Source organism: Sus scrofa, chromosome 5, assembly GCF_054392235.1.
Source record: "Sus scrofa isolate SSC_HxYL_T2T_F1_AM1 chromosome 5, Sscrofa_HxYL_maternal_Yorkshire_Landrace_v2.0, whole genome shotgun sequence".
NCBI lineage: Eukaryota > Metazoa > Chordata > Mammalia > Artiodactyla > Suidae > Sus > Sus scrofa.
In genome coordinates this window covers 50673294-51146690 of record NC_139387.1, presented here as the reverse complement: position 1 = coordinate 51146690, position 473397 = coordinate 50673294, and the positions used below count along the sequence as shown (strand labels likewise).

Genomic DNA, 473397 nt, shown 5'->3' with positions numbered 1-473397 from the left:
ATGTGAACTGGGCACATTATTTCATCTCTTTTCCTCTATAAAGTGGCACGATAATATCTCAAAGATTGTTATGAGAACTCAGTTAATGTATAGCTAGAGTGTTTCTTTACCTTAGCAAAAGGCACCATCAGCCCTTCCTTCCTTGTGGGTCTGAGATTGTATGGGCTCTTGCATGGCTGTTTGTTGTGCACCTGATCCCTGGTCTCCAGAGTAGTCTACATTCAGGGTAACAACTACCTCCATAAGAGTTGAATTTCCCACTATAACTGACTAATTTGATCCTGCTTATATAAAAAACTTCTCACCATCTTCCAAGATACTAAATGAAGACTAATTTCCTCCTGAAGATTGAAACACTGCTTAACTTTAAAGAGGGACAAGTATTTAATTCTATGTTATTGGTGGTATAATATCTGGAAAACAATTTGCTTCCAAAATATATCCATGAATTATGTATTACTGAGACTGTGTCAAATCCATTTTGCTTGCCTTCACTAATCAAGGTGAAGACTTGCATGTCCTTCAAGAAGTACATGGCCTAGAAAATAAGATGTTTGCCTGAGTTATTTTCCAGAAACTCAGAGTGAGCTCTGTCTAATTCCGGCTAAACTGGTTCAGGCAGGATGGGAACCACTAACCCTTCAGCTGGGCATGTGGACTGTCTGCTTGGTGACCTTTTGAAGGTACAGAGGCCTATAGTTTAGTAACCCTGCATAGAATGACCATTAGCTCACCTTTTTCCAATCATCTTTTTCTACTATCCCCAATCCCCACTGCACCCCTCCGACCTCTCTGCTTCCCCCACCCCCTCTTTTTTGGCTGCCCCGAGGCATATGGGAACTGGAGTTCCCAGGTCGGGGATCAGATCTGAGCCACAGTTGCAAACTAAGCCACTGTTCTGGCTGGGATTGAACCTGCATGCCAGCACTTCCAAGCCGCCACCAATCCCATTGCACCACAGCAGGAACTCCCCTCTCTGCTTCTTCATCCCATAAATAGCCAGGGCCCTTTGCCTTCAAGGAGGCGGATTTGAGATTTGTCCTTTGGTCTCCTTGTTTAACTGCCTTGTGAATAAACTGTCTTTGCTGCAAATCTCTGCATCTCAGCGTTTTGGCTTGCTGTGAGTTAGGTAAAATAAACTTAGTCTGGTAGCATTGCGTGCAGCAGAGAATTTAGATTGGAGATTAACGACTAGTGATGAAGAACCTAGATTTTGTACAAATGGTCAAAAGACATTTTCATGCCTTTTTTTTTTCTATAGTTTGAGAAAAATTTTAGCAAGTGAACAACAAAATTAAGACAAATAAATTAATACTTCTTGCTATGTGAATGCCCCAGTATATCCCAAGTAGATTTAATGATTTACCCCAAATCTATTCTCACTGTGCCTAGGAAAGTAAATAGCACCATTAACCTCAAATTAGGTTATTAGGTATCTATTAGTCACTAGATACTAATCCCAATGACTAATCAATTTCTTTCGTTAAGACTACTTCCAGGAGTTTCCATTGTTGCTCAGAGGTTAAGACCCAATGTAGTCTCCTTGAGGATGTGGGTTCAATCTCTGGACTCCACGGGATTCCACGTAGGTCACAGATGCAGCTCCGATCCAGTGTTAATGTGGCTGTGGTGTGAACTCAACAGCAGCTCCAACTGGACCCCTGGTCCAGGAACTTCCATATGCCACAGGTACAGCTATAAAAAAGAAAAAAAAAAAAAAAGAGAGAGCTTCCAGTTTCATGCTATACATCAGGCTGTGTGACTTTTATGTGTGTGACAGACCATCATAATTACACAAGGGAAAAAAACAAAGATGATATGAGAGAAAAATAAAATCAACTTTCAACCGAGCTCAGCACAAGATATTTTTCTATTTTTGAAATGGTTTAACATTGGTGTTGAGCTAAAAATGTCAAATAATTTCCATCCCATATATAAAATATTTCCCTACAGATGATAGTCATATCATGTAGAAAATACCTAAGTGGCTAAATACATAAATAACATATTGCCAAAGTTCAGATGCTTTGACTAAAAATTATGAATCTATATCTATTACTGTTCATCAAGACCTAATTTGACAGATACTGTTATGTTTTTTGTTGTGTTTTTTTTTGTTTGTTTGATTTCTTTTTTGGCCACCTCAAGGGAGTTCCAGGGATGAGATCCAAGCCTCAGTTGCTACCTACGGCAAATCCTTAACCCACTATTCCAGGCCAGGGGTAGAACCTATATCCTAGCACTCCAGAGATACCGCCAATCCCATTGCCTCACAGCAGGAACTTGGACAAGTATTCTTATGTATTAAATTTGTTTTCTAAGTAAAGGATAATTGAGCCAATAATCATGAGGTCCCTCTCCTCTCTGTCTGGTCTTAGAAAGAAAGGAGCCAGTCATACCTAAGCTTTCCCCCTACTTTCCATATTGTTTCTGATGAACCAGGCTTTGAGGGAATAAACTTGGCCAGAAGTTCATTTTCCTCTAATTGAGGGTAGGTAGGTTGGGGGTACCTTATTAAATATCTGATCCCAAGACAGATTGAGGAAAATGCTTTGAATAACAGCCATCTTGTGAGGATGATGCTCTAAAACACATTGGAAACTGAGAGCACTAATGCCGTGAACCCAGCCAGAACACAGATTGGGACTCGAACCCAGCCTAAAGCCAGATTGGAACTTAACCCAAGGTTTTATTTATTTATTTGTTTGTTTTTAGGGCCCACCCATGGCATTTGGAAGTTCCCAGGCTAGGGGTCTAATTGGAGCCACAGCTGCCAGCCTACGCCACAGTCACAGCAATGCCAGACCCAAGCTGTTCGACCTACACCACAACTCATAGCAACGCTGGATCCTTAACCTACTGAGTGAGGCCAGGGATCAAACCCACAACCTCATGGTTCCTAGTCGGATTAGTTTCCTCTGTGCCACAATGGGAACTCCATAAAACCATGGTTTTAAATTAGAATCATTCACCCTGTGTCTGGACTTTCTGGAGGTTCGGGTTCTTCATGTCTCCGCATATGAGGAATTCAGTGAGAGACAAAGTGATAAGCAAGAAATAGATTTATTAAGATATAATGCTTTCAAGAGATGCTAGTGGGCAGGCACAGAAGCTCTCCTCCAAGGATCCAGCAGGTCACAGTTTTATCATCCAAGGGGAGTGGGGGTTGGAAAGGCCCACCTCTTCCTTTCTGGGATTAGTAGCTCCTCCTTAGTATCCAGTAAGGTATGTATTCAAATCAACTGAAGGGCGGTCCTCAAACTCTTGCCCTAGGTGAGAATCTGAATGCAGGCCTCATCCCATCCCCTACCCAATGATCTGAGGCAATTCTCATAATTCCACTAATCAAGCAAGCCTGCCTTGTTCTGATGGCTTTCTTGAACTTACAGTGGTCTCCCAACATCCACCAGGTTTCCCTCTTTATCTGTGATCCCCTGTTGGGACGTCTGCAACCACCTGTGCATACTCCCTCTCTATCATGTTGATCCCTCTTGGCACTCCTGAAATAATAGAAGCAGGGATTGCTGAGCTTGAGGTAGGAGAAGTTGCTAATATCATGTCTATTCTAAGCCAAGTCCACACTGAAGGAACACATAGAAACCCATTAGAATCTTCCATTTGGGAGTTCCCATTGTGAACAGTGAAAACAAATCTGACAAGTGTCCATGAGGATGTGGGTTTGATCCCTGGCTTTGCTCAGTGGGTTAAGGATCCGGTGTTGTGGTGAGCTGTGGGGTATGTCGCAGATGTGGCTTGGATCCCGAATGGCTGTGGCTGTGGTGTAGGCCGGCAATTCAACCCCTAGCCTGGGAACTTCTATATGCCTCAGTTGTGGCTCTAAAAAGCAAAAAAAAAAAAAAAAAAAAAGGAATCTTCCATCTGGAGGCAAAATGTGGAAAAAATTAGATTGGGAGATCTGTGGAGTTTTTTGTGGGGGTTTTTTTGTTGTTGTTTTTGTGTTTTTTGTCTATGCATCAGGCAAATTGGCTTGATTTGTCAAGGAATAAATGAAAAGACTTTATTATAAAGTTTAAAAGCTGCTAGCAAAAAAAAAAAAAAAAAGGAGTTCCCTGGTGGCCTATCAGTTAAGGATCTGGGACAGGTTCAAACCCTGACCCCAAAACTTCTGCAGGCTCTAGGTATAGCCAAAATAAAATAAAATAAAAATAATAAAATAGCAAAGACCATAAAAGACAGTGCAGTTCCCCCACCCTTGCTTTCTCTTGAATCATTCTTTGGGGAAATGCAGCTGTTCTGCCATCAGCATGTTCAAAAAGAGCACAATGGAGAGACCCAATAGCAAAACATCTTTGTGCTTTAAATATTCCCGATGAGAAGTCTAAAGCTACACAGATTCTTGACCCATTGTGTAAGACTTGTTTTTCTCTGGAATTTTATATTTTTTTGTCCCCAGTGCTTTTAAGCTTCACAGTGACATCTGTGATCTGGGTTCATCTTCATTCTTGGGCTGCCAAGAAAGCCATTTGTCCCCTTTTGTCCTTGCTCTTCCTCTTTTCCCATGTTGGAATGTGAGTGTGATTATCTGAGCCCTGCAGCAATTTTATGACTTGATGATTGAACTGATACACTGAGGATGGTGAAGGAAGAAGACTGGAAAATCCTCAAACCCTCTAACTTTGAAACACTACCTACCAGCTGCCTGACTTCATTTAGGTAAGAGAATAAAATCCTAATTCCTTCAAGCTACTATAGGAAAGTCTTTTTAACTAGCAGCCGGCAAGTAACTCCTAATTAATTCAAGGAAATTTGTACTATTTTTTAAGCCCTCTGAAAACAAAAACATCCTTATTACATGTAAGTCTTAATTTTAACTTGGTCCATTTTATTTTTTTTTCTCATGCAAGTGTGTGAATGAAGCCAGCCTGATTCCAATCTCTCTATGTTCCCAGACCCCAGTTCAAATTCCACACTTTTGCCTGATTTATCTTCTGAAACACCCTATAGCCATGTGGTATGTGCTAATTTTACTCTGAAACCAGGTGTTTGATATAAAACAAATCAATCTCTCTAGCTTCATTAGTAAAATAGAAAGATAAAGCCTTTCTTATGCGATTGCTCTTAGAACTTAATATATGTAAAGTATTAGCACATGAAAAGTTATTAAGATAGCCTAAATGGATTGTCATTCCCTAATTAAATCCTTATGGAAATTATAAAGAAAATTATTGGGGGAAAAGGAAGACATAAAAAAGAGCTGAATAATCAGAAAATATACTACATTCTTGAACAGCAAAGCTTAATAAAATCAATTTTCCCAAGTAATATATGACATAATCTCTACCTCCCATATATATCAGTTTTTTGCTGGATTTTAACTTCATTCAAATGTGAGACTTAGTCAGACCTTACCCATCCTGATAAAAGTACCGAATAAAAATTCTGAAAGTTTTTCAAAAAAAAAAGTTTTGTAAGTGTACAATTCAATGAGTTTAGTGAATTTATGGTTGTACAGTTATTATCATAATCCAATTTTAGAATATTTCCATCACCCCCATTCTGCTATTTCTTGCACTTACTCATAGGCTTAGGGAACCACTGTTCTGCTTTGTCAAAAAATTGTGTACATTTCCAATAAGTGGAAATATAAGTGTTGCGACTGGCTTTTATCACTTAGCATGATGATTTTGAGGTTCATTTCTTTTTTCTTCGTCTTTTCTGGGGCCGCACCATACAGAGATTCCCCAGGCTAAGAGTCAAATCAGAGCTGTAGCCGCTGGTCTATGCCAGAGCCACAGCAATGCCAGATCTGAGGCACATCTGCAACCTACACCACAGCTCACAACAATGCCAGATCCTTAACCCACTGAGCAAGGCCAGGAACAAAACCCACAACCTCATGGTTCCTAGTCGGATTCCTTAACCACTGAGACATAATGGGAACTCCAGTTTCATCTATTTTTGAAACAAATTTTTAACTATTCTCTTTTGTTCAAAAAAATATTAAAGGATCCAAAGCCAGCATTGAAGGAATCCTCTTGAAAAGTTTATTTTAGAGAAATGCACAAAATAATAACATGGATTAAAAGTTTAGTAGGTGTCAGCCACTCTTTTAAGTGGTTTAAATTTATAAACTCCTTAAACTATAGGCTATCTCCATAAATAGATTTGTTTATTACTTCCATTTTATAGATGAGAAAATGGAAGTATAATGAGGCTAATTTGTCCAGTCATAGTGCTAAATAATGATAATGACAGGATTTGAACCCAAGAAATCTATTTTAATCTCTATGCCCAGGGGTTATTAATATTACACTTAAAACATTTTCAACTCAACAACAAAAAGTAAACAACCCAATTGAAAAATGGGCAGAAGGCCTAAATAGACATTTCTCCAAAGAAGACATATAGATGGCCAAGAGGCACATGAAAAGATACTCATTGTTCTTAGAGAAATGAAAATCAAAACTGCAAATGGCCATCATTAATAAGTCTACAAGTAACAAATGCTTGAGAGGGTGTGGAGAAAAGGGAACCCTCCTTGACTGCTGGGGAATGTAAATTGGTTCAATCACTATGGAAAACAGTATGGAGCTACCTCAGAAAACTAAATGTAGAACTACCATATGATCCAGCAATCCCACTCCTGGGCATATATCTGGACAAAACTATAATTCAAAAAGATATATGTACCCCTATGTTCATTACAGCACTATTCACAATAGCAAATTCATAAAAACAACCTAAATGTCCATCAGCAGATGAATGGATCAAGAAGATGTGGTACATATACACATTCAACCATTAAAAAGAACGAAATACCAGCATTCTTAGCAACATGGATGGACCTAGAAACTATCATGCTAAGTGAAGTCAGCCATACAATGAGACATCAAATGCTTTCACTGACATGTGGAATCTGAAAAAAGGACAGACTTAACTTCTTTGCAGAACAGATGCTGACTTACAGACATTGAAAAACTTATGGTCTCCGGAGGAGACAGTTTGGGGGGGGGTGGGGGGATGTGCTTGGGCTGTGGGATGGAAATCCTGTGAAATCAGATTGTTATGATCATTATACAACTATAGATGTGATAAATTCATTTGAGAAAAATTAAAATAAAACAAAAATAAAATGGCTTGGGGGTATCAGTGACAGTACAGGGAGTTCAGAACCCTGACATTCCTGGCTCTGGTCAAAGATGATTGAAAGTCCATTTCTACAACTCAAAAAAAAAAAAATATGGTAATATATGCAGTGAAATACTACTCAGCCATAAAAAGAATGAAATGCCATTTGTAGCATTATTTGGATGGATGGATGCAACTAAATACTCTCATACTAAGTAAAGTAAGTCAGAAAAAGAAAGACAAATACCTTAACACCACTTATATGTGGAATCTAAAATATGGCACAAATGAACCTATCCACAAAACAAAAACAGACATAGAGAACAGATTGGTGGTTGCCAAGGGGGAGTGGGGAGGGAATGGGATGGACTGGGAGTTTGGGGTTGGTAGATGCAAACTATTCCACTTCAAATGGATAGGCAATAAGGTCCTTCTGTGCAGAACAGGGAACTCTATCCAATCTCTTGGGGTAGAACATCATGGAAGATAATATGAGAAAAATAATGTATATATGTATGACTGGGTCACTATGCTATACAGCAACTATTGGCACAAAACAGTAAATCAACTAAAATTCAAAAAATTTTTTAAATTAATACACTTTCATAAGATTAGCTTTAATGCTTAAATGAATTAAATGGAAATGTCAGGTAATATCTGGCACCTACAAACCAGTTGACACAAACAAATTTTAAACCCTTTTCCCCTGGAAGAGAGTGGAAGGTGGGAAGTGTAACTGCCAATCTTAACTAAGGAAAGTTAACAGTGACGTCAAGTGACATCAGGGAACTCAAGTCACAGTGACAATTTGTGCTTTCCAGGCAGAAGAACAGCCAAAAAAGTAATGCCCTGGATGTGTGTGGATCTCACCTGGACAGAAGGATAGGTTCTACTCTGAAGAGCCAGTGCTATTTCAAAGGCCTTTAAGTATATTTATGTTGTGTAGTCTTCAATATACACAGAAGCTGTGTAGGTCGTGGAGCAAGATAATAAACGCCTGTAAAACCACCACCCAACTTAACTAGATAAGTATTAACACCACTGACACGACTTGTGTGTGTTTCCACCATTCTACCCCATGGCCTCCTCCCTACTCAATGGTGGGTTTTCATCCCCTGGCATTTTCTTTTATGAAGCTTAAACAAAATAGTTTAATTTTGCTTGTTTCTGAGTTTCCTATGGTAACTTATCTTCTGAAATCTGCTTTCTACCCTCAGCCTTGCTTCTAAGAGTCACCTAAAGAGCTTGTGGACTATCTTACATATCTTACTGCTATGTGAGCATACTACAGAGCATACATGCTTCTGTAGTGGGCATTTGGAATTCTAGCTTTTGCTAATATTCATGGTTCTATAAACATGCTTGTACATGTTCAGTGGTCATAGTTGTATCACTTTCAAAGGACACTGTTCTCAAACCTGATTACACATCAGAATCATATAAGGTATTAAAAAAAAAAAAAACAAACAAAAAAAACCTTGTGTCCCATGCTGCAGATACTTACATTTAATTGCAGCCCTGATGGAAGGCAATGCTTTAGGGCACTGACTTTGAGGTAGAATTTGTTAACTCAGAGGACTTTGATTGGCGTCTTGGATTTTACCCATACTGTCTGAGTTGCACTCTACCCCCCAGGAGTGAGGAGAGTTCCCCTCACTCCACAGTCTCATTATCCATTTAGAGTGCCACACTATGCATTTTGCCAATTTAGAGAATGTAAAATGGCCTGTTTCTGGCTTTTTTACTCTGTTCTGTTGGTCAATTTATCTCTGCAGCACCAACACCCTTTCTTAATTAGCTTTAATCACTTTTGTTATAACTCTCCCACTTCGTCTGCCTCTTTAAGAGTTTCCTAAATATTTTGGCCTCAGTAGTTGTCACCATCAAACAATTTGGTTTAAATTTCCTTTTTTTGGGGGGGGTGGTCTTTTTGCCATTTCTTGGGCTACTCCCTCAGCCTATGGAGGTTCCCAGGCTAGGAGTTGAATTGGAGCTGTTAGCCACTGGCCTACGCCAGAGCCACAGCAACGTGGGATCCAGGCCACATCTGCAACCTATACCACAGCTCACGGCAAGGCCAGTGATCGAACCTGCAACCTCATGGTTCCTAGTCAGATTCATTAACCACTGAGCCACGACGGGAACTCCTAAATTTCCTCTTATTTTATAAATATCTGTGGGGGAAAGAAAAATGAAAGTGAGCATGCTACTGATAATAAAGTGGAGACCAAGATGAGATCAGGGAAGAGCCGAAAGCTCTTAATCTCTGGTGAGAATTAGATACTTGTTAGACTTAAGTTGTTGATTGTTTATTAAACTGACAAAACTTTACTTGAGCTTTAAAATTCATCTCAAATATTCTGCAAAACCTCCATCCATCTCGCCAGAAAGAATTGGTTTTTTTCTCCTAGGCTGCCAGCTTCCAAGCATGCTGAATAGTAATTATCTTTGCATACCATTCTTCTCCACTAGAATGAGATACTAAAGATGAGGGAAACTTCTTCTTTCAAGGTGCCTCGACTTGCCACACAGTACTCGAGAAGGACATTTTTTTTTCTTCTGTTTATGGCTGTACCCAGGCTAGGGGCAGAATCGGAGCTGCAGCTGCTGACCTACGCCACAGCCACAAAAACACCAGATCTGAGCTGCATCTGTAAACTACACTGCAGCTTGCAGCAATCCTGGATCCTTAACCCACTGAGAGAGGCCAGGGATTGAATCCTCATTCTCACAAAGACAATGTCAGGTTCTTAGCCCCCTGAGCCACAGCAGGAACTCCAAGAAGGACATTTTTTAAGTATACACAAGTGAAAACTTAGGTTACTAGGTCTCTAATTTCTTTAATATTGATTATGTAACTCTTCCATATGATATCAATTTATATAATTGATGATAATCTGCTACACATAGAGCTTGACCTTGAAAAGAAAAAAAAAAGTTCTTGGAAGAAGAAACAATGTTAAGAAATAAAGCTTATGTCCCTCCTGAGTTAAACTGGCTTTCAACTAGAGGAAGGACAAGTAAAACAGTCTAACACCAGTCCTATTCAATAGGGAAAAAATTAAATACAGACAAATTTAAAAATTACTGCCAATTGGTAGTTCCCACTGTGACGCAACTGGATTGTCAGCATCTCTGTAGCGCCAGGACTCAGGTTTGATTCCCGGCTGGGCACAGTAGGTTTAAGGATCTAGTATTGCCGCAGCTATAGCTCTGATCTGATCCCTGGACTGGGAACTCCATATGCCGAGGGGTAGCCAAAAAGGAAAAAAAAAAAAAATTTACCACCAACTGAAGCTGAAAATAGAGCACCAAAAGACTCTGATGCTCATAGGAAAGTGAAGCAGCTTATTTAAATAGTACAGGGAATGCTAATCCCACATCCTTTGCTGGTAGAGCTGAGAAGTGTCACCTCCAGATCAGAAGGGTCAGAGATTGTGCCAGCACCAAATAAACCACCTACAGACCATACCATGAAGCAAAAAGCTTGAGACAGGCCTAAGACTTTAACCCACTGGAATGTCATCTGATTAAAAAGATGAGACCCATTCAATGAGATGGTAAAAATGGCACAAAACAAATCAGCATAAGAATTAGAAAATCCTAAAACTGAAATGTAGATCAGTGAAACAGGATAGAAAGCCTGGAAATAAACCTAAGCATCTATGGTCAACTAATCTATGACAAAGGAGGCAAAACATACAATGCGGAAGACACAGTTTCATCAGTATGTGGTTCTGGGAAAACTGGACAACGGCATGTAAAAGAATGAAATTAGAACATTCTCTAACACCATACACAAAAGTAAACTCAAAATGGATTTAAGACCTAAATGTAAGACCAGATACTCTAAAACTCCTAGAGGAAAATATAGGCAGAACATTCTTTTTTTTGTTGTTGTTGTTGTTGTTGTTGTTGTTGCTATTTCTTGGGCCGCTCCCGCGGCATATGGAGATTCCCAGGCTAGGGGTTGAATCGGAGCTGTAGCCACCGGCCTACGCCAGAGCCACAGCAACTCGGGATCCGAGCCGCGTCTGCAACCTACACCACAGCTCACGGCAACGCCGGATTGTTAACCCACTGAGCAAGGGCAGGGACCGAACCCGCAACCTCATGGTTCCTAGTCGGATTCGTTAACCGCTGCGCCATGATGGGAACTCCTAGGCAGAACATTCTTTGTCATAAATCGCAGCAACATCTTGTTTGATCCACCTCCTACAATAATGACAAATAAAAACAAAAGTAAACCTATGGGACCTAATTAAACTTAAAAGCTTTTGCACAGAAAAGGAAACCACAAATAAAATGAAAAGACAACACACAGAATGGGAGAAAATCTTTGCAAATGAGGAAAATCTTTGTAAATGAGGCAACGAGTGATTAATCTCCCAAATATACAAACATCTCATGGAGCTTTATATTAAAAAAAATTTAAAAATGGGCAGAAGATCTAAACAGACATTTCTCCAAAGAAGATATAAGGATGGGCAGCAGGCACATGAAAATATGCTCAATATCACTATTAGAGAAATGCAAGTCAAAACTACAGTGAGGTATTACCTCATAACAGTCAGAATGTCCAACATCAAAAAGTCTACAAACAATAAGTTCTGGAGAGGGTGTGGAAAAAAGGGAACCCTTCTATATTGCTAGTGGGAATGTAAATTGGGGCAACCACTATGGAGGACAGTTTGAAGGTTCCTTAAGAAACTAAATATAGAACGACTATGCAATCCAGAAATTCCACTCCTAGGCATGTATACCCAGGAAAACCACAATTCAAAAAGATACATGCACACCAATGTTCACTGCAGCACTATTTACAATAGCCAAAACATGGAAGCAACCATGACAATTCACCTATCTTCCAATGTCCAATAAAATACATAAAATTTAAAAAAATAATTAGAGAATCCTTACTCCTCATCTTTGAGTTTACTCAGATTCCCTATCAAAGGGTATAATTTAAATCAATGAAAGTAGTTTAGACCAATATTCATCTAAGAGATTTCTAGTAAATACTAGGATATTTATAGAATATTTATAACACTTTCCCCTACACGTAGTACTTGCAAAAGAAGGAGAGACTGAAAGAGAAAAAGAATGGGGCGGGGACAAGTGGATGAGATAAAGGGAGTCAGAGAAAGAAAAAAAAAAAACCTATTTGTTTTTTGTTACTTCTTTATGAGTTGCTCTTTGAGTAGGTTACACAGTACTTAACCCAAAAGTTCAACTATCCTACCTTTCCAATGCTCTAATCTTGGAAACCAAATGATAAATGTTGGTGGAAAATAAGAAAAATGAAAGCTGCCTCAGGCTCTTTCTCATTCAATATTATATAACTCTATGATGGGCTTTGGCATTAAGTTTCCTGGCTCAGGGGCCTTCCTCAGTTTCTTACTCCTTAATGTCTGGCTACAGCTCAGAGATGAGGGTGTTGGTCAGCTGAGGTTCAGATAAATGTTTTGTAAACAATTAAAATATTCTAAAATGTTATCTAAAAATTTAAAAATCAAGTGATAAGCCTAATAAATAGTTTCTTAAATGTCTATTGCTCATTGAACTTGTGACATTTATAGGAATCATCCCTACCTATCTGCCCAGTAGTTCTATGTGAGTAAAGTTAAGAATTGTCTAAATTGGGAGTTCCCTTGTGGTGCAGTGAGCTAAGGATTTGACAATGTCACTACTGCCACTCTGGTCGCTGCTATGGTGAGAGTTCATCCCTGGCTCAGGAAATTCTGCATGCTGCAGGGCAAGGCCAAAAAAAAAAAGAAAAAAATAGTTCCCTTCAATGGCACAGCAGAAACAAATCCGATTAGTATCCATGAGAATTCGGGTCTGCTCCCTGGCCTCCCTCAGTGGCTTGGGGAACCCGAGTTGCCATGAGCTGTGGTGTAGGTTGAAGACACAGCTCAGATCCTGCATTGCTGTGACTGAGTGTAGGCCGGCAGCTATAGCTCCAATTCGACCCCTAGCCTGAGAATTTTCATATGCCATGGGAGTGGCTCTAAGAAAAAGAGGAAAAAAAAAAGAATTATTGAGACTGAATAACCTTTCCCTTCATTATCTTCTAATGTATACCAAATTATAAATACTAAACGTGTCCATGACGGTATTCAAATATGACATACACATGGTACACTCGATATGAATTTCATGATATTTCAGACCATAAGTCCCTAGTAGGCATGAACCAACATTAACTGTCTGTGACCGATGTTTAATATTGAATGTATATACACACCAAAACCAAGCTCCTCAGTGACAAGGGTTATGGAAAGTGACATAGAGTTTGGTAGCAATGACAAGAGACACACATCTTCAGGTAGGCTATTCTGTGTTTCCTTTCCCACTTAGCAACACAGTTCTGCCATGCTGTTCTTTCAGTGATCACACTTCTCCTCCAGTGACAGATGTGATCCAGTCTCTGTAGGCAGAAATCCTGGTGAAGACCGTTGGTGCGGAGGGATGGCAGTTACTGCTGCCCCAGCTCACGATACCGATGAGCTTGTACTGCCCATCCTGAGAGCACTGCAGTGGTCCTCCGGAATCTCCCTGCAACCAGCAAAAAGACAAGTTCATTCTCCTGGCCACATGATTCATAGCTGAGGCTAACTCCAACTACAGAGGGTGACAGACAATAAGTGATTCTCTCATCTCTGATGTTTGCTCACAACACCACAGGGACCTAGGGCCACTGAAATCGTTGGCTGGCATTACAGATCTCTGAATCAGATCAAAATATATACTTTCAAGGTGACACTGAAAGATCCAGTTAGCATACATTCCTTGTATACTGACACTGGACTGTGCCATGCAGAAAGTTTCAAGCATCTAACAAATATAGATGACTAAATGATGGTTTGAGTGACACAAAAACATTTTTATACTTTCAGTGCTACTGGAAGTGGGTAGTTTGAGCTACCTAATTCAGCCATGAGGTCGAACCAGAAGAAATCATCATTGTTTACCGGTCAAAGACAGCTGAAAATCACCAATTTCACACAGCAAAGGAATCTAGCAAAGGAATGAGTAACTCCTTTTGAGAATTGAAGCCATTCAAATTTCAAATTGGCAATCACAGAACATCAACTTAATGAACTTACTATTCCTCCCACTTCTTATTTTAAAACTGCAATACATCCGTACTCTTTATGGTCAGCCAACACCCATTCATGAGACATGCTGAGAAGAAAACTCCTGCACACATCAGTGTGGTCCTTAATTACCATACATGATGATGATCCTGCAGCTCCTCCGCACAAATTGGTGTTTTTAACATCCAGTCCCCAGTAGCTTCGACAAGATGCACTACTGATCAGTGGTACCTCTGCCTGCTGCACAGTTTTAGAAAATTCATCTTCTAGTAGGAAACACATAGGCAAATGCTATTAGGATAAAACAAAAACAGCCCTAGAGACAGACTCCAAAGGTTAAATCCACTCCAGTTCTTTCCTTTTACTGCTGTCATGATGCTGGTAAGTGATTTGTTAAAAACAAAACAAAAACCTAATATCATCACTCCACAGTGGCTTATACAATAGCAACAAGAAAAAACATTTTATGTGGGTTCTTCTGTCTTTAGCATAGTCCTCAGAAGATATAAATATCACTTTATGAAAAAAAGACAAAGTTTATACCCAAATTAGCTGTTGATAAAGCAAACAATATAATTCATTTTTTATATAGGAAGCCTATACTTCATTCCATTGGTTTCATGGTGTCCTCATTCTTTTGACTTCTACTGAACAGACATTCTGCTTAAGGGCTGGCACTGACTGGAGGCTGACAACTAATGTTGTATTCTAACTCTTTAGTTTGTTGGATATTTGTAACATTAACTCAGTTGCAGAATAGGGTGGAGATGAGACCAGAGTCATGGGTTTGATTTTCATATGGCCTAGTTATTTTCAAATAATCTTTCTACCCACTTACCTTTTTTTATCATTGAGGTATAGTTGATTTACAATGTTATGTTTCCAGTGTACAGTAATATATGGATATATTCATATATGAAATACACACACACATATATATTCTTTTTATATTCTTTTCCATTATGGTTTATTACAGAACATTGAATATAGTTCCCTGTGCTGTACAGTAGAACATTGTTTATCCATCCTACATATAATAGTTTGCATCTGCTAATCCCAAACTCTCAGTCCAACCCACTCCAACCCCCACGCCGACCCCCTGGAAAACCATGAGTCTATTCTCTATGTCTGTGAGTCTGTTTCATAGCTAAGTTCGTTTGTGTCAGATTTTAGCTTCCACATATAAGTGATATCATAGCTACCCATTTACCTTTATACCAGACAATCATTTCAAAAAAATGCCTCACAGCTCTGAGGCTCACATATCTTCAAATATGAGCTTTCACAATAGCAACATCTACACTGCTGTGAAAACAATTGTGTGTGTTGAGTGTATGCACTCAAGTGCAATTGGGGAGTAAATACATAGAAGTGATACACGCAAATATTTATTAGGTAACACTGTCGATATTCTCTAACATAAATGTTGATAAGTCTCAATAAACTAGACTCAATGAACTTGTATTAATAAATATGATGGCCTGAAACTCAAGCAGTCAACTTTATATCCATTATGAAAAAAAATTTCCCACTATCATTCCTATTAAAAATACAGAAAAAATTGAAAAGGAGTAAACAAATCAGAATACACCTATACTTGTTAGACGTGGTAATCTTAGAAATGGTATTAAAGATACTTACCATGTGGTTCAGTTTTTCCCCACCCAGCAGTCATACATTTGGAAAGTAAATTTATTTTTTCATCTTTCCCTGGCAAGCAGATTGAAGATACAAACTCTCCTAATTGAAAGAATGAGAAAAAGTCAAATATCAATTAATCCTTGGGATTCATAGTAGCATTGTCTATACTGTTTGTTTCTCAATGATGGCTCTAGAAATATCTACTTTGACCTGACCCTTTCTAGCCCTGCAATTTAATGTCTTCCAGAAGGTTCCCTGTATGAATTACTCAGAGTGGATCATCCCAGTGAACATGTTACCACTTTGCTCCAGACATGTCCATATCCTCCCGAGACAAGGGAAACATATGCCCTACATTGTGATGTTGGGCTTTTGGCTTCTCATCCATAACCACTTTTTAAAATACATCTGCCTTTCTGTGCAGGTGCCTTTAGGACATCACCTTATTGAATTTGTGATGAGGGTGGAGAAGAACATGATGATCTTCTTCAGCTACATTACAAGGGGAATGGGGAAAATAAAAAATTTGTAGCAATTTACACTTTTAAAATATTTCTACAGCTAATAAGTACTTTTATATCTAATTCTATATTCACAAGTATATTATAAAATATATTGATACATTATACATTTAAACATTCACATTTTTTATCACCAAAATTTGTATATACATAAATATTGTGGGTTTGTGAGTCTATGTGTATATAGGCTACACACACACACACTGAATGCAGTGCTCCCGTGTTTGTTTTCCCATTTTCCCAGATTGTTTTGCTTCATTTTCATCAAGACCTATACATACATAAATCCTTCCACATATTTGCTATCATAGATGATACATAACAATATGTTCTTTATTTTTACTGCTATCTCAATAAAATTACAGAAAAAATCTTATTGATTTTTTTCCATTATAGTTGATTTAGTGTTCTGTCAATTTCTACTGTACAGCAAAGTGACCCAGTCATATATATCATACATATATTTTTTTTTCTCATATTATCCTCCATCATGTTCCATCGAAAGTGACTAGATATAGTTCCCTGTGCTATACAGCAGGATCTCATTTGCTTATCCACTCCAAATGCAATAGTTTGCATCTATTAACCCCAGACTCCCAGTCCATCCCACTCCCTCCCCCTCCCCCTTGGCAACCACAGGTCTGTTCTCCAAGTCCATGAGTTTCTCATCTGTGGAAAGGTTCATTTGTGGTGTTTATTAGATTCCAGATATAGGTGAGATCATATTGTATTTGGCTTTCTCTTTCTGACTGACTTCATTTAGTATGAGAGTTTCTAGTTCCATCCATGTTTATGCAAATGGCTTTCTTTTGTTCTTTTTATGGCTGAGTAGTATTCCATTGTGTGTACATACCACCTCTTCTTAATCCATTCATCTGTCGATGGACATTTAGGTTGTTTCCATGTCCTGGCTATTGCGAATAGTGCCGCAATGAACATACATGTGCATGTATCTTTTTCAATGAAAGTTTGGTCTGTATATATGCCCAAGAGTGGGATTGCTGGATCATATGGTAGTTCTATATTTAGTTTTCTGAGGTACCTCCATACTGCTTTCCATAGTGGTTGTACCAGCTTACATTCCCACCAACAGTGTAGGAGAGTTCCCTTTTCTCCACACCCTCTCCAACATTTATTCTTTGTTGACTTGTTAATGATGGCCGTTTGGACTGTTGTGAGGTGGTACCTCATAGTAGTTTTGATTTGGATTTCTCTAACAATCAGTGATGTTGAGCTTTTTTTCATGTGCTTGTTGGCCATCTGTGTTTCTTCTTTGAAGAAATGTCTATTCAGGTCTTTTGCCCATTTTTCCATTGGGTTGTTGGCATCTTGCTGTATTGTATAAGTTGTTTATATATTTTAGAGATTAAGCCCTTGTCAGTTGCATCATTTGAAACTATTTTCTTCCATTCTGTAAGTTGTCTTTTTGGGTTTTTTTATGGTTTCCTTTGTTAAGTAAGTTTATACCATGAAGAAATGAAATCATTTGCTCCCAACAGGTGTGAGGCTAGGTGGATTTTCCTCTCACAGTTTTTCCGTGCCTTGCTTATGCATTATGAAGCATTCTTTTATTAAATAATTCAAAACATGGGAATTTCCACTATGGCTCATTGGGTTAGGAACCTTACTAGTGTTTGTGAGGATGCAGGTTCCATCCCTGACCTTGCTCAGTGGGTTAAGGATCCAGCATTGCTACATGCTGTGGCATAGATCTGCAGCTGCAGCTCTGATTCAGCCCCTAACCTGAGAACTTCCATATGTAGCCAGTCCAACAAGCCATTACCATAAGACCTAGCAATTGCACACTTGAGTGTTTATTCTATAGAAATGAAAACTCATTACTGTTCAATTTTGTTTACACAAGAACCTTTGCATGAGTGTCCATGGGAACTTTTGTCATATCTAAAATCTAGAAACCATGGTATTGACTTTTTACAATATTAATTCTTCCAATCCAGAAGCATGGAATATTTTTCCATTCCTTTGAATCCTCTTTAATTTCCTTGATCATGTTTTATAGTTCTCAGCATAAAAGTCTTTCACCTCCTTAATCAGATTTACCTCTAGGTATTTAATTTTGGGGGGTGCAATTTTAAATGGTATTATATTCCTTTTCTAATATTTCATTGTTAGTATACATAAATGCAACTGATTTCTGAACTCCTTGTAATTTTAATTTGGATCTCCCTAATGGCTAATGACATGGAGAATCTCTTTATGTATCTAGTTGTCATTTTTAATAACCTCCTCAGTGAAATGCCTTATATCTTTTGCTTATTTTCTAATTGGATTGTTTTTCTTTTTGTGGAGTTTGAGAATTCTCTATATATTCTAGATTTTCCTTTGTCAGATGTGTGGTTTGCAGATATTTTCTCCCTGCCAGTAGCTTGTCTAACCCTAGGTGAAGGTTCTTAGATTTGACGCCCAGAGCATAATCCATAAAAGGAAAATGGGGAAATTGGACTTTATTAAAATTAAAGCCTTTACTTTGTGAAAGACCCCATAAAAAAAAGATGAGAGAGAAGCTACTGGCCATATCATTGGCCATTAGGGAGATGCAAATTAAAATTACAAGGAGTTCCCATTGTGGCACAGTGGAAACGAATCTGACCGGTACCCATGAGGATGTGGGTTTGATGTAAGCTGTGGTGTAGGTTACACATGTGGCTTGGATCCCGTGTTGCTGTGGCTGTGGCGTAGGCCAGCAGCTGTAGCTCTGATTCAACCCCTAGACTGGGAACCTCCATATGCTGTGGGTGAGGCCCTAAAAAGCAAAAATTAAATAAATAAATAAATAAATAAGACATCACTACACATCTATCAGAATGGCTAAAATTATATATACATATATATATATATATATGACAGTAGCAAATGCTGATGAGGATGCAGAGAAAACAGACCACACACTTTGCTGGTGGGATGTAAAATGGTACAATAACTTGGAAAAAATAGTTCAGCAGTTTCGAATAAAACTAAACATGCATTTACCATAAGACCCAGCAATTGTACACTTGGGTGTTTATTCTATAAAAATGAAAACTCATTACTGTTCAATTTTGTTTACACAAAAACTTTTGCATGAGTGTCCATGGGAGCTTTTATTTGTCATATCTAAAATCTAGAAACCAGTTAGATGTTCTTCAACAAATGAATGCTTAAACAGTTTACGAGTGGTTGAATTGTTCACACCATGAATACTACTCAGCTATTAAAAGAAGTTCTTAATGAATTAAGTTAAACAGAGAAAGACAAATACTACATATCACTTACATGTTGAATCTAAAAAGTAATACAAAGGAATGTTTATACAAAACAAAGAGATTCACAAATAGAGAAAACAAATCCATGGTTACTAAAGGGGAGAGGGAAGAAGGGAGGGGCAAATTAGGGGTATGAGATGAAGAGATACAAACTATTATGAATAGAAAATAGAAAAGCAAAAAGGATGTATTGTACAACACAGGGAATTACAGCCATTTTCTTGCAATAGCTTTTAACTAATTAATTAATTAGTTTGCTTCCTAGGCCCGCACCTACAGCATATAGAAGTTCCCTGGCTAGGGGTCCAATTGGAGCTACAGCTGCCAGCCTAAGCCGCAGCCACAGCAACGCGGGATCGGGATTGGAGCCACATGTGCAACCTACACCACAGCTCACAGCAGTGTCAGATCCCAGACTGGCTGAGGCCAGAGATCAAACCCATATCCTCAAGGATCCTAGCTGGGTTCATTGCTGCTGAGCCATGATGGGAACTCACACAATAGCTTTTAATGGAGTATAATCTGTAAAAATATTTAATCCCTATGCTGTACTCCCAAAACTAGTATTAACTTCAATTTTTAAAAGGGAGAAAAACGTGGGTTTTTTTTGCATTTACATTTTTAAATAAATTAAAGGAATGCACTGTTGTTAACATGCATCACATGAATCAACTCTGGGGTGTTATACTGAGAAAAAAGAGTCAATCTCCAAAGTTTACATACTATATATTCCATTTATATAACACTCCTTGAACTAACAAAATTTTAGAAACAGAAAACAGATCTCTGGTTGACTGAAATCTGGGTGGGGTTAGAAGGAAAGAAATGGGTGTGCCTATTAAAGGGCCACAATACAGATCCCTGTGTGACAGAAATGTTTTATATCTTGTTCTATATCTATAGTCCTGCAAGATGTTACCATTGGTGAAAACTAGCTAAGAAATACTTTAATGTCTCTGTATCAGTTCGTACAGCTGCATGAAAATCTACAAGTATCTTATTATAAAAAGTTTAACTAAAAATAAATTTTAAAAGCAGGGTGAGGAGAAAAAAAAAAAAACCACTAGGGTCAGGTCTTCACTCCTGAGATTGTAATTAACTGTTCCCAAATGCATCCTGGTCTCCAGTTTTTGTTTTGTTTTTAAAGCAACTCAAAGGATGATAAGGCACAGTCAGGTTAGAAAACATTGTTCTAAATGCTCTCCCCAACTCAGTTATAAAAGTTTAAAAAGCAAAGGATAGATTGAACCATGACTGGGGGTTTGTAGGTCAGATGTATTGAAAAGACATAGAAAGGGAGGTGAGGCTATAAGCAGAAACACAGGAGAAAGTCTGAGCAAAGCAGGAAAACCATCCCATAACCCTATGGTTCCATGGAAAGGCAAGGATGTAAAGTGGGGACTAACCACAGGTCTTAGTTAAATTTCCTCCAATACACCGTCCCCCTGAATGCTCACCTGTGCTAAGTGGGTAGGTGGGTTACTGTCATTCTCTTTCTATAAATGATAAAGCTGAGGTACAGAGAAGTTACACAACCTGTCCAAGATCATGTGGCTGTTTTGTGACAGAGCCAGGGCTGACAACTCTTAACTTTGGCTTATCTTTGGCTTAAGTCAATATTAAAAAAAAAAAAGATTTTACTAAGTTATGCAGGTACAAAAAATTGAACATCTGACAGTTTGAACTAATGTTCTAAGTATTTGGGTTAGACCATAAAAGGGTCAGAAGGATATACAGAACAAAGTTAAAAATACATTTCTTTGAAATCTTCTCTATATCTGCATCAATGAAATACACACAAAAAGTAAAATGTTTATGCATATACTTCAGCTTTTAGACAAAGCACCTACGAAGAAAAAAAAATCATTTAACTTCAAAAGTACAAACAGCACTTCTAAGCAAGATGGAAGGTAAAAACTACATGGCAAAAGTTCAAAATATGGAAGAGTTATTCATACAGACCTAGTTGAACAGGCTTTTCCAGATGTAACAAAGACAGATCATTGTTGGGAGGAAACTATGTGAAGCCAGGATGAGTGTACACAGCTTTCACTGGTATCAAATCACTATTTCCTATGTTCCACAAGTAATGTCTTCCTATTACCAGGTTATCTGTGATAGTACTTGTCATAAGAAAAGAAAGTGGGAGAAAAAGATACTACTTTTAATAAGGCCATCATTTTTCAAAATTACTAAAAATATATTCTTTAATGTTTCTAATCCGCACTAAAACCTTTATTATCTTGAATTCTTAGAAACTTTGGGTGTCTCATTAATCTGATCCTTGAGAAAAAATTTAAAGTATCTACTCTCTTGCCTTCATAACAGCAAGTAAAATAATTTCGTATTTTTTAACAATTAAGATTCATGATGTCTCAAGGTAATGTTTTTATATATTTTAATCATAGTATTATATGTTATACAAGGTACTGATATAATGGTCACTGAAACTATTCTGAAAGTTATAGTTACTCTACTTCCAAATACAGTGTTTTTCAAAGAAGTATCTATCTAAGGACTACACGCATTAAATCTGGCATGTCCATTAAAAATGAAGAATTCAGAATTCCAGTTGCAGCTCAGCATGTTAAGAACCCGAACTAATTTCCATGAGGATGCAGGTTTGATCCCCAGCCTCGCTTAGTGGGTTAAGGATCTGACATTGCTGCAAACCGAAGCATAGGTCACAGAGGTGACTCAGATCTGGTGTTGCCATGACTGTGGCCTAAACCAACTGCTGCAGCTTCAATTTAGCTCCTAGCCTGGGAATTTCCATATGCTGCAGGTGCCACTGTTAAAAAAAAAAAAAAAAAAAAGAGAGAGAGAGAGAGAGAGAGAGAGAGAACGAGAACCCCAGACATAACTTGTAAAATCAAAATTCAGAATTAAGATTCTAATATTTCATTTACAGCAAACTCAGGTAATGTTAAGCACATGAACATCTGAAATCTGCCTAATAAGGATTCCTTCTTGTGACTTATCAAAACTAAGAGTCAGGGGATGGTAAAGAAATTGAGTTTTTGGTTCATTGACGTTTCCTGCTCACCATATTATTTGAGCAGATGCTTTTATTACCACACCAATTTTGGAGACACTGAAAATGTCAACATCTACTCATTTAACTATGGGACATTATGCAACAATGTCAACTATCTCACTACTTCTGGGAGATAATATTAAAAATGGCAAAGTTAAGATTCCTTTGAGGGAGGAGTTTTCAGATATCTCCATATCACACTGAGACCAAGAGTCAGATAAAAATAAAGGAAAAATGGTTCTTTTAAAGGACATTCCTTAGGGAGTTCCCACTGTGGCTCAGTCGGTTAAGAACCTGACATAGTATTAATGAGGATGTGGGTTTGATCCTCGGCCTAGGTCAGTGGGTTAAGGATCCAGCATTGCCAAAAGCTTTGGTGTAGGTCACAGACTGTGGTGTTGGCCAGCAGCTGCAGTTCCAATTCAACCCCTAGCCTGGGAACTTCCATATGATGCAGGCAGAGCTCTAAAAAGAAAAAAAAAAAAGACATCTTTAAAATTCTTTGAAACTTTACACATTTATTCTGAGAGTGAGCATGAGCCCATAGAAGATAGGAAGAAGGAAAGGAATCCATGTTTGAGCAACTCCTGGGCTCCTGGGCTCTAAGTACCATGTTAAGATACTGATGCAAAATATTGAGACATCATTCCCTTCATTTTGTGGATGGGGGGAGGTGTTGTAGTTACTTATTAACTAAATCACACCTAGAAGCAGAAAGTTGATTTTATAATTAAAACCTATTCATAATAAGTGTATTAGTGAAACACAGAAAGTTGCATCAGCCTTATCTGGGCATTCATTTACAAGTTAGGGACTATAACTCTGGGAGCTGATGCTTAATGTTTCTTGTATTGTGGGGAGATCAGAAGGAGTATAGCCACTGTGGGTCCTCAAACAGCTTCTCACCACTCCCACCTCCACAGCCTTGGGACACACACCTAAAGTTACAGTGTGCGGCTGTCAGGACCCACTGTTTGCCAATCAGTGCACCGCCACAGTAGTGCTGTCCTTGGTGCTGCAAACTGACCAGCCAGGGCCATGACATTGAAGGGGCGGCATGGCCACCGACCACCCTGGGCTCCCCAAGCTCGGCTAGCAGCATATCTGTATTTCTCTCAGAGCCTTCCATAAGAAATGGGTCAACAACCGGAATTCCACATTTGTCTTGGGTAGGCTGTCTTCTGGTATTTTCTACTGTCATCCCTTAGAAAAGTAACAAGAAAACATTAGACATCAATACTTATGAAAGTCTATTAAAATCTCAGACTAAAGATATTTATTTCTTTTTCAGTTCAAAACTAGGCTTCTTAGCAAGAGATGAGAGTGATCTTCTATTGCTTTTTATTTTATTTTTTATTCCCAGGACTGTGGCATGTGGAAGTTCCTGGGCCAGGGATAAACTCTTGCCACAGTAGTGACAATGCTGGATCCTTAACTGCTAGGCCACTAGGGAACTCTTTCTATTACTGTTAAATGAGCAAACATCAATAATTAACTAAACATAAGTATATACATCTTTAGATAAATCAAAACACAAATCAATTTTAAAAAAATAACATTGTACTTAGGCATGAAATTACTAGAGATTGTTCTTTCTGTGATATTATTTGTGTTACACCAATATAAGATATCTAGACACATCAAAATATTTTATGCTACATGTATTCAAAATGCAATGCATATATATAAAGGTAAAAGTATAAGGAAAATCTCTAGCAATATGTTTACTTCATTCTCAGATTTTAAATTTACCAGAAAATAAAAACAAGATATTCATTTAAGCATCTTCTCAAATGTGAAGAAAATCAAGCTTCTCCATAGCCATGTAATTTGAGAATGATAAGATATGCTCATTTGTTAAATCCTTTTCTTCAGATTCCTTTTCTTTTCTACATTTCTTTTTTACATCAGAAATCTACTTAAACAAAAAGTTCCTAGCATAGTGGATTTGTTTGTTTATTCAATACTTACATCAAAAGTCATTTCTACTTTCTCTTCAGATATGTCTAAAACATGGACTCTCTACCATTTACATACATAAGTCTAAAAATATGCAAACTCTTCAAAACTAAGATTATCCTAGATTTTAGGGGAAAACATACAAAAGGTAATTGTTCTAATATGTTTCTAGTGCATCAAGGTTTATTGCACTACTGCATGCTTTTTATTGCATTTGTAATCCACATTTTCTGTGGTAGCTAAGGCTTTGGGGGTGTTTGTACACATATATCACAGCAATATTTTATTAGCAGTCAACTTACTTTGAAAATACTTTAAAAAAAGAAGTGAGGAATACTAAATATTTTTACTTTGAGAATAAAGTGTCAGTTTAGAGATTTAGTAATGGAAAGACAAAAGCAATAGACACAGGAGAAGAGTCGGTTAGGTGAGTATCCCTTTAACAATTAAAAATCACATCTAGAGGTGTTTCCTTGTGGTGCAGTGGCTTAAGGATCCGGTGTTATCATTGCTGCAGCTCAGGTACAGTAGCCTGGTCTTGACCCCTGGCCTGGGAATTTTCACATGCAGTCAGAGCAGCCAAAAAATAAAATAAAATAAAAATTTAAAAATCACACCTATAGGGCGATATGTTTCAGAAGTCTATAGCTCAACTCAAGGACTCTTAAGGAAAGCCCATTCATTGTACTATTCCAAGAAAGATAGAGTGACATCAAAAAGACCTTTGTGTTCACATGGATTGTTTGAATTTTTCTACAATTACACTTCCATCAAGAGACTCGCCTAATAACAGATTCATTAGGTTTTTTTAGTCTTAAGCACAACTGATGAAATTCTAGCTTAAGAGTAGATCAGATAAGCATAAAAAAAAATCAGAACATTTGTTTCTATTTTATACAGAAATTTGACTAAAATATTCCTTTTGAGGGCTCTTCACGGGGGTGGGGAGGTGGTTACTTAATAAAAGAGAGATGTTAACAGAGACAAGGAAATGCACTGAACTCTACCTTTGTTTCAACTTGAATGGCCCCACTGAATCTTTTAAATAGCACTGAATTTTATGTTTATCATTATTTCTTAAATGAAAGTAACATACACACACAAAGCCATATACACACCCCAATTAACTTTATTACCTCACATGATCTATCGGAATGATCAAAATTTCACGCCTTAAGGAATGGTTTGAAATGAAGTTATCCTGTTTTTAATATTAGAGCAAGGTCTCCAGGGGTCTCCAGGCTCTATTTTTTTTTTTTTTTTTTTTTTTGTCTTTTTGTCTTTTCTAGGGCTGCACTGGTGGCATATGGAGGTTCCCAGGCTAGGAGTCCAATCAGAGCTGTAGCCACCGGCCTATGCCAGAACCATAGGAACTCGGAACTGAGCCGCCTCTCGACCTACACCACAGCTCATGGCAATGCTGGATCCTTAACCAATTGATTGAGGCCAGGGATCGAACCCACAACCTCATGGTTCCTAGTTGGATTAGTTAACCACTATGCACTGGCGACAGGAACGCCTCCAGGTTCTATTTTAAGGCACATGCAGTCCCTGCATTAATAGTTTTTGGTTTTGTTTTTTTGTCTTTTTGCCATTTCTTGGGCCGCTCCCGCAGCATATGGCGGTTCCCAGGCTAGGGGTCTAATCGGAGCTGTAGCTGCCAGCCTACGCCAGAGCCACAGCAACGTGGGATCCAAGCCGCATCTGCAACCTACACCACAGCTCACTGCAAGGCATGCATTAATAGATATTTTTTAACAATTACTTACCATTGATAGGCAACTGGGTCCCAAAATCACTTTTCTGTGATTGCTTCTGAATCACATCTTCCAAAATAAGTCTAAAACCTCTTTCTCCCACAGACTCATCAGTCTTAAAATTCACAGTTAGGTAAGCATCACTGGATATCAAGACAAATTCTTTCTTGGAGCCACATAAGTGAGCTGCAAAGAAAGAGAAACTCAATAATTAAAATATGAATTTTCCTGTGTAATTACATACGTAAAAGAGGGAGAAGAGAGGAGGCAATAAATTCCAAACTGTTGGGAGTTCCCGTCGTGGCTCAGTGGTTAACAAATCTGACTAGGAACCATGAGGTTGCAGGTTCCATCCCTGGCCTTGCTCAGTGGGTTAAGGATCTGGCATTGCCATGAGCTGTGGTGTAGGTTGCAGACGCACCTCAGATCTCGCGTTGCTGTGGCTGTGGCGTAGGCTGGCAGCTCCGATTAGACGCCTAGCCTGGGAACCTCCATATGCTGCGAGTGTGGCCCTAAAAGGACAAAAAAACAAAAAATGAAAAAAACCTGTAAATATGACAAAGGAATGATTATCAGTAATGTAAGATCAAGACCTATGGGATGAAATTCATGATTTGATGGCAACAATGAAAGAGTATAGCTTTTTAAAAGATCAGAGTGAAAAGACTGGGCTAGCAATTGATATGGAAATGATATAAAATTGTATGGCAGTCTTTCATCATAAGGATGGGAAAAGAGGCATTTCCATGAAGATAAATGGACAGAGAAATAAAACTAACAGGACAGTGTTATGGACCAAATGTTTGTGTGCCCCCAAACTTCCTATGTGGAAATCCTAATCCTTGATGTGATGGCATTAGGAGGTGAGGCTTTTGGGAGGTGATATCGTCATGAGAATGGAGACTTATAAATCCTTTTCAAAGAGATCCCAGAGGCGCTCTAATCCCCTTTTTGCATCATGTGAGGATATAGCAAGAAGATAACTATGAACAGGAAACAAGCCCTTACTAGACACCAAATCTTGGACTTCTAGACTTTAGAACTGTGAGAAATAAAGGTTTGTTATTTAAGCCACCTAGTCTATGGTATTTTTGCTATAGCAGCCAAAACTGACTGTGACACACAGGCTACCCAAATACAGACTAATGGTCCTTTTCTAATTCAGAAATGCAGGGATTTCCCATTGTGGTTCACCGGGTTAAGAACTTGATGTTGTCTTTGTGAGGATTCGGGTTCAATTCCTGGCTTTGTTCAGTGGGTTAAGAACCTGACATTGCCACAAACTGTGGCATAGTTTGCAGATTTGGTTCGGATCCAGCATTGCCTTGACTGTGGTATAGACCACAGCTGCAGTTCCAATTTGACCCCTAGTTTGAAGTTCCATATGCTGCAGGTGTAATCATAAAAGGAAAAGAAAAAAAAAAAAAAAAACAAACAAGAAACACAAAAGTTGTCATAAAGGTGACCTTGACAGTGATGGGACATTTGCTGTACATTCTCTAATTTAAATTCTCTCAAGGAGTTCCCGTCGTGGTGCAGTGGTTAACGAATCCGACTAGGAACCATGAGGTTGCGGGTTTGGTCCCTGCCCTTGCTCAGTGGGTTAACAATCCGGCGTTGCCGTGAGCTGTGGTGTAGGTTGCAGACACGGCTCGGATCCCACGTTGCTGTGGCTCTGGCGTAGGCCGGTGGCTACAGCTCCGATTCTACCCCTAGCCTGGGAACCTCCATATGCCGCGGGAGCGGTCCAAGAAATAGCAATAACAACAACAACAACAACAAAAAAAAAAAGACAAAAAAATAAATAAATAAATAAATAAATTCTCTCAAAAGAGTGACACACTATGGACTGGTCTTAAAGATCATATTATCTCAGAAATATGAGAAAGATGAGGAGCAGGGGACTAGATCATCTCTATATCATTCTCATCTTCAAAGAATCTGTTTGGCAAATTGGATGTGGTGGGGAGCTTTGGGGATGCATCATGTCAAGTAAAGGCATTCTGGGTAAAGTGACAAACACTCTGGAAGTTTTAAAATACTAGAAATGGGAAAATATTACTCTGTTTTTCAAAAAGGAGATTTGAGGGTTGGTGGGAGTCAGAACTGGTAATGGGTAGGAGACAGAAAAATACAAAAAAGCTAGAGGATTTCCAATGTCCTGTATCAGTGAAATAGTGTAGCTTGGTCCTGACAAGCTCAGGTTCTATAGCTAAACTACTGGTTTGGACTAGTTCTACCTTTTATGAACTATGTGGCCTTGGGCAAGTTATTTAACCTATCTGTGCATCAATTTTCTCATTTCCTTAAAGGAGATAAAAATAACACTCACATGGCATTCTATGAAGGTATATTTTGAAGCATTATAAGTGGTTTATTTATTTATTTTTTTTTTTGGTTGCACCTGTGGCATGTGAAAGCTCCCCAGCCAGGGACTGAACCCATGCCACAGCAGCAATCCAAGCTTCTGTTGTGACAATGTCAGATCCTTAACCTACTGCGCCTGTGCCACAGTGGGAACTCCCAAGTGTTTGTTAAATAAATCTCAGCAAATTATTACAGCAAATTATTAGACAGATGGTTTTTGAACACTTGGAGAAGGAAATCAGTGGTCATGACCAGCCAGCATGGGATCCTTAACATGTCATATTAAATTAACCTAATTTAATTTCTGGAAAGTTAATTAGATGGTGACTAGGAGGAATGAGATAAACTTAATGAATCTTGATTTCAGTGAAGCACTTAATAAAGTGCCTTATGATGTCCCTGTGAACAGATATAAAATGTAAGTGGATAATTACATGGCTAGGAAGTTTCACAGCTGATTAAATAACTATACAATGTGAACCTGAAGGGAAGATATTAATGGTATGGAAGTGGTTCTATACTTGGTCCTACCAAGAACAGTATTTCTATGAAAGACAGAGAACACATTAATGAAATGTATAGGTCTAAGATGAGTGGCTGAATAAGAAGCAAGGAACTAGGTTAAATTTAGAATTTTAGTCGAGTTCCCATGGTGGCTCAGTGGTAATGAACCCAACTAGTATCCATGAGGATGTGGGTTCGATCCCTGGCCTTGGTCAGTGGGTTGAGGATCTGGCATTGCCGTGAGCTGTGGTATAGGTCACAGACATGGCCTAGATCCTGCGTTGCTGTGGCTGTGGCATAGAACAGCAGCTGCAGCTCCAATTTGACCCCTAAACTAGGAACTTCCATATGCTGTGGGTGTGGTGCTAAAAAGACAAAAAAAAAAAAAAGAATCTCAGAGATAATTTAGTTCAATCTTTTATCTCACACCATGTTCCTTCTAAAATATCCCTGGACAGGAGTTCCTGTTGTGACTCAGCCAGTTAAGAACCTGACCAGTATCCATGAGGATTCATTTGGGTTCGATCAATGACCTCATTCAGAGGGTTAAGGGTCTGGCATTACCTCAAGCTGCAGTGTTGGTTACAGATGCCAGGATCTGGCATTGCTGTGGCTGTGGCATAGGCTGGCAGATGCAGCTTAGATTTGACCCTTTGCTTGGGAACTTCCATATGCCACAGGTGCAGCCCTAAAAATAAAAATAAAATAAAATATTCCTGGGCCTATGATAGCTGGCTGTGAAAGCATTACATGGAGCTTATGAGCATTTTCTCTTTTGGAACAGGTCTAATTCCTCATGTTGAATCAAAAGGTGTCAATGTAAAGACAGCCACATAGCATAGTGGCTAAGGATACAAGTGTTTGAATCACGGTACTTGGGCTTGAATCTCACTTTCTCTACCTATTAGTTAAGTCACTGGGGATAAGTTACCAAATAGTTTTGTGACTTGACTTTCTTATATTTAAAATGAGGATATTGTAAACTACCTCCACATGACTGTAAAGTAGATCAAGAGCTATATGTTTTCAGGACTATGCCTGAACAATGGTAAATGCTCAGTAACTATTAGATATGAATAAGCAAAACAAGTTTCATACATGGCCTGAGAACTTCAGTGAGAAGTCCATAAATATTTGAAAGGAAGAATTATGATCCTTCTTTCTTCTTTCCTCTCTAAGGTAAACATGCCCAGGTGTCCACACCCTTCAGCATCCTGGTCATTATGTTCCATGGATATGTTCCAGTTTGTTAATGTTCCTTAAAATTGATGTATGACCAAAGATGATATTTAATAATGAATATGGAAAGGACAAAAGTCAGACAGACTGGACATTGATTATGAAGATCTGTGAGACTGAGCTAGAGAATGGCAGCTCAGTGCCAATCCTAAATTTAACCATACAAGGGAAATTATTTATCTTATAATTTTTTACCAGCACTGCTCTGAAATTTTGTAATCATTTGGTATTGCTGAAATTTTGATTTCAAACCTCCTACTTTCTAAATCACCACTTCTTATTTATCCTAATCTATTAGTATTTCCCTGCTATCATTGTTTGATCACTCCATGACCTTTTGGCTATTAAATCCCATTTTATCCATCATCCTCTCAGAAAGTGGGAGTTTTTGTTGTAAATGGAAGCAGAGAAATGAAGCAACAGATATCTTGTTCTACTTTGTTTTGAATGATGGCTAACACTAGAATATTTCAAAACTGATGAGAACGATGGAGGACATTGATGATGTCAGAGAAAGGGTAACTCAAGGAAATTTATGAGAAGCTGGTAACTCTCCAATTGATATCTCAAGCCCAAACTTAAGACACCATGTGGTCAATAAATCTCTAAGGATTATTTAAAATAATTGTCCTTTGCCTTTTTATAATTTACCCTTGGGTCTAAAGAAAGCTACGTTTACAGTGAGGATGAAATCTAAGTAAACCAATTCTTTAAAAGTTACCTTCAAATACAGTTAGAACCTCTTAAAACATATGACCTACTGAGAAAAACAAAATCAGTGTGCTCCCTAATGGTAAAATGAGATAGGAATCATGGGACTAAAATCAAGAACAGCTGGAATTAAAGGTCAAGATCCAGTGAGTGTGGTCTCATGTTCAGCCCATTGTTCAATAATGACTACTATAGATTCTGAAGAAGGATCTGATAGAAAAATCACTGGCAATAAATGTTATCATTCCTGAGGCAAATGTAGGTCATGGATTCCCTATAAATGATTATATAAAGGCTGAGAGAATGACACTCAATGCAGGACATTTAAGAAAGTTCAATTTACCAAGTAATCTTGATTGCTGATCTGGTCCATCATAAATGTTGAAGTAATCCCATTTACAGCTCCAAGATTCTTCTGTTATAAAGTCGTTAATCACTGCCTTCATTCTATTTCCTGACAAGGAATAAAAAGTCCAAGTGCAGTTCAGCATGTTAGGATAAATGTTAGGATAATTGGGAGAGGTGATCTCAACAGAACTAACTGGAATCAGATCCAATACTGGACATCCTTGAGGCAAAAAGAAAAAAAATATTTAATACAATAATCAAAGAGCTGAGTTACTACTTCTGGACTCTGGTTTTAATGCCTACAACTAGGTCATTAAAACCTCAACTGTAATGTAATTTTATTAAGTTCTATCACTGTTTCTTTGCTTTCAAAGCTGCTTACACAGGGTTTAAATGACTTTTGTTTTGAAAAACTGACGCCTTCCCAAAGAAGACACACTCAAGTTCTTTGACCTTAACTCATAAACTGTGAACATTTAAATCACCCTTATCTACATTCCAATGTAGTTCTGTCACATCTTTTTAGCAATAATCTTCTAAATCCCTGAGTAAATTACACACCCATAAAATTCAGCCTATAATTCAAATTACAATCATTTATTTAGTAGGGGAAATGTGGATCACTCTCATATAGTTGAAACCAGGATATTAAGGTTCACAAGGGCAAAGGGTCTACTATACCAAAAAAATAGGAATTCTTGACATTTGGGGCTTTTACTCCAAAAGCTCTAGGCATTACCCAACCTAAAATTAATGCCATCCAAAAACTGATTTACTTCATCAATAATCTTATAATTTTAGTTTCACTATGCAATGGCCCAGAAGAGAGAGAGACAGAGGGAAACATATACATAATCCAAAATACATAAAACAAATGGAAAGAATGCCAATGAATAATGGAATTAAAAAACTTGGGGGATAAACAGATGTGTTTCTAACCTAATAATCAGATAAGGTCCTACCTTCTCACTCTCTACTCCCTAATCTGCCTCAAGTGTCCACTACTCCTAAAGTTAGATACTACGCAAATCAATATAAATTCATATTTCACTGTAAAGCAAACAGAATAAGGACACAACACTTGAACATTTTTGACAAAAGCTAGAGTATGCTTGTCTAGCTGCAAGGATATTCCCTACTCTCTTTTGATAATATTAGGTAAACAAAGCCAAGCTCATGGATTCCTTACCTCCTTTATTCTCTTACCTTTATCAGTAACTTTAATTTTTCCTCTCATGGAATCTAGAATAAGAGAATATTCAAGGTCAATATTTCCATTTCAATACTTTATATTGCTTTATTCTTTTGATTGTGATACATGTACGTTGTAGAAAATTTCAAAGAAGAAAATAAAAAGTCTCTTGTAGTCAAAGAATGTATGTATGTGTGTGTGACTGACTGGGTTACCTTGCTGTACAGTAGACAATTGACGGAACACTGTAAACCAGCCATGATGGAAAAAATAAAAATCATTTTAAAAAAATCTAAGAAACTAGAGAATACCGATAATCATTACACATAAACATCAACAAAAGATTTTAAAAGCAAAATGTAAAATAAAGCACCACTATCTTGAACCTCAAAAAAAAGTCTGAGTTTCTGCTGTGATGCAGCAAAAATGAATCTGACTAGAAACCACGAGGTTGCCTAGAAACCATGAGGGATCGAACCGATCCCTGGCCTCACTCAGTGGGTGAAGGATCTAGCATTGTCATGAGCTGTGGTGTAGGTCGAAGACACAGCTCAGATCTGGCGTTGCTGTGGCTGTGGTGTATGCTGACAGCTATAGCTCTGATTAGACCCCTAATCTGGGAACCTCCATATGCTGAGGGTGTGGCCCTGGAAAAAAAGACAAAAGACCAAAAACAAAAAAAATCTCTTGTAGTCCTATCCTATAAGTAATCAATACTCATATTTTAATGTGAATCCTTCCTTTTCCTATGCGATGATATATACATTTAAAAAGTTGTATTTCAATGTACATCATTATAACCTTTCCCCACTTAATTTATTGTGACTCTTTTCCCATACTACTAAATATTGCATATATATTTTAGTGGTTTTATTATTTTTATTCATATAGACATGACAATTTCTATTAATATACTTTAATTTCTAATCTCAAGAATATGAATGATGAGTCAGATCTTAAACTTCACACATGGGTAAATCTATTACATTTCTGCTGTCATTGGGAAAATGGCTGCACTAAAGGTTCTCTGAGTTTATCTGAAAACAGAAATTGAATTCATATATAGTCTGCTGAGTTGACTCCTACTCATTTTTTAACTCTAAGCCAAAGGGATTCCCATAAGCAAAACAGATGTATTTCTTACCCATTTATTACATTAGGAGCTACCTCCTTACACTCTACTCACTAATCTATCTCAGCTAGACAGTCAAACAGCTATTGCGCATGGACTATTTGCTAGGCATGGTTGTATGTTTTGGAGATAAGAGCAATGGTGCATGCTTGGTGTGGCCAAAGACAGAAAGGAAGGCTGGCATGGCTGGTATGGATGGAGGACTGGAAAAAATCATACAAGTAGTCAAGGAGGTAACCAAGAGCCAGATCATATCCTGTAGATCACTATAAGGACTTTCACTAAGAGTGAGTTGGGAAAACACTGAAAGATTATAAGCAGAGGAGTAACATAATCTGAATTATTCATTTTAAAATGATTACTCTGGCTGTTATGAGTAAAATAGACTAAAGGAAGGCTTGAATCAGAACAGTATGTTGGAATTATTGAGAGGTAGTTCAATTCTAGATCAATTTTGCTGAAAGCTCACAGATGAACTACATCCATGAGAGATGTGAGAAGAAAAGTCAAGGATGACGAAGGTAATGGTTGACAAATTAATTAGTGAAATGTAGTTGCCATCTACTGAGATGGAGAAGATTGATGGAGAAGTATCTGGAGACAGGGATAGGAAATCAAGAGTTGAATTTTGGTCATGTTAAGTTTGAGATGCTCATTAAATAGCCAAGTGGAGAGAGAGGCAGATAGACACAGTGCTGGAGTTCTAAAAAGAAGTTGGGACTGGAGATATACTTTGGGAATTATCTGTGTATACATGGTATTTAATCACTTCGCTGTACAGCAGAAATTAACACAACATTGTAAATCAACTATAATTTAAAAAATAAAAAAGTAAAACTAGGAATTGGGTGATACCACTTAAGAGTAAGTATAGGTAAAGAATTTGAAAAGAAAGTCAAGGACTGGGTCTTGGGACACTTCAAATTTTAATGGTAGAGAAAATGAGAAGCAACCAGCCAAGAGACTCTGAAGGAGACTAGTGAAGTAAGAGGAGAGCCAAGAAACAGTAGTTTCCTGGAGGTCATGACAAATGAGATTCCAGAAGGAAAAAGAGCTCAGCTGTGCCAAACGCAGTTCTTAGGAGGACAGAGAGGTGACTGTTGGGTCTGGACTCATTGGTAGCTTTGGCAAGAACTTCCAGGGAATGGTAAGAAAGAAAGCCTTATGGGAATGGATTCAAGGAAAAATGAGAGGGCAAAAGGGGAGACAGTGAGTAAAAATACATTCCAAGAGGTTTTGCTATAAGACAACAAAGAAATTAAAGTTTTCCTAGAATTCCATGCCCATCCCTTATCAAACTAAGATCCCTCCTTCAAAACTTAATACAGTTGTTTTTTTCTCACTGTATATTTTCCTATATGATTACTTGATTTGTCAACCGAAAGAAAAGTGCAGGGAGTTCCCGTCGTGGCTCAGTGGTTAACGAATCCGACTAGGAACCGTGAGGTTGCGGGTTCGATCCCTGCCCTTGCTCAGTGGGTTAACGATCCGACGTAGCCATGAGCTGTGGTGCAGGTTGCAGACGGGGCTCAGATCCCACATCGCTGTGGCTTTGGTGTAGGCTGGCGGCTACAGCTCCGATTAGACCCCTAGCCTGGGAACCTCCATATGCCGCAGGCACGGCCCTAGAAAAGATGAAAAAAAAAAAAAGTGCACAACATAAGAGCTGTGAGTTCAAGTTTCATTTGGGGTCTTACTGAGGACTGTAGCCCAGGAGATAGCCAGTCAGTAGTTCCGAAAAAGCTGTTCCAAAGAATTAGGGAAGAAGCCATTTTAAATGTGATTTGGCTAAACACATCTTGAGAAAAGGTTACTGCTAGTCACAAAGAACAGAGATCTTAATGATTTTAGTGCTTTTCTATGTATAGGAAGATGCAAAAATCTGCACTTATTAAAATTCTTCCTGAGATATACATCTAACAATGTAAGGGGTCTGCCCTTCCTAAGCACAGAGCATCCTGTTATCAATTTAATTTCCTCTATCCAAAGCATAGAGTACACTGTCTGTCAGTGACTGCAGTGGGTTAATCCTTGCAGAACTGGGTGACAACATTTGCTGTCCTTCTTTGTTTATAGATTATTAACTATCCTCCCTACTAGACTGTAGACTCTTCTAGGGTAGTGACTGTCTTATTCATTGCTGATTCTTGGTGCTTTAAACATGGCCAGGCATCAGTTTAAAACCATTCATTGATAGTCTGAATAAAGATGTGAGATTTTACTCATTTTATTTATGTTAGCCCCTTAAGGTATACTTTGACTCATATGACTTGAACTTGATACGTCTTCTTAGTTATCTCCATCTAACATTTTTCACATTACCAGACTAAAAAAGTAAAGTACATTTTATAGAAACACCTCTCCAATTGTATTCCAATTACATTTTAAATGGGTATGAACTAGCGGTTAGAGCAATTTTAATAACTACTCAGAATTCAGCATAATTGCAAACGTTTTCTCCATAATACCCAGTTTCCATAATTTGCAATAGTTCTCAATTTTCGTAATGCTATCAATATTGTCACCTAAACTATAGGAGCATTAGATAAAGCATATGTTCAATAATCTGGTTACAACTGATATATACCAAACAAGTTTAAAAAAGAATTAATTACTCTTAATACTTGTAGAGTAAGGAAACTAATTTTGAAATGGAAAAATTACTTGAAACTTTTAGGCTAGGGATAAAAGTATTCTACCATATTGCTATAATATTCCAAATATACAGAAAATTTGATGAAATTATTAAATGCTATAAGAAAAAATGAAAAATCTCATCAATCTTATGCTTTACAGAGGTTTAACTTGAGCCCCTCCACAAATAACAGAAATCACAACCTTAAATATTTTTTTCCCCTAAAGTGGACAAATGAAAGAATTCAAAACTGACAATTTATTAGATAACACATATTTTTCTTTTAATTGAAATATAATTGATTTACAATGTTTTGTTAATTTCTGCTGTTCAGCAAAGTGATTTGGTTATACATATACATACATTTTTTAGTATATTATTTTCCTTTATGGTTTATCACAGGATATTGAATATAGTTTCAATGTGCTATAGAGTAGGACATTGTTGTTTATCCATTCTATACATAATAGTTTGCATCTGCTAACCCAGACTCCCAATCCAACCCTCTCCCACATCCCCCTTCCCCTTGGCAACCAAAAGTCTGTTCTCTACATCTGTGATTTTGTTTCTTTTTCATAGATAAATCCATTTGTATCATATTTTATTTTTTATTAAAGATTTTATTATATATCCAAATATCTTTTTATATGATTTTTATTTTTTCCATTATAGTTGATTTACAGTGTTCTTTCAGTTTCTACTGTATAGCAAAGTGACCCAGCCATACATATATATATTTTTATACATACTCTCTTAAAAGAATATGTATATGTATGACTATATATATGATAGTCATACATATGTTTATATAGTCATATATATGTCATACACACACACACACATATAGTCATATATACATATATTACTTTAAAAGAATATATATAGTCTTTTTCTATTATCCTCCATCATGCTCCATCACAACTGCTTATCTACTCCAAATGCAATAGTTTGCATCTATTAACCCCAGACTCCAAGTCCATCCCACTCCCTTCCCCGTGGCAACCACAAGTCTGTTCTCTATGATTTTGTTTTCTGTGGAAAGTTTCATTAATGCCATATATTAGATTCTAGATATAAGTGATATCATATGGTATTTGTCTTTCTCTTTCTGACTTACTTCACTCAGGATGAGCGTTTCTAGTTCCATCCATGTTGCTACAAATGGCATTCTTTTGTTCTTTTTATGGCTGAGTAGTATTCCATTGTATATGTATACCACATCTTCTTAATCTATTCATCTGTCAATGGACATTTAGGTTGTTTCCATGTCCTGGCTATTGTGAATAGTGCTGCAATGAACATACGGGTGCATGCATCTTTTTCAATGAAAGTTTTGTCTGGATATATGATCAAGAGTGGGATTGTTGGGTCATATGGTAGTTCTATATTTAGTTTTCTGAGGTACTTCCATACTGTTTTCCATACTGGTTGTGCCAATTTACATCCCCACCATCAGTGAAGGAGCGTGCCCTTTTCTCCACACCCTCTCCAACATTTATTCTTTGTTGATCTGTTAATGATGGCCATTCTGACTGGTGTGAGATGGTACCTCAGAGTAGATTTGATTTGGATTTCTCTAATAATCAGTGATGTTGAGCATTTTTTCATGTGACTGTTAGTCATCTATATATCTTCTTTGGAGAAATGTCTGTCCAGGTCTTTTGCCCATTTTTCCACTGGGTTGTTGGTTTTTCTTCTGTTGAGTTGTGTAAGTTGTTTGTGTATTTTAGAGATTAAACCCTTGTCAGTTACATCATTTGAAACTATTTCCCCCCCCCCAAAAAAAAGGTTGTCTTTTTTAGTTTTTTTTATGGTTTCCTTTGCTATGCAAAAGCTTATCAGTTTCATTAGGTCCCATTTGTTTATTTTTGCTTCTATTTCTGTTGCCTTGGGAGACTGACTGGAGAAAACATTTGTAAGGATGATGTCAGAGAATGTTTTGGCTATGTTCTCTTCTAGGAGTTGGATGGTGTCTTGCCTTATATTTAAGTCTTTAAGCCATTCTGAGTTTATTTTTGTGCATGGTGTGAGGGTGTGTTCCAGTTTCATTGATATACAAGTGGCTGTCCAGGTTTCCCAGTACCACTTGCTGAAAAGACTATTTTGTTCCCACTTTAATTTCTTGCCTCCTTTGCAGAAGATTAATTGACTGTAGGTGTTTGCATTTGTGTCATATTTTAGATTCCACATATAAATGATATCATATGGTATTTGTCTCTTTCTGACTCACTTCACTTAGTATGGTAAACATATTTTGTAATAAACCACAATAAAACAAAAACATATGCATAAACAAATATGAAAAAAGTAATAAACTTACCAGAAATATGAAAAGAATATCTCAAAGAAAATTCTTCCGTAGCCAAACTGACATTGTATGTGAGAATCAACATCATACGAGGACCATGCGATTTTAATGAAGGTGAATCTCCTTCGCATAGGTTTCCTAGCCAAAAAACCCCCACAAATTCTTACTATTTATCAAGGCAAAGGATATTGAGCAAAGTAAAAGGAAAAAAAACCCTTTTCTAAAAACAAATTTATACCATATCCACTTCCAACAATATAAGAATAGGAAAAATTAAGCAAAATAAAACATAATTAGAACAGAGAGAAATGTTCGTTTCCGAGCGTAAGTTCTGAGAACCAACTAGGACACTGTACCCAGTTCTTATAACGCCTAAAATACTTATTATTTTAAAGCTATATAATATAAAGAAGGTAACATGGTCTAGCTAGCTCATGAGGGAACTAAAAGTTATTTTTGTCACCAGACTAAAAATAACTGTATAGAAGGGAGATATTTGGGCCTCAGCTACACAAAACCTTCATTTATCCACAGCATAGTAAATGAATAGGAGGCAGGGTACAGTGACTGACATGAAAGTTAAAATGACTAGCTGGTCTCAATGAAATTTTCAGGCAATAGTTTTAGAGGTCTCCTATGACTCAGATTCTTAGGGCTAATTAGTAATAGTTTTGCTCAACCATCCATTACCCCTGGATTTCTAAAGCATCCTTCAGGAGTTCCCATTGTGGCCCAGCAGGTTAAGAACCCGACTAGTATCCATGAGGATGCACGTTCAATCCCTGGTCTTACTCAGTGGGTTAAGGATCCGGCTTTGCCTTGAGCTGTGGTATAGGTCACAGATGCAGCTCGGATTTGGCACTGCTGTGTCTGTGGTTAGGCCAGCAGCTGCAGCTCTGATTTGCCCCAGCCCCAGAACTTCCATATGCCCTAAAAAGACACACAAAAAAGCATCCTTCAGAAGATGATAGAAACTGGTATTTACAGATGCTTCTCCCTCTTGTGAGCCAGAACTGTCATGAAGTTCTCTGTAACTTCTACCCTATGAATCTAATTCAACTTCTAGAGCAAAACACTCTTCTTTCATCTTTTGTTTTTTATAGCTTTCTTTAAGATTAGACTGTTTGTTTACTGAAGAACATTTAGAGAATTTAATATATAATTGCTATAATCCTGCAATCTTAAAATATCTACTTAAACACATTGGTGTGTCTCCCTTTATTTTAATCATATACAGCACCATTTTAAAAAATTTAAATTATACTATGGACTTTTTCATTAAAATCTTTTCACTTAATAGCACATGCAGGATTCACTTAATAGCACATGTTAGGTGAAAACATTTAATGGCTGCGTAATATTTTATCCTATGGATTCACTATTGTTTTTCTTAATTTCCTATTTAGATCCTGGATTTTTTGACCATTATCATACATAATGCTAGCCTAATGAATATCTTTCAGATAAATGTAAAACATATTTTTATAAGTATGGCTAAAAGTAGAAACCCTGAATAAAATGTTTTATGCAGTAAAATGACAATTAATAAAAAATTAAAAGGTTTTATAGCTTTCAAAATACATTTGTGTATCTCCCTTTAGAAAGCATATTATACATTTACCTCAACAAAACGAAAATATCTGTTACACTGCATTTTATTTACTAAGTACAATCACTCTTCAAAATATTTTTGTCAATGAAGCAGGTAAGATTTTTTTCTCATTTCTGTTTTAAAGAGGTTATTTTTGGGGAGTTCCTATTGTGGCACAGAGGAAATGAATCCAACTAGTATCCATGAGGATAAGGGTTCAATCCCTGGCCTCACTCAGTGGGTTGGGGATCTGGCAATGCTGTGAGCTGTGCTGTAGGTTGCAGATGAGGCTCAGATCCCACGTTGCTATGGCTGTGGCATAGGCCAGCAGCTGCAGCTCTGATTCTGCCTCTAGCCTGAGAACTTCCACATTCCACTTGTGCAGCCCTACAAAGCAAAAGCAAAAGCAAAAGCAAGAAAGGAAGGAAGGAAGAAAAAGAGAGAGCTATTTTTTCTCATACATTATGAGAATTACTTGCCTATTTTTCTATTAAAGTATATTTAGGAAAACAGAGTAATTCTGGATTGTGTTTTAAAATTAACTGGTTAAACTCTTGTTTATGGTTCTATTTAAAACTTTTTTTTTATATTAGGGATCCTCTTAATTCTGAAAGAATATACCTGTGCTTTATGATTGTTTCATCAGAGTTAATCATGATAAGGTTGATAATCCAAATCTGCTTCCTAAGACAAACCATTTCTAAGTTTAACTGATCACACTGCGTCTGCGACCTATACCACAGCTCACAGCAACATCAGATCCTTATCCCGCTGAGCAAGGCCAGGGATCAAACCCACAACCTCATGGTTCCTAGTTACATTTGTTTCCGCTGCACCACGGCAGGAACTTCTGAAACAGATACTCTAACAAAGGCAGTTTGCTGTAACATGAGTTCCAGTGTGTTCATAGCTTCAAGTGAACAATCTAGAAACTAGTAAGCTTTTCACTATCTCAGGAAAATTGCCCTTTTAGTAAACATATGGCCAGAGGGTCAATGGTCACTGTGACAAGAGACAAAATAGAGAGAGATTTAATTTAGATTGTATGGCAACTGATAATGTAAATATTCATTAACTTTTCTTATCTGTCAAAAGAGGCTAAGATTAATCCAGTGTCTTTTGTTTTTTAAAATGCTTCGGGTCAACAGTTTGTAAAAATTCCCTACATTAATTACCTTAAACATTTCTCAGTTTTTGAAAATCCTAAATGTGTTACTTGCTTTTTAATTTTATTTCTGTTAAAGAAGAAAACTTTTTAGTTATACAGGAATTTATTGATAATTTCCCACTGTCTTCAATTGCTTTTACATGAGAGGGTCCTTTTCCATCCATAACCAAGATAATTGCCTATTTTTTAAAAAACTTTTAATGGCTTAAGAAAAATGCTTAACGCTTTAATCAACTGTTCTGTGTTGGAGAATATAATTTGTATTTTTTCCTCATCTGTAATGCCAGATTTATCACATATCAATGACATAAGTTCTGGGGTCCTTTCTGGTCTATTTATTTCCACTCATGTGTGTTTCTTCTTATACTAGTACTACCCCTGGTTTTGTTTGTTTGTTTTTGGTTTCTTATTCTTTTGGCTTCACCCATAGGCCAGAAGGGAACTCCCTATTCTATTATAATTATCATTGTTTTAAAGATGGGCTTTTTTTTTTTTTTTTTTTTTTTTTAGAACCACACTTGTGGCATATGTAAGTTCCCAGGCTAGGAGTCCAATTGGAGGCTGCAGCTGCAGGCCTAGGCCATAGCCACAGCAATGCCAGATCTGAGCCACATCTGTGACCTAAATCACAGCTCAAGGTAATGCCAGATCCTTAACCTACGGAGTGAGGCCAGGGATTAAACCCGCATCCTCATGGATACTAGTCAGATTCTTAACCTGCTGATCCACAAAGGAAATTCTCTTAAACTCTGTTTATTATTATTATTATTATTATTATTATAGTTGATTTACAATGTTCTGCCAATTTCTGCTGTACAGCAAAGTGACCCAGCTATACATATATATTTATCTTCCATCCTGTTCCATCACAAGTAATTGGATATAGTTAAAGTATGTTTTGTTTTGTTTTGTTTTTTGGTCCTTTTTGTCTTTTCTAGGGCCGCACCCTTGACATATGGAGGTTCCCTGGCTAGGGGTCTAATCGGGGTCTACTGGCCTACGCCAGAGCCACAGCAACGTGGGATCCGAGCCAAGTCTGCAACCTATACCACAGCTCACGGCAATGCTGTATCCTTAACCAACTGAGCAAGGCCAGGGATTGAACCTGCAACCTCATGGTTCCTAGTCGGATTTGTTAACCACTGAGCTACGACAGGAACTCCAAACTATGTTTTAATACCAATAATTCACTTCATCATCTGGTCATTTTTTTCCCAAAAAAACATTTTCAGCTAGTTTTATTTAAGGATAAAATTCAGACTTATTATCAATTTCTTCCTCACTCTCTGAAATAATTCCCACTGGGATTTTGCTGGGGTTTGCTATATTTATAAATTAATTGGGAGTACATTAATGTTAATTTTATCTTCCAGTTTTGGAACATGGTACTTTTTTCTCTTCAGATCTGTGTCGGTGAAATCTCACATTTCATTTTAAGGTTACACCTAGTTACAAGGATTTTGTTGTTGATTGTAATTGAAGTGATTTTTCCATTATATCTTTTAACTAATTTCTACTGGGATGGTTTAAAGGACATAATTTATCTCTATTTTTCCTAATTTGACTTAGTTATAAGATACATAATACATTTTAAATATTAAACTGTTCTTGAATTCTTGGGATATAGCATAGTTGATTATATTTAAAATATTCATTCAGTAATCTACTGACCCCCAAAACTGAGTTAACCCCTATAGGCTACAAAAATTGAAATAGAATAACAAAGCTTTTTGTGGAAAAAGAGGAAATAGTACTTGTGTTTTATGAACAAATTCTAAGTAAGGAACAAATTCAAAGTAAAGAATCATAGATATATAGTTCATTAATATCATAAATTATAACTGACAGAACTAATGTATTCTTTCTCCCTTTTTATTTATTTCTTTGTTCTTCTAAACCATGCTTTCTCTGACAACTCATTGAAGGAGAGGTAACAGGGAAACAACAGTCTAATCTTTTCTTCTAAGCAGCACAATTTTAAGAATAGGAATTAAAATGCATATTTCCAATTCAAATACAGAAGCTTGGTTGCTTTTGCAAGAGTGCTTAACATGCATTCTTTCATTTAATTCTCAAAGTAACCTCATATGGCAAAGTAATAGGTGTTTTGTAAGGCAAGAAAGCAAGAAGAAGAGATAATTTCCAAGGATACACTAGATGCCTAGATGCCACACTCTCCCCACTAGAAGCTATATATGGCCTTGTTGATGCTAAGTTGACTCAGGAACCAGGAAAGTTCCATGTTTACTTACATTCCCTTAAGCAGAAACACAAAGATTGTTAGTGTATCCACTTCAGGGATGGTAATGCAAGTTCAAAGAATGAAGGGACAGTGGTTTAGCAACTGACTATTTTATCAACTCTGGCAGGACTCTGCCTAAGTAGGAGAATGGCACTGGCATCCGGGTCCTTTGCAGAGAGTTAAAGGCCAGCAAAGTGCCACACATCCTCTCCATCTGGGTTGTCACCTTGTTTCATCAGGCATCTGTATCTCTGGCTTAAGGAAATTGGGACCTTATAATGCCCACGTATGTGTGTGTGGTAGTGATGGTGGGATGTCTCTTATCAATCACATGAAAAGTTACAGGTAGATTATCTTCATGTCACAAATAAGTACGGTGACCCTTAGAAAGCTTAGGGAACATTCCCATAGTTACTGAATTACTATGTGGTAGAGCTGCATACGATCTATAGCCAGGATGATCAGATTCCAGAATTCTAGACTGATAGATCCTGTCTAATTGGGTAACGTTGGTCAGCCAGCCCAAATCCCATTACCATTCCCCTTTTCTCTAGTCATCTCCCAGTCAGGTATGGGCAAGTGACACATTTGGCCAAAGTGACTTAAATATGGGATAGGATTCTTGAAAACATATTTGCTTTCTCTGCAGTGATAATCTTTCCCTGTGCTGCTTCTTCCTTTTTCTCCAGTGTAATAATGACAATGGTAGAGCCATTATGGAACCATTAGGAAAAGGCCAGGAGAACTGCAGTAATGCCAGTCTTCACAGATTTGAACTGTTGAGCATCTCTGTGGATTTCTGCATCCCTCTGGATCTCTTTCAGAATAATAAAATTAAGTCACAGTAATCATGTTTTCACCTGTTATCTAATACACCCATTTAATGCCTTTTCTGTGAACATTATTTTGCCTGATTAATATTATACTCTCGATTCTTTTCGTTACAGTCGTCTAAGAGGTAAGAGGTTTATTCATCCTTGATTTTTAGTGTTTCTGGGTAAGTTTAATCTAGGTATGACCCAAATAAACAGCATACAATTGGGTGTTATTTTAATGTAACCAGAGAGTGTTAGGTGACTCTCAATTATAAATATAAAAAATAGTAACAGTAAGATTATTTCATTGCCACATAAGCAGAGATTCATTTCTATCATCTGTAATTCACATACTGAATATAAAATGTTCTAAGAATATTTTATGAAAGAAAAGCAACAGTATAGTTCTTCATGGGAAATTAGTTACCTATTAATTTTCTGTCTGATCCAAATCCTTCATAAACCCACAGGTGACCCTGACAGGCCAAGGGCACTGGTTTCAGCTGGAAGTTGATAACATCCAGGCGAATGATGTGATTTAATGGGGCTAATAATCTCCAGTGGCAGCTATGGTACAGATGAAAGAAAGTCAGAAATGACTTTTAAATAGCATATATTGTTATTTACTTGGTTCAGAATCTAATGCATCACTCAGTGAATCCCTGTCAGGAACTCCCTGCTTTTTTGTGCTTAGGTAAAAGAAAGGTTTCTACTTAAATTAGAGCAATGAAAAATAGTCTGTAAGACTGAATTTGTCAAAAGTTTTAACTAAGCTCACCCTTGTGGTGAATGGTTGGTCACTCAATTGTAATATTCTATGTTCAGATAGGCCATCTATAAGAGAGTCAAGCAAGTATTCTTGCCCCAAACTTCCCCAAATCATATAAATTCACTTACGATTGATACTGCATGAACCTCACTTTTTGTTTTTCTCACTTCAAATTTATTCTAATATTTAATTCAGAGAGCGTTCTCTTTTCACTGTGGCATTTTAAGAACTATTTATTGGAGTTCCCATCATGGCTCAGAGGAAATGAATCTGACTGGTATTCATGAGGATGCAGGTTTGATATCTGGCCTCACTCAGTGAGTTAATCATCCAGCGTTGCATGAGCTGTGGTGTAGGTCAAAGATGTGGCTTGGATCTAGCATTGCTGTGGCTGTGGTGTAGGCCAGCGGCTACAGCTCCAATTGGACCCCTAGCCCGGGAACCTCCATATGTCATGGGCGCAGCACTAAAAAGACAAAAAGAAGAAAAAATTTTTAAAAAATCTATTTATTCACTATGTACTCTGTACCAGAGTTTTACATACACTATTTCAATCTCTAAAACGTTTTGATAGAGATTTAGCTTTCCACTTTACCTAATAAATGGTCTCTTTTGTTGGGGAAGTACAATTTATCAACAGGGTCATCTTACAAATGGTTTTCATATACTGAAGGCCTCAGATCAGAGTTTATCTCAAAGTCTGTTGTCCAAGGGAAAGAGGTGAAAAATAATGCCTTAACTAAAAACCACATGTCGCTGCTTGTCAAGTGATCATTAACAAACTTCTTTTGTCATAGTAAACATTCCTCCTCACCTCCTAGTGGTTCTCTGAAAATATCTTGGGATTTGTATGATTCCTGCTGGTTTGGTCAGAAGAGCATCCTCACAAGTGACCACCAGCTCTTGGTTTGAACTCTGAAGAAATCTGGTCCTTTTACCGCCTTTTGGACCTAGAAATAAAGAAAAGGGAACGAGGTAAAACTGATTTTTAAGAAGCTTGTTATCTGCCTTTTCAGATTAGAGCTGTCAGCTTTCCTCCCTGTTTTAGAAAAAAGTTAACAGGAGGTAGCTGGTTTAACTAAAAATGTTCTATCTGAAACATTCAAAAGATACAGAAAGCCAGCACTTTTCTCAAAGGTATTGTTTTTGGCATAGCCCAGGGTCTAAGGAAAATAACGTGCAATAACTATAGATAATACAGGTTCCCTGTACAATTCCATCTAAAAGCAATTTTATTTTTTAAAAATTTTTAATTGAAGTATAATTGATTTACAATGCTGTGTTCATTTCTTGTGTATACCTGAATCACTCTGCTATATACCAGACACTAACACAACACTGTAAATCAATTATACTTCAATTAAATATATAGATATATATTCTTATATATGAAGAATATATATATATACATACTTTTTCATATTCTTTTCTATGATGATTTATTAGGATACTGATTATAGTTCCCTGTGCTGTACAGTGGGACCTTGTTGTCTATCTATTTTATATGCAGTAGTTTGTATTTGCTAATCCCAAACTCTTAATTTATCCTTTCCTGACGCCCCTCCCCTTTAGTGACCATACGTTTGTTTCCTATGTCTGTGAGTCTGTTTCTATTTTGTGAATAAATTCATTTGGATCTTATCTTCAATTCCACATATAAGTGATATCATATGATATTTGTTAAAAGCAATATTCTAAATACAGTTCTTTAGGAAAAAAATTTCATATGGTGTGCATGCTTTTCTTTTATTACTCACTTAACTTTTTTTCCAAATGTATCTCTGCAATGCTTTTCAGTGCCAAGGAGAGGAACTGGTTTTTGGTTACCTATGCTCATCAAGAGTCAAAATGCTTCACTAATTACATGTTTGAAAATGCCATCTGATAACCCTGAGTTGCATAGATTTACATTTATAATGCAAGCATCTACTATTTGTTAAGTTTCTTTTCAAAACTCATTCTAAACTTTTATTATTATAATATGAAGAAAAGTCTGATACAGAGATAATGAAATGTCCAGAGCTATTCAGCCAGCTAAGATTTAGAACCCAGGGAGTTCCCATTGTGGCACAACAGAAACGAATTCAACTAGCAACCATGAGGTTTTGGGTTCCACCCCTGACCTTGCTCAGTGGGTTAAGGATCTGGTGTTGCAGTGAACTGTGGTGTAGCTTGAAGATATGGCTTAGATCCCACATTGCTGTGGCTGTCGCGTAGGCCGGCAGCTACAGCTCCTATACGACCCCTAGTCTGGGAACCTTCATATGCCTCAGATGTGGCCCTAAAAAGCAAAAAGCAAAAAAAAAAAAAAAAAGATTTAGAACCCAAATCTTTCAAGCCGCAAGAATTATGGCTGCAGAAAAAAAGCATACTGTGCTATAAAATCACAATAAAAATATTATTTTGCAGTTAATATATCTTACCCATGTCCATAAACCACAATTCTAAATGACTTATAAGTCAATCAAGTCATTTACTGAATAGTTTTTCTCTTGGACCTGACCAATCTCAGATCACTTAGATTTTCCATTTAATCATAAACTTATTACTCACAGAAACATAATTTTTTCATATGTTTTGAAATATTCCTAAAAAGAAAAACAGTGATTTTTAATTTTGTAAATCTTTTAAATCAAACATACCTTGGACTCTAAAAACAATATAACGTATGCCAAAAGCACCTTGCACATGGGAATGAAATGTTACCCTCACCAGTGGTCCAGAGCTCATGAAAATCATTGGGTAAAGTCTTCTTCCACATAATTCACCTAGGTTGAAAAAATTAAATTTGATTAAAAAAAAAAAAAAGGAGTTCGTGTTGTGGCTCAGCAGTAATGAACCTGACTAGTATCCATGAGGATGGAGTTTGATCTCTGGCCTCTCCCAATGGGTTTAGGATCCAGTATTGCTGTGAGCTGTGGTGTAGGTCACAGACGTGGCTTGGATCCTGTGTTGTTGTGGCTGTGGCATAGGCTCTCAACTGCAGCTCTAATTTGACCCTAGCCTGGGAACTTCCATATGCCACACATGCAGCCCTAAAAAAAGCAGAAGCAGAAGTAGAAGAAGAAGATTTAACAGTTTCTCTAGTTTATACACAGCAATTACTTAAACTCTATTCTGCAAAATGACCAACAGAATTCCAGAACCCCCCAAAGTCACAGATTGGTGAGATGGGGAGTCAGAATCTGAAGCTAGGACCGTAAACCCAATTACCTATTACAGTCTACTAGGTCACATTGCTCCCTTGAAGGACAGTAGGTAGCAAATTAATTACCTTACTTTTCTTCCCCCTTTTTATAGCAGCACCTACAGCATATGAAAATTCCCAGGGTAGGGGCTGAATTGGAACTGCAGCTGCAGGCCTATGGCACAGCCATGGCAAAACCAGATCCAAGCCACATCTGCAACCTGCACTGCAGCTTGCAGCAATGTCAAATCCTTAACCCACAGAGTGAGGCCAGGGATCAAATCCACATCCTCAGAGACATGATGTCAGGTTCTTAACCTGATGAGCCACAATGGGAACTTCTACCTTGTCTTTAAAATGATGCTGATGTGCCATTTTTCTCCTAGAAAAGTAACATGTTTATTAAAAAGTATGTAACTGTGAAAAACCAATGAAGAAAACCTTTTTCTACTCGAAAATTTATTCTTTCCCTACAGCCAATCTTCTTTTGATTGTTTTACCTTGAGAACATAAGTCAAAGATAGAAAGGAACATTATAACCATAATTCTAAAATGATTCAGAGGCCTGATTAAGAAGATATAAAAAGGAGGCGTTCCCATTGGGGCACAGCAGAAACAAATCCAACTAGTATCCATGAGAATTCAGGTTCAATCCCTGGCTCTGCTCAGTGGGTCAGGGATCCAGCATTGCGGTGAGCTGTGGTGTAGGTTGCAGATTTGGCTGAGATCCTGAGTTGCTGTGGCTATGGTGTAGGCCAGCAGCTGTAGCTCTTGTTCAACCCCTAGCCTGGGTATTTCCATGTGCCGCAAGTGCGGTCCTGAAAAAAGAAAAAAAAGTTATAGAAAGAAACTATGAGTTTCGTAGACTCAAACCCATCTACTATTAAGAATAATTCAGTATCCCTCAGTAATATTTATTTATTTGTTTTTATTTTTTGGCTACACATGTGGCATGTGGAAGTTCCTGGACCAGGAATCAAAGCTGAGCTACAGCCATGACAATGCTGAATCTTTAACCGCAAGGCCACCAGGGAACTCCTGTAACATTAATTTAAATATCACTGGCTCAGAAAGACTTCTGCTGATTATACTGCCCACAACTGTATGGCACCTGCATCCCAGAGACTTCTTCTCTCCCTTCCCACCTCATTCCCCTCATCCTTTGTCTCTAATATATTACATATTTTACTATATTATGTGTCCTCTCCCCACTAGAAAATAAGATTGGCAGGGGGGGAATTTTTTTGTTGTTGTTGTTCATTTTGTTCACTACTGGATGCCCACAAACAAGAAGATTCAATCCCTAGCCCACAGTAGATCCTCCCCATTTATCTGTAGGGAGGAAGGAAGAGAGAAGATACACAAGAAGAAAAAGCAGTAGTTGGCATAACCTATTAGGGTAAATTATGTTGAAATCCTGTTTGAAGAATGATCAAATGTTTATTTGTAGCAAGTAAAGATGAATGCAGTTCTTGAATGATTGCTGGCTCCCACAGGGAAGAACATAGAACTTTACAGCGTACAAATACTATCCGACTTGAGTAAGAGGTAAAATTTCTATCATAGTCTTACAATTCTGCTAGCTATCATCTGAAGGGCAGAACAATTCCATAAGTTTCAAACTGACAATTTCAAACCAAAAAATGCTAGGTTGAAAAATTATAGGGGATCCCCAGTTAATCCACAACAAAGTCAAGCAGTAGGTAATAATGATAAAGGCAAGTTTTCCCAAAAGTCACTTCTTTCATTATAACAATCTGGTATACGATAAAGATAGCTATAAACAAGAGCGGAAAAAAAAATTTTTTTTTAAAGAAGCAGTAGTGGGAGTTCCCTTTGTGGACAGCAGTTAACAAACCTGACTAGGATCCAAAAGGATGCAGGTTCAATCCCTGACCTCTCTCAGTGAGTTCAAAGATCTGGTGTCGCTGTGAGCTGTGGTATAGGTCACAGATGTGGCTCGGATGTGGTGTTGCTGTGGCTGTGGCGTAGGCTGGCGGCCACAGCTTCAATTCCACCCCTAGCCTGGAAACTTCCATATGCTGCAGGCGTGGCTCTAAAAAACAAAACAAAAAAAAGAAGCAGTCGTAAGGCTACTTTACCATACAAGAAAATACATTTCACCAGGATTAAGGTTTTTTGAATTAAAAAATTTCTGATCTCATATTGGGACATTAATTTTTAAAAATAAAAGCAACGAGATAAATCAAAGATCAAGGATACATATGGATATATTTAAACTAGTAAATTTTAAAATATTTACACCACATATAAATCTCCAACATTTAAAGGCAAATGACAGAAGTTCTCATCGTGGCTCAGTGGAAACAAATCTGTCTAATATCCATGAGGACACAGGTTCAATCCTTGGCCTTTCTCAGTGGGTTAAGGATCTAGCATTGCTGTGAGCTGTGGTGTAGCTTGCAGACATGGCTCAGATCTGGCATGCTGTGGCTGTAGTGTGGGCTGGCAGCCACAGCTCCAATTTGATCCCTAGCCTGGGAACCTCCATGTGTTGTGGGTGTAGCCCTAAAAAGACAAAAAATAAATTAAATAAATAAAGGCAAATGACAATCCTACGAATAAGTACTTGTAACTTATGACAAAGGAAAAATTGTTATATCTATAGCTCTTATAAACCAATAACAAGAGCAATGATAAAATTTTAAAAATAGACAAGAATGATAAAAATGCAAATAACTAACCAATATATAAAAATATATTTATCCCCGTTAAGGATAAACATTTTAAAGTGTGTGCTAAATTGATTAGGTTACGGGCATGGCAAAAGAGGATCTTATTTATGCTAAAGTCAGTGAAAACTGATTTGGTCTTTCTGAAGAATTATGTACCTGTATGCATTCATGTAAAAAAAAAAATGTTCTAAGTCTCTATTATCCCAATTTGGGGAGATACAGGCAGGAACATAATAGCCAGATCCCTGTTCTCATGATGCTTTCATTTTAGTCAGAAATGAAGAAGATAATTTCAAACACAGACCACTGCAACAAATGAGATAACCAGTGTAATAAGATAGAAAAAGACTGTGGGAGGGAAATGATGATGCTTTATTTTTTTTCTATGGCTTCATCCACAGCATATGGAAGTTCCCAGGCTAGGGGTCGGATCTGAGTTCTAGCTGCAGGCCTATGCCATTGCCACAGCAATGCCAGATCCAAGCCGCATTTGTGACCTATGTCACAGCTTGTGACAATACCAGACGTTTACCTCATTGAGCGAGGCCAGAGGTGGAACCCACATCCTCATGGAGACTGTGTTGGGTTCTTAACCCAATGAGTCACAATAGGAACTCCAGGATGATGCTTCTTTACACTGAGAAGACCTCGTTGAGAAGGTGACCTTTCAGTCAGTTGCTCATTTTTTAAATGCTTCCCATGTGTTAGGCACTGTTCTAGGCACTAGGGATTCTTAAAGTGAAGAGACAAGTTTCAGTCCTCACAAAGCTCATATCAATAGGGAAGACACAGGCATGAAAACATAATACCATAGGTTAGAAGACGATAATGCCAAGAGAAAGACACTAAAAAGTACAGAGGTGGGAGGTGATGCAAGTCACATCCATCAGGTTGGCCTCATTGGGAAGGTATATTCAAAAACATTCTATGTGGAGAAATAGAAACCCTTGCACACTGAGGCAGCCACTGTGGAAAACAGTTTGGAAGTTTCTCAAAAAACTAAAAATAGAACTACCACATGACCCAACAGTTCTACTCCTGGGTATAATAAAATAAAAAAAAAATCAAAAATACGAATTCAAAGAGATGCATGCACTCCAATGTTCATAGTAACACTATCTACAATAGCCAAGCTATAGAAGCAACAGATGAATGGATAAAGATGTGTCTGTCTGTGTGTTTGTAATATATATAATGGGAATATTACTCAGCCATAAAAAAGAACAAAATTTTGCCATTTGTAGAAACATAGATGGACTTAGAGGGCATTATGCCAAGAGAAATGAGTTAGAAAAACACAAAAACTATATAATATCACTTACATGTGGAATCTGAAAAATACCACAAACTAGTGAAAATCACAAAAAAGGGGCAGCCTCACAGATATAGAGAACAAATTAGTGGTCACCAGTGGAGGTGGGGTGCAATGTAAGGGTGGGGCCGTGGGAGGCACAAACCATGGGATGTAAGATAGGCTCAAGGATGTATTGTACCACATGGGGAATATAGCCAATATTTTATAATAACTGTAAGTGGAAAGTACCCTTTAAAAATTGTATAGGAATTCCCACTGTGGTGCAGTGGGCTAAGGATCCAGTGTTGTCTCTGTGGCAGTGAAGGTTCAACCCCTGGCCCAGGAACTTACATATGCCATAAAAACATTGTATAAAAAAAGTCAAAATGAAAAAAAGAAGGCACATTCTAGTCAAGACTTGACTAGATGGATGAAGAGCTAGGAGAGAAGGTAGATAAGGTCTAGAGGTAAGAGCATGATGAGCTAAGGGAGAGGAAAGCAAACGATCCTGCTAGGGATTCTGGATTTTATTTCAGCTACAACACCTTGAGCCGTTTTAACTGAAGTGGATGGAGGAGGTGATCTGATCATAGGGGGGAACTCCGCGAAGTGGATAGGACAGTGAGCAATCTTCTCTGTAGTCTAAATGAGATAGCATTTTAAACAAAGTTTCTTTAAATAAATGTTTGTATGCCTCCTAAGTCAATAATTCAATCTTTCAGAACTTTCCCTAAGGAAACAATCTCACCCTTAAAGCAATTCCCTGTCCTCCATATACTCCTGAATCAAGCATGTGCATTTGTGTGCATTCCGTAAACACATAAACTTCCAGCCGCACCCACAACATACAGAAGTTCCCAGCGAGGGACTGAATCTGAGCCACAGCTGTGGCAACACTGGATCATTTTTTTAACCCATTGCTCAGGGCCAGGGATTGAACCCATACCATGGCAGTGACCAAACCCACTGTGCCACAGTGAGAACTCCTAAATTGTTTTTCTTTCCATCAACCAAATTATTTCCAACACCTTCTCACCTTTCTCTTTACTGAGAGACAAAAAGCCTATATTACACCTATACAAATAAGAGGTGCCAAGTTTGTTTTGTTGAACAAAAACGAATTTACCCATACATAAAATGACAGTAGGCATGTTATTAACAAATCTTTTTTTTTTTTTTCTTTTTTTTCTTTTTAGAGACTCGCCTGTGGCATATGGAGGTTCCCAGGCTATGGGTTAACTCGGAGCTACAGCTGCTGGCCTGCACCACAGCCATAACAATGCCAGATCCGAGCCATGTCTGCAACCTATACCACAGCTCACAGCAACGCCAGATCCTTAATCCACTGAGCGAGGCCAGGGGTCAAACACCCAACCTCACGGTTCCTAGTCGGATTCATTTCCACTGTGCCACGATGGAAACTCCCAGCAAATCTTTTTAATTTTGCCATTTTAAAAGCCTTTAGCATATTTTGCTTTATTTTAAAATTCAACATATCCCCACTCCTGCCCAATTTTTAACCATCTTAACCCCTCCTTTGTCAAGCATAAATTTCTGGCATTCTGGCATGGTTCTGGTATGTTTGACAAAGCTGGGCTCTATCATATTTTTTCTGATTAAACACACATACAAGCGCACTCGGTCAAGCTTGAATATACCTGTTTTGTAAATTCAAATTTTGAAAATATTAAATATGCCTAAAAAGGGCATTCCTAATACATGAATCAACATTTTGGTGGTATTATTACCAAGTCAAACTCTCCCTTTGATCATAAACTGCCTATAAAGAAAAGGCTCCCAGCACAATGTGTAGATGCCCATAAATATTACCTGACATTTTTCTCTCACTGTGGTTTTCTTCATAAATAGTCAGAGCTGAATCTTGACACATGTGAGACTTAGGGAGTGACAGATACTCAACTGTAAATTTTGCCATACTATTTGGCAAGACTCTGAGCACCCAAGAACATTCCAGCTTTCCTTGATAATCCAGTGGGTATAGTGGAGAAGAAAAAAAGCCTCTGGGTTCCTGAAGCTCCGCTTCAGAGTAACAGCCTACAATTCAGAACACAGAGACACCAGGGACCAAATTAATAAGGCAATGAAAAATGAGATTCTATCATAAACTTGAATAATGTAGGCTTGCAAAAAGAAAATGAAAATTTGATTACTATCAGTTACAAGTCCTTGAGTAAAATGAGCATGCTATTTAATGTGCCCTATTTTTATTTTATTAATTAAAAAAAATTTTTATGGCCACACCTGAGGCATATGGAAGTTCCTGGGCCAGGGGTCTAACCAGAGTTGCAGCTACAACCTATGCAGGAGCTTGTGGCAACACTGGATCCTTAACCCACTGAGGGAGGCCAGGGATCAAACCCACATCCTCATGGAGACAAAATTGTGTCCTCAACCTGCTGAGCCACAATGGGAATTCCCAACTTGTTCTTAAATCTAAGGGTGGCTTTGGCACCTGCAGAGATATTGGCCAGGCAGCAGATGCCAGGAGATCTATGGCTCACTGACCCTGTCATTGGCTTTTCCTCCTTCAGGTGACATCATTGGCTCTTCCTTCTTCACCCCTGTCTATTGCCTTGACAACAATCTTTTGAGAAATTACAACTGAAATATTCCATACTCAAATGTGTTCACAGAACACATTTCAGTGGATGAGTATTAGTTAACTAATATGTATTTTGTTATACATGGTCTGCAATAGAGAAATTACCATTCTAACTGAGGAGACACAGAGGTCAATATACTTTTATAAACAGTAGAGATGAAGAGTAGCAGAAGTGAAGTGCTACAAGAATTCAGGATCCCATTCAGTTGCTTAGCCTTCATTTACTTTGGTGCATTTTTTCCTTTTCGTTTATATGGCTCTTATGATCTAACTCAGATATTTATTAGGTCTACTTTGATGTTAGAGTAGCCTGATTTCCTAGTCTCAAATCTTCCTCCACCATGCCCCCCAATCTGGAAACAGTGATTGAAACAGAAGAATTAAGTTCTTTCCTTTCTCAAAGCAACTAGCCTAGACTGCAAGGTCTTTCAGAGTCTGACCCACAATATGTCTTTCTAATCTTTGTTTCCTCTCCATGTGAATCCTCAATGACAAGCCTGCCTAAAAAGGGAATCAAATCATATAAAGTTATGAATTCTCAACCAGCCACTGCTTTTTATAAATGTCTTAAAAAAACATTGCTAGGATTCATTCATTCCCTTGTGTTAAAAGCAAGTGGTGGGAGTGGGTGGGTGTTAAATATGGCAGAATCCTTACATTTTTTTCTCATAGAATATTCATAGAACTAAAACAAAACATACCCTTTCATGTGTAAAACGTTAAAAGTTCTTTGGCATGCATAAATATTTATGAACACATACAAATGAAAAATACCTTCTCTTCATTTTAACCACATTCATTTTCTAACAGTCTGAAAGGGACGGTTCAAAGACTGATGATCACTACCTTCACCACCACTTATTGACCCTCATCACAGGTAATGCCATCCCTATTCTAAGTCCTTTACATGCATTAATTTACTTTGGCACTGGATTCCTTTTGTGGCTCAGTAGGTTAAGAAACAGACACAGTGTCTGTGAGGATGTGGAATCAATCCCTGGCTGCAGATGTGGCTCAGATCCTGCATTGCTGTGGGCTGTGGTGTAGGCCAACAACAGCAGTTCCTATTCAACCCCTAACCCAGAAACTTCCATATGCCAAAGGTGCAGCCCTAAAAAGGAAAAAAAGAAAAACAAAAACAACCACCTTACTTTGGTGCTCATTAATATTGTTCATTTAACTGTCAAAATCCTTTGGTCTTAGGATCTTGGACCCAAGTCCGCTCTCCATCTCAACCCCAATTCCAGATTTTATTTTAATCTAAATATGACTCTTTGGGAGTTCCCATTGTGGCTCAGTGGGTTAATGACATGACCTTGTCTCCATGAGGATGTGGGTCTGATCCCTGGCCTCGCTCAGTGGGTTAAGGATCCAGTGTTGCCACAAGCTCCTGCATAGGTTGTAGCTGCAGTTCTGATCTGACCCCTGGCCCAGGAATTTCCATATGTCACAAGTATGTCCATAAAAAGAAAAAAAAATCATGACTCTTTGACTTCTGTTTTGACTCTGACTCTAGTGTTGTCAGACCATACCACCCATGACTGGTCTCTGGCTTACTCCACCTCATTCCTAGATTTTAGCAGTCATTTTCTCCAACAGTGTTCCTACCATACATTTTGCTGATTTTGACAGCCACATAGATGATGACTCCAGCACTGAAGCTTCTCAATTTCTCAGCATTCCTCCATCGATCTTGCCCTTGAGTTGACCTCATTCACTTATCCCAATAGTCAGCCCCTAGAGGCTGGGTCCTTAGCAATAACTCCAAACCTTGTATAAACTGTTTTAAGCACTGCCCTTTCTAACCTTCTATTTTTCAGCTTTCTTCAATACTCCTTCATCTTTTGAGACTTGTAATTCATCTATCCCACCACTTGTTCTCTGTTCCTAACTCACTGTTTTTGCTTTACTCTTTTCATAGCTTAATTCCAACCATTCATCATTCTAATCCCTTCCTCATACTAACTCTCAGTTCCCTTATACTCTTGTATACTTGGAAAGGCCCACTCCAACTGACTCTATTCTCCATCTACTTTGCATCTATGTGGTACCTCTCAGGGTCTCCAGAGGAAATCATGCAACTAAACTAACTGATCAGCCTCCCTCTAAATTTATGATCATTCTCAGAGGCTTTTATGCTGTCCAACAGTTCTACTGCATTTTCCTAGTCACTATTTTAGGGAACTTATTTAATACTTTCTCCTACAACCCTTGAATTCTCTTCCACAACCATTTTTTTCATTTGCTTATCAATTACAGGAGAGCTGCCAGAAGTTCTCATCCTCACATGTACCCATACAGTTGCACCAGTGCCTAAATATTGTTTTCCATTTGGCAACTATAGATGAACTGTACTTTGTTCCTATCTAAGACCAACTCTTCCACCTGGACACTAGATCTCATCTTCTTTCTTCTACTGAAGGTCATCACCCTAGCAAATCTCCCTCTTTCTCTCTTGTATCCCCTTCAAGTCTTCTCCAACTCTTCCTAGTTGTCTACTGGCCTTGAGTATATGTGGGTGGGTGGGGCAGAGATGGGTAAAGAGGGGAAGACCCTGACCATTTGGAAACCAACGATGGCATCATGGAACATTCATATTTTTGTAAATCTATCACACACTTATACTTCCAGTTTCTGTTTGCTTTTAACTAAAAATAAAAATCCTATTAGCAAATAGATACTGACAATAGTGGGAGACTTGAGAGAGACATTAACACTTACGCTGATTTTGGTCATCTCATATCCAGAGAAAGATCACTGAAAGTCTAAAGACTTTCAGATTCATGCAGGAGTAAACAGATCAGAGGTCAGAACAAATCTATGCTCTTCAAATTTCAAGAACTGTTCACAACCACAAGATTTTAATTTTTTACCTGCAACAGCTGTAATATGGGGTAGAAAGTATCCTCAGACAGTAACAATAACAATTCTCCTGTCTTTCAGCTTAAACTACCAACCAGAATGTAAACACAGCTTACGGTATTTCAGAGAAAATTCGTGAACCCAGATATGCAATGTTTCTTGCTAAGTTCTTATTATCTATATGAATGGGATAACATGAACATCTACTACCTGGCCCAGATGCGTCTGTTGAAGCTGTGGGTGGTGGCAGTTGTTGTCTTTGTAAGGTTTCATTTTCATTATTAATCTGAAGTAAAGCATGACCTGTATTTGGGGAGAATGTGTTAAAAATAGAGATAAAAGCCTATGGACAAAATGTGGTCTGTACCAGCACAGATTTTTTTCAAAAGAGAATGCAAATCTAAGCTTAAAGCAGCCTTAGGAAAAGTTAGTTTTACCATAGTTATGTCCAACGGAAATGTGTTTAGCAACTAAAATAAATGATACACTACTTTATGATCTTTTCTTTCATAATGCTTATTTCTGCCACTCTCACCTCTCCCAGGCCCACCCCAGAGAAAGAGGCACTGTTTTCATAATATCTGAAAAATATTTACCTTTGATTTTGGATTGAATCCACTCCAAGAAGACACTCACCCTGGAAAATACATCTGGCTTCCTTGGCTGGGCATAGCCAGCTCCCCAGCTGACAATGCCGTAGAGGACAAAGGGACCTTTTTCATGTTTACATACTAATGGTCCGCCAGAATCTCCCTGAAACACCAAGAAAACATGTTCTAAAATTTGCTTTAGTCAGAGCCCTTGATTTTAATTTTGGAATAGGAAGCATCAATAATTTGTTCATAATATATTTTTTTTTAATTTTTAAAGATGTATTCTTTGTCAATCTGTATAGTTTAGACTACTTAGACTTATATAAATGAAATCACAAATAAAAGAAATGAAAGAGGAGATATTACAACTGGCACCACTGAAATACAAAGGACCATAAGAGACTACTCTGCACAACTATAAACCAAAAAACTAGACAACATAGAAGAAATAAATTCCTAGAAATATACAGCCTTCTAACACCAAATCAAGAGGAAAAAGAAAATCAGAACAGATCAATTGAAAAAGAAGATTGAATCCGTAATCAAGAACATCCCAACGAAGAAAAGCCCAGGACCAGATGGCTTTAACAGTAAATTTTACTAAACATTTAAATCTGAATCCTTTTCAAACTCTTCCAAAAACTGAAGAACAGGGAACACTCCAAAATTCATTTTATGAGGTCAGTGTTTTCTTGATACCAAAGCCAAATAAAAACACTACAAGAAAATATAAGTATAGGTTGATATTCCTAATGAACATAGATGTAAAAATCTCCAAGAGAGTTCTAGCAAATTGAATTCAACAGTAATTAAGTAGATCAATCATCATAATCAAGTGGAATTTATTCTAGTAATGCAAAGGTGGCAACATATGCAAATCATTAAATGTGAAAGTTAAAAATTGAATTATCATCTTAAAAGAAAAAAACATTTGACAAAATGCGACATTCTTTCATGATAAAAACTCAACAACTTGGGCATAAACAAAACATACCTCAATATAATAAAGGCCACCATATACAACAAACTCACAGCTAACATCATACGCAACAGTGAAAAGTTGAAAGCTGTTCCTCTAAGAGCAAGAACAAGACAAAGGTGTCCACTCTCACCAAACCTATTTAAAGTCCTAGCCAGAGTAATCAGGCAAGAAAAAGAAATAAAAGCACTCAAATCAGAAAGAAAGAAGTAAAACTTTTTATTTGCAGATGATATGATTTTTATGCAGAAAGTCTTAAAGGCTCCACCAAAAACTCTTAGAACTTATCAATGAATACAGTAAAATTTAAGTATACAAAACAAACATATAGAAATCAGTTGTGTGGAGTTCCTGCTGTGGCTCGGTGGGTTATGAACCCTGACTGGTATCCATGAGGATGCAAGTTTGACCCCTGGCCTCACTCAGTGGGTTAAAGATTCAGTGTTGCTGTGAGCTGTGGTGTAGGTCACACGAGGCTTGGATCTGATTTTGCTGTGGTTGTGGCTTAGGCCAGCAGCTGCAGATCCAATTCAACACTTAGCCTGGGAACTTGCCTCACCTGTGGCCCTAAAAAAGAGAAAAGAAAGAGGGAGGGAAGGAGGGAGGGAGAGAGAGAGAGAAGGAAGGAAGGAAAGGAGGAAGGAAGGAAGGAAAGGAAGGAAGGAAAGAAATTGGTTGTGTTTCTATACACAAGAAAATTATGAAAAAATTAAGAAAAACAACCCCATCTACAATAGCGTCAAAAGAATAAAATATTTCGGAATAAATCTAAGGAGGTAAAAGATCTCTGTACTGAAAACTAAGATTTTGATGAAAAAATTGAAGGTACAAATAAATGGAAAGATAGTACATGTTCATGAACTGGAAGAATTAATATTTTTAAAATGTCAATTCCATGCAAAGCCACCTATAGATTTAATGAACTCCCTATCAAACATTTTTTTTTCGTAGAAATAGAGAAAAGGGAGTTCCCGTCGTGGCGCAGTGGTTAACGAATCCGACTAGGAACCATGAGGTTGTGGGTTTGGTCCCTGCCCTTGCTCAGTGGGTTAAGGATCCGGCGTTGCTGTGAGCTGTGGTGTAGGTCGCAGATGCAGCTCGGATCCTGCGTTGCTGTGGCTCTAAGCGTAGGCTGGCAGCTACAGCTCCGATTAGACCCCTAGCCTGGGAACCTCCATATGCCGTGGGAGCGGCCCAAGAAATGGCAAAAAGACAAAAAAAAAAAAAAAAAAAAAAAAAGAGAAAAAATAATCCTAAAATTCATGTGGAACCACAAAAGACCCTGAATAGCCAAAGTAGTCCTTAGAAAGAGTAAAGCTGGAGGCATCACACTTCCTGATTTCAAAATATATTACAAATTTATAATAATCAACCCATATGGTACTAGCATAAAACAGACACTCAGATAAATGGAACAGGATTGTGAGCTAAAAAAAAAAAAAAAAAAAAAGCCCTATTATGTATATGTGTGTGTAGTTAGCTAATATTTGACAAGGGAATAAAGAATACTCAATGGGGAAAGAAAAGTTTCTTCAGTAAATGATTTTGGAAAAACTGGATAACCACGTAAGTGTTCTCAGCACAAGAAAGAAATGATTAATTATGTAAGCTGATGAAGGGGTTAATTAACCCTTCTATGGTAAGCATTGCACAATATAAAAGTGTATCAAATCACTACATTGTATGTTTTTCATTTATATTTCAAATGTTATCTGTCAACACTATTTCAATAATGTGGGTGAAAAAAAACAAGCCTTAGACCTAAGATTTGCATGTTTTAAGGCAGTCTTTCTGTTTTTTAATCAGGGAATTTTTTTTGACACAAATGTGTCAGTGTTTAGTTTAGGACCAAACTAAATCTATAATTTGTCTTCTTTAAAAATAAACTAAGCTGATGACATACTTGATATAGCTGTTTATTTTATATGAAGAATTTCACACTAGAAACCCTGAATTGGGAATAGGAGATAGATTCCCTAATCTGTAATATAAAACAATTAATACTTTCTCTAGGCCTAATTTTTTCCACTACATAAAATGAGATTATACTTAAGACTCCCTTCCAGTTTGAAAATTGTCTGATGTGTCAAGTCAGGTGTTTTTTTTTTTCAATCTTTCATTCATTTAGTTACAACACATACCCAATATAGAATTTTTCATGCAATTAAATTTCATGATACAGAAAGAGTCTTAATTTTTCTTCTTTTGTTGATGCTTATCACAGGGCTTAGAATACAGTAAATTTCCAATAAACAATGTCATCTACTAATTTTTTTAAAAAAATTATTTAGTGCCTACTGTGAGCTAGGCAATTCTGGAAAAGAGTATAAGCAAATAAGATGGAGCCATGGAGGAAATGTTCAGAGTGAAACACTGACGACAAAGGCAACCCTGTATATGCTTACACATGCATGTATGTATACGTAGTTTCAAAAACATTTGCGCTTACACATGAAAAATAAGAATGAGCTGGATTTTCAAAAACATGGAAGAATAGTGTTTTACACATACTTGACATCTGGGCTAAGGCCCCAAGTTAGACAAGGATGTGGCAAGTTAGGAGGTCAGCGGTAATCAATGTGGCTGAAATATATTAAGCAAGAGGAAAGAAAAAGTCAGCAAGAAAAGATGGGAAAAGTCAGCAAGAACAGGACAGGTATCACTCAGTGATGATAGAGGTCACCTGGGAGGTAAAAAACTTGAAATTTAAAAAAAAATTAAATTTGGGGGAGTTCCCATTGTAGCTCAGTGGGTTAAGAACCCAATATAGTGTCTTTGAAGATACCGGTTTGATCCCTGGCCTTGCTAGGGTTAAGGAACCAGTGTTGCCACAAGCTGTGGAGGCATAGTTTGTAGAGGCAGCTCAGATCCAGCGTTGCTGTGGCTGTGATGTAAGCCAGAAGCTGCAGCTCTGATTTGAACCCTAGCCTGGTAACTTTCTTATGTTGCAGGTGTGGCCTAAAAAACAAAAAGAAAAAGAAAAAATTTCTTTTGGTAAGCAAAAAACTAAACTGTGTATCTGAAACTCCCATGTCTTTCCATTCCAACATTCTGATTTTCACCTTCCTGTTTGAGAAATTACATTAGCAGGTCCATTACCTCCAAGTATACACCAGAGGATAAAAACCAATTACCTGATAGAAATAATAGAGTTCATTTGATCAAAGCAAGTTTCTGAAGATACCCTTTTAGTATCCAGCATTCTCTGTAATAGAAAGCTAACCACACTTAGAATCTTAACGTCTACGTTCCTTTCCTTATACTGGCTGCAAATTTGGTCATCCTGCAGCCAAAGTGAAAGCTGGATGAGGCCAAAATAAGGTGCCAACTGAAATCACGGTATCTGGGTCACCCTGACATGGACCTAATTCTCTCCCTAATTCTTACACAAGTACAAAGGCCCCTCATTTCCTTTGCCTCTTGTGTTGTAGAAAAGCTCAAAATCCCCAGGCCTTCCTGAGTCATAAAAGAGGAGGCTCAAGTAATTCACGATTAGGGCAAGAGAGATTAATTTTTTCAGTGTCTGATGAAAATTCCTGAGTTGTTTTACAGTTACTATATCTGCCACCAGAGGGGGAAAAAAGCTAATTGCATGATGACCAGAACGCAGCCATGACATAAACTGCTCCATCTTGAGCAGTGCTCAATCTATGGTTACCACAATTCCAAGAACTGACCTTAAGAAAATGAGATTAACGGTATTGCTCATAGCAATCTGTATCTTTGTGGGCATCAAAATTACATATATAGTAGCTGTCCATATATGTAAACAGAAGACGAAAATTGTCAGCAAAGAGATGCTAGAGACCCATATTGACAGCTTCCCTCCTAAGAATGCAACGCCCTATGTCAGCATGAAGAAAATGCAGAAGACAGATCTTTGCCCCTAATTCCACTGAAATGGAATGGATGGGAGTTCCCATGGTGGCTCAGCAGTTAATGAACCTGACTAGTATCCATGAGGATATGGGTTCAATCCCTTGCCTTGCTCAGTGGGTTAAGGATCCAGCATGGCCATGAGCTGTGGTATAAGTCACAGACATGGCTTGGATCCCTCATTGCTGTGACTGTGGTGTAGACTGGCAGCTGCAGTTCCAATTTGACCCCTAGCCTGGGAATTTCCATATGCCACAGGTGCAGCCCTAAAAAAGAAAGACAGAAATAAATAAATAATAAAGAAATAAAAATGGAATGGATGTCTAAAAAGTGGGAATTTGTAAGCAGCTATTTTTTAAAATTTTTATTAAAGTATAATTGATTTACAATATTCCTTCAATTTCTGTTGTACAACAAAATAACCCAGTCATACACATATACACATTCTTTTTTTTTTTCATGCTATCTTCCATCATGTTCTAACCCAAGAGATTGGACATAGTTCCCTGTGCTATACAGTAAGGCCCCCTTACTTGGCCATTCCAAATGCAGTAGTTTGCATCTATCAACCTAAAACTCTGGGGAGTTTGTATGCAGCTCTTTTGCCCCATCCTGATTGCCTAATTCTGTTCCCCTTAAACCTTAATTATAAAAAGGAGGTCATTCAGTAGCATTTAACTGACTTTTGCTCTAGTGAACATACACAATGCCTTGCCTAACATGTTGATTCCTTTCCTGTATTAAAAGGAGTAAAAATGAAGACATAAGCATTTAAACAATGACTGACTCTCTACCACCAGTGCCTCCCTTAGCAAATTTGCAGGTGGACCATGAAGGCAAGACAGCATTCAAAGGAAGATGGGGAGGTGTCAGTGGTCCGCCCGCCATGGAAAAATGATGAAGAATTTGAGCCTCCACCTTAGTGACTAATTGAAACTGTTTCTCCCTTTTCCTTTAGAAGTCATCATGGTCAGCAGACTCTTTGGAACTGGTCTCAGGGCATGAGTCCTTCTCCTCCCCAGATTGCCAGCTTTTCTTTCTTTCTTTCCTTTTTTTTTTTTTTTTTTTCCAGCTTTTTAGGGCTACAGATGTGGCATATGGAAGTTCCCAGGCTGGGGGACAAATTGGTGCTATAGCTGCCGGCCAAAGCCACAGCCACAGCCATGCCAGATCCAATCCACATCTGCAATCTACACCAGAGCTCATGGCAATGCTGGATCCTTAACCCAATGAGCGAGGCCAGGGATGGAACCCATATCCTCTTGGCTACTAGTTGGGCTCATTACCGCTGAGCCCCAACCGGAACTCCACCAGCTATTCTAACTAAAGCAACTTTCCTTTCTACCAAGCCTTGCCTCTCAGTTACTGGCTTTTGAGCAGCCAACCCTGAGTTTGGTAACAAGTTGATCCTGACCTTGTCAATAGCATGCCTGTCCAACTGACATGTGAATATATCTGTATAGCTTTGTACCTCTGTGATATCACTGAAATGAAACTACTGCTTTGTGATTTGTTTTTCCTTGCATTTGTAAACAATTTTTTTTCAAAGGTTCTTATTTTCTTCAGGATTATTTTATTTTAATCTGTGGAGAAAAACTAAGTATGGGGACATAGGAGTTCAGTAATAATTTTTAAAAACTCTTAAATCATAAGTAGGATACCTGGAGTTCCCATTGTGGTACAGCAGAAAGGAATCTGACTAGGAACCATGAGGTTGCGGGTTCAATTCCTGGCCTCACTCAGTGGGTTAAGGATCTGGCACTGCTGTGAGCTGTGGTGTAGGTTGCAGATGTGGCTTGGATCTGGCATTGCTGTGACTGTGGTGTAGGCCAGCAACTGTAGCTCCGATTAGACCCCTAGCCTGGGAACCTCCACGTGCCACAGGTAAGGTCCTAAAAAGCAAAAGAAAAAAAAAAAAAAGAAGAAAGTAGGATACCCTAATTGAGAATCCTTATTTGCTTGTTCCCCTTTTACCAAAGTCTACCTGAATACATCTTCCCACCTGCAGGCCAGTTGAATGGTGCTGCCCTCTCCTACCTTCTCATGGGCTCCTCTAAGTACCACTTGCCCTCTGGCTAATGGCTGCTTCTGTCCACTCTCTGCCATCTCAATAAGTTTGGATTGAGTAACTTACTCTTTCTATTGTCCCATTGGCCTTTGAATAGAGGTCTGGGGTGACTTTGCAGGCACAGGCCAAGATGCTTGTCTGTGGCTTTGAGAGTAGTTTCCTCCTGCTAAGGAGAATCTCCAGCAGATGACAATCTCCTATCCTCCTCTGCAAAATCAGAATCCTCTCACCTGACCGATATCTTTGCCTCCAGATGCTGCAAAGCCAGCACAGATCATCTTCTCCGAGATCCCTCCTGGGTGGGCAGAATAGTAAGTACGTTCGCAGAACTCTCTTTCTAACACAGGCACTTGAATCTGCTGTAAGCGACTTGCGAGGTCACCATCTAAGAAATAGATTCAGAAAGAGAGCTTGGTAATGAAGTAAGCAACAAGCAATGTTAAAGAAATATTTTTAAGGAGTTCCCGTCATGGCGCAGTGGTTAACGAGTCCAACTAGGAACCATGAGGTTGCGGGTTCGGTCCCTGCCCTTGTTCAGTGGGTTAACGATCTGGTGTTGCCGTGAGCTGTGGTGTAGGATGCAGACACGGCTTGGATCCCGCGTTGCTGTGGCTCTGGCGTAGGCCGGTGGCTACAGCTCTGATTCGACCCCTAGCCTGAGAATCTCCACATGCCGCGGGAGTGGCCCAAGAAATAGCAAAAAAAAAAAAAAAAAGGCAAAAAAAAAAAAAGAAATATTTTTAAGTTCAGACTTGCTCTACATCAACACAAACGCCACTGTTCAGTTTTGCCCTAAGCTGAGGTAGAATTCTGAAGCCAAATGCAGGGTGTTGTGCAGATGTGGCTTCATTTCCAGATGTGGCTTCTTGGCGAAGAAAATCCACTGGGGGAAATACAAGACAAGAAACACTTTTATTTTCTAGTTTAATTCTGATGGAAAAGTTAGTGTTTCAAATATTGCTAAGTAAGAATTCATAAAGAGAAAGATAGGCTAGGAATTGGTGTTACAGATAATTTCTATTATAAATATATATGATATATATTTATACATGCACAGTTGACCCTGAAACAACATGGTTTTTAACTGCATGGGTCCAGTGATCCTCAGGTATTTTGCAGTAGTAAATACTACAGTATTACCTGATTCCTAGTTGGATGAACCTGCAGATGTGGGAGCACAGATATGGCACGCTGACTATAAATGGTAATTGAATTAACTCTCCAGTTGTTCAGAGGTCAACTGCAAATATTTTATATAAATATATATTATAAATACATGACAATACTATGTTCATATAATTTCCTAATATAAACTAAAATCATATTTCTCTTTTTCCTTTATTATCACTGAGACCTAATCTCAACTCCAATTTAAGATGACATTGATGAAGGAATGTAAATTGGTGCAGCCACTATGAAAAACAGTATGGAATTTCCTCAAAAAACTAAAAATAGAACTACCGTATGATCCAGCAATCCCACTCCTCGAATATATACAACAAAACTATAATTTGAAAAGATACATTTCCTCTATGTTCATAGCAGCACTATTCACAATAACTATGACATGGAAACAACCTAAACAATCTCTCAAGAGATGAATGGATAAAAAAGATGTGGTATGTATATATACAATGGAATACTACTCAGCCACATTAAAAAAAAAAAAAAACGTAAATGCCATTTGCAGCAAAATGGATGAACCTAGACATTATCATCCTAAGTGAAATAAGTCAAAAAAAAGGACAAATACCATCACCTATATGCGGAACCTAAAATATGACATGAATGAATTTATTTATGAGAATAGAAACAGATGCACAGACATAGAGGACAGACTTGTGGTTGCCAAGGAGGGGGCTGGGAGAGGGAAGGCTTGGGAATTTGAGATTAGCAGATACAAAATATGATATACACAATGGATAAACAATAAGGTCCTATTATATTCAGCACAGGGAGCAGTATTCAGTATCATGTGATAAACCATAATGGGAAAGAATATGAAAAAGAAAAAGAATAGAGTTCCCGTCGTGGCGCAGTGGTTAACAAATCCGACTAGGAACCATGAGGTTGCGGGTTCGGTCCCTGCCCTTGCTCAGTGGGTTAATGATTCGGTGTTGTCATGAGCTGTGATGTAGGTCCCAGATGCAGCTCGGATCCCTCGTTGCTGTGGCTCTGGCGTAGGCCGGTGGCTACAGCTCCAATTAGACCCCTAGCCTGGGAACTTCCATATGCCGCTGGAGCGGCGCAAGAAATGGCAAAAAGACAAAAAAAAAAAAAAAAAAAAAAGAAAAAGAATAGATATGTATAACTGAATCACTTTGCTGTACAGCAGAGATTAACACAATGGAAAACAGCTATATTTCAATAATATAAATTTTTAAAAAATAGGAAAATGACACTGATGTTGAACATTGAAGAATTTCTTATTTGCCCTTAGGCAGGCCTGTGTTAACATGTATTATTCTGCATGACTTGTTCTATCACTTTAGATTTATAAATTTTATTTTATTTTATTTTATTTATGGCTACACCCACAGCATATGGAAGTTCTCAGGCCAAGGACTGAATCTGAGCCACAGCTGTAACCTACACCACAGCTGTGGCAATGCCGGATCCTTTTAACCTGCTGGACTAAACTAGGGATTAAACCCGCAACTATGCAGAGACTTGAGCCACAGCAATCAGATTCTTAATCCTTTGCACCACAGCCAGAACTTCTTATAACTAATTTTAAAAAGATAAGTTTAGCATTTTATAGCCTTATACCTCTTGAAAAAATAATAATAAAAATTATTTTGTATTTATGTAATAAGTACAATATTTAAATTTAAATGTTATAAATTTTAGTTTATAAATATTAAATTTAAATATACTATAAATTAATATATAATTTAAAGTTAAAATATAATTATAATTTTAATTTAAATATAAATCAATACACTTAAATTTAAATATAAAATTTATATATAAATATAATTAAACATAAATTTAAATTTAATATTTATAAAGTTTTTTACTCCAAACTAATAATACTCATAACATAGTGAGGTGGGCTATCACACTGATCCACACATAAAAAAGCTAGAGCCCTAAGATTTGATCTCACAGCACCTATGGGGCAGAACTAGGACCTAGCATAGATCCTACTCCAAATCTTATTTTTTATTTTTATTTATTAATTTTTTTAAATGGAAGTTCCCAAGCCAGGGGTCGAGCCACAGTCACTGTAGAAGCAACTCCAAGTAATTATGCTGTGAGCCACATGGGAAGTCCTCTAAATCTTATTTTTCAAAATGTAGAAATCTGGAGTTCCTGTCATGGCTCAGTGGATAATGAACCAGACCAGCATCCATGAGGACGCACGTTCCATTCCTGGCCTCACTCAGTGGATTAAAGATCTGGGGTGTTGCCGTAAGCTGTGGTGTAGGCTGGCAGCTACAGCTCTGATTCAACCCCTAGCCTAGGAATCTCCAGATGTCATGCGTGTGGCCCCAAAAAGACAAAAATGCAAAAAAAAAAAAAAAAGTAGTAATCTGATACATAAGTAATCTTAAAATCCTCTTTTCAGGGACCAGCCGCATCAGTGTGGTTTATTGCCATGTTTCAAAATTGAGGACTTGCTTTCTGAGATTGAAAGATTGAATTCAGCTTTTCTAAGATCGTAGCCACCTTGGTGTCTGGTGGTCATGGCGTTAGTGAAGGTTGAAGGTTGAAGGTGTTACAGAACAGGCATGTTTACTCAAGGGCTTTGAAGGCAGTCAGTAAAAATGTACAGGATGTTAGCTCTATGCTCAGTAGACGTCGACCCCTGGGGAGAGAGCTGTACATTGGACAGAGATCTGTCTCACAAAGGGATGAGATGTAGAAGATGATTCTAGAAAGTGATGTCAAGTCCATTTATGTGCAAGGAGATGATACAACTGGACAGTGCAAAGAGTGAAGGAAGGCTGGTCCTGCTCCAAGAAAGGGGACTGAGAAGCTCTGAGTTGAGGATGGCATGACAGGGAGGGCCTGTGAGAAGACTGGAGTCAGAGTGCTGCCTGGGTACAAGGGACCAAAGTACAGAGCTTGACAAAGAAAGAAGACATTGTGCCTGAAGTTCAGCCAACAAGGGAACAAAGGAGGAAACGAGGCCGGAGAGATAAGGGGAGGTCCAAGGCAGAGCTTCCAACGCCAGGCTAGGAGTTCAGATTTTATTCTAAAGGTAAGAGAAAACCATTCCAGGTTTATCAGCTGAGCCATGCTGATTTTAAATCCCAGTTTTGATATTTATTAACCATTGAATCTTAGCAAATTAACTTAAATTTCAGGGTCATAACCTCCTCATTTGCAAAATGAGGGATAAAATCTCCTCATATGGTAGTTGTAAAGATTCTTAAAAAAGCAATTTGGCTGCAGGTAGCACAGTAAGCTGAGAACATGAACACTGTATTCGATCAAAGATAAATTCCCCTCCCCTACAAGCTCACAGAACTTACCATTATTTTTTTAACTGAAGTGTAGTTAATTTTTAATGTTGTGTTCATTTTTGGTATACAGCAAATTGATTCAGTTCATATATATGTATATGCATATATATGCACATATATACATACATAAACACATATACATATGTTATTATTTTTCATATTGTTCCATTATTATTCATTATAAGATATTGAATATGGCTCTTTGTGCTATACAGTAGGGCCTTATTGTTTATCTGTTTTATACAGAGTAGTGTGTATCCACTAGTCCCAAACTCCTAACTTACCTGTCTTTGCCTTCTTTCCCCTTTGGTAACCATAAGGTTTTCTATGTTCGCAAAGCTCACAGACTTTAAATGACATATGAACAGAAGGAAAGGGTAAAAGAAAATAATTTTACACAGTGAAAAGCAGCAGAAAATATAAAAGAAAATAATTTTATGTAGTTAAAAGCAGAAAGACACAAACATCAACCAGTTAGATCTATCAGTGCTTTACTATGGCTTTAAGAACCCTAGAATCTAGCCCAGGGGTCAGCAAACCCCAGCCAGCAGGCCAATTCCATGCCAGCCCCTACTGCAAGCCCCCAACACATCCCTGAGTCTATGTATTACAATCCATGAATTATTATTTGTGCATTTTTAAATGGTTGAAAAGAAAATCCAAAAAAGAATAATATTTCTTGAAGCAAGATTATCATATAAAATTTAAATTTCATGGAGAATTCTATTAGAACATAGCTACATCCATTCTAAAACACATTGTCTTTGACTGCTTTGTGCTACAACAGCAAAGCTGAGTACTTGTGACAGAGACCATAGGGCCTGAAAGGCTTAAAAAACTTATATCTGGCCCTTTACAGATCTAGCCTACTTATGATTAAGTCATCCTGAGGGAAAAATAGAAAATAGCTCATACTCTAATTTGATGAGCTATTACAGCTCCATAAAATGTGGTTTCTCCTAACCCCAAACTCCCAGTCCATCCCACTCCCTTCTTCTTTCCCTTGGCAAGCACAAGTCTGTTCTCCATGTCTGTGAATCTATTTCTGTTCTGCAGATAGGTTCATTTGTGCCATGTTTTAGATTTCACATATTACATTTAGAATGGATAAGCAATGAGTTCCTACTGTAAAGCACAGGGAACTACATCCAATTTCATGCGATAGACCACAATGGAAGATAATATGATAAAAAGAATGTGTACATATATATATATATACACACACACACACACACACATATATGACCAGGTTACTTTGCTGTACAGAAGAAATTGACAGAACATTGTAAATCAGTTACACTTTAATAAAAAAAATTTAAAACATGGTTTCTATCTTTCTGAAGGAGGAAGGGCTAAAGCAGATACTGCTTGGTATCATTTCTATGCCATAGTCTCAAAACTGTCAATCAGCAGTGATGTTTATGCAAAAATAAAAATGTTTACCTTCACTAATGCTTCCCCATCCAGTCACAACACAGATCTCAGAGGAAAACGGAGGCTCCATGCTGTGTGGGAGACATACCGGCCTCACCACTGAGTTGAACTCCAGAGCAGAGCTCAGTTGGATTAGGGCAATGTCAGAGTCATAGGTCACTGCGTCAAAGTCCTCGTGCACCACGATGCGTTTGGCCCTTCTCACCTGTACCATTGGCAAGCTAGTGATTACAAGGCAAACTCAACGAGTCAAATGACTCCCTGGCAGACTGGTCCAAAATAAGCTTAAATCTCTGCATTTCTCCATGTCAACAATGAAGATGACTTTGTACTAAATTTAAAAGGGCAGGAGTTCCCATTGTGGCTCAGCAGGTTAAGAATCTTATACAGTGTCCATGAGGATGTGGGTTCAATCCCTGCCCTTACTCAGTGGGTTAAGGATCTTGTGGTGCTGCAGCTGTGGCATATGCCAGCATGTCCATAATTTACAAGAGTCCACGAACCATTTTCTGAGGACTGGTGGTCCTGGAGAAACTAGAAAGCGTAGACCTGTGTACATGGACCTGACACACTTCAGCCAATTCTCAGATTCAATGTCACCTCAAGTAGTATCTTTAAATGTTGGTATATAATTGATACATGTAAAGGGACTCTGGGATATTACATATTTTTACATATTTTAGCTAACTGTATTTCCTGACATGTGACAACTTAGAGCACAGGCAGAGAATGACCTTTAAAAACATTTCTCACCTGCTCAGTGGATTCTTCCAAGGTTCTGTCATGGTCTCCAGCAACAACTGTCCAGAAGAGTGGATTATTTTTCCTGGAGAAAGAAGAACATCGGAGGTTTGACGTGAAAACACATTGTTCACCATTTGGTCTAACCCCATCTGACCCTACCAATGCACACTGCTCAGTTCAGCCAAGGGCCACTCACTACTCTGTCTGGTGAGTCTGTATAACCAGAAAAGCCTTACCATGCCTCCAAGGACAAGTTCTTAATTGTATATCTTGCCTCCTTCTTTTGATCACAAAATATCTTTGGATCAAATATCACCAAAGGCTTTTTTTTTTTAATAGCCACACCTATGGGGATATGAAAGTTCCCAGGCTAGGGACTGAATCTAAGCCATAGCTGTGACCTATGCCGCAGCTGTGACAACGCCAGATCTTTTAACCCACAGGGCCAGGCTGGGGATGGAACCCAAGCCTCAGCAGGAGACCCAAGCCGCTGGAGTCAGATTCTTAATCCACTGTACCACAGCAGGAACTCTACCAAAGGCTATATTTAAGTTGAGAAGGGAAGAAGAAAACTTAGAGCTTAATTTTGTAGTAATATTAGGAATACATGAAAAAATGACATTCATAATGATGTAGCTTCTGATTGATGTTTTAGTGTTAAAAGTATCCAAATGTTATATTAGAGGACTATACCTCAAATTGTCATCTTTTATCAAATAACCAGAATTGATAAAACTGTTTAAAAGAATGTATCAGTTCAAACATAGGTAAAATTCACAGGTGTTAGTGATCGGGGCATAGATTACTTTTATAGGGGTGAAGATTGGGAGAGTTGGCAATATTTTGTTTGGCAACATATCTGGATGTTGGCAATATTTTGTTTTTTGATCTGGGTACTGGTTATATGGGTGTTCACTTTGAGTAAATTCCTCTAATTGTACTAAAGATTTGCACACATTTGCTAGACCTCAACAAGATGTTTAAAATTTTGACTCCATATCCATTCATTTGTCACATCAAGATCTCTAGCTAAAAAAAAAAAAAAAAAAAAAAAATCTGAGGAAAGAGTCTCTCAATTGCCACAGACAGTCACTTCAACTTGGAGAGTAATTCATTCATTTTACAAAACTGTTTCTTTGGTAGAAGTAAAGTTATTGAAGGTTTTTTTTTTTTGTACACTTTATTCAAAGGAGAAGGTTCTTAATACACGTAGGCATCTTCTGTCTAGTCATAACCATGCTCATTTCAATTCCTTGCATGATGAGTTTGAGTCATTCATGTGTTTCAATATGCCTTTATTAAGGGAGCTAACTCAGGCAAAGTGCCTGGCAAGTACCTTGCAGATGGTAATGACTCCATAATGGTAGCCATTATCATTGGTTATGATCTGCCATCAGGCTAATGGAAGGATTCAACTTTATTTTCAAAGTCACCCTCTAAATCATTACTTGGAAGTAAAGAAACTTATTTCTTAAAGCAATTACCAAATTGTTACCCTAGAATCATAACCTTGCCCCTCCCTTGAATGGAAACCTGTTGTTCTTATCTAAGTTTCAGAAGGAAGCTACAAAGAGAAAGACAAAAACTGGTCAGAACCAACTAGGCCCAAGATGACAGAAGATCTGACTTCCAGCAGATCTGAGCTCACTGTAATGCATTAGCATACTAAATGACACACCTACTAGCGCCACCACAGTTGACAATTGCCATGAAAACACCTGGAAAAGCCCACACAAGGACTAAAATGGAGTGTTGCCTAAGTTCTGGGTCCAAACCACATCCCTGTTCTCGGATAGGGCATGAAAATCTCTCCTATTCTTTCCAATTCCTTCCATTTTTATCTTTACCCTCCTATATATGTTGTGTTTCAGCCCAAATTGAGTCAAGAAGTTGATTTGTGAATGAAGTTCTGGTTTCTCCATTCTTTGGCCATTGAATAAAGTTTGTGCTACTTGTAGTCTCAGCGTCAATTTCATTATTTGCTGTGTAAATCCTCTTTGACCAGGACAGAGGTCTTGGCTCAGGCTGGGGCCACAGTGTGGATCCAGGTGAACGACTCAGTAACAAACTCACTCCACTTTTTTATATAGAGAATAGTGTCCACAATACAAAGAAATGATGGTAGATTTGATAATATAGCTCACAATTTTTTTTTTTTTTTGTCTTTTTGCCTTTTCTAGGGCTGCTCCCGTGGCATATGGAGGTTCCCAAGCTAGGGGTATAATCAGAGCTGTAGCCACCGGCCTACACCAGAGCCACAGCAATGCGGGATCTGAGCTGTGTCTGCAACGTACACCACAGCTCACGGCAATGCTGGATCCTTAACCCACTGAGTGAGGCCAGGGATCAAACCTGCAACCTCATGGTTCCTAGTCAGATTCGTTAACCACTGAGACGTGATGGGAACTCCAACAATTTCAAAGAAGCTGTACACAGTCATCAAATACCCTTTTATTTTGTAGAGAACACTGTGAAAAGCATATGACAACACAACTCACACTTTATAAGGCAACAAAGCCTGAGATTTCTCCAATAGTGGGATAATAGCTGAAAGCATCAACTGATACATTTCTCCTAGCCTTTCTTCCCACTTGCCCATAATCAACTTTCATCTCTTATATCCTTATGGTCTTATCTCCAACCTAACAATAGGACACATGTCACTTATTGCTATGGAAGAAGAAAAAGTCATCGCTAAATTACAGAAAGTGGCTGAAATGGAAAAACTACTGATTTGGGTTTGAGACAGAGAGATTCCTATGTACAATTGCAAAATGAATTTAGTCCTCTAAAGTAAGTTAAAATCTCACACAAGCACATAGACCAGTGTGGAGTCAGCAAAAGGAGAACACACTGTATAGAAAAACATTAGTCAGAATCTGGAAAGGAATACAAATTATTGAGGCCCACACCAGACTTAAAGAATCAGAGACTCTCCAGGCAACTGTGGTGTGTGCTAAAATTTGAGAACTAGTACTAAGGTTAAACAGTACCAGGGAAGGTAGTATGTGGGAGGTGGTATATGTGTATATTGGAGGTATATGTTGCTGTCAGTTGATTCCAGGGTAAGAAGTCTTTGAAGTACTACCCAACAATGTCAGCTAGCCTGGAACCTGGTGTGACCTTAAGTAAAAATGATGTCTCTCTCAGCTTCCAGACTTTGCACATTTTCCCACCTGGCTTATCCCACATAGCTAACTTCCCTTCTCAATGGATTTGGATACTCAGAGGCCACCTTCAGTGGAGGATAGAGCCTTGGGTGTCTATAAGTTTGATAAAGATGAGGCAGGGAGAAGCAAGTCCTTGAATGAATCAGCTGGAGAAATACCCCAAAGGCAAGGCATGAGTGGAACATACCACTTCTGTTACACCAACATATCATAATACTTCTGGTGAAAACATGTATACAGCTCAAGCTTCAAAAAGATATTTCTCTGATCAAGTAAGCTAGGCAACTATGAAAAGTTAAAGAAAAGATGAGTTGTACAGACATTTTTCATATAAATATAAGACAATGTTTTGTGCAAAAAATTATAAAACACTACTATAAAATATATATAATGTGCATCAACATTAATGGAAAATCCAGATAATTAAAACAATTTTAATATGGATTACTTCTAGAGAGGAGGAACAGATTATAAAAATGGAGAGGGTAGTTTAGAGTTTTACTTGATAACTTTCTTAAACTGCCTTTTTTTTTTATAAGCATTACTACTACTTTCATAAAATTTTACAAAGAAATCAAGAAGGATCACTAATGATACTGCATGCAAGTAATTTTTGTGGTTAATTTAAATGGTCCATAAACATTTATAGTTGACTGTGCCTGTGAATCTCAACTGACTCATCCAGTTGAATATTCCACCTTGAGAAGAATGGTTTACTGTGGTCTATATCTTACGGCAAAGGAGTCATGGTCCGTGACATAAATTCAAGAATAGACTAAATATTTATTTGACAAGGGACTCTGCCAAAGCTTGTTCTCTGCCTTTGGCCTCAATACTAATAGTTGTTTTCTCCAATACATTAACTTTCATTAGTCAGCTATGATTGAGGCTTTTCCATGATACAGAAAAATGTACTTTTAAACAGAAACAAACAGATTTCAAAATCAAACTTATGGTTACCATAAGGGAAACCATGAAGGGTGGGGGATGAATTAGAAGGAGGAAATAACATACAATCTACTGTATAAAATAGATAATTAATAAAAACCTACTATAGACCACAGGGAAATCTATTCAATACTTTATAATAACCTATATGGGAAAGATAATGGATATCAGCATATGTATAACTGACGCACTTTGCTGTACACCTAAGATATAGTTGTACAGCCAACTATACCCAAATAATTTTTTTAAATGTACATCTATAAAATTCTTATAAGATGGTCTTCTCTAGTTCACTAGTGGTCCAGTGTTCAAGGTGGTGGATTATCCCATTGCTCTCTCCAAGGCCGTGAGCCATGTTTTAAGAGAAACAATACTGGAGTTCCCGTTGTGGTTCAGTGAAAATGAATCTGACTAGGAACAATGGGGTGGTGGGTTCAATCCCTGGCCTCACTCAAGTGGGTCAAGTATTCAGCATTGCTGTGAGCTGTGGTGTAGGTTGCAGATGTGGCTTGGATCCTGCGTTGCTGTGGCTGTGGCGTAGGCTGGCAGCTGTAGCTCTAACTAGACCCCTAGCCTGGGAACCTCCACAAGCCGAGGGTATGGCTCTAAAAAAAAAAAAGAGGAAACAATACTAAACCAATCCAGGGCAAGGCATACCACCTGGCAAGGCCTCTGAAATTATGAACAATAGACCAATGAGCTTTTACCTTAAAGATTAAATTAAGGGCAAATTGAGAGGAGTCATTAAGTATATGAAAGACTTTTGTAAAAGAAGAAATAGAGTGAGTTCTTATTTTTTTAGAACTGCTGTAAATACAGACCAGTAAGTTTCTGCTACAGAGAAGCAGACTTGGAGCTCAACATAATAACCAGAGATCCCCCTAAATGGAATGAGCAACTTCAAGATCTGTTTTGCTTTATCCTTGTTGATATGTTTTAGAGTCTAAATGGATATGCAGCAGGAACACTGAGGGTAAGATTTCTGCTTTGGAATTAGTCTGGATGATTTTAGAAGTTAGACCATCGGGAGTTCCCGTCGTGGCGCAGTGGTTAATGAATCCAACTAGGAACCATGCGGTTGCGGGTTCGGTCCCTGCCCTTGCTCAGTGGGTTAAAGATCTGGCGTTGCCGTGAGCTGTGGTGTAGGTTGCAGACGCGGCTCGGATCCTGCGTTGCTGTAGCTCTGGCGTAGGCTGGCGGCTACAGCTCCGATTCGACCCCTAGCCTGGGAACCTCCATATGCCGCAGGAGCGGCCCAAAGAAATAGCAAAAAAAAAAAAAAAAAAAAAAAAAAGAAGTTAGACCATCGTATTTCAGTCCCAGGTATGGTACATAATACATTAGTACAGTATCATCAGTCTCACTCACCACTGTACACAATGGGCTGCAGTCAGAATCCAAACTGGGTTGATGATGGCACCTCCACACTGGTGATTGCCTAGAAACCTCAAACCCACCTGCCATGGCCAGCAGTGGGGGCAGGCTTCTTGCCCCCCTCTAATTCTTCTGGAAAGCCACTGGGGTCCAAATGGGGGGAGGCCACAGACACCTACAGCAAGAAGATCAAACCAACGACCCATCCAACTGAAGTAGTTAAGAATACACTCCTTCCCCAATGACCTGCCATAACCAATGGTAATAATTCCCAAACATGAGTTTCATGAGGATGCAGACTCCTAAGAGCCACCTCTGGTTTTAAAAGCTTGCCTAGGTGACTCCACTAAGCCATCAGATTTTAGGTACTGGCCTGTAGAATTACATTTATTCATTCATTTAATGATTTATTTAATACTTGCTATTGCCAGGCACTATTCTAGACATTGGTGATATATCATTGACTAGGACAGACAAAAATCCTGGCCCTCATGGAACTCACATTCTGGCAGCAAAACTTTGTTGGCTAGCAGAGGACAGAAAGTTCTTTATTACAGGTCTTGTTTTATCTCTTTTTGTCATTGTATGAAAGCATTTACAGACCCTCAAAACCACCAAACTCCCTCAGCCCTCCAAGTGCTGTTCTCTCATCTGTCATTCAGATCAAGTGCTGTCTTCTCCAGGAAGCCTTCTCTGATGCCCCCATAAGACACGACATTTCCCCCTCTTTACAGCTCCCTGTGTAATCTTCTATTCTAGCAGCTAGAATACATGCAGCTCATGCACACAGAGAAATGAAAGATCATAATATTCAACCAGACACTTAAGATGATAAGGAAGTTACAAGTTGCAAGGCTGTTGAAAAACAAAAACAAAAAACTTTGTTGTCCCCCTTTGCCTTCAAATGCAAAATCATATTAAGCACAGACTCTGGGAAGATATTTTAAATATTAAGTTTGCATAAAAATACGTGAAGACAGAAGATTGCTCTCTGTACTCTCTTTCTTCCTGTCATAAAACTTATTTCTTCTTCCCTCTATTTATGAGTTTATATGCAAACCCAAACAGAATTTTGGCAGTTTCATGTGCCTAAATATAAAACATCCTTCCTCACTGAAAAGTTATATCAATGTTAAGATAAGCCTTCTGAAAATATATGTCTAGTTGAAGAAGAAAGGAGATTTAACAGATAATAATCACATGGCCATCAACTCACTATATGGAATAGCTTTTACAGAAGATACAGGATTGGTTTGGGGAGATGATGTTGATCCAATTTTGTTTAAAGAGTCTGTAGAGAAAAAAAAAATAATTACACTTTACACTGGCTGACTCTACTTGCTTACACTGCTGGTCAATCATAAAATCACTCTTTTAAAAATACTCATTTATTTCTTTTTAATGACTACACCCAAGACATATGAAAGTTCCCAGGCTAGGGGCTCCAGCTGACAGCTTTTGCTACAGCCATGGCAACACCAATCTCAGCCACATCTGTGATCTGTGCTGCTGCTTGCAGCAACGCCAGATCCTTAACCCACTGAGTGAGGCCAGGGATCGAACACAAATCCTCACAGACACTATGTTAGGTTATTAACCCACTGAGCCACAATGGGAACTCCATAAAACCATTCTTGAGTTGATCTTTCTACTACTACCTTTCAAAGGCTAAATGCCAGATCCCATAGATGTGATTTGGTTGTATTTCTCTTAATATCCTTGTTGTCTCTGACCCTTTTAAGCGTTTCTTCATCCCTAGGCTCTACGAAATTACTCTCTCTATATTTATGGTTGTCTCTTCCCAATCTGTCTTTATTTCAGGATCCTTTTCTTTACCCTGAAAGATATTCTAAAAATAGCCCTATTTTTATTCATTTACATATAAATGACTTCCAAATGTCTCTCTCCAATCTAAATCTCCTTTCTGAATTCTAGACCAAGGACAAATTCTAGGACTGCTAATTCTGGGACTACAAGATACCTTCATCTGGATCTCCCACAAGCTTATAATAACCCACAGATCTCAAATGGAATCAATTGATTTTAACAAACAAGATAATCTTGTTAAATTTCTCTTTATCATTTAATGACTCTACCATGCATGCAGCCACTCCAGCTAGAATCCTGAAAATCATGCTGGAATTTTCCTCTCTCACATACCCCCTTCCCTACAACATAACTAATCAAGTATTGTCAGAATAAATTCTAACTGTGACTTCCTCACCACTCTCCTTGCAAGTAAGCTCACCCCTAACCTCTATTGCCATCTTCTATATTACCCCCCAGGTTGGAATTCTGGCTCCACCTCTTACCAGATATGCATCTTTGGGAAGGTTACTAATTCCTCTAAGTCTCTGTTCCCTCATCTGTGATACAGAAGACAAAACCTCTTAGGTTTGTAGTTAGGAATCAGTGTAATAATACATGTGAAATGATTAGTTCATACCTGGTACAGAGCAAGTAATCAGTAAATGTGAATTAACTAACCTATCACTTGGGTACTTAAAATGTAATGTCCTGTGTCCATCAGGATTCCCTCCAAAACTCCAACAGTGTTGAATTACTTGTAGATTTTTGTACATCATCCATTCTCTTGCACATTAGGATCATTGCATCTGATATTCCCTTTGTCTGAGTAAAGGCTATTTTACCTTCTAGAATGCCTACTAATCCTTCAAAGTCCTCAAATATCCCCAAACTAAGCCAGTCAATCTCATTCCTGAGTTAAATTCTCTAATCTGAATTATCTACTTTTCATATAAGATGCTTGGAATCTTTTTTTTATCATCTGGTATATGTAGTTTCTTGGCATCATCTGAGGTACTTCTTAAATCGCAGGTCCCTGAGCCCCATTCTAGATTCACAGAATTGAAATCTTTGGCCAGGGGGTGGGAATGGGAGGGAGGGGCTGAAATCTTCATTTCAATATTGCCACCTAGGTGATTTCAAGAACCCTAAAGTTAGGTAAATACAGCTAAATTACCTTCCCCAGAAAATTTTCATAAGCAAAATATGATTATAGAAGTGTTGATACTCACCTGAGAGCAAAAAGGTGACTCTAGCCTTAAAGCCTCGGAAGTTATTTTCACCATCACTTTTAAAATGAATTGCCATCATGTTACCAGGACTGAATACTGGAGCAGGATTCAAGATTCCACAAAGTTTAGCTGTAAACATTTTAGGGAGGTCTGATGTATAGTTACAAAACAGAGGTAAAACATCATCTAATTAATTTTATTCCAAAAACTTCTGTTTTCTCCAACTTTGGTCTGCAGGTATACCCTTCCATTTCATGTGGGAATCAAATGACAGTTTCAAGATCACAGTGTACTATCTTGCAGAAAAAAACTCGAAGACAGAGTAAATTAGATATCTGATTTTTAGTATGCATAAAAACCACAACTGATTGTTACTTTACAATGAGAAGAGGTGAGTTAAAGAGAATCCCAAATTTGGTATTCTTCCTTCCAAACAGAACATGGCAGACAGTGAAAGACAAGCATCATATGACATCACTTTCATGGGGAAATTTTTAAAAAGGATACAAATGAATTTATTTGCAGAACAGAGAATCACAGACTTTGAAAACAAACTTATTGTTATAAAAGAGGACAGGATGAAGGGGGATGGACTGGGAGTTTGGGGATTGGCATATGCACACTATGGTGTATGGAATGATTGGCCAACAGGCACTTGCTGTATAGCACAGAGAACTCTACCCAATATTCTGTGATCATCTATTTGGAAAAAAAATCTGCAAGAGAATGGATATGTGCACATGTACAACTGAATCACTATGTTGTATAGTAGAGATTATCCCAACCTTGTAAATTGGCTATACTTCAATAACACTTAAAAAAAAAGGAACGAACATGACTTTACTGTTCTAATGTTTTAAAAGGACATTCACTTTATGTGACTAGATGACACTTGAAATCTGCTTCACGTAAACTCCTCTCTATATAGGTCTCATTCTGCTGCATTAAGGAATTGGGCTTCCACTCACCTACCCAAATAAACATTCCAAACTTATCTAGGCTCCTGGTCTCCAACCCCCACTAAATCTAGCTGAGGAACAAATAGTAGGTGGCAAGGATGTGACTACACGGCCAAAAGAGATTTAATTTTATACTCAATAACCTGGTAGGTCAAAAATCAACATATATTTGAATATTTAGTTCAAAAAATCTCCTTTTTGGCCTCAAGTAGAATTTATAGCTTATGAATACTCTTTTTTTGGTTACTGTTCTTGGACATAAAAATGAATATATCAACAATTGAAGGGATTAATACAGAAAAAAAGTTTTGAAATTTTAGCTTAAATAACTGCCAAAAATTTGCTAAGTATTACCATTTTGCTTTTTTCCCTGGGACTTCCTTTTCCCCATCCAAATATTCTCTCTCTCTCTCTTTTTTTTTTTTTAATCTTTTTAGGGCCACACCCACAGCATATGGAGGTTCCTAGTCTAGGGGTCCAATTGGAGCTGTAGCCACTGGCCCACACCACAGCAACGTGGGTTCCGAGCTGAGTCTGCAACCTACACCATAGCTCACAGCAACACCGGATCCTCAACCCACTGAGCAAGGGCAGGTATCAAACCTGCATTCTCATGGATGCTATCAGATAGGTTTCCGCTGAGCAAAGAAGGGAATATTCCAAATATTCTTAAGTATTCTTAAGAATACTTCCAAATATTCTTAAGTGTTCTTCAAATGTTGCATATTTCTATTAAAAACTTTACTGGTGAATCTGTTAAAGTTCATGGATTTTTAAAGCTAGAGTTTTACAGATAGTAAGTTTCTGTATGAGAATATGGAATATGAGAATATGAGAGATTCGTATCCCCACCCTACCTCATGGTATCCAAGGAAGTCAGCCAATGCTTCAACTATCCTGGTTAGTATTATACTTATCAGATTAAATTTAAAAACAGAATGTCACTCACCTAGCTCATGTTTCTCTTCAGGATCACCATAAATCACAACAGCATCATAACAGTTCTGGTTAAATTCAATACTAAAGTCTTCAAATGCCAACTGTATAAATTATAAACACAACCAGAAAAGTGTCAGAGGTATAAACTTTTTTTTTTTTTTTTTTTTTTTTTGTCTTTTTGCCATTTCTTGGGCCGCTCCTGTGGCATATAGAGGTTCCCAGGCTAGGGGTCGAATCAGAGCTGTAGCCACCCGCCTACACCAGAGCCACAGCAATGTGAGATCCGAGCCGCGTCTGCAACCTACACCACAGCTCACGGCAACGCCAGATCCTTAACCCACTGAGCAAGGGCAGGGACCGAACCCGCAACCTCATGGTTCCTAGTCGTATTCGTTAACCACTGAGCCACGATGGGAACTCCATCTTTTAAAGTTTCCCTCTATACATTAAAGGGTCTTCATATCCCACTGGTAGAAATATAAACAACTTCAACCCCTTTGGGAGGGCAATTGGAATGGACTACCCGATTTAAATGTGCAAACCCTTTGACCCAGAAAATCCATTTCTGGGGATTATATACAGCCACATGTGTCCAAAAACAGTGACGCAGGAATGCACCACCATTGTTGGCATAAGCAGAGATTGGAAACTCACCAGAAGTCTATTAATAGGGAACTGGTATAAAAATGAGGCATCACACAATATAATTTAGTGGAGTTGTTATAAAGAAGCTGTGGGCTCATATAGAAAGATGCTTGGGATATTTTAAGTAGAGAAAGCATTGCCAAACAATACATACATATTTGTAAATACTTAGAATCTCTCTGCGGCTACTCTAGAAACATATCAGTGTTTGACTACGGGAAGTAGGATGGGTTGGATGGAAAGGAGACTTATTTTTCATTGTACTCTTTTTTTTATTTTTATTTTTTTCTTTTTAGGGCTGCACCTGCAGCATATGGAAGTTCCCAGGCTAGCGATTGAATCAGAGCTGCAGCTGCTGGACTACACCACAGCCACAGCAACACCTGATCTGCTGCACCTGCAAACTGTGCCATAGCTTGTGACAATGCCAGATCCTTAATCCACTGAGCAAGGGCAGGGATCAAACCCACATCCTCAAGGACACTATGTCAGGTTCTTGACCTACTGAGCCACAACGGGAACTCCATGTACTCTCTTTTGAATTGCTAAGACTTTTTAAACTATATGCAAGTATCCCCTTTTAGAGGTTTTTAAAAAAGAGCAAAGAGAAGATACTAGTCATGTGGAAATTTAACAGTCCTGACGAAGCAAGTTCTGCTCAATGTGTAGAGCTAAGTTCTTGATGAAGTAAAGCACTTCCTTACCTTTATAACATGTCTCTCTGGAGCATGGATGAACCAGTGACACTCTACATTACTGGGATATAAGTCAGGATACCCAGCAGAGTGAATCATCCCTTCTTCTACCAACACAGCCACACTCCCACAACTGGAACCTGTGGGAGTGTGGGGGAAATTCAAGGTGAATGGCCAAAGGCACTCCCTCATTCCAACCCTCATATCACAGAAAAACAGCAGGGAATGACACGCCTGAAATACCTGCTTCTGAGTTCTTCTGTACAGCAGTAAAAGTAAATTCAAAGCCACTGCCACTGTTCTCTGCATCAGTAACAAATGTTACTGTGGCCTCATTGGCCTCTGTCAGCAATGGTGAGGGAAGAGTATTTCCACAGACCTTACCTTAAAAGCAAAAGAAACTGAAGTAAGATAACTGAAAAAATGATGGAAACAACTTCAACACGTTTTCCTAATATTATCCTTCCTTGAACTCTGCTTCTTTTTTTTTTTTTTTAAGGATGTACCTGTGGCATATGGAAGTTCCAGTGATAGGGTCCAATTGGAGCTGCAGGTGCCAGCCCGTGCCACAGCCAGAGCAACACTGGATCCACACTGCATCTGCAACCTACTCCACAGCTTGAGGCAATGCCAGATCCTTAACCCACTGAGTGAGCCTAGGGATGGAACCCACATCCTTACAGACACTATGTTGGGTTCTTAACCCACTGAGCCACAACAAAAACTCCCTCTCTGCTGTAAATACTGTGGTCCCTTTAACTCACTGCATTCTTTGTTTCAATCATTGATATTCCATTTACTTCCTGATACCCAAAGTCACATGTCCAAATTCTCATCCTTTAAGGCCCAGCTCAAAGTCCAGCTCTCCATGGATCTTCCCACATATCCAATGGAAACAAGAGCTACTTTTGCTGAAACACCAGAGCAAAAATCCTAATCCATGCCATTTTCTATTTTGTGGTGCCCCTTTATTTACCTTCCGAACTGAAAGCTCATTAGAGCAGAGACTGCTTCTACTCTATATATGTCCAGTACTTGGTATGGTATCTGGTTTAATGATTGGTTTAAACACTGATTATCGGGTTAAAAGGCCTGAAGCATGAAATCATTTAGTCAATAGATAGAACCCCTAGCACAATACCTTGACTATAACATTCTTCAAATACTTGTGAAGAGATATTTGTCCTAGTCATTGCCTATATAGAGACCAAGAGACTGAGGTATATGCCAGCTCTAGAGACCTTCTATCATACTTAACACATAGTATTTCAATTAATGCAAATATATCAGTTATGCTTACATAGCTATGAGGTATTCAATAACTGAAATTAAATGACACAAAATTCTCTAGTGTCATAAGAAAAAAGATTATAAAACAACGTAAAGTTCAATGTATACAGTTATTACATATAAATAAATATATACAATAAATATATACATCAACATGTTAGCAGCATTTATCTTTAGGTGGTAAGGTTATGAATAGTTTATATTTCCTCCCATTTGCTCACTGTCTTTACCAAATTTGGCAAACGTGCACCCACCTTTGTGATAAAAAGGGAAAAAAAAAAACCTGACATGGGCTTGAAAGGAAGTTTCTGACAAATGTGAGATCAATTTCATTCATTCCTATTATTAAACTTGAAAAAGGAATGGATAAACCTCGGGAAATATACTGGTCTTGGCTTCCACTCTTCCCACACACAACCTTGGCCCTTTCAAGAAGGGCACAGTTTGTAAGACGAGATAAGTTCCCATGTGAAAAAATCTAATTTCAGATCCTTTAGCACCTCTTTGATTGTTTCAATGCTCTAAAATGACAAATGAACAAATGAAGCATACTCACTAATAAGCACTCCATTGCTTGATTGTAAAGACACATAGTCATGGTCACATTCAACTTGATTTTCTATGTATAAGCTTGTAAACTTTATTAAGATAATTTTATTTTCTGGTACTATTATTTTCCAGATACATAAGCTGCAGAAGAGAAAGTGAAGTGTAATAAGTGGCAGAGTCACATGTGACAAATAAAATCTCATTTCTGAGCTTTAGCTCATAACTCAATAATAAAATTTTATAGGATATTAGAAGATAAAAGCCAAAGGCAATTCTTTATGTGAGAATAATATTTTACACTCAAATTGCCGGCATTTATCCAATAAATACAGGCATATTTATTAGAAAATGGCCAGAAACCACCCCTTAAATTGTATTTAGTTATAAAATGGTAGAACTTTGAACTATGAGTTTGAAAAAACTAAGATTTGTTTAAGTTATTAGTCTAATTGAAAATTCATAATATTCGCCCAGAAGTTGAATTACGGATTGAGTGCGAAGCGTATGTTAACTCAAACCAGCCGCATCCTCTGAGGTCAGCCTAAGACATAATCCCTGCTTTCACAATGTTATCCACCTCTAACATCTTTAGAAACACATGTAAACATTTGGAAAGCAGTTTACATAATTTAACATGTATACTTTATCTGTTTTCCTACATGAGTTCACGCTATTTACTCAGAAAAGAAGCCCTGGTGGGGCAGACATCCTTAGCATCTTCTACATCTCACATTCATCTGTGTGCAAAGCGATCTTTTTCTTATTTCTTTCTTTATTTATTATTTTGGTCATGACCATGACACATGGGAGTTCCCAGGCCAGGGATCAAAGCCACACCACAGCATTGGCAAATACCAGATCCTTAACTGCTAGGGGACCAGGGAATTCCAACCTTTTCCTTTTTTTAATTGACAAGTGGTCCTCTGCCATGTATTTAGTTTTTATTTAGTTTTTTAATTTTTTGAAGTATAATTGATTTACAATGTTTCAAGGATACAACAAACTGATTGAGTTTATATATATATATATATATATATATATATATATATATATATAATATATAATAAATTAAATATAAAATAAATGGAGATCTCCTGATCTTGGGCATTTTGTATTCTTTATTGACTGAACATAAAATAATGATGAATTTTACAACCAGTTTGTTTTAGATTGTTAATATAAATTCATGCTCATCCTGAGCTGCTTGGAGTTCCTGTCGTGGTACAGTGGAAACAAACCTGACTAGGAACCATGAGGTTGTGGGTTTGATCCCTGACCTCACTCAGTGGGTTAAGGATCCAGCGTTGCTATGAGCTGTGGTATAGATTGCACATGTGGCTCGGATCTGGCATTGCTATGGCTGTGGCGTAGGCCGGCAGCAACAGCTCCAATTAGACCCCTAGCCTGGGAACCTCCATATGCTACAGGTTCAGCCATAAAAAGACAAAAGAAAAAAAAAGGCAAAACCCTGAGTTGCTGAAAGTCTTAATCTCTTAGTTGACTTCTTAATTTAGTCCCTACAAGCTGTTTAATATCTTCTTAACTATTTAATCTCAAATTCATTCTCTAAACATGAAGCAACTGAAACCTTATAATTACTTAGATGGCATCTAGTATAAATTCCTACAAATTTCCTATAGATTACCTCAACATTTTCTATTGCTTTACCAGAAAAGGAATCATTCTTCCTTCTTTCCAAAGCTAAATCTTTTTTATTTGTTGTATATTCATGAAACTTATTTCACCTATATATATATATTTCTCTTACCTAATCATTTTTACTCTTTTCTGCTATAAGAACAGTTAAGCCTATCCATCTAAAGAACAAACAAAATCCCCATTTCTCTCTTTTTTGTTGTTGTTGTTTGTTTGTTTGTTTTGTTTTTTAGGGCCACACTTGTGGCATGTGGAAGTTCCCAGGCTAGGGGTCCAATTGGAGCTATCGCTGCCAGCCACAGCCATGGCCACAGCAATGCCAGATCCCAGCTGCATCTGCGACCTACACCATAGCTCACAGCACTGCTGTGTCCCTGACCCAGTGAGTGAGTCCAGGGATCGAACCCACATCCTCATGGATACTAGTCGGATTCATTTCTGCTGCACAATGGGAAGTGCTCTGTTTCTCTTGATCCTAGTGCCCTATTACTCAAAGCCACTGTCCCATCTTCCTCCTTCTCTTCACTGCCCAACTGCCTTTCTCATCTCAAACAATAGCAGCTCCTTCCTTTCCATAGGTCAAAAACCTTCAACACCATCATGTCTCTCTATCTCCCAAAACTCAAATTATCACTTGTTAACTAATCCTGTGTCACCGCCACTTCTCACCACCTCGACTGTTACAAACCTAGTTGAAGCCATCATTATCCTTCTCTGGATTATTGCAGTCACCAGACCCTTAGCTCTTGGTCTGTTTTCAATACAACAGCCAAAGTCATCCTTTGAAACTGTATCAGATCATGTTCCTCCTCTGTTCAAAGTTCTCTAGAGGCTCCATACCTAACTCAAGGTAAATCCAAAGTCCTTCTAATATCCTATATGTTTGGCCACTAATAATTACAACCACTCTCCCCCTTTCCAACTTAGCTTTAGCTCTCTTAGCTTGATGTTCCCCAAATATACCAAAAGTTTTCCTTCCTCACACGTGTCTTTTTTTTTTTTTTTCTTCCAGGAATGTCCCTTCCCAAGATGATCATAAGATATCCCCACTCAGTTTATTCAAGTCTGTGGTCAAACATAGTGCAGTCCTCCTGAACAACTTCCCCAATCATTGCACAACCCTGCACTCTCAACCCCTCTTTCTTGCATTATTTGTCTGCATAGTACTTACCAACTTTCATTATGGTATGTAACATTATTTGCATTATCCCCACTCTTCAACATACAACTTGCCCCCCCCCCCCAAGTAAAACATTTCTGTTTCATTTACTCTTGTATAATTAGCACCTAAAATAATGCCTAATTCAACACAAGGCCTCAATAAATTTTGACTACTTGGTGAAGGAGAGATAACAAGTTTTTAGCAATTGCTTCACCCATTGTGAATATAGCTTCTAATCTTACAATTCTACTGAGTCAGTTCCTAAATGCTGACCTGCTATATTCAATGGCATTTTATCTGAACTCATTTTGACTTTTGCACTATCTGACACTACTAAGAACACCCTCTGTCTTGAAAGTCTTTCTTGCAGAGGTCTCTTCAGTACTTCACTGTCTAAGTTGAGTCACAGGTTTTCTGTCTCAGAGTAAATTGATTGTCATCTATCTATGAACACAATATATAAATGTTTTCTAAAAATCTCACCCATAGTCATCCATCCTCTGCTCAAACAACCACTTAAAAAGGAAATTTACTATCACTGTGGCAGACCATTAAGCCTCAGTAACCTCTCAAATTAGAATTACTTTATACTTCATTGAAAGCTGCCTTCTCCTAACATCTGCCCTCTGCTCCTTGTTTTCAGCTCTGGACTTAATCAGATGTCCAACTCTGCTTCCCTGGAAGTCTTTCAGATAAATCAAGACAGTCCCTTCCTCCTCTCAAGTCTTCTTTGGAATGAATATATTCGTAGTCCCTTCCACCATATTTCCCAAGATACTGCTCTGAAATTCCTTATCTTGGTTATTGTCCTTCACGTAATTTCCAGCTTATCAATGTCCCTCTCTAAAGGTTACACCTAGAGACCTCCTGCCTACACCCCAGCCCAGGACTCTAATAAAACAGAACTCTCACTTTTGTTCTGGATGTTATTCTTCTAAAACTTTCAGCAAAGATGGCAAAGGCTTTATTGGTATTATTACTAAGCTGAATCACAGAAAGTCAACTTAGATTCTTAATAAGCCACATCATCTGCATCCTATACTTGTAATGAATATTTACTTTTATTTTACATTAATTTTATAAATTATAACCTCATCACCATTTTTGGCTTCTGCTTGCCCATGGCATAAAATCTAGTCTTCTTCACATGGAATTTAAGGTTGTCTACAATTAAAGCCCTTTTCTCTTCATTGGCCACTACCTTAGTTCCTGTTTACATTAACACCGTTTTCCAGTTGCACTGGGATATATATTGTCCCAACACCCCTGATATTCATCACCTTCCTGACATTTCTTAAACACAATTCCCTTGGAGTTCCCGTCGTGGCTCAGTGGTTAATGAATCTGACTAGGAACCATGGACCTTGCTCAGTGGGTTAAGGATCCGGCGTTGCCGTGAGCTGTGGTGTAGGTTGCAGCCGTGGCTTGGATTCCAAGTTGCTGTGGCTCTGGCGTAGGCTGGCGGCTACAGCTCCGATTAGACCCCTAACTTGGGAACCTCCATGTGCTACAGGAGCGGCCCAAGAAATGGCAAAAAGACAAAAAAAAAAAAAAAAAAAAAAAAAAAAAAAAACCACAATTCCCTCTGCCTGGCATGATCTGTAGAAATCTCTTACATAAGTAAAGCTACAAAAGACCTAATGAGCTATAAAATCACTACTATTCTTCCTTGTCTAGTTCAGTACCATCCCCTTGACTAAAGCATTCTTTACCTTCCCAACCACAGTATGCATACCTCATAAACCACTGTGGCAGGAACCAGTCCTTCCATTGTCAATAGTACCAACACACCTAGGCAGTATGGATAATAAAGCTCATTTCATCTTATTTTATAGTATAGTTATTTTTGTCTAGTTTTCTCTTCCTACCAGACTATAAACTCAGAGGTATATTTTCTATCTTCTAGGCAACACTGATCAAAATATTACCATTATTACAGAAATAAGTGGGGCAGGAATAACCACTAGATCCCCATAATAATCTCACTTCCAGATGCTGTTAATGTTGGATATTTGAATACATCAACTCAGGTAAGATAAAGTCTTAATTCCACTTGTACTGGTGATTTGTGCTAATGTGTATCAGAAATACCAATCAACAAATATTTGACAACTAGAAGTTAGCATATAAAATACTTATGTTTTTATATGAATCAAATGAAGAAATTGAGATGTCAGGTAAAATAGCCAAACCACAGTCCCTTTAAATGGCATAATTTGGGAGGAAATACAAGAATCATTCCTACCAAGGATACATACCAATTATGAGAATAGTTGTTCTCTTTGAAATGAGGGTAACGAATCTTCCCATTTTCTCCAAATAACACTGTTCCCTGAAGTCTACAATCTTCCAAAACAGGGAAAAAAGCTAATTATTTTGCTTAGCTATCAACATTTCAAGATACATGTTAGATATAGTCAGCTTGAAACTGTATAATTTATTTATTTATATATGTTATTATATAATTTATACTTATGGGAATGCACTTGTTTGACATGAACTAGACTTTGTATTTGCAGACTTTGTTAGGAAAATTCCTAAATCATAATTTTAAAAAATAAGTATTAGCTTTTATTAATGTATCATGATTGTCTTTTTCTTATTTCTTTTGATGGCCACACCTGAGGCATATGAAGTTCCTGAGCTAGGAGTCAAATAAGAACTACAGCTGTAGGCTCATGCGACAGCCACAGAAACACCAGATCTGAGCTGCAACTGTGAACTATACTGCAGCTTGCGGCAATGCCAGATTCTTTACCCACTGAGTGAGGCCAGGGATTGAACCTGCATTCTCACAGAGACAACATCAGGTTCTTAACCCACTGAGCCATAATGGCAACTCCACCATCTGACATTCTTTACAGTACTCCTCCCACTTTTATGAGGTGTCACTGATGTAGAAGATTACATTAGTTTCAGGTGTACAATGTGATTTGCTATTTATATGTATTGTGAAATGACCATCACAGTAAGTTAACAGCCATCGCCACACAGTTACAAAATTTTTTTCCTTGTGCTGAAGACTTTTAAGATCTACCATCTTAGCAACATTCAAATATGTAATACAGTATTGTTAACCACAGTTATCATGCTGTACATTGTATCTCCAGGACTTATTTTATAACTAGAAGTATACCTTGTACCTTTTGACTTCCTTTAGCCATTTCATCCATTCCCCCACCCCCACCTCTGGCAACCACCAATCTGTTCTATGAACTTTTTCTTATTTATTTATCTATATTTTCTTTTTTGGCTGTCCTGTGGCATATAGAGCTCCCAGGCCAAGGATCAGATCTAAGCCACAACTGCAACCTATGCTACAGCTGTGTCAGTGCTGGGTCCTTTAACCCACTGTGCCAGGCTGGGGATTGAACCTGCTTCCTGGTGCTGCAGAGACACTGATGATCCCACTGAGCCACAGAGGAAACTCCTGAACTTTAAAAAAAAAAATTCCATATATAAGTGAGATCATACAGTATTTGTCTTCTTTGTCTGATTTATTTCATTCAGCATAATGCCCTCAAGGTCCATCCTGTCCATGTTGGCACACATGGTAACATTTCATTCTTTTTCTATGGCTGAAGAGTATGCATAATGTCCTTTATCTGAGTTCTTCAGATTTAACAACTATCCAGTTTTCTCCAATCAGCGGTCATATTGAAGTTGTCAAATTTACAGTATATGAAACTATTATGATGTCTTCCATCTATAATTAGGACTTCCTGAGTTATAATAAAATGCCTTTGCATAATGATACTAAAGTAAGAGTATACAAATTAGCAATGATGGGCAGGAAGTTTCCACCACACACTCAGAAATTTCAGGCTCCAGCGTCACATTTTAATTATTAGAAACTAGAAGAATAGGCACATAGAGAATGAGAAGCTTCAAAAGATGATGCTAAGGAGATGTTATTTAAATAAATTACTTGCCACATTCGGATCTTTGTTTGACTGTAGAATTAATGGTTAGTGCCTGATGTCATAGCCTTTAAAAATATTATTCTCATTAACCTTTGTTCAGAGCCTGTTAACTTCTTGAAACTTCTCTTCTAGATGATAAAAATTATCATCAGGAGAATATTTCCCCCTGAGGTCACAGCGAAGAAGAGAATAGAATTACCATCAGGAGAAAATTTTCCCCTGAGGTAACAGCAAGGAACAGAACACTTACCCCAAAGACCATATGGACTTGAATGAGAGTACGCCCTTGTCTGAGGAGGGGCTGGGCACTGGGAAGGGTTCTTTGCAAATCATCAGCTAAGTGACTGATCTCAGACTACAATGAGGGAGGATGGACAGATGGAGAAAATACTGTGTTTGTTCTGCTGCTCTGGGTCCTGGCCTTTAATAAACTTGCTTCTTATACTAAACTACTTCTTTTTTTATAAAAGTATAGTTTATTTACAATATTGTGTCAATTTCTGCTGTACAGCAAAGTCACCTAGTCATGTATACATATATATACATACACGCATATACATATATATAAACATTCTTTTTCTCATATGATCCTACATTATGTTCTATCACATAAGACTGGATATACTTCCCTGTGCTGTACAATAGGACCTCATTGCTTATCTATTCTAAATGTAATAGTTTGCATCTACTAACCCCAAACTCCCAGTCCATCTCATTTCCACTCCTCTTCCCCTAGCAACCATAAGTCTGTACTCCATGTCTGTGAGTCTGTTTCTGTTCTGTAGATAGGTTCATTTGTGCCACATTTTAGATTCTACATGTAAGTGATATCATATGGTATTTGCCTTTCTCTTTCTGCATTACTTCACTTAGTATGAGAATCTCTAGTTGTATCCATGTTGCTGCAAATGGCATTATTTCGTTCTTTCTATGGCTGAGTAGTATTCCACTGTACATATGTACCGCCTTTTCTTAATCCATTCATCTGTTGATGGACATTTAGATTGTTTCCATGTTTTGGCTATTGTGAATAGTTCTGCTGTGAACATAAAGGTGCGTGTATCTTTTTGCAGTTTTGTTCAGATTCATGTGTTTCCTTATGCCTCTTTATTCTGCAGAGGCTTCCCCTTGTGCCATTTTCTTGAGCAGATGCTGCCCCTTTTCATGGCAAACCTTCTGGTTCCTTATAATCGAGCCTCTTAGACCTCTCCTCAGTGTTCTTACAGTTCTTATGTGAACTTCACCTTTTATCACAAATGTCCATTTACTTCTTTGTCTCTCCAAATAGTCGAAAAGCTTCTTGAGGACAGGTTTGGAATCTCCAAATCTGTATTTTTTTTTTCCAATCTATATTTCAGTGTCATGTAACAAAAATAACTCCCCAAAGCCTCCCTTACATTTCCACTATTGCCAAGTAAAATGAACTCAAGTGAATGCAGAACTGGGAGAGGAGTGGTTTATTTTTAGTGCTCTTAAGTAGTTTAGAAAAAGTATGTCAGCTGGATAAATGAAGAAAGAGTCCTCTAATGAGTGTATTCTCAAAGACTCTTTTAAAAACTTATATAAAAAAAACTTATCTCATGAAAATTTACATGAAAAATCTACATGACCACAAACTTGAAGATCTAGATGATGTTCAATAGACAGGTATCAGTGTCTATGAATTCAGAGTTAGAAGTTTGTCTACATTGGCTTAGGAACTGAAAACCAGCCATATTTTTGCTGTTTTAAAGTTTAGTTCTGATCATATCTACAACATATCTGAGTAACTGTCCTCAAAATGTCTATGATCATTTTTTTTTGACTTTCAATGAGATGGGGAAGGAAGAATTAATAGAAATTACACCCACCTGTGACCATGATCTGAATGATAAAATCCATCAATGCAGACACTTTGGAGAAAATACCAGGTGATGTCCTTCTCTGCTTGTTCCTTAAAGGATTCCAACCTCTAACACAACTAACTCCCCAGCAAGTTATCCCAGCAAGAACCCAGACTCCATCCTCTCTTCTACAAACAAGCAGACCTCCAGAATCTCCCTTTGATAATAGAGAAAGACAAAATCTTAACATATTCACAAGATAAAAACACTTTAGCAGGTCCAAAAATATCAGCCCTCATATCACAGAGAGAAGAAGTGGAGGCATATAAGTCCAGTGGTCATTATCTACCACTATTTTTTGGCCCATTTTTTGTTTCTTCATCATTGGTTTCAAGGTACCTGTCTTTTCACCCAGCAGTAATTTCCTTCCACCTGCTTCACATGATCTTTTCAAGCTAACAATTTCTCTCTTCCTCCTACTCCTTTAAGAACAATCATATAGAGTCCAAAAATCAATGGAAGGAGGAGGCGGGGAATGCACAGATATATGCTTCCACTCCAGCTTTTCATCTGGGATTACTGGGAAAGACTGGGTCACATCCTATACCTATAGTACCTGTGAATAGAAACTCCAAGTTCACTCAGCAGCTCAAGGCTTTAAAAACAGAATGCCTGGGGAAACTAATTTATTTTTTATTTTTTGGTCTTTTTAGGGCTGTACCAACAGTATATGGAGGTTCCCAGGCTAGGATTCAATCAGAGCTGTAGCCACTAGCCTATGCCATAGCAACATGGGATCTGAGCCGTGTCTGTGACCTACACCACAGCTCACGGCAATGCCAGATCCTTAACCAACTGAGCAAGGCCAGGGATTGAACCCATGTCCTCATGGACAGTAGTCGGGTTTGCTAACTGCTGAGCCACAAGGGGAACTCCTGGGGAACCTAAATTTGTCCCTGGGTCTATAAGTAAAGGATCCATTGGCTCTCAGACTAGAAGATAAAGGACCCACAATTTCAGGATGCTTTCTTTAATAATTCTTTAAAATAATAGGCTGCTTTGAGAGCATGTGTCAATCTTATGTCAGATTAAACTCTTTCATAAGACACAGAATTGTTTGAGGGCTTTACCAAAAAAAATGATCACCTATAAAAGATGAGACAAGGCAACATACTGCTACCTATGTTCCAATTTAGAGAGTGACATGATGATAAATTTCTATTGCCTTCCTCCAAAGTCTTCCTGGTCCTTACTCTGTCACCCTCAAGAAGAAAAACTAAACATTTTTTTCCAACAGATAATTTCAGGGAGCTTCCCAAGGATGTTTTAAGTTGCTTGCAGACAAAGAATAAAGACTTCCTGCTCCTCTCTGGTTTGGGGAAAAAAAAAAAAAAAATCCAGGGTTGCCAAGAGCTGCGGCTTAAGCCATAGATGAGGCTTGGATCTGGTGTTGCTGTGGCTATGGCTGTGGTGTAGGCCGGCAGCTCTGATTCGATCCCTAGCCTGGGAACTCCCATATGCCACAGGTGCAGCCCTTACAAAATACGTGAAGGAATGAATAATAAATAAATGGCTTTCCAAGCAAATTATCTCCTTCATCTACAACTAAAAACTCCTATCTTTCACAAACTGATCTCCCTCTCCTTTCTTATCTTGTTAGGATTGGTCTTTTCTGTGAAGTTGTTACATTGGGGGGTCACTACTATTCACAGCATCATTTACCTGACAGTTACAGCTATTCTCTCTTTGGTCAGACTTTGTGTAAACCTTGCATCCTGCACTAAAGCTTGAAAAAAAAAATCAGTGTTAAGTGAAAGATGGAATGAAAAATAATCCATAGCTGACCTAATTGGTTTGCCAAAGTGGTCATCTTGCTTGATTCCATTAGGTTGGAAACGTTGAAGCCACCTTCCCTACCTCCTCTCTTTATCCCCCTCAAAAAGGGGTAAGAATGGACATGGGATGAGAAAGAATTCTCTCAGCCTGAGTCAACGAAACTTTTTTCAGTACAAGCCAGATGGAAAGATGAGGGAAAAGGAAATTTTGAAGAAGTAACTCCCCCAAAAGCAGCTAAGGAGGAAAGACAGAATCCATTGTTTCCCATATGATAGTCAGTGAATAACTGTATTAGTTTATGCTTTTTACCTGGCAGGCATCCTGTTCCCCATCAGGAAAACCGGCACACAACATGGTCCTTCCCAGGGAAGCAAGGTTCGTACTCTTGAGCATGGGATTACAGGTTCTGTCATCCATTATGGGAAGTTCCACTTCTTGTAGGACATTTGGATATTCTGATGCTGTGGAGAAGGGACCAGTAAGTCAACAACTGTCTTCACTGACAGAAACCAATAGAAGCCTACTAGTTTAAGACTTGGAGATGTTTAATTAAAATGTAGAAGACCTTATTTTTTAAATCTGTGGATGTACTTTTTCCTAAAACCATATGCTATGTGACAAAGAACATTTTTTTTTTAATTCAGGTTTTTAAGGTAACCCTAGGCAATTGTGGCTTCTCTGAATATATGCTTAAATGTTTCCTCAAGGGGAAAACTTTAATCAATAAAGCAACATTTTGTAAAATTCTTCAGTTAAAAAATCACAGTATTAGGGGAGTTCCCCTTGTGGCGCAGTGGTTAACGAATCCGACTAGGAACCATGAGGTTGCAGGTTCGATCCCTGCCCTTGCTTAGTGGGTTAAGGATCCGGCATTGCCATGAGCTGTGGTGTAGGTCGCAGACGTGGCTTGGATCGCACATTGCTGTGGCTCTGGTGTAGGCCGGTGGCTACAGTCCCGATTGGACCCCTAGCCTGGGAACCTCCATATGCTGCAGGAGTGGCCCTAGAAAAAAACAAAACAAAAAAACAAACAAACAAAAAAAAACACAACGCAGTATTAAATTAAAGGAAGCTTAACTATTGTGACTTTACTGTATTCTTTTTCACCTATTAGAATTTCCTCTGGTTTCTTTATCTGATACACATAAGCAAAATGGTAGCAGGAAGAATTTTGTGTAGAGCCTTAAGTATAGACTTTTTTATGGTGAAGACAATCAGAAGTCTTCAATGGGTCAGATCTCAGGGGAAAAAAACTCCCAGGATTAATGTATTATTTAAGACCAACAAAATTCCTGCTTCCACTGGGCATACAACAGGGCCTAGAAGAAATGCTAAATTTCTCTGATGCCCCTTACTCTCTGAAATCTTTCCCCATCCACTGGCTTTGCAAGGAATCCCTTCTTCAAATGTATCACCTCTCTGGGGAATACATATTGGCTGAACAGTAGTTCCTGAAAAAACAACAATAACAAAATCATGAGTCACAGACAAGAGATGCTAAATAAATGAGTGACATCTGGTCAATTTCATGACTTTTATACCTTCTTCCTAAATGTAATAATTATATTTGTATCCTTGTTTAAGGTTGCACATAGATAATATCATAGGATATTTGTCTTTCACTAACTTCATTTAGTATAATAATCTTCATTTAGATTATAATAATAATCTTCATTTAGTATAATAATCTTCATTTAGTATAATATATTTGTCTTTCACTAACTTCATTTAGTATAATAATAGTCCGTCCATGTGTCTGTAAATGGTATTATTCCATTCTTTTAATGGTTGAGTAATATTCCATTATATATATGTACCACATCCTCTTTATCCATTCCTTTGTTGACGAACTTTTTTTTTTTTTTGCTTTTTTGCTTTTTTTAGGGGCACACCCACAGCATATGGAGGTTCCCAGGCTAAGGATCCAATCAGAGCAACAGCTGCTAGCCTACACTACAGTCACAACGCCAGATCCAAGCCAGATCTGTGACCTATACCACAGCTCATGGCAACGCCAGATCCTTAACCCACTAAGCAAGGCCAGGAATCGAACCCACGACCTCATGTTCCTAGTCAGATTCATCTCCACTGCACCACGACAGGAATTTCTGTTGATGGACATTTAGACTCACAGACTTACAAATCAAAACTAATGGTTACTAAAGGGTAAAGGTGTTGGGGGTGATAAATTAGAACTTTATATATACATATTACCATATATAAAGTAGATAATCAACAAGGACCTACTGTATAGCACAGAGAGCTCTACTCAGTATTCAGCAATAACCTATATGGGGAAAGAATCTGAAAAAGAATGGATATATGTATGTGTATAAATGAATCACTTTACTGTACACCTGAAACTAACACAACACTATAAATCAACTATATTTCAATATAAAATAAAAAATTAAAAATGTAATGACATACTTTAAAAAAGTTTCTTCTCTCTCGCAAAAAAATACTATTTCACATTTATGGAAATTTAGCAAAATACCAGTAAAATAAGGAAAAGCATAACTCATCGTTCCATGTACCACAATGATCTCCCCAAACTACCAACATTTAAGAGTGAGGCTTTGTTCTTAAGGGATAGTTTTTTACTCAAGAGTTATTAAGCACTACAATGTGGCAAGCACTCTTCTCAGCCTCAGTGAGTAAGCAGAAAAAAACAAAAAACTTAGATGTGAGTGTGAGCGTGTAAGCACATGAACGTGTGAGTCTGTGTGTGTGTGTGTCTTTGGGGGGATACGGAAAATAAATCTAATAATTTAGTTGTTAGGTCATATGTGCTCTGGAAAAATCAGAGCAGGGTAAAAGAAAGAGGAATGAATAATGGGTGCAAGGTTTTTGGCTTAAACAACGGGAAGGACAGAGCTGTCATTTTTTTCTTATTTATTTATTTTTAATTGTTATTTCCCCAATACAATTTTTTTTCTACTGTACAGCATGGTGACCCAGTTACACATACATGTACACATTCTACTTTTGCAATTATCATGCTCCATCATAAGTGACTAGATATAGTTCCCAGTGCTACACAGCAGGATCTCATTGCTAGTCCATTCCAAAGGCAATAGGATTCCAAGCTCCCAATCCACCCCACTCCCTCCCCCTCCCCCTTGGAAGCCACATTTAATCCAGATGGAAGGCTACGGACAGAGCAGCTTTAGGATGTAGGAGATAATTAGGATTTTGTTTTTTGTTTTTGTTTTTTTGTTTTTTTTTTAATGTGTTTTTAATCATTAATAGTATGGATTTCTTTTTTTTTTTGTCTTTTTTTTTTTTGTCTTTTTGCTATTTCTTTGGGCCACTCCCGGGGCATATGGGGGTTCCCAGGCTAAGAGTCCAATCGGAGCTGTAGCCACCGGCCTACGCCAGAGCCACAGCAACGCGGGATCCGAGCCGCCTCTGCAACCTACACCACAGCTCACGGCAACGCCGGATTGTTTTAACCCACCGAGCAAGGGCAGGGATCGAACCCGCAACCTCACGGTTCCTAGTCGGATTCGTTAACCACTGCGCCATGACGGGAACTCCAGGATTTTGTTTTAAACATTAAATTTGAGAAGTCTATTTGTGATCCAGGTAGGTGACCATTAGGCTCTAAAAGCTCTCTTAATCCCAGCAACTTATATAATATAGAGAAACCTGAGCTGGATACATAACATTTGGAGTAATCTTCAAGAAGATGGTGTTTAAAGCTCTGATCCTGAATAAGAGTGCTAATGGAATGAGCACAGGTAAAGAAAAGGTCCAAGGACTGAGCCCTGGGGTACTCCAACAATAAGTCACAAATACGAGAAGTCATCAGAGAAAGCTAAAAGTGGGTGTAAAAAGGAGGAGGAAAACCAAGGGACTCCTGGAAACCAAGTGAAGAAAATGTTTCCAGGAGAATCTGGCAACTTTGTCAAAATTCCTATCAAGCAAACTACTACATTTAGAATGGATAAGCAATGAGGTCCTGCTATACAGCACAGGGAACTATATCCAGTCTCTTGGGATAGAACATGATGGAAAATAATATGACAGGGAATGTATGTATATAGGGGTCACTTTGCTGTGCAGTGGAAACTGGCACAATATTGTAAATCTATACTTTAATAGAAATAATAAAATTAAATTAAAAATGAAATAACCTTGAATTATGAAATTAAAAAAAAACTTCTATTAAGTAAGCTGAGGATTGAGAATTTACCTATGAATTTAGCAACAACATGGACATTGGTGACTGGGACATGGTCAAATTTGGTAGAGTGGTGGAGGTGAAAGTCTGAATGGCTTACATGTCTAATAGACATCTCAAACCTTATACATACAATTATGAGAGCTAAGGATGAGGAGAGAATATTAACATATCTAATATAGATGGCTCTTCATAGAATTTTTTTATAAAGGGAGCAGAAGAAAATGAGTAGTTTATTTTAAGATCCAAATCTAATTGGAATTGTTCCCTCTCAGTATTTTGATGATCTTATTCTATTGTCTTCTGATTTTCATTACTGCTGTTGAAAAAATGGCTGTAAACTAGTTGTCACTGCTCTTTTGGTAATAAAGTTTTCTCTAGATTTTTCAAGATCCACTGGGGTTGGGGGATGCTTTAATTTTCAGCAGAATATATCTAGACATAAAATTATTTTTAATATTATAGTATGAAATTACTGAGCTTCTTAAATCTAAAGATTTGTGTATCATGCCACAGACATAGAAATAGACTTGTGGTTGCCAAGAGGTGGAGGGAGTGGGATGAACAGGGAGTTTAGGGTTAGTAGATGCAAACTATTACATTTAGAATGGATAAGCAACGAGGTCCTAGTGTATAGTACAGGTAAATATATCCAATCTCCTGGGATAGACTATGATGGAAGGGAATATAAAGAAGAATTATATATATATATGAATCACTTTGCTGTACAGCAGAAATTGGCACAACGTTGTAAATCAACTGTACTTTCAAAAATTAAAAAAAATTAAAAAGATACAAACTGCTATATATAAAATAGATAAGCAACAAAGATATACTGTATAGTAAGGGAATTACATCTATTACCTTGTAATAACCTATAATGAAATATGATCTGCAAAAAAGCTGAAACATTATGCTGGACAATTGAAACTAACACAACATTGTAAATCAACTATATTTCAATTAAAAAATAAGATATAAGGCTGTGCCATTACATGCAGAAATAAGTTTAATAGGAATCAATATCTAGGAAGAACAATATAACATCTTTCAAAGGAAGCAGAGTATTCACTTGGATGGAAAAATATGAATTTTGGTATCACATGTCAAAGAGTTCTTACACACCCAAGTAACATCCTAAGGAATATACAGGAAAGTTTACTTTAGTTGTGATAGCAGATGTTATTGTTATATAAATGTTCCAAGTCCTTTTCCAACTCTTAACAAAAGATTTGTGTCTCATGAGTTATGATTATTAATCCTCACTCACTTTTTCTTCAATTATAGGTAATAGGAGAGAGAAGCGCTATTTCTTCCAAAGCTCAAACTGGGTATTTACCATACTCCTTCAGTCTATCTTCTCTGTCTCTTACTTTTCTCTGTCTCTTTTGGATAACCATTTCAGACCTTCTAGTTGTCTATATATGACTTAATCTGATATCTAATTCAACTATTACATTACTAATTCCAATTATATTTTCATGTCCTTAGGTTCTATTGACTCTTCAAGTCTTCCTCTTCAGCTAATCGTTTCTTGTTCTTTGATTATTTTTTATAGACTTTAACTTATTTAAAATTATGTAAAACATACTTTATATTATGAGCCATATTTTAACATCTGTAATTCTAAAAGGTCTGATTCTGTTGCTGATTTTTAGACTCTCTTTGGTGGCAACTGTCTCTGCATGCCTTTTTTTAAAAATTTTTCTCTTTTTTCTCCATCTTATTTTATTTTTGTCTTTTTATGGCCACACCCCCAGCATATGGAAATTCCCAGGCTAGGGGTTGAATTGGAGCTACAGCTGCCGGCCTGCACCACAGCCACAGCAACGTCGGATCCAGGCAGCGTCTTTGACCTACACCACAGCTCAGGGCAACACCGGATCCTTAAGCCACTGAGCAAAGCCAAGGATTGAACCTGAGTCCTCATTATGGGAACTCCTCTCTGCATGCTTCTAATTGTGTGCCTACATTCCTTAAAATTTTATGGGAATACATTCAAGCTGAGATTTAAGGTTCATCTTTTCAAAGAGAATTTACAACATTTGCTTCTGCCAAAAACCCAATTACTCATCTAAAACAACTTTAAACAAGACTTGACTTGAAGTTTTGGTTGACAGGTAATGTGAATGCCAGCATTAGACTTGAATGAAGCCATGCTCAGGATTATAAATTCTTCTGAGAGCCCTCCACTGAGGGCCAATATCCCAAAAGGTAAATTTCCTTATTTGCTCACTTTATGTGGCATATTTTCCTTCTCCCCCCTATCTTTCAAAGCATCGCCTTTTAAGAAGCCCCAGGTTACATACATGGGAGGCTTCAATCAGACCCTCCCATTCCCTATTCTGCTTCCACACAGGCTCTGTGCCTGGCCACTTAAGGCTCTAAGCTCTCAAATCAAGGGCAATCACTTCATTGCCTGGCTAACTCCTCTGGATTTGTTTTCTTTCATTGTTTTGGGCCATTGAACCCTTCTCTTTCTTATATTTTTTTAAAATAGGTTTTTTAAAATATTATGTTCAGAATGTTTATTTGTGCTGTCAGATGTCTAGTCCATAATAATGATAGGATGAAGTCTCGGAGGACATTTTTAAATGTCCCACACTCCTTGACTAGAGCTGAGTATACGTAGATGGCCCAGGCAAGACCCTGGAGTGCTTAAAATGCTGACTAAATATAAATAATTTCTCGCTGGGACTTATAGTGTGTACAGTGCTTTTTATATGCTATAGATTAAACAAAGTTATTTTTAAAGGAACGATATTTAGCTATTCTAATATTACTAGATATATACACATAAATTAACTGGTATAAAATTAATAAACACAGTTTTGTACATTACTTTTTTTTTTTTTTTTTTTTTGTATTCTAACTTTCCCTACTTACCAAACTTGGCTTTGTGTTTTAGGTACAACAATGCAATATCAAAACTCCTGTATCCAAATCTGTTGTATTCCGGATGAATAATAATTTCTGAGACAGGAATATTCTGTTCTTCCTTATCCTTCTGAAAGAGGCTGTACTCCCCAGCAGTCACCATCAGACTCTTAATTTGCTTCCTAAAACCAAATACAAACGTTTCAATAAGTAGAGTTGTTTCCCCCTGGAAAGACTTAGTTTCATGTAATTAAATGAAAGTGATTAATGTACCTTGAGCATTTCTAAGTCTTATAAGAAGATGTATCTTTATTAATGACTACTATCAATTATCATAATTCCCTATAAATCATAGATATCTATAAAAAGTCATGGTTTTTCAATCAGAGTGTTTGCATTCTGTGAACCCTTTCCCATACCATCAATTGTCTCTTCTTTTGTACATAAACCACTTTATATATGTGGTACCATTTTTAACAAAATATAAAATATAAAAGCTGTTCCTAGAACTATCCTTCTTTCCCCCTTATTAGTACCCTCATTTAATCTAGGGTACTAATTCAATATCTGTCATTTCCACAATATTCTTCCCTCCTAATTACTGAAACTCAAATTATTAAAACATTGCTGCATCCATTTAACATTTGCTATTAATACATAATTAGGATAGGTAACCCCACCCCTACCCCACCACTACCTCCACAAATCATAGACGATATCTGCAGTTTTTGGAGTCTCTGTGATTAGTAGAGTAGGAAGCATGGGAAATCGGGGGATACACACAAAATTTTGGGAGATCAGGGAGGTCTGTGGGTGGGGGATCAGGTGGAAAAATCAAGACAGAGTGAACCTTGCATCATATTTAGAGCATTACATCTCCCAGTCCTGTTGCCATGGATCAAGCAATGGAAATCCACAACTCACTCGAGGCCAGCCAGGCAGTGTGCTGCTGTAACAACCAGATCACCTTGAATCAAGCTTCCTCCACAGAAGAGGTGCTCCCTCAATTTTAGGGAGACCTGCCCAAGAAGAAAATTACAAACACAGCTAGTATACATCTCCCCACAGATGTCCTCTCCTTCAGAAACATTTGAAATCAACTCTTCTGATACAATGTCATATTAAGACACTGATATAAATTGATCAGTAAGAGATTTCCTATGAAGTAAGCTTTTTGACAGGGAGATCAAATGGAGCCCAGAGAAAAATTACATGTTAACTGGAGTTGTGATCGTTGAAACAAAGGAAATGCTTCACTTTTCTCATTAAGAAATCAGTGTCTTTGTTATACCCACCTGCCATGGATGTTCACCCACTGTTGAGTTTCTCCAACTACCAATTCCAGAGAAGAACCCAGTTTCCAAAGCAGTTTCCTTACTTTTCAAATCAACTGCATGAACTCGGCACCTCAGTCCTGTGTGGGACAGCATATGAGTGACCTCTCTCTCTCTCCCTCTCCCCACAATCTGCCCCCCCCCCAGCATCTTATGTAAGGGTTCACTTTATCAAGATTCCACATGCAGATTTTCCTGGCCTGGTGTAAATGTTCTAAGTCACTGAGCTGTAGGATATCTACAGCTTTTCTTTTTTCAGGATAACCCCTTGTGGACTAGAACATGCTTCGAGACCCACCCCCCACCTCGCCGCCCTTTACAGCTTCGGCTGCCTTAATTAAAAAGACCTGGGTGCCATAGAATGAGGCCTTTCTCCCTCTATTGTTAGATTTGGGGCTTTTCTGGGAGGGTGATCATCACATAGCCAAGGGAGAATGAAAGATCCTAGAAAACCCATGCTGCTCCGGAAAAGCTATTAGGCTTTAAGTTACTTCTACTTGGTTATTTTTCCTTGGAGGAGGATAACCCACGCATGGTTAGCAGATGTGTCTAAAAACTTGAACTCCATAATCCAAAAGACTTCAGAAAGAAAATCAGGCCTGGGCTCCTCATGGGCCCACCTGGTCATTCTCCTTCCTGGAAGAAGGAAGGAAGTCCTCTCGCCGGCGCTCAGCGGCCCGAAGCGTGGGGACCCAGGGCCGGGCTCACCTGGGCTCGGCGGGAGACCGATGAGCAGTACCAACATCAGCGTCAGCAGAGAACCAGCCCCGGGCCGCGTCCACATGGTGCGGGCCCGCGGGGACTCGTCTATCCTCCTCAGACGCAGGCGGTGCAAACCCGAAGAGAAGAGGGTCTCCGGCCTCAGAGCTCCCGCTCGCTCCCGGAAGCGCCTGCGCTTTTCACTCCCTCCCTCGCCGGCGCCAAGGGGCAGCACCTGCTGCGCAGTCAGGAGCCCAGCTTTTCCTCTTCAGGACCAACCCAGCCACCCGGCCATTCAAGAATCAGGGCGCCCCTACCATCCGTCCCAGGAGACAGGGGCAGGATGGAACCCCACAGGCTCACAGGTGAGCTGGAGTCAGATGCGGGACCAAGGTGATCAGTGGCCCAGAACAGTTTCCGCAGGTGAATCCTGTCGCAGACCTGGAAGTGTGGCTCAAACCCAGGATCAAGTAAGCTGGGCACCCATACAAGACCCAGGCAGGGAGTTCCCACTGTGGCACAAGGGAATCTGTGCCTCTCTGCAGCACCAGGAGGCAGGTTCCATCCCTGGCCCTCAAAGTGGGGTAAAGGATCTGGCATTGTCACAGCAGCAGCAAAGGCCATAACTGCAGCTTGATCCTTGGCCCAGGAACTCCAGATGCTGTGGGAAGCCAAAAAAGGAGAAAAAAAAAAAAAAAATCAGCTCTCCATCTACCAACTGAAAAATGGATGAGCAAACTGAAATATCCATGCAATTCATCTCCTGATATTATTTGGCCACAAAATGAATAAAGTTCTGGTACAACTATAACATTGATGAATCTTGAAAAACAAACAGCAACAAAAAGACACAGACCAGCTGACCTCTGAAAGGAGGAAGGCTCTTGACAACTTGAGTACTTAATTGTACCACCCTGCTTCTAAGAAGCTTGTTAAAGACCCTGACACTCCAGGGTTTTCAAGTGGAGTGAATGTGAAAGGTCAGGTTTCTTCTGCTGTTCCTTTTCTGGGTGGGAGTCTTATCATTGGCTTCAGCGGAATGGGCCCAAGCTGTAGGGTTTGGTATTTGAGATCATGAGAATGAATTCATTGATAGTATTATCGTGTCAGCATCTTTTCAATAGTTTTTTTTTTTTTTTTTTTTTTTTTTCTTTTTAGGGTCGCAACTGCAGCACGTGGAAGTTCCCAGGCTAGGGGTCTAATCAGAGCTACAGCTGCCGGCCTACACCACAGCCGCAGCAAGGCGGGATCTGAGCCACGTCTGCAACCTACACCACAGCTCACGGCAATGCCGGATCTTTAACCCACCGAATGAGGCCAGAGATTGAACCTGAAACCTCATGGTTCCTAGTCGGATTCGTTAACCACTGAGCATCAACGGAAACTACAATAAATATTATTTTATAGTAAGTAATTTGCAATAAATTGGCTTGAGATTGAGAGGATGAATTTGCAAGTGATTTATAATTTATTGAAAAATGAGGGCAAGGCTAAGAGAATATTTTATATATGTAATAACTAACCTAGACATCAATCCCCCAGGCCCAGTTGTCTCACTTCTGTATAAAATAGAAATCCTCCCTCCTCTGAGGGAGGAGGGAAAACAAATTAGAGAGACAGGCAGGCTATAGACAGAAGAACAAGAAAACAGTCAAGGTGGAAGAAATGCAGGTACAGGTACAAGCATATGACAGTCATCTGCGGACAATGGCCCCTTTAACAGCAGAAGGGGAAACCTTAGGGCAAAAAGCTTAGATAGTGTGATTGGCACCTAAACTTGAAACACATTATCTCAAACCTTCTTGTCTCATGAACCTAAAAGGGGTTTCTGTGGTTTTTATGTCTCAAATCTTATAATGATGAAAAGCTGTCCTACATAGTGGATATTAACCATATGTGGTTATTTAAATTATTATTAACTAAAATAGGAATTCCTGGAGTTCTGTCATGGCTCAGCAGAAATGAATCTGACCAGCATCCAAGAGGATGCAGGTTCAATCCCTGGCCTTGCTCACTGTGTTAAGGATCCTGTGCTTCCCTGAGCTGTGGTGTAGGTTACAAACGCTGCTCAGATTCCACGCTGCTGTGGCTGTGGCATAGGCCAGCAACTGTAGCTCCGACTGGACCCCTAGCCTGGGAAACTCCATATGCCACAGTTGTGGCCCTAAAATAAAATAAAATAAAATAGGAGTTCCCATTGTGGCTTAGCGGGTTAAAAACCCTACTAGTATCCATGAGGATGAGGGTTTGATCCCTGGTCTTGCTCAGTGAGTTAAGAATCTGGCATTGCCAAGAACTGTGGCATAGGTAGTGGATGTGGCTTGGATCTGGCACAGCTGTGGGTATGGTGTAGGCCAGAGGCTACGGCTCCGATTCAACCCCTGGTCTGGGAACCTCCATATGCTGGTACAGCCCTAAAAAGAAAAAAGCAAAACAAAACAAAAAAAAGCTAAAATAAAAATTTAGTTCCTCAGTCACACTTGCTACATTTCAAGTGCTCAACAGCCACCTGTGGCTCATGGCTACCATATCCGAAAACACAGACGTGGAAGGTTACCATCATCACATTAATTCTCTTGGAATGAATTGTTCTTAAGAGTAGCAGCACTTTAAGCATTTATTTTAAGTAATCACATCTTGGGTGACAGTTTGAGTAGATGACTCCTGGGTTTCAAGCTCGGGTGTCTGGGGGACACTGGTAGGGGGCTTAATAAGCAGCCCTTCTCTGAAAATAAAGTGGTACATCTGGGTAGTGTAAAGGAAGTCTCCAGGCAGTAGATGTCTGACCTGTGGCCCTCACCACTCTCTTCTCCCTTTGGCTTTCACTGTAGTGATCTCACAAAAATGACCATAATCATCCTTGGCCCCAGGGGCACACTACTCTCCAATAAAACTCAGACCCTCCAATGGACCCCAACTCCTCTCCTTCTTAGGTCAGATTAAAGTCATTAGAAAGCCTTTACAAAAGAAGATAGGAGAAGGAAAGAAAAAAATGATCATGTGCTGTGCTAATACAGCTGGCCCCACAATGTTGGTGTTCATGGCTAACCTTCTCACGAAGCTTCACCCCTTGAAGTCTTGTGCACATGGTACACGCACAGCTTTGCAGGATCTTCAGCGGTGTGCTTCACACCTGGAAGTCTCCATGGGGCTGGGCATTGTCTCATTTCCTGTTCCAGCACATCTCTTTGTTTCCAGAGTTAAAATTCACATCCTCAAGTGAGACTCTGTCCTTTTACACAAAGGATTGGTCCCTGTCCTTCTATACAGAGGAAAGGCCTGACCAAAAAAAATGCCTTTCCATTAAACGGGAAAGGAGCCCTTCAATACAAATTGCATATATACTGAAAGTCAGGCCATTAGTTTTAGGTTTAAATTTGCTAGTATGAAGTATCTGTTCAGTTTGTGTGATGTTGAAGGGTCCAAATGGAAGGATTCTCTTACGTTAAAACAACAACACTTTAGAACAGGAAAGGATGTCAAGCAGCATGGGCTGGACTAACCTAAATTGGATTGAAAAATCTGCCTTGAATTTGAACATATCTTCATTAGGGCAGCATGATAACCATGTGCCACTGCAGGCCTTCTGACTCTTGATGGAAGCCCCAACTCTAAAGATAGTTGTAAAATCAAGAATATTAGGAAACTGACCCATGAGCAATGAGCAAATCATGGGTAAATAACATTATATTTAAACAAATGTTTTTCCCAGCCCTGGTAAACCAGTAGTCTAAACTCTAGAACCTTCTCTAAAGTCCCACAAGGCCTAGAAATCAGAAGTAACATGATTATTGGTGACTTTAGAAACAGCCGTTTCATTTGAATATTTGTTGTAGAGACAGAGATCACTAGGATGCAGAGAGAATGTGAAGGATGGAAGTCGAAGGAATGGGTGAAGACAATTTCTTCAAAACATTTGGCTGGGAAGGACATAGTGGGCTATCAGCTGGAGACAAAAAGGAAAAGGGGAAGATTTTTTTTTTTCTTTTTAGGGTCACACTCACAGCATATGGAGGATCCCAGGCTAGGGGTTGAATCAGAGCTACAGCTGCCAGCCTACACCACAGCCACATCAATGCCAGATCTGAGCCGCATCTGCAACCTACACCACAGCTTGCAACAACGCCAGATCCTTAACCTACTGAGCGAGGCCAGGGATTGAACCTGCATCCTCATGGATGCTACTCAGATTTGTTTCTGCTGAGCCATGGAAAATGGGAACTCCCATTTTTTTTTTTTTTTTCCCAAATGAACTTGATGGAGGTTACCTTATCTGTTTTAACATAGAAGAAAATTGACCAAAGCCAGCAAAAGGAAGAAATAAAAAATGAAAAGAGGTTAAGGAATGAGATGACGTTTACAAGATGTGATACTCAGGGCACAAGGCTCTCTTTTTCTATTGTAGCAACAGGAGAGAGGGGAGAATTGGATGCAGGTAAGTGTGTAGATGGAGTGCAGGATACTGAGGGAGTGCTTGCTTTCTACCTTGTGTTTACTCAGTAAAGAAGGGAGTGAAAGCCTCTACTCAGGAAGATGAGGAACAGGTAAATTCTGAATAATCATCGTGCAGTAAGAAAAAAAGAGCAAGAAGCACACAGAACAATGCAATGCATGGATGAATGAATGAAGTAATGAATGGAAAGGAAGAAAGACGGTCTTTATTTTTAAAGTGGCTGCCTACTGGTGACACGGCCTTCAGTGGGTACTAATCACGGAGCACTTGAGAGATTGAAATAAGACATCATTATTTTCATCATATTTTATATAAAATAGACATTTCCAGAAATTTTATTTTGGAAAGACCTAGGCAAAGTGTACATAATCAGACTTAAATGGGAGAAATACGTTATGGGAGATAAATTTCTAACTGCCACAGCAAAAGTAACCAAAATGTACATTTATATACAACTGATCAAAGCAGGGAAGAGAATCATTCTGAACAAAGAACAGGATGCAAGTATTTCCCTCGGACAAAAGGAGGGATGGGTGGGTCATAGCAAGTCAAATGATTTCCACATTATAAAAGCAAGCTATGGCTTCTACAGATATTTTAATTCTTTAAGAGAAACTTTTTAAAAATCTTTTTTCCCCCAGAAACATAAGAAAAGCACTAATTTTTATGTGTACAGACTGCAAAATAAGAGTGGTTACCTCTACCATGTTAAAGCCCCTGGGCAGTACAGTCCCTTTTAGGGTGGTTTGTGTATGTGTTTTGTTGCAGTGGTTATCTTAATGAATTTCTAAAACAAAGGACAACACTTAGCAGTTATCTTTGCTTCAGAGGCAGAGGGCTTTCCCTTTGGATTCAAGGGACCCAGAGCTTGATAGGTCCATAGAATGAAACAGTCCTTTAAAGGACTACAAACATGACTGAGACATTTGGTGTCTTGTCCTGGGTGAGTTGGCTCCTCAGTGGCAGAGCAGGACTAGAATCCAGATCTCCTGCTTCTTGGACTGGGTCTCCCCTTCCATGGACCAATAAGACACAATGCACATGGGAAACTTCCAAAGGTGACACAGCATGTGAATCACTGAGAATGGGAAAATAAATACTCCAGGATTTCTGAACAGACATGTCTTTTCAGTTTGGGGAAAATGTTGATCTAAACTTATAAACTAATTCTGACCACATATTGTGATGGGTGCTAATTTTACAAGTTACATGCCCTAAAGGTTTTAATGGGAAGGATCCTTGGTAACCACAATGAAACATTTTTATGTAAGCCAACTGATAGGTATCGATTCTGTTGTGACTTTTTATTTTACTGATAATAAGCCATAGCTTTGATTAAATTTATTTTTTTAAGTTATATGGCTCTACTTAAAAAAAAAATAAGGAAGGAAATGCTATTTTTGGAAGCCCTGTTTAACACATTTTTTCACACCAAAAACTTCAAGAGTAATCATAAAATGTTAAAATATTTCCCCAATCATTTTTTGGCATTGTAAGTTTTTATCTTACTCAATTACAGCCTAAATACAAAATTTGACAGGTATTTACTCATTTAAAGTGTCAAAAGATGCCATTTAGATAGTTAAATTTTGCTATTATTGGGAGATACCAACATATAATTTAATCAAAGTAAATGTGATTTGGAAACCAGGAAAAAATTTAAAATAAATAAAACACCTCTAACTATATTTGCTTAGAGTGCTGTTACTAATATCCTATAGATTTATTGATCTAAGGTATATACCCATCACAAATCAGAGCAAAAGCTTTTTTTAAGCTGATTCTAATGAGTACAAGTAAGAGATAATAAACTGACAAACCCTATGACCTGGCCCCATCTATGAGTTTTGTATACTGGGCACCTTGTCTGTCTGGTACATTCAAACAGCAAAGAAACTCCTCTCCATCTGACAACCAAGAATTCTGTAAATATTAAGGTCAAATTATAGGTCATTTACCACAAATGCAAAACTGCCACACCCAACCCTCCTGTTTGTCAACCTTGGAATAATAGCCTCAACCAACCCATTGTGCTGTTAAGTCATTCTTTAGAATTCTGGGGCTCATTTTAGTCTAAATTTTAAAAGTGAAAATTGTAAAAGATTATAAATATCTTTGGAAAAGTCATAAACTCTAAGTTACAGCCTGCAACGATTCTACAGCCTAGCCGCATATTAAAACTACAACCTGGGCAGCTGGGGTCCAGGGATGTCCAAAAGCACGCAGGTCAGCCTCCCATCCAGCTACAGCTGACAGTACCCCTGTGTGAGGAAAAAGATCTCAACTATCAGCTGAATGCAGCTTTTCAGTCTGAGGGGCCTAGAATGTTTAACACAGGCAATACAAAGGCCACATTTGGCTTTTTATTTTTAGAACAGTTTCCACAGAATGGCTTGGATTTGCTCATTTAGTCTTGAAAAGCAGGTGCAAATCGCTGCAAAACCCTGTATCACACAAGGTGCCACTTGGTGAGCATGTCAGACTCAGGTGATGGGGGGTGTGAAATGCTGTGGGAGTTTGGAATCCAAGTGCTAGGCAGTCCTCTTTGCTTTGTGATAGGCTTCAAAATAAACAGATCAAAAAGAACATAGCTTGGGGAGTTCCCACTGTGGCTCAGTGAGTTAAGAACCCAACATAGTGTCTGTGGGGATGCAGAGTCCATCCTTGGTCTCACTCAGTGGGTCAAGGATCTGGCATTGCCACAGGCTTCATCATAGGTCGCAGACATGGCTTGGATCCTGTGTTCTTGTGGCTGTGGTGTAGGCTGGCAGCTGCAGCTCCGATTCAACCCTAGCCCAGGAACTTCCATGTACTGCAGATGTGGCCTTAAAAAGGTAAGAAAAAAAAAAAAAAAAGAAGAAGAAGAAAAGAAAAAACAGAAGAAAAAAATATAGCTTAGGTTTTCCTAAAAGAAAATTTCTTTTCCTCCAAGGTATCTGGATCTTTGGTTTAGCTCATTATGTTCCATCACTGAACCAGGTTTTATGAATACCATTAACAGATGGGAAACATCTGAAACATTTCAAAAATCCTGAATAATTCTGAGGATTGAAATAGCTTGTAAAGCCATTCCCATGGCTCTGCTATTGAAGGACATGTGAAAGGACTGATAGGAGAATTTGAAGGAAAGGAGAACTGGCTCCAGGTAGGGCAGCAGGGTAGGTTAGATAGACTGGCAGTAGGAAGAGACTCTGTACTGTGAAGTGAAGCTGAGACAAAAGAGCCAGTGCTGCTCAGGGCAACAGTCACAAATTAAACTCTGCTCATTGAATCAAGTGTTCATTCAGCCAGACCGAAGCCACTCCTGTCTTGGCCTCGGCCACCTTCCCTCCTACCAGGACCCAGTGTGAAATGGAACTGCAGGCCCCTTTGTTCAAAAATTACTTAGCACGTCAAGCACAGCATTCAACCAAACACAAGGTGCTTCTGCCTGCAGGACCCTGAGGGTCTGCAGAGATGACACATCCATGAAGCTGGCTCTGCAATTTCAGCTCAGAAAGGGACTATCAGGAGTTTCCTTTGTAGCTCAGTGAGTTAAGAGCCTGACCAGTATCCATGAGGATGCAGGTTCAATCCCTGGCCTCACTCAATGGGTTACGGATCTGGTGTCGCCGCAAGCTGTGATGTAGGTCACAGACAAGGCTCGCATCTGGTGTTGCTGTGGCTGTGGCCATGAGCCAGCAGCAGCAGCTCCCAGGCAACCGCTAGATCTAGTAACTTCCATATGCCACAGGTGAGGCCCTAAAAAGAAAAAAAAAAAAAAGGAAAGAAAAATATTATCAACTCACACGCCAAGCAAGCAAACTTTTGTTAAGGGCACCTAGATGGATGTCCAGGACTCGCCAGGGCACTCCATTTTTATTTTAATAAGGATGAATTCCACATATTATTTCATGTTGCAGGAGCAAATAAAAATAGCTATAAAAAACACTTAATCTTTTGAAAAATAATATGTGATTTATTTCCTTATAGTCACCACTCAACTAGGAAATCTATTTTATTGGCTACATCTTAGGGAACATATTAACTCAGGACAGAAATATCTGATCCAACAAACAATGCTTACTTTTAAGGTTCAAAGAGATGCCAGTGTGTGCAATGAGACAGAGTGACAGAGAGAGAGCACGGGAGAGAGGGGGAGGAGAGAGACAGAGATGGAGAGATAAGCACCCAAAAGAAGGCAGAAAATATCTCATAAAGGCCATGTGACCCTTTCCTCTCAGAAACTTTTTAGGCTATCATAGCCATTTCGATACTCCAACAAATGTACTCTCATATTTTTAGCATCACTTTTAGGTGAAGCATAATTGTTTTTTTCAGAATTTTGGGCTCAATATATTTGGGGGGGGGCACAACCAAAGCATGTGGAAGTTTCTGGGCCAGGGATCAAACCAGAGTCCCAGCAGTAATGATGCCAGATCCTTAACTGCTAGGCCACCAAGGAACTCCCCAATTAACTTTTTTGTTTGTTTCATTAACTTTCTAAGCATGAGATTTTGTTTCAGATTATTCAAAACATTGTAATTCAAGTCCTAGATGCTGCTTTTAGCTAGGGACTCATGTTTCTCAAATTGGGGGCGAAGTAGTTATTTTACAATAAATATGGTAGTACATTTCTTGACCTTAGGACTATAGAAGTATAATTTGGGAGAGGAAATTATTTTAAAATAATGAAAATATTTTAAATGAAATTTTGGATAAATTTATGACTTTAAAAGACTAAATACAAACCTTATAAAACTATTAGAAACAGAAGATCATAGTGGTAATATATGCATTGTTGGATTACTGATAGACACAAACAGATGTATGTTAACTCAAATTCTGTAATCCTTTGCATTTAAAATATTCCTGGCACTATCTCTTTCCAAAGAAATTTTTCTTCCTTTCACCTAGATTTACCTTCACAAAAAATAATAACATAGAGAGGCAGTGCTTTCTGATATTGGGGTTGAAAAGAAGCAGAAAGCTTCTTGCTCTGGCCTGAACATGTCACAAATGAGGGCCTTTAGGCTATGATATGTGTATGACACTTGGCTTAGCACTGCAACAGCACTGCCCAGGGTGGTGTTTTAAAAATATTATGATGAAAACCAAACTAGAATCATGTGATCCAATTTCTCCAACTACAAAATCTTTTTTTTTTTTTTTTGCTTTTTAGGGCTGCACCCTCGGCATATGGAGGTTCCCAGGCTAGGGGTCTAATCGGAGCTACCGCTGCCAGCCTATGCCACAGCCACAGCAACGCCAGATCCAAGCTGCATTTGCGACCTACACCAGAGCTCATGGCAATGCCAGATCCTTAACCCACTGATCGAGGCCAGGGATCGAACCCACCACCTCATGGTTCCTAGTTAGATTTGTTTTCACCGCGCCATGACGGGAACTCTCCAATTACAAAATATATTACCAAACGGACACTGGCAGCTGATCCTGAATTTGTTTGGCTTTAACAAGTTAATAATCAATACAGACTTTCTGGAGGGGCTGTTAAAACTTAACTACTTTGTAATTTTGTTTTATAATTTTTGTATGATCAGTTGTGGAAGCTGCTATGAAAACCACTATGTACAGAGAAAAAAATGTATGTATATATTAAATATTTTATAAGTTATGAAATAAATAACACTGAAAGACAAATGTCAAATTGTAAGGTCAACTTTGCCATTTCTATCTTTTAAATATAAATATATATATATTTAAATTATAATTATAGGTCTTTTTTTCTTAGATTTTTTTGAGCATTCTCCATGAAATCTCCAAAATTACAAACACAGAATTAAGAACTCCGGTTCTAGCACTCATATTTTAAGCACAGAATTCTCATTAAGACTAGGAATCAATAGGGCTCCTTTCCATCTATTTAGACTCTATGAAGATCTCTGTAATATACTGTAAAGATTCCTCAATGGTTAAATATATTTTTAAAAAATAATAATCTCAGAACATCTGAATGTTAAGATAATAAAGTAGAACATTTCTCTCGATTAATACCTTTAATATTTCTCATGTAGAATATACTATTTTTTTCTCCACCAAAATAACAATATATTTGGAGGCAGAAACACTTATGATTTTTAAAAGCACTTATGAAATCTTAGAGCAGAACCACTACTCTCTTAATACTTGTAATAAAGTTAAAATAATTTAAACCATCTCCATAAAGACTCAGGGGTACTATGATCCTTGACTTCCCCCCTAGGAATAAGACTACCCATACACAATTCCAGAAGCTTCCTTTTTGATACATTAGGCAATGGGAAAACAGCTTATATCAGAGAGGAATTTAATTTACTTCTCAATAGGTCTCTAGCAATATTCTCAGAAGGATATCAGATAAAGCTCACTTAACAATAGCCCTTTTCCCCCATATATTCCAGAAGGTTCTACAAAAACTATTAGATACTTATTTCTGGTTCTGGAGAATTAAAGGAGCTACCTCTTGATAGAGTTTCCCACTTGCTTTATCCCAGAGGATTTATCTTCCTTGAAATATCTCCTCTTTTGACTTCATAGCATTTCAAGCCTCTATTTCTGGGACACAAATGTCTGCACTAAGACATGGATTTCTAGGTTGGAAAAGCAGACAAATATATGAATTTGGAATCTGGAATTAAACCAAACAGAAATCTGTAAAATGTGTAGTTGCTGTTTTCCTTCCCTCTCGGGCCTCCTGGCCCTTGCTTGCTGGCTTCATCTTCTTTCATGGAAATGCAAGTCCTGGGCACAGGGGGACCAACAGGTATCCCACAGTGGGCCACCCTGAACTTGGAGCAAGAGGAAAGCTGCATTGGTTGTGACCCAACTGGTGTGAAAGCAAGGCTGCCATCCCTTCTTCCTCTTCCAAAGGCACCAGCACTGTCCCTTGAGACTGGGTCAAAGGCTGCTACATTTGATCCTTTTCCTGAACTTCTTGCAATCTTTTTTCTAGTCGGTCCAACTTGGCGAGATTTTCCTGCAGCAGTTTGCTGTCTGGAACCAGCTGAAGGGCTCTCTCGTAATAAGCTCTTGCAGACACGTAGTTTCCCTGTCGAGAAAAAGAAAGAGAATAATTATATTCTGTTCCATCAGAACACTCTCCTGGAAAATGGGGAGCCTAAGAAACACGCCTCCTGGCTCATTTTAACATAAATGTCTGCCTAAGGAGACCCTGTCTGCATGTGTAATTTTATCCTTATCTGTTGGTGCTCCTGGAGAATCCATTTAAATACCAGGCCAGATGGAGAATGAAAAGGATAAGAGTTACACCATAAGGTTAGATGGCAGCAAAGCAGAATTTCAATTCTACTAAGATACAGTACAAAGGTACCATTTCATAGTGTTCTCACAGGCTAGCACTTACTCCTTTGTAGTCAAGTGGAGCCATGGCACTGGAAATTCATATTGAGAGGGAGGGGGAGTGAGAGGACTGGGTTGGGGGGAGATGTGTGTGTCTGTGTGTGTGTGAGGGAGAGACAGAGAGAAAGAAATGTTTTTGAAATTCCAAGAGTAATGATTTAAAAAGTAAATAGTTCAGGAATTAACTGTACCTACTTTGTGGTAGAAAGTAATTTTTTTTGCTTTTTAGGGCTACACCCACAGCATATGGAAGTTCATGGGCTTGGGGTCGAACTGGAGCTGCAACCACTGGCCTATGTCACAGCCACAGCAATGCCAGATTCGAGCTGAGTCTGTGAATTACACTGCAGCTTGTGGTGATGCTGGATCCTTAACCCACTTAGTGAGGCCAGGGATCAAACTCACATCCTCATGGATACTAGTCGGGTTCTTAACCCAATGAACCACGAGGGGAACTCCCAATTTTTAATCTTTTTTTTGTTTTCTTTTATGGCCACACCTGTGGCATATGGAAATTCCTGCGTCAAGGATCAAACCTGCGCCTCCGTAGCACCTGAGCCGCTGCAGTCGGGTTCTCTTAAACCCCTGCACCACAGTGAGAACTTCTTGTAGGAAGTATTTTAATTTTCAGCTTAAAACGTAAAAGCAACTTTTGTCTAATACAGGCTTGAATGCAAATGTTGAGTTTTTATAAACAAAAAAGAACTGATTATAAATAATATGGAATCAAGTTTAACCCATACTCAAGACCTGTGACATTGTCTGCTGGGTACTCTAAATGCAGGCAGGGAGGTATGTTACTCTGGACTTGCTAAAGACACCTGTCTCCACCCTCTGTGGGCTCCCATCTGATTTGTTCAATGCCTCCTTAACTGGCAACTATGTGCGCCAGGTCCTAGAAGGTCCCTGGCAAACTAGTCAGAATTACTAACTTTTTTCCAAACTCTTTTCTGCCACCAAAAGTATTCCTTCTGTATGGTCGACCCTCTTTCAGATCTGTGTACTGCCAGGTCTCATAGCTAAGATCGGTAGAGCTCTCTCCATTCAAAAAGAATGTGAATTTGCTCTACTTTATTCGCAGTTTCAGCTCCATGTGGATGAAAACCAATTACTCTCTAAACTTCTATTGCAATTTAAAATAGCATCTCTTGGGGAGTTCCTGCTGTGGCATTGCGGAAATGAATCCGATTAGTATCCATGAGGATGTGGGTCTGATCCCTGGCCTCGTTCAGTGGGTAGGGATCTGGCGTTGCCGTGAGCTGTGGCGTAGGTCGCAGATGCAATTCAGATCCTGTGTTGCTGTGTCTGTGGTGTAGGCCAGCAGCTGTAGCTCTGATTTGACCCCCACCTAGTCTGGAAACTTCCATGTGCCACGAGTTCAGCCCTAAAAAGCAAAAAAAAAAAAAAAAAAAAAAAAAAAAGTATCTCTTGCAGTGAAAGAACCATGGAGCCATGTAGCACTAGCAACCCATATGTGTTAAATGCTTAACTATTTCCCAAGTGAACTAACATGTGCCAAGACCTTAGAAAAACACCTGACACATAGCAAACACTCAGTGTAATGCTGTTGTTGTTGTTATTACATGACTATTTATGTGTCAATGAATATACACTGTCTATTTCTTATGGAATTAATTTGTCATAATGATGAAAAGGGGAGCAAAATGACAGAATAGAAAATGGTACAATGGGAATCCAGGCTCTGGCAGGTGTGCACATGAATATATTTTTGATGATTGACACTGAAGAGAATTCTGAACAAATGAGAACCTGGATTTAGCTACATTACTGTTTTTTTCAATTCACATATTTCTTCAGAGTGTCTCCTGATGTTTATTAAGCTCAGCACATATGTGCAGACAACTGCACATCCATCCCTGGCTCTCAGTTCTCAGAATGTGTTCCTACTGAGGGTGATTTTGAAGTTGTTTTCCCTAGAGGTTTCTCTGAATGTAGGCCTCAGCCTGATGCCACGTATCTCCTTCTCTGATCACCAGCTGATTCTATCCTTTCACACAAGATCTAGTCTTTCCCTCCAACTGCTTTTTTCTTTTTCTTTTCTTTTACAGCTGTACCCTTGGCATATGAAAATTCCTGGGCTAGGAGTCGAATCGGAACTGCAGCTGAAGGCCTACGCCACCGCCACAGCAATGCTGGATCCAAGCAGCATCTGCAATCTATGCCGCAGCTTGCAGCAACCTTGGATCCTTAACCCACCGAGCAGGCCAGGGATCAAACTCACAGACTCACAGACACTATGTCAAATTCTTCACCTGCTGAGCTCCAATGTGAACTCTAATTGTTCTTTTCTTGATGAAAATGGAAATTTATTTTTTTAAAGTTATATACCATAATTGAATGTCCCCAATTTTAGATGCTAGGAAGGGAGCTTGAATTATTGAATTTCTAAAAATGTCCTAGCTTCTACAATAACCAATAGTCCTATGTGGCTATTTAAATTTAAATCAATTATGATTAAGAATTCAAGGAGTTCCCCACTGCAGCTCAGTGAGTAAGGGCCCAACATAGTCCCTGTGAGGATGTGGGTTTGATCCCTGGACTCGCTCAGTGAGTTAAGGATCTGGCCTTGCTGCAAGCTTCAGTGTAGGTCCCAGATGTAGCTCGAATCTGGTGGTGGTGCGGCTGTGGTGTAGGCTTCAGCTGTAGCTCTGATTCAACCCCTAGCCTGGGAATTTCCATATGCTGTGGGTACAGCTATAAAAAGAAAATAAATAAATTTTGAAAAAAGAATTCAGTTGCTCACTTGCACCAACCATATTTCAAGTGCTCAATATTGCCTTGGATGGTATAAGCATAGAACATTTGCATCATCACAGAAAGCTCTATTGGCCAGTCCCATTGTAGAAAATGCAGTGTCATAAGGCAGGCAGAATTGAAAACAGTAACTTTGTGATGTGGTCCAGTTGATGCAACTCTTGGATTATCAAGAATGTATTGTAGCTGTTTTGTCCATCCATTTCATTTTACATAAAACCTCACGAAATAATATCATCTTTCACTACCAAGTAGCATAAACAAGAGACAACTCCCCTCTCTTTGCATCATCTCTTTGCAAAGCCTTATTCCAACTCTCAAACTCACCCGAGCCCTCAGTCTTTCCTAAGCTACACCCAGGCTCAGACAAGAAGTGAGCCCCAGGAAAGGGATTACATTGCTTGATTCACACGCTTCCTGGCAAAGACACAGAAAATTAATGGTTGTTCTTGAAGACCTCATAATGATAACCTGCATCCTAATAGCGACATCAAAAGGACCACATCCAAGCCACGTGCCTGGTCTATATATTTGTATTGGATTGCGTCATATGAATTTACTGATATTAAACATTTTGCTTTTTAAGAATTTTTATGGGGTTTGGTGTTCTTTCTAATTATGAAAATTGGTTTTCGTAGGGTCCAAGACTTCCATTTGATAATAGAAGAATCAAAATCTTGACTAGCCTCTGGGCCTTGGAGCCCTTATGTAAAATTAGAACTTGAGCATCCCCTTATGTGGTCTGACATATAGCTCTTAAACAGGAGGTCTTATTTTAAAAAGGAAAGCCAATACTTCAAAGAAAAACACCAGTTATTTTTCAGGTGGTCCACCATACCACCAAGCCTGGGCTTACATATTTAAAAAAAGTTCCCACATTCTGGTGCAAGAACACCATCATTGGTCAACACGCAATTGCTCCCCTTCTTTCCCCCGTAGATGTTCATCCCTATGCTGCTCCTCTGTGATTCTTTACCCATGTCTGTGGGGGCCCCGCCAAACCCTTAATTCCCAGAGTCAGAAACCTAGAATTGATGCCTTACCACTCTAGCATGTGGTTATCATCAAACTTCTCTCTTCTAATCTAGTCCATTCCAATCCACCCACATTCTACTACCTCATATTACTTCATTTTAGGCTTTCATGACATTAAACATTTGAAAATTATAAACACGGAAATTTTATATTGTTCAACCTAAGAGATGATGTCCACAAAGATGAAAAGGAGGTAAACTAACTTTTAATCAGTGTGTGTGTGACATTTTGAAATAATACACTCAACAGATTCTTTAACCTCCAGATACCTTTTCAGGGGAAGCCCCTCTTAAAGCAATGAGTTCACTTGCTAATCTGAAAGAGTTCAATGAATGTATTATTTTTTCTTTATTTCCAGACTTTACGAATACTCTTGAGGGCATTTCCTGTTCTTTTTTAATTAACAATTGAACCCACTGCTTTAAATGTAGGTGTGGACTAAAAACATTGAGGAGGTCCCTGGTAGCTCAGTGGGCTAAGGGTCTGGTGTTATCACTGCTATGGCACAGGGTTGATCCCAAATCTGAGAACTTCTGCATGCCACGGGCATGGCCAAAAATAAAACATATTGAGCATATTATTTGAAAGTGCAATTACTTAATAAATTGTTTAGATATTTCAGATTATTATGTTCTTAGAGTTCTCTGGTGGCTTAGTGGGTTAAGGATCTGGCGTTGTCACTGATGTGGCTAGGGCTTGATCCCTGACCCCAGAACTTCCACATGCCACAGGTATGGTCGAAAAATAAAAAATAACATTATTATATGCCTGTTCTTTTTTTTTTTTTTGCTGCCTTTTTGGGACTACACCCATGGCATGTGGAAGTTCCCAGGCTTAGGGGTCCAATAGGAGCTACCACTGCCAGCCTATGCCAGAGCCACATCAATGCCAGATCTGAGCCGTATCTGCAACCCACACCACAGCTCATGGCAACTCCAGATCCTTAATCCACTGAGCGAGCTCGGCCAGGGATCAAATCCACATCCTCATGGTCCCCAGTCAGGTTCGTTAACCACTGAGCCATGAAGGGAAGTCCATATTTCTGTTTTTATTATTGTATTTCATTTTTGTCTTTTTAGGGCTGCACCCATGGTATATGGAGGTTCCCAGGCTAGTGGTTGAATCGGAGCTGTAGCCACCAGTCTACACCACAGCCACAGTAACTCAGGATCTGAGGTGCATCAGTGACCTACACCACAGCTTACAGCAATGCCGGATCCTTAACCCACAGAGCAAGGCCAGGGATCGAACCCACATCATCATTGATGCTAGTCAGGTTCGTTAACCACTGAGCCATGATGGGAACTCCATATTCCTGTTTTTAAAAGTAAGTTCATTTTATGTCTCACAACTAGATAATGTTGAGACCCTAGAATGACATTAAGATCAGAGCTCTGGTTATTCAGCTCTGATAAATGACATGCTTGGATTTGCCATCTATGTTCCTCTATTAGATCCAGGCTAATAGATGCAGAGGAACTAGCCTATTATCCCTTCCCATCTGTACAGTCACGGGTCACCTTTTTGTTTTGTTGTTTCTGAGTGACCAGTTTCCACTTAATCGTAAACCCGATTTAGCCTTTGTTTAAATTCTAATCACTCTCTTCAGAGTAAAGACTGATAAAAGCCTGAAAATAAGTTTGCTAAATAAGAGCAATCCTTTAAAAAATGTCAGAACATGGCATTTCTCCACTCAAAGTCCTCCAAGGACCTCAAGTTGTTTGGCACTAAAGCTGAAGACCCTACCATCCCCTTCAAGACCCTGCATCATCTGGCCCTGGGATCTCTCTGACTCAGCTTCTATCACTTCCTCTCACTTGCCTCCTCCCTACTCTGCAAATTCAGAGGCACCTTCTCCCTTCAGGACCTTGGCACATGCACTTTCCCTATTTTGCCACATGGCTTCAGATCTCTGCTCACTAATCACTTTTTAACTGAGGACTTTCCTAACCACCTCAAATTAAAATTTCAGTCCCTTTGGAGTTCCCATAGTGGCTCCGTGGTAATGGACCCGACAAGTATCCATGAGGATATGGGTTCGATCCCTGGCCTTGCTCACTGGGTTAAGGATCCAGCGTTCCTGTGAGCTGTGGTACAGGTTGCAGAGGCAGCTCAGATCTTGTGTTGCAGTGGCTGTGGTGTAGGCCAGCAGCTGTAGCTCCATTTCGACCCCTAGCCTGGTAACTTCCATATGTCTCAAGCGAAGACCTAAGAAGCAAAAAAAATAAAATAAAAAATAGAATAAAAAAAAAAAAAAAAAAAAAAAAAAAAAGGAGTTCCCGTCGTGGCGCAGTGGTTAACGAATCCGACTAGGAACCATGAGGTTGCGGGTTCGATCCCTGCCCCTGCTCAGTGGGTTAACGATCTGGCGTTGCCGTGAGCTGTGGTGTAGGTTGCAGAAGCGGCTCGGATCCCGCGTTGCTGTGGCTCTGGCATAGGCCAGTGGCTACAGCTCCGATTAGACCCCTAACCTGGGAACCTCCATATGCCGCGGGAGTGGCCCAAAGAAATAGCAAAAAGACAAAAAAAAAAAAAAAAAAAAAAGAATAAAATGTCAGTGCCGAGCCTGGTACTCCCTATCTTCTTTCACTATTTTATTCTCCATAGCACTTATTCTCATCTGATATATTTTATGTGTATGTATATATGCATGTGTTTATTTATTTATTGTTTTCCCCTACTAGACTGTTAGCTTCATAAGGACAGGAATTTTCGTCTCATGTGTTCATTCTTGCATTCTTGATACCCAGAAGAGTACCTGGTATATAGGATGCTCTATAAACGCTTGTCAAATGAGTGGATGGATGAATGAATGCCAGTGAATCTTTGATGCCATTATAGAAAATAGTCCCCTCAAGGGTAATTTTCAATTATTTACTCAAAGGTAGCTTTTTTCTTTGAAAACAAACAAACAACCTTGTTTTCCAGTAGGTTAGGGAATAAAAGATACATTAAGTATATTTAAGAAATAGTAAAACTTGGAGTTCCCGTCTTGGCGCAGTGGTTAACGAATCCGACTAGGAACCATGAGGTTGCGGGTTCGGTCCCTGCCCTTGCTCAGTGGGTTAATGATCTGGCGTTGCCGTGAGCTGTGGTGTAGGTTGCAGACGCGGCTCGGATCCCGCGTTGCTGTGGCTCTGGCGTAGTCTGGCGGCTACAGCTCCGATTAGACCCCTAGCCTGGGAACCTCCATATGCCGCAGGAGCGGCCCAAAGAAAGCAAAAAGACAAAAAGACAAAAAGACAAAAAAAGAAATAGTAAAACTTTATCTTGACAGTGAGTCAAGCTGTAGGAAAATAAGCTATAGTGATTAGCTTAGCTCCAATAAAACTTTAGTTCACATAGCAGGTTTCATCAGCTCTATGATGATGCTTAAGTACACATGGTTCTTTCATGATAAACTCATAAAATCTAATTTATACAGATTTATCTTTAAAATGGCTTCATGATATTCAAAATCTAGATAATACAAAGTGAACATAGACTGTGGTAACTTCACTTTTAAACACCTATCTCTTTTGTATTCAAATAATTCAAAGAGGAAATTCACAATAGCTTTCTCAATCTTTTAAGACAGAAGAAAGAGAAAACACAAAGGGAAAACCCAGTTCGCATGGAAGTGAATTATTTTCTTACCTTGATGTGCTGGATTCCGCCCATGTTCATCCAGGCCTGTGCTTGATCTGGATTTAATTCCACGGCTGCTTTATAGCTCTAAATACATAAGAAATAGCTTCAGGCTGGGAAACAAGAACCTGTCTTTAATGCTACAGGCTTGTAGAATCCATTTTCTTCAAATGTGGAAATTTAAATGGTTAATAAAATGGACAGCCACTTCTAGTTCACAGGTGTTCCCTTCATTTCTATTATTTTTCAAAACTGATGATTCTAAAGTGGAGGAAACTGAAGTGTGTAATTTTCTTGCAGAGCTAACCTCTGGACTTAAAGAGGCTAAGGACGCCTGCTGGGAATCCAGGTGATTTCTATTATAGTTCATCATCTCCCACTGGCCTTGACCTGCAAGAAAATGGTACTCTTTGGCCTTTTTCACTACAAATGGCGTTTGTAAGAAAAACATTTTATTTGCTTATTTTTTGGCTGTGCCCATGGCATATGGAAGTTCCTGGGCCAGGGACCGAACCTGTACCACAGCAGTAACCAAGGCCACTGCAGGAACAGTGCCAGATCCTTAACCTGCTGAGCCGCAAGAGAACTCCAGAACACTTTTTTTTTTTTTTTTTTTTTTTAATAATCCTAGAATCTTAGAGTAAAATAGCTTAACCCTCTCACAATATCACTGACCTGATCTTTTAGCCTAGGCCTAAATTCTTCCAGGGACTGGTGTTCAGTATCTCTTTAAGGACATCTATTCTACTGGGGGATGGTTTTAATCATTAGAAAGCCGTTCTTTTTCTTCTGCCTTGTGAAAGGTCTTCAAATGTTTGAAGAGAGTTACATATTTCTCAAAAACATTTTTTTTTTTGTGAATAACAAATATCCCATTAAATGTCATATCCATGAGGTATATTTTTAATATTTTGCATGTTGTTTTGCATCAAAAGGTATGCTCCCCACTGAGTCTTGATTTTAAGAGTGGCTGCCTTCCATTCTGGAAAAGGCAAAAAACTGCAGGGACTGAAAACAGAGGAGTGGCTGCTGGGGGGTCCAGAGAGAGGCCGACTAAAAGGGGCAGGGAAGGAAATTTTGGGGGTGATGGAGCTGTTCCACACTGTAACTGTATTGGTTACATGTCCAAGTGCCTTTGTCAAACCCACAGAACTGTACTCCAGAGAAGGTAAATTCTACTGATGTACATTATACTTTAATAAAAAAGGAGTAAGAAAAAAAAGAGAGGTCACTTTAAATATAAATAAAGGCTAAGAGTACTGCCTTCAATTACAAAGCTAAGTATCAGTGTGTATATTTTAATTCTTGCTATTTTCCTTTGCAGGAATCCACCATAGATACCTAGATCCATAGATAACGAGAATCTGCCCATCGCTCCTCGACTTCAGTTTGAGGAGAAAGAACCAAATGTTAAGAAATTGTATTCTTGGGAATTCCCATCATGGCATAGCGTAAATGAATCCGACTAGGAACCATGAGGTTGTGGGTTCGGACCCTGGCCTCGCTCAGTGAGTTCAGGATCCAGCGTTGCAGTCAGCTGTGGTATAGGTCCCAGATGTGGCTCGGATCTGGCGTTGCTGGGGCTGTGGCATAGGCTGGCAGCTGTGGCTCCAATTGGACCCTAGCCTGGGAACCACCATATGCCACCGGTGTGGGCCTAAAGAGCAAAGAAAGAAAAAAGAAAAGGAAACTGTATTCTTAAAAAGCCACTAAAGTGAACAGCTTAAAAAGATGCCAGGAGTTCCCGTCATGGAGAAGCGGAAAGGAATCCGACTAGGAACCATAAGGTTGCAGGTTCCATCCCTGGCCTTGCTCAGTGGGTTAAAGATCTGGCGTTGCCGTGAGCTGTGGTGTAGGTCACAGACGCAGCTCAGATCTGGCGTTTCTGTGGCTGTGGCGTAAGCTGGCAGCTGTAGCTCTGATTAGACCCCTAGCCTGGGAACCTCCATATGCTGCAGGTGCGGCCTTAAAAGACAAAAAGACAAAAAAAAAAAAAAAAAAAAAGCCAAATTAAGATAAAGTATGTTTTGTGGATTAATTTTTATCAGCAGAGAAAGGAGTGTAGAAGAGTCACATATTAGTGGGTCACAAATGTGATCCATCTCAGACCCTCTAAGAGACCCTGACTGAGCTTCGTAACCTCGGAGTCTCAGTTTATTCTACTGCAAAATAGAGACAATGACCATGCCTTCCTTATATGATTGTCGTGAAGATTAAACTACTTAACACATGTGAATTGTATATAAAAAGCTAACCGACTGAGCTGCTATTTTTGGCCACTGGCTCTACTCCTACTCTTTACAAATCTAGCTACCCTATGATTATTTGATCCATTGGTCAGGCAACTAGAAAATACTTTTTAAACACAATATATATAAGATACATATAAATGTAGACATCATATCAATATTCAATTAAATATTAATAATGATTAAATTGGCATGTTATTATAAATAACTAAAGACCATAATGAAAGTGTTTGCAAGGCAGAGAAGAATGCACAATTTCCGCTTCAGATGTGTCACCATTTCTGTTCTGAGCATTCACATTCAAATTAGTTTTCTCCACATACCTTTACCTATGGTTTCCACTATCTTAAAAGCTGTTTACTACTCTCAAAAACCATTTCGTCATTTGAAATGTTACTTTTCACCCATGATATGTTTAGTGCAATTTTATGACTTCATGAATTCCAACGTGTGGCTTTACCCAGGAAAATGTATGGTATGTCTGTACGTTTCTGTTTCTGTTGGCACATGTCTCTTTTTTATGTCAAATCATGTTGTCACTGTACTCTGAAGCTGCACACACTGAACACTTCTAAGACGCAATAAAGAAGGAAGGAGTCCCTGGGCACAAGGAAAAGTCCAATCTAACTGCGGATCAAAACCACTTGCTCTCACATGCACAGAGTGGAGGAGAGGGAGGGACGGGAGGCAGACACCTAACAATACAGTGTAATATGTGACACTTTCAAATGACTGGTAGAGACAGTGTTTTAGGCGTTCAGAGGACAAAAGGTCACTGGGAGAAGGGATGGACCAGAGGCTGCCTGGGGACACAGGCCTGTGTAGGCAGATGAGTGGGAACCTGCTGGGGGGAGGGTTTAAGGGAGGTGGGATGGGGACTGTGTTACAGAATATGTGGAACATCAAAGCTTGTCTGGTCCAGCTGAAATAGTGGGTGATTGGAGGCAGAGAAAAATGAGCAAAAGAGGGAAGAGGTTTGAGAGAGAGAAGGAAGCTGGTGTGAGGTCAAAATACAGAATGCTTCAAACATCCTTAAAGGTTATAATTCAGAGATAATGCAGAGGTATTATGGAACTCCTAATGGTTGAAAACTAGAGGCTCAATTATAGAAAAAACCATCTGGAGTTCCCGTAGCGGCACAGCGGAAACAACTCCGACTAGAAACCATGAGGTTGCAGGTTCGATCCCTGGCCTCACTTAGTGGGTTAAGGATCTGGCGTTGCCGTGAGCTGTGGTGTAGGTCGCAGACGCAGCTCAGATCTGGCGATGCTATGGCTGTGGTGTAGGCCAGCAGCTGTAGCTCCAATTCGACCCCTAGCCTGGGAACCTTCATATGCTGTGGGTGCGGCCCTAAAAAGCCAAAAAATAAAATAAATAAATAAATAAAAATCTTATAACCTTACGTCAATTAATAAGAAAGTTCGCTCCACGAACATGCCATTGATCTCAGATTTTAATATATATATTTCATTAAAGATTAAGGGAGTATCGATTTTAATCCATAGATTTAATAACAATATATATTATTTTAGTATTTGTACCTCGAAAGCTTTGTCGAGAAGATTCTGCTCTCTTAGTTGGTTTCCTTTAGTGAAAAAAAGTTCAGATATAACTTTTGGGTCCTTTGGTTTCAGCTTGAGAGCCTTGTCTATAGCATCAAGTGCCTGTACAGGTTGGAAATTAAGAATAAATGTAGATTAGATAAAGAAAAACCAACCTAAACAATAATATTTATACTTTTTGTTCTTATGTATTAACTAGTGTGGTGAGTGACGATCAAAACATGTTCTTTATTGTCTCTGATATTCTCCTCAAGAAATCATGTAGTCCTGGAGTTCCCATTGTGGCTCAGCTGGTTATGAACACGACTAGTATCTACAAGGATGTGGGTTCGATCCCTGGCCTGGCTCAGTGGGTGAAAGATCCAGTGTTGCTGCAAAGCTGTGATATAGGTCGCAGATGCGGCTTGGATCTGTCATTGCCTTGGCCAGATGACACGTGGAGTAGGCCTGCAGCTGCAGCTCCAACCAGACTCCTGGGCAGAGAACTTCCATATGCTGCAGGTGACCCCTTCCCCTGAAGAAATAATGTAGTCCTGACAAATAGTCCTGACAAATAATTTCCTTCTATTTCAGATTTTCTATTTATATTAGTGACAGTGAAAAGTCCCATCACGATCACTTTACAGGATCACATTGAAAGAAAGCAAGATCTGGCGTTGAATATTTTGCCCTGACCACATGTCCATCTGGACAATTCCAATAGCCTCCTCTCAGGGCCCTGGTACCCACTCTGCCCCCAGCACCCACTGCTTCATCCTCTGCAGCCAGAGATTCCTTTGAAGCATGAATCTGACGATGTTGCTCATAAAACCCTAAAGCTCCTTCCAGGATAAGGAACAAAATCCTTGCCCTGGTCCCAAGCCTTGGGGTGAAGTCCCCAGCAACCTCTATGGGTGCATCAAACAGGTGCCCTGCTCCCTCATCCTCATCAATCCCTCTATGTTGACACAGGGCTCTCACACATACTTTTTCTTGCCTGGAACACTATTCCTTGCCCCCTTTGGTGTAATAACTCCTCTTCATTACTCAGCCCTCACTTGCACATCACTCTGCAGGGAGCCTGGCCACCTCGACCACTGGGGTTCCCCGATTGTATACTCCTTAGGGACCACACCACTTTTCATGACATCACCAGGCACAGCTATAAATCCACACTGGTTTTGTGATTACTTGTTCAATCTCCATCTCCTCTTCAACAGTAAACTCCACAAAGACAAGGGCAATGATTTTTTTTTGTTTCCATGCTGCTTTATTCCCATTGCCCACCACGGTGTCTAGCATAGAGCAGGCACTGGATATATATTTTGTTGAATCAGTTCACAAATGTGCTGGTTACATGACTTTTTAAATGGAGATAAACAGTACAGTTGCAACACAGGATCATTGACCTGTCTAACAAGGTTGTTATGAGGATTCTATAAAATATATTTGGAGGAACAAGGAAGATGTTAATGCATACAAATGTTAGTCTTTACAGAGTTAGCTGAAAATAAACTGAGTTAATACCACATAAAATCTTTAAACCAGGGATGAACCAAGAAAACAATGTACTGTTCTTTCAAAGGGACATCTTAGGAATCAAGTAGGTATCAGTGAAAAGTGCCCAGAAGACAGGCTATGTCCACTGTTGATGTCCAAGACTGCTCAGTCCCATGAGTGTGCAGATGGGAGGGTCATGCAGGGGCACCCCAAACAACTCCCAGCAGCATCCTCTCTACCTTATCATGCTGCTCCTGCTTGCTGTGGATGGCCGACAACAGGCGATAGCATTCGAGACATCCAGTCTCCTCAGACACGATATGATTGGTAATCTTTTCAGCTTCTTTTGTCTGACCCATCACGGCCAAAACCTGAGCCTGCAAAACCACAACCTTGGCTTAGAAGGCACTTGGTTATGACTTTATCAAATAAAGTATTCAAGAAACACTTCCCACAAAAGTACTCAGCATCTATTTGTGTCTCACAGAATGGGGTCCTTTAACACAGCTTATAGGCTTTAGTTTTTTGTTATTTGTTTCTTTATTCAGGCATGTGTTTGTACACGCATGGAGGGAACATCAAAGCTATCCAATGAGATAACCTGTGCCTTTTTTTTTTTTATTAGAGTATAGTGGATATACAGCCAATTTCTGCTGTACAGCAAAGTGACCCAGTCACATATATAAATATATATATATATATTCTTTTTCTCATATTATCTTCCATCATATTCTATCATAAGAGATTGGCTATGGTTCCCTGTGGTATATAGTAGGATTGTGCCTTTTTAAAAGTTAACTAAACATGTCAAAAGAGAAATTTTGTCCCATGGCTTCAATAGAACACTATGTTTCTAACAAGGTAACAAGTATGTTTTACTGAAAAAGAAGAGTGATGATCTAAAAACTGAAATAAAAATATGGTTGATATTAATTTTCTTGAATAGGATCACTTTACTGTAGTTATGTCAGAGAACATCCTTGCTCTTGGGAATTATTCACAGAGTTCTCTTCATGGCACAGTGGTTAACGAATCCGACTAGGAACCATGAGGTTGCGGGTTCGGTCCCTGGCCTTGCTCAGTAGGTTAAGGATTTGGCATTGCCATGAGCTGTGGTGTAGGTTGCAGACAGCTCCGATCCCGCGTTGCTGTGGCTCTGGTGTAGGCCGGTGGCTACAGCTCCAATTCAACCCCTAGCCTGGGAACCACCATATGCCACGGGAGTGGCCCTAGAAAAGGCAAAAAAAAAAAAAAAAAAAGGAGTTATTCACTGACGTATTCAGAAATAAAGAGTATGAGATCTATAGCTCTCACATGGCCCAGGAAAAAAAAAGGACCTATTAATAATATGTTTATGTACACACAGATACCTAAATATGCATATACATATGCATATATATACACATATATACATACCTGAGAGGATGATAAACATATGCATCAAAGGGCTTAAAACTGATCAATCTGGATGGAAGCGTACATGGGAGCTACTTAAAATTCTTGCAAATTTTTCTAAGTTTGGAATTATTTCAAAACAAAACTTAAAAGTGTTTTTAGCATCCATGTCTTTGGCAAATGACTCTAATATTGGTTGTATGAATATTCACTGCATGGATACAGAATAGCATTCCAGTTCCCATTCCAAAGCTGACTGACTGTAGACTGCATGCGAGCGTCTATTCCCTGCTCCTTTTACTTTCTTTACTTTTCTTTCCCCTGTCTCCTCACCAGTGCCAGGCGGAGTTCCCTTTGGGAAGGCTGAAGTGCCACGGCTTCCCGGTAAATGTGCAAAGCCTCTTCGTATCTGCCGGTGTTGTAATACAGAGCTCCCAATGGTGATAATATCTCAGCTTTGCGTGCCACCTGCAGGGCACTGAATTTGGAGAAAAAAAAATTGACACTTTTTTGTAACAGGTACGTTTCCAAAGGTTGAAAATGGAATTTGGGAACCACTGTCCATGATTTGAGACTCTATTTCCATAGGATCTTTGTTTCTATATCAAAAAGAATGTTAAAAAAAATAATCATGGTGGCACTCTCTGATTTCAAGGAGGATTACAGCTATCGCTTCAGAAAACAATGGACTAACAGAAGTGGGAATTAAATTCCAACCTTGGTTTAGCACCATGCTCTAACCTGCAGGCAAAAACATTAACTGGGATACCATTTATTCCCAAAGTACCATTTACAGTACTGTTCTCTTTAGAGAGGAGAATTGTTATTGCCTGCCTTGGCAAATTTCCTAGTATCCTGACAGTGTCTGTTCCAATTACCTGAGAATTTGATGGGCAATTACAGAGGTCTTTGGATGACTTACAAAGTGAAGGAAAAAAAAAAAAAAAAAGGAACTTTACCGTTTGTACCATTCTTCAGCCACACTGTTGTCCCCCAGTGATCTGTACAGTCTCCCCAGGTTCACCATGGCCACGTGATGGCTTGGGCTAAGTTTGATGGCCTGTTGGTAATGGGTCACTGCCTTCTCTGGAGAGCCTGTAACCAGGAGTGGGTTGGTAAGAGCAGAACCTGCCTTAATTACAAAATACACAAACTCTTTCATTTCTCTTATGATGATCATTCTTCTTACAGCCTTACTACCAGTTATTCAGTTTGGCTTCTTCTCTCTGCCGCTGCCTAACTTTGGACCATTTCACTATCTATTTTATTTTTCTTTCTTTTTGGTCTTTTTGCCTTTTCTAGGGCCGCACCCATGGCATATGGAGGTTCCCAGGCTAGGGTTCGAATTGGAGCTATAGCCACTGGCCCACACCAGAGCCACAGCAACGCCAGACCGGAGGCGCGTCTGTGACCTACACCATAGCTCACAGCAATGCCGGGTCCTTAACTCACTGAACAAGGCCAGGAATCAAACCCGCAACCTCATGGTTCCTAGTCAGATTCGTTAACCATGATGGGAACTCCTCCATTTTCACTTCCAAATAAATTAATAATAAAAAAAAATCAATAAAAACTAAAACCTATTTCTTTTTATAAAAATGTATTATTTTAGTCCAAGTGTTTTCTGGCCATTGCCCTAGCTAACATGATGTATGAGATGATCAGTGATTGCTATTTATACAAGATACAGTTGCTTCTCATTATACAAGAAATGGAATAGGCTATAAGAGAATGGAAACTGTCCTGAAGCAACGTCTAAGGGTCTGTCACCATTGCTAAACTCCAACATAGTGACTGAGGCACTGCTTTACATAAGCAGGCATCTGCTCTATCATGACAATCTCTTTTTAAGTCATACTTTTTTATTGAGAAGGTATTTATTGAATAGGACTTTAAAAATAGCAATAATACCACCCTGTATTTGTCTAGTGCATCTTATATTTTAAAACACTTTACTTAAATGATCTCATATGATATTTGCAGGTACTTTTGATAATGTTAACTACCTTTTGATACTACTTAGTGCCTCTTGGGGTCTAAGAGATATTTAAAAACTATGATCATTTTACAGATACAGGCACTAAAGTACAAAGACATTAAGGAACTTGACAAAAATCCCAGGGCAAGGGAAGGTCAAGGCCAGCTCGGGAATCAAGGTTCCCCAAAGAAGCTTCCTAGTGAATGAATTGACAGGACAGCCTGAAGTTCTACATCAAATGGCATGTTTATTACCTGCGCAGACATTGCCTCAAGTCTGCCTTCTCTGAATGAAAGTTTGACCAGGAGGTGCCAAAAGGGACTCTCTATACGTCTAGGTCTACGTATATAGGTCATTGATGATAGCGAGAATTCCATCAGAATAAACACACGAACACAGTGGGAGTGGAGGGAAAATATACAGTGTGGTCAGTGAGATTTAGGGGGCTTGGGGGCTGAGGTAGGATATTGTGTTGTTGAATTAGAAGGAAGAGGGCTAGATCAGGCCAATAGGTCTCTTCTGGTTCTTATGTCTTTATACCTAATTTATTATTATGTTACTAATGAACCAGCAGGTGGCACTACAAAACAATTTTACAGGTGAAAATAAGGGACGTTTCCTAGGTGGATCCGAATGTACATTTAGGTTCTATGAAACAGAAGAGCTTCAAATACCCTAGAAAATAAAAACTCTTTTGAAAATTTCATATTGACAAAAGGATTAAAACTGAATCTTATTGCAGGGTAGGCAGTTTAATGGTCAACACGAACAAAGTGATGTTCTTATATTAAATCCAAATATCTTTTCACTGTGTGTAAGTACTCATAACATGCCAACAGTACGCAGGGCACGCATCATCAAGAAAACAGAATCCCTGCCCAGTCAAGTTTTACATTGAATAAGATGAAGTAAGTGTATTTTGTACAGCATCTGTCCTATGCGAGTACTCTATCAATTATAATAGTACAGCTTCTGTAGTATGGATCATATAAGGAACAAGGAAACAGTTCTGGAGACTTTTTAATCAGTTATAGAAAAGAATTTACCATCTGTTGGTAAATAGACTCAGGGGCAGGTTCTGCCTCGTTACAGCGAATGGTTGATCATCCTAGATTTATAAACTTGTTATTCAAAGAAGACTGCTACTTATTAAATTATCAAGGCCACTTCCTGCCACCTGGGGAGTTTTCCTTAGAGAGGTGATTAGAAGGATGGGGTAGATTTTACTGAACTGAGCTTGAAGATTTAGAGAAATGACAGCCCCAAGGTACAAGGTAACTGTTAATGGTGTGGGCTTCCAGCCAAGCTCAGTGAGTTCTACTTTTGAGGCATGATTTGGGTGCTTGCCATGTAGCTTGATAGTATTATCTCATCTCAGCAGAGCAGATTCTCTTTCATCTCACTTACCCGTGTCAACTAAGAAAACTCCATAGTTGTTGTGTAAGTCTGAGCTGTCTGGGCAGTTCTTTATTCCAGCCTGGTATATTTCCTCAGCTTCCTTAAATCTCTCCTTTAAAAAAGAACAAAGAAAAATACATGAGAACTTTTTTTCCTTTAAAATCAACAATGAAGTGAATACTAGAAGTGGAAAAAGCAGAAAGTAATTTACTGAGCATCTGCTTTGCTATAGGCACCAAGATTAGATACTATGTGCTTTGACTCAAAGTCAAGGCCAACTGCACACACAGCTGAGTCATACCTGTGCTTAGTTCCTTTAGCACAACTCAGCTATGTTTACCAACAAGGGACTCTGGAATGACTTGCGCTACAGTTGGTAAAGTCTCAAAGCAGTTGTTTGGCTAGGGTACCTTCCACCCCAGTAACTCTCTGGATGAAAGTGGAGATCCATTTATATAGGACCTTCTTCCAAGGTGTCAGTCTTAATGGGAGCCAGGAGGCCTGGGCTATTTGCCTAATAGCTGCATTTGCATAGTTAGCACTCTTACCTACACTGAAGAGTTTATTTGGGGAGGTGTTTTCAAGGCAGTGGGAGGGGGAAGCTGATGCTGACTATGGGAGGGCTTTGCCTTATCCTTTCTTTTGGCTAAGTATGTTTATAGCCCACCAAACCATCCCACCAAACCATCTGTGGGAGCAGATGTTCAGGTATCAGCCTGAACTTTCCATCTCTGAGCTGATCCCTCCAAGAGATGTCCCCTGAGAAATACACCTCTAACTCCTACCTTTGTGTCAAGGCCCAGATCAACTGCCACAGCTTCGGTGAATCGTTTTCTAACTGTTTTGTTCTTCTACTCTAAAGACCTGCTTGAACACACCTCACTGATTTTAGGCACATTTTGCACAACCATTTGAGAAGGATCACATCACACTTTCTTTTACAGTACAGAAGGTAATGCCTAATTCATGAATCAAAGCTACCCAGGTTCTAACAGTTACAAGTGAACTATTTCCTCATTTCCTAGCGATGCTATGAAGGTCAGGTTTGGCATAAAGCACACAGCAACTTTTTCTTTCATGTGCTCTGATCATGGACATCGCCCATAATTTTAGCAGAAGTTACCACTATGCAGCATTCAACCAGACACATGAAAAGGGAATGTATGGTTTCATTTTCCTCAGATGTGACACCTTAAGCTTGTGAATAAAGATGCACTGAGGGCTGAGCCAAAAGCTGATAAGTCAAAATCTGATTTGACACTGAAAGATGAAGACCCTTGACTCTCTGCGAATTACCAACGCCATCTCTTTGAATCCACACATTCAAGTACCATTTGGGGAAATATGGTTTGAATTTGGCAAATTTCTTACAAAGCCACAGCCCAGCAAAAATGGATTTTCATGTTTCTAAAAATGTTTTCTAACTTCCCAACCTCAATAAATTGTCAACTCAAAAAAAAAAAAAAACTCTTAAAGATGAATGAAAAATCTCAAAATATGTTCTTTCAATCCAATAAAGAGAAGAAAAACTTTATGAAGATATTGCCCACTGAAGGTCTAGCAAATTGGTGAGCATGTATATGCATGTGTTAAATGCAGACAGGCAAGACACAACTTACTTAAGATTCCAATAAAATCAATAGCTAGAGAGTACTATTGGATACATATATATATGTGTATATATGTATATACACACACACATATTTTTTTTGTCTTTTTGCCTTTTCTTTTTATTTATTTATTTATTCTTGTTTTATTATTTTAATTTTTTTCCGCTGTACAGCATGGGGACCAAATTACTCTTACATGTATACATTTTTCCCCCCACCCTTTGTTCTGTTGCAATATAGGTATCTAGATATAGTTCTCGATGCTACTCAGCAGGATCTCCTTGTAAATCCATTCCAAGTTGTATCCAATAACCCCAAGCTCCCGATCCCTGCCACTTCTTCCCTCTCGCCCAGCTTTTTGCCATTTCTTGGGCTGCTCCTGCGGCATGTGGAGGTTCCCAGGCTAGGGGTCCAATCAGAGCTGTAGCCGCCAGCCTACGCCAGAGCCACAGCAATGCCAGATCCGAGCCGCATCTGCAACCTACACCACAGCTCGTGGCAACGTCGGATCCTTAACCCACTGAGCAAGGCCAGGGACTGAACCCGCAACCTCATGGTTCCTAGTCGGATTCGTTAACCACTGAGCCACGACGGGAACTCCACTATTGGATATTTAGTCATTTACCCACTCATTCAGCACATGTTTTCTGCAATGGCTTTGGAAAGCATGGCATAGTGATTAAGAATGGGGCTGCCCATGCTTGACTGCATGGATTGGAAACCCAACCCCACTATTTGCTGTCCCTGTGACCTTACTTCCCCTCTACGAACTCGAGCATAAAATAGGGATAACAATAGTACCTGTTTCAGAGGGTGCTTGTGAGGGTTAAATGGATTAAAACATGTGGAGCACTTAGACCAATGCTTACCAAATTGTCAGCAGGTCGTCACATTACCCTCTATCCTTATCACTACTACTAGGAGTAGTATTTCCTGAGTACATTTAAAAACAAAGATGGGCGAGTTCCCTGGGAGTTCCTGTTGTGGCTCAGTGGAAACAAATCTGACTCGTATCCATGAGGACTTGTGTTTAATCCCTGGCCACGTTCAGTAGGTTAAGGATCAGGCATTGCCTTGAGCTGCGGTGTAGGTTGCAGACGTAGCTCAGATCCTGTGCTCCTGTGACCGTGGTGTAGGCTGGCAGCTGTAGCTCTAATTCGACCCCTAGCCTGGGAACTTCCATATGCTGTGAGTGCGGCCCTAAAAACAAAGCAAAAAAAAAAAAAAAAAAAAAAAAAAAAAGGTGGGGGAGTTCCCTAGTTGTCTAGTAGTTAGCAGCTTTCACTGCTGCGGCCTAGGTTCAATCCCTGGTCTGAGAACTGAGATCTGACACCAAAATACTGCAGGCCACACCCAAAAAAACCCAAAAAACAAAATAAAACAAAAATCCCAATAAACAAAAAAATCAAAAGAACAAAAATGGCACTAGTGTCAGATGCTAACCCTGGTCAAAAGGTAAGACAAGAAACTCAAGATTTTCAAGAACTGATTACTCAGTTTGGGATTAGCCAGTTTGGGTTATTATTTTTTTTCCTCTGGTGGTCTCTAAGATATTAAACAATTTATTGGCCTATGTCTCAGAAGATAATCAAGAAAAATTAAAAGGAAGAACACCCAAGTTAGTTATTTTTTTTCTCATCAACAGTTAAAGAGGGAGTTCCTGTCATGGCTCAGTGGAAATGAGTCCAACTAGGAACCTGAGGTTGCAGGTTCGATTCCTGGCCTCGATCAGTGGGTTAAGGATCCGGTGTTGCTGTGAGCTGTGGTATAGGTTGCAGACATGGCTCAGATCTGGCGTTTCTGTGGCTGTGGTGTAGGATGGCAACAGTAGCTCTGATTCGACTCCTAGCCTGGGAACCTCCATATGCCATGAGTGTGGCCCTAAAAAAAAAGAGTTAAAGAGATTTGATGAGAAAGACATTTGAAACTGTAGTCTAAATGCCACCATGAGCATGACTCCTGATGTGGCCAAAGTAACAACGCCAAGGCACCTGAGTTCAAGAGCATTGGTACTTAGCTCTTTAGTACACTGCTCACATCGAGGTGTATTCGTTAGTTCATTTGTCTTTGAGCCCCTTAAATAAACATATTTTGTTTTACTCATTCCACATCTTTGGCATCTACCTCCCAGTGATATAAGTAGTAGTACCACCCACATGCTAAGTACATGGTGGAGACAGAAGAGTGGGTGATACAGACAATCTGACCCAAACACACAACTGAATGGGATTCAGACAAGAAAGAAACTGTGACGTAGGGTGACAGTGTCATGATAGGAGAAGCACAGGGTGTCAGGGAGGCAACCAGGAGTGACACCTAGACTTGTGTCAAGATAGATTCTCTACATTGTCATCATCCAAATGCCTGGAAACGCTGGTTACCATTAACTCCAGCACCTGTGTAACAGAAGCTGAAAAAAATCTACAGCTATTTGAGATCTTAAAAACATTCATGGAGTTCCTGTTGTGGCTCAATGGGTTAAGCACCCGACATAGTGTCCATAAGGATGTGAGTTCGATTCTTGGCCCTGCTCGGTGGATTAAGGAATCAGAGTTGCCATGAGCCATGGTGTAGGTCGCAGATGTAGCTCAGATCCTGTGGTGCTCTGGCTGTGGTGTAGGCCGGCAGCTGTAGCTCCGATTCGACCCCTAGTCCGGGAAACTCCATATGCCATCAGTGCACCATAAAGAAAAAAAAATCCTTATAACTAAATTGTGGGAGAGTCGAAAGGTGTTTTTCCTGAAAGATGTAAATGATATCGTCACATTCTAACTTGCTGAAGTCAAAGACAACAGTTTTCAAGTGCAATTACTGTTGTGCCTGATTTAATTTTACCTTTTTCCCACATTCTTGCTGCTCCAAAATAGGCAAAGAGATCAACTTTTTCATCTAAAACTGCTCTTATTTTTTGGATTTATGAGCTAGGTCTCCCCTAGAAATGCAGTTTTCAAAGTTCAAGGAAGTAATGGGATTTAAAAGACTATCTATGTCAAGAGCAAGTAATCACATCCCTGTGTCCCAGGTTCCCCCTCTACCCCCACCCCAACGCAGTCTCAAGATTCTGTTTTCAAAGGGTGTCCTTTTTCTCCTTTCACTTGATTTTAAATCTCAAAGAATGATTAACTCTACTTATTAAAACAAAAAACCCCAAAAAACCCACAAAACGGGAAGGGAACCGCTACTACAGAAGAAAACTACCTTCTAGTTGTTTATAGAAGATAAATTCCACCTTCTCAGGAAAGGCCATCCATTTATCTTAAAAAGGAGTATTTTTTTTTTTTTTTTGGTCTTTTCATCTTTTTAGGGCTGCACCAGCGGCATATGGAGGTTCCCAGGCTAGGTGTCTAATTGGAGCTATAGCCGCTGGCCTTCACCACAGCCACAGCAACCCCAGATCCGAGCCTCATCTGTGACCTACACCACAGCTCACAGCAACGCTGGATCCTTAACCCACTGAGCAAGGCCAGGGATCGAACCCGAAACCACATGGTTCCTAGTCGGATTCATTTCCACTGTGTCATGGTGAGAACTCCAGAAAAAGGAGTAGTCTTAATCCCTCAAGTTCAATTTCATTGATCTCATCTGGCTAGATGTCCTGTCCTAAGTGGATCATTCCCAGTCTCTACTGACTGGTGAGATTCAGAAGAAATGAATATAAGCTATTAACAGGACAACTTTAATTAGGAATGCTTGTGACCCAGAGAAAGGTTCCGACGAAGAATACTGTCACTAGAGTCCCCAACCAGACGCTGCCTCAGCATGGAATTGGCTTTCGGGGCAATAGTTAAAAATCAGCAGCATGGCAGTCATGGGCCCTCTAAGGCTCAAAAGCATTTTCAGTGGGGTGGTAATAAAATGTGCCTTGTGGGAGAAAGAAAACAACTGTCAACATCTCCACGTTTTACATGCTGTGATTACAACACGGCATGCTTTTTACCTCAGGGAAGGAAAAGTGAGAGGCAGATCTTTTGAAAAAGGACCTTTGACTGTAGTTTATTTTCTTGGGCCAACTGACACTTTTGGAAAAGGTTTTTCTTTTTCTTTCTTTCTTTCTTTCTTTCTTTCTTTCTTTCTTTCTTTCTTTCTTTCTTTCTTTCTTTCTTTCTTTCTTTCTTTCTTTCTTTCTCTTTCTTCCTTCCTTCCTTCCTTCCTTCCTTCCTTCCTTCCTTCCTTCCTTCCTTCCTTCCTTCTTTCTTTCTTTCTTTCTTTCTTTCTTTCATGGCCACACTCGTGGCATATGGAAGTTCCCAGGCTAGGGATGGAATTAGAGCTTCAGCTGCCCACCTACGCCACAGAAATAGCAACACCAGATCTGAGCTGTATCTGTGACCCATGCCTCAGCTTGTAGTAACATTGTATCCTTAATCCCCTGAGCAAGCCCAGGGATTTAACCCATATCCTCATGGATACTATGTTCCCACTGAGCCACAACAGGAACTCTGAAAAATATTCCTTATATTTCAAGATGCAGCAACCAGGAGGACACATGGACTTGGGCTTATGTGATGCAGCCATCCTCAAACTTCTTGGTTTTAAGACTCTCTTGCACTTTAGAATTACTTAAGAACCCTGAGTTCCTGTCGTGGCGCAGTGGTTAACGAATCCGACTAGGAACCATGAGGTTGCGGGTTCGGTCCCTGCCCTTGCTCAGTGGGTTAAGGATCTGGCGTTGCCATGAGCTGTGGTGTAGGTTGCAGATGCAGCTCGGATCCTGCGTTGCTGTGGCTATGGTGTAGGCTAGCGACTACAGCTCCGATTAGACCCCTAGCCTGGGAACCTCCATATGCCACGGGAGCAGCCCTATAAAAGACAAAATAATAATAATAAAATAAAATAAAATAAAATTACTTAAGAACCCAAAGAGCTTTGTTTATGTGGGCTACATCTATCATGGTTACCACAACAGAAATGAAGCTGAGAAACTTTTACTTAATAAACTAATATAAACTAATATTTATTTAGATATTAAATATTTTAAATAATAAACAAGTGAAACGCAACACATTTATAGGAAAAATATATTTTCCAAAGCCAAAAAAAAAAAAAGAATAGTGGTAATTTTTCCAAGTCTTTTCAATGTCTGGCGTGATAGAAGACAGCTTGTTCTAAATCTCCTTTTGTACTAATCTATTTCTATGTCTTTTAGTTGAAGTGTATAAATGAACCTGATCTCATGAAGATGTTTAGTTGGAAAGGGGAGAATATTTTCACACTTTTTCCATGATTGTGAATACATCATGTAGCCTCTAAAGAACTACGGTAGATTCAGGAGAGAATGAGAGTAAAAAAAGGCAAATTACTTGTTAATATTAATTAAAACCTAATTATCCATCGACAGAGGAATGGATAAAGAAAATGTGGGATACACACACACACACACACACACACACACACACACACACACACACACTAGAATACTACTCAGTCATAAAAAGGAACAAAATAATGTCATTTGCACCACATGGTAGACCCAGAGAAGATCATAGTAAGTTAAGTTAGTCAGACAGTGAAAGACAAATATATGCTATCACTTATATGTAGAATCTAATAAAAATGACACAAAAGAGGGCGTTCCTACCGTGGCTCAGTGGAAACGAATCTGACTAGTATGTATCCCTGAGGTCGCAGGTTCGATCCCTGGCCTCGCTCAGTGGGTTAAGGATCTGGTATTGCCATGAACTGTGGTATAGGTTGAAGATGCAGCTTGGATCTGGCACTGCTGTGGCATAGGCCAGCAGCTATAGCTCCAGTTCGACCCCTAGCCTGGGAACATCCATATGCCATGGGGGTGGTCCTAAAAAAGACAAAAAAAAAAAAAAAAAAAAAGATAAAAATAACTTATTTGCAAAACAGACTCACAGATTTCAAAGTCAAATTTCTGGTTACCAAAGAGGAAATGTAGGGGTGGGGTAGGGATAAATTAGGAATTAAGGATTAATTTATATACACTAGTATATATGAAATAGATACCTAACAAGAATCTACTGTATCACACAGAGAAATCTACTCAATATTCTGTAAGAACCTATATGGGAAAAGAATCTGAAAAAGAATGGATATACACATATTTATGACTGACTTACTTTGCTATACACCTGAAACTAACACAACATTGTAAGTCAACACCAATAAAATAAAAAACAAAAAACAAAAAACTGCACAGAACTTCTTGGACCTCAGGGATCTCTAGTCAAACCTTTGTGAATAGCTGTCTTAATGAATGGCCTGTAACAACATATCCTTACTGTACAACAGGTGTAGGGGGTGGAGTTCCAAAGTGGTGAAAGAGCTATAGAGACAGGGATAGAAGGTTGCGTGCTCTGCCATTATGGCTGTGCATCTGAGCTGCTTTCTGGAAGTACTTGGACTCTGGTCAATGATAAACACACACAGAGTCATAAGGTATCTTCCCATTAGCCAAATGACTTTGTTTACTATTACAAGCCTGGGGGGTAGAGGACCACGGGATGAGTTTAAAACTCATGTCAATGACTTCTCTGAGAAACTCTTTTAAGACATAGCAGCTCAAAACACCAAGCAGAGATACTTGCTTTCTCATCCTCTCCTTTGTTTTATTTTCTTTACTGAAGAGTCTTCTCCCATTAGTCACTGATATGGACATTTATGAGAAACGTGCTACCAGTAGCTGATGTCTCATTCAACTGAAATGAATCAATTCACTTGGCATCCTGCCTCACCAAGGACATGTTAGGTACTTCTAATCCTGAATTTTCTCATCATCCAGCAGCCTGTGATCAACATCACCCTGTGACAATTTAAGAAAGAATTACTTGAAAGAGGAAATGCCAAGAATCATAAAATAAAGGCTGGAGAGAAAGTATGACAAAGGTAGCGACCACAGGTGTGTAACAAAGTCAAGAGACCAGGGAAAGAGTTGGGGGGGGGGGATTACTTTGCATAGAACCGCAGCTTTCTCCATCTCCAAATGCTTTTCATGCCATTTTGCCTCCTTTTCTGCACTTCCAGGCGTATGACTCTGCTTCCGTAGTAAGAAGGGATCATGCTGTTGTCCACTCCACATGGTTTAATTCCTCTAACCAGAAAGCTTTTTGTAATAATTTCTATTTTGTTGCTATCTACATGTTCTTAAGGCATCAGATTAAATATCACTCTTTGGCCACTGCCTCCTGGTCCCCATGCCCCTTCTCACATTAGGTTAGGTACCTATAGCATCCTCACTGGTCTCTCTCTTTTCACATTTGTCACCATTGTGTTAACATGTTGGGGAGAGGGTGGTAATTCTTTGCTTAGGAGTATCTTTCCCTTCTAGAGTCTAAGCTCCATGAGTGAAGACCCATACCTTGCTACTTCAACAATTTTTTAAATGATTTTTTATTTTTTCCATTATATCTGGTTTACAGTGTTCTGTCAATTTCTAATACTTTAAGTGCTCAATAAATATGTGTTGATTAATTAAATTAATACATTATTAAGATAGGGTTCAGCTCAAGGTGACGTGACCACACATGCAATGGTATACATGGTAGAATCTACCCCAAAGCTCACACTTGTTAAAGGTAAGAAATTGACTCCAGACCACTCTTCCTCTTGATTGGAGATTCCAACTTATGTTTTATTGTTCCACTTTTCTTTTCATTCTTGTATCAGGTGAAGTCATACCCCAAAATACACAAAAAGTATTTTAGGTGTCATCAAATAAATTCAGTTTTTTGATAGGCTATAAACTGGGGGCTAGCACTAACTTAGAGTGGGTCAGAGTCATAACGTTAACTTTATTTCCTTTACTGCTTGTATCATGCAGGCTCTGTAATCTATGGCAAGAATAGGCTGGTTAAAAATGATGGTGTTTCTGTAAATATTTACAATCTGACCTGTGAAGCTGGAGTACAGCCAGTTCTGAATGCCAACGGAGAGCCAAAATACACTAGTTACCCAGAGACCACCCTGATGTCAAATCTAAGAGTTTATTTTGTTTTGTTTGCTTGAATCTCTGTGGCAGGAGACAGAGAACAGCCTTTTTCTGGATCCTTTCATGTATCTAACATCTATGACAACTCACCCTCTTGGGTTTCCTCTATCATTTTTCTTCCCCCCTCTCATCTGGACCCTTGTACACCCAACCCCAATGACCACGAGCCAAGACCACAGTCCAATCATGGGACCCCAGCATCATACAGTGAAAGAACAGCGGGGGAGGAGTCGAGTTACCGGGCTCTGGTCTTGGTCTTTACACTAGTTATCTGTAGGATAATAAGCAGCACTTAGTTCTGTGCACCTCCCATTTTTATCTACAAAATGAAAAGATTAAAAATTCTTTTAAGGTTTCCCCTCCTCTACTCTACTCTTTATTTTCCCTCAGAGAAATTACCTTTTCATAATATGGATTCATTTATTTCAAGTCCTAAATTGATCTTTCCAGCCTTGATCTCGCCCACTGTCATCTGTCCATATGCTATTTCCATTTAAGTGTTCCACGAATATTCAAGACTTAAAGGCTACACACTACTGATGGCAGAGCAGACTGGTTTCTTTTGAAAAGCAATTTAGTAATGCATCTCAAGAGTCATGAAATATGCAGATACTCTTTGACATGGGAATTCTACTTCTAGAAATCTATCATTGGAAAAATGATTCAAACTATTGTTTTTAAAAAAGCCATAAAGAAAAGTTCAGAGACAAGATGGCGGAAGAGTAGGGGGACACGCTCGCCCTCTCCCACAAACACAACAACAACAAAAAAACACATCTACAGGATAAATGACTCCCACAGAACAGCAACCAATCACTGGCAGAAGAACCTAAACTCCAATAATGGCAAGAAGTTCATGACATTACTAGGTAAAACAAGAGAAAAGAGGAGAGTGACAGAAGGTGAATCCGAGCAGGACGGGCGCTCCTGAAAGGGAACTGCGGAGGAGAAAGGGATCCTGCACCCTGGAAAGTCACCTACTGGGGGGAAAGATCAAACGAACCAGAGGAATCTCCAGATGCAGAGAAGAGTGTAGCAGTAAGTTGGAGTTCTGAAAAGTAGATCGAGAACTGAACGGACCGTCTAAACTATGGGCACAGTCACCAAAAATTGAGATGTCTGGGTCGGGGCTGGGCACCGAGACCTCGGCTCCAGAGGTTAGTCCTCAGGAAAGGGCTGGGGGGTGGGGTGGAGCAGAGACTGCTTGGGAGGTCTAGAAACTGGTCTGTCAAGTTTGACGGGGCAGAGACTGCCTGGGAGACTAGAAAGCAAAGCTGTCGCAGAGGAAGGGAGCAATACTCTAGGGGCGGGGGAGTGGAAAGCCACATCAGAGGGAACCTGGGAGAAGAGCCTGGTCTGCACCCGAGCTGGGGAGGGGAGGGAAGAAGGGGTGGGTCCCCATAGAATACTCCCCATGCCACAGCAAGCTTACCGGCCCGCTAGCTAGCAGAAAGCTGTGCTTCCCAGTGCATCCCCTCCCCCAACCCCCTACACCCCCTACGCACTCGCTGGACCTGGGGCTGCCTGCCATCCGGGAGGGTTGGCCTCAACAATTGCCTTAAGTCTACCACTGCAGGGGCTGTCCCTGCACAGGCCTGCTTGCCCTTTGGAGGGGCTACACCCCCGCAGAGCAGCACCAAACAGCAGCAGCCCCCGAGAAAAGGCCTGAAGCCCAGAAAAGCTAGATCAAGCCTAGCCAGGCCTTGAAAAGATCTGCCTAATTCTCAAACAGTCTTTCTGAGTCGGGCTGCCCTGGGGAGGAGCCTCTTGGGTTGGCAGTGGCCCAGCTAGCTTCCCAAGACCCCAGGGGGTGCCAAGCTCTCACGGATCAGCTGCATAGAACTGCCAGCTCCAGGCAGGACCCCCTGCAGCCCAGAAAAGCTACACAAGCCCGGCCGGGCCGTGAAAAGATCTGCCTAATTCTTGGACGGTCTTTCTGAGTCAGGATGCCCTGGGAAGGAGCCTCCTGGCTTCGAAGCTACCCAGATAACTGCTCCAGCCCTCAGGGGGTGCTGCACTCCCGAGGAACAGCTGCCCAACACCGCCAACCCCCTGCAAGAACCCCACAGCCTAAAAACACCAGAGCAAGCTCTGCCCGACCGAGTGAAATCTGCTACCATCGTAGTGTGGACCTCCCAGTCCTGTCTGCCCTCAGGAAGTCCTCCTTTGCTTCATAGAGACCCTGTTAGCCCCATCAACACTCCAGAAAAGCCACACTGCCTCAAAAAAGACTGACCAACAACGCCAGCCCTCAGGAAACATTCCAGGGCAGTGACAAAGCAAACGCTGCCTGGTCACAGAGAGTACAACTCCCTCAGGAAAAAGAAAACAACAAGCAAGATGAAGAAGCTGAGAAACCACACCCAGCCAAACCAATAGGAGAACTCACCCAAAACAGTCAACAATGAAACAGATCTCTGCAGTCAGACAGACCTGGAGTTCAAAAGAGAAATAGTGAAAATACTGAAGGAATTAAGAGAAGATATGAACAGTAATGCAGATACCCTCAGAAAGGAACTAGAACATATAAGGAGAAGCCAAGAAAAACTAGAACATTCATTTGCAGAGATATAAACTGAACTAGGGGCAGTAAAAACCAGAATGAATAATGCAGAAGAACGAATCAGTGATAAGGAAGATAGAATAATGGAAATCACCCAATCAGGTCAGCAGACAGAAAACCAAATCAAAGAACAGGAAGGCAATATAAGAGACCTATGGGATAATATAAAGCGGGCCAATCTACGCATAATAGGAATTCCAGAAGGAGTAGAAAAAGATAAGGGAATGGAAAATATATTTGAAGAAATTATCCCTGGAAACTTCCCAAATCTAAAGGATACTGGGTTCAAGACACAGGAAGCACAGAGAGCCCCAAACAAATTGAACCCAAATAGACCCACACCAAGACACATCATAATAAAAATGGCAAAAGTTAGTGATAAAGAGAGGATCCTAAAGGCAGCAAGAGAAAAGCAGAATGTTACCTACAAGGGAACCCCCATAAGGTTATCAGCTGATTTCTCTACAGAAACACTACAGGCCAGGAGGGAATGGCAAGAGATATTTAAAGTGCTCAAAGGAAAAAATATGCAACCTAGAATACTCTATCCAGCAAGAATATCACTTAAAATAGGAGGAGAAATAAAAATTTTTTCCAACAAACAAAAACGTAAAGAATACAGCAACACAAAACCCAGGCTAAAAGAAATACTGAAAGGGCTTCTCTAAACCAAAAAGAAAGGAAGGAAAGGGAAGAAAAAAGGAAAAAAAAAAAGAAGAGGAAGAACTAGGACTGCGGAAACCGCAATCAGAGAGCAGTCACTCAAATAAGCCAGCATACAGATTTAATCATGAACATGCTTCAAACAAAATAAAATTGAAAAGAAAAAAATAAAAAAGAGTCATCAAAACCATAAAATGTGGGCAAGGGATGTTAGGAAGTAAATAACCCTTTTTGTTTGTTTGTATGTCTCTCTTCTTAATTTTAATATAGTAATGAAGTGTTTGAACTTACAGGACCATCAGGCTAAAACACACAATTATGGGAAGGGGTTAGCATACTTAAAAAACAGGGCAACCACAAGCCAAAACCAAATATTGCATTAGCAAAAAATGAAAAAACAAAACAAAACAAAACAAAACACTCAAGCAGATAATAACAGGAGACCATCCAACCAAAAAAAAAAAAAAAAAAAAAGGAAGAATGGAGAACCATAGAATCAACTGGAACACGAGGTTCAAAATGGCAATAAATAATCATCTATCAATTATCACCTTAAATGTCAATGGACTGAATGCCCCAATCAAAAGACACAGAGTGGCTGAGTGGATAAAAAGGCAAAAACCTTCAATATGCTGTCTACAAGAAACTCACCTTAGGACAAAGGATACATAAAGATTGAAAGTGAAAAGTTGGGGAAAAATATTTCACGCCAATAGACATGACAGAAAAGCAGGAGTCGCAACGCTCATATCAGACAAAATAGACTTTAAAACAAAAGACATAAAGAAAGACAAAGAAGGACACTACTTAATGATTAAAGGATCCATCCAAGGAGAGGATGTTACTATCGTCAACATATATGCCCCAAATATAGGAGCACCCAGATACATACAACAAATATTGACAGACATAAAGGGAGATATTAATGAGAATGCAATCATAGTAGGAGACTTTAATATCCCCCTCACATCAATGGACAGATCCTCTAGACAGAAAACCAATAAAGCAACAGAGATCCTAAAGGAAACAATAGAAAAGTTAGACTTCATTGATATCTTCAGGACACCACATCCAAAAAAAGCAGAATACACATTCTTCTCAAATGCTCATGGAACATTCTCAAGAATCGACCACATATTGGGACACAAAGCTAACCTCAATAAATTTAGGAGCATAGAAATTATCTCAAGTATCTTCTCTGACCACAATGCCATGAAATTAGAAATCAACCATGGGAAAAGGAAAGAGAAAAAACCTACTACATGGAGACTAAACAACATGCTACTAAAAAACCAGTGGGTCAATGAGGAAATCAAGAAGGAAATTAAAAACTACCTTGAAACAAATGATAATGAAGACACAACCTCTCAAAATCTATGGGATGCTGCGAAAGCAGTGCTCAGAGGGAAATTTATAGCAATACAGGCCTTTCTCAAAAAAGAAGAAAGATCCCAAATTGACAACTTGACCCTCCACCTAAACGAATTAGAAAAAGAAGAACAAAAAAGTCCTAAAGTCAGCAGAAGGAAGGAAATTATAAAGATCAAAGAAGAAATCAATAAAATAGAGACTCAAAAAACAATAGAGAAAGTTAATAAAACCCAGAGCTGGTTCTTTGAAAAGGTGAACAAAATTGACAAACCCCTGGCCAGACTCACTAAAAAGAGGAGAGAAAGAACCCAAATCACCAAAATTATAAATGAAAAAGGAGAAATCACAACGGATACAGCAGAAATACAAAAAACCATAAGAGAATACTATGAACAACTATATGGCAACAAGTTTGACAATCTGGAAGAAATGGACAATTTTCTAGAATCTTACAGCCTGCCAAAACTGAATCAAGTAGAAACAGACCAACTGAACAGACCGATCACTAGAAATGAAATTGAAAATGTCATAAAATCACTCCCTACAAATAAAAGTCCAGGACCAGATGGCTTCACAGGTGAATTCTATCAAACGTATAAAGAGGAATTGGTGCCCATCCTCCTTAAACTCTTTCAAAAGGTTGAAGAAGAAGGAAGACTCCCAAAGACATTCTATGAGGCCACCATCACCCTCATTCCAAAACCAGACAGAGATACCACCAAAAAAGAAAACTATCGCCCAATATCATTGATGAATATAGATGCAAAAATTCTCAACAAAATCTTAGCCAACCGAATCCAACAACATATCAACAAAATTATACACCATGACCAGGTAGGGTTCATCCCAGGTTCACAAGGATGGTTCAACATACGCAAATCAATCAGCATCATACACCACATTAACAAAAAAAAACAGTCAAAAATCATATGATCATCTCAATAGACACAGAAAAAGCATTTGACAAAGTCCAAGATCCATTCATGATCAAGACCCTTGCCAAACTGGGTATAGAGGGAACATTCCTGAATATAATCAAAGCCATTTATGATAAACCCACAGCAAATATAATCCTCAATGGGGAAAAACTGAAAGCCTTCTCACTCAAATCTGGAACAAGACAGGGATGCCCACTCTCACCACTGCTCTTCAACATAGTTTTGGAAGTCCTAGCCACAGCAATTAGACAAACAAAAGAAATAAAAGGCATCCATATAGGAAGAGAAGAGATCAAACTGTCACTGTATGCAGATGACATGATACTATACATAGAAAACCCTAAGGACTCAACCCCAAAACTCCTTGAACTGATCAACAAATTCAGCCAAGTAGCAGGATATAAGATTAACATTCAGAAGTCAGTTGCATTTCTGTATACCAGCAATGAAATATTAGAAAAGGAATACAAAAATACGATACCTTTTAAAATTGCACCTCACAAAATCAAATACCTCGGAATACACCTGACCAAGGAGGTAAAGGACCTATATGCCAAGAACTATAAAACTTTAATCAAAGAAATCAAAGAAGATGTAAAGAAATGGAAAGATATTCCATGCTCCTGGATTGGAAAAATCAATATTGTAAAAATGCCATACTACCCAAAGCAATCTACAGATTCCATGCAATCCCTATCAAATTACCCATGACATTTTTCACAGAACTAGAACAAACAATCCAAACATTTATATGGAACAACAAAAGACCCAGAATCGCCAAAGCAATCCTGAGAAACAAAAACCAAGCAGGAGGCATAACTCTCCCAGACTTCAAGAAATACTACAGGGAGTTCCCGTCGTGGCGCAGTGGTTAACGAATCCGACTCGGAACCATGAGGTTGCGGGTTCGGTCCCTGCCCTTGCTCATTGGGTTAACGGTCTGGCGTTGCCGTGAGCTGTGGTGTAGGTTGCAGACGCGGCTCGGATCCCGCGTTGCTGTGGCTCTGGCGTAGGCCGGTGGCTACAGCTCCGATTCAACCCCTAGCCTGGGAACCTCCATATGCCGCGGGAGCAGCCCAAGAAATAGCAACAACAACAACAACAAAAAAAGACAAAAGACAAAAAAAAAAAAAAAAAAAAAAGAAATACTACAAAGCCACAGTCATCAAAACAGTGTGGTACTGGTATCAAAACAGACAGACAGCCCAATAGAACAGAATAGAGAATCTGGAAATAAACCCTGACACCTATGGTCAATTAATCTTTGACAAGGGAGGCAAGAACATCAAATGGGAAAAAGAAAGTCTATTCAGCAAGCATTGCTGGGAAACCTGGACAGCTGCATGCAAAGCAATGAAACTAGAACACACCCTCACACCATGCACAAAAGTAAACTCAAAATGGCTGAAAGACTTAAATATACGACAGGACACCATCAAACTCCTAGAAGAAAACATAGGCAAAACACTCTCTGACATTAACATCATGAATATTTTCTCAGGTCAGTCTCCCAAAGCAATAGAGATTAGAGCAAAAATAAACCCATGGGACTTCATCAAACTGAAAAGCTTTTGCACAGCAAAGGAAACCAAAAAGAAAACAAAAAGACAACTTACAGAATGGGAGAAAATAGTTTCAAATGATGCAACTGACAAGGGCTTAGTCTCTAGAATATATAAACAACTTACACAACTCAACAGCAAAAAAGCCAATCAATCAATGGAAAAATGGGCATAAGACCTGAATAGACATCTCTCCAAAGAAGATAAACAGATGGCCAGCAAACACATGAAAAAATGCTCAACATCGTTGATTATAAGAGAAATGCAAATCAAAACTACCATGAGATATCACCTCACACCAGTCAGAATGGCCATCATTAATAAATCCACAAATAACAAGTGCTGGAGGGGGTGTGGGGAAAAGGGAACCCTCCTGCACTGTTGGTGGGAATGAAAACTGGTACAGCCAGTATGGAGAACAGTTTGGAGATATCTTAGAAATCTATACATAGAACTTCCATATGACCCTGCAATCCCACTCTTGGGCATCTATCCAGACAAAGCTCTACTTAAAAGAGACACGTGCACCCGCATGTTCATTGCAGCACTATTCACAATAGCCAGGACGTGGAAACAACCCAAATGTCCATCAACAGATGATTGGATTAGGAAGATGTGGTATATATACACAGTGGAATACTACTCAACCACAAAAAAGAATGATATAATGCCATTTGCAGCAACATGGATGGAACTAGAGACTCTCATTCTGAGTGAAATGAGCCAGAAAGACAAAGACAAATATCATATGATATCACTTATAACTGGAATCTAATATCCAGCACAAATGAACATCTCCTCAGAAAAGAAAATCATAGACTTGGAGAAAAGACTTGTGGCTGCCTAATGGGATGGGGAGGGAGTGGGAGGGATCAGGAGCTTGGGCTTATCAGACACAACTTAGAATAGATTTACAAGGAGATCCTGCTGAATAGCATTGAGAACTATGTCCAGACACTCATGTTGCAACAGAAGAAAGGCTGGGGGAAAAAATGTAATTGTAATGTATACATATAAGGATAACTTGATCCCCTTGCTGTACAGTGGGAAAATAAAAATAAATAAATAAATAAAAAGAAGTAGCTTTTGGCAAAAATAAAAATCATTTAAAAAAAAAAAAAAAGTTCACACACACCCATGCGCGCACACACACACACACAAGAACCCAAATGAACAACAGTTGGGATATTATTAAAAAAATTATAATTCATCATTTTCATAAATTAATAAGCAGCTATTAAAATGACATTTTTGAAGGCCATTTAGCACCAGGAAAATATGTGTAATATTATTTATAACTATAACTTAACTGCAAGTGAAAAGAAGAGGATATAAACTATATGTGAATGTTGAGCAAACAAATAAAAACCCACTAACTTGAAAGGATACCTGCACCCTCCCATTCACTACGGCATGGATGAATGGATAAAGAAATGTTATATATGCATACATACACACAAATACACACACACAATGACATATAATTCAGCCATTAAAAGAATGAAATCTTACCATTTGCAACAGCATGGATGGACCGTAGGGACATTGTTCTAATTAAAATAAGCCAGAGACAGACAAATACTACATGATTCCCTTATATCAAAAAATGAAAAACATGAATCATACTCCCTGACTTCAGAATATACTACATACCTACAGTAATCAAAAGCGTATAGTACTAGTGCAAAAACAGACACATGGATCAACTGGACAAATAGAGAGCTCAGAAATAACCTGACATACTTATTGTCAATTAATCTACAACAAAGAGGCAAGGATACACAGTGGAGAAAAGACAGTCTCTTCAATTACAGGTACAGGGGAAACTGGACAGCTACATGTAAAAGAATGAAATTAAAACATTCTCTAACACCATATACAAATAAAACTCAAAATGGATCCAAAACCTAAATGTAAGACCAAAAACCATGAACCTTCTAGAGGAAAACATAGGCAAAACACTCTTTGACATAAGTTATAGCAATGTGTTTTTAGATCTAATTCCTAAAGCAAAGGGTACAAAAGTGAAAATTAAAAAAAAAAATGATGTAATTAAAAGCTTATGCACAGCAAAGGAAAGCATCCAAAAAAACAAAAAGACAACCTACTGAAATAGAATATTTGCAAGTGATATAACTGATAAGGGGTTAATTTCCAAAATATATAAAGAGCTAATATAATTCAACATAAAAGAAAACCTGATTAAAAAATGGGCCTGAATAGACATTTTTTTTTTCTAAAGAGGACATACGGATAGCTACCAGGCACACAAAAAGATGCTAAACATCAGTAATCATCAGGGAAATGCAAAGCAAAACCACAATGAGATATCACCTCACACTTGTGAGAATGACGATCATCAAAATGAACAACAACAAATGTCGAGGATGTGGAGTAAACTCTTGGTAGGAATGTAAGTTGGTGCTGCCACTGCGGAAAACAGTATGGAGTTTTCTCAAAAAACTTAAAAATAGAACTACCATTTGACATAGTATTCCACTCCTGGGTATATATCCAAAAAAATCCTGAAAACACTAATTTAAAACCATCATAGCAGCATTATTTACAACAGCCAAGATATGGAAACAACCTAAGTGTCCACTAACAAATGAATGGATAGAGAAGATATGATATATATTAGATATGATATATATTGTATATTAATTACATATTATGTATACTCAATCATAAAAAGAACGAAGTTTTGCCATTTGCAACAACATGAACGGACTTAGAGGGTATTATGCTAAGTGAAATAAATCAGACAACGACAACCAGTATACGATACCACTTAAATGTGGAATCTGAAAATGCAAGAAACCAGTGAATATAACAACAACGAAAAAATAGATTCACAGAACAAACTAGTGGTTACCAGTAGAGTTGGGGGATTAAGAAGTGCAAACTATTATGTATGAGATAAACTACAAGGATATATTGTACAACAGGGAATGTAGCCAATATTTCATAATAACTATAAAAGGAGTATAATCTTAAAACATTGCAAATCATTATATCGCACACCTGTAACTTATAACATTGAGCCTCAACTACAATTCAATCAAAAAAGTTAAAAAAAAAAACAAACCACGCAACCCACAGATTCAGAGAACACATTGCAGAGGATGGGGGTGGATGAAATCTGTAAAAAGCTCAAAAGATACAAACTTTCAGTTTTAAAATAAGTACATCCTGGGGATATAATGTACAGCATGGTGACTACAGTTAATAACACTGAATTGCATATGAAAGTAATCTTAAATGTGTTCATCATAAAAAAAAAACTTTGTAACTATGTATGGTGCTGAACCTATTATGATAATCATTTTGCAAAACATACAAATATTGAATCATTCATTATGTTGTAGACCTGAAACGAATAAAATGTAATGGGTCAATTATACCTCGATTAAAAAAATAAATATATTAAATAGACCAGGAGGAGTTCCCACCCTGGTGCAGCAGAAACAAATCCAACTAGTATCCATGAAGATACAGGTTAGATCCCTGGCCTTGCTCAGTGGGGATTCGGCCTTGCCATGAGCTGTGGTGCAGGTTGCAGACTCGGCCTGGATCCCGAGTTGCTGTGTCATAGGCTGGCAGCTATAGCTCCAGTCAATTTGACCCCTAGCCTGGGAACTTCCATATCCTGCAAGTAAGACCCTGAAAAGTCAAGAGCAAAAAAAAAAAAAAAAAAAGACCAAGATATTAAAAAGTGATAATATTTGTTATTCCCAGATGTTATGGGTGAAAAGTATATTTATTTTCTCTGATTCCTCCATACTTTTCATTACATTTTTATATAATTTATATAACTGAGAAAAAATGTTGCAGCTGATTTCATGTCCTCTCTTCCTAAAATCTTGCTTCTCCACAGCTTCCCCACAGTGATCAGTGGTCATGTATCTTCTCTGTCCTTTAGGTGCTCTGCTCTGGAGTTCTTACTCTTCTTTTTTTTTCAGCCTTCACATGCAGACAGTTCCTAAGTACAAAAGGATTCTTCTTCGGAAAGACAGTCTATCCATTCCCACACCACCTTCCTGAAACAAGGCTCTCAACTACTCACACCAGAATGCACTGAAAAGCTTCCGCCGAAAGACCCCCAGATTTCCATAAGAATTTCTTCCTCACATGCTTCAAAGCACTTTCCTCAGACTCTTCACTTTGCTTCCTATTATCTATCAGTTTCAAATTTGTGCTCCACAGTGGCCCTTAATACTCTCCACCATACAGTGTGTTTTCAATTTATTGACCTACTTTTCAAATTTTCCCTTCTCAAATTCTCCACTGTGTCCAAAGAGATTTACTTGCTATCTTCAAATTCCAACAGGGTAAGGAGCACAATATTCATTCCAGACAGAGAGTCTAGAAAGGATTATTACATTCCTAGTTTTATTGGCAGTGAAGCTAGGAAATGGTGTCAAGAGTCAGTCAGCAGTATGCTTGCAGTAAAGGCAGGGCATGCCGAAGGAATCTTGCTTCCCGTTTTTGATAGAATCACAACCTTAAATCAGGGGAAGGATGTCAGCAGGAGTCTGACAAGGTGTCTTTGAACATCCTTATAGCTAAGGCCGAGGGAGGTAAGCTAGATGATAATATAATTCAATAAATTAATCAAAACTTGAATAACCTAGAGTCTTGACTAAAACTGAGATGAACCTCAAGAGAAGATTCTAAAGACACAATGTTGGGCTTCCTACCTGCTACCTACCTTTGCACCATTTAAGAAAAAAATCAAAACATAAAGTAACTAGAAGAATTCTTATTCATTGCCAAATGAAACATCTAGAAATGGTCGCTGATACAATAAATGGCAGAAAAAAAACTAAAAAGTCCTCAAACCCTAGAAATTTCAGGCTGATATAAAGAAGTTGAAATTAAATACAGAAAAAGAAGAATGCTTAGAGTTTCCACTGTGGCTTAGTAATAATGAACCAGACTAGTGTCCATGAGCATGTGGGTTCGATCCCTGGCCTTGCTCAGTGGTTAAGGATCCTGGGTTGTCGTGAGCTGTGGTGTAGGTCACAGACGTGGCTTGGATCCTGCATTGTTGTGGCTGTGGTACAGGCCAGCAGCTACAGCTCCGATTCAATCCCTAGCCTGGGAACTTACATATGTTACAGGTGTGGCCCTAAAAGGATAAAAAAATAAAGAAAGAATGAAATGATTCTTTTATCCCAGTTTATAAAAACTTATCTGAGAACTGGATGAGACCCAGATTAATAAGCATTCACATTTTTTAAGGATTTCAGTTGACTGTATCTCCTATCTGAGCCAGAGTGTCATGTGGATGCTAATCAGCTAATATCATTCATTTTAGGGTGTCATGTAATAGAAACAAAGTCTCAAGCCAGGGAAGTATCTCCCTTCCACCTGAAATTACTGAACTACAGTTCAAAGAGCCAGTAACATATGCGAGCCACTGAGTCATAAAGAAAATGGACCATCCAGAGACTATGAAAAGCACATGACCAGACAGTGTTTAGAAGCCAGAGTAAATGAGAAACAAGTTGAGAGAACCATGTTTTGCATAGAGAAGAGTTGTTCTGAAAAGCGACAGCAGTGCTATACAGCAGGATCTCATTGCTTATTCATTCCAAAGGCAATAGTTTGCATCTATTAACCACAAATTCCCAGTCCATCCCACTTCCTCCTCCTCCCTCTTGGCAACCACAAATCTATTCTCCAAGTCCATGATTTTCTTTTCTGTGGAGAGGTTTATTTGTGCCGCAAATTAGATTCCAGCTATAAGTGATATCATATGGTATTTGGCTTTCTCTTTCTAACTTATTTCACTTAGTATGAGAGTCTCTAGTTCCCTCCATGTTGCTACAAATGGCATTATTTTGTTCTTTTTAATGGCTGAGTAGAATTCCATTGTGTATAGGTATCATATCTTCTTAATCCATTCATGTGTCGATGGACATTTAGGTTGTCTTGTCTATTGTGAATAGTGCTGCAGTGAACATATAGGTGCATAGGTCTCCTTCAGGGAAAGTTCTGTCTGGATATATGCCCAAGAGTGGGACTGCTGGTCATATGGTAGTTCTATATTTAGTTTTCTGAGGTATCTCCATACTGTTTCCCATAGTGGTTGTACCAATTAACATTCCTACCAACAGTGTAGGAAGGTTCCTTTTGCTCCACACCCTCCCCAGCATTTGTTATTTGTGGACTTATTAATGATGGCCATTCTGACTGGCATGAGATGGTACCTCAGAGTAGTTTTGATATGCATTTCTTTAACAGTCACTGATGTTAAGCATTTTTTTCATGTGCCTGTTGGCCACCTGTATATCTTCTTTGAAGAAATGTCTATTCAGGCCTTTTGCCCATTTTTCCACTGGGTTGTTGGCTTTCTTGCCATATTGTGTAAGTTGTTTGTATATTTTAGAGATTAAGCCCTTGTTAGTTGCATCATTTGAAGCCATATTTTTCCATTCTGTAAGTTGTCTTTTTTTTTTTTTATGGTTTCCTTTGTTATGTAAGTTTATACCTTGAAGAAATGAAATCATTTGCCCTCAAAAGGTGTGAGGCCAGGTGGATTTTCCTCTAATAGTTTCTCTGTGCCTTGCTTATGCATCTGAAGTATTCTTTTATTAAAGATTCAAAACATGGGAATTTCCATTGTGGCTCAATGGATTAGGAACCTGACTAGTGTTTGTGAGGATGCAGGTTCGATCCCTGACCTCGATCAGTGGGTTAAGGATCTGGCATTGCTGCATGCTGTGGCTTAGGTCTGCAGCTGTAGCTGATTCAACCCCTAGCCTGGGAACTTCCATATGGAGCCAATCCAACAAGACTCTGTGATCTTCTAACAGATATTAAGACATAAGATCTATAAGATTATTGGTAATTGGTTCCATTTTGAATTCAAAGAAGTTAGTCCATTGGCAATTCCCCAGAAAAATATAAGTAGTATTAAAACCAGCAAATACCATGTGTTGTTCTTGATAGATTTTGTCCCAAAGTGACAGAGACTAGACCAATAGCCTATAGTGGGCCATCCTTGCCTAAAGGCCACCCACGTAACAGAGAATATTGGAGTGAGAAAACTAGGTCTGTAATTTCTTAAGAAGAAAACTGACATAGAGATTAGTTGTCCAATACAAACTTACAAATTAATCAATATAAAAATCTGCATACTATTTATATATTCAAAAGAAAAAATTTAAAAATATTTTGTGAAACTAAACGGAAAGAATTACCTGCTCAGCCAACAATGATGCTAAACTTGAATATGCATCTGCAAACTCTGGACCATATTTAATGGAATCCTTCAGTAAGGTGATAGCCTCTTCCTTTTTCTCTTGAGACCTAGAGATTATAAGAGGGGCAAAAAAGAACATCTTTTAATAAAACCTTGTTTAAATCCTCTGATAAGACTAGAAAAGCTCATTTCCTTTTGCAAAGATTAGCAGATTCACTCTGGATTTTACTGCAAATGAATTAAACTACACTTTCTCAAGGTGCTAACAAGTTTCTGTCTCTGAATTCTCAGTGGGAAGAGATGTTAAGATGTAAATGATTAGAAATCAGGTTATTCACTGATTTCTCTACTTTCCAAATCTTGCTATACACTTTTTTGAGGGTTTTATTTAAAATTGTAAAGTTTTATAACCCAGAAAGTTTGCCCTTCGGAGGAGCAATTTTGGGAGCATTACCGAGATGGCATGGAAGCCAGTTTACAAGGATGGGCAGGCTCCCAGCGGGGGCTGAGCTACCTGTCAGCAACAAGCTAGTCAACTCCCATGTTCATCTTTGCTGTTATATATTAGAGAGATAACTTTTCTACACAATTTGTGAAATTAGAAGATACCATGACTACTAGCTGGCAAAGAATGATCAGCTATTTTATTGTCATGTTTTTATTGAAAACTGGGCTGATGCTCTTCCTTCTTTTAGTCTTCTCCCAGGGATTATGTGTTTGATTCAAAGAGGACTCAAGGACCAAAAGTTATTACCATGATTTTGGGTGACAGTTCTCTTTCCTGTTAGTGCCCTAGAGAAACACTGGGTTCTGAGCCTGGTATAAGTATCTCTGAAGCCGAAAATGTACACTGGCAGTGATTAACTCTGCCACCAATACAATTCCACAAACACTGACCTCTTGCCAAATGCTGGACATTTTAACTGGCAAAAGAGGTGAGATGCAGATTAGAACCCCTGGAATGAGGGAGAGCACACAGCCAAAGGGCCCCCCCAACTTTGTCAGTTACCAATATCAAATTGTGTGCTTATGTTTTCACTGCATACCAGTCAACAACCATTTATTCAGCAATGAATATGGACCAAACACTCTGGTCAATTTTCACCTAACAGTATTAGTTTAATTCTCACAACAATCCCATGCAGCAGGTATTACTGTCCTATTATACTCATTTTTTTAATGAGAAAACTTGGATTCAGAAAAGTCAGGTGCTTCCTCATATAACTAAAAAGTTCTAGGTCAAGTTCCAGTGCTCCATCACACCGTAGGTGCGTATTCTAACTATTTAGAAATCCACCTCTCATGACCTTGATGTTCAAAGTGTGAGCCATGGACCAGTGTCATCAGCATCACCCAGGAGCTGGTAGGCAATGCAGAAGTGCAGGCCCACCCACATCTAAAGAACCTGACGCTGCATTTTAAGAAGATTCTCAGGTAATTTGTATGCACACTGAGACTTTAGCTGCACTGCTCTGGGAATTATGAAAGGCCGCTAAGAGTAGCTCCTCCAATAAAACCCCTATGGAGAGCTACAAGCTCTATAGGACAAAGTTCTGTAGGGGAAAACTAATATTGACTCCACCAGTTTGAGTTCCACATGCTGCTAGAAGCAGCAGGTTACAAGATGATTTTTACCCTACAAGACAATCTCCTCCTTTCCTTGGGGAAAAAAAGGTCACATTTCTAGCAGAGACACTGCATTTACTACTATTCAATTTAGCAAACATGCAAACATTTATCATTGTGTGTTAGGTGTTAACTGTTTCCCCGGGGAGGTGGCTATCCAGATTATCTTCTTACTATGGTCTAGCTAACTCCTACTTGGCTCCTCTCAATAGACAGCCCTATCCTTGATATCAAGGTATAACACGTGTCTTTAACTGGCTCATCTTTGGGACGTGGCTTTAAGGTTGCATGGTTCTAAGAAATTTGCATTATAGATCTCTCAGTGATGTTTTTTTTTTTTTTTTTGATTCACTCATTTAGATGACAAACATTCAAAAAGTGTCTGTAAGACGCTATGGAAGTCTACTATATCTACATGTTCTTTGGTTTCTACTCTAAAATATACTTTGAGGTAATTCTTCCATGGACATGCGTTTTTAAATGAAACCTTATTTTCAATCTTAGTAATTTAACTATTGATTTCATGGTAAGAATTCTTTCCCTAAGGGTTTCTTAAATCTTTATTAACAATAATTTGGAAAATTTCCTAATATCCAAAGGAAGATACACATTTAGGAAATTACGGCTAAAAATTAAGTCCCTCTGGACATAATTTAGCTTGGATATTCCTCAAAATGAGCAGAGAAAAAGCCAACAACAACTGGAGAGTAAAGATTTAATGATTTTCATTTGCTATGACTCATATTGGTGAGAATGACAACTTAACCTTTTGTGTATGAACTCAGTGAGAATACTTACAACAGCCCCTGAATCTAAATATTTGACATCATCCATTCACATTCATCTGACACAATGGAAAAGTTAGCATCAAAGTTATTCACGGGGATTTCAAATTATTTATGAAAAATTAGACCCCTATTAATCTTTGAGGGACTGATACACTTTCAGAAAAACATCGCATCATGTGACAACTCATGTGGTATATATAAATATTACAAGAGACACTCTTGGGTGACTCTGCTTTTCTCTGGGAGCCTTTGAAAGTCTTTAGACACTGATAGTGGTAAGGCACGTGCCAAGTTGACAGATATCTTTTATTTTTTTACTTTTCAGGTCTGCACTTGCGGCATATGGAAGTTCCCAGGGTCGAATTGGAGCTGCAGGTGCCTGCCTACACTGCAGCCATAGCAATTCCAGATATGAGCCATGTCTTTGACCTACATCACAGCTCACAGCAACGCCGGATCCTTAACCCACTGGGTGAGGTCAGAGGCTGAACCTGCATCCTCATGGATACTAGTGAGGTTCGTTACCACTGAGCCACAATGGGAACTCTTAATTTTTAATGTTTTTTAAAGAAAGCCCAAGGAATTGCTAAGTGGAAAATTTGCTATTATTGTTTATGTTTCTCAGAGGAAGAGGAATAGTAGGGAAGATATATTTCATCTTGTAGTCTCATTTTTGCTCACCTCTTGGTAGGAGCTTATGAAACTGGTATGATTTTGATGCAATAACCTACAGCAAATAATTGCCTAAATGGAACTTTTCTTGGTCGTATAGTAATATAATCACCACATGAGCACTGAACTTCATTTCAACCTGTTTCTGAATTCAATAGCATCCTTTTCGTATCTACATTATGGCCCAGGTTTCTTTGCTATTTATCTCATATTAAAAAACAGGGCCAATATTCCTACAATTGTATTGAATTCTTGCCACGTAAAGTGAATCTTAGTTTTCCTTTTTAATACCTCACTTCACATCCTGTTTCTTATTTATTTATTTATTTATTTTTGTCTTTTTGCTATTTCTTGGGCCGCTCCCGCGGCATATGGAGGTTCCCAGGCCAGGGGTCGTATTGGAGCTGTAGCCACCAGTCTACGCCAGAGCCACAGCAATGCCAGATCCGAGCCGCGTCTGCAAACTACACCACAGCTCACGGCAACGCTGGATAGTTAACCCACTGAGCAAGGGCAGGGATCGAACCCGCAACCTCATGGTTCCTAGTCGGATTCGTTAACCACTGCACCACGACGCTAACTCCCACATCCTGTTTCTAGTTCCCTCTTTCTTCTCCTTCTACTATATGGACAACTAAAAGATACATTTTTTTCCTAGAGCATTGCTCTCAACACATCTCTTTAAATAAAAACCTTTGTCAGTGCTCCCACTGCTTACAGATAGATGCTTCGTTTAAAACCCTCTATAATACAGTTTTGACCAACATTCCAAACACACCCAGTGTTATGGACTAGTGGGTACTAGTCCAGCCAAAGTGGCCCTTGGCATATCTATTCTACAGAACCTAAGAGATCACCTACTCCAACGCTTCTCTGCCCTCACCCTGTGTTAAAAATCACTTGTGGTGCTTTTATTATTATTTTTTTTTTTAATATATATATTTTTTTATTTTCCCACTGTACAGCAAGGGGGTCAGGTTATCCTTACATGTATACATTACAATTACATTTGTTCACTTGTGATGCTTTTATAAAGGCCTTAGTTAGAAGAGCTCCTGTTGTGGCTCAGTGGTAGTGAACCCGACTAGTATCCAAGAGGATGAGGGTTCGATCCCTGGCCTTGCTTGGTGGGTTAGGGATCTGGCATTGCCACAGGTTGTGGCATAAGTCACAGATGCAGCTAAAATCTAGTGCTGCTATGGCTGTGATGTAGGCCTGCAGCTGTAGCTCTGATTTGACTCCTAGCCTGGGAACTTCTATGTGCCATAAAAAGAAAAAAAATCGGAATTTCAAATGTAGCGTGTTCCATCAGCAGGCCATGAACGGCTTTTCTGCATTCACTTTGTTAAATATTATGCACTCTGTGTATGATAGTTACTAGGTTGTAAGCTCCTTCATAGGCAGGACCTATTTCTTATTAATCTTATTTCTTTTATCCCAGAAGCTAGTATAGTGATCTCTACCAAAAGAAATGCAACAATTGCTAAATTATTTTTTAATCATGGTTTTATAATTTTTACTATATTTTATTTTATTACATTTTATTATTTTTCTATTTAGTTTTGTCTATTTTTATTGAAGTATAGCTGATTTACTGCATTGTGATAATTTCTGATGTACAGCAAAGTGATTCATTTTTCAGATTCTTTCCCATTGTAGGTGATGATATTATTTTCTTTATTCCTGGATCTTCATAAATATTCTTAAAAATTTTTCTTTCCCTCCTCCCTCCCTTCCTTCCTCCCTTTCCTTCTTTTTTTTTTTTCCCCCAGGCCAGCAGTGGCATATGGAAGTTTACGGGCCAGGGACTGAATCCAAGCCAGAGCTGTGACCTACGCCACAGGTGCAGCAATGCTGGATCCTTAACCCACTGCACCACAGGTTATCACAAGAATAATATAATTATCTATTTTATATCTCTGTTTCTACAACTCCTCTCAATATTACAGAAAAGATCCTAGGAAGAGAGAAGCATCTCAAGCCTTAGAATCGTAAGAAAATGACAAGTATAGTTTCCATTTATTGAGTACTTCTTATTTACCAAGCACTGCTAAGAGCTTCTCTACCTTAACTCTGCACAAATCTAAAAGCACAGACTCAAAAACCAAAATGCCTGGGTTCTGAGTCTACCTCCACTATGTACTAGCTGTGCTTCCTTGGGCAAATTATCTGATTGCTTTGTGTCTCTGGCACACAGTAGATACTAAATGTTTTGGCTTTTATTAGCTCATTTGATGTTTCTAAAGCCACCCATTAAAGGGAGTTCCTGTCATGGCTCAATGGTAAAGAACCCGACTAGTATCCATGAAGATGCAGGTTCAATCCCTAGCCTTAGTGGGTTAAGGATCTGGTGTTGCTGCGGGCTGTGGTGTAGGTTGCAGATATGGCTTGGATTCCAAGTTGCTGTGGCTGTAGCGTATGCTGGCAGCTATAGCTCTGATTCGACCACTAGCCTGGGAACTTCCATATGCTGTGTGTGGCCCTAAAAAGAGCAAAAAAAAAACCAACAACAAACAAACAAACAAAAGACACCCATTAAAACCTATATATCCTAGCCCTTTAAAAATTAATTTCTAAAATCAAGGAGAATGCGGTGTTTTTAAAATCCCTTCCAAAGTAATATACTTCCACTTTTCAAACTATTTGCAAAAAATTTAAGTTAGATGTTTGAATTATTTTTCCTGTGTCTAGTCTGATACTATAATGGATTTTTAGTATAATAATTATCTTTAAATACACAAATGAATATCACTGCACTAAATGTAAATTAACCCAGTAACACAGAATCAAACCCCCTAGACATCTCATTGGAAAGGCAAATGCCAAGCCTCCTCAGAAGCTTAAAGGACAGACTGAAAGTTCGGAATCCACTCAGCTGATGTTACAGCCACACAGACAAGTGATTCTTCATTTTGCAGCGACGATGACTAAAAAGAATCAGGAAACATGAACGAATGAGAAGCAATTTTGAACTGCTTCTTCAGACACGCCAGGAAAGCTGCTTAGAAAAGAAAGGCCTAAGAAGTTATTTCCCATGTAAAAAGGGATAACAAGAGAGGCAGAACATTTCAAATAGACATTACAAAATTCTTAATAATGGGAATTACCTCTGTACTCTGTACAGATCACCTCTGGGCCAGCACTAGACAGCGTTAAAACTCCCTAATGCATTCTTTTTGGCTCTCTAATAGGCAATTGAGGGAAATCTGAAGCCCATTATCAACATAAGCCCCATCTATTATGAACACTGTTGGCCATTAAGACAGGAATGACAAGTCAATTCAAAAGGGGGAAAATGTGAAAATAACATTTTCCTCTGCATTCACCAAGCATGTGATAGCAGGTAACCAAGTCCACAGTTTGTTTTCCTGAATTGCAGGGGAAAAGCTTGAAGTAAGCTGCTCATAACTGGTGAATAAATTGACAAAATAGAACCTCAGTACATCCCTGGTCCAATTAGGCAGGGACATACCTTTCATCTTGAGTCACAGAAAGGAACACTCTGAATCCCTGTGGAAACTTGGGTCACACTGAGGGCACTGAGGACAGTCAGAGCCTCTGTTAAGGGTTCAGTTGGCAATGATGGAAGGATTAGGGATACCTAGGGAGGTGAGAGAAGCTGGTGGGAGTAAAATTGCTCCTGGGTTAGGTAATATTTATTGCTTCTCTGCATTGTAACTGTCCTCATCTGCCAAATAGAGTCACCAGCTCATGACTGAAAATCCTCCATATTCCATGTTTACTTTCCCTTAGATCAACTGTTCTCAAATTTTAGTGCTTAAGGATCATTAAGGGGTAGTTGCCTGGTGGCTTAGCGGGTTAAGCATCTCGCTTTGTCACTGCTCTAGCTTGGGCTACTGCTGTCATACAGGTTGGATCTTTGGCCCTGGGAATGTTTTTATGCCACAGGTGCACCCAAGGAAAAAAAAAAATCATCAAGTGTTTGGTAAAATGTAAGATCCCGGGTTTCATAAGATCTGGTAGTTCTGGGGCAAGGTCAAAGAATCATTCTTCTCTTTTTAAATCTAATTTTAATTAGACTATAGATGATTTTACAGTTTTGTGTCATTTTCTGCTGTATAGCATCCCATCCATCCCACTCTCTCCCCACTTCCCCTTAGCAACCACAAATCTGTTCTCTATGTCTGTGGATCTATTTCTGTTTTGTAGATAGGTTCATTTGTGCCATATTTTAGATTGATAAATGAAATCATACGGTATTTGTCTTCTTCTTTCTGACTCACTTCACTTAGCATGAGAATCTCTAGTTGCAACCATGCTACTGCAAATGGCATTATTCCATTCTTTTTTAATGGCTGAGTAGTATTCCATCATGTATATGTACCACATCTTCTTAATCCACTCATCTGTCAATGGACATTTAGGTTGTTTCCATGTCTTTGCTATTGTAAATAGTGCAGCAGTGAAAATAGGGGTGCATGTATCTTTTTGAATCATAGCTCTGTCCAAATATATGCCCAAGAGTGGGACTGCTGGATCATATGGCAGTTCTATATTTAGTTTTCTGAGGAACATCCATACTGTTTTCCATAGTGGTTGCAACCAATGTACATTTCCACCAACAGTGAAGGAGGGTTCCCCTTTCTCCACAGCCTCTCCAGCACTTATTTGTAGAGTTGTAAATGATGGCCATTCTGACTGGTGTGAGGTGGTACCTTATTGCAGTTTTGATTTGGAATTGTTATTTTTTTAAATATCATTTGTTTATATGTATATTGTTTTCTACTGTACAGAATGGTGACCCAGTTACACATACATGTATACATTCTTTTTTCTCACATTACGTGTTCCATCTTAAGTGACTAGACAGAGTTCCCAGTGCTACGCAGCAGGATCCCATTGCTAATTCATCCCAAAGGCAACATTATGCATCTATTTACTCCAAGCTCCCAGTTCCTCCCACTCCCTCCCCTTCCCCCTTGGCAACCACAAGTCTATTCTCCAAGTCCATGATTTTCTTTTCTGTGGAAAGGTTCCTTTGTGCTGTATATTAGATTCCAGATATAAGTGATATCATATGCTATTTGGCTTTCTCTTTCTGACTTAGTTCACTCAGGATGAGAGTCTCTAGGTCCATCCATGTTGCTGCAAATGGCATTATTTTGTTCTTTTTTAATGGCCGAGTAATATTCCACTGTGTATAAATACACCACATCTTCCTAATCCAGTCGTCTACCAGTGGACATTTGGTTTGATTCCATGTCTTGGCTATTGTGAATAGTGATGCAATGAACATATGGGAGCATGCGTTTTTTTTTTTTAAGGAGAGTTTTGTCCAGATATATGCCCAAGAGTGGGATTGCAGGGTTACATGGTAGTTCTATGTATAGTTTTCTAAGATACCTCCATACTGTTTTCCATAGTATGTAACCAGCTTACATTCCCACCAACAGTGCAGGAGGGTTTCCTTTTCTCCACGACCCCTCCAGCATTTGTTATTTGTGGACATATTAATGACGGCCATTCTGATTGATGTGAGGTGGTATCTCATGGTAGTTTTGACTTGCATTTCTCTAATAATCAGTGATGTTGAGCATTTTTTTCAAGTGCTTGTTGGCCATCTGTATATCTTCTTGGAGAAATGTCTATTCAGGACCTTTGCCCACTTTTCAATTGGGCTGTTGGCTTTTTTGCTGTTGAGTTGTATAAGTTGTTTGTATATTTTAGAGATTAGGCCCTTTTCAGTTGCATCATTTGAAACTATTTTCTCCCATTCCATAAGTTGTCTTTTTGTTTTCTTTTTGGTTTCCTTTGTTGTATAAAGGAATCATTATTCTTGTCTTTTTGCCAGTTCTTGGGCCGCTCCTGTGGCATATGGAGGTTCCCAGGCTAGGGGTCTAATCGGAGCTGTAGCCACCAGCCTACGCCAGGGCCACAGCAATGTGGGATCCGAGCTGCGTCTGCGACCTACACTACAGCTCACGGCAACGCCGGATCGTTAACCCACTGAGCAAGGGCAGGGATCGAACCTGCAACCTCATGGTTCCTAGTCGGATTCGTTAACCACTGAACCACGACGGGAGCTCCAGGAATCATTATTCTTAATAAGCCCCTCAGGTGATTCTGTTGAGGGTGGTGTTTGGCCAATGCTTTAGAAACTCTGCCCTAGGTACTACCTGAAGTTTGCCTGATCAGTTGACCCTTGATAAAAGGCTAAATGTAACAGGAGGAGGAACGCTAAAGGAGAAAGAAGACTTCCTGGGACAATCGGAGCCAAAGGGAAAGGTCATAGCAGTCAGTTGATTTGCCCGGATGAGTGATACTTCTAGATGGCAGATAATGTGGAGAGGCTGGAGTGGGGGAGCATGGAGGGTGACACTCTATTGGAAGAGGCATTTTTCTCTCTCATAGAAGGTCTTTTGCAAAGTCTATTATACATTCAAGTATTAGCTTCCACGTTATCCACATAGGCATTATAACAGGAATAAACATCTAATATTCTGCAAGAAAACTCTGCTCCCTTAATCCTCCCCCAGGAACTTCCAAAAGGCCAAAATTCCTGAGAAGGGGTTCCTGGGACCAACAACATCTCCCTCATTCATTTCATAAGAGAAACATTAACTAGAAATTAGATCTTGTTCATAATGTGCAAATTTTACCATTAAACATTTGTAGCTGCACAGGGAATTTTCCCTTTGGTTATATAGCAGTGGGACTGTTTTTTTCTTGGGTGTTAAGTAACAACATTTGCCTCATCTCACTTTCCTGGCTCTATCTCAATGACAGATATTTAGCAAAAGCAAAGGAGGCTTCACCACACTTTCTTTTAGTAATTAAGGACCCGTTAAATTTGTCAGTTTAGAAAACTTTTTGGATTCCTGTGTAAAATCTCATAACACATTCATTTAAACTGAAAGCAGATGCTTGCTTTGAAAAAGTATTGACATTTTGGGAGAATTGAGGAAATGCAGTAACAGAAATAAATGGATTTGGCAATCGTCTTGGCAACAGTAAAATTTCCTATTAACCACAGTGTGAACTTGCAGTGCCGGGCAGCTCTCTTAACTAGCATTCCTTTGTTGGGGTGTTTTGTTGTTGTTGGATCCAGAAATGATGTCTCCCACAAAGGGAAAAGATTGTGATTTTTAGGGGGTGGGGAGGGAGTGCTGATGGACCCATATCAGCTCCTCTGAAAAACTGAATTGTCAAAGTCAAGTTGTGAATGTCTAAGGCAATCTTTTCAGAGCATGTTTTTCTGAAGCTCTACTGTCTGTCCTCATAGAAGGAAGAAAAGAAAACTGGACCCTCCTCTGCGTAGCCTCTTTCATGTTCAGGTTTACTGGGCAGTGCCATGGAAATCTAGTTTACTGGCACTGGCCCTAGTTTTTCTGCTGGACTTTTTACGGAAACTACATAAGAGAACTGTCTGAAGGACAGACTTACATGTGCGGGGGTGAAGAATGAAGTTTTTTTCCATTCAAAACCATGGTCGCCATAGTTAGAGTTATGACAGCAGGTTGCTTGCACAAACCCCAACACCCACCCACCCTGCCCCGGTGGGTCTGCAGAACCAGAATCAGTCACTGCAGCCATAATGGGGACAGTGGAGGCGGCCGCCCCGTGTGCTGTGGGTGTTCTTTGACATCTCTCTGTGCAGCTGAAAGCAGAGGAACAGAATGAGGGACAGTTCTAATGCTGATGAGTCACAAGGCTGCAGACACAGGGACATAGCTCACACACAGACCTTACACAGGGGCTGGCATGGGGTAGGTCCTGAGGAAAGGTTAGTCCTGTGTCCCCTCCTCCTTTGCCCCTGTGGCTTTTGAGGTCTTTATCTGCTCAGTGAGGTCACTGTTCTGAACCCTGGCAGCAGGATGCTTGGCCCACAACAGTCCTGCCCCAGCATGTCTGCACCAGGAGTGCATGGAGGTGCACTGGGAGGCGGGATGAGTCCCAAGCCAGCATCTCTTCAAAGAACACAAAATATTTATGCTAAGCTCCTCTGTGATTTGTGAGAAAGCACAGAAACATGTCTCCCGCTTAGGACCTGGAAGAGAAGGCAGCTGAGAATGACTTGGTTTAGCCAGGATTCATTTACCCTGTAGATAAAGGGTCATTTTGATGATGCAGCTGAATGCATAACCCCAGTTCTGGCTCAGGAGGACTGCTCTATAGATCCCTGCTCTGCCCTCACCAGCTGATTGACTTGGGTTAGATGTTCACCCACTTCCATGAGCCTCAGTGGCCGAATCTGTGAAATGTGCACATTATTTCCTGCCTGTCCAGGTTCCTCATGGAGTAAAAGCTCATGGGCAGAGTGCTTAGCAGAGTGTTGGGCACACAGGATGATGCAGTAACTATTAGCTCCACGGGCTCCTGCCCTGCTCTCCAGCCTGATTGCTGATTCCATCTGGAATTTCTACTGCAAGCCTCACTGACTGATTTTTCAGCAAAGGCAGGAGGCTGCTCCAAGGTGGTTCTGCCTCTGAAGAGAAAAGGGACATCCAAATCCCTTTCTGGTTTCCCCATTTACACTTCAGTTAAGAGATTAGAAACTTGGGAGTCATACCTAAAACCACAGATTCTTGCAGCTAGAGCTTTACAGGATCACCGGGTCCCATCTCTTATTTTGAAGAGAAGGAAAACTGAGTCTCGAGGAGGCTGATGATTGCCTGTGGCTCTTCAAACAGTGGGAATGGAAAATGTATAACCTACCTCTGATTTATTACTGATTTTATACTAAGAAGAGCTTTAAATAGGAAGGAAGAAACCATGTCCCTGGGCTAGTAATAATTAATAATTACTAAAGCTTATTTCATGTTTACTGGGTGCCAGGTCCTAGGTTACATAATTCATTCTCCTGTTTAGTACTCATGCAGGACAGTTACAAGTATTGTTTTTACTTTATAAGTGAGTAATTGGAGCCACTGCAAAATCAAATTGCTTTCCCAAGGTCACACACTACTATGTGGCAGAGCTGAGATCCAAACACACTGATCCCTACCTACAGCTCCCAGCCCCTGGGACTACAGGAGAGCACAGCCACATGATGTAACAGAATGACTGGCTCCAGAGGTCCTGCTTCACAGCTCAGGGCATGCCATACCCCCCCTCACCATTTCCACCTTTACCAGGGGAGTGACTATGCCTGCCCTTCGCAGACCCTCAGTAAGCAGGTTCATGAGAGTGTTAGTTACTCTTCTGTTGTTGTTGCTTTTTGTGGGTTTTTTGAGTGCATGAGACAGTTCCTAGGCCAGGGATCGAACCCTTGCCATAGCAATGACAATGCTGAATCTTTAACTCACTGAGCCACAAGGGAACTCCTGTTAGTTACTATTCTTCCTTTTTTTTTGTCTCTTTAGGGCCGCATCTATGGCACATGAAAGTTTCCTAAGCTAGGGGTTGAACTGGAGCTGTAGCTGCTGGCCTACACCGCAGCCACAGTAACTCGGGATTCGAGTCTCGACTGTGAACCACACCACAGCTCATAGCAACACCAGATCCTTAACCCAGTGAGCGAGGCCAGGGATTGAACCCGCATCCTCATGGATGGTAGTCCGATTCATTACCACTGAGCCAGGATGGGAACTCCCAGTTACTATTGTTCTTCTTCCCTTCCTCTTTTGTCGTCTGATCCTGTGATTTGCTGACTATCTTTAGTGTTGTGTTTGGATTGCTTTTTCTTTTTCATGTGTGTATCCACTACAGTTTTTTGGTTTGCGGTTCCCATTAGATTTTGATATAACCACCTATTATAAGTACAGAATGTTTTCGATCATTGGTCTCAATTTCAAATGCATTTTCAATATTCTGCATTTGTCCTTTCCTTTCTCATACTTGCTAGTTTTGATATATTTGTCAATGGGTGATTTTCTACCTTTATATTATCTTTTCCTTTACTAGTGAGCTTTCTCATTTGTAATTTTCTTGTTTCTGATTGTGGCTTTTTGTGAGACAGTCCTTTAGTAGTTGTTGTAGAGCTGGTTTAGAGGTGCTGAATTCTCTTAGTTTTTGCTTGTCTGAAAAGCTTTTGATCTCTACATCAATTTTTTTTTTTTTTTTGTCTTTCTGTATTTTTTTTTTTTTTTAGGGCCACACCTGCAGCATATGGAGGTTTCCAGGCTAGGGGTCTAATCTGAGCTACAGCTGCCAGCCTACGCCACAGCCACAGCAACTCCAGATCTGAGCCACATCTGTGACCTATGCCACAGCCACAGCAACGCCAGATCTGGGCCACATCTGTGACCTACACCACAGCTCACAGCAATGCTGGATCCTTAACCCACTGTGCAAGGCCAGGGATCAAGCCCACAACCTCACAGTTCCTAGTCGGATTCTTTTCTGCTGCACCACGATGGGAAATCCCTCTACATCAAATCTGAATGAGAGCCTTGCTGGGTAGAGTATTCTTGGTTCTAGGTTCCTTCCCCTATTGTTCTTTTCACTTGGAGGAGGAGAGGTGGCAGCAAGGTTGAGGGTAGGCAGCCCTGCAATGCTGCCCAGCAGACAGGTGGAATCGTAAGAAAGCACCAGGATGAGCCCTGCACGAGATGGGAAGGTTGGCAGAATTAGTAAGGAGTGAGCAAGAAGGTGGGGATCCCTGAAGGCCTCCTCACCTCCTCGAAGGGTTTCCCAGGACAGGCCATAGGCAAGCGTGGACCAGAGGGACACAGACAACATGCATCTTCCTCTTTCTGGCCTTGGTATTTCTCCTCCTGTCCTACATAGAGTGTTCTTAGATTTCAAAGTTTTTTTGGAGCTCTCTAACAACTTATATTCTGAATTTAGCCTCCGGGTCAGGGTAAAATGAATCTCCCACTGAGAGTGAGATAAAAGCAGATGTGCCTGACTCCTAAAGTATGACAATATACACAAGAAGAAATTTCCAGTGACTACCTGCATGTCTAGTATTCTTTCAGTTGAACTGAACCTTCTTTAAGCTGTAACTCATGAGTTGTTCCAAGGGTTTTCCCAGCATATAAGGGCACCAGATGTGGCCCAGATCTGGCGTTGCTGTGGCTGTGGCATGAGGCCAGGAAAGATGATGAGTGTCAAAGGGGTGGGAAAATGATTTTCAGGACAGAGGAGACCACTGAAAACTCCTGTATTTGCCAAAGCAGCCTGGTCTGTTCAATTATCCTCTGTTAGAAATATTTATGCAAGAAAATGATTACCTTCCAATGGCTTTGGGAGAATATAAACAAAACAGGAGTTCTTTAAATCTTGCTCAGCCCAACAATGCTTCCTATGCAGAATCATCTTCTGGTCTCGGGAATGTTTATGGCAGCCATCACAGCAAGAGAAAGGACTGAGAAAAGGAACCCTTCCTTTTTCCCTACAAACCACACTATGGACCTAAAACAACTCACTCATGCTTGGTTCATTAGTAATCACAGCATGACTGAGAAGAGTTCTGGTGGGGGAGAGTTACTTAACAAAAATATGTTAACAATTAGCAATCTGTTTATACACGAATAACTCCCAAGTCTGGAGGAAGTAGGTAAACATTCTCATCATTTCCCAAATAATTCAGTTTTGTACAGACATCATGCAATATAAGATGATAAAATGCAAATGAAACAATATTTTAAGTGAACTAGAAGAGCTGTCAGTTAAAAACCCTTTGATATTCTCTCAAATATAGATTGCATGTTTCTATTTCCCATTCAGTGACAAGGGGCCAGTTTCCTGGGCATCTGGGTATACAAAATGTGGGGGAGCAGTGGAAAATGAGGAAAGTGGCAGGATTGTGGAACTCCTGCAAGTTCAAACATTTGGTCTATAGATGTGCATATGACGGAGAATCAATGAATTTCTCAGGTGTCCTGAATTTATAGGGAGGATGGAAGAATAGCAGATGTTGGAAATTGCAAAGAGAGATAATGTGTTGTAATATAAGCAATGAAATAAAGAATTTCAAAAGCAGTGGGAGGTCATATTCTTCACTTTAGAGAAATCAAGGACAGTAAGAGCAGAGAACCTTTGGAATTCACTGCTGATGTTAAGAGAGCAGCTCCATTAGGGGCTGCATGGACGGGGCGGGGGAGCGGGGAGGAGAAGCACCAAGTGCAAACCAATTTGTTCACAGATATTAGGAGAATGACTTGAGCTGAACTGAGACGTTCCTCAGGGGAATGTGGGGCATGTTTCTGGAATGAAAAGAATCTGAAGATCTAAGAAAAAGCCCATGATAATGGATGGGGAAAGGGAGAGAAAGAGAATCAAGAACACATGTGGATTTTACACTAATGACTAATGGCTAAAATAAAAGAGACTGACAACACCAGATGTTAGTGAGGATACTAAGCAACTGGATCTCTCATCAATGTTGATGCAGTGAAAAGTGGTCCAATTACTTTGGAGAACTGTTTGTCTCGCAGGTTCTTAAAAGATGAAAGATACATCTACTCACAATTCTATTCCTAGATATTTACCCAAGAAAAATAAACATACAAAGACTGGGACATGAATAGTCATGGCATGACTATTCATGATAACTGAAACCTATAAACAAATCAAATATCTACCCGCACAAAAATGGATAAACAAATGACAGCATATTTATACAATGAAATAATACTCGTCATTTTAAAAAACATGTAACAACATGGAGAAGACTCAAAAAATCATGCTAAGTGAAAATATCCAAATGTCAAAAAAGTACACATTAAATGTTCACCTTTAAATGAAGTTCTATGACAGGCTAAATCTAGTTTGTGGTGAAAAAAATCTGAACAATGATTGACTCAGGAGAGGGAGAAATTTGCTGGAAAGAGTCATAAAGGTCTTTCTGGGGTGACAGAAATATTCTATATGTTATTTGGGGGATAATTACAAGCATATGTAAAATGGTCAAAACTCCTTGTACCAAACACTAAAGATTTGTGAATTTTTTTGCATATTAATTATGCCTCAATTAAAAAACCACATAAACACAGGTGTGAGCACTAGGTTTATTAAGGAGGCAAGGCCATTCTTCCTCCCATGGAAGAGCAAAAGAGAGTGGCTACAAAGTGTAGGAAATGTTGAGATAGGAAGGGAAGTTGCAAAAATTCACCTTGAATGACTTCAATATTTTTAGTAGAAGTAAAGGATTATGTCATCTTCTGGGTTTGTGTACAGGCGCTGAGGAGAGGAATGAAGGATACATATAGGGAAACAAAATATTTGGGAGCTATTATAAGACTGTAAGGGATGAACTCCTAACAGCTCTAACCTCTGGTCCTGTTTTTTTTTTTTTTTTTTTTTTTTCTCCCACCATGCCATCTTCAGAGTTTTATGTAACTCTTGTCCCGTTCAACTCACATGTATGTTTTTACCTCCAGCCTTTGATAGGTGGGGTGACCGTCAAGGTAGAAACTGAATCTTGGAGTGGAGGTGGTACAGCAAAAAATATCACATTACATATAAAAGTAAAATTAGAGTCTAATTTTGGGCTGCAGTCTCTCAAAGTTGGACTCTATATAATGATTCTTATACTTGAATGCCTAATTTGGTGAGGGGTTGGTTAGGAAAAAATACTTAAAATGGCTCCTGGGCTGAGGAGAGGGGTGACAATGAAAGCAAGTTGAGAAATATTGGTCTGGGGAAAGCAAAATGTAGGCAATGGGTGGGGGCCTAGTTCAGCAAGTAAATGATGGTCAAGGTGTGAGTGTAAGCTGTTGTCACATACATTAGTGAAGTAGATCAGATACATTAGAGACGGGATTCTAAATTATAAATCAGAGAGAACAGAGATTCCCAGGGATGAGGGAGTAAGAGAGGAATGATGCTGGTCATGGAAGGAAGGCATGTAAACATTAAGGTCTTAAAAGAGACAAATGAGCACAGAAAAGGGCTTCATGGTGGCAGGATGTTATCACAGGAGCCATTCCAGGGGTCAGAAAGAGTGGACAGAAAGGGGAAAGGGTGGGAAGAGGTAATAAGGTTGAAGAGGAACATTTCAGAATGTAGGCACTAGGGACTGAAAAAGTGTGTGTAATTAAAAAGCCCATGGAGGAGTTCTTGTGGTGGCTCAGCAGGTTAAGGACCAGCATTGTCTCCATGAGGATGCAGGTTTGATCCTTGGCCTCACTCAATGGGTTAAGGATCCAGTGCTGCCATGGTTTTGGGGTAGGCTGGCAGATGCAGCTCTGATTCAACCCCTGGCCTGGGAACTGCCATATGCTACAGGTGCAGTTGTTTAAAAAAAAAAAAAAAAAAAAGGTGGTGGGGAGGGGGGGAGAAAAAGCTCATGGCATGGCCGTGTTGGTGAATGCCCAAGGTAGAACAGAAGTGGCAAGCCCTGGAGTTCCCATCATGGCACAGCAGAAACAAATCTGACCAGGAACCATGAAGATGTGGATTCCATCCCTGGCCTTGCTCAGTGGGTTAAGGATCTGGCGTTTCTGTGAGCTGTGGTGTAGGTCGCAGATGCGGCTTGAATCCTCCATTGCTGTGGCTATGACGTAGGCCAGCAGCTGTAGCTCCAATTGGACTCCTAGCCTGGGAACCTCCATATGCCACAAGCACGGCCCTAAAAACAAACAAAAAAAAAAGTGGCAAGCTCTGGAGGGAAGAAAGCAGAGGAACAAGGGGATGGATATAAGTGGATTCATTAAGGGAGGCAGCACAGGCTGGAAACCAAGGCAAAATCATTGCCTTGGTGCTCAAGTCCCTGAGAATAAGGGAAGAACATACAAAAGACGGTGACATGGCCCTGATGAAGGTGGAGATGGTGTTAATGAGCTTCTGGATTGAGCTTCAAAAGAGCTGGGGAAGGAGACTTGGAGAGAGACAGGTGTGAGCTGCATAAAGATGAGGGGGAGAAATCTTAATAGGGTTAATTAAGACTATGGATACATTAGGCTGAAGGTAACATGGATGCTAATAGGCCACCAGTGGGTGGGGGGAGTAGGATTTCACTCCAAGAGGAGAATGCCCACCCAAAGCTGACATCCTAATGTGATGGGAAGGACCTCAAAAAGCTGTTCTTTGTCCAGTGGGCTCACATTTCGGATTCTCTGGGATTTCAGGTAAAAGGTAAAGAAGGCGAGAACTACTATCTTGAGTATATAAACTTCCTTTTTTATGAAATGAAAATTAGTGTGGCTAGGGCCAAAGCTATAAGGAAATTTAGTCCAATCATTTAAAGCTAATGGTGACTTCTCTTTCCACATCCTTTCATTCTTTAGATATGCAATTTTCTAAAGGACTGGACTAAAGAAAATCAAATGCATATTCTTATCAAATTCATCTTCTAAATAGTTCAATAATGGGACATTCTATTTCATTTCCTTCTGAGTTTTTAAGATTTATCGTAATACCCACATCACACCCACACCCTATTCTGTGAATGGAAGGTAATTTTGGCAATGCAAGGGAATTCTTTTCATATACTGCTTCATAACAAACACCAAAAACTATTTTACCCAAGCAGTCACAGAACTATTTTTCTGTGCCCTGAGTATTTTATTATGTTCTCTTGAGCCATCAGGGACTTCTGGTCTTTTCAGCCATAGAAAGTTTATGCTAATCTTGCCTACTTTCTTTTACATTTTAGGTTCCGAGCAAAGCCAACAATAATTAATATGAATTAAGAATGCTGGCATGGAAAGCTGTTCCTTATCAACCTGTCACACTGTAAATGTGCTGCACAGAACCACAATAGATTAGTTTCAAAATCCAGGGAAATAGTCATAAAAGAGGTCAAATACATTTGGATGGCACTCAGTGATGTGTACCGCTATGAATAAGTCTAAAGCTAAGCAGACTCATACAGCTCCAAGAATTCAAATGGAATTTGTCCTCAGTGCTCTAAAGTGTCTGGGATGCTCTGACAGAACCACATCTTATTTAGAGCTTCTGGCCTGGACAAAGACCTATATTTTTCTCAAAGTCAAGGTCATTAATAAAAGTCTGTGTGTCCAATATAGCAGCCACTATCCACATATGGTCACTAAACACTTGAACTATGATTAGTCGGAGGTGTGCTGTACTTATAAAACACACTCCGGGTTTCAAAGATTAATTATAAAAAAGGAACATAGGAGTTCCTGTTGTGGCACAGTATAAACGAATCTGACTAGGAACCATGAGGTTTTGGGTTCGATCCCTGGCCTCGCTCAGTGGGTTAAGGACCCAGCATTGCCGTGAGCTGTGGTGTAGGTCACAGATGTGGCTTGGATCCCACATTGCTCTGGCTGTGACGTAGGTGGTCAGCTGTAGCTCTGATTAGAACCCTAGCCTGGGAACCTCCATATGCCATGGGCGTGGCCCTGAAAAGACAAAAGACAAAAAATAATATAAAATAAAATGAAAAAGAATATACACTATCTTATTAATATTTTCATGTGTTCAATTTCAAAATTGATCATAATATTAATTACATGTTAAATGATACTATTTTGGATGTATTGGGTTAACTAAACTACATTATTAAAATTTTTGTTCTAAAATATGGCTGTCTGGAGTTCCCATCATGGCACAGTGGTTAAAGAATCTGACTAGGAACCATGAGGTTGCGGTTCGATCCCTGGCCTTGCTCAGTGGGTTAGGGATCCGTTGTTGCCGACAGCCATGGTGTAGGTTGCAGATACAGCTCAGATCCCGCGTTGCTGTGGCTCTGGCGTAGCCAGTGGCTACAGCTCCAATTCGACCCCTAGCCTGGGAACCACCATATGCTGCGGGAAGCGGCCCTAGAAAAGGCAAAAAGACAAAATAAATAAATAAAATAAAATAAGGCTGTCTGAAAAATTTAAATGATAGATTCTGACTGTCATATTTCTGTTGGGCACAGCTGCTGTGGTTGTCGTCCAGTTTTGACAGGAGCCACAAGGAGGCAGTAGAGCGTAGTGATTAAGGCCAAGGGTACAGAGAACTGAGGTTCAATTCCCATAACTTCTATCTCCTCACTCAGGGACCTTGGCACTGAACTTCTCCAAATCAGTTTTCTCATTTATAAAATAGGAAAAGTGATAGTGCCTTCCACCCAGGGATCATCAAATCTAAACCGCTCTTATCTAAGGAGATAACTTGGGTTCTTAGAATGGGTGTTAAGTTCTAGACCTGTCATCACTGCTGTGGTGAGTGAAGGATCTGGTGTCACTGCTGTGGCTCTGGTTACAGCTGTGGTGAGGGTTCGATCTCTGGCCTGGGTACTTCCTTCTACATGCTGCAGGCACGGTGATAACAAAAACAAAAAAATTAAAAAAATTCTAGATTACAAAAAAAGGACTCAATTTTTAAAAGTTGGCTGCCTAATGAGAAATAGATAAGGTAGAAATCTTAAATAAAAGGTAAAATGGATACAATAAAACCATATTTAAAGTATTTGTATCCTCTTTATGCCTTTGACCCATTGCCACCCAGCAGCAGAGATATATTAAGGAAAGCAGAAGTAAAACTCTGAGTTATCTACATGTGGATTAGCTCTGCTGCGTTCTGGGTCACCTCTCTGTTACTAAAAAACATAATGTAAACAAACTTTACTGTTTCCTGATGAAAGACAGGAAGGTCCTTCCTTCCATTTGGCAATCACATGCCATTTCATCACTGAATATTAGGTAATTTGGGGGTTGAAAAGCTACTTGGGCAGCACAGGTAATAAAAGGTGACTAGGACAGGGCAGGCATTCAATCCTGGGTCAGCCAAGGTCACATACAATCTCCAAACCTTGGTTTCTTCATCTGTAAAATGGGAATGGGAATGTGGATGCCTCTTATAAATGATTGTTTTAAAAGATTAAATTAAATAATAGGTATTAAAAACCACTTATCTGTAAACTAGGAAATATTACATAAATATTAGCTACTATCATGATTTTATTCTACTGGGGTCTAAGACTAATCTAGGCAGATGGAGCCACCGTGCTCTCTGGTGTAACGTGACAGAGTAGAATAAACAAGGGTGAATTTGTACATGGCCCTTAACCTCTCAGGACCTTGGTTCCCTGTCTTCCCTATGTACTTTCAGTGGAATCTAACAAAAATGACATAAAAGAATTTACAAGACAGAAACAGACTCAAAGAATTTGAAACCAAATTCATGGTTACCAAAGGTGAAATATGGGGGGGGGGTAAATTAGGGGGTTGGGATTGAAATATACACACTACTATATATAAAATAAATGGGTAACAAGGACCTACTGTATAGCACAAGGAAATCTATTCAGTACTGTGTAATAATCTATATGGAAAAGAATCTGAAAAGGAATGGATAGATGTATACATATAACTGATTTGCTTTGCTGTATGCCTGAAACTAACACAACTAAGTCAACTGTACTTGAGTAAAATTTGTTTAAAAAATAAATTAACACCTTCCCCAAAGAAAAAGAATCATTGGGAGGGATTTTTTTTAAAAAGCACTCAGAAAACTACTAAGTCTTAAACAAATGTAAAGCATTTGTTGGTCTGGATAATCACTGAGTTGATTTTACTGAAAAAGGAGAAAAATCTTAGGTCGAGTATCTAGGAGCCCTCCTACTGTGAAAAGTAGCCATTGCTACGCTCCAAAAAATATTTCCCTGTACTCTTGACTCAAGATAATGGTCGGTGGCAATAATATGAGAATTGAAAAAGGCAGGTTGCAGTATGCATCTCCTGTTCAGGTCTGGGCAAAATGAGGTTGAAAAGCATCTCTGCCATCATTTTCAAGTGGAGCCACATTCAGCACAGGGTGATAATCACAACTGTAGGATATCATTCCTAACAAGAATAGCCTTTTGGTAACCAGGCCATGGAAGCTGGCTTCTTTGTAAAAAATACTCACCTGCATGATTTTTGAAATCTGTTCTATAAAAATCCAGGTATCCCAGAAGACATGGATGGGATTTATCCAGTCATTTAAAGTTATTTGGGCTCTAAGTTGGACGTATAAAAAGGCAACAATGGCTTTTAAAAACGAGTCCTTAGAACTGAACATAAAAATAAGAGCTTATAAAAATAGTCGAGTAAAATAAAAGCACCCTATTGACTTGTAAAGAGCTATCTGCAATAACTGGAACTGACTTCCCCCCATCTTTTGATTTGTTTTTATTTATTTATTTTTTCTTTACATAGCCACACCTGGGACATATGAAGTTTCCAGGCCAGGGGTGGAATCGGAGCTGCAGCTGAGGCTTATCCCACATCCACAGCAACTCGAGATCTGAGCTGCATCTGCATCCTATGCCATAGCCTGTGGCAACAGTGGATCCTTAACCCACTGATGGAGACCAGGAATGGAACCTACATCTCCATGGAGGCTATGCTGGATACTTAACTCACTGAGCCACCATGGGAACTCTGATTTGTTTTTTTTAAAGGGAACTTACAAGTACTAAAAGCCTTTTCTGCCACAGCATGTACTTTTTCGTTCTTAGTTGTTTTTCACCATTTTAAATTTGTACCAAATTTTAACAATAAATTACCTACTTTGAAAAATTCAGTTCATTTAGTTTTTGCTGATTTACACTTTTATTTCTTTTGTGTAAACTGTACTTTCCTTGCATTTACTTATTTTTGTGTAGCATTTCCTTGATTTTGTATTCTAATATATGGATAAAGCCATTCTTAAAACCTCAGTCCGTGGATGGCACTAGCACCTAGCTAGCACCTTATACAATGTTAGATTGTTCTGCAATTACTCTGAGGCAAAAGAAGCAAGCCTATTAGGGAGAGGATAAAAGAACAAAGCAAACTCAGACTTGGAGCAATTTATAGTTACCAAAGAGGACAGGTGGGGGCATTGGAGGGATGTACTGAGGTATATGGAATGATTGGCCAATTCAGACCTGCTGTATCGCACAGAGAACTCAATATTCTGTGATAATGTACATGGGAAAAAATCTGAAAGAGAATGAATATGTATATATGTGTGACTGAATCACTTTGTTGTATAGCAGAAATGATCCCAACTTTGTATATCAACTCTACTTCAATAAAACTTCAAAAAAGTAAAATGAAATCAGTTGCATTAAAAAAAAAAAAAAAAAAAAAGAACAAAACAAGCCTCTAGCCCTAAAGGTACCAAGTGTGCTCTGCAGAAGTTCAGGGACATGGAAACCAATTCAGTAAGTATGTGGATTGTCAGCAACCTAATGAATGTAGAGGTCAACTTTACTGCTTTCTGATTCTAATCATTTTCACCTTTTTATTCCCATTTCCGCTCTTTTCAACCTGTTTTTTAAGGCCGGAAGTTAAATTCCACAGCCACCACCATTTCCACTCTGATTATTGCCCCTACTACCATTGTCAGCAACATCATCACCATGCCTAGACTTTACATTAATAAAAATACCAGCTGCAAAAGTAACCCGTTGTCTTTAGGGTCACTAACTGTACTTTCAGCTTTTTCCAGGGCAACAACCATTGACAGTTATGCCTGGGAGGTCTCCTGAATAGCAAGGCTTACCATCACTTTTTGACTGATAAGGGATAAAATTCATCCCTCCAAACCTTGCAGACCCTAACTATTCTGCCTTAGGAAGTGGAGACAACAGCAAACGAATGCTAAAAAGGAAAGGGTTTCTTAAAATTAGAAAGTCTTCTGATCAAAGGTACATGTTCTACTCACTTGAGGAGATTCCCAAGGTTGAAAAGAGCCCGGTTATGCTGTGGATTTAGCTGGAGGGCCCTCTGATAGTACAGCTTTGCCTCTGCCGTGTCTCTGGTCAGTGTTCCAAGGTTGTTCAGGGCACTTGCATGGCGTGGATACAACCTGAAAAATTAGATATATTAAGCCATGATTAGTCAAAAACTTCTAAGTTGATCACCCTGTGCGTGTTCTTCACCTCTCCCCTCCCCCAGGTATGCCACAACTGCACCTGAGCAGGGGGCCCCGTGGGGCTCCTGGGTGTGAGAATTAACCTATGTCTTTTCTATCAAAGGAAGTCTTGGTTACTCCATTTTGTTCCTGCTTCGTCTGAGACACCCTTGTCTAACCCCCCACCCCACCCCCTCGCTTCCCTCTTCGCCCAGTAACAATTTGTTTCAAATTAGCCAATGGAGAAGAATGTGCACCCTGACCTGACCAATGGGAAGGGGCCAGATATACCACCTGTGTTAGGGATAAACGGGGGGCGGGGGGGGGTCTTCCCTCTTTTGCACGTGCTTTTTGAGTACTCTTGTCCTTCTGCAGATGTTAAGGGCCTTGTCGAGATCTCCCCACATTCATGTGTCTTACTTTCCGACACTGACGGTATGAGCCAGAATCACTTTTCCCCAACATGGCCACAAAAGCCTTTCTGTGTCCCCCATTTCTTGTTTTTAGGAAATGGGCCTCATTCATTCTCCATGATCTTCCCTGCATTCCAGTGGGCAGGTGCAGATAGCTGCTCATCAGGGAAAAGAAGGGGATGCAAAGTCAAGGGAGGAACAGTCAAGAAACAAGAGTACAGCCCTGGGCCAGGACCCTGGTTCCCTCTCAAGGGATACACATAATGATGTAGGCATCTTATGTATTCCTTATGCTCTCAGGAATGAATACTTTAAAACTGAACAGCCTGAGCCCTTCCTTGTGCTTCTCACTCATTTGACTGCATTCTAACCAACCACCTGAAAGCTAAAGACTTGGCACCCTGACCACCATTGCCTGTGGTTTCAATTACTGGCACATGATGTTTCTCAGCAACTTTCCTAGTTTGTTCTAAGCTCTGATCAATATGCCATTTTTGCAAGGACTGTTGTTCTAGGTGAGAATTCAGAAGACCATCATCATGATCATGCAGAAATCTGACGCCAGCTTTGATGACCAAGACTCCCTCAAAGAAAGAAGAAAATGGAGTTCCTGTCGCGGCTCGGTGGTTAACGAATCCGACTAGGAACCATGAGGTTTTGGGTTCAATCCCTGGCCTTGCTCAGTGGGTTAAGGATCTGGCGTTGCTGTGAGCTGTGGTGTAGGTTGCAGACACGGCTCGGATCCCGTGTTGCTGTGGCTCTGATGTAGGCCGCAGCTACAGCTCTGATTGGACCCCTAGCCTGGGAACCTCCATATGCCACGGGAGCGGCCCCAGAAATGGCAAAAAGACCAAAAAAAAAAAAAAAAAAAGAAAAAAAAAAGAAAAGAAAAGAAAGAAAGAAGAAAATGCATGGAATCAATCCTGATTCCTTTCTGAAAGCCTGTTTTTCCCCTTTTTACTATAAAACTCCCCACAAGTCATCCCAAAGGAGGGCACAATGTTTAAGGCATTGACCTGCTGTGGCTTCCTTTGTCTGGCAAAGCAATAAGAGTTATTTTTTTTTCTCCCTCACCCAAAACCATGCATTTCTAACTGGCACCAGTGGACAGAGGCCGAGTTCTGGCAAATGCGACCAAAATGATATCCTGAATTCTTCCTTTATTTTAATGGTATGTCTATGTCAAATCTTAGCAGTCAACTGTTTGTGCAGCTGCAAACATAAAAACCTGGCAGGGAAGCAGATATCTGACACATGGTGGTATAACTAAACAGCCCCTAAAGAGTGCAAAAATAAACAGTATGCAAATCTACCAGGGTTAAATAAATTTTCATCCTTTGGAGCCTCCAACTACTCTCAACCTCCAGTGAAGAAAATCCTCATTGACTCAGGTGCTGAGTTTCTAGCCCAGTGGGACTGATCAGCTGACCCTTTACAGAAGATGCAAGGAGTTCCTTGGATAAGGGAGCTTCGTGAATAGATTGGGATTAGTAAAACATATTGGGATCAGTAAAACTGACATGACTGAGAAAGTAACACAAACATCTCCCCATAAAAATAAACTTTCTCCCCCAAATGGCTTTCCATCTTGACTCTCTTTTTTCCTTTTAATCTCACTCCCCCCCACTGTAACTTGGCACCGCCTGCCCTGATAGAGTCTCAGAATGAAAATCATGACAAACATTTAAAGCTTTAAAAATGCACAGTGAAGTGAAAACAGCAATCCGGAAGGTTCGAAAGCAAATGCAAAGGAGGACTGTGTACACATCAGCAAACCAAATTTATGCTGATTAAGGAAGGAGGAAATCAATTTACTTTCTTAACTGTGAGGAAGGCAAATCAGCACCACTGCATAGCTGAGTTCTTTCTGCTACCCTCAGAGGGGACATATTTAGCCATCTAAGAGGTTTGCTCTGTTTCCATCAGCCAGAGGACTTAGAATAAGCCTGCGAAGCTGGCATTCAACTTTGGAAAGCCCAGATAATGCCCAGGTAATAAAAACAGGATCTGTATCTGTCAAGTCTCTTGATAATCAAATGCCATGCTTGTCCCCTTCCGGCCTGTTCTGTACCTTCTAAGATCAATTAAATTGGGGGACAGAAGGGGTTGCTATTAAGAGGCCAAGGAAGACAAGCTGCATAGCACTTTTTTTTTCTTTTTTTAAATCTTTGCCTAATCCAGAGTTCTCTAAATTTATTTGACCATGTAATCCTCCCCCTATTCCCTTATAGCTCAGCTCCGAACATCCCTCAGTCTTTCCAGGAAGACACTGCATAGTGCTCCTGTTGACTGACAAGGGATAGAATCAATTCAGATGAATGCTACATCCTCCCAAGGTTTGGAAGCCCTCATTATTCACAGAGGCTTTGGAAGCTGCTGGGAGACATACATTATGAGAGGAAGCTGGGAAGAAGAAAACATACGCTGATCTTTGCTTCTTTCTGGTCACCTTTAATTAACAAAGACAACCTGAGGGTCCCTGGTACCAGTCCGATAACACCCAGTGTCACAGTTCCTGGAGGATAGCAAACCCCTGGTACTCTTTGAGATGTACCAAGAGACAAGAGGACCTCAGAGTGAGGAGAAAAGGGCTCTCTCACCTGCCCCCTCATTCTCAGGGTGGTCTCCTGGGAAGCTGTGTCTGAGAATTACCTCGGGAATGGTTAGGGAAAGCGCATCATAGCTAGCACTTAAATCCTTCCAATGAAAAACATTTTTGGATGTTGGGCAAATTTCTCTGACTTCCAAAAGACTTAAGGTGTGTGTGTGTGTGGGGGGGGGGTCTCCAGTGAACATGGTGAGAACAGTTATCATTGTTACTCTGATGACAAACAGAAAGCACCCAGGGACTTCTGCCTTCTCAGAAGAGGTGATTTCTTAAAACGTGGAGTTCCCAATATGGCAAAGTGGGTTAAGAACCTGATTGCAGGAGTTCCTGGCATGGCTCAGCAGTGATAAACCTGACTAGTATCCATGAGGACCTGGGTTCGATCCCTGGCCTCGCTCAATGGGTTAAGGATACGGCGTTGCTGCAGCTGTGGCTCGGATTCACCCCTGGCCCAGGGAACTTCCATATGCAGCAGGTGTGGCCATAAAACAAAACACCAAAAAAACCCTAGGTCTTTTCCTTATTTCTGTAGGCTTTGGAGCCCTCAAAATAATCGTCTGAGGTGAAAGCACTAAAAAGGGGAAAGGATAGTCTAAATTCAATAAGAGCTGCTACGATGGGCTCCCTGTCCCACAGTCGCCTGCTTCTCAGCCCACCTTTTCTGACTCATGATCCCACTGCAGGTACTTTCAAAGGTGATGGACAAAAAAAAGGTCTCTCTTTTTTTTTTTTTTTTTTTCAAATCAGACACAGAATACAAGTCCATATTGGATCCTCGAAAATAGAAACAAGAGTGAGAAGGGATGTAAAGAGAAACAAATGTAAGCGCTACGAGGGAAAAGAACTTTAGCATGCCTTGTGCTCCAAGAGGCTTAGGACAGGGCTTCATGGCCAGCTACCCACTGCCAATAGGCTCTGAGGTAACAGAGTCCCAACCAACCCAGGAAGAGGATTGCTGGCATTTACAGGAAAGCAGCTGCTGGTATTTACAGAGATTTACTGAATCTATTACCACTCACATCCTGGAAAACGCAGGATATTGTTTATTCCTGGTAACAGTAAGCGTCTGTTAGCAATATTCTCTCTCTCTGGGTATCTGACTGGGTTCACCTAAACATGAGTGATTGTTGCACTATTTATGAAACCAAGATGAATTTCATATACAGGATTATTCAAAAGGGTCAAGTAAAAAATACCACTTTTAATTTTGATTTTTATGTAGATATAGACATTTTCTAAAACATATACTCTTCTCTGGTTTACTGCATACCTACACAAGGACGAAACGTATTTTATGTGTTTACTTTTAAAATACACTTGTGTTTAAATTAGCTTGGGTCCAATTCAATCCTGAGGTCTCTGGGAGGGGAATTTTCTCTTGGAAAGATGAATAATTCAAGAGACGTCTATGCTGACACATCAGTTGTCAGAATAAATTAAGCGTGTCTTGACTTTGACTTCGACAGGTATGTTTTACAGAAGTTCTGCTAGCGATTATTCCCTTCCCTATCTAAACAATCTCCATAAAAGCTTCTCTGAACTGGAGCTGAGTAGGTATTTCCAGGCTTCTTTCTTTCTTTCTTTCTTAGATCAGTGTGAACAGCTACCGGATTTCCTTTCTCAAACTCTGCATTTCTATTGTCTACAGAGCTCTCTTGCCATTTCCTTATTATCATTTTTATTTTAATAAGTTAAATTTTTAATTGATTATGGAGGAAATGTGTTATATTTTTCTTTCTTTTCTTTTTTTTTTTTTTTTTTTGCTTTTTAGGGCCACACCCAAGGCATATGGAGTTTCCCAGGCTAGGGGTCAAATTGGAGCTATAGCCGCCCACCTATGCCACAGCCACAGCAGCGAGGGATCCAAACCACGTCTGTGACCTACACCACAGCTCAAGGCAACGCCAGATCCTTAACCCACTGAGAAAGGCCAGGGATCAAACCTGCATCCTCATGGATGCTAGTCAGATTCATTTCCGATGAGCCACGACGGGAACTCCAAGTGTTATATTTTCAAATAGTCCTGGGGTATAAGGATGTTTATTCTTTCTCCTTAAAAAAGAAATCTAGGTATATACTGTATAGACATCTATACAATTCTACAAGCTGAAGAGAATTTTTTTTGAAGTATTGGATTTTTTTTCCAACCCTATCTGAGGCATATGGAAGTTCCCCTGGCTAGGGGTCGAATTGGAGCTGCAGCTGCCAGCCTATCCACAGCCACAGCAATGCTGGATCTGAGCTGCATCTGCAACCTACGCTGCAGCTTAAGAAAACACTAAATCCTTAATCCACTGAGAAAGGCCAGGGATCGAACTCACACCTTCACAGACACCATGTCAGGTTCTTAACCTGCTGAGCCAAAATAGGAATTGCTATTATTGGACGATTTACATTCTCCATGAACACACACCCACTGAAGGGTTTTACTTTATATCTGGTGGCCTTTCCTTAAGCAGAATTAACAAAGTAGGTGAAGGACATGATAATTCTCCTCCATTCCCAAGTCATCTTATCTCTGAAGAATGAACATCAACAACGTGGTAACAGGACGTCATCACTGTGAGGGAAGAACTACCTATGTGAAAAGCGGAAGGTGGGAGTGTAGGAGAAAATGTCCTGAGAAAAAGGTAGAAAGAAGAGGCCCCAGCCGTGATGACTAAGCAAAGTCCAGCCAACTGCCCCAACCACCCCTCCCCGACACATCTGCCTCTATAAAGTTGCTTCCGCAATTACAACCCTGCCTGTTCTCACTCCGGTCTGACCAGTCAAGCACGGACCCGGAAGAGGTAGCCCATAAAAGCCTTGTGAAACCCTTCTTCGGGGCTCAGACTCTGGACAGTGATCTCCTCTGAGCCCGCCGGCGTAATAAACCTGAATTCTCCAACTCTCGAGGGCTCGCTTGGTTTCTTGCCGAGTAAAAGAGCTGCTGGAGCTGATACACTGCAGCCACAGGACTGCCCTTGGAGCTGATACACTGCAGCCACAGGGCTTTTGCTAGAGCTGATACACTGCAGCCACAGGGCTTTTGCTAGAGCTGATACACTGCGGGCACGGGACTGCTGGGTAGCTGCCGTAACAGGAGAAAAAGAAAACGGGTCCAAAAAACCTAGGATATATTAATGATACTTTACATTTTAGAGTCTCACTTAACCTTCTAGTTTAACACTGCTCATTTAACCTTCTAATTCTTCAAGTAGAATTATTGGACTACTTTACAGCGTAGGAAAGGGAAGACGGGAGAAATTAAAGAAACAATAAATTGGATTTTTTGGAAAAGAAATATCTCAGAAGCAATTGTGTTCTTAAGTGTTAAAAGTCAGGTGGTTCCTATAAATCTATTTTCCCAAACCATCCATGAGTCATCCAACCATCAGCAAATTAGAGCTTCCATTTAGAATAATTTCCCCTTCTGTCCTTGGGCCAATCCATTCAGCTAGGATCTTAGAGCAACTACTTCTCAGTGACAGAAATGAAATAAAGTCAATATTCAGGAAATATGGCTACTGAGATTCTTACTGATGGGGAAAATTTGTCTCCTTCCATACAAAATACGCATGGTATCTCTGAAAAGCATAGTAGTGTAGGAAGCTATTTGGAACCAATAACATTCAGTAAATGCATAAGGCATTAGTATATGCTCTCTGATCTACTATTCTTTTAAGCTTCAATCTCAACTAAAGATCCATAGACATGAGATGCATGTGACTAAAGTTTAGTTTTATCCATTACTTTTTGTACAATCTGTTCAAAAGTTAAGGACGCCATTCATTTTCCATTGTTTGAATACCTTATAAGGCATTTAATTGTTCAAGTAAGGTCATACCATGTGATCCAGTTTGCAATTTCCTTTCGGAAAATATACACCCTGATTTATTTGTCTGATTTTCATTCCACACATTAATTTATGTGAGGTTAAGTAGGCTACGGTCAGATGTTTATTTTCTATTTCCTGTTAAAGGGGAAAAAAAAAGGTCCAAAAGAAAAACATGACTGGGAAAAAATTCAAAACCTAAATTTCACTGAACTAACTAAAAAAAAAACACCCAAAGCAAATTTCATTTCAGGAGTCTGCAGCATATTTTCCACCATACCAATCCCTGGCATTTCTCAAATGCCTGGTTCTTTTGGGTTATAAAATTTGAGTCATCATGTCATTAAATTGTACCATAGTGACTTGACTATTTACTGGTCTGCTTCATTAATTGTTTGAAATAGCTGTTAACACTCAGCCATTAAGTCTCACCACTTTCTTTTGGTACTGTGCTCCTTCCCATCCATTAAACTGTCTTGGGGAAAAAAAACCTCAAATGCAATTTAGGGAAATGTGACACACTCTTCAGTGAAAGGCCAGCTAAATTATATGACCTCTCAGAATGGATGACCTCCACAGTGATCCAGAAGGACTCCACCCAATTGACCTTCAAGACAATTTAGAGTAAAACCATGCCCTCAGGAAATGACTCATTTTAAGTGGCAGAATTTTCCTAAGTCCTAAGAATTTTCCTCTAGAGGTTGGGACATGTATTGAATTAAATACTTCTGCTCTTTTTATCAGAAAATGGTGAACACAATTTAACCTTTCTCAGGGGCTTGAGGTGATCATGGTGAACTTCGTGTGTGTGGCAGAGGGATGGGGAGTTACTTTGCAGGAGTGGAAAAATAACTTCCTTTGAAGTCAGAAGCCATGGATGACTTTGCTGTGTGATTTTGAACTTAGGTGTGTGCTCTACTTGCTCCCTCTATAAAAGTCCACACCACATAAACTCTGTGTGAATCAATGGGAGGGTGGGTATGAGATGCTCACCATCACACCTGTTTCACTCCACACATTTGATATTCCAGGGTTGGCTGCAGAACCTCTGGGTGGTTTTTTGTACCTGGTTCCCTCCACAGCGCTAACAAGCCCATGCCAGGCTGAGACTTTCAACTCTCCTTTCATATGGATTTTTTTTTTTTAATTTCTCAGAACTTTAATGTTCCAATGAATATAATAAATCTCTAAGAAGAGATGCACTGTGCAATATTTTCTGAATTTATTCGTTCACAGACTCTCATTCTTGCAAAGCATCATTTCTTTTTCTTCTTTCAAAACATTTTTAAAAAGTATATTGATTTATAATGTTCTTTCAATTTCTGATGTACAGCAAAGTAATCCAGTCATATATCTATACATTGTTTTTCTCATTTTATATTCCATCTCATTCTATCACAAGAGACTAGATATAGTTCTTTGTGCTATATAGTAAGGCCTCATTGCTCATCCATCCTACATGTAATCATTTGCATCTACTAATCCTAAACTCCAGGTCCATCCCATTCCCTCCCCATCCCCCTTGCCAACCACAAGTCTGTTCTCTATGTCTGTGAGTCTGTTTTGGTTCTGTAGATGGGTACATGGGTGCCGTATTTTAGGTTCCAGATAAAAGTGATATCATATGGTATTTGCCTTTCTCTTTCTGACTTACTTCACTTAGGATGAGAAACTCTAGTTGCATCCATGTTGCTGCAATGACATTATTTCATTCTTTTTATGGCTCAGTAGGATTCCATTATATATATGTACCACATCTTAATCTATTCTGCTGATGGACCTTTAGATTGTTTCCATGTCTTGGCTACTGTGAACAGTGCTGCTATGAACATACGGTTCATAGGGATTTTTCACCCTCCAAAAAAATCACTCTCCTCACTGCTATGGAAGGCCTTCAACTTGCTTCCATCAGTCAAAATAACATCCATTATTTCCTCATCACTAACCCAGTGAATGCTCATCTTGTATCCATCTGTTTCTCCCACATCATGGGTTCTCAGATGTGAAGGACATGTGGCCCTCTCCATTTTAAGAATGTAGGAATGTTCCTTGTGAGGCACTCACTCCAACAAAGCCTGTCCATCTTTCATCATCTGAAGCAAATGATCCCCACAGACGCCAGAACAATTTTCTCCCAGCCTTTCTGATATGCTCAACACCAAATGGAACTCCAGACATGTGCAATTTTAAGAGCTACATCCAAGGTTATAAGGAGATTCAGAGTTCTATGTGACAGATCGAGATGCTGGTGGAATCCTTATTGTATTAATACTTCATGGCCTGAATAACACTCTGCTTGTTGGATCAACTTAGAAAAAAAGGCAGTGGTGGGCAGGAAAAGTGTGTCCATGTTCCCAGTCAATAAATGCCAACCAAAGAGATCATGAGGGATGGGCAGGGCATGGAGTGGATTCCTGAAGCTCCACCTCAGGAACTGAGGTCACCCCTGGCATATAACAGGCAGCAGCCAGGGGTGTTAAACATGTGTAAGCATATTAGAGGGTGATAAATGCAGTGGGGAGAAATGAGCAATGGGGAGGATATGCTGTGGTTGGAAGGGGGACCAGGAAGGCCTCGTGGACAAGATATGGCATTATGTGAGGAGTCCTGGAGCGAGGGAGGCAGCCATCTAGAGAAGGAGGGAGTTTTCTGGGAAGAAGGAACGTCCAACATAGCATCCCTGTAACAGGAATGTGACTACTGGTGTGTTCCTGGAGCCCCTTGCGGATGGAGTTGAGTGAGCAAGGGGAGGAGTAGGAGGTGAGTCTGGGAGACAAGAGAACCAGAAGGTGCAGGGCAAGGAGACCACTACAGGAGCCGTGATTCTCACCACAAGTGACACAAGCAAGCAGAACATTTTGAGCACAGGACTGCTAGGAATGCACCTTCCCTCTCGCTGCTATGCTGAGAACTGACTGAAGGGGGGGGTCAAAATGAGAAGACCACAGAGCACTACAGTAATCTAGGTGAGATGAAAGCAGTGGAGGAGGAGAGACAAAGTCAGATGTGGGGCATATTAATAATATTCACCAAGTTTATCATGGCCAGGTATTTACAACTGCTATAAATCCTTATGTGAAGTACCTTCTAACATTCCAGCCCTTTGGGGTAGGGAGCACCCCCCACTCCCATTACAGAAAATCTAAAAATAGTCTTGTTAAACCCGTCAAATTTTTTCCCTCCTTTTATAGCCACACCCATAGCATATGGAAATTCTGGGGCCAAGGATTAAATTGAAACTGCAATTGGGGCCTATGCTGCAGCCATGGCAACACCAGCGCATCTGCAACCTTTGTGGCAGCTTGTAGCAATGCCAGATGCTTAACCCACTGAGTGAGGCCAGGGATCAAACCCACATCCTCACGGAGACAACATCAGGTCCTTAACCCGCTGAGCCACATGAGAACTCCAAAACTGTCATATTTACCTATATAAGAAATCATAAATTAAGCAGATGGAGTGGGTGCTGTCTTACACGACCCAGGAACCCCTCAAGTTCAAGGCACTGGACCACTCCCAGCTGAATTCTCCTCTGGGCGTTGCCTTACCCAAGGCTACTCTCTCTGTCTGGGGCCAGTCACTGGTTGATAAGGGAGTGTAAAGCTTCCATCTCTTTCATGACAACTGAGGGGCCAGCCCAGCTCCAGAACTCCCAAAGGGCACCTCCTGGACCATGGGATGCCCTACATCTCAACTTCTCCTTCTGCCCATGCTGCTTCCCCGGCTTCCTTGCCTGGTGTCCCAGAAAGCACTCCTTAAAGAACTTCCTGCTTGCTGATCTCTGCCTGGGATTCTGTTTCCTGGGGAACCACTGCAAGATTTGGAAGTGAAAGGGTAGTTTAAAGCAGAAAAAAAGAATATCATGTTTATATTTTTGAATATACATAAAACTTTCATTTTGAAATACAGTCTGTAAAAATGGCCACAACGTAACTATAATTCTAGTTTTCTAAGTGAAATAATGTTTAATTTCTTGGATTTAACAAAAAAACCTGCTAGACTTAATTAACAGAAAATATACCTTGTGAGAATATAATGTCCTCAACAAAAAAGAACAAAAATAATTCCAATTGTGCTACTGGAGAACATATTTAGACATCTAGAAATGAAAATACCATACCAGTGGAAGAATCCATCTCCACTTGTTAAACTTGGTTAACAAATGGTATTGGAATTTTCATTCTTTCCAGAAATACACGGCAGCTGGCATCTAAGGCCACCTGTAGTCATGAGAGTTATTTTAAATGTTCATTTCAAATAGCCTGGGTAAAGAAGGACTTTTTAAATAATCATTAAACCCTGATTTTAAAAAAATGTTCAAACTCTACTAAGGGATTATAATTATGTTGCTGATATACTCAGGACATCAATGAAAAGTGGGTTAATGAGACATAGTTAGATTTCTCTACACTCTAATGATATGGCTTTCTTCAATAATCATTGTTTTATTATTTCCTTTTTTCCACATATACTTATTCTAGTCTAATGGATCTCTCTGCAGACTTCAGTTATCTACACAGGAGGGAATACAAAAAATGATAGCAGTGGGCATTGTTATCATGACAAATCTCTCTTTTATACATTAAAAAAAAATTCCAATCAGAGAGATTTTAGCTTCTCCTTTCCCATGAGTTAGACAATTAAATAGCAATGGGAGAGTTCTTTTGTACAGGAGCTTTAAAAGCACATTACTTTCCTTTTAGTTATGCCAAGAGAAAAGAGCCTGGTCAGGGACTTCAACCTCCCATGAATAGTTTTCATCCCCTTCAGATTTATTATTTAAAACATCGACAAAAGAGTGGACAAGCCCCCTTTAAGGGTCGCAAGGCTGTGCAAAAATACTTGAACATCCTTAGGGCAGGGTGATGCATCTCCTGCTTGATAGGACTTATGGGAGGTGGGAAATCTTAGGTGATTTTCTATTTCATGCCGAAACCATATCTGTGAAAAGAACAGAGCTAGGTGGTTGACTGAGGATCTCAGCCCTTTTATAAGGATGAAACCCCACACGTGGCCGATATCCAACCTCCTGGAATGCATCAGCAAGTGTGGGTGTGCCGGGGGCTTACTGGAATGAAGGGGCATCTAAGAGTACAAATGTTCAGTGGAACATGGAGTCATTTCCTGCTGACACTGGAAAGACCTTTTTAATCCACCTAAACAAAGGTGACCTCTCCTCTCATTCTCAGGTTCAGGGTCCTTGATGACCAGCAAATGACCAATAATTGAGTCATGCAGGGAATCTAAATATAAGATGGAAACCAGTTGCCATGAAACTCTATGACCTATACTTTTTAAAACAGTCTCTTAATTGTGTCATCAGATTTCCAGATGTTCTCTATTCTGGAAACATATTGGTGGATACGTACAACTTAATAAACCTTTTCTATAAGCCTGGCCCTTCTGCTCCCATAAGTTTAACTGCATACCTGCTAAGATTCAGCTGTATTTATTAACAAATTTATTCCAGTTGTGTATTGCAATGTCACAATACAGAGAAATATTATGATAAAATATAAATGTAAAAAAGAGAATTGTGATTTCTATGAAAACTAAGAAAATACTCTGGAAATATTCAAAAAAGAGAAGTTGCTAAAAAAAAAATTGCTGTTGAATTTAATGTAAGATTAATTGTACAAGACTGGAAGAGAAAAATCAGAAAAAATCTCTTTAAATTTTCATTCCAGTTTAAAATATCAAAACTGATCCCTGTGGAAATGAATTATGAATGTGTTTTTTGCAGATTCTAATCAGTAGACTCTTACTCAAAGAAAAAGACATGGATTGATATTAGGAGAAATGGTGAACAGATGTACATGTGAAATTTCAGGGTACAATGAAACAGGCAAGAGTGTGCATTATTTATGATTCTTCACTTTTCACTGATTTTTTTAGCTAATCAACAAGCCACTGGCCAAGTACATATCCTGTGTCTCCTGCACTTCATTGGGGCAGGGCTGCTATCTGCCTTTTTGGGTTTATTGGCTAAATCATTTCATGGGAGTTTTTGAACAGGAAGGGCTGAATGGCTGGGTGGTCTTTAGACTTTCTACTCCCATCATATGAGATGAACTGGTAGAAACCTTTTTCAGAGTAACTCAATGGTCAGAAAGCTTTGAAGGCATATGGCAGCTCCATCAGTGGTGTTCTGATTTTCCAGCATATAAGTTGAAGTCCCTGACCAGGTTCTTTTCTCTTGGCATAACTGAAAGGAAAAAAAATGTGCTTTTAAAGCTCCTGTACAAAAGAACTCTCCCATTGCTATTTAATAAATAAACGTGAGAGCTAGCTCTTGCAACAAAGGAAAGCCCACACTTGAGTTTGTGGAGGATTTAAAGAAAGGGTTTTGACAATTTTCTTCCATGAACGGGGTCTTAATCTGAATTTATAACCTCAGCTGCAGCATTTGCCAAGGGAGATCTCCATTGTACTACAGAAATATAACAAATGAGGAACATCAAATTGGAGGAGAAGATAATGGGATTTCTACATTGTTTAAACAATAAAATTTAAAACAAGCAGAATATCCACATTATCTATAATTACCAATTTAATCTAGGGTTATTTCTAGAACTGTAAGCCAGCCAAAAAGATATTGGTATGCATACAACCCTAATGGCTAATTTTGTTGCAGGAAAGAGGACTACTTTTAGGGTTCGAGCATGGGCTCTTGTCTAACATTCAGAAGAGACACGTGTTGACAAAGCAAAAGACCTTATTGGGAAGGGGAGCCTTGCAGAGAGCATGAGGGTAAGGGGAGAACTGCTCTGCCACATGGCTCCAAGCCTTAGGTTTTATGGGAATGGGGTTAGTTGCTGGGTTGTCTCTTGCCAATCATCTTGCTTGGCCCACATCTGGTCTGACTCAGGGTCCTTTCTGGTGACGCTGCATCTCTTAGCCTAGATGGACTCTAGCACCAAGGATCCTGGGAGGATGGTCCTCTCCTCTCTCCAACTGGTCCCTCCCTAATTCTTCTAGTTAGTTTTAAAAGACTTATTAGGGGCTGGAATCTCCTCCCTTTTTTCTGCCTCTCCTAAAAGTTGGTTTTCAGGGCAGCACCCTGTTCCTTATTGGGGGCCTCCTGTTGTGAGACAATTCATGCAAGCAGTTATGGTCATGCCAGGTCAAGGTAAGCAGGTTCAGTCAATGGTTCCCTAACAATTTCACCATTACCTTTGGGATCTATACAGTCATCACACAGGGTAAATAACTGATTTCAGATAATACCGCCTTTAAGCCTGCACTTCCCTAATCATTCTCTTTGTTGCTGTACACAAATACAAAAAGCATCAGATACATGGAAGGTGAAGTAGGCTGGACCAGTTGGGAGGGGGAGAAACCCCTGTGTCAGCAACCTCCACAAGAGAAAGTAGTAAAAAAATAAAGGCAGTCTTCCAGTCACCTAGCATAAACAACCATCAAAATGATGAATAGTCCTAGTATTTTCCTTTCCTAACACAGTGACATTTACTTAAATTTTAAAAAGAACAACAACAACAAAAACAAACAAACAAAAAAAACCCACACCCACTGAAAATTCACCACAGAGGTATCCACACAAAAATAATGACACAAATTAGAAGTCTTTATCCTGGTCTGAGAGGATAAAATATTTCACTAATTACTATGCAGTATATTTTTGGCTCTAATTGTTTTTACCTCATTTCTCAGGGGACATGTTTCTTCCAGAAGCACAGTTGCTGAAGCAAACATTTATTTTTTTCTGTTTCATCGAAAAGAAGCAGAAGTCCCAACGAGCTACGGTAATTCTGTAAAATCAGCTGCCAGAGAATTTTGCTTAATTTATACCTTTGCCCCAAGCTGTGCCTTAGGGTCTGCCTTATTTTTCTGTTTGAACTCAACAGAAAAGAATCTGTTAGAATGAAACAAATTTAAAAAGATACTGATAAACTTCCCACCAACCAGTATTTTTCAGGCAAACTTACTGCTCTTTCCTTCCCTTTAAGAATGTAACCTAAAATCATAAAACACTAATTATTAAAGCCAAAACACACTTTGGGTGAATGCCCCTAGAAGGAACAAATCCCTTTTTAAAAATGACATTTCCTCATTTCAAAAATAATACATGTTCATTGTGGAACATCTGGGGCACATAAGAGAGTATAAAGAAAAAAAAATTAAACCATAATCTCAGCAATTCGAGATAAGCATTACAAACATTTGGCTAAACTGGCTGGTAGTGAAAAAATATAATTCTTCATTAAATCTATGAAAAATATCTTCTATTTCTTTCTTTCTATCTTTCTCTTTTTCTTTTTCCTTTTAAGGGCTGTTGGGAAACGGCTCGAATCGTCAGTGTCGGAAAATGAGACACATAAACAGGGGAGGAGATCTCGACAAGGCTCTTTACTTTGGCTGAAGGGCGCGGGTGCTCAAAAAGGGTACGCAAAGAAGGAAAGACCCTCCCTATTTATCCCTAAGACAGGTGAGGTACCTGTCCCCTTCCCATTGGTCAGGTCAGGGAGCACATTCTTCCTGATTGGCTACCTTGAAACAAACTGTTGCTGGGAGAAGAGGTAAAGAGGAAGGGGGGGTCACGGGGGGGGGGCGTTTCAGCAGGAAAAGAGAAAGATGGAGTAACAAAAATTTCCTTTGATAGAAAAGACATTATGTTACTTCTCAGAGGGCTGCACTTGAGGCATGTGGAAGTTCCCAGGCTAGGGGTCAAATTGGAGCTGCAGCTGCCAGGCTAGGCCATAGCCACAAGGGATCCCAGCCTTGTCTGCAACCTACAACATAGCTCACGGCAATGCTGGATCCTTAATCCGCTGAGCAAGGCCAGGGATCAAACCTGCATCCTCATAGATACTAGCTGGGTTCAAGACTCACTGAGCCATGACAGAAACCCCCTATCTTCTATTTCTTAATAAAAGCCTTATTTCTTCAATAAAAACTTTGTTACAATTTTTCCTCTAATTTCTTGAAATCTTTGGAAAAGGGAACTTGATGTTTAAAATGTTTGCCAAGGAGTTCGCGTCATGGCTCAGTGGTTAGCAAACCTGACTAGCATCCATGAGGATGAGGGTTTGATCCCTGGACTTGCTTGCAGGTTAAGCAGGTTAAGCACCGCTTATTGCCATAAGCGGTGGTGTAGGTCACAGATGAGGCTTGGATCCAGTGTTGCTGTTGCTGTAGCATAGGCCAGCAGCTCCAATTTGACCCCTAGCGTGGGAACCTCCATATGCCACTGGTGTGGCCTTAAAAAGATTTAAAAAAAAAAGAATAAAATAAAGTAAAATTTTGCCATATTCAATATTAAACAGGTCCTAAATCCAAAAGATTGTGCTTAAGGAACAATATAGAACACTGTTCAAAAGGATAATTTAAAAATAGGTTACTTTAAGAATGACAATTTCAAACTCAGTTTTGAAACCATCCAAGTAGGGCACTTCAGTGAAAGGTATGATTGGTTTGGTATACGTATTTCAAAGCACGTCCCAAAGTGGAACAGTATCAGAAAATTTAATCAAATGTGGGCCACTCTGCAGAGGCATGGAAATTTCTTCAGAAAACTTCTGGGAGGCTCACGTTATTCAATAAAAGAGAGTATTTGCCCACCTTGGGAGATTCTGAGGCTGTTCAGTTATCATGCCTCCATATGTGCCAGGTTAATACATTTATTATCCAGGATCTTTCAGGGATCATCCTGAAAGTCACAGTTACAATTTAAAAGAGTACCTAAAAGCATTATAGACGGCTGCTGGTAATTCCCACCTTAAATTTGAATTCCCCCTAAAAGTCAGATCTGAAGCCATATTTGGTATATTCCCTTCCAGTGGATGAGTACAAAAAGAGTGTCAGGGCTCTTATAATATTTTAAATATATATTGTGTATATATTTGTGTATGCTAAACCTTATTAACATATCCCCAATGTGGTAATCCAGTGTCTTCTCATTTTCTTTCTATTTAATACAATTATCAGAGCATTTTATTTCTATACTCCAATGCCAATATATAAATCCTTTTAGATAGTGGGAAGCCTAGACTGGGAAGAATTCACCAGAGTACCTACCCTGGGAACTTACAAGTATATTTTTGACAACCATCTCCTATTGGCCTGTATGTATGTACTGGGCTCTGTCACTTCATTGCACAATGTCTATCAAGGGAAGAGAACATCGAGAGTTAGAAGCAAAGGAGATGTAACCGACTTGAACACTGAGCCAAAAGGCTTTAAGATCTATACCACCTCCAAGGAGAGGTTCACTGTCAGGAGAAACACAACCTGCAAATACTGGGGAGGGTCAAGTGAAATAAACAAACAAAGGCGTAAAAAGCCCAACCGCCAAGACCCATCTGCTGCTTACTTGAGAGCCGTTCTGTAGTGGTAGATGGCTTCCTTGTTCCGACCCTGGTCCTTCAGGAAATTGGCGTAGTTGTAGTGAACCTTGGCATTGTGGGGCAGAGTTTGAACACCAGACCTAAAAATTAATACATTATAAGCAATGAGTCACAGAGAGTACTGTTTGGGAATGTTGTCAGTTTCTTCCAAGTTTTACTCACAGTTTCATGAACTTGCATTTGAAATGCCCATTGCATCCATCTAAGCCAAGTCTCCCAAAAGTTGTGGATGAGCTGAGTTACTAAACATGCTTCTGTGACAAACAATGGAGGCAAAAAAAAAAAAAAAAAAAAAAAAAAAACGGAGGCAACACACAGGCAACACAAACAATGGAGGCAACAACAAAAAACACAGCTGTCACGCACAACTAAACAAACATGCTAACTGCACATGAAACAGAGGTGGCAGGATTCTTCAGGGAACAGCCTTGCATGGTCAGGTTAACTCAGTTTTTTCCTTCCTTCCTTCACTTATAGCCTTCCACTTTTTTTTTGGCCATACCTACAGCAAGCAGAAGTTCTAGGGCCAGAAAGTTTGTGCCACAGCAACCCAAGCCTCAGAAACAATGCCAGATCCTTAACCCACTAAGCCACCAGGGAACTTCTAGCCTTCCTTTTTTTTAAAGACATTTCTTTGAGTCTTTATTTAATTATTTATTTTGGTCTTTTTAGGGCTGCAAACACAGCATATGGAAGTTCCCAGGCTAGGAATCAAGTTGGAGCTGCAGCTGCTGGCCTACACCACAGCCACGCAACGCCAAATCCTTAACTCATTGAGCGAGCCCAGCGATCGAACATGCAACCTCATGGTTCCTGGTCAGATTCATTTCCACAGTGCCACGACAGAAACTCCAACACTGAAGCTTTGAGGATGATAGAAGGAAGACAGACAGATGCCTGTCCTTTGTAACTGCCTTACAAACTCACCCTGCACAACTCAGGCAACTGATGCAGAGATAGGGCGCGGACCCGAGTAGTTTGCTTCCAGAGTCCCTGTTCCCTCCCCTGCCAGGAGGTGGTGGCAGGGGAATAACAAAGATAGATGGGTTTGGTGGCTTTTTGGAAAGAAAACTCTGGAACTTTGGGAGGGAATGAGAGAGAGGGGAAGGACAAAGGATAATCACCTAGTCTCTGGGCCACTGTACTTGAAACACACTACTTTTTTTAGGTTGACATATTTTCATGTAATATTTAATTTAAAGATAAGATTACTAGAGGAATGCCATATGAAGCTTTCAACCTGTTCGGGAAATATGTCAGGCTATTATAACCTTTGTCGAACTTTTGTTAAAATAACAGTCCCTCGATGTTATAAACCAATAAGAGAACTATTGGTAATTAAAAAAGAAACACATGTGCAAAGGAAAAAAAACAAACAAACTCAGCCCCTTGGGATGAGCAAAGATTGCCCCACTTAAAATCCACTAGCTGGGTGCTTGAGGAACTCGCCATAGGAGAAAACTTACAGGGAGTGTGGGAAGCTGGTGACCAACCCAAGGGCACCATCATCTCAAAGGAGCAGACTCCAACTTACACAGAGCTGCTTCTGCGATGTCAAATGCACACAGCAGGAGCTAGAATGTTTGCTGTGTGGGGAGTGGGGCTGGAAACAGATGGACTGTTCATAAATCTGTATCAAGAGCAGGTAGACTCCAGACCCTCTATCCCAGCATGAATTCAGGTGACTTTTTTCACTATTCTTTCCTCATGCCAGCGAACAGCAGGAGCCTTACGCTCTAGAAAAGCTAAATCAGAGAGATCCTGGACTCAGGAACAACAGGTGCAGAGGTCCAAGATGAAAGTAGGTATTCTGAACAATGGAATCTTTCAACCCTCACTGTACCTGTGTAAAAGCTCTGAATACTGGCAGCCAGGGCTGGACTCCAGGGAGGAGACTAGAGGAGTCTTCTCACTGGAAACTGACTGACCCAAGACAAAAGATTTACCAACACTGTCATTCAGGTGTTCCAGTGAAACCATCTATCTCCTTCAATTACCCTATGGCGAGGCTCACCCGCTGACACATAAAGCTAGAATTTTAATACAACACTTCAAATGGGCATTGTCCACAACACACAGGGGCACAGGAGCGGAACCAAGGTCAGAGCAATAGCTGCGGCTTTAAAAAAAAAAAAAATCCAATTTCTGTAGAAGAAAATGTCTGATTTTTCTGTCCAGAACTAAACAGTGCATGGTGCAGGCAGATTTGAAAGACTACTTTGATTTCAGTATGGATATAGCTGGCATACTTAATGGAATTGATCCTTCCCTCTGCGTGATTAGCTGGGTTTCACCCGAGAAATAGACAGTTCAGCCCGTGGAAACGTGACCTTGTTGAGACCAGGGTATTTTCAGTGATGACAAGAGGAAGTAATGATACCTCTAACAGGCAAGCAGATGTGGGTGGAGTCACTCAAGTCCCTAAGAACACACTGTTTTTGTCGCATTGTTTTTGACCTTTACATTCTATGAAATGTTTCTGCTCTGTTTTTCCAGTCTCTCATTTTGCAATGAACAGCTTGTAAAAAAAAGGAAGATAAACAACTGGCCAAAGGTAAAACTTTCCACGTGGTGCCAGCTGACCAGGTTGCTCCTGTTCCACAGGCCAGATTCCTCAGTTTGCTTTCAGGAAGCTGGGATTTAGGAGCCCAGCTGTCTTAGTGGGAACGTGCAGCTCCACATCTATTTATTCCACAAGGAAATGTGGGATTCATAAGTTATGGGGGCATATCCCAAACCCAATTAATAATAACAACAATGATTATGAATAAAAGTCTCCCTTTCTCAGAGTTTCCATTGTTGCTCAGTGGGTTAAGAACCCAACATAGTCCCCCATGATGATGCGGGTTTGATCCCTGGCCTCCCTCAGTGGGTTAAGAATCTGGTGTTGCTGTGAGCTGTGGGGTAGGTCGCAGATGTGGCTCAGATCCAGCATTGCTGTGGCTGTGGAGCAAGCCTGAAGCTGAGCTCTGACTCAAACCCTAGCCTGGGAACTTCTCTATATGCCACAGGTGTGGCCATAGGAAGACAATAGCCTCCCTTTCCACTCAGGATCTTAATTCATGCACTTTGCACTTCTCCCTCACATCTCTCATTTGCAAGAGACCTGAAAAATAACAGAGATATCAAGACACATCTATCAGACATCTCTACAAGCCTGGCATTACTGAAGCAACAGGCCAGGGGGACAATCCCTAAATTCCTCTTAGAAAACAGACATTAAAAAAAAAAAAAAAGAGTCGTGTTTAGCCTGAGGTTAATAGGAAAGGAAAGTAAGAAGAATGCGTGGTTATCCCAAACTGTGACCCTATTTAACCAAAAGCACACTCAGGATGGCCAGTACTTACAGAGGCTCATTCCCTTTTTTTTTTTTTTTTTTAATTACTTATTTATTTTTAAGACTGCACTTGCAGCATATGGAAGAGTTCCTGGGCCAGAGGTCAAATCAGAGATGCAGCTGTGACCTACACCACAGCCTGTGGCAGTGCCAAATCCTTAACCCACTGAGCAAGGCCAGGGATTGAACCCGCATCCTCAGGGGGACAACCTTGGGTCCTTAACCTGCTGAGCCACGACAGGAACCCCCAGAAAGCTTATTCTGAAACAAGTGCTAAGCAAAGCATCCATTTCCATGGCATATCTCCTTTCATCCTTCAATAACCTATCAGATGGGCAGTATCACTGTACCTCCCATATTGTAGATGAGGAAACAGAAGCTCAGAGAGATTAAGACCATTTTCTAAGGTTACAGACTGAGTGAGTAGTTGAGCAGAAATTTCAACCAAGACCAATAGATAGATTCATTCCTGAAATTGGTCAACATTAATGCTAAACCAAAAAGGTACCAGGAGATCTAGAAACATTAGAATTTGACTGTTACAGTGTCTATATTGCTGGTAAACTACTGCCTAGTGGGCTACAGACATATCAAGATATTTACCTCTTTACATAGGTGTCTTCAGCCTCTTTCCTAAGACAACAGCACAGTTGAGTCGCTGCAAAACAGTCTGTATGACCCACCAAGCCTCAAATATTTATGATCTGGCCTTTACAAAGGAATGTGCCATCCCTTGGTTTATGTTCTCTGCCTTGGGAGTTCTGCTTATCTCTCTGGCTCAGCAGTTCAGAGAGGAGGAAAGAGAAATGTGTTTCCTACATAGGGGAGGGGAATCCAGGCCATAAATTTTTAATTGGGTCTACAGGTCACTTAAATAGTTCATGAATGAGATTCTAAGAGATGCCAAAACAGATGAAAAAGAAAATATGCTGTCTCTGTCTTTCCAGGTATTTTGAAAATTTGATGGGCAGTGAGGGGAGGGGGTGTTCACCAAATTATATTATTTTGGTAATATTTACTGCAAATACATACAAGAGTCTGGGCTGTCAACTAGCCCAGTTGGAGTTGTTACCCCTTCCTCAGGTTAACTATTGCAATAATCTCTTGTTCTAAGAATTAAAAACAATGCACCTTGAGCTATGATTATGAACACCTTTCACTTTGTCTCCATCTTTGTCTCCCTCTGTTTCAACTGGGCTCAGCTTAAGTGAGAAAACAGAAAGCAAAAAATAGGTGTGGTGAAGTGTATGTATTCTTGGGTTAAATTTGGGTTCAACTCCTGACTCTTCCTTTCCACGGCTATTTTGACTTAAATACCCTACTCTCTCGTAGGTTCCTTTGCTTTTGGACATGAGGACTTTGCCAACAGAGTGCAAAGCCGTGAGGGGAACTTCTGTCTGTATCTCCTAAAAACACATCACTCAGTGGGTTCTTTTTCTGTGAGAGGAGACCTCAGCTGGAAACACTGGAACTTGCCTGAAATTTGGATTTTCTCTAACACAAAGGTGTGTCATAAAATAATCTGCAATGCTGTTCATAGTGTTGCCAAGCAACACAGCTCCCCCTAATTAGACAGGCCCTCATGAGACCATAGCTTAGGATGGTCATTGGGTTTTTTGTTTGGAACAGAGAAGAACACAGAAACAGGACCTCTGCCAAGGACATCGCCTTATCTAGAACTACTGTACCTTTCTCTTACTCAGCTGGCCAGCTCTTGGTTTTGGCCATTATGACTATTTAGGTTTTCCTCATCCTTCTCAGAGAACAGTCCTTGAAGGCTTGGTTGGTCCTAGTCACCTGCCTGCCTGTCCTGTTCTTGCTTCAGTCTACCTACCACCAGCTACATTATATTAAAACGTTCATGGGTCTGACTCCCGTCCAGACTTTCAGATCCTCTACAATCTACCCCCACTTCTCTCTCATATCCTAGAAAACAATGCAGAGCAGTAATTTAAAACCTTTACACAGTGCTTATCATACTGTCCTATGCATCTTTTACATATTCCTTTATCCTTCTAGTATACCCACAAGATAAACACTGTTCTTTAAAATTTGTTTAAAATTTTATTTATTTATTTAAATTTATTTTTTAATCAACATATAGTTGACTTACAATGATCTATTAGTTTCAGGTGAACAACAGTGATTCATGTATATATGTGTGTGTGTGTGTATATATCTCCATAAATCTATTTTACATATGTATTTATACATATACATATAAATCTATTTTTTTCAGATTCTTTTCCATTATAGGTTCTAACAAGATGTTGAATATAGTTCCCTGGGCTATAGAGTTGGTCCTTGTTGGTTATCCTTTTTTGTTTTTGGTTGTGCCTTTGGCATGTCAAAGTTCCCAGGCCAGGGATTAAACCCACACTACAGCAGTGACCCAGCTACTGCAGGGACGAGGCCAGATCCTCACCTTGTTATGCCATAAAAGAACTCCATCGACTTTATATGTAGCAGTGTGTATGTGTTAATCCCAAATCCCTAAATCATAAAATAAAGAAACTAAGGAGGCGGGTGGTGAAGTAACTCGCCCACGATCACACAGCTATTAAATGGGGAACCTGGCATAGAGCCGGAAGGTCTAACCTACAGATCCCACACCAGCCACTAATCCTATTTTGCCTCATCGATTTTGGACACATTTTCGACTAAGGATATACGAGAACATATAAACATCTGGTCAGGATGGAAAAGGAATATTCTTAAGGTCTCAGATTCTTAAACGTTTTCTCAAGACATAAATTATGATAAAGTTTTCTAAAAACTATTGATAGTTTTAATTTGCACCTTACACAAAATTCCCTTTGAACATCAAAGGTTTCTTAGGACACAAAGTCTCTTTACGCACACATGTGGAATGGTTGTGTTTTAGTAATCAACTGTACACTTTCTACATGCTTCCATCTAAAAAAACCCCAGGAGCCTCTGCATGCAAGGTCAATAAGCTTTTTGTTTTAGTTTTCCTTTAAAAAAAAAAAATTGCTGGCATCAGCTGTATAGCGTTTAGCACTAACTTGTTATCCTTGAGATAAATCACTGTCTGTCAAAAACCATCCCCAGAGTTTCTCTGACTAAGCAGTAAACATCTTTAGAAGACATAGCCACTCAACACCTTTATTCAAGGTAAGCATTTAACACAGGGCAGAATCATGTAAAAATTTCTCATAAGAGCACTGACTATTGAAAGTGAAGGGAAAAAATGAATTAAGCCAACAGAGACCAGAAGGAAGTTATATTACTGAACTTCCATGCCTCTGTGTTTACAGAATGACCTCAGCATTGGACAGGAAAAGGGAACAGGTCCATTGCGGTCTGTGAGAACTTCACTTTGGGCTGCAAGCAGCGGGGTAATGACAGGGACGGAATAGTATCAGAAGCTTAGAAGTGAAAAACAATTCATAGAAAAAAAATCTACAGAGCAACATGTCCCTGCGGTACCTACCGAAGTAATGATGGTCACAATGATGATGATAACAATAAATAAATAATAATGATAATAATAATAAACTAATGAGATGTGCATGCCAGACTACATTTTTTTCTATTAAAAAAAGTTAAATTGCTGGGAGTTCCCATCATGGTCAGGGGTTAAGGAACCACCTAACTAGGAACTATGAGGATGCGGGTCTGATCCCTGGCCTTGCTCAGTAGGTTAAGAATGTGGCATTGCAATGAGCTGTGGTGTGGCTCTCAGACACAGTTGGATCCTGTGTTGCTGTGGCTGTGGCGTAGGTTGGCAGCTATAGCTCTGTTTCAACCTGTAGCCTGGGAACCTCCATATGCCATGGTTGTGGTCCTCAAAAGGCAAAAGACAAAAGATTAAAAAAAAAAAAAAAGTTAAACTGCCAAATAGCAAAATCGGATATATTGTTTTAAAATAGTAGCAGAGTGCAGTGAACCTTGGTCTTATTTGTTCATTCATGCACTCATTCATTCATTCATTCCTAACAGCCCAAGTCTGTGCCCTCTTCCGGTGCTTGGGTTTCCCAGGGGTGATTCCCTTAGGCTGTGACATCTCAGTGGAAGCCCCAGGGGCTCTGCCTGCCCTAATTTCCCTGATGGAACTCAGAGGAGTTTCTTTGGCCAGTTCTGTCATCAGTACCCAGATGGGGACAAAAGGAAGGCATGTTACCTAAGCTCAGGCTCTGTCAGAGGACTTTGTTTTCTCAGGATGGTGATGTGAAGAGAGAGAAAACTGGGGTACATTTAGTCCTCCGTTCGGTGCCCTGCAGAGCAGGTGCTCTCAAGACAGACACACCTATTTCATGTCTGGTATCGGCCAGCTCCTCTCCTGCTCCCCAAAACCCTGTGCTTTCCTATGTTCCTCCCACATCTTCTCCTTTTGAAAAGTGATCCCAACTCTGTTTCAGTTGTCTGCCTCCAAAGAATAAGCACTGGGGACCAGTTGATCAGGGAACCAAATAGAAACCACACTGACAAAACTGGCCCACTGGGTCATAAGCAAGGACAAAGGCAGAAAAGACTGGGGACGCCTGGGAGACTAAGAAATAAATCTATTTTTTTCAGATTCCTTTCCATTATAGGAAAAGGTGGGTGGGTGACCAGGAGATGCCGAGCCAGAGAACCCAGGTGAAGGCCACCAGGGCTGTGGCATTAGTGAGACAAAAGAAACACAGCACGAAGAGCAACTCAAAGAATATTTATAGTTTATGATGTTTAGGGCTCTAAATTGACATCGTTATATTCAGAAACAGCTTCAATACTACATAAAAACCTATCCGGAGATAAAAACGTCTTTCACTTCCTTGTTCACAATTAATGTTCAACATAAAGCAACTAGATCATAGATCACAATTACAGAACATTAACATCCTTGAATATTCTCAAGAAAATGTACTGCATTTCTCTTCCTTCTTGCTGTGCACTCACTTTTCCCATTCTCTTGTCTGAACGATGAAATCAGACTTATTGATTCATTTTGTTTATGGCTGATTTTACCGCCCAGCTCACCAAGATAGTTTTTACCTCAATTTAGCACCCCCCAAACCTTCCCAGGAGCCTTATTTTCATTAATTCACAAACATTTCATCCTGTAAAATGTTTAATCCTATGTAAAAAAAAAAAAAAAAAAAAAAAACTAATGTTAAAACCCCAAATAACATTACACCTTCCATTTAAAACTTGACTAAAAAATGTTAATGGGTTCATAAATATTGCCAGGCCCACATGACCTCATTTGCTGGGGAACATATGGATACGTGAAATAAATGGGAAGACATGCACTTTTATCCGTCTAGTCATACCTGAATAGGGACTCTCTCGACAGCCAGATTTCATTCTGTTTCACGGTTTTCCAAGAGAAAAGCAAGAGCAGCAGTACGGTGGACACACTCAGGGTGGTGGCCCCACAGCGATTCAGCCACGTGCAGAGCTTGCTCAGTCCGTGCACGAAAAGGATGCAGTAGCCCATGCTGGAAAACAGAGTGGAGACGCAGGGTGACCTTGGGGGTGTGAAGGACACTCCTGAGCATTCCATCCCAAGCAAGTAACTTTATTTCTTTTTTTAAAGTATAGTTGATTTACACCGTTGTGTCAATTTCTGCTGTACAGCCTAGTGACCCAGGCATACCTATTTATATATTCTTTTTCTCATACGATCTTTCATCATGTTCTGTCCCAAGAGATTGGATATAGTTCTCTGTGCTATACAGTAGGACCTCATTGCTTATCCATTCTAAATGTAAATAGTTTGCATCTCCTACTCCCAAACTCCCAGTGCATCCCACTCCCTCCTCCCTCCTCCCCCCCCCCCCTTGGCAATCACAAGTCTATTCTCTATGTCTGTGAGTCTGTTTCATTTGCGCCATATTTTAGATTCCACATATAAGTGATATCATACAGTATTTGTGTTTCTGTTTCTGACTCACTTCAATTAGTATGAGAATCTCTAGTTCCATCCATGTTGCTTCAAAAGGCATTATTTTGTTCTTTTTTATGGCTGAGTAGCGTTCCATAATGTATATGGACATTTACGTTGTTTCCATGTCTTGGCTATAGTGCCGCAACGAACATAGGGGTACATGTATCTTTTTCAATGAAGTTTTGTCTAGATATATGCCCAGGATTGCCGGGTCATGTGGTAGTTCTCTATTTAGTTTTCTGAGGTACCTCCATACTGTTTTCCATAGTGGTTGTACCAATTTACACTCCCAAGATTTTAGGAGGTTTCTCTCTTCTCCATACCCTCTCCAGCATTTGCTACTTGTAGACTTTCTAATGATGGCCCTTCTGACTGGTGTCATCCTATGCACCTAACTTTCAAACAAAGCTTTATAGACAAACATAACCCCTCTGCATTTCCATGCCATGCTTGAAGGGACTCCACTAGTATCTCCACTAGTTCTCTGGCACGAGTGTGGAGAACAGGTTCATCTTGTAGAATCTTATTGCCCTGGGTTTCAGCAATTTAGGCATCAAGAAAAGTCTGTCATGTATTCTCTTGGGTCCTGACTGCACCCTCAGATCCCAGCTCCCTCAGATTCCTGACATTGTATAACCTATTGGCACCATGTGTTCAAATTTGGACCCTGAAGCTCTGTGAGACACAGTCCTCAGAGGATTCTCAAATTCCGAGAGAGATGCTCGTCAGCAAGGGCCAGTGATCTCTGTTTCCAGAAATGTGCCACCTGGTATGTCCCTACTTTGGCCAAAGTCCTTACGCAGAAGGAAAATCCACCCACAGGCCAAAGTCTGAGCCTCACCACTTGGAGTTCATCACAGACAAGCTGCATTGATGTGATTCTCTTGCTGATTCTGGACCAGCTTTCTCAACAGACATCAAGAATCTTTCATGTTATCTGAGTGGGGCTTTGGCACGGTGACATCACGTCTCTAAAAGTCTTTGGTGGGAGTTCCCGTTGTGGTGCAGCGGAAACAAATTTCACTCGTATCCATGAGGATGTGTGTTTGATCCCTGGCCTCACTCAGTGGGTCAGGGATCCGGCGTTGCTGTGAGCTGTAGTGTAGGTCGCAGACGTGGCTCGGATCCTGCGTCGCTGTCGTGCAGGCTGTCAGCTCTAGCTCTGATTTGACCTCTAGCCTGGGAACCTCCCTATGCCACAGGAGCAGCCCCAAAAAGCAAAAAAATAAAAAATAAAAGCCTCTGTCTTGGTGGATGGAAAGTGGTCCCTCACATGAATCTGTAGAGATGTTTCTTGCCTGCCAACTGGCCTCAGAAAAACATATAGTTTGGACTCCTCGTTTCTGTGTGCATTTTAGTCAAAACTCACTTTTTTCCAAAGATGATAAAACAAATTATTACAGAACATTTTGACAATGAAGCAAGTTTGTGTAGAGAAACCCTACATTGGTCAGACACTAATGCTATAAGAAGCCCCAAATTAATATAGCTCACTTACTTGTTCAATTATTTATTTGTTCTCTCTCTAGCATGTGAATGGCAGTATGCCGGACACTATAGACACGATTATGAGTAAAATACAGATTGGGGAGTTCCCTGGTGGTGCAGCGGGTTAAGGATCTGGCATTGTCACTGCTGTGGTTTGGGTTCAATCCCCGGCCTGGGAACTTCTGCATGCTGCAGGTGCAGCCAAAACAAAAAACAAAAGAACACAAATGAGGTGCCCCTATTCCAGGCACCAAGAACATAGCAGTGGACAAAATAGACATTCCTATTCTGGAACTCACAGGGATGGGAAAACAGCCATAAGCAAGTAAAACCCAGAGTAGGTCACATAGAGTATTACATATTAGGTGGAGAAAAATTAAGCAGGAAAGAGAAGGAGAGCATCCAGGATGGGGAGGAAGGTGAGCATTTCATATGAGTGGTCAGAGAAGGCTTCACTGAAAAGTAGAAAAATGTGGTGAAATGCAGGGGGTGTGCCCTGCAGGCACCCACGTCCGCAAGGCCAGCTCTATTCTTGCCCTGCCTTCATACAGCAGCATCACTGGGCGTTCCTCTGGGTTCAACAGGTTAAGGACTTGGCACTGTCACTGCTGCAGCTCAGGTCACTGCTGTGGCGCAGGTTCAATCCCTAGTCCAGGAACTTCCACATGCCTCAGGCATGGGCAAACAAAACAAAACAAAAAGTAGCATCACTGATGACAAACTTTTATCCAGCACATCTTACATGCCAAGCACATTCCCTACAGGAGCTCAGTTCACCATCACATCCATGGGGGTCACTATTAGTAGCAGTGAACTCATGAAGACACTGAAGAAGAGTGAACGGATTTGCTAAATTTAGTCACATAGCTTGTGCACAGTAGAGCAAAGACAAAAACCCAGGAATTCCAGATTCTAGAGCCCACATTCCATCTGCTGTCCTGACACAATGGGTTTTGATTTGACTAGCTGGTTCCTGTGTTCCTCACACCTAATCCCACAGCTTCACCTACTTCCTTCCCAGGCACTCCATTCATGAAATCTCAATGATCGTTTACTGTCTCCTGGTAGGAAACAGAGCTGCCATCTGCCAGAGCTGTGGGGAAGGAAACCTCTGGGATTCTAACAACTCCAGAGCAACAGCCGCCAAGGGGCCTAAGACAAGGATAACGAATAATAGCAACTAAAGTAATTGGTTATTTTATACATTTATAATTTTATTTCTTTCTTTTTTTTTTTTAGGGCTGCACCCATGGCATATGGAGGTTCCCAGGCTGGGGGTCTAATCGGAGCTGTAGCCATCAGGCTACACCACAGCCATAGCAACGTGGGATCTGAGCCACGTTGGTCTCGACCTACACCACAGCTCAGAGCAACGCCAGATCCTTAACCCATTGAGCAAGGCCAGGGATTGAACCCTCAACCTCATGGTTCCTAGGCGGATTTGTTTCCACTGTGCCATGACGGCAACTCCTATATGTTTATAATTTTATATGCTTATATATTTATTGAGTGTTTCCTATGTGTGGGGTGCTGTTAGGAGGCTTATATGGGCGAGTCCACAATATTTGTAGGGACTGGAACAAGGATAGTACAGGATTTAAATTTATCATCCACATTAAAAACTTAATCCTCAGTATCTTCCATTTCATAAATGAGGAAACTAAAGCTTAGAGGACTTAACTTGCCCACAGTTCCAAAAACTAGGAATAGACACAGAAGACTTGCAGCCCTTACACTATGCTATAATTAATTCAAGAGTTGGCAAACTTTTTCTGTAAGGGGCCAGAGAGTAAATTATTTCAGGCCATACAGCTCCTGTCCCTCCTACTCAAGTCCATCTTTGCAGCAGGAAAGCAGCCATCGACACTTATGTAAAGAATAGACGTGGCTGTGTTCCAGTGAAATGTATTTATAAAAACAGGCGGTGGGCCAGATTCCACTCCCAAGCCATAGCTGTTGAACCCTCTGAAGCCAAAGCAAAGGAGACTACCTTTCTTTGCACTCAGCACAGGCTTTGGGATCAAGCAATGGGATCATTTCTTTTTTCAAAAGTCCTTATATAGACATATGGTTTAAAGAAATGTTAAGCCATATAAAATAATCTCCATTTAGGCTTGCAAATTTCTTGGTGAATATCACATTCTTAGAAACTTGCACACATTATCAGAGATTAAGACGCCTCTCTATTATGACATGTCATCATCGTTCAACATCTGCTTTACTATAGATCTCAGCCACAGCAGGCAGAACTGCTTTCTTACTGTTCCTCTGGCAGGGTGTGTCCTCATTCTGAAAGTGGGACATCAAGCAAAGGAGAAACTACATAACTTTTCTGACCCCCAAGGAGATGAAATCAGACTCCAGTTTGGTCTCGTTAAGGAAAATCTGGGCTCTGACCAGAGACTGCCACACTTGACAGCATAAGAACCCATAGAACCAAGAATGGCTTAGCTCAGTACTGAGACGCATTTTCAAGTAGCCTAGAGAAGCACCACTACTCTCCCAAAGAAAGCCGCTAATTTCTCCCACACAGAGATGGTCTCTCCTTCATGGTGCGCAGTTAGCTCCAATCATGAATGTGATTTTATTGACAAGCTGTTCAGCTTGCAGTGCTTATCATAACTAAAGGAATTTGCATCTCTCCCTTACACTTTCATGATGCATCTCCAAAGGGAATTTAATAGGAAATGGGAATGAACAATGCTTGTGCTTTTGAATTAGAATTAAAATGTTTAAACCTATTGTTTGGGAATTTCATGAGCAATTCATCATCCTTTAAGCAGTACAGATGCACTTTCAAAACCTTGGCAGAAGCTGTTAAATGATAAAAGAACAACACTTCCCCTTCTTATTTACATCATCCTGGAAAGATGACCATTGTCCACCTTTGAGACAAGCATTTTACAACATCTGCTATGACTTCATTTTTTGTTTAATTACATGCAGCAAAGAGAATCTTTCTGCTCTTAAGTAGAACTGAAATCTAACCTTTTAACTTAATAAACTTAGACAACCCACTGAGAGTTTCCATAAATAGCATTAATGACACATTGTTCCTTTTTTTATGGCTGCACCTTTGGAATACGGAAGTTCCAGGGCTAGAGGTTGAATCAAAAGCTGCAGCAGCATCCTACTCCACAGCCATGGCAACACAGGATCTGAGCCACACCGTCCACCTATGCTGTAGCTTGCAACAAGGCCAGATCCTTAACCCACTGAGTGAGGCCAGGGATTGAACCCGCCTCCTCACAATGTTGGGTCCTTAACCTGTTGAGCCAAAACAACTCCCTCTTCCTATTTTATTATTCTAGAAAATTGCTAACTTTAGATAGTTTAAAGGAAACCTATCTCTAATTAACTTCATTCTGCTCTGCTGAATCCCTACCTGGAAAGTTATCTGACCTTAAGATCTTATTCTGGTCTCATGAAGGTTGACCCAAAATGTTTAAACAATAAAGCCCTGGAACCCAGAACCTAAAACAGCTGCTTGATGCTACCACACTGGAAGCACCAGGGAGCCAATGGCGGCTCCTTATATCAGATTGAACCTGGAAGCTTCCAGCATCTGTGAACCCAGACTTAATAGTGTCCCCATTTTTCTATCCAACATTTGATAGATGAGGAAATTTCCAAAAAGACTGAATGTATCTGGATGTGAGCATTTATTCATACTCCAGGAAAAAGGCACCTCTCGTGCATTTCCTTAGATCCCCATCCTCGGGGTGCTGCTGGGCCAGGTGTGAAAAGCTTCTTTATATTTACTTCTCCACGAAGAGATTTGTCCTCTTCTTTTCTCGGCATATCTATGGAACAACTGAGAGAAAAAAAATGCCTTTGCTTTCACCTTCTGAGAACCTGCCTAATTCTCTTTTACCTCTTTGAAGTTGAGATGCTTCCTCTCAACCCACTAGTTCACCCTTTCCCGTAGGAAGGCAGAGCTCTGGATCTAAAAAAAAAAAAAAAAAACCCATTTTCATCCCAATTCTGCCACTTGCTGGTTTGATGGCAAATTATGTATGTGTCCCCATTCTTATTTGTCTTAGTTGGTAAAAGGAAATAATTTTACACTGATCAGAATTCATGATATAGGAGTTCCCATTGTGGCATAGCAGAAACGAATCTAACTAGTATCCTTGAGGACATGGGTTCAATCCTTGGCCTCACTCAGTGGATCGGGGATCCAGCTTTTCCCGAGCTGTGAGCTGTGGTGTAGATCGCAGATGCGACTTGGATCACACGTTGCTGTGGCATAGGCCAGCAGCTGTAGTTCTGAATTCTGCCATCTCTCCTTCCATAAATCACCATATTCTAGAGTCGAGCATCTTCACTTTGTAGCAAAGGCATGAGGGATCATCCACCCATTGGTTCTGTCCCTCGTCTAGTCCCTGTGTGAATGCAGATCTGACTACATAGGCTGTGTCACGGGTCCAGTGTTCTTTAATTTTCCACATTACTCTCTAATGATGTATCTATTGTTCTGGGGATTATGAGAAAACACAAAGAAATGGTCATCCCAATTCTCAGGAGGGCAAACCAATCGGTTTCTAATAGAGGGGGTAAGGATACTGTAAGATTACTAAAATTTGATAAGAAGTCCCTAGTTTGAGATGTATTTCCTCGCGCAGAATCCAAGAGAAGAAAGAAATAGATTCATTAGTACTGTAAGGAGGTCTTTTTTCCCTATTCTTTAAAATTACAGGTGACTTACCATGTTGTGCCAATTTCTGCTGTACAACAAACTGATCTAGTCATACATATATATACATTCCCTTTTTTATACTATCTTCTGTCATGGTCTATCCCAAAAGCCTGGATATAGTTTCCTGTGCTGTACAGTAGGACCTCATTGCTTACCCATTCTAAATGCAAGAGTCTGCATCCACTCCCTCCCCCCTTCCCCTTGGCAACAACAAATCTGTTCTCTCTGTGAGTCGGTTTCTGTTTTGTAGATAGGTTCATTTGTGCCATATTTTAGATTCCACATAAGTGATACCATATGGTATTTGTCTTTCTCTTTCTGAGTTATATCACTTAGTATGGGAATCTCTAGTTGCATCTATGTTGCTGCCAATGGCATTATGTAGTTCATTTTTATGGCTGAGTAGTATTCCATTGTGTATATGTACCACATCCTAATCCAATCATCTGTCCGTGGGCATTTAAGTTGTCTCCATGTCTTGGCTATTGTGAATAGTGCTGCTATGAACGTAAGGGTACATGTATCTTTTTGAATTGTACTTTACCACAAGAGGTCTTAATGGAAGGGAGGTTGAAACAGCAACACTTAAATCCACTCTCATCCTCCAGGCAAGGATATAGACAACCATGCAGGACACTTGGTCTGACAACCACACTTCAGTCTCTCTTCCACCCCCAGAGGCACATTTCACAACCTCCTCCAATATTGTGTTTCAGAATGCTAGGCTGCTATGCTAGGGTGTTCACTTTTTAGAAAATTGAGATATGTGACATATCGCATTATATTAGTTTCATGTGTACAACATCATGATATGTTTTTATATATTGCATATTGATCACCACAATAAGTCTAGTTAACATTCATCACCTCACATAGTTACACAATTTTTTTTCTCTTCTGATAAGAACTTCTAAGGTCTACTATCTTAGCAACTTTCAAACATACAATACAGTATAATTAACTAGAGTCACCATGCTGTGCATTACATCACCAGGACTTATTTAATTTATAACTAGAAGTTTGTGCCTTTTGACCCCCTTCACCCATTTTGCCCACCCCTTACCCCCTGACTCTGCCAACCGACAATCTGTTACTCTGTGTCTATGAGCTCAGGTTTTTATTAGGGTTGTTTACTTTTGAGCACATGAGGTTAGAAAAGAAACAAAGAGGTCTGTGGAACCAGAGGAGGAGGAAAAAGGGGCTGGGAAAGGAGAGGCCTAGACTAGGTTGCTTTGATTTCCTTTGACTTTGATTCACCCAGTCTCCTCATCTGCACAGGGTAGACTGAAATAATGACTTGCAATTATCTCACTTAGCTTACAATACCCTGCACATATATGATTCCACTTACTCTCATCTGAATCCAAAGTTCACTCCCCAAATTTTACTTTCAAATCCTGGTTTCCAAGACATTTGCTATAACCACGTAGGACTCAGACAGAAACATTCATCTTTTATAACCAGTAGGGTTCCATGATACTAAGGCCATGATTCCAGCCTAGTAAATACTTGTTCAAACTTACCCTCATTTTGTGCCATTGACCAAGCACAACTAACTGAGCACAACAGGTTGGCCAACTGATCTTCAGCCCATGAGCGCCCTGACCTACTCCTCAGTTCACTCACTTATTCTCACCATCACTCTGCATTATACTTGTCATCAACAAGCTTATGCTTTATAACACATTCAATTGAGTCCTTCAGCAAAATCCTACTGCTTCCTTCCTGGTCAAGACCTTCACACAGCACTCACCCCCATGAGACTTTGGTGATTGGCTACCAAGTCCAGTGTAGTGCCAGGAGCCTCCCTACCTGGGCACTGCCCTGGAGAGTAGCCCTCACTGGACAAGGTCTACCTTCCTAGATCTCATCCCTCTTCTGAGTTTACGTTTCCAGGGTCTGGATGGAACAGTTCATGCTGGCACAGCAGGAGCAGAGAGACGAACACATGGAATCAAGTCTTCCTATGAACCCCACGATATTCTTTTTGTTCGTCTTTTTAGGGCTCCACCCATGGCATATAGAAATTCCCAGGATAGGGGTCTAATCAGAACTACAGCTGCCAGCCTACACCACAGCCACAGCAACCCAGATCTGAGTCACGTCTCTGACCTACATCACATATCATGGCAACACCAGATCCTTAACCCACTGAGCAAAGCCAGGGATCAAAACTGTGTCCTCATGGATCCATATGGATCCTCAGCATCTCTTCTGCTGAGTCACGATGGGAGCTCCATCCATGGTATCCTGAAGAACAACTTTAATCAACTTATGAAACCCCCATGTAGGAAGACAGAGGGACTCAACGCACTGGACTCGTGAGCAATCTTACTTGTGCTCTGAGCCCCACTTGAGATAGAAGGCTTCAGTACAATTCCAAGCCTCTCCCCACAACTTGATGTGTTACACAGACTTCTTGAACCTGTCCACATGGACTGCAACCTCTCTTAATAAGCTGCCTGCACCATCACCCCTTGAACAGGTAGATCTGCCATTGCTCTTGCCCCACCCCCAGGGTGAGGCTCCTATTTCCTCCAGGCACATGCTCCTGATTGCTGCTTGCTCATGTGGACTTCTAAGCAACACATGTTCTTGCAGCTCAGGAAGACACCCCATCATTCTACAGAGATCTCCCCATACCAACACTCCCGGGACCGTCCCCTTGCCTACTGCCTGGCCTTTCAGAGAGCCTGTCCTGGCAGCTGGACTTCCTCCTCTTCTGGTCTCCCCCCAGGAGACACATCTCCCTTCCTCTCCCTGGTCCATTGTGCTGCAACTGAGCAAACACAAGTGGTTCCATTCTAATGTATGACAAATCTGTGTTTCAAATCTTAAGGTAAGAAAATTCACTCTTTCCACAAGGTTATTCAAAGTCACAAAAGAGGAGAGCTTAGGGATCATGCTGTTTTTAGATTTCTCAAACCAGCAAAATGTCTAAAGAGGAAGGGTGTTAGATGGGGGTGGAGGAACCAATGAAAGGTTATATATCCCCTCCTGCACTCATTGTTTTGCAAAAGAAAGGATATTTTAATAACAAAAATACAGGAAACATAGAATTTCATAATTTTTTTTTTTTTAATGGCTACACCTGCAGCACACATAAGTTCCCAGGCTAAGGGTCAAATCAGAGTTGCTGGCAAGGAATTGAACCTGCATCCTCACAGTCACTCTTTTGAGTTCTTAACCCAAAAAATCCACAATGGGTAATTTCATAATTTTTTAAATGCATAGATTTAACTTGATGAAAAACTCATCATACTATCTTCCTTTCTCCTTTCACCCCCAATTTGGTCATAGGCAAATCTGGCATGAAAATCTAAGTGGCATTTGGGACCTACTGTGCAAGGCCAGCACCCAGGTTTTACAGAGAGGAAAGTGATTCCCCCAGGATGGCCAGACAGAGCAGGGCAGACCAGGCTGTGTTGATCCCCAGGTCAGGCTTCCTTCTCCTGGATTTGCTAAGGTAAGGTTTGGTTGATATCAAATTAATCCTGTTGATTTTAATAGTTGGCAAAACTTTGATTTACTCTCAAATAATCCTCATTCTCTTCCAGCAACTCTGCAGAAGCATATATGTGGCGCATCAGAAGGGGTCCCCGATGTCAGAAAACAAGAGTAATGTTCCTTTAGAGGTGACGTTTCTCATTTTGCATCTCGAGAAATAAATACTGCAGTACTATTTCAACAGCAGCCCATGTGAGATGAACAATTCCATTTAGCATTAGCAGGTGTGATTTGAAGCTATTTCTCAAAATTGAAAATGGAAACCAGTCAACTTTTTTCCCATTTTTCTATGTCTGATGTGTCCATTCACTTAGGAACTAGAAAATCCAAATGGCATCCTTTCTGAGTAGGACAATTTAAAATTTTTCTTTCTCCCTCAAACACGTTATCTAACTTCTTCTGCGGGCTCAGCTCCTCTTGATCAGTTCTATCCATAATATTGCCTCTGACTTCATTTACTGTCTCTTCTCTTCCCCACTCCATTCATTCATGTTTTCTTAAAGTAGCTTAGGAATTTGCTCTTTGGCCCTAAAGTGAATAAATTACGCTTAATCAGGCATGTGAAAAGGTATCTGATCACATTCTATGACTTTGAGAGCTCTGGATAACTATTTCTGCTTCATCAATTCTAGGAAATTTTAGTCCTTTGAAGCATTCTAATGTGGTTTTTATAAAATACAAAAAAGTAGCCATTAAATGATATGCTTCTCTTGAGATAAGAATAAGAGATCAAAACTTCTGTGAAAGAATGATTTAAGCCCCAAACTCTCCTGCCTGTTCAAAAAGGACTTCCATAAAATTGGCATTTATCACCAGAAAAAAAGATTATTCCAATTTCTTTTGGTGGTAAAGCTCTGACCCTAAAGCCATGATGCGCTAAAGAGACAACCCATTTCTGTCCCTTTTATCCCCAGATTTCAAAATGCCAAGCAAGAGGAAGGTGATATTTGGGGTCTTTTCTAGGTGAGGATGGAACGAGAACAGAAGCCAGAAGATCTAAGTGGGTTGTTCATTGTTAGGCAGAAAGGCAGAGGATGAAAACGCACTGTTGGTCCAACACATTCTGAACTTTTCTTATAAAAAATGGCCAAACCAGCCCCTGGGGGTTGCTGGGACTCACCTGGATGTCAGTAAGGATGGAAAAGATTTCTGTGGTGTTCATGGATGGGATCCTAAGGCTGGGGTTTAGTTCCTTAATGTGAACATCTAATGAGTAGGAAGAACACCTGCCAACCAAGCTTTTTATTTCATTTTCCTACCATTTGCTAAAGTTTTTGAGACAACATAGAATGAAGATGATGATCTGTGTTTTCAGGAAAGCCACCAAGTACACTGTACACGTTTTCCTAAGCATCTGGGTACAATGCTGAGGGGAAATGGTTCTTTTTTGTCAAGGTCAATAATGGTAGGAAAGCCATGCAGAGAAGTCCCACATATATAAAGGAGCTGGGATGCATTCTTCAGCATCATGGAAGTCAGCAGGTTTATAAAATGCCCTGGGCATCACCTGATGCACTGGCACCTTCCAAAGGATGGATTCTGCAGCACCTGCAACATTCACTGTAACCCTGAGGAAGATTTCAGCAGCCCCTCACCCGACAGTCTACCATCATCCACTGAGACAGGGGCGGTTAGTCTCCTCTGCTGGGCAAAGTCTTTTTCAGAGAACGTCCCCATTTTAATGAAAACTGTCAACACTGATAAACTGGCTCCAATGAAGTTATTCAAAACTCTCTAGGAGCTCCCGTCGTGGCGCAGTGGTTAACGAATCCGACTAGGAACCATGAGGTTGCGGGTTCGGTCCCTGCCCTTGCTCAGTGGGTTAACGATCCGGCGTTGCCGTGAGCTGTGGTGTAGGTTGCAGACGCGGCTCGGATTCTGCGTTGCTGTGGCTCTGGCGTAGGCCGGAGACTACAGCTCCGATTGGACCCCTAGCCTGGGAACCTCCATATGCCACGGGAGCAGCCCAAGAAATAGCAAAAAGACCAAAAAAAAAAAAAAAAAAAAAAACTCTCTAACGCCATGGCACGGAAGTTTTTCCACGGAGGTTTTGATTTCTTACTCAGCTGCCCAATGTTCGATAACAATGGAATTCAGTGCCATAAGTAAGGCAGCTCCCTGGTGGTGCTAGTTACAACAATGACCTTGAAGGAAGACTGGAGTTCATGAGTGCTAACAATATCTCTTTCAAAAACTCCTGCTGCTTCCTCCCATCCCAGGCTTCCAAAATGTAACTCTCAGGTTTGTGCTCAGAGTTGCGTACCCGGCCTAGTGACCCACCCTCTTCATCAGCCTCCAGGACCATCTCTAGGGGCCAGGACACCTCTATCTTCCCATCACATGGCCTTGGCATCTGCCAAGACTACAGTTCTGGAAGAGGAAGGAAGCCTGGCTGGGCACAGTGATGATATGGATACAAAACCAGGAGATACTGAGCAGGAAAGAGAAACCCTTAGAAAAGGATGACTGGGCATCAACACTCCAAGGCATAGATGGGGGAACTTGGAGAGAAAAGGACAATCATCTTTTTCACGAAGACCAGTTTCCTGAAACTGAGTTCAAATGACTCTGCATCAAGTTTGCCAAATGCAGCAAAATCCAAATCAGTTCTGAGAGGCAGGTATCTACACTTGGTCATACTGATGTTTTCTTTAGATTTCCAACTTTTATTTTAATCCAGATCAGTTTATTCCCCCCAATAGGTAGGGGCATGACTTTATTTTGGAGAAAAGAAATGGAGACAGAGAAAGGACAATTTCAGACATGGCAGCACAGGAAGAGCCAGAGCTGGCATGATTCTGGGAGTGTTTGGAGGATATACCCACTTGGGTGAAAGAAACCCCTTACTTACTTACTTTATTTGTTTATTTATTTAATGGCTACACCTTCAGCGTATGGAAATTCCCAGGCCAAGGGTCAAATCAGAGCTGCAGCTGCAAGGCTGAAGCCACAGCTACAGCAACAACAGACCTGAGGCACATCTGTGAATATGCCACAGCGTGAGACAATGCCAGATCCTTAATCCACTGAGCAAGTACAGGGATCAAACCTGAAATCCTCACAGAGACTATGTCACATTCTTAACCTACTGAGCCACAGCAGGAACTCCTAAAACCTATTGCTTTTTTTTTTTGGTCTTTTTAGGGCCACACCCACAGCATATGGGGGTTTCCAAGCTAGGGGTCAAATCAGAGCTGCAGCTGCTGGCCTATAGCAACACCAGATTCAAGCCATGTCTGTGACCTACACCACAATGCAAGATCCTTAACCCACTGAGCAAGGCCAGGGATCCAACCCACGTCCTCATGGATACTAGTCAGGTTTGTTACCACTGAGCCACAATGGGAAATCCTGAAACTTCTTACTTTATTTAAGACAACCATCACAAATGGTTGATGACATTACAGGTTTCTATGTTTATTTAAGGGTCTTCTGTAAGAATGAAATTTTAACCTCTTGCTTAATATTCCAGCCTTTAATTTTCTCAAAGATTGTTCTCTTGTATTCAGATTAGAAAAGGTCACCGCACATGCACCCAGAACACCAACTCCTAAGGACTCAGATGCTAGGACTTTTGGAAATATCAAGCATTGATTTCCAAATGGAGTTGAGCTGCAAGTACTTTACAGTCAGACTTTCTTCTTTTTCAATTGAAAAGAATACTAAAATGTTACTATAAGAGAAGCAATGTAACCTGGAAAGGTACCAGACCTGTCAATCCCAAGAATCTGTATTCTACTGCTTGGCAACTTAATAGCTACGTCACACAAGCAACATATTTAACTTCTCAGAGGCCAGGCATTCTTTTTGCAAAGCAGGTATCTGCTTCCTCAAGAAGATGGTATCAGCAAAGTAACACTTGACATATATATTTTTTCTTTTTAGGGCCTCATCTGCAGTATATGGAAGTTCCTCGGCTAGGGGTCAAATTGGAGCTACAGCTGCCGGCCTAAAGCACAGCCATAGCAACACCAGATCTGAGCCTCATATTCAACCAATGCTGCAGCTGGCAGCAACACTGGATCTTTAACCCACTGAGTGAGGCCAGGGATCAAATTCACATCCTCAAGGACTCTGTGTCAGGTTCTTATCCCATTGAGCCACAATGGGAACTCCAACACTTAATTTTTATTGAACATGTACAATACAAAACACTTTATATATATTTTTGTAAGAGATCATCTCAGGAGTTCCCATTGTGGCTCAGTGGGTTAGAAACCCGACCAGTATCCATGAGGATGTAGGTTGGATCCCTGGCCTCGCTCAGTGGGTTAAGGATCTGGTGTTGTCCTGGCTGTGGCATAGACTGGCAGCTGCAGCTCTGATCTGACCTTTTACACAGAGGATGAGACAGGCTTGGGGACACTTCACTCATGTCACACTCTGCAGGAACAGGCCATGAACCACCACACACGGCATGAATTAAAGGATAAAATAAATACTACATTCCTAGTATAGTGACTGACATATAATAAAGGTTTAATAAAAGCTTTGATACAATTAATGTTTACTGAGTATGATATTATTTTTAAAAAAATACGGGAGTTCCCGTCATGGTGCAGCGGAAACGAATCCGACTAGGAACCCTGAGGTTGCAGGCTTGATCCCTGGCCTTGCTCAGTGGGTTAAGGATCTGGCGGCATTGCCATGAGCTATGGTGCAGGTCACAGATGCAGCTCAGACACCACGTTGCTGTGGCTCTGGTGTAGGGTGGCAGCTGTAACTCCGATTGGACCCCTAGCCTGGGAACCTCCCTATGCCTCAGGTTCGGCCCTAAAAAGACAAAAACAAAACAAAACAAAACAAAAAAGAATATCTGGACCCATTAAATGTTTAGAGGAATGATGCCACTGTATTTTTTAATCAGCAGTTAATAAACTCTTTGAGGGAACAAACAGATTCTCTTATTTTGGCAGCTGCAGATGCTGGTAGAACATGCCGGGATAGGTATGCTATCTATATGCATTAAGTGAAGAACAAATGCAAATTCCACTGGAATCATGACTACTACAGACAAAACTTGACTCAAGCCACTTTTGGCTGCTTTAAGAAAAAACACATCTAGGACTGATATTGAGGTCATCCTTTGCTCTCCTGTTTTCCTTATACTGGCAAATCCTCCAAAGCCTGTTATCCTAAGGCAATACAGGATGCAAAGAAATGGTGTTATATTTTAGTTCCTAGTAAATAGCTTTTATCAAGAAATAACCTCCTTCCCAAATTGTGCTCTACACACAAAGAAAATTAAGGGCCACCTTCTCCTTGACTAAGTCAAAACAAGATGCTGAAAAGTCTTAAAAAAGCTATCAGGTATTTTTTTTTTTGTTTGAGGCAGAGAGGGAGGGAATCAAAGGTCATGACATTCATTTCTAATTATATGCATTTAGAAATTTCAAACTCAAAATCCATAAATGAAATTAAATTTTATTCTTTAATACCTAACTTTATTTGAATTAAACTTAAAAGTTACTCAATATGAATAAATAAAAATGAATGATTTGGGAGTTCCCATTGTGGCTAGAGGGTTAAAAATTGACAATATCCATGAGGAGGGGGGTTCCATCCCTGGCCTCAATCAGTGGGTTAAGGATCTAGCATTGCCATGAGTTGTGGTATAGGTGGCAGACACAGCTCAGATTCTGCATTGCTATGGCTGTGGCATAAGCCCGGCAGTGCAGCTCTGATTCCACCCCTAGCCAGGGGACTTCCATATGATGTGGGTGAGGCCCTAAAAAGCAAAAAAAAAAAAAAAAAAAAAAGATTTCCCTGTAATATATTGGGTTTTTTTTTTTTGTATTTACTTTATTGCTTTTTAGAAAGGCTCATTCTTATGTATAATTCGTAAAATTACTTTATTTTAGGAAGTTAATAAAATTTTGAGAATAAAAAAGCATAAGTGAAAAAAAAAAAGCTTCATGTACTGCTCAAGGTCACACAACAGATAAATGGCAGAAGCATTTCAGGGACATTTCCAAGCATCTGAAAAGAAACATGGCCTTGGAATGCTGACATTTGAATAAGACAAGAGAACAGACAAGCTTCAGCACAGTTCAAATATTCAGAGCTAAGTCGCATTATGTAATCATACATGTCTGAATGCCCTTTATAATTTTTAACCATTTTTTTTCCTCAAGGACAAGTTTCCTTGAGATTGTTCCCATTTTTAAATTAAAGAACAAAGAGAGACAGAGAAGATAGAAGTTAATTAAAATCATGCTACTTAACATGGTCAATAATTTTTATGTATATCAACAAATAGTGCTAGAAAGTTATTATAATTATGTTTAATAAACACAGACTCTTGGACAAAGAAATCACAGTAAATGATCGCTGCTAAAATCCTGAATATACCCCAGTCCATATTACACATGGAGTTGTCTCAATTTCACCAGGAGGTAAACGCTGTAAACCTCCAACCTCCTCGGGGACTGTTTCTAAAGCTGGGGTAATAAACACCTTAGCTCCACAAGGATCTAACTGTCATACACGCAAAGCATGGACTCTCTGGAGCCATTGCATTGGTGAGAAAGGCAGATCTCCTAAAGAGGAAAACGCCACATTCCCTATAAATAAAAGTCCAGAACCAGATGGCTTCCCAGGTGAACTCTACCAAACACACAAAGAGGAACTTGTAACCAGCCTCCTTAAACTTTTTTACAAGGTTGAAGAAGAAGGGACACTCCCAAAGACATTCTATGATGCCACCATCACCCTAATTCCAAAACCAGACAAAGATACCACCAAAAAAGAGAACCATAGGCCAATAACTTTGATGAATATAGACACAAAAATTCTCAACAAAATTTTATCTAAGTGAATCCAACAACATATAAAAAAGATCATACACTACGACCAGGTGGGATTCATCCTAGGTTCACAAGGATGGTTCAACATACGCAAATCAATCAATGTCATACACCACATTAACAAAAAAAAAAGTCAAAAACCACATGATAATCTCAGTAGATGCAGAAAAAGCATCTGACAAAGTCCAATACCCACTCATGATCAAAACGCTCACCAAAGTGGGTATAGAGGGAACATACCTTAACATAATTAGAGCCATTTATGACAAACGCACAGCAAATATAATACTCAATGGAGAAAAGTTGAAAGCTTTCCCTCTAAAATCTGGAACAAGGCAAGGATGCCCACTCTCACCACCGCTATTCAACATAGTACTGGAGTCATAGCCACAGCAATCAGACAAACAAAAGAAATTAAAGGCATCCAAATAGGAAGAAAAGAGATAAAATTGTCACTATATGCAGATGACATGATACTATACATAGAAAACCCTAAGGACTCAACCCAAAAACGACTTGAACTGATCAACAAATTCAGCAAAGTAGCAGGATATAAGATTAACATTCAGAAATCAGTTGCATTTCTGTATACTAACAATGAAATAGTAGAAAAGGAATACAAAAATACAATACCTTTGAAAATTGCACCCCAAAAAATCAAATACCTGGGAATACACCTGATCAAGGAGGTAAAGGACTTATATGCTGAGAACTATAAAACATTAATCAAGGAAATAAAAGATGTAAAGAAATGGAAAGATATCCCATGCTCCTGGGTTGGAAAAATTAATATTGTAAAAATGGCCATACTGCCCAAAGCAATCTATGGAGTCAATTCAATTCCTATCAAATTGCCCATGACATTTTTCACAGAACTAGAACAAACAATCCAAAAACTTATATGGAACCACAAAAGACCCAGAATTGCCAAAGTAATTCTAAGGAACAAAAACCAAGCAGGAGGCATCTCTCTCCCAGACATCAGGCAATATTACAAAGCCACAGTCATCAAGACAGCATGGTACTGGTACCAAAACAGACAGACAGACCAATGGAACAGAATAGAGAACCCAGAAATAAACCCAGGCACCTATGGTCAATTAATCTTTGACAAAGGAGACAAGAACATAAAATGGGAAAAGACAGACTTTTCAGCAAGTATTGATGGGACATCTGGACAGCTATATGCAAATCAATGAAACTAGAACACACTCTCACACCATGCACAAAAGCAAACTCAAAATGGCTGAAAGACTTAAATTTAAGACAAGACACCATCAAACTCCTGGAAGAGAACATAGGCAAAACATTCTCTGACATCAACCTTATGAATATTTTCTCAGGTCAGTCTCCCAAAGCAACAGAAATAAGAGCAAACATAAACCAATGGGACCTAATCAAACTGACAAGCTTTTGTACAGCAAAGGAAACCAAAAAGAAACCAAAAAGACAACTTACAGAGTGGGAGAAAATAGTTTCAAATGATGCAATGGACAAGGGCCTAATCTCTAGAATACATAAGCAATTTATACAACTCAACAGCAGAAAGGCCAATAATCCAATTGAAAAATGGGCAAAAGACCTGAATAGACATTTCTCCAAGGAAAATGTACAGACGGCCACAACTGCTCAACATCACTGATTATTAGAGAAATGCAAATCAAATTTACCACAAGATACCACCTCACACCATTCAGAATGGCCATCATTAATAAGTCCACAAATAACAAATGCTGGAGGGGTCGTGGAGAAAAGGGAACCCTCCTGCACTGTTGGTGGGAATGTAAGCTGGTACAACCGCTATGGAGAACAGTATGGAGGTATCTTAGAAAACTCTACATAGCATGACCATATGACCCAGCAACCCCACTCTTAAGTATATATCCGTACAAAACTTTCCCTAAAAAAGACACGTGCATCCGCATGTTCATTGCAGCACTATTCACAATAGCCAAGACATGGAAACAACCCAAATGTCCATCGACAGATGAATGGATTAAGAAGATGTGGTATATATACACAATGGAATACTACTCAGCCATAAAAAAGAACGAAATAATGCCATTTGCAGCAACATGGATGGAACTAGAGACTCTCATCCTGAGTGAAGTCAGAAAGAGAAAGCCAAATAGCATATGATATCACTTATATCGGAATCTAATATACAGCACAAAGGAACCTTTCCACAGAAAAGAAAATCATGGACTTGCAGAATAGACTTGTGGTTGCTAAAGGGTACGGGGAGAGAGTGGGGTGGATTGGGAGCTTGGGGTTAATAGACGCAAACTATTTCCTTTGGGATGGATTAGCAATGAGACCCTGCTGTGTAGCCCTGGGAACTATATCTAGTCATACTTATGATGGAGTCTGATAACATGAGAAAATAGAATGTGTATAACTGGATCACCATGCTGTACAGTAGAAAAAAAATTGTATTTGGAAAATAACAATTAAAAAAGTAAAATAAAATAATATGATCCTTGGGGAAAAAAAAGAAAAAAAGCAGATCAGGAGGAGTAATTACCTGGGCATGTAAAGGACTCTCTCGGCCACCACGAAACCCACCCTGAAGAAGAGGTTGCTGGCTGGGATGAACGGGAAAACCAGGAACAACAAGCCCATCAAAACTTCCCTGTGCTCCAGTCTCTGAAACACACAATAGTGGAGGGCAAATTAATCTGGGTTTAATTCCACTTCAGTCAGCATTTAACCATCTCTTTCATTTTCAGGTTCTCATTGAAGGAATGAATAAATCAGGCCAGTGCAAACCCTTTGATCAATGTGCTGAATTCAGTGCAGAAAACCCTCAGGCTAAAACCTCTGGCTTGTGGAAATATTCACATGTACCCCTGACACACATTTGCCTCCCAGAAACACTGGCTATTTCCAGAACACGATCAGTGGCTATTACTTTTTGCTGGCCCTACAGCAACCCTACTCTTGGTCTGGCCCTTTTCCAAACCCTTGTGTCCCCAGGAAACTCTTTCCAGGGAGCTAAGCCTCTGGGAAGGATCAAGCTCCCTAAGGCATCAAGGAGACATTGTCCTCTCACGTTAAAAACAAAGCAAACAGAAAAACAAGCAAACAAACAAAAAAGAACCCCACACAGAGACCACCAGGAGAGGCAAAGCTTAGCATGAACGGAATTAAGTGCAAATGGTGAAATCTGGGGGGCCAGTGAGGGAGCTCATTTGAGCAGAGTGTTTTTAGCCTCTTTCAAATTAAATCAGTAAGCAAGTATTTATTCCATAAAAATTTCTGAAATTAAAATTCATTACAATAGTCCATTAAGCTGAAAAAAATCCTTCTCTTATATTGTATATATCTCTTGTATCATATACATTAATTTGTAAAGATTTTTGTCACGTAATTCACATCAAAATTTTCTACTTATCACAATAGTATGTTGTAATGGGCACTGTAAAAAGCAGTTTCTATTTCCAAATGGAAACATTTGAAGGGAAGCCTATTTAAAACAAACCATAATGTACAGAACAGCATTATTTTTTCTTTTTAAAACAAGTTTAAGAAGAAACCCAAATAGAACTTTCCATACTACAGTTTTAAATGTTTCTTATAAACATCATCTATTTAATAATTATAAAAGACTAAACAAAGGAATTTCAGAAATATAAATAAGACTCCCTAATACAAACTATTAAAACTTTAAGTAGACAAAGTAAAGGATTTTAAACATCTTCAGACATCTGTCACCTGGATTTTATTAAAATCTTTGCTTTGGTGACCACAACATATTGAGTATTAAGATTTCTGAGAGCAATTCCAAATAACCAAATGTGATTAGGACAATTTCCCTTAAACAATTAATGGTTCTGTTAGTAATGATCTCATTTTTTACCTAAAGTAATCATACCCTTTAGATGAAAGAAAAAGCAGGGGAAAAAAAACACAAAAAAAACAAGTATAACAAGCATAACAAGTCTTCAACTCAAATGGATGCAATAATGCTATACTTTCTATGACCCATTTATTTATTTATTTATTTGGCTCTTTGCCTTTTCTAGGGCGGCTCCCGCGGCATATGGAGGTTCCCAGGCTAGGGGTCAAATTGGAGCTGTAGCCGCTGGCCTACGCCAGAGTCACAGCAACGCAGGATCTGAGCCTCATCTGCAACCTACACCACAGCTCACGGCAATGCCGGATTCTTAACCCACTGAGCAAGGCCAGGGATCGAACCCGAAACCTCGTGGTTCCTAGTTGGATTCGTTAACCACTGAGCTAGGATGGGAACTCCTCTATGACCCATTTAAACTGAGGGAAAAAAACAGGTGCAAAGTGGCAAGTTCATTATATTTAAAAGTTGCAAGCTATCTTTGTAATTCTTTGCGTTTACAAAGTATATTTCAGTTCAAGAACTTAAAGTTTACATAATATTAAAGAGAATAAATACCTTCATAAGAACCCTGTGATATCAATTTCTTGCTAAAATTAAAAATAAATCCTCGAGAATGAGTGTCTTATCAGATGTTCCTCATGAACTCTGAGCTTATTACTGAGTACGGGGTTGATGTTCTCTTTACATGCATGCTTATTTTTCAGAAATAATTGAATGCTTCTTGCAACTCTTTTCAAAAGCTTATATATTTTTTACAAAAGTATTCACATATCTTCCTACAGAAATTTCTAAAGAGAATTTAATAGATTCTATTTATTAATCCTATAGAATTAAGAAGAATGGGGTATAAACAGAACTCCAATTGGGCTGTGAATCCACGTCCCTGGAACTTTTTTTTTTTTTCCAATAAGCTGCCTCCCCGCCCTTCACTGTGGTTATTCAAGAGCAGCCCTCACTGCAGATTCAAAAGAGGCATCGCCGTCACACCCCCAGTATCACCTCTTCTCCCCTGATCCAAGGCCCTTCCTTACTGTGGTGGCAGCATGTGTTTATGTCCTTTACTCAGCAGAAGCCCCAGTGCTCAGGAGCCAGGAAGTTGGGAGAATGTGAGAAGGCAGGTGTCCAGGGATGGCACATGCCCACAAGTGTTGCCTCCCTTCTCCTTCCAGAGCCCCTGAGTAGGCGGGTCCCCGAGCATGTGCTGCAACTAGAGATGTGACTTCAGGCCCTGCATGTTTCTGATTCCTTCCTTCATGGCATCACCCCAGTTGTAATTACATATTCCTCTGTGCGCTCACTTTCTTTAATGTCTCCACGAGACTCTAAGTTCTATGAGAACAGGGTCAGGTGAGTTCACTGGCTCATGATTTGTGCCCAGCTCAGTGCCTGGCACTTAGTGGATGTCCAGTAATATTTGTTGGATAAACCAACAAGTGAATAGATGTACAAGGCAAGAAAGAAAACTGACTGAGAAAGAAAGAGGATAGAGAGAGGGCTTCCTAATGGAGGTGACAATCTGGGTTTGAAATTTTGTTTTATTTTATTATTATTATTATTTTGTCTTTTTTTGTCTTTTAGGGCAAACTGGCGGCATATAGAGGTTCCCAGGCTAGGAGTCTGCCGGCCTACACCAGAGTCACAGCAACGTGGGATCTGAGCCCTTCGACCTACACCACAGCTCATGGCAATGCCAGATCCTTAATCCACTGAGCAAGGTCAGGGATCGAACCCACACCCTCATGGATGCTAGTCGGATTTGTTAACCACTAAGCCATGATGGGAACTCCTAAATTTTTTTTTAATTAAAAAAATATTTTTTTTTGTCTTTTTAGAGCTGCACCCAGGGCATATGGGAGTTCCCGGGCTAGGTGCTGACCTGCACCACAGCCACAGCAACACCAGATCCACGCTACGTCTGCAACCTACACTATAGCTCACGGCAATACCGGATCCTTAACCCAGAGCGAGGCCAGGGATCAAACCCACAACCTGAGGGTTCCTAGTCGGATTCATTTCTGCAGCACCACGATGGAAACTCCCTGGGTTTGAAAACTGAAGAAAGGATCTCAAGGTAAATGTGGTGGTGTTTGGGGGAGGGGGAGGTGATCCTAGCCAGGTGTATTCCAAGCAAAAGATACAGGAAGTAGAAAGCAAGGAATAACCCTGTACATGTTGGCAAGTGACAAATGATGAGGGTCCTGTATGCCTTGCGTGGCATATATACCATATATACATACCATATATACATACATATATACACTCTACCATATATAAGATAGATAGACAACAAGGTGGATAGTACAGGCGACTCCATCCAATATCCTGTTAACAACCTATATGGGAAAAGAATCTGAAAAGGAATGAACATATGAAAAACTGAATCACTTTGCTGTGCACCTGAAACTAACACAACACTGTAAATCAAGTATACTCCAACATAAAATGAAACCTAAATTCCATTGAAAAAAAACTTAAAAAAAATGTCAGTCCATGTCCAGAAGTCTATGTCCAAATTCCAGCTGTGCCCCTGCCATGAACACACCCTTAGACACCTTGAGCAGGCCTGTAATTAGCCCCTCATTGCCTCAACCACCAAATGAGACTAAGTGAGGCTGGCAGCTCGGTGGGGCTGGATCTGCACAGTTTTCTTGATCCAAGAAAGTCCCTGTCATTGGAATTGTCAGTTGTGAATGCAGAGGTCACCACCCCACACTGCTACCAGAGGGGGGCTGTCTTCTGGGGTGTTTTCTTTGTTTTCAAAACATTCACTTGAAGCTGGTGCCCAAACTCTATGAAGTTTCTTTTTTTTTTGCCATTTCTTGGGCCACTCCCATGGCATATGGGAGATTCCCAGACTAGGGGTCTAATAGGAGCTGTAGCTGCTAGCCTATGCCAGAGCCACAGCAACACGGGATCCGAGCAGCATCTGCGACCTACACCACAGCTCATGGCAACGCCAGATCCTTAACCCACTGAGCAAGGCCAGGGATCGAACCTGCATCCTCATGGTTCCTAGTTGGATTTGTTAACCACTGCGCAACGACAGGAACTCCCAATCGCATATCTTGTTGAACTGCATTTTTTTTTTTTTTTTTAATTTAAACCATGCAAGTTGACCAGTCAAGCAGAAAGTTGTAAAGTTAGGTCCTGGATGTGGCTGAACTTCCAAGAATGAGAAAGACTGGGAAGGAATCCAATTTTGTACCCTGTGGATCACAGATGTGACAAAGTTGGCTAAATAATTTATAGCTTATTTCAACCCAATGGATTCAGATGAAGCAAACAAAAAAACTATGGGTGGTGGAAAAAGAGAAAATGTGCGGCATTTTCCAAAGTACATAATGTGCATTGCCATCTAGGAAAAGAGGCAAATGGAAATTTACTTATTCCAAATGCACTAGGGGATGAAAAGATATGAGAATTAAACCAGCTTCTAATACAGCCATTAATAACACATGTTATTTGTCAGATGAGCTGTGTGGCTTCAGAAAAATTAAATGACTTCTCTGAGTCTAAATCTGAATCAGTTAAACAAAAGAAAGGATTGATACCTATTTTATCTGTAGGAAAAATGTGATAGATTCACTCTGACAGGTGTTAGGCTTGATTCTTTTTCTGGTTCAGGAGGATATAGAAAAGCATTCCCTCGAGCCACAAAGAGTTGTAAAGTCTCTGAATAAGCCTCTTAGGATGCCCAGAGAACCACTCAGCTGCCATCGGCACAGCCACAGAAGCCGCTAATGGAAGAGCCATGATCTTCTCAGAAACATCAATTACCTCAGGGGAACTGCAGCCCCAGAATCTGAGTCTACCCTGGTGGCTTCTGATTCATCCCATCTTCTTCCTACTCCCAGTTTCCTTTTCAAAGAACAAGTCACTGATGAGGACACATACACAAGCATGCAGACAGACAGACAAATAGACACACACACAGAGGCACATGCATGTGGCCAGCAGAGTGTGAGAGGAGGACCCCTCCCTGCTCCATTCAACACAGACGACCTCCACTTGCAGGTTTTTCCCTTTCAGAGCAGCAGAGCCTAGACCTCATACAGTAATGACTACCATCATCCCTTTTATCATATCTTCTCTCACCTCTAAACAGGTTTCAGAGGAACAGCATGTAGCGTGTTCTCACAGTTCAATGTACATACTGCCCCATTACATTTGGGGCCAGGAGGGCTCGCAGCTCTACGTTCTAGCTGTGTGCATCTAATTTACCAATTTTAAGGGAACCTGATGGTGGTAAAGCTTCTCTTCAGCCCTGGGAGTAAGGCACTTCCAAGTAAGGCATTTCTGATCCCTGGCAGGGCTCTCTTGTCTCCTCTGTTTATGGGTCTACTTCCTTGATGGGTCTGTTTATGGGTCTGCCTTCCTTGATGGGACTCACCCTCTCATTTAAATTTATCTTGGAGTTTCCATTGTGGCTCAGCAAAAACAAATCCGACTAGTATTTATGAGGACACACGTTTGATCCCTGGCCTTGCTCAGTGGTTTAAGGATCCAGCATTGCTATGAGCTGTGGTGTAGGTCACAGCTGTGGTTTGGATCTGGTGGTGTTGTCAGTGGCGGTGGTGTAGGCCAGCAGCTACAGCCCCGATTCTACCCTAGCCTGGGAACCTCCATATGCTGCCAGTACAGCCTTAAAAGGACCAAAAAAAAAAGAAAGACAAAAAAATTATCTAGATACCTGGCACATACATAATTGGCATTTAACAAATGTGTGTTGCCATAGGAAAGATTAGCGACGGAAGCTGCATGTCTGTCACAGGGGTTGTTAAGCATGCCTCTGGCCATTTTAGAGACTTCTCACTAAGGAAACCTTATACTTTTTGTAACCCTCTGAAACACTGTATTTGAAACATGAATTTAAGGTGAAAAGTCCTCAGTTCTTGATATGCAAAGAATCTTATAAGAGTCTGATGGAGCTACAGCAGCACTGAGTACTTTTCATCAGGGTACATGCATGCATTCTACACCTCTTAATTCCACACACTGCTACTTACTACTGCTTGTGCTCTCAAGGTCACTGGGACTTTTGCATTCAGGAAAAGTGACCATCTTTCATGTTACTGACATTCAATTTTAATTTCTGAATTTTTTTTTTTTTTTGGTCACGCCCGCAGCATGTAAAAGTTTCTGCACAAGTATCGAATCCACACCACAGCAATGTCAGGTCCTTAACCCTGATGCCACAAGGGAACACCTATTTTTGAATATTTCAATGTCTTAAAATATTTGATAACTTATTACTATTATTATGGAAATTCTTTTGTTTTTTTTCTGACTTGTCTGTGGCATGTGGAAGTTCTCAGGTCAGGGACAGAACCTGAGCCACAGCAGTGGCCCAAGCCATTACAGTGACAATGCCCAATCTTTAATGTGCTGTGCCACAAGAGAACTCCATGTTCTTTTTATTTGAAGAAGACAAGTTGTTTAATCAACTGAAATCCCCATGGCTTTATCTGACTCCATAGTCCTGCCTCATCTCGTGTTCTGAATCCCAGTTATTGAGCTGGGCAGGGGGGTGCTGGGGCAGTGAACTAGGTTCAATCTCCCACAAAGTGACTCTCAAATCGCTGCCATGCAGCAGGCAACCCAGATTCATTCCAGTCAGTCTAAATAAATTGTTTAATGTTCACCACAATTCCGTGGAGGTGAATATAATTATTTTACCTGTGGTAAACTCATATATCCAAGACCTTTGGGCCCTTCACAAACAGCTCTGACTACAAATCAGCAAAACTGTCAGGAGGCTTGTTGCCTTATTTCTGTGAGAAATTCTCCTCAACGCTGCACAGGCCTTCAGGTCTCCCTTCTGCAAAACTTAAGAACCTGAGCTCTTCCTGTGCTGCTTGTGTACATTTTAAGAATTTTACTGAAGCCCAACACCCCTATTGCTGTCCCCAGGAAAGTCACTGGTGAGACTCCACTTGAGCAAATTAGAGGTTCAGGTTTATTTAAAACACCATGAGCTCTGAATCTATAAAAAGCCTTTAGATATTCTTGAGGATGATGATCATACATCAAATGGATGGAGAACTGATCTCAAAACACTAAGTCAGAAGTCAAGGAGAATGCTTTCAAGACCAGAATGGCAAGGGCCGTCCCAGAGGAAGGACAGGAAGAGCCTGGCTGTTTGGAGTAACAGGATTCTGTTTGAGCTCTGCACAAATGTACTTTGAATTTCATCCCTCTGACTACCTTCTTGTCTACCTGCTCTTTTTTTTAAAGGCTGCACTTGTGGCATATGGACGTTCCCCAGCCAGGTACTGAATGTGAACCACAGCTGTGACTTATGCCGCAGCTGTGGCAATGCTGGATCCTGCACCTCCACAGCAACCTGAGCCACTGCAGTAAGATTCTTTTTTTTTTTTTATTCTTTTTAGGGCCGCACCTATAGCTTATGGAAGTTCCCAGGCTAGGGGTCAAATGGGGGCTGCAGCTGCTAGTCTATGCTACAGTCATAGCGACACCAGATCCAAATGGCAACTGTGACCTTCACTGCAAGTTTACAGCAAGGCCAGATCCTTAACCCACTGAGTGAGGCTAGCGCTCAAACCCGCATCCTCACGGACACTAGTCAGTTCTTAACCTGCTGAGCCAAAACGAGAACTCCTGCAGTCTGATTCTTAACCCACAGGGGTCTCCTGATCTTCACTGTTGTCTGTATTATTTTCCTTTGGATTTTACAGCCCCTCCCTGCTCCACCTCTGTCTGCAGTGGTTCAGTTTGTGTGTCTACAGGCATAGCTCCCTCTGCGGATTCTCGCCATGGTTACAGCTCTCACCTGGTACTGGTGACAGTTCCCTCCTTTGACTCTTCGGCCATCTGGTAGGTCTCCCTTGGTAAGTTAGCTCCACTTTGCCCACATCACTGCAAAAGGTCCCTTCATACACTCTTCGATCACCCCACTGGCTGCACCATGTGTTTCCTGCCAGGATTCTGACTGACCAGCTCAGAGTGAAGGAGCACAAGATTGGAAGTAGAGATGTGGGTTCTAAGGAAGGGTCAGAACTTGGCTTTTGAGAGCTGACAGGAGCCAACCCCGGACCACTCCTGACTTGATCCCACCCTTGCATTATTGTATTTCCATTATGTTTCAGCCCTTGGGGGAAACCATGCTTTTTTGAGGCCACAGAGGTCATAGAAAATTATAAATATTGTACTGAAACAGTAAAGACAAGTAACAATCTGAGAGAGCTTTTTCTCTGGCAAATGCTACTGAGACCAAGCTCTCAATAGCTGGTGAAGCAAAAGTTTTGGATTTTTACTGCTCTTGTGATATCAAAGGCAACAGACCACTTCTTCACGATTGAAGCAAGATCTAGCCTCTGAATGCTACACCTGTAACATGAGAGGCAAGAGGAATTCTTGGGACAGCCTTCATGGTAAGAGAATAAGAAAAATTGTAAGCTGATTCTCAGAGCCTCAGTCACGGCTGCTGAATTCCTTGGTGATTATACAGTCAACCTGGACCCTAAGTTAGGACCAATGGCCACAGGGTCACCCTGTGACAAGTTAAGGACAGTCCACCCATGACATGGAGACAATTCACATCTCAACCACTTGCAAATTTTTTCTCCCTAGTCTGAAATCAAGGGAATAAAACAAACTGGGAAAGAAATTGGCTTTGGCTCAGGATCTCAACAGCATAGCTGCCAACCCACACACTCCTTGGCTCAAGCTGGTGATATCACTTATTCATTTTCATATGCTCTAAAATTTACTTATAAATGCACAGGGAAAAAAATTTAAGGGGGAAATGAATGAAGAAATTATATCTCCTCAGAGACAAAAGGAGACTTGCACACTCTAATTCAATACTGCTTTTTAAATACTGCTAATTTAAATACTGCTTTTTCCCATGCCAAGCTTTCTTCACAAGGAGCCCTGCCAGAGGCACAAGTGAATAGAGAGCCAGAGGCAGATAAAAATCAGCACATTCATAAACAGACACTTTCGCTGTCTGGCCTTTGGTTCTTCTTTTTTTTTTTTTGCACCGAGTTTTTTGTTTGCTTTATTTTCAATTGATAGTTTGAATTTCCCTGCCAACACGAGTTCCTGGGGTTGAAACTTCTTATCTCAAGAGAGCACACAACTACAATGTTTTCGGAGTCAACTCAGGTGGAAGAGTGAAGCTCTTAGATTGTTTTACTCAAGTGAGCCAAAACTAATTCATATCTTTATTTGAAAATGTATGCTTACATTCTGTGTGTGTTAAAATGTTTCAAGAAAAATAAAAGTAAAACCCTTTGAAAAGACACTTTAGAAGAGGCATGAATGGAAAAATATCAGTCTAGTGTGAGAAACACTACTCCCCTCAATAATCAAGCACTAGGAAGGAGTTGAGGGAATTAAGGAAATGAGAAAAATGCTGTTCAAAAGTATTTTCCTGATTAGAATAAAACTTACAGAAATTTATAGTCATGGGAGAAGTAGAGAAATGAAGCTTCTTTATTTCTATTTACAGTTTTGAACAAAAATGGAAAAGGCACTAGAAAGTTATGAGATTTTCTTTGGCCACTCCCACAGCATGCAGAAGTACCCCTGCCAGGGATCAACTCAAGCCACAGCAGTGACAATACCAGATCCTTAACCCACTGAGACACCAGGGAACTCTGCTATGAATTTTTATTTCTTTTTTTTTTTTGGTCTTTTTGCCATTTTCTTGGGCCACTCTCGCGGCATATGGAGGTTCTCAGGCTAGGGAACCTACACCACAGCTCACGCCGGATCATTAACCCACTGAGCAAGGGCAGGGATCGAACCCGCAACCTCATGGTTCCTAATCAGGTTCGTTAACCACTGCACCACGACGGGAACTCCTGAATTTTTTTTTTTTTTTAAGAGTGAGGAATGCTAGAGGAAGACATGTGCTATAAGAGAGACACATGCAGAAGGGGAAATAAAAGCCACCTGAGAAGCTGCAAATGGTAGCGGGTAAAGGAAGAAGAAGTGACTCTCAAGCCCATACCATATGCCAGACATCTGCTTTAGATGGCCTCACTGACATTTTATGATAATATTACAATGTAGGTAATCCCGGTTTTATAGATGAGGAAATTGAGGCTCAGAGGGCTTAAGACGCATATCTAAGTTGATCCAATTAGTGAGAAATTAGGATTTCAAACTGAGGTCCCATTCACTTGAAAGCCTGCCCTTTCCCCACAGTCCACGCAGCTTTGGGATCCAAATCTAATGTCAAGTGTGCATGGGGGTGAGTTCCTGCCTCCCAGTTCTGCAGTAGAAACACACTGAGAGCAGAGAAGACCCAGCGATTTGGAGATTGCCTAGTAAGTAAGGCATTGCTGAGCTGGTCCAGAAATCAGCTAGTCCAGAAATCTTACCCCTGAGGCCTGACACAGAGGGCACCACTGATTCCCTTTGCTCAATAAATATAGACACATGTGGAGCTTCCACTGTGGCTCAGCGGTTTAGGACACAGATGTGGTGTCTGTAAGGATGTGGGTTCAATCCCTGGCCTTGCTCCGGCGTTTAAGGATCCCGTGTTGTCACCAGCTGCGGTGTAGGATGCAAATGCAGGTCATCCTGTTGTTGTGGCTGTGGCGGAGGCCTCAGCTGCAGATCCAACTGGACCCCTAGCCCTGGAACTTCCATAAGCTGTAGGTGCAGCCACAAAAGAAAGAGAAAAAAGCAGACATATGTATTCTACAGTCTTCAGGGATGCAGCGGGATGTGCTGCACAGAATATATGTTCCTTGTCAAGTGTTCTGTTTCAATAAGGGGTTTCAGATGGCCCACCTCCTCACTCTGCACTCTGACAACCAGCTTCTGGAAAAAGGGACATAACCATGTCCCCAGCCACAACAGGGCAAGACATCGTTTATTTCACTGACCTTGGTCACTGAATTCTAAGTCAAATAATTTATTTAAGAACTCTTGAGGAGAGGATAATGATTATTTTTAACATAAGAAATCAAGTATTGTAATGAAAGCGCCCTTATTTTTTTTCCTTTTCCTTTTTAATAGCCGTACCTGCGGCATATGGAATTTTTCTGGGCCAGGGATTGAACCAGAGCTACGGCTGCCAGCCTACACCACAGCCACAGAACACTGGATCCTATGCTGCATCTGCAAACTACACTGAGGCTTGTGACAATACCAGATCCTTAACCCACTGAACAAGGCTCAAACCGGAATCCTCACAGAGACAACATCGGGTCCTTAACCTGCTGAGCCACAATGGGAACTCTGAAATTGCCCTTCTAATTAAGGATAATAAGAGAACATTCATATTCTGGGGGCCACAGAGGCAAAATGAACAAGCTGAGTGGACAAATGCCTTCTAACTTTTTAATCTACACATGCTCTGTAGCTTATTGCTCTAACCTCCATTTTTAACATTCATCTATCTATCTAATACTGTTTATGTATCAATCTTGTAGGAATGTAACACTGTGATACCCACTTACTCTTCCCCTTTTCTTTTAACCTTTGACCCAGCAAGTATTTTCCCCATCTTACTTGTCTGCAGCGTGAGAGAATAAAACTGCACACTTACCAGAAAAAAAATTTTTTTTGATTTATTTTTAATTGAAGAATAGTCGATGTACAATATTATGTGTTATAGTTATACAATATGGTTATTACTAATTTTAAAAAGGTTATGCTCCATTTATAGTTATTATAAAATATTGGCTATATTCCTTGTGTTGTACAATACATACTTATAGCTTATTAATACATAATAGTTTGCAACTCTTAATCCCCTACCCCTATATTCCCTCTTCCTGCTTCCCTCTCCCCACTGGTAACAACTAGTTTGTTGTAATTTTTTTTATTTTTTATTTTTTTAAGGCCAGAATTCCAGCATATGAAAGTTTCTGGGCTGGGGATTGAATCTGAACTGCAGCTGTGGCAATGCCAGATCTTTTAACCTGCTGCTTGGGGCCAGGATGGAACCTGCACCTCTCCAGTACCTACAGTCGCTGCAGTTGGATTTCTTAGCCCACTTTGCCACAGCCGGAACTCCTGCTGTATTTTTAGATTTCACATATAAGTGATATCATACAGTATTTGTATTTCTAAGGTAGACACTTACTCTTGTTAACATCTGTTTTATATATATATATATACATATATATATATATATACATATATGTGTATATATATATATATATGTATATCAGGTATTCACTCAGGAGGGTGAACTCAGGAGGTCCAAAGAGTGACATTACTTTAGGAGACATGCGGTCATATGTGTTGAGACCAAAGCTAGCTGGGTGGACTCAGGAGAACGGAGGAGCTGGGGGGAGGTACCAGGAGCCCCATCAGATACCTCTGGCTTCAGGGGCGGCCCCATCCAGAGGAGGTCAGCAGTGCACTAGACAGGGTGCGCGTGAGAGCCAAGGAGAGAAAATGTCAACAGAAGCTCAGTCTTGTGCCTGGAGCTTGTCCAGGGCAAAGAGGGGAAGCATTGACTGAAGCGGCTCAGGTCTTCTTCCATCATGCTCACTACATCCAGCTCTGGTTAGCAAAACAAAGATGATGCAAGCGATGCCACCAAATCCTCGGTCAAGAACACTAACTTAATAAGGTCATCTTAGGTCTAGGGACAACTAACCAACTTTTTCCCTCTGTAAAAATTCAATTAAGAATAGGATCAGTGGTGTCTCTGCAGCACCAGGACACAGGTTTGATCCCTGACTAGGCACAAGGGGTTGAAGGATCCGGCATTGCCATGGCTGTGGCTTAGGTCTCAACTGTGACTCAGATCTGATTCTTGATCCAGGACTTCATATACCAAAGGGCGGCCAAAAAAAAAAAAAAAAAAAAAAAGATGGATTTAACCACACAAGTGAAGTCGTATGTGTGAATTTAGATTTGATGAAGAGGAAACAGAGGCAGGGAATAAATTTGATGCATTTTCATAGTTTTGTTCCTATGGAAATATACATGGTCTTCTATCTATGACTACCATCCAAATATTTCTAAGATGTCCCTTTGCCAAAACTTCCCAAAGCAGGACTCTATACACTTGTTTTCTGTTCAGAAAGAGACTAGATTTTTACTTTTTCACACAGTGAGTCAAACTCCTAAGTATGATTCATCCACCACTTGGGAATGTCATGCAGAAGACATTCCTTGCCTCTGTAATCTAAAATGAGTAAGAGGAGGAGTTCCTGCTGTGGCTCAGCAGTAATGAGCCCGACTAGAATCCATGAGGATGCAGGTTTGATCCCTGGCCTTGTGCAGTGGGTTAAAGGACCTGGCGTTGCCATGACCTGTGTCTGTGGCACTGCAGACACGGCTTGGATCTGGCATTGCTGTGGCTGCGGTGTAGGCCTGCAGGCAGATGCAGCTCCAATTTGACCCCTAGCCTAGGAACTTCCATATGCCGTGGGTGTGGCCCTAACAAGATAAATAAATAAATAAATAGGGACAAGGAACCACAAAAATCTAACACAATTTCACACAGTAAAGATGCCAATATTTTAGAGCAGCATTTCTTAAACACAATAATTCACCATACTCTATTAAAAAAATTACTGAGAAATGTTTGGTTTAGTTCAAGGTTACAAGATAAGAAAGTAATGAGAAATTTAGTAAGCTTCTCTCTTAACAGCTAAAAAAAGTGGGTTTTATTTGCCCAGTTGAGCTTCTGATGTAACTGGTATTAATAATGGTTCTGTTTTCGCTATGTGTCAGTGTTCTCATCCAAAACCAAAATATCTTCTATCATCAAAATATGTTGCATCTCACTGGGTAAAACTCCACTTTCCTGCTTCTGAAACCTATGGGGATAGAAGCCCAACGGATCATTCTGTTTTATCAGAAGTTGTTGAAACCTCATTTTACAAGTAATGTAATTAAATAATGCTCTTCCTTCACTTTTAACTGTGCATCTGAACAGCCTAGCTATACAGCCTAAACGGGCAAATTTAAGGGACTAATGAAAGCAAAAAGTAAAAAAAAAGAAAAAAGAAAAAAGAAAAGAAACAAAGACCCTATGTTTTCAAATAGCCTCAGAATCTTGTCATTTTCCAAGTTCAGACATTCCAAACCTATTATCATTGTCTCCTTAGGTCTGCTCTCCACCAAACAGCAACAACATAAATCTCTAAAGTGTATATAAGAGAGAAGGAGCTTAACATGATCTATATGAGGCTTGACATAAAGATAAAAGTAAGAATGTGACCATATAATAACTGGGAGTCATTTTTCCCCCCCTGGGAAATTCTTACAAGGTAAAAGAAAATATATTTTTGACAGAAAAAAGGTTAAAACTGTTTCTCCAACAAGCCTTGGTGTTGAATTATTCCCGAAGTGAAGACATTTTCAGGGTGAGCACCTAAATCTATAGCAGGCAGAAAACGAGAGTTCGCTGGCCAGTCACTCACATCAATAGGGATTGCAGTGTCTTGGAATGGAGGGAATTTTCCAGGCAATGCCAGGGAGACTGACATTAATAAATGTTCTTTCCAGTTAATCGCTTTTTAATGCCAAAAGTGAGGGTACTAGGGTCACAAACTGCCCAGGCCAATTTGGCCACTGAAAGCTGCTGTCCTATAAATACTGCTGGCCTCTGCCAATCAGAACCAGTCAGGATACAAAAATGAAAGCATATTTTACATGAAATTCTGCCAAAAATACAACCATTTATTAGCAGCCACGCACTGGCTTATCGAGATGCTCCAGGAAGTCTCTTCTCTATCCTCTAGCCATCCCACAAGAAACTTCCACGAAAGGAACTATGTTTCTACAGGAAGGACAGTTCACTTTTTTTTTTTAAATGATTTTTATTTTTTCCATTATAGCTGGTTTACAGTGTTCTGCAATTTTCTACTGTACAGCAAGGTGACCCAGTCACACATACACATATACATTCCTTTTCCTCATGTTATCATATTCCGTCATAAGTGACTAGATATAGTTCCCAGTGCTACACAGCAGGATCTCATTGCTTATCCATTCCAAATGCAATAGTTTGCATCTATTAACCACAAATTCACAGTCCATCCCACTCCCTCCCCCTCCCACTTGGCAACCACAAGTCTATTCTCCATGTCCATGATTTTCTTTTCCATGGAAAGGTTCATTTGTGCCATATATTAGTTTCCAGATATAAGTGACATCATACGATATTTGTTGTTCTCTTTCTGACTTACTTCACTCAGTATGAGAGTCTCTAGTTCCATCCATGTTGTTGCAAATGACATTATCTTGTTATTTTTTATGGCTGAGTAGTATTCCATTGTGTATATATACCACATCTTCTTAATTCATTCATCTGTTGATGGACATTTAGGTTGTTTCCATGTCTTGGCTATTGTGAATAGTGCTGCAATGAACATACAGGTGCATGCATCTTTTTCAGGAAAGTTTTATCCGGATATATGACCAAGAATGGGATTGCTGGGTCATATGGTAGTTCTATATTTAGTTTTCTGAGGTACCTCCACACTGTTTTCCATAGTGGTTGTACCAGTTCCACTCAAGTAAGGCACAGAGTCAAACACCTTCTTTTGAAATCGACAGTGAAGCAGATAAAGATACAGTTTTTAACCTTCTCCAGTTACAAGGAATATTACCTGTGCAGGGATGGATGAAATGTCACTTTGGTCTTACTTTGGAAACTGTCACTTAACATATGGATGGATCAGCTACTCCAGTGAGACTCACTTCCCCAAACAATGACATTTTGTGGATGGCCATGCAGTGTCCTCAAACCATCGTGAGCCTTAGCAGTCATTGCATCAAATACTCACATCTGCATTTTATTTCTTTAAATTTTTCTGAAGTATAGTTGGTTTATAATGTTGTATTAATTTCTGTTATACAGCAAAGTGACTCAAATATACACATATATTCTTTTCATATTCTTTTCCATTATGGTTTATCACAGTATATTAAATATAGTTCCCTGTGCTATATAGTAACACTTTGTTGTTTATTCCTTCCATATGTATTAGTCTGCATCTACTAACCCCAAACTCCTAGTCCATCTCTCCCCAATCCCCTTCCCCCTTGGCAACCACAAGTCTGTTCTCTAAGTCTGTAAATCTGTTTCTGTTTTGTAGATAGGTTCATTTATATCATATTTTAGATTCCATGTACAAGTGATATTACATGGTATTTGTCGTCTTTTTAAACAATTTTATTGAAGCATAGTTGATTTACAATGTTGTAGGAGTCACATCTGCATTTCTATTTACAGCCTCAGTGTAATGAAAGGCTCCAGGAATCGGTTCTAAGATCTTACCTTCCATTTGCTGATGACTGTTGAAAACTACAATTCCAAAAGAAATGGTTTCAAAGGAATTCATTTTCAGGTGGCATTGATAAAGGGATAATAATACGAAAATTGTTTTGTCGATGCTGTGGTGGTGGCTATTGCTTGCAAAGGTACAAGTATGGCAGCAAGAAAGTATTCAAACACTGCCTAAGGATGGACTCTGACAATTCACTTAGCCACCTACCCTGATATCTTTAAGTTAATTCTTCCCAAAACATGTTACCAGAACACTGATCTTGCAAGAAGTCCCTAAAAATGCTTTCAAATTCAAAAGAATTTGAAAAATGCCATTTACTATACACCCTATTTGGAAACTCAAAAGGTTGCTTAGAGCACAGTGAAGACTTTGTGAATTTCACCAGTAAAGAAAAATAAGCCTAACTTCTCTAAACCTAGTGCTTTTAAAATGCAGAATCTTTATCTAGAGTAACCTTACTTAATATACCTGTATGATGCTACAACATATTTTGAGAAATGCTGGTATAAACTGCTCAAGGAGAATGAAGTTAAAAAGAAAAGCTTCTGCCTTAGGAGTTTCTATAACCTGTCCCCCCAACATCATCTCACTGTCTGCCAAACAGAAACATTTCCTTATATCTCATCTATAGCCTTCATGCTACAGCTGAAACACATGCAGACCTGAGAATCTGACTTGCTTTACAGGGCCGATGGTTTCTCTTGGTTTCATGGGAAAAACGAAGAATATGAATGGATAAACTGGATCAGAGTTGCAACCCCTACTGAAAATGAAAACAAAATGAAACTAACCATTAAAGCGCCATACCTGGGGGAGGGGATGTCCACTGCTTAATGTCCATTCTCAAAAGATAACTCATTGTTGAGGTCATTATCAGGAAAGCCGAGCCTCACCAACCCCTCTCATCCCCTCAAATTTTACTTTTACAAGTATGTCCCAATATTATAAACAATATGCAAAATACCTTCACATCTCAAGATACACTATGAGAATATAATTAAGAATCATTACCAAATAAATTCCTCTTAAATATAACTTTGTGACACTTCCTCTGTAATTCAAGGAAATCACATTAGAGGATTTGGGAAAAGGGTAAGTATAAAGGATAGGAGTAATGGTATTAACTCCTCTAAACATTTCAGATTAATCCAAAGTTTCCTGACCTATGCCACTATTTATTGCAAGTCACTAGTCTGATACACAGTCTGTAAGAAAAAAACCAAGTACAATTTTCAGCCTATTGTCCTCCTGACATATAAACATTCACTGTTCATGGAAGAGAATGGAATAATCAATCTTTGTGGCTTAAATGCTCTTTCTCTCTACTGTGCAAAAATTCCAGCAGAGTGATTATCCTCAGCACAAAGAATGAGAGCAAATTAGTTCACTTTAAAATTCATTGTTAAAAAAAATTCAATCCAATGAGTTCCTAGATTGTTCCCTACACGATGCAATGTAAGTGCAAGTATATTCCTTGTGAATAAAGGGTGTGAATAGGAGGAGGTTCAGAATAAGACAAATTCCACATTTAAATTCTCAAAGATGCAAGTGAGCTCCTTTATGATAAATAATAAACTACTTGCTGAGGTCTTACATGTCTTATGCCATGAAAACAGGACAAATTAGAAACCTTCTCTAAATTAATCCTCTGATTACTTCTAGAGAAAGAAAACTCTTAGATTCTGAGCCCTAGTCTCCCCATCAACCCTGGACAAGAGCTTGTCAAAACTCAAACATCCACTCCCTGAGTTGCTTACCTAGGACACTCTTAACTGGATGTGGAGGTGGCCTGGAAGAGACTGCAATTCATAGTGGTGTCTAACTTAACTCATTTTTACAAAAGAGAGAATTTCTGTTTTCAGTAAGTGGAAAGAGGTACAAGGACAAATATTCAAAGAAGGCCTGCAGAGGGTGGGACGTGGGGCATGGCTGGGGAACAGGAAATAACTGCGGTCTTATTTCTTACATGTGGTAATTTGTACCTTTGTAAGGTCAAAATATGTTCTGGAAAAATTCAATTAAGTGTAAATTTGGTGGTAACAGGATAGATTATGTCTCCTCCTCCACTGCCCTCCACTGTTCTTGGCTAATAACAAGAGAGAATGACAGAAGGAGGTTTTGATAAATTGGAGGAGAAAGAAAGATTGTAAGCATATATATTGCCTCCAAATTATGCCTTCCCCCAAAGCTAGTTACCATTAGCAAAAGAAAGATGTATATGCCTTATAGATACCTTATTGCTTATAAGACTGCCCCTTTTCCTGCAACCCTCCCCTCCTGCCTTCCACAAACACACCTGCACACAAAAACATTTAAATTCTTTATAAAGGACCTGAATTCTTTCTCCATCTTGTTCTGCTCCATGGCTTGGCCTTATCAATAAGAAAGTCAGATAAAACCATCTAACTGTCAACATAGCCAGAGACCCTATGACAGGAAAAAAGTATGTAGATAGAGACTTAAAAGATCTGGGCTTGATCCTGTATTTACACACACACACACACACACACACACACACACACACACACTCTCTCTCTCTCTCTCTCTCTCTCTCTCTCTCTCTCTCTCTCTCTCTCTCTCCATCATCTCTTGGACATCATTTCATTTGGCTCCACCTTGGGCCCACTATCCTGTAGCTTCCCTGCTGTTCTGTGAACTTTCCTGCCTTGGGACCTTGGCATTTGCTTTTCTTCTACTTGAAATACTCCTCCACAAAGAGCCATGAAGCTTCTTCTGTCACTTCCTTCATAACTCTGCTCACACGCCATAATACCTGCGAGGCCAGCCCTGACTTCCTTGCAGCCCTTATCAATGCCAGTCATGTAACAACAAATTTTAAATGTTTAAGTGCAAGCTCAGTGAAGGCAAGAACTTCTGTTTGTTTGTTTGCTTTTTAGGCCTGCGTGTGCAGCATATGGAAGTTCCCAGGCTAAGGGTGGAATTGGAGCTGCAGTTGCCAGCCTATACCACATCCACAGCAACCCAATGAGTGAGGCCAGGGATTGAACCTGCATCCTCATGGAAACTATTCGGGTTTGTTACTGCTGAGCCACAATGAGAACTCCAAGAACTTCATTTTGTTCGCTGCTATTATCTCAGGAATAAGTAGTCAATCAACACTCAGAGAATTAAAGAAGAAGAAGCAGTAAGGCTAAATAGAACATACTCTCCTCTGAATATAAGCCAGGGCGGCTTTTGCATGATTGAGAATCAATCGAAGGTGAAAATAAAAGAAACATCTTCCACGCTTCCCTGGACTCGGTGTCAATGCTTGTTTATCCAATTGTTTTTCCCCTGGTAATATTTATATGGAATCACCACCTCAAAATTGCAGGAAATAGCCAGAGATTATAAAATAATTTCAACTCAACATATTCATATGCAGTACGCATGATATGCAGTACACATATCATTTGGAAATATTCTAAGTGGAGAGGGCTGTGTTTACTTTGCTGACATTATTACAAACATTTCATCTATTGCTCCTTTTTTAGTACAGAACCAAGTCTATAAAGCAGGACCTCTATTTTCATAAAAGCCTAATTTTACTGTTTATTGTCTTGAAGTCAGAGCCCTTCATGTTCCTAATAATCACACAGAATAAATAGAATCGTCTCCACTTTAAGAGGTTACTTACTAGCAGGAGAATCCGACTTTTAAGACCTTCCAATGTGTAATTAGATCAAAAACAGAGAGGCAAGACCACATAATCAGGAGCTGGATGCCAAACCTCTGTTTCCAAACTTGGAAACAAGAACATTTAGAAAGTCCAACAGCCTAATTACCAGAGGCTTTAGTTAATGTTTGCAAAGAATTTTCAAGATGAAAGCCCTCAGAAGATCTAAATCTTACTACCACCACAGTTGGAATGTTTTGCTAATGTTTTTCCTGATGCAACAAAGTGATTTAGGAACAAATTCCATGAAAGAAAAGGATTAACAGCCTTCCAAGGAGGAATTTTCCTTGATTCATCATGTTATCAAAGATAGTCTGGGGATGGCCAAGTCTCGCCTTTGGGGCGGGGGGTGGGATAGGGGATCTATTGCCATCATGAAGGTCCATCTTTAACATATCTGACCAAGATGACAGCCTGTGGGAACTCAGTACTCCCTTTAATTAGTTAGGAGGGAGTCAAGAGAAACCCAAACTGACATACCAGCCCAGCACTCTACTACATTTACTCCTGAAGATCAATACAATATAGTAGGCATGTCAAACCACAAGGAAAGGCCAGATTCTAATAAAACAAACCTCATATTGACCTCCAAATATTTCATACCAGTACTGAGTATGTGGTCTTTTTATAGGCTTTAGCTGTAGTTCCCGTCAAAAAGAAAAGTCTGGAATCTAGCACATGGCACAAACAAAACTTTCCACAGGAAAGAAACTCATGGACTTGGAGAACAGACTTGTGGTTGCCAAGGGGGAGGGAGAGGGAGTGGGATGCACCGGGAATCTGGGGTTAATAAAGGCAAATTATTGCCTTTGGAGTAGATGGGCAATGAGATCCTGCTGTATAGCACTGGGAACTATATATCTAGTCACTTGTGATGGAGCACGATGGAGGATAATGTGAGAAAATGTGTAATTGGGTCACTTTGCTGTATAGCAGAAAATTGACAGAACACTGTAAACCAACTATAATGGAAAAAATAAAAAATCATTTAAAAAAAAAAAGAAAAAAAAAGGTTCAGCATACCAAAAGCTAGAGTTGCTAACTTTTTATGGTGTTATTCATTTAGATAATGTATATTGAGTGGCAAACAATTTTGACAATAAACACTGGATGCAGCAACTCTTGATTTTAGAAATAAGGCATTAAAAAACAGAAAATAATCTCTGTCCCTGTTGGGCTTACTATTCTAGTTGGAGGGACAAAATGCTACATAAAATAAAACTACATAACATTTTAGAAATTGAAGTAGAGTGAAAAAAGTTTAAAAAGTGAAAGGGAGGTAAGAAGTGGAGCAGAGGGTATGTGATCACATGTTAAATAGGATAGTTGTGATAGGCTTTCCAAAAAGGTGAAATTTGTGCTCATATGAAAATTACCTCAAAATGGATCAAAAACCTAAATACCAGAGCTAACACTATAAAACACTTAGAAGAAAATAGAAATATTTATGACCTCAAATGTGACAATGGGTTTTTAGTTTTGACACCAAAAGCAATGAATAACAAAAGAAAAAAATAAAATAGACTTCATTAAATTAAAAGCTGTTGTGCAATCATTAAAGGATAATATCAAGAATGTGAAACAACAACCTAAAGAATGGGATAAATTATTTCCAAATCCTCTATCTGTTGGGAATTTAATATCTTGAATATATAAAGAATTCTTACAACTCAATAACAAAAAGACAACCCAGGTTAAAAAAAAAAAAATGGGAGTTCCCGTCGTGGTGCAGTGGTTAACGAATCTGACTAGGAACCATGAGGTTGCGGTTAGGTCCCTGCCCTTGCTCAGTGGGTTAACGATCCGGCGTTGCCGTGAGCTGTGGTGTAGGTTGCAGACGCGGCTCGGATCCCGCGTTGCTGTGGCTCTGGTGTAGGCCGGTGGCTACAGCTCCGATTCGACCCCTAGCCTGGGAACCTCCACAAGCTGCGGGAGCGGCCCAAGAAATGGCAAAAAGACAAGAAAAAAAAAAATGACTTGAATAGACATTTCTCTAAAGAAGATACAAAGATGGCCAATGAGCACATGAAATTATGTCATCACTGATCATTAAAGAAATGCAAATCCAAACCACAATAATATACCTTTTCATGCCCATCAGAACAGCTTTAAACAAAACAATATGAAATAACAAATGTTGGCAAAGATGTAGAGAAATAGGAACCCTTGTACATTCCTGGTGGGAAAACATAAGGACCCACCAACTGTAGAAAACAGTCACTCAAAAAGTTAAACAGATAATGTGAGAAAAAAGAATGTATACATGTATGTGTAACTGGGTCACCTTGCTGTACAGCAGAAAAAAAAAAATTATGTATTGGGGAAATTTTTTTAAAAAAGAGAAAAATTTTAAAAAATACTAAAAAAGAAAGACAGAAGGAAGGAAAGAAGGAAAGAAAGAATGAATTACCAAGACCTAGCAGTTTCACTCTTAGGTATATACCCAAGAGAAATGAAAATGTATGTCCAACACAGAAACTTGTACACCAATGTGTAGAGCAGCATTATTTGTAACAGTCAAAAGGTGGAAACAACCCTGATGTCTATCATCAGATGAGTGGCTAAACTAATTCTGGCATATATACCCAATGGAATATTTATTCAGCCATATAAAGGAACAGAGTATTGCTACATTCTCAACTTGGATAAACTTCAAAAATATTACGCAAAGTGAAAGAAATAAGGCACAAGAAGTCATACATTATATTACTGTAATTATTGTGTGTATATATATATCCAAAATAGGCAAATCCATAGAGACAGAAAGCAGATTGGAGGTTACCAAGGGAGTGAGTGTGGAGAGTTGAGAGTCATTACTTAATGTTCATGGGGTGTTTTTAATGAGATGATGAAAGAGCTCTGAAATAGAGAGCTGGTAAGTACACAACATTGTGAACACACTAGGTACCACTAAATTGTACACTTTAGAATGGTTAATTGTATGTTACACAAATTTCATCTCAAAAAAATGTTTTATCAAATATTAGGATCGCATATTGTGATTTATATTCTACTTTCAGTTCTGTATTCATTCTAGCCTTTATTTGTAACATTTTAATTTTTTGTAAGTATAGCTTTATTGAAATACAATTCATATACAATAGAATTCAGTAATTGTATGTGTATATTTTGGTGAGTCTTGGTAAATACGTCATTCAGCAACCACAACCACAATCAAATTTTAGAAGGCATTCAACACTCCAAAAAGTTCCTTCGAGTCTTTTTACAGTCAATTCCTATCCCCAGGTTTTCTGTCAGTATAATTCTGCCTTTTTTCACCATATGAAATTCTAGAAAAAGCAGAATTATAATGATGGAAATTTCCTATAAATGGAATTATATAGTACATAATCTTAATATGCCTGATTTCTTCCACTCAGCAAGTGTCCGAGGTTCACTTATGTTGTTTCACTATGTGTCAATAAATCATTTGTTCCTTTAAATTTTCAATAATTTACCACATTAAATTTTTCCATTTACAGGGTGAGGTAACTAGATCGTTATGTTTCAGCGAGTATAAATAAAGCTGCTATGAATAAAACTATGAATATTTACTTATAAGATTTCAGTACTGACATAAGTTTCTATCTCTCTTCAGTAGATATTGAGAAGAATAGCTTATTTTTATGTTTAAGTTTTACTTTGGCTTCACCTGTAGCATGCAAATGGTCCTGGGCCAGGGATGGAACCTGTTGCCACAGCAGCAACCAGAACCATAGCAGTGACAACACTGCATTCTTAACCCTCTGAGCCACCAGGGAACTCCTACGTTTAACTTTTTAAAAAAAACTGCTGCATATTCTCGAAGTGACTGAGCCATTTTTCATTCTCATCGATCATGTATGAGGGCTCCAGCTATTCCATGTCCTTGGCTAACAGTATTGTGAATCTTTTTTTCTTTGCTTTTTTTAGGGCTCCACCTGCAGCATATGGAATTTCCCTGGCTAGGGACTGAATCCGAGCTACAGCTGCTGGCCTACATCACAGCCACAGCAACAAGGCATCTGAGCCATGTCTGAGACCTACACCACAGCTCATGGCAACACCGGATCCTTTAACCCACTGAGCATGGCCAGGAATGGAACCCTCATCCTCATGGATACTAGTCAGGCTCGTTACTGCTGAGCCACAATGAGAACTTCCATGAATATTTTTAATTATAGTCATTCTATAGAAGGTATACAGATGGTTCTCTTTATAGTTTTAATTTGAATTTCCCTAATAACTAATAATGCTGAGCATCTTATCATGTGTTTATTAACCTTTATCTTTTTTTGATGAAGTGTCTATTTGAATCTTCTGCCCATTTTTAATGAGTTGTCTTCTTATTATTGGATTTTAAGACCTCTTTAAATATCTTGGATCCAAGTCCTTTGTAGTTATATGTTTTGCAAATATTTTCTCCCAATTTGTGGTTTACCATTTAATTCAATTAACATTCTCTTGAGAAGCAAAGTTTTTAATCCTGATGATGTTCAACCTATCAAACTTCTTTTATAATTTGCACATTATGTATCCTAAAAAATCATTGCTTGACCCAAGTTCCCAAAGATTTTCTTACACATTTCCTTTTAGAATTTTTGGTGTCATTTACTTCTTTTGTTTAGGGTCATGATCTAATTAGAAACACGTTCTAGGAGTTCCCACTGCGGCTCAGCAGTAACTAATCTGACTAGTATCCATGAGGATGCAGGTTTGATCCATGGCCTTGCTCAGTGGATTAAGCATCCAGTGTTGCCATGAGCTGAGGAGTAGGACAGCAGCTACAGTTCCAATTCAGCCCCTAGCCTGGGAACTTCCATATGCTGCAAGAGCAGTACGGCCCCAAAAAGCAAACAAACAAACAAATAAGCAAGCAAAAAAAAAAAAGAAAGAAACACTTTCTAAATGTACAGAATGGGGTAAGATTTAATGTTCACATTATTTTTTTTTCCTTACAGATAATTTGTTATATTTAAGACTATCCTTGGGAGTTCCCTTCATGGAGCAATGGAAATGAATCCAACTAGAATCCACAAGGATGCAGGTTTGATCCCTGGCCTTGCTCAGTGGGTTGGGGATCTGGTATTGCTGTGAGCTGTGGTGTAGGGTGCAGACGCAGCTCAGTTCTTGTCATTACTGTGGCTGTGGCTAGGCCAGCAGCTATAGTTCCAATTCGACCCCTAGCCTGGGAACTTCCATGTTCCGCACCTGCGGCCCTAAAAAGCAATAAATGAATAAATAAATAAATACAGATAAAAAACTATCCTTTCCCCATTGAATCATCTTGGTAAGTTTGTCAAAAATAGAGCATGCAAATATGAATTTACATTTGGAATTTGAATTTTTTTTTCTTTTTTTACGAACACACCCACGGCATGTGGGATTGAATCTAAGCTTGAGCTTCGACCTATGCTACAGCTGTGGCAACACCAGATCCTTTAACTCACTGCACCAGACTAGGGATCCAACCCACACCTCTACAGCAATTCAAGCCAAGGCAGTCAGATTTTTAACCCATTATAGCACAGCAGGACTCCAAGAATCGGAACTCTATTGCCTATTTCTTTTCCTGATTTTGGGTCATACTCTCCTGTTTCTTTACAGGTCCAGTAATCTGATTAAAAATCAGACATTGTATGTCATACACGGTAGTGACTCTATTCTATTTCATTCTTTGAAATTTGATGGTTTCCTATTTTAGCATATGATAAACTTGGCTGGACTCAAACTGAAAAATCTGTTTCTCTGCAGGGATGAAACTTTTTGCCCAGGGGGTTTTATCTGTCTGTCTGTTTCTTTTGCCTGGATCCCTGGGGGAATCTGTCTGGTGCCTGTTAGCTTTGTGATCAGCCAGTAATTTCAACAGCGGTTCTATATCGACAACTCAAGCCGTGACGCTTCCGCCCTCAGCCACCCAACCTGCGTATGAATAGAATAATTCATTCATGTTTTTCGACAAATAAGTTAAGTCTCCCCCAGTTTCCATTTTTCTTGTGCTTTTCAGGGTGTTCCATGAGCACATATCGATCTGCAGTCACCCACAAAAGCACGAAAAGTGTATCAACTCCGCTCTTCTACAGCTCTCTCGCCCCCCCACTCCCCAGATCTCCTCCTTAAATTTCTTGCTGCACTGCTACTCTCCCAAATCAAATCAGCCACCTCTAGCCAGGAAACCTGTGGGATTTTTTTTTTTTTTTTTTTTTTTTGTCTTTTTGCCATTTCTTGGGCTGCTCCCACGGCATATGGAGGTTCCCAGGATAGGGGTCGAATCGGAGCTGCAGCCGCCATCCTACACCAGAGCCACAGCAACGCGGGATCCGAGCTGCGTCTGCATCCTACACCACAGCTCACGGCAACGCAGGATCCTTAACCCACTGAGCAAGACCAGGGATCGAACCCGAAACCTCATGGTTCCTAGTCGGATTCGTTAACCACTGAGCCACGACGGGAACTCCGACCTGTGGGTTTTTAAAACCAGATCCCGTTTTTTTTTGGGGGGGGGGGCGTAAAACCAGGTCCCGGTGGGGGAGGGGTTTGGGGGTAAATGGGAATATCTTCAGGCAGGAAGCATCTTACCCCAAGGAATAGTAGTTTTTAGTAAGCAAATATTTTCAAGTTCTTTGCTGTCTTTGATCATACTTGAAATTATTACATTTAATAACTTCTCCATATTCCAATATTTCTCCACGTTTCCAATATTAAAACTTTTTTCTTTTTCACACCTGTGGCATATGGAAGTTCCCAGGCTAGGGGTTGAGTTGGAGCTGCAGCTTCAGGCCTACACCACAGCCATAGCAACACTGGATCTGAGCTGCAATGTCAGACCCTTAACCCACTGAGTGAGGCCAGGGATCAAACCGGCAGCCTCAGGACACTATGTCAGGTTCTTAACCCATGTCACAAGGGGAACTCCCCCAACATTAAAACTTTTAATAAAGTTTTAAACTAATATTTTTTTCAAAGTGAGAATCACCCAACTGCTTACATTAATGTAAGTACAGTCTTAACCATATTTTAAGCCCTTGCGAATATTATCATTATCTCATTTACCATTACATGAAATCAAACACATTACATCAAAAATTAGTCAACCACTGCAGGAAAAACTTTTCTAATTTGCAAACATTAAATTCCAGATCCCATTTCTACAGAGTTGGTAGAAATAATAAAAGAAATCCTATAATTAAGGTAGCCATGGTCTGTTAAATCCAAGGTCTTTAAAATATATATTACCTTTCTGGAAAATTTTTAAATGTACAAAAGATTTTTAGACAAAAAAGTAAATTCCGTTTAGACACACACACCCCTAGGGAGGGAAAAAGCATTAGAGTATAGAGTATCTTTCTTCAAATGCAGAGTTCATTTAGATCTTTAAAAAATTACCTTGAAGGCTGCTAAACAATGAAGGCTCAATAAGGCCATCACAATGGCCAGAAGGATGGTGGCTAAGTTCCGCGTGTCCCATATGGTCTCTACCAGAGGAATACTGCCCACCTGCCAGTCATAGCAGAGGGTAACAGGTGCAAGCAGAAGCCACATGTTGAAGGCCAAGAGGTAGGAATAAGTAAGGAATCTACAAAGAGAAGAATAATCACTGAAACACAACTCAAGATCCATTTACCACATTTCTATTAAATAGCATTTCTATACCATCAACCTTATATGAAAGAAAAGGGAAGATGGAAAGCCATTCATTTGTTTAGTTATTAAATTGACCATTCAAGAATATATCTAATAGGTTCTAGTCACTGTGGTAAATGTTGGCCTTTCAATGATGAACAAGCAAAGATAAAGTTTCTATGACTTATATTTTAAAATTATCACAGGGAGTTCCCACCATGACACAGTGGATTAAGAATTCGACTGCAGCAGCTCAGGTCCTGTGGAGGTGCAGGTTCAATCTCCCCAGTCTTGTGCAGTGGGTTAAAGGATCTGGCAGTGCTGCAGCTATGGCGTGGCTCAGATTCGATCCCCGGCCCGAAAACTCCCTTAGGCCACAGGTGCCGCCATTTAAAAAAAATATATCATTCAGATAAACACATTACAACCTGAGATAAATGCTATAAAAGAAAAGTTTGATCAAAGTTTGTGACATGAAATGTTGCCCAGTTGGATGTGATTCCCTAGCTAAGGGACATTTGAGCTGTCCCTTTTTCACAGCGCCCATAATGATAATCCTACAGTAAATATGAAAACATTAACCATTTTATAACTGATCCATATTGAACTATTTCCAGAAAAATCAAAATATCTGTGGGTCAGGAGATAAAGTCTCATTCACAAATGGGGAGGCGGCCTTCAAGAGGAGAGAGGAACAGCTGTCATTCACTGATAACTGGAAGAGCCAAGTGGTGGACCTAGGGGCGGAAAACAATGATGGAGATATTGCTTCTCTTTCCTGGCTGTGTCTAGGTACTAGGGTAACGAAGAAGGTATTCTAACTGACCCCTTCCTTTGGGTGTAGAGGAAACTGAATTTGTTTACATTTGTTCAGTCAACAAAAATTCATCAAGTAGTGTTCTAGACCCTTGAGAACTATAAGACTCTCAGAACAAAAGAAACTCTATCCAAACCTCTGTACAAGGAGATGGCCAAAACTCTAGGATGGCTTCTTGCAGCATAAAGTTATGTCCTTGCGAGGACCCCACTCCCTCCATTACAATGCCTGCCCGAGGAAGATCATCATTGCCAGGAGAATTTACTGTTTTTTCTAGCTAACCCCTGACCAAAGGCCCCTGGTCTCCCTTTCTTAGAGTACTTATCACAAAGGGCTTAGAATTGGGAATATGGATCTCTTATCACTCAGAAGTCATTCTCGAGGACCTGGGAATGATTCTTATAAAATGGAATCATCAGGAAGGATGGGGGCTGTCTCCATCTGCGGGAGGACAGAATCCTAATTTTGGTTATGGCCAGCCAGCAGCCCCAGCCTAAGTGCACTTATACAATCCATCTTTTGTAAATTTTTTTTGTTTGTTTTTGTGCTCCCTTCAAAATACTCAGTCACCTCTTTGCAAATCAGAACAGAGCTCAGCTCTGCCTCTACTGTCAGTAGAAACTGAATAAAGTGCATTCTCACTGCTCTAAGGTTCAGCTGTATTCATCTTTGACTCTATAAGGGACTAAACCAAGTAAGTAAAGAAATCCCTTGCCCTCAAGGAATGGAATATCCAGTAGTGAAAGTAAGATGTACAGGATTAAAGAGGCAGGAGATAGCACAGAATGTTAAGAGAAGACCTCCCTCGTTGTCAGAGCCTTTTTGGAGGATGTCTTCTTGAATGGGTAAAAAATTGGATCAGTTATCTTCCAAGGTCAAGAGTCGATTCACCTTGAAGTCATCTCAGTAAGTAGCCATTGGTCTAGAAGGAAACTGAGTTCCCCCTAAAACTGAGTTCCTCTGCCAAGTTTATGATTTACCTCTCTATTCAAAACTTAGCTCCCTTTCTTCTCCTGAACCTGTTCCCCTCAAGACTGATGATATCAAAGGAAAATCCAGAGACTGAAACCATTCACAAGCCCCTATGACCCTGACTTTTGAAACAAAGGGCTTCTGCTTTAGTCTTCCAGGCCTCCCTTGAATCTCAAAAGGCTGGCTCAAGAGTTAATGATGAAGAAATGTGATGACATAGAAACAAAGAATAACTATTGGGCCAGGAACTGGTAACAATTTTAACTCTAAGTCTGCCCAACAGCGGAATTGCCAAACTCCCAGTTCCCCGAAAAATATAAAGGTCTGACACATATTCCTAAATTGTTTTTATAGGAAGCCGACTCTGACCAGATGAAAACTGCTGCCTGCTAGCACAAGGACCCCAGACCAGTTGAAACCAGACGGTTAATGATGCTTGAAACTTTACCTTAATGACAACCAATCCAAGAATTGTGAGCCAGCTGATTGTGCACCCTGCAACCCTTCCCTCAAACTGTCTTTAAAATGCCTGCCCTGCACATATCCAGACATAACTCTCCTTAAAAGAGACACATGCACCCGCATGTTCATTACAGCACTATTCACAATAGCCAGGACATGGAAACAACCCAAATGTCCAGCAACAGATGATTGGATTCGGAAGATGTGGTATATATATACACAATGGAATACTACTCAGCCATAAAAAAGAATGACATAATGCCATTTGCAGCAACATGGATGGAACTAGAGAATCTCATACTGAGTGAAATGAGCCAGAAAGACAAAGACAAATATCATATGATATCACTTATAACTGGAATCTAATATCCAGCACAAATGAACATCTCCTCAGAAAAGAAAATCATGGACTTGGAGAAAAGACTTGTGGCTGCCTGATGGGAGAGGGAGGGAGTAGGAGGGATTGGGAGCTTGGGCTTATCAGACACAACTTAGACTTACAAGGAGATCCTGCTGAGTAGCATTGAGAACTTTGTCTAGATACTCATGTTGCAACAGAACAAAGGGTGGGAAAAAAATGTAAATGTAATGTATACATGTAAGGATAACTTGATCCCCTTGCTGTACAGTGGGAAAATAAAATAAAATAAAATAAAATATAAAATAAAAAATAAAATGCCTGCCCTGAAAGACAGTGTCAGGGAGATGCAGTCCTTTGAGCATGAGCTGACCATTCTTCTTGCTTGGCACCCTGCAATATACACTCTGTTTTCATTTAACACAACCCCGTGTGGGTAGATTGGTTTTACTCCACGTGGGTGAGCAGATCCAAGTTTGGTTCTGTAACAAGAACACGTTTCCAGACCTTCCCAACTTATCTCCTTCTTTTTCCTCCTCTTCCTCCAAGGTCAGCAGTGTAAAATCGTTAACAATGATCAGGGAAGGCTCAATGATAGAAATTATTCACTGTCTTAATTCTCAAATTCCTACAGAGAATAGGGTGAAGGAGTGGGGATATTGCTTTCTTTTTTTCTTCTTCTTCTTTTTTTTTTTTTTTTTTTGCATTTTAGGGCCACACTCGCGGCATATGGAAGTACCCAGGCTAGGGGTCGAATTGGAGCTGTAGCTGCCAGCCTACACCACAGCCACAGCAACATGTGCTCCTAGCCATGTCTGCAACCTACACCACAGCTCACAGCAACGCCAGATACACAACCCACTGAACAAGGCCAGGGATGGAACCCAAATCCCCATGGATACTAGTTGGATTTGTTTCCACTGGCCACAATGGGAACTCCCCAGTGGGGATATTTCAATGGTGTTTCCAAACACTTTCCTCTCTGTGGTTATTTTAAATAAAATGTTAATGTACAGACAGTACAGTAGATACTAAAGACCTAATGAAGTCTAAGCTTTGCTATTTAACAAAAATAAAAACACCACCACCAAAAAAAAAATAAATAAATAACCTTTTTTCCTTTTAGGTTCGAGCCTGAAAATGCCAATTCCATAGAAAGATGACTGGGTCAGTAAGGGCTTCTTCTTTTCACAGAACTTCTAAGCTGATGCTATTTCCTTCTTAGCTCAGTAAAGATTCTCGATGACTTGGCTTTAAAGGAGAATATCCAACGATCAAACTTAGCAGGAAAATCACACAGCTGTGTAACTCAGTCACATCCTGCTCTTAGAAATTACTTTAAAAAATAGTATCTCTCCTTCTTGACATGAGAGATCTAGGCAATGATTATAAATGGCTGCTGAAATTATCTGGTGAAAAGCTGCTGGGGTACTTTGTAACGGACAGATCAAGGTAAATCAGGTGTCTAGAACTTGCTAAGCAATTTTAACATCACAGAAAGAAAGACTAATAGCCAGACATCCTCCAGATGGATATCTATACCATCATCTATGAAGCAGTCTCATCCAATAAAAGAAAAAAAAATTTTTTTTGTCTTTTTATCTTTTAGGGCTGTACCTGCGGCATATGGAGGTTCCCAGGCTAGGGGTAGAATTGGAGCTGTAGCCACTGGCCTACACCACAGCCACAGCAACGCAGGATCTGAGCTGTGTCTGTGACCTATACCACAGCTCATGGCAACGCTGGATCCTCACCCCACTGAGCAAGGCCAGGGATCAAACCTGTATCCTCATGGATGCTAGTTGGGTTCATTAACCACTGAGCCATCACGGGAACTCCACAAAGAGAAAATTCAACTTGAATCTAAGCAAGCCTTTTATTACCAGTTTACATCAAATATAGGAAATACCAAGACATGTCAAATAGCACCACAGGGAGGCAATGTGCCAAATCCAGGATGATACACAATCCACAGAACAAATGAAAGCAACAAATACATTGTAATGGGGGTGGGGGGAGAGGGCACCTACAAATTAAGAGACTTAAGAAACATTACAAAGTTCAAATCTTGTTTAGCTATTAATTCAAACAACCTGCAATTAAAAATAACTGAAAGAGAAAAACTTGAATGATGATTGGACATATGAGAGTAGAGAATCATTAATTTCTTTCTTTTTTTGCTTTTTGTTTTTGTCTTTTTAGGGCTACCCCTGCAGTATATGGAAGTTCCCAGGCTAGGGGTCAAATCAGAGCTGCAACTGCTGGTCTACACTACAGCCACAGCAACTCCAGATCCGAGCTGCATCTGTGACTTACACTGCAGCTCACAGCAACGCCAGATCCTAACCCACTGAGTGAGGCAAGGGATTGAACCCACATCCTCATGGATACTGGTTGGGTTCGTTACCACTAAGCCATGACGGGAATTCCGAGAATCATTAATTTCTAAAGTGTGATAATGGTACTACGGTTCTATTCATTAAGGGTTCCTACCTTTTCGAAATACATACAAAAATAAACACATTTGAAAGGAGATGATGTCTGGGAAGAAATGATGATCAAAGATGTTCAAAGAATGATCAAAATGATGAACTGGGAAGAAAAAGGGAAGAAGTGGGTAGGGGTATGAATGGAACAAGATTGGTCATGAACTATATTGAAACTGGATAATGAGGATGTAGGGGTTCTTTGTCATATTTTCTCTACTTTTGTATTTAATATTTTTCATAATAAAAATTATTTTTAAGTAATGGTAAAGGCAACAGAATTGCAACAGGAAGTCTTTCTTGTCTTATGGTTGTCTTCTTGACCATGGAAGAGCTGCAAACACTAGGCAGAATCTTTGATTTTCATGCTCAGTTCACATTTTGACCTCGCTCTGCAAGTTGTTCTCAGTCTCTTATAATTTCTAGACTTGCAATACCACACTGACAAAGAGCAAATAGTAAGAATAATGTTTGTAAAACTTACAATGAATTTAGTTGATTACATACTTTCTCAAATGCTCAATTGTGAATTTTGACATAGATTATAATCAAAATAGGTTAAAAAAGAAAAGTAAACCATAGAGCTAAAAGAAACTTCATCCTGCAGGTGGGTCAAAACTATTAACTTACCCCAAGACTATTAACTTTTAACCCCCCCTTTTTAGTGAGGTATAGTTGATTTATAATATATTAGATTCATATGTACAACATAATGATTCAAAAATTTACAGATTATATTCCATTTAAAATTATTATAAAATATTGGCTATATTCCCTGTGTAGTACAATATATCCTTGTAGCTTATTTATTTTTACATAGCAGTTTCTACCTTTTAATCCCCTACCTCTAAATTGCCCTACCCTCTTCCCTCTCCATACTGGTAATCAGTTTGTTCTCTATATCTCTAAGTTTGTTTCTATTTTGTTATATTCATTTCTTTCTTTTCCTTTTTAGATTTCACATGTAAGTGCTAACACAGTAGTTGTCTTTGTCTGAGTTTATTTCACTACCCTCCAGGTATATCTAAGTTGTTGCAAATGGCAAAATTTTGTTTTTTTTTTTTAATAGCCGAGTATATACTATGGCTTCTTTATCTATTCATCTGTTGATAGACACTTAGGTTGTTTCCATATCTTGTTTAAATAATACACTATGAATCACTGGGGTGATGCATCTTTTCAACTCAGTATTGTGTGTGTGTGTGTGTGTGTGTGTGTGTGTGTGTGTGAGAGAGAGAGAGAAAGGGAGAGAGAGAGAGATACATATAGCCAAGAGTAGAATTGCCCTTTTTAACACACATATATTGTCTCTAGAAACTCAGAGACATCTACCTACAATTTATGCTTATGAATTGAGATCAATGTTGCAAATAAAGATTTTACATACTATTTGAAATACTGAAACAGCATTGGGAACTTTTTGCAAATTTAAGCACATGGAATCACACCAAAAGCTAATTACATTTTAGGGGGCTAGTCGAGCTAGCTGTAATCAGCATCTGATGTTTTTCTCTTTAACTCCCTGATGATGAATTACATTTCAAACTAATCAAATAGTTTATTTCTGTTAAAATTTAAGAAATAAAACAATCTGTTGAATATCTCTGTCCTGCTGGGTTTTCTTTTTTAAAGCAGGAGCAAAGATAAAATGACTTATTAGGAAAGCCACTAGAATACCTTGCCAACGAAATGGAATATCCAGCACAGACAAAAGTCAGCAGTTCAGCTTAAACAATTTAGTCATGCATTTTCCTTGATAAGCCAGGAAAGAATGAAGAGGTTTCAGGACAAAACACATGAAAGGGAAGATGAGGCCAGTGGGGAACTGGCAGCAAATGGCACCTAATGAAACTGTGGAGTTCTTTAAATCTAAATCTTCATTTTTATCAAGAAAAAAGAGGGCTTTAAGTATACAAATATACATAGAGTCTGTTTTTTTTGTCTTTGAAAAAACCTTTTTGACTAAGAAAAAACACAAACCCAACGTAGTTCCCTGTCCTAGAAAGATGCCTATGATAGGTACCTATGAAAAAATCAGGCACTGCAGGCAGAAATGTACAGCACTGGCTTGTTTCCTATAAAAATGTTTCTGTTCCAAGGATCCTTCTTTTTCTTTCACCTGCAGAATCCTCCATCATTTCATAAATACAAGACACTGTGTGCACTGCACACTGCATCTTCTTGGAAAGTGCACTGGCTAACACTGTCAATACAGCAGCAGTATAAAGAAACCACATCACCGCAGAGTGGAGCACCCCACCCTGCCTAACTCTACCTCTGTCAACTGGGTTTTGAGGACCAGTCCTGCTCCCTCCTAGGCTGTTCCCTATTTTTAGCCTCAGAACTACTGTATTCCATGGATGGTTTGAAAGGGTCTCCACATTCTCAGTGTGCCCCAGCCATAATGACAGGCCTTTGCAGGCATAACCTACTTATCGTCATCATTAGTAGCTCCTGCTTTTAAGCTTCTCTAGGACTAGCCAAATATATAGCTAACTCCTGAACTAAGTTCTCACTGGACAGGAGATCAATAAATAAATAAATAAAATGACATTAATAAAATTGAAAAAATAAAAACACAAAATAATAAAATAAAATGAATTCCATAAATGTTGAATAAGTATTCTGTGCACTTTTACAGGTGCTGAAGAGTGATAAGAGCTAGCTTACATCCTCTAGAATGTAGAGTGTACATTTTCACACAGCATTGCTGGAAGAAGACACTCACGCATTATGTGGTTGGGTAATAATGAAACATAAACTTCAAATTTCAGTGAAGGTTTAAGATAGAACAGAGTTATAAAAAAAGGAAAATTAAGAAATGCTCTCCTTAGAGTTCCCGTTGTGGCTCAAGTGGGTTAAGAACCCAACATAGTGTCTGTGAGGATGTGGAGTTCATCTCTGGCCTCTCTCAGTAGGTTAAGGATGCAGCCTTGCTACAAAGTGTGGTGCAATTCGCAGAGGCAGCTCAGGTCTGGTATTATTGTGGCTATGGTGTAGGCCTGCAGCTGTGGCTCTACCCCTAGCGCAGGAACTTCCATGTGCCACAGGTGCAGCTGTAAAAAAAGGGGGGGGGGGGCTTCCTAGAATCTATGCAGAATTTATTTACTTATTTAAAATTTTTATTTTTTTGTCTTTTGTCTTTTGAGGGCTGCACCCACGGCACATGGAGGTTCCCAGACTAGGCGTCTATAATCAGAGCTGATGCCACCGGCCTACACCAGAGCCACAGCAACACCAGATCCAAGCCATGTCTGCAACCTACACCACAGCTCACGGCAACACTGGATCCTTAACCCACTGAGCGAGGCCAGGGATCGAACTGCAACCTCATGGTTCCTAGTTGGATTCACTTCCACTGCAACACGACGGGAACTCCTATGCATAATTTAAATAGATGGAAAACGGCTGATAGAGAATCCAGGCAAGAAACCCTGATAAAAATGGCTTCAACTTGTAAATGAACATGACACTTTCTGAGAGCAGTTAAGAATATGGGTAAATTAAAGTACAAGCTTTAAAATGTGGAATGTAAAAAGTACTTAAAATGACTCCCGCTGAAGTGTCTAAAATGAAAAATATCAGGTCAAGTGTTGATAGGGATGTGGAGAAGCCAGAACTTTGAAACTCTGAGGTGAATTAATGAAACCATGGTGGAGAAATGCAGGCCGTTTCATGAAAGCAGAATACCTACCTAGCAATTCTACCCCTAAGTTCACACCCACCAGGGCAGCACATATATGTTAATCAAAAAGATTTGCAAGATTTTTCAAGGTAGCATTACTCTTTAAAAGAAAGTACTGATGTATAGTTGATTTACACTGTTTTAGGTGTACAGCAAAGTGATTCATTTATACATATATACATATTCTTTTTCATATTCTTTTCCATTTTGGTGTATGGATATTAAATGTAGGTCCCTGTGCCATACAATAGGTCCTTGCTGTTCATCTATTTTATATATAGCAGTGTGTATCTGTTAATCTCACACTACTAATTGGCTCTCCTCTCTTCCTCTTTGGTAACCATAAGTTTGTTTTCTATGTCTGTGAGTCTATTTCTGCTTTGTAAAAAAGTTCGTTTTCTATCATTTTTTTTGATTCCACATATAAGTGATATCATACTATATTTGTCCTCTGTCTACTTTACTTCACTTAGTATGATAGTCTCTAGGTCCACACATATTACTGCAAGTGGCATTATTTCATTCTTTTTCGTGGCTGAGTAATATTCCATCACACACACACGTGTGCGTGCGTGTGCACACACACACACACATACCATGTCTTCTTTCTTTAGCCATTCATCTGTTGATGGACATTTAGGTTGTTTACATGTCTTGGGCAGCACTATTTTTTTTTTTTTAATGGCCAAACCTGAGGCATATGAAAATTCCTGGGCTAGGAGTCCAATCGAAGCTTCAGCTGCCAGCCTACGCCACAGCCACAGCAACACCAGATCTGAGATGCATCTGTAACCTACAGCAAAGCCTGTGGCAATGCTAGATCCTTAACCCACCAGTGAGGCCAGGGATCAAACCCACATCCTCACAGACACTATGTTGGGTTCTTAACCCGTTGAGCCACAATGGGAACTCCAGCAGCACTATTCTTAACAGCCCCAATCTGGAAGCAATGCAGACGTCCATCTATAATTAAATGGATACCTATATTTTTATATATTTATTGACTGGAAATCAATTCAGCAATGAGGATGAATGAAATGACCTGGATAAATGGCACAATGTTAATTTGGAACAAAAAAGAAGATGCAAAAGAAAAGGAAATCAAGGGAGTTCCCATTGTGGCACAGTGGAAACCAATCCGACCAATATCCATGAAGACAGGGGTTCGATCCCTGGCCTCGCTCAGTGGGTTAAGGATCTGGCATTGCTGTGAGCTGTGGTGTAGGTTACAGATGAGGCTCAGATCTGGCACTGCTGTGGTTGTGATATAGGCCAGCAGCTGCAGCTCCAATTCGACCCCTACCCTGGGTACTTTCCATATGCCATGGTTCAGCCCTAAAAAGAAATAAAAATTAAGGAAAAAAAAAAAGGAAATCAAAGAAAATCATCTGTAAACAAGGAAGGGGTGACTAGAAGAAGACCTGAAGCCCCACCAGGACAGAAAGCCACAAGGCAATCCCAGCCGACAGCAGGCAAAGAAGGCATAGAAGGATCTACAGCCCTCATCCCCTAGCTCCTTGGTGCCAACAGAAGAGAAGGTGCCAGACAAGTGCAGCAGCCCACCCTTGGGGGTGTTCTGGGGCAAAGACCCCTCAGTAGCACTGAATACTTGATGCTTTAGTAACTGGGAATGAACAGAGATGACAAGACATCTCCCACCACTTATGAAACAGGAAAAGGGATCCAAAGGGCTTCCCAGCCACTTTCTCATTGTGTCGTGTTTTTAAAGTTCTTCTGGACCAAGGGTCTAATCAAACCAGAAGAATTTTTAAAAATTCCCATAAGAATCTGAAGACAGGAAACTAAGAGGATACCCAGGCTTCATGGGAATCAGAACCAAGCATCTACAAGATGGGCAAGCCTTCTCTCTGAGCCTCAGGCCTTGTTCACAGCTGCCCTGCTTCTCCTATTCTTTGCTCTGTCTGCCCCCTCTGCTCATGGGTTCCCCTTTCATGCTTCTCATCCCTGAGACTAGGGCACAGTGATCAGAGCTACCCAGCCCTCCTTTCCTCTTGCCTTCATACACCTGTCACTTCAGTCTTCATGGCCAGTTGTCCCACTCTTAGATTTCAAATTCCTGAAAGTGGCCCCCCATTTGCTCACCTCGTCTTTTGGAATCAACTCTCACAGCGTGGCCAAACTCCAACTCCTAATCCTTCAGATCCCAATACTGATGTCCCTTCCTCTGACAAGCCCTGTCACCTCCCCCTCCCTGGGTTTGGGGCTAACACACTGCCCTATAACTGTCAGGTAACATGCCGGCCTTCCTAATAAAAGAGAATCTCCTTCTGGGTCAGGGCTAAATCTTGTTGAAAGTAATTTCCTCAGCAACCAGTTCTTGAAAGAAATGGGCTTTAAGAAATTAACCTGGGAATTTGGGAGAAGCAGATGCAAACTATTGCATTTTGAATGGATAAGCAATGAGGTCCTACTGTACAGCACGAGGAACTATATCCAATCTCTTGGGTTAGAACATGATGGAAGATAAAATAAGACAAAGAATGTATACATGTCTATGCCTGGTCACTTTGCTGTACAGCAGAAATTGGCATAACACTGTAAATCAACTACCCCATAATAAGAACTTTAACACTGTAAATCAACTACCCCATAATAAGAACTTTAAAAGAGAAATTAACCTGATTTAAAATAATGCCTAAAATATGCAAATATTTGAATTTGATATCTCTATTTTAGGCTGAAGCAGCTATATATTTTGCTAGTCCCATAAAAGATAGGTGCTGGGTTTCCAGTTGTCTAGGCTTGGAGGTGAAGGACACAGAACTGAAGGCCCTGCCCTTGTGTAACCCCCTCAGCACCTCATGAAATGCTGGCTCCTAGGACATCATCCAGCAATGAGGGGTGTCTGAGTACAGGCACTTACTCCCCTCATTTGTCACACAGCATCATTAGGAAGCTCTGTTAGACTTACTTTTTTAATTTTGCATTTAAATTGCAATGCATACAGCTGAAATGAGAACTCTTGTTACCATGGATAAACTGTAAGGTAAATCTGAAATATCATTAAGTCTCTTTGATCTTTTCAATGCACCAGTGACATAGCTATCTTATTAACAGACTGTTTTCTCCAAGCAGAAAATACAGGATTTTAACATGAAAGAATGTCAGCGACAAATTTCTTACCCATTTATCCATAAAAAAGGAAATAATGCCTTCTGTGAAATATACACTGGGTTCATTTCTTACCTAGATTGTGTCTCAGTCTATAAAGTATTTAATATCTTTACTTCAAACCAATACTTTCTTCTCATAGAGCACGTGTGTCATTTCCATTGAACAAATAGACCGACTGCTCACTATGCATGAGGTGTGGGGTTACAGGTCCCACACAGAATCCTGGTGGCCTAGTAATGAACCACATCGATGTACTTCAACATGTACAGCACTTTCTATCTTACAAAGTCTTTGCATATAAAGATGATCTGACCCCAACTCAGTCTCTATGAAGTGGGTGTTTGCCTCATTCTTGCAGCAAGGGAAACAGCCTTAGGGAGGCAGACTTATTCAATGTCCTTCAGGAGGACCGAAGGAAACCTTGCACACAGGACAGGGTTTTTTTGGCTGCACGTATAATTCTCCACGGCATCATACAGCCTCCAATGAAAATTGAAATGCAGTTGATTTACAATGTTCCATTTGTTAGTACTCCTTTATTAATGTAGAGACGTGAAAGGAAATACGATGGGTCAAATATTGGTATCTCATGGAGAAACCCCTGCTTGAGATTCTGACTTAATTCCTTAAACAGTGCAATCTGGATAAACTTGAGCTTTTGTTAAAACAAACAAACAAACAGGAGTTCCCGTTGTGGCGCAGTGGTTAACGAATCCAACTAGGAACCATGAGGTTGTAGGTTTGATCCTGGCCTTGCCAGGATCCGGTGTTAAGGATCCGGTGTTGCCGTGAGCTGTGGTGTAGGTTGCAGATGCAGCTCGGATCCTGCATGGCTGTGGCTCTGGCATAGGCCGGCGGCTACGGCTCCGATTCGACCCCTAGCCTGGGAACCTCCATATGCTGCGAGAAGCAGCCCTAGAAAAGGCAAAAAGACAAACAAACAAAAAAACAAACTTCTAGTTGAAGCAGAGCTGACAAGCTTAAAGCCAGTATGAAACCTCCTCTATAGCACAATAAACAGATGACTGCACTGATGGAAATGTTTATTAGAGCATCACACAGCAAGAAATAGAAGGCTCAAATAAAAAGCTTGGATTTGGCATTTTATTCATTGTGAAAAGCAATTTTTGCCTTTATGGTCCATTGTTAGCAAAAAATAAAAGAACTGTCTCTCTAATTTTCATCACCATCTCACAGATTTAATATTGTAATAGAAACATAATAAGTACATTTAAAGGATTATATATTTTCTTCAGGCAGTAAGGCATCCATAAATGAGCCAGACCCACATTTTCCAATTCTGCTCCCTGATCCACAGGCAGGATTTGCTATCTTCATGGTCTCCGTCTTCTGATTTCTTCCTCTTTCCTCTTCCTGTATTTCTTCCCTTCCTTTTCTAGGGGGAATTACTACAATCGAGTGTCAAATGACCTTGACAATCTCTTTGATCCCTAAGCTATTTTTCTAAGAACATAATACAGCATATATGATGGGGTCAACACCCACCTTGTAAAGAGTTCCTCAGCTACAGAGGACACAGTTCACACCTGAAGGTTTCAAAAAGGGTAATGCTGCCCATTTTCCTCCCCAAAACAATCAGGTTGCTAGTCAAAGACAGAGTATTGCACCCAACCTTGGGGCCTCTTCAATCAGAATTTCTGCAACCTGAACCAGAAAATCTTATTTCTACCATGCTTCTCTGGGTAACTGATATTCACTCTAGTTGGGTGACTGCTGCTTTAAAAGTCAGAACAACTTCAGTTTCATGTATGGAGGCCCTCCTAACACAGAACAGAACAGTGATTTGGGCCCAGCTATCTTTAAGCACAGTGTTTTTGTTTGTTTTTCAGAGTAAGTTAATTTTTCATTCAATGCCCTCAGAGTTTATTTTGACTCAGCTCCTGTGTAAAGGGCTTCAAGGCCTCAAACATTAGTTAAGACACAGTGCCCTAAGCTGTAACTATTAATACCTAAGGTTTTGGACCTCTTTGAAACAATCAACTGAAAATGGGAAGTCAGAAAAATAAGCTTCTTTACAAGGAGGACTGGGTCACTTTGTTGTAGAACAGAAATTGAAGAAACATTATAAATCAACTATATTTTAATTTTAAAAAAGGTGGATGCTGAGTTCTAGCTTCATCTTATTATTTCATATCTTGATGCCTTCCTATAAAGTAAGCTTTTGCCTGTATAACTGAACAGCTGAAACAGATCTACCCACTTAAGCAAATAATATTCTACCTGCTTAACCAGGATCACACCTCATGAAAAAACATGATGCTGATAGGGGGCCTTATGTTCACTGAAAATCCTATTCTATCTCTTTCTCGGATTTGAAAGACAACCATATTCAATATTAGAAAGGCAATACTTCTACCATCAAATACATACTGCCTTATGTTCTGCCCCCTTCAAATCTGGTTAAGACAGAAAACCAATTACTAGGCAGCAGGCAGGGGCCTTAGTGGAAACGTAATGTTATCTCTCCTGCAGGCTCCAGTGCTTTGTGGAAGCCATACTTAACTCAGGCTTTTGTTATGTTTAATTCAAGATTTACAAGTTTGAATATCAAGACTGAATTTTTCTTTTTTCTTTTTGGCTGTGCTCATGGCATATGGAAGCTCCCAGGCCAGGGACTGAACCTACACCACAGCAGCAATCCTAGCCACAGCAGTGACAATGCTGGATCCTTAACTTTCTGTACCACCAAGGAACTCCCAAAGTATCATATTTCTAAAGAGATACATAAAAACAGATAAATAACTCCTGGGGTAGATGACAATTCTATGACAGAACAAGCTGCACAGAAACCTATCCTAACACCTCTCAAATGCAAGTTCTACCAAAACCCCAGAAACAAAATCTTTATACACTGGACTCCAGCACTAATATTTTAACATGAGTGACAAGTGTGTTTGAGACACATGCAGATTTGGCAAGCTGGCTGTAGTAAAATCATAAAGCCCAGGATGGCTTCAGTGAGGGCATAACTTGGGGTGGTAATTTAGGATTTTTTTTTTCAGATGGAACTAAGTCATCACAATGAAAATCCTCCAACCACTCAGAATCAGCTTGAGTTAGACACAAGTGGGCAGTTTAGAAGAAACCACCCAAACCTGAGGCAGAGAAAAGCTGCAGAGTACACTGTGCTGCTCCCCTGTCCAGCAACTCTTCACCAGCCCACCAGTTCTTCCTTCTCCTAGAGCCGAGCCAAGAACTCTAGTGCTTATTCTAGGCCGGTGCTATCCAACAGAAATATAACACAAGCATGCATAATTTTAGTTTTTTTAATTAGCTACATTAAGAAGAAGAAAATGAAACATGGTGATTTAATTTAATATATTTTGTTTCAATGAATATACTCAAATATATTTCAACCTATATATGATTAATAGGATAATCAATATACAATGATCAATGAGATAGCTTGCATTCTTCTATTCTTACAGAATTTTGTCTTGGAAATCCTGTGTGTACTTTCTTTATAACTTACAAGTGCATCTCAATCCAGATTAGCCAGTAGCCTTATGTGGCTTGTGGCTCCTATAGAGGACAGCAAAGATCTAGATAATTACTCTGGTCCTTAGCCCCACTCTGTCTCTCCCCACACTCACTTGTTTGTGGTTTTGACTTTGAGTTGGGATTCCTACTCCAAAGCCACCTGCAATCCTTAGCTCTAGCCCATTTCTACTCTCAAATCCATTTTTAAATTTTTCCAATTTCAAATTTCCTGAACGGCTAACCTGGTTCATTTTGTTTTGGTTTTTTTCTCTTTCTTCTAGTAGAGAGTTTTTGTCTCCAGTCATTCCCTTTTACCTCTGATGAAAACTTCTAGCACAGTTCCTGTTGTGGCTCAGCAGAAATGTACCTGACTAGTATCCATGAGGATACAGGTGTGAGCCCTAGCCTTGCACAATAGGTTAAAGGATCTGGCATTGCTGTGAGCTATGGTGTAGGTCACAGATGCAGCTCACACCCTGCGTTGCTCTGACTGTGGCATAGGCCAACAGGTGCAGCTCCAATTAGACCACTAGCCTGGGAACTTCCATATGCCACAGGTGCGGCCCTAAAAAGACAAACAAAAAAATCCCCTGCTAATTTTTGTTTCTATAGAAATTCCATGTAGGGTGGAAGGATTTGGACATAGGGCAAAATTTTCTTAAACTTGCTTGTCAAAAGTTGTGCAATCAAAATACAGTATTTCCTTTATTCTTCAACATCTACTGACACTTTTCTTCTCAAGTCAAAGCAGAAACATGTACACTTTAATGTCATGCCATTCAGCTGATCCACACAATCTCTTTTTTTTTTTTTTAATCTTTTCTAGGGCTGCACCCACAGCATATGGAGGTTCCTCGGTCAAGGATCAAATCAGAGCTGTTGCTGTGGGCCTACGTCAGAGCCACAGCAACGCAGGATCCGAGCCGCATCTGCGACCCACACCACAGCTCACGGCAATGCCAGATCCTTAACCCACTGAGCAAGGCCAGGGATCGAACCAGCAACCTCATGGTTCCTAGTCGGATTTGTTAACCACTGAGCCACGATGGGAACTCCCCTCCACATAATCTCAATTACAGACTGGAAAAATTATTGAACAGTCACATAGAATTACTGACAGTTAATACAATCTGAGTGTTTGGGGTAAATGGAAAGGTCAAAGAGGTTAAGAGCTTGATGCCAGTGTATTCTGAATAATAATGCCCCCCCATTCTATATGGATCTACCCTTGTTGATTGGACATGCTTAACGGTCAAGAATAAGAAACCAAATTCTAAATGTCCTTCAAACTGCTGTTAACATTAACTGCATGAAAGGACAATTTAAAAAATATTAAAAACATAATCCTTGTACAAATACACACTGAAGACTAACAGTTTGTGTAACTTATTAATAAGGGAATCAGATACTTGACAAAGCCAGCTTAAAAGAGTAATCTGAGTTGGGCAAAATCTTCTTAGATATAATACCAAAAGCATAAGTAATAACAATGAAAAACAAGTATATTGGATTTCATCGAAATTGAAAACTTTGTGCCTCAAAGGATACCACCAAGAAGATGAAACAACAATCTTCAGAAAGGTTAAAAAAAAAGTTTATAAATCATATATCTAGAATATATAAATATCATATTAGAATACATAAAGAATGATTACAACTTAATAATAAAAAGATAACCCAATTAAAAACTGGACAATGGCTCTGAAGAGACATTTCTCCAAAGATGATGTAGAAATGTCTAATACGCACATGAAAAGGTGTTCAACATCATTAGTCCTTGGGAAATGCAAATCAGCACCACAGTGAGGAGTTCCTGTCATGGTGCAGCGGAAACAGATCTGACTAGGAACCATGCGGTTGTGGGTATGATTCCCAGCCTTGCTCAGTGGGTTAAAGATCTGCATTGCTGTGAGCTGTGGTGGAGGTCGCAGATGCAGCTGGGATCTGGTGTTGCTGTGGCTGTGGTGTAGGCTGGCAGCTGTAGCTCCAATTAGACCCCTAGCCTGGGAAGCTTCGTATGCCGTGGGTATGGCCCTAAAAAGCAAAACAAACAAACAAACAAAAACACAGTGAGATGCTATTGCACACCACTTGTATGGCTATAATTGAAACAACAACACAACAGAAAGATCATCAAAAAGACAAGTGCTGATGAGGATGTGGAGGAAATGGAATCGTCACACTGCTGGCAAAAATGTAAATGGTGAAACTGCTTTGATAAACAGTCTGGAGATTCCTCAAAAAGTTAAATCTAAAGTTAACACAAATGACCTGGCAATTCCACTCCTTGATACAAGAGATACATATACAAGAGAAATGAAAACATACATTTAAACAAAAACTTGCACATGAATGTTCATAGCAGCACTGTACATAATAGCCAAAAGTAGAAACAAACCAAATGTCCATCAAGAGACAGTAAAATGAAAATGATGTATCTCTACAAGAGCATTCTACTGCAGGATAAAAAAGAAATACATATTGATATATGTATGCTACAACACAGTGACTCTTAAACACATTTTTCCAAGTAAAAGAAGCCAGTCACAAAAGATCATATATCATATGATTCCACTGATATAACATGTCCAGAATAAGTAATACCGTAGAGATTAAAAAGTAGATCAATAGTTGCCCTGGGCTGGGGGCTGGGGTGAAATGGGGAGTGGCTGCTAATGAATATGAGGTTTCCTTTGGGGGAGATGTTATAAATTTGATTGTTATGATGGTTGTGCAACACTGTGGGTCTATTAAGGGCCACTGAATTGTATACTATAAATAGATGAATAGTATGGCATGTAAATTATATCTCAAAGCTGTTGTTAAATACAGATATAAACGGATAATATATAAATATATGTGTTCTGATATACATAAATTTGAAAAATTAGGGTTTTCAGTTTATGAAAAATAAAAAGGAAAGAAATTGGCAAATTAGACACAGACTTGTTCACTGTCCTGCAAGACAATAAAACTAACATTTGAAGTTTTATTTTCTATTAGAAAAAAAATAAATAATGACACCTCTCAGATTTCTGCAGGTAAAATTCTAAGTTGACAGAGTTGTAAAATACAGTAAATAATGAGTCATCAACATTCCTCTAGGTTTGTTAGACAATACATTACAGTGAATGTCATGGTCATCTTTTGTCTTATTTCCACGTGTTAGACAATTTTTCTTCTTTTCTTTTTTTTTTTTGGCCACATGCCCATGGCATGTGGAAGTTCATGGGCCAGGGATCAAACCTGCACCACAGCAGTGACCTGAGCCACAGCAGTGACAGCCTCAGGTCCTTAACATGCTGCACAACAAAGGAACTCCCTGGTTAATTTTTCTTAACGAAGTTTCACATAAGCACATCACAATGATTTTGCATCTCAGTTTTGTTAAGCAGGAAATGGCAAGAATTTCCTCTTCGCTAAATGCATGTAAATAGATCATCTAAAAGAAAAGGAATCTCAGAACTCTAGTCATTTGTAAACACAGTAAAAAACAGAGTAGACTGAGCAACTCTGAAAAGCTCTTAGGATGTTTTTAAAACAACAAGTAATTAATAACGACAGCAATCATCACAGGAAAAGAAGGATATTCTTACAAGACAGATGCAAAGACGCTATGGAAGTTGTTCAGTTTATAAATCCCGTAAAAGAGGTGAAGCATTAATGAGACAGATGGACAAAGCTGAATGACAAACCTGTGATTGGTAAAGACAGACTTACAGTGCCAAACACATCATAGCTAAATTGCACAGCTGATGAAAAAGGAAAAAAAACAAAAAAACAAAAAAACAAACCAACAGAATGGAAACAGACTAATGCAATCCAGGTTAAGAATCATCATTGTACCAGAGGTCAAACAATTGCACAAGCAGAGCAGAAATGTTACCCAGGAAAGGAATTAAAGACAATTTTCCAGATGCTCCAAAAAGCCAATTATAATGCAGCTATCTTAGAGGAATACGAATAGCCATTTAGAGCAACTGTCACTGAAATGTCCCAGGGTATCTACGTATTGTAAGTATGAAACACAAGAATGGAAAGATGTATTTGTTGTTTGATTTTTAAGAGGAAGAATATAAAGGTGTTAGGATATTCTGCTCTATCACTTTAAATTGGCCGAATTGCCTGAGAATAGTCACGCTGATGGATTTGCAAACAGAAAGTCCTGGATGAAACGTGTAAGAGGTCCAGCAGAAAAAGAATATAAATGCCTTGGACATGAAAGGCAGATCCTGGCAAATGACTGGCCCAAGGTTCTAATTTTGCCAGAGGTTCCACCAAATAAATTTTTTGGCCACTAGCAGGAATAAAAATGAACTTTACCCCCCTGGCAGCGAAGATCGTACAGACAGGAGGGCAGTGAGCCAGAGACCAAAGGCACCTTGTCCTGACACCAAGGACTGTGGAGCCAGGTGGGTTTGCCGATGACAGAGCTATATGGATGAAATGATTGGTTGGTGAGTTGAAAACAAATCTGTTCTTGTTTTCATCTGGTATCTCCTTTGACTCTGCAGCTTGGCTTTCAGAGACTGGTAAGCTCAGGAAACAGGCTGCATCTAACTATAAAGATAAGAATGAACACTCAAATTTAGGAGACAAGAAAGCTTAGTGGGAAACCAACTGAAGGCTAAAGGAAAAGGAGCCATTAGCAAGAATAAGATCTAGCAAAGTTGGTTTTTCTCTAAAAGGAAGAAAATAGCCATGAAAGGACCTACAGAACCTGAAACAATTTATCAATGAGCTAAAAATATCCAGACAGGGAGCCCTGGATATTCGAAAGCTAGTGAGAGAAACCTGAAAAGGACAGGTAGATTGCAATATTAACAAAAAGCTGGGCTAGTGATGTTAAACTTAATTAACAGACTAATTAAACAACATTTTGAAAAATATAAGACATAGATTTTAAGGCTCCAGACTACCTCAATGGGATAAGCCAAAACTAGAGGCTGTATACCATATGATTTCTGAAGGCATATTCAAGGTTTTTAAATACAAATATGTTACAAGTACTAAAACCAATTGTGACATAATAGTTATTACAAAAATGGGTCCAATTGGAAGGTATTGTTTTTCAATGGGAAATAGTCTTTAAAAAGGAAGAAAACATTAAGCACAGAAAAGAAGAACATATAATGCCAAGAATTTATCCATTAAAAATATAAGGTAAATAAGTGAATTAAAGTAAAGATCATTGTCTGGCTTATAAAATCAAACTCCAACAATCTCTCATCCCTAAGAAATATAAGTAAGCCAAAACTATAAATGTGCTCTAGGTTGAGGCTTACAATTTATTATGACTTTGCAAACACAGAAAAGTGAAGGTTACTATCACAATAATGATGTAAGATATTAAAAAGTATATAATATAAAACCATGAAAATTTAAGAACAGCCCACCTTAACACATAAACATTGTAGCAATAATACACCCTGAAAAAAATTATGAAAATTGTCCAATACAATTATATCTGAAAGCCTCAGAAGTACACCATCACAGCAAATTGAATAGATAAGGAATTAAAAGCCATCTCAATGAACAAGAGCTACTGGTTGACATCACTTCTTGATCCACAATCTCTGCATCTCTTAAGGACAAATACGATGTAACTGACTTAGTCATTTTCAACTTTACCACTGATTTTTTTTTTTTTTTTTTAATGGCTGCACCCACAGAATATGGAAGTTCCCAGCCCAGGGACTGAATCTGAGCTGCAGCTGCAGCCACGCTGAATCCTTTAACCCACTGTGCCCATCAGGGGATTAAACCCATGACTCCTGGGCAACCGAGCCACTGCAATTGGATTCTTAATCCACTGCGTCACTGAACCCCCTCCGCTGATTTTAATCTTACAAAGAGTTGTGATATCTAATCAACCTCTACACACCTGTCAGTGCATTGTCCTATAACATGTGACATACGGGCCACTCAATAGATATTACAGATAAGTGCTACGATAGATGCTTGTTGAGTAAGCAAACATGGCAATATGAGAATACTACTAATAATACTGACATAACAGCACCAATTGTTGAAAAGAAAATTGTTGCCAAATATCTAAACAGGTGTTTCTTTTCTCCACATACCCTGAAGAGAACACAACCTTCGTTTCGTTAAAATGCAAAGCCAATATATCATTTAAGATTATTTTAAACAATCTGATAAATATCAAGTAAAGCAGCAAAAAAAAAAAAAAAAAAAAAAAAACTTCTACTGACCTTGTAAGAATGTAAGGCGAAAATGAAGCCGGATTATCCTGCTCTGAGAAGAGGGGCATAGATCCTCCCATTATCCACAGGCGGAAGTACAGAACAACAATTACCTTCAGAGAAGAACAGGTTTGGTAAGAAAATCATTGATTGCTGGGGATGAGCCTCCCCTTTCTGGAGGATACTTTCAGATGCTGTACAAATATTTTGTTCTAAATGTATTTTTTTCTGGTGAACATTTCTATAAAATCTTAACATTGTAGGAAAGATGGAAATAGTTGAGTAGAGGGAAGCGTGAACAAGGAAGGTGTGAGGAGGAGGCAAGCAAATCAAATCTTAATACAGCTGTCAGTTTCAAGCCCTTCCTAGCTGTTACCCACAGTTATCCACTAAAAGCTTTCCACCCACCTGAGGCCTCCCTACCCTAGAGGTAGATGAGGAAGCCGAAGTTTAGAGGTAATCTGCCCAGAAGCCCACAGTTAGTAAATTGCAAGATCCAGAAGTTGAAAGTTCCCAGGCCGGGGACTGAACCCACACCATAGCAACGACCTGAGCCACTGCAGTGATAACACCGGATTCTTAACCTGCTGCACCACAAAGGAACTCCCAATGCCCCATTTCTTAATGATTCCACTCACACAGCCTCATGAAAGTGACCTTAAAGTAAAATAGATGATACTTCGTGGCCTGAATAAACACTTTGGAGATGCTCCAGCCCTTGAATGCTCTAAAGCAGACCCTTCCTGAAGGGTTATTTCAGCAACACCAAGGAACATCTTTTGTGTCATTCCATGGAATTTTACCACTGAATAGTGTTATTCTGTTGCAAAGGTGGGTAAGAAAACCAGAGGCCAGGGCCACTTCTGTGGGATGAGTTTTGTTTATAGAAGAATCCATCCACACAGACTTTTGAGATGTAATTCCCATTTCAATATGACCAATCACGTTGTTTCTGTTAAAGTCAGAGGGAAATCTCTGCCTGAATAAAACTAAAGAATTAATATTGGGCAGTAGTTTAGGCTGGACTTTTTCCATAACATTCACTGACTTATTTCATGAATACTTTTTATATAAGGGACCCCAAATCCAAAAATCTGAAATGCATGTATTTTGTCAGCCAAAAGCATATCAGCAGTAAATAATGCCCAGGCATGAGTTTCTGTTGTGGCTCAGGGGGTTAATAACCCGACAGTGTCTGTGAGGATGCAGGTTCAATCCCTGAGCTTGATCAGGAGGTTAAGGATTTGGCATTGCCGCAAGCTGCTGTGTATTTGAAGATGGAGCTTGGATCCAGCGTCAGTGTGACTGTGGTGTAGGCCAGCAGCTACAGCTCAGATTCAACCCTTAGCCAAGGAACTTCCATATGCTACAGGTGCGGCTATAAAAAGAAAAAAAAAAAAAAAAAAAAAAAAAAGCCCAGGCAGCAATTAAAAATCATCTTAATTAACATGTATACAAACTAAATTTAAATTCTTAAGCATATTATAGTGGCAAATGTTAACTATAAAAGTAACTGGAAGAGTTTCCTAAAAGAATATGAATTTCCTAAACTACTGGGAGGGAAGAGAATATTTATACCACTTGTAGACTGTTTTGACCTGAAGGCAATTAAGATCCAAGAGACTCAGGAAAAGCTTTTTAACCTCTTCCTGAACTGCCTAAAGGAATTAAGTGCCCTATACCAGGAGGTGTGGGGCTGCTTCAAAGAAATAATGCCAAATTCCTTGCATTTCCAACAACTCTACGAAAATAAATAACTTCTGAAATAACTGTTGAATCTCCCTAATTTTATGCAAAGATACTGGGGAATTCTTTTGAGAAATCTTCTGGCCCTTTCATTGGAGTTGTCCAAGGCTCACCACCTCATTCAGTTTTTGCATATTCATCTTGCATAAACATGCAAGAAAAAAAATCACATTAACTATTAATATTACAATTCAAAAATATTTAGTGCTAAGGAAAAAAAATCACATTATCTGTTAACATTACGATTCAAAAATGTTTTCATAAGTTTCCTATCAAAATTCATGATACGTCTGGACAGGGAATTTATGAGAAACAGCAACAGTGTGAAAGCCTGGTCTCCTAATCTCCTTCAATGGAAATAGCCAACAGTGTACGAGGATGATTAATGTAACAGTCACCAAAGATGGCCACCGAGAAGTCCTACCCTCTTTGCATGTGCCTTCTGCTCTTCCTATCAAGAATGGAGTCACCTGCTCCTCCCCTTAAAGCTGGTCTTATGACTTGCATTGACTAACAGAATACGATAAAAGAAATACTGTGTCATTTCTGGGCCCAACCCTTGTGAGGGCCTGCAACTTTTGGTTTTTCCTTTTAGAATCCAGCTGTCATGTTGTCAAGAGGTCCTGTCCCTTCCTCCAGAGATGGCAGCCACAGGGAGAGGCTCTAGAGGACTAATTATCACAAAGAGGTGACCTAGCCCAGCAGGGAGCTGCACAAACCTGCTTGAGCAACCTCAGCAAAAAAATCATGATGAAGAGAAGAATTAGCCAGCTGGATGCTGCCCAAACTAAAGCATTTATGGCGGCTATATGGTTGTTTTAAGCCAGTACCTTTTGGGGTGGTTAGTAATGCAGCAATAGATAACTGATACAGCCAGGTATGTGTTGCAGAGACCAGCACCCTGAAGTGGACTCATGAAATGTTACAGTTAATTCTGTGGGTGTCACTGAGTTCACATATCCTTAGAATGCTTTCATACATAGATAGCTTCCAAAGCTTTGTAACATGTGTGGCATGTAAACTCTTTGATCTTAAGATCATGTTAGGATCTATTGCTAATTCTGTTCAACAATGTGGATCATGTGTTTGAGTCACATTACAGTGAAATATTTCTTATCAGATATTTCAGAAGCATATATATACTTACATAACTTATGACCAGAATGGCTCTTTTTAAGAATGGCCTCATGGTAAGCAGGAAATTTCTACTGCTGCTTGCTGTCAGGTACCTAAAACGGGAAAGAAAAAAACATGTTCTGTAAGAGCCAGAGTCCCCACACCTACATTTCTCTTTCCATGCAAACAGCCTTTAGTGCCAGTGAAGGCTGGAAAGGGTCATAGCTAAGAACATGGCTTCGAGAGCCAGACCTTGAAGATTTCAATCCTCCAGCTCCACTACTTATGCTCTGGAAGATCTCGAATGAGTTTTTAATCTCTGCACACTCATTTTTCTCACTTACAAAAGAGGGGATAATAGTAGCATCTGCTTCATAGGAAAGTTGTAAGGAATAAATGTGATAATATATAGAACTGAACCTAGCACAGTTAGCTATCAATATGACTATCCCATCTAATTCCAGATAACCCGGGCATTCTAATAACTACGTTATTACACTGGTCGCAAGGACGATAATTTTCTTGTTTGTTTTTGCTTTTTTTAGGGTCGCACCCTCAGCATATGGAGGTTCCCAGGCTAAGTGTCTAATGGGAGCTACAGCTGCCAGCCTACACCGCAGCCACAGAAACACCAGATCTGAGTCACGGCTGTGAGCTACACCACAGCTCACAGCAACGCTGGATCCTTAACCCACTGAGCAAGGCCAGGGATCGAACCCAAAACCTCATGGTTCCCAGTCCGATTCGTTTCCACTGCACCACAATAGGAACTCCTGACAAGGATGATCTTAAGCAAGAGTTCATTTGCCTACCTAATGTTCTCTGAGAGGTACAAGGTCTTCCATGCACAAAAGATCTCACAAGTGTCTTAATCATTAAAAAAGGATGCTACGGTCGTGTGAAGTTAAGTAATTTATCTAAGGTAACCAAGTTATCAAGCATCAGTGTGGGTACCAGAGCTCACCCATATACAATGGATAATTTCCCCACCGGCCTATGACCTTTTGAATGAAACTACATTGCAAGAATGTCACTTCTAGAAAGGGAGGAACTTGTGTGGACCCTGCATCTGCCATAGCTGACTCAGGTGTACAAGTGAAAGCTGTATATATCTACATATAAGCCATGTGACTGGCTGGTTTTAATAAAAACAATGAAAGGGAAGCAAGAGAAGGCTGTCCACAATCTCTAGGAAAACCTAAACCAAGTCCTTTTCACCTACAGGCAAATTTCCGTATTTTAAAGAAAGTATAGGATTTAAAAAAGTTAAAGCAAACCACATAATCCAGCAAGCATTTCCTAACTCATCCTTATTTCCCCTGTCCTTTTTCACTTTTTTTCTTTTTAGAGCCACACGTGTGGCATATGGAAGTTCCCAGGTTAGGGGTTGAATCAGAGCTGCAGCTGCTGGCCTACACCACAGCCACAATGATAGCAACACCAGATCCAAGCCCCATCTGTGACCTAGGCTGCAGCTTGCAGCTAAGCTAGACCTTTAACCCACTGAGCAAGGCCAGGGATTGAACCTGCATCCTCATGGACACTACGTCAGGTTCTTAACCCACTGAGCCACAATGGGGACTCCTCTTACTTTTCTTAGTCCAATTTTTCCTCAAAGGAAAACTTCCCCAGAATCTCTTAACATCTGCATTTGAGGTCCCTTGACAGAGCAAGGATGTTCTATAAGGAGAGCAATCCTTTCCCAAGACCTGAGCGGGTTAGTATCTCACAAAGAAGCTTGTAACTTGATGGCTGCTTAAAAAAATATAAGTGATCCCTCTGTTTTGAAACAGCTAGCAGTATCCAACTGGCACTGGAAAGAGGAGACAGTGTCAGAGGCAGGTTCCCTCCTTCTGGCGTCCCTTCTCTTCTTCCTGGTTCATGGACAGCTGTTCAAGTGATACACAGATGTGAAAGAAATCTGACCATTTAAGCATTTAATGAGAGGAGAAAATGAAGTGAGCTCGAAAAATACTACGCAGAATCCACTTTCAGCAAGCTCTGGACTGGATCCACCCCTAAGCACTACATTAAATGCTTTCATCTCTCCTAACTCTCAAAACACAGCTTGTCAAGGAGGAAAGTGAGGGATACAGTCAGCTCTCATGATGGCAGGTGCATCGCTTTTGTTCTGAAATGGGCTTGAGGAAGTCCATTACTTCCTGAAACTCTACATGAGATTTTGTGTCTGTCTGCCTCTGTGTTTCTCTGAGGCAAAATCCTTGGCTTTGATCTCCAGTGTCAGCCAGGTCTGTGATTCCAAAAAGGGTGAAGCACTGCCAAGTGCCTTTTCTCAGCTCTGCCTCTACTAGGACTACCTTTTTCAGGCCAACTCAGCAAAGACCAACCCTGGTTATTTCTGCTGTTCCTTTACAGGATGTAGGGTAAGTGGCAGCAGAGAGAGAAAAGGAATGGCCGTGTGGGATGGAAAAGGGCTGGAGTTGCAACACATCTGAATGAAAAAGTCCTTCTTGGGTTGGTCTGCTTTTAGAAATTTCATTTCTCCGGTTCCCTCTGTGGCTTGTTTATTTTAACACAGTGGAAAAATTAGAAGTGGTTTCCTTTCTATAAAACAAACTATAGGGTTTCAGAGGCTAAACTTAGGTAATTCATATTTTGTTTCACTGAAAGCTCACTATGATGGTTCTTGCAAAGAGATGTATTCATAAAGTGTCGCTTTGTTTAGAAACTCTTCCTCCATGAGAAATTCTATTTCCTCAAAACTTAATGAGTTAAAGTAATGAGTTAAATACTTTACTATTTACAAATAATTTCCTCTTTAAAATGTGGCATCCCAAAGCAATGAGAACAGTGTTTGAAATGACCTCTTTTCAAGATTTTAGTTTCTAGTTGTTAACCAAAATTAAATGAGAAAATAAGCCAAAAAGGCATGGCCTCCTGTTTTGGTAAAAATTAGATTAGAGCCTGAGATTCCTCAGCTCCTACAAGAAGAACTTCAAGAGCTGAATTTTCTGCATCCCCTCCTCTTCCCCCTCCCACAAAAAATTGGACAGTGAAATTTTCCCCTTTATTCCATGATGTTTGTGAATTAGAACCAAACAGCAATGAATAATAACAAAAATAATAAAAAAGAGCAAACAATATCTGTCAGGCATAAATCTAAGTGATTCAAATGTAGTAATTCCTTTACAATTTACAACAATTCCATGAGGAAGATCATTATAATTACTTTTTAATAGAGGAAGACACTGAAAAACTAGAATATTTAACCAGGACATCAGATTGTCTCAACTACTCATTTTAATCACAAGCTAACAAAGTTGAGAGTGCCTTATGAACACAAGGAACTACACAAATGCCATCACTGACAGCTCTCAACTTCAGTTCAGATTCTCCATTGCTTAACCTGCAAAGCCAGGGAACATGCCAATAACAAAATTAAATGACTGAGGAAACCATCAGAATAGGAAATAAGAGTCCAGGGTTGTTTTTGCTATTCCAACTCATCTGTCACATGAGTTGGTGCAAATCTATCTATAAGAGCTTCACTTCCTTCCTGTATCAATTTTAGTTGGACTAAATGGTTTCAGGGTCCCTTTCAGGTCCAAAGTATTAGGATCCTCGGATGTCCTCACCAACTGATGACATCAAAGACAACAACTAAAGAAAAATAAAAAATCTCCTAAATTTTTTTTTCTTTTTACGGCCATGTCTGGGGTATATGGAAGTTCTGGGCTAGGGGTTGAATCAGAGCTGCAGCTGCAGATCTACACCACAGCCACAGCAATGCAGGATACAAGCCGCACCTGCAACCTACACCTGAGCTTGTGGCAACACCAGATCCTTAACCCACTGAGTGAGGCCAGGGATCTTCCCACATCCTCATGGATACTACTCGGGTTCTTAACTGGCTAAGCCACAGCAGGAACCCCAAATCTACTAAATTTGTTAAAAAGGAATGCCAAGCGATTAGAGTGAAGCAAATATTAGTTGATACCTAACTTTTAAGTAGACCCCAGATAATTTGCTGTTGCACATGAAAAAATATTTTAACATTAGCTTAGGGTATTGGTATTATCAAATTCTGAATTATTTTTGGCTGCACCCATGGCATTGTGGAAGTTCCCAGGCTAGGGATTGAACCTGTGCTGTAGGTTCGACCTGTGCCAAAGCTTCAGTAGCACAGGATCCTTAAAGCCACTGCTCCACAAGGGAACTTCCAAATTCTGCATTTTTTACAAGTTCTGATTTTAGGCAAATAAAAGAAAAAAAATCAAGATTATCCAAAATAATTTCTTTCTTTTTTTGTCTTTTTGTCTTTCTAGGGCTGCACCCATGGCATATGGAGGTTCCCAGGCTAGGGGTCTAATCAGAGCTGTAGTTGCCGGTCTACGCCACAGCCATAGCAACACAGGATCTGAGCTGCGTCTACAACCTACACCACAGCTCACAGCAATGCCGGGTCCTTAACCCACTGAGCAAGGCCAGGAATCAAACCCGCAACCTCATGGTTCCTAGTCGATCTGTTAACCACTGAGCCACGACGGGAACTCCCAAAATAATTTCATAACCTATGCTTCATACACTCCAAGTTTTCTGACCCCCAATTTTCTAACACTAACATCCACCTCTTTAGTTGATCATTTTCAAATATTCAGAGCTAAATGGTACTTCTTCCTGAAGTTACCCTCCATACCGACTCAGTCCTCAAATCTCATTTAGAGGCTTTAGCTGAGACCAGGACAACCAGCCACCTGAATTTTTAAGCAGCTCTTTGCAAGAAAGAGATCTCCTCAGGAGGTCCTTTTGTCTTCACACTTATCAAGGATATATTTTATAACTAACCTCTGGCCCAAGCACATATTTCAAATCTTTTGATCACACAATACTTTGCCTAACCTGCCAGCTCTTTCCTTAGATCAAAGAAATAGATGTGAAAAATAAGTAACAGATGACCTGAGCTTTTCCCCAGCTACCCCTTCTCTAATTACATAAGCAAAATGTGTGAACCAGACAGCACCTAAAAAAAGATCACAAGGAGTAAAAAAGTGGGAGATAGTGATGATTCTGACCCCTTATCTCAATGATTAACTGAGATTGTTTCTCTTGTTTCCCTTAAAAAACTTTCATAGCAGAGCAGAATTTTCAGAGATGGTTTTGGGACATGAGTCCACCTTCTCCCCAGATTGCTGGCTTTCTGATTAAAGCAACTTTCCCTGTTACCCAGACCTGTGTTTGGTAACAAAGTCACCCGCCCATAATCTTTTTTTTTTTTTTTTTTTTTTCCTGTCTTTTTAGGGCTGCACCCAAGACTCCCAGGCTAGGGGTCCAATTGGAGCTGTAGCCCCTGGCCTACACAACAATGCAGGATCTGAGCTGCATCTGTGACCTATACCACAGCTCAAGGCCCCACTGAGTGAGGCCAAGGATCAAACCCACATCCTCATGGATACTGGTTGGGTTCATTAACCACTGAGCCATAACAGGAACTCCCCAACCCATAATCTTGAGGGCTAAGTGAATGCTTATTATTTTAAGTCACTGAACTTTGTTAACACAGAATTATTGTGTTAACCAATAACTGATATATATATAGTAAAATGATCAAGAAATGCTTACAGAACCAAATAGAAATCTTAAAAATATTTATCTACCTCTACTCAGCCTCTTTTCTTTGTGCTTTCTTTACTCTCCAGTGCTAAATTGGGTACACAATAAGAACACAGAGCATGCAATGTGGACAGCAAGTTGGAGGAGTCCTGGTGGTTTAAACGAAAATATTACATTTTTCAGCCCTTCTCAGAATCTATAAAAATCTGACAATTTTTGCCTTACTAACAGCTCCAACAGCAAACATCTCAGCTACAGTTATTTTTATTTAACATACCAATAAATTATAAAAAGCTGTACATAAAATTCTTTCTATAACACACAACACTAATTTTTTCTCCTGCTCTTTCAAGGCTGTAAAGAAGATTTACAAAGAATCATACTATGACCAAGAAAAGAAAGAAGGAAAAAGAATTTGAATGTAGAGCTTTTTAGAACAGGAGTTTAGAAACCCTGCTTCTTTTTGAAACAAAAAGAAAAAAGATCTCTCAGTTGACCAAAGTAGCAAAGACATAGCTCACATTTGAAAAGATGAAAAGATGTACAAAAACAACAAAAGAAATCTAAGTGTCTTTGGTTTCTCTCTTTGATGCACTCTCCTGGAACCCATAAAGTTCCTCATCTAAACCTTAATATCCAATGGCCTTTTATGGGGGAACACAACTACTTTTGATGTCTCCTTTGATATTCAAATGCAGTTTCTGGAGGGAAGGTGGTGATTATTTTAAGACAATGATGAATTTCTAAGTTCACTTTTAGAAACCTAAATGAACTTCAACACCCCATCCTGTGGCTGTGATAAAAATGCCTTCTTGAAATTTCGAATTCTTCACTCAGCACGTTACTTACAAAGAAATATTGACTTAAATTATCACACACAGAATAGTGGAAATAAAGACAGAGAAGGCAAAGGGGAATATTAGTTTCAGTTCTTTTAACCATTCTTAAAATCATAGCTAGAACTGGAAGGGATCAAAACAGCTCAGGTAGCTTTACAGGTGGGGGAAAAAAAAAAAAGCTCAGAAATGTTATCTGACTTGCAAAAGGTCATGGTCCTTTAGTGCCAAAGGTCAATGAGTTTAGGCTTCATGAATTTAGGCAGAGGCACCAATTTTTATTCTACATGTTAAGCAAAAATTCAGTTTTGGTGATATCATTCTTGCTTGTTACTAAGGCCCTGGGTTCATTCATTAAAAATAACTAAATAAACAATATAAATAAATAAAATTTAATAAAATATCTAAATAAAAACTAAAGCCCCAGCTCATTCAATGCATTAATAATAGGATACACTTTATGCATTTAAAATATGCCAGTCACTGTGCCAAGTGCTTTACCTTTTTCATTTCATTTAAACCTCGGACCAGCGCTGGGAGTCCATACTTGTCCCCATCTTGCAAATGAGGCTGAAGGAAGTACTCACTCAGGATCTCAAAGCTGGCAAGTGGCAGAGGTGAGACCCAAAACCAAAGCCAAAGCATCCACTACTCTATACAGCATCAAAGTAAAACAGAACTGTTTTATTCAGCACACTTTCAACACAGATAATTTATTAAATGGCATTTCTGCATGTTAACACAATGACTTCTAATTCATTCAAAATAATAAAGGATCATCTTTGATATCTTCATCAGTTTGTACTGGTCTAGAATAAAACATATAATAAAAGTTTTTCATGCAAATGAATGGGGTGAGGCAGTGTGCAATTCTTGAGGGGTCTCTTAAGAAGTATCTTAGGAGTTCCTGTTGTGACTCAGAGGTTAAGAACCTGGCATAATGTCCATTAGGATGCAGGTTCGAAACCTGATCTCATTCAGTGGGTTAAGAATCTGGCACTACTGCAAGCTGCTGTGTAGGTCACAGATGCAGCTTGGATCTAGTGTTGCTCTGGATGTGGCTATGGTGTAGGCTTGTGGCTGCAGCTCTGATTTAACCCCTAATCTGGGAACTTTCATATGGTGCAGATGGGGCCTTAAAAATAAAGAAAAAAAAAAGGTATTTTATATATGTAGTGGTTGCCACACACTGAAATGCAAAATCCATATGTGGTGGGCTGATTCAGAAATCTAAGTGAGAAGAGATGGCTACAAGGAGAGGGTAAGCAGGACTGGGAGGGTGTCACCGCACCGTAGTATGACCAGCACGGGGAGGAGAAAGAGAGAGGGAGAAGGATGCCCCAAGAAAGGGAGAATAAAGCTGACACCTGAAGAAGAAGAGGATCAGTCCAGTGAGGAGAAAAAGAGAACATGCACATACAGAGGCCTTGGATTGAGAGCTGACAAGCAGGAAGAAAGAGTCAGTTGTACAGCTGCAGAATTTCATAGTGGCAGAGGGGTGGGCAGAGAGGCTAAAGAGGCAGGCAGGGGCCACGTCCCCACAGGCCTTCCCATTCCACTGTAGGCTTTGGGCCTTGTTCTGATGGCATGGCAGTGAGCAGCCAGTAAAAGACTTCACTCAGAGACAACTCAATCTGATTTCTAGATGAGGAGCGTTAGCACTGTGTGACACTGGTCTACACTCAGGCCCATAACACAGAGCAAAGGGCCCAGAAGCCCAAAGGGGGAAATGCTGGACAGAACTTAATTTGGACATTTCTGAGATATCACATTTAGAAACAGAGAGGAAGAGTTCCCGTCGTGGCCCAGGGGTTAACGAATCCGACTAGGAACCATGAGGTTGCGGGTTCAATCCCTGCCCTTGCTCAGTGGGTTAACGATCCAGCGTTGTCGTGAGCTGTGGTGTAGGTGGCAGACGCAGCTTGGATCCAGCGTTGCTGTGGCTCTGGCATAGGCTGGTGGCTACAGCTCTGATTAGACCCCTAGCCTGGGAACCTCCATGTGCCGCGGAGGCAGCCCTAGAAAAAGCCAAAAGACAAAAAAAAAAAAAAAAAAAAAAAGAAACAGAGAGGAGATCTGAGTCCAAGTGGATGGAGAGATCTTACCATAATAATAAATAAGAAAAGTCGTGTGCTGTTATATCTAGTTAACAGTATAATTTAGGTGTTAAATTTTTTCTTAATGTACTTTAATATTGTGTTAATTGGTCATCAACTTACTGCATATATAAAAACTTTCTAGGGGAAGTGGGAAGTACCAACTATTGGGTGTATGAGGTCGTAAGTATATGCTGTACAACACAGGGAATATAGCCAACATTTTGAAATAACTATAAGTGGAAGATAACCTTTAAAATTGTATTAAAAATTTTAAATGAAAAAAAGACACCTTTTCTACTAATCAGAATATTTAACTTGCCAAAATGAGAACCCATTACAAGAAGATACATATTATATACTCATATGGGATTTTTTTATGTCAAAGGGTTTTTCAATCCGGTCTAACATTTAATCCTTTAAAGATCCATATGAAGGTGGCAGGACAGACAGCTCCGGCCTCACAGTGCTGATCTAGACCTAGTGAGCACTTAATCCCAAACCAGAATCGACTCTTCTCATGTTCAATTCCATGCCTTTCACCTGTATCATGTGGTCTCTTCTTCAATATGCTATATAGACAACATTTGCTGTGGTTTTTTCCTTATTCCCATCAGTCCAAACTTGTTGCACACTAGAGACTCTAAGAAACCCATGGAAACCACTTGCAACACATATTTGTGCAGATATACAAGTAAACATTTGCACTAAAAAAAAGATTAAAGACAATGATACCATAATCATATTTTCTGATTTTACCCCTTTATTGGGGTAAGTGGGCTAAAAAATTCAAGTAAAAGTAAGCTCGTGAAAAAAAAATAACATTGGGACTGTCCTGTACAATGAAGAGGCACACACTGCATTCATTAACAGTAACAATAATAGTAAATGTCTACTGTATCCCAGGCATGGTTCTTATGTGTATAATCCTTAGCACATAATAAGATGCACACTTTTTTTTAAATGGCTGCACCCACAGCATATGGAAGTTCTCAGGCCAGGGACTGTATCCAAGCCATACTTGCAATCTACACCACCGCTGAAGCAATGTTAAAACTCACTCTGCTGAGCTAGGGATCAAACTCTCACCTCCTCAGCAACCCAAGCTGTTAAGTAGGATTCTTAACCCACTGTGCCACAGTAGAAACTCCAAGATATCTTCTTCTTAATATCTTCCTTTCGCAAGTGGAGAAACCAAGGATTTAATGGTCAACTAAATTGTCCCAAGGTCCCACAGATAGTAAGGGAAAAGAGTCAGAATATAAAGCCAACATGTGCCCTTAACCACCAATACTCTGTTATCTTCCACATCATTGCCAACTAAATCTGTCTTCACCTTCCAGGAGGATGCTTAAATTTCAAATACTATTTTCGGAAGTACAAAAACATCAATAATATGTTTAAAAGGATGAAAATTTGCGATACCAGAAGATATCTGACCAATTTAGGAAATTAACAAAAAAGCCACTAGGACTGCATCAATATGAAAAATCATAAGCTATTCCAACAACAATATTTAATATATTATTACGTAAGTTTCAGGTATACTATTGCATTATATCAACATCTGTATATACCAATAAGAGTGTTCACCTCTACAAGTCTAGTTACAACCCACCACCATACAGTTGATACTTATCATTCACTTCCCCTGCCCTCCAACTCCATTCCATCTGGTAACCATTAATCTGTTCTGTGTCTATAAGTCTGTTTTTGTTTTACTTGGCTCTCTCTGTCTGATTTATTTCACTCAGCAAACTACCCTCCAGGTCCATCCAAGTAATCACAAATGGCAGGATTTCGTTCTTTTTAATGGCTGAGCAGTATTTGACAGACACTTAGTTTGTTTCCATATCTTGCCTACTGTAAATAATGCTGCAATGAATATAAGGGTATATGTGTCTTTTGGAAATAATGTTTTTGTGATCTTCAGATAAACATACAGAAGTGGAATAGGTGGGTCATATAGTAGTTATACCTCCATACTGTTTTGCATACTGTTTTGCATAGTGGCTGCACCACTTTACAGGACCTCCAAGAGTGTAAGAGTTTCCTTTCTTCCACATCCTTAACAGCATTTGTTATGCCTTGTCTTTGTTTGTTTGTTTGTTTTTCTAGAGCTGCACTTGCAGCATATGGAAGTTCCCAGATTAGGGGTGGAACCGGAGCTGTAACCACCAGCCTACACCACAGCCATAGCAATACAGGATCCGAGCCACACCTTGGACCTACATTACAGCAATGTTAGATCTTTAACCCGCTGAGTGAAGCCAGGGACTGAACCCACATCCTCATGGATACTAGTTGGGTTTGTTACCGCTGATCCACAATGGGAACGCCAACTTGTCTTTTTGATATAAGCCATTCTGACAGGTATGAGGTGATATCTCCTTGTAATTTTGATTTGCATTTCTCTGATAATTAGTGATATTGAACATCTTTCCATCAGCCTGTTGGTCATTTACAGTCTTATTGAGAATGCCATTTCAGATCCTCTGCTCAATTTTTTTTTTTTTTTTTTTTTTTTTTTAATGGCCGCTCCCATGGCATACAGAGGTTCCCACGCTGGGAGTCAAATTGGAGCTGTACTGCTGGCCTGCACCACAGCCACAGTAACACAGGATCTGAGCTGCATCTCTGACCTATACCACAGCTCATGAAAACGCTGGATCCTTAACCCACTGAGGGAGGCCAGGGATGAAACCTGAGTCCTCATGGATGCTAGTCAGATTCGTTTCCACTGAGCCATGACAGGAACTCCTTTTTTTTTTTTTTTTTTTTTTTAATTTTTTACTCTGCTTCATTTTTTTCCCCTAGTATAAATTTTATTTTCTTTTATTTGCGTCCTCAAGATAAGCTTTTTTTTTTATTTTTATTGTTATTTCCCCAATACAATTTTTTTTTCTACTGTATAGCATGGTCACCCAATTACACATACATGAATACATTCTTTTTTCTCACATTATCACGCTCCACCATAAGTGACTAGACATAGTTCCCAGTGCTACATGGCAGAATCTCATTGCTAATCCATTCTAAAAGCAATAGTTTGCATCTTTTAACCCCAAGCTCCCAATCCATCCCACTCCCTCCTCCTCCCCCTTGATAACCACAAGTCTGTTCTCCAAGTCCATAATTTTCTTTTCTGTGGAAAGGTGCATTTGTGCCATATATTAGATTCCAGATACAAGTGATACCATATGGTATTTGCCTTTCTCTCTCTGACTTACTTCACTCAGTATGAGAGTCTCTAGATGGGTTGTTTGTTTTCTTGTTGTTGAGTTTTATTAGTTCTTAATATGTCTTGGATATTAACCCCTTACTGGATATGATTTGCAAATTATCTTCTCCCATTCAGCAGATTTCCTATTTATTTTGATAATGGTTTCCTTCACTTCGGAAATCTTTTTTGTTTAACATAGTTCTATTTGTTTACTTTTTCTTTTGTTTCCCTTGCCTTTGGAATCATATCTATAAAAGTATATTATGTTAACCCATGTTAAGAAAGTTACAGCCTATGTTTTCTTCCAGGAATTTTATGGTTTCAGGTCTCACATTCAAGCCTTTAATTCACTTAGGGCTAATTTTTGTTCATGGTATAAGATAGTGGTCTAGTTTGATTCTTTTGCATGTGGTTGTCCAGTTTTCCCACCACCATTTATTGAACAAACTGTCCTTTCTCCATTGCATGGATTTTGTTCTTTATTATAGATTAGTTGTCCACGTATGTCTGGCTTTATTTCTAGACTCTTAATTCTGTTCCATCAATCTATATGTGTGTTTTTATACCAGTACCATACATCTTTGATTACTATAGCTTTTGTAGTACAGTTTGAAATCATGATGCATGATACCTCCAGCCTTGTTCTTCTTTCTCTAGGTTATTTTGACTAATAGGGCTCTTCTGTGGTTCCAGAGAAATTTAAAATTATTTGTTTTAGTTCTGTAAAATATGCCATTGGAATGTTGATAAGGACTATACTGAATCTGTAGATTGTTTGGATAGTATGTACACTTTAGCAATATTTTTTGTGGCCATGCCAGCAGCATGTGGAAGTTCCTGGGCTAAGGACTGGACCCATGCCACAGCAGCAACCCCAACCAGTGCAGCAAAAACGCTAGATCCTTAACTTGCTGCACCGCAAGAGAACTCCTACTTTAACATAAATTTTTCCAATCCATGAGCACCAAATATCTTTCCATTTTTTTTTTTTTCATCTTCTTCAATTTCTTTCATCAGTATCTTACGGTTTTCAGTGTTCAAGGCTTTTATCCCCTTGGTTTACTTTTATTCCTAGGTTTTTGTGTGTTTTTTTTGATGCAACTGTAAATGGGATTTTTTTCTTCTTTTATTTATTTATTTATTTATTTATTTTTGTCTTTTTGCCTTTTCTACACCTCCTGCAGCATATGGAGATTCCCAGGCTAGGGGTCTAATCGGAGCTGTCGCTGCCGACCTACGCCGGAGCCACAGCAACGCAGGATCCGAGGCACATCTGTGACCTACACCACAGCTCATGGCAACGTCGGATCCCTAACCCATTGAGCAAGGCCAGGGATTGAACCCGCAACCTCATGGTTCCTAGTCGGATTCGTTAACCACTGAGCCACGACGACGGGAACTCCCTGGGATTGTTTTCTTAATTTTCCTTTCTGATAGCTCATTATTTGTGTGCAAAAAACACTACAGATTTCTGTATATTGATTTTGTATCCTATAACTTTACTGAATTCATTTATTAGTTTTAACAGTTTTTTATTTTTGTAGAGTCTAGGGTGTTCTATAAATAGTATCATATCTGCAAATATTAACAGTTTTACTTCTTTTCCAATTTGGATGGATGCCTTTCATTTCTTTTTTTTTTTTTTTCTTTTCTAATTGCTGCGGCTAGGACTTTGAATATTATGTTGAATAAAACTGGCAAGAGTAGGCATCTTTGAATTGTTCCTGATCTTAGAGGAAATACTTTCAGCTTTTCACCATTGAGTATAATGTTACCTGCAGGTTTGTCATACATGGTCCCTATTATGTTGAAGTACATTCCCTCTAGAGTCACTTTGTTGAAAGATTTTATCATAAAAAGATGTTGAATTTTGCCAAATGCTTTTTCTGCAGATAATGAGATGATCATATTATGTTTAATCCTTCATTTTGTGAGGTGTATCATGTTGACCTCTTTGCAGATGTTAAATAATCCTTGCTTCCCTGGAATAAACTCACTTTATCATGGTGTGTGATCTTTTTAATGTATTGTTGGATTTGGTTTGCTAATATTTTATTGTGGATACTTACATCTATAATCATCAAGGAAATTGGTCTGTAATTCTCTTTTCTTTGATGTCATTGTCTGATTTTGGAATGAGGGTAATGCTAGTAGCTTCACCAAATATGTCTGGAAGGTTTCCCACCTTCTCAATTTTTGGAAGAGTCTCAGGATAGGTATTAAATTTTCTTTGAATGAATTGTAGAATTTGCCAGAGAAGCTATCTGGTCCCGGGTTTATGTTAGGAGCTTTTTGATTACTGTTTCTATCTCTTGGTTAGTAATGAGTCTACTCAGATTTTCTATTTCTTCGTGATTCATTCATCAAAGACTGTATGTTTCTAGAAGTTTATCCATTTTTTTCTAGTTTGTCCTATTGGCTAAAATATAATTGTTTGTAGTAGTCTCTTATGATCCTTTGTATTTCTGTGGTATCAGCTGTAACAAATGTATCCTCTTTCATTTCTGATACTGTTTATTTGAGCCCTTTCTCTTTTTCTTGGTGAGTCTAGCTAATGGCTTGATTGGGTTTATTGTTTCAAAAACAGCTTAGTTTCACTGATCTTTTCTAATTTTTTTTCAGCCTCAATTTATTCCTACTCATCATGATTTCCTTTCTTATATTAGTTCTGAACTTCATTTGTTCTTCTTTTTCTAGCTTCTTTAGGTGTAAAGTTAGATTGTTTGGGATTTTTTTTGTTTCTTACGATGAACTTCCGTCTCAGAACCACTTTTGCGATATCCCATAGATTTTGATATGTTGAATTTCTATTCTCATTTGTCCCTAGTTTTTTATTTTTCCTTTGATTTCTTTGATGAACTTTTGGTTACTCAGCAGCAGTGTTGCTAAATTCCCACATTTCTGTGGGTTTTTTTTTTTTTCATTTTCTTCTTGTTATTGATTTCTAGTTTCACACCATTGCAGTTAGAAAAGATGCTTGATATGATTCCAATCTTCCTGAATTTATTTAGACTTGTTTTGTAACCTAACATATAATCTCTCCTGGAGAATACTCCATGTGCACTTGAGAAGAATATGTACTCTGCTGCTTTGGCATGAAATGTTCTATATATACGTATTAAGTCAATGTGGTTTAATATATCATTTAGTTTAGTTTTTCTTTATTGATTTTCTGTCTGGATGCTCTATCCATTAATGTAAGTGGAGTGGTAAAGTCCCCTACTATTATTGTATTTCTTTCAATTTCTCCCTTAAGTCTGCTAGTTTTTACTTTATATATCTTCTGTTGGGTGCACATACATTTATAAATGTTATATCTTCCCATTCAGTCTCTGGGTAGCATCCCTCTCTGGCAGATGCTTTAAGATTATTAAATTGGTCCCCTTCACTTAAAGTTCACATTCTCTAATCTAGTGGTTTTGCACTTGTTTTCAGCTAGAGTGAGTCTATGTGCAAACCTTTAAAAGCAGGCTTACATTCCCTACAGCTCTGTAGTTTTCCAGGATGTAATCCCCAGTGGTTTTCAAAGTCAGATGTTTTGGAGCCTCATCTCTCCTGTGCAGAATCTAAAGGTTAGAGCACCTGATATGGAGCTTGGGTCCCTTGCTCCTTGGAGAAAAGATCCATACCCTTGTGATCCTTTTGATTATGGATTGCTGCAGCTGGGGAGTGGTTTTTCCCTTGGCAAGATCTTTGGTTTCTCCTACCCATCTTGATGCTGTCCTTCCACCCTTTACTGTGGAGACTATTCATGCAGTTTTCTAGTGCCTTTCCATATATAGGCATAGGTTGGTTATGTCCATGGGAGGAAATAGGTTTAGGATCTTCTTATGACGCCACCTTGAACCCTCTCCACAGCAATATTCAATTTAATAAGCATTGGAAACAACACATGAAAGGAATAAATTCATACATTTAACATTTAAATAATAAGTAACATTTAGCAGGTGTACAACACCGGCCAGCAACTCTTCGAACCACATGCATTCATTCTTTACACACACACACACACACACACACACACACACACACAACAAATAACAACTATGCAACAGATATTATATCTAGTCTCATTTTTCAGATGGGGAAACTGGGACATAAGGAAGTGTCACATCTTGCCCAAGATCATAAAGCTAGTAATTAACAGATCTGGGACTTGAAGCAACGCATCTGATTCCCTAGCCCACACTCTCAACATGACACCACCCACTATGTACTTTTTGCACATGATAAAGGACCGAAGGATTTCAGAGAAGGAAGAAATCAACATGGACTGGACAAGAAAAGGAGGCTGCAGAGAAGACATGAGATCTGACCTGGGCCTAGAGGGACAAAGATGATGGGAGAGCAGGGGAAGGCAGAAGGGGCCAAGAGGAGAGGAGCCCACAGAGCTGCACAGGGAATAATGTGAGCACAGCCTGCCCCAGGCAAGGAGGGCTCCCTGAAAGCAGAGAGTAGCAGCCTTACTCCTGTACTTGGTGCATTCCTTAGAGTCTCAAAGTCAGGTGTCTGAAATCTGAATAAAGAAAAGTTAAATTGGGACTCTAAAACCCTGATGGCTGGAACAGTGGCAGACTATCCCTAAATATGACTGATGTTGATTTCATTTGCCTTTTGCTCAGTCAGGTATGGGCACAGTGATCTCACCCAGGCAGCTCCCTTTCCCCTGAGCTTGCCCCAGTCCTTACCTGGTGTTGCCCTTGTCACTAGGAGTCCTTAGATAACTGGAGCAGGACTGCCTCTCCCCAGGGTCCCAACTCCGATCAGCATACCCAGGACATAGACTGGGCCACCACTGCAAGTGGGAGAGGCCACCCTGTGCATCCTCTCTTCGTCTCTCCTCCACTGCTGCATCCGTGCAGAACGCAGGCCACACTGGCCCAGCTACGTGTCTCTCTACCCCACTTTCACGTGTATGACTGGGAGAGTAACTTTGCCTGAAGTCAGGGCTAAGATTCAGGCCGCTTATATTTTGGGCAAGGAAAGGAGAAAGCCTCATTTAAACCTTTACAAAGCCACTTTCCCCAATCCAGCTTTCAATCTAAGGCCCTGAACAGCCTATTCTTCCCCCACCCCCCACATCCTCAAGCACATGCTCTGTAGCAACTCATAACAACAGACAGTAAATCCGGAAGCTCTCAAACACACATGGTTCCCTGCTCTGAGTTCACGCAGAGGCCAAGGAGGACATTTGGCAGCCTGGGCTTCCTGCAAACCACATCTCCTCCTAAATTTAGATGACTTCCCTGCAGTGTTGCCTGTACTGTGGTGAAAGGCTTGCAGCAGAGGAGGTGGCTTAAGAAAACACAACACCATTCATGAGGACATAAGCAATGTTGACATAGGAGAAGAGAAACCTTTTCTTGGTCAAACAAACATCCAGAGACAGCCCATTTCCTGCGCTCCACCTCCTAATGTTCCTATTTAAGGCAGAAGGACTGACTGTCAGAGCTGCAAAGACCAGAAAGCCGGGGTCAGTCCCTCCTGCACAACTTCAGCAAACACCTTTAAAATGCCCTTTTCCTACTAAAATCTAAATTTGGGGGGATTCAACTTTTATTTCTGTGGGAATTCCATTTTTTACATTGAGAAAAAATGATGTTAAAAATTTGAAAATTTTAGTCCTTCGGTATTATTTTTATTTTTTATTAATAAATAAATTAATTAATTTTTGTCTTTTTAGGGCCGCACCTGTGGCATATGTAAGTTCCCAGGCTAGGGGTCAATTTGGAGCTGCAGCTGTCAGCTTACACCACAGCCACAGCAACAAGCGATCCAAGCCGCCCTCATCTGTGACCTACATGGCAGCTTGTGGCAACGCCAGATCTGTAACCCACTGAAGCCGGGGATCGAATTCGCTTCCTCATGGTTACTGGTCGGGCCCATTACTGCTGAGCCACCACTGGAACTCCTATTTACTCGATTTATATTATGGCTTCACCCACAACATACAGAAGTTCCCAGGCCAGGGATTAAATCTGAGCCACAGCTACAACCTATGCCACAGCTGCAGCAACACCAGATCCTTAACCCACTGTGCTGTAACAGCACATGGATCTAACCGTGCCTCTGCAGCGACCCAAGCTGCTGCCGTCAAATTCTTAACCCACATGCCACAGCAGGAACTCATTACTTTTATTTTTAAATTCCAATGGTCGTACACCTTGAAAGCTCCTGAAGAGAAAACTACAACTAAGATTTCACAGTAAAAATAAGAATCACAATGGGTCTCAGTACAGAGTACACATAACAGAAATATTCATTATTCAAGGTTTTACCGTTTGCATTAAAATGCCTATTATTACCGTGTACATTGGAAATCCATAACAACTAAATCTAAATATTTTTTTCAAATGCATACTTCTTTTTATATAATTTTGAAATCTTTCCCCAATTTCCTTCTAGATCTAATTAGACCTAAGGTCTAATCCCTGGCCATTTTAAAACATAATATAAAGAGCCCAAGTAGAAAAGTTGACAAAGGAACTAGAAATTCCAGTCCCAGTCTTATCATCCATATTTTTTTTACATATTTAATTATAGTTATTTATACTTTGCTTATACTTTCCAAACTGAGCATGTAGAAAATTATCTTCCCTCTTAGTGTAGTCGGCAACACATCAGTCCCATCAACATACAGAAAATAATGTTATAATATTAGTCTGCTAGGTTTTAATTATCTCTGTGGACAATGCCTTGGTTGTCAGAGGGATCGCTATGGGTCTCCTACCCTAAGCTCTCAAAATTGGCGCCCTCGATATTACAGGCGCTGCATGGTTAACAAGGGAGACAAGGCAAAACCTGTTTATCTCCCTGGGTCTCGGTTACCTCAGCCATAAGATGGTCATCATAATTTCTACTTTATGAGATTATTGATAGGATTTCAATGAGATGAGATATGTACGGTGGTCCACACCGCCCCCTGCTCGTAAAGGCGCCCAAAATAGCCATCATTGTAACGAGTGACCACAACTCAGCTGCAAACACCAAAGCCCTATGGCATATGGCTTATCATTTGTGGCCACAAAAAGAGTGAAAGCGTTCAAGGATAAGGAGAGAAAAAGGGTTTAATTTCTCTCCAGTTCTATCAGCTCCCTCCTTCCTGAAAGGAGAAGGGAAAGAAAGCAAAATATTTTCCTACAAGGCAAAGCTTTCATCTGGCTTTCAGGATTCTTCGTGTTCACTGGGCAACTTTAATTCAGCTTTGATACTGAAGCCAGATACTCAAATGCAGGTTGTCTGAGAACAAAGGAGCTAACTGGGGAGTGGAGTTAGGGGGCTGAAAGGGCTGAAACCCAGCTCATGTTTCATTCGACAACCAGTGCACCTGGATGCTGGCTACCTCTGCCCCAAGGAAGGAGACCTTTTCCTAATTCACCCCAAAGAATAAAAGGTGCCCAAAGAATAAAAGGTGCCCTGACTCAAGCATCATCTACCCACCATACCTCGTGCCCACATAGCTCTTTCTGCTTCATACAAATTCCGCTATTGACCAGCAGCAGCCCTGTTCCATTATTATTTAATACCCACTAGACAGTTTCATTGTCCTAATGCCTTCCAGAGAGACTTATTTAATCTCATGGTTCCGAGTTCACTTTCTCACTGACATATATTATCACAGTATTGCTATATTTCCAGTCACCAAACCATGTACAAAAAATAGCATTTCTTTCTGTCTTAACTCAGCTGAATTTCCCTTATAGACTCAGCCTGGTGTTTTGCACAGTAAGCATTTAATTCATCAAAATGAACTTTAAAAAATCCTAATCATATAAAGCTTCACACTCCCTCTGCAAACCCCACTGATATCAGGGCCCAATTTGAGACTATTATTTTAACAAATGCATTTTTCCTGGCCCAAACTGGATGTGAGCCCAAAGAAAAGTCCTCTGAAAATTGTCCAGTGCAAAATTTCCTGATCCTGGAGATTTCCATACATGAGGTTGGACTGCCATCAGGAGTGACCAACCAGTTCAGTCTCCCTAGTACCGAGGAGCTTGCTGAGACAAAGGGCTTTCAGGGCTCAAACTGGGAATTCCTAGGAAAATCAGAAGGGAAAGGTCGCCCTGTCTGTCATCCTCTAGCAGGTTGCTGGGGAACAGTAGAATAAAAAGCTAAGGAGTAACCAAACCATGATTTCTGTAAAATTCAAGGAAAAAAAAAAAGTTTTCTTTCTTGTTCTGGACACACAAACACATACACAAACACACACACACCCTCTTAATCTAAAACTTGCTGTTCCTTGGGAGTAAGAGTTAAATCAAAAACAAGTGGTTCTCTGGTGGCAGATCTGTACTAATTGGTTGAGCTCGTTAATTCCGAAAACAGGAGAATCAGAATTTTCTCACCCACAGTTTCCGGCTGTCAGATAAGTCTTTTCTACTTGGATAAGCCAACAGAAGTTACTCTTTTAGTATCATTTTGTTAAAATAACACAAAGGAAAAGAGATTATGAAGAAACAGAGTTTAAAAATCACTAAAGACTGTACAGAGTCCCCTTTATGTGCAAATAGTGGAATTGTAATGATTGCGTTTACTGGACTATAAAGCTGCCTGGTTGATTGTAATAGAAGTTGATATTTTAAAGCTAAATTCAAACTAAGTTTTACACCAGAAATTAAAAGGAATTTGACAATCTCGATTTTAAAATGCACCCTATCTAAAAATGTTACCTAAAATCATCAATGTCAATAAACAAAATCAAACATTCTACCAAAACTGGAGTTCCAAGTCCTCATTACCTGTAATTTTGATACATTTATTCACACTCTGATATAGGTAAATTACATATATTCCTTTTATTTCTTTTTTTCCCCTTTTTTGCCATGCCCATGCATGTGGAATTTCCCGAGCCAGGGATCAAACCCACGCCACAGCAGCAGCTCAAGTCACTCAGTGACAACTCCGGATCTTTATCGGGCTGCCCCACAAGTTAACTTTTATTTTTATTTTTAAACACTGGTAAAACTTAGTTTAAAAATTTATAAAAGCTTTTCTATCTTATATGCCTCTTTGTTTTTTCTTTTTTCTAGCTGCGCCCACAGCATGCAGAAGTTCCCGGACCAGGAATCAAACCTGCATCACAGCAGCAACCTGAGCTACAGCAGTGACAATACCAGATCCTTAACCCACTAAGCTACTAGGGAACTTCCATGCCTCTCTTCTTTTTATCTTTCCCTCATATGAAAGGTTTAATGACTACAAGATTAATCCAAAATCATTTCCACTCTCTTTAAACACTAAGATTCTGATTTCCTGGGTCTTACTACTATAAACACCATATTAACAAAGCTAAAAGCAGATTTTCTCACTGTTTGGTGATATCTTACTCCTGTAGAAGAACCACATTATAAAAGTTAAGCAAATATTTCAGACTCACAAAAACAACAGACATTCATCTGAGGAAAAGAAACTCCAGAAAAATCTGTTTTTATATGTCCTTTTTCCAAGTAGGAAACCTGATCCCTGACATAATCTGTGAGCAATCAGTTTCTAGGGGTCCCATCTGCAGGGCAATTTCAAACAAAGAAAGCCTTCCTCCAGGGATGAGAGAGAGACTGGGCAGAGACCCTTCATGATGTGAGGAGGTGGCAGCAGTGCTAATTCCATAAGGCATGTAATTAAGAATCATGCTTGATCACAAATTCTCTAACTAGCAATTTATGAGAAACTGCTAGCAGGTGGGTCTCCTCAGCATGGACAGCTGGGGAATCAGCAACTCAGAGCTGGCTGGTATGCCGCAGTGTGTGGATAAGCAATGAGATCCTGCTCTATAGCATTGGGAACTATATCTAGTCACTTATGATTAAGCATGATGGAGGATCATGTGAGAAATAGAATGTATATATGTATGTGTGACTGGGTCACTTTGCTGTACAGTAGAAAATTGACAGAACACTGTAAACTAGCTATAATGGAAAAAATAAAAATCACTTGAAAAATTTTTAAAAAAGGAAAAAAAAATCTTGTCCTCATGTAATATGATTTGGTTGAGGAATAAAATAATACAAGATGAGATGCACACAAAGGTCCAAATCTGGTCCTTCTGTGGAAATAAGAGGTATAAACCAAGAACCATATTCATCTACCTAAAATCCCTTAGGGTCCTCAGCCCTTACTGTTTTCAGGTCTACTTTCCAGAAAACAGCATGAACATATTAACCAACCTCCAGTTTTGCTAGGTTCTTCTTTCTTAGCTAGATAATCTAATGGATTTCAGGATTGAGGTAACTGCCAATAAAAGTAAAATCAAATTTACAGCATGAATAATCCTTTTCCTGCATGTCTGTTTTGTGCACTGTGATTTTTTTTTTTTTTTTGTATTTACCACACCTGAACAGTACCAAATGAGCCTATTCATTAATAGACACTTACCCTGTGGTTATTTCCATACCTAAAATGTGCCACAACATACGCACAGGGCCACAAGTACTCCAAGGAAGGTATATGAATTAATCCATACTTTCTGAGCCATTTTCACACAACTAGATGATTTAATATTTCATTTGCCAAAGACAACTATTTCCATCATTACACTCTCACATTTTTTAAAAAAATTAGTTATCTCTGTAATACTCTGAAAAGTGTACTAAATAACCTTATCTATTGGTTATATATACAAAGAGCAGAGATGAACAAAATTGCTTCTGAGCAACCAAAACAAATGTTTCCAACTCCAAAATTCCAGTTTTCATCTCTAAAGCAAAATCGAGCCATGCAAAAGTGCTGTTACAGACAAGTATGCTGTGACAATGACTGTTCTCCAGACCCTATTTCTTCTTTTTCTTGAGAACATAACTTCTTTGCTTAGCTTCTGGTTAGAGATGACCACACAATTCTAGCCACAGGAAGGTGAGTGGAAGTGACAGGTACCACTTCCAGGCCTGGTCCATATAATCTTCCTGTACGCCCATGTGAAACAGGAGAGGAAGAAGCAAGACACAACCCTTAAAAAAGTGACATAGCCTTTGAGGATACGACATAAACTGGCTAGAATCATTGAGGTCCAAGATGGTAGAAGGTTCAACTTCCAGTGGACCTCGAGCCTCCTTATAGGCTCCTTGTAATACATTAGCCAAATCTATCTCTCAATACTTCTTACCTATCACTTTGCCTCTCAATGAACTCCTTCTGCTCTAAGACATAAAGAACCTGAACTTAAGTCCTGAGATCAGGTGTGTGATTGTAATTAAAAAATAGTGGGTTCCAGCCCCAGTCTGAGTTGTGCAATTTCACATACATTTTCCTCTTCCTGCTTGAGGAAGACAAGCACAATGACCTAAAGCCATTGCTAAGAGCCACAGATGGAGAGAACTTGGTTTCCCAAATCACAATATGGAAGTGAGCTGCTTACCAATCAGGTGTGTGTACTTCAGACTTTATGTGAACATGAAATAAACTCGCATGGCATGGGAGCCACTATTATCTTAACTCATAGAGACGTCAACAGTGGTAAGAAATGGCACCTAAAAGCAAGGAGCTATCTACAGGTGCATTGGAAACACTGCACACACTGCATTGGACACTCTGAAGAATTTACATAAGGGCATTAGTGTCTCATTATTCATAAACACTAAATTAAAAAAAGAATACAATATTGGCATTGATTCCATGAGATAGACAAAATCATGGACTTCTCATAGGAGTGAAAGTTTCTATAACCCTGTGCACATTTTTCTGAATAGCAATTGGTAACATGCATCAAAATCTAAAATATTTCCTCAACCATTAGTAATCACACTCAAATCAGAAACACACAGAATTATGTGCAAATTAGTAAAAGACTGGAAACAACCTAAATATCTAATTGTGGGGGGATATTTAAATAAATTTTAGCATGTTAGCATAACCATATAAGGGAATAACGCTATTAAATCATTTAAAATTATGTTGAGAAGACTATTTAAAAATGTGTAAATACTCATCATATATTCCTTTTTTCTTAATTTTTTATTGAGAAAGGATATCATTGACATGATCTTGTGAAGTTTTTTTTTGTTTGTTTGTTTTTTGTCTTTTTGCTATTTCTTTGGGCTGCTCTCGCGGCATATGGAGGTTCCCAGGCTAGGGGTCGAATCGGAGCTATAGCCACCGGCCTACACCAGAGCCACAGCAACGCGGGATCCCAGCCGCGTCTGCAACCTACACCACAACTCACGGCAACGCCGGATCCTTAACCCACTGAGCAAGGGCAGGGACCGAACCTGCAACCTCATGGTTCCCAGTGGGATTCGTTAACCACTGCGCCACAACGGGAACTCCCTCATCATATATTCTTAAATAAAAGAATATGACCAAGGAGCATTATACAATATGAATCCAGTTGTTAAAATGTATATACAGGCACAACAAAAGACTGGTGAACTGCTACAGACTGCATGTTTGTATTCCCCCCAAATTCATATGTTGAAATCTTAAATCTCCAGTGTGTGAAGATGAGGCCTTTGGAAGGTAATTAAGTCCTGAAACTGCAGCCCTCATGATGGGACTAGTGCCCTCACAAGAAGGGACAGGGAGAGTGTCTCCTTCTGCTTTCTGTCTTATGAGGACACAACAAGAGTATCTGCACATCAGTAAGACAGCCCTCACCAAGAACTGAGTCTGCCAGCACCTTGATCTTGGACCTCCTAGTCCCTAGACCTGTAAGAAATAAGTGTTTCTTATTTAAGCCACCTAGTCTATGACAACGTACACCAGCCATGCAGACCAAGGCAGTATCAGAATGTTACAGAGCTACTCTGGGGGTCCTGAAGTGATGTATGTCTCTTAATTTCTTCTTCATAATTTTCTGTAATTCCAAAGTTTTCAGCTGTTAACATGAAACTCTTTTACTATCATAAACAAATCAGTCAATGAATTCTATCACTTAAAGTTTTAAAAAAAGAAAGTTAAAAGTTAAAAATATGAAAAGATAGAATCTTCAAAAGTAGATATAACAACTAAAGGCTAAAGAACAGACAAGTTCCCATTGTGGTTCAGAGAATTAAGAGCCTGAAGCTGTCTCTCTCAGGATTTAGGTTCGATTCCTGACCTCGCTCAGTGGGATAAGGATCTGGCATTGCTGCAGCCTGGGGGCATGGGCCACAGATGTGGCTCAGATCTGGTGTTATCATGGCTGTGGCGTAGGCTGGCAGCTGCAGCTCTGATTCAAACCCTAGTCCAGGAACTTCCATATGCTGTAGGTGTGGCCTTAAAAGAAAAAATAAAGAGCAGACAAAAACAGAATCATTTGGGCTTCCTCGGTAATTCTTAAGGGGTTATCATGCTATAACGAATACTCCAAAACCAAAGCTCATAATGACGACCCTAATATACTGCCATGGAATAATCTCTGGAATATATTACTCAATGAGAAAAAAGCAAACAGGAGAAAGTGTGTAAAATAATGTACCATTTATCTAAGATGGGAGGAGGAAGCGTTTATTTTAAATGAAAGCTAAACCAAATTGAAAAAGAGAAGGAAAAGGAGAAGATGAAGAAGGGAAGTGCTGTCTGCAGGTGGAGGGAGGCAATGAGGTAAAGAGGACTGGGACAGACCTGAGCAGACCTCGTTTCGTAGATTTAGGAGTGTTTATATGGTTACAAAACAAAATCATAGATGAGAGACTTCATACTAAGCGAAGTAAGTCAGAAAGAGAAAGACAAGTACCATACGCTATCACTTACATCTGGAATCTAATATATGGCACAAATGAACCTTTCCACAGAAAAGAAACTCATAGACTTGGAGAACAGACTTGTGGTTGCCAAGGGGGAGTGGGAAGGGGTGGGATGGACTGGGAATCTGGGATTAGTAGAGGCAACTATTGGAGTGGATGGGCAATGAGATCTTGCTGTAGAGCACTGGGAACTATATCCTGTCACTTATGATGGAGCATGGTGGAAGATAATGTAAGGAAAAAGAATGTATATATGTATGATATATGTATGTGTGACCTGGTCACCTTGCTATACAGTAGAAAAATGACAGAACACTATAAACCAGCTATAATGGAAAAAATAAAAATCATTTTTAAAAAATCAAGGAAAAAGACAATCCTTAAAAGTCAAAAGCAGTATGGAACAAATGAGCCAAAACTACACAGAAAGGAACTATATCATGGAAGTTTAAAACAGTAATTTTACTGTAGATGCCTCATACCATATACTTTAAAAACAAAAAGCAAAATATCATAGGATACCACTTATATGTGGACTCTAAAAAAATGATACAAATAAACTTGCATATAAAACAGAAATGGATTCAACAAATAGAGAAAATAAACTTGTGGGTTACCAAAGGCAAAGGGGTGAGGAAGGATAAATTAGGAGTTTGGGATTAACATACACACACTACTATATATAAAATAGAAAACCAACAAGAATTTACTGTACAGCACAGGGAACTACACCAGGTATTTTTAATAACCAGTAAGGGCAAAGAATCTGAAAAAGAATAGCTATATATAATATATGTATAAGTGAATCATTGTGCTGTACACCTGAAATTAACACAACATTGTAAATCAACTATACTTCAATTAAAAATATAATTTTAGGAGTTCCCATCGTGGCGCAGTGGTTAACGAATCTGACTAGGAACCATGAGGTTGCGGGTTCAATCCCTGTCCTTGCTCAGTGGGTTAACAATCCAGCGTTGTCGTGAGCTGTGGTGTAGGTCGCAGACGCGGCTCGGATCCCGCGTTGCTGTGGCTCTGGCGTAGGCCGGCATCTACAGCTCTGATTGGACCCCTATCCTGGGAACCTCCATATGCCGCAGGAGCGGCCCAAGAAATGGCAAAAAAGAACCCCCCCCAAAAAAAAAAAATATATATATATAATTTTAAATACATATAAAACACCAATAACAGAATAAATCAAAACAAACTAAAAAATAATTATAAAAGAACTCGCAAACTATTTTCAATAATTACACTGTGCCCGGTAACATTGGTTTTGTTATTTTGAGACTGTCATGTGAGTAATTCGGGGTAAAACAAACACATCATTATGTTGGTATCATGAGGAACCACAATTTTCAATGGCAGGAAGGGAGACAGAGATGCACCCTGGATGAGGCGAGGTCCAATCCTTACAGTCCTGAATCTGAATTGAAAGTATCAGAATGGACTCATTACCTACTTTCACATTTGAAAGATGATCGATTTTGACAGAACTTGGCCCTGAAAAATCTTATAAACAGTAATTATTCAGTAGTCATGGACACCACAAAAGCTCTAATTCTGGTCCTAAAAATCACTTCCAAATTAAAGGAACCAAAAGGTTTGGAACAGAAGTGGCTGTTTCCATGTCTAGTTCAAAAAAATGGATAAAATGAGCATGGAACAGCTGGAATATCAGGGAAAACAAGAGGTCACACCAAAAGGACTTGGGGATCAACCTGAAGAAAGCTCTTACTGACCAAAACTGGCATATAAAGCACAAAACAAAACTGGCATATAAAGCACAAAAGTCAAGCATTTATTTGTCCTGTGCTGCCTATGTAAACTGTACCCCCAGAGTAAAAAAATATTTAATGAAGGAATGTTTCTATTACCAACAGTCTAGCTATTGGTAGTTTAGTTTAGTTTCTACTTACCAACAGTCTAACTAATGAATGGAGTGATAGAATTGGAATAGCACCATTTTTTTATTTAATTTCTAGTGAAATAATGTTTCTAGACTTCCGGCAACTCACTTTATAAAAAGAAAAACAATTATGGAATTCCTGTTGTGGCTTAGCGGGTTACAAACCCAACATGGTGTCTGTGAGGATGTGGGCTCAATCCCAGCCTTGCTCGGTGGGTTAAGGGTCCAGCGGTGCTGCAAGCTTCAGTATAAGTCACAGATGCAACTCAGATCTGGTGTTGCTGTGGCTGTGGTATAGGCTGGCAGCTCCAGCTCTGATTCAGCCCCTAGCCCGGGAATTTCCACGTGCCTCAGGTACAACTCTTGAGAGCAAGCAAGCAAACAAGCAAGAAAGGAAAGAAAGGAAAACAACCAGTCATTTCCTCGTTTTCTTTCTCCTGAAAGTATACAACACCATCTATGAAGCATTGCTGCTGATGTTATGGCAGCTGCCCAGCAGCCCTGCGCCACAACGTATCAGCTCTGGCGACAGCCCTGTGGCTATAGTGTACTAGCTCCAGCAGCTCTGTGGCTGCGGTGGATCAGCTCTTTTACCCGGCAGAGAAACCAAGCGAGCACTTGGAGTGTTGGAGAACTCAGATCTATTACGCCGGCGAGCTCAAAGGAGATCGCTCTCCCGAGTCTGAGCCCCGAAGAAGGGTTTCACAAGGCTTTTACGGGCTACCTCTTCCAGGTCCGTGCTTGGCTGGTCAGACTGGAGTGAGAACAGGCAGGGTTGTAATTGCGGAAGCAACTTTATAGAGGCAGGTATGTCGGGGAGGGGATGTTGGGGCTGCTGGCTGGACTTTGCTTAGTCATCATGGCCGGGGTCTCTCCTTTCTACCTTTTTATTTGGGACAGTTTCTCCCCACTGGGGAAGAAAAAAAAAAAAAAGTCTAAAAGCAACCAAACCTCTAGATGTAGCTATAATTTACAGGAAATACAAGGGATAGAACAACACATCAATTGATATCACAGAGTTGCAATCAGCAAAATGCAGAGTATGGGAAACATCACAGGACAAAAAGAAAAAAAAAAAAAAAATAGGCAAAAAGCAAAAAGCCATAGCAAAATTGAGAACTGCAAAAACCCTCAGCATGAACACTGCCCTCCAACTCCTGCAGTAAGAGACTTGATCAAAATTTAACATGTCTTCCACCAGCCTAAGCCTAGTCACAGGAATAAGGCAGCCCCTTTTATGTTCCCTTCTAGAAAAGCTCAGGGTGTCAAAAGGATTTACTGTTCCTTCAAGTCAACACCTGAAGATGGGCCCCAGACTTGCCTTTCTTAGAGCATTTACTCAAAAGGGCTTAAGATTCTTTCAGTCCCTTTGAGATGCATACACATGTATCTCCCAGATGCATATATCACCAGAGGGCCTTTCCCAAGGATCTGAGAGCCATTCCTATGAAATGAAATCATCAGAATGGGTAAGGCCTCTGTCTCCCAGCCTCTGTGGGAGGACAAAACCTCCCATCAGTGACTGCCTACTCTCATTTACACTGGCCAATCCTTCATATTTTCACGTGAGTCTCCACTCTCTCCTCCTCCCCACCACACCCCATTCTCACTTTAAAATCCCCAAGCACCTCTGCACAAATTGAAAGGAAGTTCAGCTCTTTCCCCTCCCATCAGCAGTTACTGAATACAATCTCTTTTCACCACTTTAACTGCCCATGTTTATCTTTGACAAAAGCAGAAAAAAAGAAAGAAAAAATAAAAAGAGTAAGAGTAGCAACCTATGGATTAATAGGGATTTTAGGGACATGTCAATCAACTGCAATGTATAGACATTATTTGTTCTCTGTCTAGAACAAACATGTAAATAAACAGGAAAATGGGGTAATGTAATAACTAATTTGATATTTGATGATATTAAGAATTAGTGTTTTATTATTATTATTATTTTGCTTTTTTTAGGGCCACACCCATGGCATAAGGAGGTTCCCAGGCTAGGCATCGAATGGGAGCTACAGCTGCCGGCCTACGCCACAGCCACAGCCACAGCCACACGAGATTCAAGCCACGTCTGCAACCTACACCACAATTCACTGCAATGCCACATCCCCGACCCACTGAACAAGGCCAGGGATTGAACCCACATCTTCATGGATACTAGTCGGATTCATTTCCACTGCGCCACAAAGGGAACTCCCAAGAATTAGTATTCTTTTAGATATGACAGTTCTATTATAATTGTGCACAAGAGTCCTTTCAGGAGTTCAAGCTGTGGCTCAGCGTGTTAAGGGCCCAGTGTGAGGATGGGGGTTCAATCCCCAGCCTCGCTCAGTGGGTTAGGGATCTGGTGTTGCTGCAGCATAGGTAGCAGATGAGGCTCGGATCCCACGCTGCTGTGACTGTGGTGTAGGTGGGCAGCTGCAGCTCCTTTCCTAGCCTGGAAACTTCTAAGACAGAATTCTAACTCAGGTAATTAGTGTAGGAACATGGGCTCTGATGCATTCTTTTGATATGGATATTGATTAACATTATTGGCTTATAGGCTCCAGGTAGTAACACCTCCACAGGCCTTGTTTTATTATAAGAAATGCGCATTCCCCACAGGCTTTGTTTACTACAGGAAATGCGAATCTCTAGCCCACTCCTCAACTGATAGAAAGAAATTAGAGGAATGGTGACTTAATCTAAGGAAAGAAAAGGACAAAGAAATCATAAAACTTACTGGACATTCCAACCCTAAAACCCCTACTGGACAAGGGCTGATATAGGTAATTGAGCAAGGCAAATGGGCGAAAACCCCATCTTTCTGGACCCCATGTTAGTACCCCCCATCTTTAAGAAATAAAAACCCCTATAGGACAATAAAGAAGGGGGGCTCTTCTCCTCCCTCCCAGCAGCCCTCATAGCTATTAGCTTTCCTTTAATAAAGACTTTGCTTGCTCACTGCCTGTGTGTTTTCAGAGTTCATTCTTCAACTGCGTGAACAAGAACCCAGATTCTGGTATCATCCTTCCGGTATCACTTCCATATGCTATAGATGTGGCCCTAAAAAGCAAATAATAATAATAACAAGTTTTTTAAAAAATCAAGCTAGGAGTTCCTGCTGTGACACAACTGGATCAGTGGCATCTCTGCAGCACCAGGATGTAGGTTCCATACCTGGCCTGGCACAGTGGGGTTTAAGGATGGGTTAAAGGATCCAGTGATGCTGCAGCTGTGGCATATGTCACAACTGCAGCTCAGATCTGATCCCTGTCCTGGGATCTCCATACCACAGAGTGGCCAAGAAGGAAAAAAGAAGAAAAATCAAGCTAATCTAATTCGAAAGTATGTGTCTTTTTCCCTGTCATGCTGTGTCACTGAAGATTAAGATCAAAGCATGGGAAAATGTTAAAAGAAAAAAATTCACAGATTCAGCACCTGCAGTTACCTTATTTTGAAAAGCTTAGTACAAGCTGTATTTGGTTACTGTTGTCAGCAAATGAGTTTTCAGAACTCCTGGCTTCCTTCTTTTAATATACCAGATTTTGGATTCAATTGCCCAGACAGTTTACAATTGAAATCAGCAGAAACTTTGGCTTTTAAGAAGCAAAGTCAAACTTATTTATATCACCCTTCCCCAAAGCATCCAGAAACTTAATGTATGACCCAAAAAAATAGGAGATGTGTAAAACCAGGGTAAATATTGTTCTAAACCAGAGAGAAGTAATTTGAAGAAAAACTTCAAACATCTCAACCTAAGTTATACTCACCCGAACTCCACAGAAACCGCAACAGCTAAACAAGTCCATATATATATATACACATCATATACATACAACATACATATATATATACTGTAGTCAATCGTGTGTAACATAAAAAAAAAAAACCCTAAATCATGAGTATCTCCCTCCAGGGTGTTTCTGAGAAATGTTCCTAAATGTACTATATAATATTCTCTTTTAGACGATTCTAGTTCAGCAGAAGCAGAAAGTCCAACAAAAGATGGGAAATAGAATTTAACATACTTGAAAAAAACAAAGCTTGTACATAGCCTCTCCTAATTATTAAAGAATTGAGATGTTCACTAGCAGGATAACTTACAGGTAAACTGAAAATAATTTATTTCTTATCACTTTATTTTTATTTTTATTTTTGGTGGGGGGGCATGTGGAAGTCCTCCAGCCAGAGATCAAACCCAAATCACAGCAGTGACAACACCTAATCCTTAACCACTAGGCTACCAGGGAACTCCTCTTATCACTGTAAATGGGGGGGGGGAGTATACATGGGACAGAATGGTTAAAAAAATAAATAAACATGCAATCAATTTTCTACTTTTATTCTTTTTCTGATTAAAATATGGGATTTCCAGAGAAGTTTTATTGCTGTTGACTAGAGAAAAAGAAGGCGAAAAGAAGGCTAAAACAAAGTCCTCAAATGTTTGTGAACTCTTACAAGTTTGAGCAAAACTAATAGTAAATAATTGCAGCCAGATTTTCTCATATCAGAGGAAATACACATAGTTTACTGCACTCGACTATACATGTGGCATCCAAAGACAACAGCAGCAGCAAGATGGCTTTATCCTCCTTTTTAATTCTACATTAGTCCTAAATTGCTTTGAACAAATTCATATCTGGATTCACTTCCTAATGCTAAGATATACCAGACTAGAGTCATTTGTGTCTCTAGTCATTTTGTTGGTTTAATTATTTTTTGACCCTTTTTCTCACTCTCCTGAAGACAACCTGATTAAACCTTGATGTGAGTGTTATATAAGATCCCTGGTTCTGAAGTCAGAACTGGATTCAAAGGTTGACTCTACTATTTCCTATCTCTGGGCTGCAAATTGTGAGGATTAAGAGAGAAAATACTAAGAGAACACTTAGTACAAGGTTTCAAACACACACACACAGTTGGAGATCATTATTTTCTAACACTGTTATGGCAAATGACTGGTTATAGTAAACACAGAGAATTTTCCAACTCAACAGTTAAACAGAAAATGTGTAAACAGGTTCCTTGTTATTCAGATACACCACGCTACTTTTAATAAATCTCCAATTTTCCTTTCCTTCGTGTTACAAACAGTACTCTTCTTTGTCATCTCAAGAAACCACTTTTTAAAAAGAGTAATTGGACGTAGGATGAAAAGATTGTATCTTCCTAAGACCTAATTCTATTTTTACAACTAAAATGTATTCACGGCCTTTGTGAATGAAACTTCGTTCAACTCAAGGCAAAGATTTTCCTAACTAGATATCGAGACTGCCATTCAGCAGCAGCAAAATAAATCAACTAGCACCATATTGTTGGCACAAAGATTCCGAAAACCAATTCTCAGGCATAGTAGAAAAACAGTCTATGTTCCAAAATTTAAAACTTCCCTACTTATTCTCATGTAATTTTTCTTGTGCTTCTCTGTTCAAATGCAGTGGTATCACTTGTTCCCAGATTTACTTAAAAAAAAAAAAAAGTGGAGTTCTCATGGTGGTGCAGTGGTTAACGAATCCGACTAGGAACCATGAGGTTTCGGGTTCAATCCCTGGCCCCACTCAGTGGGTTAAGGATCCAGCATTGCCATGAGCTGTGGTGCAGGTTGCAGACACGGCTTGGATCCCGCATTGCTGTGGCTGTGGTGTAGGCTGGCGGCTACAGTTCTGATTAGACCCCTAGCCTGGGAACCTCCATATGCCGCGGGAAGAGGCCCTAGAAAAGGCAAAAAGACCAAAAGACCAAAAAAAAAAAAAAAAAAAAAAACTTTCCAAGAAGACATAATAACAAACATAATAAATGTGATATATGAAGATTTTTGAGCTTAGAGATTCACTTTTGGAGTTTCCGTGGTGGTAGAGCAGTAACAAATTCGATTAGTATCCATGAGGATGTGGGTTCAATCCCTGGCTTTGCTCAGTGGATTAAGGATCCTGTGTTTCCGCGAGCTGTGGCTTAAATCACAGATTCAGCTGAGATCTGGCATTGCTGTGGCCATGGTGTAAGCCAGCAGCTTAAACTCTGAGACCCCTAGCCTGGGAACTTCCATATGCTGCAGGTGCGGCCCTAAAAAGACAAAAAAAAAAAAAAAAAAAAAAGATTCACTTTTACTTCGCTAAATTAATGCTAGTTTTTTAAAAAGAAAAAAAGTAAAACAACAAAATCCCCTTCTGTATACTTATGGTTTTCAAATCACAAATCTGACCAATGATTTTTAAAAGCGCAAACTACTGTTTCAAGCATTATTTCCTATTGAAAATATAATTGGCAACAAGAAAAGATACAGAAGTCTGGTAGGCAATATAGACAACAAAGCTACTGAGAGCTTGGTAAATGAATATGATTATTTATTAAAAGTTGTTTTTAAGTGTTATGCTGACAAAATTGATGGGGAGCCACACTACCAAGGTTAAAATCAAATTCAAACTGTCTAAATCAGATCCCTGATGTATAAGCAAAGTTGTACAGCTCCTCCAGAAGGCGAACAAATCACTCTTTCACCTCATGTTTATTATGATCTAAAACTGTAGACTATGTTGTATAGTAGAATTGTTAAATAAAAAAAGGGGGGGATATTCATTTTTCTCAGCCCCCAAAGTTCCATCATTATCCAATCACCACTCAACAGCTATCAAGTTTTCAATTCACCATCTGCTCAAGTCATTAACTAAAATTTCTACTATGGTCCTCCAACAGTCTAATACCCTAACCTACATGGACATCTTGCCTGTATATGACCTTGTTCACCAAACCTTCTTTTTCAGAAATCTCTACTCTTTTGGGATCTTTGAAACCTCTACCAGTAGTTCCCCCCAAACTTTTCTCCATTTCTTCTGAAGCTCTTTTGTGGCTTTTCTTCTTTCATCCATCCCTAATGACACCATTTTCTGATTTTTTTAATACCATATTTTATGCTCCTATTAAACTCAATCACTAAATGATCTCATCCACTTTCAGGATTTTAGCTGTCACAGGCATGTCCCTAGATGATCTCATCCACTTCGGGGATTTTAGCTGTCACAGGTCTACAATGCTTCCCAACTGTGGTCTACGTATAAACTGGCTCTGGAGGAGAGATGAGGAGAAGCAGACCGAAAGACTGGATTCATATCATTTGCTGATATATGGGCTGTAAATACTCCCTCCCTGGCTTATTTCAAGCCATCCAGATGGATGGAGTTGGGAAGAAATGTGCAAACTTGGCTCTCTGAACCAACAGAACACTCCCTTCTCTGGCACACATCTGCTCTCCAACCCACATCTTCTGCCAGGCATCATGCCTGAGCTTCAGTTTCACACATCAAACCATCTCTCCCTGGATTAGGCTTTTCTCAATTTTGACTCGTTTCTCAAATTAAATTAGAACAACAGGTGGCAAGTCCCACATCACACTCTTGAAACTCCCTCTACCTTTTCTGATTCTGCCAAGAAACGTAGGTCTTGGGTAACACCCTCCAAAAAGGGTTGCCAGACACCTGCTCCCACCTGGTGCCTTCTCTGCCACTATAGGCAGCGTGGAGAGGTGCAAGTCCCCTAGCGGGGCAGCCAGGTCTCAGGTATTCATGCCCCTGCCCACCAGTGTGGCCCCTCAGTCAGGAAGCTTCAAGCCTGGCCATTCCCAAAGCCCACTGCTGCCAGTTACAGGATTAGAGCAGCTACCTAGTGATGCTTTGCGTGTATTATCTCTTTTATCTCTTCTATTACTTACTCCTAACAACTCTTTGAGGCTAGGATTATCCTCACTTCATCATGGACTCAATAATTACTTCACGAAGCTGCTAAGTAAAAAACTAGGAAAATAACAGTTATGTCAGGACCTTCCCTCCAGTATCCTTTCCCCCTGTATTCTTACCCACAGAAATGCATTTTAGCTAGACTCATTGCTAACCAACTAAAAGGTTAACATTTGCCATCTTCCTTTATGGCTAAGCGTGACATATGACCAAGAGGACATAAGCACAAACATCAGGGACCTACCAAGAAATCTTCTTCAGGAATGAGAAGGACTTCATTTGTGTCCTACCTGTCTTCTTTAACATCTGGCCTAGATATAATGGCCAGAGTGTTGGCACCTACTTTAGATTACAGGAGTGAGCACCACAACATAGTGGCTGAAAAACAGAAACTTCAAAAAACTTGGCAACCAAAGAGAATTAGACAACTTTGTGGAGCCATCGTATACCCCAGTTCTACATAATGGACCTCTATCATTTAAAGGAGAGAGAAGTAAACTGTTATCTTGTTTAATCCACAGTGTGTATGTGTGTGTTTTCAACACATGCAGCTAACTTTTACCAAATACACTCTTTTCTTAGTAAAATATATAGAAGGTGGCTGGCTCTGGACCCTGAACTTCATCTCTCCCCTGTCTATCTTTTATAACTTTTACTACCCACACAGTTGAGAAGACTAAAGCACAGAGATTTTTAATACTTTCCTAATCATTGAAAACTTAAATTGATGGTGCAAGTCTGGATGTTTTAACATTAATGATAATTGTCTTCTAGGATTGGTATGATGAATGAGTGAGTAAATGGACCCCTTCTGTGATCCCATAATCTGTCCTCTCTCATCTATGGAGGATTCTCCAGTAGCCAGGCATTCGCCAATGGCTCACTCAGTTGCCAAGGTAACTGGCATTACCCTGCTTGGACCTCATGGAAGGAACTCCAGGTGAGGAAGTTTGTCTATTACATGGAAGCAACTTGTGTGTGTTTTTGAAAATGCCATTGACCCTGGTAGGAGAAATCATTGGAATAAGACTTTATCTCTCAACAGCTATATCCACACTCACAGACATCAGTGTTGCCCCGCTTGATAATATAATAGATAATGGAATGAATGCATATCTTTTTCAACCAATCCCTTCCATAAGACAAGCTGCTAACATGTCTATCCTCACAATGTACCCTGACTCATCCCTTAGCCTCTTAGAGAATTTTTTGTAATAGGTTGGAAAAAGGGCTTGGTATTAAATTCTAAGAAAGAGAGTAATGGATGCAGAGGAAGTAACTGCTGCAATCAGTGCATTCTTTGTTTCAAACATATTGTTTTTCTTATGAGATGAGATGGAAGGAAAACATGTGTTTGCATCTCAAAACAGGCTGAACCAAGCACTAGGCAATAGATGATAGGAGTCTCAATTTATTTATAATCTCAATTACTAAAGCATATTGCTTTTGCATCTTCTATATGAGATGTAACGATAAAATAATAAGTTTTTTTTATGAGGTTCATAAACTGGCACTGATGGCAAGTCCAAAAGAAGCCAGAGGAATTGCAAAATGAATGAAATAAGTTTATAGCCAAGATCCTTCATTTCAAAATATATGATGCTCACTTACATATGTAAGTTAGGCCTATTTATTCAAACTACAGTCATAGTACTTGATCTTGATCACATATACACACATGTTAATTTGGTGATAAAATTAAATGCTGAGGAATATGTGTGTTTTCCTATTCTTTGAGTTTTGAAAGAAAATCTTTTTCCTGTGAATATACATTCTATTCTCTTATGTTTTAGAAAAATTTTGTGCTAAGCTTTGAGACTGAGATTGAGAACTGGCTTAAGATAAAACTCTAAGTTTATCACAAATTTTCAACTGACCATCACTTGAAGCCAAAATTGAGAAAACTGTTCTCCATCATTCAAGTATTTGTATTCACAGGGAAAACGTTTCCTAAGAGATTACGATTATGTGTTATGTGTTATCTTCTGAACCCAAAAGTAAAACAACAACAAGAAAAAAACCCCTATGCCCCCAAATGATGTACATGGGTCTGCAATGAAGGGAGCAGAGGCAGAAAAAGGTTAAGAGCGAGAGGGCTGCACAGATGTAAGTGTGTAAGACGGAAGAAAGGACATGAAATTGGCTATTATTCAGACTCACTGTGAAGCTCAGAGGACACTAATGGCCATAGAAGGCCTGACACCATGTCCACAAAGTGACAGGTCACCAAAGGAAAGGGCGTAACAGAAGAAGGGCTTAATAAATCAAAGAAAGAAGCTATGAATAAATGAGAATGTACTCTTTCTGAAGAGACTAGACAAGTGTAATGGATAATAATTCAAAAGTACTCTTAGTTCATGAGAACATTTTGATCTAAATTAATGACAGTGTCATTACTCTAGACAGAGAAGGTTCAGACTGTTAACAAGGGTTCTAAAGTTCTCATGTTTTTTATGTTCACTGATACTCTTTTTTTTTTTTTTTTTTGTCTTTTTTGCCTTTTCTGGGGCTGCTCCCATGGCATATGGAGGTTCCCAAGCTAGGAACCCAATCGGAGCTGTAGCCATCAGCCTACACCAGAGCCACAGCAACACAGGATCCAAGCAGTGTCCACAACCTATACCACAGCTCACGGCAACGCTGGATCCTTAACCCACTGAGCAAGGCCAGGGATCGAACCCACAACCTCATGGTTCCTAGTCGGATTCCTTAACCACTGAGCTACAACGGGAACTCCTTCACTGATACTCTTAAAACAGGACTTGGCTTTCCAAACAACATAGTTGTTTTCTTTTTAATGAGTTTTCCCATCTTCTCTTCCTTCCCACAATCATGTGTCAATTTTATTATCATTTCTTTCCCTCATCATCCTTTTAATTTCATTTTGCTCCTCAATTCCTCTTATAATAATTTTCCTATTCCCTTTGCCTACTCTGTATTCTGTGCAATTCTTGGTTAGGAAAAAATACATGATTGAGTCTTGAAGACCAATGACAGGAGTCAAGAGCCAAAGTTCACCTGAAAAGCCTTAAAAGATATGGATAACACCATTAGTCATTAGTCAACATGAGACGCCACTTCACATGCACCCTGACAGCCATAATCAAAAAGACACACAATAGGGATTTCTTTTGTGTGCGTGTTTGTGTGCGTGTGTGTGTGTGTGTGTGTGTGTGTGTGCGTGTGTGTGTGTGTGTGTTTCTAGGGCTGTACTTGAGGCATATCAAGTTTCCAGGGTGGAGCTGCAGCTGCTGGCCTATGCCGCAGCCACGCAGGATCCAAGCCGCATCTGCAACCTACACCACAGCTCACAGCAATGCCAGGTCCTTAACCCACTGAGTGAAGTCAGGGATTAAACCTCCATCCTCAGGGATACTAGTCAGATTGGTAACCACTGAACCACAATGGGAACTCCCAAAAGACAGACAACAAGGAATACTGATAAAGATGTAGAGTAACTGAAAACATCTAACATTACTGGTGGGAGATGTAAACTGGCATGGTCAAATTGTAAATAGTTTTGGAAAAATGGAAACATGAACTTACTATATAGAGCCTAGCAATTTCCCTCCTAGGTACTTATCCACTCCTTCAAAAAATAAAAAAATAAAAACCTATACCCATACAGGTATTTGTAGGCAAATGTATATACAGCAGGATTATTCATAATGGCCTGAAATGAAACCATCCAAATGTCCACTCTTTGGTGAATGGATAAACATGACATTTACAAACAAATTACAATGGAATACTATTCATCAATAAAATCTAATGAAAAACAAAATATGTTAACATGGGTAAACCTTAAAAACATTATGCTAAAGAAGTCTGATACAAAAGAATATTTATTTTATACAAAATGCCTAGACAAGGTAAATCTACAAAGATAGAAAGCAAATGAGTGGTTGGTTGCCTGGGGCTGGAATCAAGGGTGAAAACTGCGGATAAACTCAAGGGTTCTTTCTGGGATGGTGGGAAGGTTATAAAACTGGACTTTAGCAATGTTTGCACAGCTCAATAAATTTGTTTAAAAAATTGTAATTGTATGCTTGAAATAGGTGAATTCAACAGTGTATAAATTATGCCTCAGCATAGCTTTAAAGATACTCTATGAGTATATCATTTTTATAAGGTAGTGATAAATATTATTATAAGTATCTATTCAGTGAATTTCATTAAAAAATTAGAGATATATTTTCATGAAAAGAAAATCTGACAATCTGAGTTGGAAAAAGTATTAAAAATGCCCAGGCAGATTCATAGCACATTGGATGTTTTACTTTAGTTTTCCTAGTATTTATAGAGCAGGCTGAAATATCTCCTTCATGGAGTGTATATAGTCCAGCTTATAAATTCATTAGATTCAAGGCTTTCAGTGATTGATTATATCTTTTTCATATTAACAGATATACAATTAATAGCTTATTTTACAATAATGCCTTCATTTATAAATCAAGCATTGCTTGCAGCTGACCTAAATTGAGCATTTTTCAGAAAAATGATGGTATGCTTTCCATGTTCCCATTATGCATATATATCTAGATATCTTTGTAATAAATCTTTTCACACTGTACTGTAATGGTCCATCCCATGTCCGACTCACTATACTTGTGTAATCTCCTTGCAGTCTCAGCTGACATACCATTGCTACTCAATGAATCTTCATTAAGCCTGTGTGTATAAGTTTCCCTGCAGCCGCTGCAACAAATTAGCACAAACTTGCTGGCTTCAGTTTATTCTCTCAGATCTCTGGAAGCCAGAAGTCTGAAATCGAGGGGCCATACTCCCTCTGGAGGCTCTCCTAGAGAATTAATCCTTTACAAGCCTTTCCAGCTTGTGGTTACTCCCCAACTCTCCTTGTCTTCCTGGGCTTCTGACTACATGGCTCCAGGCTCTGCCACTCCACCCGCACAGGGCTTTCTCCTCTTCTGTCTCTTATGAAGACACTTTTCATTGGATTTGGGTCCCACCTAGGTAATCCAGGATGACCTCATCTCAAGGTAACTTAATTACATTTGCAAAGATCCTTTTCAGGAATAGAGGACTTGAATGAGAACATACTTTATAGGGAACCACATTCTACTCACTACACAATCTAAAGATTAGTTTTTAAAGTCTTTTAAAGAACTTGATGCCTACATCAAAATTAAGCAGCTTTGCCACCCTGGTTAACTTTTGACTAAAAAATAGTCAGCACCCGCGTCCCCTTTTTTTTAACCTATGTCTGCAACCTACATTCTGGTGGTAGATTTCGTGATGGCACGGTCTATGGCCTCAAGGGAAAATATGAAGTGAGCTTTTCTGTGACTGAAGTAAATATAATTCACTGAAACATGAGCCAACTGCATATTATTCTCCCAAACTTTTAGGGTATTTTTTTCCCCCCCTAATGTTTCCTTTTGATTGACAGCAGTTATTTTCCATGGTTCCCACAAGTTTCTAGTGGAGTTTTTCCAAGGGGGTATTTTTGCAAACATTTTAGACTGAGGTAAAGTATTACAATTAGCTGTGGAACAATATAAAAAGAAATTTTGTTCTTTACCTCTATATTTCATTGCAGTCTTTGGTATGAGAAGCACTATTATCTCAATCCTCTATATGTGTCTTAGTTTATGTTGGAGAAAGGATGTGACCTGTCACTCAGCTAGATCTGAGTCACTTCAGTTTGCATTGAGTACAGAGGTCTACTACTTCAATGGGGAAGAAGGGAGGGCCCAAAAGAGTAACACATTATTAAATGTTTTAAAAATGAGCCAACAGCTTTTTATCCTAACTTTTGGATATGACTAGAACTCTAAAACAGTCAACCCTGACTGCCCCATCTCTAAACAAGGAACCTTGCCAATACTGTAATGCATTTCTATACTTTTTCATCTAAACATTTAAAGACACTGAGAAATTCAAAAGAAAAATAAAAAAAAATCTTTTCTTCTGCAAAAAAGCAAGCTCACCAGCACTATCTTACACCACCGTAATCACTACTTGCAGATGATCTTATCTTCCCATAATACACATTTCCAAGGAAACTAAAAGAAAAAGCAATGATTACGGAATACTGAATTTTTTTTGAGAGCTTCTGTTTCATTTTTTTTTCCCCAAAGATGAGCATGTGGCCACTTCCCAATTTGCATGATTCAAATGCTGTAACATACATTAAAATAAAAGATTTAAATAAACCTAAGGATTAACCATCAGGGTTAAATCTACAATTTTTTGTTTGTCTATTCACTTTTCTTATTTAAAAAGAAAACTTATTACTTTTTATCCATCCAATGCTTTAATTTTTATAGCTTAAGAAATATATATACTATCTAAAATATGACACAAATGAACTTATCTGTGAAACAGAAATAGACTCACAGACATAGAAAACAGACTTGTGTTTGCCAAGGGGGAGGGGGCTAAGGGAAAGATGGATTGGGAGGTTAGGGTTGGCAGATTTAAGTTATTTTACATGGAGGAGATAAACAACAAAGTCCTACTATATAGCACAGAAAACTACATTCCCTGTCCTGTGATAAACCATAATGGAAAAGAGTATTTAAAAAAGAGTGTACGTGTAACAAAATCACTTTACTGTACAACAGAAATTAACACGTTGTAAATCAACTATATGTCAATAAAAAAAAAAACACATATGCTAATGTTTCCCTAAGATCATTACCATGCTAGGTGAGATACTTAACAAGTTCTGCTGGGTTGGGTAGGATGAGAAAAAGAAAAGGGAGGAAAAAAACCCTTAATATATGGAGGAGGCATTTTGTGCAAATTAACATTACTTATTTTTAAATGTTTAAATTTGTCACTTCCTTATTTCTAATGTGCATTAGAATAAACTTGAGGAACTTAAAACAGCTATGTTAATAACGGACACAGAAGAAATAGCACTCTTATTTAAAGCAAAATGAAATGAGAGGATGTACAAAGATTTCTGAAAACCATGAAGGTCTACAGAAGCATGCTTTGTCTTCTTTAGAAACCACACACAAGCACTGTAAAAACTAGACCTAGAACTTTCATGTAGGCAGAAGACTTCCCTAGCTTTGTTTGCCAATTTACTCCCAGAAGCAGGAGCAGTGTCTGGCAGGTGGTAGATTTCTCACTATGAATTCGTCAGCTGAATGAAGGAAGAAATGAAAGAAACCCAGAGCACAGTCAGGCCTAAGTCTGAGTATACTAATTAGGTTCTACTGCTTCTCCCATCACTTAGCACTTGGTGTGGCCCCAGCCTGGAGGGATCTTTTACCTTTCTGTTAGCACAGGTATCCTGCCTCCCTGGATTCCACTCTAAACCTCCCTCTGCATTCCCAGTGTCCACATGGCACCCTCTCACAGCTCAGACCAGACGGGGTCAGAAGATGCTGGTGTCAGAGGATGATGACAGTGATGGAGGACTGGAAAGCCTTCTCTATGTTCAAGGGGTACAGTGTCCACACAACCACCTTTACAAATCATCTGGCATATGTAACCTGCCACATCTCTTCCAGAGATATTTACAAATAATGTGTCTTCTTTTTTCTCATCTTCCTAGGTTGCAGAACACTGTAGAACACCGGGAAGAGACGTTTGTTCTTCAGCTGTTCCAGTGTCTCATCTGATGGCTCTTCCCTTACCGCCTACAGAGAGTTATACGTAGCACATACACTCTTGCCTGAAGCACAGACCTCTGCTATTAATCATCACCATATTATTATCAATCCCAAATCAGTACCTCACAATCTTACCAGAGTAAGGACAGATTACTACTCTAATGAAAATCTGAGAAATCTCTGTTATTCATCCTTGGAGCCCAACGCCTCTCTCCAAGATCAAGAGGGACACCGGGAAGGAAAGGGTTAAAAAAAATTCCCATTCCCTGGAACCAACCAGCTGTGAACAATTAGGCTTGTCAGCATTCCCTCCAGGAAACTCCTGCTGCTTTATTAGGATGAATGGAAAACAGAAATTTGACTTTTTGATAGGTGGGTCATAAATCTACCATCAAGACTGGGAGGGGCTCAGCATTTATGTGCACAAGTTGGATCTTTAATGCTGGACCCCACAAGATGTTCAACTTAGGAATGCCTTATTGTATTCCAAGGCACAAATGAGAGGAGAGGGAGAAACCAGATTTGTGACGAAGGAAGTACCTTCTTTAAATGGAATGATATAAAAGGACAGGTAACAGTTGAGCAAAGCAAGGTCCCTAAACATTCATGCTGGGTCAACCTGGAAGTACTTGCTCATACACAATTCTTTTTCATGAGTCACGATTTTATGCTTTTTTTTCTGAATTTCACATCGAATTTTTAAATAATCTTTGACATAAAAGTGAGCAATACAGCTCTAAGAAAACAGTAGAGGTGAAAGCAACTTAATTCGAGTTTTTCAAAAGACGACATGCCAAGAACCAAGATTCAACTACAGATTAATCAACACACTTTCCAATCTCTACTCATGAGATAGAGTCCTTCTATTTTTCTATTATGAAGTGCAATTTGTCTAATATGACAACTGCCTGTGCACCTTTTTTTTGGCTTCTAAGACTCCATCATCTGATGGCAGCAATATCCAGAACACAGGACAACACATTCGTCGAGGTCAACAACAAACATACCAAGTTAAGGACTGTGCAGTTAAGGACTGTGACCCTTTCTAAATTAAAAAAAGAAAGAGGAATTCCTGTTGTGGCTCAGCAGGTTAAGAACCCCAAATAGTGTCCGTGAGGATGTGGTTTTAATCCCTGGCCTCATTCAGTAGGTTAAGCATCCAGCATTGCTGCAAGCTGCAGTGTAGGTCACAGATGCAGCTTGGATCCATTGTTGCCGTGGCTGTGGCACAGGCCTCAGCTGCAGCTCCAATCTGACCCCTAGCTTGGGACTTCCACATGCCACAGGTATAGCCACAAAAAAAAAAAAAAAAAAAAAAAGGCACCAAAAAACCCCAAAACTAAACAAAACAAATAAAACCCCAAACTAAAACCAAACCGAACCAAACCAGAACAAGTCTGAACCAATAGCCAGTGCTGTGGATGCACTGGGATGAATATGAGAAAGAAGAAAAACAAAATCAGGAAAACTGCCTTTTGAAAGCAGGTGAGTCATGTGAGATTCACAGAGAATCAATGTTTTATCTAAAGTAGCAACCTAGAAAATCCTCTTTCAAAAGGGAAAAATTTTCTCTTAATTGATTCAATCTAGGGAAAGCTTGTGGTCTGTCATTAACAAGAGAATATAAAAAAAAAAAATGCACTGCTAATTTCCATGGCTGGCTTGAGGATTGTTATAGTATCTTATTGTTGGCAGTATCCAATTCAGCCTGCAAAATATGACAAACTTCTCTCTTTATTGACTTTAAATAATTTGATGCAGAACATAGTCGGTTTTTGAAAAGCATCACTAACATGGATTAGATTTTGCACTACCCCAAGCTGCATTTTTTTGCCAACAAAAACTACAATGAGGCAATGAAGGTGGTATGATTATCAGAACTGATTCTTCTGAGGATTAGAAATCATCTAGTCTGGTCTTTTTGTTTTTTTAGGCTCCCTGCTGTCAGTCTTAAAGGTTACCTTTGGCTGAGCTTCTCTTTACACTTTCATGGCTCCGTCCTTCATCAATTTGTACGGACTTTTTGAAACCACTGACACCTCTTGGGAAACATTAACTTTGAGGTCACAATTACTTTTTTCCAAGACTCATGACTTAGGTCGAGTTATTATTATAATTAGTATCTGATTATTGGCTAAAAATGCTAATTTTATAGATTTCACTGATCTCAGTTGAAACCAATGCTATATTTATAAATTCATCCTTGGTTTTCATAATATATTATGATAGTTTTATGAGAAAATATGGAAATGCTTTATTAAAATATAACAGCAAGATATGCCAAATCTAGTTTTGTAGCATTAGAAACTAAAGTGGCTCAACTTCAAACCATACCTTATAAGGACTAATAAATAAATGAATAAATGAATTGATGAAGGAAAGTCAGAATGGAAAGGAATGACTCTCAGGGGCAGATCAGATGAAGTCATTGCACAAGCAGATTGCCTATCTGGTTGCTTCAACGTCTTCAGCCCTTAGGGACAGAGCAACCTTGGAGGCTGAGGAAAAGAGGCCAGTAATTACCACTACCCATGGTGACAGAACCAAATCTGAAGGGGTCTCAAACAGACAAAAACAAGGTGCTGAATCTAATACACTGAAATTTAATTGGACAATTTTTTTTAGCATCTGAATTTAAGACATTATAACTTCATAGGTACAGGGCAGAAGTTGAGGAAAATGAACCTTAACAGGAATATAAGACCTCAAGGGAAGGGTATTGCTGATAGTACCTTTACTGTGATCCCTGAGTGATCTGTCTGGCCCCAAGATTTGACACTAGGCTATGAAGAAGGACAGAAAATGCCACCCCAAAATATGTCACTTTGGCATAAGAATTATTTTGGGCTGAAAGCAACTGAGAAGAAGCAGATGTAAGAAAAATTCGTCCTCCCCCTATTTGCCTCAAAGTAGGACATAAATTTCCAAAGGTTTCCTTCCTGCCCTCTCTACCAGGAAAGACAAAATTTAATCATTGGAGACAACTTCAGACCCTTGCCGGCCTGAAGATGGCACCAGCCCTGGAGAGGAATCGAAATAGCATATGTTAACTAACTAGCCTTTATGTACCTATCATTAGTTTCCTCCAATATATTTCCCTTCCCATAGTTTGTCCTATCATTTCTCTATGGATTTACTGTTCTCTGTTGAAGATGCTACATGAGCTGGAGTTCTAAGCAACTATTTTGAATTACTCATTTTTCCCTGGTTATCTCTTATGAATACATGAGGCATACATGTTAATAAATTTCTGTTTGTTTTTCTTATTAATCTACCTTGTACTATAGAGGTCTCATTCAAGAAATCAGAAAAGTAGAGGGAAATTTATTTTTCCTCTCATTTATGTTTCCTCTGCTGGAACAGAACCCCAGTCCATAAGGAAGAAAGTGCAAGCTCTACTCCTCTTGGAGCAGAATTCAAATCTGGGCATCATCTTGCTTCTTAGAGATGTTGATTAATTACAGCATAGCTAAGAAAGAGCAAACAGAATAAGAATTTAAAATTGTGCTATATGGAGTTCCCATTGTGAACCCATGAGGACAAGGGTTCGATCCTTGGCCTCACTCGGTGGTTTAAGGATCCCGCCTTGCTGTGGCTGTGGTGTAGGCCAGCAGCTACAGCTCCGATTCGATCCCTAGCCAGGGAATTTTCATATGACCTGGGTGCAGCCATAAAAAGCAAATAAATAAATAGATAAATAAAAATAAAAATAAAATTGTGCTGCATGAAGAAAAGCTAAAAAATCTGAAGGCATTTATCCTGAAAAAGAAGTGATTTAGGAGAACATACTGCCTGCAAATATCTGCAGAACTATAGATGGAAGAAGAGTCAGACACATTTTCCTCACCCCAGAGGCATGGGCAGCCTCAGGAAGCAGTGAGGCCAGGGCTATTCAGAGTAGAGGCCAAACAGAGAGGGCGCTGCAATGAAGAGGGTGCTATGGGAGGGCTAGACTCTGCAACCACCAATGTCTTTTCAAATCCCAAGAGTCTACAATTGGTCAGGGTTAGAGAACTCTTCTCTGGTCCCTGCTTGCTAGGTCTAGCCTGTCCTAGACAAACCTCAGGATGTGCAGGTTGATCCCAAAGAATCATAATCACATACTCTACTTCTTACATTACTGAAGACTCTAATCCCCAAGATATGTCTGCTTTGGGCCAGAAAAAAAAAAAAAAAAGCATCCTATAAACTATAGAAATCTATAAAAGAAAGGTGTAATTCACATTACAATTTCTCTCATCCCATTTTCACTGGTTCCCCGGGGGCCTAGGATCTGTTTCCTACAATTCTCCCCCTGTTGCCCAGAAATAAAAGCAATCTACTAGGGATGTTGGCAGAAAGGGAGGCACAGAATTTTGCTCTTAATACTTTAAGTCTTGTCCTTTCCTGTACACTAGCCTGTAAGAGGGCTTCCTGAGGTTTCTGCTATAATCTAATAACATGGTAGAGACAGAACACACAGAAAAGCTGGAAGTGCACTCCAGTGGCAGGAAGGGAGTCCCCTGTCATCACTGAGAGACACAATCTACAGCACGAGGGCAAAATACCTCGAAACCCTGCTGAGAGAAGGGCTGACATAGGGACAGGATCAGCCAGGGCTGACCTGATGCCACAGCCTCCATTCCACACCCCGATGAACGTGGCTCTCTCTACCTCTGCTCAAACAGAATTTAGAGTCTACTTCGGCTTTCTCACTTGTTTCCCCCACTTCTGCTGAACAACGTTCTTTCATCAAGCAGCTGCCTCGCTGCTAGCTGGCCTGCAGATCGAGCTACTCCAAACGCAGCCTGCACACCCTTGCCGGGGTCTGCAGGAAATCTTGAAGCCTGTTAGGACACAGCGGACGCCTTGTAAGTTGTTTGGCTGCTGGTGCTCCCGCCACGTGCCAATTAGCCTGCAGGCTGCTCTTTCTCCGCAGCCCTCGGAACCATGTTCCTCTTTCACAGACGTCTCAGAACCATGTGACTGAGAGACCAATGATGCTGATGCCCTGTGTTTGCTATCAACCTGGATCTCCAAGGACCATGGCAAAACATACCTGGACCCTTAGAAGACCATTCTAACAAAAGGAAATATAAAACTTAAATATTTTACAAGGTAAGAAGGGGAAGTATTTACACAAGAACTAGTTTTATGTGACGATCTGGAAAAAAAAACGCTATCAAGGATTATTAATGGGTCTCTATGAGTCTCTGTGCATTAGCACTGTGCTTTCCTTTCCCCGCAAACAAATCAACACCATAAACCCTCTACGTTCTAATACCAATAGTTAAGGACATTGAACTGGAAAACTGCTGTCACCGGTTTAACTCAAGCTGTGCACTGCAAATGGCACCATATTTCGAACATTGCTATAATGAAGTGAGTGAGGAGGACTAAATAGTTGGAACAGCAGTGGGAGATAGTCAGAGATTTGAGGCCTAAGGGCAGGACCTTATAAAGCTGTTAGACTTCTGCAAGCACTTGGCAAATGCTCTCTGAGTCCCTTTGCAAACCAGCCCAGTTTTAGCCTGTTCACTGGTACATGGGAGTCTTTTCACAGGTCACTATGCTTCATGGACTTCTTCTCAAACAAATTCTACGTAAAAAAGAATCTCCCAGGAGTTCCCACTATGGCTCAGAGGATTACAATCCCAACTAGTACCCATGAGGACTAGGGTTCAATCCCTGACCTCCCTGAGTGGGTTAAGGATCCGGCATTGCCGTGAGCTGTGGTGTAGGTGGCAGGCAGGGCTTGGATCCTGTGTTGCTGTGGCTGTAGCATAGGCCAGCAGCTGCAGCTCTAATTTGATCCCTAGCCTGGGAACTTCCATATGCCACAGGTGCAGCCCTAAAAAGCAAAAAAAAAAAAAAAAAAAAAAAAGAATCTTCCAATTAATCAGCCTGCCTACCTTATACTGGACAGAACCACTGCCAACACTACTGTGGGACACGCAAGCCACTTTTATGTAAAAACACTCATTAAACCTTCAGGTATTCAGACAGGTTAACCAGTCAAGAAAAAGTTTAATCCTCTGCTGTCTTAATGAGACTTATTCTTTCCCCAATCTATTACCTCCTTTTAATTGAAGCAGCAATTACCAAACAATTTTCTTTTTTTTTTTTTTTTTTTTTTTTGTCTTTTTGCTATTTCTTTGGGCCGCTCCCACGGCATATGGATGTTCCCAGGCTAGGGGTCTAATTGGAGCTGTAGCCACTGGCCTACGCCAGAGCCACAACAACGCAGGATCTGAGCCGCATCTGCAACCTACACCACAGCTCGCGGCAACGCCGGATCGTTAACCCACTGAGCAAGGGCAAGGACCGAACCCGCAATCTCATGGTTCCTAGTCGGATTCGTTAACCACTGCGCCACGACGGGAACTCCTCAAACAATTTTCTTATCTAAAAACACGTTTCATTCAAAAATTACTTAAAAAACCAAAGAATCGCTGTGGGTTTTCTCTAAAAACAGAAAAGGATTTTATTTTATTATTTGTTTATTTATTTATTGTCTTTTTGCCATTTCTAGGGCCACTCCCACGGCATATGGAGGTTCCCAGGCTAGGGGTCCAATTGGAGCTGTAGCCGCCGGCCTACGGCCAGAGCCACAGCAATGTGGGATCCGAGCCGCGTCTGCGACCGACCGACCGACACCACAGCTCACGGAAATACTTGCTGAGTGATGTTGTATCAAAGGATATCCACAATTACCTAAAAAACTATGAACACAGTCCCTTTTCCCAACCCACTGAGCAAGGCCAGGGATCAAACCCGCAACCTCATGGTTCCTAGTCGGATTCGTTAACCAATGAACCACAATGGGAACTCTGAGAAAAGGATTTTAACGTTTAATCCTTAGCAATAACAATAAACCCATTGCCTATTAATTTATTCATTTTTAAAATCACACTTTCTAAACCAAAAAATTAGTGGAAAGAGTAGAATTATTTGCGGGGGGGCCACACATGGAAGTTCCTAGGGCGGTGTTGAATCAGAGCTACAACTGCCGGTCTACTCCACAGCCACAGCAATGCAGGATCCGAGCTGCATCTGGGATGTACACCACAGCTCACAGCCACGCCGGATTCCCAACCCACTGATGGAGGCCAGGGATCAAACCCACATCCTCATGGATACTAGTCGAATTCATTTCCACTGCGCCAGAATGGGAACTCTGAAAAGAGTAATATTTTAAAAATATTTTTGCAAATCTCTTTAAATAACTGCCTCAGTTAGTAAAGGATAGAAACTAAGTTTCCATATTTCCTTCCACTTTCAATCAGTTACTATATGTTGTTTTGGTGGAAATAAGGAAAGAGAATCTGTCCTTGCTCAAGTGTAGTTGGGAAAAGGGACTATGTTCATAGTCTTTTAGGTAATTGTGGATAGCCTTTGATATAACATCACTCAGCAAGTGTCAGCTTCTCAGAGATTAGGAGCAATGTAGAATCCACTGGTCTACTCAATCTTTTACCTATGGTGAAGGTTAATTTAATGCATCAACTTGTCTAGGCTATGATGTCAAGTTATTTGGTCAAACATCACTCTAGATGTTGCTGTGAAGGTATCTTGCAGATTTTATTGATATTTAAATGAGCAGACACTGACTAAAGCAGATTACCCTCTGTAATGTGTGTGGGCTTCATCCATTCATTTGAAGACCTTAGGAGAAAAAGGCTGAGATCCCCAAAGAAAAATGGAATTCTGCTTTCAAGCTGCGACATGAAAATTCTTCCTAAGTTTTTCAGCCTTTGAACTCAGAACTACATCAACTGTTGCCTAGACTTCCAGCCTGCTGGCCTGCCTATAGATTTAAGACTTATCAGCCCCCACAACTGCATGAGCCAATTCCTTAAAATTATCTATATACATATGCCATTTGTTCAGTTCTCTGAAGAACTCTAATATACCCCTGAATATTATTTTGGGGTATTATGGGGTATTACTCATCAGTTATTTGGAAAATATTAGGTCACCAAAATGCACAAATTTTCAACATGCTTACATATTTCACAATACAATTTTTTTTTTTTTTGTCTTTTTTTTTATTGTTGCTATTTCTTGGGCCGCTCCCGCGGCATGCGGAGGTTCCCAGGCTAGGGGTTGAATCGGAGCTGTAGCCACCGGCCTACGCCAGAGCCACAGCCGCGTCTGCAACCTACACCACAGCTCACGGCAACGCCGGATCGTTAACCCACTGAGCAAGGGCAGGGACTGAACCCGCAATGTCATGGTTCCTAGTCGGATTCGTTAACCACTGCGCCACGACAGGAAGTCCACAATACAATATTTTGAAAATTCTATTTGCTAATATTACAACCAATCTCATCAAAAGTCTTTTTGTATTGGCAAGCTTGTAAAGCTCACAATGTCGGTTAAAAGTTTTCCGAAGTTCTGGAGTTCCCATCGTGGCTTAGCAGTTGTCGAACCCAACTAGTATCCATGAGGATGCAGGTTCAACCCCTGGCCTCGCTCAGTGGATGAAGGATCTGGCGTTACCGTGAGCTGTGATGTATGTCGCAGACACGGCTCAGATCCCGTCTTGCTATGGCTGTGGTGTAGGCCAGCAGCTGTAGCTCTGATTTGATCCCTAGCCTGGGAACCTCCATATGCTGCGGGCACGGCCCTAAAAAAGCCAAAACAAAAAAAAAGTTTTCCAAAATTCTAACTTTTGCTCAAATACCTGAAATTTAGCACTATTCTCTTTAAAGTATTGGTTACATTGCTCATTTTGGAGAAAATATGTATTAAAAACCAAAGTCTGAATAAGCATAATTTGTCAGTAAATTTTTCTACTAAAAACAAATGTTTGATTTTAAAAAACAATTAGCATGGCCTTCTATTCGATCACAGAATACTTCTCCTGTAGACAATGCCCTCTGGTGCACGGGACAAGTGCTTTGTGCAGACGGCCAATTTCATCACACAGAATATTAAAAAGAGATATACTCAACTGTTGGTGTTTAATACAAAAATAATTTTTACTGCTTCATTAAGAACATTCTTGAGTGAAAATGGAATTTTTTTTTAATTGCAAGCATGTGATATTACATACAACAACCATTAGCACAGCTTGGTGCCACTATCTGATTTGTAAGAGGCCAATTGTTTTGACCACACAGCCATTGCATTACTCGTGCGAATATCAACACAGTAATAATTTTTTTTGGGGGGGGCTTTTTGTCTTTTTAGGGCAGCAGCTGTGGCATATGGAGGTTCCAGGCTAGGGATCTAATCGGAGCTGTTGCTGCCGGCCTACACCACAGCCACAGCCACAGCCACAGCAACACCAGATCCGAACCATGTCTGCGACCTACACCACAGCTCACAGCAACACCGGATCCTTAATCCGCTGAGCGAAGCCAGGGATAGAACCCGCAACCTCATGGTTCCTAGTCGGATTCATTTCCGCTGCAACATGACAGGAACTCCAATATTTTTTTTAAAAAGGCAAATGATGCTTTTGTTATTTGGAGAATGGTTTAGACTTCAAAGCCCCCCCTAAAAAGGGCTGAGGCCTCCATGGATCTGCAGAGCACAGTTTAAGAACCACAAGCTCACGTACCAACAATGTCCAGAGAGAACTCAAACTCAAGCTGGTAGGTAGATACCAGGCACGTTAAGTTCCCAGTTCACACTGCTCATGGAAGAGGGATGGCTGCAGGGGCCATTATCTCTAAACTGGGGTACACAGGCCACAGTACACACAGACTCCTTAAGACTGACTTGATTCAGAAGCAATACAGTCCCCAGATGCCACTCTAGTTATGTTTCCACCTGCTCTTTCACATTAGTCCTGACTTGTTCTTTCTAAAAGAAATACCATCCTGTTTCACAATAGTGTACTGTCTAGATGGTAAATCCTCTCAGGGCATCCAAGAGAAGTATAATCAGAAATGTTGGTACTGGTTTTGCAAAAGAAAATGACTGTATTGGAGTTCCCGCTGTGGCTCTGCTGGTTAAGGACCTGACACTGTCTCTCTGAGGAGGCGGGTTCGATCCTCACTGGCCTTATCAGTGGGGTAAGGATCTGGCATTGCCACAGCTGCAACATAGGCTGCAGATGCAGCTCGGATCCTGCGTTGCTGTGGCTATGGTATAGACCGGCTGCTGAAGCTCCGATTTGAACCCTAGACAGGGAACTGCCATATACCACAGGTGCAGCCATTAGAAAGGGGAGGGGAGGGGAGGGGAGGAAAAAGAAAATGACTATAAAGACTGGAGAAAAATCATTTTGCAAGTGAAGTTGTTTCCAGCTGAATTATTTCAGTAACACTGAAGCAGATTCTAATGAAATAATTCACTGAAAGATCATTTAAAATGATATTTGATAAAAGATCAGTTAGTGATTTGGGGGCGCATACAAAAGGAGTTCAAGGAAGTGAGAAACTGTTAAACCAAGCCTACTTTCATTCTCATCTATTTGTCTTTATAAAAAGTTTTCTCATTTTAAGCATATAAGTGAAAAATTGGGATAACCGTGATGCCGAACCCAGATTTTTTTGTGGCAATAAATAATATTCGTCATTTAATACATGAACTAATCATGAAATAATTTTTAAAGATACTTCCATCTCATTAAGAGACGCATTTCCAATAATATTTTCCTTTTCATTTTTAACAAGTATGAACAGAGTAATAAAGCAAATACTTTATAATGTTTATTATGGGTTAGAAATTATTCCAAGTACTTTACATATGTTCACTCACTTAATCCTTATAACATAATTATAATCCTAATCCTTACAATGTTTATATTAGGTTAATATTATACTGAATCCCCAGTTTACAGATAAGTCAACTGAAAGTATACAGAGTTAGAGTTAGGATTTAAACTCAGAGTCCAGAGGAGTTCCCGTCATGGCTCAGTGGTTAATGAATCCGACCAGGAACCATGAGGTTGCAGGTTCAATCCCTGGCCTTGCTCAGTGGGTTAAGGATCTGGTGTAGCCATGAGCTGTGGTGTAGGTTGCAGACATGGCTTGGATCTCGAGTTGCTGTGGCTGTGGTGTAGGCCGGTGGCTATAGCTCAGATTGGACCCCTAGCCTGGGAAACTCCATATGCTGCAGGTGTGGCCCTAGAAAAGACAAATAAATAAATAAATAAATAAATTCAGAGTCCAGAATCTGTGTTTTTAACTAATACACTATGCTACATTGATATATTTAAAATAGGAGTTCCCGTCGTGGCGCAGTGGTTAACGAATCCAACTAGGAACCATGAGGTTGCGGGTTCAATCCCTGCCCTTGCTCAGTGGGTTAACGATCCGGTGTTGCTGTGAGCTGTGGTGTAGGTCGCAGACACGGCTCAGATCCCGCGTTGCTGTGGCTGTGGTGTAGGCTGGCGGCTACAGCTCCGATTGGTCCCCTTGCCTGGGAATCTCCATATACCGCTGGAACGGCCCAAGAAATGGCAAAAAGACAAAAAATAAAAATAAAAAATAAAAAGCTAATTGATATATTTAAAATATTTTGACAAACCAAATATTAAAACCTAATTCATAAGTTTTAAATACTTAGAGACTAAAGATATGGAAAAATTTAAATCATATAACTTATTTGCAGATTTTATTTCAAAGAAATATATTAATACTCTTTAATATGATTAATAAAAACATAAAACTATATTATATCAGACTGAAATTCATATATACCATATGGAATGGAAATATGAGTTCTAAGTGGAAAAGAATAATATAAAATTCCAAGTGATAAAAGGGAAGCTTAATGATGTGTTTTAAAAATATATGAGGGTAGGTAAAAAAAATAAAATCACTTTTTAGCATTTATATTCCATTGGACATACTTAAAATAGGGATATAACAATTTTATTTTGTCAACATTTATAATATATGGGAGATTACAGTATTTATAATGGCTGAAAACTTATGAAGAAGAACTTTAGATGCCAATATAGACATAGAAGGAGTCCATGGTTTTTCAAAGTAAATTTAAAGAGTACGTTGGGCAAAATGTTTAAAACATTGTTCTTGATGAGGGATAAGTTTCGAGTTCTCTGGCCTAAAGAATTCTGGTAGAATGGCTTAAAGTCCATCATATGTGAAATGAATGAGGCCTGTGGAACTCACGTAACATGGCTCAGCCTTAGTTGCCAACCCTATCACTGTTTATTTGCCAATTGTCACTCCATTGGAAAGGTGACCAGCTTTATTTAGGAGCAAAGTTCAACGCATTTGTGTTCTTGGAGAAAAACTAAATAAGTTTAACAATTTCTAAGGGTTTGACGAGAGTTAGCAATTCTATTCTTTAGTTGAAGTGCTTCATATTAGATAGGCAGTAGCACTACCCTGTAACCCTCACTTTCAACATGATAGCAGCATAATTATTTAGTAATTATTATGGGATTTCTAAAGGTTTGTCATATTGGGATTTATAATTCCTTCCATAAGTGGAAGGTTGTGCACTTCATTATAAACTAATGGCCCAATAATTACTCTTCAGTTAGGCAACATGTAAGTTGAATTTGCAAGTGATTTATGCTTAAGCAATGACAGGCACTTACCAAAAAGAAATACTCTGTAATACAATGCAGATGACTTGCAATAAATTAAACCACTCAAATGCTGTTCTCCTAATTACCATGCATGTTCTCAGTTAAAATGTCAAAACAAGTACAGGAAGGTTCTGTTTCTAACCATGGTGGAATACCCTGCATCTGCATTGGACCAACCCTCCCAGGAAAAACAACTTTAAATTTTGTACTAAAAGGCAAAAATAACTACTGAAGGCACTGGAGAGAGATCTGAAGGAGGCAGAAATCAGAGGGGAATCAATATTCCAAAGAAGGGAACAGCACTGTTTTTATGTTGTATGTTTTTTCCCTGCTTTTCATGGTTTTTCATCTGAGGGGAAGGAAAATCAGCTCCACTCCAGAGGGCAGCTAAACACTGATAGAAACTCCAAGCCCTACTAGCTTCAGGAGCTGAAAAACAATAGTCCAGGACAACCATGGCGGCTATAAAATGAGGGAGAATCCCATAAAGAAGGGAGCCACAGAAGATTGTCCTAGATTATGCGTATAAACTCTGCCCAAACATCCAGTTCACATGTGCAAAGCGCAACTCCAAAGACACCAGTTAAGGCTATAAGATTGGAACAGAGATTTTAGCTGCCATCCCATTCCAGAAGAGCTGAATATGTCTGAGTTCAGCCATGGTTTTTTTGTTTTTTTTTTTTTTTTGCTTTTTAGGGCTGCACCTGTGGCATATGGAGGTTCCCAGGCTAGGGGTCTAATGGGAGCTACAGCTGCCGGCCTACACCACAGCCACAGCAATGCAGGATCCAAGCCACATCTGCAACCTACACCACAGCTCATGGCAGCACCAGATCCTTAACCCACTGGGTGAGGCTAGGGATTGAACTTGCAACCTCATGGTTCCTATTCAGATTAGTTTCCACTGCCTCATGACAGGAACTCCCAGCCATGTTAACTATCTACTAACAGGGAAAAAAAAAATCAGCACTAGGAATATGAAAAACCTAGAATCTCTATTATAACATTCCATTAACAATATTCAGGATACCATTCAAATCACTAAGCATGTGAAAAACAGGAAAATGTAACGCAAACTAAAGAAAAAAAGGCAATCAGTGGACACCCAGATGTTATTAGGAGATAAGAAACTTAAAGCTGTTACTATCACTACTATGCTAGGAAAATGTGCTCATAATAAATGAACAGATAGGAAATCTGAGCATAAAGCAGAAATTATATTAAAAAGCACCAAATGTAAATTCTCCAATTGAAAAAAATATTTATCTAGAGTAAAATAAAAATTCTGGAGTTCCTGTTATGGCTCAGTGGGTTAAGAACCACAGACATAGTGTCTGTGAGGATGTGGGTTTGATCCCTGCCCTCACTCAGTGGGTTAAGGATCTGGCCTTGCTGCAACCTGCAGTGCAGGTCACAGATGTGGCTCAGATCCCACATTGCTGTGGCTGTGGTATAGGCTGGCAGCTGAAGCTCTGATTCAACCCCTAGCTCAGGAACTTCCATATGCCACTCAGGCTATAAAAATATAATAAATAAATAAATAAAATAAAAATTTCCTGTTTGAGCTGAATAGTATATGAAAGAAAGTTAATAAAACAAGATCGTGGCTCAGTGGTTAACGAAACTGACTAGCATCCATGAGGATGTGGGTTCAATCCCTGGCCTCATTCAGTGGGTTAAGGATCAGGCGTTGCCTTGAGCTCTGATGTAGGTTGCAGATGCAGCTCAGATCTCAAGTTGCTGTGGCTGTGGTGTAGGCTGGCAGCTACAGATCTGATTCAACCCCTAGCCTAGGCACCTCCATATGCCATGAGTGTGGCCCTAAAAAGACAAAAAAACAAAACTGAAGATCAATCAAAAGAATTGATCTGATCTGAATAAACAAGAATAAAATAAAAATGAACAGTAACTCAATAACAATATGGAACATCTAACATCCACATAATTGAAGTCCCAAAGAAAGAGGAAAGAGATAGAATTTAAAAAGTTAAAGAAATAATGGCCAATATGTTCCTAAATTTTGTGAAAGGCATAAATTTAAGAGTAAGAGAATTCAGTAAACCTGATGTAGCATGAATGCAAAGAAAGCCATACCTAGAAGAAAATAACACATTACATACAGGGAAACAATGATTAAATATCTGATGACCTATTATTGAAAAGAAAGGACAACATAAGGTAGGGGATTCCTACCTTTAAAATGCTGAAACAAAACAAGTAGGGGGTAATCATTTAAAAGAAATGGAGAACAAAATGATTTCATGAGATGACAGTGGTCAGTCACTTCTACCAAGGAAAATGGGCAGAACAGAAACAACAAAGGGACTCATTTTTCACCAAATGCCCTTCTGTATCTTTCACACTGACTTCTGAATACCATTCAGCTACACAAAAACACTATTCTTAAAGCCTAAATAATAAAAAGATATATCTTCTATCAGTTATCAAATCTATTTTCCTTTGAATTTGCTATTTCTTGCCTAATGATATGGTCAAGTGTTAAATAAACATTTGTAAATCACCTAAGAAGAAAGTGAATGAAATCAGTAAAACTGAGGAGAAAAGGAGTTCCTGCTGTGGCACAAGAGGATTAGCAATATCTCTGTACCACCAGGACACAGGTTCAATCCCCAAAACAGTGGGTTAACGGCTCAGACATAGGCTGCAGCTACGGCTCAGATCTGATCCCTGGCCTACAAACTCCACATGCAGAGCAGCGGCCAGAAAAGAGAGAGAGAAAGAGAGAGAGATGGAAAATGCTTGCAGCTTTGAAATAAACTTAAAAAAAAAAAAAAAAAATTGAGGGAAAAAAATAGGAGAAAAAAACAAGACTGAGTTTCAAAATAGGTAAAGTGCTTCCACTATTATATAAAAACTATGTTCCTTATGAATTCGTTTTTTCATTCCTCACAAAATGGGCCCAATTTAAAATATACCTTAATAAATCTAAAAGTATGGAAAAGAAGCAACCCATAGATAAGTAGAGTCAGCAAAACTGAGGGAGGCAAAATATGAGTAAAAACCAGGTTAAGCTGCATGATAGTAACAGGTGGTCTGGAATTTAGAAGGAAAGCTCAATCTGCATTTAATCGTCACAGTAACTTCCATTTACAGGGTATATGACAGACTCAGAAAGAAATTGTGATTGCAGGAGTTCCCACTGTGGCACAGCAGAGAGGAATCTGACTAGTAACCATAAGGTTTCGGGTTTGATCCCTGGCCTCGCTCAGGGGGTTAAGGATCTGGCATTGCTGTGGCTGTGGTGTAGGCCAGTGGCTACAGCTCTGATCCCACTCCTAGGCTTCGACCTCCATATGCCATGGGTGCGGCCCTAAAATGCAAATAATAGTAATTATGATGATGATGATGATTTCATATTTTAACGTCTTAATCTGATTCCCTGTACTATTTTACCAGAGAAGCAGCTTAGAATAATGCTTGATAGGGTAATTTTGAGCTGACCTAAATTTCTGTCACTTATTAGCTGTGGGACCTTAGATAAATGCTTTGGTTTCCTCATTCAGAAAATGGGAATAGGAGTTCCCGTAGTGGCGCAGTGATTAACGAATCCAACTAGGAACCATGAGGTCGTGGGTTCGGTCCCTGCCCTTGCTCAGTGGGTTAACGATCCGGCGTTGCCCAGAGCTGTGGTGTAGGTTGCAGACGCGGCTCGGATCCCGCGTTGCTGTGGCTCTGGCGTAGGCCGGTGGCTACAACTCCGATTCAACCCCTAGCCTGGGAACCTCCATATGCTGCGGAAGCGGCCCAAGACATATCAGCAACAACAACAACAACAACAACAACAACAAAAGACAAAAAGACAAAAAAAAAAAAAAAAGAAAATGGGAATAGGAGTTCCCGTAGTGGCGCAGTGGTTAACAAATCCGACTAGGAACCATGAGGTTGCGGGATTGATCCCTGGCCTTGCTCAGTGGGTTAAGGATCCAGCGTTGCCGTGGTGTAGGTTGCAGACGTGGCTCGGATCCTGCATTGCTGTGGCTGTGGCGCAGGCCGGCGGCTACGGCTCCGATTAGACCCTTAGCGTGGGAACCTCCATATGCCGTGGGAGTCGCCCTAGAAAAGGCAAAAAGACAAAAAAAAAAAAAAAAAAAAAAGAAAAAGAAAAAAAGAAAATGGGAATAATAATAATAGCACCTATCTGATGTAGTTGTCAAATGAGGTAGCACTGTACTAAGTTTCTTAGAACAGTATCTGACACATAATAGTCAACAAATTTTATAAATGTTACATAGCATTTTAATTAGTCATTAGCCAGTGTTCATATAAGCTTTGTTGCTTAAAAACCGATTTGTCTGTGCAAAATATCTTCAATGATTTTTATTATCAATTTATATTTGATTAAACTTGATAAGTACAGACTACTGAAATAAGGTTCAAAAGGGTTTTTTTTTGTTGTTGGTTTGTTTTTGGGTTTTTTTGTTTGTTTGTTTGTTTTAGTTTTAGAATGACTACCATCTGCTCTTCTGGAAAAAGGAAGCTCCCTTGCCACCCAGTACTATATACATACTCCACCAAGGCTTTTCTCAAATGTAAATAAACACAAAATGTTTAAAGAAAGGAAAATTAAAAATTAAAAGTTGAATTCTATGATATGTGAATTATAGTCCAACAAAGCTGTTAAAACGGTACCTACCCAAGCTCTTCTTTAACAGGTGGAAATGCTGCATTTCATTTCTTTTCCTATACTCTTATTTTCATTCTAATTTCCCACAGAAGTATATCTTGATATTGGATACGTTATTGGTCAAGCTGTCATTCTTATGTTAAACAAAAACAGGTATGTAACCTGAAATTAATTTTTTTCTTTTTTTTTTTTCTAGGGCTGCACCCACAACATATGGAGATTCCCAGGCTCAGGGTCAAATGGGAGCTGTAGCTGCTGGCCTACGCCACAGCCACAGCAACACCAGATCTAAGCCACGTCTGTGACCTACACCACAGCTCACAGCAACCCCAGATACTTAACCCACTGAGCAAGGCCAGGGATCAAACCTGCGTCCTCTGGATACTAGTTAGATTAGTTTGCGCTGAGCCACAATGGAAACTCCTGAAATTAATTTTTTTAAAATAATATTTCCCAAGGATGGGGTAGGAGTGGATGATGACTTGATTGACAGTGATCTCACTCCAAAAATTTTAAAGTTACGGAGTTTCCACCATGGTCCAGCAGTAACGACCATGACTAGTACCCATGAGGACGCAGGTTCGATCCATGACCTCGCTCAGTAAGTTAAGGATCCGGCATGGTGTAGGACACAAACATGGCTCAGATCTGGTGTTTCTGTGGCTGTGGTATAGATCAGCAGCTACAGCTCCAATCAGACCCCTCGACCTGGGAATTTCCATATGTTACAGGTGTGACCCTAAAAAGAAAAAAAAAATTTCATTGACGAAAAGATGTTTACTGTGCAGTTTAGACATCTTCACAGCATGATGATCATTTAGCAATCTGCAAACAGATGAGTGCAGAAATAAGGAGTGTGTTCTGAAGAGCGGCAGGACAGATGTGACCCTGAAATCCTGTGAACAACCAGAGGATCTGGTGTAGATTCCTTTTTCGAGTGCAGATGGGATTTCCAAAATTCGAATACTCCTTAAGACATGCAACTGTAGTTCTGGGCCACTAAGCTGTCATGTAAAGCAGCACAGGGCCCAGCTCACACTACCTCTGTAGTCTGGAACAGAAGGGTGAATTTCTTGTTCTAGCAGTACGACAGCTAGATCCTCTATCTTGAGAAAACAAAATACTATATTAAAATATGTATATAAATCATATATATATATATATTTGACCACACCCATGGCATACGCAAGTTCCCAGGCCAGGGATCAAAGCCCAGCCTCAGCAGTGACCCAAGCCACAACAGTGACAACACCAGACCCTTAACCTACTGGGCCACCAGGGAACTCTTGGATAAAATATTTTTAAAAATCCAGTTTGCAAATGTATTGGTGAGCTGAGTAAGAACTTCTCAAGAGACCAACAATCAGGTGCAAGAGCAACATCAAAAGGGTAAGGGAACCTCAGAAGCTTTTGCTAAGCAAAACTGTAGTAGAGCTTTCTAGTACTTGGCCTTATAGGCACAAGAGGATAAAAGAAAAAAACCTCAGTGACCATCCAAGATGGGGAGCCTATAAAAGACTCTTTCCCTGCATAAAGCTGGGATTTTAAAGAGTTGTGTTGGCATTGAAAGGGCACTGCGAGGAAACTTAACTGATATAAACACTGGCAATGGAAAGGGGAAAGAATCTCCTTTGAGAATTTATAATCACAAACTGACCAGCATAAGGTTTCATAGCTAGAATTCATACCACTGTATCTCCAAAATAAAAAACTCCAAATTGAAAAATAAAGTACTCCAGAGTTTTCACTGTTCCCCAAGCAAATGAAGCAAATGCAGATTATGCAACTCAGACATCCAAATATTCACACAGAAAAAATTCTATGATATATGGGCTCAGAGTTAATCTTCAAAAAATACACAAGCAAACAAAGTACCATAAGAGAGAGAGCCTGCAGGGGAAAAAAAAAAAACAGACCCCACAAAAACTTCATAAAAAAAAGTTTATGAAACAGAATGTAAACTCCTATACTCTGTCCATCTAAAATGTAATCACTTATTAAATGCACCATTATTTTATTTAACACAAAGAGAAGGCGTTCCTGTCGTGGCTCAGTGGTTAACGAATCCGACTAGGAACCCTAAGGTTGCGGGTTCGATCCCTGGCCTTGCACAGTGGGTTAAGGATCCAGCGTTGCCGTGAGCTGTGGTGTAGGCTGCAGATGCGGCTCGGATCCTGAGTTGCTGTGGCTCTGGTGTAGGCCGGCAGCTACAGCTCTGATTCAACCCCTAGCCTGGGAACCTCCATATGCCGAGGGAGCGGTCCCAGAAATGGCAAAAAGACAAAAAAGAGAGAGAGAAAAAAAAACAATAACCCTGACAATTACAATTGTAAGCAACGTCCCAACTTCAGAGATGCCAAGTGTGGGGACAATGTTGTTCTTAGGAGGGCTGCTATGCAGTTGGTATGTCAGAATGTTAGTACTGAGTAGGAAGAATGATCTTGTTAAGGTCCGATTCCCTACGGGAAGTCTGGCTTCCTGAAAAGCTCCATGGAATCCTTCTACAACTGAGTGCTTTTCAGAGTCAACCCTATGAGAGTCCTGAGGCTTCAAATTAAGCCAATGGTCAGCTACTGAGTTGCAACCAGGCTTGGGTATCAGACTCCTTCCTGATCATGCCAAGGGAGGGGCTGGTGTTCCCCTGACCATGAATGCTGAGGTGGCAGAACAGAGATGAAGGCCGAGGTCTTATTATGGCACAGTGCTATAAGCCAAAGGTTTGAACTCCTCTCACTTATCACATTAGGAGAGGAGAGCTATTATCCCAGTCTTGCAGCTTAAACATTCCATGGCCCAGCCCTAGAGCCATATTCCTTCTCCTGTTGTCTTACAACACGCCCTGCTAGAGGCTGAGCATGTCCCATAACACAGTGGGGAAGGGGGGAATGACCACATCTACACAGACCCCTGTTCTGTGAATTCCCCCCAGTGTAAATGGCGCCAGGTAGCCCGAGGTGTGTGCCCTTAGTATTTCATATTTTCTTACTGTGTAATGTTAAAAAAATCTGTAAATATGTGTAAAAGAAAAATAATATTAAAAAGAATAGACAATATCTGAATAAAAACCAAAGAGAACTTTTAGAAATAAAAAGTATAATATAATTCTGTACTGCATATTTGAAATTTGCAAAGAGGGTAGATCTTATGTTCTGTGTTCTTACCACACAAATAAAATTAATAATTAAAATAAAAGACATGGAAAGAAACTTTGGGAGGTGGTAGATACGTTTATAGCCTTGATGGTGGCAATGGTTTCACAGGTAAATGCTTATCCTCAAACCCCCTGAATTATACATTAAATATGTACCACTTTCTATATATCAATTTTATCTCAATAAAATGTTTTTCTAAGTATGTTTTGAAATGTTAAATTCCATGGATAGAATGTATGATAAACACAACAAATCAAAATGACGAAAGAACTGGTGAAGTGGAATAAAACCTGATGAAATTATCCAGAATATAAAAAGACAAAAAATATATGAATACAGGGTTAATAGAAATGGAGGAGTGAGAATGTTTAACGATAAAGATGAAAAAATAAAGATAATAAAAATGAAGTAGAGGCAATATTTAAGCAGATTAATGGCTACAAATTTATATATTTGTACAAATATACGGATTGGCAAAAATCCAATCCACGGGTACATGGGTTCAGGACTCCTAACATATCCTAAGCAGGATAAGTAAAAATAAATCCACGTCTAAACTACCAAGATGAAAATGTAAGATGACCAAAGAAAAAAAATCTTAAAAGTAGTCAAAAGGAAAACAGATTATATTGCAAAGGACCGAAAGACCTCTTAAAACCAACAATGGAAGTTAGAAATCAGAGCACTAGCTTCAACCTGCTGAGGAAAAAAAAAAAACTCAATACAGAAAGCCAGATGTACAGATAAATATATATAAGTATCTTTCAAAAATGAAAGTGAAATAATGACAGTTTACAGAAAATAAAGGGGCATACTACCATCATACACTTCCTTCAGAAATCCTAAGAAATATTTTCAGGTGGAACAGTGATTATAGATAGTTGTACTGCACTCAATAAGAAGGGAGGTCCTACTGTACAGCACAAGGAACTATATCCAGTCTCTTGGGATAGAACATGATGGAAGATAGCATGAGAAAAAGAATGTATATATATGTTTGACTGGGTCACTATGCTGTACAGCAGAAATTGACACAACACTGTAAATCAACCATAGTCTAATAAAAAATAAAAATTAAATAAAAATGAAGAACTGACATCAAATACTTAAGTGGTGTATGTACAGAGAGAGAAGAATTTGTAGAAAACAGGAAGATGAAAATAAAATAAACATCAATAAGATATATGTCATAAGAAGGTGGTTATATTTTGTGACATTAAATAATCTTTAAATATGGAACAGCAAAGGTTCATAAAATTAACTATAAAGAATTACAGAGCAGCTATTTTGGCAGACAGAAGTATTTAAGGGTTATGATAATTAAGAGTAGTTACTGGGAGAAGTTCCCGTCGTGGCGCAGTGGTTAACAAATCCGACTAGGAACCATGAGGTTGCGGGTTTGGTCCCTGCCCTTGCTCAGTGGGTTAACGATCCGGTGTTGCCGTGAGCTGTGGTGTAGGTTGCAGACGCGGCTCGGATCCTGCGTTGCTGTGGCTCTTGCATAGGCTGGCAGCTACAGCTCCAATTCAACCCCTAGCCTGGGAACCTCCATGTGCCATGGGAGCAGCCCAAAGAAATAGCAAAAAGACCAAAAAAAAAAAGAGTAGTTACTGGGAAGACAAAGGAACACAAGAGAGAAACCGGAAACAGACACACATATGTAGGAATTTAATTTATCACAGTCCTGGCCCTATAGATCAATGGGAAAAGGCTAGACATTTCAAAAAAATCATACTGAGATATTTTCAAAAAATCATACTGAGATATTTGATTATTCATATGAAAAACAAGAAAGGGAGACAAGTGAAGTCAATATAAAAGTAAAGCTACATTTTTAAAATGTTTAGCAAATAATGTAGGAGGACATATTCATGACCTCAGAGCAGAAAAGGGTTTCTGCTCTATTTTTTCAGAATGTTTGCATGAAAGGTGCAACCTATAAAGGAAAATACTGACAAATTCAACTACATTAAATAACCTACAGAAAAAAAAAATTGGCAAGTACCTTGAAAAGGTACTTCACAGAAAAAAAAATGTGACCAACAATAATCATATAAATACATTAAAAATCTCATTAGCATTTAGAAGAAAAACTAAAACACTATGAGACAGTATTTGACAACACACCAATTTGGCAAAATGTTAAAGTCTGACAATATCAAGTGATGCCAAGAATGTGGAGCATTATGATTACATAGGCTCTGCTGAATGTAGTATCCACTGTTATAGATCAGTTTAGGGGAATAAAACGGCCTAATTAACGATGAAGATACACATGTCCCACACCCTGGAAAATGTCATTTGTAGGGATACAACCTATGCAAATCCATGCACATATATATGTATATATATATATATATATACATATATGCATTAGACTTGCAACAACTGTTCACGAAAGCATTATTTGGATAGAAAAAAACTGGAAATCTATTTTTTTCATCATATTCTAGATAATTAGTGATCGAGCCATTATATAGTTTATACGGCATTAATACAGAATATTACACAGCTATGGAAATAAATATAGCTACCAGTAATAGTAAAGATTAATCTTAGGAATACAATGTTGAGTGAAAAAAGCAAGTTGCCTAATAATATACATAAAGGTAGTATTTAGGAATATAAACATATGTGGTAAAATCATAAAGAAAAGAAAGGGGAGAATAAATACAAATTTCAAGACAATGTTACCTCTAAGGAGGCTGGGAAGGTAATGAGTTGGCGGAAGGATGCCCACCTCACAGAGTCACTGTATTATTAATTCTTTATACAGTCAATAACTTTTAATAAATTTCTCAATTTATTACTTATTATTAATTCATTTAAAGTTCAAAATTTAAGTTTTAAAGTAAAACAAAAGGATTACATAAAAGTAAACCAACAAACACAAGCTAAAATGTCACATAGTTCACATTTTTTTTTTTTTGTCTTTTTTGGGCTGCACCCTTGGCATATGGAGGTTCCCAGGCTAGGGGTCCAATCAGAACTGTAGCTGCTGGCTTATACCTCGGCCACAAGGCAGGATCTGAGCTACATCTGTGACCTACACCACAGCTCACAGCAACCTTAACCCACTGAGTGAGGCCAGGGATTGAACCTGAATCCTCACGGATGCTAGTCAGATTTATTTCTGCTGAGCCACAATGGGAACTCCCAGTTCACATTTTTATTACAAATGACAAACTAAATCTCATTATAACACTTGGATGTATTTCTGCCAAGTTCTTCATGTAGTAATTTCTCATTTTGAATTATCAGATCATGTAATAAAGGCAGAAGTGAAAGACTATCAGTGAATAATTGTGTTTATAAAACACAGAATCCAGGAGTTCCCGTCGTGGTGTAGTGGTTAACGAATCCGCCTAGGAACCATGAGGTTGTGGGTTCGGTCCCTGTCCTTGCTCAGTGGGTTAACGATCCGGCGTTGCCGTGAGCTGTGGTGTAGGTTGCAGACGCGGCTCGGATCTCGCATTGCTGTGGCTCTGGCGTAGGCCGGTGGCTACAGCTCCGATTGGACCCCTAGCCTGGGAACCTCCATATGCCGTGAGAGCGGCCCAAGAAATAGCAAAAAGACAAAAAAAAATAAAAATTAAAAATAAAAAAATAAATAAAACACAGAATCCAGACAAGTGACAAAAGCATTATAAAATACATTATTTATTCCTAGTTCATAATTAACTACATACCCTAAAGAGACAAGATGCTTCAGTCATAAAGTTTTTGTCCTTTGGGGAAAGACATTTATTTGATCTGCTTTTTCACAAAAGTCTACCACTTGCTACAGCATTCAATCTTCCATAAATAGCATTTTGAAGTAGTCATCACTGGAGCTGACTTCCAGCAGGAAAACACTCGCATTTATGACCCTCCAATTGTTAAAACCCAATTTTCAAATTTAAAATTTTATTTTAATTCTGCCAATCATAGTTCAAAGAAGTGCATTTGAATCCAAAGAACACTCTGTCTGCTGGAAGGAGGAGAATTCCATTCTAGCCTCTCAGTGTTTTAAAGATGTAAGCCTTTATAAACAGACCCACCTAGACTCAGGATTCCACAGCTCAACTGAGTTAGCTGCCAAGTATTCCGCCTGAGCAGAATTTAAAAACATACACTGTGTTCAAGTTCATCTGAAACCCTTTCTGGGAAAGAACAATGCAGTCCCAGGGGATACCACCCACCCTGCAAGCCTGGGGGAGCTTGCAGCCCACATAGTGGGCTAAGGAACCAGAGATGCAGAATTAAGGAGGGGGCAGGGAGAAGTCTGCCTCATGAAAACATCCCAGATTTCCGCCCTCAACTCTGCTGGTTCAATATCTCAAACCAGCTCACTAGCTGTATTTGACATCTTTACTGTAAAACAGAGCAATGAACATGAAAGTTGCTCTTCACAGATACCAGGGACATTTAAAGATAGGATTTATTCTCTTAGCAAATACGAGTGATTTACTAAGTAACAGATTCTAAGTAACAGATGCCATCTCCCAGTCTTAACAATTAACCCAGAGAAACTGTTCTTAGATTTTTAATAATGCCCTCTTCCACCTACATCTGGTTCTTTAAGCTCAAGAGGAAATCAGGCAAGGGGCCAGCAAGCATGGAAGCAGAGGTGCAGATCAACTGTGTGTCCAGGAGGGCAGCCCGCCCAGCCTCTCTGCAGTTGTTTTAGAATCCTTCCTGTCTTCTCTCTACACCCATCGCAAGCGTTAGAACAATATCTAATGCTGCTGCACCTCTTATTCTTTAACAGTCCCAAATCCCACCCCTAGTAAGGTGCTGACCATGCCAACATGATGCTCTCAAACTGCAACAGGAGTTATTTCCTGGGTATCAACAGCGCAATATTAAAACATTCCTGAAAACACATCAGAAAAAAATCGGAAAGCCAAGGAAGTCAATATCATCAATATAGAGATCATTCTACAGTCATAAAGACTTGTTAGTATGGATAAATTAAATGTACACATAATGATTACCCCTTTCAATATCTACATGCCTTCTAAGTAGGCCTAGGTGAGTTAAGAGATAATGAATCATGTAAACATGCTAAGAGGACAGCAAACATCCTTCTCCATAACTTTCCAGAAGGCACTGCTGAGCACAGCAGGTGCATAACACTGCTGCTCCAGCCTGATTAGTTTGTGAGCATCATCAAGTGCAATTAAATCACCCCAAATGTCAAAATATAACGAGAAAACCATACACATGATGTTGCAGGAGCTCTGCATCTGATAAAATTCAATCCATGACTTATTGAATGTGTGCTATTATAGCACCACATGATCAAAGGAAAAAGAAGGAAAAAGGCTCAGTATTGTGATTCCCAGACTGATTTTCTGAAGTCAAGTCAAAGATTTTGCAAACTGTATATACAGCTGTGGGTTACAGTAAAACGGGAGCCCCAAGTCACAGATAGAAAGCGTGACACCTAGGGAACTGGAACCCTGCTATGAATATTTAGTAGTAAGAGGGTTTATCCTTTTCCACTGGCAAGTGCTCATGTCAGCTGTGGCATTCTCCAGTTACTGCAAAAGGAGAAAGAATTGGAAAATTACAAGTTTTAAGGAGAGCACCGACTCAGCTTAAAATTTAAGCCACATAATAATGTTCAGCATCTTCTAGACATGTCCAACCGTAGAAACACTTTTAAAATAATTAGGAGTTTTATTAAGATGCTAGACGTTTCTTCACAGGAATATTACAATGTGGGGCTCCAACTACAGGAGCAACAAAAAAATGACACAATGTGGTATCTTGACTATCAGGCTCCATTTCTAGATCTAGCCCCCTTATCAGCAGTGACAGCAAATGAGAATCCAGGAGGCAAAAGGGAGCCACACCAGGGGCTGGGAGACCTCTCCACTCTGGAAGGAAACAGCTGAGAATGGAACAGCCCTGCTCTGGCCAGAAGCTCTAGTATTGTCATCTGAACTCAGCCGGTGGGGAGGAGGCTGCCCACGCCAGCTAGCCTCTAGGACCCCCTAGACCTTTATGACAAGGAGAGCATCACTTGACAGCTGGGAGGAGCCTCCAGTCTGAAATCAGGGGGCACGGGGCTTTGCAAGCTTGGCTGATCCTTAAAAACATGTGACCTGTTCATGCGATGCATCAGGAAAGAGAACAGCAAAGACACAACTGATTGAGAGACTTAACCTTAGGATGTGGACTATTTTTCTAACCACAAATCCTCAATCCCTCACTGCACGAAACAGACCAACAGCATTTGGTAGAAATGCAGACTCCCAGGCCCCACTGCAGGATCTGTTGAACCAGGAATTATTCGTAAAGGCCCCCTCAAAGATTTCCATGCATATTAGGTTTGGGAAGAAAGTGCTGCTCTACACCAGGTGCTTAACTCTTCAATTCAGCAAAGGAGAGACTATATAGAGACAAACAGTGTGAGTTCAAATCTCAACTCCCTCACTTACTAGCTGTGTGACCCTAGGTAAATTCCTTAAACTCTCTGTTTCTTAGTTCCCATCATCTGTAAAAATCATCACAATACCTCTCTCATACGGTTCTTGGGGGTACTCAATATTTTTTTTTCTTTTTTGGCTGCCATACGGAGGCATATGGAGTTCCCGGGCCAGAGATCAGATACCAGCTGCAGTTGCAATGTAAGCCACAGCTGTGGCAATGCTGGATCCTTTAACCCACTGCACTAGGCTGGCAATCGCCAGGCTGGCAATCAGTATTGAACCTGTCCTGGCACTTCAGAGATGCCGCAGATCCCATTGCGCCACAGCCGGAACTCCATACTCAATAATGCTTAATAATTACTTTAAATATGTTAAAATGTCCACTTACTCCTCTGTCTACCTGATGGATTGGAAGCTCCTGAGTGACAGGAACTAGCATCTGTGCATTCTAGATATTTTCTATTTGTCCTCCAGCCACCTCTACCAGAAGGCTGCTTGTATGGTCCGTGAGCTGCCCTACCCACTTTTTTCCCAGTGGGGAGCCCTGGACTAAGAGGAAAGCGTATTTATTGCCCAGACCCCCTCCCTGCTGGGTCATCTCAGGTGGGTTGGTGCCTGTCCCAAGGTGACCTTTCCTGCCAGACTTTCTGTCTCAGGTTTTGCATGATAACTTCTCTGCAGTTCCTGCCCACACCTGTGTAAACAATCCCTTTGCAAATACTCCTCCTAGTCTCCTGATTTGAATGTGCCATCTCTTTGCTAGTGTGACTTTGACCAACACACCACATCTCCACTCATACGCCCAATAAATATTCCTGCAAGTCCACTCTGCCAGACCCCAAGCCAGTTGTTGATGAAAGAGATAAGAATGACAGTCCTTGGACTCGGGGCATTGATATTCCAGACCTCACACTGAATCTGACAGAGAAGACACTCTTCTAAACGGATAAAGATCATTTCCTCTTTTCATCCAAACTTTTCCTTAATCTTATACCAAAAGCGTTTGCCACAGGGCACACCAAGAGCCTGCTGGTTATGTACAGCAGATGTGGCCATAACGACTAAGAGAGGGCAAGGATAAGCCACACAAGTGAATTGGAGCCTCATGGAGGGCACAGCTGAAATAAGTGCTACCTGGTTTTGAATCCAAATCTGCTTATTTTCATTTAATAAAATCAAAGGCTGTGAAAATATTTCACCTGAGAAAGTGAGATTATAAAAAATAAACACAGGAAGGTGAGTTCTGCAGCTTTTCCTTCAGATCAAACCACTTCAAGCAGCGTAACTCCCATCATCTGCCAAAGAAGAATCCCCCACACAAAAAAATCCCGGCTGGTGCTTTTCTTATTTTAAATGTATTTCATGGAAAACAGCCACATTTCTTAAGCAGCAGATGGATTAAGCCAAATGCCTTGTTAGTAATATGTCACTTAAAATTCTGGAGCTTGAGGCTTTGCAATATCATCTTTCCACATCTGCTTGAAAGTTGCATTAAAATAATACCCACTCCTTAGAGACCAGGAGATGCTATTGATTTTCTCCCACTCTTCCCTTCCCTAAAGTGTCAGATTTGCTGCAGGCGAGCAGGGACCCTACACTTAGAACCGTCTCTGAGAAGGCTCACCAGAGGATGACAGCACTGCAGTGGAGGATGGTGGGGATTAGCATGAAGACAACATAATTATTGCCCCATGACAGCAAAGGTTTTCACCTGTTCCTCCTTTAGTTCTTCCCCGTTTGAATAAAGGCCAGTAAACCTATAATAATGGTTCTTAGGTTCTAAAATCTTAAAGGTCAACTCAGTACAGATTATATCCCAATGGGATATAAAGAAGGGGAAGGACTGTAATGAGAAATTCCACTTAGTATTTGTTCAAAAACGGGAGAAGACTCTCATTTTGTCGGTATTTTGTTAGAATTTGTTAGTATTAAATAGCAAGAGTTTTTTTTTCCCTGCTTTATGCAAGAGATTTATGCAATAAGAACAGCAGGTCCTCCTGCAAGGACCATTCTATTAACACTAAATGAAATAGGAGTGGATTCTACATACTCTTGAGGAAGGTCATGAATTAAAATCTGGAGGAAGGAGTAACTTGTGAGTAGTAAAGTCAAATTAATGAAAATCTATTTTCTGCAGTTTTCTGTCAGGGAACTCTAGCTCTTACTGAAAGAGAATTTAATTCAACAAAGAAATGGTCTGAATAATAGCCTAAAAGTCTAGCAAAGTGGATTTTTAACAACATGATAGCAAAGCAATGGAGGACAAAGCTTATGTCCTTGGAAGAAATAAGAAAAAAGTAAGGAAAAGAAAAGAAAAAACTCTTTAGAAGCTGTTCCTTTTTAAGCAAATACTAGGAGACAATGTTGCAAAGTCTGTGAATCTAATATTAATTTTATTTTCTCCTCTCATGTACTTGAAAGAAGATAACCAAACGATATTAATATATAAAAAAGCTCATGCTTCAAATCCATTAAAATACAAAAAAGGGAAATGAATTATTTAGCTATATGACTATACAAATGTACACATATTTTTCCAGTCACCTCAGTTACCACTTTTTGTTATACATTTACAGATTTCTGGCACACGGTTAACATAATTCTCCTTCTAAATTGGAATATAAATTCCCATGTGGTTCCAGTATATTCTTTCCATTTTTATACCATTTTTCTGGCTTTTATTTTCTTTTCCTCATTCCTTTTTCTCTACCACAACATTTTAGCAACTTTATTCTAATTCCCATAAACCAGGATATATATTGTGATTATTTCACTTGATCTGAATTATTCCTTTCTCTGAATTATTCAATTAAAGAATATTTACTCAATATTATCTGTGTGGAACACATAGTATAGTTGGGATTTTAAAAAAAGACTTACACTACAAAAGCTTTGAAATCCTTTTGAAAAGGGCACATATAACAAAGGTTACACATACATGGTAGCAAGTGGTAATTGCAAAATCAGTAAAGCAATACCAAGTGCAATGGACCCCAGACAACCAGACTGGGCTGTATGCTCAGGAAAGGGCATTCAAAAGCAGGAAGAAGTTATTGGGTGAGAGGAAAAGGAGAAGGCACAGAAGTGAATGACAAAAGGGGGAAATGATGGCAACCAGAAACCCAAAGTGTATTTCAGTGGAAATGAGGATAGCCGTTTGTATGGAGTAAACCTTTCCACTAGGAAAGAATTGGGAGAGGAGGATAAACAAATGGGTTTGAAGCCAATCCGCCTATGAACATCAAGAGAAAGGCACGATGGGAAATTCAGGGATTGCCTCCCAGGCCAAGCAGATACTGTTCAAACCTGGTTCCCCTACCTACCACCCTGGGTTTCCACATCCATAAAATGTTGATGATAACAGCACCTGTCTCAAAGAGGTTCTCTAAGCAACAATTTACAACACTCTTCTCACAGTGCTTAGCGCATATCAAGAGGGTTTTTTTTGTTGTTGTTGTTGTTGTTGTTTTGAGTTCGTTCCTATTATTAGCAGTGCCAAAGTCTGGATCATATGGTGTCACTATTAGAGGGGCCTTGGTGTAAAGCGATGTGAGGCATCACTCGCCTGGCAAAAATGCCCATTGTCCTGATCAAAGGGAGGAGGCCATTCTTCCCACATGCCTTTCGTTTGGCTTTCTTAATGCAGTGTAAAGTCAATCCACAACACAGATGAGAACGGACTTCCTAACCAGCTACATCCTTCCATTATACACAAGGGCCTCCTGAACCAAGCTCCTACTCTATATACCTAGAGCTGTAGGTTCCCAACCTGCTCCAATATCTGCTAACCATCACACTGCAGGAAACATGGACATTGGTCGAAAAAGACATGGATTCAAATGGTGACTACATGTGTTACTCTTGACGAGCTATTTTCTCTGAGCACAATTTCCTCACAAGTAAAACATGGACATCATAAAACTAACGGATATGTCTTTTTTTTCTTTTTTCTTTTTAGGGCCACATCTGTGGTATATACAAGTTCCCAGACTAGGCAGGAGTCGAATCAGAGCTACAGGTGCAGACCTAAGCCACAGCCACAGCAACACCGGATCCAAGCTGTATTTGCAGCCTACACTGCAACCCAAGAAAACACCAGATCCTTAACCCACTGGGCAAGGCCAGGGATCAAACTCACATTCTCAGAGACTATGTCAGGTTCTTAACCCATTGAGCCACAATGGGAACTCCTAACCTGGATATGTCTTCAGGAGGCTGAAATGACATAAGTAAAGAAAAGCAAGGAGCACATCATTTAACACAAAATGCTAGGCACTGATTATTATCTAGTCAACACTGAAAACAACTCTATGAGGTACGTGCTTGTCGCTGTTCACATTTTATAGCTAAAACTGAGGCTTAAAGAGATTAATTTGCCAAGTCACAGATGGCATGGGTGGAGAGCTGCATCAGAACCAAACAGTCTGACTCTGGCACTGACTCTGGCACTGACTCCGACACTCACCTTCCCACCTTCTCAGAACCCCAAAAGGGTAATTACATTTGACCAGTGTCAACCTTGCCAGGCTTAGGACGGCCTTGCCCTCACTGAATCACCTGTGAGAATGTCTTTGGTTGACATAAGAGCCATAATCAAAGGGAAATCCTCTAGGAAGCTGTTTGCTTATTATCACATTTTTCATCCCTGATACCAAAGATGAATAGTCATTTTGATGGTACAGAGAGGCCTGAAGAGTTAAGCTAAGCTGTTTCCACACTTATATTTTTTTCTTCCAAAATTAATACATTTTGATATAAATTTCCATCTTCTGAACACATTCTGCTTTCTCCTCTCCTAAGCTGCGACCTGACAAAACTTACAATTAGGCTGGCTTTATGCTTCAGTGTGAGCTTGAATTTCTTATAAGCTACTTCTCTATTCACTCCTTATCCGCCTCTCCTTCAGTTTCTGTGCCATCAATAATTTTTCTGTACCCAACGCATCATGTTCTTTTCTTTACCTGCTTTAAAACTGCTCTGCTCACTCTATTGTTTCTCTTGAGAAGCTTCCCATTTCTTTGTTTTGACAACCCAGGGCCATTTTTTTTTATTTCATTGCAGTTTCCACGGAACATGAATGCACACGAAGCCATTGACTTCTTTTTCTTTGAAGACATATATTCAACACTTCACTGGGGAAAATACTTTGCTTCTGATATTGCTGCTGGAGTCTTTTACCTTTTCCTAACGCAAAGATCCCCTGTTCTCTTTCAGTCAACCCAGGAACTTAATGTGCCCTGAAATATATGTTGGTACATCTGCTTTCTCACTGAGAAGACAAAAGGCATCTCTTTAAACTATGATTCATTCTATCCTAATCCAATACGGCCTTTTGTCTTTTTACATTTTCACCTGTCTCTTAAACTTGAGGAAAGAATAAGTGTGACATCCACAGGGACGATCTGTTACTTCTGAACACCCTGTTGAGTTTGCCCGGCTCTAATAAGGCCACACACCTTTTCCAACTTGAAGAGTAACTGGCAAGCTCTGATTTTTTTTTACATGGATTATCCTCTGACATCCCCCTGCCACCCCCCGCCACAGAGTCAGGTCTTCCTCTGGATTTCCTCAGAATAGGCACACCCTTCCGTTGAGCTACCACAGTAAGCAGATGAAGCCTTGTGCCAAGAAGCCAGAAGACTATTAAGTTACCTTAACGGTTCTACAAACCAAATGGAGGAAAAAATATATATATTTTTTTTTTCTTCCTCCATTTGATGTCTTTTGCTCAGATTCCTCTATAACAAGATTCATTTTATATTTATATATATATGTAAAATGAATATACATAACATGATTCATTATATATAATTCATTTTATATATATAATGAATTCATTTTATATATATATAAAATGAATCATGTTATAGAGGAATCTGAGCAAAAGACATTAAGAGTATACATTTCTCAAGCTTTTGACGTGGGGCTGCCACTAGCAAGTTTTCACCAAGCTCATTTTGTATGGAAAGTAACAATTTCACTTCAATTTCAATAATTGGTTACTTGGGGGTTTTATTTTTTTCTTTTGCTTTTGACAACAGAAGCTGTTATGGCAGATATTTCTAGGAGGCATGAATTCCTCTGCCTCAAGACATCTCTTGGCACTTAAAACTGTACTCTGATTAAGGGGATTACCTGGGACCTCTGCGGCGATTCCAACTCTAGGTAAACAGAACAGAATTTTGCAGATCTGTTTGTGTGAGCTCTGCTTCTCAAAAGTACTTCATTTCCATCCTAAGAATTAACCTATTGTGTGCTGGTTAAAAATATCTGTTAAACAACCAATCAGATACCCACCATGTTCTTATTAAACCCCAGAACTAAGCTTAGTCTGAATCAGGTGAGCAGAGGTAAAAGCTATGACAGAAGGAAATATCAGCACCCACTCAAAAGGCTGGATCCTCATGATGGCACGAAGGCATACAACTCGGCATTCTGCAAGGAGGTGCCAGCCTTACATTGCCAACCTGACCACTTTTTAAAATTATAAGATTTCTCACCAAAACCAGCTTTGTCTTTGCAGAAGAAAATATGGTGAATTGGTTTTAAGAACAAAGATTCAGGAGCCAGGCTGCAGAAGTATGTCCAAGTTCTTCACTAATTACCTATGTTATGTGGGGTAAGTTATTTATCCTCCTTGTGTTTTCATTATCACACTGGTAAACTGTGGATAATAATGGTATCAAATGGCATAGAATTGTTATGTGGATTAGGTGAGTTACTATACATAAAGCTCTTAAAAGAGAGAATGAAAATAGTAAATGCTCAGCAAATGCTAGCTATTATTACTAATTAAACTAAGCATACTAATTATACTCAATATGCTCTGGAGGATTAGTTATCGGAATTCAGTATTCTATCCTATCCAATAAGAGACTCGTTACCACATTATTTTGGAGGCGTTCCATAAATACTTGTGAAATTACAAGCACCGAAGTGATGACATTTCATAAAACACTCCAGTATAAAAGATGATGGGCACCAAAGAAAGTTGACTACACTTGTGATGTTCTTAAGTGCAGAATCTCAAAAAGTGAGGTAAGAGGGGTGCTAAGAGTCACCTCTGGGTTATTTCAGATATTCCTCAGGCCTAATAAGGGCTATGGGTTGAGGAAGTCAAGACAAGATGAAACCTTGAGATTCTTACGCGCATGTTTTCTTCCCAAACACACAGACCTTCTAATTTATTTACTATTTGGAAATTGACTTTATGACCTGATTAATCAGAGATTGAAGCATAATTTAGGTGGAACAGATACGATAATAAAAAAACAAAAAAAATTACAAAATAAAAGTCATTGCCTGAGGAGACAGCGAAAGGAATGAGACCAAAGGCAATGTGAAGGTGAACTTCAGTTCTACCAACATTGCCTCATTCCTCGGGGAAAGCCTAAAAAGGACTGGAAATTAACAGGACCAAACACAATACGGATGTTTGTTATATTAGTTTTTCACATTCACCTGAATATTTTAAATTTCTTGGACCAAAAAAAAAAAAAAAAAGGAAAGAAAAAAGAAAAGGGAAAAGCAGCCTTTAATTACTTAAATTGTCTTTCCTAAAAAATAAAAACAAAAAATTAATGACTTAAAAATATGACCTTATAGATTACACAGAAAATCTGAAAGAACGGCAAAAAATCCTAGAACTAATGAACAATTATAGCAAGGTTGCGGGATACAAGATTAATATACAAAAGTCAATTGTTTTCCTCTACCAGAAATGAACAAGAGGAATTTTAAATCAGAAACATGATACCATTTACATTACAGCTCCCAAAATGAAATACTTTGGATATACATCTAATAAAATAAGTGTAAGAAGTTGGTGAGGAAAACTATAAAATTCTGATGAAGAAATTTAAAGAAGAACTAAATAAATGGAAAGATAGTCCATGTTTATGGACTGAAAGCCTCAATATTGTCAAGATTTCAGTTCTTCCCAAAGTTATCTATAGATTCAATGCAATCCCAGTCTAAATCCCAGCAAGTTATTTTGGGGAAATTAACAAACTGATTCTAAAGTTTTCATGGAGAGGCAAAATACCCAGAACAGCCAATTCAATACTGAAAAAGAATAAAGTTGGAGGACTGATACTAACCAACTTTAAGATTTACTATAAAGCTACAATATTCAAGACAGTACAGTATTGGTAAAAAAAGACAAATAGATCAATGGAATAAAACAGAGCTTAGAAACAGACCAACATAAATATAGTCAATTGATCTTTGTCAAAAGAGCATAGACAATACCATGGAGCAAAGATAATCTTTTCAACAAGTGGTACTGGAACCACTAGATATCCACATGCAGAAAAGGAATCTGGCTACAGATCTCACATCCTTAACAGGAACTAATGCAAAGGGATCACAGACTTAAATGAAAACACAAAACTATAAAACTCCTAAAAGACAACATAGGAGAAAACTTAGTTGATCTTGGTTATAGCTATGACTTTTTAGATAAAATACCAAAGACACAATTCATGGAAAAAAAATAAGCAATAAACTGGACTTCATTTAGAGTTAAAACTTCTACCTTATGAAAAATAATATTGAGAAAATGAGAAAACAAGCCACATACTGGAAGAAAATATTTGCAAAAGACACATCTGATAGAGGACTGTTATCCAAAATATATAAAGAACTCTTAAAACTCAACAGCTAGAAAACAGCCCAATTAAAAAAATGGTCAAAGTCCTTAACAGAGACCTCACCAAAAAGAAAATATACAAGAAATGGCCAAAAAAAAAAAAAAAAAAAGAAAGAAAATATACACAGATGGCCAGTAAGCATATGAAAGGATATTCCACATCATACATTATCAGAGAAATGAAAATAAAGACAACAGTGAGATACCACCACATACCTATTAGAATGGCCAAAATGCAAAACTCTGATGATACCAAAGGCTGATGGACGTTGTGGAGCAACAGGAATTCTCATTCATCGCTAATGGTAATGCAAAATGGTACAGCCACTTTGGAAAACAGTTTGGTGATTTCTCACAAAACTGAACATAATCTTACCATATGATCCACCAATTGCACTTCCTGGTATTTATCCACAGGAGTTAAAAACGTATGCCTACAGAAAAACCGGCACATAAATATTATGGCAGCTTTACTCATTATTGCCAAAACTTGGAAGCAACCAAGATGTCCTTCAGTTAGTGAATGGAGAAATAAACTGTGGTGTATCCAAACAATGGAATGTTATCCATCACTAAAAGGAAATGAGCTATCAAAATGGAGCAAAGTGAAACGCATATTACTAAATGAAAAAAGTTAATCTGAAAAGGATACATACTATATGACTCCAATGATATGAAATCCTAGAAAAGGTCAAACTGTGGAGATAATAAAAAGAATGATTGCCAGGGGTTGGGGAGGGGAGACAGATTAATGGGTGGAGTACAAAGGATTTTGGGGGCAGTAAAAATATTTCATGATATTATAATGATGGATACATGTCATTCTACACTTATCCAAACCCGCAGAATGTACAACACCAAGAATGAACCTGAGGTCAACTATGAAAGTGGATGATACAATGTGTAGGCTCATTCTTGGCAACAAGAGGAACATTCTAGGTCAGTGATATTGATAATGAAAGAGATTATATATGTGTGGAGGCAGGGGATATATGAGAAATCTCTGTATCCTCTCAACTCTTCTGTGAACCTAAAACTGCTCTAAAAATAAAGTTGGAAATTTAAAAAAAAGTAATGACTTACTAGTGTACCACCATAACCACATGTATTTCAATTGCTTTGGCATGCCTGTGCCTGAGTGCTTTCACAGATGTACATTAACTTTGAAAAGTCCCAATCAAAAGTCCATAATGCATTAGTACCTCACACACACACACACACACACACACACACACACACACACACACACCCCTTCTGCAGAGAAACACAACTATAATAGAAAACTCCACAGATACAATAATTAGGGGCCCAGGACTGCATCTGTCACTGAACTGCTAGCTTACTGTCACTTTAAAGAGCTTTTGAAAAATGGCATTTAATGACTGCTATGACACACCTAGCCAGCATTTCACTTTAAGGTGAAGAATGTCCACCTAAAAAGTGCCAAGCTAGGTGCTCTAAACACCCCTTATTTCCAGAGCGATGATAACAAGGCTGCAAGCCAAGCATAACATTAGCACCAGACATGTAAAATGGGGTAAAGACACTGGGTTCCTGGAGATGCAGAGTAAAGAGGTGAAATAATAATGCCTCCAGGACACTTCTGCTTGCGCCCTAGAAGAGTCCTTTCTAGAAGTTTCTCATGAATCCTTGCAGAAAACATTGTAAAGGACTTGACCTCTCCAGCCTAAGGCAGTAAAGATAGTGGAATCAATGAATGTGGATTCAATTCTGTTATTTACCACTTCCTAGCTGGATAATGCTGTGCAAATTATGCAAGCTCCCTGAGCCTCGCCTTTCACATATGAAAATGTGGTGGGAAGACCTACTTCTCTAGGACATGGTGACAGTTAAGTAGCTGATCCATGCTTATCTCCTGGCTTGTAGGAGACATCCCATATCGGCTTCCTGTTCTTCCCAACATGCAGGAGGTAATGAATAATGAAGCCAAACTCTCAAGACATTGAGACAGCTTATCTCCCCCAGAGCCAAACTTCAGAAAGACTGGATAGCCTCATATTAGTGCACAATGTCGGTGTGACTGGGTGCCTGTGTTGTACCAGGCCCTGTGCTAAACTATTTTCATACTTCCTGCCATTTACAATCATTGTTACTAATTATTCCTATTTATAGACATGGCAATCACTTAATCCTACTTCATACTGCTACCTTACCTGGGATGTATGTAAATCCACGTGTGACTCCAGGATCCATGCACCCTAACCCCTGAGGATGCCATTGTTGCATCATTATTAAATATAAACAAGGAAGGAAACTCTAGAATCACTTTGGGAGAAAAGTATGTCCACAGACGCCTTTAAGTTAGCACATTAGTTTCCTTATGTGAAAACCAAACCCTGCTTCTTACATTCAAGTTCTAAAACTAAGAGTCTGATGTGCGGACTTGGTCAGAATTTATCTCTGCCAAAGTGAATTCCTGACAGTTAAGACCTGCAGTCTATTGTTGAAAATACAGTCAACATCACTTCTAAAATGCAGTCAACATCACGTTGCAGAGCTTCCAATCAATCGTGCCAGAAAAAGACACTTATTTCACATCTGCTCGTTTTCTGTGCCAAACAGAAAAGCAATTATCTGCATCAATTCAAAATACAACTGCATGGACACAAAACACATAAAAAGAAATGATGATTTTAATCAGAAACTGAAAATCCGAATTATAAACCTAGCATACTGAATGCATAAGAGAAAGGGATTATCACCTCCATGAAGTTTCCCATTAATTTCTGTTCTTCGGAGGAAAATCACAAATTGAAAAGGCTGACATCAATTAAGGTGTGCATAAATAGCAGCAGAGTTTCTTTCTCTCTATCATGGGCGAACATACTCTCAAGTCTCCTGTCAATCTTTCTTCAATATGAGAATTCTTCTAAAAATACTAAAATGTGTAAAGTTAATTTTATATAAGATACAATCTTAAAAGACCAAAAGAAAAATACCGAGCTCACAAATATGCAGGCTTGAGTTAAGGTAAAAAAAAAAAAAAAAAAAATCTCAAAATTATTGCTCTTTTAATCTCAAAAGTATAATTATTAATTTCAATGGTTTGAATTCTTAAACCATCACACTTTAATAGTATGTGCCATTTGGCTTTGTGATCAGACTTTCCTTACTTATTAATCTTAAAAAAAAAAAAAAAAAAAAAAGATGACCCAGCTATGCACTACCACATTACAGGATCACAGTGTCTTGTTACCTCTCCCAAGTTCCTTCAAGACACGGCTCCCACCTACCTCCCCAGCCTCATCACTACTGTCCTGAGCTGGTAATAGTCTCACACACACACACACACACACAAACATAAACGGCGTGCGTGCGTGCACACGCATGCACATGCACACTTTGCAGGTATGTGCCTCTGTGTTGTCCCTCCTGCTGTGCTTTATGCCTAGAAACTCGTCTCCCCTTTCTTTAGCTCATTGTCTCATCTGTTAAAACTCAGTTTGAGCCAAACTTCCCAGCCTGCCTAAGGTCCCCCAGCCTGTGTCTCCCATAATTCAGCAAATACATCTATCATTACACTTGCCACCCTCAGTGTGACCAACATCCCCCCCTGCCCCCGCCCCAGGATATAAACTTAACCCCACTGGACCAGTCTCTTTGAGAATCTGAGTCAGAACACACTAATTCCAGTCCATTTTTTACAGAGAATTAAACTGAGAAGTTCTACGATGCTAGGATTAAGGCAATCCTGCACTCACCAAATTAAAAAGAGTCGGGAAAGAAAACAACACAGATTTTAGAAAAGCAAAAGTCCCAAAAGGTAACAAATAAATGTTCTGAGTTTGCCAGTTCTTGTGTCCAGAAATCAGGTTCAGTACCCAGGCTGAGAAGTTATTAGGGTCTATTGCATCCCTCTAATGAATACCTCTTTTTGCTTAAACATCTTTCTTTGTGCCACACCTGCAGCATATGGAAGTTCCCAGGCTAGGGATCTAACTGAAGCTGCCGCTGAGGCCTATGCCACAGCCACAGCAATGCCAGATCCAAGCTATATATGTGACCTACATCACAGCTTGTGGCAATGCTGGATCCTTAACCCAATAAGCAAGGCCAGGGATCAAACCCACATGCTCCTGGATACTAATTGGGTTCTTAACCCAATGAGCCACAATGGGAACTCCTACTTAAACATGTTTAAAACTTTTGCTCTTTGTAAGCAAAGAAACTTTATGACATTTGTATATAGTAAGTGTTTAATAAATGTTTATTAATCTGTTGAATCCACAAACTGGAGAGTCAACAGGTATCAGCTTGCAAATACAGTGTTGATGACCCCGATGAGGAAAAATATGCATAAGGCAAAATCTATTTTAAATTAAAATATTTAATAATTTAATATTTAAATTTCAAATTTTTCATGAGTACCTTGGACTTAAGTTTCAAAGACTTAATTAGTTAAGAATTCAATATAGAAAAGGAAAAGAAAAGAGCAAAACACTCTTAGCCAATTTTCCTCCCCAGTCTGTTTTGTCACTTATGAGGAGGGTCCCATTACAGTATCTCACTTCCGGGTCAGCCTCCAACCCCCACACAACTTCCAACCACACACACACACACACATCAACAGAGTGCAATAATCAGAACATAAAAGGGAAAGTGGCAGCATAGCATCATAGGACTTTGACCAAATAGACAAAATATTAAATGACACAAGACCACACCATCCTGTCTCCCTTGCATCATTTCACAGAAAAGAAAAACAAACATCCAGGGAAGTAAAATAACTGGCCCAATGACTAGAGCAAATGAGAATCAGAATAGAACTCAGTTTTCCCCAGCAACCAGGCCACAGCTCCTTACACTACAGTGTATTTCTTGACACCTAGCACAACCAGGAAAACAGATCTTCTCTTTCGAAAAAAACCACTAGCAGTTATACAATGTTCAGATTTTTCACAAACAACAATGGAGAACAAGGGTGGGAGTTTTCTTGTTTAAGACATGGTACTGTCTTAATCATCAATTATTATCACACATGTATTTTCTGCTTAAAACCATCTGGAGCTTGGTACCCAATCTTGACTTATCTTAAAGGCTTACCTATCCATCATAGTTATAAATTATGTGCCATAAAGAAGAGAGAAACAAACTGTATCAAGTATATACTTATAGTCTCTCTTTGGCTCTGCATGAAAACCAAAAGTGCAGTTTTATTATTAAATATACAGCTTTTTATATTAAGTTTTTTCCATCATAAATGCAGTTAATTCCTTTCACAAAGTTACATTCCTCTCACAGCCACAAAGAAAAACTACTTAAAGGTAAAGTGCAAAACAAATCTATCATAAAGACTTAATTGTCAGGAAATAAAAGCTCTACCACCTGAAAATTGGTGATTCTTTAGGAACTGAGGGCATGTATATTTCTTAACATAAGACACAAACACCATTCCTTCCTTTGGTTCAATTCTGGCTGATTGTTTGCACGTGGTTGGTTTTTTTCCTTTTCTTTTTTTTTTTTTTTTCTATGATATATTAATTGCCTTCACTCCCTAAAAACTCATACTTGTGTTCCCTTTAAACACAACCAGTACTTTTAGAGGTTAAATCGTTAAGAGCAAATTTTTAATGTCAGGCTCCTCATGGAGACCACTGCTTCAGGTGATTTCAAAATCAATATGCATTTTCTAGATTATATATAAAGTAGTAAAGACCATGGATTGAATAATGTGAACAGCATTAAAAATTCACAAGTCTAACACATGAAACACATCTTTCCTCCTGGTTATAAAGTCATCAATCTAAAACATTAGTAAATTGTTTTTATTATTTAATTTTTCTACCTAATGATCTGTTGATTAAGTACTACTTTATTCAACAGTAAATCTAAATACATCAAAAATGCTTAATTAAAAAAAGTCCAGAGAGTTTCCGTGTGGCTCGGCAGTTACAAACCCAGCTAGTATCCACAAGGAGGCTGGTTTGATCCCTGGGCCTCGCTCAGTGGGTTAAGGATCTGCCGTTGCCATGAGCTGTGGTGTAGGTCACAGACAAGGCTCAGACCTGGCATTGTTATGACTGTGGTATAGGCCAGCAGCTGCAGCTCCGATTCGACCCCTAGCCTGGGAACTTCCACATGCCACAGGTGTGGCCCTAAAAGCAAAAATAAAATAAAATTAAAAAGTCCAATGTTAGTCTCAGAAATTAAAAATAACTCTAAGCATACAACTATATATAATAAGGATGGTATCATCAGTGAAGAATAAATGTTAACAGGCATTTTGTTTTCCTACTTAATCAATGAACTTCCCTTCTTTGCTACAAGAATATTTTTTTAAATTTTTTTTTCTTTTCATGCCACCACAGTTTATGGAGCTCCCAGGCTAAGGATCAGTTCCAAGCTGCAGCTGTGGCAACGCTGGATACTCAACCTACTGTGCCGGGCCAGGGATCCAACCTGCATCCCAGGGCACTAGAGATGCTGCCGATCCTGTTGTGCCACAGCAGGAACTCCAGAATGTTTTTTCCTTTACAATCATTTTCCTCTAAAATACTGTGAGCTCCTAAAAAGAGAGAAAATAACTAATACCATAAACGAGTCAAGGCTAAACCACTTTCATAAATACATCAAAGAAAAGGTGACCCACTATGAAAAGGAGATTTCTAAACAGTAATTCTTCCACATTGGCTTTGGTATAAAGTAAGCATGATGCTGGGGAACGTTAAGCCCTAGCCTTGCCATTTATGAAAAGCCATAACTAAAAGCCACGTTAAGCTCTTTTCATGTATTCACTCATCTGTTTCTCACAAGAACCTCATAGAGCCCCTTTTTCTGTACTTTTTCAAGCATGTACTTTTTAACATTCTGTCACATTTAATCTAGAAAACATAGTACCGGTTCAGAACATGGGACAGACAATTTTCAGAGCAAAAAACTGGAAATTCCACCAAATTATCTGAAACCATCAAGATCTATCGCCTGGTATAAAATAACATTCCCATGAAAAGAGTTATTTATGTATACCCTGAGTGTTTACAATGTTAAGACGAACTGATACCACTTTTATTACAATTACTCCACAACCTCTCAGCAGGCTATATTAAAATGATAAATTTTTTTAAAAATGTATCTGGATGGCAGTAGCACTAATGAAAAGAGCAAAGAAACTGGCAGCAAACTCACTACAAATATCCTAAGACCGCTACCTATGTTCTACGAAAGAAGGGAGAGATGTTTGGTGTCCTTGAAGTCACCCAGGCTTTAAGCCACAGAGGACAGGGGTTGAGTATCCATATGGTGACTGATGAGCTGATGAAAAACCATGAGCCCTGGCATCCTCTTCTAAGAGCCTAGTGCGGCAGTGACAAAATTGCATGCCAACCAGAAATGCCTATATTCTGATAGTTTTCTCTTTCAACATATGCATCCAGTTGGAAAGCAGATGCCTAAGCTTGACTGCTCTGCACTGAAAAAGGAAAGAACTTATCATCTACTGACTGAAATTCATAAGGGATCCAAGATTGCCAAGATCGGTACCCAATCAAGATTAGCAGAATGAACCAGGGGCTGTCAGCAGTTAGGAACTCTACCAACTGCTCTCCATAAATTAAAAGGAATTGTGCCTCCTTAGCATTTGATTTATCTGGCAGAAGCTTTTAGTGCTAAGTTCTGAATGAAGCCAAGAAACACTTTATTGAAATGATCCACTTTAATGCCGAGTTCAATTCAAGAAGCAAAGCAGATTTCAGTAAGCTTTCAAACTCATCGAAGTAATTCCTGCTTTACCATACAGTCTGGGTCTGGTTAAGAAGGAATAACATCACTATCAACTAATGGTTAGGAAGTAGTAAGGAAATAAACTCTCTTCTAATTCTTTATCTGCAGGAGAGAATACCTTTCTGGGACGTTCCATGTGTGAGAAAAGCTACTTAAAAGAACTTAAGAGCCCAGCTTGGGTAAATCAATTCACCAAAGAACATCAGAAGCACATTAATGATACTATCCCAATAAGCACAGTTCATAATTAAGAAACCTGATAACACTGACAAATCTTTTGGAAAGTAACTTTTTTTTTTTTACAGCTGCACCTGAGGCATATGGAAGTTCCCAGGCCAGGGGCTGAATCAGAATTGCAGCTTAGGCCTATGCCACAGCCACAGCCACGTGAGATCTGAGCCATATCTGCAAACTATGCAGCAGTTTGCAGCAACGCTGGATCCTTAAACCACTGAGCAAGGCCAAGGACCAAACCCAAATCCTCACAGAGACAACATGGGATTTTTTTACCCACTGAGCCAAAATGAGAACTCCTTAAGTTTCTGAAAATAAATTTCCCACTATTTCCATTGTTCCAATAGCAAAACAGCAACATTTGTTTACCCTTCCCAGGAAAATCCATCCTTCTCCACAGGAGGACAAATGCCTACAGCAATCACCACCTCCCTTCTCCAGTGCCATCCCAGACACTAAGCTTGTCTGCAGTTCAGTCACACCAGGAGGCGCTACAGGGACTTAGCAAAAACTATAGTCAGTTATTAAAAAGACATTATTATATTTTTAAAAATTGGCATGGAATTCTGTTGTCTCCATGGCAGTGCAGGTTCGAGCCCTGGCTGGGCACAGTGGGTTAAGAATCTGGTACTGTCGCAGCTGTGGCATAGGGTACAGCAGTGGCTCGATTCAATACCTGGCCCAGGAACTTACATATGCAGGAGATACAGAGAAAGAAAGAAAGAAAGAGAGAGAAAGAGAGAAAGGAAGGAAGGAAGGAAGGAAGGAAGGAAGGAAGGAAGGAAGGAAGGAGGAAAGGAAGGAAGAGAGAAAGAGAAATTGACAAACTATGGAAAAGATTGGGCATACATGGAACAAAGGTAAGATGATATCCTTTGAATACTGCATCCAAATGATAGGATCATGGGCACAAAAAGTTATAAAGTTGTCTAATAATAAATAACTTTAACAATAATCATGTTAGTTTGTTTGGTCTTTATAAAATACAGCCTGGTTTATTGCTTTCTTGGGCCCACTACCATCAGGTGTCAAATAAGTCACAGTAATCTGGCTGCAGCCATTTATACCATTGAAAAAGAGAGAGAATTCTGTATAGAGAAGAACAAATCTGACTCCTTATTAGATCTGTTCCCTTTTTCAGTGCTTAAGTCATGGTGGCTCCGCACTTATTGTAAAATAATGTTGCATATAGCCTGAACTATGCAGGATAACCTAGTCTTAGGGTTCTGATCTTTAAGAGTCCATTCCTTCCTATAGAGATAAGCTGCAAAACAGAGAATAACATTCACCTTGATGGAGGTTGATAGGAAAATCGTGACCTGCCTTACATGGACAGTTGCAGGAACAAAGGATTCCTACACCAAGGACACCAAGAAACAAAGGACACCAAAAAGTCTGTGACAACTAACCAGGCCCTTCCCTGACCTGGCCCTTAAAAATGCCTTCCTGAAACCCTCTGTAGAGTTCAGGGTTTTCTGGGGACAAGCCCCCTGTCTCCTTACATGGCCCTGCAGTAAATCTTTCTTTGTTCCAAACTGCAACATTTTGGTTTGTTTGCCCTGTCAGGCACAGGAACTTGTGTTCTGACAATTTCAAAGCAAAATATGACCCAGCCCATCTTTAAACAAAGGAAGTGAAGGAAGTTCCTGTTGTGACTCAAGGGTAACTAACCTGATTTCCATGAGGACGCAGGTTCAATCCCTGGCCGAAATGGGTTAAGGATCCAGTATTCCCATGAGCTGTGGTGTAGGTGGCAGATGCTGCTTGGATCCCACATTGCTGTGGCTGTGGCGTAGGCCAGCAGGTGCAGCTCCAATTCAACCCCTGCCTGGGAACTGCCATATGCTGCAGGTGTGGCCCTAAAAAGACCAAAAAGTAAATAGAATAGAATAGAATAGAATAGAATAGAATAGAATAGAATAGAATAGAATAGAATAGTGAGAAAAAATGATCAGCATCAATTAAAGAACCTGAAGTCTCCATGTCTTGGCTATTGTGAATAATGCTGCAATGAACATGCATGTGCATGTGTCTTTTTCAAGGAAAGTTTTGTGCAGATATATGCCCACGAGTGGGATTGCTGGGTCATATGGTAGTGCTATGTATAGTTTTCTAAGGTATCTCCATACTGATCTCCACAGTGATTGTACCAGCTTACATTCCCACCAACAGTGAAGGAGAGTTCCCTTTTCTCCACGCCCTCTCCAGCATTTGTTATTTGTGGACTTATTAATGATGGCTATTCTGACTGGTGTGAGGTGGCATCTCATGGTAGTTTTGATTTGCATTTCTCTAATAATCAGGGATGTTGAGCATATTTTCATGTGCTTGTTGGCCATCTATCTATCTTCTTTGGAGAAATGTCTATTCAGGTCTTTTGTCCATTTTTCACTTGGGTTGTTGGCTTTTTTGCTGTTGAGTTGTATAAATTGTTTGTATATTTTAGAGATTAAGTCCTCGTCAGTTGCATCATTTGAAACTATTTTCTCCCATTCGGTAAGTTGTCTTTTTGTTTTCTTTTCGGTTTCCTTTGCATGCAAAGGGCTATCAGTTTGATTAGGTCCCATTGGTTTATTTTTGCTTTTACTTCTGTTGCTTTGGGAGACTGATCTGAGAAAACATTTGTAAGGTTGATGTCAGAGATTGTTTTGCCTATGTTTTCTTTCAGGAGTTTGATGGTGTCTTGTCATATTTAAGTCTTTAAGCCATTTTGAATTTATCTTCTTGCATGGTGTGAGGGTGTGTTCTAGTTTCATTGATTTGACACAGCTGTCCAGGTTTCCCGGCAATACTTGCTGAAGTCTGTCTTTTTCTCATTTTATGTTCTTGCCTCCTTTGTCAAAGATTAATTGACCATAGGTGTCTGGGTTTATTTCTGGATTCTTTATTCTGTTCCATTGGTCTGTCTGTCTGTTTTGGTACCAGTACCACACTCTCTTGATGACTGTGCCTCTGTAATATTGCCTTAAGTTTAAGACAGTTATGCCTCCTGCTTGGTTAACATATATTAACATATATAATATAATTCCATAAAGTGGTTTATGGTCTTAATGTGGATTTATCACTGAGGTTTAAACTTGCATTAGGAAATTTGAAAGTAGGGGAGGGGATTTAGTAATATGAACCCACAGATTTCACTTTCAACTGTTGGAGGTATTTTTCTGTGCAGACCCCACCCTTGTTTTGCTTGTTCATTTCATTTATTAAAGCAGTAACTGAGATTGAAAATGGCTCATCTGAGATCAGTCAACCAGAAAGGTGTGTAAAATGGTGGGGGGAGAACCCAATTATTCATCAGTCTTGGAGGCTTTTGGCACAGATTCCCTGTGTCACCTGGAACTCTCTCTTTGCTAGCTTATCAAGTTTCTCTCAAACCTGTGAGGTTGTTAATAATGATCTGAAACACATCTGCCATCACAGGATCATATGCATGGAGTGAAAGTTCAAAAATCTTACTTAGGAGTTTAATCTACATGGCATTTCTTAACTTTAGGGAGAAAGAGTACAAGGCAAAAGCTACAGAAGTAGAGCATTAAAACGATACTTAAAAGATCCGTTACCCAATGCTATCAGTGAGGGTCAAAATATTTACACACCTCCCTAAGTCCCCTGAATTTAATTACCTCACGATTTCACTTTAGTGCCAACATGTTCTCTAGTCCTAAACTGTCTTAGTTTCTTTTATTTGTTTATTTATTTATTTTTTGTCTTTTGTCTTTTTGGGGCCGCACCCACAGCATATAGAGGCTAGGGGTCAAATGGGAACTACAGCTGCCAGCCTACGCCACAGCCACAGCAGTGCCAGATCCGAGCCACATCAGCAACCTACACCACTGAGTGAGGCCAAGGATCAAACCTGCAACCTCATGGTTCCTAGTCGGATTCATTTCCGCTGCTCCACAACAGGAACTCCCTGTCTTAGTTTCTTGATTTGCATGCCTCTGTGTAAGGTACATAAGGAAAACTTTTAAGACACCCTGAAGTGAAAAATCTACTCACTGTCTTAGCCACAAAGGAAGAAAATGAGCCCATTTTAAATAAAAGCAACATGATCATCAGCCAGCTAAGTTCCATGAGGGCAAGTTTTGTTTATTTCACTACCATATATTCCTAGCACCCAAAACAGCCTGGCACAGGGACATATTCAGTAAAAATGAATGAATGCTTCATGACAGATACCGCAGAGCCGCAAAATAAGGAGAAAATGAGCAAGAATTTATTGAGCCAAGAACTGTCTTCAACACCTACCGTAATCGCTGTCATTTAACTATGAAATCATTCAAGCCTATACATGAACAATGCCTACATAGCTACAGATATAGATATAAGTTATGAGGATAAGATTTCAGGTAGAATTCCCTGAGCTTTCTAAGGTGAAAGGGAAAGTGTTTTCATGTGCAAATGAACTGGATGCAATGAAGAGAGTGGGAAAGGAAGGTTTACATACAAAACATTTCATACTTCACATAGAGCAACTGAATAAAAAGTCATATCAATTGAAATTTCATCAGATTTCAGAGTGCACACCCTGAGTCTTAGGACTTGCTACCCATAAGCCAATCACTAAATCTCACAGAAAAAACAGGCAACTAATAAATGAATTGTAGAAACATTTTTCCCCAGGTTGGAATTTTCCCGTGTTTGGTAACTTCTGAAAATATTTTTCCTGACAGTATTTAGCCCAAGATTTTTTGACAGCCTAGTGCCATGCTTGCAATGCAAGTACATACTAGCGAATAGTCTTAAAGTTCAACCAAAAAAAAATCTCACACAAACTCCTTCCTTGCCTACATACTACAGGTTCATCAGTTTCAGTGATGCATCTTGGTATTTAGAAACCAACATAGGAATAATAATATTCACAAAACTAAACTACTACTAATGATGTTGCTGGCTGCCACACACTGAATGGCCACTGTGTGCCAGGCACCTACTTACATTGCTTATTATCTACACTATAGCTTTGAGTTCTGACAAGCAATGTAAGGTACTACTATTAGTTCCCCCTTTTGAAGGCTAGAACACTGAGGCTCACAGAGATAAAATAATTTGTCCAGGATTAGGTAAGCAAAAGAGTCAAGATTTAAGCACTGTCTGCAGAGATCTTAAGAACTCAGATAACATGCCTCCTTGAACTTTTATTTTCTTTACCTGGTCACCTTCTGAAAAAACTACAAGCAGAGTAGTTTTAAAAAATAATTTTAATACTAATCAAATTTATAGTCAATATATGACAGCTTTCCTTTCCAAAGAGGGAAAATACATGACAACTCTCCTTTCCAAGGAAGGATAATGATCCTTCTTGACCACAAAAATGTTAATTTAGTAAAACTCTGACCCAGTTCCAGTTGTGCTGTGTACTGCTCTCCAGGCATCATCCTTTCTCAAATAGGCAGAAGCTCAGGGTTTAAAAAAAGAAAGAAGATATTATCTAATTCAATGTATTAGCACCAACACCCTATATCGAAGCAAGTCAGGAGGTGCCTCACTTGTGAACCCAAGGATGGCTTCAACCATCTTCTACCCCTGAGAGTTTACTAGGGGGACCAGCCTCACGGAGCATGACACAGTGTCCTGCCTCCTTCCCAAAGCCAAGTCCCCACCCAAGACTCTGGACTTCAGAGCATAGCAAACGGGCCAAAGCATAGGCTTAGGGGTCAAACAGCTTGAGTTCCCATCCTGACCTTACCACTTAACCAATTATGCACATGTGGACAAGGTGCTTCACATCTAAGGTCTTCCATTTCCTCTTGATAACGCAAATGCTAAGATTTACCTTAAACCAATGTTGTGATGGTTGCATGGGATAACACATGCAAAGAGCCAGTTCACTTCCTGGTACACAGCAGATGGACAGCAAAAAGTTTTCTTGCCCTCCCGAAGGACCTTCTTCCCTGGAGTGCTGGAGCCAACTCATACTGGCTTCCAAGAGATAATTATTAAATTTTCAGGAATTTTGCAGGCCAGTTATTAAATACAGCCATTATTAAAAATTAAATTATATAACTTACAAGTTCCCCATCATGTCTCAGTGATAACAAACCCAACTAGGATCCACAAGAATGCGGGTTCAACCCTTAGCCTTGCTCAGTGGGTTATGGATCCAACGTTGCCATGAGCTGTGGTGTAGGCTAGCAGTTACAACTCGGATTCAACCCCTAGCCTGGGAATGTCCATATGCCACAGGTGCAGCCCTAAAAAAGCTATAAAAATAAATAAATAAATAATGTTATACAATAAATAATATACTACTACCTATATTTATATCAATATATATTCTATACCTTAAAATAAACTACATAAACTTAAATTGTGCTAAACACAAAGGTCAAAGATACTCAAAGCTCATCACTCCCTAATAAGTTTCCTTCATTTTACTGTTATCTAATGCTCTTGAGGTTATTTATGCCTATTGCCTATTAGGCAGTGGAAATGCTAACACCTCTCCCAACTCCAGGTTCAATGTCGTCACATTTGTGGCTTGAAATCAGCTACAGTAGTATTTACATGGAAATGGGCCAACACAACAAGTTGAGATTTACTTTCTTTGAGAGCCAGTTATTTAGCATTTACCAGCACACCATTAGTATTCATATTTCATCTTATTCCTTTCTGTTCCAACATTTTCCATCTCTACTCTCTACAAGTTATCTACACCGATACACACACCCATTACATTTAAAATAAAAATGAAAACAAAAACCTAACACCCATCCAGGCACCATCCTTTGCCCCATTCCTTTGAAGCAGGAGATAGATGGGTCCCAGGCTGAACAACTGTAATCTGTTCCCTGTAGACAGATAACTTCAAGATATAAAGTTAATAGCAGGAGCAAGGAGGAGCTGTGTCCTGCTTGGATAAAAGACAGAGACCACCTGGTTCCTGTTCTTGAGGTCAAGGAGACCCCCAGAACTGCATCAGGGGTCAGAGGAAGGAGGGGCATCAGACCATAGCACATCCTGTCAACTTCCCAGAAACCCTGGGGGTAGAATCCATCCTGGCTAAAAGATGCACATGCACACAGGGGAGGGCCCCAAGTCAGGCCAAATGTGGGTTCGAGGCCAGACGAAACAAGATAATGAGCCAGACGAAGCCCGGCAGGACTGCCCCATACAAGGGATTTCAACCACCTCCAAAGCATGTGTTGCTCTCGTCCTCTCTTATTCTTTCTCTCTTTCTGTTTCTCTCTCTACACACACCCCACCCCCACCACTGGAGCCTGCCTGTGTTTCTCCACCCCATCGTCTCTCTCTTCTCCTTTAATAAACATTTCATTGGCTTCATTACTCTCAGTCTCTTTGCCCAATTCTTTCTCCAAAGGGACAAATACTGGGGACCTACATCAAGAGGTTAGGGTTTAGTGTTCTCTTTCCAGAGAACACCTTCACTGCCAAACGGACTGAAAAATATTCTCTGTATGCCTAATTTCAACACTTCCTTACCACCCACTCATTAACATATTCATTTCACAAACATGTGAACTCTTACTGTTAGTCAGACACTATGAAAGGAAGTGGGGATACAAACGTGCACAGAAACCAACAGGGTCCCTTTCCTGATGGAACGCAGTCACCCCGCCGCCTGACTTCTGTCCCTCCTCGAATGTCTCCAATGCTCTATTTTTCTCATTCAATTTTACTGGCGTAGAGTTGGTTTACAGTATTGTGTTAGTTTCAGGTGTACAGTGACATGAATCAGTTCTATGTATCCATATAGCTGTTCCTTTCAGAGTCTTTTCCCATAGAGTACTGCGAACACTTCCCTGTGCTATACAGCACATCCTTGTTTTCTCCTTTGCTCTCCTTAAAAAAATTTGCAATTTCCCCCAAATGTGTTGTCTTCTTTTCCATCATGCCCTGTAGCAAAAAGTCACGATTTCCTCAAGGTTTTCACTGTTTATCTCTTCTTTTCACTCAGGAATTTCATGCATTGCTGTGAGTTCATCCTTTCCCAACCCTCAAAAAAACATAATTTTCTTCTAGCATTTCCAGCTCAGTAACAGACACCACCATCGACCCAACTGTCAGTAAGCCCTGTTAGATCTGCAACCAAAACTTACCCCAAATCCACCATATCCCTGCCTCCCAGTCTCTACCACCCTCCGCCAGGATGTCTTCGTTCTCCCTCAGTCTGTAGAAAAGCCTCCTCCCTGCTTTATTCTTGCCCCCTAAATCAGTCACACAAGAAGCCAGACTGGACAATTTTTTTTTTTTTTAATTTTTATGGCCGCACCCTCGGCGTATGGAAATTCCCAGGCCAGAGATCGAATCATAGCTGCAGCTGCAACCTACACCACAACTGCAGCAACACCAGACCCTTTAATCCAATGCACCAGGCTGGGGATTGAACCCAAGCCTCCCCAGCAACCGAAGCTGCTACAGTCGGATTCTTAACCCACTGCGCCATGCCAGGAACTCCCAGACTGGACTTTATTTTCTTCTCTTTTGTCCTGTTAGGGCCACACCCGCAGCATATGGAGGAGGTTCCAAGGCTGGGCATCTAATCAGAGCTGTTGCTGCCGGCCTACGCCACGTCCACAGCAATGCCAGATCCAAGCCACGTCTGCAACCTACACCATAGCTCAAGACAATCCAGATCCTTGACCCAGTGGAGCGAGCCCAGGGATTGAACCCACAACCTCATGGTTCCCAGTCAGATTCGTTTCCACTGCGCCATAATGGGAACTCCAACTGGACATTTTTTTAATGCAATCATTTCTCTCCACATTAAACAAACAAACAAACAACAACAGCAAAAGCCTTCCAGAGTCTTTCCATTCCACTCGGAATAAAATCCAAACGTGCTTCCATGGCCAACCCGCTCTTCATTATCTGGGCCTGCCCACTCCCTGACCTCACCCATTCCAATCCTCATTTGCTTATCCCCAAGTCTGGAACCCTCTGGCCAGATCTTAGAAGGGCTAGCTCCTCCTCTCATCCTCAGAAATTTGGGAGGCCTCCCCTGACCCACCAACATGAATTCACCCCAGGCAGACCCACCCACAACTCTCTACCACACTGTTCACTGACCACTGGTTATTAGTGTCTGTCCTCGACTGGAAGGGAAGCTACACAGGAGCAAGGACCTTGCTTCCTTCTTCCCCATCACACCCTTGGTGCCTGGAACAGTGTCTGCCACATGGTAGACACTCAATAGATATTTGTCGATGAATGAAAAAACGGAGCATGATCCAAAAGCCAGGAAAAGGCAGGAATAACTGGAAACAAAGACCCTGAAAAGACGGTGTTTTCTGGGATGGCCCAAAAATATAAGAGGTGGTAAAGTGCTGACGGTATGAATCAAATTTCCATCTTTCTCAAATTCTGACTTGACCATGGCTATTTCAGAGGCAAGCTAATGCAGTGAGCATCTGTTCTGAAAGTCTATGTTCCTTTTCATGGCGAGGCCAAAGGACTTTTTTTACAAAGAAAGAAAATCCCACACATTAAAGAAGATGTTCCAGCATCCTTGAAAACATTTCTGAGAGGCAGCATCCCCTGGGTTTCCTCCCTTACTTGTACCAGAATAAATTCCTATCACACACAAAGAGCAGGGAGAGACAGAGCAGGGGAAAGCAGGGCTCTGCTGGCCCAGAAAACTGTGGGGTCTGTGCTCTGACAGCCAGGGCACTTCCACCAGGGAAGCGGCAAAATGTTTGTGCTTCTTAACTGAGGCTTCACAGCCTCATCCCCTGCTTCCCAATAACAGCAACATGGGGGCTTCAACACACTTCTTCCAGTTACTCCTTTCTTATCTGATTTACTACAGTGAAGGAGAGAAGGAAGGAAGGAGGAGGGAGGGAGATGGGGCAGGAAAGAAGAAGAAAGGAGGGAAACAAGAAGCGTCACAAAGAACCCACTCGGTGCTTCACTTTTCCATTGAGCCCCCTGCAACAGGTGATGCTGGATGACGAAACACGCAAGGTCAAGGAGCCCAGCCCAGTACCTCATCAAGGACCACACAGCTCGAGGAGACACAGGGAATCCGCTGCTCTTGGGTTCCGGTGGCAATGGGGCATGGCAGCCACCCCAAGCTCCTTTGTGAGGGAACCTCTGCTGCTTCCCGTTCTCCCGGAGAAGGTGCACTGGCGGTGCGGAGGGTGAGGAGCTCCCGGGCTGCTGCAGGCTGTGCTGATGGATGACCCCGTTGCTCCTAATTGTGCAGGGAATCAAGGGGAAACGAAAGCAAACAGAATGACGAGACTGGCAACAAGGAACAGCAGTCCCCTGATCCACCCCCAAGCCCTGCTCCCTGGAAGCAATCATTCGCAATAGTTCTTCCGCTTCTGGTAACGATCACAATAATTTTTAAATAATAAAATTATAATGTTGTTTCTTTTTTTCATTTTTAGAGGTTTTCATATTGACTCCCTGCTATGGAAGACGAGGACTCTGTCCTTACATGGTCACCAACACACGTACACACATCCTCTTTACCCCTCATCCTCCACATTGATTTCTCTCATGATAAATATAATTTGGATTCTCTTAAACTCAGTCGAAATGATATTCAGGATTTGCACTATTATGATCTTGTAAATATTGTTCACAGCTGATCTATCCAACGTATGCCTACATTTTTCTCTCATGAATGCTCTGAGATGTAACTCATAACCACTAGCTGGGCCAAAATTTTAAAGTCTGGCGTGACTAAGTGATGGTGAGAATGTGGAACAAAGGAAATTCTCATTCACTGCTGTGGTCATTTCAAGAGCAATGTCTCCACAGCTGGCCAGTGGACACAGGAAAAGATGCTCAATGTCATTAACTATTAGAGAAGTGCAAATAAAAACTACAATGAGATACCACCTCACACGGATCAGAATGGTCATGATTAATAAGTCTGCAAATAACAAATGCTGGAGAAGGTGTGAAGAAAAGAGAACCCTCCTACACTGCTGGAGGAAAGGTAAACTGGTACGACCACTATAGTATGGAGAATAGTATGGAGGTCCCTCAGAAAAGTGAATACAGAACTACCATATGATCCAGCAGTCCCACTCCTGGGCATATATCTGGACAAAACTATAATTCAAAAAGATAAGTGCACCCCTATGTTCACAGCAGCACTATTCTCAATAGTCAAGACATGGAAAAACCCAAATGCCCATTGACGGATGAATGGATTAAGAAGATGGGGTACATATAAACAATGGAATACTATTCACCCATAAAAAAGAATGAAATAATGCCATTTGCAGCAACATGGATGCAACTACAGATTATCATACTAAGTGAAGTCAGTCAGAAAGAGAAAGACAAACGTCATGTGATATCATTTATATGTGGAATCTAAAATAAGGCACAAATGAACCTATCTACAAAACAGAAACAGACTCAGAAACATAGAGAAGTCATGATTGCCAAGGGGGAGGGAGAGGGAGTGAGATGGACTGGGAATCTGGGTTTAGTAGATGCAAACTATTACATTTAAAATACGTAAGCAATGGGGTCCTACTGTATAGCACAGGGAACTATATCCAGTCTCTTGGGATAGACCATGATGGAAGATAATATAAGAAAGGGAATGTGTGTAGATGTATGCCTGGGTCACTTCGCTGTACAGCAGAAATTGGTATGACAGGGTAAATCAATTACTCTAATAAATTCTTTTTTTAAAAAAGAGCAATGTCTCAGCATCAACACAGTGAACAAGTATCTTATCTGTGGTCCCAGCAACTCATTTCTGTGGTTACGCCCTAGAGAAACCTGTAGGAATGTGTACACAAAAATTTACCACAGTGTGGTATTCAATAGCAAAACATGTGAAAATAACCTAAGTTCCAAATCCAGAAGAATGGGTAAATAAATTGTAATAATTAAATACTTACTATACAACAGTTAAAATAAATGAACTCTAACTACATGTATCCACACTGATGGATCTCAGAAGTCCAATGTTAAATAAAAAGAAAAGCAGGTGGTACCATCTATATAAAATTTGCAACTACATAAACAATGCTATTTGATATTCACCAGTATATACTTATGAAGCAATAATGTACAAACCATCCCAGAAATGAAAAGTGCCAAATTCAAGATTGTGGTTATTTCTAGAAAGAGAGGGTAGGGACTGGTGTCAAGGAATGTTATTCTCAGCATGTTGGAAATTATATAGTAATTTTTTAAAAAGAAAAAACATTAACTTTTTTCTGATCTTTTTTTTGGGGGGCCGCTCCTGTGGCACATGGAAGTTCCCAGACTAGGGGTCAAATTGGAGCTGTAGCCACCTGGCCTACACCATAGCCACAGCAACACAGAATCTGAGCCACGATCTACATACACCACAGCTCACAGCAACGCCAGATCCTTAATCCACTGAGCGGAGCCAGGGATGGAACCCACATCCTCATGAATACTAGTCGGGTTCATTACCACTGAACCACAACAGGAACTCCCGAGGAGCTGATCTTTTACCCAAAAGTGTTTCTTCCTAAAGGTGGTGTCAAATAAAAGAAATTCCACTCTCCATTCTTGTGGCCCAATATTAAATTTTAGGAATTACTCTTCATGTAGGAAAGGGTTTCCAATGCTGTTTCCTGCTGTTTCTTTCTTGCTGCCTGAATCCCACAATGAAAGCCCTCCAGAACAACCTAGTGTCAGGATGTTTATTCTAAATTAGTGGATAAGAATTGTGCAAAACTGTTTATGTGTACGTTATTCTAAGAAAGGGGGACATAATTATACGAGATTCTCAAAGGGGTCACAACCCCCAATACAGGCAGATCCTCGGACCTGGTCTCCTGGTATAAATGTGAGCCCAGGCTCTGAGCTCCAGTTTCCCTGGGAGGCCTCCAAGTCCCCATTGTGTGTGTTCCGTGGTGGCAGGGGTGCTCAGAGGCAACCCTGTGGCTCTGGAGTCACACAGACAGAAGTCCACAGGAGGCTGGGTAACTCTGGAGAGGTGACTTTCTGTGCCTACGTTGCCTCCTTTGTAAAACAAGGATAGCAGTTGTGAGCATTAAGTGACTTCATACCTGTAAATGGCATGGCCCAATGCTTGGCACAAGGCCTGCACATAAGAGAGAATATTATTGGCCAGGTCTCCTTATTACAGGCTCTCTGTTCCTGATCACTTTCACAACTGTACTCAGTTGCTCATGTAATTATTTATATGTCTGTCTCCTCAGTATTGATCTTTGAGAGAAGAAATCTTGTCTGTCTTATTCTTGGCCAGGCACAGAATAAGTATGTATTAAATGGGTGAATAAAAGGATGAAAGAAAGAATTAATGCCTCCACTTTTGCATAGAGGCTGGTAGTGTGAGAGCTAAAAGTTACTAAAAAAATTTTGAAAATCCCATCGACTATGAGCTATGCAACTTCAAAGCTACATATTAGGCATATTATTTTTTTCCATAGAACTTCTAGCAGTTTGGTATGATGACGCTCAGGAATAATTATTAGGAGTTCCCATTGTGGCTCTGCGGGTTATGAACCTGACTATCATCTGTGAGGATGCGTGTTTGATCCCTGGCATCGCTCGGTGGATTAAGGATCCAGCATTGCTATGGTTGTGGCATAGGCTGGCAGCTGCTGCTGTGATTCAATTCCTAGCCTGGGAACTTCCATATGCCACAGGTGCAGCCCTAAAAAGCAATAATAATAATAATTATTATCATTATTACCATCATCATTAAAGGAATAAGAGACAGTTATTCCTTTGAAAAAAGCTTAGCTCTCCATGGGCTGAAGAGTCCCAAGACTGAGCAGATATGACTTCAATGATGATTGTGGACAAAACAATGCTGTCTGCCATTTCAGTAAACAAAGAGTGTTGCCTGCCTAGTTCCTAAAAACAATGAGCCATCAAGCCAAATGCCACTGCCAGCCCTGAAGGTTCACCCTGAGGGGAATTCATGATGGAGAAAAACAGGATACAGGCCCTAGATAGTTGAGATGCATATCAAAGAAATATTTTAATGAGCCCTGCCTCTCATCTTCCCATATATAGAAAAGCACTAAAATCATTAACTTGAGAGGTCTGTTTCTGTGATTAGCAGTAATCTCTTGCTTGAGTTTCAACTCAATAGGTTTTGGAGGGGGGGTTTCCAGCAAAAACACATACATCCCGGCTCCTCCCTTATCTCTTTGGAACAGCCCATCAGAGCTCTCTGAGAAGCTGCTTTCCCAGGCAACAGTCCTTAGTATAAAGCATAATTCTCAATCCTGAGAATAAAACATAATTCTCAACTTTTAGGTTGTGTATTCCTTTTTTTAAGTCAACATGAGGTTAAAACAGCACTGGAAAGGACCAAAAGGGAAGGTCTATAGTCACCTTTCCAATCCTGCTGTCCTTAAGGAGAACAGAAAGATATGAGGAGGCAGGTACAAAGAGGATGCAAGAAAGTGGGAAGCCAGAAGGGTTGATAGGTCGCTCTCTAAATGGCAAGGTCAGCAATGTAATTACTCCCATGCGTTGAGAGATACTGAGGAAAGGCATTCTCATATTAAGCCTGGGGGAGGGCCTCTGGCTCACTGCTGCCTTAGCTTGAGCTTGGGTCAAAATGATACCTGGGCTCCTTGCTTTTACATGCCTCTGAGATTTACAGATGGGAGCACTAGAGTCTATTTAAATTATCTCCGAGTACACCCAGGCAGGAAAGTGATCAGAATGTAATGACTCATCTCAGCTTGTTGCCACTCAATAGCACTGCTCTTATCTTTAAGTCAAGAAGTAGAAAGAGGTGGGGAATGGGATAAAATGGTAGGGTTTTTTTTTTTAAGATAGAATTCTTCATCAGACAAGGCAGGAGAATAAATCAGCTATATTTTTTTAAAAATTTGAATGGAAGGGCCTTCTAAGTACTGAAAAACGAGGTCAAATTGTTAGTAATTAAGGATTTGATGGAGGAAGAAAATTATAGTATGTGCTTGAACTTTTAATATGCCTCAGTCATTAAAAGTCCATCTACATTCCACAGCATAAAATGAATGTGCCTTAAATTTTTTTTAATGAAAATAGGCTACTAAATGAATTTATCTTTTAACTTGATCATGACATATAAATATTCCTATACGGTTTAGACTGGCCCTTTGCAGAATTCCAAAAGGCCTCTTCCAAAACTCTTAGGTAAAAACATCATCCCTAAAGTAAACAGACTCTAATTTAGCAGTGTTTTGTGACAAGTAACCCTCATTTGAATGCAGAGATTCAAGGCAAGCTGTTAACACAGTTACCTTTTTTTTTGCAACCACTCCTCTGTGAATCAAGATTTCTCAGGAATATGCAACCGAAACAATCTAGCAATACAAACTTGCAATTAGCATAGATGGTTCTCAATTCCAAATCTGGGGCTCCCAAAAACTTTACAGTCCTCACTGATTTTCACAAAAATGTGAAAAATTTGAACATATATAATGCATTTATCTTAAGCAAATAAACCTTATGATACTAATGGTCTAAAGGCCAGGTTACATTTTCACAAAATGTTATACTTCTATTTTTTTTAATCTCTTAATTTTTTTAATAAAAGCATAGTTAATTTTTTATCTTCTAATTTTTTTATTAGAGTTGACCTATTTTTTAAAATTTTTATTAGAGTACAGTTGATTTATAATGTTGTGTCAATTTCTGCTATATTGGTAATATTGTTTTAATCTGAAGGAAATTTTTTTCATCAACTTTTTTTTAATGGAAGTTTGAAAACTATTTTTTTTTTTTTTTTTTTGGCCACACTCTCTACATGTGGAAGTTCCCAGGCCATGAATCAAATCTGCACCACAGCAGTGACAGTGCTGGATCCTTAACCCACTGAGCTACCAGGAAACTCTGAAACTGATGATTAAAGTCATTCTCTGCACTGCTTGAGAGCAAAACTTTAAAATGACTTACGATTTATCATGATTGTGGGACAGGGAAAAGAGATCATAAACCAAGCACACTCCAAACACCGTGATGCCAGTCTCCTTCACCAGCATCGCGCAGGTCCCCAGAAACAGACTGAGCAGCAGGAAGAAGGGAGAAGCCGTGGGAGGGAAACATTCCCCAGCACAACACTGGTCCACACTCCTGAAAAACAGAGTCAGGATGCTTCACTGTGAGAAATGTGGCTCACTAAGAAATACCACCTCTAAAGATAAGCTTGAACATCCATTTCATTGTATTCTAAGTAAGCGAGTATTGACTCCTTCAAGAATGTTCATCATAGAGTTATTTAAAATTTCAAAGACGGAAAAAAGTCAATGCCCAGGAGTACTGAATTTGGTACTTACATTAGGGCACATCCAAATCATGGTACGTGATGGCATATAATAAATGAACACTAACAAGCCATTTAAAATGCTACCACAGAGATATAGCTAGTCACAATGAAAGCTGTTTAGGTGAATACATTTCAAGTGAATAACACAGGTTGCTAAGCCATATGCATGAACTCTGGAGCAGGGACCCTGGGTTCAAATCAGAGCTCTGCAGTTAACCAACAGGTAACATGGGGAAGGTCAACTGACTCTCTGCGCCTCAGTATGAAGCAGTATCACAGTGATATAGAGGAGATTCAATAAATGATAAGTGTTTTATCATCATTATTATTATTTTAGTGAAGATGTCTTATATGCTTCTATACAAAGAAATCAGTGGATATATATATATATATATACCAAAACACAATCTTCATTTCTGTGATGAAAACACAGATGTTTTTGTCTTTTTCTTTTCTTCTGGCTAATCTGTATTCTTTCCTTTTTTTACGGCCACACCTGCAGCATGTGGAAGTTCCCCAGCTAGGAGTCGAATTGCAGCTGCAGCTGCTGGCCTACACCACAGCTACAGCAACGCCAGATCTGAGCCACATCTTCGACCTATGCTGCAGCTTGTGGCCACACCAGATCCTTAACCCACTAAGCGAGGCCAGATATTGAGCCCACCCTTATGAACACTGGGTCAGGTTCCTAACCTGCTAAGTCACAATGGGAACTCCAAATATGTTTTTTGTAAATTGAAGTATAGTTGATTTGCAACATTGCATTAGATTAGGTAAAGCTATTTTTCCTCAGGATAATTTCCAGCAGGGATTTTCTAAAACCCTCCAGTTGCTATAAAGTCTTTTTTTCACCTTACAAAACAGAATTGGCCCCACGCCAAGAAACCTCACTACTCCCTCAGGAGGTGACAGGCCAATTTGCTCCTGCTCCACTGAAGGCCAATATATCTGAAGTTGTGATGTCCTACCCTTACTGTTAGGCCTTGAAACAATTGCCTCAATTACTTGCCAAATTTGGACGAGACATGCTTTTCCTCCAGAGCTGGTTTATGGCTTCAACCGCTCAAAGTGAGAATGGCCTGCACAATAGAGTCATGACACTGTGTCTCATTAAGCATCCAGATATGGATAAGCTGCAGGCCCACTCATGTTCCCAAATTTATCAACATGAGAAAGCCTGAGAGAACAAGTTCAAACTCAAAAGCAATTATTAATCTTGTTCTAACACCAGAGTAAACAGGAAACAAGTGTTGAGTGTGGGTTCCTATTTTTAAGATTTTCACAACACTATTTTATATAACTAGCCATGCAGGGGGAGGTTCCAGAGCCAAGACTAGGAGACTGTCCTATACGAAGAATAGGCTCTGCTCTTCAGACCAAACCTTCATAAAGCTTAATTCATTTCCTTTTTTTTTTTTTTTTTTTTTTTGTCTTTTTTGCCATTTCTTGGGCCACTTCCTTGGCATATGGAGGTTCCTAGGCTAGGGGTCTAATCGGAGCTATAGCTGCCGGCCTACACCATAGCCACAGCAATGCGGGATCCGAGCCGCGTCTGCGATCTACACCACAACTCACGGCGACGCCGGACCCTTAACCCACTGAGCGAGGCCAGGGATCGAACCCGCAACCTCATGGTTCCTAGTCGGATTTGTTAACCACTGAGCCACGACAGGAACTCCCTCATTTCCTTCTTGATCCCAGGTCTAAACTGGTTTACAACAGGTTTCTCAAGGTCAGCACCAATGGTGTCTGAGGGAAGATGACCCTGTTGTAAGGGTTGTCCTGCTCACTGCAGGGTCCTTGGCCTCTCCTCACTAAGTGCCGGATGCACCTCCCCAGTTGTGACAAAAAAATATCTCCAGACATTGCTCACCTTGCTCATAGGGCAAGGTGAGCAAAAGAGTGTTCCTCAAAATCACGGGGCTGTGTAAGATGTCAATGAACTGACCTGAAGATCAGGGGTTCACAAATCCTTAAACACACACCCCTCCACAGAGCAGGGCACCATGGTTCACTGGACCCTACTTTCTGGGTCACACTCTGAGTCACCTGTCCCCATTATACTCTCTTTTTAACCCTTTCTTTATATGGATATGTCACAACACAGGTGAGAACCTGATCCCATTGAGGGGAAAAGGAGCAATATAATAGGACAACATTTTCTTGCTTTTCAGTCTCCCCAAACAAGGAACTTTTGGATTTTGCTGAAAAGATATGTAAATTGGAAAAAAAAAATTACAGTTGAGAAATACTATTTTCAATTCAGCCTTGTTATTTTAAGCTCTGAGCTACTTTTAGGAGGATAACAAAGAGAGGGGAAAAAAATGTGGGACCAAAATTAAAAGAAGTTAAACAAATCATGGTTAAATAGGAGAGAGGATTACACCCTGTATATTTTGGCTCAGAGCTAAAATTTCAAATTCCATTGTCATAAGAAACTATAAGTAAGAGGAATCAAGAAGCAAGAGTTTTGTTTTTCTCAGCATTGGGATAACAGTCCTCTTTTTTTTTTTTTTTGGTTTGGTCTTTTTAGAGCTGCACCTGCAGCACATGGAGGTTCCCAGGCTAGGGGTCCAATTGAAGCTATAGCTGCCAGCCTACACCACAGCCACAGCAACGCCAGGTCCGAGCCACATCTGCAACCTACACTGCTGCTCAGGGCAATGCTGGATCCTTAACCCACTGAGTGAGGCCAGGGATCGAACTTGCAACCTCATGGTTCTCAGTTGGATTCATTTCCGCTGCACCATGATGGGAACTCCCAGGATAGCAGTCCTCTTAAAAGGCTATGACATGGTCCAGAATGTGGCTGGAAGAGAGAAGAGCCTAGCATTTGGTAAGGAGAGGGTTTCCTACCTCAGGTCTCCAAGAAGGTCGCTGGGCATTTCACAGCCAAGAAGCCCTTCTTCTCTCTCAAGGCCAAGAAGCTCTCCTCCTCTCTCATGCAGAAGCTCTCAGAGTACACACACACACACACACACACACACACACACACACACACACAGAGCAGAAACTCTCAGGGGACAACACGACTATAATCACAGAGAAGGGCACGCTTAGCTACACATACCTATTGTAGGAGAGAAAGGCCAACAGAAACAGTAGGCACGCCAACACGTCTGCTCTGCCAACAATCCCAGCCACCTAGAAAGTTTGAAAATAAAAATCTGAGAAAACTACTTTCAGAGAACCATTACAGAAATGTACTTGTCTTTAGAGGAAAGAAAGGAACAATACATTAGAAAACACATTATTTTCAAATTCTGGTACATGACTTTGGTTGGCCTATATATTTAACAATAATTTTATAGAAGGAAAAATGAGGAAGGAAGGGGCAAGACTTTCATGCTTAACTTCAGGTTTTAACCTTTCTTCTATTGAAGGTCAATTGGCAGCATCAAAGGATATTCATTCTTTTTTTTTTTTTTTTTTCAAAAAAAATTTTGAGCAATGACTGAGAGCCAGACACTCTGCTGATCTTTGGGCACCAGACTGCTAATCGAACGGGAAGATGTTTAAGATGAGAAGCAGAAAATGAGATTGGGAATGAGTAGGGACACATGATCCCTATATGTGAGTGTATCTGTGTGTGTATATGTGGGTGTGTTTCTTAGTTCTGTCACTGAAAGGATCTGAAAGCAAGATACAGCAGTATGAACCCATTTCCCCTGAGAGAGGGGCTGGGATATCCCACTGGCAATGAGGGCTAGTGCAGGCTCCAGCCCCAGCACTTCCACAAAGACTAAAGCTGGCTCCACCTGGAACAGCTATACCCTTGGAGAAATTAGGTGCTGATGCAGAAGCCAGAGAAAAATGAAAGTGAGAAAGAACTAGAGCCCTTGAGATATACTGAAGGAGACCCAGAGCCAGATAAGAACCCACCAGTCCTATAGGGAGAACTTGGACCTGCTCCTGCAGGCGTCTCTGAGCCAAGTCAGAAACCAACACCCTGCCTGGCTGGACTTGCTAACTGCTTTTGCACCTGCACATGCAGGAGACTCAGGGCGATTTCAGAAATTATGACCCCTACAAGAAGATGGGATTCTGCAACCATCATCACTTGGTCAGCTCTAGATGTACACCATCAACCCGCTCTCCCACCTGAACTTTCCTCTCCTTCCCTTCTCATTGTTTCTGTTTGTGTTTTCATTAATTTTATTTTTTCTTTCACATTATTTACAGCATGCTCTATTTTATGTTTCAAGTTTAAAATAATAAAATGAAGCTTGTTTCTTATTTTAAATTTTATTGGAGTGCAGTTGACTTACAATGCTGTCTTAGTTTCAGGTGTCCAGTAAAATGATTCACTAATACATATATCCATTCTATTTTCACATATAGGTTATTACAGAATATTGAGTAGATTTCCCTGTGCTCTATATAGGCCCTTGTTAATTATCTATTTTATGTACAGTCATGTGTGTATGTTATACCCATCCTCCCAATTTATGACCTCCCCCTCCGGAGGCTTCCCTCTGGTTATCCAAAGTTTGATTTTGAAATCTGAGAATCTGTTTCTATTTTAGAAGTTCTTTTGTAACATTTTTATTAGATTCATACTCATAAGTGATATTATATCTGTCTTTCTCTGTCTGACTTACTTCACTTGGTATGATAATCTTTAGGTCCATCCATGTTGCTACAAATGGCATTATTTCATTCTTTTTTATGGCTAGGTAATATTCCATGGTATAGATGCACTGCATCTTCTTTATCCATTAAGCTTTTTCAAGTTAAGAAAAAAGATATCCCAGTAGAAAAGAGCCATCCTGGCACTAACCACAGGCCCTAACCACAGGCCACTGCTCCACTAAAGAGAACACAGGCTCCTTGGAGAAATGGTTGATTCCAGGACTGAAACTTAGAAGATATAAGAGGAGCCTGGATCATCTTCTCATGTTTAAAGTAAGAAACTGCTCAAAAAACAACAGGTGCATGTCACTAGGACAAAGAAGCCAGTAACAATGGGCTCCCACTGACCACATATGAGACAATTTGAACATCATGAAAAGTAAGAGCAGCAGTAAATTATTAATCACTGAAAAAAACTGGTATCTATTCGGACATACTGATAATAAATATATGGAAGGATGAATGAATGGATACATACACAAGTACAGGCATACATTCAATAAACAAGTGAATGGGAAAGAATAGAAACCTCTTCCTCACATTAAAAAGCCAGGTCGTAAGTGTAGAGGGAATAGCAGAGTTGAAAAGCAGCCATTTTGCTTCCAGAAGAGCAAGAAACATCACAAAATATCAACTGATGCTAAACTTAAAATGTGAAAGTTTGATGAGAGACAGAATATTTGCAAGGCTTCAAAGCATTCCCTCCTAATTACTTATTAGCTGGAAAAATTAAAAGAAGAACTTTACTATGGAGAAAATATATTACATTGCATCACCCCTTGACTAAGTAATCAAACTTAGCCTCAGCAATACAGGGCACATGAACGTGGCAGCCTCTGCCAGTGACCCCCTGAGGACACTGCTCCTATGCAGTATCCCAGTCAGGGATCCGTGACCTGATATAAACCTGAGAAAACATCAGAAAAGCCCAGGGTGACGAACATTCCATTAAAATATATGTGTATACTTTATATTAATAAAGGATGAAATATAATAATTTATATTGTTTTACATTAAACTTTTATTATGTTTAATATCTTCTAATTTATATTATAACTCATACTACAACATATCATAATACCGAATCTAACATATTTTCATATATTACAAGTATAATATATTGTACTGACATAATATACCATCTATGTATATATTATGTATTCACATTTTATATATTATATTTTATATTTAGATAGTCTCATATTATTACATATATTATTTTATGTTATAAATGTGATATAATTTGCTATCATGTATTATATACATCTATAACATCATGTTATAAAATATATACATTTTATTATATATTCATAGTATAATTATGTGACATAATATATTATAAAATATGATAAATTTCATATTAGTAACACTTTATATTATATACATCTTAATATATATTTTATTACATTTATAAGACATAAATGAAGACTGGTGACTATTCTAAACTTAAGACTAAAGAGAAACAATGACTACTGACCTTGGTTTTGGAAAAAATACAAGAAAATTATTAAGATGTAAAGGAGCATGAATTATGCAACCTACTCTCAAATACTTCAGAAAACAAATAACATTTTCTAAAACGTCTTATGGCCACACCTCGGCATATGGAAGTTCCTGGGCCAGGGACTGAATCCAAGCAGCTACTGTGACCTACGTCGCAGCTACAAAACAGGAACCTTTAAGCCAATGAGTCCAGCCAGGGATCGAACCCACACCTCTGCAGCAACCCAAGCTGCTGCAGCCAGATTCTTAACCCACTGTGCCACAGTGAGAACTCCCACAAATAACCTTTTTATATATTGAAGAATAAAGGGCAAAAGGATGGAAAAACAAATGTGGCAAAATGTTAAAAGTTGGAGACTTTGGATAAAAAGCATATCTAGTCATTAGATTTTTTAAGTTTGAAAGTACTTTTTTAACGTGTTGCTTCAGAAAGGGACTGAAACGATAAAGGGGTGGGGGCAGGTGGCCATTTATAAATTTTTGTATTATTTTCCTACTCAAAATGTCTGTACATTTCTCTTAATTTTTTGAAAACCAAGAAATAAAACTATAAACAAAAAAAGGGGGTATGGTTCAAAAAATGCTTCAAAGAAAAGGTCACATATGAGGAAAAGATGCAAAGGGAAATGAACCAGCTTGATACTTAAGGCACAGAAAACCACCTCAACCAATCACAGACGACCTGATGTCCACGGTGTGCTGGAGAATCAATCAACGATTAATAGCAGACAGTGGTTTTCTGGCAAATACACCTATAAATATCCTCATATAATGAGCAAACTGTGCAGTCATAAAGGAGATACAAGGACCCATCCATGGAACTAGACCATTCATGGCTTGAATAAACTCTCCCGGCCATCTGAGTGAGACTCAACCTTATTTTCTTTAATTTCTGAGATTTGGGAGTTCCTGTTGTGTCTCAGTGGGTTAAGGATCCAATACAGTCTCTGGGAGGATGTGGGTTCCACCCCTGTCCTCGCTCAGTGAGTTAAAGCTTCAGCATTGCCACAAGCTACGACATAGGTGTAGATCACAGATACAGCTCAGATCCCGCATTGCCATGTCTTGGTGTAGGCCTGCAGCAGCAGCTCTGATTCGACCCCTAGCCTATATGCTGCAAGTGCAGCTATAAAAAGAAAAAAAAAGAAAAAAAAAACTTCTGAGATTTGGTTTTGTTACCTTTAAAATGAGTATTATACCCCCTACCTCATGTTACTGTTATAATAAGTAAGAGGATATATACAAAGCTTTGTCAGTGTTGGTGCCCTTCTTTCTTTTCATTGCAGAGAAAGGAGGTGGGACTCTGCACCGAAACAGCTTTTCCTGTGTGACTTATGGAAACCATCTTTTACTTGAAGGTTTACATGTATAATATTTTCTGTTAACCTTAGTAAATAATCCGATATATCTATTAGTTAAAAATCTCAGGAGTTCCCTTTGTGGCTCAGTGGTTAATGAACCAATTAGGATCCATGAGGATGGGGGTTCAACCCCTGGCCTTATTCGGTGGGCTGGGGAATCCAGTGTTGCCATGAGCTGTGGTATAGGTTGCAGACCTGGCTCGGATCTGGCATTGTTGTGGCTGTGGCGTAGGCCAGCAGCTGTAGCTCTGCTTTGACTCCTAGCCTGGGAATTTTCATACGCTGCATATGTAACTTTAGAAAAAAAAAGAAAAAAAAAAAAAAAACCTCAATAAAAAATCATTCAGGAGTTCCCATCGTAGCGCAGCAGAAATGAATCCGACTAGGAATCATGAGGTTGTGGGTTTGATCCCTGGCCTCGCTCAGTGGGTTAAGGATCTGACCTTGCTGTGGCTGTGGTGTAGGCCAGCAGCAACAGCTCCAATTCGACCCCTAGCCTGGGAACTTCCATATGCCACGAGTGCGGCCCTAAAAAGACAAAAGACAATAAATAAATAAATAAATAAATAAATTTTTTAAAAACATTCAATTACATACCTGCATATGGATAGCAAGTCACATATTGAGAAGCATTCTAGTCTAATAAACAAGAGAAAACTGGCCATGGCAGGAGTTTCACTGGCAGTACAGAACTGAAAGCCCTTTCCTAATGCGGCTGTTCAGACCACACACTGTTCACTGATCCATTAATCTATAAGGAATTTGACTGCCAGGTCAGAAAGACCATGGGACAGGTACGGCTTCACCTGAGTATCAAGACCCAGCTCAAACTCAGGGTCTATAAAGCAATGCACATGGTTCACCTACGAAGCCCAGATCTACAACACCACATCTTGAAGCACTGAGCTCGCTATCACCTGCCAGGCCACTGGAAGGTTTAACAGAGTGCCCAGCTCACCAGCAACAAAGTCCTGCGAGAAGGCCAGGCATCTGGACCCAGAGGGACACCCATTACCAAACAACTGATGTGGCCAACTCAGACAGCAGCCAGACTCGCAAGCTGATAGTGGGTGTAGCAAGCTGGAGCAAGACAATCACAAGTCAGGCCAGCAGAACTAATGCCTTAAGGCGCCTGAAGCCCTGCTTGCTTCTCCAGTTGCAGCCAGTGAGTGCTGCTGGCAAACAGTAGTAACAGCGGCATGTGCCAGCTCAATGTGCCCAGAAAGGAAAAATGTAGCGTCCCTAGATGCAGAAGCTCAGAGCGGGTGGTGCTAACACTGAGAGACTGTTGCCAGCTCCAAACCACCAAGCAGTCACCAAACAACTGCTCTGTACCTTGCTAAGCAGGCATCTCTGGGGTCAGCAGGTTATTAGTGTCTTAAAAGCAAGGTGTGTGTCATCAATGACTATAGGTCCAGACCAGCCATACCCTGTAATTTGTCAATATCATTTTGCTCAGTCATTGCATGTTTTACTCCAGATAATAGTTTTCCAAGTGCTTCTTCCTATTTGCCACGTGTTGTACCAGCTGGAGGGATAAAACCAGCCTCAAGAGGAGTTCCCGTCGTGGCTCAGGGATAAGGAACCTGACTAGTATCCATGAGGACATGGACTCAATCCCTGGCCTTGCTCAGTAGGTTAAGGATCTGGTGTTGCCATGAGCTGCGGTGTAGGTCGCAGACTCGGCTTGGATCTCATGTTGCTGTGGCTGTGGCGTAGGCTAGCAGCTACAGCTCCAATTTGACCCCTAGCCTAGGAACCTCCACTTGCCATAGATGTGGCCCTAAAAAAAGAAAGAAAAAAAAAAAAGAAAACCTGCCTCAAGGGGTTAGCATCTGGTGTGGAGTCAAAAGAAGGTATTCAGATGATATAAGGACACTGCATGTGCCATGAGGAGAAATCACTGCCATGAGAAGACTGAGGTGATTCATTTCATCTGTAGCATCTGGAAAGGCCTTGTGGAAAGGCTGGCCTTATTCACTGAGACTCAAAGGTCAGACAAGGAGGACTTTAGGAAAATCAAGAGGGAGGGATGACTCCTGGGCCAGAGAGGGACTACTGAAGCATCCGAGGCAGAGGAAAGAGAGTCTGCAAGCACATGGGGTGTTTCTGGAAGGGAAGGTGTAAAGGGATAAGAGCATGGAGTAAAATGACAGCTGGGTGGGAGGGGGCAACAGGAAGCAGAGACCAAAGGACAAGTTGGAGTCCCTGGGGCTTGATTCCAAGACAATGCAGGCTGAGCTATAGGACACTGAGAGCTGCAAAAGGACTTGGTCAAAAGTATACAGCTTGTATTTCTGCCCTCAGGCTGCAGGCTTCCATCACCAATGGAGTAGTGATAACCCTGAACTATATTCTCTAACAAATATTTAAACATTTGAAAAAAATAAGTAAACACAATTGAGTAGAATTCAAATAATGTTACATTCACATCTCCTAGCAGGCTTAACAGCATCAAATGTGGAAATTGCCAATTAAGGTCTTAATTTGCCCCCCCAAACTTGCTATTTTTTGGAATACCTCTTATCAGATTTGTATAAAGTATACCATATGTAGAAAGCTATGAACCATTTTTCGGCAAAATGAGTTCTGTTGGTGTCAGATTAATAGCGTCAGTGAACGCCAGACTGGCTGATTAGATAGATCATGACCAATCTTCTCCCAATTGTGGAAATGTGAACTTTAACCTCCAACTCCATGTGTCAGCATTTCTTGCTCTTGCTTTTGACTTGACCTAAGTGCATTCCTCCCAACTAGGAACGTCTCTATGATGATTGTTAAGGTTGAATTCTCACAGGAGAATTACAATGATTTTCCCCATTTTCCCAATGTCTCTCCTGATTTTTCTCATGGTTCAGGATTCATGAAAACATAAATTTCCCAAGAAATATACTGTCAGGAAACCCAAAAATCACAAGGCCTTCAATGAGGAAAGCTCTGGGTCTACCTTATTCATTGCTATGGCCCCAACTGAGTGATTATATTATATTCACTGAAATACTTGCTGAAAAATTAAGTAAATAAATGAACGTGTTCCTCTCTACTTAAATTGGAAATAATTTTTCCCTTCGCTGGAATTCTGGCTTTACTACAACATATTGCTCTGTCTGGTATGTATGTGCATTTTCTTTGGCTTTTCTAGGAGCTTATGAACAAATTGTGAGTAGGGACCCCACAGGCCACCCACATACCCCCTTGGCACCTACCAGAGGGTAGGTACTCATTAACCAAGCAAGTACTGATTAACTATTTGTTGACTACATAATTAAAAAACTCCTTAATAATATCAACATTTAAACTAAACTCTCTTCCCCAAATTTAAATCCTCCATTCTTCCTCCATAATTTATGGTCCCATTTTTGTCCTTTCAGGAAGGGAAAATACAGCCTACTATCTCTCTCTTTCATCATTCTTTTAGAAATAACTTTGCACTATGTTTTCATAATGCACATTTTTTTTCTATTTCTCTGTCCTCCTCCTTAGAAACTTGAACTAAAATCTATAACTAAAGAGAACTACTATCTAAAACTCTTTTGATTTTACTTTCCAGTATAAATTATTATGTAGGTCCAATTTCTTTGCCTTCTTACACTCCCCCATCTCCTTGTGAATGCATGCAGTTTCTCTAGCATTTTTCCCTAAATAAATGTTCAGCTCTCAGACTCCTTTGCCCCTATTAATTCTGTATGGATTTTTTTTTTTTGATTGTATCAAAGCTGATTGAAACCTTTTCTCTCTCTCTCTCTCTCTCTCTCTCTCTCTCTCTCTCTCTCTCTCTCTTTTTTTTTTTTTTTTTTGTCTTTTTAGGGCCACACCTGAGGCATATGGAGGTTCCCCCAGGCTAGGGGTCCAATTGGAACTGTGACTGCTGGCCTACTCCACAGCCACAACAATGCCAGATCCAAGCAGTGTCTGCAACCTCCAACACAGCTCATGGCAACGCAGGATCCTCAACCTACTAAGCGGGGCCAGGAATCAAAGATCAAAGCTGGATCCTCATGTATACTACTCAGATTGGTTTCCGCTGAGCCACGACAGGAACTCCCCAGCATTTCTTCTTAATGTGCCATATAGTTATGTTTTAAAACATTCTATTTATCATCTCTCTCTGTGATAAAATGCATATACAATTAAATTTACATTTTAAATCTCCTGTGATCACAAGCACCTAAGTGCTGAATTTTCAATTTTATATTATTTTTCCAGTAAGTATTGTTATTCAATTGTTCCATATATCATAAATAAGGAAAAAATGACAAATAATTATTAAATATAAAAATACACTTCTCAATAATACAGGTATAGCAGGTTTCTTTTTAATAAATTCAGGTATCTATGACTGAGTATTATCTTTTGTTAGACTAAGAAAGCATGGAGCATCAATTCTATTTGTAGCTGCTGTATTTAAAGATTAGGCACAAGAATGAGGACAGAAGGAGTTCCCCCAGTGGCTCAGTGGAAATGAATCTGACTAGCATCCATGAGGACGCAGGTTCAATCCCTTGGCCCCGCTCAGTGGGTTAAGGATCTGGCATTGCCGTGAGCTGTGGTGTAGATCGAAGATGCAGCTCTGATTTGACATTGCTATGGCTGTGGCATACAGCAGCAGCTACCGCTCTGATTCGACCCTTAGCCTCCTGAACTTCCGTATGCCACAGGTGTGGCCCTAAAAAGACTCACACACAAAAAAAAAAAAGAAAGAAAGAAAAAAGAAAAAGGAAAGAAAGAGAAAGAAAAGCAAAGAAAAGCAAAGCAAAGCAAAGCAAAGCAAAACAAAGAAAAGAAAGAAAGAATTAGGACAGAAAAGCCATGTTATAACAGTGATTTGATTCTCTGAACACCTAAGTTATCAGAAAAATCACAGTAATACCTCATCTTGCATAACATTTAATGATCTACCATCTAACAATGGTAGTGGGTTCTCCTTTAACCTGCTAGAAAGCAGAGTTGAAGCATATCAATCATTAGAGCCACATATCATTAAAGTCATTTGCTTTTACAGTGTCTCAGAAATACAGCAAAAAGGCTTGATGGAGACTTTGCAAAAGACTATCAACTTACACTTTATAGTGTTCTACTTACAGCCACCTTGTTCAGTCCAAATTACTCAGAAAGGGCTGGGAAAATTCCCTTAACAATATAATTCTTTTATAAAATGATTTTTTTCTTTATCCCTCTCTTTAAATGATACTTGTGTCAAAACTTTGGGCTTACAGATTTAGGATTTTGTTTGTGGCAAATGCCCATCATATAGCCTAACCAGTCCTCATTATGAAACCAATTGGCCAAATCACACTTCTTGTGTCAGATCAAATGTATTATGCATCCCCATGATAACTCCGTCACAGACTGCCATACCCTACTTCTAGCACCATGCTGTATTCTTCATGGAAACAGGTACAGACAGGAAGCCCTACTTTGGGTTTATGATGCCTGAATTAAAGCAGGCTTGGCTGACACCAATATATCAAATTATTCCATTGTACGGTGTCTGTCTGTATCCCTGGGGTACAGTAGATTTCTAAGGTATACAAGACATTCCTTCTTTTTTAAAAAATTAAGAAAAAGGCCATGAGAGGGGAGGAGGGAAAAGAGAACCACCTTGACACCTTTCCCACACAGGTGTCTTCTCAGATCCAGATGTACACTGTAGGTAAGTGTCCAGATGCAAAGTGAGGCTCTGGAAACAATTATTTTAAAATTGTGGTACCCATGTACCCTTGAAAAGTCTTCATCTACCCCTAGCAAGACACATAAAATAAACCAACCATGGTTACTGAGATGAGCTGGATGACTCCATCTTTGTGTATGACTAAGTCCACATTTGAAGTAAGACTGAAAGATCTAAACTATCCATACTTTCTAAATAAATTTCCTATCACCCACCAAAGAACTACAATTCATACTAAATAACTTGGAAAACCACTGGAAAGTCTCCTAAGTGTGTCTAACTTAAAGAATGTCAGTTCAACTTTTTATAGGCTTACCTACCTCATCGCACTTACAGTTCTGCAACATAAATATTATAAATAGCAGGCAGAGTGAGAAAAGGTTAAGAAACTGTAGAGCGTGAACAATGAGTCAGCATGATAGGTATCTCAAAATGCCCCTTGCTGCTTAAAACACATTAGGACTTAAATTTTCTGCAAATAAAGACCCGTGGTCATTTATTACTACCTGTAATAATAACAGTGGTTATTTAGAAAAGCAGTTAAATCCTGGCTGTGCAATAAAGGCCATCTGAACATTCAAAAAGAAAAGTTATCAGGCAGAATGATTTATATATCAAATAAACACTTTGGTAGAGCTTTAAATTCCCATGATTTCAAAAGGAGAAAAAGATCACTGTTTTTTGCTTCATTGTTTCACCGAGTTCCAATGATACTCACCGCCTCAGTGTGAACAGGATGCACAGCAAAAAGCAACGCCGTAACAAAAGCTAGCCCACGATTTTTGAAGACAGTTTTGTCACAGGTGTACATCAACACGAGAGTCACTAGGCAGTGTAAAATGACATTTACTGCATGGAAGTAGAATGGGTTCATGCCAGTCAAAAAGATGTTTAACCTATAAAAACAAACACAAACCGAATTAGCTACAAACAGAACAGAAAGCACAAGGACAGCAGAGGAAATGCATCATTTTAAAAGATAAGCTACAGGAGTTTCCGCTATGGCACAATGGGATCAGTGTCTTGGGACCACTGGGATGTTGTGGTTCGGATATGATCCCTGGCCACAGGGCGGCCAAAAATGGAAGTAAAATAAAATAAAATATTAAAAATAAAAATAAATAAATACAAGGTAAGCTATGGTGTTCCCACTGTGGTTCAGCAGGTTAAGAACCCAACATAGTGTACCTGAGGATGTGGGTTCAATGCCTGGGATGGCTCAGTGGGTTAAGGATCCAGTGTTGCCCAGAGCTGCAGTGTAGGTTGCAGATGAAGCTCAGATCTGTGTTGCAGTGGCTGTGGCATAGGCCTGCAGCTGCAGCTCCCATTCAACCCACCCTTAGTCCAGGAACTTCCATTTGCTGCAGAGGCAGCCCTAAAAAATTTTTTTAAATAAATAAAAAATAAAAGATAAGCCATGCAAGTATTTTTAAATGACTCCCAATATTAAGTTACTCTCTATATTTGAGTATACATTTTTGCCCCTGTAAAAATTTTGCTATCTGCAGAAATCATTGCAAATGCACTACAATATTACATTACTTCAGGAAAATCTGTGGCCTCAATGAAAAGACAAGCAAGTAGGCAGGGAACCCCTCACTCTCTGGCTCATGCAAACACCCCATACTCTTCCTTCACTGCCAACTCTTCTGAAGCAGCTAAGGGTTCAGAGGCAAGTCCACAGCACTGTGGATGGGAGCCACTGGAGATGAGAAAGACACCGTAAGACTGGAACAGTGGTCGTGGCTGGGACAAGCCAGGCATGACTCTGTTCTCTCACCCACAGTGCCACCAGGAACCAAATGACCAGATGGTATGCACACGGAATCATAGTGAATTACCACCCCCACATTGGATCTGTAGGGCACCTACACGCTATTACCAGTGGCAGGTGAAATTATATGGATGAGAAAGAGGATAGCATTTCAAAATCTGAATGAAATGTTTTCCCACAAAAATTCCTATAGATCTCACAAACTGAATTCTAGGATGACAGCAAAAAAACTGAAAAGAGAACCATGAAGAGATAGATGGGAAATTTATTGTTCAACATCTTAAGAAATACTTTCCTGAGATAGAAATGCACAATAGAGAGACTTCTGCAGATAGCCTTTAATTTAAGAGCAGGACAGAATGTTCCCAATTGAGTGTATAGGGTTATAGAAAAAATACAATTGTATAGAGTATGGTTTTTTGGGGAGAACATATACACCCTAAATGGTATTGCTATGTGTCTATACTCCAGCCCGTTTTACCAAAACAGTAATCCCACATTTCGATTCTCATGCTCTTGATCTGCTTCTCTTAGAGAAACACCTCCTCTTTGCCAAAAGCCATTGAGAATCTAAACGTCAACTTTAGCAATGGCATATGCATATTCCAAATACTTGGACTGATTCATGCACAGCATTAGCCTACAGAATTTTAAACATCTCAAGCTTTATTTGGACACATGAATCTCAATGTCGTAGTTAGTAATCAACTCTATTTTCATTCCCACTGAAGTCATCATGGTCCCAACGAAGCCTGGGAAAATGAATTCTGTGTGGGATCCAATTCCAGGGCTCCAATGTAAGATTCAGCATGTCTGTGATGGCAGACCCATGAGTCTGCACATAGCAAGAGCCACTGGAAACCAGAAAGCTCAGGATGGTGGAGCTGTGAGGAGGACAAGACCAAGTCCCCATCCTCGGAGAACTCGGGTACAGTTCCGTGAGAGCCCCCCCGCCCCCCAGGTTGATTTTACACTGTTTTCCCCTTCATCAGGCTGAGTTTTCCAGACCAGTTAAGCCATGCATTGAGAAGTCATTTACATCTTGTCAATGAGGGAAAACATCTTTGTGAGGTGAGTGGGTGTCCAATCTGAAAGGTCTCTAGGTTGTCAGCATGTACCAAAGGCTCTAAAAATGAACACACCCTTTGGAGTTCCCACTGTGATGCAGCGGGTTAAGGTTCCAGCATTGTCTGTGAAACAATGCAGGTTCAATCCCAGGCCTGGCACAGTGGGTAAGGATCTAGACCTACACCCCAGCTGTGGTGTAGGTCCCAGCTCTAAGAAAGAAAGAAAGAAAGACGGAAAGAAGGAAGGAAGGAAGGAAAGAAAAAAAGAAAGAAAGAGAAGAAGATTTAAAAAAACGAAAAAACAAAAATTACACATCCTTTGGCCAAAAATTCCACTTCTAGGAATTTTCTGTCAGGAAAAAAAACCAGGAAAGTACTCATACATAGATAGATGATAGATAGATATAAATACAGATATAGATACATATATATATATGAGATTGTGATATTCTAAGAATTATATACATTGGTCTTCATCCCAACTCCTGGTCAGAGATCCTAAAACCTTTCTATTTGCTTAGCGATAAAGATGCTAAGAACATCTTTTGTTTAAATATCTGGTCTCTGCCCCCAAGCTCCTGGCACCTAGAGCCTAAATTCCTTGCAATGTCCTAAGTGATAAAAGTACCAGGAGCACCTTTTGTTCTAATATTCGCTCTGGAACCCCTCAAAATTCCCCAGGGGACAGGCGTGTCCCTTGTTCCAATGAGGTGACTCTTACTGGGCTCCTGAATAGCTTCAGATGGGAGCCAGTCCCTGGAAAGACCACAAAGACCACAGGTGATGAGAAGCTTGGAAATTTCAGGCCCACCCCCATTCCTGGGGAGGTGTGAGGTGAGGGAGACTGAGTTCATAATCAACCATACCTCTGAGAAGCTTCCATAAAACCCCCTGAACTATGGGGTTCAGAGAGCTTCCAGTTTTGTGATGCAGCCAAGTCCTCGGGGACACAAGCTCCTGCTCTCAGGACCCTCCAGACCTTGCCCTGTGCATCTCTTCATCTGGCTGTTTATCTGTAGCCTTCATCAAACCCTTCACAATAAAATAAACTGGTAAGCATAAGCATTCCCTGACTTCTATGAGCCATTAGAGCAAATGATTAAACCTGAGGAGGGGGTCATGGGAACCCCCAACTAGTAGCCCGGTCAGACATGAACGTGGGGGCCTAAGGACCCAGTGATTTCGACTGGCCTCTGAAGTGGGGGTGGTCCTACAGAACTAAGCCCTTGACCTGGAGTATCTGAAGCCAACTCCAGGTAGAGAATGTCAGAACTGAATTGAATTCTAGGGCACCCAGCAGGTGTCGGAGAATTGTTCGGTGTGGGAGTAAACCCACACATCTGGTGTCAGAAGTGTGTGAGCATGAGTAGAGGCAGAAAAAGGAATGTACCTACCAATGTACAAAGACACATCTCACTGTGTGAGTTATAAAAACGGCAATAAAGAGAAAGCACAACATCTATTAAGCCAAAACTCTCATGTATTTGACTCTTCCCATAGATAAATAATAGCACTGTTTTTAAAAAGAAGATAAAAGACCTGCTACTTTTTCTCTGAAGCAAGTATTTAAGTGTCACATTCTCTTACAAGAGACCTGCTATTTTTCCAATGTATTTGTTATGCAACCATCTGAAAAGTAAAAGCATCATTAAAGATGATGCTATTACTCTATTACCACAATTTTATGAGGTACTTAACATACTTTACTTTCCCCTTCCAAAACGTTATGTAAAAGTAGGCATGAGTCACCTTTCTGGCCCATATGTATCCTATCTGAAAATGTGCAGATGTTACCCACATAGCTTATTTCTGGAAACTGGTTAGGACAGAGTGTTTGGTATTTTAAGTGAATTCCATAAGATTCCAAAATACAAAAGTAAGTTGCTGGATGGGAATCACTGTAGTGATAAGGTAACAGTGTGAAAGCCCCTCACATGGCACTTGAAACTTCTGACTCCAAGCTTTGAGAAATTACCGAAAACCTAGAACAGGAGAGTTTCCCAAATGTCTATAAAGATGGAATATGAACTCTCCAAACCATAAATAATTTAAGATGAAATGATGATGATTTTAGAATGTATTCTCTTTGTGATCTCTGGGAAAAGAATCTGGGAACTCATACGGGCTCCAAAAAGGGAACTGGGGGGTTCCTGTTGTGGCTTAGTGGGTTAAGAACCCAACTAGTATCCAGAGCTTGATCCCTGGCCCCTGTCAGTGGGTTAAGGATTCAGCATTGCTGCAAGCTACAGGATAGATCGCAGATGCAGCTTGGATCTTGTGTGGCCGGCAGCTGCAACTCCAATTTCCCCCCTAGCCCAGGAACTTCCATATTCTGCAAGTGTGGCCCTAAAAAGAAAAAAAAAAAAAAAAAAGTGATGGGCGTTAGCTCGTTAACCTCACATGTTCATAAGAGAAGGGACGTGACAGGTGTATTAGATCTTTATTTATCAGGCATTAATCAGAATCTCTCAGAATCGCCTTGCATACAAGATAGAATAAGATAGATTTGCACAAACCAAAGAGTGGTGAATAATAAATCAATGTCTTCTCAGATGGAGAACCCCCAGTGTATGTCACAGGATTCTGATATTATCTCTGGTCTACCCATTACTTTTATCAAAGACTTAAATGATTCTCTGGTTTTCCATGAGCCAAGTCTTTAGAAGGCCTGCAAGGCCTGCATCAGGGAAGAAGATTTACTTTATGGGAAGACTGGCTGAGCTTCACAAAGAGTTTAAATGCCTAATTGTGTGTTTGTTAATTCCAACAGGATTAGACAGAAAATGGGTAAGAGTAAAGACCCACACTTGGACATAAAAGAGAACACAAGACTTGCAAGCCAGATTAAAACTCTGCAGATTAAAACTCTCAGGTACTGTCCAAGGCCTGTTAGTTAACCTAGAGTTACAGCATCCTGGCTATTCAAACAGACCAAACCATCAACACAGATAGTCAGGGAACTGTGGAAGTCACTCTGTTTCATTTCAATTCACTCCAACAAATATTTATTGAGCATCAACTAGATGCCAGGTATAATGTCAGGCCCAGAGATACAAAGAAAAGGCATGGCATCTGCTACTAAAGAGTTAACAGTATAGTAGGAGAAAGAGAGAGATAATTAACAGTCAGTGAGAGAATTCTAGCAGTAGGAGAACCTACCAGGTGCAGAGATATGGAAGAAGGAGGTGTTCTACCTGCAGGTGGGAGGGGTTAGGTGGGTGGTGGTGTTGGGGGCAGCAGCCCCTTGGGATGCTACTTAAATGCTGGAGTATCTTCACAGGACAGCTCCAGGATGCTGGGGGCTGGGGGTCTCAAAGTGATGTCTCAGGAAGTGGGGACACTCAACCTGGAGAAAGAGGACAGACAGAAATGATGCCAAGTTCTCCAGGGAGAAAGATCTTGGGCATATTTATGGCTAGATCCCCAGGGTCTAGGACAGTGCCTGGTTCATACTGGTCATACAATGTAACCAGTGATTTCATATAAAAATGTCCAGCTTATTTTCAAATATCAGAAGACCGGGCAACTCTCCAGGCCCCCATGGCTGCATAGAAATACCTGGGTACTCACTTAGATGGCAAAAGTACTCCCAATTTGCCACCCAGTCTGCCAATGGCTGGGAGGAAGACTTCAGCTCAAAGAAAGATGTAATAGTTAAGACTAGAATCAGTGTTAGGATATCCAGAAATGTCCATGCAGAAGCATGATAAGAGCCTACCTTAAAAACCATCTAGAAGGAAGAGTTCCTCAGGTTCCACGTCAGCTGGAAGACACTTTCATTAGAGCACGGAGACAGTTTTTTAAAACACTTTTACTATATTTCTCAAATGCTTTGAGCATTTTCTTCAAACATCATAAGAATTAATTTTTTATTATTGTATGCATCTCACTTCACACACAGTAGATACTCACACTATTGTATATGGAATGCATGATCAACGGGAATCTGCTGTATATAGATAGCACAGGGATCTCTACCCAATATTTTGTGATAACCTATATGGCAAAAGAATCTGAAAAAGAATGGATATGTATATACATATAACTGAATCACTTTGTCGTACAGCAGAAATTATCACAACATCGCAAGTCAACTATACTTCAGTAAAACTTTAAGACAGTTTACTGAATGAACAAATAAGGTCATTAACATTAAACTGGAAGGTGAAAAGGATCATCCTTTCCTTTCTACTCAAAGAATCTCAAATTTCGATTTAGCCTTCCTTTCTCATTTAAAGAGAGGCCAAGCAACAAGAAATAAAACAATGGTTTTTTCTAAAGTAATCTTACTTGTCACGTCTGACTGGCTGAAAGCCTTCCAGACTTTGGCAAATTGAATGAACTCCATGGCCTCCTTGTAAAACTGCCCAGAAAGGTGGGGCCACACTGAGCTCACAGCAATTGGAGGGCACCGTTCCCAGGAAAAGTTACAAGATCACACAGTTTGGTACCAAGTAATCACAAGAGGAGAGGTGGAGAAGGGAGAAGAAAGAGCCACTGGCTGCCCCACCCTCACCCCCACCCCAGCAACTCATTCTTTCACAACCCAGAGCTCTAGATGAAGCCCATTGATCTCTGCTAAATTTCCTCTTTGAAAGATACCTCTAGTTTAGGGAAAAAATAGAAACAGACTGTAGGAGTTCCCAATGTGGTACATGGGTTAAGAACCTGACTGCAGCAGCTTGGGTCACTGTGGAGACAAGGGTTCAATCCCAGGCACAGTGGGTTAAAAGATCCAGCATTGCAAGTTCCCATCGTGGCTCAGCAGAAATGTATCTGACTAGTATCCATGAGGATGTGGGTTTGATCCCTGGTCTCACTCAGCGGGGTTAAGTATCCAGCATGGGCGTGAGCTGTGGTGTAGGTCACAGACGCGGCTTGGATCTGGCATTGCTGTGGCTGTGGCATAGGCCAGCAGCTATAGCTCCAATGTGACCCCTAGCCTAGGAACTTCCGCATGCTGTGGGTGTGGCCCTAAAAATGCAAAAGATTCAGCATTGCTGCAGCTGCAGCACAGGTTGAAACTGCAGCTCAAATTCAATCCCTGGTCTGGGAACTTCCATAAGCCATGGGTGTGGCCAAAGAAAGAAAGAAAAAAAGGGAGAAAGAAAGAAACAAAATAGACTGTATCTATACCCAGACTGTATCTCTAGAAGAGACTTCTACTAGGGAATATACTAGGGTCTCCTCAAGGGGACCCCAACTCCACTTCAGTCAGACCACCAGGCCTCAATGACTTGGCAGGATTCAGGAAACTGCATGAGAGGTTGGACCCTCCACTGTGGTGACTCAAGTCTGGTGTTTGGCACTGAAGCTGGAATTTTCCCAGTATACAGATTAAGTAACATCTAAGTGGGCTGCCCCTCAACTTCATGCCTAGGGACAATGACATTAATTAGCCACCGACACTGATTCCTTGGGCCAAAACATTCTGATTATCACTGCATCCCTGGCCTGTCACGGTAAATGTTCTTACCTAGTCTTTAGCAGCTACATACACTGCACCACTTGGTCCCTAGAAGCCATCAGCCCTGCCACTTAGCCCCCAGAACTCCAGGATCCCCTCACACCCTCTGAAGTGGGAAAGCCCACCTCAGTGGCACCATCTCCAACATCATACCTGGCCTACAGGAAAGAGCTGATGCAGAGCTTCTCCACCTTGAAGGTGCTCCCTCGCTAACGTATGTAACGTACCAGCAAAGGGCAAAGAGTGGGTGGGAGGTGTGCACACGGCATGTGATAAATACACCCCAACATGCCTATCTCAATGAGCCTCTGGATTCCTTTCTCTATTATGCCAGGGAGATTTGGGCATCTCAATCTCATCACAGACTCCCATGGAGTGCCCGTGGTTCCCAGGATTATAAATCACCACCACTATGCTCCTTACAACTGCTGATTCCCCAATCCCATCCCATCATATTCTAAGCCAGTCGATCTGTAATGGGGTTCAGGGATCAGCCCTAAGTAACCCAACGATTTAAGACAGGTGATACTTGGGGCAATGACCCTTAGGTCTCCAAGCTTAAGGGAAGGATGCCTATGGTTGCCATGCTTACCAGAAAAATCCAGTTTTCTCGGCACTAGTACCACATAAATTCCTTTCCAGTCAGAACTGTAAACCAGGGAAAAGAAAAACTTAAATGTTCCCCTCATCTTCTGTTTCCAGAATCTCCCAATGATGGGTTCTCGCAAGACCTTCCTGGTGACTTTCCACAGCCCAAACCTAAACCTACTGTATATTCTCCTGTCTTCCTCTAGCACCCTTCATTTTTCTTCTTCTCATCTCCTGCCTTCCTTACAGCTCTCAAATGCTTGTAAGTGGTTTCCCTTCATTTTTCTTCTTCTCATCTCCTGCCTTCCTTACAGCTCTCAAATGCTTGTAAGTGGTTTCCACCGTCTTCTTAGATCATGCAACCAATAAACAACAACATCTGGTTCTTCTCATTTTTTCTCTAAGGCGAGTCCCTCTGGCCCTTAATCATTCTCATTGTTCTTCTTCTGCATTCCCTCCAGTACCAGGAAAAAATCAGAAAATCATCAGCATTTCAAGTATCTAAAGAACCGAAGGATGTGATTCGCAGACACCAATGCAAACAATAGAGCAGAGGGGAGACCCAGTGCCCTGAGGCAAAAACAAAACAATTTGGCTCTGAGGAAGCTGTTGGGAGGCACCAGGCAATGGGGAGCTGGTGAGGAGCCCAAGCCCCCTGCAAGGGGCAGTATAGTCCCTACTGTCACATAAGCACTCAGAATAGCAACTGCACTAAACAAAGGGTGAGGAGACTAAGGGCAGGATGGTCAGTGACCACAGCCAGAAGGAAGCAAGTCCTGGGACAAAAATCTTCCAAAAGTGAGTCAGCAAATAATAAAAATTAACAGATCAACACCAAATATAATACAGTTTGTTATAATTATACATGACCTGCCAATTTTTAGCCAATGTTTCTTTTATTTTCTTTCTTTCCAAAGTATTTATGTTTGGTGGGATTCCTGGATGCAATGTTACTTGGACACCAACTACCTGACAAAGTCCCACACAAGACTCCCCTCCCTTCAGACACTGGCTTCAAGTTCAATGGTCCCCCAAACACCTGCACCTCTGATCAACTGGCCACAAAATGGGGGTTTCCACAACTCCTTCAGATTTGATCATCTGTAATAATGACTCACAGAACTCAGGGAAATCTGATACTTAGGATTACAGTTTTATTATCAAAAATAGGAACCAAAATGAGTCAAAAGAAAAGACCCAAAGACCCAGGTGTGAACAGGTCCAAAACACCAACCTTTGGTGTCTTCAAGACAAATAACCCTCTTGGCACACTGACATAAATTTACCAACCAGGGAGGCGCACTCAAGCCTCCGTGTCAAGTTTAACTGGGGCTTCATTAGGTAAGCTAATTGATTCCATCACTGGTCATCTCCAGGCCCCTTTCCCTTTCCAGAGGCTGGAAGGTAGGGCTGATATTATAATTGCAGAACCAACCCAAACTGGCCCAATGCTGTCTAGCAAGATACTGAGTTGTTGCTGAAAGACAACAGAACAAAAACCTCAAGTCATGCATTAAAAGCATGTGCAGAGGAGAAAACATTGACTTCAAATAACATGGGGAACCAGTTGCTCTCCCTTCAGCCCTACCCTCCACGTAGAACTAAAGGACAGGGACATGACCAGAACCTGAACGAGAAACCCCTTCAGAAGCTAAGGGTCTGGGAGTTCCCGTCGTGGCTCAGCGGGTAAGGAACCCAACTAGTATCCATAAAGATGTAGATTTGATCCCAAGCCTTGCCCTGTGGGTTAAAGGATCCCGGCACCGCATGAGCTGTGGCACAGGTCACAGATATAGCTCTGATGCCGTGTTACTGTGGCTGTGGTATAGGTTGGAAACTGCAGCTCTAATTCAACCCCTAGCCTGGGAACTTCCATGTACCCAGAGCACGAACCTAAAAAGAAAAAAGAAAAGAAAAGAAGAAGTTAAGAGTCTGTTGTCTGGGAAGACATGGTGCCAAAGTCCTTTCACCACACCTTAGCTTAATCAAGTCCCAAAGGCTTCTGTCAAACCTGCCTGCCAGCACTTCTGCATATCAACCCTCTTCCCCTAACTCAGAAAAGCTGGACCAAACTGCAACAAATTCCAGATCATGGGACAGACTTAAACCCCGCCTCCTGTCCCCTTGCTGGTTGCCCTCACAATAAAGTTCCTATCTCAAAAGCTGGAGCCATAGTATGGTTACCAGTAAGCCTGGCTTGGTATCACCTGGCTCAAAGTCCCAAAGGTTTAATCACATGATAGTTCTTTCCAGCAGGGCTGGCTCCGTTCTGAAACTGGAGGCCCACCACAAATCACCTCCTCCTTAGCATAAACTCAGGTGCAGTCCCAGGAACCCCCTATGAACAACAGAGTCCCTCCTAACCCTTGGGAAACCCTAAGGATCTAGAAGCTTCCTCCCAGGAAGACGGGGCCAAGACCAGATAAACTGGCTACTGCAGAGAAGTTGGGGAGAGCAGGTCACAGGCATCATAGCCCCCTTGAGAAAGTCTGTGCTGGTCCTCGTACGCCATTTAATCCAACTGGAAATGAGATTTCATGCCTACCTCGTTGACAGGGGAAAAAAAACCACCCTTCCTCACCAAAGGCAAGACACTGGCAGGAGGAACTCTGGTCCTTTGAGACCAGAGGGTGTGGAGAGAACTCTGAGTAATTCTGGGGTTCGCCTCTGAAGGTGCAGTTGCTGTATCCAGCCTTAAAGGTTACAGCAAGCAGCCTCCAAATGCTATACCTCAATATGCCACACAAGAAGCACATGACTCAAGATCTCCTTCTCTACAGAGAGTCACAGACTCAGGAGGTTACAACAGAGCCACAGCTTCCCCCTTCAGGGTCAAAGGTGTCCCTTCACCTCCCAGGAAGCAGGACCCACTGGAACACTGGAAAGACCTGTGTGTGTCCAGCAAATTCCTTGCCTGCTTGCACTTTTCTTTTTGCTAGAGAAAGAGGAAAGGTAAATAAGCCAAGAAATAAGTCCAGTAGACTTTCCCCTCTACGTTATAAGGGTGTAGCCCTACATAGTATTTACCAGGAGAAAGTGAGCATTTAGAACCAAGACGGTGCACTCATATTGTTCATTCACTCTTCAAATAATAATTTATTGAGCCCCTACTCTGAATGCCAGGCACTGTCCTAGGAACTAAAGATACACCACATAGAGCTTACACAGTAGTGAGAGGAGATAAAAAGTAACAATAAATGTATGATGACATAGAACAATGAGGGCTACCAAGGCTAAAGGGGTAAGAGAACAGGACAGTGGGATGAAACACAGAGGAGCACCTGCTATTTTAGATTGGGTGGCAGGGAAGGAACCTGCAATGAAGTGACATTTGAGCAGAGAATGAAGCTGGTGAGTGAGGAAGCAATGCACAGATATGGAGGAGAGCATTCCAGAAGAAGACACAGGTGTGAAGGCCCTTGGCAGCTGCAGATTTGGCCTACAGAAGGAATACAGACTCTAGAATAATAAGGTAGAGAGAAAGAGGTGGAGATTGACAGACACAAGATTAGAGTCAGATCAAACAGGGCCTCCTGGAACAGAAACCATCTACCACTTGGAAAAGGAACACTGCCATTAAAGAGGCATGCTCAAGTATTCCTCATCCCCCTTTTTAGGGGAGTGATTATATATTCGATGTTAGAAAGAATATGAATGTGGTGCCAAAGGAAGACAGAAAAGACATTGCTGACTAAAAAAAAAGAGAGACAGAGAGACAGACTCTTCAGATGTTTTCTAGGAGTTCCCATTGTGGCTCAGTGGGTCAAGAACACAAAAGTGTCCGTGAAGATGTGGGTTCGTTCCCTAACCTTGTTTAGTGGGTTAAGGATCTGGCTTTGCCTCAAAATATAGCATAGGTCACAGATTTGGCTCAGATCTGGTGTTGCCATGGTTGTAGCAGGTATTACCATGGCCAATTCATGCCCTAAGCCGGGAACTTTCATATGCTGCAGGTGCAGCCATAAAAAGAAAAAAAAATATATATATATATATATGTTTTCTAAAGGCCTTCACTGAATTCGAGGAACTCACCTATTAAAACCCTCATAATTTCACATACACATTCTGCTCACTTACCATCCCATCCATACCACCAGACTATAGCCTAAAGCCTATCTTACGTCTCAAGTATATCCTAACAGGCAAGAATCATAACCTCCTCTTCTTGGGGTTTCTAAGATAACCTTAGCTTGGCATGAAATTTTCAAAGGCAGTTTTTTGGGTTGTTTTTGTTTTTGTTTTTCATTTTTCTCTATAAAATCTTTATTGCCTCCAATCACACTTTTCCTTAGCTATATACATCAGTGAACATCCTAGACAATCTAGTCAAACATCCTAAACAATCTTCACCTGTCTCCTATCACAGACTCAGGAAACAGAATTAGCCATTTGTAGCAATAAACTATCTCGAAATGAATGCCCACAGTGGTCAAATCAAAAGGAACAGAACCAAAAGGAACATACCACCATTTCTTTTAGGTCTGGGTACAGGGGCTAGAGCTGATTCTCATGGTTGGCATATAATTTGTGACTCAAAGATGCAAACTGCTGCAAAAAACTCTCAAGAGCCAAACATTAAAATGCTGTAAATCCTAACAGCTGCACATATTAAGATATTCTATTTTTTAACTCTGACATTTTAAACCACCCACTCTTATGGTTTATATTACAATCAGAAGCCTTCCATAAAGTAAAACTTTACAGCAAGCTTGTAGAATACTATGATCTAATAGCCTAAACATGGAAAGAGAATCAAGGTCCTTTAATTTGCCTTAGTTTCCCCATCCTTAACATGGAAAAACCTTTTGTTCTTTCCTGTTGCAGGAAGCTTCTACTTGCTTCCTGATATAGAATGGCACTGCTAACAATCCACAAGGAGCTTCTTCTCAAGAGAAAGGGGGAAGGGAGGATTTAAGGTTTAGCAAACTAAGCACCTTTTAAACCAATATGGGCCCCCTGTCGAGGTGGGGGTTATGGACGTTCCGGCTTTGGTTCCACGTCAATTCAGTGTCTACAAAGTGACAATGTATTTCTCTTGAATCCAGAGTTAAAAACAAGTCATGGCCAGTGAAGGATAAAGAAGCCAAATAAAAAAGGTTACTGCCGCAGATTAAGTTTTCACAGATGTTTTGATTCTGCCCTACAATGGTCCAGAAATAACTCCTGTGTGCCCTTGGAAATGAACATAAGAAAAGACTTGAATAGAAGATTTGACTAGAGACAAAAATTCATTAGAATTGTAAATTCACTCCAAGCAACACAAAGAACTGACCACTTGTATCAGTTAAAGTTTGACCAGAGAAGCAGAACCGGCAGGAATGATACTGCAGAAGGAATTTGCTAAGGGATCTGACCTTTCACAATCCTTGGAACTGGTTAAATAGCTTATGCAAGGCTGCTGCTACTGTGTCTACAACAGAAGTCAAAGGCCAGTAGGGCAGGCATTCCAGAAGGAAGGATGGACCTGAAGCAGTGGAAAGGAAGGAGGGGCAGGAACCCACAAAGACTAACTAGATTATATCTCTTTCTTGCAGCCTCCAACTTCAATGACGGGAATGGCTGGCGGTCTTTTCCACAGAGCTGCGCACATACCTATACCATGACTCCAAGTAGCTAACAGAGATCTGGAGAATTCTGGAGGAGCTGAAGAATTAGCTGCTGTTGCACACCAGCAGCAGGTTAGTTAGCAAGTGTGTGACAACCAGCATGAACTGCTACAGCACCAAATCCTATATCCACCTTCTGAGTGGGAACAGAGCTGAAAAGAAGCAGGATCCCAGGCCTTCCCAGTACAGACCCCCGCTACTCCTCCTGACCCACTGCCCGCCCCGACCTCCGTCATGTCCTCGTCCTGTTTTCTATCTGTAGGAAAACTTTAGTCAAAGAATAAATTTAATCAGAAAAGTGAGAAAATGCAGAAGCAAAGCAAAACAGTCAAGCAAAACCAAATAATAATAGTTTAGCCATTGAACAAAGGTGAAAACTTCTAGTTTATCCTCAAGGGTTATAGACAATATTCTGAGCCATATCCTTTAAGCTATTTTGCAAATTATGAAACCCCTACTTATGAAACCCCTTATGAAACCCCTACTTATGAAACCCCTACTTAGGTAGTCAGTGTAGGAGCATGGGCTTCTTCAATGCATTATTTGATATAGCCATTGATTAACATTTGTGGCTTAAGGGCTCCAGGGAGTAACATCCCCAGAGGCCTTGTTTACTATAGGGAGTGTACCTACGCCCAGATGGACATTAATCTCTAAGCCCCTGTGACTCAGTTTACAGGATGAAAAGGACAAAGAAACTATGAGACTTATAGGACATTTCCACCCCTAGAGCCCTATTGGACAAGGACTGAAATGGGTAACTGAATAAGGCCAAAGGGAGAAGACCACACCTCTCTGGATGTTGGTACCCACCCCCATCTTTAAGGGATTAAAAACCCCTATAGGACAATAGAGAAGTGAGGGCTCTTCTCCTCCCTCCCAGTAGCCCTGGGAGCTATCTGCTTTTCTTCAATAAAATACTTTGCTTGCTTGCTGCCTGTGTGTTCACAGAGTTCATTCTTCCACCACGTGAACAAAAACCCAGATTTGGGTACCATCTTTCCGGCATCACTACCAGGTGGACAAGTGAACTATGTGATGACCAGACTGTAGCCATGACATAGCTGCCACATTTTGAGAACTGGCCATAAGGAAATGGGAACAAACCAACCTGGAACTGATGATTAACTGTACTTAACACAATCAAGACAACACTGATCAGACCACTGCATGACCAATTTCAAGATGCCAGTCAGAGCTGACTGTGCTCTGCAGGTAGCCCCCTCTCTCTGCATATAAATCTCTCCCACTGACTGTCAGCAGAGAGTCAGCCTTTGGACATGAGTCCCCCTTCTCCCCTCACTCTGAAATAAAGCAAACTTCCCTTTCCACTAACCTTGCCTGACTAGTATTGGCTTTTGAGTGGTGAGCAGCCAGACTCTGCTTTCATTAACATGGCCACTTTACTTTCACTTTCCAGACTTCAAAATTCCTCCTTTCCAACTCCAGCCCAGGACAATATAAGAAAGGAATTTCCAAGAAGCAGTTCCAATTTAGCTAAACTGACATAGTGCAAAGCCACTGCATCTTGGTAAGCTGCTTTCAATTTCCATTGTGTCCAGCCTGCCAAACTGGTAAAAGCGGACAAACTAATAATCCATTTCCTCATTTCAATTTCTGCCCATTTCTTATTTGAGAAAAGCTGTGTTTAGTATCTTTCTATACAAGCACGTACCTTTATAGTAACAAGCATTACACAGCTTTATTACTTTATTACTTTTTTTATTGTTTATACTTAAGGGGATTTCTAGCTGTCTATATTTATGACATCCATTAATTAAATAAAGGATAATAAACTACTTTTAATAAAAGTATCAGTTTGAGTTTTTCACCAGAAAAGATTCTGTGAAGAAGATGAAAAGACAGGCAATAGAATATAAGGGCATTATTTACCAATCAAATATCTGACAAAGGATTTATATATAGAATATAAATAGAAATCACAAAATTCAACATTAGAAAAAGATCCACTTAGAAAAATCAAGAAAAATATGAGATAAATTTTTTTGGCCACACCCTATATTGTACGGATGTTCTAGGCCAGGGGTCAGATCCGAGCTGCAGCTGCAACCTGAGCCACTGCAGTCAGATTCTTAACCCACTGTGCTATGGTAAGAACTACTGAAGAGATATTCTAATAAAAAGGATATACAGTAGAAGGTAAATAGACATATGAAAAAATGTTTAACACCATCAGCCATTAGAGAAATTCCAGTTAAAACCACAATAAGATGTCACTACACACCTATCAGAATGCCTACAACAACAACAACAAAAAAACAGTGACAATATCAAATCTGGTGAGGAAGTAGAGAAACTGGATTATACACACACTGCCGATGGGATGGGCTGGGATGGAAAATGGTCTGTCAGTTTCTTAAAAAACTAAATGTGCAGGAATTCCCATCATGGTTCAGTGGTTTAAAAAAACTGACTAGTATCCATGAGAATGTGTGTTTAATCCCTAGCCTTGCTCAGTGGGTTAAGGATCCAGCATCACTGTGAGCTATGGTGTAGGCTGCAGACATAGCTCAGAAACCACGTTGCGTGGCTGTGGCATAGGTAAGCAGCTGTAGTTCTGATTCGACCCCTAGCCTGGGAACTTCCATATGCCACATGTGCAGCCCTAAAAAAAAAAAAAAAAAAGCACTAAAATGCAAATACCATATGACACAGCAGTTGTACTCCTGAGCATTTACTCAGGGAAATAAAAACTTACGTTCACATAAAAACCTGTAAATGAATGATTGTAGCAGCTTTATTTGTAATAGCCAAAAACTGCAAAGCCAGATGTCCTTTAACATGTGAATGACTAAACAAACTGTGATACATCCATACGATGGAATATTACTCAGGAAATAAAAAGGAAAAATCTATTGATACATGCAGCAATCTGAATAAACTCCAAAGAATTATCCTCAGTGCAAAAAACCTTAATGATTACATACTATATGGTTCCAAACATAACATTCTTGAACTGACAAAATTATAGAGATGGAGAACATATCAGTGTCTATACTTTTGACAGGAAAACATGAAGGATCTTTGTGAAAGAACTATCCTATAACTTGACTGTGACGGTAGTCTCAAAAATCTTCACATGTGGTAAAACTGCATAGAACTAGATATATACTTAACAAAAATAAAAATTAAAAGATTGTATGTAAAACTGGTGAAATCTGAATAAAAACTGTGTATTCTATCAATGCCAACTTTGTGATTGTGCACTATAGTTATGCAAAATGTTACCACTGGGGAAAAATGGATAAAGGATATGAAGGACTTCTATAGTATTACTTATAAGTGCATGGGAATGTACAATTATCTCAAAATTAAAAGAGTTTTTTAGAAAATGCGTTTGCAAAGCCAGAGGAAGACACTGCAAGAAACAAAAAGTAAAGGCCAATTTCACTGATGAAGACAGATACAAAAATCCAAAACAAAATATTGGCAAACCAAATTCAACAGCACATTAAAAAAAAAATCAAGTGGGTTTTATCACTGGGATGCAGAGATGGTTCAACACACAAAAATCAATTAATGTGATACACCACATTAACAAAATGAATGAAAAAAGTCACATAATCATCATAAATAGATCCAAAAAATCTGATTAAAATTCAACAATTCAAATCCTCTCAACAAGCTAGGTTTATAGGGAATTTACCTCAACATAACAAAGGATATTTATGAATAGCCCACAGCTAACATCATACTCAACAGTGAAAAAACTTCTTCTAAGATTAGGAACAAGGCAAGAATGGCCACTCTACTCATTTCTGTTCAGCATAGGTAGAGCTATTAGGCAAGAATAAGAGATAAAAGGCATCTAAATCAGAAAAGTAGAAGCAAAAATTATCTCCGTTTACAGAAGATATGATCTTATCTGTAGAAAACTCTAAAGACACCACCAAAAATCTATCAGAACTAATACAAAATCAGTAAAATTGTAGCATACAAAAATTAACATACAAAAATAAGCTGAATTTATATCCACTAATAATGAACTAAGATGAAGAAAACAATCCATTTACCCTAGCATCCAAAACAATAAAATACTTAAGAATAAACAATCAGGAGTTCCTGTTGTGGCTCAGTGGTTAACAAATCTGACTAGGAACCATGAGGTTGCGGGTTCGATCCCTGGCCTTGCTCAGTGGGTTAAGGATCTGGCGTTGCTGTGAGCTGTGGTGTAGGTCGAAGATGTGGCTCGGATTCTGTGTTGCTGTGGCTCTGGCGAAGGCCGGCAGCTACAGCTCCAATTAGACACCTAGTCTGGGAACCTCCACATGCCACAGGTGCAACCCTAGAAAAATACAAAAAAAAAAAAAGAATAAACAATCAAAGAGAAGAAAAACTTACATACTTAAAACTACAAATCGTTGATGAAAGAAATTAAAGAAGACACAAATAAATGGAAAGACATCCCATCTTTGTGAATGGGAAGAATTAACATTGTTAAAATGTCTGTACCATGCAAAGCCACCTATACATTCAATATAATCCCTATCAAAATCCCAAGGCATTTTTTACAGACAAGAAAAAAATCATAAAAATAAATCATAAACATAAAAATCATAAATTTCATACTGAACCACAAAAGATCCTGAATATACAAAACAATCCCAATCAAGAACAAAGCTAGAGGCATCACACTTCCTGATTTCAAAATATATTCTAATATTGCAGCAGTTAGAATAGTACTGGCACAAAAAGAGGTATATAGACCAATGGATATGAACAAAGAAATAAACTCACGTATACGGTCAAATGCTCTTTGACAAGGGTTCTAAAAATACGCAATGGAAAAGGAAAGTTTCTTCAATAAACGGTATTGGGAAAACTGGTTATCCACATGCTAAAGAATGAAATTGGGCCCTTATCTCACAACACACACAAAATTCAATTCAAAAATGTATTAGAAAATTTAAATGTAAGAGCTGAAACTATAAAACTCCTAGAAGAAGAGTTCCCGTCATGGCTCAGTGGTTAACGAATCCAACTAGGAACCATGAGGTTTTGGGTTCAATTCCTCATCTTGCTCAGTGGGTCAGGGATCTGGCATTGCCATGAGCTGTGGTGTAAGTCACAGACACGGCACGGATCTGGCTTTGATGTGGCTCTGGCATAGGCTGGCAGCTACAGCTCCGATTAGACCCCAAGCCCAGGAATCTCCATATGCTGCAGGTTTGGCCCTAGAAAAGACAAAAAAAAAAAAAAGACAAAAATAAATAAATAAATAAGACTCCTAGAAAAAACTTCATGATATTAGGTTCAGCGTTTTTTAGCTATGATACCAAAAGTAAAGGCAGTAAAAGCAAAATTAGACAAATGGGACTATTTATCAAACTAAAAAGCCTTTGCACCACAAAGGAAACAAATTAACAAGAGCGAAAAGGCAGCCTACAGCCTGCAAACCAAATATCTGGTATGTTACTAATATCTAAATTATATAAGGAATTCCCACAACTTAAAGCAAATCAAAATCGCAATGAACTATCACCTCCCTCCTATTAAGCTGGCATGGATGTGAAGAATTTGGAACCTTTGTAGATATTGGTAGATATGATGCAACTACTATGGAAAACAGGATAGAAATTCCTGGAAAATTAAAAGTAGGGAGTTCCCACCATGGCTCAGTGGTAAGGAACCTGACTAGTACTCATGAGGATGTGGATTCAATCCCTGGCCTTGCTTAGTGGGTTAAGGATCTGTGTTGCCATGAGCTGCGGTGCAGGTCTCAGATGCGGCTGGGATCCCAGCATTGCTATGGCTGTGGCGTAGGCCGACAACTACAGCTCCAATTCGACCCCTAGCCTGGGAATTTCCATACGTTGTGGGTGCAGCCCTAAAAAGACCCTCCCCAAAAAATTAAAAGTACAATCACCATATGATCCAGCAATCCTACCTCTGGGTATATACCCAAAAGAATTAAAATCTGGATCTTGAAATGATACCTGTGCTCCCATGTTCTCTGCAGCATAATTCAAAATAACCAAGATATAAAAACAACCTAAACATTCCTCCTCAGATGAATGGATAAAGAAAAATGATATAAACACATGACGTAATATTATTCAGCCTTAAGTAGGAGGAAGTCCTGCAATGGGCAACAACAGAAAAGAACCTGGAGGGCATTATGCTAAGTGAAAAAAGCCAGTCACAGAAGTCCATTTACATGAGGTATTTAAAACAAACTCACAGAAACAGAGAGCGAAATGGTGGTTGCTAAGAGCAGCATGAGGGAAGAAGGGTACCCACAGTTACTGTTCAACAGGTATTCCGTCTCAAGAGGAATAAGTGCTAGAATAAGTGCTAGAAGCTGCTTATGACATTGTGCCTTTAGCTGACAATACTGTATCATGCACTTCAAAATTTCTTAAGATGGCAGATCTCCTGGCAGGTGTTCTTACAACAATATTAAATAAATAAATAAGGTTTTAAATTCTCAAAATTTCTGCTCCAACAAGCCTAAGATACAGTTAAGACAGTCTGCACATATTTCAAAGGCCACTCTGTGTATTCACTGATTACTTAACAGGGAGACATAATCTCTGTAAAACGCCTAAGCCAATGCCTGGTTCACAATGAACTGCTAATAAATGTGAGTTTCCACCCTTCCTTGCAACAAGCTTCAGAGTTGTATGGGTCTCGTATTCTTAACCTCATCCCTTATACACGCCCAGCCTACAGCTACTGCACTCTAAGATGCAGTTTCACCTAAGGTCACTGTAATGAGAAAGCCTCCCCATCTTTTTTAAACCCACACCTGTGAGTACAAAAAGATGAGTTAAATTCCTTTTTCTGAAGAGACACTATTCCTTTGCAGTGAGTGCTCGGTTGCATTCAGAGCACTAGATCTGCAACTCAATCTTTTCAAAAAAAAAAAAAAAAAAAAGTGTATCTTACACAGTCAGTAAGATACACTCCACAAAGAGCCATGCACCTTAGCAACCAGGCTGCTTTTTATAATCAGTGAAAATCTTGAGTGAAGAGCTGCCCCATCCTCTCAATTCTCCTTCCCCTTTGCCCCAGTTCTGCCTGCTTTACTCCTCATGATCAGCGGCCTTTTCTATTCCTTTTCTCCCATCCTCTCTTTCATCCCAGCAGCCTCCTGCATGAATTTTAAAAAATAATAATAATCTTAGAAATTGTAAAAGTGAAGACAGCATTTCTCACACTCCACTAAGTAAGAACAGGCATTTCCCACCCTCCACCAAGTGAGAACAGGCATTTGCCTTGACCATTTTATTTGGAACTTGCTCAGAAGAGGAAACTAGGTGGTCTGCTTTAAGCCCAAGCACACCGAAGCTGTGAACTTCCACACCTTAAATTAACTAACAAACTTCTCCGTAATGCATGAAAAAGCAGGTCAATCTAAAAGTAAAACACTTATATTGTGCCATCTAAGGGGATTTTAAGAAACATTTAGAAAACTGAAAGTACTAAGCAACTTAGTAGCTGAGGTTGATTATCTTTCAGCTGAAAAACAAAACCACTTTCCAATAGGCTGTTTCTAAAATACTCTCTTCAGAGTCAAACGCGCAGTTTCCTCATCTTCCTTAAAACATTACACTTTCTGTGGAAGAATTGAGTCCAATCTCTCTGGTTTCCTTTTCTAAGTCATCAGCCACCTGTCAAGAGATCTTGGCCTCCTGGCCTGGGCTGGCTTTTCAAGCTGCTTACTAAAGATCATTACCATAAAAAACGGGTTCATATTACACCCATTGGAAAAGGCTTAAACCGCTGATGATACTGAACCATTATTATTTCATCAGTTTTGTCCGGCACGTTATAAGCTTAAATGCTGAGCCAAATTATAAGGGGCTGAGTCAGGCTCATGATATGTGAGCCAGCACTTCCCTGGAATCAGCTCTTCTCCCCTTCCACCTGAAGCTAGCCCTCTTTTAAATTCAAAAAGAAAAAAAGAGGAAAGAAAAATACTCTACCCTGAAAAAAACCTGGCGTTTTCTCTATTTCCTTTACACCTTATTCACACTTGAAATGCTGAATCATGACTCCGAGGTTGTAAAAGAAAACTATTTCGACTGGGACGCCAGGATCCCCAGAGGATCCCACGCCTTTCTGCCTCCCTTTGCTTTGCACCTTTTAAAGTCTAAATCTGGAGCCCTTTCCGCAGATGGGAGAGGTTCCAGGAGCTGCCAAGGCTGGAGGTCAGGAGAGATCCTCCGCTCACTGTCCTCCTCATCCCCAAAACCCATGCAGCCCTAGCGGCTCACCGCTCCTAAGGGGCTGGCACACATCCCATCTGCAGAGCTGCCCGACAGCCGCAGAGAAATTCCCAACAGAGAAATTCCCAACTTGAAAGCTTCACCACCATATAGCCACCCGTCCGAAGCTCGTCGGGCCCAAGCTGGTCTCATTTGGCCACCGTCCCGCAGGGGTGGGGTGTACGGAGGCGGCTCCATCAGCCCTCTCGCAGCCGTGGCGGGAGAGATCAACCCATCCAAAGCGCAGACTCTCGAGAAACTCGATCCCAACTCCCAGCCCGCGCCTCCCGAAACGCCCCGGGTGCCGGCAGCAGCGGGGCCGAGGACCGAGGAGCAGGGGGGAGTGGGCAGCCTGGAGAGGCGGGAGGCGTGGAAGGAAAAGGGCAGCAGGAAAAGAAACGCCCCCCAAGCCAGTCCCGCAACTTCTCCCAGCCCGGGTTGAGGATGAGGAGAAACAGCGGCGGCTGCGAGAGCGGGATGAGGGACTCACTTGAAGGTGAGGACGCACAGCGGCCGATAGGACTTGTGGCTGGTGTTCTCGGCCATGCCCTTGCCCCAGAAGTCGTTGGAGAAGATGCCCCAGCGCAGCGGGGCGCCGGGCCGCACGTCGGGGTTGTTGACGATCGCCCACACATCGTCGTGCACGAACTCGCCCTGCAGGGAGCGGCCGTAGCACAGGCAGCTCGCCCCGGCCAGTAGCGCCGCGGCCCCGGCCGGCGCGAGTCCGCAGCCCCGCCGCCGGGAGGGCGCGCGGTCCCCGCCGCCGCCTCGGGCAGAGCTTGTCACCACCATCGCGCCGCCGCCGCCGCCGCTGCCCTGGCTTCTCCCGGGCGTCTAGCATCCTCCCCGGCCGGGGCCTGGGCGGCGCGTGGCGGCTGCCCGGAGGTGGGCTCGGGCATGGTCGGCGGCAGCTGGACCCGCCACTGGCGCCCCGCGCTCCGCCGCCGCCTGCGCCGCCGAGTTGGCCCAGCTGCAAATAAACAGCAGTCCCCCCGCCTCCCCGGGCCATCGCCACCTCCTCCGCCCCACTGCGCATGCCCCGCTCTCAATCGCCTCCACCCCCCCAATCCCGGGACCGGCGCGGCTTTCGCCCCACACCCTGCACTCTCTGCCCGCGCGCCGGCTTGTCTGCGCTCAGCGAGCGGGCGCCGCGAGAGTTCGCGCACAGGTGCACCCGGGTCGCGGGCGTGGGGCTGCACAGAGCGGTGGGGAAGGGGCACCCAGGGTCCCGTCCGTTGTGCCCACGATGCTCTCCGGCCCGCACCATCTTTCGTACCGGGCTAGGGATCCTCACTGACGGGAACCTCCAAGCCCCGGGCCTGGACGGGCTTAGCAGGTGCTCAGCCTAGACCCCCTGCCCGCTCTCGGTAAGAGAGAAGCGGCTGCCGCTGCCCGGGACGTACCCACCGGCTTTTCAGCACCCCGGACAACAGCAGCGGCGGCTCCGGGGCCACGCTTTCCCGCCCGACTCCTTGCTAGCATCCCCTGCCCCTCCGCAGTCTCCTTCCCCGGCTTTCTGTGTCCGCAGCCTTGCGTCCCACAGTTGCATCCCTGGTGGGGTGGGGGGTGGGGGAGACCACGGAGAAATGGAGCTTCCGAAGCATCTTTCCGAAAGCCGGGAGAGGGTCTCCTGGAGGGGGCTTCCTGCGTTTCCTACCCTGGTTTAATCAGAGGCGCCACGGCTGTTTACCTTTACCACCCATTGCTCTTCTCACCCTTATAAAAAGTCTCAGGTTCGATCTTTGGTTTGGGCTTAGGCGCCAAATTGGCTTCTGAAACGTTTCTCCGCATTTTGGTTTTTACTAAGGCTCTGAAACAATCCGGGAGATGCCAAGCAAATTACTTTTTCTTCCCATCTAAGTGGATCACTTGGGTCTGATTATTATTTCCTAGACTGTGTTTCTGAACTCTGCCTGCTAAGTCAATACGATTTAAAACAAACCAAAACCAAAACTACGTTATGGCTCTGGCTTTGATTCCCAATCCTCCCATTTTTCTGAAAGGTTGTTTTCTTTTTTAAAAATTCTAGTTATAATATATAAATAAACTAAGTATAGTTACAATACATAAAAAACTAAGTATAGTTATAATATGTAAATAAACTAAGTATACCAGAGTGATGATGTAGAGTAGAATTTCTCCAGGTTTGAAAAATCTGTTAACTCTTTGAGGGCCCTTGTAAATGTCTATTATCTTCAATTCTTTTGTGGTATTTGACACATCCAGATAGAGAAATTTAAAACACAAAATTCACCATTTTGTTTCCATCCTTCCAAAATCCCTAAAAGTTTTGATGATCTGAAAAAAAAAATGAAAAAAACAATGCAGAAATTGTTCATTTATCCTGACCAAATGTATGTGTGACTCTCTAGGATACCAATTTTTTGTTTAAGATATTATCTGAGTAGTTGAAAACTCAATGAATTAATATGAACATATTCCAAGTCAGGATGTTTTTTATCCATTTCACTTTGGCTTGGGGGGGACCTGGAAACAGTGACTGAAAAATGTGTTCATCCTTGCATCAAAACTTTTTGACCTTAGTTAGCTTATCCAGACCCTGATCCACACACCTGAGTCTACCATCCAGATCCACACACCTGAGTCTACCATCTCCCCACAGAACACTCTACAGCCTTCCTTCTTTGCCTACCCATTAATTTAATAAAAATATATGAAGATATATTTTATGCTGCAATGTGCTAAGTACTGGAAGACCAAAGTTGCTCAAATTGTGCGTGCGTGTGTGTATGTTTGTGTGTGTGTGAAGTTAACATTATAAAAGTCTAACTAAGTTTCTGAGATAGTAGCTAACTAGAATGGTGAACTTGTCCTTGCTGAAATGATAGTAGGTGTAGTAGGCCAATACACCTGTCCTTACCTATAATTAATAGAGGCTTTCTTGAGACAATATCTTAGCCCCAAAGAGTGGCTCTAATCATAGATTTTTTATAGAGGGCAGACCTTTTCTCCCTTAAATCATCCTTGTAGAAGGCATAGCCTGCCCACTCCCTTCCTTCTTGAGTTGTTTTCCTTTTTAGAAGAAAACACTTATCAGAGTTCTCTGTGTCAATACAAATAAAAAAGGACCCAGCTGGACTCCAAAAAGCCAGTAAAAGGAGGAAAAGATGCTTTCTTCTGGGTTGACTGGCATCTCTCTTCTATTTAGTTCAGATGATGAATTTGGGATTCATTTACTTGAAAATAACAAGATGCCTCAAGTCCTCTCAAGAACAAACCAAGAAGTAAATATTTTTTAAAATTAAACCATTCCTTTGCAGCTTCATCATTTCCTGATTCAATATTGTTCTGTGTTACAGAAAAATAGTGTAAAATTGTTGATGGGAGGGATGAGGTCTGCGTTGATATGCCAGGTAATCATCCACTTCGTTTCTCTCTTAAGGTGTAAAGCACTCATCTTGCCTACTAAAGAGGCCCAAAAGGAAATTAAATTTAATTCCTGTTACTTAGTCTCTGATTATTTTTAAAGGATTTATAATTAGAGCCGTACTACCTTCTAAGACACCTTTTGTCCACGCAGAGCAATTTAAAACATAAATTATTACGGAAGTGCCTCTCTGAAGCTCATACAGATCAAGTCACTTAGGAAGATTAAAGCGAGTTGTGAAAGAAATTAGGGCACAACCAAAATTAAATCAAGGGCAAGTAGATAATTTAATAAAAACAAATTTTAAATTACTGCCCATTCTGCAGTTTCAGCCTAATATATACCCTGTTCAGTTACCCCATCTAAAGAAACTCTCCACTGAAGTAAAGAGGCACAACATGAGAGCTGTGAGTTTTAGTTTTGTTTGGGGTCTTCCGGAGGACCAAAGCCAGAGATAGCCTTTCAAAGAGTTCTGAGAAACTGCACTGAAAACTTGAGGAGAGTCCACACATGTTTGATTTGGGAGAAGGAGTACAAGCGATCAAACACACATCTATGTAGAGAAGGTTACTGCTAGTCACAAGGAACCGCTATCTCAGTTAATGATTTTAATGATTTCGAATTATGGGAAGATGTAAGAATCTTGGTTCATAGAATTTTCTCCTGACAATATCCAACTACTTGAGGGCCTGTTCAGCCAGTTTTCCCAGAGCACAGAGTGCTGCATCCTTGTCTTCACCTTGAATTCCTTTCGAGGAATATTGTAGGTCAGGGACTATAGTGCTAGTGACTTGATTTTTTTGTGGAACTGGATGGTGGGTGGCGTACTTTAGTTGGCGGGACACATGCATTGTTACCAGATAGAGATTCAGGGAAAGAGCTGATAATATAAAATTATTTTTTTACATTAAAACCTTAGTTTTAATTAATTTGTGTTGCCTATTACCTGTTCTTGAAGAAAATACAGAAAATGGGGGGGGGGATTAAAGTAAATAAAAATTACCTACCTCACTACACCTCGGGCTATGGTAGGACAGGCAACAGGCACTCTAAGAAGCTGCCCCAGTACCTGTTGGCAGGGCAAATGTGTGACAGTCTGGGGTGCCATGTGATCTGAGGAATGGCTGGGACCAGACTTGGGCTCAGAGTGGTGGCAGTGGGGCAGGCAGGAGCCCCAGGGGAAGAGGAGGAAGGGGCTCTTGTGGAGATAAACTGGCTTTCTTCCATCCTCAGAACTCCTATCTGTGGCATCTGCACAGAATTAAAACTAAAGAATGTGAAAAATTATCTGTGATCTTGCAGTTTCTGGCTCTCAGGCAATAAATTTTGTCAACAAATTGCTACAAGTCAAATATATACCCATGTACATAGCGATAAAGCATGTGAAGTACTTACTAGACTTCAGAGTCTAGCATCTCTAGTTTTGAAAAATGCCACAATGTTGCAAAGCATATATCCACGGTCTTAGAAATTAAAATTTAAGATTATTGTATACAACACAAAACCAATATTTCCATATGAATGGAATTTTAATTACATATGTTATTTATTTTTACTTTGTGTGTCTGTGTGTGTGTGTGTGTGTGTGTGTGTGTTTTAAGGGCCCCACGGCAGCATATGGAGGTTCCCAGGCTAGGGGTTGGATCGGAGCTACAAGCCTGTGCCACAGCCACAGCTGCAAGCCTGTGCCACAGCCACAGCAACGCCAGATCTGAGCTGCCTCTGCAAATTACACCACAGCTCACAGTAAAGCCAGATCGGGCCCACATCCTCATGGATACTAGTCAGATTTGTTTCCCCTGAGTCACTAGGGGAACTCCTTACATTTTAATTATACACAAATTTTAAAAATTACTTTCAGTTTCTTGTCCAGCTTCTGCAATTTACAGGAATTGTCAGAGGAAACACTAAAAGACCATTGTATAAATTTACATTTAAAACTAAATTCTGACTTACAACTCACTGATTTGTGCAAAGAAAAATTATTCCATCAGAATCATCAGCTCTAGCAATATACTGTTTTGAAATAATTTATCAGAAATGAATTCAATTCCAATTGTGTCATAGTCTATAAAATACTCTTAACAACTTAAATAATAACTAGGTCAATAGAAAGATGCTTCTCAAAATTAAGGAATATCCCAAAAAAGTCTTGATTCATAGCATTTGCTGAATTTCATTCTAACTACAGTCAGTGTCATGCTACCAATGCTACATCACCGAACCCAGATGGAAAGAGATGCACAGCAGAACATTCTCTAGAATTTTCACTGTACAGATTAACAGTAGATGTAGATGAGATCAAGAGTGTATTAATAGGGACTCCTCTTGTGGCAGAGCAGGTTAAGGATCTGGCGTTGTTACTGCAGTGGCTGAAGTTATATAAAGTTATGTAACTAAAGTTATGTAAATTAGTTTACTTAACTAAAGTTTTCATAAGGGCTGTGTTTAACAACCGGCTTACAAAATTCCTAAATATTAAACAATGAGTTTTTGTGAAGTAGTATGAATTGACTCTGGCTCATTATCAGATGAAATGAGGTTGGCCACTATTGGTATTATAGTTTTAAATTTCAGTGATTAAGTATGGGCAGTGGCAGGGAGGTTATTCTTGTAGAGTGTGAAATTAACCTTCCCCAGGCCACTAGGAGATCATTTTAAGCCCCTGGAACGTCCGAGCTAACAAGGGTAGGGGATATCTTTGCTGGGGTCTTTGAGCACCAGACAATCTAACGATTTGGTTTATTTATTTATTTATTTATTTATTTTATTTGTCTTTTTAGGGTCACGCTAGTGGTATATGGAGGTTCCCAGGCTAGGGGTCTAATCGGAGCTATAGCTTCCAGGCTACGCCAGAGCCACAGAAACGCAGGATTGGAGCTGCGTCTGCAACCTATACCACAGCTCACTGCAACACCAGATCCTTAATCCACTGAGCAAGGCCAGGGATCAAACCCACAACCTCATGGTTCCTAGCGGATTCCTTTCCCCTGAGCCACAATGGGAACTCTGTAACAATTCAGTGAGTGATGGGAGCTTTGGGTTACATGGTATCAGTTCCAGTCTCTGGGAAACCTGAAACTAAAGATACTAGGCTGACTTCTGGGAGGGGCAACCATGCAGGCGTATGTGATGAGCCCCAATAAAAACCTGGGTACCAAAGGTCCCAGTGGGTTTCTCTGGTTGGCAGTTCTCCATACATACTGTTACATATTGATGCCAGGGGGATAGGCTGTCCTACCTGGAGAGAAGACAACAGGAGCTTCATTCTATGCTTCTCCTGGACTCTGCCCCGTGTACTTCTTTCCTTCCTGAGTTCCTTCTGCATCCTTTCCCTTTAATAACATAGAACTGTGGATTGTAGCAGTTTTCAGGGAGTTCTGTGACTCTTTCTAGCAAATTATAGAAATTGAGGGTGGTTTTGGGACCCCCTCAAACTTGCAGCTGGTCTCAGAAATGTGAGTACTCCTGTGGAGATTGTGCCTAATACTCCTTAATATAATTTTTATATTTAAAATTTTTTCTATAATACAGTTTTTTTTTTCTTTTAAAAGATATAATAGCTGTCACCCAAGAGGAAGGGAAGAAACAGTATGCACCTTGAAAGCTATCGTGTTAAATTTTCATCTTTTTCCCCACTTAAAATCTTCAAAGGCTATAAAAATAAAAACCAAAAGAAGAAAGGAAGGAAGGAAAGAGGGGAGGGAGGGAAATGAATGAATAAAGAAAACCATAAAAATCTAGAGCCACTGCTGCTGGGGAGTTAACTTCAGAACTCTTGTTTGATTGTCAGTTTGTAGAGGATGTCTCAAAACTATTTTCAAAAAGAGAATAAATAATGAGAAGAATCTGAGAACTGATTGGTCTATATAAAATATTTATTAGTCATCAATACTAAGTGTTTATGATCTATGCAGGATAGTAACAGTTTTTTATTTATTTATTTATTTTAAAAATTTTTAAATTTTTTCTGTTGTTGTTCTTCTTGACTTTTCTAGGGCCGCTCCCGCGGCATATGGAAGTTCCCAGGCTAGGGGTCTAATTGGAGCTGTAGCCACCAGCCTACTCCAGAGCCACAGCATCCCACTGATCAAGGCCAGGGATCGAACCTCCAACTTCATGGTTCCTAGTCAGATTCATTAACCACTGCGCCATGACGGGAACTCCAGTAACAGTTTGTTTTAATGTGATTAATGTGGCACACTTATTTATGTTTTATTAAACTGTAAAAATTATTTTGCTAAGAAAATTCCCATCTCACAGTGGTCCTGAGGTCCACTCCCCTCCCCTCGTTAGGAGGTCTGGGGACAGCCAAAATTAATAGGTTCAAGGCACAAGGGACTTAATAAAATACCTGTAAAAGCCAATGATTTTGCCTGCATCCCATATTATTAAAGAAGTTGGAAAACCTACTAAGCCAGTTTTTCTTTGCCAAGAAGTAAAGATTATGTCTGGAGATAAACAGTTTCCCTTGAGAAATAACAATCTCCCATCTTTCCTCGCTGTGCTGCTAAGTCTTATTTCTTGACCTGCTTTTCACGTGTGCATTAATCTAGAGGGATACACGTGAATATTTTCAGGCCCCACTGCAGCTTACCAAGAAATGAAAAATGTCCTTTGGATTTTAATGTTGGCCATGATTCTCTGAAAGAGATAACCATGAGATAAGCAGTGTGTGTGTGTCGGGGGGAGAGTTGTTATTATGGTGGTGGTTGTTTTTAAATAATTTTGTCTTTGTGCATCTTGGATCAGTGCTGACTATTGTGGCTTTCCAGTTAGACAGAAGACAAGTAGAAGATTCTGGCTTCACTGTCTATTTCACATACCCTGTCACTTTGATTTCCCATTTGTTCAATGGAGGCATTCTTTCCCTCTTACATAGTTGGAGGGATCAGGACAGCGTTTTGTCATCTGACAAAGTTTTTTTTTTAAGAGAATGAGGATTATAACCTACCATCTAAGAATCAGAGTGTTGTGGTAAAGCCGAATTGCTGAATATTTATGGAAATACTCAAATGTTGATTTTCTCCTTCAAACTTGGCCCCAAATTCAGATGACAGCTCCTGAGAGGTCCTATCATGAATGACAGTGATACCAAACCTGGGGCACTTGCCATAAACCCTCCTCCTTTCCATGCTTATGAAAAACATGACTAATCAATTGTGATAGTCCTAAACATTAACTGCAGAACCAGTCTTAGAATCCTTCTCAGTACAGCCATCCAGGCTGCCACACTGTTAAGAGGTTGGCTTGTGAGTTGAAACTCCTCTATTACCCCTGATCTAGCAGAATCTGGCTACAGGAAGGCAGGGAAACTAAAGCAATAATGATTTCCATAAAAATAAAATCTCAGCCCTGCAAAGAATATGTTTTATATATGTGCATCTCATATCTGAAGTAAATATACATGTAATTTTTTTAGCTTTAGATGTTTATGACTTCTATTTGAATAAATGTATTTCTGCCTTTTTTTTTTTTTTTTTTTTTTTTGTGGTGGCATATGGAAGTTCACAGGCTAGAGGTTGACTCAGAGCTGCAGCTTCCGGCCTATGCCACAGCCACAGCCATGCAGGAACAAATCCACATCTTCATGGATATTAGTTGGGTTTGTAAGCCACATTGCAGACTCCCTATTTCTGCTAAATTTTTAAGTAGGTCTAAGAAAATTATCCCTATTCTATTTTGGGAATTTTTTAGGAGGGTTCATAAGAATTTTCACTATTCTGAAAATATGTTATCAAAAAAGTAAAAATTACCACACAAGAATTAAATTGCCATATTAGAGTATTTCTAGAAATAAGGTGCCCAGAAAATGTGAAAAATCCATTAGAAATGTTATTCAGAACCATTGATAAAAGAAGTCAATAATTCAGGCACAAATAAGTACCCTACTGGCTAATATACAGTTTTAGCTATAATTTGTCATCACTAAGTCTAATCCTGAGTTTTATTGTCCCCCCAAATTGAAAATTATTTGCTTATCGATAAAGAAGGATTGCATTTCATTTGTGTTCCCTAGAAGTAGCAGAATTTTTTTTTTTTTTTTAGTGGTTACATCTGCAGCAAATGGACAATTCCAGGCTAGAGGTCAAATTTGACAATTTGTAATGCCACAGCCAAAGCAACACCGGATCCAAGCCACATTTGCACACTATGTGGTAGCTTGTGGCACTCTATAACCTACTGGCAAGGCCAGGGATCAAACTGGCATCCCTCACAGAGACAACATTGGGTCCTTTAACCCACCAAACCACAATGGGAACTCCTAGAAGTAGCAGAATTTTGATGCTCCAACTACTCACACTTGTTCCTGCACTTATCACTCTATCTTGCTTCCAATGGTTTAGCATCAAGATGTGCACAGAAAACTGAGCCTGTCTCTGTCTGACCAGCCCTATACAGGGTTCTGATTTCCTAGCCTGCGAAAGGGCCTCAGAGTGCAGCTGTGAAGCTTAAATGATCTCAGTCAGGAGCTTTTCAGAGTGCCTGACATAGTGACACTTAGTAAGCCTGCTCAGTAGAGGTTCACCAGGATGAAAAATTATGTTAACTGTGGTGCTAGTTTTTCTCTCCCTCTTATCTTGGTGATTCCTTGCTTTTTTCATTTTTCTTCATTATGGAAAAATAAAAAATCTGCTACTGTCAAGCAACAATTAGATATCTGCTTCCCAATTCCTGACCATTCATTCATTCATTCATTCATTTTCCGAGAGTATGGTTATCAGACTAACATGGATTTACTCTAGACAACCACACCTATCTTGCTCACCATTGCCTCCTTGTGGTTGCAGGATCAAGATTATAAACCTTCTCAATTCCTGGTGCCAGAGAGTGTCTCCATCAACCCTGAGTCACCCAGCTGTTCTCTTTTTTTGTAATTTGACTGCCAGGATGGAATTGCTTCTCAAGGAAACTTTAATCATTTTTCTTTCCAAAACTTCAATCTTTAACATCATATGACATAAATTTTTTAACAATTACTTCATAGGAAATTTTTTAGATTTCCCTGCGGTTACAAAGAAATTACTAGCAAAGTTATTTGGCTTTTTCATCAGTCACATTTATCCCTTTCTTCAATTTGCTTAAAACATTAAAAAAAAAAATCCCTATGAAGCTGCAGCTCCTGCTGTGACGCAGTGGGATCAATGGCGTCTTGAGAGTGCTTGGGATGAGGGTTTGAGCCCCAGCCCAGCAGGGTGGGTTAAGGGTCTGGCATTGCCACAGCTGTAGCTTGATTCATGGCTGTGGCTCAGATCTGATCCTTGGCCTGGAAGCTCCATGTTCTGTGGGGTGGCAAAACAACAACAACAATAACAACAAAAAAACCCTTGAAGATGAGTTTACAGTGAAAATAAACTAGCTAAAAAATAGGAAGGCATAGAAAAGACTTATTTTTCCCAGAATATTCTTTTTTTAGGATTTTCAAGGATTCTTGGATTTCTTTCCTTTAAAAGGTCTGGGGAGTTATGGACCCCACATAGGGTCCATGAGGATGTGGGTTTGATCCCTGGCCTTGCTTAGTGGGTTTAGGATAGGTGTTGTTGCAAGCTTTGGCATGAGTCACAGAGGTAGCTTGGGTATGGCGTTGCTCTAGCTGTGGGGTAGGCCTAAAACTGTGGCTCCAATTTGACCCCTACCTAGACCAGGAACTTCCATGTGCTGCAGGTGCAGCTGTAAATAATAATAATAATAATAAAACAAATAACTAAATAAAATTGCAGGTCTGGAACTTAAGTCTCCTTTGCTCTATTTGTTGTAACTCTAAGACAGGACATGGTGAACTGATATCCTTGTACTAACCCTGGAGAAAGTAGGAGTGTCATGGGTATAAAAAAACCATAGATTTTCCTCCCTATAACAGAGGACTAGATAATCCAATCAGCTTTCCTTCCAAGGATACATAGAAAATCAGATTAAACAACACTTGCCTTACAGCAGCGGACTCAACACCAGGGAAAAGTCAGGAGAACATAAAGGGTGAGTCCAGAATGCAGGGCCCTTTCCGCCCCAAAGATGAATGAGAGGCAGAGTCCAGTTTGGACACTTTCCAGGGACCTGGAAGAAGTCCAGGTCCCACCACAAATGGGTGCACTAGTGACCCCAACTATGCAGAAGGGTGAGGCCCTGTAGAAAGCACCCAAAGATAAGAGGAACAGAAAGTCGAACATCACTCCCTACTGCACCCCAACTTCCAGAGATATGGATCATCTCAGTAAAGGTGAACTTTTACTAACAAAACTAGGAAGAGTTTCTCTCCAGAAGACCACTATTCAAGGAAATGCTAACAGGCAGTCTTTCGGCAGGAAATTATTTGGAATAATTTTTGGCAGATAATTTTCAGCTGAAAATTATTCCAAATTAAAGTATAGAGACAGAGGAGGAAAAAGAATGCAGTCCAAGTGATAAGTATGATGATATGGAATTAAATCTAATTGAAAATTTCCTGCTTACAAAGCTATGGAGACGGAAGGTAGGTTACGGATTACAATTGCCAGGGGCTGGGGAGCGGGATGATGGAAAGTGACTGCTAAAGTGTTCAGGATTTCTTCTTCGAGTCGTGAAAATCTTCTCAAATTATATTGCCATGATGCTTGTACAATTCTGGGAGTACACAAAAATCCATCCAATTTTACACCTTCAAGGGATGAATTTTATGGTATATGAATTATCTCTCAATGAAACCTGAAAAAAAAAGACAAAATGTATAACATCAATAGCATGTAAATCAAGAGCTCATGGAGAAAGTTCCCTTCGTGGCGCAGTGGTTAACGAATCTGACTAGGAACCATGAGGTTGCGGTTCGGTCCCTGCCCGTGCTCAGTGGGTTAACGATCCGGCGTTGCCGTGAGCTGTGGTGTAGGTTGCAGATGCGGCTCGGATCCCGCATCGCTGTGGCTCTGGCGTAGGCCAGTGGCTACAGCTCCGATTCGACCCCTAGCCTGGGGAACCTGCATATGCTGTGGGGGTGGCCCAAAGGAATAGTAAAAAGACAAAAAAAAAAAAAAAAAGTCATCGAATTATCTGGAAAGAGGGCAAATTAGTCATTAGACTTACAATTATGTTTTATGCCTGTCCTATGGGATTGTCATGTCATATCATACACATGACACACACACAAACACACATTTTGAAAAAAGAATGTTAGGCAACTAAGCTAAAGGGTTAATACTAACAAATGGTTCCATTTTCCAGTCAGTTCCTCCTTAAAGAGCCCTAAACAGTGGTGTGGTTTCCAGGCAGACATAGTAGAAAGATAAAACTCTTATGTTTTCTGCCTAAAATGGTATATGTAAGGCAGCAGTACAGTATGAAGAAACTTCTGGAACCAAATACATACAGATCACCTCAGACAATGAAAAAATACAACTGACTTATATTAGGAGGGCTAGGACTTTACAAATACTTTACTATTTTATAAATGCTCAACTGTTGTTAACTATTTTCACCGGCTTTAAATTACCAAAAGCAGGACTAGCACCATTCTGTCTGCCCCTAGAGCTTAACAAATTGCCTGCAAACAGTATCAAATCAGATATTTGTTAATTGATGGAATGAATAAAGGTTTGAGTACATTCATAAAAAGATAGAAGACAGGAAATTCTGAAGCTGGATGATTAAGATTTCCTGAAGGCAGGAGAGAAATTTACCTTTTCTCTTTTTTATTAGAACATGTATTATAAGTATTTTCCAAGCTTAAAAAAATAGAAACTGACATATTTATAGAATTTTATAAATTTCTGAGTGAAATTGAATAAATTCACACTCTAGAGGTAGGCAACTAGATATAGGATTTGCTTTCTACATTGTTATTTCTACTGAGACATGTGAATCCTGACTTGATTTAGAGCCACTACCATCTGCTTTTTTGGAATGAATCTCCCAAGGTCAATGCTTTTCCTCCAGATAGCCTTGCCTAAAATGATAACAAATCTTCTAAAAGCTCCAAAGAAGGAAAGTTCGCAATTTCTTACTCTGAAGATCCTCTTCCCTAAGTTTTTCTTTTATCTAACATTAATCAATAGCTATAATTTAAGATAATTTCTCATTACTCTTCAAGTGTGAGAAGAGGAAGTTCCCATTGTGGTGCAGCATAAATGAATCCGACTAGTATCCATGAGAATGTAGTTTCAATCCCTCGCTTCACTCACTGGATTGACAATCCAGTGTTGCCCGTGAGCTGTGGTGTAGGTCACAGACACAGCTGGCTGCAGCTGTAGCTCCGATTAGACCCCTAACCTGGGAATTTCCATATGTTGATGGTGTGGCTCTTAAAAAAAGAAAAAAAAAAAAAGTGTAATAACCAAACAATTCCTAATATACATTTTTTGGGTTTTTTAAAATTTTTTTATTATAGTTTATTTACAATGTTCTGTCAGTTTCTGCTGTACAACAAATTGACCTAGTCATACATACATACATACACATTCTTTTTTTCACATTATCCTTCATCATGTTCCATCACAAGTGATTAGATATGGTTCCTTGTACTATACAGTAGGATCTCATTGCTTATCCACTCCAAATGCAATAGTTTGCATCTACTAACCCCAAATTCCCAGTCCATCCCTCTCTCTGCCCCTCCCCCTTGGCAACCACAGTCCCTTACCCACGTCCATGAGTTTGCTTCTTTTCTGTAGATAGGTTCATTTGTGCCATATATTAGATTCCAGATATAAGTGATATCATATAGTATTTGTCTTCTCTTTCAGACTTACTTCACTTAGTAGAGAGTCTCTAGTTCCATCCATGTTGCTGCAAATCATATTCTTTTGTTCTTTTTTATGGCTGAGTAGTATTCAATTGTGTATATATACCACATCTTAATCCATTCATCTGTCAAAGGCATTTAGCCTTGTTTCCATATCTTGGCTATGAATAGTGCTTCTGTGAACATAAGGGTGCATGTATCTTTTTGAATTACAGTTTTGTCCAGATAATATGCCCAGAAGTGGGATTGCTGGATCATAGGGTAGTTCTATATTTGGTTTTCTGAGGTACCTCCATAATGATCTCCATAGTAGTTGTATCGGTTTACATTCTCACCAACGGTATGGGAGGGTTCCCTTTTCTCCACACCCTCTCCAGCATTTGTTATTTGTTGCCTTACTAATGATGGCCATTCTGATCAGTTTGAGGGAGCACCTCATTGTAGTTTTGATTTGCATTTCTGTGATAATTAGTGATGTTGAGCATTTTTGCATGTGCCTGTTGGCCATCCGCATTTCTTATTTGGAGAAATGTCTATTCAGTTCTTTTGCCCATTTTTCAATTGGATTGTTTGTTTGTTTGCTGTTGAGTTGTGTGAGTTGTTTGTATATTTTGGAGACTAGGCCTTTGTCGGTTGCCTCGTTTGAAACTATTTTCTCCCATTCCGTAGGTTGTCTTTTGTTTTTCTTGTTTTTCTTACGGTTTTCTCTGTTGTGCAAAAGCTCTTTAGCTTCATTAGGTCCCATATGTTTATTTTTGTTTTTATTTCTATTGCTTTGGGAGACTGACCTAAAAAACACTTATATGGTTGATGTCAGAGAATGATTTGCCTATGTTCTTTCTCTTCTAGGAGTTTTATTGTGCCCTAGTCTTTGCTAAATTGTCCTCCTCTTAAATATCAAAATGGGAGTTCCCGTCGTGGCTCAGTGGTTAACGAATCTGACTAGGAACCATGAGGTTGCGGGTTCAGTCCCTGGCCTTGCTCAGTGGGTTAAGGATCTGGCGTTGCCATGAGCTGTGGTGTAGGTCGCAGAAGTGGCTTGGATCCCACATTGCTGTGGTTCTGGCATAGGCCAGTGGCTACAGCTCCAATTCGACCCCTAGCCTGGGAATCTCCATATGCCGCGGGAGCAGCTCAAGAAAAGGCAAAAAGACAATATACATATATATATCAAAATGAACTTGGTCCTTGTAAAATTCAATTTTATCAAGATGTCAACCTAGCTTCAACATGAGGCATTTGAACTCAGTAGAAGCTTACTGTATCTCAATTATATCTCAGAAGAAACTAGCTCAGAGTATGACAGTTCTGCCCAGAGCACTTGGCAAAAATGGAGCCCAGCCCTGATTGGGTCAGTGATGGGAGCTGCTCTGAGGCAGGATATGCATCAGAGAAAGGAATGGAGGTATGGAGACAAAGAGTAGGTCCACAGCCATGGTTCACAGGAGGAAATGCCATGGTTGTTTCAGTACAGGAGCCAGAAAATCAGGGTCTTGGCATGAAACAGACTCTTGGAATAGAAGGGGAGTTGAGTATTTGTGCAGAAAGGCAAAAGCAAAGAGGGCTCCAGTACCTGTCACCAGGGTACACGTCACCTCCCTGAGGCTATGGTGAGGCCAGCTTTCACAGACCTGCCACGTCTGTGCACAGGGACTGTCATCCTGGGGTATCTCAAAGATCTGGACAGCTTCTGATAAGCAATAATCTGAGCCCAGAGATGGACTGGGACATTTTTCTGAACAGGAAAGTCTGCACCAGAAATACATGTCATATAAGTGAGATTTCATTCTGCTGAGGAATTTAGAATCAGATGGTTGGTATTAAAGAAAATTAAGTATGAGTTTCCACTGTGGTGTAGTGGGTTAAGAATCTAACTGCAGCAGCTTGGGTCACTGGGAAGGTACAGGCTAGATCTTCTGGCTTGGTGGATTAAAGGATCCAGCATTCCTGCAGCTGTGGTGTTGGTTACAGCTGCAGGCCAGATTCAGTGCCTAGCCCAGAAACTTCCATATGTTGTGGGTGTGGTTATTAAAAAAAAAAATAAGCAGAAGTATCTAATTTTATCATTCTTGTGATTAGGGAAGCAATATTAACATGACATCATCAATGGAAAATAAGTTTTAGCTAGTGAAAAGAAAGGGATTTAGAAAAACATATTAAGAGTTATAAAAGAGTGATGCTATATGTTTACTTAAATTTTTCTCTATATTTTGCTCTGGTTTTATTTAATGTGGTATGATGTGTAAATTAATGTTACTTTAAAAATATTTTATGTAAGTAATACTGATATTGTATATTCCCAGAGTTAAGATCTGAAAGGGTCACACTCAGAGATGATATTTAAAATTCTGAGGGGGAGGGAGTGGGATGGATTGGGAACTTGGGGTTAGTAGATGCAGACAATGAGATCCTGCTGTATAGCACTGGGAACTATGTCTAGTCACTTATGATGGAGCATGATAATGTGAGAAAAAAGAATGTATACTTGTATGTGCAACACGTTACCCTGCTGTACAGTAGAAAATTGACAGAACACCATAAACCAGCTATAATGAAAAAAATCAAAGTGAAATAAAATAAAATAAAATTATGTCTATAATGACTCACAAGGAATAGGCATAGGCCAACACTGTCCAACCAGAACAGAACCCAGCCTTTGTTCTTGACTGGTTTCTGGAAGCCCTCTTCTGTGCTGGGCATTAACTCCTTATCGTTAGGGAGTTAGGAAAGGAGGTCCCAAGGGAGCAGCCAGGCTGAGGCAGCAGAGGGACACAATTTACAACATCTTATGGAGGTATTTAAATATGTTAACAACCTGTTTTACAGTGTATGCTGATAAAATCAGCTCTGGTTACAGCTCACTAGGGATTGAACCGAAGACCTACCATTTATTAGCTGTGTGACTCTGGGCAGGGCTATATGATCTGTAAAGAGCATTGAGGTGAAGATTACAGGAGTTATTATTATTATTATTATTTGGTCTTATTTTAGGGCTGTACCTGAAGCATATGGAAGTTTCCAGGCTAGGGGTCGAATTCGAGATACAGCTGCCAGCCAGTACCACAGCCATAGCAACATGGGATCTGAGCTACAGGAGTTAATTATTATAAAGTGCTCAGAAGAGTGTCTGGCACTAAGTAAGGGCTCAATTTAACCAACATACCCAGAATTATCTATTGATAGTGATTATCTAGAATACTGTCCAGATCAGGAAAAGAGCATTGTGATGGATTATCAGTGTACTCCACAGGCTGGGGAAAGGGCAGTGGCAATAATAAATGCCATGGGTTTGCCAACTCTATTCTAGTCCAGCCCTAACCCCACTTGACCACACTATGTATCAGCCACATTCACTACATCAATGACAAACCAAAGGGAGGACACTTACAAGTTCCTCTAGTTAAGTCCTGACCCAAATTCCGAGATGTGAACATCAGTCACTCTTTTTCAATACTGGCTGTAAGAACTGACAGTTTTAAGGTTTGGTCAGGCCAGTGTCCCTCAATAAGTTTTGCTTCACGTCCCTATCTGGGAACATTACAAGTTCTATTTTTCTCTCTGACCCATCTCTGTGTTCTTGAGATTTGATTTGGGAGATGAAATTTCCAAAAACTCCATCTCCTGGAGGCCAACAGTTGTCAGGTCTGAAGTCAGAAATGGCTGAAGACTGATTGGGGTTCTGACACCAGAGGTGAAGGGACACACCTGTGACTTACCTCTGTAAATTCTTATCAGATCATCTCATACATATTAACACCTGCCAGGCCAAATGTCTTCATTTGACATGTATTCTTATTATAGCCTAAATTCTTGTGCATATCTTACAAGATGAGGTGATTTCACTAAAGATAATTAGGAATGTCAGTGAAGACTTTGGTGAAATTTTAATAGGATTAAAAGTGTTCATCTTAGGAGTACCCGTCATGGCTCAGTGGAAACTATCTGGCTAGCATACATTAGGATGCAGGTTCGATCCCTGCCCTCACTCAGCAGGTTGAGGATCCCACATTACCACGGGCTGTGGTGTACGTCACAGACATGGCTTGGATCTGGTGTTGCCATGGCTGTGGTGTAGGCCAGAGGCTACAGCTCCGATTGGACCCCTAGCCTGGGAACTTCCATATGCCATGGGTGTGGCCCTAAGAAGACAAACAAACAAACAAAAATGCTCATCTTAAACATAACTTAGAGCAAAAGGGCAAAATAATTTCTAATATTCACTGTCTTGCCATTTTTTTAGTGATAAAAAGCTTCTAACCCAAATTCTGTCTTCAATGTAATATCACTAAAGGATTTTTTTTTTTTTTTTTTTGTCTAAAGCTGGTGAAAAATGTGGAAAAGCTTAGACCCTTTGGTTCCACTAAAATCTCATCATTTCCTAACCCCACCCTGATTCTTTTTCCCTTGAACTCTGCCTCTAGGAGCTAACTCCTAATTCTCGCCCAAAGTCCTCTATCTTAATATACTTCTGCTCTATTTTCATCCCCAAAATACAAGTTATTCTAAAAATAAGTAGGAAAATTGGATGAGGAACAGGTAGATTTTAAACAAAAGGCTGTCCCCAAGTTCCAAGAGAAAAGACAAAAATCTTCCAAGAATTTATACAAGTGGAAGCTAAGCATCCCAGCCTCCCTGAACTAAATCTACTGGAACACATTAGTAAGTTCTTGAGATGATAAGTCTGGCCATAAATGTTGAGTGGGAGGCTTGGAAAAGGATCTGGCTGTTAGAGCAGGTCCACCAGCCCAACACACAGCGAGGCCAAACAAACAGAATCAGAAGAGTCTGGACCAGAGAAAAGTTTATTGCAGGGCTATGCAAGAAGAATGACTCAGGCCCTCAGGGTATCCCCATTTCCCCGAACCAAAATTGCAAAGCATTTTTAAAGGCAAGGTGTTGGAGGGGCGACGTTGGTTGTTGCAAATTTCTTGGGGCAGGAATCCTTTGTTTTTGCAGCTGTCCACAGAGGTCAGGTCACAATGTTCCTATAAACCTCCGACGAGATTCATATTATACTTTAGAGAGGAGCTAAAGTAGAGGATATGGGGAAGTGCCCTCGTGGGGAGGGCCCCATAGGCTCTTGCTTGGTTATGTAGCTACTGCTTGTTCCTTTGAAGAGAACAGAGACCATAGAAAACATCACGTGCGGGACAAAGCTTATTTACTGGCCCCAAATTTGTGGCATTTCCAGTAGAGACTAAGCTGATATTAATCTAGTTTACAAACAAAGAAAGGGTAAATCCATGGGAGATTTTGAAAACCATCTTTTCTCTTCCTTCTGGCAACATTCTGGATGGATCCACAGGCAGTTGCTTCTGCTGCGTCACTCACATTTTTGTGTATGGCCTCTAGCTAGAAATAGGAAAATTTTGCGTTATAAGTGAGGGCTAGAATTGGAAATCACTTCTCTAATACACCCACCAGATTTGGCCAAATATTTTGAAATGTTCGTGAAACAAAAGGAAAATGAGGTAATGGTCTTTCGAATTCAGTAATATGGCACTTGATTTTATTTTTTTCTCTTAAAAGAATTATTCTTAACTATTAAGGGCAAACTCACAGTTTTCTTACAAGTGGTACACTGCTGATAATAAATACAACTACTCTGTTCATCCTCAAAAATGAACAAAGACTTCATTGGTAGGCATCTCTAAGTGTCCTCAGACACCCCTGACTCCCACATTATTAACCCTACACTCCAAACACATAAATACTGGATCCTCACTCCAAGAAGAAAAATATTGCAGAAATAGTTACAGTACCATCTCTGGAGCGGAAGAGAACACAGATGTAAGGAATAAAGATTGAGACTCTCTTTTCATTTGCTATCCTTGAGAGTTTTTCAACTTTATCCAAAACTCTTCTTTCCTCAAGGGACCAACAATGGGCAAAATTCAGTCATCTTAAACAACACCTATACCCTCAATAGTCCCTATTCCCCTCTAAAGTACTTTTCTTATGTGGACACTAAGCCTTTACTTGTTTATCACACATGAATCTGATTTATGACTATGGGGTAATTTTTGGAAACTGTCACATATTTAAGATCTCTCTATCTTCTATGGACCGTATGTCATTGAAGTGTGTGTCCAGCAACTTATGAAATGAAGAATGACCTATATGCTCTGGAGATTTACCAATTTTTTTCTGCATAGTTCTATAGTGGAGGGGGCTGGTGATATCATTGGAAAAGTTGTCAGAAATAAATTATTTAACTTGGCCAAAGTTATAGAAGGTACTTCACAGCTAAATTGTAGTACTGGACAATCCAATTGCTTTTGACTTCCCATTAGCTAATCTAGGCTGTGTCTGTGCCACTGCTAATAATTTGTGACACACTGGTCAGGGAGAATAACCCATCTCTAAATTAAAGAAGATGGTATCTGGATCTCCAAGGTGAGACCCACATGGATACTGGGAGATGGGTTCTTGGCTTCGGTTCACTAGTTTAGGATTATGTCTTTAAAGCATTCTACAAAGCTCATATTCTTCATGTGTATTACAACTGCCTAGGGTAGGGCCCCCAAATTTTATGTACTGCTATGCAATTACTGTCAGTTGACAAAAGCATCAACCAGGCCAGATTCTGTTCTGTTGTCAAACTCTTATTCTGAGATGCAGAATCATCTAGGGATTGTGAGATTAGTGTAGCTCTGAAGCGAGACTTCTTTTGTGGCTAATCACTGGACTAGCCAGATAATGACTAAAAGGGGGAGCTTTAAGAACTACAGTACCATCTCTGTGAGTTAGGCGATTACAATCTCAGGATGTCTTGTGACGTACATAACACTTCCTTCACTCAACCTCATCTTGCCTGCGTTAATCCTGCCTTAAGAAATCACCCAAAATTAACACAGCTCAGGCTGTTTCTGCTATCCTGCCCTGAGAACTTCACAGCTAAACCCATAAACAAATTAAGCCCTAAGTTAATAGATGGAGAGAAATAATATAGTAGCAGAAACTAGTTTGAAATAAATCAAATTAATTGAAAGACTGTGTAATTAAAAACACTTCCATATAGAAAACTCCAGGCCTAGAGGATTTTACTAGTGAACACTATCAAATGCTTATGAGTGACAAAATAGCAACACTATAACAAATCTTTCAGAAAGTAGAAGAGGCAGGAACAATTCTTAGGGTTTTTTTTTTTAAGTGCAGAATTATGCCACTAACGAAACCAGACCAATATTAAATGAAAAGAAAATTAGAGACCAAAATTCCCCATGTATACAGATGCAAAATAACCAAATACAATATTTTAAGTCAATTTTCTCTATATATAAGAAAGTAAAATAACCTGATCATATAATGTTTATTCCAGAGTTCAAGGTGGGCTTAACATTTGAAATCACACAGTTAATGTAATTCATTAGATTAAAGTCAAAGAAAAAAAATGTGATCATAACAAATATAAGACATTCTTAGTAAATCAGGAATAGAAGAAAACTTCTTCCACTTGATAAAATGTGCCTATATAAAAACTATGATCATCAGGGTTCCCATCGTGGCTCAGCAGAAACGAAATCTGACTAGTATCCATGAAGATGCAGGTTCAATCCCTGGCCTCGCTCAGTGGGTTAAGGATCCAGCATTGCTGTGAGCTGTGGTGCAGGTTGCAGACATGGCATGTGGCTTGAATCTGGCATTGCTGTGGCTGTGGTGTAGTCCAACATTTGTAGCTCTGATTCGACCCCTAGCCTGGGAACCTCCATATGCTGCAGGTATGGCCCTAAAAAGACAAAAAAAAAAAAAAAAAAAAGAAAGAAAGAAAGAAAGAAAGAAAACCTATGATCATCATATTGAATGATTAATGGTTGGTCACAATTCTTAGATGCTATCTCTCATGGCTTCTATTTAATGTCATTGTACTTTCTAGTGCAAGAAGGGAACAAAAATAACTAACATAAATATGCATTGGAAAAGAAGAAGTAAAAATCTATTAGCATAACAATCTGATTTCACAGGATTTCCATTATGATCATTATACAACCACAGATGTGATAAATTCATTTGAGTAATAAAAAAAAAAAGGAAAAAAAAAGTCTATTAGCAGATTACATGGTCTTGTACACACACAAAAAAATTATTAGGAACTTAGAAAAAGCTTCTAGAAAAGATAAGTAAATTTAGCAAGATCACATTATAAAAGCCCAAATTTAAAAAATTATTTCTAAATATTAGCGACAAAAATTGGAAAGTAAGGAAGGAAAATAACACTTTGAAAGACACCAAAAAACATGAAATAGTGATGTTAGCACAATATATTCCAGATTTGTAAAAACAAACAAAAAGCAGACCTAGAAAATATTGTTGAGAGAAATTAAAGGCCTAAATAAATGGTGATATATATCATATTCATGCTCAGGGACTGATAGATCCATGATAGATAAAATGGTAATTTGTCACATATTAATCCATAGATTCAACATAATTTTCAAACAAACTACCAGAAGACATCTATTTTTTTAGGGGAGGGGGTGGGATTTGACAAACCGATTCTAAAATTTACATGGAATTATAAAGAACTTAGAGAAATCAAACAATTATGGAAAAGATGAACAAAGTTGTAGGAGTTTTATTATCTGATTTTAAGACAACATAAAGCAACAGTTAAAAAATGCAGATAGATAAATATATAGATCAAAGGTACAAAATAGAATCCAGAAAATAGGCACACACATAAAAAGATGCTCAAGTAATTTAGTTAGAAAAGATAGTCTTTTCAAGAAATGATTCTGGGAGAATTTGATACCCATAGGGAAGAAAAATGGACAATAATTCTTACTTTATACCACATACAAAAATCAGTTTCAAATGGATCATAGACCTAAACATAAAGCTAAAATTATAAAAGTCTAGAAGAAAGCAAAAGAGAAAATCGTTGTGACCTGGGGTTAGGCAAAGATTTCTTAGAACATTAAAAAAGTGAACGTTAAAAGAAAAAAATTGATAAATTAGATTTAATCAAAATTAAGGACTCCTGCTGTTTCAAAGACACACACACAAAAATGAAAAGACCATGTTCAACTGGAAGAAAATCTTTTCAATAGGTATATTGACCAAGTAATCCTCCATAAAATATATAGAGGAAGTTATAATAAGACAATCTAATTAAGAGTAGGAAAAAATATTTTAGTACATTTCACAAAAGAAGTGTTACGAATGGCCAGTAAACACATGGAAAAGTACTTAAATCATCGAGTTATTGGAAAACGCAAATTAAAACCATAATGAGATACCACAACACACTCACTAGAAACTAGAAGGGCTAAAATTAAAGAGTGTTTTCTCAAGGGTGGCAAGCATGTAGGGTATGTGAAACTCTCATACACTGCTGCTAGGAATGTTAAATGGTACAAACAATTTTGGAAAAGAGTTTGACAGTTTCTTGTGAAAAATATGACTGAGAAATTCCATTCCTAGGTATATACCCAGCTGAAATGAAAATACAGATGCATATAATGATCTGTACACAAATATTCACAGCAGCTTTGTAACAGACCCAAACTGAAGGCAATCCAGATGTCTACCCATAAGTTAGTGGGTAAACAAATCGTGGTACATTCATTTAATTCGATACTGTTCAACAATAAAAAGAAATGAAGTATTGATACATGTAACAGTTTAGAGGAATATCAATCATATTATTCTGATTAAAAAAAGCTAGACACGGAGTTCTCATCGTGGCACAGTGGTTAACGAATCTGATTGGGAACCATGAGGTTGCAGGTTCGATCCCTGGCCTTGCTCAGTGCGTTAAGGATCCGGCGTTGCCGTGAGCTGTGGTGTAGGTCGTAGATGCGGCTCAGATCCCGCGTTGCTGTGGCTCTGGCGTAGGCTGGCAGCTACAGCTCTGATTCGACCCCTAGCCTGGGAACCTCCACATGCCGCAGGATAGGCCCTAGAAAAGACAGAAAAAAGAAGAAAAAAAAAAGCTAGACACAAAAATACACTATTATTCAATTTACATAAAATTTTAGAAATGACAAAGCTAGTTTATAGTGATTGAAAAGTAAATTAGTGGTTGCCTATGAGGGAATGGGAAGCAGGGATTAATTAAAATTAATTAATTGAATTAATTAAAAATTTTAGAGTAATGAAAATGTTTTCCATCTTGATTGTATTGGTAGTTACCTATATGTTTACCTTCATCTTTGAAATGTATGCTTAAAATGGGTGTATTTTATAGTATGTAATATATCTCAATAAAGTTAGTTTTAAAAAGAATGAGTTATTTGGCTGAACCATATGAAAACTCCAGCTACTCAGCCAATTTTGACCAGTAAAACAAGAGCTTTATAGATAGCACAATCTAATTTATGAGTGAATGTGAAGATATTACCTCAAATTAATTCGAATTGAATTTTTAATTTTATTTTTAAAGTATGGTTGATTTACAGTATTGTGCCAATTTCTGCTGTACAGCAAAGTGACCCAGTCATATATATATACATATATATATATATATACACACACACATTCCCTTTTTTAATTTTTTATTCTTTGATTTTTATGGCCACACCTACAGCCTATGGAAGTTGCCAGGCTAGGGGTCACATCGGCGTTTTAGCTGCTGGCCTACACCCTAGGCAACTCCAGATCCGAGCTGCCATCTGGGACCTATGCCACAGCTCATGGAAATGCTGGATCCCTAATCCACTGAGTAAGGCCAGGGATTGAGCCTACGCAGTCATGAATACTAGCTGAGTTCGGTACCCCTGGGCCACATGGGAACTCCCTTCCCTTTCTTATATTATCTTCCATCATGTTCTATCCCAAGAGACTGGTTATAGTTTCTTGGGCTATACAGTAGGACCTCATTGTTTATCTATTCTAAATGTAATATCAAATTGAATTTTTTTTTTAAACAGGAGGACTTATTTATCAAATTGAATTTTTAAAGAATTTTTTTTTTTTACTCTAAGTTATATTTGTGTCATCAGAGGGAGACTTTTTAAAAATGACAACTATATGGATCCCCCCTTTAGGAATTACTGCTAAAGGCTCACAATTTTGGAGAAGTAATTGGAGCTGATAAGAAAAAAAATCATTGAATGCTATTTTTTTTTTTTTTTTTGGTCTTTTTTTTTTGTTGTTGTTGTTGTTGTTGTTGCTATTTCTTGGGCCGCTCCCGCGGCATATGGAGGTTCCCAGGCTAGGGGTTGAATCGGAGCTGTAGCCACCGGCCTACACCAGAGCCACAACAACGCGGGATCCGAGCCGCGTCTGTGACCTACACCACAGCTCACGGCAACGCCGGATCGTTAACCCACTCAGCAAGGGCAGGGATCGAACCCGCAACCTCAGGGTTCCTAGTCGGATTCGTTAACCACTGCGCCACAACGGGAACTCCTGAATGCTATTTTTATTGTCAGTTTTAGGATGTCTTGTACCTAGTTACTTCTGATTAACACTAATCAAGAGTGATATAGCCCTACCTGTTGCAATTTAACTCAACAAATATGATACCATCAAGAATATGTCAGAAGATGGTTTAAAAATGTAATTTTACAAGTCAAAAAAATATTTATTCCCTCCTTAGTAGGAAACTAGAAATACTACTTTTTTTGGGTGAAGACAATCTTCACAAAACTTTTTAACAAGAGTTATTAAAAGCAATTAAAAACCAAGTTCAAGATACTCTCGTTGACAGCAAGTGAAACAATATCACTTGCCTAATTTGAAACCAAATTTTTACACAATTATAACAATAGTGTCAACTTCAAATATCAGCATGAAATTCTTGTTTTTCATCTTGTTTTGTCCTTTTGTGTTCATGTTTCTACTTTTTCCTTTTTACTGTGATAAAGTCATCCTTCTGGGAAAAAACTCTCAAGGTGCTTTTTTTACAAAATAGAATAAAGAATTAAGAGCAGCGAATTGACTGTGACTACCTGTGAAAACAATGAAAACATGGGCAGCCTTCACTTTTTTAATTCCTTCTTGATATTTTCCTTGCTGACATCTAAGTGGTTAGATTAATTCTTAAGGAGTGTTTACTTTCTTTTTTTTTATTTTTATTTTTATTTTGTCTTTTTGCCTTTTCTAGGGCCACTCCCACGGCATATGGGGTTTCCCAGGCTAGGGGTCTAATTGGAGCTGTAGCCGCAGGCATACACCACAGCCACAGCAACACGGATCCGAGTGCATCTGCAACTTACAGCACAGCTCACAGCAACGCAGGATCCTTAACCCACTGAGCAAGGCCAGGGATGGAACCCGCAACCTCATTGAACCCACAGCCTCATCGTTCCTAGTCGAATTTGTTAACCACTGAGCCATGATGGGAAGTCCAAGGAGTGTTTACTTTCTAAAGGATAAGCCATGGTATTTGATACACTAGAAGCATTTCTGATGTAATTGGTTTCTTGTAGGATTGCCAGGGAAAATACAGTACGGCCAGTTAAATTTGTATTTCAGATAAGATATTTTTTACCATAAGTACATCCCATGCAATTTTTGTTTACTTTACTAAAAAGTCCTTGTCATTTACTTGAAAATCAAAATTGTCTGGGTGCTCTGTATTTTTATTTGCTTTATCTGACAACTCTATCTCTTGCTCTTGTAATGATTAATTCAATTCAGCCAAATAATAGTTCATAATCCAACTGGAATTTTGTGAAATATCCTTAACACATGCCTAAATTAAAAGGGGATTGAACAAGATAGCAGAGTTCCTTTCCTGTTTTTCAGTTATGTTGTTAATGTTGTTTTCTGGATAACAAATGTTACTCAATTGTTGCAAAGATAAAAAGTAAGTAATTAAGTAATAAATCTCATTTGTATATGGAGAAATATCCAACACCCCTCCATTATTTCAGTAAAGACTGTAATGATTCTGGATTGTATACAGTCCAACTTCCAGAGAGGAAAGAATGGCTTCTCTGAGAAGGGTTGACAGGAATTATATTTTAATTTCCTTTGGAAAATTCCCCATGCATTTGGCTCTGACACTATCCTATTTGTTTCTGTTGCAGTAGAGTTCCATGTTATTTTTATCTGAAAGAAGAAACTGGAACATCCAGGCATGAAGGTTTGGTGCTTACTTGGACTACAGCATTAACATTTCCAACATGTTGAGTGCTTTCCATGTTTCTCAAAGGTCTTCACCCCATAAAAGCTGATGGATGGGCTGACAGAGCCTTCCAGGCTTCAGTTGGTATAATAGGAGCCCAGTGCCTGGAAACAATAAAACAGAAAATTTCTGATTTACCTGCAAAAGAGCCAGGAACATAAAGGGCTTTTTCAGTCCCCCCCCCCCGCCCCCTTCACCGCGAGCCTCTTCTTTTCTCCTAGTCCAGGAGGGGTTTGGGAGGACTGGATCCTATCAGGCTAATGAAAAGTGACATTAAATGTAATCTCAGCAGCAGCCACTGTACTGGTTCCAAGGGAAAGACCACTGGAGCAGGAGTCAGAGAGCTGGGCTCCAGTCTGGCCAGAGTGGAGGCTTTGTGTCATGAACAATAGAAGCAGAGGCTGCAGGGGTTGGGAAATGGCAGATTTTTTCTCTTGAAAGCTGGACAGGGTCATACAGTCATGATTTGACAAGCAATGGTTCTGGCTCCAGTAGCTGCTATGCCTCAAGGGAGGGGTCCTCCCAGTTATGTCCATCACAGCTGGGTGACACGGTCTAAAATTCTTTGTTGTCATCCACACCACTACATTCTCAGAGGGCTGTGCCTAGAAACTGGGTCTCTTTATGCTACAAGAAGGGATGTGTATCCTGGACTCAGTGTCCTGAAGAGACATGCTAAGAAAATCTAGACCAAAGGGATATGAGGGGCTACCAGCCAGATTTTGGTTCCCCAAGGCAGTTTTGTAACAGTAATCAATTAACTTTAATCCTGAAGTCTAGGTTCTGGGTGCCCCATCCAAATCCATAGCCCATTGGATACTGTCTAATTTTTAAATGTATCAAATGATGACAATTCTGCCTACCATTGCTATTTCATCTTGGGTAACCTAACAATCATGTAATAGTTTACTTTCAGGTTGCAGCCAGTAATCCATACCGATTCCAAATGTTAAATAACCATAAACTTAAATAAGGTTTCTGGATGCCCCCTGCCCCCAGATCATATTGGAAGTCTCTTTTAATTGATTTTTTTTTTTTTTGGATGTCACAAGGAAACCATCTATATTTCACGGTTTAAAAAAACTTGTATGATGCTATGATTTGAGAGAAATGTGCTGTGTCTTATTACCCTACAGGGGATGGAGACATTATTAAAGAAGGAAAAAGCGTTATTCGTCCAGGAGGCCTGAGCTCCCTTTACCTCAGGGTGAAGTTAGGAGATGTGTTAAGTCCATATTCAGGATGGTGAAGGAGCAAGGGAATGAGAGGGAGGGGCACAGCCAGACCTGAGTAGGGACCTGGGTTCTCCAGAGGCTGGAGGACACAGATGACCAAAACCAGGCCTTCTAAGATCATAGGCTTTCACTGATGGACACTTACATATTTCAATCACACATTTGTCTCAGAAGGTCCCAGGACAGTGAAGGGGTCCACAAGGATACAGGAAAATGAACTCAAACTGCTCCAGCCTTTTAAGCCTCGAAGCGGCAGATGCCATGAGCAGACAGACTGTGAACAGAATGCACACTCATCTTAGGATGGAGGCATGGGCCAGACATGAAGACAATTCCTGATCCAAACTGCAACACTCTCCAGTCTTCCATTCTGAAGCTGAACCCACACCTCTGGCCTTAGTCCAGTAATGGCCTTCAAAGGAACAAAGTGTTGGACACTGTCAGATTTGCCTTATTGAAAGCAATGGTAGGAAGCCTATCGGGAGCCATCTTTCCAACCAGAACTAGAAGTCATCAGGCAGAAGCAGAGTGGACTTCAGAGGCTGTGGATCGGTGTCAGGAGCTGTGGGAAGCGTGTAAACCCTGGCCAAATATCCTGAGGTCTCTCAAAAAGCAGTTCTGATTGTACTGGCTCAGCTTCCCATCTCCTTTCTAATCTTCTTCCTGGCATAACCTCCAGGCCTCTGATGGAAGTGGTACGCTCTGAACTGATTGGTCCCATTAAATGAGTTTCAGATGGTGATTTTCTGTTTCAAGGATGAGTGAGCATTTCCATAAGATGCATCTCATTGTACCAACATTGCTAATGTCTCTACTTCCTTGCATCCAATCAATCATTCCACTTCAATGGTGGATTTCATTAATGAGCCATTGACTCCCTCTTCCAGATCGTTAGTGAAGATGTCAGCTTCTGACTGGACCTAATACCAATTCCCACGGTTCCTTGCTGGATTCTCTGAGAGCTCCCTGGGGAGACATTCATCATTCTCCTACGTGTGCCTTCATTATGCCAAACCAATTTTAATCTACTTTGGAAAAACCACTTAGGATGTTGTAAAAATTAATGCTTTCCCAAGGAATCCCTAATTTTCATAGGATCACGTGATACAGCCCACTATACACAGCCATGAAAGCTTGGTCCCCACTAACCAGAGAGTACAGGCTTACTTATCCACTTACTTTTGTGTCTCGAAGAACAGGAGTATATCCTTCTGCTGTAATCCTCCTCTGTGCTTTTTATGCCTTTTCAGCATCCCACTTGTTCATCAAATTACCTTTTCTGTTTGACAGAAGCTTCTAATTTCAGTTCCTCTTCTTAGTTATCATTACAGTAGTTTAGGTAAATCAGTAGGTGACTGGATGGCTGTGAGGTTTACACAGGTGGGTAAAATTTAAATTTACAGACGGTGATGTTCTCAATGGCTTGGAGCACAGGCATTTTTCCCCAGGGTTTCCTAAGCTGTCTCTACCCCCTCCCAGTATAATTCAGGTTCTAATTATATCAACTGAATCAAAGATAATGATCTAGTAAAGGAGGTCTATTTGTTTTTATTTTTATCCCTTGGTGCCTAGAGTATTCAAATTTCAACACCAACAACTTTTTTTTTTTTTGCCTTGGAATTTCCTTCTGAAATTTAGGAAAAGAAAAATTTTTTCTGCTTTCTATTAAGATACTTTTTTGTTAAAAGAAGAATCATAAAATCATATCTCTACTATCATTATAACTTGCAAAAAATGTTTATGGAGGCACACTGAAAAGAAAACCATAAAATGAGATGTTTGGTTTTTGGTATGTCAAAATTAAAGATAAACTTAATTTTACTGTAATTTTGTTTAGTGTGATTAACTTAATATAATCTGTACTATACTCTAAGAGTTCGGATTATGATAAGTGTATTTTCAAAGCTGGGAGGAAGAGTGATGCTTAGAACCTTTGGGGAAATAATTTCTTTGTGTTTGGAGTCCAAGCTGAAAGTGGATCTCCCATTAGCCAATTGACGTGGCATTTCCTGGGTAGTGCTGTTAAGCATTTTCAGGCAACAGGATGTCTGATATTACTGTTTAATCACTTCAGGCCAAATAGCATGTGGGTTGTATCATGTAACTCAAAAGTCATTCTGGAAGGTAGGATGCCAGTGGATCTTTGGAAGCACTTCTCTGTTTTAGTGAGGAGTATTTGATTTTGTACTGTAATACAGCATAGCATAGCACTGTAGAACAAACATATAGTGTAATAGTTGGAGCATTGCCTTTGAAAACAGAATGGGTTCAAATCCTGGTCCTGCCACATATTAGCTGTATGATCTTGGGAACAGTTATATAATTTATTTGAGCCTCAGTTTCACCATATGAAAATGTGATAGTAATACCTACCAATGTTGAGAATTAAGTGAGCATACAAAGATTCTCTAAAGAAAGAGGGAGAGAGGGAGAGAATCCAAAATCTGAAAGGTCTTCTACCAGAATTCCTTTTTTCTTTCTTGGGAGGGGAGAAGTCAGTTTTTGTTCTATTAAGGCTGCCTACTGATTAGATGAGGCCCACCCACACTATGGAGGGTAATATGCTTTTCTCAAAATGTACACTATTTTATTTTATTTTATTTTATTTTAGTCTTTTCTGTCCTTTTAGGGCCGCACGTACGGCATATGGATGTTCTCAGGCTAGGGGTCGAATCAGAGCTATAGCTGCCTGCCTACACCGTAGCCACAGAAACACCAGATCCAAGCCATGTCTTTAACTTAGTCCACAGCTCACGCCAATACCAGATCCTTAAGCCACTGAGCAGTGAGGCCAGGAATCAAACCTGCAACCTCACGGTTCCAAGTTTCTGCTGCACCACGACAGGAACTCCGCTTAAAAGCTTCATTAAAAAAACAAAACAAAACAAAACCACTCTCACAAAAACATCCAGAAGATGAACAGATAGCTGGGCACTGTGTCCCAGCCCTCACTGTGAGCCATCTCACAGTGAGGTAAGAGTTGTAAAGACAAAGAAGTGAACAGTAATAAGCATTCAATATAAATTTCTCATTATTTTATGTATCCCAGTGGCAGGGAAAAGGATAACATTGCTGGTTTTAAGAGAAGCTTTTGCTGAAATTTTTGATAAGGATCAGCTGATACACGGCAAAAGCGAGGTAGACTGATGGCCAATTTACTGCTTAAGACTAGAGTTGTTTATAACCCAGCAAATTAACTACTCTATTTCACAAAGGATAAAGAAGACCCTGGAAGGATGTGGTGCTATAAACTCTCACATCACTAATGTAAATAAAAGAGAATGTTTTTAGCAAACAAATAAATATAACAGAGTAGAAACAGACTCACAAATATGGATAAGAAACTAACGGTTACCAGTGTGGAGCTGAAGAGGAGAGGGACAAGATGGGGTAGAGGATTAAGAGACACAAATTATCATGAATAATAAGTAACAAGAGTAAATTCTATAGCACAGGGAAACACAGCTACATTATGATAACTTTAAATGGAGTATAATCTATAAAAATATTGAACCACTATGTTGTACACCTGAAACTAATATTGTAAATCAACCATACTTCAATAAAAAAGAGAAGGTATTTTGGATGATTTATCAGTGATACATAGCTGTACTCTCCTAGCCCTGGAGTAACACAAGGCAAACACTATGGTTAGAAATAAGTGCATATTCCTCATTTTGAATGTTTCTCTTCCAAACCATATACAAACTGAAGATTCAGAAAGGTATCCCAGGGAGTTCCCATTGTGTCTCAGTGGTATAATGAACCCAGCTAGTGTCCATGAGGATGTGGGTTAAGGCTCCAGCATTGCTGTGAGTCACAGATATGGCTCAAATTCCATGTGTCTGTGGTTGTGGCTGGCAGCTACAGCTCTGATTCGACCTCTAGCCTGAGAACTTCCATGTGCCATGGGTGTGGCCCTAAAAAGACAAAAAAAAAAAAAAAAAAAAAAAAAAGGATACCAAAAGATAGACCTTCGAATTGTGTAAAGAACACAATACTAGAATAAAAATATAAATGCACCGATTAATATTGTGGGAAACAAACATTTACATGTTAAAGTTTTCTACAAATAAACTCAACATTCATTTCATTCTTTTTTAAAATTTTTTTATTATTTTATTTTCCCATTGTACAGCAAGGGGATCAAGTTATCCTTACATGTATACATTTTTTCCCCCACCCTTTGTTCTGTTGCAGCATGAGTATCTAGACGTTGTTCTCAATGCTACTCAGCAGGATCTCCTTGTAAATCTATTCTAAGTTATGTCCGATAACCCCCATTTCATTCTGACTTGACTTGATAATGATCTTGCCAGGATCTGATATATTTTAGACTTTGAAGAGCTCAACAAAGACAACCACATCCTGCACATACACCCCCACCCCAATATAACCATTTATAATAATACAGTGATCAATAGTATACAGACAGTGAAAGTAAAAGAGACTGCAGGTGTTATAAATGTAGGATTAATTTTTAAAATTTTTAAATGAGCTGTAAGGAAAAGTGCATTGAAATGGAGACAGAATGAACAACTGCTTGGATGTTTCCTTTTAAAAATGTTTTCCTCTTTGTATGGGTATAGGTTTTAAGCCAATTTTTTCTATCTCATAACATGGAGAAAATAATATGACCCCTCATACTCTCTAGAGGAGTTGTGATTGTCTCAGGAAGCAAGATATGTGAAAACACTTCAAAAAATGAAGTAAGCAGAGTTATTATTTTTAGTGTTAAAAAGAAGAGAAGAGAGGTGGTGTAAGGAAAATGGGAAGGCTATGAGCTTAAGTATTAGTCTAGATGCTGGGTATCAACTCTGTCACTCTGTACTGGTTTAACTGTGAGAAATTCTCTTAAACTCTTTGAGCAATGCCTGTCAGGGTTTCTATACTGAAGTTTCCAGGTGCATGTACACTTGAGATGTAGGTGAATGTGTCTGTGCACATGTGTGAGGAGGGAGGGGAGGAATGGCTGCTCTAACAGTGTATTGAATGGAAGCATACCATTTAACACAAGAATGGCTAAAAGAACATTTTCATTTTTCAGGGCCAAGAATAAAATACTTTTGTGGAAGGGAGTTACAATGAATCAGGCAAAGTGAAGGGGAAAGTGAAAGAGAAAATCTGGGAGGGGCTGTGTTCAGATTAGCAATGACAATGGATAGAGTTTCTGGTGGCCAACTCAAACCCACAGCACCAGCACCTTGCATCTCAGTAGGAGGCAAGTCTGGGGCTAAATGAAACCATATTAGTCAAAAGCATGATAATCTTTCTCAAACAAATATCAGAATGAGGAAAAAAATAGAACAGAGATAAAATTCTAATGATTCTTGGGACTCACTCTGGGATCGAAGAGAAGACATACTTGAGTCTAAAACACCCATAGGTGAACTTCTCGGGTGCTATTGTCTCTTGGCTTCAAATCCCATGGCCTATAGTCAGCCTTGTGATGCTGAGTCTAGGACTCTGCAAACCACACCTGTTTTGCCGGCTGATTCTGTATTAAGCTTTGTTTGCCTTCAGGGGGCACCATAGGGAGATGGACATTTGAGGAGGAAGAAAAGATGGCTCCTTTCTGTTTGCTTCCCTTAGGCTTCAGCCTATTTTCTTTTTCCTGTGAGTATCACCCTCCAAATGCTTCTCCACCTTAGTGGTGGTAGTTTCTTCTCACAAGTTTGTAACATTTGCAGATCTAGATTCCTAAGACCCCTTGGGGATACCAGTGCCAGCCAGTCAGCATCCACTCTCCTTATGGGTCTGGGTCCCAGATCACTTTGCTGAGCTCAGAGATACTAGACCCAACTGAGCGTGCTCACTCTCTCCACTTCTCTTCAACATCAACCTGAAGGTCTTGACCATTGCAAGAAGGAAAAATGTAAAAAATAAATAAAAGAAATACAAAAGAAAAATGATCAGGAAAGGGGAAATAAAACTCTCTGTCTTTGAAAATCATGTGATTGCTTCTATAGAAATTCCTAAGCATTTACAAAACAACTACTGGAACAAATAAACAAAATTGCCAAAGTCATAGGATTAAGGTTAGTGTATTGAAATCAGTATATTTTTATATGCTCCAGCAAACAACGTGAAAATTAAATTTAAAACTTCCATATACAATAGCATGAAACCCCGCAAAACCCTGAGTCATGATTCTGTCATATAGGATTTAGTACATACTTTTTTTTTTGTTTGTTTTTTTGGTCTTTTTGCTATTTCTTTGGGCCACTTCTGCAGCATATGGAGGTTCCCAGGCTAGGGGTCTAATCAGAGCTGTAGCCACTGGCCTACGCCAGAGCCACAGCAACGCTGGATCCGAGCCGCATCTGCAACCTACACCACAGCTCACGGCAACGCCGGATCGTTAACCCACTGAGCAAGGGCAGGGACCGAACCTGCCACCTCATGGTTCCTAGTCGGATTCGTTAACCACTGCGCCACTACGCGAACTCTGGATTTAGTACATACTTTTGATCAAGTAACAATAAGTGATGCTATCTCTCTCAGCCTGAATACATGGATTGTCTAGGAATCAATGGGTTGAAGAGGGAATGGCTCCTCTCACTATCATTGCAAATAACTCACTTTGCAGAGTTTTTACATCCATAAGTACAATTTAAGGTCTGTAGTTTACAGGTCTTGGTTTCTAATAGAGAAATCCTTAGAACAATGGTTCCATGGAACTGGAACTTGGGATTGCTATTGAATTGCTTTGAGTTTCTCTTACCACTAAACCAACAGGCAGGTGGTTTATCCTGATTATCAAGAGGAAATTCAACTGATGCTAGAATTAGTAGGCAGAGGGGATTATTTCCGGAATCCAGGGGGGATTTCCTATGATGATTTTTAGTCATCATTTCCTATAGTAAAAGTTAGCTGAAAACTACATCAACAAATAAAGGGAAGAACCAATGAGGAGTCAGACTTATAGGTAAAGAACCTGACCAGCTGAGCTCCTGAGCGATGGAGAAGGAAACATGAACTGTATAATGAAAGAAAGAAATGATAAATATCACCCACAGCCTGTGATGAGTTACAGAAATAACTATTGTAGCAGCTTCACATAGCTCATTCTTTGTTTGCTGTTGTTTTGTGATATATGTTAACTATTTTAATCCATCTCTACCCTTCTTTTCCTTACTATTTAATATGTTTTTTTAAAAAGGTTAAGTTTATGATTTCATATTAAGGACACAGGATATATAGATGAGACTGGAATTGAAAATGAGGTATAATTAACATACTTCAGAAATAACTAGAAATTAGAGCATGGATTTTACCTACCCTGTTGTGTGCAGGAAGAAATCATTAGATCTCTATTTATTTTTATTTTATCTGTTTAAAGTCCCACTTTGTAAGCATATTACGTATTACTAAAACAAGACCCCTATAATTTCTAAATAGGTAAATAGCCTATATTAGGGTTCATGCGAAAAAAGCATGATAAAAATATATGGTAAAAAATGTTTGGTGATCATGAGGTTAGTGCATAGTTGTTTAGAGATCAGGACTATGACTTGCTCCCTGCTTAGTTTTGCAAACAGGGAAATTCAATCCCAAAGTCACAGGCTATGCCCACGCTTCCATTTAGTACCATCTTACACCTGGCATGAGGTCATCCATTTCTGAAAATGTTACTGGATCCAGATCCTGAAATATTCTAATGATTATTATCTATTAACAATCAGGACACTGAGAACTAAAATATTGCCTGCCGTATCAGTAAACAAAGGATGTTGCAGCCATCAAGCCATCACATTATAACCCCTGGAAGATGAGCCCTGAGGGAGCGCTCAGGATGAGAAAGCATAGGATGCTGGCCCCAGATAGCTAAGGTGTATTTCAAACGAATGATTTCAGTGAGCCCAGACTCTTGCATCTTCCCTTACATAGAAAAGCACTAAACTCCTTAACTTGAGCTGTCTGGTTTCTTATTAGCAGTAAACTTTTGATGTTCCAACTAACTGGTCTTTTGTTGCAGACTCCTATATATCCTGGCTCTCCACCTTGCCTCTTCTGAACAGTTTCTCAGTGTTTCTGAGATGCTGAGTACTGGACTTAAAGTTCTAAGATTGTCCACTGAATAAAACATAACTCTCAACTTTTGACTTGCGCATTTTTTTTTTTTTTTTTTTTTTTTTTAGTTAACAGCACTAAGACAATGAAAAGCTACTTTGTCGCCAGAGCTGACCACCAGCTGCCTGGCACAGCATGTCTGAGGATGAAGGACCCCCTTTATTTCTGTAGACAGAATGTTTCCCCCTTAAAAATAATTGACAATGTTGACAGACCACAACTTGTAAAGGCACTGCTCAATAGGGAAGCTGTTAAAGGAAGAAGCACTGCATTTCTAGATCAGTTGGATAACAGAGACTAGAAATTTTTAGGGAAACCAAAAAATGTTTCAGGTGAACTCAAATGACAGAGGAGCTTTCCTTGTTGATACAAAGAGGCAATTCACCAAAATGGCTGCCAACAGGAAAATGCATCCACACAGAGTTATATGCCCTGACATTTATCTTAATAATTAGACTGCACTCTTACATCCAAGAGACCACTCAGGAGTGGGACACTCCCCAAATCTTTCATTTTTTTTATCTTTTTAAAATCAAAATGTTCGTTTATTTAGAAAAATTAAATGTAGTAGAAAGATAGTGTTGGATATTTGTTAAGAGGGAACGTGATTTTTATTGTTTTTTTTTTTTTTTTTTTTTTTTTGGTCTTTTTGCCATTTCTCGAGCTGTTCCTGCGGCATATGGAGGTTCCCAGGCTAGGGATCTAATCAGAGCTGTAGCCACCGGCCTACGCCAGAGCCACAGCAACGCTGGATCTCAGCCACATCTGCAACCTACACCACAGCTCACGGCAATGCCAGATCGTTAACCCACTGAGCAAGGCCAGGGATCGAACCTGCAACCTTATGGTTCCTAGTCGGATTTGTTAACCACTGCGCCACGATGGGAACTCCTGTTTTTTTAAAAAACCTTATTTTTTTATTAAAATATAGTTGATTTATAGTGTTGTGTCAACTTCTGCTGTGTAGTATAGTGACCCAGTCACACACACACACACACGCACATATATATTCTTTTTCTCATAAATAAGTCTCACTTAAAAAACTGTTACTGTAACTTTGTCATATCTCCATTATTTTAATTAGTTTTCAGTCTCCTAGCCCACCAGTTCCAGTATTCTTCCTGGCCTTCGGGCCAAGTACATCTATTCATCAAATAGTAACACTGACACTGGTGACCACTCAGTTAAAAAGATACTCATGTGGAGTTCCCGTCATGGCGCAGTGGTTAACGAATCCGACCAAGAACCACGAGGTTGCGGATTTGATCCCTGGCCTTGCTCAGTGGGTTAAGGATTTGGCATTGCCGTGAGCTGTGGTGTAGGTTGTAGACATGGCTTGGATCCTGTGTTGCTGTGGCTCTGGCGTAGGCCGGTGGCTACGGCTCCAATTCGACCCTAGCCTGGGAACCTCCATATGCCGTGGGAGCGGCCCTAGAAAAGGCAAAAAGACCAAAAAAAAAAAAACAAAAACAAAAACAAAAACTTATATACTCATGGATTAACCAATACTTCTTAAGCCGTTATTCATTGAAACACTGCAATTACCCATATGAAGTTCTTTTGTATGTTGCTGGCTGTACAAAATGTCAATGAACAAAAATGCACAACCTAAAAGTTGAGAGTTATGTTTTTATTCAGCAGGCATTCTGAAGATTTCAAGACCCAGACAGAGCATCTCAGGTTAACATTGAGAAACTGTCCTGAAGAGGCAAGGGCAGGGGGATGGGGGCAGGATATATAGGAGTTTTTGCAATAAGAGAGCAGGCAGTTAGGACAGCAAAAGATTACTCTTAATCAAAGAAAACCAGACCTCTCAAGTTAATTACTTTAGCACTTTTCTATGTATGGAGAGATGCGAAGTGTGGGTTCATTAAAATCATTCCTTTGAATTATACCTCGGCTATCTGGGCCAGTATCCTGTGTTTTCTCACCCAGAGTGTCCTCAAGGTTGGGGGTGTGTGCAGGATTTTCTTTCCATCCTGAGTTCCCTTGGGGCTCACCGTGGGGGAGACTGTAATATGGTGGTTTGATGGCTACAACATCTTTTGTTTACTGACATGAGAGGCAATATTTTAGTTCACAAAATGATATAAAGTTTCTTCACAAGAATCAGGGAAGAAAAATTGAGAAAAGGCCATGGATTATGGGGCAAAGCTATTTCAGCTGCTGTACTTATTGTATTGGAATAGTAGTATTCACAGTGCGTTTTTGTTTTTTTAAGAGGAGGCTTGTGTTCTTTGATATTTGAAAAGGAAAAGGGTATGGGTGGGATAAGATTTTAATGGGGGAGTTCCCACTGTGGTGGAACGGGACTGGCGTCTCTGCAGAGCTGAGATGCAGGTTTGACCCATGGCCCAGCACAGTGGGTTAAAGATCTGGTGTTGTCACAGCCGTGGTTGTGACTATGGTCCAGATCTGAACCTTGGCCCGGTAACAGCATATGCTGTGGGGCAGCCAAAAAGAAAAAAAAAAAAAGATTTTAATGGGTACTTATAGTTTATAGTTAAAATGGATTATGTCATATTGAGACCCCTCACCTCCTCTGAACCTGCAGTGTGAGAACATCCTTTTGAACCGGATGGAAAATAAACACTTGTGTGAGCACTGCCATCTGGGTAGGATCTGGTGATAATTTTCAAACTCCTCTTAGCATCTGCTAAAAGATACTTTAAATACATTCAGATGCTTCTTGAGTAAGTGCTGTGGAAGTTTAGAGGATTTTAGCAGTTCCTTCTCTCTCAGTCAGCAAAAATTTTCTGCTAAAGATCTCCAATACATTAGTATTTTACAAACCCTGGTGAATGAAAGCACATCAGTACTATCTCAAAGCAAGCGGGTTTCAGCAAATGTCTTCAGTGAGCCCTGGGCAATTTGCTCACTGTGAGCACAGTCTTGAAGGCTCAGACATGACATTGATGGAGGTTCTTAGAAGTGGGCAGGAGAACTGGAACTAGAGTGGTTATGGCTTTTGTCACTGACCTAGAAAGTTCAAAGATTAGTTACGGAGATGTCTCCTGCATGGGAAAGCTGGCAATTGGCTTAATAGAGAGCTTTTGGTGATGTGAGATTTCTAAAAGCACCAGCAAATTCAGTTCAGTCCACAAGACCACTGAAATTCACTGGGGGATGCCATGATTTAAAATTCCAAGGAAATTCTAAAGAATTAGGTCCTACATAGCTGGTAGAGAAGTAGATTGGAACAAGTATTGTGATAAAATGTATCAAAAATTTAATTGTATGTAACATTTAACTAAATGCTTTCTCTTCTAGGAATTTATTCTAAGAGTATCATCAGAAAATTATAGAGAGGATTTCCCACTGTGGCTCAGTGGGTTAAGAACCAGACATAGATTCTGTGAGGATGCAGGTTTAATCCCTGGCCTCCCTTGGTGGGTTAAAGATCTGGTGTGTGGATTCCGGTGTTGCCATGGCTGTGGTATAGGCCTGTAGATTCAGTTCCAGTTCAGCCCCTAGCCAGGGAATTTCCACATGTGGCAGGTGTCGCCCTAAAAATAGAATGTAGCTCAGGACAAGAAACCAAGGGTTGCCTGCTCACTGGCCCCTGATTTAGGCACACCACTCCCCTAGCCCTGGAGAGCCAAGAATGGCCCACACAGTATAAATGGTTTTCTCTCTGCCCATCACAGGATTGGGCACTCAGAAGTTAAAAACATTGACGATGCTTGATAAGATGCCATTGTTTTTGACAATGACTGGTTACACAAGTCACAAAAAAGAGTGTGTCATTGTCCCAAGTGCCTTAGATATATATTTATTTAATTTTCACATCAAATTTACATTAAAGATTAAGAAACTGAAATGCAAGGTGGACAAGTAACTGGGCAGAAAACAGCTGTTAAGGGACAGAGTCAGGATTTTAACCTGATTCTCTGCTTCTAAATCCCGCTTAATCATTACATTGTATTTGTGTCTCCTAGAGAGTTGTGTAGCTGCAAGTTGGTGTCTTTCATTGCAAAATCCTTAAAAATCTAGTAGAATATACTTATCCAGAACAAAGTTGTGTTAAGGCATCATTTTCAAAATGGTCAAATCATAATTCTCATACAAATATAAAATGACCCACTCTTAGGTATATTACTCAGTTTATTGATAAATGAGGAAACCAGTAAGACATTAAAACTGCATTGGGAGTTCCCGTCGTGGCGCATTGGTTAACAAATCCAACTAGGAACCATGAAGTTGCGGGTTCGATCCCTGCCCTTGCTCACTGGGTTAACAATGCGGTGTTGCCATGAGCTGTGGTGTAGGTCGTAGATGCGGCTCAGATCCTGCGTTGCTGTGGCTCTGGCGTAGGCTGGCAGCTATAGCTCCGATTAGACCCTTAGCCTGGGAACCTCCATGTGCCATGGGAGCGACCCAAGAAATGTCAAAAAGACAAAATAAAACAAAACAAACAAAACTGCATTGAATGAGAAATTGAGTTACAGATGTTTATATTCTACACCAGATAAAATTCATTTGCATTGCTAGGCATAGTGATCTTTTTGCTTGGATACAGACAAGAAATATTTGCATCATCATCAGTTTTCTACGCAAGTAAAACTCTATCACTACGGAATTGCAATGAGCCTGGTCAAAGACAATGAAAAGTCCATACTTCATAGCCTCAGAAAATACTTGGAAATTCTGCTAGGCAATCCCACGTTCACCTCATGGACACCTCAGTTATCTCTCTTGCCCAATTCCAAAGATTTGACAACTTTTCTGACAAATGAAATAATACTTCTTCACTGAATTAAAACTGACTATTCATAAAACACTGTGGTTATTTCAACTTGTTTTTCACTGTCAAATTTTCTAAGACTCCTTTCTATTCTAAAATTGGGATAATTTAGAGAGAAGAACTTCACAGAACTCATTCTTAGGACTCAGCAACACTGAGTTTGTGGTTTTGAAACTCTTGGTGAGGAAGTAATTATGATCACAGTGTGTCCTTGGAACACCTATAGACCAAAGTCCATGACATGACTTTTTAATATTACTCATGTAATTCTAAGTAAGTGGATATTCCTTGAGTACATATTAATAAAAAGATGACAATAATATTTTCCTGTTTTAGTTTGTGTTATTATTTTTAATTATAATGATTTTTATTTTTTTCATTATAATTGGTTTACAGTGTTCTGTCAATTTCTACTGTACAGCAAAGTGACCCAGTCACATACACACATATATATATATATTTTTTTCTCACATTATCCTCCATCATGCTCCATCATAAGTGACTAGATATAGTTCCTTGTGCTATACAGGAGGATCTCATTGCTTATCCACTCCAAATGCAAGAGTTTACATCTATTAACCCCAGACTTCCAGTCCATCCCACTCCCTCTCTCTCCCTCCCCCTTGGCAACCACAAGTCTGTTCTCCAAGTCCCTAAGTTTCTTTTCTGTGGAAAGGTTCATTTGTGTCGTATATTAGATTCCAGATATAAGTGATGTCATATGGTATTTGGCTTTCTTTTTCTGACTGACTTCATTTACTGTGAGAGTCTCTAGTTTCATCCATGTTGCTGCAAATGGCATTATTTTGTTCTTTTTTTATGGCTGAGTAGTATTCCATTGTGTATATATACCACATCTTAATCCATTCATCTGTTAATGGACATTTACATTGTTTTCATGTCTTGGCTATTGTGAATAGTGCTGCAATGGATATACAGGTGCATGTATCTTTTGCAAGGAAAGTTTTGTTTAGATATATACCCAAGAGTGGGATTGCTGGATCATATGGTAGTTCTATATTTAGTTTTCTGAAGTGCCTTGATACTGTTTTCCTTAGTGGTTGTACCAATTTACATTCCCACCAACAGCACAGGAGTGTTCCCTTTTCTCCACACCCTCTCCAGCATTTGTTATTTGTTAATGATGGTCATTCTGACAGGTGTGAGGTGGTACCTCATAGTAGCTTTGATTTGCATTTCTCTAAAAATTAGTAATGTGGAACATTTTTTCATGTGCCTGTTGGCCATCTGTATATCTTCTTTGGAGAAATGTCTATTCAGGTCTCTTGCCCATTTTTCAATTGGGTTGTTGGTTTTTTTGCTCTTGAGTTATGTAAGTTGTTTGTATATTTTAGAGATTAAGCCCTTGTCTGTTGCCTCATTTGAAACTAATTTCTCCCATTCTGTAAGTTTTTTCTTTTTTTCCTTTTCTTTCTTTTTTTTTTTTTTAGGGTTTCCTTTGCTGTGCAAAAGCTTATCAGTTTGATTAGGTCTTACTGGTTTAATTTTGCTTTTATTTCTGTTGCCTTGGGAGTCTGACCTAAGAAAATATTTGTACAATTGATGTCAGAGGATGTTTTGCCCATGTTCTCTTCCAGGAGTTTGATGGTGTCTTGTCTTACATTCAAGTATTTAAGCCATTTTGAGTTTATTTTTGTGCATGGTGTGAGGCATTAGTTTGCATGCAGCTGTCCAGTTTTCCCACTGACTGTGTGGAGACTAAAAAACATGCTACTAAAAAACCAATAGGTGAATGGGAAAATAAAAAAGGAAATTAAAAAATACCTGAGACCAACAATATGAAGACAAAACCATTCAAAATCTGGGGGATAATGCAAAAGTAGTGCTTAGAGGGAGGTTCATAGTGATACAGGCCTTCCTCGAAAAAGAAGAAAAATCTCAAATCGACAACTTAACCCACCACTTAAATGAATTAGAAAACAGAAGAACAATGAAAACCTAAAGTCAGCAGAAGGAAGGAAATCATAAAGATCAGAGAGGAAATCAATAAAATAGAGATTCAAAAAACAATAGAAAAACTCAATAAAACCAAGAGCTGGTTCTTAGTTCATATTATAATTTTGGAGGCAGCAGAGGAATTTCTTATCAACAAAGTCGGATCAGGGTAAATTGTGAAAAAACAGGTAAGAAAAAAAGAAGAAATAAATGGAAAACTGAGAAACTGAGAATAGGAAAGAAAGATGGGTGAGGGAGTCAAAAGAGATATATGAGTAATATTAAAAAGTCATGTCACGGACTGTGGCCTACAGGTGTTCCAAGAACACACTGTGATCATAATTACTTCCTCACCAAGAGTTTCAAAACCACAAACTCAGTGTTGCTGAGTCCTAAGAATGAGTCCTGTGAAGTTCATCTCTTTGTCTGAGGTCAGTGGGAAAGAAAATTTTCTGAGATTCCAATTAGGCCACTTAAGAGGAAAAGGATTTCCTGTTGCAGCTTAGTGGGTTAAGAACTTGCCAGTGTCCATGAGGATGAAGGTTCAATCCCTGGCCTTGCTCAGTGGGTTAAGGATCTTGTGTTGCCACAAGCTGCAGCTCCAATCTGACCCCTAACCCAGGAACTTCTGTATGCTGCAGGTGTGACAGTAAAAAAAAGAGAGAGAGAGAGAGAGAGAGAGAGGAGAGGCGAATGTTTTGTGTCATTATAAAAAGCAAAGATCCTGTTGTAGCTCACTAGGCTAAGGACCCAACTAGAATCCATGAGGATGAGGGTTTGATCCCTGGCCCTGCTCAGTGGGTTAAAGGCTCTGGTGTTGCTGTGGCTGTGGTGTAGGCCAGCAGCTGCAGCTCCAATTCAACCCCTAGCCTGGGAACTTCCCAAAAAACCCAAAGGATCCAGTGTTTCACTCTAGCAGCTCAGGTCACTGCTATGGTGTGACTTTGATCCCTGGCCTGGGAAATTCCACATACCACACTGGCACATCCAAAAAAAAAATAAAAAAATAAAAATAAATAAAATAAAAACATTTTTAAAAATTTCAGAAAAATTTGGAGTTCCCATCGTGGCGCAGCAGAAACGTATCTGACCAGGAACCACAAGTTTGCAGGTTTGATCCCTGGCCTTGCTCATTGGATTAAGGATCTGGCGTTGCTGTGAGCTGTGGTGTAGGTTGCAGATGTGGCTCGGATCTGGTGTTGCTGTGGCTGTGGTGTAGGATGACAGCAACAGCTCCGATTGGACCCCTAGCCTGGGAACCTCCATATGCCATGGATGCGGCCCTAAAAAGACAAAAGACAAAAAAATTTTTTCAAAAAAATTAAAAAAATTAATTAAAAAATTTTAAAAAACATTTTAAAAATTAAAATTTTTAAAATTAAAAATTAAAATTCTTAAAATTAAAGAAAAATTTAAAAAGGCAAAGAAGCAGAACATATGATGTTAGAAAAACAAAAGTTTCAAAAGGAAGAATCCTTTCTCTAAGTTCTTACTGAAACTTCTGTAAAGACACCCCTGATAGGTTGGGAGAAGCTAAACATTTAAGGGATTTAGACAGGATCCTTTCTGCCCACGCAGTGGGGAGTGTGTGTCTATGTTTTGTGATGATGCTGGTTTCATGCAGTTTGTCCCAACCAAGGAGACCAGACGCCCGATTCTCTGTAGGAGCCCAGTAAGCAGGAAAGAGCCTGTTTGGAAGTGCTGGTCTGAGTACACTGAATACCTAAACCACATTATTGCAGCCCTAGAATTTCCCAAGGAATAGTTCAATTCTGAGAGCTATGGTGATTATTTTAGGAAGATTTTGAACCCCTAGTGACATGGTCATTAGATAAAGTATCCCTCATTTAGGGTTCTCTAATCTCTCTCATTATCCAGTGAGCAAGAATTGAAAATGGTTTAACTCCTAAATCCATTTAACCTAATTGGTAGTGTCAGGCATGAGAACTCATTTCCACATTACCATGTGGCAGTAGATACAAGTGATGCTTCTGGCTGAGCCTTGAACCAACCACTAGGAGAGGGGCCACACTGTCAAATTGCTTTATGTTATATTTTACAAGTACAAATTAATATAGAGAAAATATAGCCGGAGGCATAAAAACCAAAGCATTCAGGATGTTGTGGACTGAATCAGGAAAGACTGACTTGTAGTGTTAGTAGTGAGTTCAGAGAGACAGCAGTGAGTGATAGCTTGAAGTGAGAACTTAATTTCCTGCTCAGGACTGGAATCTGGGCAGCCTGGGTGAAAACTGGAATCCTAACCACTAGATTACCAAGGGCTAGAGGCTAAAAGCAGAGTTACCCTGATTCGTGCCACGTCGAAAGCAAGAATGTTTCAAGGATGCAAAGACTGTAAATACAGGTACAAAGTTTATTATTAGAGACATAGCACATGTGGGAGAGCACACAGGGAAGCAGTTAAGAAGCAAAAGAGCACACTCAAAGAGGAGTGTGGACCTCTGCTAGTGAGGAGTATGACAAATTCGTGATTTAAGTCACTTACGTACGGCAGTTCTTCCGGCTCTTTGTTTTCCTTTGCCTAATTATCTTGCTTACTTTCTCTTACCTGATCAGACCCAGGACTCTCTTCAATATGCATGTGCATCTTTTGGCCAAGAAGGATTCCAGAACAGGGGCCTATGGGAAGTTAGCTGGACTTATGATGGCCTGGCACCCCCTCCCTTTCTGACCCTGAGGGGTCTTTCTGCCCATATGGAGTGGGATCTCCCTGACCCCAAGGATGGGACATATGTGACCTCTTGATCTTTTGCCCAGGCAGGGCTTAGCCCTTCCCTGCCCCTTCCATTACCATCGTTTAAAGTGTCCACAGAACACAAAGTTCAGTTATTTACCTTGTGCCTGTTGTTATTTCTATCGCAAAGTATAAACAGGTAGCTGGTTGTAAATGTAGGTCCTGGAGCCCATCTCCCGCCTCAGTGGGAGCAATAATAACAGAGACTAATACTGATTGTGCTTTTACTGTGGGCCAAACACTGAGCTTAACCCTTTACAGCGTATCTCATTTAAACCTGAAAACAATTCTATGAAGCAAGTTACGTTAGGAGTCTCACTTTACAGATAAAGAAACTAGGCATGGAGAGTTAAAGCCTTCTCCACAGATTACACAGAATGGTAGGTCATGTATCTAGTAGCGATTTTTCTCAATTGGAACCCGGAGGTAAAAGTTTTGGGAATTAACTACTGAATTTCTGGAAAGTCATATTTGGTAGGAATAGGGTAGACACACTCCCTACACAGATTGCAAAAGCAATTGTTTCACTCCATCTCCACAACAGAGACTCTGCTTCAAGCCATGGTTACCTCCTGCTGGGGCTCTTGTGCTGGCTCCCAACACACAGCTCCATGGCTGTCTTGTCATCCCAAGCCAATTTTCACACCATAGCCAGAGTGTCCTTCCCAAAAGACAAGTCTGATGTCACCAATCCCTTGATACATCTTTGCTAAATGCAGACATTAAAAAGTGCACGGGAGTCCATCCATGTCTGAGAGCAGATTGTTGGCAAAGAGAGAGAGAGAGAGAGAGAGAGAGAATAAAGAAAGAATAAATAGTGGCTGGTGAGTCAGGAAATGACATGATAAAAATTGCCTGGGAAAAAGTAGTTCCAGAAGTCTTGTGCAGAACACACTAGCAAAAAGGGAGAAGGGAGGGATGGCGGCTGCCTTGCAGGGTGGGGCTTAGTTGAGTGGCCAGGGCTGAGCAGCTTGACAAGGCTGCTCAAGCCAGAAACATTCTCAGGGAGATAGTCCAGGGATTTGGGGAAGGGCTAAATGAAAGGAAAAGCTATTAAACTAGTAACAGAGCTATTAACTAGGATTCCATGAATCTTAGGGACCGTGATTGGAGGGCAGGAAACACAAAGCAATTTCTTTAGCACCTTAATGAAATTATTAGGAATTTCAAAGGAAATCTACTTGTGGCAAGCTCTCCCACATGTGTATGTGCCTAATACAACCCAAAGTTTTATCTAGAAATCCTTTACAGCAATTTTACTTTATTTATTTATTTACTCATTTTGCTTTTTAGGGCCGCAACTGAGGCATATGGAAGTTCCCAGGCTAAGGGTTGGAATAGGAGCAGCAGTTGTCGGCCTACACTGCAGCAGCCACAGCAACGCAGGATCCGAGTGGCCTCTGCAAACCGCACCACAGCTGAAGACACCACTGGATCCTTAACGCACCAAGTGAGTCCAGGGATTGAACCCACGTCCACATGGTTACTAGTCCAGTTCGTTCTGCTAAGCCATGACAGGAACTATTTTATTTATTTTTTATTTTTATTTTTAATTTTAAGTTTTTATTGAAGTATAGTTGATTTGCAATGTTGTGTTAGTTTTGGTATACGGCAAAGTGATTCAATTTTATACATACATATGTGTGTTCTTTTTCATCTTCTTCTCCACTACGGTTCATCACAGGCTATTGAATACAGTTCTCTGTGCTCTACAACAGGACTTTATTTTTTATCCATTCTAAATATAGCAGTTTTTTTTTTTAAAGCCAACCATTTTTATTATCGTTCATGTATTTTACAGGAAAAAGAGAAAGGAATGTGGCAAACGGGTCGGGTTGTATTAAAAAAAATGCAGGTTTGTACATGTTGCTCTATCTACACTTAGGAGGAGACTCTCCTTGACTTCAGGTGCAGCAGCTGCACTTGTCTGAGGCCCTGTGCAGATGCAGCCCTGAGCACACAGCCTGTGGGGCAGCAGGAGCAGCTCTTCTTGCAGGAGGTGCCTTTGCAGTCTTTGCATGTGCAGGAGCCAGCACACATGCAGGACCCACCAGCAGTGCAGGAGCAGTTGGAATTGGGAGATGGAGGCAGGAAGGATGGTGAGGAGGTTGAGCGGGCTTCTAGATATAGCAGTTTGCACCTGCTAATCCTAAATTCCCAACCCATCTGTCCACTCGCCACCTTTTGACAACCACAAGTCTGTTCTCTATGTCTGTGAGCCTGTTTCTGTTTCATATAGAAGTTCATTTGTGTCATGTTTTAGAGTCCACATATAAGTGGTAATGTATGGCATTTGTCTTCCTTTGTCTGACTTACTTCACTTAGAATGATAATCTCTAGGTCCACCCATATTGCTGCAAATGTCATTATTTCATTTTATTTACTTTTTATTTATTTATTATTTATTTATTTTTAATTTTTTTTATGGCCCCGCCTGCAGCATATGGAAGTTCCCAGGCTAGGGGTTGAATCAGAACTGCAGCTGAGGCCTATGCCATGGCCACAGCAACAGGGGATCTGAGCTGCATCTGCCACCTACGCCATAGCTTGCAGCAATGCAGGATACTTAAGCCTCTAAGTGAGGCCAGGGATGGAACCTGCATCCTCATGGACACTATGTTGGGCTCTTAACCTGCTGAATCACAGTGGGAACTCCAACTTTCCAGCAATTTTAAAGATAAAATTTCAGGACTCATTGATGATGAAAATTTTTGAAGAATCCATTTATTGTGTTTAATTATTTCAGTAATGTCAGGTCCATCACTTGTTTACATTATATATAAACTCAGGGTATAACTTTTTGCTTTTATTTAATTCTCATAATATTTAATTCTGCCAATGTGAATGCTCACTTCATTTTAACTTAAAACTCTTGAATTTTATAAGAAGTTTTGAAGTGCTTCTACTTTATTAAGCAGATTCTTTTAATTCCCAATTTACTGAGCCCAGAAAGGAAATGTATAATGTTTTGTTCACTATGGCTATCTATTTAAGGTCAGGAGATGGCTCAGAAAAACAAATATTACTTGATTCTCATGTCTGACTAGTCAAATCTACACTTTCTGATATGGATTATTTTTGGTCCAGTGAGTTTTATTTCAATTCCTTTTCAGCTATGTCTAGTTTCACAGTATGATTAATGAGTGAACTTTCCTTGTCTTTTCAAAGTTGCCTTGAGAATTGTGGTATTAGGTTTATCCATTTACTGTACGGGCAAACCAAAAATGAAATCTTCAGGAGTTCTCGCTGTGGGGCAATGGAAACAAACCCAACTAGTGTCCATAAGGATGTGGGTTCCATCCCTGGCTTCTCTCCATGGGGGGACGAACTGGTGTTGCCATGAGCTGTGGTGTAGACTGCAGATGCAGCTTGGATCCTGTGTTTCTGTGGCTGTGGTGTAGGCCAGCAGCTGCAGCTCCCATTTGACCCCTAGCCTGGAAACTTCCATATGCCACAAGTAGGGCATAAAAAGCAAAAGCAAAAAAAAAAAAAAAAAACCAAAAAAACAAACTTCAGGAGTTCCCGTCGTGGCGCAGTGGTTAACGAATCCGACTAGGAACCATGAGGTCGCGGGTTCGGTCCCTGCCCTTGCTCAGTGGGTTAACGATCCGGCGTTGCTGTGAGCTGTGGTGTAGGTTGCAGACGCGGCTCGGATCCCGCGTTGCTGTGGCTCTGGCGTAGGCCGGTAGCTACAGTTCCGATTCAACCCCTAGCCTGGGAACCTCCATATGCCGCGGAAGCGGCCCAAGATAGCAACAACAACAACAACAAAAGACAAAAAGACAAAAAAAAAAAAACAAAAAAAACAAACTTCAATGTAAATATTGCTGTTAAAATGAGATATTGATCATTAACATTTGTTAGAGAAAATACATAGACAAGTTCTATATGGCACACTAACTTTTTACCTATACTTTGGTGAGAAAAATATTGCTTGTGAAAAGTATCATATTAATGTTCCAAAATAAACCATCTCACCAGGATGGCAGGAAATAATCTTTCTGATATATAGCAGCAGTTGTCATAGGGGCCACTCCAAAACTGAGAATAATTTTCACAGAGGAAAAATATTAACCAGGATTTCAATCTTAAAATAGTCATTTATACACTGAACATTGACAGCAAATTGTTTCAAATGATCAACTCAAGAAAACATTGGACATTTCTCTGAATTTTCTTACGACCCACCAGAATTTTCTTTGAATCTTAAAGTATGGTTACTTGAAGAAAATCTTGACTTATTTAAAACCCATTTTTAATCTTCAGAACTTCAGACTTGAACAACAGAGCTACAAGGCCATCCTGAAAGGAGAAATCCATTTTTTTTTTCTGGCTTTGGGAGCATCTGAAAATGGTAGTTTAATCCGGATTCTTTGTAAGCCTCCATGGGCTCTGGGGAGAGGTGTCAAAAGCAGGCATTGATGTCCATCAGGACTAAATTCTCATTTTGGCTTAGGAACTTGTCAGCTCAGCTGGGCCCACTCTTTCCCTCCCATACGAAGATCAAATACACAGCACTTTTTTCATTTCCTTTAATCAGCCAGGTCCTTTCTCACTTTCCAGCTGTAGACAGGTTTTTACATGTGTTTCCCTTTTGAGCTGAGCTAATACTGCTTGTCCTCCAAGTCTCAGCTAAAAAGTTATTTATTTCTTCAGGAAGTCTTTTTTTTGCCTAATGGATTAGTTTCCCCCTGAAATATACTCCCACAGCCACACCCAGTATGATATGGCCTGGACTTCATTTCTGTAATGTTTTCATTCCCCTTGAGATTGTAAACCCTGCAAAGGCAGGGACCATTTAACTGTAGGGTGGGTGTGGGTAGGTGGGTGCCTGGGTGGGTGTGGATGCTGGGTGCTTAAAATCCATCTTCTGAGTGAGTAGATGAATGAAAAGTTATCTGTGTAATCTACATCTCGCTACACATCACTTTGAGAATTTGTGGGGCCTATTCCAAACGTTAAAAGAGATAATGTACATGGAATGTATGGCTCCAAAAATTACGAGCTTAATAAATGGGAAGCTGTCTTTATCAGAGTAGCTCACATTCTTGGGGGTCACGATGTGAAAAATAACAGCAAGTCTAAGAAATCGTTGGAGCTAAACAAAGGCCACTTCAGAATGCCCTTGCTCCGAGTGGTAAGGGTGCATTTTTCTAGAAAAGGCTAAGTTCAGTTGCCATGGCAACTAATGAAAACAAACGTTTCTGCCTCGTCTTTTTTAGGAACATGTTTCTAATGTTGTCTTTCATGTAGAATCCCAATTTTCAGTTTAAAAAATATTAAGAAACATAAACCTAAGCTTAAAACCAAAGGCTTAGTAATATTGTGGTGATGTGTTTTCTTGTCACATGCCCCCCATTGAAGGGAAGTAGCTTGAAGGCAGAGACTGTATCTTAAATTGACAGAACAACTAGTCCAGACCTTGCCATTTAGTAAAGACTCAGCATATCTTTGTTAAATAAAATTATCAAAATAATTTTGTCTTCCTAAAATAAACCTTCAGATGTCACCTGAAATTCAAGGCGGCACTTCAGCTATCTACTGATTGTCTCCATTCAGATGCTCTGTCACCTCCTAGAATTCAGCATGTCAAATGAAGTTTTCTCATCAGAACACCATATGTTATTCTCATCAAACCCACATTAGACTGGCTTCCTTCTGTACCATCCAATATAGTCCCATGATATCAAGGCTATTACAGAAACCTTGTTATTTTTGAGTTTCCCTTTCCTGAAATAATAGAACTTCTATATATACAATCTGCCCCAAATTCAGTAATTGTTTCAAGGCCTCATCTTCAGGGCTCTATAGCTAATTTCCCAGAGAAATATCTCCACGACAAATCTCCTCACCATTACAGCTGTAACTCTTTACAATTCATTTATGTGTCTCTCCCTTCCTCGAGAACCTACCCAGCTCCTTCTTCACTAAGAGATTCTGAACAAACTCCTCTCCCTGTTTCTTGGGGTTTCCATAGTGTGCCTCCAATAATTTCTTCATCTTTAGTCACTATTTCCTCACTGTTCCAATAAGGCCCATTTGCACCATGATTTTTTCCCCTACCTCTTCCAAAAACACAAAGCTCTACTCATTTCTATAATGCCTTCTTCCCTCCTCCCCACTTCATCAAATCTTACTTAAATTGGGAGGCCCAAGTCCCATCCCTTGCTTGATCTTTCTTTTTTTTTTTTTTTTTGTCTTTTGTTGTTGTTGTTGCTGTTGTTGCTATTTCTTGGGCCGCTCCCGCGGCATATGGAGGTTCCCAGGCTAGGGGTTGAATCGGAGCTGTAGCCACCGGCCTACGCCAGAGCCACAGCAACGCGGGATCCGAGCCGCGTCTGTGACCTACACCACAGCTCACGGCAACGCCGGATCGTTAACCCACTGAGCAAGGGCAGGGACCGAACCCTCAACCTCATGGTTCCTAGTCGGATTCGTTAACCACTGCGCCACCATGGGAACTCCTGCTTGATCTTTCTAAATCCTACACTGCTCTCCCTTTCTCTGTAATTACAATTATAGCCATCACTTTATAATTTAGCAATTACCTATTCTCTGTTTTTTTTTTTTTTTAAATATTCTTCCATCCCACCTACACTTCAAATCCACACATACATGTGTCACAGGGCCTGGCACCAGATGAAAGTAGATGAATAAAATCAACAAACCAAAGTACCTACTCATAAGAAGTGCTGACATAGACATAAGCTATATCATCAGCTTAGAATAATGTTCTTCTCATACACACTCTGTATGGGAAATGTCCCTTTAACCTGTTGAAGGAATCAAATGGAGGCACTGTTTTCTTATAGAATCTGATCTCTCATTGACACTGATTATCTGGGGGATATGTAGCAGATCCAAGGTGGGAGAGTCAGTAAAGAAGCTTAAATCTCTAGCCACAGTTCATTGGAACAGGGTGGATCAGTTGGAGTTCTTGGATGTTTTGCATTCCACCATAGGGAACAAGTTTCAGTCTGTTCCGACTGTGATGTTTTCTAAGGCCATGTGCCACAAGCCATCAGCATCTATGTTTTCTGATGATGGAGAATGCTGGTTGATCAAAGGCTGCTGTTTTCATGGATGTATTCCCAAGATCAATTGCAGTTCTTCACTGAGGTATATGGAGTGATTGGCCAATGGGGACATGCTGTACAGCACAGAGAACTCTACCCAATGTTCTGTGATCATCTGAAAGAGAAAGGATATGTGTGTGTGTGTATGACTGAATCACTTTGTTGTACAGCAGAAATGATCACATTCTAGTAGATCAACTATACCTCAATAAAACTTTTTTATTTTTATTTATTTTTATTTTTTTTGTCTTTTTTTGCTATTTCTTTGGGCTGCTCTCGCGGCATATGGAGGTTCCCAGGCTAGGGGTCGAATCGGAGCTGTAGCCGCCAGCCTACACCAGAGCCACAGCAACGCGGGATCCGAGCCGCGTCTGCAACCTACACCACAGCTCACGGCAATGCCGGATCGTTAACCCACTGAGCCAGGGCAGGGACCGAACCCGCAACCTCATGGTTCTTAGTCGGATTCGTTAACCACTGCGCCACGACGGGAACTCCAATGAAACTTTTTTAAAAAGCTCAATTGAAGTTCTCAGAACAAAGTATTCAATTCATATTAAATGGATGATGCCTGACATTTGCTCAGTGTCCACTGTGTCCAGAGCACTATATCTGGCATTGTGGTGAGGAAACAGAAGAAACAGCATGGGGATTAACATACAGTAACGTTTTTGACAATCATGTAGTGACTGTTTCTCTATTTTCTGATGAAGAAACTGAGGACCAGATGGCTAAGCAAACTATGAGTTTAACACAAGTGATAAGTGGCAGAGAATGGGGCACAGACTCGTATTCATGTCTGCCTGTCTCCTATGCTTTTTCCACTACATCATGTTTCTGTCTTTGCAAAGCTTATAAATTTGTTGGAAAGATGAAACATACAAACATTAATTAACTTGAGAATTGGGTATGCCCTCTGGCTGTTCACTGATCAAATAGATGCCTTTTAAGTCTAGGGTAACTTGGATGGAAAGCCAGCTGGTCCCAGGACCTACCACAATTGTAGACTATAACTTGATCAGATTTGGGCTTAGACAATCGTTTTTGGCAGTGCTAATTAATAAGGCCTGCCAAAAATATAATTGTAAACAGAAACAATGTCTGACAATAATACAAAAAGAAAGTAAGGTAATATATTCCAGCATTCATTCAGAACTTGGCTGTTTCTGTGATGGCCAGAAAAATGATAATGAAGAGGTGCTCCTTAGAGCCAGGATTTCTGGCAAAACTGTCTCTTCATTTCTTTCTGGAACACATTACATTGTTTTCGTCTCATGTGGTCTATTCTTATTTCCCTACCAACCTTTGTAGAGAGCATGTGTGTATGTCAAATTTTGTTTTATTTACAAGTTGAATTCAATTTATGTTTAAATGATTTTCAGACTTTCTCTTTTCTGCTGGGGCTTAAGCCACAAGGTGTGAGAAAAGAGGGTGAGTAGTGGCTTGAAGAGAATCAGTATCAGAAGAGAGACGGTTGTTTAATACTATCGTATTAAAGGAGATATGCTCAGGATTTTCTCTTCTTCAGGCTTCCTTAAAGGAAGTACAGGTTGGGTCTAGGAGTTGAAAGAAGAGCTGTTCTACTTCTTGGTGTGGTGTTAGTGTCAATCAGGGTTCTTGGGTTGCAAACAATAGATCCAACTCTGACTATCATGCAGGAAAGAAATATTTCAGTAGAACAGTGGGTAGCTCCGGGCATAACCAGAGAGGGTGGAGGGGGAGCCTTAAGAAGGGTCAGGAGCCAGGACAACCCCAGAAGTCTATCATGGCAATGACTGGACATCAGCATTTTTGTTAGTTTATTTTTTCAGTCTGTGCTACACTACATCCAAGATTCAAAATCCCAGGAAAGAGTCAAACTGTTCTTTATGAGTCACTCTTCCACCCTCAACTAGATGAGGGCAGGGCACTTTTATTTAAAGACCACCAGGGAGTTCTCTGGTGGCTCAGCAGGTTAAGGATCTGGTGTTGTCACTGCAGTGGCCTTGGGTTCAATCCCTGGCCTGGGTCCTTCCATATGCCATGGGTGCTGCCAAAAAAAAAAAAAAAAAAAAAAAAGAAAAAGAAAAAGAAAAAGAAAAAAAAAAAGACCATTAGCAGTGTGGGATTAACATATACACAGTATGATGCATAAAACAGTTAATCAACAAGGACCTACTGTATAGCATGGGGAACTCTACTCAATATTCTGTAATAACCTATATGGGAAAAGGATCTGAAAAAGAATGGATATGTGTATATGTATAACTAAATCACTTTGCTATATACCTAAAACTAACACAACACTGTAAATCAATATACACCAATATAAAATAAAAATTAAATT

At 39.9% G+C, this 473397-nt stretch overlaps 3 protein-coding genes and 2 long non-coding RNA genes across 8 annotated transcripts; all 5 read right to left on the bottom strand.

Moving 5' to 3' along the window:
• Window positions 1–13296: 13296 nt before the first annotated feature.
• LOC146403360 (chymotrypsinogen A-like) lies at window positions 13297–15979 on the bottom strand. Its single transcript, XM_084956442.1, has 3 exons — window positions 15831–15979; window positions 14322–14455; window positions 13297–13647 (listed from the first exon to the last, which is right to left on the bottom strand). Exons 1-3 carry the CDS (start codon window positions 15862–15864, stop codon window positions 13483–13485), a joined length of 333 nt encoding a protein of 110 aa, XP_084812568.1. The 5' UTR covers window positions 15865–15979; the 3' UTR covers window positions 13297–13482.
• OVCH1 (ovochymase 1) lies at window positions 15841–105516 on the bottom strand. Of its 2 annotated transcripts, XM_021092126.2 has the most exons (30): window positions 105329–105516; window positions 104582–104700; window positions 104211–104305; window positions 103296–103468; window positions 96533–96684; window positions 94415–94604; window positions 90900–90987; window positions 85831–85964; window positions 84228–84368; window positions 83994–84124; window positions 82655–82745; window positions 80747–80875; window positions 78925–78999; window positions 77703–77883; window positions 72226–72298; window positions 71482–71677; window positions 65797–65951; window positions 58647–58803; window positions 58261–58353; window positions 54396–54620; window positions 48031–48156; window positions 46203–46338; window positions 45047–45186; window positions 38816–38941; window positions 32743–32778; window positions 31532–31756; window positions 26380–26553; window positions 23590–23854; window positions 21577–21737; window positions 15841–15929 (listed from the first exon to the last, which is right to left on the bottom strand). In XM_021092126.2, the coding sequence occupies exons 1-29, from the start codon at window positions 105402–105404 to the stop codon at window positions 21632–21634; spliced, it is 4008 nt and encodes a 1335-aa protein (XP_020947785.2). In that variant the 5' UTR covers window positions 105405–105516; the 3' UTR covers window positions 15841–15929; window positions 21577–21631. The 2 variants fall into 2 exon arrangements, with proteins under 2 accessions (XP_020947785.2, XP_084812567.1); XM_084956441.1 differs by lacking the exons at window positions 15841–15929; window positions 21577–21737; window positions 23590–23854; ... (2 more) ...; window positions 32743–32778; window positions 38816–38941 and adding an exon at window positions 43419–44621.
• A 10241-nt stretch (window positions 105517–115757) lies between these two features.
• On the bottom strand, window positions 115758–419083 carry TMTC1 (transmembrane O-mannosyltransferase targeting cadherins 1). 3 transcript variants are annotated; one of them, XM_021092123.2, is made up of 20 exons: window positions 418552–419083; window positions 396047–396224; window positions 385232–385305; window positions 381792–381968; window positions 375904–376110; window positions 280062–280143; window positions 277178–277281; window positions 255310–255499; window positions 227701–227822; window positions 208060–208227; window positions 199413–199526; window positions 182059–182202; window positions 158475–158583; window positions 134618–134720; window positions 132192–132327; window positions 131566–131710; window positions 130077–130214; window positions 128338–128460; window positions 124557–124634; window positions 115758–116799 (listed from the first exon to the last, which is right to left on the bottom strand). In XM_021092123.2, exons 1-20 carry the CDS (start codon window positions 418851–418853, stop codon window positions 116659–116661), a joined length of 2835 nt encoding a protein of 944 aa, XP_020947782.1. In that variant the 5' UTR covers window positions 418854–419083; the 3' UTR covers window positions 115758–116658. The 3 variants fall into 3 exon arrangements, with proteins under 3 accessions (XP_020947782.1, XP_020947784.1, XP_020947783.1); XM_021092125.2 differs by lacking the exon at window positions 418552–419083 and adding an exon at window positions 418071–418335; XM_021092124.2 differs by lacking the exon at window positions 418552–419083 and adding an exon at window positions 401364–401515.
• On the bottom strand, window positions 167380–175576 carry LOC146403359 (uncharacterized). Its single transcript, XR_014803675.1, has 2 exons — window positions 171770–175576; window positions 167380–171723 (listed from the first exon to the last, which is right to left on the bottom strand). It is a non-coding gene; the product is annotated as an uncharacterized LOC146403359 (long non-coding RNA).
• LOC146403358 (uncharacterized) lies at window positions 261689–268717 on the bottom strand. The gene is made up of 2 exons (XR_014803674.1): window positions 266920–268717; window positions 261689–266882 (listed from the first exon to the last, which is right to left on the bottom strand). It is a non-coding gene; the product is annotated as an uncharacterized LOC146403358 (long non-coding RNA).
• Window positions 419084–473397: the final 54314 nt, after the last annotated feature.

What these genes read in the sequence shown, in the direction of transcription:
- TMTC1 (XM_021092123.2), bottom strand. Translation starts at nt 418,853, where the DNA reads ATGGTGGTGACAAGCTCTGCCCGAGGCGGCGGCGGGGACCGCGCGCCC. An exon ending in TCCCACAATCATGATAAATC is followed by an intron (nt 376,111 to 381,791) that starts GTAAGTCATTTT and finishes CTGCACAATTAG; the next exon opens with GAGCAACGGGGTCATCCATC. An exon ending in CACTACAGAACGGCTCTCAA is followed by an intron (nt 182,203 to 199,412) that starts GTAAGCAGCAGA and finishes CTAATTTTTCAG; the next exon opens with GTTGTATCCACGCCATGCAA.
- LOC146403360 (XM_084956442.1), bottom strand. Translation starts at nt 15,864, where the DNA reads ATGACTGCTGGGTGGGGAAAAACTGAACCACATG. An exon ending in GGGAAAAACTGAACCACATG is followed by an intron (nt 14,456 to 15,830) that starts GTAAGTATCTTT and finishes GTTTCCTACTAG; the next exon opens with AAGATGAATTTTCTAAAACT. An exon ending in CAGGATCATCATCATGTATG is followed by an intron (nt 13,648 to 14,321) that starts GTAATTAAGGAC and finishes TGCTGGTTGCAG; the next exon opens with GGAGATTCCGGAGGACCACT.
- OVCH1 (XM_021092126.2), bottom strand. Translation starts at nt 105,404, where the DNA reads ATGTGGACGCGGCCCGGGGCTGGTTCTCTGCTGACGCTGATGTTGGTA. An exon ending in TGTAAAAGCTATTCCATATA is followed by an intron (nt 77,884 to 78,924) that starts GTGAGTTGATGG and finishes TTCTTGCTGTAG; the next exon opens with GTGTCTGTGGCCTCCCCCCA. An exon ending in GACCCAGTTGCCTATCAATG is followed by an intron (nt 23,855 to 26,379) that starts GTAAGTAATTGT and finishes TACTTTTCTAAG; the next exon opens with GGATGACAGTAGAAAATACC.